General features: G+C 42.3%; 4 protein-coding genes across 5 annotated transcripts; 2 read left to right on the top strand and 2 right to left on the bottom strand.

The window, feature by feature from the left end:
* Positions 1 to 11766: 11766 nt before the first annotated feature.
* On the top strand, positions 11767 to 13357 carry PHLDA2 (pleckstrin homology like domain family A member 2). The gene is made up of 2 exons (XM_032984918.2): positions 11767 to 12332; positions 12922 to 13357. Exon 1 carries the CDS (start codon positions 11909 to 11911, stop codon positions 12305 to 12307), a length of 399 nt encoding a protein of 132 aa, XP_032840809.2. The 5' UTR covers positions 11767 to 11908; the 3' UTR covers positions 12308 to 12332; positions 12922 to 13357.
* Positions 13358 to 14911: 1554 nt separating this feature from the next.
* SLC22A18 (solute carrier family 22 member 18) lies at positions 14912 to 76426 on the bottom strand. The gene is made up of 10 exons (XM_032984964.2): positions 76244 to 76426; positions 74082 to 74179; positions 71325 to 71470; positions 70424 to 70556; positions 39244 to 39359; positions 38652 to 38762; positions 33273 to 33373; positions 23980 to 24081; positions 20218 to 20338; positions 14912 to 15099 (listed from the first exon to the last, which is right to left on the bottom strand). The coding sequence occupies exons 1-10, from the start codon at positions 76424 to 76426 to the stop codon at positions 14912 to 14914; spliced, it is 1299 nt and encodes a 432-aa protein (XP_032840855.2).
* Positions 76427 to 94834: 18408 nt separating this feature from the next.
* CDKN1C (cyclin dependent kinase inhibitor 1C) lies at positions 94835 to 96548 on the top strand. Its single transcript, XM_042785180.1, has 3 exons — positions 94835 to 95407; positions 95538 to 95664; positions 95815 to 96548. The coding sequence occupies exons 1-2, from the start codon at positions 94945 to 94947 to the stop codon at positions 95657 to 95659; spliced, it is 585 nt and encodes a 194-aa protein (XP_042641114.1). The 5' UTR covers positions 94835 to 94944; the 3' UTR covers positions 95660 to 95664; positions 95815 to 96548.
* A 34336-nt stretch (positions 96549 to 130884) lies between these two features.
* KCNQ1 (potassium voltage-gated channel subfamily Q member 1) lies at positions 130885 to 488593 on the bottom strand. 2 transcript variants are annotated; one of them, XM_032984887.2, is made up of 17 exons: positions 488119 to 488577; positions 437582 to 437672; positions 395152 to 395278; positions 393312 to 393390; positions 392330 to 392426; positions 391557 to 391697; positions 383457 to 383567; positions 380841 to 380936; positions 378474 to 378596; positions 377292 to 377433; positions 373546 to 373611; positions 370135 to 370255; positions 241600 to 241675; positions 234637 to 234731; positions 233895 to 233941; positions 233017 to 233078; positions 130885 to 132991 (listed from the first exon to the last, which is right to left on the bottom strand). In XM_032984887.2, the coding sequence occupies exons 1-17, from the start codon at positions 488508 to 488510 to the stop codon at positions 132791 to 132793; spliced, it is 2067 nt and encodes a 688-aa protein (XP_032840778.2). In that variant the 5' UTR covers positions 488511 to 488577; the 3' UTR covers positions 130885 to 132790. The 2 variants fall into 2 exon arrangements, with proteins under 2 accessions (XP_032840778.2, XP_042641556.1); XM_042785622.1 differs by lacking the exon at positions 373546 to 373611 and having other exon boundaries at positions 488119 to 488593.
* Positions 488594 to 499205: the final 10612 nt, after the last annotated feature.

Here is a 499205-nt window from a genome sequence, read left to right as displayed (position 1 = left end):
GGGGCTGAACTCCTGGCTTAGTCCCATGATGCCTCTATGTTTTATTGCCCTTTCTGGCAGCCAGGAGGCGAGAGCTTTGGCCTTGACTCGGGCCGGTGCGCTGAGATGTCCTTCCTCCTCGTGTTTCAGTGAAACGTAATCCCTTTACAACTTCCTCCTGCCAGAGATAAAAAGATTATTAAGAAAAAACCCAGCGGCTTTGTGGCTGCACCTCACCCTCGGCATTTCCTCCGCTCCTGGCCAGCGCTGCTGGGCTTGCCCTTGGCTTGCGGGGGCTGGTGGCCCCGGGACCACCGAGCTGCCGGCTGGGCTGGCCAAGGCATCGCCGCCCCGCAGGGCATTGGCCCCGGGCGGGCAGGGAGCCAGGGCTGATCCTAGCCCATGCCACTCTAGGGAGCGTGGCCCCAGGGAGGGGAAGGGGAAAAAAAAAAAAAAAAAAAAAAAAAAAGAGGAAAAAAAAAAATAAAAGGGAAAGAAGGCAAGGTCCAAGGTCTTTCTGTGCAATGAGTGATTCACCTGCTCGGCAAATATAGCTGGGGCTGGGTGGCAGGCTGCTGCGTGGGCAGGCTGAGTCACCCTGCTGCTGCCGGCCGGCCGCCCCAGCCCCGCGCCAGATGGAAGAACAAGGTTGCCTGTAACCAAAGAGAAGTGAAACCTGCTTTTTTAAATGCCCGGATGGAAGCAACGCGCAAGTGCTGGGACGGGGCCATCAGTCAGTGTCGAGCCAGCAGCCGCCTCTCTTTGAAGGTTGGGGCTGAGATCCTGCTCCAGGCTCCCTGCCAGCCCCCCACCAACACAAACCTCCTCCTGCCTTCCCGCTCCCTTGGCCTCGGCACCCGCAGCAATCATCCATCACAGCCTGGCTTTGCGGAGGAGACCTTTTTATCATGACTCACAACCTGTTGATCTCCCAAAGCAATGCAGGCCCCCCCATTCCCACGGGGACAGCTGTGTCCCCATCCCAGTTCCCAGCTTCCTCATGAGGTTAAAGCCTTTTTCTCTCTTCTCCCTCTTGGATGAGATATCACTTACGATTCAAGATGACTTGCAGCTACTGCTTGTGGGGGATGAAAATAAAACCACACTCCTGCATTTCAAGCTGGGGAGCAGGGTGCTGTGTGTCAGCTGCCTTTCCCTTGGGGCAACCCCCCTCCTCGTCATCCTCATCTTCATCCTCATCCTCATCTGTGCATGGCCATCACCTGGTGTAGCCAGGGGTAGGCAAGTGGGTCCCGGGCTCCTGCCTTGGCTCCCTGTGTGCACAGTGCTGGTCTCTGCGCACATGCGACATGTGCATGCACAGAAATAAAGAGCCTTCAGGAGAAGACATGGCTGTAAGAAAACTGGGCTGAAATATAAGCTCTGTCCCCTCTGCCCGTGGTGGCGGTGGCACCGCGGGGCGGTGACTCGCCAGGCACACGCTGTGCCTGGGAGGATGTTTCTCCTTCATGGCAACACAACACCCCACACCTCCCGCGGGGCTGTGGTGCTCCCGAGCATCCCACCTGGATGTGGGGACCTCCCTTCCCTCTGCTAGAAAACTCCCCAAGTCCCCGGTGCCACACAGCCGGGTGGTGTGTCAGGGTGTCCCCATTCCAGAACTGGGGGCAGCGTGGGGATGAGCTGCCCCGTGGCACTGGGACACCCGCAGCCTTTCAGGGGCTGGGAAAGTTGTGATGACTTTGGCCACTCAAGACCTTGGTCATCTGGTGATGGCCTGTGGCATAAATAAGAGAGGATTTTTATTTTTAATTAATAATTGTGCCAATGGAATTGCCATTCAGTTCTGAGCAGTGACAGAGCACACTGTCCCCTGACACTACCGCTGCAGCCTCGCTTTACGCCATGAGAGGAGCAGCAGAAGCAGCAAGTGAGGCACCACCGGGCGATAAGCGGCTGAATGACTGTGGCTGAAGGGGATTTCTGGATGCAGGTGTGGTTGTGCTCCTCCTGCCCCTGGTCAACACTTCAGAGCTTTCCCATGGAGGAGGCAACCGGCCCTTGACGGGCAAGTGAAGCAGGAGCAGCCATGAGTCACCAAAGATAAAGGTCAAGCTCTTTCTCTTATCAGCCAAGGGAGAGGCCGGGATGGGTGTGCTGCAAAGAAATGTGCTCAGAGGGCAGCCAGAGCCAAAAATCCCAGCGCCGGGGAGACCTCAGCCCAGGGGACCAGCCCAGGGGGTGCTAGGGGCAACCGCCCGCTCTTCTGCTTCCGTTGCTCATTTCCCAGCAACGTCCAAGGATGACGATGGTTTTTGGTGGTGCTGTGAGCCGAGCGGCGCCCATAGGGTGGTTAAATAAGCAGTGGGTGATGAAGCACTCGCACGGCTCCCTGCAGGGTGCTTGGCTGTTGTCACACATTGCTGGAGTGGCTGCAGATAAGTCCCATCCGGAAGGGAAGGGAATGAGTGATCCTGGCGATGGCCGGGCAAACAACGGGCGCTGCCGCCTCCCTCCTCCGTGGCCGGAGGAGGAGATGGAAGAAAGGAGATGGACTCACTGAAATCAAACATTTCTCCTGCTCTCACATAGTGTCACCCTTCAGGGTCTCATAAGAGAAGCTAAGGATGGAGAGGTGCCTTCACAAGCCCAAAGAGGCTTTTGGAAAGACCTTGGCAATAAAACAGGAGTGACGGTGTCTGTGTTAGAAACTCCAGCCTCATTTGACACTATTTTAGCCAAATGCATGATTTGCTATTTCTGTTCATTGGTTTCTTGTTTGCAAAGCACGCACGCTCACAGATGTGCATGTCCCTTCTGGAGCTGCCCTGCCTGTGCCCACACCGGCCACTTGTAGCCCACCACAATTTTTGCTGCAGCCCCAGATCCCGCAGTTCTGGCCAAGGGTTTCCAATTATGGGAAATGTGTCCGGCTCCATGACTTTGACTCCTGCTCCAGTAAGGCTGGAAGAATGACTTAGTCATCCCGGCTGCTTGCCAAGACATTTAATTCATTTTGCTCTATTTGGAAGTTTTTTCCTGGCTCCGAAGGCCAGTTGGCCAGTAGAACTCAATACTTGAAATGTCCAATAGTCAATAAATAGATCAAGGAAACAAGGAATGTGAAGTGCTTTATCCCTGCTCTAGCAACACCTCTGGTTACGACACCTCCAGAAAAGCTCAGATAAATCCATGCCAGGGTGGTAAATGCCAGTCAGTGCCACCTGTCTTTGATCACAGAGGGGACCCCTCTTCTAAAGGACACCAGTAATTTGGGGTTAATAGCTAAGCTTTTATGCCATTTGTCCCAGTGAACACTCAGTGATTACACCAAAGTAAGGGGGTTTCTGTGTTTTAAGCTATGATGCAGCATTGGGAGGATTCTTGTGTTTTCAGCCCAATGACAATAACTTTTCCCCCCACAGCTGTACCAGGCACTGGGCTGGAGCCTCACCGAGCCAACGGAGGGCACACAAAGAGGGAAGTGTGGGTGCCAGGCTCCCCAGGAAGTCCCCGGGAAGGGGGCAAAGCCACTCCCAGTAAAGCAGCGGGATGCCCTTGGCCGGCCGATACATCTCTGCCCTCTCCGATCCCCCGTACATGCTGTGGCTGCTTCCCACCCTGCTCATCACACAGGGGCTTTAACCTGGGCACCGGCTGCCCTGGCTCCAGGGAAATTAATTTTTGGCTCGTCCCCTGGGAACAGAACCTGGGCAAGGTTACGTGCCAAGCGTCCTCATTTCCTCTGCTTAACTGCCTCCCTGCTTTATCACAAACTTTCTCGCTTCATCTTTTTTTTTTTCCACTCATAAAGGCTGCAGTCACTGGTGCCTCCAGCAGCACTGGCACAGGCTGCCCCTGGGCCACTGGGCCACCGGGCCACTGGACCACCAGGCCACTGGGCCACCAGACTCATGCCCATCTCCAAAAGCGCCAGCTTCTGCTCTCTGCGCGAAACACACGGATATTTCTGCAAACCCATTTCTCTCTGCCACTGAGCTGTGGTTTCTTTAACAGAGCGGAATAAAATAAAAAATCAAATCCTCAGCTTTTCATGGCTTAAGGTTTCCCTTTCCCACCTCCTGGTTCAGCCACACAGCACCAGGGCTGTCAGGAGGAGGATAACGGCACCACTGCTGCTCGCTGCTCGCCCCAGCCCTCAGCCCAGCCCCAGTTACAGCGGGACAGCTGGGCTCAGCCCCAGCGCCCAGGGCTAGGACATACCCTGAGATACTTACTGCAAATATTTGCCGAGGTGGGGCCGGGTGTTCGAACATGAAACAGGCTGAGTAACCACCAGGAAAAAAGAAAAAGTTTGGCTTTTACTCGTTAGCCCCATTGGCAAATGTTAACTCAAGCACTGTGGAGCAAGCGGGTTGCTGCTGTCCCCCTTCCGTATGACCCAAAAGGCAAAGAAAATTAGAAATTGGGTGGTACTTGAAGTTTGTACTCACCAAATTCTATGGCTCAGGGCTGTTAAACTCATCCCAAACCTTTTTATTTGGTGGTTGGAGCGGGGAAATAAATCAGCAGCAGGTTATATTTGGGAAAGTCAATCAAAATTGAAAAAATACACATTGCTGATTCCCCTTCTCCTTTTATCCCATAGTTTTAGGATTTTTTTTCTGTCCCATGGTTTTTGGATTACATTGAAGCACCTGAACCTGATTCACGAAGAGTATTTTTGGTTTTTTAATCCATGGTTTCAGACACTCGTTTCCCTCAAGCCTTCTGGGAACTGCCAGTGAGGCAACGTGGCATCCCCAGTCCCCACTGGCTGCACCAGCAGAGAGCTGGCCACGGGCGTGGGTCTCAGGGGGAGCAGCAGGTAAAGTCATGGCAGTGGGAACGTTGACAAGGAGGTGGAAAGCCTCAGGAGAGGACAGACGGTCCCCAAAACCACTTCCCTTCACGCCTGCCACAATGCAGTGTCCCAGCTTCCGAAGGAAAATTTGGTGGTCAAAGGATGATGTGAAACATGACATCTGTGCACGCTGGCTGCCTGAGAGGGAAAGGATGCTCTTCCCCTGCCAGCTCCTGCCCACAGCCTGGCCCTGGCCACTGCTGGGAACGACGCACTGGAGGGTTTTGTTTGTGATGGCTCTCCAGCCCGCCTGGAGTCAGGAAACATCCCACATCTGGCCAGTGCCATGACCTCATCTTTCCCCCTGACTCCCTCAAGTCTGCTGATTTGGTTAGGCGATCCTGCAACGCCTTTCAGTGTTTAAAGTTTACACGCTACTAGTTAAAAAAAAAAAAAAAAAAAGTCAAAAAGCAGAAAGTAGGGCCAGGAGGATGCACTGAACAGGGAGCTCAACCACCTGCTGGCAGGACAGCCGGCCAGGCCGCGGGACACACGCTCGGACGTGGCGCAGGACATCCCACTCCTACATGTCTCTGCACGTAGATAAAAATGGGGAAAAAGTGGTTAGAAGCCACTGTACTGATCTCTGAGGATTTTGAAAGGGCAGGTTGTCTGGAGCAGTGACTTTCACTTTGACTTGTGGTGTCAGCATGTTACTACAAGGCCTGACCCTTCATAATCTCTGGTAAACGTTGCTGCTGTAGCACACCAGGGTAATAAAAGGCTGACTGGTGGCAGACAGGCCATGTCAGGCTGAATGGTAATCACCCAGGGCTTCAATGCAAAGAGCACATCAGCGTCAGTCGGGCTGAGGTCTCAGACATTTATTACTGCTGCTGCAAAATAAAGATATCCCAAATATTTATCCCAACAGACTTGGTTTGGGAAATTGAATGCTTCGGAGGGGGAATGTCCCGTCATTCTGAAATAATGAGCTGTAGCCTAAACCATCTCTTGAGCTCATTAGACATAAAAAAATGTTGATGGAGTTCAAAGGGGCCAGTAAATAACTGCATAGTTCAGGGCAGCGCTTGGCAAGCAGCTGGTCTTCCCATGCCCTCAGCAGAAGTCTTTATTGAAGGGGAAGGACTGAGTCAGCGTGGGTCCCACGGCAGCCATGCGATGGGGCTCTCCCCTCCCCTCCAACACAAGTCTTGAGGTATTTGTGGATCCCCCTGTGATGCTCAGCAAGCCACTTTGTGAAGACGATCGTGAGAACAGGCTATATCCAGGTCTGCAGGTGTTTAGACAACAGTCCTGGACCAAACCCAACCTGTTGGGTCAACACCCTCCTTGCCCATGTGAGGATGCACCTGGGCACCTCTGAGCGGGGAGCCAAGCCGTGCCCAGCTACACACAGACTTTGCAGCAACTTTCCATCTGTTGTAATTTTGCTATATGGGCTTGAAATTGGGCTGAGAGGCTCAAAGGTATACGTATTGCACGAGGGACCCGTGCAGGGAACTGCATGACCAGCAGCTCAAAAGACCAGATAACACAGGCCTCTTTTTCCCAGGTGTTTTTGGTTTTTTTTTTTTTTTTTTTTAGTAACCAAAGTAAACACCTACACCATGTCCAAGAGTGGGGAACATGCTACACACACAGTCATGCTGAGGTTGCTGGGGAGAGACAGAGCAAAACAGCCACCCACCCAACCTCCCTTATTTTTCATCCCAGTATTGAACTTCAGTGCCTGAAGTCCTCCTAGGTAGGTTTGAGTTGACACATACCCACCCTTATTTGGCTGTCTCCCTCAGAACACAACCAAGGACCAGCTTACTGGAAATGTCATCTTTTTTCCCCAGCCCCTCACGCCTGCTCCATGACAGTCTGCAGCAGTTTACGACATGTAATGGTAACACACTGAGTCAGTGGGATGAGACATTTCAAGTTGCTTAGGAAAAAAAGAGTCTTAGTCAGATAAATATTAGTAAATTGAGCAAGCAGGGTTACGTGATATTGCTGATTAATGCATGGTTTGCGTACAGTACGAAAAAAATTCTCACAGATTGAGCAAAGATGCTTCCAATGCTACCCTTGTTTAAATTAACCCAAAAGCTCCAGACTTCCTGTGATTCATTTGCTGTAATCATTAAATAATTAACCTTAGTGACCTTTCCCTTTCTGGCTGAGACCTTTCTAAGTGAACTGTCCCTAAGAGAAGAGCTTCTTCACCCGAACTTGGTCATCTTGAAGTACGTGATCCCCCTCTGTGCTTATGGAAAGACCTGAAATCACCCAAAGTGAGATTGAGCCCCCTCACAGGGTGTCTCCATCTTGGGCAGCTGCCCCTGAGGGGCTCCACATCCCTTCAGGAGTTCTTCAGCGTTGGGACCGGCACCCAACACCTGACCAGTGGGATCTGGGGGGCCCAATGGCATCTGTTTGTGCCAGGACATTTCTGAAGGAGAAGAATAATAAGGAACTGTAATGAAAAACTTCCCAGAGATATTCTGGAATAATCTAGTTTTAAAACAAAACAAAACAAAACAAAGCACATACATGAAATGTATGAAAATGTGAAAAAATGGGGAAAAAAATGTGAAAAGCATGAAAAAAATGCTGGTGCTCACAATCTTTCCACAGTAGCAAGCCACACCCTTCGCTCATGACTATTTAAGGATTTTTTGAGTACAGGTTTCCTAGGCGATTCGGTGGTCACTATACTAAACTCTAGCTATACATGCCTGTGGATACAGCTATGCCCAAATATAAACTTGGAGGGCAACAATTTACAATGCAAGAGCATACATTTCTCTGTTACTAATCGACTTCAGCTGTCAGAATTACAATGGCAGTCCTGTAACACAGCTTTTTCCCTACAGAGGTGAAGTTTAAATCATTATAATAAAAGAAGTTATAAAGCCTTGGGTCTCCACCTTTCCTCTGCTGCTGAGAAGCCAGTGTAATGCCAGTGAAAGTTGGGGTCCTTCTCCAGGAACAGGCCCCTCAGAGAGGAGTTGTACATCTCTGGGATTACAGAGTGACAATGGGAATAAGAACACAATGGCAGCAGGAACGCTGGTACCTTGCAATGGCTGATGGCTGCAGCGTGAGCTTCTGCATCTCTTGGGAGGGAGCTGCACTGTTGGGGCCAGCCAGAGACCTTGGCAGGCTTAAATGCATTGCTAAATCCCACAGAAAAACTAGCAGATCCTGCTAATGGGCACATGGAGAGAGCTGCAGCGGAGGTAAATTGCCCAAACCCCGTTTTTTTTTTTTTTTTTTTTGCATTTTCCCTTGGTGTGAGCCCATCCTCAGCCTTGACCTCAGAGCATGGGCTCCTCCTGGCAGTGCCCGTGTGGCTGCTGTGCTGTGCTACCGCGACTCTGAAACGATGATCAGATCCCTTCTCCAGAGCAGGAGCCCACTTAAGGGACACGTGCCGTGGCAGAGCCAGCCACCCAGCCTGCCAGAGCCGGTGCCGCCAGCCCATCTGGCGAGGCTGAGTGTGGACACCCCCTCCCACACCCGCAAGAAAATCCCTATACACAACACACACACACACACACATGCACGGACAAGCATCCCTCCCCCCACAGCAACCCACTGCTATTCCCTTCGCCTGGGAGAGGGCTGAAGCCACACTTTCATGCCAAATGGCCATGTAGGCTTTTAAAAATGCCTTTACTAGAAGAGATCTTGCTCGAGGGGAAGCGGAGGGTAGTACCAGCATCCCTGGTGAGCGTGGGAAGAGGGAGACGGCCACGTGGGACCAGGCTCCAGTGAATGTCAGTGCATCTCCCATCAGCTCCCCCTGGTTAACACACCCCACTGTGATAGTCTTCCCTCTTTTCTAAGAAGAGCAACAAATCCCCAAATTTTAAAATTCCTGCAGATTTCTTGTACTGAGGGGGTAACAAAGGGCTGGTGCCTGATGACCTTTCTTAAGGGTAGCCAGGGTAGCTGTATTTGGGATCTCACACACTGCTGAGGCACAGGCATGGCGACACGGTGGGTTGCAAGAAAAAAATGTCTTCTCTTGCTCTTGCTGGTAACACAACTAAACCAAACTAAATTAAACCCAAACTAAAGGCAGCGACAGGTTTCTCCAAGCCACCAGCCCCAGCTTGGACAGAGAGAGCAGCAGTCACCCGAACTGCAATCACCCAGAGCTCCTATCTGCTAAAGCTGGGTCGTGGGCCTTAATTATCAAAGCCACCCACTACCTACACGTACTCAAGCCACACTGTGACAATCGTCCCATGCTTGTCCCAAGCTTTGGTGCCAGGGTACAGTGCAGGGCTGCATCGCCTCTCTTACCCCGTTCCCCAAGTGCACAGCAGATGAAATTAGCACTCTGCTGTCGGCTCCTCACCTAGGTTATTAACCCCTATTATTTAAAAAACAAGGCAATATACATGCTTTTTCTTTTTCCAAGCAAAGCCAGTGCTGTATACTTGTAACACCTACCACGGCATGCACTAGGATTAGGGCTGTGCTATTTACTTGTAAGGAATTACCACGTTTCCCAGGGAAGATTGCTCCGAGCTCCTTGAAGCTCCCTGTTCTTTCCCGAGATGCGCTCCTGTAGGAGTCTGGCCATGATTTGACTTTGCTGCCCACTTTGGCTTCAGTTAAGAGTCACCTTTGCTTTCCGTCTCAGTGAAGCTAAATAGGCTTTAAAACCTACTTTATGGAATTGTTGCATGGTCACAATGCCAGAGACCTAAAATTGTGGTATTTTAATAGACTGGACTTTCCTTTTATGTGGTTATCCACTTAACAAGCTCATGCTATGCAAAAAAATGGAGCCTTCCTACAGTGGACGTGTACTGGGAACTAGGGCCCCTGTTCTTCAAGAATCTACCTTTTCCTACACTGTGAGCAATTTTTTTCACTTCTTTTTCCTAATAAACCTTTATTTTTCTAGCAGTTTTCTAATTTGGCCAGTGCTAAGATGACTGCAGTGACAGCCGGAGGAGGCTTTGAATTTTTCAAAATGATAGATAAATGCATAAGAAAAATCACTCAGATGAAAGCAAAAGCGGAAAGACAGAGACCAAAGCGGGCTGCTGACCCCGCATCCACAGATGCGAGTTTCATTTAAAAGTGAATTCATTTTTTTTTTCAACCGGACCTTTTGAAGCAAGGTGTGCACAAACATGTCAAGTCCTGCAGCCTTTCCATACCGGGAGCCTTCCTCCAGATGTTCCTTGTATGCTCCTGACTTGCTGCCTCAATTTTTTTACTCTTTTTGAAGTGGTGTCCCATTTCCTGTGCACAAAGGCCATTCCCTGTTGTATTTTGGGGCCCAATTAAAAATATCATAATGATTTCTGCTTAAGATCCAGCTCTGCTCGTGGCTGGCTTCAGCTCCCTTATGGGGCCTTTTGGCCAGGAACTTATTTTACAGAGCAGACCAGCATTTGTCCAGAAAATGTGGATGTGCAGCCTAATTGTAAGCCAGCCTGGGCTGTTCCCCTCACTGAAACAAATCGCACGGTGATATAGTGTTGGCTTTCAGGGAAAAGCCTGCAGCTAGCTCTTCACGTGACGGGAGGCCGCTCCGTGCACGGTCTGTGGCTGCTCCCCCAGTGATGGCCAGCGTGGTCTTCCCAGAGCGGTGCCCAGCCCAGCCCACCCTGAGAAGCCCAGCTGGATCATTCCCAGCTCATTCACCCACCCCGAGAGCACGGCACAGACCCCACCTTTGTTCCGGCCCTCCCCGCAGATGTGCGCGCTGCTGTGAATTATCAAAGCGCGGCCGTGTACTCCGGCTGAAGAGGGATTTGCAGCGGAAATGGGTTTGGCCGTAGCTCTGATTTGTTCCTGGGAATGGGCTCCTGACCCTCCCGAAGTCCCCGGGAATGCCGCCAAGTTCTTCAAAGGGGCCAGGCCTCGCTTTGTAAGCTCACCTCTGGGGTTTGGCTTGCAAACACCTACAGAGGCGTCGGTCATTCAAGAAAGACGATGGAGGGGAAACAGGGCTCAAAGTCCAAAGGGTGATGCTGCACAAAGTATGTAGCTGAGCAAATACTGCTTTAGAAACAGTGGGAATAAGCTCATTAAGCACAGCCCTGCCCTCGGCTGCAGCATTGAGGCAACGGCTAGGAAGCTGGATCAGCCTTGTGTCAACTACCAAAATGAAGGGTGTACAGGAGGAACAGATTGCAGGCTTGCACGTGCTTCTTAAATATCACCTCCAACTGCCACAGCCTTTACTGATTTGCTCTGTGGTGCTGGGCACTGGCCAGACTATAACGAACCAGCGCCTTCCCTGAGAGGTGGGAGTGGGCTGGGGGGAAGAAAATGGGGTAAACCCAGTGATTGCAGGGGACAACAAAAAAGGTAAAGGGGAGCAGTGTTGATGCAAAACTGGAGAGGTGGGGTGCCCCGAGGAAAGGATGCAGGAAGGGCTGATGGTGAAGGTGCAGAGCCGGCTGGGTGCAGGGTGATGAAGCTGGAGGGCTTGGCCAGGTCCTGGCTGGGGGTGACGGGGGGGCTGGGGCTTGAACCAGATGCCCGTGGGAGCTGGAAGCTGCCCACCACAGGCGGGGCTCGGGCCCCTCTGCGCCGGGTGGAGGTGGTGCCAGGGCAGACCCAACGTGGCAGGGATGCCCGGGGTCCAGGACCACGGCTGGGGGAGCATCGCGTACCTCGGTGTGCAGCAGAGAAGCAGCAGAGAGGGCTCAGAGGGGCGAGGTGGGGGTGAGTCAGGTCATTGTGGCCCCATCCTCACGGGAGGGGCTATCCCTGCTGGGCCGAGGAAACGCATGTGGCGGGGTTGAGGGGCAGAATTGGGGCCCCGGGGCCTTCAGGAGGTGGCCGCTGTCCCCCTGCCCACGGCGGCAGCGAAGATGGGGTCCCTCGGGGAGGCACCCACCTCCCCGCTCCATCCCGCCCGCCGAGGCGGAGCAGCATCCAGCACCCTCCCCTTTGCTCCCGGGGGACCCCCCCCCCGGCCCCGCAGGCGGGGGGCGGGCGGGAGGCGGGGCGGCGCGGGGGCGGCGGGCCGGGCTCCCCGGGGGAGGCACCGGAAGGCGCCCGGCGCTGATTCATTGCAATAAATTGTTCCCGGCGCGGCGAGGCTCGGTCATCGCCGCCCGAGCAGGAGTCGGGGCCGCAGCCGGAGCCGGAGCCGGAGCCGCAGCGGGAGGGAGGATGAAGATGCAAGCCGAGGTGATCCGCGAGGGCGAGCTGGAGAAGCGGAGCGACAGCCTTTTCCAGCTGTGGAAAAAGAAGCTGGTGGTGCTGACCAAGGACAGCCTCAGCCTCTTCCCCGACGGGCACAAGCGGGCCAAGGGCAAGGAGCTGGGCTTCGGCTCCATCCTCAAGGTGGACTGCGTGGAGCGCACGGGCAAGTACATCTACTTCACCATCGTCACCAAGGACCGCAAGGAGATTGACTTTCGGTGCCCGGACCAGAGCTGCTGGAACGCCTCCATCACCATGGCCCTCATCGACTTCCAGAACAAGCGGGCTATCCAGGACTTCAAGAGCCGCCAGGAGCTGGAGCAGGCGGCGGGCGCCCAGGAGCGGCGGCTGGCCCGGGCGCCCTGAGCCGCCGCTGCCCCCCCGGACACAGGTGAGCACCCCCCCCCCGCTTCCCCCCCCCCCCCCCCGGGCCTTCCCGGTCCGTGTAAGGCAGTTTTGATTATTCCCCCCCCGACCCGCTTTGGCAAATCGGACGAGCGGTCCGGGCTCCCCCCGCACCGCTCACCGCCCTCCCCCCTTTTTCTATTTTTTTTTTTTTTTTTTTTTTTTTTTTCGGCCGGGAGGCCCCCCCCCCCCTTCCACCCCCTCCACCCCCCTCCGCGGCGCTTCTGTGGCCGGCGGAGGTGCCCGGCCGCCCCACCACACCGGGATGTGCTGCCCGGCTGCTTCAGCGCAGGAGTTTGGGGGCTCGCTCCCCTTTCCCGATGCGATTTCTTTCTGGTGGGAGCTGGGCTTAGGCAGGGCGCTAAGAAGTACAGCTGTGGCGGGGTGGAAATATAAAATGGCATTTGGCAGTGCTTTTCTCACTGAATTTTCTAAAAATATGCTATCTGTGAAAACAAATGCTTACTCTCCCTTGAAAGCCCACCGTCCCTCCCCCCCCCCCCCCCTTTTTTTTTTCTTTTTCTGCCCCTCTGTCCTGTTCGTTTCACTAACCTGCTTTCCCTTGCTGCCTGCAGAACATACCACTGGATGATAAACCAGATCAAGTGTCTTGGACTGAAATGGGACAGGGTACCAATGAAGGAAAGCAAAGAAGAGAGCTGGAAGCAGCTTGGTTTTCTCCAAGCCCGGTGAGGCTGCTGAGCAAAGAGCCCTGAGCTTTGCCTGAGATGCATTTAAAGAAAAACCAAAGACTTTTGTAAAGGACTTCTAGCAAAGCGTCCACGTGTTTTGAGTGGCACAGCTTTGCGAACGATTATCTTCTATTTATGAGACGCAAGGAAGATTCAACACTGACTGGTGGTGTTAAACACAATTTAAATTATTTGTAGTATCTATATTTGTATTTATTATGATGAATGTCTTTCAGCAGTTACTGGTCTTAATATTGCTTTTGCATTAATATGTCCATTCCAAATAAATTACTTGAAATGTTCACTTTTTATTACTATACTCTGGGCTGCAGTAGCTTTTGTTGAGGCATGTTTGTGGAGCGGGCAGTGGTGTAGTGGCTTAACAAGAGTGGGTAAGCTCAGCTTTCTGGTGCCCTGGACTGGGCAGCGGGAGGTGGAGAAAGCCCAGATAACCCATTTGTGTTTGGCCTCGTCTCCTGACCAGGGAGCGTGTTGAGGTCCAATTCTGGTCAGTGGTGGAAACAGAAAAGCCAACCACAGTTTGGATAAGCGCTCCTTTTGAAGCGCTTTCCCCTATAATCGAGTAATGGCAGCTGCAGAAAGCGCAAGAGCTCCCTGCAACAGTAAAATGCTGCTGTTTGCTAATGCCCTGCGTCCTCCCCTCAGCCCCCGTAGGTTAGAGCTGTGCTAAGGCAGAAAACTGGATTCTTGATTTCGGAATAACACAGCGCCGGCGCTCAATGGGATTCCTCAGCTTTGCAGCAAAGCAAGCTGAACTCGCTCTCTCCTCTTCCTCCACCTCTGCAGGCTCTAGAGCAAGTTAAATCTCTACGGGATAACTGGGAAGAACAGAAACAGTCTTTTTTTTTTTTTTTTTTTTTTTTTTTTTCCTGTAGTACCTGGACCAAGAAGCTTGGAGAGAAAAAAAGCAGCTAATTTTTTTGGATAAAAGTGCTAAAGCTTTATCTTGCGAGGCTCAATTATCACTAACCCAGGCTTTCTCGAGAGCAATGCTGCAACACAGGACTCTGCTCTGGCAGTCAGGACTATGAGCTTATCAGGCAAAGTCCTAGCTACTGATGCTGCAAACTTGGTAATTTTAATCAGGTAATTTTCCCCCTCCCAATATCGGTGCAATTCTCTCAGGAGACTTTGTACTAGAGGAAGCTGCAAAGTGTGTAATTACAAACAGCCTGTAGTAAGAGTGAGAGAAAATCCCCCCCATTTCTGGAAGCAGCGGGGAGTCTCTGGCACTGCAGCGTGCCATGCTGGGGCTTTGCATCCTCCTGGCACGCTGCTGGCAGCTCCGCTGCTGCCCGCCAGGCTTGTGCAGGGGCAGGGTTGCAGATGATTTGAGCTGTGCATGTAGCGAACCTTTGGCCGCAGCATTTGAAAGCCTTTGGCCTCGGTCCCCCTCTAGCACGAGAATGCCAGAGGTGCGGGTTTAATGCAGCAAACTGACACTCAGAAGCAGGTGTGTTTTACCCTGATTTTCCTTGGTGCCAGTGCAGAGGAGGTGAAATAACAGGCCAAACCAGAGCAGAGGCACTGGCTCCTAATCCCCTTAGTTTCGGTGAATCCAAGCAGGAATGCTGACTGACAACAGCTGAGGATCTGGGGCGATTGCCTGCAGTGACAGCCACGGCTGCGGCGGGGAACCCGATAGCTCCCGGGGTCCCGCGGCTGCCAGCTGCCCCAGCACGGCTCCAAGGCCTTTGCAAGCTGATCTGGCCTTTCCTCTAGATGCAAATGTTGATGAAATGCAAGGTATTGTTCAAACGGGTTTATTCCAGGTTTATGGAATCAAAGATGAAACTCAACACCATCTTTATTTCTGTGGAAAAAGTGAGGAGGTTGCTTTCTTGCAACTGAATTATTGGCTTTTCACCTCTCTCAGTGGGATTTTATTCTTTAAGAGGTAAACGAACAGAGCTATATTGACAGCTAGCTGTAAATAACCGAAGGAGGAGACTCCAAATTGTTTGTATAAAACTCCACCGATGGTTGGGCCCACGGTCCGGGTCAAGGGCTGCACCGAGGCGCAAATCCCGAGCATGGTACCTGGGAGAGACGGCAGAGACACACAGACAGCAGGGTGAGAGCGAGTCTTGGGATGAAAATGCAGAGAAGAGGGTGCAGGATCCCCTTCATCCCTGATGGTGTCCCCCCACAGTAGTAGCAAATCACTTCAAATAGCGTTAATTTAGAGAGAGCCAGTTAGGGTTTGTTAAGGCTCAGGACTCCTGGAGGCATTGGGATGAGTTTCCACCACGACCGTATCGTGGCCCGAAAGGCAAGTCGGTGCCCACCGCTGCCTTCGCCAGGGCCCAGGGATGCCTTTGGCCCCAGAAGCTGCTTCTCAACATCACAGCCAGCAAAGGGCTGGTAACTATTGCATGGGGTAAGGGGTGGCGAGGTAATTTCTCAGGTCGTGTTTGAGACTTCCAAGCAAATCACACAGATTCTTCCAATGTCATAATTGCCCAAGAGGCCCCTCTTCCACCCAAGCTGCTATTGCTGTTTATTCTCGTGTGGGACAGAGGAACAGCTCTCGAGGGCTTAGCAGTACCGAGAGGCTTAGGTCTAACTAGGTCTTTAAGAATAAATAAATAAAAACCACAGATAAAGACTGAACACCCTTGAGATACTCCCCCACCCCCCTTTGCAAAAAGAACGGATATTTCAATTTGGATGGAAATGTGAGCCCTTCACCCGGCTGGGCCGGTTGCCCCTGCAGCAGCTCTCCCATTTGCATCATTAACAGGAACCCCGCCGACGGGGAAGCACCTCCAGTTTGGCAAAGGCAGTTTTTTTCCACGTGCAGCCGGACAGCTGGGACGTCCCACGGGACGCAAAGCTGTCCCCCACGCACCCTGCGCGCTCTTTGCCCGGCGGTTATTGCGCAGGATGGCTATCACACTCGGGGGAGCAGAACATACCTGGCTGGCAAGAAAATCATTAGCCCCCAACACTGGGAGGAAGGGCAAGCCGGCAGCATGTGCAAGAAGCATGTGCCCTACTCTGAAATGATGCTTGCAATTTTTTTTTTTATTCTTTTTTTTTTTTTATTTTTATTTTTTTTTTTTTTTTTTTTATTATTCTTTTTTTTTTTTTTTTTAAAATATTAGTATGATTATTTGGGCTGTTGGCATCACTTTTCCACCAAGACATGCATTGAGGCATTGTCACCACACAATGGGCAGGATGAGGATGCTGCTGCCCTGCACGCAAGACGATGTGGAGCCGAGCGCGATATTGAACGTGGGTAGCCACGGGGAAATGATCCCCGGCTCCAGGAGAGGAGAGGCAGCCAGGTGTTCGCGTAACTCCGGCCAGCGACTGCTGGGCTTTTATCAGCATGCTTAAAATACTTGTGCAATGAGCCCGAGTCGAGGGCGTAGCCGTGCGGAGAGGGAAATCTCCCGGGAAGCGCTGCCGAGTGCTCCTCCCGCGCATGGGAACACAAAGGCCATGGGTGGGACCTCGCCTTGACCCTTTGCCAATGGGAACCATCCCACAACCACCAAACTTTCTGGGCAGGTTTTGCAATTATTTTTTCCCCTCCAGGTATTTGAATTAAACTAATTACTACATACAATTGCCAAACTGGCTCTTATGATTGAGGAGGAACTTTTTTCCCTTTCCTTTATTTTTTTTTTTTTCTGGAGCAGAAATCCATCCTCTTAAAAGGCCGGGCTCTCCCTCTGCGCTTCCCCAACATGTTGCTGAGAAAGATAATTTCTGTTTAATGGGCTTAAATTAGATCCCTCGTGTCAGACACCCTCGAGCTTTGGGACATTGTAAACCTCAGCTCTGCAGCATGTCCCTGGCTTTGCTGCAAAGCTGCGCATGTGCTGGATCTTATTTAAGGCAAGACTTTTAACTGGGACAAGTCACCATGTCAGCAGAAATATTCCTGCGTCACTTTGCACAGCTCTGCCAACGCACATGCTCACCTTCTGCATCACAGCTATCCCACTTTCTGCACCTTCCCTGCCCTTTTTTCTCCCTCCCCAGCTTTTTTTCCCCCTTTTCCCCCAGCTGGCATGACCCGTCCCGGCCAAGAGCCCATCCTCCCCTCCTGCCCCAGCCCTCCTCTCCTCCCGCAGGTTTCAGGGTTGGGTGCTGGCAGCTCCCCAAGCCGGGTGGCTCCATCCCTCCTCCCCGGCTCTCCCGCCTTTCCAGCTCACATCCTGTTGCTGTGCTCAGATGGTGCTGGCCCAGATCAGCCGCACACCCGCGGGGCCTGATTTAATGATTAGGTCATCTCGCCATTGGCTGCCTTCGAACCAGCAAAGCCTGAGCAAAGCTGGGGGGGTTCAACGCGCTGAGCCCCGCCTGGCTGCAAGCTCTCCTCCTAAGGTTTTGCGTCTGACACGCAAATAAAATCACAAAACGTGGGCCCGTTACGCAGGGAGGCTCTGCTGGGCTTCCTCTCTCCCTCCCCCGAGGGCCAGGGGGGGCTCTGTGCAGAAACAAGACCTCCATTCTCGGGGAGGGACCGGGGTTGACAAGGAGTGCTTGTGCGGATGCAAGCCCCCCCAAGACTTGGGGCTGCCCTCCCACTGGCTCACATGCCCAGCTGAGCAGCATGTGCATGTGGGGCAGAATTTTCCCTTCCTGCCTTTGAAGATGAGGAGAGGGGAAAAAAAAAAAAAAAAAAAAATCAAAGGCAAACGAATGAAATCATTTCCGCTATCTTCTCTTCAGTGCACAGCCCCAGCCATAAGCGAGGAGCAAGTGGCAAACTCATCAGCCTTGCTAAGAAGTGACCTTGGATCGCTCCTGAAAGCAGAATGATGGGTGCCAGGGATGGTGCTGTCCTGTGTCCCACTGTTCCCTTTCTGAGACACCTATTTAAAAGGCAAGGATGGGTGACTCAGTGTCTAGCAAGGGTGGACAGGTTATCCTCCTGCAACGCCCCATCCGTTCCAGCCCTGTGATGAGGCAGACACCTGAGCTCAGCCCAAACTCCAGCTCCTCGGAAAGCCTCTCCCTGGCCCAAAGAAAAACCTCCATGGGCTCTGCCAGCCCCAGGCTGGCAAAAGCATCATGAAAAGACAGCAGCAAGGCTCAAAAATTATGTTTCCAAAGGCAGATTCTCAATGTGTGATTTCCTTGCGTTAGCTAAAAGTTGTTGCAAGCTAGCGCTTAGGTTTTTGGCGCAGCGACAGTGAGGCTTTTTCATAAAGCCAGATTTCCACGCTCTTAGAAAAGCAGGGATTTCTAACGCGCCATCAAAGTGCTCGCTTTGCAGAGCTGGTCTCGGGCTCTCAGAGGAAGGAGCAGCCTTTTAGCTGCTGTACGGGTGGAGCAGCCGTTGCGGGGTGCCACCCACAGCCAGAGACGGATGGCAGGCATTTTAATAGCCGCATTTCTCTGCGAGACACCCACGCCGTCACTGCCGCAGCTGCTGCGGAGAGGCAGCTCACCGGCTCTGCTGTGTCAGGCATTCCTGCCTTTGCCCCGGCCCCTGCCCGGGTGCGTCCAAAACAAGCACAAAACCATCAGATGCCTCTTCCCTTGGAAACGTTGCAAGGAGAAAACACCGATTGAAAGGTGAGGGCCAGGGAGGAATGGTGGGTACAAGGTTTTCCCCCAGTGCTGCGACCCTCTGTGCCAGCAGCATTCCTCCTCGGCATGCTCAGTTTTGAGCCAGCTGTAACGCTGCAATTTGTAGTAGCACTTGGCACGGCATCAGCCCAGGATGGATGGGCAGGAGAAAGCCCCGGCTAGCCCACGGCCCCCCCGATGTCCCACCACCCCCTCCTGACCATCTGCACCCCCCCGCGAGCTGCCTCCGTCCTGCCCTGCCGTACGGAGACCAGCCGTCCCGCCGAGGCGCAGGCTGACCTAACAACACACGCAAGCGGGGAGCAGGGTGAGGCAACTAAATCCATTTTCCTCTCTGACCAAAGCTTGCCTCTGGGCGTTAAACGCCAAGCAATGCTCCGGTTTTCCTCACAAAGCCCCTTTGAGAAGAGCCTGGATGAATTCCAGCTTGGCTGTATGTCCCAAAGCCGCTTGGTGCCCTTCCCCCCCGCTCTCCCTCCTTGCACAAGCATCGCTTCAACTCATGAAACAGCAGATTTTCTTCCTGGCCAAGTAGACGGGCTGAGACATTCCCAATCCTCACCTCCCCAGGAACTAAGTGGTCCTCCCAGGTAGAAGTATCTCACTTGGAGATCGCATGCTCCCACCGTTTGTAAGAGATGTGATGGTCAGCTCTCCAAATAAACTGCTGAAGTGACGTTTAGAAAAGCTCTTCATCCAGAAACATCTCAAAAGTGTTTTATAAACTTCACTAATGGGCTGTGCAGACAATAATTCCCATTCTCAGTAGGATTTGTGCTGAGGTATCTGCTCAGATGGCTGCTAGGGAAGATGAAGGATGCAGGCTGGCATCCCAGAAAGGCTCAGCTAAAGCAGAGAGACTCCTGGGCACCTGGTGAATGCAGGTCAGGGACCAAACCCTGAAAGAGCTTGAGAAAAAGATGCCAAACTGGGTTAACCCAGCTCCATCCTGGGACAAAATCAGCAAGGCTCCCATGACAGCAACATAAGCATATTTCCTTCATTGACAGAAAAAAACAGGTATAAAGATTTGTGTGTCTACCACTGCATTTCAGCTGCCTTGTACAGAGAAATACAGTAACTCTTAGACTGAAACATGGCCAAAACATAGAGAGAGGTGCAATTGCTGCATCAGTCAAAGCATGTTTCCAAAGGGTGATCCAGAATACCCTCCTGAGATGCCCTAAGTTAAAAGGTGTGAATGAGCATCCCTCTCAGTCACTGTCGTGGTGGAAAAGCAGTTGTTTTTGTTTTGCTTTTTTTTCCCCACATGTCTTGACTTCCCATGGAAAGGAGTGTTTGGGAGAGCCTGCCCTTACTGCACCCACCACTGTGGGCGTCAGCAGGCGGCACAGGACGGGGAGCGCTGGGGGATGGGATGGTTGCTCAGTGTTGTTCAAGCTCATCCTGTTTTGGCACCACTGGTCCCCGTTCATCGGCTCTGCTGACACCCATCGCATGCAACTGCCGAGCCGGGTCTGCTGGGGAATTGGGCATTTCCCATGAATGTGCCCCAGCGTTTGATAGCAGTGGGGTGAGCTGGGAAGCACCTGATGGACTCAAAAACCAGAAAAGACCAGTCTGATCTTTTTTGATGGGTCTTACCAGTGTCGGAGGAGGGGACGGCCTTGGTGAGGATGCTGTCGGTGATGGTGCCCAGCATGCTGAAGGCGAACACCAGTGGCACTGCAATGATGCAGTAGTGCCACACAGTCCTCATCAGGGCCTAAGGGACAGGACACAACGGACCACGGATCATTAGAGAGCACAAGCAGTGACTTTGTGCAAAGAAACAACCTGAAAAAACATCACGAGTCAAACCCATGACTTGGGTAAATTGTGGGAGACACAGCTGACAGCCTTGGCCATTGTAGGGTCCTTCATAGCCCACCATTTGTCTGCAGTTAATTATTCCAAGCATGTGGAGCAAGTAGCAAATGATACCCGACAATCTGGCAGCACGTTTCTCCAGCACTGCTGTGGGTATTTTTAGTGTCTGGGAATTAGTGACGTCCCTGCACCCTTCCCCCCATCTTCTGTCTCTTGTCCAACTCCTGAGGAAACGTTGAACAGCAGATGCATGTGGTGTACTTCAGGAAGCCTCCATTACTTATACAAAACAGCCTAGAGAAGACATTTCAGTTCATTATCATAAATAATTAAAACTAAACTGAGCTTGTCAAAATAAATGAGCGCTGTGCATTATGTAATGCTGTACCTTTGGGATTTCTAATCCTGTTCTGCTGCTTCCTTGCTAATAAATTCACTGAATTCAGTAATCTGGAATAGGTCTTCTGGCCATAAGTGCACATTAGCGAGCATAATTAGGGAGAGTAATGATTTTGTTATTGCACATATTCTTAGCGGAGACATCCCTCCAGCTGTTTAATACTGGAACAATAGCAGTGGGGCTCTCTCAGCCGTGGGGCTAGAGCGGCTCTCGGCTCATTCACAAGCCCTGCTGGTCAAATGAATGGGTTTCTTTGGGGCATGGAAAGGAAATTCCCCCTTTCTTGCAAGTCTCCTGCCCTCACCCATGTCTCAAGGTGTGTTCTTGTGGCTGGAAAACATTTCTGTTTCTGGTTTAGCCAGAAGTTTCATTCTCTGGAGTTCTCTCTCCTGAGATCTGGTCCCTGCCTCTTGGCTACAGAAGATGGAAAAGCCCAGAGACATTGCTCACTAATGACTTGGAAATATTGAGGTTTATTCCTAGTTCTCTTCTAGAGTCACATATAGCCAGGTTTCTCTCCTTGGAGGGGCTCTTTGCCTACGTTTTGGTTAAGATCTAGGCACTTCTGATTAAGGAACCAGAGAACAAAGACAGAGGAACAAGTATTTGCTACATAAACACTCAGACAGAGGTAGAATAATTCCTTGCTAGGGCAAGTGTCATTGCAGGACAACGTTGCAGAGCTCATAGGAAAAAACAGTTTCACCTCTCCGGCCTTGGCTTTGTACAATTTCCCTCATGGGCTGAAGCAAGTGGGCAGAAAAGAGCGGGGCCATGTCTGTGCCTCCTGTAAAACCAGGGGAAATGGCTCCTCACTCCCCCGGGACTCAGAAAGGACCCAGCCAGGCAGATCCTGGTCTCTGCTACTCCGCAGCCGCTGGGTAAGTAGCAGCCTTTTTGACCTGAGGAGATCTGAAGGCATTTTTCAGGTGAGGGAGGCAGGACCAAGAGTTTCAGCAGACAGGCTGAAAATGCAGACGCTTGGGAAAGGCAGGCAGCGAGGCAGGACGAGGCACAGCCGTGCCTTCAGACAAAGGGAAAAACTTCCCCGTTGCAACCGCCAAGCCCTCCTACACCCCTGCCCACGCGCTCCCGTCTTGCCTCTGCAGATCAGACACTGGTTCTCCCCTCCTCTCCTTTTCCAGGTGTTATTGCTGAGCCCCCGGTCCACCCCTTCCCTTCTCCAGCTGCCGATTGCTGGGAACATCCTGCAGCCTCTTCCCAGGATTGCTGCTTTGGGGAGGGGATCTGCTTCATTTGGAGGCCAGATGCAGCAAGGGCACAGCAGGCAGGATGCTCCTCCACCGGCGGCTGTGCAGGATTAAAAGCTTCACGCATTAATCTCTGCACTTGGGGCCTGCCACTGTGTCGGCACTCAACCCCACCGAGACAGAAAGCCACCCCAGAAACGGATGTTTTCTCGGCAGCCACTCGAAGAGTGCTTTTTAATAAGGCGTCCCCAGCAAAGAGGATCGCAGCTGCGTATGCCTATGAATAGTTCTCGTGGGAAGTCATTGCTGACCCTTGTCCCCAGGCCTGTGCTGTCAGGATGTCCACAGCCCTCCGGGCTTGGTGTAATTGCCAACTCTAAAACCATTTCCCTTCCCAGATCCCCTTCCCGCGCAGCCAGCGTGAGCCTCCCTGCTCTGGGGCATTAGCTGCTGCAAGCCGTGCCGCACCGTGTGTCCCTCTGCTTTCTCTCCTACCTCCAGCCGTCTCCAGCCTTCCCTCTCAGTGAGATGTCAGTGCACAGAAGCCATTTACTTCATGTTGCTCCTCTGCCTGATTGCCAGGGGATCAGGCTTCAGCACGGGGAGCCTGTGCCAGCAGCACCCTGCCCTGCACCTGGTTGGGAGTGCTCAGGCCTGCAGATGGGCCAGGTCCACCCTGGTCTCTCCTAATTGCTCCCACCCATGACCAAAAAACAACGGCGAGACCTTCAAAACCCTGCCTGGGCCGTGCTCAGGAGCACCAAGCCCTGTGCAGAAGTCCCACGCTAAGGGAGTACATTGATGCCAGCAAAACCACGTGTCACCAGCCGGGAGGGACCCTTCCCGAGCATCCTACCACCCAGCAGCATCTCTGTGAGCCCCAAAATCCCAAAGAGGGGGACCGTGCTCCAACTGCAGAGCCAACCCTTCATCTGCAGCCATCCTCCCTTCCCAGCCTCCTATCAGACACATGTTTTAGCCTCAGAATAGCTAAGGTGTGTAGGTGCCTCATCTCATCTGTGTAGCTAGAAACCACGAGCCTTAATACCCTCAGGATTTGGCCTTGACCTCCCCGTGGCTGTGGAACGGTTGTGGGAACAGCACCCATCCTACCCGTGCTGGTGGGAGCACTGGCATCCCAGCATCAAGGCTCGGGGCCAAATCCTGCAGGGAATGTCGAAAGGCTGAGGCAGCTCGACCACCCTTTGGGCCCATCTCACTGACAGGGAATGGTGTGCCCCCATCCTGTGTCCCCGTGGCCTGGGCAGAGCTATCGGTTTGCTGAAAGTGGCTTATCTGAGCAAACAGGATTACCGGCAGAGCTGCCTACGTCAACTTGGTTTTCCAATTACCGTTTGAGATTGGCATCAACTATCGCCCGTGCAGACACAACCAGCGATGGGTAACATCGCTTATCCCAAAATGGAGGAACAAACTTATTGCCTTGCTACCTCCTTCCCCAAATAGCTTCAGCTTGGGGAAATTAGGCAAAAATACAGGCCCAGAAGAAGAGCACACAACCTCCGCTGTCTCGTAGCAGGGTACAACCTACGATGATTTTCCTCCCCATAATCTTCATTTACTTTCTGGGTAGTTCAGGAAATGCAGTTGCTGACAAGACTGAGGGCAGGATTTCTATGCAAAACTAGTGACTCAGGAGGGACATAACAAGTTTCTGTACTAGATTAATTTTTTTTTTTTAATCCCTGTAGCTATTACTCACACGGCTTGCTCTTGTTCTTTGGTGCAGTGCTTACGCTGAGCACGGCTCTGTGCAGAGGCTGAGCAGAGCAGGCTTCCCCCCGAGGACCACCCGGCAAAGCTGGCGGTGGCATTTCAGGGGGCACAGCTTGCAGCCAGGTCTCATGGACCTTGTGCTGCTGCTTTATTAAAAGGCACCACGGATGATTTCTCGCCGAACCGTACCATGCCTAGGCCCACGCCAGCGAAGACGACAATGCTGAGCCTCAGCAGGGTCCTCTCTGTGCAGTGGTTAGTGAGTTTTCCAATGACCAGACCCTGGACAACCTGGGAAAAAAGCACAAAAATACCGTGAAGCCCAATATATAACAATTTAAACAAGCTCAAAAGATAATTGCTACAGTGCTTTAAGCAAGTAAAAGGCAGCAAATGGGTTATTCCCTTGCTTTTTTGGAGAAAAGGGGACCTCGCTATCACGGTAAATGGCTGGAAGACTCAATCCATTATTGCAAGCATTTTGCATCCTAGGGAGAGATCCATCCTATCACCTGAAAGTCTTTACTCAGGGTGCACACCTGAGTTTACCATCACTGCTTACTCACCAACGGTGACTGAAACTTTCCAAAGACGCTTGCAGGTACAAATGATTTTTTCTAATGAACTTGTGACGTTTTTGTGAAATACAGTTAATACTAAGGTCTTAATTCTTGGTGAGTCCTTCAAAAGAAAAAATGTACATTTGTGTGCCGAGAAGGAAAATGCCTCTTTTCCTGTACCTTCTCTAGCCATTATTTGAAACTATGAATATACAAATTGGGTGGTTCATCTTTTTTAGGCAGGAAACAAGTACGACAGAGATGCTAATACCCAACCCCAGCAGTATGCACAGACGTAAAGGATGAGGAACTGGTTTTACAGATTTTAAATAAAAACTGGGGGAGAGGGTGAGGGAAGGAGGAGCAAAAAAAATGAAATCCCAGAAACTATGTGGCTTTTCCATCACTTTGCAGAAAAAAGATTTCCCCTTTTATTTCTCTGTTCAGCATCTCCCATACTTCAGATGATGCTGACCCAAGTGGACATGAGAGAGCAGAGGCTAGAAGAGATCACTGTGAAAATGAAGCCTGAACGACTGCATTTCAGGGGAGGGACAGATAGGAATCTACCGAGCTTTCCCTGCCTTGAAAGGGTTTGTTTGATCCAAGCGAAAACCCCTCTGACTTGAAAGAAGAGCTCTAGTTTAAACTGCTTTGTTTGGCAGGACGGCTTCGTTTTAATGGCAGCTCAACCTGGAGAAAACCCCACTGCTCTGCCTGGACCTGGAATGACACTACGCCACGCTCAGCCTTGCTGTGTTAGTCCTAAGGGTGAAACCCAAACTCAGCTGAAAGGAAATGAGTGCAAAACAAACAAGAAAGTAAGTTAAAGGAAAGGAAATGTTATATCTATGACAAGCAGTGCAGAAAAAGCAATTTAATTACTCAAAATTTTAAAAAAGAAAAAAGTAAATAGTAACAGAGTGAAAATAAAGCTGTCATTAACAACAATAGCTACAAACTGAATATATTTCCAACAAGCTACAACTTAATGGAAAACATCAAAATTTGGCCCTTCACTTTGTTTCAGAGCACAAGTGATTTTTGTCACAAGGGCACATCGAGCCAAGCAGACATTCTGATTCCCAGTAAACGCTTCTCCTGCCTCCTTTTTGTCCCCATCCCCACCCTTGGGCAGGGCTTGAGAGCTCGGCGGACACGTGCCCGGCCACGCGTGATGGTGGCACCGGCCCCACGTGTCTCTCCTGGGTCGTGTCACCCGCCGAGCGGCCTTGGGGACACTGGTGGACGATGCATGGGGTGACCTGAGTCATCCTGACGGAAAGCCCTGCCGTGGACCCAGGAGGAGGCTGATATCGGCCCTGGCGGCTCCTACTCGGGGGGTGGGTGGAGAAGCCGCTGAGTAACACTTCAGTAAACCGAGTGCTCCTAAACTGAAGAATCATCATTAACGTTTTGCAACTTCCTAGTCCCTCCTGCCGGCTCGCCCTGGTCGGGGCTGTGCTGAGTCACACAGAACGGGGGCTGAGCCCCATCGCAGGGCACAGCTTGACTCAGTGGTGGCATCACCCGAAGTTCAGCTCTGCTGAGCCACTGGAGGAATGGAAATGTTTCCCAATTTGCCCAGACTTGAATGGCATATTTAATTGGGATACACCGTGCAGGTACAGCCCGGTCCCTGCCCTTCCTTGAGTCATTGGGGTATATCACCAGCAAGATCCCAGAGCAGCCAGGTCTGATGGCCGTGGGAGCGGCGTACCCAAAAACGTCTCTGTCACTACATCTGAGCACCTTAGTGCAGGCAACAAGCCAGGCTCTGGGCAGGCAGGACCTGGAGAGATGCAGACCGGGCTGGCCCTGGAGCAAGCGGGGCAGTGGGATGGTCCTTGTGCCGAGGCTGGCATTCCGCACGGGCTTCCCCGTCGCTCGGACTGCGGCAATACGAGCGCGAGGTAAAACACCGCTGCTGAACAAACCGACTCAGCGATGGGGCTTTTTCCAAGGGCAAGCGCCAGCCCAAGTCACCTGCTTTCCCTTTGGGGCTGAGCAGCCATCCTTGGGTTATACAGACCGCAGCCCACCCATGGGTTATGCAGGCTGCTGGGCTCCCTCCACACAACAGTCGTTTGTCAGTCCATCCCTGAGCCCCAGTCAGGCAAGGCCCCATCGTCTTGATTTTGGACACAGCACCTTGATTTATGCGCTGGGTAATGTTTCCAGCTGCCAGGAGCTCTGACCTCACTTCCAGTCTGAATTTAGACCAGTAAACCCCTCGCTTCCAGCCTGCAGTTTTCCCTGGGCGCACACTCTGTAGGTTTGCATGAGCAGCAGCCGCCCGCGCAGGCACATTTGGGAAGGAGGAAGCAAAAGGTGGTTCATGTGCACTCTCCCATGGAAGGGTTTGGATGTGTGCTGCCATGGCTAGGGTGTAGCAGGGCCATCGCAGATGACTCGGCCACTGCCACTCCCATGGCCAAGCCCAGGTGGCACCAACGATGCAGCAATGGGATTTATCCTTATTTTTATTCCTGCTGGAGCATTCTGGGCTTTTCCTTTGCACATAACCTCCCCTTGAGATCGACTGCAATGGGCCTTCCACTCCTGCATTTCCCTTCACCTGGATGGTGCTTGCCTTTGTAACCCGACCTCCTTTGAAGTCAGGGAAGAGCCAGTGTACCTGGCTGGAATGCCTTCTGTCATCAATAAACAAAAGAGAGAGGAAATTGTTTGCAAGTGAAATAACAGGCACTGCCCGTGGCTGTGTACACATGTCACAGGAAAAACCAACTCATCCCTTTTTTTCCTCCCCTCCTCCTTCTTTAAAGGCAAATAAGTCTCGCAATAAATGCATAAGAACAGCCAAATCTCTCCTTGTCGTTCTGCTGGATTTGCCAAACTGGGGATTTGTTACACTAGTTCAGCTAATCATGAAGAAAAATACTCTCTACCTCTGTTGCTGTATTTGATTTGTGGGAAGGCAGCAGCTCCCATTTGCTCAGAAGAGCCAATTACCCATTTTATTGTTAAGCTCATTTCAGGAGTCCCTTTCAGGATGGAAAAGTTTGTTGCTGTTTGAAGGTTTAAGGTGCTAGTTTTTGGAAGACTTTTGAACAGCAAAGCACTAGCTTTGCTGGATGGAGCTGCTGCTGAGCAGGACTGGCACCTGCAAGCAGCTAACCTCAGCGTGGAGGTGAGAGGAGTTATGCAGATGTTCGGTTGGTCCTCTGAGCTCAGGGCTGTTTCTACAGATTCTTCCATCAGCACTGATGGAAAGCTTGACAGAGCCCAGCAACAAAATAAATTCCCTTTCACCCGACAGCCTGGAAATGAAAAGATGTGAGAAGGTCGGAGAGGCAGGCGCAGCAGGTCAGATAAGCTGGTACAGCCTAGCAGAGAAGGTGCAGGGCCCCATCCCTAGCGCAGATAGCACGATTCACATCAGAAGCAGCCTCCCACACACCGGACTCCTATCTCGCCTTTGAGATTGTGCCCGGTTGGCAGTTCCCAGGGCGAGAACAGTGCTGGCTGGGTGGGAGGCATGGCGGGGGGCACCAGCCAGGGCAGACCACAGCAGGCAACAAAAATCATGATGCTTTTCTGCACAGGCTGAAGATGGTGCAAAAGCTTGGGCGGGGGAAAAGCAAGTTGTTTTCCTGACAGGGCGATGCCAGAAAGTGCTTGAGAAGTAGTTCAGGTCTTGGAGAGGAGCAGGAGGGCGGTGGGACTGGGAGGAGAGCTGATGGTGAGGACCAAAGTGCTGAAGGCAGCACTTTGCCAAACAGGGGGAAGAGGACCATGTGTTTTGCAAACTCCAGCCTAATCGCTTTCTTTCCCCTTCCAACCCGCCCCCCTTCACAGATTTAAATCCTTCAAAGCGAGGAAACTGGAGAACTTTCTGTTTGTTGTTGCAAGGTCCTTTCACCAGTGGGTTTTCCCCTTAGGCATACCTGGCTGTAATTAAATCCCTGGCTCTTTAATCATCTCTTTTGCTGTGCAGGGGAAAAAAAAAAAAAAAGCGAGAGGGACAGACTGGTGATAAGATGATACGTAATGTAAATCTCTCCTCCAGGAATCTCTCTCATCTTTTCAGGATCGCTCCGTACCAACTTGTCCCTCCAGAAGCTGCACAGCTAGAGGTGGAGTTTGTGTAACAATACAAATTTAAATGCAGTAAATAGAACAGATGTCTTATGATTTCTTGATCCTCAGGGTTATAAATATCTACCCCTTTGTCCCACCCAGCATTTTTGTTTGGTGCATTTTGCTTTGTTTTTTTGGAGAAAAAGTTCTTAAAAGAAAGCTCCCCCCAACCCCTCCTGTGGTTTGAAATCTGAGCATCAGATGTGACTTTAGATACCAACCAGGGACTCCAGGTATTTCACTTGCCTAATCCTCCAGCAGCACTTTCCAAGCCAGATACTACGCCTGGAAGTTCTCCATGCTATTGTGCTCGCAACTCCAAAAAAAGCCAGAGCCTAGGCCTGCTTCTGCTCATTATGCAAAGTTAAATTATTTTAAATTATTATGAAATTAATTATTCTCTGTAGGGAGACTGAAAAGCATCTCACACTCCCAGGCATTTGCTATGAGGGAAATTTCTTTCGCATGGCTTCTGAGATGAGAGGCCTCTGGAAGCCCAGCCCCGGAGGACAGAGGGATTGCATCCCTGACGGGGTCTCACACCTCTTGCCTGGAGACCCACCAATGATCAGATAAAGATGCTTCAAACATATGAGGAGCAAGGGAATCGCTGCAACGCAAGGCGCCCAGCGCAGAGGTACCCATCCCACTGTCTGCCTTCCCCTCCTCATTTCATTATCTCCCACCCAACTCCTCCTCCTCGACTTATGCTGGCACAGTCCCAGCTCATCAGACAGCCCCACGCTATCAGGGTGCTTCAAGCATCACTGCAGAGCCCTGGATTGCTCGCATTACCCCCCACTTGTTATTTGCACTTCCCCATCATCCCACTCCAGCCTTGGTCATATTCTGTTTTCTAAGCAACAACTTTGTTTCCTCATCAGACAGCTCTTTGTCCCAGTGCTATGACACTGCCTTTCCACACACCCTTCTCTGACCTCGTTTGGCTCTGTCCCGACCCAGAAATGAGACACCTTCCCACCCTCACTGCACTTGAGCCTGCCCCACACTTCCTAATATCCCCTGCTATTAGATGATGATCTTTGCCTAACCACAAACAATAAATTGGCACCAGCTCCTGGGCCAGTGCTTCATCCAGAGGGCCAGGAAGCCCCCATTCCCCGTGGACAGGTACTCTTACAGGAACTTTTACAACAACACATCAGCAGACATATTACTTTGGGCCACTCGGGTCTCCACGAGACAGACTGGGGGCTGCAGCAAGGGAGCCTCATCCCTCCATGCAGGGGTACAAGTGGCAGTGAGATGTGCCACCAGTGCTGGGGTGAAGGGTGAGGATGCTGTGGGCAGCCAACTCGGCAAAGGGAAGAGGGTGCCAAGGTTGCCCCATGCCATGAGCGGTGGTCATTGGTGCTACACGCATGGCATTGTGAGGACAAAACCCACCACCAGCACCAGCTGGACCACTTCACTGCTAGCAACCATTCCCATGTGGCCAGAGCTGATGCTCATCCAGGGAGCAACCAAGACGAGTGCTCTGGGGAGCAGCCAGCCAAAGCCTGTGAGGCTCCCAGGCTCCAAAAACCAGCCCCGAATTCACCTTCCAAACCCATAGGAATCCTCTCAGGCTGGACATGGGGCACCCCCTAAATATTGAGGTCCTGCAGGGTCATAAAGTGATAAGATGGGACCAAGCATGATGAGGTGAGGCTGAGGAGCTCTGGATGGGACCCCTCAGGAGGGCTGTCTGAATTAGCAGGGTGGCTAATTAACATCCTCCATCTGCAAATGAGGCAAATGCCTCACCTCCCATGGGGTCGGTGTTTCTGTGTAGATCTTCTCACGAAATTTGCAGTTTGAGATACCAATGACAAAGTACTTGGGTTGCCTACTTAAAATTAGGTGGACTGACCCAAAACCATTCCAAATCTCCTCTTTAGGTGCTCTGCAGCTGGCTTGAATGGGAGGGGAGGTGAGAAACAAAGATGTCTGCAGTGCATTGGCCACTTCTCACCACAGTAGGTTAAATGAGCCTGAGAAGACGAAAAATTAGGTTAAGCAATTGGAGCATGATATCCTTGGGGTGGGAGAGGAAAGCATGAAGAGACCATCACTATTCGAGTCATCCTGGGGTTGCTGATCAGGCCGGGAAAGGGGGCTGCGACATCACCTTCTGTGCAAGAGGAAGGTGTTTGTTTTGAGACGATTTCATTAAAAAAAAAAAAAAAAAACAAAAACAAACCATAAAACACAATAACACAAAGAAATAACATTACTAAAAATGGCCAGGAATTGGCAGACCAGGCAATGTTTTTGTCAGCGTGTGACCTTTGGGCCCTCGCTTGCTGTTCCCTGTGCATCCCCGAAGCGGCTCGGTGCATGCAACGTGTGCTGGGAGCGGGCGAGACCCTGGGACGCGGCGCTGGGCGCATCAGCTGTGCGACTGCCCGGGCACCGTGCTCAACGCCTACAGGGAGGGTTAAAGTAAACAGGACATGGTTCAATTCTTATTTTCTCCCTCATTTATGTGGTGTCCACTCCCATCTATAAAAGCCCTTACGTACAACCCATTTTCAGGCCCAGGGAGAGATGCAAATGGGGGACACACATTTCCTCTAACACAAGGGCTCGGAGCAAGTCCAGGAGAACGGAAAAACCCACACAGTGTTGTATGGAAAGGCAAACTAAGGAATGAGAAATCAAAGCTGAGGATTTGGTTGATGGAATTCATTGAAAAGGACATTATATTCCTTATGAATAAAACTATAATTTACTCAGTGAAGTGGGGAAGCCAGTCAGCAGATATTAATCACCATTCACCCATCCAGACTGGTGGAATTTGCTTGCACCTTAATCTGCATTTATATCTCCAGCAGTATCAATTCACTGTACAGCAGAAACAAATGCATCTGAAATGCCAGTTTAGGCAACACGGAGGCACACAAGCAGCTCTGGGGCTCGGCAGGACAGAGCTGGCACAGGCTGCATTCCCTGCGTGCCTCTTCCACTGGAGGAACCCCAGTAGAAAGCAGCTGTAAAATGTTAACCCAGTCACTGTCTGCGAGAGATATCTTTGGGTGGTTCTACACAGAGACCTGATCTGAAGGTAAAGGCACAAATTCTAATGTTTTACAATAATTTAAAAGCCACGTGGTGAGAGTATCATTTGGACCAGTTGAGGATCTGATCCTGCATACACCAGAGCAGAGCTTGGAACTGCCAGTGATAAAATAGAAAGAACAAGTGACAAAGCAGAAAGCAGTGTTTTGTGAGCTCTCAGGTGAGATGGCTTTGCTGCCACCAGGAATCAAGTATCCTGGGCTTTTTTAAAAAAATAAAGCAATTTTTGCCCCTTTCCTTTTTGGTGTTCTGACAGCAAACCCCAATGTGCCATCATGAAGCAGAGAATTTTGTACCCTATGATCCATTCACTCCTATATTTCTGATGTCCAGAGTCGTGCGCTGTAGAATATGTGTAGCGACACGGACAGAAACTGCACGGGTAGGTGAAAGAAAACTTCCTGGCTGACAAAATCTAGTTTCTGTGTCAAATGTCCCGAGGCAAAGTAGATGCTGCACCTGAGCCTGTAGGCCACTGCTGGGTTAGAGTGTGGTAATAGGTATGATTGGCCTCCGTGGGATGAAACCCTGTGACTATGGGAAGGGTCTGGTCCCTGGTTAGCGCTGACATCTGGTTATTTGTTAGGAAGCAGAGCGATTGCTATAATTCCTATCTCTTCCAGGGCTGTATCTATATGTAAGGTGCATTGGCACGACAGTGCAGGTAACCTTATCTACAGTAGTTTCAACCAAACTAACCTGGGAAACAGTAGCAGTGAAGGCAGACAGATATCACAGACATAACAGCAGTGTGCTGAAGACAGATATCCCGGACCTAACAGCAACGTCCAAGCTCCATCTGGCAACATGACTCCGCCTGCTGATGTACGGCCACGCTCGTCAGCCGCTCTGCCAAGGTGCCCAGATTTGGTGAGACCAGGGAAGAGCCCAAGCGACTGGCAACACCATGCCAAATCCAAATCACAAGAGAAGGAAGTAAAGCTGCCATTTCCCAGATGAGAAGCTCCTCCAGACCCTACAGGAACTCTGCGGCAATGCCCAGGAAGTGAAGGTGGATTTAATAAAAAAGACCACCCTCCTTCAGGATATTGCTTAATTTGCATTCCTACCTTGAGGCTTGCTTATAACCATCTGTTGCTCCTCCTGCAACATTATTAGCCTCTTCCTCCAAAAAGAACATTCTGCTATCACACAACACCTTATTTTTTTGGCCGGCTGCTGCCTAATTCAGCTGACTTTTCCCTTTTACCCATTTTAGTAGTCTCCTAACCAGGTTCCACTGCCCACCTTTTTGTTGTGTTGTTTTGTTTTGTTTTTTTCCAAAAGTACATGCTTGCTGTGCAAACAAGTCCTTCCTCCACACTGATGGGATATGTGAAAATGCCAGTAATATCACCTACTTACAGAAATTTACAGGGTGCTTCTAACTGAAGGTAAATTAGCTAACCTGTACCAGGATAAACCTTAGTCAAGCCACTTTAGCTTCAATGTAAGTTTTTTTACTCAAAACCAGGACAATATATCAGTCCAAGAAAATTTTAGCTCCACGGCTTAAAGAGGGACAAGGGGAAGAAAGCTTTCAGGACACTTCTTGCTGATTCCTTCTCATTTCAAGAAACAGAGTAAATTTGGAGTCACTTCTATTTTTTGAAGCCATGTGCTGCATGGCAGAGCTAGGATTTGCCTGTCAGTATTATACTTGGATTTGGAAGAACATGTGCCAAAAAGGTGGCAAGTTAAACAGCAGTGTGGCAAGAGGGGGACTTCCACTTCACTTACCATTTGAAGGACACCAAAATATGACATCAGGTATCCAGACTCCACTGCTTCCAAGCCAAAGAAATCCATAGAGATGATAGAAAACATAATCAGGAACAAACCTAGAGGGAGGGTTAACGAAAAACTTACATCAATATACTTGCACTGCATATAGTGGCTCAGACCCTGCTCCCAATCACCCCCAGTATGAGTCAATAGCTCTCCCTGGGGTTGTCAGGACTGGATATAAACATGAGCAAAATCATATTCAAAGTCAGTGTAGTAATTTAATCCTTAAATGTTAACTTTTTTATCCCCCTTACTTTCATCTTTAAGTAATGTGACTATGTAGGCTGTAGATTCAGCTGTTTATTATAAACTGGTAAATATTTGTATCACTGAAGCCAGACTAACCATTAAGACAGTGAGAAAACATTTGTTCAGACAAGACTGTAACCATAAAAATAATCTGATTGGATTCCTTACTCCTTTTGCCTGACTTCAGATTTCCACCATGGGGTACAACCCAGTGACATCAGCCTAAATACAGTGGTTTCACTGCACACCTTGGCAATGACGTCGGTGACACGTGAAATATCTCTTGCGTGGACTGATAGCTGTGTCGACACAAACAGTCAGGAAAGAACGGACAGAAACAGCACAGGCTGCTTTTCAATTAAGGCAATTTCTGTAAAGCATAAGGGAAAATGCCCACTCACTTAATCGGAGGTGAAAATACAGTAGCGTGAGTTTCCCCCACTACCACACATACACAAATACAGACATGCGTACACACGCTCCCATTGCAGTCAAAGAGCCATCAAATTAAAAATATTACGATAAAACATTGCTCTGAGAGAGTGGTGTGGTCTAGGATGCTGCTGCCTCCCCTAGTGTCTTGTGCATCTCAGACAGACCAAGACAGTAGGAAACTGGGGCTCTCTGCGTGTGAACAACTCCACAACATGCCTGTTGGAGAGCACTGATCTTGCCGGGGAGAGGAGAAGAGAGCAAATGACCTAAAGGTCACCCTAAAGCATCACCCTAAAGGGGTCCTGCCCTTCCTGGTAGGATCCTCTGAGGTACAAAGACTGGGTAAATAGGGAGCTGCGGTCCTCTTCTTCCTGAAGAAAACAGAGCCCAGGAGGCAACGTGTGAGGACTGAAAAGAGAGCTTGTGGCCTGGCAAAATGAGTCACTAACCCCACGGCATGGGAAAGATTTGCTGGCATTTCCTGGAAGCATGAGGAAAGCAATCCCAAACTGCTGACTAAAACACCATGGAGGCCTTGAACCTTTACAAACCAGCGCGACTCCGCTGCATCCAGCAGCCCAGCGGCACCGCTACCAGCAATGAGGACCTCCCTCCAAGCACCCCAAGCCTTTGCCTGGAGGGACCACCACCCTCCCACCCCGGGACCTGCCATAAAGCCTTCCTGAACCCCACTGGAGACACCTCTTCCTCCCCCCACCTCCCTGCAATGGGGAGCTGGCCCCATGGCACTGGGGGAGAGGGATGGGGGCAGGAAGGGCACCCTCCTCTGCTACTCTCCGGATATTTGGAGAAGGTGCCGAGGAGCTGGGGCTTATGAAGATTTATGGCTTCACCACACCCCTCCAAGGAGAGCACCCCATTGTTATCCAGTTACTTTGAAATTGCTCTTAGCTCAAGCCAGTTTAAGGTAACATGCAAATAACAGTATTTACGCACAACACCCAAACCAAGCAACAGAGTTGCACGTGTTTATAAAAGGCACGCGTGAAAAAATGAAAGAAAAACCACACTTTGTTTCACTTGCAGAAAGATTAGATTGAAGCGGGAGCTCACCCTTCATCCTGCTACCCTGTTGCAGGTACCACCTAGGAGGGGCTCGACCTTCCTACATACCTGACACTTCTTCCTGGTACCACACGCCAGCTTCTACAGCTCCTCTCCCCTTTGAAGTCCCTCATCGAGTTAAGGCAGATTTGGATTTTTCTCCTGCAAACTAGCTGATTTCTTTCAGAGCAGGGGGATAGGCTGTGTTCTTTAATTAGCATTACACACCGGACGCCTGACCTGGAGATGGTCTCTTCTTTAGTTGGGTGTCACCCCCTGTACCTGCATGGTCACCTAAAGCGACCGGGACAAGGGAGACCCCCTTGCCCCCCCTTCTTTCAACAATTAAGAGGGTCTCTCCCACTGGCAACACATTTCTTGGTGAAGCCCACAAGTCAAGCTCCAGATGCACACGGGAACAAGCACTTCTTACAAAGATCTCAGCAGGTCCTGTCTGGGTAGGCTGCAGGTCAGCAATGTACCCTCACTGGTGTGGTGTGTTCCCAGGCCTTACTGTGGACCAAAAGCCCACACAGGAGCTGCCCAGATAAACCTCAATCCACACTGCAAGGCTCGGGTTTTCAACAGGAAAAAAAATGGAAATTGGCAAAAATCATCCTCACAAACCTTACCTCTTCTTGAGGGGGTCTAAATAAGGGGTGAACTCCTTAGAAAACCTGGCACCAGTGGGATGAGTAGCTAGGGTTATGCAGCAGAAGGCAGGCAAATGGTTTGTGAAATGTGATAAAGATGAGGAAAAGCACCAAGGAGACACAGGAGGGCAAGCTGTATTTTCAAAAAATAAGACATGACATTTCTAAAAGCAGCCTGTGGCTTTGGAGGGCCAGCTCAGCGACCCTTACCGAGAGCCGGTGTGAGAAGGTGAGCACGGCCTCTGGGAGCCCATCTCAGCCCTCCTACGCTGGACTGCAAACGGGATGGGATGCAGAGCCCCAGGGCTCACTGCAAAATCCTGTTCTACACGTGAAAGAAAGTCCTTTTAAAAATGGGAAGCAGGTGCTAAAGCAATCGTATTAAAACTGGGCTTTCCAAAGGGATTAGACAGCCAAGGATTCATACAAGCAGCTATTTATCAGTATTTTCAAGGCCGTGGTGATTTCTGGTCAGTAAGAGGCATGGTTTGACATTTTTATCCCCGTGTTTTCTTTTCTGTTTCTTATCTACCACAATGCAATGAGTCTCTCTTTTCCCAAGTCGGTTGATTCAGCCGTGCTGGAGCAGTCTGCTGCCCGTCCATCCCCTGGTAGTTACCCTCCCACAAGAGGCACAGAGCCCGCGCTTTTATGCAACACAGGGAGGAGGATCCCAGCCCTACAGCCCTCCTGGGGAGGCTCTTTCGGTCTCAAACAAGCTAATTTTAGACAACAATGAGATCTATAAGGAACAGAAGGGTTTCTTCTGTGTATATCACAAACTTGTTTACAAGGTAAATAGAGAATGGTCTGTAATTTAGGCGATCTAATTAATTATACAGTTGCAGCCTGGAGATGAAAGGTAAATGAGCTCATGAGGAGCTCCGACTCCAGCGGTGAGCTGCAGAGGCGTAGGTAATGGCCAAAGCCCCTGTCAGCTGCCATCGTATGGTCAGTCACCTGAAGTGAAGAGAGGCCTGCAAAGAGAAGTCGCTAGGATTTTAATCACTTCTCACTGTAGTGCAAGCTCTGTGCTTGTAGCAGGAGCGCCTCACGTGAAGCCACTCCTACGCTTACAGAAACACCCCCAGCCATTTCAGTGACAGACTATTAGCCCATGTCCTGCCTTAAATCACAGTCTCCATCCTCTTTGCCTAGAAGTTCCCTTGCATTTTGGGGCAGGAGATGTTTATTTTCATTGAGTGTGCATTTTTGCTGTGCATGGGAAAAGGTGAACATCTTCGACAAGAGGGAGGAATCTGCATTTCAGCAGAGATGACTAAAACAAAGTGCATCTCGCCTGGCCTTTGGAAAAAGGAGAGTGCACAGGAAATTACCATGCAGATTGCATATGGATGCGGTCTCAGGCATTTTTAAACAGAGAAATGAATGCTACTTTAAGCTGAGAAATGAGCCAGAATCAGCAAAGAAAACCCTCTTAAAACATCACTTGACTGTCTCATTCTGTGAAATGCTGTCATTTTATAACCACTTTTTAAAATACAGTTTTAAAAGTTTGGTTTCATAAGAACCAAAAAAGTGCACTATTAGGGCAAGCCAGCAGTCCATCGAGACTGTATCTTGTCTCCAGTGGTGGGGGTAGGACCAACTGACATTGCTGATCTCAGCCAGTGCCAACTACACACAAAAAGAAAAAAGGAAAAAAAAAAAAAGCTCAGAAATCCTTTACTTTCCTGAATGTTACTCTCAGCTCCAGTCGGACTTGTTCTTCCAGAGCCTTAGCAAGGAATAACAGATGAATCTGGCCAAGCCCAGAAATGCCATCCTCTTCCGATTCAGCCACTCTCCACAGCCAAATCTATTTTCATTTGTAAACTGAATTTACAGTTTACAAATTACAATTTAATTTGTAAATTATGTTTCATGTTATTTAAACTTCAAGGGCTTCTCCAGATGCAGATGAATTGGAAAAAGATGCAAAGTATAAAAGTTAGGGTGCCTTGAGTCCTCTCTTAGGATCCCTGTTTGGAGGGGAAGTGCCTTGGTGTGTTCAGATGCATGATGTGCATGTGTTTTGATGTGCACAAAATTCAATCCTTGAAACCATCATCCAGAGAAACTGCATTTTTAGGTTTGACTGAGAAAAGAGCTCTGTGTGTGGAAGGGCAGAGAACGTCACTCTGTCCTTACACCACCACTAACAAGGCTGACATACTGGCTTGTCTCTAGAAGAGCGGGTGGGGAAATAAGCTAGAGGGTAGGCAAAATTAAATTATTAAATTGTGGCCAAGAAAATGTATAACCAGGCAAACTGGGAGACATGGACCATGCCAGGACAGCGACTGACTCAGAGGGAGCAGGGAAACAGGCAGGTTTGGGGTGGGTTTGAGGTAGCAGAGTGTTCCTACCACGACACAAAAAACTGAGCGGAATACATAAAGAAGAGAAGAACAAGTATCACCATCAATGTGCAAGGGAAGAAACATGCTGCGGCTCCGCTGCATGCAGCTGACAGAGCACCCACAGCAATAGCTTTTAGTTGTTGGGAAAAAGGCTAGGGTACACATACCCCGTAAAATCATTAAGTAAAATCAGGAAGGACCTCAGTGTTTCTGGCACAGTGTAAATGATTTCCCTCTGTTCTGAGGAGGTTACAGACTAAATGGAAATGACAGACTAGAGGAAAAAACATTTACAGCCAGGGGGATGAAGTAGAGAGATTAAGTGATTTGCCAAAAGTTGCAGAAGCAGCCTGTGACAAGTAGTCTGTTTTACATTAAGTCCCAGGGGTTTGACTCTATGTAGCTGAGAGCATTTGAAAGCATCCAGGATCAAGTTAGGAGCTGAATCCTCACTGCTCCGTGATCAAACACAACGTGCTTTCAGTAACTTGAGACAAGTCTGGTCTACAGTGTGTGTCATGTTATTTTAAATACATCAGCAATCAGGAGTAATGGGTGAGATTTACCTATGGGAAGTCCAGCAAAGACCTTGACTATGAAAACTTCCATTACTCCCGGAAACTTCATCAAGCGTAGGATTTCTCTGATGCTAAACACGCAGCCAGACTGTGATGGACCTACAGAAGATGACATATTGATTAATACTCTATTTATGCAGGTTAGAGGCAGGAAGCAAGACACTCCGAGACTGCCGGCTCAGGTTCCCCACCACCTTTCCAAAAAGGAGGGTCTCAGAGGACCAACAGTCTGCCGATGGCAGGAGGTCGGGCGCTGGTGCCAGATCCACAGGCAGAGGACCCCCGTGAGACAGCGGGATTGCCTCCCACGCTGGGCCAAACTAACCCCTGGCGAGGGCTCCACACTAACCTTTCCTGAGATGCACGGCAAGCACTAGGCTGGAAGCCTGCACGGCAGAGTGGTCAACAGGTTGGGAATAATACTATTTCACAACCACATCTTAGGCATTGCAGTGTCAGCATTTCTAGTTTGGCACCTTTTTGCCTTTAAATGCAAACCCAAGTCCTTTAGCAGTCATTACAGCATGTCAATCTACCATCCCTATTCACGTGCTATTTATCAGAAACAGTAAATACTTACTGTGCTCCATCACATGATGGTCTGACTTTGGTTTAGCTTGCAAAGGGATCCAAACCACTGCTATCACGGTATTTATGAGACTTCCCACCAGCCCGACATACGTAGGAACAAAAACGCTGCAAACAGAAAAAATAGAGGTAAGTGGGTAAATATAATAAACAATACATTAATACCTCCATCCTGCAAAGGCCTGGGCACTTGGATGAGGAACAATCCCCTTGAAGTCGCAGTACATAGGGTTATAAAACAGCTCACATCCTTTCATGGAGTCTTTGGATATGACCACGGTTTGAAATTTCACCGAAAGATGGCTATTGCCATCAAGATAGTTTATTGTTTGTGTTAATAATAGGGTATAATGCAATGCTTTTAAATCTGTAAGTATCAGGAGAAAAGAGCCCCTCTTGGTGTAATGAAGCTTAAAAATCTTCCCACAGAAAGCACAGCATCTGCTTGTTAAAATTAATTTAATCCCCCATCTAATCTCCAATTTCATTCATCTAAGCATCATCTCACTCCCTGAAATTTCTCAGCAAAATCAAATGGAGTTAAGGAAAGTGAAGAAATTACTCAAGATGATTAAGGATGGTAGAATACAGCCCAGCCTACAACCAGAACTGAAACCACCGGAGATACAATACCACTTGAAAAGGAGCTGCTAAATATAACAAACATGATTTACAAAACCTTCTGAGGAGGTGAGTAAACAGCACTTTGATTGATGCACCTACTTTTCTCCAAAGGTGCCCAAAACCAAATCAACACCCCTTTGACTGTCCATCAGAGCCCCAAACGTTGGATCTTTCGCAGAAGTGGGGGCACATGCTTAGACGTAGACACAGCGAACAGCAATTATTAACTGTAGTTGTACAATGATAAAAAGGAACTATTACAGCTTATCTAAAAAACCCACACACAAACCACGTAAAAGTCAATAGAGTCAATAATAAGTCCTCAATTATTGCTGTCCTCTTAAAAGAGAAGATTAGGAAATGATGACTCCTAGTCTTTAAGGGCATGTGGGAAGATTTCAGACTCTGAAGGGCTTTAACTCTGCCAAACACAGGTGGAGCAAAGTCCAGGGCTGGAAGACTGAAACTCAGGAGAGTCAAGCTGAAAACAAAGGGAGAAGCATGTTTTGTTTTTAACAGTGAGAGCAATTATCCACTCAACCAGCTCATTAAAAGTCTCCCCTGTCATGGGAACCCTGTTAGCCAAAGGGTTTCATAAAACATGTGCTTAAAACCTACTGCAGGACACAGGTTTGGGGTGGGAATGCCCAGCAGGAACACCAAAGGCTGGTGTCACGGAGGGCACAAGACTAAATGACCATCATGGTGTCTTGGGGGCACCAAAATTTAAGCACCTTGGACTTCAGCAAAGTAAAGCCTGGATTTCACCAGAGAGTGCTTTGGAGCCGTGCGGATCGATGCAGACCCAGAGGCGACCACATCATCCCTGTGCCCCCAGCAACCTGTGCTGCAAAAACAAGATACAAACGCGAGCTGCAAGCTGCCATCGATGCTCCCTGTGAGCCTGCTGATAAAGGACTGCTTATTGCCTGACTTCTCACTGCTGCTTGCCTTGTCAGACCGTGGTGTATGTTTTTCATGGATTAACCAGCAGCACTAATTGTAAAAGCCTCAGGTTTCCTCTGTGCTAGACAAAGGTGTGGTCTGAATAATTTCTGCAGTATTATTAAAGTCCCAGAGCAAGACAGTCAAGGCTTGAGATGCAAACAACCGAGAAAAGCATCAAAGAGCAAATACATACATATATATATATATACACACACACACATATTCCCACTAATAGCAACAGCAAAAATCCCAGCTGAATATTTTAATTCTCATTAATTATTATTAATAACAACAAAGTCAGATAATATCTTCCTGCAAATGGACTTAGTGCAGTAATTTAGACCTGCTGCCTTCCATCTGCCAAGCTGTTCCGCTAATTACCCCGGACCACAAAATTAGTCATTTACTGGATCGTTATTTTTTATTTTTAGCACAGCAGATTGCCACTTTCTGATTTAAAATTATCTGCCAAGCAGTTCCCAAACTACTGAAATCAACTTTGTGGACCCAGATTTTTATCCAAGAAGTCCAGACTTTCTACATCGTATTGCAACATAAAGTAAATTTGCTAACAAAATGGAAAGCATAAAATAATCAAAATAAATAGCTGCAGATAACAATGCTTTCTGGAGTTTTTATATTTCAAGCTGTCATTCTGATATGAAAAAACTGCATCATTTCAATTATCAACAATTTTTACTGGACCAAAAACTTCCTTTCCACTGTTATTTTTTTCCTGGGGTTTTCCAGAATCCCACAGGCCAATGTAAATATGTTTTACTCTTCAAATTCAAGACGAATTACAGCAAGCAATAAGGGAAGGATCCCCCTATACAGCTAGTAAGCAAACGATGCACTACTTCACTGCAAGCATACGACTGATAATTCATTGCTGTGAAAGGGAGAGGAGAACCTTGACATTTTACATATTTGGGAAAACCTGGGCTTGCTGTAATGGATTGGTGGCATTTTGTATGGCTGGACTCTGAAGTCAGAGAAATCCAGTAAAATATGGAGCTCAAAACTGTGTTTCCCAGCCAAGCCTGAAGTGTTCAAAATCATCTGAAAATCCCTTTGCTTAACTACGGCTTTCGGTAAGTGCTTAGTCTTTTTCCAAATATTAAGCATTATCATTCCTTGATGGAAAGGTGCTGAAGGTACACCCTCGGGTTAGCTGCTCCCCTATCTCATCCTTTGGCAGGGACGAACTCTGGAACTGGACGTAACACATCTGTGTCCACGAAACCACCCCTTGCACTTGTTTGTTTGCTCGTTTAAGAAAGCTGAAGTGAAACCAAGGGTCATAAAAATGCTATAGCAACACAGCAGGTCATTAATTTTTTTCTGATGTATTTTCATTTCTTCCTTTATGATGTTTCCATTGCAACCCATGAATTACACATGATGACACCTCGAGTGTCACCCCACCAGTATGGCATCAATGGGATGCATCCTCCCACTCCTGAAGGGAAAGGCAACTGTCTTACAAAGCAGCTGCGCAGAGCAGCTTTCCTGACACATCATCACCTCAGAACCCCCCATGAGGATTGCTCTGGGGCTTGGGTAGGCAAGGGGCTGCACACAATGTCTTTTCCTATTGTAGGAAGGCGCAAAAATATTTACACCATCATATAAAGGGACATAAATGCTAAAACCAGCGTACATGTGCTGAATCATTATTTCTGGCAGCAAGGAAGATAAATGCCAGTGGGTTGAGTTGACAATATTCTTGCAACGATGCTGACAGGAGACCAGAGGCCAATGTATTTGCTGGGGAAACTGGTGAACTTGCAGTGGTGCTGCTGGATCCTCCTCTAGAGCTGCTCCATGGGGAAAACTCTACCCACACCCTTCGATGCTGCTGGGAGGGACCCGCAGCCCTGTGGAGGTGGGTGGGAAGGAGGCAGCGGCAGTCTGGAGGAGTCCAGCAAGAAGCAGGAGGGCAAGGGAGGGCTTGCACCCCACAACAGCCCCCAGGAACAGCGCTTTAACTAGGGGTATGGCAGTGATCTTGCCCCCAGCAGAGAAAACAGCTGGGGGTTAACACTCTTGCTGGACTCTTTTCTGCATGCTAAGCAAGTGGAGGACCTGGGGCTAAGCTGTTGTTCTTATTTCTTACTGGTCTGATTATGAGCAAGTGGTACAAACCAGAACAGCTAAGCTAAAGGCGAGACACCCTGACCCCTCAGCAGATCTAGAGGCTGGGGTAGGAAGGATCGCTGGGTTGGCAGCTCCTGCTTGACTTGGCTCGTGGGCACTCATCTTTATTTTTTTTAAGATTCAAACATGAAATCTCTTCTCTGTCGATATCAGTGGGAGTCCTTCTGCATTCAATTTTGCCTGTTTGACTTAGGAGGAAGTTTCTCTAGGAAGGGATGTGGCGGCATTATTAAGACAAATGAGGCACATTAATCAGGTTGCTCCTGTGGGACCTTTTCCCATCTTCTTCCCTTCCTGCCCTTGCTCTCGTCCCTCCCGGCTGTCCACAAACCAGCCATGTGGAGCCAGAGCGAGCCGTGCCAAATCCAGCAGCAGATTTCCTGAGCAGGGCAGAAGAACAAAGGACGCGGGCAGGACTAATACAATTAAATTAAAGGGAGCAAAAGGGCGCAGCAGCTTCAGCAGCTGACATCATTGTGTGGCCTCTTCCAGCTTCTTGCTGATTAATAGAGGTTAAGAGCCTTTACTGTCCTGGGCTTTATGGTCAAAATAACTTGGGTAACTTTATCTGTGTAATTCAGCATGCTACTTATAACTCATTTGCTTCTCTTGCATCTGCAGAGAGAGTCCCTTGCTAACTTCTGCCAGCCATCTTCCTTTCTCTCCCCTGGGGTTTTCTGCTAGGCAAAGCTCCTCTCAGGGTGTCAGCTAAGATCACAGATGCCCAGTCTTTGTGTGTTTTCAGCCTTGCTGTGAGAGGGAGGAACTTAACTCATCGCCCTGTCCTGCACAGGACTGACGTGCCCCAAGGTCCTGCTGTCAGGAAGGTACAAAGCGATCGGCTGGAGGGAGCAAACACATGAACCCAGAGGAGGACTAGTTTTTGCTAGTTTTTGCCAACGGGAGCAGCCGCAGCTTGCCCCAGCTTAAAGCTTTCAGAGAAATAAGAAAGAATGAGCAGAAGAACCTGGAGGCCCGGAGCCCATAACATCAGCCAAACACTGCTTAACGACATAACGAAAGCCTCTCCTTTTCATTTTCCTAAGGCCATTAGTCAAGTGTGGTGGATGCATTAAAAGCATCCATTAAAAGAGTTTTAAAGGGTTTCAAAAAGTGGGATGGCCAGCCCAGGACACACTCACTGTGGGACCAATGATGTGACCAGGTACAAGGCTGACAGCTAGGATTGCCCATCTGGAAACTCCATCTTTAATGCTGGTGGGAAAGCAGAATTGATGATGAAACTGTTAATAGTAATGTCATGGTAAACAGATTAAACTCAAAGAATATATTAACATTCAAAGCCAGCTGGAGGAGGGTTGCATTTCTTCCCATCTAACGCTTAACCAGCCTCTGTATTTACCTGCAGGTAACTGTAAATCCCGACCTGCACCAGGCTTCCCGGGTGAGGCCAAGCGAGGACACGCTCTACTTTACTTCACAACCTGCTCCTATCAGGGTCAATTAGTATAAGGCAAACGAGTGCAATCAGGGTTCAGTTTCTGAACTAAGACGTGGCGCAGTAGCACAGGTGACAGCAAGGGCTCCCAGAGGCTCCCCAACTCCTAGAAGTGATTTTTTTTTGCAGCTCTGCCCTAAGTGTCACATGCCCCTGAAGTCAGAGGTGGCACATGTGAAGCATTAGAAAAATCTGGTGAAGTTTACAGCAAATGCAGCTCTTGGAAAGCAGGGCCTGGCCAAACAAGTATGTGTGGGTGTATACACATACATATAAATGTACAAACACATATGCACAGCATTTCCCAGTAGCTTCAAAGCAATGCTTTCAGCAAAACTTCCACAAAAAACACAATCCCACAAAGGCGTGAGCACCATGCAGAGATCAGGCAGTGGCACAGAGCAGGAGAGAGGCCACTGACCATGTGTTTGCAGGGCAGGCAATATTTTCAGCTCGCAGACAAGGGCATTTGAACAGTCCCTGCTGATACCTGCCAGCTACATCCCCCAGGCAGTGCCGGGGGCAGATGGGCGCCGGAGCCTCCCACTTCCACCAAGGAACACGGGATACAGTTCCGGGCTCCAGCCCAAATCCCAGTCCTTACTCTGACCTTGCTGGGCTGTGATTTCCATCTTTGGTTTCCTGCCTAAAAAGGCTGGGACAGACCCATGAAGGCACCCAGGGGTGGCTGCCAGGCAGGAGGCTGCATTCAGGCCGTGTGTGCCTTGAGATGGTATCAGTTGAGTTCTGATTAGCATTCCAGCCACAGAGCCCTGCTCTGCAAAGCCCAGGAGAAAAACGCACGTGTGTAATTGCACAATTAAATGTTGCGTCAATACAGCGATTCTTTCGAGGAGGAAGCAGTTCCCAATGATTCCCTGAGGATTAAAGGATCAATGTGTAGTTCAGCAGTGAATGGGATTGTGTTTGTTTTCTTTCTCTTTTTCTTAATAAAGTCAAAGTTGAACATGGAGAGAGCACAAATTGTTTTTTAGTGACTCACTCCTACATCAAAACAGCGCTGCATAAAGCCGGCATTCATAGCTAGCCCAGATTCCTTAAAGAGCTCTGAAAGGACTCTCAAAATATTTCTTTGATTGCAGTCCGGCCACACTATCCACTCATCCACTCACACCCTTAGAGGGGCAGCTATGGGTGAAAAACAGCCGGTGAGTTAAAAAGAAAAGAAAAGCAAAAAAATAAGGTGAAAAAGAAAGGTTCAGGTGAAACCATGACACCAAACATGCTCTCCAGCAAACAGCTTTGGGTCTGTAAGAAAGTGAGCAGTGGCCGCTGTGTTCCTGATAACTTAGGGATACACAAACTTAGGGCACAACTGATTGCAAATCAGTGATGGTTTTGTTCAAGGAACTTTGTTTTACTGCTTTGACAGTGCTTGCTGAATGTACTTCCTCTTTGACCCATCGTGGTCTGGTCTATGTTGTTCAGATTCCTCCTACAGACAAAAAAAAACAAGCACAAAATTTCACCAAAGCTTCTTAAAGAAACAAAACCACAAAAGCCTCAACCACAAATAGATTTATTGAGCCTGAAAAAATTTCACACATTTCCTAGGACATTCATGCAAATGTACAGAGATAGTCCAGCTTCCACCGCCCAGGGCAAGAAATGGCACAATAACACAAATAAGCCCAGACATCTCCATGCTCAGCAGGCTTCCCGCTGGTGAAGGGCAGCCAGTACCACCCATCACATCATCCATGCCCTTGAGAGGAAAACAAAAAAAAACCCAAACCTTCCTTTCCGCAGTTCTTACTCCCTGTCTTCATGGAAAAAATATCACACCAAGGCCTGAATAAGCATGGAATGAGTCTCTCCCCCTGGCTCTCCTGTCCAAGCAAATGCTCATGTGAAAACAGTGTATGAAGCAGGGAGTGCAGGTTAACGCCAGCTGAAGGAGTCTTAAAACCCAAGTGGGAACAAACGCAGCTTTTGAGGGACATGTGCCAGAGAAAGATTCCCTTTCTCACCTGCTTCCTCTTGGTCAGGTAGAAGGTACTTCACAGGAGGTAGGACAAATTGCCTGGGATAAATCACCTGTATTTCATTGTAGCCCCTCAGTGGGACTCCTTCAGTTGCAATTTTCCCATTATCTACCTGGGAGCCTGTAGAGATAGAGTGTAAAACCTGAGTGGGTAACCACTCCCACCCATACATCGACAGGAAAAGGAGAGAGTTCACTGCCCTGATGAAACTGGAAACCATGAGCGGGGTGTCCTTTTTGCCACATATGTTTTAGATGAGGAGCAGCAGAAGTTGGCTGCTGCTGCTTCAGGGGGAGCAGGGGGCTCTTTTTCACTCCAGTGAATTTGACATCATTGCAGGCTGTCCAAGGAGGTGGCGAGACTTTGTGTCCGCACCCTCTGCAGAGCCCCTCACAGGGCAAGAATGAGTCACACGCAGACAAGTGCTTATTCAACTTCTTATTTCTAGTGGCAGCCACATCTGGAAAATTCGGGTGGTGGGAAAGGAAAAAAAGAGGAAGGGGGGTATGGGCATCCTGCATCACCCGTTTCCATCAGAACTGGGCAAGGGAGGGATGCTAAAGATTGTCACTGGTGCATTGGCGGAGCAAAGAGCCAGGAGTGCAGTGGCAGAGGCACGTCAGAGCTGCTGTGTGCTGGGGACACCAGGCATGGGACAAGGCCAGGAGCTCACAGCCATCCCCAAAGTCATCGGCGCTAACTGTGGCTTAACTTCCTTAAGGGACATTCTCTCCTGTGTGTGTCACCGACCCAGCACAAGGAGGGCTGCTGCTGGGACTTGACACGGAACCTTGCAGAAAAAAACACTTTAGGTCAGTTCAGGGTGTTGAAAAAAACCACAGGCTTCTTCCACAGGGAAAATCCTCCTTTGGCAAAACTCCCTATGTAAGCGGTGCTCTGTGAGAGCAGATAAAGCTGGCTGTCCATCAGGGACTCCGCAGCAAGGAAGTTATCTGTCCCCCCCACAAAGCGCCTGCTGCAGAGACAATCCCAGCAACGGAAAGCAGCTCAAGCTATCCAGCTCCTGCTGCAGCCCCCGCTCGAGCACGGCAGATCCCGCTGCCGGGGTGTGAAGGGGATGCTTGTGGCAGGATGCTAATTCCCAGGCAGCTGGAGCAGCCTGCCCGTCCTGCTGCCTGATCCAGCGCAGCGCTCCTCCAAGGAACTCGTCTAATTGCCGGAAGAGGCATATCAGTTACGCTTCAATAAGACGTGGGCGGATTTGAATGCTTTGCCCATAATCCACCACTAATTTCGAGTACCATTTATTCTCATGTGCTCTTTTATGGTAGAACATCCTATTTCAAAATACTGCACTCTGCTAATTCAAAGCTTGCACTTATATGCATGATTATTGCTTTTCCCTATTGCTCTGTGTAGACAGTCCCACTGGCATCTCGGTGCACTGAACACCTGCACATTTACATGCATTTATAACAAATGGGGGAATAAGCTGCACTCCCCAAAAGACTTTAGCCAGCTGGCTGGCTAAGTCATTGCTTGCTCATGCTCCATGGTATCACCTCATACGTCTAGAGATGGAGGAGTCTAGACAAGGACCAGGTATGAGCTGCACTCCCTGAAAGGGGGCTTGCAACATCTGGCTCTGATCCCAACAGCGCTAATACTGGATGAGCTGGGGCAGGTCAAGATAGGCATCAGAAAGTAGGTGTAAGCGGTCAGTTCTCACAACAGAAGCATCCCACTGGTGAGCTGGGACATGTGCTGTTCGATCTATCTGTGAACAATCTGGAGCAGCAGTGAGGTAAGAAAGTTTGCTGAGGATATGCAGCTAAGAGAGTATTGGGGAAAAGAGCAGTCAGTGGGGAGTTGCATATGGCCCTTACAGGGCTGAGGGATTGGGCAATAACATGGCAGCTGAAAGTCAGTACAGATGAGATTTAGCGTGATGCATGCACAGAAAAGAAGTCTTAAATTCACATATGAAATTATGGTTTCTGAACTGCTTATTATTACTCAGGAGTGAGACCTTTGGACTACCATAGATGATTCCACAGAACTATCAGCTCAGCGCTCAGCTAATCAAACACCAGGGATTACCATGAAAGAAACAACAAGCGAACAAAGAGAACCTCATTAAGCCATTGTATAAACTCCTCGTTCACCAATATTTTGAACAGTGCATGCAACCCTGGTCCCCTCCTCTCAAAAAGGTATCTAAGAAATGGAACAGGCTCAGAGGATGGCAACAAGGACAATTTGTGGCAGCCGGTTTTATTCCTGAGGAGTCTGAGAGCCTTCACCCCAGGCAGGCAATGTCCAAGGGACATCTAATAAAGGTCCACAGGTTGGTTTGTGAGGGATTGACACAGTCATTTCCACCACAAGAACTGTGAAGCACCAAACGAGGCTGTCAGTGGTTCAAAACGAAAAGAAAGTCCTAATTCTTCCCACAGCACGATGAAGGTTGGTGGAGTTTGTTACTACTCACATTGCAGAAGCAAAAGGTTTAGATGGGTACAAGGAGAGACTGGACAAGCACTTGGAAGAATGATCCATCGAAGGTTACTAGAGAGTCATGAACTACATTCATTTATATCAGGAAATCCCCTGAGCTGTAAATAGTTGGAGGCTGGAAAAGTAATCAGTAAAGCGTTATGCAAGTTTGTCTCACTCTTTCTCTTCTCTAGGCTTCTTACTATGATTTTTTTGGAGAAAGGATACCAGATCATGATGAGACACAACTGCAATATCCTCCTCTACAGCAGAAATCAAAACCATGTTTCCCACCACCATCTCACAAACCAGACAGGCTCATTTTTGCTCATTCCCTGGAAAATGCTGCTTTTTTTCCCACTATGCTTAAACATTCCAGATAATAAATAAGAGTAACCACAACTCTCACTTTGCACTTAGGACACTCAGCTGGGCAAGGGTAATGCTACATTTCAGTCCAAGAAATGTTCATGTATCTTATGGAGTGACTGTTTAATATAACACAAAGATGCAATCCCCCGTCTCTCAAACATGGATATTTCCCAGTCTTTTTCTTGGATACTACAACCATACAAAGTAGTAATAGTTTTTGGGGTCGCCCACACCTTCTTCTTCTTCTTCATGGTGGAGGTTTGTTCCCCAATGGGTGGCAAAGCCTTTAAGCAATTCTTTTATTATTTTTTTAATTAAGCAACAAAAACTGTTCTTCCAAGCTCAGAATGTGGTAAATTATTAAAACGCGCAGTTTGGGTGTGTTGCTGGGTAAGGACTCCCACACACAGACTGGTTAGAAGGTGAGCAGCACTTGCTAGACTACCTGGTGACTCACCACCGAATGCATCGTTAATCATATGTTACAGCATGTCTGACTTCATAGAGTACTGTAGGTGGTGTGAAATAATTTTTGAATGAGTTCAAGCTTTTTCTAGCTTTTATGAGGTTACAATGCTTCAGACTCCAAAAGACTCAGCTGGGCAGGAAACTGTTGAGGATTTGCTATAGTAACCTGGGCTGCACTCCCGGCACGTCAGGTCTTGGCTCACGGCAGTGGCTTTGGAGGATCCGCAGCTTTGGCATCAGCCAGAGTTGTTACCTCTCAATGATTGCGATGCACTCGCTTACTCAGATCTGGCTCAAAGCAATGCGTGGGCAAAGCTGAATTCTGCTGCCCAAGGATGAGGGGTGGGGGCCGGGTAGTTCCTGTGAGGGGAAGGGGTAGGATTTGGCTGGGAAAGAAAGCACGAAGAGAGCTCTGGGGAGCCAGGACCACTGCCTTTGCTGGCACTAAGGAGACAGGCGGTGACTGCTACTTCCAAGAAGACCTCTCCCACCTTCCAAAAACAGACACAGACACCAGATGCTCTGGCTTTCCTCAATGAGCATGCCTTCTCGCCACTCTGGCACAGGCAAGTAGACGACAGGACTGTGGGCAGACAGTCTGATGCCGCAGGCAAGGACATATTTTGCCAGTGCTTGGAGGTGTCCCAGCATCAGCCCACCAAAGGACTCCTGTTTCTTCCTCTGCCAGTCCCCTCTGCAAGCAGGGCACTGGTAAGGCTACTGCGATGATCCAAGAGATCAATCCTGGTGTCACGCAAAAAGAAGGGCTTCCTCCATACCCCACACCCAAAGGCTAACAAGGGAAATAGAGAAGCCATTGACCAGCCAAGTCTGACACTTAAATTTCATCTCTTACCAGGACCTCATTCATGTGAATGACATTTTTAAGCTATGTAATCCCTGGCAAAACAAGTTACTTCTTTACCTTGAGGTAAGTAACTGTAAATGCAGCATCCTACCAGAGTTATGGCACAGACTGATCTTGCCTTGGAACAAGTAGTGGCAGCCAACACCTCCTACCTCGAGGTGTGAAAAATCTTGTCATGCTGCATCAAGGGCTCCAGCGCCTTTTGTCTAGTAAGACCTTTTAATGAAATAAGACACATTAGGGCTAATTTTGTATGGGAAGCAATGTTGGAACCCTAAAAAAAAAAAGTCACAAATAAGACACTTCACACGTCAGGTGGAAGACTTCCCAGCATCCCACTCCAACTTCTTAATTGCACAACAGCCCCCATGAAAACAACCCTTTCTCCAGCAAAGACAGAGCCTGAGGGCTGTGGCACAGCTGATTTGATTTCATGGAGAGTTTGACCCCAGAAGGAGGCATCTGCATGAGAAGAGTGAGTCACTCCATTTCAATAATGGGCAAAACAATTAATTAAAGGTGCACAGTCTGCTTGCTTGGGCAGGCTTCGTATGCTCAAACCAGGAGTGGTCTCACTGTTACTATATTTACTGAACTCCTCCAACTAAGTATTCTGTTTCCCTTATCCCACAATGACAATGGTTTCTGCACAGTAAAGATATTCAGAAAGGAGGTTGGTTCTGTGTTACATATTTGCAAATTGTCGTAGTTTTCTCCCCTACACAGGTTGTAAGACAAACACTAGCTAAGGAACGGCAAAGAAACTTTGCACTGAACGATGTATTTTCAACTACTTTGTTTAGCATAGTAGAAAATAACTTACCTGGGTTAAAAAGCACATTCAATATTAACTGAAGTTGCTTGCACTTTTCGGAGCAACAAATTGAAAACACATTTAAGGTACTTCATACCAGCCAAATATAATTGCAGGATCTTCTACGCATCTTGCATCTTTCAGTGGATCCCAGCATTGCCAAAGCCCTGCACGAGAACATCCTTTACCTGCAGACCTGGTGCAGCGGCTGCATTTCGAGCTCTGCCTAACACACCTTTGCTCTCAGTTGGAGGCGCTCCCCTTAGGGGGAAAAAGCGCTTTGTTCCTTCTTTGCACCATGTTTCATCTTGGCCCCACTACTGAGACCACCTACAGGGATGCCAGTTAGTATCAGCTGCGTTGTGCTGAACTGGTATTTACGGGAGCGCTCGGTGGGAACCACATCTTAGACAGCCTCACGGGCAGCCTCCCCACCCAGCCACACGCTTAGGGCAGAAGCCTGCTCCATTCACCACCAAATGACGGCAACTGCGAGCTACCTGCTGATGGACTTGTACAGAAAACTGTGAGCAGAGTGTTTACTGTATTTTTAGTTGCGCTTAATTGTAAATTAGCAGCTGGAAACAAGGAGGGGTGAGCGGTGTGTGAGCCGCCAGCTGCCTGCAGAGGAGGTTGGAAACCTCCGATTATACATTTCTGTAGCTCCAATGAGCAAAGCGCTGGCCCACTGCACGCTTGGGGTTTGCTGTACCTGGAAAATTTACATTTCAAGCCATCTGGTGTTGCAAGAGCCGGAGGCCACACACTTCTTTGGCAGGACATCTTAGGAAACACCTGTATTTTAGATGCTACAACCAGGTAACTCAAGGCAGCAATGGGCCATGTTCTTTAGTGGTCGGCAGCAATGATGATTTTAGACTGGCGCTTGTGATATCCTGGAGCCTCTCAGAAGCTGGCTGGTTTCAGTGAGCCAAAGATGTCCACACAGACAAACTGGTTGATGAGGAAATTATTTACCTTTTGACTAGCAGGTTGTTATTTTTTCTCTTTCCAGTGCACAACGAAAAAGAATCTTGTGTTTTCTTTTCACTTCAATTTTATTTTCAGCAGGGCAAAAACATTAAAACATGGACTTCAAAGTCCTGCTAAGCCTGTTGGACATAACTCTGTAAAGCACCAGGGAAATACTGGACTGTCCAAAGTTTCAGGATCTCCAGACCTGGGTCCACATCAGTCCTCATATAGTTTTCCTTTCTCACATAGACAGACCTAATGCAGTAGCAGCTGAAAAAACTCACACTTCAGATCTCACAGTTTATCTTCATAACATCTCTGTGGGTCACAGTGGTACAAACAACCCATATGTACTCACAGGGAAATGAGGCACAGAAAACCCAAGTGCCCTCACAATGTCCCATAAAGATCATGGTGGAAAAAAAAAAGCCTTAAAAATCAGGTCTCTCACATGGAAATTTAAGTGCTCAGACCAGTGGACCACACTTTTCCTCTCCTCTTTCTTTTTCCTGGATCCCCAAAAGCCTTTCTGATGCCCCAGTCACACCACTGATGCAACTTGCTGTGTCATGCAGCACCCTGACAACACAACACCAGCACTGCGTATTACAACACCATTGATGGGAGAAGCACACATATGTAGATTTTGGAAGTGTGTGACATCCCTATTACTCTTTCAAGAATTCCTCCTGAGGAGCCTTGCCATCACACACTGGTGTCAGCTAGCCCAGCCCCACAGGAACCAGCTGCCCTAGAAACAGGCTTCGCCCCAGGGATGCATCCTGAAGCCCTGACTCAATTAAAGCACAAATTTGAGTCAGTGGAAACTTCTCTGAGGAAGGACTGAGTAAAAACCACAGGGTCCAAGTAAAATGAGCCTGAGGAATTAGCGAGAAACACTGCAATCCCAGCTGCACTGGGGGCATCATGGAAAAAGGGTTTGTAAAAGGTCAGTCGGGGCCATCATGGAAAAGATGCGAAGTCAGGAAGAGCTGACAGTTTTTTACAGGATCAGGCCCAACATCAACGGTGTAGATGCGATGGCTGCCAATCCCTATCAAAATGGAAGAGCCCAGCACAAAGAGCTCAGCCATAAAGCAGAGATATGGATAAGATGCAGGAGAGGACTTGAGATTCATTCACTGCTCTTTAGTAAGTTATCAGATAGCAGCAGTTGAGGAATAAAGATGGTATGAGTTTAGTACCAACTATCTTTTCCTTTAATCCCTGCTTCAGATCAAGGCTAGTAGTTAAACTGGCCTCAGACAAAGGCAATGTTTTTACTACATGACATAAACTAAGCACAACTTATTGTATTTACAGATACAGCCAACAAACCCCTGTATTTTAACTACACTAATAAATGAGATATCCTAACAGCAAAACACCATGGGATTTGAAGGCTTTAGGGATGTTCTTTTTGTGTTGCTTTAAGTCTGGTTAATATTTGCCTTTAATTTCTTCCACAGACCTATTTCTCATAAAATCTAAACATGACTGAAAAAGAGAAGAGGGTACTGAAAGATCACTAAACATGTGGAAAAAATTATCCCAGAGGGAATATGAAAGCCATCTGCCCTAGACTCCCTCTGCGATCATCCTGCAGACACGAACAGCAAGAGACTGGTGCTCTGGTGGCAAACACAAATAGTGGTGAACTCTGGTTTTGACTGGCATCAAAAGAAACCGCTCATCCAGCCGTCCAGAGAGCTTGTTTAGCTAAGAGCATATTAGCCCCTAGGCTAGCCAAGACTTTATCGGTTGGAAAATCCCAATCATGAGTGCTAGCTGCAAGGGGAAAAAAAAAAAAAAAAAGAAAAAAGAAAAAGAAAAGAAACAGGGAAAGAGCAGGCAGGACAAGCCTGGACATGTTCAGTTTGTCCTTCCTATGTTACAATTATATCCTCATTCCTCAGAGCAAAAGGCAGTTCAAAGAGACAATAAACCCCTTTTTAGTCTTAGGCTTCACAGGAACGTCACAAACGGAACTGAAGTGGTTCCCAGAGATAAGGCGACAAAAGAAATTAAACTCTTCCCTACAACTACCCTTCAGTAAAATATCAGCAGAGAAATAGAGGCACTGCTTGCGACATAACTATGGCATTCATCTGAGGAAATAGGACTTACTTTAGTGGTTTCAAACAGATTAATTTAGTATAGTGCTCCTCAAACTCTGCAGCTGCTTCCTTCCTTTGCATAGCAGGAATATGAGCCTCTAAGGCTCATACATTAACTTCATTTTATGGGATGGACAGTATTTTATTGTCAGGAAATGCAATTCCCTTTTGGGTACAACTCAATAAATGCTTCAGTTAAGATCCCAAGAAATGAGGGTTGAAGCACTGTAGACCATAGGATGGCTTTGGAGCAAAGTGTGAGGGACCAGTTAAAGCAGCCACCAAACAGGGGGTTGCCACTGCTTTTCTTCAACCCTCTAATTTGGGCACAAAAAACATAGGCCAACAGTAGCACTACAAATAAAAAAAAATAGAGCTGAAAGGCAGGGCAGGGAGCACTGTGGGAATGGACCTGGGAGGTCTCCGAAGGTGCTCCCAGCCCATCCTGTCTCCCTCCCAAACCAAATGAAGCAAAACTGAAGGCACGGGGCGTAAGGATGCCACAGGGAGCAATTAAGTGTCAAGGGGAACTAAAAACATGAGACACTGAACAGCCCTAGACAGTGAAATATTTGACAGCTGCAATCCTAGACAGGGATGGGACGGGCAGAAATGAAAGGCTCCATCATCTATTACCAAACCACCCAAAAACCATCAAGAGCTTATGTTGAAAGGTTACTATAAAGTGAAACAACAGATTTTTTAAAAATTAACTTTTCATCTACTTCACCAAGACTTTTATAAAGTGCAGAAATTGCCCTGCTCATCACCCTAGCTCTGGGGTCTCATTGCCAGTGTACGTTTGTGTAACGGTAAGAAACTTCAACGCAGCGCAGGACAGACACCTTTTCTAACCATAGTCAGGCTGCATGAGAACTTAATTAACCCAACTGGAAAGCCACAAATGCTTCAGACTGACTCAGTTCGGATGCACTGGATTTATTCCTGCCTTTCACTGCGTCAGGGAATTTCTTTACACCCTACAGCCCTTAGGAAAGGGACACATGGCTGAAGGCGTCAGTGGTCATGAATAATCAGGGAGGGACTTTTCCAGAACAAGGCAGTAATGTTAAAAACTCTTTCTTCTGGGGAGACTTTTACATGACCGAGGGATGACATAATAAGTCCGCAAACAAAAAAGGCTTTATACCCCCATGGCGGCTTTCAAAACCTCTCCATTCTGGCTTTGTCCTTCCCTTCTGTGCAGAAGCATCACATTTGGGGGGCAGGGATTTCAGCCCCATCTACACCAGGTCAACTGCTGTCTCTGCAGCCATGGCTTCCTCTCATTCTTTCTGGCCAAGGCAATCTTATGACCCACATTAACGATGCTATTTTATGGGGCACAACGTTTCACTGTAGGACTGAAGGGATTTATTTCTGCTCTGGTATGAGGGTACAAGAGCCAAGAAAAGCCCAGGGTCAGAAACCTGTTTGCATAGGAGATCCATCAACGTACAGCTGGAGCCACCTCCGAGAGGCGATGGAGCAGAAAGAAAAGGTAGAAGCAGTATTACCAGAGAGTAAACAAGAAGCAGCATGCCAAGACACCACCACATCCTCCCCCCCTCCAAAAAAAAAAAAAAAAAAAAAAGTCCTTGTTAGATACTTGGGAGCTGCTGAACGAGCCAAATGGAAAAGGAGATGCTAAAGTGCAGCCAGAGGAGCTGTGTGCCAGGACACATCCTTGTGAAGGCAGCCCAAGCACTGCCGGTACCGCCGGGGCACCGAACCGGTGCTGGAAACCCAGCCAGGGTATAAAAACACAGTGCAGATGCTCAGACCGAGGCAGAACTAATGTTTCACTTCCAGCATGGGCCGTTTGCCAGATACAGCCTTCTGCTGAGAGTTAACCAAAATGCATTTGAAACTCTAGACAAAACCCTTTATTTTGCAGGGCATTTGTTTTTAAGGAGAGGACTGAGCGGTGATCTAAGGAGTCAGAATCGGGTAGTTTAGATCCCTGCAGAAAAGCGTCCAGGGACTTTCAGAGCGGTGAAGCAGGCGCTACAGGAATGATGGATGCTGGACCAAGCCCAGCCTCCCAAGCCTAAGGGGATTTGCTCACGCTGCCGGGAGCGGGGAAACCGTTTCTCACCAGTATAGGAAGTTAAGCGCTTGGCAACAAGGGAGGCAGCTCTCCCACAACTCCGGTTACGCAAACAGCTGCCTTCTGCTGGGTTTCAACATGCTTCGCTGCTCCAAAAATAATTTCCTGCTTGATTTGATACCATTAGCAGGAGCACACAGCGCAGCACGAACAGTCATGCCACTTCACGCTGGATCCAGCTAACCACAGGTTTCTAGCAAAAGCCCCGACTTTTTTTTTTTGGTAGAGAGGCATGATTACGCAAGGGGAAAAGGTAAGTGGGGTAAATGATAGCATAAGTTGTCTCCTCTTCCTCCATGAAGGGTTTTGACGCAAGCCTGGACAAAAGTACCTGCTGTCTTCATCCTTCTGGGCCTTTTTCCAGAGCTGAGATTTCCCAGCCCTTACAGCTCGTAACACTTATGGCATATAACCAACACTCAGCAGCCAAGCAGGAATCAACGCCAACATAAAGTTCAACGACAAAGTCACTGCTTGCTGGGTGATTAGGAGCTGTGCTGGTCCCAAAGAGAGTTGCTGGAGGTTCCCCCATGGCATGAGCACCCGAAAGCTAATATTGTGCCTTCTTTCATTCCCCACCGGATGACTTTGTGTCCCCTTTGGGGGCTTGTTGGAGTAATCCCGGTCCAGCCCAGTGCTTTGGGAACAGCAGCACTTTCTGTTCCTAGCTGGATTGGAATCTGGATAGCAAATTTTGCCCTAAGGTGCATCTGATTTCCTGTTCCCTATTCCCAGTCCAGGCATCTGCATGTCCCTTCCCAAGGGCCTGCCTTGGGGGAACTTCTCCAGGGGCCCTCACCAACAGTGCTTCAGAAACCTCAAGTAGTGCAGCAAGTTAAAGCTTCCAAGGCCCAGCACATCAGCATTGCACTCCACAGCCTGTAGACAACCAGCGGCACAGTACACCAGCCCTCCCAACTCACAGCCCTACACAGACGTTAGCTGGTATCTTCCAGGTGAAGTTCAAGTAATGTTCAGCAAAGAAACGAAGCAGCAAAGTAAAACTGTGTCACCCAGTAAAACAGCAGCTGCCAAGTGGGATTCAGAAGCTGATAGCATGTCCACAAAATCAGCGTATTTTAAGGCAGTACAGAGTGCACATTGCTGTGAAGAAGGACTCCCCAGAAGGGTCTGAACATCTGTTTTAACATCTAAGGAAGCTCTATGGGGTTTTCCAATACTATGTGACTCAGAAGTAGAAATCCTTGACAGCATCAGCCAAGTGATTTTGTGCTGCCTTTTTCCTCCTCTTATACCTTGAAATCGAGGTTGTGCAATGGCACTTGTTTATGCTTATACATTGTAAGCCCAAAAAGATCGTGAGGGACCATTTAATCTGATCCACACCACACAAGCCTTACCAAACTTTTCCTTCCACAATCATTCTTTGAGCTTATGCAAGAGGTCCCTTAGCCATGACTAGAAGAGTATAAGGGGTGATGAACTCACCACTGCTTTTGGGAAGCTTGGACAGAAACTAGCTTTGGAAGGTAAAGCCATGAAAAGAGAGAAAAGGTTCCATCAGCAGTCCTGCACAGGACAGAACTCCAGGATGACATCCCTAGCTTTCATACATGAGGCAAAATATGCATCTGAGCTGACTCAAATGCCAGGTGGGGCCCATCCTGTCACCATCACAATAAAAGTGAATAACCGTGCGAAGAAGGTGGCTCCTCAACTGCTGGAGGACCTGATCCAGGTGGGACGACAGGACTGGTGGGAAGAGTGTGCAAGCTAGTTTCCATGCTCAACTGACCTGTGTCTGCAGCTGCTGCTGCTCCCACAGCCCGGGGGAGTGCAGATAAGCAGCAGTTCAGCTTTTCCAGACATAGCACAACTCCTGTTTACAGCCTCTGGGCTAGACTTTTCAAAAGAAGGAGCTAGGTGTCTCTTCTTGCAGGAAACCAGGTGTGTAAACAGTTCAATTAATATACCCAGCAAGCCATGTTCTAGTGCAGCAAAGAGGGCTAGTGGAGACAAGCCAAGAGTATAGGAGCCGAGGAAGGAAAATACTTTTAAAGAATATGCCTAATTAGAGATGGGCCTGGGCCAAAAGTTTGTATTTGAACACCTGGAATAGCCCTGGGGAGCAGAATTGTAACCTGAACCCAGATCCACATTTTGTAACTCGCTCCTTTCCCAAATGAACTAAAACTCAGCCCCAGACCCAACCATCACACAGTCCGAGCTGCAGGTCTCCAAGAGCCAAAGCCTGGAGATGTGGCTTTCTACTTACTCTCAGCTAGGTTTTGGCCAAGCCACAGTGCTCGGCTGCTGGTGCCCGCTGTCCCTCTCGCTCCACCCCACCCAGTGCCCCGTGGTGGGCCCACTCTGCCCCACTGGAGACCTCGCTGTTGCCCCTTGGCAGCACGGCCCTGGGTCACTGACTCGAGGCAAAGATTCCCGCTGGGTGTCTGGCGGCCCGTCCCCGTTTGCTCCCATGGCCGTGGCATCCCCAGCGCTGTGACCAAGCCCTCCTTTTCACCGCACCGCCTCCTCCCTGCCCTCGCAGGCTGCAGCTGCAGCTCCTGGCCCAAGCAAGAAGCCTGGCCCAACAGAAAACCAAGTGGCTCCGCTCATGCCTGCAAGCCAAATACTGACAGCGACCCTCAGTTTCGTGACAAAGCTGCAAACTCAGGGCTTGTTTTGAAGGGCAAAATCTCCACAGTGGCGGAAGCCCCCCCATGCCTTTTATGAGTCCTTGCAGAAGTGGCAGACTGCCTTTTCTCCCTCTCTAGGACAGAAAACTGAACTTCACCCACACCTTACCACCTCTTTTGAATGTTTTCTTTATAGCAGAATCACATTTAGCAAAGAAAGGTCAGCCCCATCTCCATAAAACTGCCCTGTCACAGGCACGTCATGCATTTCAGACAGCTTGCAAGGCTGACTAAACATTTACTTTTGGATGGCTCATTTCCAAAGTGCAGAAATAGATCCTCACCCACAATAAAAGAGTGCCCGGGTGTGCCATCGGACGGCTTCATTGCCCCGTTACAGCATGCCATTTGCATTCCTGCGCTTTCCCCCTCACTCGGGGCCGCTGCTGCCCGGCGCCAAGCTCGCTGCCCCGTCCCCCTCTCAGGGCAGACCTGCAGATAGGCGAGGCCTTATCTCATAACTGGATTATTCCTGGTAGGTATTTGGCAGACATTTTTGCATCATCTGACCTTGGGGCCTGTTAGGCTGAAGTAGGTGACTAACGCATATGGCCCTTAATGGCCTTCCCTTTCCTGGTGGGCACCTGCCTCTCACTAGCACAGAACGGGATGAATTGGCACAGCTGGAGAAGGGCAAATGGGATCTTCTCACACTGGATGATTCTGTAATGATCAAGGCAGAGTTTGTGTTTTGGAAACCTTTTGAACAATTTAGCTCCACTGCTATTCAGAGCAGCCTGGCACCATGGATGTACTTTTCTAGCTTTTGCAAATTCTTCCCTGCCACAGATGAACCTTCATTCCCAAGAAATAAGTTAAAAAATAATAATCAGGCTTTATACAAAAGCACAGGAAAAACGATGAATCCTTCAAGGGCCAAGAGACTCCATCTGAAAAGTGCTTGCCACACAACACCCAGGCAAAATCAAAATGATGCAACTTTTGGTAGGGTGGACAGATTGCAATCAGGCAATTACACATCCCAGACCATGTAATTGCATGCAATGAGAACACACGTGGGTGTAGTGCGAGGCGTGAGCCTGGTGTCACCAGCCACAGGCTCTTCTGGTTACCCTAAAGGGGTTCTTCAACAAATGGTTTCAAAATTTATTTTCTAAACATCAATAGGTCCATCTAGAAGTAGGTCTCTCTCTGCCATGAAAAGTAATTGCTGGAAGACTGGGAAACATCCAGGACTACACTGGAAAACATCAGCCAGAAGAATTGCTTTATCATCTGTTTCATATCCAACTGTGTCTGGACAGTGGGAAAGGGGAGGGAAAGAAACCCATCACACACAATACAGATAATCTGTTACACAGCTTTATATCAGGAAAAAGCCCTTCTAAGCTTCTGTAGGAAATAAGCTTAAACATCAGACACATGAGCATCCTCAGCTTTAATAACCATTACTGTCTTTCAACCCCCTCCTTTTTTAAAGTCTGAGAACAGCACTTAAGACTCTGGCCTCCTGTAAGCATTGCTCAGATGCTCCCCAGATGGCTTTTCCAAGGGGATTTCTAATTATCTGGGTTTTTAAAAGAAATATCCTGCAGGAATCTTTTAGGTTTCTGGAGGTTTTCTTCCTTCCTATACAAATTTCTTTACCCAGATCTTGATTTAAAACCAAACTCAAAGGGAACACTTCCAATGACTTCAATATGTCTCAGATCACATACCCTGGGGTAAAAGAGAAACAAACCAAATCCCATAAAAATAAAGACGGTGCAGATTTCAAAAGGATTCACAGTGAAGTTTTGTAAAGAAGTAATTAGTCCAAAAGTCTCAGCCTAGAATATCACGGAATAAAGGAAAATTTAAGTGAGACTGAGAAAGGTAACACTGCATACAGACCGCAAAGGATTAGATGTATAATCCCCCTCTCCACAAAGAAAAATAAATTAAAATGCAAGCAACAATTGCTGTAATAACAAATAAACAAAAAAACCTCAGATGCTCAAAAATATTCAAAGTTTTCAGATCCTGAGTACTAAATTCCTATCCTCTGAAAATCCATGTTAGACATCCCCAAGTGTGAGACTGAAAGAAAATTACAGTAATTTCTGGAAAGCCTGATCGATGTGTTTCTGCTTTAGTGAGAAGCTGGAGAGCAGAGCAGACCCCCTTATGCCTTTATAAAGAAAAGCAAATTATTCTAATGAACGTATAAGGGTCTGTGTCTCTCCCAGGCCAACCAAGTCACCTCCCAGGCAATAGTTAATTACAATGAGACATTCTACTCCTCCAAAGCTGCTGCTCCCTATCTCTGAAAATGAAATACAACCCTATAGGACATGTTGCCCTGCCTCCTGCAAATGCCAGCTGGGCAAACTGGGAGTGCTTCTGCATGCGCCGTGGCACAGACCCACGGTTGGCTCAGCACACAGTGTTCTGTTCTGCCCTGTGCACTGATAGACCCTCACCGGGGTGTCTGGCCTCTCAGATCACACCACTAGCATTGCTCTCCTCTTGGATCAGCATCTCTGCTTGCCAGCGGTGCTTAAGGGCACTTGCGGCAGCCCTTGGCACAGCACGGGGCTCAGCCTGAGCCGTCAGGAGCTTGCAATCTGAACGTTACAGTGTGTTTCTGATGCTGGCAATACCTTCTCCCTTGGCTGTGATAACCCATGATTTGTCAGGTTAAAGAGACAAGCCCTAACAAACGCTGGGGTTAGCCTGGAGATGGCCATTCAGAAACTTCTTTGCCCTCTGGCTCCTTTCACTGCCTGGAATGCTTCACATACCTTTGGCTCTCCCTGGCTGGTGGAGTGGCTGTGAGCAGGGTTTCATAAAGAGACTGCAAGGAAACAATAACCCTGGGTGGGGCAGCGGATGCTGGTGTAGTTCATGCAAAGGTCACACCCTTTTTATTTCCCTATGAGCACCCCATCTGAGCGGCCTGGCCTTCACCCAGGGTCACGGTGAACTGGCACCCTGTGAAAATGGGGTGTACGTCTTGTCTTCCCATCCACCCAGCAGCCTCCTGCTCATCCCATCAATCTGGCAGCAATGGCCAAGAGAAGCACGGGTAAGGGTTTAATACCCAACCCCAAACTCATCCAAAAGTGATACTTTTCCACTCGTCCTTTACAGCAGTTGTATTTCAGGCAGGAGGAAAAAGGGAGAGCAGCAGCAGTGGGTGTGTCGTCCCCTTTCTTCTCCTGTGGCAAATGAAGGTCCATTTTGGAAATACGACTTCCCTCCAGCCCAAGCCCCTTGATGTCCCAATCTTACTGCCCCAGGTGACCCAATATTTCTAAAAGCACTAAGCCTTTCTCCTGCAGAGCCTCAGCTCTCCAAATCTTAACTCCTCCCAGTCCACCCTTCATGTGCCAAATCCACACATTTCAGTTCATCCCGACGTTCCCTCCCTCCCTCGTCTGATAGTCCTTCCCACACAAGCACCACATCCTTCCTGCCCCGACCTCACCACAAGGCTGGGTTCATTCACCGAAGCAGATCAGAATGAAACGTAACCATGACCCTTTGAATCTAAAAGATTAGGAGATGTAAAGGAGAGAGCTGTCCATACGAACATGTGCAGGCACAAACAGAGGCAGGTTGTGCCACCTCATGTTGCCCTCTGGGTCACTCTGCTGGCTCTTGCTAGACTCAGCTCTGCAGCCTTGCACTTCAGCCCTCAACCTCTGGGACTGTCCCACCACTGTGCACAATGGCAGTTGAGCTCAGGGGTTTTTTGCTGTTTTCCCTGAAACAGCAAAAAGCTAGCACTTGCTTTTGATAAGCAATTAAAAAAAAAAAAAACAAAAATAGACAAAATCCAAAAATGGGATGGTAACTGGGCTCACAAAGACTCTGCCTGCCCAGGACACAAGGGGATGAAGAAGATACATCCAGGAAAAACTGGATGTGTTTCCTTGAGGTAGTAGATATTTGCATGAGCACACCTCATGATAGAGTCTGCATCCCAAAGACTGCATAATCTAACTATCAATATTGTAAATGAATTGAGAGAGAGAAGGAAAAAACATCTAATTGCCTCATAATATACATGAGGGACAACAGTGCAGAGGGATGGGATGACTTACTCTCATTGCAGGAAAATCGTGACAGAGCCAAATCCCAGTTCAGGGACTTAACCACCGCCTATTCTGTGCTTGCTATTTTCTGTTAACAAAGAAACCAGTATTTCCCTGGATTTCAATCCCTGGTGATACTGCTGGATTTGCTGCCCAGTCGTGAAATAGTCCAGGAGTGGGAAGAGCAGATGAAGCTCCAGTGAGTCATGAGCAGACACTGCTTCATTGTGCAACCTGCACGCTGAAGGCCACGTTCAGCCATCCAACACTGCCTCTGCTAGTGAGGCCAGACCCAAAATATTTTGTGCCTTTCCCTAAAATTCCAGGTTTTCTTTGTTTGTTTGGGGGTTTTTCGGTGTTTGTTTGTTTGTTTTTGTTGTTGTTGGTTGGTTGGTTTTTTGTTTTTGTTTTTTTTTTGTTTGTTTTTTTGTTTTGCTTTGTTTGGTTGGTTTTTCTCCCCATTTTTTACACTTATTACTTGGGGCTGTTAAGCCAGGCTTGACAAGAAATATCAGCCACCACCTCAACACAATCTTGCAGAAACACAGCTAACAGCTGACCAGGCAGGGCACCACTCCGCACAGAGACCCAGCGCTTTCAAAGCATTGGCTGAGGGGAGCGGTGTTCAAACATCCATAATTGTTTAGCAAAGGTAGCTTCACAAACACACGCAGTTTTGATTGCGATCTAGCCACCACGTGCACAAAACAGGGTTTCGCTCACCCGCCGCCCCCTCACTTTCTGACTCCAGGCATGGGGCGGCGAGGCAGGGCAGCCTCCCTGGGTGCACGGGAACGATGAAAGCTGGAGTGGGGAAGTTTCCTTAGCTGCCCCATAGGTATTTTTCCCCTCTTTATTTCCTAACTGTCTGTCTGCTGGGGTAACCACTATCAACCCTTGGAGGGACACCATGCCAGGAGGCCCTCTTCCCATGGCTCTGGAGCAAGTCAATTCCCAGCAGCCCCCAAACCTCAGCTCTCCAAACAATACAAACCAGACACACAGGGGAGTTCTGGATACTTGCTCCCTTTGTTATTTTTTAATGCCTTTTCATCATGGCTTCTCTGGGAAGATAAAGCAGCTAACCCAGATGGGCAGAGATGCTTGGGAGGAAGGAGGGTGTTGTGGGGAGAAAGGGCAGAGGGACATCCCCTGTGAGCTGGTACAGCCACGGTCACAGACCTCCCACCAAATCTCTGGAGAAAGGTAAGTGGGAGTGAGAGTTTTGAAGGAAAATGGGGAGCTCCTGACAAGGCTGAGGAAGGGGCTGCCAACCAGCATCCCGATAGCTCAACTGAAGCCCAGCCTTCCTCAGTCATACCCTTGGGGGCAGCCACAAGGCATGGGCTCTCCCTCCCATGAGCTGCTGGCGAACCCCACTCTTCCTCCCTTGAGAAAGGGCCCCACCTATGGGCGAAGGACCAACGAGGAGCTCTCAGCCCCAACATCAAGTTTCCCTTCACTGAAGTTCAAGCCAGGGGTTGTAGGGAGAGCACAGAAGAGCCAGGTTTACTGAAGGCCTGCAAAAGGGGAACAAAGGCACCTTTGCAGCGTCAGTGGGACCTTCCAGTGGGCAAACAGGAGAAAGCCAGTGGACCCAAATCTAAAATTGGTGGCCTAGAAGTGAGAGGCGAGGTAGAGGTTTGGAGGAAGGAAGAGCTGGGGTTGAGCTTAGCGCAGACCTGTTTGTTGCATGAAGGCAGCACAGACAGGAGAAACTGCTCAGGACCTGGATCCTGGTGATTCTGGTACATTCACAATCCAGCATCAAACTCTAGGATTATGACCACAGGCACAACATGCTGATGGCCAGAGCTAGTGTCTTGGGACTCAGTTGTTAAGTAAGCAGAAAGCTTGCAAAACAGACTGTTCCCTGGGCTGTTTCAGGTCTGCTTCATGGAGAGGTAAGTGGTGCTGTAGAAGTGCCTGTGCCTCTCCATCAACCACACAGAACAACAGCAAATTTAGGTGCAGCTGTCTTCACTGTAGGTGTTTAAGATTAGGTGAACTCCACACAAAGTGCACTGAGGCATTTCTCAGGTTTAAGAATAGGTTAAACAAGTCATCACAACTAGAAAGCTCTTGTTCTGGCAATAAAGGAGAGGAGAAAAGTGTCCTAGATCTGAACTCTGAACCAACAAGGAGGGATGATGTGCATGATCCTCTACCCAGACCTAGTTAACATGGACCTTCCAGACAATCTTTGGGACCGCGGCTTCCAAAACTCAGTTTGTCATCATGCAGAGTAAATAAGAAAAAGAATCTCTGGATCCTGTTTTATTTTTCACTGAAGGCCACAACTGAGGTCCTCTGCACCTTCCCCAAACCAGCAAGCTCCTTGACAATGAGCCCATTCGCTATTCCCTCCCCATTTCTTCTAAGGCACCACAGAGCTCAACCGATGGTGACAGACCACGCTGCAGCTCGTGGATGACTTGCTGGCAGGCAGACACCAGCTCTCTCTCCCCAAAGCCCCTTGATACAAAGGACAAAGCAATGCCTGTACAAGTGTCACCGATCCATGCTTGCCCGATCGACATCACCCCAAGCAGAGAAATACCACAGTTTCTACTGGAAGGGAGCAGGAGTGGCTCCCAGCAGCAGAATGCCCTGCTTTGTCCTGGAACAGAGCACAACCCTCTCACCCTTTGCCATGTTCCCACCCTCTTTCCCAGCTCCCAACCTTCAGCCTTTTTAACACCCACAGTTTTTCCACTCTGCTGCGAAGTGATGAAAAATTCCCTGCCAGAGGACATTGTTCAAATGGGTTATTGAAAAGAAATGCAATTCCCTACTCCAGGCGAACAAGCTGCTTCTTTTCCCCTTGAGGAAGAGGATAATAGCACAGCCAGGGAAAAAAAAAAAAAACAAAACAACTATCCCCAAAGCCTACTGTAATAATATTAAATAAGAAACCAAAGGGGTTTGGCCAGGAAAATCCCAAGTTCAAAAGAATAATTGCTCCAAGAGATTTAAGCCTACAGCTGAGTCACTAAAATGAAGAAATGTCTCCTTGTCCATAGAAAGCAAACAGATCTTGGGTCATGCAGCAAAGCTTCTGTATGTCCTTGTTAGAAAGAAAGAAGCAGCCAAATGCAATTAATCACAGTCCCAGAAGAAACGATGAGATCTTTGTAATTAACTACGTAGGCTCATCTTTCCACTTTTGAAGACTAATCCAGCCTTCTTCTTTCACCCTTCGCCCACGGTGCTGCCACAAAAGTCTACTATAAATACCAAATCACTTCTCTCCAGAGGTACACACACACCTGCAGGCTGTGGTCCCCTAACAGCTTTGCAGTAAGTGTACAGGGAGGGGGGAACATTTGCAGAGAGTGAACAGAGCTCCTTTCCTTAGTTACCTTTTGTGGATGAGCTGTCACGGAGTTTGCAGACTCTCAAAAAACCTGGAGACCTCAGCTGAACTACAGGAGTTATTTCCAAGCTAGATATTTTTGTATCTACAATCCTGATTCAACTGGTCAATGACCAGAAAAACTTATTTAAAAAAAAAAAAAAAAGCATACAAACATGATAACGCTTTCCAAATAGTTAAGATTACAACTGCTTGTGTGAATAAATTGGCTTATATTCCATCCTCAAGTGGTATAAATTTGCCTGACCATCACCCTGCCCATAGAAAGCATGTTCTTGACAGCTGTATGCACTGTTTGTACAGAGGTGAGTAGACAGGGCTATATATTAAGAGCGAGGTCTCCAGCAATTACATTTGGTAAGGCAAAGCCAGCTGGCAAGCATCATCTTTAATTGCAAAAGGCAAAGCCACATTCCACAGATGAAACATGTCCAGGTCTAACTAAAAGTCACAATTCCTTTGCTACAGCTTCATTCAAAGTTGTGGAAAACATGGGGGAAAAGTATAATACTTTAGAGAGAGGAAGAGGAAGGTCTGGAGCTAGTGGTTACAGTTTAGGAGAGGAGTTCAGGATCTGACATCTAAAAAGTCCTATGCAAAAACAGAACAAGCCATTCAACTTCCTGGGGCTCTGTTAATAAATAAGGGTTGACAAATATTAATTCAACAATGAAAACAACAACTGACCAGGTCTTTAGGTCAAGTACATCAATGGTAAATACAATACAGTGGAATAATATCAAAATGACATCAGCTGAGGAACTGAGACTGATTTCTACCCCCTCTCTTGTATACAAACCACTGCTAACATATGAATAATGCTGTCAACAACAGACTGGGAACGCTGGCCAACTTTGTGGTGAGGGAGAGCAAAGAATGCAGAGTGGACAGAAATCTCCAGCTTTGCTCTTCCATGACACGGCAGAAATGCTTGTTTTCAAAGGAAGGAGATTGGGTCATTCTTCTATGAAAAAAATAGAAGTGGTTTTACAGCTCCAAGTATGGCTGGAGCCTTCCTGTACAAATGTGGGAAACAGGGGGGGATGATTAACGGTGAATCTGTGGGATACAGCAACAGGGCCAAGGAGCTTTGGGCACATCCGTACCGTGACATCCGCACCCTTTTCCCTCCAGGTCAGTGATACAGGCACAGCCAGATGTGCTGGGGATGCTCTGGGGGATGTTTTGTGACAGAGATGTCTTCATCTGCGCACAGGGCTAAATTCCTGCTCACTACCAATATCAGCCAAAACAGTGAAATTCTGTAGATTGCTCCTCTAATCTTTGTGCAGAAGTCTGGCAGAGGAGCTAAGCACGGTGTCAAAGTAAAGGTGGGATTTGTCCTCAGTGAAGGTTACTACCAAACCATCGGCATGCCAGAGTGGTCAGAAGGCTCCTGCCAGCACACTGGAGTTTGTCCCTTGCTAATGGGGATTCCTACCATCCTTCTAGGGGGATGCCCAGATCCTCATGGAGAACTGCAGATGCTTCCAGCAGACAGGCTGCTTGCCCCAGTCCTGCTGCGGGCGGAAGAGCCGCCCAGGCCCGCGGCGGTGGGATGCTCCCGGCGGTGGGATGCTCACGGCGGTGGGATGCTCCCGGCGGTGGGATGCTCACGGCGGTGGGATGCTCACGGCGGTGGGATGCTCCGGCAGGCCAGCACAGACCGCGAGCTGAAGCTGCCCTCCGCCGGCTGAGAGGGAAAGCCAAAAGCCAGGCGGTTTTTTAGGTGCAGGTCCCTTACTTTCCCATAATTTCAGGCAACTTTCACTTTTCTCAGCGTTGTCTTGCAGGCACAAAACGTAAGGGTCAGAAGCTTTCAAAGCAAGCAGCAACTTGGGCAGCCTGGAAGCATCCTGCTGTCTGACAGCACCAAGCCCCAGCAGCCAAAAGCCGGACAGCAATCAAGTGTCTCTAACCGAAACAGGGGATTCTCCCCCAGTGCTGATTTTTCTATAAACCAGCAACTGATGCACATGCTGGGAAATGAAACCTCATACATTTTTGCTAGATAACAATGCTACTCAAATGATGATGTTTAAATATGGGCATATAACCAAGGATTAAGCTGAGAACTGAGGTAACATTTGCTTCCAGACAGCTAACACGCAAGTGATACAATCACTGTATTTGATTAAAAATAATACTTATTAAAACCTCACTCAACCATCAATATCTATAAATACTCTAAAATCCTGAATTAGTTACTATTATGTACATCCCCAATTTTCATACAACTACAAAATGAATCCTCCTAGCCAGCCTTGTGTCAATCGGCCAGAGAACAGGCACCAGCCACAAAAGAACTGAGGAAAACTTTTCCACGCTTCAGAAGAGAGAGAAAGCTTCTGAGATTGTGTGCAGCAATTAATTTGGCCCAATGCTGCCAAGGTATAGCAGCAAAAGGAGTTTTCGGGGCTGCTCCCTAAAGCAGCAAGGTTAAAGTTTTCTACTCAGTTAACCTTTGCAAAGATTTGAGGCGCAAAGTAGCATCACTGAAGCACACGAACACATGTGGACGCACAAGAGGGTTCAGAGAGCAATGCATGGCACCCAACACAATAACCAAGGCTGCCCTGTGCAAAATGCCCGGGTGATACATCACCATATACGATCCAGTGCACTTATGATGCTAGGACAAAAATAATGAAAAAAAAAAAAAAAAAAAAAAAGCAAGAAAAACAGCAGCCACCAGCAGCACTGGCAGGCAGGCCGACCATGACACCTAGCAGGTACTGACACTTGCCAGCCACACTGAGCCCTTCCAGGAAAAACCCAATTCCTGAAAACCAGAGCTTCCCCTAATGATTTTTAACCTCTATCCTACACTGTAGAGCAGCTCTAATGCTCACAACGATTGAAACAAGTTATTTCCATGCTAAACTTAATGTGCAGAAGCAAGTGTCCGTAATAAAGGAAGAGCAGCAAAATAAACCCTCAAAAGTTTACAAGGGATTATTTCCCTCCCCCCCCCTCCCCCCTGGAGAAATGCTGGGGAATCTTCCAGGAAGATTACAGCCATGTGCACTTCCCTGCCTGCAAAGCTCTCTGACACACCACACCGTTTGAGCTTCTTTTATGTTCCTAATAATAGACTGGTAAATTCAGTAAAATCAGGCATTTCTTTCCTATTGCAGCACATAAGAGAAGGTGGCAGCCTGCTATGATGTGCCAGGCTGTGGAAAGCAAACATGGAAGCAGCAGGCATGTGCTTCATCTTGCTGTGACAGGGCTTGACCTCCTCACTGTTTCCCCTGCTGTCCCAAGCTTGCTTTTTCCTTTCCCGATGTCCCCCTCTATATTGAGCATCCCCCAACCACACCAATTTCCCCCCAAGTTTCACACTGCTCCCAGTTTCGATTTCTCAGTTGTACAACACTGTTTCTTAAAAGCAGCCTATGCAGCGCACACTGTTTTTCAGCACACTCAGCAGCAAAGAGAAGATAACCGGGAGACAGACAGGCCCCATTTCTCACTTCAATGTTTTCTTAAAACAATTTAAGTAGACTGAAGCTGAGATTTTTTGACAAGGTCTCTTTAAAAACTGTGGGAGTAGTTCTTTGTAGCAGTACAGAAAGCAAAATTTTGAGTTCTGGTACGATCCTCTACTGCCACCAGCAGTAAGATATCATCAAAAGCTGGGGGGAAAGCAAAATACCCCTTAGCAGCTCCCTCAATGGTTGCAACAAGGCCAACACTGAACAAGCAGGTCACTCACCCAAATTTGGTGGAGAGGACACCTCCCAGGGCAGAGCCAATGATGATGCCTATTCCAAAGCAAAGACCCAGCTTCCCCAAAGCATCAGCACGCTGGGAGGGAGTAGTCAGGTCTGTAATAACCTTCTGAGCACCTGCAGGGGAAAAAAAAAAAAACCAACCTTGAAATCAGCTTGCCACAGGGTCTGAGTAGCAGGTATACACATTTTTAGACCACAGAAACAGTGCCTGCCACAAAACGGTCCTTGCAACCCCAGGGCAAATGCTTGTGCACACCACTGAGTGGAATTGGTTCAGCCTGTCAGTCGTAGGAAACAAAAACACTCAAACCACTCAAATAAACCACTTCAAGTGGCAAAAAGAGGCTTAACATCCTATCAACTTGAGCCCTCTTGCATGAGTTACACAGACTTCTAGTAGCTAAAGGTTGCTTACAGGTTTTACTAGAAACATCTAGGAAAAGCCAACTAAAGCAGAACAGCTTGGTGGGTAATGGAAGGTATTTTTGTAAGCACATTTCATTTTGACCAATATGCTCATTTTACCAGGAGAAAGGGAAAAGTTCTCCTATACAATATCCTGGTTGCAAGAAGGCAAGAAGTTTGGGATTTTCTGCTGCCAGCAAGTGATTGCCATCCCTGTCTGGGTGGTAAAGTCCAAGTAATTTGCTCAAGGTTATACAGGAGGATGGACCCTGGGACTATGGGCTACTAGCCCTACTTTTTATAACCAATATATCTGTTGTTTCATATTCTCACCATTTCATCCCTGATGACCATTAAATGTTCTTCCTGCCTTGCTTCATGCTGTTGAGCCTGTTGACTTCCAGCCACTTGGGCAAGAAGAGAGGAATCAGGCAATAAAATGAACGTGGAAAGCCACTCAGCTCTGACCGACCTTACCTGGTAGCCCATGCATGAACACTGCTGGCAGCCTGGAGAGGAAGAGGAGGGGGATGCTGGTGGAGACGGACATGAGCAGGAAGAAGGCACTTCCAGAAGCGCAGGAGAGAATTAATGCTGTTCGGGTGCCAAATTGATCTGCAAACCTGGAACAGAAATCATACAAGGTTGTCAGAAGTGGGACCATGCAGGTCATTACAAGTGTAATGCATGAAGATGGATGGAATTGCACGGCCGTCTCGCTCTCGTTTATCTGTCATGGGAAGCGCTGATCAGATTTTCAGAAGCGCTCAGTTCCCAAAAGAAGACTAGATACTCAGAGGATCTTGGCTTACTGGCTCTGAGCATTGAACAACCTCTCTTAATTGCTGACTGCCAACAATATAAAACTTTGCCTTGCAAAAAAAAAAAAAAAAAACCAAACTAGCCCCCCTTAAACTGGAAGCCTTGCCTGGAGGAGGAGTGTGAGGACCAGTGCTGCAGCACCAGCTGCCCACCCAGGAACATGGGCACTGACACTTGGGTGTAACGGAGAAATGTGCCAGCAACTGTCACAGACCATTTCCAGACCCCTCATAAGCACAAGATAATATGTCCTTGCTTAACTCTCCTCCCCTGGCATTTCGATCAATAAATGTTGCTTATATCAGAGCTGCTGAAGATCAGCCACAGGCAGCAGCAGTTACAGCAGCTCAGCTCAGTAACTCATCCACAATACCATTGCTACAGAGTGCATGGCGCCCTCAAATTTTACTTTGTGAATCTTAGAGCTGGTTCAGACCAGGGAATCAGGCTAGCTAATTTTTTAGTTCAGGTTCAATGACAACTGAAGTTATTCCAATGTCTTTCACGAGGATGTTCAAAGCAACATTCCTCATTCAGCATCACTTAAAGAAGGTACTTTTCTATTTAGATTCAATAAAGACTTCACCCCAGTGACTCAAATTTGCTCCAGGCATCCAGATCAGGTTTTTATTCGACTCCAAGATACTTTAAAAAGCTAAATTAAACCACAGAAAGGGTTCTGAGCAACCGGGACTATGAAGACCATAAACCAGACCTTAGATAGCGCTTTTCACTTCAATTCCTCCTTCCTTCATTTTATTGAAGTTGCAGGTGAACATTACCTTGCATAGCAATTACTTGTGTTTACACTAAAAGCAATAACCTCCCCAAAATGCCAAGACTGGTCTACAAACAAAGCTAAGCATAAGTAATTAAAGGGCTTCATGTTGAAGAAGAGGCATGGGTCAAAACTTCATTGTTCACATGAAAGCCAGGGAAATGTATATTAGTTCTTTATAATCTGAAGACCACTATTCACTACATAGTCCAGGGATTTTCTGATTTTGTTGCTTAAATTCATTGCTTCATCTTCTCATGGCTGTTTAGGAGCATCAAGCAAGAAGAACAAGGAAAAAAACTGGCCTAAGCTACACATTTTTTTCCCTCTTATCCCCCTCCCTCCCATTTTCTCTTTATCTACTTTTACAGAGGTCAAAGCAGCCTCACATCTAGGAAAACCCTTTTTATCTCAAACCTGTGTTGCAAATTTTGGCTTCAGTCTGGCAATCTACACCTTCAGTCCCACCTACACCAGCAGGAGTCCAGACTCACATGGATTGTGGCTTGCCGTTCTCCTTCCCTTCAACATCCCTTCTGGACATTAGCAAGTGACATGGACAGAGGAAAACCAGATTTCAGATGACATCAGATCCAGAACAGAATTATTACTCTAGTTTCATATATTAATAGAGAAAGCATTCAGATTGGGCTCTTTGCACCATCGTTGTTCTTAGGAATGAATTTTCTTCTAAGCTGCAGTGGGGAGTTTAATGTTATTATTTTTAATTTTAAAGTGTGTATTATGGTAGTGTCCAAGGGCTTTTAGAGTTCAGATCCTTGAAGTGCTATACACCACGTACCAGAGGATCCTGTAGAACTCACAATCTACATCAACCAGAATGGTAAATCCCATGCAGGAAAACTGAGGCACGCACCAACTCTGTAACCATATATTACTTTGCTGATCAGTAGCAGGACTTAGAAGAAAAGCTAGATTTTCTTGGCCTCATTTTAGTTTCCTATCATTGGATTACACTGCTCTTTCAATTTTTTTCTGCTTTTTGAGAATGCATTCCCCCACCACTCAGATTTTTTTGGGCCATTTACATTTCATTAGAAACAGGAGTGTGTGTCCCATGGGGTAGAGGCACAAAACCTGTCTTTTCCACTTTTTTATTATTTTGATAGATGACCTTATAGATGTATCAGTCCTTAAAGATTCATACAAGTCTAGCTTTGTATTAAACACTGACGTAGATACAGTGAGATTCAGCTGTAGAATTAACACGACCCTCAGATATGTTCATTGACAGCTCTACTTAACTTCAATAAATACCCTCTTTTTTAGGTTTCCCAGTCACAAGACATTTCTAGGGTTACACATGGCTATAAAAATTTTGCAGGATTAAGCTGTTAGGACCTGGGCTCTGAGGACTCTGAGGGTTTAGGCCTGTTCCCAGTATATTTTTATGCTTAAATGTGTGTCATTAAAACATAGCTAAGTTAATATAAAGGCTGCTTCTATGTTGTGGTATTTCTAATTACAGTATTTATTTTCCCCTTGCCCATTTATGAAATCTTCAAACATTTCAACAGGACCACAAACCAAAATGAAATTAATTTTTATTAAAGTATAAAAATGTCTGGCCTTTTTCAGCTATGAAAAGGATCATGAGAATTGTTCTCACTTACCTTCCGAAAATGGGACCTCCCACGAGCTGGAGGACACCAAAGGTTGTCTGAAGGTAACCAAACCCCACTGAGTCCAAACCTAGGCTCTTTGCCAAGTACTAAAAAAAGAAAAAAAAAAAACCCAACAGGTCAGGGGAAATGAAGTACACTATATTCCTGAATAAAGAACTTAATGTCTCTGTGGAGAGGACTACAGCTCCAAACAAGCACTTCCTCCAGTTCCCCATACTTACAGATTAAATCTTCACTGAGTCAGACACAAGCTCCTTAATACAGCTCAAAAGTCTCCATCCCACACTGTCAGCTAACAAAGATCAGGGGGATGTGATCAAAACCATCAATTTTGCACCAGATGACAAATCTGAATCACCCTTTACCTTTGCAATCCAACACTGCTGAGCATAGTCAGCTACTGCTAAGGGGGATAAGGTACATTTTAAGTCACTCTCCTGCCTCCAGACCCTGTATCTGGGGCAGCCCAAGCACCACATGGGAGATGACTGCAGTAAGGTCTTGGAGCTCTTGTTTAATTGAGCAAGCTGGAATCAGTGCAAGCACAACATGGGCAAAATATTGCCTTTACTTATAATCTAGATGATACTCACACAACCTGAGTTTGCAAAAAAACCCACGGACACACACCTTGAAGACTCACAGTCCTTGGGAGTTTTTTATTTAAAAATTTTACGCTCAAGGGATAACTATTTCTGATTCATGTCTTTGTTTTGTGCCATCTGCTAAGAGTTGTTTAAAACCCTCAGCCACGTTTAGTTCTCAGAAGGTGTGGAGGTGCCCCAATCTCGTCTGCTTCCCTGGTACATGCTCTGCACCCAGGTCCCCGGACTCCCTGTAATTGATTGGTGACCCACTATACCAATCGCCCATAAGTAAACTCTCTCTCAGCCCACAGGCTTGGGGCACCATGGGCTGGTTTAGTCCCAGGAGGAAGGAGCAGTTTGCCCCTGGAGGCACAAAACCCATGGAGGGATCTCCCACAAGGAATGGGATCACCAGAGACAGGGGTGGACAGGCCTGTCATAGATCCAGGAGGTCATAAGAAGAGGAAAGCTGCCTGGTGGAAAAGGACCTGGGGATGCTGGTCAACAGCTGGCTGAATATGAGTCGGCAGTGTGCCCAGGTGGCCAAGGGGGCCAAGGGAGCCAAGAGCATCCTGGCTTGTGTCAGAAATAGTGTGGCCAGCAGGACCGGGGAAGGGATTGTCTCCCTGTGCTCAGCCCCGGTGAGGCTGCGCCTTGAATACTGTGTTCAGTTTTGGGCCCCTCACAACAAGAAAGACACTGAGGTGCTGGAGCATGTCCAAAGAACATGGGCAACAAAGCTGGTGAAGGGTCTGGAGCACAAGACTTATGAGAAGCAGTTGAGGGAACTGGGGTGTCTAGGCTGGAGAAAAGGAGGCTGAGGGGAGACCTTATCGCTCTCTACAACTACATGAAATGAAGTTGTAGTGAGGTGGGGGTCAGTTTCTTCTCCCAGGTAACAAGTGATAGGACAAGAGGAAGTGGCCTCAAGTTGTGCCAAGGGTGGTTTAAATTGGGTATTATGAAAAATTTCTTCACCAAAAGGGTTGTCAAGCACTGGAACAGGCTGCCCAGGGGAGTGGCTGAGTCACCATCCCTGGAGAGATTTACAAGGCATGTAGATGTGGCACTTAGGGACACGGTTTGGCGGTGGACTTGGTAGTGTTAGAATAATGGTTGGACTCAATGATCTTAAGGGTCTTTTCCAACCTAAATGATTGTAATCATTCTATGAAACCAGACAGAAGAGTCCAGTAAATGAGAAGCGATGATTCCCACTCACGGCTGGTTTATCACACCTTCAGAAAAACCAACCTCTGATCTGAAACCTCTGATTTCTGCTGCCTGCTTGTCGGGTCACTCTCCCACTACAAGAAGACACAAATTATATCAGCTTCACCCAGGATCATCAGGCCAGGAAAGGGCTCTAGGTGCTACTGCAGTACAAATAGTAAACCAGCTTTTACTGTCTGGGCATACCCTGAACACAGTCACAGCTGGTGGGCTAGGTAGGAATACACTTTCTGCTCTCTTGCAAGAAACTCTCTTCTGACTTTGCTGGAAAACTACACTGCCTGTCACTGAAGGCAAGACATGCTGTGAAGCAGGACAACCCATACTCACGGGCATGACTCCCATCTGCATGAAGAGGAAGGTCAGCTCTAGGGTTGCAATCAGGTAGGCAACAAGGATTGTTTGTCCCCTCTTGACCTCTCCCGAGTGGCCGCTCTCCCCCAGGATCTCACTCCTCATTCCTGAGGCTTCTTCCTCACCTCCAGAGCTGGCTTTTGCATTCACAGCACTCATGGAATGACTTACTGCAGGCTGACAGGCTGAAAAAATGACACAAAGGTGCTTTCTAGCTGGGAAGATGAAGCATAGGTAAGGTGCAGAAGCTGTGTGTACAGTTCAAAGCTTACAGTGTGAAAGGTGCTGAGTCAGTGTGCCAGGGATTTATTTTTTCTTTCTTTCCTTGTTTTTTTTTTCCTCCCCTTTGCTTACTTGCCAGGCAGGATCAAAGGTAACCATAGATTTCCTTCTTCAGCCTTGTCCCAGGTGGGCTCATTGCTTCAAGTACCATCACAACAAAGACCAGTGTGAGAGTCCCAGCGGGGTGAAAGTGGACATTGCCCCAGACAAGAGCACGTGACAAACTCTTTAACTGTTTCACTCCTTTCACTTTTGTTGCCTCTGGTGGCTCAGAAGAGGGGACTGTTTTAATGCTTCATGAAAAGTGCTTTGATTTTATTTTTGGAGGTTGCAAGTGAAGCTTAAAACAGAACAGTAGTCCTCGAGCTTCTTGCAGCAGATTTATACAGCTCCTGGAACAAGCGTAGGTTTTACATGCAGTTAGAGTTGCTCTCATCAGTACCTCCAACTGAGCTGTTTTCTCTTCTTCACCAGGTGCTGAAAAATTATAGAGAGACTGAGCTAGCAAATATTCACATGTGACTCCACACAGACTGAAAATTACCAGCCAATGCCAAAAAAATGACAAAAAAAAAGTATTAAGTCCTCACAAATCATGAGTCTGACTGTAAACTGAGGAATTAAATAAACAAGACTCATTTGTCCTTTGGGGGGTTGGTTTGCTTGCTTGCTTGTTTACTTAGGGTTTTATTTGTTTGTCTGTCTGCTTGGAGGGTTTGTTTGTTTGTTTTCTTACTTGTTGAAGTATGGTTGAGCATCATCTTTATTTTAGAGAGAAAAAGAAAGCAGAGATCTCAATGCCCTGATTTTGTAGAATCACAGGACTTTTGGTAGGAAGGGACCTCAGGATATCTCATCCACCTTGAAAACATCAGCTCAGCTGTGGCTTTTTCTAGACAAGCTTTGAAAATCTCTAAGAAAATAGATTTTCCCTCTCACTGAGTATCTAAGAAATAAGTTTTCCCTAATGTCCAATCAGAATTTTCCAAACTGCTGCTTTTGGCCATTGCCCCTCTTGGCATCAGCTGCCCCTACCAAGGAGAGTCTGGCTGTATCATCTCTGGAACTGCCCTTCCAGTAGTTGCAGGATGCCGTTAGATCACCTCAGCCTCCTCTTTTCCAGGATGAACAAGCCCAGTTCCCTCCACCTCTTTTAAAGATGATGTACTCTAGATCCCTGGCCTTCTTGGTAGCCCTCCCCTGGGTCCAATCAAGTTTGTCCACAACCCTCTTGAACTGGGAGGCCCAACACTGGGTCAGCCTCACCAGCACCACGCAGAGGGGAATAACAACTTTCCTGGATGTCCTGGCCATGCTCCTCCTCAAATGGCCCATTACATGGTGTGCCTTATTCCTGTTGATTGTGCACGATTGGCTTGCACAGCATCGCCATCACCCACGGTCCTCACACCAGGGTTACTACGTGTCCAGTCGGTCCCCAGCTGGTATTGATGCAGGTGGATGTTTTGCCACAGGCTTGGGGGAAACTGTCACCATTTTCAACTTGTTAAAAATCTTGAGGTTTTGGTTGATCCAGCTCTCACATTTCATGCAGATCTTCTTCCCAAGGCTCCGTCATTGACCATGTCAGCCAGTCCCTCCAATTTGGTAACACCTCTGTTCAGAAATAGAGTTTTGACTCGCCATGAAGGCTGACACAGACACATCAATATAGGGACACACACAGATGTTGGCTGGCTTGGAGCTGGAGTGGTTGTCAGGGCTCCCAGGTTCCCAGCCAAGCCCAGGGAGAGGGAACTGTAAGATCTCTGGGCACACCTTCTTATTCAACAAATGTTGCCGCAGAGCCCCGGGATTTGATGAGGGCTTCCAGGCTCTACCCTCTGGCAAAGGAGGTGGAAGACCAAAGGTTTAATATTTCGCCAGGGGTGGGTACTGTATCACTGGAGGCTGCACAGAAACAACATTTCGCAAACTCAGCCAGAGCATGAGTAAAAAAGCACCTTCAAAGACTGACTTTCCTACAGCGATACCAGCACTCAAACAGACCCAACTCACCACGCCCTAGAAGTCATATTGTTATTGAAGAAGGAAGATTACCCAGCATGTATCCCCATTTAGCGAAGGATCGCTGTTCAACATTTGGTTCATCTCAGTGGGAAACAATGGATTTGCCTGCACTTTGAATGTCCTACAGCACGGCACCACCATCGTCACTCCCTGGTTTGTGCTGTACAGGCACAATGTACAAATTACCAACATTGAATAGAAGAGTAAAATTAATGACAGAACTCTGTTTATGGAGGTTTCAAGACAACCAAAAAAGCAACTCATGCAAATGCAATGTAAAATACTGCTTACAGGAAGTGTTGCTGACTTGGACTTGAAAAGCGTCAATATTTTGACGGGTGAGTTTGTCTCAGCAACTGGAAACAGATCTCAGCAAGTCAACCAAGGGAAGCAATGACTTGCAGATGCAGCCACTCTCCACCAGATACGAACCTTGTCCTGCCCGGGGCATGCAGTGCAGACAGCTAACCAGCCACATGCTCTCACTCAGATTTAGTTTCTTTTTACTGTCATTGACAAGGGAAATGGAATAAAAACCCACGGAGTTTAATTTTCAGCCTCTGGGGCAAAAGACACAGTTCTGAGAAGCAGGGAGCTAAACTCCCACACTAGTGCCTGGTGTGGAGGTGACCTTGGAGAATGAGCTACAATCACCAGACTCGGTTCCTGTACGTCACTGGACGCCTGTTGATGGCTTAGTGCCCAAGCCTGCTGCTTAGCATCCCAGGTCAGGCTGCAAGTAAGAAAGTGCCCTGAGCCCAACTCAGCGATCCTCTTCTAGCAATAGTCTCCTCGGGCAGGATTTATCTCTCCATCCCTGCCCTTTGGCATGGCCAGGACAAAGGGAAGAGGGTGGCAGTTTTAAGCCACCTTTAGAAGCCATGAGCCAAGCCACATCCATGCTGCCCTGGCCCCAAGGATGGAGGGATGAGCTGTATTCAAACTTGGCCAAGATGTTGGCAGCCCCAGATCACCTCCGTGTCTTCCTGCAAGGTCTTCTGTGCAGGATCTTAGACTTTCCAGACTTTCAGCACCTGATTTTTAAAATCTCACCCCATGAATCAGTTGATCTAAGGGCTAAAATGGCAGCAGGAGCATCTATAGAAAAGCAGCCAGTGTGATCAACACAAGGCAGACCCTCCTTCTCCCCTGAGTGAGAAGCCTGTCTGAAAATGTCTGCAGGAGCCAAAGTGTGGTGGAGATTAACTCTGTTCCCAGCTATGCCCCACTGAACATCATGTTTGTAGCCATCCAGCTAGGGGCCAGTTCATCCATGCCTGTGGCAGTAATGCACCATTAATGACAGATGACATAGGCTGGTATTGCATTTTTATTTAAAGGCTTCTTCTGGCTCAGTTATAGACTACACCACGGGTAGCACTCGGTCACTGACAAGCCATCTTTAAAAAATAAATATTAATTTAAAAACTGGGGAGGAATAGGTTATGAATAGGAAATACATTTTCTTGGGTAGGATAAATAAACTTTAAATGGACAGATATTCCAGGGAGACTACACTGAAAGCAAGCAAGGAGATATATGTCTTGTGATGAAACTGCAGATTAGACCATTAGCTATGCATTAAGCCTTGACACTTATTTTCAACATTTTTAGAGTATTTATAGTTGTCTTCCCTGGTATATCTTTCCTGAGGCCTATTTATCGGGTGATCTCTGGAAAAACAGAGTGGGAAACCTGAGAACATATTTTTAAAAAAAATTATAAAGACTTACTGTTTATGTTACTTGGGCAGAAATCTTTTCTTAAATCACTGGAAATGGGAAGCTAGGCCAGCATATATATGGGGAGGGGAAATCCACCCACAGCAACACCAGCAGTTCAAAATGTTGGTTGAAAAAAGATAAATTGTTGGGAAATAAATGACAAATTCTTCTCTCAACTTGTATTTTTTCACAGAGGAGGCTTAACATGACCTGTAGCAACACAAGGTACCCTGGGTGGGATTCACATGTCTGCAGAGGGTCATAACAAGTTCTACAGCCTCAAAAGACCCTTGAAGAGGGATAGAGTGCACACGTGCTGACCAGAGATAAAAGGCATCTCTCAGGTATCAAATCCGGTATGAATGTGAGTTGACAGGTCTCTCTAACTACACACACACAAAAAAAAAAAAACAGTGGGATGAACCAAATCTTGCTCCAGCACAGCTCAGTCACAAATCCTTGCCCTTGTGGGTACGCACCCATACCCCTGGCAAGCATGAGGGCTGGCTGGGAATGCTGAGGAGAGAATTGCTGCCTCCTGGGTCCAGCAAAGCTTTCATTTCTCCTCGCAAAGTGAAACTGCATTTCCATGGGCTGTGTGCTGGGGGGTGCCAGGAGGGACGTGAGGTGCGAGATGAATAGTTATATCTTATCTCCCTGCCCAAGAAGCAGCAAGGCTAACCCTTCCCCTCCTTGCAAGGGCATTGTGAGGTCACTGCACCAAAACCACTGAGGTGTGCAGATATTTGGACGAGGAGAGACATACAAACCTGTTACAGGGTTTACATAGCCCTCAGGGAGCTACAGTCCTGGTGATCTTTCTTAAACTCTGTATTACGAGAGAGGAAATGGAAGAAATATCTCGAAGCGATTCCCCAATAGTGGGAATGCTGAATTGCCGTAATGAGGGAAACTGCTCAACACCAGCCGTGGTCGGCAGGAGCCGTCAAATCCACAGGATCTGGCCGGATCCCTCTCTTCCCCTGACCCCAACACTGAGGGAACCGGTCTCATTTGTAGTCTGGTGAAAGATTTATACAGTTAAGCAAATAAGACCATAGACGGCCTGGTATTGCCAAAATTATGTCCCATGTTTGTTGACTGATTTATTCCTTTGTCTAATTGTGTTCATGAAAAAAGCAGCTCACTAATGAATGGAAAAAGACTCCACATGGCCAGCAAAATAAAAAATAAAAAATGTTTAGTTTACAAAATAGCACAGTCTTCAGGGATTTTCATAAAAACTACGGAGACAGTCCAAATCGGCAATGAAATCAGATTCCCAGTGGCTGCTGAACTCTTTTGGCTCTTTCTATGTGTGCATTAAATTGCAAAAAGCAATTATTTGTAATTTGTTTTTATAAAAATGCTGGTGTGCTTATTCTGCCTGGCAAATTATTTTGTGAAATGGAAAAGCCTATTGTTCATTCTTTTGGTAAAGTCTTTGTTACTTAGCATATTGAACTGCAAATCACATTTTATCTGAAATATGGCTGGTTATTATTAACTTTTTAATGGTAAATCCCCAAAGCTCCAGCTAATACCGAAGCCCTGTTTGGTGCCCTGCAAATACAGAAAGAGCTTGAGACTCATACGAAGGAAAAGAATTAGATCCTCCTTGTCTTGCAGATGGGACCCTAACAGACAGAGGGGTTTAATGACTTCCCCGAAATCACAGAGGAGGTCTGTGGAAAAGGCTGGAGTCAGACTTGATCATCCTTTGGACGCCAGTCCTGTTGTTTAACCACAGGGCAGTTTCTCCTCTCTAATATTCTGGAAAAATTAAACCAAAAGAGAACATTTCTGAATGCTGGAATTTGACAACAAAATATGCAGATGGGGCAGAGACTGTGTCAATTGTAAAAGAGTTTTGGAAAAATCCCGTGGCCTGAATTCAGGAGAGTTACACCAAGAATAACATGACCAAAGAGGAAGAAAAAGCTCAGCTCTTTGTACCCATCCAGTCTCACCGGCTCCAGCAGGACCTTGTCAGGGCATGAGCCTCTCATGCCTGCTCGCACCGAGTGCTCAGGATTTCAGCTCAGCCAGAGGACTCACCTCTGGGGTCATCTCCCAGGTGCTGCCATGGCCGTGGCCCACCGCTACCCCAAAATCTCTCCTGAGCAAACAGAAACCCCTCAAGTTTCAGTGAGCTGCTGCCACACAGTGGAGAAGGGCTGCTGGGCTGTCTGGAGCACAGCCACCGGCCTTCTCCTTCAAGTGAAGACATCAAATGCCAGCCGCCTCTGGGTGGTCCGCTCTGCTAGGACATTGAAGAACCGGCAAGAAAAAAAGTGACTCTTACCCTAGTGAAAGCCCAGGTCTGCTGGGTGAGCTCTCTCCTGGGCAAGGGATGATCTCCCCCAGACTTGCCATTCTTCTTCCCAGTGCTGAAGCCACACTTGTTTTAAGCAAGTGTGACACGGCCATTTATGTAGGAAAGTGTGATTAAAGGAGTGATTATACTGCTGAGCAGGGTCCAGGCAGAACTGCACACACTGATAAGCAATGGTGATGGCCCAGCAGTGATGGATACTTTCTGGTGTCTCTGTGGTTGTGTCTTCAGCTTACTGGCATGTTGGCGTGACCAACCTTCAGACAACTCCCTGCTGGATAATGGATGAAGCCCTGGGCTCTAGGATACACACGGTGCATGGGAAGTCCAAGATTTACAGCCAAAGAATATACTAGATGTGACAAAAATGGACACAGACACACACACACAACTAAAGCCTCATATTTAGCCTGCGATATGCAATATTTCATTCAGCTGGTATTATACAGCCACCTTCTGGAATCACAGCAATGTCTGGAATGCAAAAGCTGTTTATCATTTAAATAACATTTAAGCCATTATAATTTATATGAGAATTGTAACTGATTGGGGCTGTATGGAGCTTCTTGTTGTGGTTTGCCATAGGAATGCTGCAGATTTCCTCTGCACACATTACATTCTGCACACAATGGGAGCCCCAGACATTTTCAGCTAGTCTCCAGCCTCCTGCATTTACCAAAACATTTTCCTGTGTCAGAATCAAACAACTGCCTGATTTATAACTCTTGAGCATTCAGGAGACCACCAGCAACACAATGTAACAAGCATCTCTCTGTCGGTTAGCCTTCCAAAGAAGCTATACGCAACACAAACAAAATACGGATGTGTATTCAGTGTTCCTACTAATGTATGTTGCTGCGTAAAGCAACTAGAGAAGGGCAAAGTGTGTGTCTGTGAAACCTAGCAGTCCCGGACATGGCTTACCACAGGAAAAGGTCTGTGTTCCATCCTCAGACAAATCCTTACCTGCTCAGAGCCCACGGAGACCCGTCCCCTCCCAGCCTTGCTCCATTTGGTTGGCGGGACGTGGAGGGAAGGGGACGGCTGCCCCCGTGCCCAGCTGGGTGGGGGGACAGCTGTACGTCGCAGATATTCGTTGCCTATGGATGGAAGAGGTGGGACAAAGGTACGCAGAGTCACTCCGGGCTGGATTTATCAGCAGCTCAGAAGTGGTGAAATGGCACAAACGTGGCTAGACACCTCTTGATGTATATGGGCTCTAAATGCCTTCCAAAGCCTCACCCTAGGTCCTTATTTTTCCCCCTCTAAGCAAACAACTAATTTCAGCTGGAGGTTTGAATGGTACTTGTAAAGTCAGGGCAAAACCCCGAGTTTCACTGTTGCAAGTTGGAGCAGAGCACTCACTCCTTCCTGCCTGTCATCCAACTAATCCAGGAAAACCAAAGTTTTTAAAGTTCTAGAAGACACCAGCCCTTGGAAGTATCCGCTCTTCCAGCCAGGTCTGCATCCCCTGCATCAATGATAAAGTAGCCAGGTCTACTTGGGGAGAATGATTACAATCTTGATTTTAGTTAGGAATACAAGATGGATGACAGTCCCAAGGTTGCTGGGTTTTTTGCTCAAACCACCAGAAGGCTTTGGAGAACCTTCACTGCTTCTTCCTGGCCTTCCCATCTGCCCTCTGCTTGAATTTGCCTGAGACAAAAAAAAAAAAAAATCAAACCTCCTTTGCTGGAGGTGGAAAATCCTTGCAGGCTCCTTAACACTGAAGTTGTAGGGGCGGACCCACTAATGGCTCTCAAGTGGGATATCAGAAATCTTCACAGAGCCTTGAGTAAAGTTTTCAAGGTAAGTCAGTTAAACCAATGTTGAACACTGAATACGACCCTAGCATAGACAGATAGATGAGAGGTGGAAAAGTTTAGAAGACATGTCCCTACAGTCTATCATACAAGTAAGTCCCGCTTCAAATACACGTGAAACTTCCCTGTTAAGAGGCCAGCACCTGCATGGTACCATCTGCTTCTCTTCTTTCCAGTTCAACCTCTACAGGCACGGCATTTCTTCAGAGCAAAGGATGAGGATACATTCCTAACATGTTGCAGGTACATCTGACACAAAAAAAAACCCAACCTGCTCAGTTGTGTCTTTAAAGCACTCTCTTGAAAGCTCATTGCTTACAATAATTCTTCATAATTATTTTGGAACAACACCGGGAGATATGAATGAAATTGGCCTCTCTGTAAAGAATCAGAGCAAACTTTGCACACTGTTAGGATCCAACCCTGGTGTCAGGAGCAATTTAAAGTGGGACATGAGTGGCACACAGAAGTTTTCCTAAGAGCAAATCCCTAAGAGATATATATTTTTTAAAAATAGTTTTAAATAATTTTTAAAGCTTGTCCCCAAGATAATCACAGGATCACACCCCCCCTGACTCTTTGTCACTGAACAAAGGTATTAGCACTTGCCATGAACTTACCACCAAAGGAGAGAGACCCAGACCCTTCTGCAAGGAATGGCAAAAGCGTTTATGTCCTGGAAAGAACAGAGAGGCATTTAGTGCTTCCAAACATACCAAAGGACAAGAGTTTGCCAGCCCCAACCAATACTGGCTGCTGCTCATGGGAGGGATGGGTGATGGCTGTGACCAGGATGCACTAAACATTTTCTGTTGCAATATTTGGTTTTGAGGCTTTTTTGCTTTGATATTGCTGCCTATTTGTAAGCCATTCTCAAGGCCAAATGCAAGGCTGGCATAAAACAGCAATGCCTGCATAGTTTTGGGCTGGACTTGCCACTGTCAGTACCATTTGGCATTCGTTAATCTTTTCACACTCTGGAGAGGGTGGAAATAACCCAAGAAGAACTCACTTGGAGTGCTGCTCTCCTGTTCATGTATTCCATTTCTGGAACACACAACTCCCTACATCAGTGTCTTCATGAACTAAAACCAGGATCCATCATCTGTCTTTTCCAAAAAATCAAGAAAGTCCTGCAAATTTTCCATCCAAACTGGCTGAGAACCAGTCCTGCCAAAGCAGTGATTGGACTTGAGCACTTTGCAAATAGTTAGGGTATTTGAAACAAAGAAAAAGTGCTGCTAGAAAATGGGGTCTGTCCCAGCTCATTTTCCTAACACTCTACCAGATAGCAATGGGATTATCTCTGTAAAACTGCCCTCGGGAGGGTGCTAGGAAGAAATTTCCCTGGCTTCCTATGCTGGCTGGGTCCTGAGACGCCTACTAAAACCCACACCAATCTACTCAGCAGCTCTGCCCAGGCTCTCTCCTCCTTCAAGACAAAACAATAAGGATTTATTCCTTTTATTTATTGGCCAGCACATCCAAGGGAGTGGTAGGTTATATTCCTCCTGAGCCTCAGCAATTAAATCATTTGCCAAATTCAGCCAGCTCTATGCAGGTGAAGCGACAACCACCTCGAATCTGCCCCCTCGGAAGCTGCGGGACTGCAGAGAGGACCTCATCAGGACTGCAGGGGAACGTCAACGGAAAATCTTACTCAGCGGTTATGGTGCATGAAGAGGAAAGGCTCTAGATTAAATTTGCAGGCTGGCAATTAAAAAAGAAAAAAAGCCATTCTCCCATCTGCAAAGCAAGTACATTTGATCTAGAAAGCAATGACACTCCATAAACATAGCACCTCCAGAGATATTTCTTTCCTTCCAGAGCAAACTCACTACCACTTGGCCATTGTCAGTTTAAATGATTTCACCTGGTTTACATTTTCCCTTTGAATACCACTGATGACCAGCTGACTTATTTTTACTTTGAGAAGAGCTGCAAAACCTGGATTACTTAGTTCTAGGCTGAAACCCTGACCCAAATTCACCGGGAATTTTGCCTCTGATTTCCATGCTGCCAGGATTTAATCTTCAGGTCTTTCATCCAGCTCCTCTTCTGCTTTTACTGTTAGGAAAACATTTGTTTCAGACTCGTTCGGCCACGACTATGTTTGAGAATGTGGCTCGTGGTTCACACTAGAAGAATTTGTACCATGTAATTTTGAAATGCCTTCGTTTGTGACTGCATGCCTGCTGAGGGACACTGAGATACCTGCTATCTTGCACAGCATCAGAATGTGTCTCTAATTGCACTTTCATGAAATTAAAGTTTAATCTAGAGTCAGGTACAAGTGCGCCTTTTTGTGCCTGGTCCTCCTGTCCTCAGTCCAAAACTCACCCTACTTGAAACCAAGGGCTGGGCACCTGTAGTTTGCTGCCCTACAAACTTGTTTTAGCAATAGCTCCTGCAAGAAGCAGTAGAGCGGCTGGTAAGGGTAACTTTTAAGGCTACGGAACGACTTGATGATTTTTCAGCCTGGTCACAGCACAGGAGAAAATGCCGATTTCTCCAGGCCTCCACCATTTACCAAAGGATGTCCCAATCACATGTAATTGAAGTACTTAGCAACATTTCTGACCACAGCCTAAGGTAGCAAGTCCTTTCAGCTTCTGTCCAAAACTGGAGAACTGCATCATTAAGAAATAGCTATGTCGGTGGATGTAATGCAAACCATTAAAAAACCTGTAAGCCAGTGTTACCCATGGTCTCCCACCTCCTCTGCTCCGTTGGGGGATATGGCACTTGGTTTTTCCCTGGATCTGCAGGATGCTAAACACTAGTGGGATCTGTGCTGGCCGCTGTTGCAGATGGCACATGCAAATGCTCAAATGCTGCCCCATATATAACACAGGCTGAGCTCCCAGCAGTGAGTCACAGCACTAATTGTTCTGCATGACATTAACGTGTTTATAGGGCGCTGCTGGATCCAGGTACAATTAACTTTCTGCTCTGTAGGAATACACACTGTACTGCCGGCAGGGCAGCTTTATTATCGTTAAACTGCTGCAAAACAAATGTGATGGACACCCCCAAAGGAGCTCATCAAACCACTCCCTTTGCAGGTTCACCACTGGCTGGGTTATGTTTGGTCCACATTCAAAGCTTGCAGCAAAATTAATGCTATGAATCTAGCAGGCAGATTATAAAGCGATTGTTTTTCGAGATTAAGAGCAAATAAAATTTTAGTGCTGTGTCTTCAGAAAGTTACTATGCTAAAAGCAAATTTAAAGCTGTAGGCGAGAAGATAAATTAATTAAAGAATACAAACAAGAAGCCAGGGGGTGGGGAGGGGGGAGAAATTATCTCATCATGCTGCGTCATCGCATGATATCTCAACACCTCATCGCGGGGAAAGGAGGAAGCAAGCCCCAAGGGAGAGGCAAATAAGAGGGAATCCAGCTTGGGGAGTGCAAGAAGGAACAGCCAGATTCCACAGCACCATATTGCTTTGCCACCCTCTCCTAGAGAAGGAACTAACAACAGAAAAATGTAGGGGAGACAAAATTGGAGAGACGTGGGTTTGAGGGATGGACCCCTCGGTGGATAAGGAAAGGGCTGGGTGGTTGTGGTCAACACCTCAGGGTCCAGGTGGAGACCAGTGAGGAGTGCTGTCCCTCAGGGGTCCCTGCTGGGACCAGTACTATTTAACATCTTTGTCAGGGACCTGGACAGTGGAACTGAGCACACCCTCAGCAAGTCTGGGGATGACACCAAGCTGCGTGGTGTGGTTGATACTCTAAAGGGCAGGGATGGCATCCAGAGGGACGGGCTGGAGAGGGGAGCCCGTGTGAGCCTCATGGAGTTCAACAAGGCCAAGGGCAAGGGCCTGCCCGTGGGTCGGGGCAATTCCAGCACAAACCCAGGCTGGGCCCTCGAGGAGTGGCTGGAGAGCAGCCCCAAGGAGAGGGACTGGGGGGGGTTGGTGGGGGGAAAACTGCCCGTGAGGCAGCCCCGTGCGCTGGCAGCCCAGAACCCACCCGTGCCCTGGGCTGCAGCCAGAGCAGGGGGGGCAGCAGGGCCAGGGAGGGGATTCTCCCCCTCTGCTCCCCTCTGGGAGTTTTTTAAACTGAAAGAGGGTAGATTTATTCCCTGTGCGGGCGGTGAGGCGCTGGCCCAGGGTGCCCAGAGCAGCTGTGGCTGCCCCCTCCCTGGAAGGGTTCAAGGCCAGGTTGGACGGGGCTGGGAGCCCCCTGGGCTGGGGGAAGGGGGCCCTGCCTGGGGCAGAGGGGGTTGGAACCAGATGATCTTATAGGTCCCTTCCATCCCAAACCATTCTATGACTCTATGATTGCCAAGCCACACCTTAACACTAATTTTCACAGAATAAAGTGAATATGTTACTCTATTCATAAACCTTGTCAAAGAATCATATGGACTCAGAGTAACTTGAAAACTCCAGAGGATGGTGAATATAGCTATGATCGGTTTTATTACTCTAGAAATACTGTGCGTGCCACAAAGATTTAAAGTCTGACCGTTTCAATAACCTGCTCATGCTTGAGCTGCAAGGGGCTGTCCGCAGGCTGGCGGGTGGAGAGCAGTGTGTCCCCCCCAACCGGCGACCCCCCCCCCCCCCCCCGCCCCAAGAGCTCTCCTGGGGAGCTGCGAGCAAGCGGGGAGCGCGTTGCCAGGTAGGGCCCAGCCCAGAGCCCCGGCGGGACATCATCCGAGGGCAGGCATGGGGGGGGGGGGCCACGGCAGGACACGCCGCGAGTGGGGGGGGGAGCATCCGAGATGCGGGGAGGCAACCGGCTGCAAACGCATAGCGGGGGTCATGGGGCGGGGGGGGGGGAAGAGGTGGTGCTGGAACCCCCACCCGTGCCGCGGGGCGGGCGGGGAGGGGGGGCCGGGGCCAGCGCCCGCCTCGCCCGGGCCCAGCCGACATTAGAGGGCACCATCGGCCCGCGGATGGGCCGGCCCGGCCCCCGGGCGGGCAGGGCCACCGCGGGGCGAGCGGGGCTCCCCACCCTTGTTTTGCGGGCAGGGAGGGCCCGGCCCACCCCCCCCACACCCCCCCACACCCCCCCACACCCCCCCACCGGCGGGCAGAACGGTGCGGGAGCGGGCAGGGGCGGGGGAGGCCGGGGGGCGAACGGCGATGCCGTGGGGGCCCGGGGGCAGGGAGGAGGACATGACGGTGGCAATTAAGACCTTGATTCATTTCCTCCCCAGTGAAACTGTTTTTAAGGGCTTTATCATCAGGATTCTTTAAATACCCCCCCCACACACACACACACACACTCCTTGCAAGTATGTTGCTTTCATCGTCAGATTTCAAGAATCTTCTAGTGGTTTGGTGGTTTTCATACACCTAGCTTTTTTTTTTTTTTTTTTTTTTTTTTGTGCTGGGATCCATCTGAAGATACTCCTGATGCACTTACTATGCTCTTGGGCTTGTTTTTGGACCAGGCACTTCCCCTGTGGAACAGGCCAGGCCACGAACAATCTCCTTCAGGACTTGTGCAAGACCATCAGCATTGAAAAACCTGTTTACTTAAGAAACACGAAACCAAAAATAAAAACCTGTGTAATGGCCCCTTCACCACCACTCCCGCTACAGAAAGTAGAAATAACCTATGAAAAGCTGCTCCAGAAATAATACTGCCATGGATGGATCAAGATGAAAGGCAAGAGAAATGTCAAAACAAGCAAAATGCAAACCTCTCGTTTAATACAAAGAGTGGCAACGAACAGTACCTATGAGTGTAGAGCAAGACTTTCACAGAAATTATATGAACAGAAAAGCAGGGAGTGTAAATAGAATATTTAAGCGCATTAACAGTCAGCAAAAAAGAGCCACCCTCCACGGGTACGTACTTGCGAGCAAAAAATGCTGTTTGGTACCCGCCGCTCCCAGCCTGCTTCCCAAGTTAACAGCACGTTGTCGGTTCAGGGAAAGCATCCCGCAAACAAGCCAGGCTTCCAATCAGTCACGAAGGGCCAGATGGCGAGTGGACTTCATCTGGTAAAACAACATGATGGAAAGAGCAAAAGAAAAGTGTGAAGCGAGAATGCAATGGCCCCTGGTGCACTGGCAGGTCCATCAATAGATTAGGCTAAATTCACTGCTACCTTTGTGCTACCCTAATGATGCGCAGCAGCTGGACAGCAAGGCTAGCTCTTCTCTTTAATGACCAAGAACAGAAAGAGTAATTAAAAAAAAAATAAAGGAAATTAAATTAAATAAAGCATTTTTCTGAGATGTTAGCTTTTGCATATTTTTGAGAACACAACAAAAAGCAATTGAAAATTAATTAAAACTACCATAATTTTTTCAGGGTTCTGTTCAGATTATCTTTTCCCATTTTAATGCCTAAACTATTGAGGTTTTGCCTAGCTATCACATTTAATAATTTGACTTTTTTATGACTGTGTCAAGAAATGGAAAATTCTGAATGCGCACCAGCTTGAATAATTCAAAGGGTCACTTTGCTGGTGAAAAAGCCTCGACAAGAAGTTTGGGCAGTCTGTGCGAACTTGAACTTCAATTGCAATTCAGTTTATTCAAGCAGGATTCCAAAGTACCAAGCAAAATTGCCACCGGTATAAACGCCAAACTGCAAATTGCTTGTGATCATACACGTAGTAAAAGAGGAGTGCGTGGGAGATGAAGTACCAATGTTTATTGGTCAGTGTCTCTGCTAAAGCAATTATGGAATGTAACATGTTCTGCAATGAAGCAATCTGATGTGGATCACACAGCATTTGAAGAATCCCATGTTACACATTGTTGAGCGTGTATGATAACAGCGTATTAAAGGAAGTGAGAAGGGAGCAAAGCACAAACCTTCAAGCCGCAGCGGGTTTACTTGTCTGACAGCACGCTGAGGACAATTCCTGCATGAGATGTTCACCCCGAGACTCTCCAGAAGACAGAGGAGTGCTCCTTTGTGGCACCATCTCATGGGGACCCATTCTCCTCCACACACAAACGTCTCACCGGACCTTCTCTTCTGAAGAAGTTAACCCAGAGCTCTGCAACAGCCCCATCAGAACGACAGCACCAAGGCTCTCTCTTTTGTTACCTTCATAACTTCTTACTAAATTTCCTCGGTTGCTTCTTGCTCAGTTTACAGCATAAGGACCTCTCTTCCTCTATCTGCCAAGCCATCAGTCTCAGCCCTGGCTCTGACAGTCAACCTGGACTCTTTCCAAAGAGGAACAGTCAAAGGCAATAAACCTCCTGCAATCGCAATCCCTTCGCAATGATGCACAAGCCATAAAGGAGTTTGCTTTCCCTCCCCTCACCCTTTTGAAACAGAGCAGTCAGCAGGAATACATGCTAGTTAAAGTCATTGTTTTTTCTGACATAAGCAGATATGACTTGGATATTTTGAGCAAAAATGTTTCATTCTTATGGGGCATTGTTCTAACCATAGCGGTAATTACTCCGCTCAGTGTTCTGGAGCAGGAATTTCTAAAGAAGCTAATGGGCTTGGTGGTGGGAGCTCTTGGGTAAGATTTGTGGCTCATGTTAGGCAAACTGCTGGTTTAGAGGATCATAACATACCCCTCTGGCCTTACGAGTTCACGGATTCACTAAATTAAAAACATCTCTCTGTACAGACAGTATTTCCTCCTCAAATGGGCTGGATGCTCTCTATCTCCACACAGAAGAGAAGCACAGACACTGCTAGAACTGGCGACTGTGAGCGGAAAGTCCCCAGGACTATTACCACCAGCCGTAAGTGTATAATGGGATGGAAAAAAAAAAAAAAAAAAAAAAAAAAAAGCCAAAGAAACTGGGGGCATTGGCAGTGAGGAAGACGTAGTGGAAAAAAAAAGGAGCTGGTAACCTCAAACTCAAGCTGCTTTACCTCCCAGGTGAGCTGGAAGGTGAAGCGGCCTCAAACACGAGGCAACACTGAAAATACTTCCCCCTTCAAACCGTAGCTCCTCGCATCCCTCAAGCACTGCGTAAATATTGGCTAACCTCCGAAAACGGGTTGGAAGGACCACGATGTGGATTCTGCAGAGGGCACACCCACATCTTGCAAATAGCAGGGAAGTTTGCTCGCTCGGCTTCCGGCGCAGGAATGTATAAAACCGAGGAGGCAGAAAACAGGAAAGGCGGCCGCTGGCCTCTCCCGGCGCTGGGGGAGGACGGCAGCAGGTTCACGAGGGCTCCTCACAAAGAGCCCCTGTCTGCGGGGACCCGGCCACTGCCGTTTGGCTCGCGTCCTGAATAGAGGGCACTTTTTCAGCAGGTTTCTCGGGGAACCTGAGGCATTTTCGCTGCGTAGCACGTTTATTTCTAAAACCACCCCATCCTACATCCCGAGAGGTGCGTCTGATGGCTGCTGAGAGAAGTCCCAGCTGAGCGCTGTGCCGTGTTCCACATGTTCCCCAGCTTGCTAAGTGGTGCCCACCTCCTGCTTTTTAAGATGATGTGCCTTTAGTGATGAGGAACCAGGAGAGCCGCCTTGTGATCTGCTCCCTGGATGACACCCTTTGGGCCAGGAGACCTCTGCGTGGCAACCCCAAAGGGCCATTTTGGGAAGGGAAGGACAGCGTGGTAATGTTTACCTAAAATTGCTGCATGGGTAGGTTGTGGTCCAGCTCACACAGGAAACCAAGAATATCTGCTGAGAACACACCTAAACAGATATCTTTAAAAAAAAATGCCTTCACGTATCCTACAATACTTGTGCTACCGCTGTTTGTGAAATGAGAGTGGTCTGCCTGTACCATCGGTCGGCAGAGTCTTCTGCCAGGTGTGACTCTACGCCTGCCCAGGAAGCAAGAGGGAATCTGCACCCTGAAGACATTTGCTGCGTCGTCTTCTCTCGACCGCAAAGCTACGGACCTTTCCTGCCGAGCAGCCCACCTGCCCCCACGGACGTCAGAAAATGATTTCAGGAGACCAAACCTACCGCGGCATCTCGTCGTTCGTCAGCCTGAGCATGGAAGGACCCTTCCCGCGCAGCGAGCCAGGCTGCAACCTCCTCTCTGCCCCTCCGCACCCGCCATGGCCAACTGGTGGGCGCTGGAGGGCTGCCCCGTCACAGACATGGGAGGAAAATGACTTATTTTGGCCCAGCTGGGGGAAAGGAAGGGTTTTCCATGGGCACAAAGACTCTTGCCCCTCTTCTTGAAGCTGACACCTGCCTGCGGTCCCTGTTGCCCTAAGGGGCCTCAAGCTGTGACCTCTCCAGCCCTGATGGCACCTGGGCAGTGTCCGCGCAGCCAGCACCACCCTAGGAATTAAAATTAATTTTATTCCCTCTAGGGAGTAAAACCATCCAAGTTATCTTTGCTCAAGGGTTCCCGAAAGCCAGAACTGTAGGTACACGGAGAGCCAGGGTGTCCCTAAACACGCCGAGAGTGATAAAGGTCCATCTTTTCCCTTGTTGCTGGCAGATGAGAAGCTCACTGTGGTAACAAGCCGCCGACGCGCACATCAAAATTACGATGATGTTCTGAGTCCAGTTTTAGCACCGTGTCGATTATGCTCCCCCTCCCCTTCCTTTCATACTCCTCCATCCCAAAACAACAAAAGGCAGCGATTGCAGTGACCTGCAGAAAATGTAAAGCACAAGCCAGCTGATCCCTGGCAACACAATAGCGAGATTAGTTCATCTGCAGTGAACAAACACGTATTATGTGGGTTTTAAAGTTAGGAGAGGAAAATGCTGTGGTTTTCATGTATTTCTATTCAGCAAGGCTGCAACTTATTACTTCCATGCAGCTGAGAAGCCCTGTTTTTAAAAATAGCCTTCAGCTTGTTTTGAAATCTGCACCTCGCTTTGTTTTGCAGCAGCGTAATACAAAAATCCCCGAGCCAGAAACGATCCCGTTTTCCTCCACACGCACCGCCTCCCCCGCCCCAAACCCCCGCGCCCCACGGATGCTAAAAATCCTCCCGGCGACACCCGGCGGGAAAAATACTACTGCTACTAATAAAAATCATCATCATCATCATCATCATCATCGCCCAGACAGGCACCCCCCCGCACACACACGCCGAAAAGGCAAGACGGAGGGGGGAAAACCCGAGCCCGAAAGCCGCCGGGGAGGCAGCGGCCGCCAGCAGACAAAGGGAGCGGGGCCGGCGGCGGGCGGGGAGCGCCGCGGCCGCCCCCCGGGGCCGGGCCAACGCCGGGGCCGCCCCCCCGGGGCCGCCCCCCCCCCCCCCCCCGGGCCGCGGCGGGGCCGGGCCGGGCCAACGCGGCCGGCGGCGCAGCCAATGGAGGGCGCGGGCAGGAGGGCTGCCGCCGGGGGCCGGGGGGCGGCGGGGGGGTCCCCGCCAATCGCGGCGGGCCGGTGGCAGGGAAATACTATTATGCTAATGGTTGTTTTGCTCGCCCTCGCGGGGAGCGGGGTTTAAAAGCCAGGCGGCCGGGGGCAGGGGCTCAGAGGCGGGAGGCAGGGCCGGCCGGAGCGCTGACGGGACGGGACGGGAGGCGAGGAGCGGCGCGGCGCGGCGGTGGGAGTGGGGGGGGGGCACCCACCCCAGCCCACCGCACCCACCCCGCGGCGATGTCCAACGTGCACCTCTCCGGCTCCGCCGCCCTGGAGCGCCTCTCCGCCCGGCGAGCCCTGGGCGGGCACGGCCGCAGCCCCGTCTGCAGGAGCCTCTTCGGGCCGGTGGACCACGAGGAGCTGGGCCGGGAGCTGCGGAACCGCCTGCGGGAGATGGGGGAGGACGACCAGCGCCGCTGGGACTACAACTTCCACACCGACACGCCGCTGCCGGGGCCCGGCCGCCTGCGCTGGGAGGAGGTGGAGGGCGGCGCCGTGCCCGCGTTTTACCGGGAGACGCTGCAGGTGGGGCGGCACCGCGTCCCCCTCCGCCGGGCGCCCCCCGCCCCGCCGCCGCCCCCCGCCGCCGCCGCCGGCGGCAAGGGCCCCGGGGGGGCCCGCCTGAGCCAGGAGAACCGCGCCGCGCCCCGCAGCCGCGGCGTGCGGCCCCGCCGGAGGGGCCCGCCGGCCCGCATCACAGGTGCGTGGAGGGGGGGGGCGGGGGGCTGTGGGGTGTGGGGGGCGGTGGGCGTCCCGCCGCAGCGGCTGACGGACCCCCCCCATTCCCCTCCTCCCCTCCTTTCCGTCCCCCCCCCCCCCCCCCCATCCAGATTTCTTCGCGAGGAGGAAAAGGCCGGCGGAGCCCAAGGCGGCGGCGGAGCGTCCCGCCGGCTGCCCGCCGCCCCCCGCCGCCGCGCCGGCTGAGCAGACCCCCCGCAAGCGGCTCCGCTGAGCCAGGTGAGACGCGCCCCGGGGGCCGCCTTCTGCGTCGTTCTTTTATTTACAGCCCCCCCTCCCCTCCCTCCCTCCCTCCCTCCCTCCTCCACCACCTTTATTTTTCTGATTTTTTTTTTTTTTTTTTTTTGTCTCCTTTTTGTTCCTCCCCAGACTTTTGCACTACGGCACCCACGGGAGAGGCGCGTCGCCCCCGGAGGCACGGCGCCCCGGAGGCGCAGGGGGGCCGGGGCGGGCGGCGCGGCGAGCCGGGCCCCCCCCCTCGCCCGCCCGGACCGGGAGCGAGAGCCGGAGCGGAACCGGAGCGGAGCCGGAGCCGCAGCCGCAGCCCGCCGGCCGCGCCCGGAGCAGTGTTAACGTACAACTGTGCAATGTATTACGTTTTGTATAGAAATGTATTATGCCTAATGTGAGTACACTGGCCAGAAGTGTAAAGCTTTAAAAGTCATTTATATCAAATGTTTAATCTCTGCTGAGCTTTCAGTGCAAAAGGAGAAAAAAAAAAAAAAAAAGGAAAAAGGAAAAAATGAAAAAAGAATGTGTATATTTGTACAAAAGGTTTTTTTAAGAGTTATACTAACTTATATTTCCTATTTATGTCAGAAATGTGGATAACTTTGACATCCAATAGTCTTTTTTTTTTTTTTTTCTTTTGGTTAAGCCAAAGGGCACTATATTTGCTTTTGTTATTTACAAAATGTAAATTTATTTTTATAGTGGGAATTTTTTTTTTTTTGCATTCACAAGATCTAGCTCTGAATCAAAATCTTTTTTAGACTTTACTTGAAGACAAATCTGTTTCAATGGTTCCTGAGCCGGTCTGTACCACTGCCATTGCAAATAATGCCACAACTTCAATAATAAACAAATTTTAAAAAGCCAGGAAACCCCTGCAAGGCTGCTTGGTGTGTGCTGTACTTGTGCCCTCGGGGGTGGGGCGGGCTCGGGTGCTGTAGCCCAGCTTTGCTCGTTGTGGGGGGGAATAGACACAGGGGGGACCCCGGTGCAGGACCCTGCCGTGGGGGATGGCACTTCCACTTCTACGCCAAGCTTGTGTGTAAGTCAGTGGGGAAAGGAGTTGGTTTTCCCTTAAAAACAAGTGTTTCTGAGCACTGCTGGCATTAACTGAGTGTGAGGGGAGCACGCACCCTGAACTTGGCCTCTCAGCCTGTTTTATGATTATTTTGCTATTTTTAACTGTTTCCCTTCTATTTTTTTTTTTTTTTTTTCTTGCTAAAGCCCTATCTGCCTTCCTTGAGGACCTAGCTGTGCTGGGATGGGGGGTGTGACTGGTGGGAGTAGCCAGCCCCTCGGTGGGCTCTGTACTGGGGGTGTGGGGGGGTGCAAAGTCCTCCCACCCCTGCCGTGGGCCCTCAAACCCCCACCCGGAGCTCTGAGCCGTGGCTACTGCAGGGAAACAGTTCCTGGTACCTCTTTGCCCAAGGCCAGCAATGATTTACAGGGCAAAGGCAGCAATTCCAGCTCCCTGTAAAAGAGGGAGAAAAGAAAAACAACAGGCAAAAATAAACCCTCCCAGCAGTCAAAATACCCAGTGTTTTGGCATTAACGCTGTGGTGGCAGGGCTGTCACAACCCCCCACCTGAGGCAGTTTGCGGGGGACACCCTAAAAAGCCCTGGGATCGGCAGGCAGCCTGGCAGGGTCCCCAACCCCGCGCTGCCCAGGGAGGGGGGGCACAGACCGGGTCTGGTCCTGGCTGCAGGTGATGCAGGGATTGGGGTGCTGGGGAACAGGGATGTGGGAGGGGGGTAGGGGTCCTAGAGGTGCGGGGACAGGCTGGATTTGTCCCCTTCAGACCCCACCCTCTCACCTCTGTGGAGCACTACACCCCCACGCTGGACCCAGCAGGTGTGTGGGGGGGGACGAGGACATCACTCCCCAGCCCTATAAACTCTGCAATGATGCTCTTTCACAGAGCAGGGAGGGAGCTGAGAGAATAAGGCTCGGGGTGACTGAGGCTCAGAGTTTATCCTCCTCATCCTCCCCCGGCCCCCGCAGCGCTCCTCTCTGCCCCCCCGTCACAGCCGCCAAGCGCTCCTGGCTGTAAAAGTAACATTGATTACCTCCAGCTCCGTGATCGCTTAATCAGAACGGGATTATTTTACGCACCCGCATCAGTGGCTGCTGACTCAATACGATTTTCCCCCCCTTTGAAAAGAAAAATAGCTTTTCCCTTTCCTTATGAAAGCCAACAATACCCGGAGTGAGGCAGCTGGATCCTCCAGGATTTATGGGCTTTTCTCTCGCTTTCATGAAAGCAGGTGCCTTTGGGACCTCCATTGTCCCAGCCCCCAACTAATAATAGGACTTTCTGCAATGAAAGATCCCCGCTCCGAGCTCCCGAATACCTCGGCCGGAGGAGCCGCCGCCTGCCCCGAGGTGCACGCAGCCCGGCTCGGGAGGAAAGCTCTCACCCCGGGGAGAGTTTAGGCACGGGGCTCTTTATTAAAGCAAATAATTCCAGCTCTCAGGCACCGCCCGAGAGGAGCCGGAGGGTTTCCAGCATCCCGCAGGCCCCTGGCCGTGAGGGCCCGGGGGGGGGGAAGGTGTGCGGCTGCCCCCGCGCCCTGCCCCACCCAGCCCGGCCGGCCCTCCTCGCCCCGGCACAAAGCACACTGCCCCTATTCTTTCGGCCTTTGTAGCCATATGGCAAATCCATGTAGACACAGCCAACATCCATTTATTCAGGCACATAATGTCCCGCAACAGGGAACAATTGGAACTTTGTTTGCTTCTATTATTGATGCGAATGGGCGACAGAGAGAGAGAGAGAGAGAAAAAAATCATTTAACTATAAGAGATATCCAGCTAATTATGAACCATATGTGCCTATAGTTTCAAAGCAATCCAATGAAGTTCATTTTAAATCTAGACTACTTTATTAGTACGGAAGACAGATGTCTCAACAGTACATGCATCAGAGGAAACCATGTAAAGAAGTTCTTGAAATATTTAACTAGGACTCATTCATTGTCAGAGGGGCTTTAAAGTGCCCTTTATCATGAGAATGCATAGGCAGAAGCGGAGGGAAGCTGCCGGTTGTTACCGCCAACCCACTTACCCCTGTGCGGTAAATCCCAAATTCCACTTCGGATTTGAGGACGGGAATATTTTTGGAAAGGATTCAAAATTTCAGGCATCTCGAAGGACCGAGCTTGTCGCTCATTACAGCTACAAAAAGTCAGGTCGTTATTTGAGCCGCCTTAATCCCCGGCTGAAGCCAGCTACGCAATTAGAGGAATAATCTACCCCAAATCACCACTGCTCCCTCTCCCGAGGAGCAGAAACGTGTGTTTGGGGGAGGGCTACTGCTGTGCCTCCCCGGCCCCGAGAGACACCGGGATTGGAACGTTAATGTTGTTGGACCTCCAGAGATCTGTTTCGTATGAGCATCTCTCGGTGCGAATCCTGCGGTGGGTACCTAAAGGGAAAGGCCACTGCAGGAAGACTGGAAGGGAAGGGAAGCTTGGCAGGAGAAAGTCTTTCAGCTTTTTCTTTTTTTTTTTTTTTTTTTTTTAAATGCAATTATCAGCAAACAATCTTGGCAAAAAAGTTAGCGCTATCTTTATGAGCATGGCAACATCTACCAGTAATTAAGCCACTTCAGTTAGATGAATGCAGCATATGGTTGACACACTGGGAATCATTCTCCTTCCTAGCTGCAACTTTTCTTTCTGGGCCAAAACTTGTTCTATTATCACTTAAAATAAACAAAAAGCTGCTTTCCACTTCTTGAGCAAATATTTGTCACTAATGAGCAGGAGGTGTAGGTAACAGGATGGGGAAAACCCCATCATTTTTAAAGAATAATTTCCTACGTTTGGGTACAAAAATGAATTCACATAAATGCCCAATTCACTTGCAACGAGTTGCGATTGCTTGGTAGGATGGTTACACGGGGAGATCCATGTGAAGGATGGACGTGGGGAGGCAGAAATGGAGTTGCCCACGTTTAAGCAGAGAAAGAGATATGAAGAGAAAGAGTGCATGCATATACACAAACACACACACATACATAAATGAAATATCAGGGAGTATAAATTAATTAATCGGGGAGCTGGATTTTTTTTTTTTTTTTGGCTACCTTGTCACCTGTTGCTACAGAATAAACTCACAATGGTTTTCCAGTGCCTTCCCCTCCACTAGCCTGTACCCTCTCAGAAATGTTCTTCTTGACAAGCATTTTTGGAACACAGCAAGCCAAAACACAAACCAAAAGTCTTTTCGTAAAATGAAAGGATGGGATTATATCTGTTATACTGACTCACAGAGAAAAGAGAATCAAGTATGTCCTCTCCCATCACACAAAATCTAGTACTAAAGACCACACAATCTCTTTTGGTGTCAGTAGTGAAATTCACAATGAAAAGAAGTTAATGATTTGGGGGTTTTTTTGTTTTTTTTTTTTTTTAAACCAAGGGGGATTTTTAGCCATATACTTCCATCAAACTTTTGTTGGGACAGATTTGGGGGAAAAAAGGAGAAAGCAAGCTGCTAAACAGATGAGCTGTGTAGAATACAATAGCACTGAAGCAGGCCCTGCTATGAGATTAAAAAAGTAGCTCAAACTCTTTTAAACACAGAACAAACTCAGTTTTGGAGCCACTTTTCCCAATCCTCATGGCTGAGCCTCTGCTCCAGGAAAACCGGTGGCTAGCGGTGGTTGTGCAGCCTCACGTCCACAACCGTGGTGTCATGGGGTCCCAATCTATAGGGTGGGGACAGGGATGCGGGGAGAGGGAACAGGAGGCAAGAACGAGGGGCAGCACCAGAAAACACCTAGGATGGGAAGAACAGGGGGAGCAGAAGCGTGGCTGACCTAGGGTACGCTGGAAGGGGCTGGGCAGAGGGCACCAAACTCTGCCGGTGTGTGCAAGGGGAGGGAGAGAAGGGAACAGGCCACAGCATTGATATCCTGCATTATATATTAATTTCCATTTATATTCTTCACATTCCTTCAGAGGCTGCCTGGCCCCACCACGGTTCTGCTGCCATCAAACACCCATGGAACTCATCTGGTAACATCCCATCCCTCCCCTCAACTCATCTACAGAGGGGTGCTAACGATAATCTGCTATTTTTTTAAACCCGTGGCCCAGGTCAGTGTGGGATCTAAAATGCCCCAGCCCTGCTGAGGAGTCGCAAGGCTTCTCATCACCCCAGGATTACCCACTCTCCCCTGCCAGATTTGCTTTAGCATACCCAGTGCTCCCGCACATGCACTACACTTGCGATAAGAGCAGAGCGAGGAGTGGGAAGGAAACACTCAAGCCTCGGAAGTGCCTGAGCCGCCGGTACAATTGCCGCCCACACCCTTCTTCGCTCACGGTGCATTTTCACAGGCGTGCACACCATTTCCTCCCCCAGGACACAGGCAACCCACTTCATGCAGCGCTTCCCCATGCAGGGTGCTGCTGTGCAGCAAAGGGGAAATTGCTGGGTGAACTCATGCCAGAGAAGCTGAGATGGCAAAGCAAGGGCCTGCATGATGCTTTTGAGCTTAGTCCAATGCCAACAGCTGGATGCAACCTTTGTCAGGCATCTGATCGGAGACACTTGGGTCCGACTTGTGAAGGCACTGAGCATCCACAGCGGCAGCTGTGGTCGCTGAGCACGGGACTCTGCACGTGTTTTCAGCCAGACGAAGCCCAGGGCTTTGAAGGGGACAGCTATAGGGTACCTTGGACCAGCACTCCAAATTAATGATTAGCTCCCATCTTTTTACGTTGGCTCCCCATCATTGAACAGGGATAATAACACTCACCGTTTATATTTCACTCCATGAATGTCTGGAAAGAGCTCGGATACTACCATGAGCGGCACTGTATAAATCAGGCGGGGAAATTAATAAAGTCTTTGAGCAGGGTTTGAATAGTGCACAGTTAATAAGACATAGCACCGTCCATTGAACGGCAAGAAAAACAAAATTGAGCAACTGCTCATTAAGCGAGCACCGTTCACTCTGTGCACTCAATGCGATCATTTAATTAAAAGATTTTATCATCGTGCACAGACACAAGGGGGCAGAGCCAAGGCCCTGTCTTCCCTCATCCTCGCCTGCTCCGCACAAACACCGGAGTAGGTCTTGGATGTAACCTAGAACAGGAACCTGAAAAACATTCAGTAATTTTTTTCAAGCCCCTAAACTAACAGAAATCACTCCCTGAGCTTTGACAAGTCTGTTCACTTCACCACATCTCTTTCCCCCTGCCTGTCACCCGTCGGTCCCACCCTCACCCTGCTGACTCGCCAGGAGAGGGGAGACAAGACAACCCCCCAACTGCTGCAGGCACAGCCCCTTGACCCCAGACCGTGGTCTCCACCGCCCTCGCCATCACAGCAAGCCTAGGGAATCACCACTGTGCCTGGCTACAAGGCAGGGGAAGGAGAATTGCTTTTCAGAGCTGGCAGATGCTTCGATGAGGGCCATTTTTGAGTGATATTGGACTAGGGGACACGAGCACACAGCTCCGCTTGCACACTGCTCTCTGCAAGGGCTGCTGGCAATATATGTGCAAACCAGCCACCTTAAAAATAAATGAAATTAAAACCACCCTCCCCCGAGAATACACCCATCATCATCGCACCTGTTTTTACATGAAAAAACTGAGGAAAAGTCCCTGTTTGGGTCACATTAAGCGGCTTGAGATGTACCGGGACCTAAGGTCTATGGCAATCTACTCTGGAAAACAATGGGCACGAATTAGGTTGTTTTCATATATCCGAGGGCAATTGGTTTAGAAAAGCTTGCTTTTCCCAGGACCTTCATTCAAGACATTTTCAAACGTGGCTCTAGTTAACACAGCTTCAGTTTCGCTGGTGCTGTACATCGCATCCGCTGGCTGGTGGTCCCAAAAGCTTAGGTTTTTTTTTTTTTTTTTTTTAGGTTTTGCTCTCACCCACATGAGTAAGCAGGAGAATACCAGAATACCAACACCTGGTTCTCCATTTTCTTCTGCACATCATTAGGCCAAACCTGTTTCTTCCTCCCGCTAACCAAGGGAGTCTGGATACGTTATCCCTCCAAAGGAGGAAGCCCGCCGTTTGTGCCAAGCCCAAGCCTTTGTGGAGCTGCTACGACCAGGTTTTTCTGCTCAGAGAACGTGCGGTGGTACCCGACCCCCACCTCTGCACCGCCAGACCCCTGCTCTCTGCCAGGCAGGATGGTGCCTGGCGCCACGAGCGAGGAGCCCGGGGGGTTCCCGGGTGTCGCAGGGCTCCGGCAGCACGGGGGGAACACGCGTGTTTAATTCGCACTGGGGTGGCAAAAGGCACCTCCCCGACACTAAGTCCACCCCCCTGCCAAATTTCACAGTCCCCTTCCAGCGCCCAGGGGCACGAGCGGGGGGCACGGCCAGGGGAAGAGAGTGGGGACACCCCTTCTCCCCATCAGCAGAACTCCTGAGCCGGGGCGTCCCACGAGAAATGAAATAAAAGCAGCAGCTTGCGTTTGCTATCGGGTGTGTAGCACAGGGCAGCACAGCTCCAAGCAGCAGCAGCCACCTCCGCAGGGGGATACAGCAGGAGATTTGGGGATAATTTCCATAATAATCACTGTTACCAAACACCCATAAAACACAGTGCACAAAGACACCTTATCAGAGGGAATTAGCTGCAAATTAAAAGATGTGCTTGTTGGTTTTGGTATTGTGCCTGTCTGCAGGGTTTGGAAGACTCGGTGCAAAAATTCTCTTTACCCATATTAAATTAAAAAAAAAAAAAATCCTAATTTCATTTCAGAGCTATTAACAAGCAGAGAGAAAATACAGATTTTATATGTGAAGCTTGATCTGTGTTCACCGAACTATTCTGTCAGAGGAAGGACAACAAGGGGGAGAAAGAAAAAAAAAAAAAAAAAGAAGCTAATAAAACTTTTCCAATTATCATATCTTCCGAAATTTGGCTATACAGAACCAGGATAATTACAGGCTGAGGAGAAATATTGCAAAACATCAGCACGGAAGGGTTTTTTTCTTGACCCTGCGGACTATAATGGGAGATAAAGAGATTGACCATTTTGGGAGGAGGATGCCTTCATTTCTCGACGTGACTGTAGATTATTTCGGCTTCAGGAGACAAGAATGTCCCTTTAACATCTGACCTGGCCTTTATTTAAGAGCAGCACTTCACGGTTCAGGAAAGACAGACAATTTTCTAATTCCCAGCTCTGCTGGAGGCTGAGGCAGCAACTTCCAGACAGGACACCTGCTAACACTAGAGAAATGGCATTATTATGTCTACAAGTTTACAAATCTGAGGATCAAAAAGCCTTTGCTTCTGCTGCTACTCCACAGGCCAAGGACGACGACTTCTTCAAAACCGAGTTTCACAGAGGTTTTTCTTCCCCCCTCTAAGAAATGGCTTCTTTTCACTTTCAGCAGATCGGTTTCCACGTGAAAAAGTCAATAGTCAAAGAGTTTCCTAAGTTTCATTGGTGTGTAGCAGAAAGGGGATTAGACCTGGGGCCTTTTTACTGGCAAGCCTTTAAGCAAATAAATGTTCTTGAATTCTTAGAGAAACAAACCTAATTTAAACAAAAATCCAGAATATATGGGATTTGCCCCTCCACGACCCAATTTTTAAAAAGAGAGAGAGAAATAGCTACTAAGGATTTAAGAGATACTAGAGTTAAATCTTTGTCTACTGTAATTTTGCTTTTATTTTTGCTGGTTATCGCAAAGGGAATGGCTGTTTCTACATTAGACCATATTCACAATCAGTCATTAAGTCCTAATATCCGGTGTAATGCAACGGTTCATTTTTAACAGATCAATTCAATCCAGAGCTGCGATTCCCCAGCAGTAGGAGAGGCAAAAAGCAGACTGCATGCATGTGTTCCCCTCCTCAGTTCAGAGTTCTACCTGGTAGGCAAAGGCATCGCTTCATTCCTCCCCACCCACGAGTCCCAAAGCTGAAGTTTCACTCTTAGGGCACAATCAAATCACAATGGATGATGGTATTTTTTTTTTTTTTCAAGCTCCAAAAATCACATTAGCCAGACCCCTCAAAACCCAAAATGTGAAGCGTATGTGTCCATACATACATAAAAACATGCTTTGTACTACCTCAGAGCTAACCCTTGCTCCAGAGCAGCTCCCCAGCCTGCAGACACAGAGCCAGGTGTCTGTGCCAGCAATTTGCCAGCCTGCAAACACCTGGGTCAGCGTTTGCAGGCTGCCTTTAATTAAGGCAGAAACTAAGGTGAACTCAAGCAAAGCAGTTGTCTAATATGCTCCAAAGTCAGCAAGAAAACATCAGCATCTTGCTCTAACAAAACAAACCATACAGTGTAGATTTGTGACTGAACAGAAAATTACAAGCTGTCTGGTGTTTGTGTCTCTGCACCGTTAAATAGTTTTAAAGACTTTTCTGACTCTCATATATTTTTCCCACTTCTCCATCATGGGAACAGGCTTGTACCATTTTTTTAAGCAGCCTGTGTACCTTTGTGAGCCCAGATTGCAACTCTCCCCAGCCAAGCTACTACTGCTCAGTGTCACCTCCATTTTCACTACGCCCCATCCTACAGCTCTGCCGGTGCTCGCCCCCAGGGCTCCAGCCCTGGCCCAGCTCAAAAGGTTTTGGGGTGCCTAACTCATGTCCAGCCCCATCGGCAACTGGGGCAGATCCTTGGGCCTTTCCTGTCACTGGGGGAGTAGAGCACGCTTCCAAACCCACCACCACACAAAACGCAGAAATGCCTGAAAAATATGGCAGAGAGGAAAGGAATACGAGGGTTTTGCTTGCTGCGTTGGCAGCACAGCAGTTGGGATGCCTACCCAGGTGACCTGCCTGGAATAACCCTCCTTCTAGCTGCAAATCCAGGAGCCAAACCCACATCTCCCACCCCAGGGGCAAAATCATCCTGCCATTGGGTGAAGAAGGGGAGCACAGCGTCCTCTCCTCCCCCTCAAGTTACAAAGCCTGGAATGGGGTGCTTAAATACCCACAAGAAGGGGGAGCCTGAGCCCACAGCTCTGCCCTGAGTTACCCCCCTGCAGCTGAGCTGCAGCAGCCCGTTGCTAACATGCACTGAGACACGTTAACTTGCACACTGCTAAAAAGGAGGTGGGAAGGAGTCTGGGTTTCATCCTGTGCAATTACTGCAAGCAGTTTAGCTGTCTAAAAAAAAGGGGGAAACCCCCCACTTTTGCTCTTTTGACACTTTTTTCCTTGTTGAGAGGAAGCATTTCAATGCAACCACTTTTAATACATTTCAAAGGCCACAGACCCCATTTGGGGACAAGCTCATCCTCCTAAAACCGAGTGAGATGCTGCAGACCCTCGAGGAGGAGGGCACACCTCTCTCAGCATCTCTTCCAGACCAGTTTTGGTGGCTCTCCCCTCTGCACCGCACGTTTGGAGGTGGCAGGGTCCCCCCCGGGGGGGATTTTGCATGCTGCGGTGCCAGGCAGCTTCCATGGCTGCCCTTCTGTCCGTCCCCCCCATCCCCACCCTCAGATACCCAGACCTATGGCAGCACCTGCTCCCCTCTTCCCATCAACAGCAACACTTGCCTTATCAAAAGGAAGTTTTAAAAAGAGAGAAAACACTTATATTCACACCAAATCCAGCTTTATGACCCTACCGATGGCAGGATGCTATCTAAGGGAAGCTTATTTTCCCATTGCTCCAAGAAGATGAATTTCCCCTGGAATCCTGCCTGGATTCAGGCAAAATCCACCCTGCCTCCCACCCCAAATCACTTGCACCAGCTGAGGAAAAAGCAGGATTTGCCTTTTTCCTGGGAGGAAAGCTGTGGGCAAGGCAGGGAAGGAGGAGAGTTTTAAAGGGAGGGAGCGAGGAGGCCGAGCTCATGCACGGATTTTAATCTGATCACTTCCCTGTCAAACTAATCCCTGCCTGACTCAGATCGGACTTTTAGAAACGTGCCTGGAAACCAAAAAGCAAACCTCATTTGAATGAAGTACACACTCCGCAGCCCCCATCTGCAAAGGGCCGCAATTAAATGCAAAAAAAAAAAAAAAAAAAAAAAAAAAAAGAAAAAAAGGGGGGGAGAGAGAGAGAGAGAGAAAATTAGCATTTTCCGCGGCCATCTGGCATGAGGAGCAGGCGATGGGGAACAAAAGGAGATTTAGGCAAAGGGGAGAGGCGAGTGTGCCATGGCATTGACCTGCAAATGAGCCTTTGTGAGCGAATTAAAGCTTCCCGGACCCCCCGGGACACCCCAAAACAGGCACCATTACAAACCATCCGGACAAAAACCCACTCATCAAAATTGTCTGCGTTTGAAGCGGGGGGGGGGGGGGGGGGGGGGGGGGGGGGAGTCCATTTAAACCTGCACCTTCCCTGCCCCCACCCTCTGTAATAGGCGGTTAATAGGGGCTTGGTGGGGGGGGCGGCCCCGCAGCACCCCCGGCCCTACACCCCACTCCGACGCTACAATGGGGGGGGGGGGGCACCTTAGAAACGTGTCTCGTCCCTAAAACCCAAACGAAACGTTATTTATAGCCCTTGCGCTAAACAATAGGCAAGGAAAAAATAAAAGGGGGGGGGGAGCATTTGGTGATATATTAGCTTCCAGATGCCGTTTATTTAGTTCCAGGGGGGGCATAGGGTTGTTTGAAAGTATATTTCTAAAGCAAATATTAATTTTTTATTTTATTTCCCCCCCCCCAAGGGTAGTAGAGAGGAAAGGGATAATCAGGGATGCGATGGCCCAAAAAATAATGGAAAACTGCAAGGTTTAGAGCTTTTGTCTCCTCCCCCCCCACCTCCCCCCATGACTCTTGCCTTTAAACGGAGAAAGCTTGAGGATTTTGAAGTGAAAGCAAAGATTTTGGCCTGGGGTAGATACATGAAAAGGGGGGGGGGGGGGGAAGCCATCTCCCCCCATCCCTTCTCCAGAAAGGTAATAAGGACTAAAGTCGGGGGCCAGCTGGGGGAAACTTGTAAATGAAACGTGTTTCTTTTATGGTCCTCCCCCCCGGGGGACAGCCCCATTATAACCCACCAGCTATATAGACTCAGCTGCCGCCTCCCCAGCCCGCGGCAGGTACACGGGGGGGGGGGGGGCTGCAGCCGCCCCCCCCCCCCCCCCCCCCCCGCCTCGGCTGGCCTTTGCAAAGCCCCCTGTGCTCGGGGGGGGGGGATGGATGTACATGGTTGTGCGTGTGCGGCAGGTGAGCGCGCTCCCCCACGGGTGGGGGGCAAGCGGGGGGGGGGGTGTGGTGTCGCAGCCCCCCAGGTGTCGCTCCCCCGGGGTTTGTTTGCCGTCAATATTCATGTGTTTCTGTCACCGGGGCGGCTCTTTTCACAGTGATCAGCCGGGCAGAAGGCTGAATGACAGGAGACTCGTGGCTCGGCTGCTTTCGGGGAGGGGGGAGGGATGGATTCAAGCCGCCCAACCCGCTGCCGTTGCTTTTTTAATTTTTTTTTTTTTTTTGGGGGGGGGGGGGGATCAGCCCCTGGGGAGGGATGCTCCTGGACGCCGCATCTCCCCCTGCAAGCAAACAGCTGGAGCTTTGCGGGGGACTCCCCCCGCCCCAAATACACACACACACACACACGGCCTGGGGGGGGCCGGTCGGGCACCCCCCCACACCGTGTGGCGTGGGTGACCCACAGCTGCCCACGGATGGAGTCCTCCACGGTGGTCACTGTGGAGTGGCCGGAGGCTGGTGGGAGCCCGCAGCCCCCCCCCCCGGTGCAGAGGGGAGCCCCAGGGGGGCCGTGAGCCGGGCTGGCACCAGGGCTGGAGGGTGGGCTACCAAAACATTTTTGGTTTTCCTCCACACTGGGAGCCTAGCAGCAGCCTGTCCCTCGCACCCCTCTTGCCCAGGGCACCGTGGTGCCACGGAGGGAGGGTGCTTCTCTGGGGTGCACGCCTCTCCTCGCCCCAAAGATTCTTTCCAGGCAGCGAGGGGCAAGGGGAGAAGCTCGGGCATGGTGGGGGCTGCTGGCCCAGTGGCGTGCGTGAGCCCTGCGATGATGGAGGAGACACATTTTGTTCCTTCCCGCTTGCCCAGGCGCCTTCCCCTCGCCTTGCAGCGCAGCTCTGTGTGTGCATGTTTTGTTTGGCTTTTTTTTTTTTTTTCTTCTTTTTTTTTTTTTTAAAGTCCACAAACTTGGGATTTTTCTGTGCAACTTGCAGGGTGCGAATCAGTATGAGGGAGCGCCCTTCTCATTGAAACCGGAGGTGAATAAATTATGAACAGGCGAAAATTGGAACAATGTCTCCGAGCGAGTGTTTTCTAGAGAGTTACTATTCCAGGCTTTGAAATCAATTGATACATAATTAGATTCCTCAAGAGAGGACAAACAAGGGCTGCCATTCACCCCCTCCTTCTCCCACATGCATCCCAAAGAGAGACTGGAGGCTTTAGCAGAAACCAGACAGCCAGCATTCTCCAGCACTAAAAACATATTCTGGCTTTGGGTGTTCATTTAACAAACAGATCCTTGAACCTTGCTTCTGTTTTCAGTTTATTTCGACCATGTTTCTTTGTGTTCAGTTCATTAAAACATGTCTCTTTTGAGATCTATTTTTACATTTCAAGAATCCAGTATTGTACTTCTGCGGTGGCAGATGGCCCTAGACACCCAAGCATAAGCTCTTTCCTGCTTTTTTCCCCTCTTTCTTCGGTCTTTTCTGCACCGCACTTGAAGCTGTTAGCAGCAACCATCCCTCTTTGCAACATCTGGGGCTGACGCACAGTTCAGCACCGGGCTACAAACTTGTTACGGTCCCTGCTGTACCCTCAAGGTGTATTTTAAGCAGAGCAGATGCTACTTTCTGTAAAATAGGAGTGCTCCACAGCTGGATAGATCCTGGTCATGTGGGTGGCATGCTAACTTTGCATCTTTGCTTCGTGTTTACCTCCTGTTAATGTTCTGTAGTCTGGCAAAAGACTTTATGAGCTGTTAAAGTTGAGTTTCACTCTTGAGGGAGAGAAAAGCTAGGTACAATAGCAAGGGCACACAATAGGATGACTGAAAATAAAGATCTGGGTTCATGAATGAGCTCTGAAGGAATGGGAAAAAGCATACAGTGGTTAGAAAAGACATTGTAAGGGTTACTGAACAAAGCAGGAGCACCCCTGGCCAAGTGGGCCATCTAATTGAAGGCAATGGCTTAGCTCCTCTGGCTACCCTTGCGATTGATGCAACAACCACTCCAAAACCTTGTATCAAACATGGACGGGAATGCTGCAGCCATTAGCGTAATTCATGTCAAATATGAATAGGATTAAAAAACCCTGTACCAGCAACAAGAGAAAAAAAAAGCTGCCAGAGCTGCCAGAGACCCATAATTATCCATGCCAGTATTGTAGCCTGCAATAGGTTGGGTGTCTTGAAGACATTACAAACAGAACGACAAATTCCTACATCTTATTAAATAGTAAGATCTTTAGGAGGTGGTTGAGTAAATCTGACACAGGTTTGTTTGGAAACTTAGGTAGAGGGGAATCTGTGTCCTCTGTAGTAAAAAGAAAAAAAAAGGCTGAGAAGTTTTCCAACGAAGATGTTTGGTTGGATAATAACCAAAGCAGAAGTTCTCAAATATACACAAGAGGAGGCTATTTTGTTTATGTTTGGTGCATAGATGGAATGTATTTCTATCTGCACGTGTGTATGTGTGCACTTCCATATCTGATTTTGTGTGGTTCACTGTTCCACCTGGGTTAAGCAGCAGGCTACAAGCAGAGCCAGCTGGAAGGTCGTGGGCAGTGCAGGCAAGCCTGGGTTTTGCTGCTCCACGGCTGGTGGCCCAGCATGCTGACACAGTTTGCTCCTTGATGGGGAGCGGGCCAAGCTCAGAAGCCCGCAGTGCTACCTCGGCAAGGCAAGGCTCTTCCTTGATGCCCACTCCTGCATCCTAGCCCTGGCCACAGCAGCCACGGGGCTCTGGTGTAGGCAAGACAGACTGCAGGCCCGTTGCCGTCTTGAGCAGCCCTTTGCCTTGTCTACTGGCAAACTCTAAAGAAGAAGAATGGATTGGAGCTAGCCTTTAATGTTTTCACTTTTTTATTTCCCCCCCCCCTCCAGGTTTAGTACAGTCTAGAAATCCCAGCATACGTATTTTTCACCTTTCTGGTGCATGAGGACAGGAGATTAATACATACAGCTCAGTGGATCAAGTTTCCATTGCTGTTGCAATTCCTCTTGTGTTGCAGGCCCCAGTCCCAACGTGGAGCGCAGCTGGGACCACCAGCAGTTCCTGGCTGGGTGTACGAAATGCTTCAGCCACACCAGGAGAATATAGACCGGGATGGCACTGCAGCAGGACCCGTCCTGGCAATCGCAGCCTTGTGTGAGCCTCCAAAGCATCCCAGGTTCTGAGAGTGCACAGGAGGGGAAGCAGCAACACAAGCTCCATCCTTTCCCCTCTATGTGGCTTCCACCGTGGGATGGGACCACACTCAGAAGTGAGAAGCAGCAGAAGAAATCTGTGTTGGAAGCTATTTCCAGCTCACAAAACACCTTGGGCTTCTGCAGTTCAGAAACTGTTCTTTGTACTGCCTTTCCGATGCCTATTCCCTCCAAATTCAGAAAGTGCAGGTGGAGACTGTTTGGGACTGGAACAAATCCCACAGACCTACAGCCTGGATGGAGGGGGACCTGGGCAGCTGCAAGCAGCGTCTTAGAGGAGTCAGAGAAAGGTAGTAAGGACACAGAATAGTGAGCAGGGAGCATTTATGGGGCAGGGAGTGTTTTGGGCTTCTCAGGAGAGGAATGAAGAAGAAAAAGGCTCTGTAGATCCAGTCTTGACTACTCTTCTTAAACCTCCTCAAAAACACCCAGGTTCTTCCAACATTGCTTTTTTCCTTCCCCATCATCCTTGTTATTGCTTGTCTTGGTGATTTGCTTGAAAGTGTATTAGAGAACTCTAGATCTTTCGCTGGTAGAAGCCTCAAAATAGAGGGTAGGTAGTATATATCCCCTACTAACTCTCCCACAGCTAGCACAGTCCTCTAGAGAGCCCTGCCAGGTGACGGCTTTTGAGAGGAGCTTGGAGACATCTGAAGTAACCATTTTCCCTCATTGTACGTAGAAAATAAAGATTAGCCAGGGCACGAGGATGGTCTAAGAATACAATTAAGGGAAACGGAAAAACTGATACCACATCACTTATCTGTGCCGCTAACTTCAGGTCTGCTCCTGCAAAACAATTTGTGCAGGCTCCATTGAAGTCAGTGGATTTCTGTGCGGGTGGAGGAGTTCCCCAGCAAGCACTGGTGTGTGAGTCGGGGTCTCAGATCACCCGCTCTTTGGGGTGGATTTTGTCTATAAAGCAGCTGGTCCTTTCTGAGTGGTAGATGCAGCAATCAGTTTCTTCAATGCGCAAGTCTTTTAATGAGTTTTTTCTTTGTATGACCTGGTTTTCTTTTTAGAGTTTGATCATTTTAATGCAAAGGATTTATTCAAACCAGTCCTGCACCAAGGGCCACCAGGTTTTGGGCCCGAGGACAGCTGTGATAGCTCCAGCGCTTGTAGTCAGAGACGTTCACAGCAGCTGCAGAGGCGACGCTCACCACACTTCAAGCACCAGCGGCGTCCTGGAGATGGCACTCCCTGAAACAGCGGCTGCTTGCAAAGCAAAGTGGCTGGTCGTGGATTTTGCAGCGCGGTTAAAGAAGAGCTGCCGGGAAGGACAAAGCAGAGCCCTGCGCGGGTCGCCTTGCGGCCTGGAGGCGATGGGGGGAAAAAAAAAAAAAAAATCGCACCGGCACGGGCTGGGGAGCGGGTTCGGCAACCCCTTCGCTTTCCCCGAACACACCCGAGTCCCGCCGGGCGCGCGGCCGGGCGCGGGGCCGGGCGCAACAGCACCGCGGCGCGCGCGCTCCCTCTGCTGGCCCCGCCGCGCTAGCGCGCGCGCGCCCTTCCGCGCCCCTCCGCGCGCCCTTCCGCGCCCCTCCGCGCGCCCCTTCCGCGCCCCTCCCTCCCTCCCTCCCTCCCTCCCTCCCTCCCTCCCTCCGCGCCCCCCACCGCGCGCCTCTACGCCCCTCCTCCCCCCCGCGCCCCCCCGCGCGCCTCGCTGCGCGCCCTCCGCACCCTCCCTGCGCGCCCCCTGCGCGCCGCTCCGCGCCCCCGGGTGGGGGGAAGGTGACTGCCCCTCCCACGGGGCCCCGGCCGCAGCGCGGCTGAAGGCAGATGCCGCACGAGAGGAAAAAAAAACCAACAAGGTAAACCAAAGCAAAACCACCACCTTGCAGATTTCTTCAGGGGAAGGGTTAACACCCCCGGGGTGCTGCCGTGGGTGGGAGCGTGGCACCCAAAGGGGACCAAGCATGGGAGTCTCGGGGCACGGGCCCCCCTTATCTAGGCATTCTAGAGAAAAAGCAGTTTGAGCCATCTTCCAAAATCTACGTTGCAATCAGCTCACCCGAGCGCATCCCCCCCGGACCGCCGAGTGCCCACCTCGAAAAGGAGAGAGCAGAGGCAGCGCCGTGCGGAGCGCCGCTGCTAAGGCCGAGGGGAGCGAGGGGGGAAGACGAGCAGAGGCACCGCGGTCGGTACATTTTCCCACGTGCTGCCGCGTTTCGGGGCGAAGGGGTGCACGCAGAGCCCCGCTTCTGCTCCTGTCACAGAGGGTCTTAGCCTTGAGCAAGAAGTGAAGCTGCGAGTCCAGACCAGGTAAGCTGCGGAGACAACTGGGCCTGGGCCCAGTTACGGGGGAAGCAAAAGAGCAACAGGCAAAGAAGGGCACCAAGCAGGCCGGGTTGTCTGGGGACAGAGACCCTTGTCCAGAGCCGCGCACCAGACCCTGGTTCAACCCCGGTGAGCTGCAGCCCCAGCGCCGGTGCTGAGCTTAACACTGCACATTTTGGTAACAGCTAATGGTACTGGGGTTGGAAAATTTAAATGTGTGTACTGCTCCCATTCTCACAACGGTTGGACTTTTCAGTCAAGATGTTTGGCACTGGAACTGTTTGTATCTTTTACCGTTTTAACGTAGCACTTCAGAATTGCCCTGTCTTTGAGATGAAGGGAGCAAATTGCATCGACTTTAAAATTACCGGTTGAAATCCTCATGTGCATTTTCAAAACCTTGTCTGTCTTCTCAAACCAAGGAAGGCAATAACAAAAAAGTTCTGACTCATTTGATGTTTAAGATTCATGCGGTCAAGCTGGAAGTTTCTTAAAATACGTATTCCTATATTTCATGCAGGAATAAACAGAGAAATTTTTGCCCTTCTCACCATCCCACTCCCCACCTGCTCCACCCATCCCAAACCCCTCCAAACCCAGACTCCAATCTGACTGCTGCAATTAGGACAGAAATCACAGAGCAGTGAGTGTTTTAATTGGCCACAGAGTATGTGGCATGTTTAAATCTCTAGTGATAACACTGAGAACATAATGAGTAACCTTGATGATATTTTTTTTAAGATGAGTATGTACAGTTTTAATTTTATTGCACAAACACCTGAAGTGATTTTAAAATGAGGATAATGCTTTTTCACAATAGCCAGTTGAGTGATGTTAAAATTAAAGCATTTAAATGTTGATTTTTTTATAGATTTGAATACTGCAAGCATCATGTTAGATAATGTTTCATTAATAAAAACTGACATATGTGTAATTTGGCCAAAGAAAGGTGGCAGAGTTGCTCCAGGAGCAAAATCTACCATTATACAAAATCAAATGCAGTATTTTTAAGACGAGTATTTAGTAAAAGGAAGAGGTAACAAAAAATACAGAATCCTAGCCTAGAAAATGGGGAAAAAAGGGACGGGATAAAGCTCAAATCCTAACAAAATCTGTTTAAATAAACATATTAGAGATCTAAAAAATTATAGGACAACTAGTGAGGCCAACTCTAGGAGTGTAAAGGAAGAAGGGTTTAATCAAAGTAGTGAAGAACTAAAGGGCAGGATTGTGACTGTGTTTGGAAAATTTGGGCGCCTCGTTCAGGGGGCATCTCAACTGATCCCAATTTTCAGCTGGTTGGTGTTTTGTTCTTGCCAAAATCCATCTTCAAGAGGGTCCAGGCTAGGTTCGTTGAAACACGGGGACACTGCTGATTAGGTACGGAAAACTTGCCTTAACTTGTTTTTGTGCTGTTGCATATGGAAAGGGAGGGAAAATGAGCAAATGGAATTGTGGCGAATGGGGCCGTGGAAGAGGCAGCAGCCCCGGGTAAGCGGGGAGCCCTGAGCTGGAGGAGGAGCACACAGGTTATAAATGGATGGACTGGGCATCGAGTCACTGTGCTGTGAAGAAGGAGGCTCTAAAAAACGGGCCCAATCTGCTCTGCCTGGGCTCTATCCTAAAGGCCACGCATCCTCAGCTGAGCAACTGCTGAAGCTCTAACACCCAAAATGTTTCTCCATCGGTAGCAGCTGGCAGCATTTCTATACCTACCAAATGGCATATTGCATGATTCCCCTACACCATATACCTGGTTAAACCATAGCTGTGTGTCTGAGGATAACATTAGAGATGGTGGGGCTTTTTTAACAGCTCAGTGCATGTTTTCTGCTCTCGATCTTTGACCGATAAACAGCATGGCATAGGTTTCTTGGCTAGGGGCAAACCTACCTCACTAACAACTCCAAAATATACCACAAGGAAAATACCATCCTAAACTTTCCTTACTTGTGTTTAACAGACAAAGGGGCTGATGAGGTGTTTTGTAGACTCCATATAGGTAAATGCATAAAGATTAAAGCAATAACACCACACCCTTGCTAAGTGTCCCTCCGTCCTCCTTGGGAACAGCTCGGTGGTGCTACTCATCTAGGATACGATCTTTTCCAAGGCTCCCTGCAGAGGCAATTAGGTAAGCGGGGTCAGCAAAGGATCAGCAGGGAGATGGGAATCTTTATTCATGGGACTAGTCCTGCTTCTCAGATTGCTGGCTGTCCCACATCTGTGAGCATCCCGGATCCAGCAAAGGGCACAGCAGCAGTAGAGGCTGCAAGCTGAAGTCAGTTATGTGCCAGGTGCATACAAATCAGGTTTTGCTGGCTTTCAGGATGCTTTGCAATCTGATCACACTACCTAGCTTCCCTCCCCTGCCCCAAACAGCGCTAAGGAGATCCTTTTTTTGTAACAAAAACCCTAAGACTTTCATGTACTCCTATGGGTTCAGGAGCTGTGACTCTCAGAAAACAAATGTAATGGTAATGCTGCCGTTTTAAGCAGCTATGTCTTCCCTGTTCATAGCCTAAATGCCATTCATTTCAAGCCCTAGCGTGATATCTAGCGGTGAATTGGTGTGGCAGGCTGGTTTCCTGGGAGACATCGACCTTCATCCTATGACTTGTGTAACCAGAAGAACGCTAAGCCTGGCCCAGCTCCAGCTGCATCCCCTTACAGTATTTTCACTAACTCCAGCAGCAGGTACATCAGGCCTGGAGGAACAGTGCATTTATGCAATCTCAGCGAATCCTCATTGTGACAATAGTAGAAAATGCCTTTTTATTTTACCTGTGATCAGTGAATGTGTCAGTGAGGAGACACAAGGCTGCTGGAGGAGAAACGGTCCTTTTCGTTCTACAGACAGCAAGCATGCTGTCTAACAGGAGCTACCAACGTGTTTGTAGCTTTCTAGCCTAATCTTTAAGGCAGGATAAAGCTGGAAGTGCTGCCAATAGTCTCAAATAAGTCCAGAGGAAACTACCATCTGGATAGTCCTCGTATCTGGCATTTTCTCAGTATGCTTAGTAAAAGACAACACATTCTGCTGTAGGTAGGGCCCAGTGTTCAAGATAAGTGTGTGACAGAAATTAGTTTGGGTTTATAAAATATGTTAAGCAAAGACTCTTCAGGTAAAAAAAATGACAGAAGCTGCTGAGAGGAGCCATCGGCATCACCCTCGCCCTGTGTGGAGGACAGGAATGACTCATTAGCTAACCTGGTCACGTAACATTTTAAAGAAATACAAATTGTTCTCCTGATAAACCTGCACTTTCCCATGCACAACTGGCTTTGAAGGAATCCTGACCCTATCATTTGGTTACTCAGCAACTTCTCAAGAACCCAAAACAGTATTAGTCCATAAAACACTTTCTTGTGTTCTTTTTCTGATGACGAGAGCTTAGAAGAGGAGGGACTGAACGCTTCTATTTGAAGTTACAGTTTAGTAGGCAGATAATTCTCCTAAACATGTGAAAGGACATTAACCAACACCGAAATGAGACATTCTTATGGATAGCTTATTCTCCAGTTAGGTCTTAACTAAATTTCCTAAATATAAGCCATTGGCTACTGCAGAGATGACAAACAACAGTCTGACTCCTCCTGGCAATTTCTGTTTTGCTATAGAGAGGTTTTGCAGGCTGGAGCCTGAGCCATTCACCATCGACTGCTGGGTTTTACACTGTATTAAATGTTCTCTTTTGCAGAGCTGTTACTTAAACAAGCTTCACTGGCACAGTGAAACTGTTGCCCAGAAATTCAGACTAAAAACAGTTTCCAGGAATCATTTCTTCAAGTAATATTACTGCTAGAACGATCTTGTATAGCTCTCTTCCCTCATGCTCCCCTACAAAACAGGGAGCCAAACTCCTGTCAATGTAAGCCATCCCAATCCGTGCTGCATTTCAGATCTGTCTGGTGGGTTTATCTCACAGTACACGTGATGCGCATCTGCTCACTTCATAAAACTCCCTTCCATTCCTGGAACTGTGAAACAAACTCCATCCTTTCCTGGAATACCTGTATTGGTAGGCTTATCCAACGACTTTAAATAAATACCTTAATTTTGGTTACTAGGCAACTTACTCCTCCACAACAGAGCAAGTCCCATCCCTTTTTCAGTTGTTTTTCTTCTTTAGGTGTAGGGGTTACCTTGTTGTAACTTGTTGGTTATGAGGACTAGCCACAACCACAGCAAAACTGTCATTCTCATTTTCTGGATATATTAATTAAATCCAGGCTTTTGACCAGTATTTTAGACGAAACAAGCGCTTAGCAGCCTCCGCAGGCCAAGGGTGGGAGGATGCAGGGAGCGGGAGGAGGGCTGCTGCTCCTGCGGTCCAGGCCTGAGCTTCTCTGGCAGGTACAACCTCTCCCAAGCTCTCTCTGATGCTGCGCTGGTAAACATAGCTAGGCTAAATGCAAAACCGTAAGTTAAAACAACATGAAGGCTTCTACATTTTAGAACAGATTCTATTCTTAATGTATAATTTGGAGGTTTGTCTGCACGCTTGCTAAAGCAATTGAAGACACTTGTTCTGCGCATCTCACTTTCTGCTCGTTCGTCTGCTTGCCTGGACTGTACAGATCCAGAATGCTGTGACCCGTATTTCTACTTCTACCCTAAAGAGTTATTTTTAAGTGAATGCCCTGCTTTGGCTCCGTTTCCACACCATCCAGCGGCTGTTTCCGGACATGTTGTAATCCGGCCCCATTTATGCTGAGACAAATTGGTCTCAAACTCTGTACCAGGCTTCCTGGATTTCTTTTGGTCTGGCAGAAACAAAATTCTGCAAGAGGATTTCTGCAAGCTCTACGTGAAAAGAAAGACTGAAATTGTTTACAATCTCCGCCAGTGATTTTGATACAAAATTCAGCGATTTCCTCTGCCTACTCTCCTCCAGTGTCTGGAGAGCTGCACGGTTCTGCAGCATCAGCACTGGACGTGCAGCAGGAGGAGGTCCAGGCGATCGAGCAGGGACTGTTGGGGCATGCAGCATGCGGTGAAGCCCAGGGCTGGTGTCACGAGCATATGAGTTGGGTAAACCTGGTATTATGATCAGCCTCAGAATCGTTGATGTTGGTATTATCATGCCACATATGGTCACTTGGACTGGTATGATGTGGAGACCACTCACCACCTAATGAGGAAGAAACCAAACCCAAAGCACGCACCAGACTCTTTACAGATGACATGATTTGAGCTCCTGTTTTTTCCCTCTAGCTTCTGAGGCTGTGTTATACAGTGTCAACACCGACGATACCACAGTCCAACAGCAGAAGCACACAGAGTCATAAAGAGTTAGTTACTAGTTATCAAACATTTCCTTCAGCTGCCTACCCCTTTCCTCCCTCTGCTGCTCATTTTCTTATCCAGCCTGGCTTGTGTCTTGTGAATGGCATCCCATTTGGTGGGACACCCGCTGCGAGTGAATCCAGACACGTTCGCCCAGTCACGCAGATGTCAGACTTTACAAGAGCATCCATAGTGGTGCAGTAATATAATAATTAAACAGAATAACGATTCCAAGCCCAATCCAAACCTCCCTCGATTTGAGGGGAGCTATAGGAAGCCTAACAGCACTTACCAATGCCAGTAATCTGCATGAGACGCTGTGTACTTAAAGAGTAAGGGGGTGCTGGTTGCAGCTGTGGAGGTGACCAGGCTGATGCAGTTCAGGCTGTTGGTTTTCTTTCCACACACCTAGAAGCAGGACTTTGAAGAAACCGCCAAGTTTTGCAGCATTCTCTGATGGTTCTGCAGAAACGTCCTTCATTAACTGCCGCAAAAATGTCACCCACAGCTCCTCTCTGACAGTTTAGTGTTGCACACGGGTTCTGATAGCATCTGTGTGGGCTTTGAAGGACCTAAGCATGTCATTTGGCATGCTGCTAGTGTTGGCTAGAGAGCGATGAAAGGTGGTGGAAACTGGAGATCGGACCCCAGCCCAGAGTGCAGCTGGAAATGGTGCCAGTAGCATTTCTGTGCAATTTGACAGACTATAGATGCTTGTTTGCTGCAGACCTTGACTGCAGTAATGCACACACAAATTGTATATTACAAACGTTGCTGGATTTAAAAGTTTCCTGGAGAAGCAATGCAAGTTTGCAAATCCGGAAAGAATATTGTTGGGACTTGTTGAAGTGCTCAATATAAACTGTAACACGCAAGCCATTAAAATGAAGATATTTGGCATTCGCAGTCACACATATGGGCCTTTCAAAACCATTCTTCTGGTTTGGCAGCTCCTACGGTCCTTGAATGATGCACAACCTCCTTTTATATTTTCCTGTAAGATGCATCTGCAAAGTTGGTATTATTTTAAAAACCATGTGGAGAAGAAATCTGATTAAGAAACACAGATCTGGTCTGAGGGAAACTTTGGAAACCTACTTCATTTGCATGATTACTTTTGCAAATCCTAGCTGATAGCTGTGCTTTGTGTTCGGTTTTTCGTTTGGCTGCTTCTAGATGTGCAAATCTGGAAGCAGACTCATTCGAAGCAGCCCTGAGCCAGGCTTTGCAAACGAAGTGTCAGTGCTGTCCGAGGCCAGGGACAATTTCTGTGCTGATAAGCAACTCCTCTGAGTGGCCAAACTGATCCATCTCCCGTTCTGACAGTGCCATTGTCTAACCTGACTGTTGAGCGAGGCTTTAAGGCTAAGCAGAGGATAAAACCCTACAATTGACCATGTCCAATGACTGCCTCCATCATGTGACATTTCCTCCACGTACATAAAGGCATAATTGACACTTTGGACCTTGCAGATGTTTTGCAATTCATTTGGTTCCCACAAAGATACCAGAAAGTAAGTCTCGTGAACTGGCAATACTGTGTTTTCCTCTGAGCACGTTCTTATCTCTAAAATGCATTTAGATGCAAATTGCATCATGTCTCAGGGCCCCACTCGTTTTGTTTTGCTTTTTCCTCTAAACAGACTGTGCCATTATTTTATAAAAATATTCACATGTTCCTGAAAAAACTGAGTTCATTTGACTTCTTAGCAAGTGATCTGCTTCACACGTGAAAGGCAGCATATTCTTCTGCCCACTGCACATGGCACTCTGCTTTACGCTTCCTAATTTAATTTTCCTTTCTGACTCTCCACTGATCCCTTCCAAAGAGAAGCCTCTTTGCTAAGAAGCTATTTGCTGTCCTCTCAATGGAAGGAGATGTTATGAACAACTGGTTGTCTTCATCTGGGTCTCAGTGTCCTGGGCAAAGGCATAGCAGCATGGTCAGGTGCGGCCCTCGTACACGACGGAGATGTCTTACCCAGCAAAATGGTTGCCTCTTCATGTAACTGAGCAGAGCTTTATCCTCTGTGGCTTGTTCTTCCTCTCTGTAAAATGAGAAAGGGGGTAGTTCCCTCCTGATTCAGTTAAGATTGTCCCCATAAGCAGCCTTTCCTTTCACAGGTAGAGACCCCTTGTGCTCAGCTTTACGATCGCAACCCTTTTTGCCCTTATTTGCTCCTAATTAGCTGCCCTGAAGTGGCAGGGCAGTAAAGGCAAGGATATTGCTAGATGTAGTGTCTGCCTAGTTTGCCTTCCTCGCTCTGGATTTATCAGAGGCAAGAAAATGGCAGCTCCTTTTTTCCACAACAGAAATGAAAATATCTCCTCTTGTAGGCTGAGTCTGCAGGCAATAACTTCTTCTAGAAATGATGTGAGTTCTGTGATGGCTTTCCATACTACATGTATCACTTGTGTCTCTGCCTGTGTGGCTTCACAGTTCTCTAAATAATGATCAACAATTACATATATATAATCGTTCCTTCTCTGGCGACGGGTACTACATGCACACACATACATCCATATACACACACTCCCCTCACTTTCTCAGATGATGAAGTTTATGCCAGTCTGACTGACACTCGTTAAAACAGCTTGGCTCAGCACAGGACAAGGAACTCCCCATAATACTATACAGCACGGCCAGTCTTGCCCATTAGGCAGCACTATGATCTGGTCAGTAAAAAAAAAAAAAAAAAAAAAAAGTGGAAAGCACAGATCCCGTTTTATTTTTCTTTAAAAAGATGTAGGGAGACACATCCTCATTCAGGAGTCCAACTCTGTGTCTTATTGTCCTGCATATTTTCCTTTCCTAAGTATTTTAAAAATCATTTCAAATACACTCAGTGCTGTTGTAAGTACAGACTGACAGACATCGTAACTGGGGCCCTCTGGTCCCTGTCTGCAGAGAGCCTGGGCAGCTGGCATGTCTAGAGATACCACAGCATCTCCTTTTCTACCTGCCCCTCCCTTTCCTCTGCCCCCACAACGCACATGAAGAATGTTTAGGGATCCCAAAGCCTTACCACTGAGTTGTGCAAAATCCCACAGTCACCAAGGCAAACCTGGGTGATTCTGCTGCAACAAGGCACTGAGGCAATTTTACCGCTTTCAGACAAGCTTCTAAAATACCATGGTATAATGTCAGAAAGATGACCAAACATGGAAGGTAGAGCATAGAAGGAATGGCTAAAAACCTCAACTTTTCTGGGTCAGTTTGTATATTTACCCTAGTCTTTGCTCACAGACCAGCCTTATTGCAATCTTTGCTAAGGCAGGATCATTTCCTATGCTAGAAGGCCTTTCAGTTTGTCTGTGGAAAGTGTAATAAGAATCAAAGATGCTGGTGAACAAATTCAGACCAAAACAAGAAAAGCTGTCCATTTTAAAAGCAGGGGGATTAAGGCTGTGACAAACCTCAGGGAAAAAAATGGATCTTGGTGTCTTCATGTCAAGACTGAATGATTTTTTCTAAGACAACGCTTAAGTCAGACAAGTTGCTGGGCTCAGCAAGGAGTAACTGGGTGAGATCTATGGCCTGTGTCGTACGGAGACCAGATGGTCTAATGGGCTCTTCTGCCTTTAAAACCTACGGAATACCGGAGCAGCAGGGATGTCCCGACTGATGTGGACCAGCTCCCTGCCTTTGCAGGCCCTCACAGCCAATGATCTCTTTCACAAATTAATCAAGTGACATCTTAAAGCTGGAAGTTCTAGCACTCCGTATTCACACTGGGGTGTTGTTGCAGGAAGCCCCTTCTCTGATATTTAGAAACCTTCAGGAATGGATTTGTAGAAAATGTATGGTTTTGTTCTTGCAGTAACACTGTCCTCTGTGTGAAGCAGCACTTCTTCTTCCTGTATATATTTGTGGAGAGTAACCTTAGCCTTTTGCTTTGCTAGGTTTGACAGAGAAACTCCTAACACAGGCTCTCAATTCCTCCGACCGCCCTCGTTACCCTTCTTCTGCTCCACGCCACTTTCAGGGAAGACCCATCCAGCTCGAGTAACCAAACTACTACACAGCACTCCAGCTGAAGGCTCAGTATTGCACGCGGCTTCCAAAATTACTAAAGAAACACCTCACCTGGTACGATTCTGAGACCAAGAGTACCTTTTGCAGGAGGAGACAGCCTGCTCCAGTTCACTTTCAGTTGTTTTCATGCTCTGAAGCTGGAGAGATGCTGAGGGACCCCAGGGCCGTCTCTGAGGCTGGAAGAGGGGAGGTGGGGAGGGCTGCACGATTGAGACGCGGGTTCCAGTCTGTGTGATAGCCATGTATGGACCTTTCTTGCTCCCTCACGACCACCACCAGCCCTGGTGCTTTGCCTGTATGCTCCCGGCTGGCCCCTCTCTGTTGGCCAGGACGGAGGGCTTCGCACCTTACAAAGATAACGCAGAGGTTATGGTGGAGCAAATTGCTGATAACTTTCAATAGATATAAAAATAGGAACTCTGTCCAAAACTATAACAAGCAAGGATATTTCCAGCCCCTCCTCCTTGCTACTGAAAGTTGCCAAGCGAAACACAGCCAAGCAAGCCTTGCCCACGATCAGCTCTATCTCCTCTTGCATATGTGCTCTAGCGTGGTCTCTACTTCTACGAGCACATGTGTGATGTGCACACACGAGTGTGTGATGATGTAAATACACTTACTGCCATGGCACACCTAATGAACAGGTCAGGGGCAAAACATGCTGCAACTCAAAACTGAATTTCACTAGAATATTTAAAACCAGTCTTCTGGCTCAGGGTTACATCTTATTGTCATTTTCTACCACCAGCTCTGAGGTCTACAAAACAAAAGTTGTTTTATGCTGGGAAAACCCTATTTTGTTTTTTTCCTTTTTTCCTCATAGTAGATCTGAAACATCTCAGGCAAATCGTTTTACAAATTGCCTTTAGGTCATGCATCTATATTTTACAAGTGTTACTTCGAAAGGAAAACCTCCAGAAAGTTATAAATGAGTGAAAATAATGAATCAGACTTGACATTACAGCAAACTTACCACAGTATCAATAGACATATATGCTGTTATTATTACTTGATACATAGATACAGAACCTCTCTTAACTGTTATTACTGGTTCTCTAATACTCAATCTTAACCTGCGATAAGATGCAACATTTTAAAGTTATTCATAGCTTGACTGAGGCCTGCAGTTCAGCACATTTGTGCTTAGACGTCATTGGTATTTTGCTTAGTTGTGTGCTTTGACTACTTATTTAAACCTCATGCTTGGTTATTTAATTTTGTAAACAAGCATTTTCAACTCCACTGAATCAAAAGTCTACTCCATGCAGGTGTAAGAAGAATTTGGGGGATTTTGGCTGGCTGTAACAGTTGCAGTTATCTGAGGAAGGTAACACTGCTAATGTAATCGTTCTGCAACAGAGTAAAGGATTTGGTGGGACATGTCTTTTATTGGTGGAGAAAACATCAACTACTTCTGTTTGCTAATTAAACTTTCTGACTTAGGCTGCTAAAACTGAATTTCACACTACTATGCGTAGTCTCTGTGCTTGATCATGGTTATAGTACAGACCTTGGCTCTTTAAGTAAGTAGAGAATATCAGCGCTAAAAAAACAAAGTCACTTCAGAAGAAACCCCTTAGAAATCTGAAAGGGAGGTGAAAAACACACCCCCCTTTTTTTTTTTTTTTTTTTTTTCCAAATAGTTCCCAGCAAGGAAAAATCCAGAGACCTCCAGTCAATGAGCAGACCTACTTCTTCAAGGGCTGACTTACCTATGGAGGCTTTAAGCTTTTTTTTTGGTCTGGATTAAAAGATACGAGCACCTAAAAAAACTGAAGCAAATACATAAAGTCACCTTGGTGCTTCACGAATACCCTGGCTTTTGCAAAGGCTTGTCCAACCACAACCTAAATAATTCAAACCATCGTTGTCAGGCGGCAGCGCAGTCCTCCTCAATAGGCACTTGGCTTATCACTCTACAGCAGATGCTTCAGCCAACCATTGGATATTGAAAACATAAATAATGAAACAAAATTTGGAGACAATGGTTTCTGGGCCGGGGACAAAATACTGATGGATATTGTCAGTCTCGGAGTAACCAAGCAGCAAAAGCTCAAGTGACAACAATAGGGAGGAGAAGAATAGGGACAAGTGAGGAGCCCTGAATCTCAATAAGGCCTGGAGCTGCACATGCTGCTGTTACCCTAGAAACTAACCTCTCCCCTGAAGAGGTTTGCTGGGGCATTGTCCGGGGGACACAAGATGTGTCATACACCAGATGGTCGTGTGCTGTATAACTCAGTTATCTGAGCGGCGCAGTGGAGGAATGCACGCCACAGAGCGCTCCGGAGGGCCGCCCAGGGCACCATCTGTTCTTTCAGACCCAAGGCACTGCTTTGGCTTTGGCTTTTTTTTTTTTTTTTTTTCTCCTTCCAAGAAAGGAGGAGAAAACAAAATCATAATGATTCACCATTCAGCAGGAGAGGAAAAAAAAAAAAAAAAAAGCTTAATACAGTTGCCATATCTAGCTTTCATTTAGCTAATTTTATCCCTGGGTTTTATGTCAGGTGAATTGCTTTTTTACGCCTGGGAGAGCAGCAATTATTTCTCTCTCAGGAGTCTATCATTTATAAATAAAACCCCTTTGAGACCTCATCGGTCATTTACCATCTGAAAAACCCCAAATGCTTTTAGCCATATGTTCTCGAAAGTCTCCTCTCTCCTCCCTGAAGCTCCCTGTGAAGGTTTCGGCAAAGCAGAGGAAAGAGCATTTTGCTTTTCCAGGAATTGTTCTCCCCTTCAGCCACGAAGGGGGGAAGGAAGAAAACGAAAAGTCAGAGTCGAAGCGGCGGTCTGAAGGACTGGCGTAGGAAGGAAATGTTAATCACAGGCTGTGCAATGCCAAGGAGCAGTGACTAATGCGCCTGCGAGGTGCAGGCACCAGGAAACTTCCCGGGGGCCCGTCCCAAGTGCCATCGGAGCCAGCCTTCTGCCAGCTTTGGATCGAGCCCCAGATCAGCTCATGGGAGTGGGAGAACTGAATAGAAATTAAGATTCAGGACACTTCAGAGTATTTTCGAGGTGTATTGAGGCTTAGCACTTGGGTGCAAGAAGATCAAGACAGGGTAGTAAAAGCAGTGCTCAGGTTGCAGTAAACAGGGGCTGAAACGTGTTTGCCTGGGGCACTACGTTTTGCTCACTGACAGGACCTGCCTCCTGGTGTGCCTTTCTGCTCCCCTGCCCCTGGTTTCTGTCCCATGGCTGCTGAGGATCCCCCTGCCTCACAGCACAGGAGGGAAAATAAATGGAAAAAGCAAATACTTGCTTGATTGCAGGCTGAAATAACAGAGGAACATTTGCAACCATTTAGGCAAATGCGTTATTTAAAACCCGCCGTATAATGGCTGCAAGTGAGCACACGTCGTGCTGGCTGTGAGTCCACAGCTCCTGCAGCACGGGCAGAGGAGGGTTTCAGCGGGGGTAAGCACATCTTCTGTCATTCAGATTTTAAGAGACAAACCATGATTAAAAAGATGTTGCGGCTTGCAGAAAACTCCCTCGTGCAGTTGCAATCAGTCCTCATGTGGGTAATTTACCTGATGGTTCCCAAAAGTGATCTGAAGCACACGTATCCCTCTGCCCATCAAACCCGCATCCAGTGCTTCAATTAACACGTAGAAGGAAATCCTTAGGGAAATCCAGGAAAGGGGACAGAATTAAAACAGAAGATTTACGTGCAGAATAAGGGCCAAGGATGCAAAAAGAGTAAAATTTGAATGACATTTACATTTAGATCCCATTTATAGACAGCTCAGTTAATAACCCCATTAGGCAGGCGATTATTAGGACTAACGAATTATCAGGCAATGCTCACACAGTTGCAGATGATAGCATCTCACAAGCTGCTTGTAATTCTAATACTTCATACGTGCTTATTGTCCTTACAGAACTGGTAGTTCTTGTAACAACTCTATCTAACATATTAATCTTTACAAATTAACAATCAATATACTCCTAGGGATATAACAACAGCAGACCTGAAAATAGAATTGCTTTTCCTTCTTGGCTTCTTATTTTTTATTTCCCTACAAGACTGCCAGCACAGAAAGCAGCCGTGATGCATTTCAGCACAGCTGGCTTTAAAGGTTGTGCGAAACACACAGGCACCGGGGCTCGGAGCGTGACGCTCCCAGACTTGGGAAATTATGGCAAGAAAACCTCTAAAGATTCGTCTGCTCACCCCCGCCGGGGATTTGCCCCTCTCTGATCCCGGAGAGCTCGCTGAAGGCTGCCTAGCCCACTTTCTGCACCTGGCTGAATGATTGACCAGCAACTCGACGGGGTCGTGGAAGCTTTATTTCCTTTGTTCCACGGGTGTCTGCCATGGAGAGCCAAGCTTGGATTAACTGAGCCTAAATCCCTGGGCAGCTCGCCAGAGCAACGCTAGCTCTGAAGCAAACAGAGCTCCAAGATGGTTTCAAGACCGGCTTTATAGATCAGTTCTTCTTAGGCACAAATCCACGGGCAGAGAGCATAATGCCTCGCGTCAGGCCCCCGGGAAGCCTCTCCCCGCAGGCAGCAGTTGCCAGCCCGTGGGGGAGCGATGTGCACGGGGGACAATGCCGTTCCTTTCGGGCCAGCCCTCCCCCGGCAGCGCGCTCTCGCCAGCGGCGTAGACCTCTTTTCACCGGACACCACGCCGTGCTACAATAACACGCATGGACGCGTTTCACAATACGCCTATCCGGCACCTGCGTTTTCTTTGTTGTGGTGCCAACCAGTTTGTCGTATTTAAGCTTTTAGGTCACTGTCACTGGGAGCAATATAAGAAAAACACTATTTTCCAGCATCTTTCATTAGCTGATCCAAAGGCAAGGTGCACCAAGCTTTGCAGGAGCCACCGACTCCCAGGAACATGTCTTCGGCAAATCTCCTCCTCAGCCCAGGAGGTAGAGGTTGTCTTCTGCTCCAGTGTGAGGGGTTACCTTTCTTCCAGACCTTTGGGTCTGGGCAGGGAGAGAGGACTTCTAGCCTAGTTCCTGTGGAAACGAGGTTAATGCACTCATGCTGTGCTTGTTTTGCCTCCCCCCAGTAACTTCTGAACCCATCAGCCTTGTTCAACTTAACTTGACAGAAGGGTCAAGGTCTACAAAAAAATTAAGTTATTATAAGTTTTGTGAAAATAGGCACTGAGGTAGAATAGAGAGGGGCTCAGTATTAACGTCCTTGCCGAGGAAAGGCTGAGTGTGAACGCACATCTTGTTGGGTGACAGGGAAATGACACAGAAAACAAATCTGCTCTACATCGTAATTGCAGGAATAAAGCTTCAGCTGAAATGTGTGCTTCTTAGACACCAGAGCCAGCCCACAGGCAAGACAGAAAAAAGCCAGACTTCAGAGAATTACTTGCTATTTTCAGTGTGAACTCAACAACTTTTAGTTATTGTATGGGAGTGAATCCTTCGAGGGACGTAGCGAAGTGTCACCTCCACATCTCACTGGTGTAGCAACTCGCTGCCTTTCATGCACCTTCATCATAGCTGCTGCTGCTCAGGGAGCCCTGGATGCAAAACGGTACACGAGCTATTTTAAATTAAATGGGAGGGCATTTAAAAAGCCTTTGCTCTGCGTGCAGAAACATTGCATTGTGTGTGTTCGAGTGTGGTAGGTCAGGAAATTCATATTGCTGAAGTGGAAAGAAATACCTTTAGCTGTCATGGCTTGAAAATACAAGTGGCATGCAAGGGTATTATAAACCAGTAATTTGAAAGCAGAAATAGGAAACAGAAACTTGTGAATTCACGTGGCTCTGTGGCCGTGAGGAAAGCAATGCTGCACACACAACTGAGCCCAGCTTCCACTGAAAGACCACGGGAAGGTGTCTTTCCTACACACTTTGAACTTGCAAAGGATTAAATTGACCCACATGGACTGAGTAGTCCCACTGCAGGCAATAGCCCAACTCCTGTTCATAAACAAAGCACACGAGTGCATTTTCACAGGAGTAGGGTATAAATGGGAGTTAGATCAGGCCTCTAATCTTTTTCTTCTCAATGTCCCTCCTCTTCCCAAACCACCACCCCATCAGTAAAATGAGAACAGTAATACCCAGCTCAGCAGGGTACATGAGGATTAGCTGAAAACTGTTTTTACCTTTTTTCCCTTAAAATCCCAGGGAAAAAAAAAATCTTCCTGTATTTTACTTCTTTATATTTAAAAAAGCAATTTGTTTCTTGCCCAGACCTTTTCAGCTCAGTGCCCTGGAATATTTCCACCTTCCTCAGAACTGATGGGTGATAAATCAGCCCAGAGGTGTCTGCTAGCAACAACAGCCCTTAACTTGCTGCAGTAAAATGGCTGTTTAATCCACTGACATCCAAAGGTTTCTGCCTCAGCTAGTATTTGAGCGTAGCGCTGGCCCATTGCATTATTTGAAACGAACCTGCTTTAAAATACAAGAGTGAAAATGAGTGATGGCCAGACTTCTGGTCTTCTTTTGTAAGATGCTGTGTCAAAGGGGATCTCAGACCCAACATCCTCTAATTGTCAGTTTGGCAGCGGGTGCTTCCAACTCTGAAACTCCTCAGGCTCAGAATAATAAAGGCTTTGCGTATAGTCAGGGCTTCAGGGTGGCTTTTACCTCCTGAGTAATTCTCTATGGAAGAGTGGTACCTCAGGTCCCCAGAGTGTAGGTCCCTTTGAGCTAGGCACGGAGCAAACCCGTAGGAAGGGGCTGTCCCTGCCCTGGGGAATTTGTGGTCTAACTAGACAAGTGGCCTGAGGTCACACAGTAGATTAATGCTGATGCCAGGCACAGTGCTTCTGTCTCTTGAATCGCAGCACAGGCCCCCAAACCAGGAGCCCATGCTTTTGCTCATCTCCTAAACCTCCTCCCTCACACACATCCCGCCCCCTTCCTCTCATTAATCTTTCTTTTTGTAAACTTGCCCGGTCATCTGCCTCTGCTGTGGACTGAGACAGAGTGAGCTTTCATCACCACCTTCAGCCGGGCAGCCCCGTGTTTCTCCTCCTCTCCTATTCACTGGCTTCTTACCTTCCACATCTGGAGAGCACCCAGGCTGGGGAAGCTGAGCCAGCTCACATTCTTCTAGAGAACATTTTTTTAGCTGACCTTTATTCTTTTAGGCAGGGATGGGGGTCCAGGCCTAGCTTATACTAGTCTTGAAATGCAAACTGCTATTGAGCTGCTCTAAGAAAGGGCCTCCTTTCTGCAGCCTCAGGTGCCTTTATTTTAACACAGTTTACAAAATTGGGATAGAAAATTATAAAGTCAAGGCTGTGCGTACCTTACAGTTTCCTTTGTTCCCCTTCAAGCTGTTTACAAACATTTCCTACCCACTTAACAAAACCCGCTCTGGACAGGCTGGATGACCAGCAGACACCAGCAGATAAAGGGTTCAGCAGAAACACACAATCACTGCACGCTGGTTACTGCAGACCGGTCCAGCGTTGAACTGTTCAGCTCATCTTCCTGCTGCCGCTTTTCTACAATGCTCTGTGAAAGAAAGATGCTGAGGTACCTACTCCCAGGAGAAGTCGTTGATGTATGAGGCCCCAGCAGGCAAGATAAATCCAGTCCAGTTCCCCGAGCAGAGGGGCCAGACCTCTCTCTGGTGAGCACTTGGGGATGGCTAGCTCTGGGCAGCTGGGTGGCAAATTTGGATGGCTCATTTCATGACAACCCTCTTCAGCTGGGAAAATGGATCATATTTTTTTTTAGGGTGAGGTGGATTTGAAGTAGCAGGTCTCAGAGCTGGTGCCTTTTCTGAAAGGATCAGCTGGACCCAAGTGGGGAATCACTGATCTCAGGAGCACTTGCCATCAGCCTTGAGAATCTGAAAAACCTGATTATTCCCATCATTCTGGTAACAGTGATTTTCAGTTGGATATAGACCAACTGACACACCAAGAAAGGGAAATTATCTTTTTCATGAAATGTTTGCTATGCCAGACTGTTATCACTGGTATTAGCTGCCAAACAGAAAATGTGAGCGTAGTCTTGGGAACCAGCAGGTAGGAATGGATGCGTTTTTTTGGTTAGCACAACGCCCCTGGAAATGCAGAGACCTGGCTGCTTTCAGCAAGGGCTACAAGACACACCTTTCTCCCTAAAGCCACCCCAGCTTAATTCCCATTTTTCTTTTATTTCCCTAGTAAGGAATCAGCAGGTTTCCAGTCCTGCATTGCAAATAAGGCACCCGTACACTGTACAGTGGGCTAAGAGAAGAAAGAAAAGACAAGCCAACAGCCTTCCTGTGTGTATCAAGTGTCTGGATTTTAGAATAACCAAAAGACATGGCACTGTTGTCCTGTATTTTATTAGGAAATTAACAGGCTGATTGATAACCTGAAATTACACAGTGAATCTCATTTAAAAAATGTTCAAAATCATGACAATAATTTTGATTTCTATAAAACATAATGCCCAGATACAATTCCTGTTTATGTCTGTAAGTTAAATTTTTACACCCTTAACATTTGTCTAACTGTACAGCAGCAAGGCTGGATAATTGTAACATAATCTGTAAAGTTAAATAAAGTATACTTTTCTTTGCAGTCCGAGTGAAAGAGATGAAATGTTGAAAAGAAAGCCTGGAATATGAGCAGTGCTATGAGAAGGTTCCCTGTGATCTCAGTTCATTACACATCAGTATCTCAGACTGCTCAAAGATTTTAAAGAGTGATGACGTTAACTGCTGTGCAAAGTTACGAGGCTTTAGGGCATCAGTTTTCCAGGAGAGGGAGAGAGACCACCGTGAGGTACAGGCTCTGCAGCGAGGGGAGTAGGGTGCACTGGATGCATATGATGCTCGAAGTGCAAGAGTTGGTAAATCTGTCTACATCTCCCTCTGTTGCCAGCAGTATGGGCTACCACCACCACCACGTCGGACTAAATAGCTTTTCCTGACACTCTGTCAGCTTTAAAAATGTTCCACGTTCCGAGCAGGGCTGGCTGGTACAGGTGCTGACTATCCATAAGGGCGGAATTTCAACCTTAGTAATCAAAATCCTGCTCACGGTGAATGTGTGAAAAATCACACTGAGCCAAGCCCTGCTGGCTTTACTGCACCTACTGTGGGGGAACGTGGCTCGGCTCCGTGGGTTGTAGCTCAGGCCCTCGGTCCTCTAAATTAGAGCTGGCACTTTTCAATACCCAATGACTCTTGTAGGGAGTTGAATTTCTCAGGACATTATTCAGGAAACTAGTCAAATTGTCATATATGCTGTCTGGCTGAGAGATGCTCTCCTGAACCGGGGCCTCGATTCCTGCAAGGATTATGGATGCTCAGTGAGAGGCCAGCTCAAGCACTTGACCAGCAAGTTCAGTCACTTCAGCCTCTCGTACTCTTGTTGGTGACTGTAAGCTAAAAACCAGTAGATTTAAGAAGCAGTGGGCCTTCTTTTTAAAAAAGCTATTTCAGGACAAGTACATTCAGACCACGGTGTTTTCTATTTATATATAAATTCTTTGGCAACGATTTTCTAGAAAGCAGAATCATTTTTTCTATGTAATACTTTATTTTCTCCCCATGAAAAACTGATATCTTAAAAAATCTATAGCACTTTCCACTATAAATAGTATTGTTCCAGATTAAGGATTAGTTCCTCCCTGAAGAAAAACAGATTTGAAAAATCTGGTCATTATCTGATAACTACGTAGCAATGTTAAAATAAAACAGAAAAAGAAAATCATTCAGTATGTGGTTTGCCATTCTCTAGAATGTTAGTGTACGTTTATACAATAAAAACAACATAAGTTACCCTAGTTTGTTTTAAAAACCTTAGTAGTAGAAATATATCGCTATCTGTAGATGCATAAACAGAATGCACTTTTTCCATCTAAGTTCAAGTATTATTAGAATATTATTATTACTATTATTATTATTATTATTAAAGGAGCTCTATATCCTTGCCACTTTGCCTGTCTTTACATCGTTTTGGTCTTTCTGAGAAATAGTGAGTTGTGATCATTTCTTTCTGGACAAAATCAACGTGGAGCTTCAGTGAGTTTTGCCTGGGAGAAGAGAGCCTGGCAATCCCTCGGCTACGGCGGGCGGCTTTCTAAGAGCGTACTTGAGACTGGTGGTACAGGTATAGTAGTCGTGCGTTTTCTTGGATGGCCAATGAACTTAATTCCTTCCAGGTTCTCAACATTCAGTCCCATTTAAAGGAGAAAGGTGGGAAGAACCCAACCCAGCCTTATACCACATCAGGATATATCATCTTCGTTTATTTTCGGTACTGTCAGTTGCTCGTAGGTCGGCAGGGTGTTATTAGGGAGGAAAAGATCTGAACTGACATTGTTGCCTCTCTGAGATGATCTGTTGTTCCCTTGATCCCCCTGCTGACGGGAAACCAGATGATGCAGCATATCTGTAATGAGGTTCAGTTTCTGGTCCATTTGTGTAACCTACAAAGGCAAAGGGAAGGTTTGTTTAGCAGCAGCACGTGAGAAAATTGCAACAAACCATGCGATACAAATGCAATATTAAAATGACAGTTTTCTTAATTAGGTTCACAACCTCTATGAGGACACCACAGATTCACAGCTTATCAAACGTAGCATTAGAAATTAAATCCAATTTAATTTCAGTCAGAACTGGATGAGGACAGGCCTGTTAATACCTCTGGTGTGTGCTTTGACACTCATTTTATACCTGGATGAACACGTGACAAATGGGCTTTTAAAGAGATGTGCTGGGATAGAGAACTAAGTCCCACAATCAAGTTTCTGTGGGTTTTTGTTATTACTGGGTCCATGTTTTTCCTGAAAACACGATAAACTTGTAACATGCTTACATGCCTTAATAATATCAATATGCTCTAGTAAATATCTGCTCTGCTTGCAGTGATCTAATCAACTTTAAGATAGGACTGACTGATGCTTTTTGTTACATTTGGGTCCAATTACCAGCACAGGCCACAGAATGCCCATAGTTATTTTTGCTGCCGTGAGTGTATAGCAGCTGGCTCTGTGGCCAGGGCTGGGAGTGGGGCACGGTTGGGTTTTACACTTTCATCCCCGCAGTGACACAGCCTTCACTAGGATTGCCGTTTGAATTACACAATTCACAGCAAGCGAGAAACTCTTCTAAGTTGGTGAAAGCCAATTTTTCAACTGGGGGGCTGCAAGGGAAGGTTCAGCCTGAATCCATAATGCTCATTTTCTTCTGCCTTTAGACAGAAGCTCCTTAAATTATTTAGTGCCTTTTTTTTTTTTTTTTTTAAATTTTTTTCTTTCCTTTCCTTTTCTGCTCTTTCTTCTAATCTTCAGGAAAAAATATAATGAAAAATCAGGATACCTAATAGAGGCTAAGTTACGGGTTTGTCCAAAATTTAGACTCTGTTTGGTGTACATGTGTGGTACTCAGAGGAAAATCATGAATGAAATGTTTCTAGGAGCACCACAGGTTTAGTCTCTGGTTTCTTGCATTTTCCAGTCAAGAGAGAACCTGTATCACCCCTTTTGTCTGGCATGGGAAGCCTCCTCTCTGCGCTGGCTCCAGTGTACTGAGCGAGATGTCCCGAGGGGAAGATGGGCACTTCCAGCTTCAAAGTCCTGCCCACTCTCTGCCCCTTGGCACGGCAAAGCATTGAAATTGGGCAGTTTGAGTCTCACTTCTGGCCTCCTACTCCCTTCTACAAGCCTAACGAGAAAGCCTCGATTTTGCCATTGTAGTCTTTGACCCATCGATCCACGGGGATCCTAAAACACTAAGTAAATTCTAGGCAAAAAGATGTAATACATTTTAAAAAGGGAAAAGAAAGTAGGCAGAAAAAAACGTGATAGGAATAAATTGCTGACTAAAATATCTGCTAGAAGCAGTGAAAGGCACATAAAACCGCCAGAGAGAGCATGAGTGGGAGCAATTTATATGTGCCTGGCTATCATCCAAGTATCACACAGGATAGTAAAAGACAGTAAGGCTGAGCAGAACATCAACAAACCTGGAGGATTTCAGCAGAGACTAAAATGTTTTTCCACCATAGAGAAAATGCGTTTTTTTTTTTTTTTTTTTTCCCCAAACACTTTGTACAACTGGTAAGGAAGCAGATACAGTGATTTAAAAATATGAGGTGCTGGAGATTTATACTTTGCAGCTGGTTTTGAAAACATTAGGCAAAGCACCCTAGATGGTACATGAAACACTAGTAATTCTGGATGGAAATGGCTGTTGAAAGATGAGTTTCTTCGAATGAGGAAGCTGAAGAAAATATAAGTTCAAGATTTCTAGAAGAAAATACAGATGGAAAATTGAGCAGATCATTAGGTTGTCATTTCATCACTATTTGTTCACTCCCTTAAAAAAAATGCATGCTTTGCCCAAATGGTGCCAATCGCAGATGGCAAACTCATGATGCTCCAAGTGTGACAGTACAAATCAGTGCTAGTGAAGCCTGCAAAAATATCTCATTCTTCCATCTCCCATTGCCCAGCTATCACTTGCTTTCTGAGACAGCTGCACTGGAAGGTCTGTAGTGGAAGACTGGAGACAAAGAGCTACGTTCAGAGTCCAAAGGACAACTTTTCCGCTAACAAGAACTGTCTTTTTGCTAATTATTCTAAACTAACTAGAGGATTTATATATATATATTTCTTAATTTGTGATTCCAGGCAGGGATTACCAGAGGAAACACAGACTGAAGATATATCTGGAAAATGTGCATTTATGAAACTCTTGCAGTGATGAGCTATTGAACATGACAGTAGATTGGACTGAGATCTGGATAGTCCTTCAACAGCTGTGCATCTTGGTGATGAAGTACTGGAGAGAAGTGACATGTGAATAATCTTGCTGGGAAATAAATTCCCAGAGATAATTGTCTAATTTTTCCTAGGGAACAAGGTTTGGCTGCTGCAGCTGCGGAGTGCAGGAGGCCCACAGAAGCAGAGGCAGAAGCTAATTGCTATTGAGCTGAGCCATCTGAGATAAAAAGACCTTCGTCTTCTGTGTTCCTGCTTATAGGGGTAGGGCTCTAAAGCCACCAGGCTTTTGCAGAGGGAGGTCCGGATGGCTGGTTGTGTTTAATTGTTGTTTAATCAGTTTTGCTTTCCAATAAAGCAAGCCATTTCCCAGGGACTTCTGCACCCGTGAAGGGCTTGCCCCAATATACGCTGAAGTCAGTGGTACTTTTTGGCAATCACAGACTTCCAGTGACTTCAGTGGGCTTTGGATCAATTTTGGACTGAATCGTCAATCCCAAACAGTAACATATTCTTTGGATATTACCGGAGAAGGAGCAACCTGGATTTCTGTACACTGCTCTGCTCATACTTCGTGGGGCTGGATCAGAAAAGATGACATTTGCAAATGAGATGACAATGGGACGATGGGCCCCCACCCTTGGTTCTGCCAAAGGGGTGTCTGCTTAAAGCATGAGACATTTTACAGAGAAGTAAAAACCACCAGAAGGCAACTTCTACTGTCATTACAGGCCTCTGATGCGCAAGAATAAGAGGCTTGCTGGTGAATGGCCTTGCTTATTAGCATGCCCAATCTGCCCATCCCCATCCAAACACACATCCTGAAATACACTGTCCACTTGTTTGCTGCAGAGATAACTATACCACTAGAAAAACGTCATCATGTGCAACACCCTTTTTCTTAAGCTAGCTTTATGCACTTAGCATGGAGAAGTGTATCATCTCCCCTCAATCATACTTTCAAACACGTTTACTTGATTAGAAATTAGCTATGATGCCAGAATGAATAAAAGTAAAGCAAACAGAAAAACTGCTGATGTTGCTATAATCTTAACTGCTTTGGACAAGTCTGATCCCTCTACTTAAAACAGCAAACAGTGTTAATTACATAGAAAAATAACTCAGACTGATTTGTTTCTTTTAGGAAAAACTAAGTAAGCTCTTTCTAGCTGATTTATGTTTCATTAGAAGCATGATGTTTGGATGATCAAATTCTTTATATGCAAATAATTTCCTTTGTATTTTATAGTTGTTGGGGAGAGGAAGCAGTGTTTGAAACTCTTCAGAAATTACACACCGCAGTTATTTATAAGTTTTACTGAAATATTGTATGAAAACAAGATTTTTCCATCCTCCAAGATAAGTTTTTTTTTTTTTTAAAAAAAGATCCAAGGATCGTAGATTGAGCACAGATGGAGAGAAACAGATTTAAACAAGTTTTGAACCTAGCTCTTAAAAATGAATAAAACAATCCCATCCATGCAGTGCACTGAGGAAAAAAAAAAAAAAAAAAAAAGAAACCCCAACCTAAATAGTTCTTCACAAAGGCTGAAAAATTAGAGCACAAATCTTAAACGGAACATCATGAAAAAATGTAGCTATGTTACAGAACAGATTTTTGCTCTCCCTAAAAAGTGACAGAGGCACATGACTACTCCGACCCCCCCCCCACAATAGACCAGTGGTGGTGACGTTGTTCCTATGAACTACAAAGTCCTCTGAGGTCACGTTGTCAGGAGCAGCAGTCCTCTACAACTGGTTATAAAGTGACATATCAAATTTTATAAAGGTATTAAAGGCATTCCAGGAGGTGCTAGTGAACAAGACAGAGACTGTTCTTGTGATGAGAGAACAAAATAATGAGCAATTTATCTATTAAAATTCCACAGATCTTCATATTATATTAATTTTAAGTGCCCTGTAATTTTAAGCATTCATAATAAATTAATGGTACGATTCAGAACATAAAATGTAACAATGAATTTCTTTCCTTGAGTTTTTTTAATAAAAAAAAACAAAGAAGCCTGAGTGGCTCCAGGGACATCTGGAGCAGAATCTCCTTTACCCGCCCCTGTAATGGAGAACTAGAGAGCAGCACTCCCAAAACTAATTATAGGGATTTACCGGGAAGGGGCAAGGACAGATGGAATTATGGAGCTGAGGGGAATGGTATTTTCAGCCATGGATATTCAGGACGGGGGGGAAGCTGAAGGGCAAAATTTGGAGTTTGGCATAATTTAGGCCACAAAGACCACAAATTACTAATCAATTATGCCAAGTGCTGCTCCATGATCTGGAGGGATCAAGGTTGATTAATGCTGTCAATTAAAACTGTCTCATCTGCCCTCCATTCTCATTCTCAGAGATTTCAAAAGTAAATATCACTGAGGGTAAAAATCATAGTCCCTTTGGACAGAATGGTGGTTTGTAACTACCTATGTTCTTAACACAGTTGACTGATTAAACAAATAATTTGTGCTTAATCCAGAGATTTTTTTATCAGCACGGTGCTCACTCAGTGGGTTCAGGAGGACTGTGCTTGTTCTTAATACAGAAAGCCAAGCGTGAAGCTGCTAAAGGAGAAAAGGAAAACCAGAACCCAAGCAACACTCAGCTGAATGAAAATGTGATAAAGGAAGACTGAAGCTACTTTTCCAAAATCGGACTCCCAAGTCTGCTACCCTGACTTGAGTAGCATGCGTTCCTGAGGGTGCAGGATTTTAGCTCACAGTGAACCAACTCTTTAAGGCAGTTTTTCAAAATAATTGAAGATGATTGTGGAGATCTCCATGTATTTATCACTCCTGGTGGCCTGTTAATAAGGAGGACCCTATTGCTCCGCAGTGTGGCAAACTTCTAGGGAAAGAAAATGATGCTTTCTTCATCTGTGCATCCTTGTAAGTGGTGGTGTATACAGTCTCTACTGTATTCATTATTCAATACTATACTCAGTAGTAAGATAGCTTTATATTTCAAAAAGACACACAAAATGTCTGAGGGAAGGTATCAGTATCAAGCGACACTTAAGAAAATGAGTGTATTCTGCAAGTGAAGGTGTGGTTATAAAGCACTTTTTTTCTTTGGTGGGACTCATCCTATTTAAGTTCTGGAGAATATTGGAGGAGGCTTCAGAGAGCTGGCTCCTCTTCTTGCTAAGTCCCTATACATTTTGGTAGCTCAGTATTTCTGAAAGTTCTTACTGCTTTAGTTTTGAGGGCCCTGTGGATAGGAACAAATACAATGTTAGGAGTGGACTTCAAGAGAAGCTCAGGGATAGGTATGGGAATCTTCATAGAGGATTTATTTTAAATCTTTCTCTGTACTAGTAGCAGGAGAGACCAACAATTTCAGTATTATTAAAGAAAGGTTCTTTCTTCAGGCACATGACTCTTCAGAAATCATGGTAATAGACATGGAAATCATTTACAGTACCCAAGATCCCAGATTCTTGCGAATTCCCTTATCAGAGCTTCTGGCTTCGATTTGTTTATTTTGTTGCCAGAGATTAGGCAGCAGTCTTGCTGGAGGTTATATACCCATCGCTAGGTGTTTATAGGAGAATGTAATCTGCATGAAGGAAGATTTGTTCGCCAGACTGTCCGTACTTTCTCTTGAGAGATGGCCAAAGAAGGGAATACGTGTGCGGTGTCTGGGGGGAGGATAGAGGAAGTGGAGTCAGTGAGAAAACACTTTCCTCTACTACAAGATTACTCATTCCTAGAAAAATATAAAGGCTAAGCTTCTGAGGAACAAAATTAATAGGTTTTGAGGGTTGCACGTGACAAGTCACTTCCTAGTCAATGAAAATATTATATGAACACTGTAACCACTGTCTTAACTGACAAATAAAAAGGATAACTTTGAGACAAAAAGCATCTTTGGAAAGGCACTTGCTACACACGGTGTCCTAAAAACAGCTCTCTTGCATAAAGCTATCAGTGCCAATTGCTTCTTTGCTTTGAGATACTAAAAATTGTTCTGCTTTTTCAGTAAACTGAGACTGTTGCTGGTCTCATCTTACTCTGTATTTTTATAGTAAACTATTTCTCCTACACTTCTAAAAAGTATAAAAAAAATACCCTTATTTTTTTGTAGTAGTGACGCTTAAATGGCTGCTGATAATTCACCATTAATCAGGGTGTGCCGTTTGTGCTTTCAACAGAGGGTGATGACCTGGGACTGGGAAGAAACTTGTGAGTCGTGCGGTCAGGGTCAGAGCTCAGAAACAACCAGGTTTTATAAGCCAGTTGCAGGCTCTGATTCTCCAGAAGTTACCTTGATAACAGTGAACTGCTATTGAAAAGGGCTTGACTCAGCATAGTAAATTCCGTATAGAAACTCAGTTTTGTCACACGTTTTTCTCAATTATGTTGGGAAGTAAAACAAACTGATAACATCAGCATGTGGCCATTTGATTACTGACTGTAACACTTGTGGCATTTTAAAGTATTTTTTGTTTGTTTGAAGAATTTTGTCCTGATTGTGCAGCACAAGCTCTAGGGTGCCAGATGCTCAAGCTATAGGACATGGGAGAAATGACTGGGTTGATTTATGCATTCTTTCTTTCCATTAGAAGTGGGAAAGCAATTTTGATAAGCAAGTAACTATACTGCAGCAAATTAATTTTCCTTTCCAAATGCCCTTTTCCCCAACGAAAAACATCTTTTTCTAAAAGCTTCCTCAAAGTTTCTGGAAATACGACATCTCTGGTTGAATATTCACTCAGCTCCATTTCTTTCATGTGGATTTTCATGGTTCTTAGAAGACTGTAGATTACAACCATAATGTCACTTTTCACATTAGACATCTCCCTTGAATTCTATTTGAAGCCAACAGTAGCAAGAAACATGCTCTGACAGGTCAAAAACTGAGAAACTGCTATGAAAAAAGCCACTTCTATAATATGTGATTAAATAAATTATCATATAATATAAAAATACAGCATATATGTTACCAAACACAGAATATTGGCAGCATGTTTTTACAACTGCATCTTTTATGATACTGCCATTTTCCCCCAAATGAAAATGAAGATACAGCCTTCAGGAACAGCAGTAGCTGAAGAAGATATTATGCAGTGAAGAAGAAACCTTCACAGCTATCCCTGACTATTTCTAGCCACTTGCACACAACTTATGTACATAATCCTTATGTGAATAAATGCTGCAGATCAGCATCAGGCAAAACTTCAGGTACAAGAGGAAGTATTAAGTGAGACCTACAAAGAAACAAGCAGTGACAACAGATGCTGTGCTTACGTAAGCAAGCAATTCCTTTAAGATCTTAAAAATGATGAGAAATAAAAAGAAATCAAAAGTTACAAACACAAAAGTTGATTTGGTTTTTACACGTCACTTTCAGAAAATTATTGGGCTATAACTTGCTGCTTGGCTAAAGGAAGCAAGGTAAGATGAAGACCTCGCCTTCTAACAAGGAGGTTGGTAGAACACTGGCAAACAGAAGAATTAAGTGACGGGAGAATGAAATGCACTTGGTCATGGACTGTTCTAGAGTACAAGGCCTCAAAAGGCGGAAAGCTTTTGGGGCAGTGCTTGTTTCAGAAGTGGAGAGGATTCAGAAAGACCTGAGGGTAAAAAAAGTTGGAAAGGGATGACCGAAAATGCTGCTAGCCAAGGCAGAAACGAGGACCATGATGGATGTGGCTGGAGGAGATGGTAAGAAGCAGAGACTAGACACGGCTGCTCCTTGAGAAGAGAGAGCTGAGAACAGTGGCCCTGGTTCAGCGCTTTTGTTGCTGCTATTAACAACTGCTTGCAAAAATATTTGGTTTATTTAAAATACCCAAACTGTTGGAAATCAGCTCTTCCCGAGAATCTTTCTTTAGCCATAGGTGTAGATTTGGGCCGTGAAGGCCCTCTGCTTGCTCCTGGCTCCCCACGCTCCCAGGCCAGGCCTGCTGGCCTCGCCGTACTGGGTGTGTGCCCAGATGTGTGCAATGCTCGCAGATCTATCTGGCATCCAGAGGGCTACAGCCAGGCAATTAAAATTTGTGGTTGACTCTTGTTGTAGGTAAATGAGACAAGCCTTAAAACACATGGAAATTTTCAAGTTAGGACAGTGTCCAAAATCTACAGTCTTTGGCCCAGCACCGCCTCAGGATACAGCATTTTTTTTCTCTAAAATATTACAAAGGTCAGATATTTATTTTTTTAACCCTTTCCTCTAAACTAACAGAGTATCAGTAGATGAACAAGGGAGCTTGGAATGTTTTTCTCTCCTTGCATGAAGCCTGGAAGGTGAAGTGTAGGGTCTTGTCTCTAAATATAACTTTTATCAGTAGCTACTCAAGAGGAGATAATCCTTCTATCCTATCAACTGAATATTCTGGATTTTTCAAGAATTTGCTTATCTTCATTTATTATTGCCCCACCTTCAGGAAATAATACCTCATTGACTAGATACAACTGTCTTCCATTTCCGTTTAAAAGTAAGACACAAACTAGCAAGAAGAGAGGATTCTTTCCTTACAAGTGAATCATTGATACCAAAAATATGAGACGTTCACGTATCCACAAATATCACTGGACATCCATCTAGCACCATCATCATAAGCAGTTTCCCAAATTATGCTTAAATTGAAATCCAGCCTTATGGAGGATGTCAAACAGGCTTGAGATAAGAAGAAATATAAGGGAACTATTGACCAAAGAAGCCAGGAAGTCCCTTATCTTTATGCAATAATTTGGATATAGTTATAGAATAAATGGAGGTCATTAGTGCATCTTATGTCCAAAGCACTATGTGAAACCTTGTGTACCTATACAGTAGGACACTGCAGTAGATATGTGCTGTTATTGCTAGCACAATGAGGAAAACTGAGGCAGTAAAGTTGATGGCACACCTTCAGATATGCTAAACATCTTTAAATTCAACTTGGAAGGAGAAGCTCTAACAAAACCTTAAAAATCTTTCCCCTGTCCTGGGCAGATCTTCAGATCTCAAAGACAACTTCAAAGCACTTTTCTGATTTTTAATGAGACAGAAGGTTGGTAAGCTGATGGCTTTCTCATTCTCAATCACTTTCTTTTTCAGCAAAACATTCTTACGTTGGGTCCTTCTGGTTGAGCACCCCAGTACCTATCTGCAGAGGAGAGAAAGACTCTTTGTTTAGCTAACAGGCACTTATATTTCAGATGCTTCAGTTCCACAGATGTGAAGAAAACTCCCCGTGGTACTTGCCTCTGGAGGACTCTTTCTGCTGGTTTAATCACGGCAGTACAGCCTCTGAATATAACTCCATATTTTTGTTGTCAGAAGTTTGGCTATCAGACAACAGCTTTCTCCTAGCTGTAGATTCTCATTTCCAATGTGGAACAGTGGCATATTTACAACACTTTAGGGTTAAAAAAAAAAAAAAAAAGTAAAAAACCCAACTAGCATAAAAATATGTCCCAAAGTCTTCTCCACAACAAAACAAACCCCAAACCAAGCCCCCCTACCACCGTCACCAATTAAAGAAAACAAAAGTGACTAATCTTGACCTCTCTCCAAAGGGGAATGTTTTGCTTCTTGAATCCTTGGCTCTGGCTCTCGTATGATACTGGGACTATGACTAATAACCTCTTGCTGGAATATTGCTGATAATTTCACTGTTGAGTAGCTGTTCTTGTTCTGGATCATCATAGTATGCACTTAAGTTGCCAAGATTTTATTTAAAAAAAAACCCCAAAGAATAAGATATACACTCATAATCCCCAGTGTTAGAAATACATTTTTCAGCTTTAGCTGTTAGGTTTTGCCTGACAATTTTTCCTCCTTCCTCCAAACTGTTATTTTTCAGATGCCTGCTATGAAACGGTTCCCTTTTTCCTTTCTTTCTCTCAAACGCTTTTCCTAATTCAAAACAGATTTGAGACCGCTGCTCTTTTTAAAGCAAATATGCCATGTATCACATCGAGTTAGGTCAGCATCGCTTATGTTATGTTTCACACTTCACCCAAATGAGGCATCCATACTGCTTTTCAAAGGGAATAAAGCCAGACCAGGTGCACCGGGTTTTCTGGTTTGAATAGAAAGTAAGACATATCCACAGGTTATGGAACTGATCTTATGGCATGGCATGAGTAGGAAAGGGCAGCACTATCTGCTTTTTACTTGAAATGTTAAAAAACAATATGACTTCAACTGTTTTTTCAAACAAAAGGTTTTGGGTCGGTTACTTTTTTAGCATCCATAATCTATTCATTATTTATGATTTGATAGTTACTTTACAGGCGAAAAAGGACATAAACTCCTTTGTATCTAAAATGAGCTTAAAAAATTAATAACCATACGATGACTTCTGCAGCAATCAAAAATGGAAGAGGAAAAGGAGGGGGCAGAGAAAGGGAGAGAAGCAATTATAACAACAGTGAGTTTTGAGATTCCCTGAGGGCTGCTGGTAATTAAACCAATGGCAACATGAATCTCTGTTTGATGTGGTCATGAATTTGTTTTCAAAAGAAAAATCTTTAAAAAGATTCTTTCAAGAGAAATTTTTAGAGAACAAGCTCAGCATGAATAATTAGACCAGAAATACATTGATAAATATTATTATGGAGAAGTCATTTATGGGCCATGACATTTGAAGGTTAGAAATCCTGGTGATAAATAAGGTGGCAAGTTTGCACCCATTCTGAACACACAAAACCAGGGCTATGTTCTTGTATGCTTGAGCCTGCTCCTCAGAAAGGAGGCGGCCTCTTGTTTTGCCATTGCATTAAGCTTTACAAAGACACAGATTCGAGACAGAAAATTTCAGTGGGAAGGCTCAGTGGAACGAAAGAAAACCACACACAATTCCAAAGGCACTTTTCATTCCCAGGGGCTGCACAGAGATCAGAGGTGAAATTTATTGGTGATAAAAAGTCTGCGAGCCCACTCTACTCCCCCAGCTTTTCCAACCGCCATTTGATTCTGCTGAAATCATATCCTTGGAAGTATCTCCTTCAGAATACTCTGAAAATAAAAATGCTTTCATTTAGTAGAAATATAAGTACCCAGCAAAACCACTGAAATCCAGAGAAGATGCATGTGCTCTGCACCCTCTAAAATCAAGTTGCTTTGGACACCCCAAAACAGCATTTCATTCATTTACTGACTGCTTCAAAAAGTGGAGGCAGATACAATCACTCACAAGCCAGCAAATAAGCAATGAGTGAACTAGAATGCAATATATTTGCCAGTGGAAACCCATGTTTAAAAGGAAAAGAAACTGCTTGTTGGCTGTCATGGTATTATTCATAAACGCAAACTAGTAGATCTTACTGATACCAGGAGCAAAACTACAACAAAGGCAACCAACTGCTAATGAAGAAGGGTTTTCAGTCAAATTTCATGGGTCATGCAAAGTCATTACCATGCCTGCAGGAGTTCTGCCAGTTGAATTTTGGGGAAATGAAGTGATTATTTTGTTACGCATTTTGTAGTTTTAGACATTTTTCTTTGAATTCCAAGTTCTGAAGGCAACCAGCTATGTGCAAATACTAGCTTCAATTTCCAGAGTTAGCTTCTAACCAACATTATGAAGAGGAAACCTTGAAAACAGGGCTTCTGTGTACACCAAGATCTCAGAAACTGTATTTTTAAGACTCTGATATCTGTTCCTTTTTTTTTTTTATTTTTTATTTTTTTTATTTTTATTTTTCTTAAACACAACCTTATGGCTTTAAGCCAATTTCCTAACACTTTGGGGGCTTGAAAACTAAGAGACAGATCATTTGGCTGCTGCCGGTAACAAGTTCTGCATGGGTTAACTTTCCAAAATGGTTCCATTGCAGGTTTCCTTCTGGTTTTGAGTCAGTTAAAATATCAGGGCTCTTCTTCATAACATTTTAAGCTATAATGACTTCAAAAGTAAACAAATGTTTCTGATAAAATAATGTGTTTGAAAAATTTAATGGATGACAAAAGATAACAAAAAATCCTTAGTGCTTTTCTTTGTCAATAACTTCTTCTAGGAATATAGTCAGGCTGGGAATTTATTTGGACTGGTAAACCGTGACTCAAAAAGTGGATCTATTGGCAGTGTAAGCAACTGCTCAGTGGTGGAACCAAAAGGCTCACAGTCTTTGCTAGCTGATTAATCATCATGACAGGCTTGAAGGCTAAATAATCTGCTCAGCTCAAGATATTAGATGTGCATCCATCTTTTGCTATTCTTCTGGTTATTAGGCAGTAGCCTGGATTGTTCATTCTTAAGATAAAGATGATCATGACTGTTCAAAATGAAAAGGATTTGGGCTTTGTAATTTTATTCAATGATGTAAGAGGCTTCTACACAAGATAACAATAATATATATAGTCTAGTCATGATTAAATACTGGAAGATCCTTCAGGCAGAGGTGGTGACAGTCTTGCACAGAAATCTTTGTGACGCTTCCCTTCTCCACTCCCACCTCCTACCAGAACTGTTATCAATCGCACGAAGGAGGAGCATGAACATGTAGCTGGGTCTCTCGCCTCAAGCCCCTGCCATTAAGGGCTGCACTAGCCCCTGTTAAATCCATAACAAAATGCAGCTTCTCTGCGATGGGAGGCAGCATCTGTTTCACAGCACACAGTAACACTCCACAGCACTTACAGATAGGAAAAAAGAGCAGTGATACGACGAAAACATAGGAGAACATCGTGCTGGCAGAAAGAAGCTACCCAACGCTGTCTAAGACAGACAAAGAGTGCTACAGGTTCTTAAATGGTTGCAGGTGGTGAGAGACATCACTCTGTCATGAGAAGGACCAAGTTTGTCTTGGGCATCACTCAGGAAGGGCTTCATTGACAGTGGCACTCTGGGAAGGGAGCACCGCAGGATCAGCACCCTGCTTTCTGAAGCAAGGAGCAGCCTGCTCCTCCGGGAGACTGATAATTTGTGCTCACAGAAGCCAGACTGTGCTTTACTTGGAAGATCTGAGCATCACCGCACAAATTGGCTTGTCTGCAAGCACTCCTTATTTTCCCTTTGCATATTTTCCCTGAAAGAGTGAAAGGGGTTACTATGGTGTTATTTATTTGCTAAGTAGTGTCTTTCCCCCCATCCAACAGAGAGAGTAATCAGCCGCGCTGGATGAACTCATTCACACCTAATCATGCAACCTTTGAAAAAAAGGTTGCCAGATAGCACCTATCAAGGACCTTATAGATTAAAATGCTAACGCCATTCTGAATTAAGTAAGGCATTTTCATCCACTTTCATGGATGGCTTTATGTGATTCAGATAACAATTTTAGCTGTGACATATCTGTTCTGAAATGTGAAAGGAGTTTAATTCAGACTCAAGCATCACAGTTCCTTTCAGGTATAAGTTGCTCCTTTTTACTTTATAGTACCTGCATGGTCAATTTATATATTCAAGCAACAGTCTTTTCAAATCAATAAATAATCTCTGAACTTATAGCTAAGTTTTAAGATAAATGCTGAACAACAGTGGGAATAATAAAAATGATAAAAATACCAAGGGCTTCTGTTTTCATTTTTGACCTCCAAGCCTCAAAATGCTTTATGATACCCAGTACTCACAGCTGAGGAAATGGAAACAACAGAATGTGAAATGACTCGCCTCAAGTCCTGCAGAAAATGATGAGTGATCCAGGAACAGCACCCAAACCGCCCGAAAACCCCACGGTAACCACACTGATGCATCTTTCTAGATGGGACATGGACTGGCGTGACAACACAAGTGTCTGGCTGCCTTTTAAAAGCTGATGTACAGAGAAGGCAGAGGAGGTCTGGTTGCACTTACTCCTCTGTGGCTCACACAGTACTCACAGTGTATATGTGCAAGGGAGAAGACCACGTGTGACCAGCTTTGACATGCATTATTTATAGAACAGTTCTACTGACTGAAAAACTAATAAATCCATAGCCTGCAGATGATGTGCAGACATACAGACACATCATCACAAGTATCACTTTATCTTAATTGTCTTTTTTTTTTTTTTTTTTTTTTTTCCCCTGCTTGCAGCACAACAGAGCATCTAGTACAACAGCAAAATAAGCCTCTGACTAAAGCAGCAGCTTGTTTAAACCACAGTGTTTCTCCACATACAACTGACACATAGGAATGAGGGTAATTTTCCCGGGAAACATTTCTGTGTGAATATTTCACACGTGTCAAAGTCTGTCAAACCTGTTTGCAATGCAGTGCTGCAAGTGGCTCAGCACTTCCCCTACTCTCTGAGTGCCCTTGACTCCCAGTGAGCTTTTCAGTGAGGAAGATCCACGTATTTGGGAAGAAATATATGTGAAACACAGTCTCTAACTTTCCGTAACAGTGATTGCACAATACAAGAGGTCAAAACAAGGTTTCTTTCCTTATGTATTGTAACTATGGTCTATTTATAATTCTGCAGTTAATTCAGGGCTTGTATATCTGTGATGGACAAAGAAGGTTGCCATGTATAGAAAACAACATGACCTCAATCTCTGCAGACAGTCCCAGAGCCTAAAAATGCCTTTGTTAGTACAGTGAACACCTGTACTAATTACGCCCTTCACTCACTCGGGGGTCATTGCTCATGGCAAAGGTTTTAAATCAGCCACCCCAGGAGACAGACATCATTATATTTCTAGAGCAGTCATTCTGATGCTGCAAAACTAGGCATCTCTGGAATATACTCACACTCTGAAGTCTCTGAAGGTGAAAAAACTAATACCCCATTGCTGGGCAAAAGAAGACGCTCCGGAACATTTGAATGAATAGAGAAAATTAAGAGAGTAATCAGATACTGTTGTTGAAACCTGAAGTTTAGCACTATTTTTAGATTTAAGCATATGTTCTGACTTTCATGTAAACAACATTTTTTTCCATCTCTCATTGTATACCAATACCTGACCCAGCAAAACTTGTAAGCATGTAAGAAAAGTCAAATAATTAATTTTATTTGCTTTATGATTCACAGATGCCATTTATGTACCTAAAATTATGCTGCAACTCAAACACCAAGCTCAGCATTCATTTTTGTCAGTGATGTAGCTCCCCATTTGAAGACATCTGCAGCTCTCCCCAGACGGGCCCTGCTCATGCTGATGCTGGTTCCTCCCTTAGCTCGGTATGCAAAACTTGAAGAGCCCATGGTATATAATCTGAAAACCAGCATCTAACTGGTCAGAGAGAGCAGAGATACCAGCATTTCACATTCCTCTTCTCCTAATCTGTCAGACTGCACGTAAAACCTACCAGCAGATTTCTCACAACTGCCTCCTATGTGAATGCTGAAAAGGTTTTCAAGGATGCAAATGAACAAACACACAAATTCTTCGTAAGGTCCCTAAGAACTCTAACGTTCAAGCTAAATTAGGCAATGAATCGATTAATTTTCTATCAGATTATCTCTGAGGTCTTTAATCTGTACTTCATCTTGTAGTTTACAAGCACACAGGATAAATTTTCATGGACATGTAGATGCAAATTTTTTCTACCATTTGTGTGACCCTTTTCAGTCAGATTCATTGGGCAACATTAGAAAAAAAATAATCCCTTGAGCTCTGCGTAGCCTGTGAACCCCTCTTTCTCCCCCCACTGTGACTCAGGAATGGGTCATGTTTTGCAACAATGTCTCCTAAATATACAATAGTACCAATTTGCTTCTCTTTCACCCCAGAGTAAATGAGGAGTAAATTTATTGATGTCAGTGGGATTAAGGTAATATAAAAGGCCTGAAATCACGGATCACTGTTAGCACTCAGAAAAATACGCTCAAAGGCTTGTCCACTTGCACACACATATCCCCTATAGTAACAGTATATAGTAAATAACACATATCACTTCAAAGAACTCATGTGACTAAATGAGACATTTTTTAAAGCAAATCTTTCTTCAGTGCACAGAGACAGCGTTTTTTTTTACTTTTTAAAAAGCCAACCCTGTCATGTCAATTCTAACCATGTCTTCATTCTTCTGTTATTTACATTTCCTAAGACTTCACAACTTCATAGAAAACATAGTATAAAAGAAAACAAACAAACAGAAAACACCAAGCCTGGCAGGGTATATTCAGAGAAACTATAGTTTTGGAAAAGAAATTGCAAGGTTTTTAGCATACGCTGTAAAAGTAATGATAACCAAAAGGTTATCTGAAGTGTAATTTAGAGAAATGTGTTTGCATTGTTTTCAGATAAAACAACCCCGAGGCCATGTGTAAAAGTCCTGAACTGCAGGACAGTAATGAGTTTGTGAATTAGGACTGTAAATTCCCTGTGCTGTGAATGTGGGAGCCATCAGGAGCACACACGATTGAGTCAGCAGTTACCAAGACACATACATAGAGTACAGGCCACTCAAGTCTCCAAACTGCCATTTATCATTTCCTGAGAGAACAGTTTCTTGGCAAGCCTCCTTTAAAAACATTTTTTTTCCAAAACAACCAACCATTCCAGCAGGCTATGAATACCACTATAATTTGGTCTATTTTTCATATCAAGTAGACTATGGACTCTGGTTTTCTGTTAATTAAAGAAACCTTCTTTTCAGATTTCCAAACGTTGTTTGCAGCAGGGTAGATCCCACAACGAGCCAGCTCTAAAACAGTGCCAGTTGCAGACCAAACCGTATCGACATGGAGAAAAAAACAACCCCGAAAAATAGAAACCAAACAAACCCATGGTTTGAAGTTGCAAAGCCCAGCTTAAATCATGCCAAATTCAGTTGCCCTGCCAAACTGTTAACTTTTCTCTCTGATGAAAATAGCTGTCTTGAGCTCGACTGTATTTCACACTCCTGAATGTGTAATGGCTTAGAGCTATCTATCAGAATTTGAACGCCATCTGTTCTTCTTCTTCTTATTGTTATTATTGCTATTATTATTACTACTACACACTAATAGCACTTAGGGGCCTCGTCTGAGAGCAGAGCCCTGATGGGCTACGAGTTGTCTGCACACACAGAGAGAAACAGCCCTTGCCTTGAAAAATGCATGATCTAAACAGATGAGATAAAAAAAGGGGTGGGACAAAGATTGTATTTTCATTCCTGTTTTATACATATGGAACTGAGATACGGAGGGATTAAATGTCTTGCCTGTGCTCACACAAAAAATATCTGGGGCAAAAGCTAGGAATTGAACCAAAGTTTTCAAGTTCAAATCAACTTCATCTTCCTTCTTTAACCCTATGCTTACTAGATACAAGCCCGTACTCAAATCTGTATTTTTAAGCTGAGACATCAGAGCCACGTTCAGCCTTTGGGCATACAGGGCCTAAGCACAGGAGGGGAACAACATGCCTTTAACCTCTTGCAAGAATATGTATGCTCACAAAGCAATAGTTACTGTGGCTTTTGTTCTCAAAGCTTTAAAAAAATCAAACTTGGGAAAGAAGGTCCCATATTTTGATTTCCTATTTGGTGAAGGAAGTCTGGATTCTGCTATTTCTCTGCAGAGTCCTCTGAACAAGCAGCCACAGAAACAACAAACTGTGCCATGCTTCAGGAAAAAAGTAAATAATCACTTAATGGGTTTCTCTAAACATCTGACCTGCAGTTCACACATTTTACTAAAAAAAAAAAAAAAAAAAAAGGAAATAAAGAGTAGTTATATATGTTTTAGTAAAGAACTATTATGTTACTTTGTCTTCAGATGACTTTCATCTTCTGAAAAAAAAAAAAACAAGTTGTTTTCTACTTCAGAAGGAGTTTCCTTCTGAAAATCAAGCAGTTTTACTTATTTTTTAAATTGTTATCTAGAATCATAGAATCATAGATTACCTCAGGTTGGAAGGGACCCATAAGGATCATCGAGTCCAGCTCCCTGCTCCTCGCAGGACTAGCTAAAACTGAACCCTATGACTAAGAGCGTTGTCCGGACGCTCCTTGAACTCGGACGGGCTCGGTGCCGTGACCCCTGAGGGGCCTGTGCCAGTGACCGACCACCCTCCCCACGAAAAGCCTTTTCCTAATGTCCAGCCTGAACTTCCCCTGACGCAGCTTCATTCCATTTCCCCGTGTCCTAGTGGTGGTCACCAGAGAGAGGAGATCAGCACCTTCCCCTCCACTGCCCCCCTCTACCCTAAGAATGTGTGATTTTAGAGGCTCTTACTTTCACCAAATAGGAAGTCAAGGTTTTGTTTTGTGGTTGGTTGCTTTGTCTGGGGTTTTAAAATAAACGTACCTGAAATTAGGACAACTTCCAGACAAATTTCAAGTCTTCATTCCAAAGTATGGATGTAAGAGAGCATCTCAAAACACTCACAAGCCTTAAAAATAATCACAGTAATATGGGTAAAATTGTGTGTCTATTCCTAACTTCTTGAAATGGCTGAAGCTTTGCAGCTGAAACATTCCCAAAAATTTTAGTCTGAAATGCCCAGAGTGGAAAGCTTCAGGTCAGAAGGTTAAAGTTGCACACAACTACAAACAAAGTCTTATAGTGGGAAATGTCTTATAAAGTTTTGGTAAGGCTCCAAAGCACTCCCAATGCCCAAGAACAAGCAGGTGAGTACACATAATAAATCCCCAAATAAATTTACATGCAAGACAAACTGTGCTTCATTACTTGGCTTCAATACCACGCTTTTGGTTAATTTACAGAAGAGAGGACTGTCATTACTTGCCTTGGTCAGTAAATAGTTTTTGTTGTACGGAAAATTATGGCATATCACAATTCTTTTGACTTCTCAAAATATTGAGATATTTCAAGGAGTGGCAATTGCAAACTATTTTACTTTGGAATCACACAAATGGCTCTACCTTCATAATGAATGTTGACAGTACTGAAACATTTAATTAAAAAAGTAAAAACCCTATCACTATCCCAAAGAGCCTAAAAGGAATAAAAAGACAACAGAATAGACAAAGTGCAGCATTTCAATGTCCTTGGATTAAAATGGTGATCACAATGAAAAAGTCTAAATCAATGATTCCAAGAAGGTTTGACTGAAAATGCTATCCAAGTAGCCTTGTTCACATGTGACAACACAGGGGTTTCTAGTGGGACTTCTGTTTTTCTCCAAAAGGCTAATTTTTGCCAGCTCTATCTAAAATAAGGCAGTTAGGACTTCCTACTTATTAAATAACATCCCCTCGCTCTGACAAAACCCGACCATTTCTCAGTCCTTACTTGCCGTTAGCTGGCCCTCCTGAGATGTCGACACAAGCGCCTGCTCGTTGGGGAGGCTCCTTGGAGCCGGCCTCTGAAGAACTGCCTGTCATGAGGGCTATCAGTTTAAAAATCATTTACAAAACTGCAGAATTTCCTGTTTCTGTACATGGCTCTAACTAGCTTTTTCCAGCAGAAATCCCCAGAGAGGCAAATTGTTTTTCCCTGTACAGAACTGAAACTACTAATGCTGTGAAGTAGCAGGACTGCCAAAAGCCTATGTACGGTCCTTGGACGGCTGAAGGGCACCTTTCCATCTCCAGCTTTGCCTGAGGTGAGCAGGTAGCAAGTCCTGTCCAGGAGCCTTCCAAAGCAGACTGTGTTTTGGGATTACTGTGTGAAAATACGATAGGATGGGTGTCCTCTAAAGCCAGTGAGACCTTTGCCATTGACTTTAAAAGGAGCAGAAGCACAGTCAAGAATAATTACTTTTTATCAACAACATATTTACTTTAGGATTAGCCCCAGGAGCATTCGGGTCAGAGCTGGCCCTGGAGGTGCGTCAATCTGAACCGTCAATTAGTGTCAGTGCTAGTCTACTTTTCCAAGTTTTGACAAAAAAGTCTCTCCTAGACTTTTTGTTGCGGAAATGGATGGAAAATATAAATCCATCCAATAATTAGAGGTGAAAATTTTCCATTAAATTCTGATGTTGCTTAGTTTCAGTGATACGAGAAACCATCTTGATCCTATAGCCCAATTTGTTAAGCCAGTCTTGTACACATTGATCTGATTACCAGGGAAAATACAGAGGGGAAAGAAAACAGCAAGAGCTGATCATGTGTTTTTCTGAGGCATGGGTCAAAAATCTTAGCCCCGACTGAGTCTTGAGGACTGCATCAAACTCGGGTTTACCAAGAGTATCCCTGCTCAAGAAGAAACGCAGCGACATCTGTAAACTGCATGGGATAACCCTGAGCTCCACGACGCAATCGGCAATACCAATGGACACTCACAACCGCACTGGCCAGCACTATCGCACCACCAGGAACCCTGTGTAGAGGGAATTTAACACTGAAAAGGAAGATGTTGAGGATTGCTGCGTGGAAAATCCAGTTGCACAGGGCAATACTGGAAAACATGGGGGATGTCGTGCTTTGAAGAACCTTGCTTGGGTACTCCAGAATGTTCTGTCCACTTCCCAGGAATGCTTGCACCTTGATTTGTATTCAAGGAGTTAATAAGGATAACACTTATTCCCTGGAAATCAGGGTGTGCCTGCTGCCTGTCTGAAATGCTTTTTTAGTGAAACCTTTACCTCTGCTTCCGACAGGACCCTTGTACCAGGCGGCCGACTCAACTGCTGGAGACCCTCCTCTGCCATCCGTAGGGATTTCTCTCTTTGGCTATAGAGGTTTCTATATAATTTTTTAAAATCCTGTTTTCTAGACAGGCTCTCCACTCTGTGTAATTATGACATTGTTTCTGATGTGAATGGTTCTCCTTGCCACCAACCTCCTCCCTGCCTTTCCCCCAAAATAAAAAATCCTGGTTGAAAACCAAAACAAATAGTAGATTTTTATCACATAGAATTTGTTAATAATACTTTCCCTGAAATAGTTCCCAGGCCTTTTTTAATGCACAAATAAAGGCCCAAACATTTACAGCCAGCACTCTAAGCCAACTAATAATTTATTTGAGCCATACTGAAAAGCTCAAGAGGGATTTTGAATGAAAAATCTAGTGAATAAACTGATAGCCAAATACTGCCTTGGAGTCCTGCCACTGTAATACACAGGATGCATGGAGCTCTGTCGGTGACCAAGGCATACACTGAAAAACAAACAGTCAATCATATGATAGTAAAGTCTTGTCAATCTAAAGCAGAAAAGATAATGTCTTTGAGTAAACCATGAGCCTTAATATTTCCTGACTTCAGTGGCACACAGATGACTGGGTGTTAAACTCCTACTGCTTTAAATTTATTATTTAAAAAAAGAAAAAAAGATATTTAATAATTTGACAATAAGATAAGAAAGGTAAAACTCTGTTTTCAGAACTTCATGGGAAACTTGTTACACGAAGAATTCCCAAAGACTTTACTGAGTGTTACAGAATATGCGTGTACAGACCAGGATTAAATCTTGTAGTATTAGATCAGAAAGACAGATCTTTTTAAAGTCACTTCAGAATTTTAAAATTACTTTGAGGTAGCTAAAACAAGATGATTTTCAGGGCTCAGGCTGCCATCTTGCTAAATGTAAAATAAATTATATGTCAAGAAGTAAAGAATTTTGGGCATGTAAGGAAACAATCTTCTCAACTTAGTAGTTTGTTTAAAATTCCTCTAAATTCACTATTTTGCAGCACCGTGAATTTAAGACCATGAAAAAGGTCATTCTCTAACTGAAAAGATTTTTTATTCCTCCTTTTGTTTCGTCTCAGATTTTTCAGCCTATTTTGTAGCTGAAAGAAAATTAATTCATCTAAGAGCAGCAACATGAAAAAAATAGTCTTTACAATTTACTGCACGGTAGTTTGTTTCCAATATTGCAATAGATTGGAGTTTTGAGCACCCTGTGGCTTTGGCTGGACCGAGAGGACTGCTTTAGCCTTGATTTGAACCTGCTGTTTACAACACACTGTAAGTCCTTCCCACACGGCAGACTTTTAGTGAGGGCTGTGTGAAAAACCCCTCACTGTTAACCAAAACCAGGAAAAAAGTAAACCATTTTGCATGTGTATATTTCTTTTTACAATTACTTTTGAGTGCAAAATGAAAGAATTTATCTTCTGAGAAAATGTATGCTTCACTCTGACAAAATAACCGTGCTGTTCTTTTGCTTGCTTTTTGGCTTGCATGTGACATGCAAAAGCTGTGAGAAATTTCAGTTGTAGCCTGTGAAGAGGCTGGATGCCCAAACTGTTGCAGTCTTTGCAGCTTTAATGAACTGGGCTCCTGGTGCCTTTTAAACATTCTGCCCCATTAACCACATCGGGGATATTCTGTGCATGTGTATACGCACATGAGTGTATTTAATTGATTGTTTCACCTTCTGAATTACTCGGAGATTTGGAAATGACTTTCAGTGAGCAAACAAACCGTTGGAATCATCTCTGGAACTTATCCCAACCCCCTGAGACTCCAATGTTGAGCTAAATACACCAGGAAGCCTGGATTTGTATTTCAGCACTTCTGTTTCTAACTATAACCCAGAATCAGAGATGAAAATTAACAGGAAAACAATTTATAGCTAGAAACAATTCAAAGATAATTTAGCAAGGCTCAATTGTATAGTGTTTCATGTGTCCCAACTGTCTCTTTACGGTGTATGCTTAAGCCCTAACCAAGACTTATGGACGTGAACAACTATGTGCAGAGACTATTCCTCACCTACTTTGCAGGGCACAGAGAGATAAGCGCAAAGGTACATCTTGGTGATGCCTGGGCTCTAGAGCACACTCCATCTGAGAGCTGACAAACAGCCTGATGAAGAAAGATGCTGTCGGAATTAAAAGTATATAGCGTGGGCTCATGAGATTTGGGTTAGTAGGATCTTGAGTGGATTGTTTTAGAGGGATCTCTCTGAAGCATGTAAAGAATTTAACTACTCGTCCCATGGTTTCGCTTCAATTTTTCATCCTCAACTGTGCACGCTTTTCCTTGCTGCCACAGTTCCCAAAGTGTAACGTACTTCTTTGACTTGTAACGACACTGTGGTGGACATCAATGTGTCTGGTCGGCTGAGTGTTCACAGGAGGCCAACAGACACCTACCAGCTCCAGAGGTGGGAGGAGAACAGATCTGCCATCGCAAAGGTGGAGCCGAACCTCCCAAATAGAAATGAACTGGAAGCAAACTTATGAACTTTGGGAAAGTTTAAATCTGTCTTTTCTCAACTCACAGCACTCTGACTGAGTACTCATCTAGATGGCTCACCGCAGTTTGGGGAGACAGGGAATAATATTTTTATTATTCCCATTCTACAGATGGTCCAACTGAAGCACTGCAAGGTTTATTGACTTACTCAGAGTTGCGCAGCATGCTTGAATGGAAGCAGAACCCCAGCTGGCCTGATTCCCACTTCTGGGCTTTTAGCTGTTACACTGTATTTGCTCCTTTTAACATCTGATTATTTTACTGCTCTAATCAGCTCCCCATTTTATACTCAAATTACTTCTTTAAGTTACATTAAACCCCTTTGTCACTATACTCAGACAAAACTATAGACATTTTTTTCCAGCAATGCATGGGCAGAAATTTAGTTTCTTCTGTTTAAATGCAAACATGCACAGGGGCAGTGAGAGAACCCAGCCACTGAGAAATGAATTCTCTCCTCGTTTTCATGTTCACAACATGAATTAAATTAAGAGCAGAAATTAGTCGTTAGTGTCTTCCATGTATTTACTGCAAAACTAATAAAACATCACATTTTAAATGCTTGTTACTGCATACTTTTATTAGCATATCACCTCTCCCAGTACCAATGACTAAACAACTAACATAGAACAGTAATGTTTTCCCTGTATGACTCTCTTGCTTAAGGAAATATGAAATAGCTGGATCTTGGCTGAGGCTGTTATATAACAGCAGGAACACTGGTGAAGCATCTTCCAAAAGTGAGTTATTTATCCGGCCAGGGAGTTTGCTGTTTTTTTTTTTTTTTTTTTTCCCCTTTCTCTCCTTCTCTCTGTGTGCGCTCATGAACCTGACCCAACATGTTTCCAGAAGAGACTCTGTGGTTGTTGTTGCCAGACAATGCCTGCAATCGTTTTTCTCCAGCCATACATCCAAACTGGGGGGAGGGCGAGGGGGAAGGAAGAGAGAAAAGCTCTTTTGTTTGGCAGTGTGAAGAGCTCTGTCGAAACATGTCTCTTCAGGGTAGTTTTAAGTTGCAGAACTGATAAGAAAAAAAAACAACATAATGATTTCCTTCTGCTTGCTGTGCCTACCCTCTGAGCACTCTCCTCTGCTCCTGGTGCCCATTAGGAATGAGATAACTCTTGAAGAAAAGACCCTCCCATACCTCAGCGGAGATGAATACATTCACTACACACATTTTTTTTCAGATTTTCTAACATTTGACAAAAAAGTCTTGTCCCTGTAATTCTTCCCCCACACCATCACCAGTTACTTTTCTCTCCACACTGAACTGATGGAGTGTCCAAATGTATGTGACAACCTCTGCTGATCAGGCTCTTATGTTCAAAATGGGTGGAATGTGGGGCTTCCAGTGGGGAGGCCAGTGCTTACCTGGAGGCTCTCTTCCATCCAGAGTCCAAAACTTATGAGCTGAGGGAACTGCTGCTGGCCAGAAACCAGTTCAGAGAAGTTTTAATTGAAAAAAAAAAAAAATAAAAAAAAAAAATCTCTTAATGGCTTAGCAAGAAAACCATGGGATCTGCTGGAGCATCTGAGAACCAGAGAGAGTTAGGTTGCTGCTGATTCCAGTTGGTTCACAAAACTGAAGGAAAAACATCGTGTATAAGTGAAAAGGGAGTAGGTTTCAAAAATGGTATGTACGAAGTGATGGAGCATCCAATGGGCAAAAGCTCTTGATTGTAAGGACAAGCCAAGCAGTTCTTTCCACACTAATTAATTAAATAAATAATATTCCTGCTAAAAAGTTGCCAACCAGCTTCATAATGAAGAATAACATGTTCACACTGGATCAGCCTAGGAACATAGCAGTGCCTGTCCATTCCTGTTTACAAATGTATTTTTTTTTTTTAACTGAATTAAAAAAGCGCTTTTGCGTTGGAAAGAATTTTCTAGTGTGTGACTACTGTAATACATAATAAATCAGTCTGCTTAATCTTTTTATGAAAGATGAACAAAATAGATTGGTCTTTGTTCAAGTTTGTTCTAGAAAAGAGCCGGACCTAATCCTTTTATAACAAGCCCTGAATTTGTTCATACAGTACTTCAGCCATTTTTCAGAGAAAACAATACATACCTATCCATGCTGCTAATCTGGATTCTGCTATGCTAGGCTAATCTGTTAGACCAGGTTTCTTTTCTCTTTAAGAACATACCAGAGGAAACAAATGGGAATGAGCAATCAGAGGATAAACTACAGTTAGCTTGGGAAAAGGATATTTTCTAGACTAAATGGCTGTGCAGCCAATAATAAGCATAAACTGTATGCAATGAGCATCATCATTTCACTGAGGCTTTGCCAGGTTGTGCTGTCTCAATGTTTAAAATGAAAATGTGCTGTATGTGTGTTACTCTGTCGCTCTGGTCCAGGTGAATAATGCCCTTCAGAAAGGCAGGATGGCTTGTTTCCTAAAGTAAATTTTCCCCTCTAGAGTGCTTGTCTGAACCCAAGGCTGGGCAGTATTGACCCAAGCATTCTTCCCAGACAAGCTTTAACACATACAGGAGTTTGGAGTCTCAGTGCAGTTTTCCCTGGCTCAGGTGTCAGCAGCAGTTTACGTTCAGTTGAACCTTGGACCTGTAATTCTGGATTGATGAAAACTGCTAAAATACACAGGAGAGGCTTGAATTGTCTGGAGTTTATGTCCAGCACAGTCAAACTTGCCTGTACTAACTGGAAAGAAAAGGAAAATCTTTAGACTTTCCCTCTTGTCTACCTCAAGGACAGAGTTTTGACTTTCTACATGGTTAAAACCAGGTATGAGGTAGTCTTCATCTTTCCTCCTGTGGTAGGGAGGAAAATATGCCTAGAGGATACTTCTCTCACCAATCCCAATCAAATTAATCAGTTACTTGTATGGATTAGTAACTTAAGGGAAAACAGGCAGGCTGAGTTAGGGTGTCATGTAGATGAAAGTATCTACCACATCATGAAGAAACTTGATACATTCTTCCTTTACAAAGTATATCTCAATAGTCGGGGGACATCTGGAAACTCATACGTCCCTTTTGAAAGGTTTTACTTTAATTTTCTTCAAAATTACTAACAATTTTGATGTACTACCTTTTTTTTTTTTTTTTTTTTTTTTTTGTCCAACTCAAAGAAAACCCACCTAAAACCCAGAAGAATTTCCATGGCCTTAAGGAATAGCCACAGACAACTATTTCAGGGGCTTTTTCTGGACATCTGATGCACACAGACCTTCCTCCACAAACACAGACGGTGACGATAACATGAACCTTTGGCACTGATGGAGCCTAAGTTTGTACTGCTGCTGAAACCAGCTTCCTCCTCGCAACTTCTGTGAAGGACATGGGAGAGGAATAATGTCCCCATCCCTTTACACAGATCCAATGAGCAGGTTAGATAGGATGCAGCTGACAAACACTTCTTGAGGGCAGGGAACACTGCTTTTGCTTCCACACGCAGCCCAGGGTCCTGGCTTCAGACCAGACCTCCCTCCTGGACATCTTTTGGGCCAGTCGACTTCTCTCTTACCTAGACACGATTCAGAGGTCAGCAGAACTCAACTACAGATCAATATTTTTTCATACTTAAGTTTTCTGGGGCAAATTGTATAACAGCTTTGTATATCGAGCTCTGCAGATATGTCAGCACACTGCTGTTTTCACGCAACATGCAATGATAAATCAGTGATCCCAAACTAGCTTCTGTCCTTCACAGAAGTTTCCTGTTCTGAAAACCCTCCTGTGCCTGATAGGTTCAACAGCTGCTGGAGAGATTGTGAATAAGCTGGTCTTTATTTATGACGTGTTGTTCACTTCTGTGGAGATGTGTTCTGCTTAGTTTTACAGCTGTAGAAAACCTTCAGTAAACAGATTCTTGTTTAATCATGGCATTGGACAAGAGCATCAGAAAACACTGTTACTCCAGGAGCAGAGAGGTGACTGATACAGGGGCTGAGTCCTGAGGCTTATATACTGCATACTACCCCAAACAACACTCATGTATTTCACACCAAATGCTACCTTCGACATACTTACATGTCATGAACAAGCAGCTTTGTAAACTAGCGCTTAGAGAGTGTAGATTTTTGCATTAACTAATTACAACAGTGGGAAATAACACTGTAAGTTCCCTGCTCACATAGCTAACGGCTAGACTTCATGAAGGGAGTTATTCAGATAAGTAATAGCCTCCAGCTAATCTTTTCCTCAAATCATACAGGAGGCAATAACCTCCTACAAGCCTGAGCCAGCTGTCCCTTCCACTTACATCTTCAACTTGCCTGACGGTAAATTTATTTTTCCTTTTATCAAAGAACCCTTAACAGACCTTTTGATATGGTCTGATCCAGCTTCCAATGAAGTCAGTGGCAATTGAATTGTGTCCTTAATGTACTTAGAGCAGAAAATGAAAATGATCTGAAACCACTATGTGGGCAGAAAACAGTGCAGTGAGTACGTACATTAAGCAAGGTAATAGGCACATACAACACTGTATATAATTTCTAAAGGACACAAAGGCAAGTTCAAAAATTGTTCTGGTTCTACTTGATAGCTCAAACCAAAGCTAGATTTACTTTCATCTTAGTTAAAAGACACAGAGGAAAATCCCTTCTCAATCATAAGTGAGTAATTACAAGATGCTTGCAGTGACAAACATTTTAATTTCAAATCCTTTCTTAAAAGTTAATTTCACAAGTATGAAGTCTATGTGTCAATGTCTAACCTAGCCATCTTTTGAACTTAGTTTCCTATGAATGCAATGACCCCCAGTCTTCCTTGGAAGCTAGCAGGCCTGTTCCCAACAAGAGTAAACCTGGAGAAGCTTAAGAAGCCACAGAAAAAATGCTGTGCAGAACTGTGGTGTGAATGTCCACTGGAGGAGTCCTTTACAAACTTATATCAACCTGCATGAACAATAACAACCATTATGATCGTTTGTATTACATATTTATCATCATAGTTCCAGAAAAGACTAATCTGATCAGGACTTCAGGTGTGCTAGACTCCATATTAAAAAAAGAAAGAGAACAAGAGGAATGACAGTTCCTGCTTCCTATGTCTTCTAGTCCAAGTGTCACAGAGTGACAACAAATAGATGGGGGACAACAAGGACATCACAGGCAGCATTACAGGCTGTTTATACTGGCATGAGTTTTGCAGAAGGATCTGAAAAAGTAGAATACCTTTAAGGTATTTATGGAGAACGATTCTGAGCAGACAGATTGAGAGATATGAGATGAAGTATAAAGGGTTTTCTCTAATGATCCAGGAAGTAAGTGATGCAAGCTGGTGTGAGCAAGGACCCAAAGGCAAGGTGACAGACAGCAAGGAGATCATGAAAGGTCTTGAAAATGAATATAAGTGCCATATGCTCAGTATGATGTTGAAGGAGTTAGAAGGATGCAAAGAGAAGGATGAAACATCAAAGCCATGGACTTGGAAACAGCAACAGATACTTCCATGAATTAAGACAGGGTGAAATTGTTTCTTTTAACATCAGATAAAATAATGTTGCAATAACTGAAATTTCAATGGCAACAGCCTAATCCAAGTCTTAAGATTAATTAACAAGAATAATTAATGTGATGCGACCCAACTGAAAAGAAAATGCTAGAGATTTTAGGCTGGATTTTCATCTGGGATAAATCACTATTTCCACCGAGTAAATGGTGTTACAGCAACTTATAGCAGGTAAATACCTATGTCTTCACAATTTGACAAAATCAAAACATTTAAAAAAATGTATCAAGTTTTTGAAGAAGTTACTCTGTCTTGCTTGGAAAGGGATAGGCTGAGTATGCTTTTAACATCATTGAAGAAAAGTCACATGAGTTTCTATGTTGTTACTCAGTTTTGCAGTATTAAGTTCTGTACTATAAAAACATACTCCTTAAAGATTACAAATTCTGGCATCCCATGTCCATAACTGATGTTACAAATGTTTACAATTCCAGCTATATTTACTTTTCTTACGTTTTAATTTTTGGCTTTTTTTTTTTTTTTTTTCTTTCTTACAGTGAAGCTGATTTATGTTAGCACTGACAATAGGAAGTAGGAAGAAAAATGAAATTTTCATTATCTTTAGTTTATCCAGTTTGTGACGGCTATTACAAAGACAGATGAAAGCATGAAAGAATCATCCATGGTTTCTTCAAAGTGAATTGGATTTTAATAGGAAATGGCATAGGTACTCTCTGGCAACTTGGAAACTCAGTTGAGAAAGGTTTGGGGCTCTGAATCAGATGTCACCATCTTCATGGTTTGTGCTTTGTGTCAAGTTAAGTATAGACTTTGGAATTATCTGTACTTGTGTCTCAGTACAGCATATTCCATAAGAAAGACTGGATTTAATGCATGACAGTGAGTTAGTGTTAGCCTTTAAAGGCATGTTTTAACAAATATTTGTGTCAGCACACAAGTATATGTTTTAAGAAATTTCTATTTTACATTCAAAATTGAGAAAATGTGTAATTTTCATATTAAGAAAACCCCACTAATCAAAATTCATTACTTGAGACAACTGCATAGATGAAATCCCAGACATGATGCTTCTGAAATGCAGAATAAACTTCACCCATCCGAACTTTACAAACTAGCAAATAGGTTAGGGAGACTCACACATCCCATAATGCCTTCCTTTTCATTTCTAAGAAACACTTGTTCAACATACTCAAAAGCTTAACAAAACCTTTCACAGAGATCTTGCGTATCTTCATTTTATATATAATAATAAGTAATACATATGTTAAGCATATATTAACAAGTCTACACTTCCAAGTGTTGCATAATCCATGGTTTTGGGAAATTATTTTGTCTTCACACTGCTGAGGACACTGAAAGATTCATCCATCAAATAAAAATGTGGTGGCTTCTACTTGATACAGTATGAATTTGTTCTGGATATAACACAGTTCAGCACCTCTGGTGCAATGCTTATATGAGTGGTCTAGATTACTGGCAAAGGTGTATAAAGAAAAGCGAATGATTGCCACAATAAATTGGAGAACAAGCTATTTCTCAATTATTCAACTTTCACATGCGTAAAGCTGTGTCATCAATAAACCCAAATTAAACTAAAAAATAAAAAGTGAGTAACACTTATAATAAAAGCTATGCAACTTCTTGCTGGGTGGAACCTGTTTCGAAATGGAGATTACCTTGAAGTAACCTCTGTTCCTTTTACAAGATCACATTTCCAGCCACATCAGCTACTATTGCTCACATGAAAAATTAGCACTAGAACAGCTGATGAGGCTTTGAAACTCTGAGTGACTACTTACATGGTAACACCACCAGTGGGAAACACGCCATAGTTTGAATAGGCTATACTCATTTTACATGCCTTATGTGACAGTAGTTGGCCATTCATATGGACAATTTGCGTGATTATATATCATGTTAACTGAGAAATCCAACTTACTGACAATTTGTGTTTCTATCCCTTTTTCACCTGAAAGAAACCGATTGCGATGCATTCTTCAAATTCCTACTGTAAAATTAGGATTTAGCACTGTAAAATCTCACAGATTTTTACACCAGAAACTCTAAAGCAAACTCTGGAGCTGAGCAACACAGAAATTTCTTGAAGTTAGGGCTCTAGAGTAAAACTTTACTCATAGCTCTTAACTATATCATATCTCAACTGTTTCCCAAAGTCTGATAGAGTTCAAACCCAAGTATTGGCTTATCACCAATTCATACTTTTAAAATAGCATTTACTAAGATCATTGAAGATCTCTCCTTTGACTTCAATGAATTTTGAGTCAGACCCATAATCCATCAATCTCTGGTCTTCCCCCTAATCACAAAATTACCTGCAGGAACACATTTTTGCACTGCAGACCTCTGCTTAGTAGAACACTGGCATGGCTCCACAAAGTTCACTTCAGAGACGATACAAGTTCTTACCTCTTTCCATCCTCTTACGTTAGAAGAGAAACACTTGCTGAGTTCATAGCCCTCAGATTAAGAGCTATGACATGCACAAACCAACAATATTTTTGGTTTTGTTATTGTAGACACCTTGATTGTTAGACTATGAAAGAGACTGGGGGTGAGAGAGGGAAAGGGATACAAACACCTCCAATGGCCTGAGATACATGAAGAAGTACAATTTTCAGAGTGGGCTCTGAAAGTTAGTTTCTACTGATTGTGGAAAAGTCTTAAGGTTATGTATTTACAGAGATTTTTCAAAAATGGGTTCCCTTTTCATGATTCATCTTACTTTTGGAATCTGCAGAAGGCTGTATTTGGCAATTGATCAATCAGTCCAAGCTAATTGAGTTTCTGATGTCAAATAGCCCGTGTCAGTACTGAATCATCTTTATGTAACAGAACCACTACCAAACCCATCATGTTAGATGTCACAAACCAAAAGCCAAAGCAAACCCTTGGACAAAAATTACTTTCCTTCAGTCATGTTTTGTGCTAAACTTCTCCTCCTTGCTTGAAAGTTCAGTTAAGCATTATAAACATACCAGGGCAGAAATAGTTGCAATTAATTACTGGAAAATGGGCATCTACATCATTAATTCTTTTATTGGCAAAAACATACCAAATGCTTTCCTACACCTCATATGAATATGTAACAACAGTCAATTACACCACAACAGACAGGCACTATAACTTATTTTGGAGAATGTCTTTCTGGTTTAGCTGTCTCTCAAGATTCCTGCTTTGGGGCTGGAAAAACAGTGCTCTGTTAACTTTACATTACTTAATAAGTTCCTTTTCATTTCACCTGTTTCTTCCTGGAATACAGCTAGAGGCTCACAAAATTGCCTGAGCCTGGACAGATAAAAATCAAAATAAAACCCAAAATAAACCACCCTCCCATCTTTGCCTCATCTTGAAATATCTCAGTTTGATAATAATACAAATAAAGGGAGATACATCTCTCCCATGAATACATTTTCTTCTACCCTTTTGCCTGCAAATCTTTGCAGTAGTGGCAGGTTTTATTAAACTGCATCTTGCAAGATTCAGTAGCTAAAGTGATTTGGACATCATTGGAGCTCAAGGTTTCTAGGTCTTTTGTCAAACTGTTAATAAGTGTGCTTTCCTCTAGGCAAGAAGGAACAGATGCAAACCCCTCTTCATTCTGCTTTTGAAGAAATGACAGATCTGAGCTAGGAAATGAGCTCACTTCTCCACCGGCATGCTCCACTTCACTTCAGACACTAGCCCCCTTTGTGATTGCAACACCTGAAGTCAAAAAGTTTCATTTCAACCACAGTAGTCATTCCAGTTGTCATAAAATTCAGGGCACTGACTCATTCAAGCAACCGATGGCAGTTCCATGTGGCAACATTTGGCTCTTACTTTTGGAAAGGAAATTTTTACATTATAACCCTCACGAGGGAAATCAGTCTGGCAGTCGAGAGTACCATTTCCTATCATTATGGGGTTAAGGACGTACTAAGTGGGTCTCATGATCTATAGAAATCTCATTAAGTGGACGTAGACATAAACATAATAGTAATGAAATACTTTTGGTGGAAATGTGACAGCTCCAAACTACCCTGTGTTTCTGCACTGATTATGATCTTGGAAAGAAACACCTGCTTGTCAAGGAAGTCTCTTCCAGAAAAAGTAGAATAAAAACATAGAAATAATTTAGTAATTCAATGGCTTGATTAACACAACAAGCATCATCACCAGTCATTGCCTCATTCAGTATGTCAGACAGAAGCTCAAACGTGGTAGTTTTATTACTAAATGTAAACTCCCTGTGATCTATTTGTTTTAGTCCTTTGGATGACATGATTTCCAACAAATAACAGGGAATTACTAAAAAGAAGCCAAGAACAATTTGACTGAAAGCAGGGTATATTTTAAAATTTCCGTGCAAAGAATTAATCAAATTCATAAGACTTAAGAATGTTTCATCCTGACAGAGTTAAATCCTGGAGCAGCGCTGCATACTTGCTTGCTGCTTGCATTCCCTGCCCAGCCAGAGGATTCCCTTTCTCCAGGAGAGTCCTGGGTGGTGGAAAAAGTTGGCATGGCTGGTTATATCACTACAGGCAAGTGCTGTGTGGAGGAAGCATGATCAAAAGCTAATGATTATTTGTGGAGCAAAAAGCTCCTCAGCTGATGCTGCAACTGAGGTTAGATGAGTACTGCCTGAAGGCTGCTCGGTGCGATGCCCAAGCTCCAGCGCATCAACCACCTGTTTAAAGCTGCCTTTCCACACTTCTAGGCAGATCAGATGAAGTACTGTCACGGTTTCGGCTGGGATAGAGCTAATCCTTCTTCCACGACAAGTGCCAGCTGCAAAGGAGCAGTGACAATGGTGGTCAAACATCACAAAGCACATTACAAAGGTTATTTAAAAGCACCAGTGTACCCACTTACTAGAGGACGCACTGAGACAATAGGAAATAAAGTTGCTTTCACAAGGAGCTGGGCAGAAAATGGCTTCCCTACCTGTTAAAACCTAAAATATTTTTTATTTTTCCCTTTCCACTGCGGACAGGCTCAAAATCTTGCAGCTCTGTGAGCATAAAGCCACAAAGACAATCTGAACTCCTTTCTCCCTGGGACAGCAGAGTCCAGTGGCAAGGAAGTTATGGGGGAGCAGGGAAAGCCAGGCCCGCATCCGTGCCCTGGGCACTTCAAACCACGGACCAGCCTTTCGCGCCCCAGGCGATGGCTCCTGCCACCGTGACACTACCAAGTCCCACAACCTCCTCTGTGTGCAAAACTTTCTCTGGAGCAGAGGTTTCAACCACAGCCTCCTCCAGTTCATGTGAACGCTAATGGCTCCTCGAGAAGAGGTGAGAGGAGGAGGTCACTTGCTTTCTGGTTTTCCAGCAATTCCAACCTGGGCCCCTGAATCATCTTCCCATTAAAGCTTTGTTGAAATTGGCATGCTCTTGATTTTTTTTTTTTTTTTTTATTCCTTATTTTCAGTTTTTACTAATTTGACACTCTCTAAGGAAGAAAAAACAACAGCATGTTGCTGGAAAATTTTTAAACAGCTCTTGTTACAAAGCACGGCGGTGCCAAACCCAGGAGCAGAACCTAGGGAGTCTAGCGAACAGTCACAGCTCTAATCACTCAGCTGCGTGCTTGCATACTACTAATTTGTCATAGAAAAACAGATGGTGATGGTGGTGAGCGGGGCCAGATTCTTACACCTCTTTAACATTTACGACTTGTATTGCAACAGCATCTTTGGGACTTCAGGAAGCCTGGGGCCCTGTTGTGTTAGGCACTGTACAAACAGAGAATAAGATACAGTCTTTGCTCTTAAGAGCTTCCTGAGAGACTAAGTAGACAAGACAGATAAAGGAGGGAGGAAAAGCAGAGAAGTGATTTGCCCAAGGTCACATAGGAAGAGCTTGCAGATCTAGGAGTAGGTCTCAGATGGCAGGTCAGTATATTTCCACTTGTCCAAACCCCCTCTGCAAACAAACAGCTGTGACCACTAAATCACTTGCTGAGCCTCCAAGAACTTTAATGCAACTCACCACTCCATAACTACCCTGTGTATTTTTTTCCTACAAAGATACCAGGAGAAGTTCAACAGCACAGCAAAGATGGGCGTCATCATTGCTGTACTCCCCAGGGACACAACTGATCCCAGAACACGGGGTGTGCAGTAGCAAGTGCTGTGCAAAGAGGGATTTTCACACCAAAGCAGCCTTATGCAGAAAGTTACATTAAAATACACTGACACCAAGGACTAGAGAAAAGGCCTGCTTCCAGTACACCCCAAATTCCGTATAAACTCAGCTGGCCAAGGGCTGAGGCACCCTTTGCTCTCCAGTGTTCTGCTCTTATACTGGGTTTACCAGAGAGGCCAAGTGCACTTTAAGCCCTTTAGTATTATACATTCATAAAAACACACAGCAGATGCAGGAGCACATGTGTAAAGTTTCCATCTTTTAAAGGCTAAAAGAATTGTCTTCAATGGAGGCATTACTTTTCATGTGGAATGACTGAAATGCAATCTGATGGGAGGCCACAACTACCTAACTGTAATGATGCCCACTGTATTCCACAATACGTGATCGACTCAGGCTGACAAAAATCATAGTTTTTCACAAGAGTTTTAGTAGAGGCCAGTTAAAAACTGCTTTCCCGGAACCTCGTGAAAAATTACATATATTCTAGTAAGCTCAAATGTAGTTCAAATGTTTCACTGTATGCTTGCTCTGTTCTACACTGTTCACCGCAGGACAGTCGACTAGATGGATTTCCCTTCTGAGCAACACATCCCCTCTCATGTCTCATGACAAATAGGGACCTGAGGCACGACGGCACCAAGGCCTGCACTCATCCTACCCAGACGCGCTCTATGTCAGAAGTGGAATTGGTTTAGATTCCTGGTGTGGCCAAGGCGACACACTCTGGAGGTCCCTGTTTCTAGAGGACTTTAGGTGTATGGAATGAGTTCAGGCTGTATAGCTTTGCCTAAAATAATGCAGGAAAATATATAAGATTAGAAACTGAATTTAAGCCAGCTGAGTCCAAGGGGTTCTAACCACAGAGTTATCTTTATTAGCTAAGAGTAATAACTAAATGAAGCGTAATCACAACAGAAGGTGTACCCTCTCCATCTTACTGTTCGGGCTGGGCATTCCCATTTGGTGCAGGAGAAAGGGCGAGGGGAGGGAATTTGCTGAGCCCGGGAAGCTGCGTGGGTGCTGCGGGAGAGCCCGGCAGCAGAGCTGGCGTGGCAGAGCTGGCGTGGCAGAAGTGGCGTGGCAGAGCTGGCGTGGCAGAGCTGGTGTGGCAGAGCTGGCGTGGCAGAGCTGGCGTGGCAGAGCTGGCGTGGCAGAGCTGGCGTGGCAGAGGTGGCGTGGCAGAGGTGGCGTGGCAGAGGTGCCGGCACCGCCGCACGCCTCTGCAGGTGCGTCTGCTCCCGCCAGCCCGGCTCCCGGCCCGCGGAGGGAACAGCCCGGCACTGGCAGCGCGCTCAGGGTGCTCCCGGAGCGTATCTGCAGTTTGAGCTCATTCACAACTCGCTCATGTTCTGAGACCGCTCTCAACAGAAACAAAACCGTAATAAACGGGGATTGTCACATGATTGCTGCAAAAGTGCATTCCGGCCCTGAGCTGAAGCACCGAGGCAACCAGGGAGACCTATTCTGCAGTATTACCACTGATTTTTTAAAGCCAAACAGTATCAAGTAATATAGCGTCCAAACTGACATTAGCTTTTGTTAAAAACAAAAAGCAAACAAAATTCAAATTTGTAATATCCTTAGGAGTGTTTTCATCACTCATTTAATTGACTTTTCCCCCAGAGCTTTTGCAATCCTACTGCACAAAACTGTGACGCAGGAGAAAGGATCTTCACCATAATAAAGTCTGACAAGTAAAATTCTCCCAAACTGAGCAAGCAGAGGAGAGTTACAACTGTATTAACCCAGGATATGATGATCAGGAAAAAAAAAAAAAAAAAAAAAAAGAGAAAAAAGAAAGCAAGTAAAAATAATCTTTGTAACCATCCTTAAAAATGATTGGAGTAAACAGTGATGGGTACTGGTAGCAGCTCTCGTTGGGAAGTTTATGTCTCCGTGTCACCACACACTTGACTGCCCATTCTAACGTCCCACTGAGCGTGGCGAAAGCAACAGCAAGAGTTTACAGAAGAATCTTTGGCTCTCTCACTTAACAGCATTTTTTTTCTTCCAATCTTTGCCAGCCAGTGTTGCAATCCTTGCAGCATATTAGGCTATCACTAGACATTCCTGCAGCAGAAGGATCAAAAAGAACTGTTTTTGGCACTTGGCTAGGCATCAGCAAGACCCTTCTCTTTGTGTGAGGACACTGCCACACATGTAGTGCAACTGCTGCCCTTTCGGGCTGGGTGTTTGCTCTTGGGATGCACTTTTAAAGCACCTGGATACTTCTAGTAATGCAGAAAATGACTGGTTGTGCATTGCACAGTGTTTTATGGACCGAAATGTTAGAAGATATAGATTTTTATCTATAAATCACTATAAAACTAAGAGAAAAAGGGGAGGATCTACCATATTCCATAATTGCCTGCAGCCCTAAAGGCAGCTGGGATCTGAGTCCTAGCAAGAAATGTTGAGCAGATTGCGGGTGCTGGCTCTGGGGAGCGGTTTCTTTCTGGCATGGGAGCTGGGTGTTGATTCAGTGCTGGCAGAAGCTTTCCTCTGCACCCACAGAAGTTAAATCCTCTGTCACCTCTCAACAAGTACATAACGATGGCAGGCGGCTTTCTTTCCTAGCTGATGACAAGGAAGCCTGTGAGGCTTTTCGAGGATCAGAGGAAAAAACGCATGATCTGATAACGCTTTCTGTTTCTCCGAGGTGATCCTCCGCTTCACATAATCTTGTTCGGGGAGTGAACGAGATACCATGGTGAGCTGGCAGGGAGCTGTGCAGAGCTCCTCCGAGTGGGAGCAGGGAGAGGATGGGTGGGCAGGATGTCAGATGGGAGGCACCGCTCACAGCCCATGTCCGAGTGACTCTACTTCCATCCTCTGCCACTGAAACAAGGAAGCTGCCAGTATGGATTTTATATTTTCAGAATTTATGACTTGCATTTTAAATTTAAGGAGGCAACAAAGAAATAAAGAACATCCATCCTTCGTGTTAAAGCACGGCAAGTCTCTCCAACAGCAGCCACCTTGTGTTGCCTTAGAGAACACCTGGGGGACTAGCGGACACTTCCATTACAGCACGTAAGAAGTGACTGCAGGGTTGTATTTGTTTCGTGCACACATACCACTCTGGGAGCTGTGCTTCAGTGTTCATGGCTGTTGGGACCCAGGGAAACTACTTTCTGCAGCGTGTGGTTATACTCAATAGATGGAGAGACAGACCTTGCAGAGGCAGAGCTGCACCCAAGAGAAAGATCAGGTGGCAAAATGCTGCCTAAAGGAACAAATTAGCCAACAGAAGATGAGCTTAGCTTTAGTTTCTTCTACTACAGCATAACTTTTTCACCATATGTCTTTGGATGAGGTAAGAGGCACTGACTGTATCTCAGGTGCAAAATTTCATTATAATTTTCTGACAGAAAATTTATTAATCAGATTTTCATGTTTAAAAATTTGAGGCTTAAAGGGAAAACCATTAGTCATCTGTCAAATTCAGCACAGTGGAACACAGTCTTTGTGTAAATCTTTTGCTTTGGTTGGGTTTGTGGGCTGAGGGTTAGGTGTCCCTTGGTTTCAGTTCGAGGTTTTGACCCACAAACCACGTGGGAGCTGGATTTTCCTCATGTTGCCATGTGAAACCAGAAATCAGCTCCAGTCCGAGTGCAAGAGGGCCCAGTTTTGCTGAGCAGTCTGCAGAACAGTCGCAAAATTTTCCACACACCTGGACTGAGCTTTGAGTCTGTAACAAAGCTGAAAGCTGGCCAAGTTTCTCCTGGCTTTGTTACCAGGCATTCTGCACAGATCTATTATTCACGGCATTTTTTTTTTTTTTTTTTCTTTTAAAACTGAAGCATTGAGGGGAAAAAGGTTGGGGGTTGAGGGGGAGGAGAGAATGTAAAAGAAACAAAAGTGCGTGTTTGCCTGCAGCAGGGAGATGCAACGCTGCAGCCATCGGTACCGCTGCACGCACCAGCAGCTACAAACAGGCTGATAGCCTCAAATGTAGGACAGCTCAGGGGAAGGGGAAAAAAAAAAAAAAAAAGAAAAAAGATAGAAGACAGCATGTGTGCTGTTTGTCTTGGCTGGTTAGCACATAATCCCCACCTGCATTTGATTCTGCTCAGTCTCGGGACTCCTCCCTCAGTTTGGAGCCATGGCAATACAGGAAGGCAGGAGGGGAAGGGAGACAGAACACTTTGTACTAGCAGCCAGACCACTGTTTAACTTCTTCAGCCAAAAAACAAATATGAATATGGAAAGATTTTATGGAGAGATACATCAACAGACTGAAGCGGTTCTGAAAAGTCTTCTAAAGTTGCTCATTCAAGGTTTTCAACCTGCAGACTTTTCTTATGATTAATCCCAGTGTTTGTTTTGTAGTAGTAGTACTAAGTATTTACCAAGTGCTGTGAACCATCAGTTCTGCCATACAGAGATCTGTCTGCTGAGAGCATTTTCTGGTCTTCATAATTTGCACTCATATCCAGACTTCGTTGCTTTTTCAATTTCACTGTGCTCTGAAAATGAAACCCAGAAAATAATCTCTGTGCTTACCAGCAACGAAGCCTGGGTGCAGTGCACTAGAAATACAGCAGCCTCGAGCTTTTGAAAATGCAAAGAGCAAGCAAAAGTTCTGTTGCAAACTATGCTTTCATATGCATGGTAAAAATTAATTCACTCCTTTGTTTATTTTAAAAAATTCTTTTATGTCATCCTGCTTTTTGCAGATATTCTCCCTGTAAATGCAGATCAAATTTTAGCAGCACAACTGCTGTGCAGAGGCCTTAAGTATGCTGAATCTGGCAATATCCTCCCAAGTAATGCCATGAAGAGCAGACAGAACAACAGGCATCCTCCCTCATGCCATAAGAGATCTCTGATCTAAATGTTTGTTTTTGTAATGGAGATGCCCCACATAAAGAGTCATAAGAGAAATTAGAGGGAGAACTTGCAGGGCACCTGATGGTGCTGTGACAAGCACTTCTCATGAAACAAAGTCTCAGAAACTGGGGACAGCTAGATAACAGCAAAGTGTCTCTTTGCATCCACAGGTATCAGTCACTGAAATACCCTGATCTTTTCTAAAGCCTTGGGGATGGTAAACTAGCATCAACTTTTTATCTCACAAACAGGAAAAATAAAGTTTCTAAGAAGTTGAGCAAAACAGAATTAGAAATGTGACCAACACTATTTTCATGAGCCCTGAGATTTTGTTACAAAAGCACATCACTGTAAAACCATGGTACCTAAGAGCAATTGCTTAAAAACTGTTGAAAGTGAATATCCAAATAGATATTCTAGTACAACTTTACAGCTGTCCTACACATTACATATAACTAGTGATTTTTCTCATTAATCTATTTTGAATTGAGGGAGGGAATAGCACTCTTTAGTGAAAGCTGCAATGTTAAATGACGAACATTTGAAAATGGGGAAACACAAAATGAAGATGTCTTAAATGAAAACAAACAGCTAGAAACAAAGGAAGAAGCATAAAGACCAATTCAACACGCCTTCCTCCTTCCCATCTCCTCCCCCCGACAGGCACAGGGGAGCGAGAGTGCAAATGGAGGGGTTAGGAACCACAAGCAAACAATCCTGATCCCTGAGTCACTCCTGAGTCTCACACAGACGAACGCTGCTGAATATTGCTACACATACTGTACTGCTGTCCATAATGTAACAACACTGGTAGGGTGACTTTCCTCATAAACACCACGGTGGGACTTTTTTCCATGTCATTTCAGCCCTCCCCAGCAAACGGTCTTTCTGCAGGTAGCACATAGATGCGTGTTTTGGAGCTAGCCATACTGATGCTTTTTATAGTCAGCGGACAGAAATGGGCAGCTAGGTTGTAGTCCATGCAATTTATTTTAGATGTCTATTTTAGGATGAGATGCATCATGCTCTAGATATGCCTTTTCCCCTCCCCTGACCATCGCGTCTAGACTTATAGATCAGAGGTCAGCACTTAGAGTAAAACACCCAAAGAATCAGGATGAATCACCCTCCCTCTGGGTTGAAACCTTTGCCCCGCTGCAGTGAAGAAAGTTCTGCCATTGACTCTGATGAAAGCAGAATCTCACTTATCGTTGCTCTGTCTCCGTTTCAGCCGCACTGCCACACCATGTCATATCCCAGTCCACAGGCCAAGAGTCAACAGCCTTTTGAGGCTGTGGGCACAGCCTTTTCCAGTTCAGAAGTGTGTTGTCCAAAGCCTGATGCGAACAGGGATAAGCTGCTAGGAATAACAACTTACCTCTGCAAAGGCAATGGTTCCTACAGAGCTGGAGCTCAGAGCCAGGCAAGAATAGGGAGTCAGTGCCCAGGTTAAAACATCACGGCTCTCAACAGCAGTAATCCAAACATTTACACTTCAGCTGGAACCGCGCACCCAGGAAGCTTGCAGTGCTCATCCTTTTCCTTCCCCATTACAGGAACATTCACCAACACAACTTTCTAATATCTACAAGAATTTGGCTTTTAGTAGTTCTTTAACTGGAGCATCTTAAACCCAGCAGTGCAAGAAAAAATTGTGGACTTTCAAAGCAGAGCCATTTTTGTGACAGCCTTCCAAAAAACTGTGAAGATATACTCATTTTTCTAAAATCCAAACCACCATTTATTATTCTCCCCAGATCTCATTATCAAAGCTTACGTGGATAGAGTTGAACCTAAGAAAATTTTGAAGACTGGTGTCTGAGGAAAAAAACCTAAAGAGAGTCAGAAGATGAAAAAATAGTTTTCTAGTGAAAAAGTTTGATGCACTATTCAGGAGAAGCTATGGGTTGACAATAAATAGATCATTTTCAAACAAAATTTCCTTGCCTTTCACTCTGTTAATTATGCTTCAAATTGCCCTGGATGGTGCCAGAAGCAGTCTTAGAAGTAGAATAAATGATGATAATAACACCAGTTTGGTTTTGTGGAGCCTCCATAACTGGGTGGCACCTAAATAAAAGCATCTAAAGTGCCAGAAGCCAATTTGCGGTTTGGTTTTGGATTCATTTACAACTTGGTTTGGCTTTCAAACAGATCTACGCATGACTGGGGTAGGGTACGAGAACACAGAGCCCTCTTATTTCTGTGTGGTGGGCAAGGTTTATATTTCACCATCACTGATTCGTGGTTTGCCTCTTCTTTTGGCTATTAAATTTAATCAAGATTATGGAACTGTTGGTTGCTCAGAGCACTGCTAGAGTTAATGATGCTCTGCATATGTATACATCTAGGCTTGTGCAGCTGCGACTACAGAATCAGGCCCGGAATTTGGACAGCCTTTAAGTACATACAGAACAGAATCTGGTGACATTTACTAAAATACAAGACTGGTAGCTTAAGTAAGTGCTGACTGCCTTAACAAGGTGACCCAGAAGTCATCCAAAATACCATTTTAAGTCTTCCACAACATAGCAGTTTCAGTGCACAGCTTTCTATCAAGAATTTGCAGGTAATGAAACCAGGGGAAAGTACTGACAGCTATATGAGCATTTAAGCCGTATGCATTTATAAGAGGCTTAAATAAGGAAAATTAAAACTAGAATGGCATAACAGAGAGAGTTTAGTGTTTTTGACAATGTTTAAAATATTAGTAAGATCCTTATGATTTATGAAATCCCTTAAGATGACTGGAGCATGAAAAGTGACATGGTAACAACATGTCTGGTTCTAGGGTTTCTTTGTGCTGGAAGTCATACATGTAGGGGCACATACCAGCTTTCTAAAAATGTAACTAGGTCAGGTTACACAATTCTCAGAAGAGAAGAGGAGGTGGTTATTGTTTACTGTATTTAGATCTGCTTTGATTGTCTTTGTGCTGCGTCTTCCATCTTGTTAAACTGAAAAAATGGGGACTACAAGACATCTGTCCAGCTCAAGCACAGGGGTAAGAGCTTGGTAAGACCCTGAACCTTGATACTTTAATTTTAAAATACATGTGTGGATATATATGGGAGTGCATAATTTATATGCTTTAACATATGCACACATAAAACCTACTGAACATTCATGGTCTTAAGTTTCCCAGATGCCCTTTTTCTAAATATCTTAAGGATGATCACATTTTAGAAGAAGCCTTGTTTCAAAGAAGGATCACGGAGACTATTGAGGGAGAGAGAACACATCCTCTGATAGGAAAATAGGAGAAGTTGGCTTGTTCAGCCTCGTAAAGCAATGGCAGAGCAAAAATATCATGGCCCTACATAACTATGCCCATAGAGCATAAGATCAAATTGCAATAAGCTGGTCATGAATAAATATAGTTAAAGCTAGAAGGTTTTTAGCTGTCCGAATAGTGAAATTCTGTAAGCTGCTTCCACATGAGTCTTGTGGTGACAGGATGCCTAAATGGCTTTCAGATGGATTTTGAGGGGATTAGGGAAGGGACTGTTTAATTTATAGAGAAAAATTCCCAGAAAATATGTTTCTGATGCACATCTGCAGGTATCCAGTGTATTGGCACATACAAGGGAGTTTGAAAGGGAAATGTATCTTTGTTTGTAGTGTATTTATACCAAATTAACTTCAAGCTTTCATACCCTGTGGTGGCTAGGAAGAATTACTCACTCTCCTGCCCTTGTTTCTGGTATTTCCCTCCCTCCGATGAACAACTGGAGACTGGCAGTAAGAGATGTAGACACGATCATGCTTCATACCATTACATTCCCTTCAGTGTCTAGTTGGCACGTTCCACTGGCGCTCACGAAACAGCACAGATTTTTCCTTCAGGTCATACTGGCAGGTACCCTACTGGGTTTCCCTCTTTCCTCAGAAGCAAAGGTTATTAGTCAGCTTTTTTGTCACCTGGGAGTTGTATTTTGCATGCAATCTCATTTCGCAATGCCCTTGATCTCTCCTGTTGTGTTCCTATGGCACATTATAGCATGGCTTTTGACCTTCCACTATAAATCCATATTTTTAGAGGCTAATAAGAAGTATTTTGTGTGCTATGATTACAGAAATGGAAGGTCTTTGCACTCCTGAACTGGGCATCTCTCTCATGGTTGCAACTGTGGGAGATTAGCCTCGAAGGCAGAAGGTGGTTCTTTCCAGCTCAATGTTCCTGAATACTGTTACAAACTCTTACAAAAGACCTGCATATCCATGAACACAGGGATTGCAAAAAAGTCCAGAGACAAGTCTTTTCGGCATTCAATAATTGCATTTGAGAAGACAGCTGAAAACAGGTTTAGCACGGATTCATCTGAATTGAGTAGGATATCTAGTTCCTTCCTCGCTTTGGCCCCTCTGAGGGCAGTTTTCATCCCAGCCATTTCAAGGCCTCAGCTTTGAAATGCACATAAAGACAGATAAAACAGACAGCTCCCTGGCAGACAAGTAGCACAAGAAATGGAACAGTGATAGGAAGTAGAAAAGGGGAAGAAAAGTCTGGCTTGGGAAGAGAAGACAATGTGTTTGGAACTGCAGTACCCCAAGGAATGGAAAGGCCAGGAAGACCCTGGCATTCTGTGATGTGCCTCTGCTACAGAAGTACACCTTCTGAATCTTCAAGGAACCAGAGAAGCTGCAGCTAGTTTATATTCAGAGATATGCTTTGGAACACGTACGTTTCATTTTAGTGCTAGTAGAAAGCAACAGAGATATTTTCCTACCAAGACATGAAAAATCACCCAAAGTGAAGATCAGAACTCCAGACCTTTTTCTCTATGTCCCATATTTACTCCTCTAGAGGACACTGTTGTATAAGAGCAGATGCACAGTAAATGCTAAAAAACACCTTTTCTTTTTTTTTCTTTTAAGAGACAAGACCCATGAATGTCTGGTATTCCAGGGAAGTATCACTCCTGAATGCTTTCTGCAGCGCATGTATATGTTTCTTGGGCATGAGAACTTGCTGAAGCTCTAGGGAGGCGATGCGAGGGTTTGCCTCTCTCTAACAGCACGCTGCCATTGCCACCGCTGAACCACCCATGGAGCCGCCATATACAACGGTGCCTTCTCCTCCAAAGCACCGGCTGGTGCTCAACATCCTGGGCTTTAGTTGAGGGGGATTGGGTTGGGTGCAGTGGTTAGTCCTTCCTCTGTAGCTTAAAAACCAGCACAGTGACCACATAATTGCGCCACAGAAAGAGACGTTTAGAATTTATTAATGGGGGAAGCAAAAGGAAAGAAAAAGCTTGTAGCTTCCTCAGGTATTAAGGTGGAAATGGGGTAGATGCTAACTTGGGTACAGCTTTTTAATGGCTGAATAAATAGTAGTAACGAGGCGGTTCCAGAGTTTATCAGATGACTGTTCATTTGTTCTAAATATCATATTTAGTGATTTGTGCTGATTCTTCAGTTTGTGGGATTAGTTACAGTTCATTGTAAGTTCTAACTGTATTTCCATGTATTGTGTTAAGACCTGATTCAGGAGTAGTTTTATTTGATAAAAACCAGATGTTCTTAAAAGAGACTCTCTCCTTCACAGTACAAAACATTATTCTTAGCAATTGTATGTACCTTACAAAATTAATAAGCACAGCATCTCCCTGCGTGACATATGACATTATTATATTTTTCCCTGTTGAGGGACTTTTAAGCCGTTGGGGTCATGACCTCTGTGCCTTATGAGAAATGGAGAAGCACATGGTTCTAATTTTATCTTCAACCCTGCCCTCCTGCTGACATGTATGTTTACAATACGGTTCATCTGTTGACCCTTCACTCACATTTAAAATATTAGCTAACATTTTTTGGTCCCAATCACAATGGTGCATGGCGATTAGCTTTTAAGACCAGTTGTTTTCTTTATTGCCTTTTGACGTGCACATCTTACCCAAAAGCCCTTGACTGTTTTTCTAATTTGAAAACAGCACCAGCAACAAAACCAACTCCATTTTGTCTGGACGCTTCTGCTCTCGTTATGATGCCGGCCACTTCAGATCTTTAAATACACGATATCACCCCACTTGCAGAGGAGATGGGAAATGTCCTGCGGTGGTTAGAGAGATCCCCGCGGAGCCGCCGGGCTCAAGCCCTGCTCTTGGCCACCCGTCAGTCCTGACTCGTGGTGTCCCAGGGGACACAGTCTGTCCCCCAGGTGTCTCCCCCCCCCCCCCCCCCCCCAGCTCCCTGGGGACAGCGACTGGATCCCACTACAGGCAAGTCTGGAAGAAAAATCCTTCCAGAGAAGCCAGCCCTTTCCCCAGCCCGTGTCGGGTGCTGAAAGAACACACGCTCCCTTTTCAGCGTGAAGCAAAAGAAAGTGCAGCCAGATAAGGCTGACTTTTTGAAGGGGGGGCCCTAAGAAATGAGAGAGCTGTTTATTCTCTACTCCATTTTCCCTTACATCAGAAGGAAGGTGAGGGTAAAAGGAAAGAAAGAGGTGGGGATGGGGGGGAGAGAGAAAGAAACAATCTCATTTATTTTCTTTCTAATATGGGGAAAATTTTAAAAGAAAAAAATAAAAAGTACTTTCCTTCTAAATTAAAATAACACAGAAAATTTAGAAAGATACCGTTAGCGCTTGACTCTCTTATTTTTTTCCCTTATTTTAAATTATGTTTTTAGATTTTAGTCATTTATATCAACAGTGTATAATGTGCTCTGGCAACATGATTGTGAAAAGAACATAGAGCACTTTCACTTATAGAAAGCAAAATTATTTACTTGGTTATTTTCACCATACTGTATTAAATGATACCATATTAAATGAGTTCATACAAAATGTATGCCTTAGTTTAAATTGCATAATAGGGCATCACATTTATCATTTGTTCAGTTCAAAATACTTTCATCATTCTGAAGCTCAGCAGTCTCAGTTTCCCTATAATCTGCTGTCCCAGTAGGTATTTCCAATGTGTTTATTGATGTATTTGGCTTCCCATAAAAATTCTGTAAATAATTTCCAGGCCTGAAATGTACCAAGCTTATTACACTGCTAAAGAGACCTTCAGAAGTGTTAATGCCTTATTTTTAGGGAGTGAGAGCAGGATCTCTTTTCAGCGGCTGTTACGGGAAGACATTTCAATGAAAACTGGGCAGATTCAGGATTACCCAGTCTCTTGGAGGAAGGGCTATGGATATGGCAGCTGTAAGTCAGGCTCTCAAAACACCCGGTTCCTGCAGGTTTCAACCATCACATATATGTCCTCAGAAACCTTGAGAAGGGCTGAATAACAAGGTAGGGGAAGGACAGAGAAAAAAAACTTCAGACAGCTGTAGGCTAGAGCCATTGCTTTGTACCGTGGAAAGAACCAGCAGTGAAAACTGAAGAAAGATGCTGTCTTCACCCTAATGAAAACAGGGGCACACCTGGACACCATGGAGACATTGTTGTGTACAGCTACACCCTCATGGTAACTGCAGAGAGACTTCCTATTCTATGTATTCAGGTAATACCATGCACCCTCGGGTTGTAATTTGACTATATACACACTATATACACACAAATATCCGCATGTATATTTGTTTAGTAGCAACCCATGTCCTCCCACGCTATCTTGTAAGAGTCCAATCCATAAATAATCCTGCTGAAGTGTTGAAGTCATTGCTGTTCACAGTGAGTTGATATTAGCTGGAGAACTAGACCCTAAAATTGTCTTACTTCGTCACTCCTATAATTCCTTTAATCTTCCCGCCCCCCGCCCCCAGCTCTCTTTCTTGATGGCTCCAATTGCCAGAACAGCAGATAGAAGCCAAGAGACTTGGCAACCCTCTGTCTCAGGAGCTGATGCCAATGGCAGTTGGGGGAGCAGCACTGGTGTTCAGTGTATTTGGCTTTTTTCCTCTGAGTAATGAAGACATCATACTGCTTCTGCCCTCCCATCCCTATAACCTCTGATCCTGGATGCGGAGTCTCTGGGCATGAAACATGGAGCCTCTCACTGCTGCATAAAACTAGTCAAAGCCAATGCCACCAGGGAGGCTGTTACTTGCCATGTTGGCGATTCACTAATCGCTTCCATTAGTACTCTGGTGAGGAGGACAGATGGATGTAGCACTCCTGAGTCAGCTGCAAACTGTGATCCATTTCTACATACAACTATTTCAAAAAACTTCTAACATAACCCATCTTTTCTTGTTTGCATCTTTGGCTTATGCAGAATTCGAAATGGCATCGTTAGCACGTTGGATCTGTACCAGTTAGGCATGACAAAGCTGCATTTTCCCTTCAATAGTTGGGTGCAACTCAGCTTTTAAAGAAAAAAAGCAATCCATAAATTCACCGGCTCAAAATTATACTGTAATTTACTAATCTGTCACTGTAGGAGGTTGGATTTCCTGCCTTCATTTCCACCAACACATAGCCACGCAAGTACAGTACCTGAAGCTTTCTTAATGCTTGTTTGCTCACAATTCCTATAACGAAGAGCAGACAGATTTGTTGCATAATACTATCAATAATGGTAAAAAAAATAAAACATGGCCATACAGGTACTCTTTACCTGCTTAAAGAAAAGGATCAGTAGCAGTAGGGCATAGCGATCACACAGCACTTTGCATCAAAGCCTTTCACATTGTGCCTTTTCCACGATTTCCGATCTCACCATGGAACTACTCATATTTTGATCAATAAGGAAAAAGACACACAATTTTTTCCAATGTGACAACTTTTCCAACATGACAATGAATGACTTAGTACAAGAAAGAAAATGGAGTCTCAGCTCCCAGTCCTCTGCTCTTTGCTTTCCACTCTGTCGCTCTACTCCCATAGCCATAACTCAATGGACATTTTACTCTTCATACAACGGTTTACAATGCTGAAGCTACTTCCTAGAGTAGTTCATGGGAACATACAGCTTTAAGCTATGGAAAACAGGTAGAGAAACTAAACCAAGAGCTATTTCTACTAAGGCCTTTCTTTATGCCAGAAGAGGTCTTTGACTGCTCCGGTTCTGATACAAATCTGCGTTTTTGATACTTGGAAGAACAACAGGTCCTTAACCTTCTCATAACAACATGAGCATGGAAGTCACCACACAAGACCCCACAAGATGATGGAGTGTTTTTGTGGATGGCTAAGAGACAGAAGGAGAGGCTGATGTACACGAATGCGAACACTTACTTCTCTGCCATGAACAAGGCTACCACTGTCAGCACAGTTTGCAAAATGTCAAGAGTTGTCTGCATAAACCGAGTAAAAACATTACACAATATAAATTCCAATATAAAACAAACTACTTCTTATATGTAAAACTTTGCCACTCTTGAAAGAAATATTGTTTAAAAAATCCCCATTTTTGCTTTAAAAAAATCTACCTGTTTACATCTACCAACTCTTTAGAAGATGGTCTTTCTAGCTTTTTAGTCATGTGAACCAACTCCTAGAAAAAAAATCCTCATACAGAACATCTCTCCACTCAAACCTTTGCTTCCCTGATGCTGAAGAGCACCACTAAGCATCACATATCGCTGCTGATCCATGAGTTCATTTCTGTTCCACAGTAACACGTATATTTATGTGATTAGGAAATTTGATTAGTAAAACACATGAGAAGCCACATTTTGCTCACATTTTACGTCAGCCTCATGGTTTCAGGGCTTCTGTGGACCAAATTTGCTGGGAAGATGCTGTAAATGTGTCTTGTAAAAGTAAGCAAAGCAATCTGCAAGAACAGGTTTCATAGTCACATTGGCTAAGGCCCCGTATATCCAGAAATAAAGAGTCAGGCAGGGCTGTTTCATCTTAATTCTTTATGCTGGTTGAATTTCCATGTTCTCTGCCTCTGGTGTACAAATCAATGCTAACTTACAGTCACTCACACAGATTTACTTGCATATAGTATATCCCCGATTACATCTGATTTGAATTCAGCACTGCATGCTTCAAGCCTGAGGCTTAATCCATTAAACCAGTCCTTTTTGATTTCAGATTGGTAAACCCAAACCTCACCTGTGGGAGCTTCTTTGAGTAAGCCCTTGAAACAGAGTCCTTCCAAGGGAGTGGAGGGAAGGCAGGCACAACGACGCGTTGCTGGGTGCTGCAGGGAGTCCTGCCAGCAGGCAGGGCAGATGGGTTGGAGCGGGGACCCCAGAGCTAAAGCAGGGACCCCAGGGCTGGAGAAGGGACCCCAGGGCTGGAGCAGGGACCCCAGAGCTAAAGCAGGGACCCCAGGGCTGGAGAAGGGACCCCAGGGCTGCAGCGTGGAAGGAGCTGCAATGTCAGCAGCAACACCACAGCAGGCTCTGGCTGGGAAGAGTGTACTTATCCTCTGTACTGGCAGGGGGGATTGCTGAACAATTTCAGTCCCAGTTACTGCAGTAAGGCATACAAGATCAGATCTTTAGTGGGGATCAGCGTAACTCCTCATTAAGCCAACATATAAGGGGTTAAGATTCATCCTTCTGTTTTTCACGTACTCTCCACAGCTTCTCATTGCTACAAACCTCCTCTCTGCTCCCACTGCCAGTCAAGAAGAGGATCTACAAGTCTCCTAAAAGCTGCTGACCTATTTAATTGCTTCTTGGACCTGGCTGAAAAGCCTGAGGTACTGAGCTGAGGTCAGTACAAGTACCAGAGGTTCAGCCGCATTGCTACAACACGTGCAAGAGCATTCAAATATATTTGGCTCTTCAAATCAATCAAACTTTATTATTTCTGATTCCTCTGACACACGTGGCATCATCACCATCAGTTGAGCTCTTCTGCTGATCTGCTTCAGCTCACTGTTCCTCCTTTCCACGCCTGCTTACCAGCTGATCTTTTGTCTGGGATGGGACCCACTCTTTACTCTTTTTTGTAAAAACTTTATAAGAAAAAGGCTGGGCCTTGAGGTACTACCATAATTCAAATATTATGGTTACTATTAATAATAACAAGAGCAACAAGAATAGGCATATATGTCACATTAATATTAGAAGTGCTGTGTTGACAGCTTCACTTACGCAGAGGTAAACACTGATGTTTAAAACCATAAAAAGCAAGGGAACGTTAAGTGTATGCTGACTTAAAAGGAGCTTGCTTGAACTGCTACAGCACTGTGGAAGACATAACAAGAAATGCTTCAGATACTGCATACACACAGATTTACACACACATATACTTTATCCATTTTTTGCGTGATGGTTTTTCACACAAATCCTTTGCTGAAATTCAGAAAACCATCAAGTTTTTCATTTACTCAGATAAAACAGTTACAAAACATTAACTCTACTGAGGGTGATTGTGAGCAGAGAAAGGAACTCAACAAAGTGAAAAAGTACTTTCAAATTCTAACTGTAGCAGATGTTGTTTTGGTCATTTCTAGCTGGCTGTGAAGTTAGAGCCCCAGAACTGTGGTTTCGTATGTGGTTCAAGTGTTGGCTGCATTTATGCTGGGGGGAAAAAAAAAAAAAGGATGCTTGCATGCAGGACCTGGCATGCATTGTTTTAAAAAAAACAAAACAAAAACCCAAACCATGGCTGTCTTCAATTATTTTCCATTACAGCATTGTCTGCACATAATTGCTCCATGTTTTCCATTAAGGAGTGCCAAAGGAATGAGTATATTAGAGTATAGGATGTACAAATTCCACTGGTAATACTGTCCTGTATCAGTAAATAACATGAAACACGATCTCCCTTGACCTGTGTGATGTTTTCATACATTTAATCTGCGTTTTTCAAGTGTCCAACATTATTTACCATATCTTCCATCAACAGCTGAGACTAGTGACTCAGAGAAAATCCAGGCAACGGGAAGTTAGACAGTGATTTCAGAGAGGTCTTAACTGGGGCTAAATGGTCAAAGGCCTTGTAAATGGGTTGTTGCCAGCACGTGCAGATAGAGTTTGGAGGTTTGTGGTTTTTGTCTTGTTTTTAAAAACTAAGAGAACTACTCATAGTCTCTCATAGGTCTTTTCAGTGCATGAATGTAAATGACTTCCACAGGTTCCTACAGATTTGAAGATCAAGCCCCACATGTTATTTTGGTTGCTCCCTAAAATCAACATTTTATCATTAGTCTTTCTGTAAAAGGCTTCATCAGCTTCTATATCCTGCCTACTTGGATCAGACTCGCTAGGCTGGGGACAGCAGGATCCCCCAGGAGCTGGTGCCTAGGGATCCCTAGCAGCCCCCCGTCCGAGCAGGGCTCGGGCATCCCTTCCCAAAAGCAGAGTCATGCGGTAGCAATGCGCAGCAGGAAGCGTATCATGCCAAACATGATGCAGGGTAATCTCTATGCTGGAAGAATCCAGGAGACATACTGTCATTTCCTAGCTGTTAACGTCCTCCTGCACAGAGCTGAGCCTGAACTCAGCCCAGCCACAGTGAAGTTTTGCTGTTTCATGTCAATACTGATTAACACCTATAACCAGAAATTACAGTACACAGCCCAGAATAATTACGTTGTACAGCAGAATGCACCTGGCAATACACACGTTACAAAGGGGTCTCAGTAAGCAAATTGATTAGGTTTGGCTGTTCATCAGTAAGTTGTAATTACACACTGGAAACAGCATAATTACCCCTTATCTGAAACAGTGCAATACCCTTCCCTTATTACTCTGACCAAGCTATTGAGAGATATATATATGTCTAAACGAAATGAATGCGGGACCTTCCCATTATAAAGACTGGATTACTGCATCCCTTCCTTTCCCCTCATCTGTGCGCTACCCCCCTCAGCAGCATTAGTTGTAAACTCAAGACTGCACACTCTTGGGTACAGCCAGCTGTGCTGCGAGTTGGGAACTTGGAGCATATGCACACTCTAAAATGAAACTCAAATAACAGCAGAGAAAACGAAACAAAGCTGCTCATGTAAAAGAGACACAGTCACACGATTTTACATTAATGAGGGAATGATGCCCAAATGCAGACTGATACTCTGTCATAGAAACATCTGCAGAAGAGCTTTTGAGAAAGTGAAGAAGCTATGATTCGCCATGGAAAAATACTCAGCTGCTATCCGAGCTGTTCTTAATTGAACTTGACAGAGGACGTGTGCACTGACACTGCTAGGACATTCGGAAACTGAAGCTGGATCAGCTTCCTAATGGAGCAAGAGAGAAAAATATATCAGCTGCTAAAGAGACTGAATTTTCACTGGGATGGCTGTTTTTTAAAAAACTTGATGTGATGGAGAACAACAACAATTACACCACACATTGAACAGAATACATTTTAAGTACAGCTGCCAATTCTTACTGATTTTGAGGGGAAAAAAATAAAAATACAAAATATACAGAGATTTTAACCTAGTGGTATGATTGTAGCTGAAAAATTTGGTTAAAAAAAAGTAATTGGTCATTTGTTCAGACTACTTCCAAAAACCAAGTGCTTACTCTGAAAGCAAAATGTCATTGTGCTAACAGAGCAGACTTTTTCTTTTGCATGTACAAACAGCTTTCTGTGTGCCATGGGCTTTGAGCTTCTTCAAGCAGATAGCTACCTTCTGTGCCTTTAAGTAACTCCTAATACAATGGGGTCCCGATGCTGACTGGATCCTAGAAAAAAGAAAAACTACTCCTGCCCTTCTCCTTCTCCTCCAAAAAAGGAAAAAAAAAAAAAAAAAAAAAAGAAAAAGACTACATATCTGAACCTATTTGATTACAAGGATCTGCCTCAAAAACCATACTCACATTACAAAATGGAACCAAGTCCTATTCTCATGCCCGTTTCACATACAGCTTGCATCTAGTTAGCAGCTAAAAACACATTCCTTAAATATTTTCCTTTCCAGAAAGGAGACACCTCCAGTATCAACTTTCTCTAGCCCATACCATGGTGAAGTAGCCTTTCCCAGAGCTTTTAATGCTACCTCTAGCACCCTATTCTGTGAGCAATCTCACCGACTACAGAGGGAAACTGTGAGTACTGCTCAGCATGCTGGGATGCATGCAAGGATAGTTTTAGACAGCCAACTTTGGAACAGGCCAGCTGGCTGTATTTTTTGGAGATGGGAATCATTAGATTCTCTCCTCAGATGCACATGCATAAAACCAGAACTTTTCCCATGGAAGGCAACAGTGAGGGCTGGTACATGGGCTCGGTTGGGTGGAGACCAGGAGACCCCTTGCAGCTCTTTGGGAATATTTCTCTGTCTGCCAAGTGCTTTGTAGCACTGGGCCTTCAGTGGGAGATGCTAATGCCTGCACGATCTTGCCATCATTTATTTTGTGAAAGGGGTAAGAGTAAAATCCTGGTCTAACTGAAGTTAGTGGAATTTTTTCATCCACTTAATTGACTTACATTTGCATCTCCCAATCTGTGCTTTGCAGCTGCTCACAAAATGGGAGTAACAGAATCCAAAGGCTTGAAAGTGTGACCGGCACATTTTGCAAAACAGCATGTGGAAGTGAGTCTGACTGAAATGCAGAAACTGGTTCCACATGCAGTGTTCCCTGCCATGTCTGAGCTCAAACCTGGGCTTCAGAATAAGGGATTGGAAAACAAGGAACTCTGTAATCCATAGTGACCTAAAGAAGAACAAGAATAAAAGCCCCAAGTTTCTCACAGTAGGTGAGAAATGAGGCAAGTAAAGCATGTGCTTCCTTTTACCCCTAACTCTACCAGTGCTTTTCCATGACTTTTCTACATGTAGGAATGGCACGTGTAACTGGGAAGTAATCATTTTCTACAGTGTGCCTTTTCAGCAGCTGTTAGGACATCTGGATAGAAATCCATCTGGTGCTTAGCGTAGCAAACACCACCATAAACTTTCAGAGTCCCCTTCCTTTTCCACAGTTACATGAACATGAAACGGCAGCAGAGCTCTGAAGTAAGTACTGCTTCCAGGACGGGAGGTGGGGAAATGTGAAAAGAAGGCAGCTTTAAACACGGAGCTTCGGATACTAACGGCAAAAGTCCTGATTCCCTACAAAGTCTCAGGGACAAGCTTTTGACCATGTACTCCCTCCACCCTAGGTCCTCCCCAAACGCAACAGCATCTCTGAAGAACCATAGTGAATTTTATTTCATCACATCCCATCCTTTCCCGGGTATTTTTCCATGAGGGTTTTGCAAAGAGCCCACAGGATTAGGGGAGAGCCAGATCCGAGCCTGTCAAGTTGTGGTTCTGTTTTCAATGGTTATATATATTGAGCTCTGTGTTGAATTAAAACTACAATAAAAGTCCTCTCACTTGTTACTGTATTTGTGTAATGTTCAAATTAGACGGGAACAGTTATTTGAGAGAAACTAATCCAATGCATATCCAAAACCACATCAGGTTTTAATATAGGAGCTATCTACTAACACACTGCATGGCTGAGCGGGGAAATTCAACCAGGTCTGTATTACTCAATGCCAAAGACCAGCAAAACTGGCCCTTCTGACTATCATCTTCCCCACCGCCCAGGGTAACAACATGAGTTCATATAAGTGCACAGTGTGAAAATCTCCGAGGTGGGATGATAGCTTAACATGATTTTGCACTTCAAATGATCAGTCGGCTACCTTCACATTAACGGTGGAAGTCCTGGCACCTGAGAGGTGAAATGTTAGCAGATGGCTGGGCTACTCAAGAGTTACACGTGTGTAACTAGAGGCAGAAACATCTGAAATCTGGAAGGGGGTTCCCAGTTCAGGTTCTTGAGCAGTGTCATATTAATGGGTATGAGATGGAGTTGTGAAAGAGCCATGGTTAGAAGATATGCAGAGGAGTTTATAGGCTCCTTGAAGTATTTTGGCCCTTCATTTTCTGTATCTGTGTAGCCTGGCCTATATAATTTGGGTGGAGTCCAGAGTCCCAGGTAGCCATTTGCTACAAGGGATGCTGATAACACAAGATCTGTCACTCAGGTTTTGAGTTTGGCTATGTTAAACAACTTACTATTTTAAGCCAAAAAAAAAAGATTTGCTACTTTTTTTCAAGAGCAACGTGGATTGCCTTGTGTACACACACTGGATTTGCACTGCACGTGCAGAAGTCAGGTATGCAGTTTAAAAAATTATCCTTCATATTTACATAATATCTGTTACAGCAGTTTTTGATGTTTAAATTGGTACTAAATCATCTTTCATTAACGAGCTGCTCACTGCTAGCTGTAAAGATCAGAAATACTAATTCCAATTGAAGGTTAAAGATGACATGGGAAAAGTTCATAAAGTTTAAAAATGCAACTGAATGCAAAAATTAGGAAGATATATTCAGTGGAGCTTTGGTTCAACCATTCAGAAGATGGACAAAGACTGAGGGGTGTTTGCATTGGCAGTTATGAGTTGAGGGATTCTGGGGCCTGGTACACTTGTAAAGTTGGATCAGAACTTCAGTACACTACTGACATATTCAGTTTAAACAGTAACATCTCCAACCTGAACAAGCCTTTTGGCAGATCAACACCAGCACAGTTTTGCTTTTAGAAAGAAACAATTAAAACAAGTGCTGCCCAGGACTACATTCTGACCCGAAGGTCCAATTGAATTAATTTCTTGTGTTACATACTTTATCAGGATCTTATCCATGAAATAGTTTGCTAAATTAACAGCTCAAACAGAACAGATTGCATTAAAATGTTGTGGGTCAGGGGAAAATTAACTCCAAAGTATTACACTCCTGAGCCCAAATCCTATACTTATGTTACTGTGGATTTACGCCAGTGTAAATGAGAGAAGAATTTGGCCCCTGACCTTCTCCAAGCAGGTCATTATAGTTGAAATAGTAACTGATCTTAGAAAAACATTTTTGCTGCGAGGTATTTATTTCTGTATAAAGGTTTATGGAACATCATATTCTTTGCCCTTTAAGACTGATACTTACATATGTAAACACCGCTGGGCTTGGTGTGCCATAGCTTAATCCAGCCTCACTAAATCTGGCTAAAACAATGGAAATATCTTCTGAAACCATTGTGGGTTATATCCAATATAGTTAAAAACATCTGACTGTAACCGCAAATATGCTGGTATTTGGTTGTGCTATAAAAACATTTTTATGTCAAATACAACTGGGACTAATACAGTAAACTACAAGTACAGTTAACCCTTGGAATGAACCACATTTAGAGGCTTGAAGGTTAAGGTAGTCTGCATTGGTTGCATTTTCTCATGAAGAGCATAAAATGACTGTCGGGTATAAAAACTAATTACTAGCACTAATAGAGCAGTTGATATTTATATAGCACCTTCCACACTACACTATAAACACACCAGCAATGTTATAAACTCCTGTAGCTACTAGCTTTGGACTTGATCATCTCCTGCATGCTCGAAGAAAACCCCCAGGAGTGCCCAAATGCTGCTTCTGTTAAGGGAATAAACTCGTGCCCCCTTTCCCCTCCACACCTACATGTACCCACCTGCACACACACACACAAGGATCATTTCAACTCTCACCAAACCTGGTGTTGCCAGAGGACTAATAGATTCTTAGAAAAGCACAAACGAGGACAGAAAGTGAGAGCAGAGTCAGGTGGGGTTGCAAGGAGAGTGTTTAGCTGGCAGAATGGTATTACACAGAAAGGCAGGTAGGATACCTGGGGCTCTTGGTTACAGCTACACAAAAAATCAGATTTAAATAGAAGTAATTGAGAAACTTTGTGCAGAAAAGTGTTTTCTAAGTAAGAAGTGTCCCAGCATGAGCCAAGGGATGGTGCTGGGTACGCTGTGGGATCTCGGTTTGCTTCTCTGGGCCTTGGGCAGCACTGTGCTGGGCACTGGCTCAGTAAGAGCATCTCTTGTGACAGTTCAGTCCACCATCGTCTATTCAATACGCAAGTAACGGAAATGTATGTGGTGCACATGTAAAATGTATTTGCAAAATACTTTAATGTATATTTTAAAATAAAACTGGTATCTGAAAGTTAAACTTCTATAAATGCGCAATCTGAAATAACAGGTTAAGACATGCTCAGGAGCACATGTACCATTCCCTGAATGGACTCAGGCACTGCAAATCTTACACCTTATCAAAACCCTTCTGGACAGAGGCTGCTGACAAGTCTTGCTATGGTGATACAGGAAGATACTACCCCTACCTGCCCCGTCTAGGTGAAGTTGTTGCTCTTACAGCGAAGCAGGCAGAAGGGAGCACTGTGCTACTGTGCCACTCCAGGGACCTTTATTTCCCTGCCAGGACAGGCACCACGGCTCAGAGCCCTGATCTGCCTGCACTGCAGGTACTCACACACTTGATAAAGCAGGGCTCGTGCCCTTCCACCAGGTCGCTGCTTCAGAAATCTACATTTGCTCTGTATTATATTAATATTTATTATGTATACAACGCTTGTTTCATTCTTTGTGCCATTGCTAATTCTTCTCTATACAGCATTTGGAGAGTGAATAGAGTTTTCATCTACAGGGACTCCCCATCTCTTCCCTTAGTGGCAACAGCTAATTCAGAGCAAGCATTGCCTACAGCAAGAATGTTTCTCTCTGTATGCATTGCTTTGTATTTAGTTACACTGAATTTCATCTGCCAGTCACTCAGTATCATGCAACTCCACACAATTAGTTTTAAATGTCATTAGGTGGAATAATCTTGGATCACTAGCAAACACTGTCAGCTCATCGTTGCGCAGATCATGTATGAATTCACTGAACAGCTCAAGCTCCAGGCCAGATCCCTATGGGAATACACCACTACCCCCCTAGCCATTTACTCACAGGCGTTGCTTCCCATCTTTCAATTCCATGAGTGATCCATGAGACCATTCTGAGACAATTTAAGAGTCCGTTAGCAGGGATCTTGTCAAACCCCTCTGGCAACCTATACACAGCATTTCAAACAGGTCACTCTTGTCCATGTGAGTGGTGGCTCCTGTCTGTGCTCTTACACTATTCCCTAGCTGGGAAGTCATTAAAATATTGTTTCCTACTATTATATAAATACCAGTTTTACAATTCTAAAATAAATAAACAGGGTTGCTATGGGCTTCAGAACTAGTCATTTTACAGCTATGTGTAGAAAGAGTGTAAGTAAGATAACCTTCCCCAGCTGTTGGATAATCCAAACCTGCCTAAGTTTCCTTGACCTTCACTAAGTCATCGGTAACTCATATCAGTTAACTTACAAATATTAGTGCCATCTGTTTTTGTAGAAGGGAGAAGCCAGTGTTTTTTATTTATACATTCACTAAAAACTTCATCCTCACAGTCTAACTACTTGCATAGTTTTAATAGGATCATATATATGGCTGAAGACACTAAATACTCCGACACTAGTCCATCAAAGCAGGTTCCTCACTCAACTGCTATCCCCATCCAGCCACACAAAATCTCATTGACCTTCTCACACATCTCTGCCTGTGAGGGACATGAACAACACCCGAACCTGGACCTGATCCTACTCCATTCAAGGGCAGTTTTTCCAGCAGTGCTATAGATGTACAAATGTAGTACTAGGAAAGTCGTCAGCTGCTCAGCTAATGCTCTCAGAACTTTCCAGAGTGAAGTCAACATCTCCTTACCAGTTACACAATGAACCTGGATGCTAATGACTCAGATTAGCATGTCTGAAAATATCACTAAGAAACACAGTTAATTGTTACTTAGCTTAATTCAACATTCAGGCTTTTCCTTCCATAACAACTTTGTAATCAGATGGCGGGTACTGAGCTCCTGTCTTAGACCGATGGTCAATATCCACCACAGCAAGAAAACAAATAACGTCCCTCAATGTACTTCTTCATTAGGCATCTTTTATCAAATGAGCTGTCAGCATTGTTAAACTCTTCACCTCTGTGATACCAGACTGGTTGATCCTTACTTTCCAAGTGGATAAATCTGAACAGACCCAAGTGGCAGAGGTTCTGTAATCAGTTCACATTTTGGTTTATCAGTAGCTTCAACTGCATTTTGTTAGTCAAGAATATGAGCATCTGATTTAATACCCAATACAGAAGAACCAAAGTTATCCTCCACAAAATGAACAACAAAGTTTTAGTAGCTTTTCCCAGTGATGAATTTGCTTGCTTCATGTTTTGATTTGAGTGTTTAAACTGACATTTATATATTCCAGTATAGAAAAGGATTGTGAGCTAGATAAGAAAGCGTAACATGTATTTTACTTTTTGATATCAACGAAGTAGAGGAGCAGGCTTAATTGTGTAACTCCTCTGATATTCATAATTGAGACCATCCCATTTGTACTGTATCTCATATGTAACTGATGAAAGCAAATGAGTGGGCGATGAATTTATTTGATTTTCAAAGCTGTAACAGCAGCTGGGCAGCAGGTTCAGTCCAGTCCTCTCTAGTAAAAGTAGCTCAGGACCAGTGAGGTTGAGATCTTTTATTTAAAGAGATTTGGGAGGAAATGCAAATTATTATTGAGACAGCTGGAGGGCAGGAAAAGTGGGGAGCAACCGTAAACCATTAATATGTACTTGCTAGTCTAATTAGTCTGCCAATGAGAAAAGTGCGGGATATGTTGTGTCTATTACACTCTACCTATATGTATTTTAGTAGAGTATTTATATATACCCTACTGTACCTATATATATTTTAACATGGTTCTTTTGAGTAAAGGTCAAACTACACCAGCACAAAAATCCTGCCAAATTCTGCTGAGAAGTCCATCCCCTTCCTGCTTCTCCTCCTTCCCTCGAATGGATCCTGCCAGCATGCCAGTGCCGAGCAGCAGCTGAGACACGGGCAAAGAGAGCGCGGAATTATCTTAGTGTAACAGCAGGCAAGCACTCAGATACAGGAGGGACCCCCCCCAATAAATATCCTTCTATCCCATAGAACAAATTAGAAGGATGAGTTAGCTTACGTATATGGAGGACAACACCGGGTATCTCTGTGGGAAGGGGAAGAGCTCAGCAAACAGTCCTTTCTGCACTCATCTGACTGCCAAATGCCTTAGCTGTGCGGGGGCAGCCTCAGGTTCCCCCAGGCAGCGGTAGGAAGCCCAGAGCCTCCTGCTGCTGGGCCTCAGGAGAACGTAAAAGCAGGCTGCGGTTTTCAAAGCTGAAGGTAACCTGTCCTGTATTATCTCTAGGCTGCCTTCTTGGAGAACATGTACAGAAAATAAACTGCACAGTGGAGGAATACTTTTCATGCCTTCCATACTGGAGCACACAAAGACTCTAAAGATTTTATTAATTCAGTTTATCCACACTCTCAAACCTTTAGGCAGTAGGGAGTAAGCTATTTATCTTTTGGTTTCGTGTAAGGAATTCACACTAGACTTGCTGCTAAATCATTTTCCCTGTACTACTAGTACAGGAAATTAACTATAAATGAACTATGAAAACAAATCATTCTGCTACAATTTTCCACTGATATTATTTTACAGTTTTAGTACATTTAGGAAAAGCAATATAGATTCAAAAAAAGAGCTACAACTTATTTATATACCAATCCTTAAATTATGCTCTTTCCTCCTTTAAAAGGCCTTACTTAGAAGATATTTCTTGCTTATTCTGCAGTGCTATACTGAAGTTGGAAGCATCCTTATGACTGTGGCATCATAGCGTGGCTTCACAGTTAACACTGAAGACAGTTTTACTCTGAGACTACTATTTACTGAAACCTGTGGGGGAGGACATAAAAGTCAGTTCCTTGTATTCTTTACTATAAAGCAAACAGCTTCTGACTGTATATATAAATGGCAATACTGAGATATTCTGCGTTTTTTCAGTAGTTACTGATTTTTTTCATAATTTCCTCCCTGCACAAACACTACTGCATTTCTTTAGGAAGATTAAACACCAAGGATTTATGCCTTCATTAAGGTCTATGTTTTTCACCTGTTTGAAGAAATAAGAGATGCTGTACTCTAAATATGGAATATGCAATTTGCTCTGAAAATGTTTTTTAAGCAACACACAGGGGTAATTGTGAAGTTGTACAGTTCTGGGGGATCTACTTCATACTGTTTGAAACTTCCTTGATAAAGTCTTACACCAACAGACTGTCAAATTATTTAACGTAGAATATCTGCTGAGAGATATTTATTCAAATTTACTGTTAATCTATGGCCGTGCTACAAGTTGGGCTTTTTAATACATAGTTACAGGACAAAGAAATTAGAAATGACAATGCTCTGATCTGAATGCAAACAGCAAAACATAAACTGTACCCCACTGTAATGCAGGCATTTTAAGAAATATAAGGCATTTAGGTAGCACATTTGTGCATCCATGCCAGGGCTGTGTGCTCTGAAGCACTAAGTACTAGCTGGAGTGGAAGCAGTGGGCAGCAAACCGAAGTCTTTACAGGTGTGAGTGGGAGCAAAACGTGCTCCTGATTTTTTTTGTAGCGGTATGATGGTAGCTGTTAGAAGTGGTGGAGAACCGATTCTTTTTCATAAAAAAAAAACCAAAAAACCAAAAACCCAAATCCATGTAAATCTGCTAATTGAAATCTGCAATTCAGAAACAGTTTTCTGTGAGAAATCCTGAAACAGATATTTTTGTGTGAAATCCCGACTCCACTGAACTCAGTGAAAAACCTTCACTTCCTTAATTAGAGGCATCATTTAACTTTTTGTTGGAATTTAGCTCAAATTAACATTTCCCTGCAGAAAATGCTTAAACTTTTCCCCCCCATCCCCAGTAGGAATTGCTTTTTTGCCAGAAGCATTTTGGTCAGACCTACAAAGGAGCTGTAGACAGAAGCCATGAACAGATGTCCTCTTCAGGACCCTGCTGTGAGTTGGAAGAGGTTACTACTCTCAGCTGCTCAGCACCATTCCCTGCTTTCCTCATTAAGGATCACCCCCACTGATGTGCTCATTGAACAGTTTGTATGAACACTTCCTACAAGGCCCAGCTTCAGGCTGAGCCTCTTATCTTGGTGCAGATCAACGACTGGCAAAACAAATGGAGGTGATTTTGCTTAAAACAAATGAGGGAGCTCCTACACAACTTGCTGTGCGAGTAGATGGAGAGGGCAGCAGCCTTTGACAGGGGAAGAGCAGTGAGTAGCTAAAGGTGGTAACTCCTGGTGACATGGCTGGATTTGGAGAAGTCTGTCCTTGGCTCGGAAACTAGCAGTCCCTCCACTATGTAATGCATGGAGGGTTAGCTTGAGTTCAGGAGGAACCTGGCTCCAAGACAATCAACTAAAAGAGCAGCTGTCCCAAATGACAGTACAGACACTAAAAGCGACTCAGAAATCACAGAAAACAGCTACCCAACCCGTCCTTCAACAAGAATCAGAAGTAAACCCAGCGACAGTGCAACTTCCCTCTGAAAGACACATTCTTGCAGATTCCTGAACATCAACGTCCTTCGACTATTTTGCAACTCACGGGTGTATTTTGGCCTGTGAAATCTGCCCCACGTAAACCCTGTGCTGGAACCCAACCGCCTTCACCAGACAAGCAAACAAGCAAACCTCCTCGGCCATGCATTTCTTTCAGGAATCCAGAAACATTCATAGGGGTTCTCACATCTTCCTAACCACAACAAACAGTTAGTCAAGTTACCTTTGTTAAGCAAACCAATTTTCATTGCTTTCACTCAAATGGCCTTAAAATAGAATTCTTGCCTGCTTTATTTTGTCAGATGTAAAGAAAACTGAGAAACTGTATCCATTGTTCCTTAAAAGAGCTTATTAGTGAAACAAAGGCCTTTTTTTTCCAGTGAGTGCTGTTTGTGCAGTTACTTCATGACATTTATTTGGATTCAGTCCCAGGGGAAAAAGGCCAAATTCAGTTTCAGCATTTGCCTACTACAGCATAAACACAGTCATTAGTTAACAGATCTTTTTTGGCGGTCTTTATGTAGCCTCCAACATCAAAGCACGTGATATTCATGAAATAATCAAAGCAACATATGTACACTGAAGCACTGTACGTACATTATTTTTCAGTAGCCTAGCAATCCTCAGAAATTTGAAGAGGTTCTCCTAGGCCTCGAGCCAAAGCCCTTGGAAGTCGATGGAATTTTTTTTTTTGCCTTTGACTTCAATGGATGCCGAGTCTGGCCCTCGGATAATCGCTGCCATGTTAATGGCAAACTACTTTCCATTTTTGTATTAATTTCCTGCTTGAGGAAGATGCAGGGCTGAAATCACTGGAGAATGAAATAATTTGCCCTGTTTCTATGCAGGGCAGAGAAAGCCAGGGTAACGGCACTCAAATCCCCCCTTAGGGCTTCACTGATTCATCCTAACCACGGGATGAAAGAGTGAGCGGATACGTCCTTTGCCACAGCTTTTCCCCTTACTAAGGACAGCATTAGCAGTACAACCAACTGCAAACCATCACGGTGGGTTTTGTGCCGTGTCCACTAGAACTGGGAACACGGCCAATTTCTTTCCTCCTCTAACACCAAGCTGCTGGCAGTCATTTCTCCTCTAGGTGCAAGTTCTTAGGGAGATCCTAGCTATCTCATGCCCGACTTTGCCTCCCATTTTTCTACATCTTGCCATGGTACTGGCACTGCTTGTACTTTCAGCTCCTGTGTAACATCACAACTCTTTTCCAGGTCCTTCAAAAGCAACAAAACAAAACCAACCAACCAAGCAAAAAATCCAACCAAACCCAACAACAAAATGCACTTACCAATTCCTCCTAACATGAACAAGTGACATTATTTGACATGAGTTGGGTAAGGGAATAACCTTTCCCTGCTGTCAGCATCAGAGGCTGCATCTGTCCCTCCACTCTTGCTCTGCATCTGCTCTTGGGCACTGCTGAGGTCTGGCTTTTGAACAATGCAGAAGTATATCTATATAACCTGGGTGTATTTCCCTTTACTGAGATTCTGAACTATCAAATTTCTTTTAAACTATTTAGCAAAAAACCCAAGCCAATGGGAAGTTTTGTTAAAGTTGCTGAAAGGAGGACCTTGAAAGAACAGTTTTAATAAAATTAACCGGGTTGATTAGGTCCTGCTTTAATAACCATTAACAAGTCTCGAGTCCAAGAAAATTGCTAAGACAGCAGAAAAACTGCAGATGTGAAAATTAGAGGATAATGGTGGCAGAAGGATTTAGGAGGGACATTTGCAAAGGCACCAGTATGACTGACCCTGCTTAATACCGCTGTGGTACGCGAAGAAAGGTGATTTTTATACTGCTAGTAGTCTAGTTCAAAAGATTGAATGCACATTCAATCAGGACAAACTACATGCTAGCACTGAGAGGTGGTAAGTAATATCAGCCTTTAGGTGTGAGATTTGAAAGGTTAAATTCAGTTTTGCAATACTAGAAAAGAAAGCCAATACCTTTGATTTAAAAAAAAAAAAACACCAAAGCTCCAAAAACACACATAGGGACACACACACACACACACACACACACACACTTTAACCTGCAAAAGGAAGGTGGACTTGTCAAGATTTTATTTTGAACTGCTGGCCAGTCACTTCAGCTGTTTGAGAAGGAACCTTACTTTTGCTTTCTCACTGTGTTTGTCCTGTCTGGTTCAACACGACAACAGGGGCTGCTCCTTCCCTGTATGTGCTCATCAATCCAACACAACCAAGCACGGGTCTTGGTTGCAGCCCTTCCTGCGCAGCAGTTACAACCAATAAATGAGGTGATGATTAAGCAAGGTGTGGAAAACAAGACTAATAAGGCTCTCAAGTTCTCTGTCTGAAATTATTGTGAATACATGGCCTGATCTGATTAAATGAAATCTATTTTAATGAAAGGAATTTGCAAAGTTTACTGGCAAAGAGGTGAGGTAGACAAATTTTGCTGAAGTTGAATGAGCTGGCGGAGCTGGGTTGGGAGGAACATATATCCTTCTGGAGAGTGAAACCTAAAACTAAACCTCCATAAGAACTGGCGATAAATAGTTTATTGTTAGCTGAGTGAAAACAGTTCTGAAAAAGAGAGAGAGCAGAGAGTGAGCTCATGGGCAAAGGACTGCAACAAGGTTTGAATTTTACAAGAAGCAACTAATGGAATATAAAGACAGTACTCAAAAATATGTAAAATCCATGAAGGTCAAACAGCAAATCATAATGAATTTTAAAATAAAATAACTTTGAGACATACTTGAAGGTTGAAAAGAAAATGACTTTAGTGGAACTATTAAAGACAAGATCCAAATCCCAATGAAGTTGGTGGAAAGACAATTGCCAACTCCTACAGTGTTGGACTGGGACCAAAGAGAACAACAAAGAAATTTCCAATGACTGAAAAAGAATCAAGAAAATCTCAGTGGTTTCTTCACATCTGTGTTTGATAACAAAGAACACTGGCGACGTTCACGAAGGATGTGTTTGTGGGTACTAATGAGGACAAAGTAAAGGAATCTGTGAAGTAACCAAGTACAGGAACAAAATAAAGACAGATAATAAGTAATAATGGATTACACCCAGAGATGAAGCACAGCATTTTGTGAGTTTATCTGTGCACTGTAATATTTGTCCTAATGTGTTAAGAGAAGTCTTAGAAATAGGTACTATATGGGACTTTCAGAAACACTTCCTTCACAAAAACCAAATCACGACATGATTTGTGATGAGACAGAAGGATTTGGACTGAAGGTCTGGACTTCCACTTGTTTCTGGTCCCTTTTTTTATCAAAAAAAACCCCCAGTATCAACAATAAGCAAGCTAAACCATTTCTGAATATGAAATACCATGTGTGATATGGGCATGGAGCTCACTCACTAGATTTAAATATGTCATTACCAGAAGGCGCTTAGGCATGTCTGAACAAAATCCTCTGTACCTTTGTGTACGAACACGCCCACTGGCAGTCCACAGTTCTTTGTCTCAACATGTCCTTAGGAATTGCAGTGAATTGGAGAAGTAGAATTTCTTAGGCTATCACCTTAATCATCCTTTCCTCCACGCTATGCTATTCCTTTGTTCCTGCAGGGCACTGTCACAGCTGAATGCAAAGGTCTGGACTCATGAACACTGCAGGGTAACTGCACACTGCTAAAGGTGTTTTGTACTGTGCTTTGCTGTTAATCGTCCCTTACCGGCTACGCCTGTTCTAGCTGAAGAAGTTGGGAAGACACGACAGACCCCAGTAAAGCATGCATATGCACTGTAGTGGAAGAAATAAAGTGGTATTTGCAAAGTCAGATGCTAATGCTGTTTAAGAGAAAACCATCAGGATGTTATTCCTTTGGGTAAAACAGAAAAGAACAGACCATTCAGAGACATAAACATGCAGTGCTACTCCACGAGCCCCAACTGGCTGCAATTCTTCCATCAGTCAGTCCCTGTGAAACTGTTATAATCCCATGACCCAGCCGTGAACTGTTCCCTTCAAAAGCAATTCCTCTGGGCATTGGGCTTCTGATTATCCAAAAGAGCCAGATGCAAACAGAAGACCTGCAACACATACTTCAGGTGCTATTGAAATGCAAATACATATAAGGTATATTCCTTCTACTTCTCCTGGAGACACTTATTTCAAGTCACATCATTTGCAATGCCAATTTATTATGGGAAAATACTGTGCTCTAAAGTCACAAAGAGGTAGCTTACCCTTAAAGGTCTGCAGACATTATCCTGATTTCTGCCCCCTCAAGAACCAGGAAGACTTTAGACCTTTGTGGTTTCATAGACAGGATTGCAAAAATGCCCTGGGTACAAGCTTCTATACTTTAGGCTGAGCTGTTTCAAATGTCCAAAAAGATGTAGCCTCTGGGTCTCCATCGTTTCCTCTGGGAGACAAGTTTTACTATGTCAGAGCTTTTCTCCCTGTTCTGTAATACATAGCCCCTACTGATATTTAATGATATAAACCACAACAGATGGCTGGCAGAGCACTGTGCTAAACTAATAGCAACTCTTTTAGGCATTTAGAAGCTTGAAAAACATTGGAAGAGTGCTCAAGTTTGGGTTGTAGCTAACATAAAAGGGAGTCACCGAGATAACATTAGAGATAATTTTTTTTCTACTTGAAATGTAGGACCTGTCACTGTTATAAAAAAAAAAAAGAAAGATTTTATTAATAAACCGGAAGAGAGTCAAGGAAAAACTCTCCTATACATAAACTGAGTTTTCTTTGTGCCCATAATAACATTTTGGCCTTCTTTCACAAAAAAAAAAAATATTAAATTTGTATATGCTGCTCCTTCAAAGAAAGGCAAAGTATACCAGGTGATGGTGTTTCATGGTGTTACATGTCCTGGCTGCAAATTCCTGCGGGAACATCCCAGTTTGGGATCCCAGGAGGGAGCACCAGCCCAGTGGCCCCTCCTGACGCACTGCCTGGGCAGCTTGGCAGGCACGGGCGTGGGGCTGGGAGCCCCGACGAGCGGAGAGGCACGGCACGGGAGCTGACCTCGAGACAGAAGCTTCCAACACATTCGCCTCATCGAGGTGAGGTGAAGTTCAATGTCACTGAAATCCTTGAACTTTAACACGGACCTCTGAAAAGTATTCAAGTGTTCCACTCCCACTGACTTCAACAGCATTTAGGTACCTAAATACCTCTCAGTACCTGTCTGACAAGAACAAGAGCTACTTGCTTGAATAATTTAAAATCTGAATCAAGACCCATTTTTGCCTCTTTATCCTCCCCATCCTTCCAAACATTTTGCTTTCTTTAGACCAGAGCTACCAAAAATCAAATATAGCGTTTGAAAATCCTTTCCCTTTTGCTCCTCATGTTTCACTGGCTGTGAAAGAGGACAGTGATGTATTATGTGCTTTGGCTAACGATGCTCCAGCCCGCGCTGCTGCGGCGCTGCGCAGCTCAGCCAATAACCCGGCCCTGCGCTGCCCCGGCTCGAGCCGTTGTATGAAATGCTACTGTATTTTCTTACATGGAAAACAAACAATGCCCCCAAGCTGCGCCCCGATCCCCAGCAGCGATGCTGGGGAAACTAATAATGCCAAAGCTCAAGCTACAGGAGCGCGAGGCTGAGTTTCTGTCATAACTTGCATAGTATAACGGGGTCTGGAGAGCTGCTGATTTCTGAGCAAGAGTGTATTAAATAGATTTTTATAGCTTGGAGGGCAGGGGGACAATGACTTCTGTGAGATTTTAATGAACAGACATTGCGGCTCAGACTATAAATAAGTCACTTGGAGGACTGGTATGTACACACACTCATGTAACATTCCTGTTGATTTTATTTCCTGCGATTATGGCCCCTGGGCGGAATGACAGCTCACCGTTACAGGGCAGGGGCTGGCTTGGCCAAGCACCCTCTCTCCAAGGTGGCAGCTCTCCCCCACGCAGGTTCAGTGCGCAGAAAAGGATGGGCTGAACTAGAGCAAACAGAAGTTTAAGAAAATAAACACTTCAGAATTTCAGTACTTTCAAAACTTCGCAAGGTTTATAAAAGGGAATATGAAATGCTCGTCTATATTTAGGTCACTTACGTAGGGCTGCGTTTACTCTGCAAATCTACCACCTCTCTTTTTTCCTCCACTCCTCTCCACTCAAGCCAGGTGCCTTTCATTTTTCTTTTATATACTTAAAAGCACTGGTTTGGTGTCCAGCACAGTCTTCTGGCACTCCATCCTACCTTAAACTTTTGCTAGGGGAAGCTGGAAGGATTTGCAGGTAGAGTGAGAAAGTTCCTTTCTATAAAAATCTCTTTTTAAATTCAAGATTTCGGAAATGTGGCAAAACTTGTACAAAGATTTAGTTCCCGGGTCCAAACCGGAGGATGGAGGACCACTGGGTCTGGGCCTTTTCCTTGGAGCCCTTCCTCTCCCAAGCTACCTGATGGGCTGAAAGAACATTCCTAAGATGAGTGGGTAAAGTTGGTGTATTTTTATGTTTTGATGGGCTTTCCCTCCTTTTTAGTGTTTGTTGAATCAGTAAATTTAGGTCATGGAGAAATACCCAAATCAAATAGCAAACTGCATTGGTAAGGGAATCCAGAAATGACCATGCCAGGGGAAAAAGGTGCAGCTTTAACATATTTATCAGTTGGTTTTATGATTTTTCTTGTTTCTGGGGACACCAAAGCATGGAAAAAACAGGAAGGCAGAGATTTGAGAGAAACAGTGATAGATCAGTTAATACATAGTTAGTACTTTATATTAAGTATTTTTTGTAGTGCTTTTCCAAAATATGCCTGAATTTTTATATGTTCAGCTCTGAGATCTATGAATTAAACAGGAATTTTGCCAGTGACATCTGATCAACTTGGACCTGACCATGGCTTTGTCAGGCATTATTACAGTCCAAGTTTCTAAAGCATGGTTCTTGTGTATTAGAAAGTTCGTGTAGCCTAAAGTAGTTTCTTTGTATTGCCACTGTATTGCTTTTTGCCAGACTTCTAAAATACTTGCCTATTTATCTAAAAATTTTTGGAGAACACATACTGAGTATCTCTGAATATTCCTAGAGCTCTGACTGCCAGATCTTCAGAGAAGTCTAAAACCAGCCTGGACTCGATGAGCGTTACACACCAGCTGGGAAGTTTCTTTTTGGCTTGCTATTGCCAAATGTAGGTGCAGTGCTACAAAATATTTAGTCTCTTTCATTTTTATGTTCTCAGTAAACACTAACAGATGTCAGCACCCGTCTACTCTTAATCAAAAAATAAAAGTCATTCACACACTGCAAAAACACTCTTCACTATTACCATAACATAAAACGGCCTTGCCTTCAAAAGCTCTGAACTGCTGATGAATGTAGTGGCATAGTTTTAAAGCTAGCTTAAAAAGAATGAACAGCAGCACGTATTTAGCTTTTTTATTTTTTTTTTTTTTTGGTAGCTCTTTCCACTTCCAGATCAAAAAGTGCTTTCAAAAGCAAGGAAAGTATCATTATCTCGGTTGCACAGACAGGAAAACTGAAAAAAAAAAAAAAAAAAGGAGGTTATTCTCCTAGAGACTCCCCCACAAAGCCAGAGCTGAAATACCACCCCAGGGACATCCAGTCTGATGCCCTGCGGGGTTCAAGCAAGGCTCAGGGTGGGAAGGCGGCCGCCGGCTAGCAAACACATTGCCTGGCACTTTGGTGCTGTGGGGGGCAGGGAAATCCTACACTGGCTGCTCACCATCCCAAGTTAATGACAGGACTAACTCCCCTTGTTCCTCCCGATTTCAGCAGAACCTGAAGACCCTTCAAGACATGCTTGGCATGCTGCACAGCAAGGCCTTTCTTTAAGAAGAGAAAACAAGGTTGCTGAAAGTACAGAATAATGTACCTTTTTCCTCATTTTAAAAACTGAGTCAAGCTAGGATATCAGTGGATAAAAATAACTTTCTTCAGTAATATGCACGAATCACTCAGGTAAATTAAAAATCTTTCAGAACTAAAGATTCTTCTGGTCAGAGAAGTTGTGAGCCGAAGGATCCTCAGTGGAGCAAACTCAGCATCATTACCTGAAGCTAGATTTAACAGAAACACAACCTCTCCATGCGGCTGGTAGGGCTAGGCTTGGTTTCTTGATTGGTCTCTTTGATGTTACTAATTGTGCACTATATTTAAGAATTCAGAATAAAATCATGGCCAGTTGGCTCTTTGATGAGCCATTATTCATAAGCAAACAGGGAGGTCACTGTGAGGACATGCTGGGTGTAGCTAAACACACCAAAACAACCGTTTTGATTTCTAATTTGAGCAACACAGCAATTATTTCTCCCCGACCCACCTGGAAACCAAACAGAAGAGTTCATCCCCTTGTTTTATTGAACAGACAAGTTTAGTCACACATTTTACTTATTCTATCATCACCACATAATTGCACACATATCTTCAAAATTAGTCTGATATTCTGACAGACGTAATATGGAAATGTTAACAAAAAAATACATTATAGAGTTGCTGTCTTCATCCAAACTAAACGAAACATAACCTTAACTTTAGGGTCTTCATTTTTTCTTAATGTTAATGCAAAATTCCTTTTCAAATCATTCTAATTTTACTCAATTGACTGCCACATCCTTTGAGTGCAGGACGAGCAGGAACAACCTAGGAGGCAGGTGACCCTACACTCAGAACCTGATCTAGGGGCTGGTGACTGGATGCCGCAGACAGGTAGGATGCCAAAGAAACTACACGCTGTATAATTCACTTATTCCAGAGCCCTGCAAAATCACATTTGCTAAGGAAAGGTAAGAGTATGAAAACTAGGGGCTAGGCTAGAGGACAAAGAGGACAGAAATGAAAGAACCAAAGCATACCCTTGGGTGAGAAGAGCACAACAACTCCTGCCTGTGCACTGGGGCTTGCTCATTCATTTAGCACCATCTGGCTCAGAGCCAAGCTGTTCCACCTCTGGTCTTTACACCTGATGTGAAAATAAATACTGAGCCCATTATTGTGGATGGGTTTGCAAATGCATTGCCCGCATACATACGTCAGCTCTCAGGTACACGTATGGTTTTTGGCCCACTTTGCAACACTTGCTTCCTAAGTGAAGAAAAGGCATTGGTTTAATTCAGTTTCTAGCATACACATTACTTGCCTACTCCTGAAGTAAACAGTGCTAACTATCAAGGTATACAACTCTGATGTCCAAAGCCAGGAGCTTCAAAAGGACCCTGAGATATTAAAGAACCTCTTCACAAGATACTCTTCACTCAGAAAGCAGGCTGACATGGTTACTGGTCACTTCAACTTTAAGTCCTTGCTTCAAGCAACATCACTCCAGAGAGCAAGCAGCAGACTGACCTGACGTGCCACCCGAGCTCCACGATATTGCCACTGGGACAAATATGACCCCTTCAAACTGCAGTTATCAGTTTGCCGGGGCCCACCTTAACAAGCAGAGCTTTTTCCTCTGCAATCTGTCCAGGCTTGCCCAACATGGACGTGCGCCAGAGGCTTCCTGCCAAGTGCTACAGGAGGCTGAATTCTGTGGAGACCAGTGCTTCATTCTGAACTGAGAGGTGGCACTTCCTGCGCAAAATGGGGTTCCTGTCACAGCCCCTGCGGTGGTGCTCAGACCCCCGTCCCTCCTACACGCTCCCACTTGCAGTGGCCATTAAGAAGCGAAGCCCCTTCGATTTGTTTGGAAATCCAAGCCATGATAATAGATTCATAGAGTGGTTTGGGATGGAAGGGACCTGTAAGATCATCTGGTTCCAACCTCCCTGCCATGGGCCAGGGGGCTCCCAGCCCCGTCCAACCTGGCCTTGAACCCTTCCAGGGAGGGGGCAGCCACAGCTGCTCTGGGCACCCTGGGCCAGCGCCTCACCCCACACACAGGGAAGAATTTCCTCCTTACATCTCATCTAAATCTACTCTCTGTCAGTTTAAAGCCATTACCCATTGTTCTATCACTATATTTATCTTGTAAAAAGTCCCTCTCCAGCTTTCTTGTAGGCCCCCTTTAGGTACTGGAAGGATCTTTATTGCCTTTCTATTTCTGACCTGACGTATTTTCTGCCTTTGTATGACCTGCTTCCAGCCTAATAGTAGCTGTGTTACAATCCCGTCCGCCCCAGAGTTCACACACCGTATGTGAATGGACATTGTCCAAAGATCTTTGCATAAAACGCACTCTCCGCAGTGGTAAAAACGGTTAACTGTTTTACCATCTGACCAACTGATGCACATATTTGATTTTCCTAGCATTAAGTGCATTTAAGCGTTCTGGGCACAGAATCAACATTCTGGTAATTTTCTTACACTTTGGCTTTCCCAAAGACAAAGGCAGAAGAACACAGGAACTGTTCCACAGGCAGAGTCAGTCCGAATTCCATTCTGCAGCTTTGGTTGGTATTAACACAACCAAAAAAACAGGAAACCTTTTCATATCGGTGTTGCAATACATGCTTTTCTTTTTTGTAATGTTATTTTCATCCTGGGTCGGACAAAAATTTACTGCAATTCTGAAATACCAAAAATATTTTCAGAGAATGTGATTAAACAGAAAAAAAAAAAAAAACAAACAACCCCCCAAAAACCCAAACAGAAAATAAAATCTACCCACAGATAAATAATACAGCATTCCTCACACCATGAAGTGAAAGCCCCGTTTAGGCATGCAGAACTGAAGCTTTACAAACTAAGGGAATGTCTGCATCTTTTAATGCCTCTCTTACAAACATCCTTTTCTAATACTGTCAAAACACAAACCAGACCCCAATCTTTAAATTAACTTGTCACTGTTTGTGGGATGCTAAGCTAAAGAGAAAAATACAGAAGCTGTATGTGGCCACATATACAGATTTTGTGTATTCATGTTTTCTTTTGATATGTTGATGATCTCAGTCCTTCATTCCCATTAACCACAAGAGAGATGCACCTGTAGCAACTCAGAGCCTGGAAATCAAGCCTTTAAAAATCACCTTCAATTAGCATGCCTCCGTGTCACCTGATGTACCTCTGAGGTGAAAAAAGTGGATATGAAAGTGTGTTTGTTTTCCTTTGCCATGCCTTGCAATAAGAAATTTCATTCAATATTTATCTAAGGATTTCAGTAGTAAGTAGAGAGTTTGTGGCAGTTCAGTGAATGTTTTCACAGTGCTGTTGTTACTGCAGTTGTAAAGTTTCACTTATGATTGAATGTTCAGGGCTGGTGAAACCCTGTGTCTCTTTACTGCTCACAGATGTGTCAGAAAAAAATTTACTAAATGCCTGGCTTTTATTACTACTCTGCTGATCCTTTTTCTGTGGGCATTCCAAAATGCAAGTTAAATCCAGTGGTGAATGTATCTTCCAGATATTCACATTAAAGGACGTAATTCATGTAACATAAAACATACTACCATAACAAAGCTGTAAGGCTTAAAAATGGATTTTTTTGGAAGCAAGATCTAATTTCATCCCTCACAAATGTTCTCAATTCAATTCTTGAAATAAATATACATGTGTATATATATGATTTATATATATCTACTGTATAAAAACATATGCAGATAAATGTAGCTATCTGTGAGAGGTACCCACAGGCTCTGACAGTTAGATGTAGATGTAACTGCCTGCTTCCGAGGGAGTGTTTTACAAGTTTTACACAGAAATTAAAGTCTACTTCAGCATTTTGTTCATTTACTTTATCTGGCTTTGAATCATTTATGCAGCGACTCCCGATATTTCATGGTATCACAGCCGAAACTCAGAACGCACCGTACACCCAGTGTAAATAGTCCTTTGCTTGAACAAAGCTGCCAGGAAATTTCTGCAAGTCAAAGGTCAAACACACACTGACTGTTCAAGGTCCTGTTTCTATAAACATTAATGACCAAGGAATACTGTGAATATTTTTCCTCTTTTAGGCCAATAACACAACTTTTAAAATATGTAAGTTTTAGAAGGATGGCAGCAGCCTGCCATCCCCTCCCACCAGTCTATTCCACCAGTGACACAGGGCTATCACATTGGTTCAAGTGTTGGGTTTTTAAAGCCCATCACAACTTCTGTGGCCAACTGCACAGAACAGATACAAATGGACAGTTTGTTTTTTTTCTCTGGAAACAGATTAGGCAGGGGAAAAAGCACTTTTTCCATAATGGGAGAAAAGAAATCGTACCTTATTCACCTATAACACAGATACTGGTACAACAATGTTTGAAATATACAGCAGCCCAATACAACTTCACAGGCTCTTAATCTTTCATATAATTGAGATGATGTAACTTTGCACAGAAAATTCTAATGTGTTTCATCTAATAAAGTATGGATAAGACTGAAACTAAAAAATGTCAGTCCCCCCATTAAGACTGGAATGTATGTTAGATGTACCACAGAGCAATGCTACAATCAACATTCTGATTTTATAACTTTACTTATGTTACCAAAATGGATTTTCCTGTGATATATGACTAATTAACACCGATGCTAAAGCACCTGCAAAAGAAATGTTGCTGCTTTGTAGTCTCTGCCATGAACATTTCACCTTCTATCATCTGAAATGATCTCAAATTCTCATCAAAGTCTATGTTGTGGAGGTGAGGAGCCTACTTTAGTACATTAAACACATGTTATAACATCCACTCTATTTAATCTTCCTGCCTTTTCCCTCTGAAAAGGATGCCGTCATGTATGAATATGCTGTTCCTTTACGCAACTTCTGCCATGAAGCCAACCATGAGCTTTTGCCTTTGTTGTGGTTCACTGTCTTTTAAAATTATCTTTTCAGCTGCACTGGAATTAGTTGTCATCATCATGTTACGGACCTAAATAATAGATTTAATAAAAACAAAGCTTAATTTCATAGACTTTGTTTGATGGAAACAAATCTCTTTCATGCCTGTGCTGTTGCTAACCAGATGACAATGTGCATACTAAACATCTACTGAAGTGCCAGAGGGGGAGAGAAGTAGCAGCCCCTTCCAGCTCCCATGAAAACGATCCATGTCAGTATTACAGAAAGAAATTAATGTTAACCATACTGAGGTAAACACTATTCGTATAGTGATAGCATAAGGTAAAGCTGTCTTGTCGTATTGAGTCTCTGTGAGCAAGTACCTGATTCTTTTGCTCAAAGCACACTTACTGTCCTTTAGCCAAAACAGCTGTGAAATACATCAACTGTTATGGGATGAGATCCACCATACATAAAAAAAAAAAATGCTGCAGCAGTTCAGTATTAACTAGTTTTGACACAAATTACATGTGGCACGCACCATCTGGCTTCCTAAAAGAAAAAAAAAAAAAGCAGACAAGGCAAGGAATAGGCTGGGAGACTCCACCACCTTTCGTGACTGAGTATGATCAGAGAAAAGCAAGCTCGAGCAATGGAGATTTGCTGCAGGTAATGGTATCAGGGTATAAAAAATGACAGCTGTCAGAGGGATCCAGAACTTGTTTCAAAAGGCGCAGTTAACAGAAGGACCTTTGCTAATTAAATATTCTATAAAGCAAAGGAAAAGTACAGGACAAACAATAAATCACACAGCTCCTTAGAAGTCATTGTGCTTTGAAAAAAAAAAAAAACCTGGTGATTTTTATGTAAGGAAAAATATTTCAAAGTGAGTATTCTGTGCAAAGCCATATGCAGAAAGTGTTTCTGTGTTGTGTAAACTTGATAGAGCTCTTCTGTTCTTTGCTCTGCGCCTCTGGGACCCACTCTGGCACCATTTGACCTCCAAGGAGCTTTAATGAAAAGCACATCAAGCCCAAGCGAGGGACTTTTTGATGTTACCACTGCGCATCACTAAAGAAACCAATACTTTTCAAGTGGTGTTGCATCTCCTCTGGTAAAAGCAGCTTGTACTCAAGACAGCAGTATAACAGTTTGAAAATGCAGCCAGGAAGTCTTGCAGCTCTCATGCTTGCAGAGGAATGCCCGTGAGTCCACTCATGACAATTCCCACGGGGAGAACGGCTATCAGTGCGTTCATCTTACAAAGTACACCTCAGTGCAAAACACAAAGTGCCGCAGGGTTGTACGTGAATACAAACTCCTAGACGTAGGATGCAAAATAGAAATATTTGGACCTGGAGCAGCAGAGCTGTCCCATGGCAAAAGCAGTTGAGGTGGTCGACCCCCACCACCCTTCCAGGGGGACCGTGCTCTTCAGCTGAAACATTCTCCCGAATGCACCTCGCCAGCCAGCCCGACACCACAGAACTCCCTCAGCACAGAACTTTATGGGGTCGTAATCCTGCAGGGAACCTGATGGGGTGGGAGAATGAAGATGTGTCTTCCAAATTGCCATTCGATGATGCAGTAGCTCACCTGCACAAGCTCAGCCGGCCGCCGGAGATGTTTTAAATAGCGCTTAAGCAGCAGGCAGCGTTGCCCAGTCATCAGAATTTTAGACTGATTCCTCAAATGAAACTTAAGCACTTCAGCCAAAATGTACTTTTACAAAATAATAATTTTTAAAAATATACATTGCAAAATGTACTTTTACAAAAATATTTTTTTCCTGATAAAGGAGAAGGACCATACTAAAACTTTCTGGCACAAAATTCTCAAACAGCTTTTGAAAACCAATGTAAAATAATTTAAAATTATGAAAAAGGTAATGAGATTTCTTCAGGTGTAATTACATTCACATTTATAATCAGTGTTCAGTTCCCCTCAGAGCAGAATACAGGTCACTGAAATTTACTGGCTCTGTAGGTGCTACTGTCCTGAAGTGTAACATTGCCTAACTTGCTACTTGTGATCCTACTTCTGATCTTAGAAGCAAGGTCATGATCCTACAACCTTAAAGTTAATTGGCAGTTTTTCCACCCACTTTGATGTGAACTGAAGTGGGGCTCAAAGCAATCATGGATATACTTCAGTTCCTTTAAATCAAAGTGACTGCAGGGAGGGGAAGACGGCAGAAGCACTGCCCTTGAAGCCACCCTGTAAAAATGGAAATTCTCCCTTCCTGAAGCAACTCCCATTCCCTGCATATCTGGAGACTTTGTCAGCAGTTAGTAAATCAGTTATACTTTCTCTCCCATTTTTCTCTTTCGACTGCAAGACATGAATAAAAGATCTGAGGTTGCGCTATGAAAATGTACATGTAATGACATTCAGTGGAAAATACTCAGTGTCATAGCTCCTCCTCAGTATTTATTTAACAAACTATTCTTGATGGACAAGTAATTACTCCGTTTAGAAAAAAAACCCAACACGCTATCCAGGGAACAGCCGGGAGAAATGCCAGATTATGTACAAGCACACAGATGAGTGCTTTCATTGGAAAACAATGGAAAGAGACATCATGTTTGGCTTAGGAAGAAGTGACAGCTATTGATATAATCACATTAGATGCAGAATTTCCCACTTCATATCAGTAATTATTACTGTTCTTATTTTTCAGTCTTTCAAGGCTTTGTGGGTTGGATCTTTTTGAAGAAGCTGCTGAAGAAACCTCGTCATTTCAGTAAAATAGTGATTTGTTTGTAAAATAATGAATTTGGGGGTTCAAATGTAAAGTTCACAATGGTTTAGCTTATGGTGGGTTTTTTTGCCACAATTTCTGTAACGTTACACTGATTACACATAAGCCAACAACTTAATTCCACAACAGTTCCACAAATTTGGTACAGTTGTTGCGGCTCTGGTGGATGCACCACGACCTGGGTGTCTCTTTAAGCAAGTGATATTTAATTCAGAGACCAGCGGGCAGCAAGGACGAAGTGAGACAGGAAAAGAGGAATAAAAATGGTCAAAATGGGCATATACTGGAGAATATGAAACTTTGGTTGGTTATGTGTCTAACACATTTTTAAAAAAACTACACTCCACGCCTTGCAGTGTTTCTCAGGCCTCTGCGCAAAGCCACCAGCAGATTCAGCTCACTAAATGGTACGGGTATGCAAACCACTTATTTAGGGTTTTGGCCTATCTCTTCCAGTTTTATATGTATCATCAGCTAGACTGACAGTAGAGCACAGAGAGTTATCAGCCATGACCTGGATGCTGTTGAGCCACTGGCAAAGAACTTTTTGGTGTAAAATAAACAAAGAAAGCAATAAGCGGAAGGAAGGAAATATCCCATCATCTGCACACCCATCTAATAAAGACTCTGTCTGCAGGTAGACTTGGGCCTTGCCAATCCTAGTGTCACATCCCCCACCCCTTACATAGGTAGCCTGTGATTTGAGTTCGGTATTTAGGCTCCCTAGGCAGTGCACGGGGAGGGACAGGGGACTCGGACTGGGGAAGCCACAGGCCGTGTTTGCCACATCCCACCCCTCTGCAGCCATCGGCTTCTAGCAGGCTGCTGGGGAGCATCCGGCTAATCTCAAGGTTTGCTGCCTGTGACACACTGGGACATGCCTACATTTGGCTCTGAATTGATTTACTGTGAAAAAAAACACAGGGAAGGAGCTCCCATGCAAGTCTTCTGGGCTTTCCCGATGCTTAGAACTCATTATTCCTCCTTACACACCCAAGAGGCAGCAACTTCCTTATTTTTGTAACTGATTTCTTTCTAAGCAGACCTCACAGTTATTTTCACTATGAAGGATCTGTTCCTATGACTAAGATGTGATAAGTCTTTTTTATTGCATAAAATAAGAGAGAAATTACACATGGGCCTACCTTGCAGACATCTCAAAAGCACTTCCATCTCTAATCATATCCCCTTTCCACTAATCTGTACTGCCATGTGAGATTTATCAGTGACTTCCTAAATACCGTACAACAGTGCTGACTGGTGAAAAGGAGTAAAGGGCTGGAAGGAAATCTCATGAGTCCTGCATAAATGAATGGGACACATGGGACTCTGCCGCTTTTCAGCAGTCAACACTATAATATGTAACTTACTGGCACATAAAACTAGCTTCTGAAGTTGTTTAGCCCTGATTTCACTGCAGCGATCTGATCTTTGGGAATCTGAAGTTTTTGTCCTGGCAAATTGTCTAGTCCTTATCCCTGCAGATAAGGAAGTTAAAAATTTCTAGCCATACGTGGATTGTAGTGCATGTGGTTGGAGTTCTCTGCTTTCATACACTAAGCAGGATTGATACCTACAGAGACAAAAGGCCATGGCAGTTGTGATTCAACTGTCCTTGTAAAAGCTGGAAGCATCTTAAAAACAGTAAAGTCACAGTTGTTTTTAAAATTGGGGAAAAAAAAGAAACCTAACTACTAATGCAGACCTTTGTTCAACAAGCTACTTAGGCAGAATATAAATCTGAAGCCAATAGTACTTCCAACTGAGGTGGACAGTAATCATTTATACTTATACATGCCATGTACTTAAGTACCTTGATGAATTAAAGCTGGGTGTGCAACATTAAATTTGGGAACAGTCTTTTTTCAAACAAAGTATTTTTGCAATGAGCAAATAACCTCAAAATGTGCTACAGCTTAAGGTAGTGCTTCCAGAGAATGCAGCGTGCTACAGGGAAGGTCAGGGGAGCCCAGTGGGTTACAGCAGTGTAATTAAACCAGTGTGTAATGGCTCACCTGTGGTTCAGCTAGACTGGCAAGCAAATGCCAAGCAATTCTGTATTATCCTAATGTCTACTACTCTCTACCTCTGTTTCGTTGTTCATGTGCATTTCATTTTTTCATGTTTCAGGGAAATATGTAAAGAAGAGCATCTCTCCCTTAGATTAAGGGTTAAATACAGCTATTGCTGTATTTCCTGGCACTTTTCAGAGCCAGCTCTAGAAACTTACTGCCCTTTTCTCTAGCATGCTTGTAGCCCTATTGACATTAATGAGACTTACACACAGGAAGGTAGAGTGAAAACAATCTTTGGAACGGCTGACTGATTTTTAAGAACCAGTGTGTTACAACATCATCATTAATACCGAGGAAAGAGCCTGGCAATTTTACTCAGATGAATTTTGTAAAGGTACCCACAACAGTAGCACAGGCAAGTTTGACTTCATCTCTTTCACCTCTTGGCTTCTCCTTTGCATTTTAATTCCGCTTCAGCTCACCCTCCTTCGAAGGTGCTCTCTGGCTGGTCACAAGGAGGCACAGGGACCTGGAGTCACCCTGCGTACAGTCTGCTGCGCTTACTACAGAGATGTGCTGCCTGGCACAGCCTGAGAGGACCCTGACAGATTCAAGGCACTTGTAGCTATACATACTTGGTTATTTACTTCTTCTACAGCTAATGTTTCAAAATCTCTACAAAAAAACAAATTAAAACTTAGGTATACATGTATATGCATTCATGCGCGTGTGTATACACACACACTTTTAGTACAGAACTATTCTTTCATTTCACTAAATCTTCCCAATTTTTTCAGCTTTCCTGGAACTATAGCCTTGTTTACCCAGTGCAGCAAATTGCTTGTTCACTGATGAATAATACTGTCTCAGCAGTGTTGTTTTTTTGAAAGAAGAAATTATTACAGGCTTTAGAAGACCGACAAGAAAACTCACTTTCAACAGTCATAAAATCAAATCCTTAAGAGGGCATTGCATTTCCTTGTTCAGTTAGCATTTGACACATGCTCAAGTGTAAAAGGTTTTATAATCATCATCAAAATGTGTATTTAGAATTGTAAAATGAGTCAGATGTTCATTCAGGTAGTAAGAACAATTGTAACTAATATGTTAGCAGTTGTCTATCCCACACTTCCTGCTAGATGATAACTTCAGTAAATCTACCAAAGTACAACCCTTGGGCCTTATTTTTTTAATGTTGAATATCTGCCTCAAAGTCTTTGGGAAATTTCAGAAAAAATAATTTGCCTTTTCTAAGAGTGATATCAAGGAAAAATGAACTTATGTTAAAAAAAAAAAAAAAAAAGACTTTTTAGGAAAGCTCTGGCCCTCCATCTTCTGAAGCAGAAACATTAATTCTGATAACACGACATTTTAGACAAAGGAAGTGCTTTCTTGCTAATCATGTGAAAACCACAGTATTACTGTCTGGAAAATGGCAGGTTGTACCTTCTCAGTACACAGATCCCTGAGCAGCCTGTCAGCTCATGCTCCCAAGCAGCAAAAAACCCCTACAGAGGCACTTGCAACACAAGATCAATGCAATTAATTTCCCAGGGCCCTTCTGACTAGCACAGTTTTGTAATTGGTACAGACACTAAACTTGCAACTAGAGATGTAGGTAGATACATCATTGCTGAATAAACACCACTTAGGTGCAAAGAAAAACAGGATGTATACTAGAACTGAGTCAGAATTCTCTGCTATAAATATGTATATTAAGAGTGTGTGTGTGTGTATATATATATATATATATATATATATATATATATATATATATAAAAGAAACTGCTGACACAGCACTGTGGAAAGCACTGCTAGAGAGCTTTCAGTTGTTGCCAGCAATGTCATCATAAATCATACGGATTCTCAGGGGCAACTCTGTGGTTAACCTGCGTGAGGATACTGAACAACAGCCCATTGTTGCCAGAAGAGGACTATTTGACACCGCTTGGCATCACCTTGCGTGCTTAGTGAACTAGACTTTATACCTCTGCCTTGCTTAGCTTAAGCAGAGAACAAAAAATAATTAGCGTTCCATAAAAATCAAAGCAAAAGAGGCACCAGTCAACATCAGGAAAAACAGCACTCTCTCCCTGATGGCTAGCACTTCTCCGGCAAGAAGACAAATATTCAAATACCTTTGTATCAGATGTACTTTTAGAAAACCAGGAATTGCAAGAAAAATAACACAAGAAATGCTTGCTTCTGTAAAGTTTTAATTGCAAGACCTACCACCTATGGATATCCCTGCAAAAATCCAGCTCAGAATGAACCATCTTGTAATATAAGCAAAAGCAAGAGATTGCCAGGACCTCGCAAAGACACGGGACAACTGCAGCCCAGCACTGCACACTGCAGCAGCCTTGGGTTCCCCCCACCTACCCTGCAGAAGCTGTCTTGAGGCTGAATTCTTTCTCAGCTGCCTGGGAAGGGGTGTTAGTGCTATGGTTCCGTTTGTCCAAAATTGCATTAAATTAATGCAGGCCTGTAGCCTCATGGTTATACCAAAACCAAAGTTCCACAAATACTCCAAAAATACTGGGGCCTTCATGAGTTTGCTGAATAAACCATCATTAATTTGGTGATGTTTTCTGAGCAGCAACTGATAGTGGAAGAGATGTATGGTGATCAGCAACAGTGAAACAAGTTTTCCAATATTTTAAAGATGCTTACTGCAAAGGGCACAGTTTAGACAACTGTGCTGGTGGAGTTAACTTGCTGATATTCAAGGATGAGCTTACACACAGAGACAATTTGCGAACTTCTCCAAACCATGTGGAAAGATGGCCAAAATCAGATTACTAGCCTTTTATTTTCTTTGTGATGCAATTTATTCTGTAAATTACTACAAAGAAAGAATCAAATAGCGTCCAACTGGAAAGTTACTGAAAAGCTACAATGCACCAACAGATAAACGAGCAAACAAAACAGGAGATGCATTACCTCACTAATTTGATGAAATCAGGAAAATGTGTTTACAAAAACACAGAGCTTCACTACTCCATCTCTCCCACTGCAACTGTAAGTTGTTACTTGAATGCAGTGTTTCTAAGAGCAGGTTTCTTTTCTTCCTATCTTTTTTCTCCCTGAGGCAAAGCTTCTGTACCCTGGAATAACATAAATGTGATCTAATAATTGCAGAGTGACATCTTCAGTTTCAGGAAGACAGGAGCAAAGTGAATAATCTGTTTGCAGGAATAACTACTAAAGATCCTTAATCCTCAGACTCAAGGTGCACTGGTGCATTTGCTCCCAGAACAACGGTGCATCAAGATATTTTCTCCGAGATACCGTTCCCCATGTGTATGCATGTGAACAACCAAAGCACGCAGGACTCACTGGGAAGGAAATGAAGATGTGGGTAGCCCTCACCTGATTCCCCGAGAGCCAAGGGACTTCATAAGGATCATCAGGTTTGCAGGAAATTTCTTCCCGTTTAGTATTTTCTGAAGTTTTGTTTTGTTTTGTTCAAGTGTGGTTATTTTGCCCCCCTGAAGTTTTTAGGAATTTTGCCCACCCAACACTGTCTTGAGACAAGGCACTGCTGGGATCTTAAAGACCCCAAACTGATTTAATTGTTGAAAGAGCCATTCACCCTGCAGCCTTCATGTATCTTGCCTGGTTACCTTCTGACCAAATACAGATCTCTCTTTATACAGGAAACTTGAGACTCCATGGCACTGTTCCAGAGGCCAAACAAAAAGAGGTTGTAAACTTTAACCAATCTGCCTCCCTACAACTAGCTGTGGAGACTAATTTTCTGAAATCAAATCCTCTTGTCTGGAAACAGAAGACACTTTTGGAAGGGCTTTAGGTCTAGAGACTACCATGAACCAAAATCAAGCTATCCTCTTTTTCTTGCCTCTGGCAAACAAGGATAACTTCAGAAAGTCTTTGACAGAAACAGTCATATCTGAATGCTTAGGGAAAGCATCACCACCAGCAGCCATACAGAATGGACAAACCTGAGGTGAAAAGGAAGATGAGAAAAAAAGGATGTAACATACTGTGCCTCACTGAGGGGAAAAACCCTCTTCTCACAGTGGAGGAAAAAAAAATCACTGAGAAAATACAGAAATTTTTGATCACTGCAGTCTCTTTCATTATCGTGTTTTACAGTAGTTGATTATCGATGCATAGGAAATGCCTAGGAGTGACTGAATAATGCATGCACAAAAAGTTCTTATTTGTAATACTCCAGTACCACATTGATGGATCTCTAGCAAAAATATGCAAATAAAACCACTCATTAGTCAACTCCCTCTCACCTGCTTTTTTTCTTTATATTCAGGCTTGGGCAGTTTCCTGTATCTATATAGGAAAAGCAAAGCATATTAATATGAGATACTTTTCCTCAGCCTCATCCCTAATAGCATAGGTAGTATTTACCAATTTCATACAATGAATAGAAAACAGGAACAGAAAGGTCCCTCTTAGTTTCTTCCCAGTTGAAGTTAGGTCTCCTGTTTGTACTTGAATGGGGCCTGATACAGCTATCCATGCTTATCCATTTCACGCTATTATCATAAGGTTAATTACACCATTATCCCAAATTACAGATCATTTGAGAACCTTGTTGAACTCCACTCTTTCTGTTTTCATAGAGATTAGCAAGAGTGGGTTTAGCTATTCTGATGCTCTGTGTCCTCAGCGTGAAGCAGCCCTCTCTCCATCCGTGTGCAGGCAATGTGGCACTGTATTCCTTCCCAGAGGCTGATTTTTGAAGTGATGCAGAGCACCCACAGTGTCTGCCGCCACCTCTGAAAACCAGCCTATTGGGAGGTGAAATGGGGAGCAACAGAACTAGATCCTCCTGTCGCAACTTTGCTTCCTTTCACAGCATGAACAATGGAAATCGTCACAGAATAAACTGCCTCCATTAGACAATTCTTCTAGAGTAAGTTGGTTCAGCTGACCACCATTACAGTACATGCATGGCTTTTCAGGTTTTTCATTGAAGGTTATCACTTATTTTCAGCTCTCCTGAGTAACCCAGACACTGTAAGCATACTAGCAGAGGACCAAAATCATGGCAGAAAAATTCACTAACAAAACACCTGTACGGTCTTGCCAAAAAAACCTCAAAACATCCCCCACAACCGTAATGTTTCTTTTTCCTTTTTTTCCCAGTAACTTTCTTTGTTCTTAAACATCTATGACTGTTAAAGGAATACTATTAATCTAAAAGCAAAGAATGTGTTTGTTGTTGTGTTTTTCTTTTAAAAAAAATTCCTATATATTCAGTGGAGCTTTCTGATTCTATGCCCAGATACCTACAGTACAAAATATAAGAGAAAATTAGAGGTACACAGTGTGCCAAGAAAATCAACACAGTGTAGCTTGCCCAGGCTTTTTGAAGGAAAGCATGCATACTGTGTCACTATTATGATTTAAAATAGCTGGGCCTCCAAACTCATAACACTACGGTACTATAGTGCAAGGTGCCTGCAGCAGCAAGCCAACCGATTAGCTTCAGGACTGTGATGAAAGCACGACTTTGATTTCTGTTCAGTGTGTGCATCTCACAGCTTCATTCTGGTACAAAACAAAACCCGTGATGAAATGAAAGAAAGCTTAGGAGGAGGGCAGAAATAACCTGAGTCTTTTACAATAATCCTCATTATTATTTAGTATGGAGCGCAAACTTTGCCGTTTCAACGGAGAGGGGGATTTTCTACAGAAAACCAGAAGAAAATGGGGTCTTGCATTGTAACAGCAGTTCTGCTTCTTTTGGGTTTAAAACAAGGGTCAGAAAAGCTTACAATTCTCTGAGCTCAAGGCTTGCTAGATGTAGACAGGAGTCCGTACATATGTGCACACACATTGTATTGCCAGAGAGAGCCCTCTTGCATGCTTCCAACGTTACCTTCTACCATCTGCACTGCTGAGAATCAGGACAACACCTAAGGAGCTTTTGGATGGGCTCTGACACTTTACCAGACAATGTTTTTTGAAACTGGAAAGGAATTTTTACTTGTTGGCACTTCTTAATTTATTTTTTTTCCACAATGCCCTCCAGCTGCTCTGGTATCCAGGTTAGAAGCAACGTTTGAGCTGCTGCAAGTTCACGGATGTCACAGGATTCAATGTGAGTGCTCACCAGCACGGCGAGGAGACACGCTCTGGCCACAGCTCCCTCGGCCTCATGCGAGGGAGAGCTACTCAGCAGCCAGAGGAGGGTATAGAAACGGTAGAGTAAGGAGAGGAGATCCCTATTCCATGAGTTATAGACTGATAATTGCCAACTGAACTTAGCTAATACAATTTCATCCATAACTAAACTTCTAATTAAACCATTCTCTGCCCCTACCTTCATACAATCTTCAGTTTGTGTTAGCTTTCTTAGATCATTTCAAAACGATATCTAGCTGTCTCTTAAACTGATGTGTCTTCCAAGGGCTTCCTGGATGTTTTGCTGACTAAAATATTAGTAGCGTTCCCACAGTTTTTCACCCATGGCCTAAAAAGAAAACATTCCTGAGTGCGACCAGTATGTACCCTATCCTGCAGACATCAGTTTACACTGAAGAAATACTTACATGTTGTTAAGGAAGTAATCTGAATTACTCAAAATACTCACTTTTACTGTGTATTAATAATAGACTTCTAAGAGTTTTGTACCAGAAGGAATCTCAATTTAAAGTTATCCTGCCTGCCTTTTCCAAGGTTAGCAATAACTTCTTCCAGAAGAAACAGTGATCAAAACATCATACAAAATTTTTGAAATAGTACTATATATGTAGCAATTGTATTTTTCTGGATTTACATTTAACCCAATATACCCCTAATAATTAATCTTGGTAACTGCTTTCCTTTTTTCTTTTTTCCCCTCACCACAATCCTACTACAAAAATGGATGAATTCACATTTTTCTATGACAATTTCTGAAGTTCTCCACTGTTTTTTAAAGTACCACTAGCTATCTACTAGTTATTTACCTAGCATAAAAAAATACCTACATTTTGATTTATTACTTCTGCATTTACACTGTTTTTATTTTATGTTTAAAAGCCTAGGTATCTATCATACACAAATCTTCTGGGCTAGAATACTGTTCTATTGTTTGGCATCACTAATATCCAAATTCCAGCACCACTGGAAAACAGAAAAGACCCATCTAAATACACAATAGGACTGGAGCTCAGAGAGCTTACAGCCTAAATGAGCACCTCAGGCTTCACTCAGGAGCAGAAGCTGAGAGCAGTGAAGATGCATTTTCAAGGTTACAATACAGATCAAAGCTGTGGAGAAATACAGGGCAGCTGGAGAGAAAACTTAAATTATTATCAAGTGGGGGCTGGACTAATTCCATTACATTATAATCTTTCTGCACTGCAAGGAGGCCATAGATCCCAAAGACTTCAGCTTCCCGAGTGCATCTCTCCACCTCTGAAGACAGAACAATTCATTTTTCTTTAAGTTTTTCTGCCGCACTTATCAGTTTAACACTTATTTGCTTCACAGTTATTAATTATCACAAGCCTCTCTCAGGAAGGGTGTGGAGAGTATATGGATGGGGAGTTTCAGTGTGGAAAAATTAAGGTCAATCGTTTTTAGGGCTTTGTTTCACAGTAGAATTCACACTCCTCTAACATGTAGCTCTTTGAATAATAATAGAAACGTAGCAGTCACTGATGTATCTAATGAATTTGTTGGTGTCCTAATTTAATTATACCTCCAGATATGCCATACAATAAAAACAAAGTTGTAAAGGCTGCTGCTTTCCTCCTCTCATCTCGCAGCCCTCCCACCAGCTGTGGAAAGCAAAGATGCCAATCCTGTAGTCATCAAAATCAGTGAAGCATCCATGAACAACTGCTACGCATGTGCACTGTGCTTGGTGAGGGTTTTATTACAGCAGCCATCTCAGGATTGAATGACATCTGGCCTGTGTTGTTCTCTGATAATAAATATCAAAGGGATGGGAGGAAAAAAGGAAACTATTTGTTTGGACTTGGCACAAAATGATATATATTAAATTGGGCTCCCTGGATTTACCACAACTACTCATAACCAAAAAAGCCACTCCAAACCAACAAAAAAAAAGTTTTTGTTCTGTTTCAGGACTGTTATAGTGATCTGCAATTGATTTTTCCCTGAAATTGTACAGCGAGTGCACCAAAACCAAAACTAAAACTACGGTGACCTTGTTTGTAGGAATCACTGCTCTTTCCATTCCCAAGTGTAGCACCATTAACTGATCCTCCTCCTCCTCCCCTTTCTCTACACAAAGGAAATTACTTCCCACTGCCTTTTTTTTTTTTTTCTAGCTGCCATGAGATTCAGAAATTCCTCTGCACAGAGATTCAGAGGGCTTGGATTCAAAACCAGATTTGTCAACCAATATCTTGGAGCAGCCTATGAGTGACCCATTCATTGTAAGCATCGTGTCAAATCAGCTACAATCAAAAGCATGCTGCAAAGATAGCTGAACCAGGGCTGCCCATGCTAAAACCAGAAACAGCTGGACCTTTGCAAAGTATCATTCCTGCCCAAGCTAACAAGCCATGCATGGATGCAGTGCCACCTAAATGCTGCGAGATGGATCTCCGGGCCCTGGGCCGCAGAGCACTGTGTTAGATGGAAGAGTATGAAGTTTGTGCTGTAGCAGAAACCACTGCTCCTTTGCATCAGGGAGAAGGACTGTGATCCTCTTCAGTCACTTCTGATACCAAAATTATGCTGAGAGCTTATGGCAACATCTCTGTGGGACCGATTATTTGGCCTTAAAGCTTGGCCAAAACTCCCTTATATAACATGAAGCAAACACAGAGGCAGAGGATCCACGATTGTGGCTCAGTCAGTTGCTTTTTGAGAAGTAGCAAAAATTACCCTTGCCCACTTCCTTTCTACGGTGTTCTTCTATAAAACTCCTCTGGCTGAAATTCTCTAGAAACTTAGGAGTAGCAGAACGAAGGCTTCCTTTCTGTAGCCCGACGACTGCAGCATGCCATCACAGACACTGGTGGCACAACTGGAAAGTTTCCAGAAAACTTCAGCTGTGATGAAGCAAGGACCCCATCTCCATTCAAGCTGACATTTTGAATCTATTTTACTCTTGGGGGTTTTTGTTTTGACTGCCTCATTTGGCAGGATTATCACACATGATAATCAAGCCAAGTCAGATGTCTTTGTTGCCAATATTAACTAGAGTGGCACAGCTAACACTCACATAGCCAGCTACTCCAGGCCAGAGAAGCTATGACAACCAGAGACAAAGAACCATCAAAGAATCTGCACAAAGCCCAAGTGAACAGGAAGAAAATCACACACGAATGGTGGCTCCATCATGAAATGATAAAACAGAAAAAGGATGGGCCAGGCAGGGCAAAGAGCCAACCCACTCTTGGATTGGTAGACATGTGCAAACACAGACATGTATGTAAATGTAACTTCTATTGTCAACATATATTTTTTAATAGGGATAATTTTAGAATATTTATAAGGCTGTACTCATTTTCAGTTTGGAAACACAATGTATTTATTCACTCTTTTTCTATGGCTGGACAAAGGGCAGTATTTATTAGGTGAAGTGTCTGACAAAGCCTTTAGTGTTGTTAATCACACCAGCTTCCTTGATATATTAAGGCTATTAGGACTTAACTAGATAAAGATGCACATGTTACTAAGTGAATCACCTTCTATCTGTCTAATGGAAACCAAGTGTTGATTTAAGTGGAGTCATCTGTTTAAAAAAGAGAGAAAGAAATTGAAATAAACCCAAGATTAACAGATGTCGCAGAAGGGTCAATGGTGAGCAACGCTGGATCCAAGACTTTTAAATAGAAACTTATATGAATATTTGAACTCACTTGAATATTTCTCTCTGATTGACTGTGCAAATATAGCATTTAATATAATTTGTTTAGCTTTAAATATTATACACATAATTATCTATACAGAGGACAGTTTCTGTGTCATGTAAATATGTTCAGTCCTCCCCACCTCCATGTTCCTGGGATACAAAATTATGTTAGTAGATTAATTTCTAGATGATTTAAAATCTACTGTCTGAAATAGTCCCAGTAGATTTATATTGGCTGGGTTGGTGTGGTTTATGTGTTTATATATGCTGTTCTCAAGTACTGGATGGTTTTAGTATTAATGGGCTATGATTATGTTGAACACTGCACAGGCCAATATAACTATTCAAAACTAGAGAGACTTTTAAACAGAATAACAAAAAGGAATGCTGATTTGTGGTTAAATCCCAGACATGGCTCAAGTTAAATTCCTGCCTGTGCCACAGATGCCACTGTGATACCTCAGGCAAGTCACTTCCTGCACCTTAGCTGTAAAAGAGGGAGACAATATTTTCTTTTTTCATTCTGTTCTCTAGTTTCTGTGTTTAATCTGTCAGAGCAGGAGCTCTCATGCTACGACAAACGTAACGAGGCTACCACAATGAAGGTCCATCCTAAAGGGGGGCAGTTCATCAGACTACCTCACCCATGGCATACAAGGGCAAGCACATGCTGCCAGCTTGGGCTGCTGGCCGGTCGCTGGAGCTACCAAGTATAGCATCAGTTACTTTGGGATAGAAAGGGGACCTGTGACAGGAGTTCACAGCCCTGTGCTAACTGCTGAAACAGTGGGATACTTCAAAGACATGTAAAAAGTCATCGTAATCATATTTGTTCTAGATTTTTACAGAAGTAATGCAAATCTTGATTTTCTTATTGAAAGATGAATGACGGCTTTGTCACAACCCCAGTGGGTAGGATGCAGAAACAGAGAAGGATTTGAGGAAACTATTTGCCATCTTGGTTCCCTGAGCTCTAGGAGGGGTAGGTATACTATGAACTATTCGTATTCTACTTCTATTGACTGCCTATTTTTCTTCTTATCTTCCCTCTGACTCCCATAGCCCTAAGCAGGAGTCAGACAGCAAAGGCTCCTTCTCCTGTTTCTCTTCCTGCAGTCTGAGCAGCACTGGGTCATTTCTGTTTTGCAAGTTTTATTTGGGAGGGGTGGGGGGAGCAGATAGGGTGACAGGAGGTATGGACTTTGTGTAAGACAGGGAGTATACCTTCCTTTACTCTGAGTCTTTTCCAAGAGCTGAACAGATTCCAACCTGAAAAGACTGCAGCCTGAATACTGTCCTTTCAATTCCATTCACTTTCCTCCCTGATTCTCAACTGCAAATGGAAATAAAATATTTGAATTCCAGCGAGATCACTCTAAAAACAGATCTTTGACAAGAAAAATTTCAACTTTGATGCATCTAACCAGTAAAGCTCCACCCTACTGTACTGTAACAAAACCAAAATTTGCTATTTATGTTAGAATGTTTTTTGGTCACTCATCTGCAAAACGCACAAAAAAATGAAATGCAGAGATTATCTTATGGTCATTTCTTTTCATTTAAGCTATAAGAAAGACAAATAACAGTCTTCTGTGCAGCATGCTGTGCACACGTGTTGTTCACTTAAAATCCTTTTTCTCTGATCTGCTCTACAGGGTATTTAGTCCATACAACTGTTCCACATTCTCTCTCGGCATATTCACCATGCATTTCCATTCCACATCAAATGTAAACAGTCTATGCACAAGAATGATGGAGGCTACATTTCAAACTGTGCTTGGGTTTATCTTTGAATGCCAGACGAAACAGGCTTTATGTGGTTTAATAAAAGATCGAGTCATCTCAATTTGCAGACTTTACATCCACTTGCATACCTACTCAAATATAAACAAACAGCTGATTGCCAAATAAGCAACTAATCTGAAGACTGTTTAAAAGCTTATCAACTGGTAACTACTTATTTAATTCCTCCATTTCCCCCCCCCCCCCCCCCCCCCATATTCCTAGATTTTATAGGATATATTGCATGTTACCTAAATTTCTTCTGGGATTTCTGCTTTTAATAGGCAAGTAGACAGCTATGCAGAAAACAAGCATGCAGCCGTTGCCGGTGTTAAGAATTCAAATGTAATTAACCAGATCCCAAACAGGAAAGAAATCACTGAGATTAAAAAAAAATAATAATGTATGTATGTAACACTTCATATTTGTAAAGGGTTACACTCTGCCTTTAGCATCATGCTTCCCAACTGTGCGCACCCAGAAGTGCTAGAAATTTGGTGTAAGATCTATAGCAACTCACTTAAATAGGAAGTCTTCTCTTCAGAAGTATTTCACTTTGGCCTTTTTACTTTTTATAAAATACATAAAGGAGTATCACAGATGACTCTGTGTGACTGAATAACCTGAGCTTAATTAGTCATTGCTTTTGAATACTTGCACAGCAACTGTGTGCTAGCTTGAACTATCTTCAGTCACCCTTCTCTAGAATAAAGATAATATTTTGCCTTGCTTAACTTTATTTTACAGTGTTGAGGAAGTGTATACTCTCATCTCCTGTAAATAAGCTAATGAGCTGCTGTATCCTCAACATCTGTGGATATTTATATTCAATGCTACATTTCTTTTTTTGATATAATCACATTTTTTCTGGTCCAAAAGATGACACTTCAGAAACAGACATCAAAACATCAAAACATCTTGTAACTCTGCTCTGTAGGCCAGGTCTGTAACTATATCTAGGCTACTGCACCTAGATAATATCCTACAGGTTATAGATAGTACTTAACACTGTGTATATTCAAAAATTTCATGATGAATGCAAACACTGATTGTTTTTCATTTGTGCCGTGGTGGGATCTAATGAGCCTCAAACAGATAAAATTATTGCTACCAACTGGGTGCAAGTGAAGGCTGTTCCAAAGACGGTCTTCAAGGTATGGTGCTGCAAAAAGTCCCACAAAGTCCTCGAGGCAGGCCCAGGGGCCTGCTGACACGGCCTTGGCAAACAGAGCAGGTCTGAGACACCGTACGGCAGCGCTCGGCTGCGTGGGGCTGTACGGGTGACCAAATCCAGCAGCAAGCAGCTATGTGTAACAGCCTAGCATAAAAAGGCTATACTGAACAAGACTAAAGTTTATCTGACCCGGTTATATTGTTTCTGCTACAAGGCCTGTGGCAGAGTCTTAAAAAAGACCGTAAGAAAGTACATATACATAAAATCATATTTTTCCTCTTTTTACCAACTCATCGCTGACTACTGTTTAAAGCACTTGCTAAACTGGGGTTTACAGACAGACATCCTGTTTAATAATCCTCAAGCGAGCCCTTCACCATGACTTTGCCTAATCTCTCTCTCAGTTTGTTTCTATTCTGGCTACCAGAGCTTCTGGCAGCAATGGATCCTAAAAGTAATTATTTTTTGTTTTCATTTTTACTATGTATGCCTGATAATTTTATTTTACTGTAGCTGGGGAGATGGGAAGCATAGGATACTGGAAATGGAAATCTGCAGGTTTTTGTTGTTTATCCACTGAAATATTATCAGATTGGTGAGAGAAAAGCTATTAAAATTGTAAGGCTGCCTAATGACCTAGATTGATGAAGGATGTGCTTAGTTGTAGTCCAATTTATAGAAAATGGGCATCCTCCATCACAAAGTTCAGCACCGAAATTGCTTCCGTATGCTTGTACTTCAGCATCTGGAAAAAGACTAAGGATTAAATTAATAGGGATACTTAATCTTCCATATGCCTCTTAATATTCCTCCACATCCCCCAGGTTATTACTTCTGCATTACTGCAAGAACTACATACAAGATGAGTAACTGCTTGGCGGTGGTTCTTTGATTTTTATTCATTTTGCGTATCTTTTAAATTTTCCGTCCAAACCCACAGTTTTTAGTTCTGTTTCTAGGTATCAGGATGGCAAATCCTCACACAGCTATTGCAGAAGCTGCCAATATTAATACCTGAGCTGCCTAGTGCATGTTCAGCCTGCAAAGTGCTGATTTTTTCTGTGCCAGACACTTTCTGAATCTGTCTCTTCCAATTGATGACTTATGGCCCTAACTGTGCTTTCCAACACTCACCAGAAAGTCTGATGTTTTTTTGTCAGTCTTTTACCATCAATTTTTCAGCATTATTACTCAATTAAAAATAAAGCCAAAATGTCCGTGTCCGTTGCATACTGATGTGCAAGAAGGCCATCACCAGTCAAGGTCTTTTTTGAAGTTGCAGTAATTGCTATGTTACACCAGGAAGCACAGTAACTGTTCCCACAGGCTACAGAATGCCACTAAAAATAGACAAAAAAACCCACCAAACTTTGATCCTATGTTAGATAATTCAGATATTCCACACAAAATTGGAAGACTGGCCACACACAAAGAATTCTTTCAGGTGAACAAGCTGTCAGCATGAAACCTGGTATTTGTGAACCTAGGAAGAGATAGATGAGATAATACTTTCCCAAGTATGGAACATCCAGTAATGAGACACAGATATGTACAAATCTATACTTCCATTTATGACAGAAATTTTGTCATGTAAGTAACACATCTGTGTTACTGAGCAAAACTATCAGAACAACCAAAATAAAAAACCCTCTCAAAGGCATACAAGCTTGATAAAGGTTAATGCTCCTGCCTATCCTGATGAAGGAAGGCTGGAATGTTGGCTCATCAAGGTGACCGTAAGTTTTGATGAAAAGGTCTGCTTTACAGCCCGCCAGGTCTCCTACCACCTTTAATGGGCTCTGGAGCATGTCCTAAATCTTTCTGCGTTGGATGGGCTGGGAGTTCATTATTAGAGATGGCATGATTACAGTTTACCTTGTGATACAATAAAACAGGAAATTTATTAACCTTACAGTGACAGTCCTCTGCAATATATATAACTCAAGTTCGAATATTTTTGAGCAAATCAAACAGAGAAGTTAGATATAAAGCTTTTTGCCATGGGGAACTATTAGTTGATTAGAAAGCAAGAGCAGGAAAGAGCAAGAGTAAAATCAGAAACTGGACCTAGACTTATCCGTGGTCATTCTTTTCATCTGGACTGTGTTTAACAGGGTTCCAGCCAAATTGGTTTCTAATACACATATGGATAGACTCGGTGCTCTGGTGAAACAATCACAGAGAATTATTTAGCCAGAAGAAAATGTCATACCACGTGTATAAATGTTGTAACATCCACGTCTCCACCACTTTTTGAAAGCCACCTTAAATAAAGCCTTTGCACTCATTTCTCTTTAACAGTTCCATACTTAGCACTTACAGTGAAAAATGTATCAAATATCTATCATGTCCTTATATTTTACTGAACACGGGATCTATACATTTAATAATCAAAGGCATTGTAGGTGGAAGATAGAAAACCAAATCACCATAACGAGAACTCAAATGAACTGTGCAAAGAGGAGAACCTCCTTCCAGTTTTGGTTTCCAAGATCAGTTCAGATTTCCAGTAGGCAACTCAAGCTGCACAGTAGCACCTATTTTAGGCTAGATGCTTTCACATGATAGATTTGTTTTTAAACAGATTTGTTTTGATTTAAAAGGTGGTGCTATCTGCTTTTAAGGTAAATCTGAAAAAGTGAACGGATTCTCTGCGGTGCTGTGCTGCGTGTTTGAAGTTCTGCATGTTGCTCTTTGGATTAATACCAGTCAGAATACAAGAGTTCACATTTTCAGCTGTAAGCATGCAAAATGTGCATATGCTTGGAATGAATATTGCCTTGTAGAATTGCTGGATTCACGTTAAAAGGTGTCACATGTCTCACTTCTACACACCTTCTGTATAAACAGAAATCTCCATTTAAATCCTTAAAACTTTAGCAGTAGATAGCATTACTCCTAATGTTCCATACAACTGAAAAGACTATTATAAGATTTTGCTTGTGACCTTGGCAATACTTATATTAATGCCATACTTACTGTCAGATACAGGAATAGTTCTGAGTATACAGAAGGGACGCCCAGAAAATTGCTTTGAATTGATATTACTATTCTTCAAAGGCAATTTTTAAAGTGTCCAAATCACTGCAGAAGGTTAAGTCCTATTTTTAAAACAACTTAACAGAGAATAGAGAACAATGTCTACTGCTCGGAATGGTTTTTAAAAATTTTGTAAACCTGGGTTCTGTTACTCTGCTCTGGGAGGTCCGCAGGCAGGACCTACTGGCATCTGGGGCAGTCTGGTCTGTAGGCACCAGCCTGTCGAGAGTCCAGGGACTGCCAGTTTTAGCCCTCACTGTATATTCTAGATGATTTTGTGCAGTGCCCATATTTAAGACTGAATAATCTTAGGGCAGCCAAGCAACAAGCCTGGCTGATTACCTGAAAAGCGCAAGCCGCCCCTGTTATATCTAAATTAATGGTTGGCAAAAGGTTGAAAAAGCACAGATGAATTTAGTCTAAAAAGCTAGCATTACAGTCATTTATAGCCAAGCTAAAATTAAAGCAGCGAAAAGAAAAGAGATGTAGTACATGCAAGTTTCTTGAGTGCACTGTGGGCTTGTTCCTGGACCGAGCTGCTGGGCACACCCAGAGTCCAACCACTGGCACGTAGTGCTCTCTGCGTGAGGATTAACAGCGCTGCGCACACACAGCTGGGCCTATCTGGAAAAACTGGCTTTGATTTTGATTTTGGTAGCAAGCCAGCAGTGGCCAGGTTTCTTGAGGGTGGGCTGAACAGTCAGTCACAGATGTTCAAGGATAAAAAAAAAAAAAAAAAAAAGAGAAGGCTGGTCACTGCAAATAAATTGATTTGCTGCTGTAATCCGGCGCAAGGCCGTTCTCGGCGGGACCGGGCCGGCGCGTCTACACGCAGGCGCTGGGAGCACCGCGGCTCAGCGGGGTCTGGGGGCTCAGCCTGGGCACTGCGCTGCTGGGGGGGCTACGAGCCGTCTGGGCCAGCGCTGGCCCGTGTCCCGCCCGCCCTCAGAGCAACACAGCCCTTGCTGCCCTCAGCTTTGTAAGCAGCAGAGGACAACGGCAAAGTCGAAATAACACTGTGATTACATGTCGGATTGTGATTTCTTTCCACGAAGGCCCAGCGGGTTGTGCAGTTTCTAGTCAGGCTTACAAAGCCACCTCTGCAGCCGCTTGCCACAGTTACAAAATTCTATGGGAAGGAATGTGCAGGAAGGTTCCTCCAAGCGTGATTCATCCCCCTGGCTTTTGCGTATTAGGAAACAATCGTTAGTGACATTACCGCTACCTGTAAATATTACAACGGCAAGGTTTCCACTCAGTGCACAAGATGAAAAGACTCTACAGGACTCCCTCCCTCAGATGAACATATTCTTAAATTTAAAAGAAGAAAACATGATTTTTTGCTGATTTCAATACTTGGAAATTCAGATCCGTGCCATAAAGTATCATAATTCCTGCCAACGTACTGCTGTTTGACTCTAAGCATTTTATTTTTAAAATGTCCCTTCCCCTCTGTACTGCCAGCCATACATATGCCCCTAGAGCATGTTTGCTTGTGCCACAAGTACAAAAGCTTTGCAAGAGTGACATGATGTCCCAGGAACACAATTAAATAGCCTTGAAGACAGCACTTATTTGTAAACACTTATTGAGTTAAAATTTACCTCCACAGAAGCCTATAGGAATATACATAAAATTGGATTCTGCCTGTGATGTGCAAGTAACAGATCCTCTGCTGACAGCAGCCATCCATAAGCAGAAGAATCCAAAAGTTATAAAAAAATCAAAGTTCAGGGTTTCTACCCTTTCTGCTTTAACACAGACTAACAACTGTATACTAGCCTTCTACTGCAAGGAGCATACTGACCATCATTAAGAAAGATCTATTAGAAGAACTTAGCTTATTCCTGCGGCATGGCAAGTACCATGTAATTTCTTGCTGTAGCAGGAGTGTCCAAGTAATTTCAGGCTACCTCTCATTTTAAAGTGACTTGAAGGACATTTTTCAAATGCACAGAAGGTGGTCAGATGCTAACACTAGCCTGCAGAACTGAAAATTTCTCCTTCAGAAGTCCAAGACTCAAAACTAAATCACAAAGCAAATGGGATGTAACTGTTTAAAATATGTAGTCACCTCAAAAAACAGCTGATACAGACATTATTTACGTAGTGCTCAGCTCAGGAAGGATTTAATTGTATGTTGAAAGCATACCATGTACCATGTACTTTACAGGAAAGCAAATGCCAGTCTCTGAGAGCAAAGGTACCAAAAAACTGCCTTTGGCCACCATCTGCAGCAAAAATGTGATTTCAGAGTTGCCAGTGTGTTGTCATGTATACCACTGTTTGCCGAGTCCAACCGAAATTCTCTATTTTTAGCCTTCCAGCTACTTTCAGATAAAATTCCTGCAGATAGGACTAGCTGTATAGGGCAGATAACATACAACTCTGAAACCACAGATGACCTCATGCAACTGCAAAGAAAGAAGGGTCTGTTACTTAAAACAAGGCTAAAATTTAACCCGGCTATACTAAAATTAAACAGGGAGTGTTTTACAGTCCCATTACAAGACATAAAACAACAGTCACTATAAATTCACGGTGTACTTATTTGTAAGGATGTAAAAAGAGTAATTAATAACCCCAAACCGCTTATCTCTGAGCCAGTACAACACCAAAGCTTTCCCAGGCTTGTTGGGAGATTTTACAAATAGCACTGAGAAGCTATTTTAGCTGTCATTTGAGAATTATTTGTCCAAACCGAAAAGTCATTGCTCTTTGTCGTAAGTCACAAGATATTTTTTAGTGTTCCACACTTTTAGTTGACATTACGGAGAGAAAACAAATAAATGCAATCCAGACTTTCTGGAAAGGGCTTCCATGTGTAAGAAGGGTTGCCAGCCACAGATCCGAGCGAGTGCTGCACAGTGATTCTTCTTCATGCTAAATGCACCATACCTTCCTATCTTCTACTTCACCCTTTCTGTGTGCCACCCTATATGCCAAAAGGGACCTGTTCCCTTTTAAATGTCATTTATTTTCAATAGATTGAAGTACAGTTCTGAGTACTATCATTCAAGTTTTTCTTGAGTATTTCAGAAGTGTTAAGGAACAGCTCTGTCACAAGTGAATCAATACAGATCATGGTGCTCAGTTTGCATCCTTCGGGATGTGTTGTTCACACCTTTTTTGGTTTGCAGAATATTTACTGGATATTTCTTCAGAACAAATCCTTCATGAAGTTATCACATACTCCCAGTTGTGGAAGAAACACTCTGAAAGCTCTTTTCCTCAAGAAAAAATTTCACTCCTTAATACCGAATAAACAGTTTAGATACATGAGTGAAATAATACTAAGGTAAAGAAATTCTTTCACCCCCTCACCAAATCACCATAAGAGACCAGTAAAGGATTCAAACCATTTCTCTTAACTCTCCTTTTCCTTCCTTAATACAGGCAAACCTGTATTTTTTAACAGTGACATAGCCTCTACCTGACATCTAATTTTTCAAGCTCTGCCAGCACTGAAATAAAGGGTTACAAAGCATTTAACTGTTAATTTGAGATTATAGAACAAGCCTCATTTTTTTCTGGCTTCACGTCACTTGGAAGGAGAAACTCCATTTGTCATAAGGAATGAAAACCAGGACAGAACAAGGTTTGCTATCACTCTCTCTAAGGAATTGTAGGTGGAATTATATAAACAACAGAGCAATGATGAAAGGGAAATCTTAGGGACCATAACACAGTGAAATATTAAAGGAACAGAGCCTTTTATCTATTCTGGGGGAAGGAAGTAGAGCATTGAGACATATGTAATATATACAATTAAAAGTCAAACCCCCAAGTGAGTCCCAAAAGAGACCAAAATCAATTAAAGTCCATTTTTTTTCTTGTTCTGTTAAAATGACAAGAAAGAACCAAAAATGCAATCTGCCACAAAAAATGTGCTCCATCACCTGAAAAAGACAGGCATTCAACTCTATTTTAAGCTGAATTTTCCCCCACATCCTATGAAACAAGCACTGTTCAATCACAGACCATGCCCTCATTCACTGCCAGTCCAACTGAGGCTTACCTTGTCCTCCACCCTGTTCAGCCTGGCACCAATCGTGTTATTCCCTCGATCTTTGTTTTTTTCTGTGGAACAAGAAACATTTTCAAATTAATATATGGTGGTATAACAAAATAGCAGCAAGCCACAACAGGGTGTGTTTAACTAGCCCACCAACGCAGTGTAACTGAACACCTTTGCCAGGCTAGTAGTTCTATTCCTTAAAAGCAGCTTTTTGTTTCTTTTTATAGCAATAGCCCACGCCACAGCTTTTAATAGCCCTTAAACTTAAGGTACTTTCAACCTCGGTTTTATACTTTAACCTGGGAGAACAAAACTCTTCCCAATTTAGTTAATGTTTTAATTGCCATTTAAAGACAGTCTGCCACTATGCAAAAGAATCTACAGCAAACCTGAACAATACATTTGGTAACATTTTATCTTTTTTCCCCCCTATAAACTACATAGAAACATGAGTTTGAAAATGACATAGGCAGAGAGCTTTCATTAGCCAGACTTGTCACTAACAAACTTAGTACTTTGTGCTCATTTTCCAGTCTCTCTTCAAAGCAATCAGAGCTTTATGTGAATATTACTGATTTCATAGAAACTCTGTAATCATAGCACACCATTTTAATGAAAATACGGTGAGTCTCAGAGAGATCAGAGTCAGCATTTTGAAGACTTCAGTGCAAGTACGTGCTTTAAATATCTAAATAAGAACAACCTTATTTTAAAGGTGTTGATGACTAAATATTATTGTGGATGCCTAAACTGTAGACCACACTGGTTAGCACTGTTTTAAAAATTTAGCAACAAAATAAAAAGAATTTTAACAAGTATTCTCCATTAATTATATTTTCATCAGGTTAACTTTAGACACATCCTTCATATTAACTTACCTGAGACTGAGATAAAAAGAGATGGCTTCCCTATGGATTGGTCCAACCTATAAGACAAAAAGAATCATTTTTAGTTTTTATTAGCCTGAACCAGCATCTTCACTTTCTCTGGCTGGGGTGGGAGAACTATTCACAAACAAGCAAAGTGAAGTTCAAACAGTTCTGGTTTGTGCTGTAAGTGAAGCTGTTGCTTTGGGCTAAGAATAGCTCAAAAATAAAAAATAATAGCAAAAGGGGATTAGGCTTGGATTGGTCTTCAGCTTCTTTAATCACTGTAAAGTTCTGCCATGCCCATCGCTTTTCCATGTGAGCAGCACTGTCTCCTCTTTTCCTTGTTCTTCTGTAGCTTACTTGTTACATCTATTTGCCATCTCTTAGTTTGCTCTTAAGTGCAGTTCTACCAGAGCAGGCGACAGTATTCAACTCTACATGTATAATACAGCCCCCGACATACAGGGATTACAGTGTATAGTCAAAGCTAGCAGGGACTGAGGCAATACATGTAAATATAATGAAAATTTTAAGCCCCAGTCAACAGATTTTAATGCTCTTTGCCTTTTCCTTCCTGTGTGAAAATAAAGCTTTAATTGAATGCCATTTTGTATTCTGTAACTGCACAGGCCTACCAGTATGGCACCTGCAACACTGTTTGGTTTTGATCCCCAGCCCCAACTGCTGACTTATTTACAAACATCCCTGTGCTGGTGTTTACGGACAGAGTCACTGAACCTGGCTGACATACCTCCTCTGTAACTCCTTGATTCGCACCATGAGGTTGAGGTGGCCCTGAGAATACTGCTCAATAACATCTCGGACATCATAGGGCTTTCTAGCTTGCTGTAAAATAAAAAACAGAAAACATGTCTTTAAGCCACAAGGATGTAGGATTGGTCTATGGTAATGTAGATTTTTTTCAAGAGTCAACAGTAAGTTCTTTTAACCCTTTTTGACACTGTAAACATATGAGATATTTTGATTGTTGCCACAATCATACATTTTTTGTGGAATAATTATGACAGTTCTGATTTCATCTACCTTTTTGTAGGCCTACATGCCTTTCAAGAGATTATCCACCAAACTTGAGGCCAAAAAAATCTATCTGGCACTTTGCTCGGAAGTTTGTCATCACTCTAGTTTCTTCTAGAAATAAGGTTCATACTTCTCAGCCACCAAACAGTAAAGAGGTCTTTCACACACACAAGCCCTTATTCTCAGTCAGCAGCAATACAGCTGGAGTTCTCAGTTCAAGCTCTTCCCATAGGAAGGTTAAAGCAGAGTCCTGGCTGAAGGTGCATGACTGATTCCCTTTTCCAGAAAGACTGGATGACCATTTAAATCTACTAGGAAAAACTGGGAAAATACTGGTGCAAGGAATGATGAGGGAGAAAGCTCCATGTCTGTAATTTGCACTTCATACATGGGAAAGCCTTAATCTGACCTATTAGCAAAAAACCCACTTTTGTGTAGTATTAAAGACCATCATTTTAACCAATAAACACCACGACTACCTGGAAAGCAAGTGAATACCCTTGTTGAAGCACAGTGACAAATTAAAGATATCTTAATCCTACATCTAGAAACTAGAGTCCAATCAATGCCAGAGCCACACATCAGAAACAGCAATGAAGATCTAACACAACAGAGAAGAGGAAAGAGGAGAGAAATAGGGTGAAAACTTCACACATTAGTCCAAACAACAACACCTGAACTTATGATTTGGTAGAAAACTTTCTCTAAGATGCTAATCAAATCAGTCAAACAATAGAGTAACAATAAATGATATGCCAGCAGGTCGTGGGCGGTGACTGTGCCCCTCTACTCCGCTCTGGTGAGACCCCCCTGGAGTGATGCTTCCAGCTCTGGAGTCCTCAGTACTGGAAAGACACGGAGCTGCTTCACCGGGTCCAGGAGGCCACGAAGATGCTGGGGGGGCTGGAGCATCTCCTCTGTGAGGCCAGGCTGAGAGAGTTGGGGGCGTCCAGCCTGGAGAAGAGGAGGCTCTGGGGAGACCTTATTGTGGCCTTTCAATATATAAGGGGGGCTTATAAGAAAGATGGGACAGACTTTCCAGAAGGGCCTGTAGCCATAGGACATGGGGCAATGCTCTTAACCTAAAAGAGGGTAGACTCAGACAGATGTAAGGAACAAATGTGCTATGATGAGGCACTGGTACAGGCTGGTACAGGCTGCTCAGAGAGGTTGCAGGTGTCCCATCCCTGGAAATGTTCAAGGCCAGGTTGGACAGGGCTCTGAGCAACCTGCTCTAGCTGCAGATGTCCCTACCTATGGCGGGGGGTTGGGCTAGTTAAGCTTTAAAGGTCCCTTCCAACCCAAACCATTCTGTGATTCTATATTTGACTCATTCATTATGCTGCGTATAGATACTCTGTAGATAATTTTCAAGGTTTGTTAAAAACCTTGGTAACACTGAATTACAACTTTTTCTTTCTTGCACCTTTTGAGAGCAAGGAAAAGAGTTTACAGTGGTAGCTTCTAACACACCAGAATTTGTATCCCATCTGAGGTCCCAGAAATATTTTATCACATGTACTTCAAAAGCAGGAGATGTCTCTGCACTGTTTAACCTTATTTCACATGCTGCAGGTTTTCCTCAATTCCATCACACAAATACCTTCTCTTTTAAACCAAAGGAAAATGGGATACAATACAAAAACCAGTCTGTGGTACCTTCATGCAGTCCCCTGCACCTGACTTGGAGATAGCTCCCACATTTCCAGGAATCATTACTTTAATAAACGTTAATAATACCACTTCATCAAACAAATATTTCAGTCTGCCAGATTCTCCAAAGCCAACTGCAGACCTTGGGTGAATGTGAGATACTCTCTAGTGGAAGGCTAAACAGGAATGGCAATTGCTTCAATCTAACCAAAGAGTGCACAGAAGAATTCCCAAGAACCCCGACTGCTTACACACATATAAACCATAAGTAACGTCCACAAAGAAAGAAATATAATTCACTGATGGCGTAAGCCCATAAGTCTTTCCATGGACTAGTATTGTAAACATGAGGATACAAAAAAAAAATGGGGTTTGGATTATTTTTGTACTATAAATAAGCAAGAAAGAAATCTGCAAGATCAGCTTGGAAACTCCAGGTTCAGAAAAGCTGTTTCATAAGAACAAAGATGCAGAGCTTTCTCCTGCCATCCTTGTACTCTGATGCACGTGTCTGACACTAGAAAGAGTAGGTACGGCCCTGCCTGCTTTTCATTTTCCGGGCTGCTTTTTTCTCTTTAGAACAAGAACTGAAAACCTGGAATAAATAGAATTTATGAATGAAGCTTAATTTCTGAGTAGGATAGGGTATTTAATAGTCATTACTGATATTTCTTTAATTACTTCATATTGAAAGTTGATTTTCAAGAGAAAATACTCTTGATGTTGACAACATGTTAGCTTTGTAAAAGGAACAAAACCTGCAGCAGGCAATGGATGAGTATTGAAGAAACAAAAGTAGAAGCCTGTCCCACAGCTTTCCTTAACTACTTCTCTTCTTTACTTACGTCCCTCTGCTAACTAACCAATATTCATGGCAAAAATCTTCTTACATGAGTTAGAATTTCCCCCATCATATACAAAAGTTTGCAAAAGGCACCAAAGCCAACACCAAATATTAAATTTGCCCCCCTGGCCGTTGCTGTTCGCTAGTAACTGCATGTGCAGGGAGGCAGACCCAGGAAAGGGAGAGATGAATCCATGCAAGGGGAATTTCTGGGAAATGTAACCAAGTAACAGTCAAATAAAATGTGTAGAACATCCTTTGTAGCACAGGACACTCTGAACTACATTGTTTGGTACACCCCAGTATGGAGATTAGAAAAGATTACACACACAATTCACGATTCATACCATGGCAAATGAATTACATAAGACGATGAATTATAAGACTATAAATGTGAGATTTTCCAGTGAAATTGTAACAAACCAGGCAACAGTTACTCATGTCATCAGTGGAACTGCAACCTGTATTTTTAGTGTACGCTATGTATAGAATATTTGCCATGGTGAAAAACATAACACAAGTTAAAAACATATTTTAGAAGGAAACTGATTTGCTTAACAGGAAGAATTTACATGGAAAGAGAAAAAAATTCAAAATCAGATCAAATCCCTGGTCTCTGGATCTGTGACAGATATCACAGTTGTATCCACATGTGTAAGCCTTAAGACATTTAGAAACTTTCTTAAATGGAAGAGAAAGGTTATTTACTCATGAATCCAGCTAATGGAGTAACCCAGTATGGTGATTTTCCTTCCGAAATTCAGTTTTAAGGTTAGAGTGTGCCAAAGACATCTGATTTATAATTAATACATGAAATTAATTTTTGGTAGGTGAGGTGAACAAAGCCTAGAAACCCATTAATTTCTAAGTACTGTTTTCCCTATAATCTACATAATCCTTCCTTAACCATGAGCCATTCATCTTAACCGATGCACAGGACTTGTATTGACCACTAGTAGAATATGATCTTTCCTACACAATTTGAAACAGTCCTACAGACTTTACAAGAGCATAAACACATCCATAAAAAAGGTATTAATTCTTTATAATATCATGCTGGGTTCTTAAATGGACATGATCACATGGACTATATTCAAACCTAGACTTTAAAATAGAACATAAATTTCTCCCCTTCTATTAAAAAGGAAATGATGCCCAAGTGTGATGTTCCACAAAGAATTGCTTTTCATGTCCTTTGAAATTTCTTTGTATCCCTATTTAGCTTCTCTTTATTTTATTTATTTTTTTTAAACAGGAAGGCTCTGCTTTCTAACTGACTTTTGTGCTTGTGGTGCCATCACTCCCCGTTATTAATTTAGCTCTTAATAAAAGTATCTAGGCAAATTTAGGTATACAGGTGTATCCTGAAAACAGCTGGTATAGTTTAAGAACCACGCTGGGTTCATGCTGGGACCTATTTTGCAAAATTTCCCTCTTCCTCTCTTTCTTCCTATGATTCCCCTCCCCAAAAGCTTCAGAGGCATCTCTAAAAAATACTCCTTTTAAGTGCTGGCCGTGCAATTACTTATGTTCCAGCTAATTTTAATCATGAATAGTCCAATGGACTTCAGATGAAATTTTTTTTTTTTCAATAGTTATAGAAAAAAAAAATCTGAATTATTTTTTAGGAAGATATATTTTACATAAACACAGAAACCTTAGAAGGCAAGTATCTACCAGAAAACAGCTATGCAGATCTCTTAAATACAGAAAGAAACATTTTTAAAATGCATCTTCTGCTTTACCTTAACTTCAGATATTGTATTGGATTGGTTATTAGAAACTGTAGAGTCATTACTTGGCACATGTTTAAACTTTTTATTTTCTTATGACTATTTTATGTGCATACAATAGCACAAAGGAGATTTACAACATACTTTTGAGGAAAGAATAATGACAGTGGTTATCTCTTAATTACAGGAGAGATTTTCAAAAGCACCTTGTGGCTTGAATTTCAAGGTGACTTTGTGCATTAAGTTACTTAGGTGCTTTTGAAAACTGTACCTCTGGTGCTCTCCAAATTTTTAAACTCGGTCATAACCTTGTATTCAGAAATTATGGAGGAGTATCAGATATCCCCCGTACGTTCCTACTGGGAGATTCTGCTTCTGACAGAAACAGCAGCGTATCGCTTGTAGGCAGGAGTGACTCAAGATACATTTCACCTCAGCCTAACTGACATTTTTAGTTCTTTAGTAACAGCTAATATTGATAGCTCAGGAAGAAGAAAGACTGCTGAAGAAGGATGAGAGACAACCTTGTTAAGGGATTTTGTAGATGGCCAAGACCAGGTCTTTTGCAGATGTGAAAGTGAGAGTACAACTGAGAAGCCAGATTAGCAACTGGGATACCGAGTACAAACAAGTTTAAGTATGAACTGAATAGTCCCATTCTATTCAGTCAAATGCTTTTCAGCTTCTATCAAATCATCTGCCGCAGGGGAGTTTCATTTATTTGCCAGGTGGATAATGTTGCACACAGTGTTCAGGCATTTTCAAAATCTGTTTTTGACAAATACCACTTGGGAGGTAGATACAGTGTGTAGATTTCTTGTTTCTAAGCGGTTTAGTTAATACCATGGCAAATATTTTATGATCTAAAATTTATGAGAGCAATGATTCAGCAATTACCACAGAGCAAAAGATCACAATCAGGTTTTAGAATGAGAATAAATTAAAGTTTAATGGAACTGGCCACATTTAGGCACTTATTCACACAAGAGCAGTGGACACATCTCTGGAATGGGCCACATCCCTGGCAACGTTACAAGTGCTGGCCAGCAAGTGTTAAGGAGCTTCTCAACAAAATGACTATAAATATTATTTTCAAGTAGTCCAGACATTGTGCCTTCTTAATTTCAGTCTAACAAAAATAACAGGTGAAATGTGCTAGCAGAAACTTTCTGAAAGCGCTTTCTCCAAGAGAACCCCAGGCATGGGAGATTTCAGCCTAAATGGTGACAGTCTGAATACATTATACCTAACTGAAACAAATTTCTGAAAAGTTCAGGCAACGTTAGCCATAAATTAGCTCATGAATTTTAGTAAAAAGACTCAAAGTAGAAATTGTGAAAGAATTCAGGCAGTGCTTTCTGAATTTCAATGAGGAAGCAGCAGCAAGCATCGCCTTACAGAAACAGTGATCTCCTGGACTGTTGGTGGTCATCATCACCTTTTTGATCCTAAACGTTGCACCCTTCAAATTGGAAGGAAAAAGGAGGACACCCTCCCTTTACGGGGGGTCTAGATTGAGGGTGGGAAAGCTTTTTAGTCAACTGTAAGCAGTAATGGTGAGGTCACATATGAAAATGGACATGGGCAGTTAAGGCCACCTCTTTGTTTGCATTTTCAGTTGGGAAGCCTGTTTTCCAGAGATTGACCCTTATTAATTAGTTTTAAGTAATATAATTCTTACAGATACACATGCTCACCTGATTTAAATCAGGCTGAAGGCTGTTGACAGGTGTTTTTACTGGATTAATGAAATTGATTTAGAAACCACATTCTTAGAAAGTTTGCATTCAGAATATTTTATTCAGACCACTCAGCAAGGTTGATTAGCTACTGCTAAATGCTTACAGTATTGCAATACCGCAGCAAGCAAAGTGGCACACAGCAAACGTTTCAGTGAGGGCTAGAGGAGTAAAGAGAACTGATATCTCACAAAATGGGAAGGCGGTCTCCTACATATGCAGAGGGGAGAAGGGAAAAGGAAGGAGAAACCTTCCAATACGCTAACAAATTTCCACCCCAGTTTCTTATCAGGACTTCATTATCATTGAGTAAAAGACAGAAACAAGGCTGAGGTAGTATTTTAATCTCTAATCCTACTGACTCGGCACGACAGTAACATACAGCTCAGAATTAATGGAGACATATGAGAATGTTTGCACTGCGAGAAAGAGACAGCGATAACAGAGGGTTAAGGGTCAAGTCCATTAGCAGAAAATAACATTTTAATTCAGACTACATTTCAGGAGTTTAGCCTATTTCCAGTGCATCCACAGTTGACTAGCCTGCTGCTAAACAACCACCCTATTGAAGGAGGGAGAGAATAGTGGGTGTAGCTCACCATTACTGAAGAGAGACTAACACAATTCATTTAAGTTTCTAAAAGAAACAATGAATCAGGAGAATAAAAGGGTTTATTTAGAAAAGGAGCTTTCTATTCACAACTCACCTGAAACTTTTTCTTTGCCACAAAATACTGCATCCTACGAATCACCTTAATTGCAGCGCGGTGGTGTTCTCGCAGCCTGTGGGAAAAATGAGGAAGGTGAGTGGGGTGAAAGAGCATCTCCATCCACACAATAAATATAACAGTCTGCAGTAAATGCTTCACTAACACGTGAATGTGTAATGTAAGTAGTTGCGATTCAGCCTGGGAGCACAACACACTATTATGTTGACCTTCCCCACCTTTCAAGAAGGCTATAAAAATCCAGGATTTTATCTGACCTGTGCTAGCTTTGCGTACATTTCACAGTAAAGAGGTGTCCACATAACCTCCTCCTATGTCTAAGCAAACCTCTTTCCCAGTTTCACTTCCATCAAAAAAAAAAAGCTATCGGGTTTCTGCATATTCAGCCATGCACAGCTTTGAAACACAGTTACTCTAGAAATCCAGATTGTGGGGTTTTTGTAGGGTTTTTGTGGGCTTCCACACCCCACCCCCCCCACCGCCCCCCAGTCCTGGCCAATACGTTCCTTCATTTACATTCATTAGTTTTTCAAAAAATATTTAAATATTTTAAGTAACACCCTAAAGATTTGAGTCATCGACTGCTAAACAATCCAAATGATCTTGCAGTAGCTGGATGCAACATCTAGATACACATGTATCCCAAAACCAAACTGCAAGTGTATATAAAGACAAAATAATCTGAAATTCTTTAAATAAATGTATCCCCCTCTTCATGTACATGCATATGAAGTGAAAACAGGATTGAAAAAGAAGAATTTGCTCTTTGTACTTTAAAATAACAGATTTTCATAGTATGTGACATTATTTTTTAAACAGTTCATTAAAAGCAACAGGTCTTTTAAATTTTTCAAAGCTTGCAAAAAGAATGTATTTTTCTTCTTAACATTAAAATATCAAATCAAACATTTAAGCTGTGCTGATGATTTATCCTACTTGCTCATTCTATTACTCTTGTCAAGATGTGCTTGAATGAAGCTGTTACACAATCTTTGTTTCCTTTTCAAATGCATGAACATCTAGTATTTCTAACTCTTAGCCCAAACAGACTTCTAGTGATGGCTTTGGGGAAGCAGCAGTAAAGGCAGAGTTAGCTATTCCAGATGTTTTATCCTTATATAATTATTAGTAGTAATACTGATAGACAGGCATATGGAGACATTACTAGGCAGTGCTTTCTGTCCGTACTGAACTTGACAGTGTTCACACTCACTATGGGATGGAAAAGTAATTTTTAAGTTTTGTACATGTTTGGATCTTTGATATGATATAGCATGGCATCACCCAAGACTCTTCGGTTAAATGTAACATGGAATTGTAGTGAGTATTCATGTACTTCCTCAGGACAAATTTCTCCCAACAAACAGAAGTTCTACATGTGCAAACGGTGGATGTCTGTCTCCTGAACAGCATGGCAAGTGTAGCTGGGGCATTCCCTTTCTGAAAACTCACACTTTTTAGTGGGAAAATAGCTTTCTGCAAAGCCCAAATCAGAACCAAAAAAGCACCCTCATTTGCTACTTCTAGATACTGCCTCTCACGTGTTTCTTTTTTTTTCTGTTACAGAAATTGTTCAGATTTAGCAATGACAGGCAAGATTACTTTTTCCAGCTATAGTGTAAAATATGGTTGTTTTTCAAACTAATAACATACAGGTTCCCACCACAGGTCTACAGATCACCAAGGCTGTAAGTGCATTTATATGAAGTGACAGTTCCTCAATAATTATGCACCGATCGGTGAATGTGCAGCTGGATCTGTACAGGGCGGCCCTTCTCTCTTAACACCTGACCGAGGTGTCTCAGAGAGACTCTCTCCAGGCCCCTGCTCCCCCAGATCTGACTGCAACAGCATGGGTCATGTTACAAAACCAGAAATTTGCTCCGCCAAACTGGGACGGCTACTTGTTGGGATCAAGCCCCGGTGAATGGAGTCAGCCGAATAGTTTATGCTATCCCTGTTCTGCGAGCCCTTGCTGCATCACTCCGCTGCTAGGGACAAGGACAACTTCCCCAAAACCTGAAGGAAATAAGGTGTGTGGGGTTTTTAAGTTCTGCTTCACAGAGATGGGATCCAAAAAGATAAGTGCTACTTAATCTTCTATTAAATATCAAGGGTGTGAAAGTGTAACTGTCACGCAGCTGTACATCCCATACATAAATGCACACAAAACTATCTTATGACAAATAGAAATAAATCTCAATTGCAATAAAACTGCTTGTAGTATTTTGGTTTATGCCTCATTTCCTCTGGGGTGTTCTTCACAGTCCATTATTTCTGAGTAAAATATTTTTATTTGGGACAGACAGTCACCAGTAAAACACACCAAATCTCTCATTCTCTATCTGGGTGACGAGTCTCATCTATAAGCAAGACAGACAGATAATAAAAGTAATATTCACCATTCAGTGAAATAACAAAGCTACACCACCAAAATGATTTTCCAATGCAGCTATTTTACATCAATCATTGTTCAGTGATAACATGAACTTCCATGCCAGGAGGGAAAGTTAATATTCTCATTTTATTCCTTCCCATTTCCAGCTCCAGCAGGAAACCCTACAGTAAGCTTGTTTCTGCTTATGCTGTAAAATCTAATTCGGCACAACAGGCTGTCCTGATTCCCCAAGATTAAATGCTTCTGCGATGAGGGAAGGGAATAAAGGATTTAATTAGTAGCCAAGGTTATGATTCACAGTTGTTTGATCTCTTTCGCAAACTGGTAACAAATGCTTTAGTAAATTGAAAGTTTAACCATTAACTGGCAATATTTGTTTGTTCAGCCACTCGTGACATCTCTGAATTCTGGTTACAGAATGTCTGTCTGCAACCTCAGGGGACAAACAGCCTGTTTAGATGCCAGATAGCCACTCGATACATGACCATCCCCAGAGCAAGAGTTTCATGAATACTGGTTGTTTTTTTTTTTTTTTTTCTTTTTTTAGAAGCGTGGAGGGAAATGACATCATCTGAGAGTGCTTACAGGGAGCAGCAACATACCTTGGCTGTGCCTGCACCCTGCAGCGAGCGGGAAGGGGCCTCTGGAGCCGCCGACGGCAGGGCCGCCCGCCCTCACGCTGGGGACAGGGCTGGCTCCAGAGACCCCGCTTGCTTCTGTGGAGCTTGCAGGACCTGAGCTCTTTTGCACTTGAAATCCCTCATTTTTACACATTTGGTTTTGCCTAACTTTGGGAGAAAGCTTGTCTGAGGGCATGAGCAAGAGGGTCAGCAGACAAGGGTTCTGCCCCTTTGTTAACAAAGCTATTTTCCTCTCCTGACAGCTCCTCAGGCTTTGAGCTTCAGGCTCACCATACCCATTAGTGTCATAATAACCAACATCTGAAGGGACTCACTAATCACCATTTGAGTGATTCCAACAACCATCAGCATATTACTTTCAAAACCAAACTGAAGCAGTTTGTATGCCTGTAAAATCAGTCTAAAGATTACTGCTTCCAATACTAGACAACATTTCAGCCTGCACTGGCTACCAGCAATTTTCCTTCTCAATATAAACACAGCATATACTACATGACATTTCCCGTGGACTTAAACTCACGGAATTAGGTCCCAGAGCCGCCAGTGATGCCATAACATTGTCAGAACCCATAGGAATGATCCAGAAGGATGAAGGAGGATATAACAACTCAGCAAGTGGAGAGCAGTGACGAGTGGTGTTCCTCAGGGGTTGGTGTTAGGCCTGGTGCTGTTTAACAACCTTGTTGGCGACACTGACAGTGGGATCAAGAGCACCCTCAGCAAGTTTGCCAACAGCACCGAGCTGTGTGGTGCAGGGACACGCTGAGGGCAGGGATGGCATCCAGAGGGCCGGGCTGGAGAGGGGAGCCCGTGTGAGCCTCATGGGGTTCAACAAGGCCAAGGGCAAGGTCCTGCCCGTGGGTCGGGGCAATCCCCAGCACAAACCCAGGCTGGGCCCTCGAGGGGTGGCTGGAGAGCAGCCCCAAGGAGAGGGACTGGGGGGGTTGGTGGGGGGAAAACTGCTCGTGAGGCAGCCCCGTGCGCTCGCAGCCCAGAACCCACCCGTGCCCTGGGCTGCAGCCAGAGCAGGGGGGGCAGCAGGGCCAGGGAGGGGATTGTCCCCCTCTGCTCCGCTCTGGGGAGACCCCCCTGCAGTGCTGGGGCCAGCTCGGGGGCCCCCAACAGCAGAAGGACCCGGAGCTGCTCGAGCGGGGCCAGAGGAGGCCACGGAGATGCTGGGGGGGCTGGAGCAGCTCCCCTGGGGGGCCGGGCTGAGAGAGCTGGGGGGGTTCAGCCTGGAGAAGAGAAGGCTCCGGGGAGACCTTCGAGCGGCCTCCCAGGGCTTAAAGGGGGGACAGGAAAGGTGGGGAGGGACTCTGGATCAGGGGATGTAGGTATAAGTCAAGGGTTAATGGTTTTAAACTGAAAGAGGGGAGATTTAGATTGGATATATGGAAGAAGTTCTTCCCTGTGCCGGGGGTGAGGCGCTGGCCCAGGGTGCCCAGAGCAGCTGTGGCTGCCCCTTCCCTGGAAGGGTTCAAGGCCAGGTTGGACGGGGCTGGGAGCCCCCTGGGCTGGTGGGACTGGGTGGGCTTTAAGGTCCCTTCCAACCCAAACCAATCTCTGATTCCATCAACATCAGAAAACCATTCTAGTGGTAATAGGGTTAACAGATTCATACAAAGATACATTATTTGTAGGTATAAACTAGGCTTGCTTTAATTGTGCACTGAAAAAGTAACCTGTTGTGGATGCAGGCGTTCCTCAAATCATAAGAACTGAGGATAACACACACCTCACCCCCACTCCCCTCAGCAACGAAATACAGTGGATTGAACACCTACATTATAAAAGAAATCCTGACAGAATAAAATTACTAGAAAACATTAGTTTTTCCTGCCTCCTTTTGTTGTTAGGACACTTAACCTACAACAAGTCATTTGGAGGAAATCTGATCTCTTCATTAGTCCATTGGAAATCTGGACTGGAATTTCACGTCATTTGGAAAACAAGCACGCTAAAGAACTTCAGGTAATTTTACGGATATTCTAATTTGGTTGGAAAGTTGCTATATATTTATAAATGCTCCAGACTATTATAATGGAGCCATTGGTACATTTGCCTGCAATACTATTCACTTGTCACAACACAGCCAGCCAAAACCTCAGTGGGTTTCCCAAGATGTGGCTCATTCCCCAGTCCCACACTCACCGGCAGCCACAGTGAATGTCACCAGCTTCAGCCAGCACCCGCCTGCCGCCGCCCTGCAAGGGGACCTGCAGGGCCGCCCCAGAGCAACGATTTCTGGGACCAAGGCTGAGATTTTTGGTTACAAAAAGCAGGTGGCTTTACAAAAAAGGAAGTCAGCAGTTGCACGCTTTAGTTGTTTTATGTTTCAAGAAAAATAAAAACTTTTTTTGTTTTGTAATGAAGTTTTACAAGATTAATAGCTATTATGAAATACACAGTTCCTTCATTAAAGGACAAAAAGAGGAAAACAATTACTAATTAGATAGAAATATGTCCTTAGAAAGCTGATGATTTTTGTACAAAATCCTTAGTAAAGCCGTTAGAACTTTGTTCCCCTTTTCATCTCAGGAAGGTGTTCTACATATTGGTTTAGTGTTAACAGAAATATTAAAGCAACAAGACAGAGGAAAGGTGGTGCTAATTTCCTATTTATAACACTTTCCTTTTGTTCATTTGTAGAACATTTTATTATCAAGACCATAATGTCTGGCACAGACCTCCCAATGTACATGGACGCTGATATTATCGGAGTTAAAAGGTCAGCGGTGTCTATTCATAATGAGTTTAACAAGAAGGAAAACTCAGTAGGAGAGAGCCACAGATCTATAATATCTTTTACAAAATGCCCATTTCTCAGTAAACCTAACACTGATTTGAAGTCAAGCTCAGTTTTCAAACATATTTAAATTCTCTACAGTCATCTTAAATTTCTGACTTAGGACAGAGCTAAAATATTAAGAAAGAAGGCTGAAGCTTTTGGCAGTAATCATTATTTAGACTTGAACTTTATCTTTAACACATCAGATTTTAATAATATGTTGTGCATGTGAACTGAAATATTTTTTTCCATTCAGGCACTGAAAAGCGTTCCTTGTCACAGAATCTGGTGGACGAGACTCGTAACTATATTAAGCCATTTCATTAGTGCATTTAAGTCTAATGAAATCTTTCATCGTTAGTCCTCCAGGCACTTTGGGTATAGAATTTGCTGTGGCTCAAGGTTATTCTCGTCTTTTCACACATTCTGTCATTCCCTGCCCATTACAGTTGATAATGGGCAACATTTTAGATGCGATAAATTGGAAGGGATTAGGTTGCATCGCTGTGTATTTTGTAATAGGAAATGCATGATCTCCTTACCCAGGAACATAAACAGAATCACTGATTATTTCAAATAATGTGGACTACCCAGCTTTTCCTTTCATTAGTTGCTAGAGCTTGGCAACTGCTGTTTGTCATCACTAGGTTCATTTATCAGGGGCTCTCAAAATATGCCCTGGCCCATAAATGATTCACAAAAATCATCTTAAGAGCAAACCAGTAAAAGCTGCCCAGAAGTGTCAGAAAAGTATGACGACACTTGAAGAGCAAACCAGTTACAAAACTGAACTTTTATTAAATGGGCTTCAGCCAAGCTTAGTGTTCACATAAATGCTCCCATAACATTTTTAATGGACAAACATTCTCTACTAGACCTTGCCCTCTGGAATTCCCATCCACTCGTGAAAATAAAGTTAGAAACTAGTGACAAGACAAATGAAATTAATTCAGCTATCCCCCAGTCCTCACCTCCAGGGTCTTCACAATTTTAAATGCAATAGGAATACAGAAATAATAGATATACCTAGAACAAGGAGAATCACAAATAGCAGGTAAGCTAGATTTTTAAAACTTCTTTGGTCTTAACAGTCAAAGGCATTTGAGTAATTTTTGGCAAACAAGTAGTCTGGTTATGAAAGATTTGTGTCTACTGAACTCTTATCCATGCTCGTCAACAGGTAAGATACCATCAAATGCATCTGTTAGCTAGGCACTGAATAATTCAATGTCAGCAGCAAATGATTTCTGTGAAGACATTCAATTTATGAATTCTATTGAATAGTACATTTTGAGTGTTTAATTTTAAAAATGCAAGCTTCTTTGATTTAAATGCCCATGTCTCATAATGTAATTTCTGTTCTCTACCTACAGGAATGCAGCGGCTGACTTCCCATAGGAATAGTAGTGATTACACATTTTTAAACTGCTCTGCAAGAATACTCTGTGAGAATAATGTCAAATTCAGTCTTTCGGTGAACACTTCAACCAGTAAACATCTTGATTATTCTTTACTGAATGTGAAAACAGCCCCAGGGGAATTATCTTAAGCTGAATTATCATTTGTAAGCTCCTCTCCCAACTATGTATTCTCCCAACTATCTGTGGCTGGTCTTTTTTTTTAATTTAAAATATGTGATTTTAAATCCACAGTCATCTTTTAATGGATTTGTATCTTATTTTATGGCATCTTTCATGTCTCCCTTCTCAAAAGTCATGGGTTTAACTCAGGAATCCTTTCATGTAGTTATAGAAATCCTCCTTTCTCTACAGATAGACTGGTTTAGCTTGGTTTGTGGACTGTTAAGAGACATGCAAAAAAGTTTAAAATATAACATTGCCTTTGGAGGATTTTGATGTTTTCGTATCTTCAGTTAATAATAAAAATAGCCTTCTATTATATGAAATGTTTTAACAAGGAAAAAAATTGTGCAGGTTTTCATCGTCATGCCATCGGAGCACAGCATCTAACTGGGGGAAGCCGTCAGAAAGCTGCAGCCTCCCTGAGGGGTGGGCAGCTCCACACCCCCAGCCTGGAGCGTGGCATGAAACGCAGAAGGTTTGGGAAGCCGTTTTTCTGATAGGGAACACAAGTCTCACAAGGGGTTTGGCTTCATAACTCACCTGAAGTACAAACTCTCAAATATCTATACTGCTGCATGCCGACTATATTGCTGTAACTCAAGGTGGATCATTTTACAACTGAGTTTTCAAGAACAGCCTTCTACAAAGCATTTATGTGATACTGGAAGACTGGACACAGGATAAGGAAGATAAGTACACTATAAAAACAAAGTTTTCGAGCACCCTGACCCTCTACTCAGTTCCCAGTTGTCCCCCTATTCCTCAGCATATTTTGACAAACAAAATAAAAACTGGCTTCCTACTAAACTGAAGACAATCCAGAATAGCTAAACAAATAGGATTTTACAGTGCAACGCTCAGATTTGTCCAACTTCTCTCAGGGTAAATGGTCCAATACGTAGCATGTCTAGAACCCAGACAAATTGCTGTAGCTAGAATAAAGATAATGCAGATGTTTTCAGAACTGAAGGTATGTTGGGCCAAACAGATGTAGCATCAGAGATTTCCTTTGTGGTCTGCCCACAATGATGCTTGCTAAGAACATAACCCTTGCTGTAAAAGTTTGTGCTGAAGTCAGGCAAGTGCATGTGATTTCTTGTACATCCTAAATTGCCTTTGCTTTATATTTTCACAATTCTATTTTTACTTATGTCTGTTACCAGGGTATGAAGAGTTTCACAAAGGACATGGGAGGCGTGGGAGGGGTGGAAAGGAAGACAAAATTATTTTTGGAAGGGACTGAAATACTCTGTTGAGAAAGCAGGAAAAATATAAAAACCAGTTCCCATTTTGTCAGAACTGGCTATTGTTCCCCAACTTTGATGATATTGTTATCAAATACCAATTGATATTGATACCCATATCAAATCACAGTGAACCTTTATTTAGTTCTTCACTCTCTGAATCTTGTTGAGTTAGAAGGCAGTTGCCTTGTTACATGGTTTCAAGGCCAAGCAATTTGAAAGTAACTAGACACAAATGAGATCACAGATAAGTATAATGTACAGCACTGTCTTACAGACATACTAAACTTTTCTAAAGAAGTTGAAGACAGAACACAACAGAGCTGTAGTTTAGTGCACACAGAAAGCCATGGATATTATTATTTTGCAGCATCTGGTTAAGAGCAATCTTTTCAGATAAAAAAAAAATATATAATTTGCAGAGCTTTGTCATTCATGGCTCTGAGTTATACAAGGAAACGCACGGCTACAATCAGTGATACTGGGAAGAAATAATCATATTGCCTGTGGTTACTTGCCTCTCTACTGTTGGCCTGTTAAACTTACAAGAACCTTTATATATTAAACCAGCTGATGTTACACTACTTCATTTATACTCAATAAGTTGATGACACTACATGGTAGCTCTTTGTTGTAGTTGTTGCAGGGAGTTACAAGAGCACTGCACACTCTAGGCTATCTGGCTTAAATTGCATTGCCCACAGTACACATCGGATACAACCTGTACACAAAAATATCTAATGCCGAGTATGAGACATCACGAAGCATCAAAATTGTAGTAAACTCATTAAGAATTCTCAATTATTTGTTTCCACTGTACATAATATTTTAACATAATTTAATATATGCAGTAGCCCACATCTTAATAAAGACTCATCATGTAATACTAATAATAATATTTCATTTAACCTTTTGTTTTGAGACAAAAGAAATAAGTTTTTATTGGGTTGATTACTGAAGCACTTCATAGGGGATCTGTGGAAGGTCAAAACAATATTGCTTTGCTACTTATTTAACCTCACACAATGGCTGCAGCCAGAACCTCCTTCAGTTTTTTTCCCCGCATCTCAGTAATATGTGTATTTTTAAATAGTGGTGAACAGAGACAAAAAAGTTGTTTTTTCTTTGTAAAACCAATCATAAATAAGAGGCTAGATTCACTCATACACCCTCACAAGTTCAGGCTATTCTACCAAGGCAAAGTAGCTAAATCGAGAGACTATCTCAGCTGTTCAACCCAAATGAAAGTAATTACACAGTTGTGACTGACAAAATAAAGTGGCTCTCATGTTGCAGACACAGGAATCACAGGAGGAAGAAATATCTGAAAGGAAAAGGCCATTGACCTGAATATCAATATTTACATTACCAAAATCAGCGATGATACTATTTCAGAAATCCTAGCATTTTCCATGTTGTTTTCTACTACAGAGATGATTGGAAAATTCTCCTGCCATTTTGTAATGAAAAAGAGAAGATGGAAGTCGCTGCTGTGAAGCTGTTTCTAAGCACTATCATACCATATCATACCGTATCAAAATCACACCATATCAAAAAAAAACCCCATCATTGCCACAGAAATCAACCGAAAAACATGAGGCCAAATTCTGTGCTGATTTACACCATGAGACACTAGAAGGGACTGGAAGCTGATGGATCATTAGGTCACCGTGGCTTCTGGCCTGCCTTCTCTGTAGGGGCTCTGGATGTAACTTATGCAGAATGATATAAGCGCCTGCTCACAGCTGCACTTTTTAGTGGGTGTATCCTCCAAAAATAAAGTGATGGAAGACTATAAACATACGGGTGTTGCTACAGTTTGTAAGCTGCAATGAAAAGCGTGGCAAACCTTGAACAGACAGCACTAGGACAAGGGGACTTCACTTCCCATGTCAGTGCCATCACTTCAGGAAAAAAAGCAGTTACAAATGTAGTTCAAAACTGCAATTTTTGCAACTGGAAGCATTCTCCAGGATTTGTTATTTTACAACGGTGGGGAAACACATGGGATTTCAACTTGTGGAGAACAGCCTTTTCCTATAAATCACAGAGCGTAATCTGAAACCTGGAAACAGCACAGGGGCTCACATTTATGGATTTAAAACAGATGAAGAGCAAGCATGCTCTTAACCCTTTCCCCATAATTTCTTCCTAGTACAAAATGAAAATGAATATGCAAGTGCTGAACAGAAATTAATTTAGTAAAAATCAAGATGAATACAATTCTGTAAACACCAAAAACATCATCTCTTTGACTGACTTCCCTAAGGACACAAGCACAGAATTGTCCTAAAGCAAAGCACTGTAAAACTGTTAGAGCATAATCCACTATTCGGACTGTTCTTTCATCAACTTTTATTTAAGCAGTTTATCTTGAGATTAGGATCTCCCTTATAGAGCAAGACCTGGCAAACACAGGCCTCTGGTTTTGAATATCAGGCTATATTTCACTGGGAAAGAAGTAACTAGCAGCCTGTCATCTCACCATAGGGTTATAAACTCCTTAATCAGGCAATAGGAGAACTAATACTAACACATTAGCGATAATTTCTCTTCAGAAATATGTAAGAGCATTAAGACGATATAAAGAGTGTTTATTTATTGTCTTTTAAGATTCCCAGCCACTTGTCTATCATTTTAGCCTCTCTTATGGCTCACTGGACAAAAAAAAAAAAAAAAACAAATCCAGCCACAGTCAGTTCAAATTTGAATCCTAAGACACAGATTTGTTTGTTTGTTTTCTTTGTTTTTAAATAAAAAAAAAAATACAGTGTAAAATAATGGACTGGAATATCAGCATTGCCAAGAGGCATTAGTCTATAACTTGTCAGGGTCAGAGTTCTGGTACTTCCAGAAATTCACTCACATACATGACACAATGGTTTGATTAAAACCAGAAACAAGCTCGGATTGAGATAAAGTATGATGGCACATCATGTTAAATCTCTACACCAGTGTATTATTTTAGAGCAAACCCTAAACCCCCCAACTCAAGACATTTGAAAGGAAAAGAGGGAAGATAATTTTAAGCTTACTGCAAGATCGCTCATCTGCACACACAGTACTTGCCCACGGTAATCTAACCTCTGTCCCTTTATTGGCTGCAGTTCAGTGAAGTGGTACTTTTGTCCATGCCTCCTGATGAAAAGCTAGGGTGTTTCTGTACTTCACTGAAAAGGTTGCAATTCATAGGAAAAATGTCTCTAAAGTGGCCATGATGGGCACCTGAATCTTTTTCAAGTGAAGATGTAGCTACCTGAGAACATTAGAAAAACGCAGCATGAAAATGAATTCAGTCTTAGCTACTAGGCATATTGTGGGGAGCATTCAAAAAACACACATGGCTAAAAATTTGTGCTACAATAATCAGAGACAGCCTAAAAAAATCTGAGCCCTTTTGAAATAGCTGGCTAAAACTGCTCTATGTAATTGTACTTGCAAAGAAAGATTTGGACAAAACAGTGTAAGACAGAATTTATGTTATTAGCACAATTCTCTCTTACGATCAACATTTGATATGTCAAATCACGTGTTAGAAAATCTCAGTAACCATAATAATCACCATGACTTTTTGTTTGTTTTGTTAAATAATTTGAAACCAAAGACTGATTTTTTCACAAACTCATACTTTGTAGAAAATTTAATATTAGACCCGCAACTGCTTCACGGTCATCCTGTTATCACTACCGCCGTTTAAAGCCGCAGTCCAATTTCAAATACCACCTCCCTTGCTTCACTTTACTCCCGCAGATGCTCCGATTCAGATCTCATCTTTGTCTCTTGTGAATCCAAGATGATATTTGCATACAGACATCTATGGATGTCCCCGATGGGATTTCCAAAGATGTCTATCAGCCCATCTAATTAGGCTGGGATACACAGTTCTGAAAAATCTCATGAGGTACCTAAATAACTGTGACAATCTGACCTATTCCATGTGTAACCAGAGGTACAAATTGTACAAATGTGAAAGAAGAGGCACTTCGCAGCTTGGAAACCACTAAAAATATGGACTGTATCACATTTAAGGAATTATGTGTTCAAAATGGCTAGCTAGATAAACCCTTCTTTCATGCACATCCTGTGCAAAAGTTCCAGCCTCAGTGTACCCAGTTGCTTTGAAGCCCCTCATCTCACCAAAGTGGGTGCATGAGCAGGCTTACTGAAGTCAAGGGGAGAGCACAAGCCTGAACTTACACACCTGCTTAGTGTATCGAGGGATCAGCAGAAAATTGAAAAATTTGTATATACAAGTGTATGGTTACGTGCAGAAGAATGGCGAGGAGATAAGCGATGGAGGTCAGTACAGCTGTTTCCCAGATTCTTTACAATAAATCCCTTTATGCTTTGTTAAGGCAGTGGGAAGTTTACTTCGCATTGGAGCATATTGTTGCTTATGTTGTCCTTGCTGGGTTGTCCCATCACACGCCTTCCCTGAACATGTCCACCTGCTTCCTCGCCATTCTTCTGCACATCACCATACAACAAGAAAAATTTAATATAGCAAATGTAGATCATATATTGAGGAGAATTCAAGATTTACGCTTACTAATTAGGTTCTATCTTTTGTGTGGCAAGTCTGATGTGAAACGTCCAAGTTCTCCTGTTCAATCTAATAGCTAAAGAATATGCTGTGTTATTACTATTGAAAAAAGACAGAGGAAATTTTACGAGCTGATATGCTGGAGTCAGAAACTGGCTGGGACTAACTACTCTGGTATGTGAACTCCATTTCTTTTTGTGGCTTCAAAGCACAAGCATAGCTCAACAACATTTTTTTTGGCATAGAATAATTATCTAGTAAGTTAAATATGGAAAACACCATGTGCTTTAATTACTTTTTCCCTCTCAATTCAGAAATTGTTAACAAACTTGTTGTACCTTTCAACTTAAGTTCTGTTAGACAAAAAAAAAAATATTTTGCTTAATATTCCAATCTTGTGTAAAATATGTGATGATGTTTACAGAATAATTTACAGTCGAGTACTTTGTTAAAAATATCAGCTTACTTTGTAACTTTACAGTTTTGCAACAAGTATTTCTGCAAAGCAACATTTTCTTAATAAGGGTTGAATATCAGCTCAACTACACTCAGTGTAGGAGATACGAGTCTCTTGATCCTGGCTAATTTTAGGAGGGCTCTATATTTCTAGAAATATTTTTTTCAGTGGTATTGATACAGTCGAAGAATCCAGTATTCAAAGAACTGATATGACAACATGTTTCTCTTGGCAGTATCAACAGTTAAATGGAAATTAAGCTACCAACATCTAGAAGAGCGACTACAGTCCAGGACCAAAAGTCATTTGAGGAAACACATTAGTAGTGGAATTGAGGAGGGCACCTTTTATGTTCTACCTGTCTGAGAATCAGGGGATTCCCACCTCAAGATTAACATCATCCACCATACCACAAAACACATGGGAAATGTTACTTACGAAAGCGAAGAGATATCTTACTCGGCTTTAAAATTACTGTGACAATTTAATTTTTCTGGGGTGCAAGATCACAGACACTCTCAAGTGTCTTACATGCAAAAGAGGTAGAATCAGAAACAGTTAGCTAAACCATCAGCTGGTTCAAATCAGAGCTCCACTGATTTAATTAGATAGGCACTCCTGAAAGTCTTATTTAAAAGAGCACTGCATCAGCCTCTCCTTTTCTCCTTTCTCTCTATGCCACTGTGAGCCAGCTCTCTCCTCTAGCCACCTTCCTTCACTTTAGCTCTTGGCCTCGGTGTCTTCTCCTCTGACTTTCCTACACTTTCCAATTAACTTTTTCTCCCCTTTACCTTTTATGCATGTTTCCTGTGGTTTCTCCTCCCTGTTGTATCACTCATAAGTTACCCTCATTTTCACAGCCCTTCATAGCCTACTGTGACTCTTTCTATCAGATCTCACGGGCATCTTCACTCTGCATGCCATTGCTCAATGAGCATGCAAACACTTTTCCACATTTCCTTCCTTTGCCACCTTTGTACCAAACAGTACTGCAGTATAACTTTTTTCTATTTATCCTTACTCTTTGGCTGCACGGCATCGTGTCAGAATGGGTCACAATTCAGAGAATATACTCCTTGTACTTTGAGGAGCACAGATGCTAAATAGCAACACAGCAAAACTAGGCTTTCAGTGTAGTTATTAGTTTTGCAGCTGTGCTTTCTGTGTTAAAGTAATGATAGGGATGCCCTAAAACCAAGCAAAAACATGTCCATTCAAACTTTTGTGAGACCAGGGTTTTTTGGAGGAAAAAGGACTTACCAAACCACATTAGCATTTTCTAGAAAGCACTTTGCAGATACACTGGTAGTACAAGATCATATGTTATTTCCAGATTTGAATGATTATTTCATAAAAATACCTATCTTTATAAGCTAACATACATAGTAATTTATGTATATGAAAGCATTCATTTAATACAAGTCAAGCAAGTTAATGCAAATTGCAGACAAAACTGGAGAGAAAAGGAGTAAATTTTGATTCTGAAAATATCAGAATCCGGAAGGTATTTGAAGGTGATGAGAAGTCAAAGTCATGATTAGCGAGGAGACTTTCAATAGACATCAGCAGTGATTCCTCACTGAAAATCTTCTAAGAAAGCGGGGAAGTGTTCGGGTGCACTGAACATCAGTAGTACTTTTCTCCCAGATACTTTTATACCTTGTATATGCTTTTTTATCCATGAGCTCTGCATGGGCCAAGAGCAGAGAGGGGGATTTGCTGGGTTTCTGTGCCAGGGTTTTTGCAGCAGGGAGGGGACTACAGTGGTGGCCCCTGTGAGAAGCTTCTCAAAAGTTCCCCCAGCTCCAAGCTGGACCCAGGTCTGGCCAGGGCCGAGCCAACTAGTGATGGTGGCTGCACCTCTGTGAGAGCACATTTAAGAAGGGAGACCTGGGAGGGGGTTGGGGAGTTGCAAGGAGGAGTTAGAAGAAGGACAAACACCGAGGTCAGTGGGAGGAAGGGCGGGAGCAGAACCCCCTGTATCCTGTGGTGAGGGGGCAGGGCCGCCCCCCTGCCCGCCATGGGGGTCACTGGTGGAACAGAGGCCGACCTGCAGCCTGTGCAGGAGCCCACGCCGGGACAGGCGGCTGCACTTAATTAAGCCTGGGCTGAGGGGAGAAGCAGCCCCCGCTGTTGTAGTTCAGCTCTGGGAGGGCTGCAACACGCGGGGAGGGACCCACGCCGGGGCAGCTCGGGAACGGCTGCGGCCCGTGGGGAGGACTCACTGCGGAGAAGGTTTGTGGGGGACTGTCTGTAGTGAGAGGGGGGGCCCCGTGGAGCAGGGGAGGGATGTGCGGCGTTCCCCCCCACCTCCCGAGGAGGAAGGAGCAGCGAGCAGGTTGTAACCCCCATCCCCTGCCCCCTGCGCTGCTGGGAGAGGAGCTGGAGAGATCGGGAGCAGAGCTGAGCCCGGGAAGAAGGGAGGGTGAGGGAGGAGGTTTTGGATGTGGTGGTGCTTCTCACTGTCCCAGCTAGTCTGTGAAGTGTTGTCTTCGTTAGTGTTTGAATTCAAGTGGTGTTCCTTTTTTCTTCCCCTAACAAGTCTGCCTTTTGCCTGTGACCGTAATGGGTGAGCCACCCCTCCCTGTCCGTAACAGGATTCCTGAGCCATTTCACTTCATTTTTTCTTTCCCATTCCTGAGAGGGGAAGGGCTGAGTGAACAACTGCATGGTGCTCGGTTGTCCTCTGGGCTCAAACCACAAGAGGGGAGTAAGCTAACCATGTGCAGGGACTCTGAAACAAAATTAGTTTCAGTTGCATTCTAGTGCATCATAGAGTTTTAACTGGCACTGAGGGTACTAATGTAGAAATGCCACCCTCAAATGAAGAGTGGAGAGTTGACTTGACAGTTTACATTATTCGGGTCTTTAATTTCAGTCTTTATTATTACAACCCTGATGACTTTGGGGACTGAAAAACATCTGGGAATTTTGAAATTCTGCCGAAAAGCATGGGAGTAAGCCTGCCCTTACCAAGTCCACTGAAGGGCTTTCTGTGCAGCTTTAACACTGCTTTCCTCCCTGGCTTCTACAGAAAGAGAAAGTAAGCCAAATGTATCCCACCTGTGGATGGTGCAGTATCAGCTAAACCAAGCTCTGAAGCTATATTTGTTCTTCACCCTTCATATGCCCTTTTTATTCATATTATTTTTCTCTCCTTATAGTTTATGAAAGCATACTCTCACCAGATTAATCTACTGAGACCTTAACCAGAGCCTGAATACCACCACAGATATTTGTGCAAGCAGGCAATTACAAGGATCTAGGCTTCTCCACATTCAAACGTGCCAGTGCATGGGATATTCCCCCCTTTCTTTTCTCCTATATATTTTTATTACTCAAGTTTTACAAGGCTTTTAGAATAGAGAAAAAAAGAACAAGCATTGGAAGAATATCAAAGTTGCCTTTTCTCCCAGAGTTTTGAGTTTGTATTGATTTTCCTGGAGATTTGCTGACAAACACTTCATGTGTCCTGAATTACACTTAAAAATCCTATTAAATATCCTGTAATAAGCAACTACGAGGTTATCATAAGGGTTAATGTCACATCATTAATGCTGTTTTAAATACGAACTGACATCCTGGCCAGAACGCAAGGAAAAACAACCTGATAAAGTGCCTAAAATTCAACCAAAACCAGACAAATCGCAAACACATTTGGGTAATGGAGTAGGTGACTACAGGCGGAGAGACTCCACCCCGGAGTGCCGTAATGGGAAGCTGTTAAAAATCTATGTTTGTTCGCTGGCTTACGCAAGAAGGCAGAGCCAGGCAGAGCTGGCTCCTCGTGGGCAGCAAGCGCCCGGTGACAGACACAGTGACTCCGTTGTGCGCGGCAGAAGCCCGGGATGTGGCAGTGACTTTGTGAAGCCAGGCCCGATGCCCGCAGGCAAGCGGCTCTGCCGAGCTGCGACGGCTGCTCGTCCCACGGGCACGCTCGGCCCCACAGCAGCGCCAGCCCGGGGCCTATGGCAAGTCACTGCTCTTAAGAACAGCAGGGCTTAGCACGCAAGGCAAATGTGCTTTGTGCGAGTAACTGAGAATTTCAGCCTCTAGCACTTCTTGGTAACATCGGATTTTTTTAAACATACTAAATAAATTCCGAAAGATGCAGACAGACAACTAACTACAAAACACTTAGGCAAATCCTAGCGATTACCCATCTGTCTCAGAGTTGCCTCGTACCTATAAAAGTCTGGTCTTTAATTGAATCAGAAATCATTTCACTTAATCTCAAGACCAAACCAGAAACAAATGGTTTGGTCTTTGGAAAACTCTTGGACTTTTCACATTTAAAAAGGCTTAAATATCTTTTCTTCATACTATTTTCTCTGTTTGCAAGGCAAGACATAAATCACCATGATGAAATGCCACAGTAAAGAACATTTTCACAGAATTTCCAGTCTGAATTTGAAGCAGGAGAAAACAAACAAACAAAAAATCAGCTCAAACTCTTTTCCCACAAGACTTTCATGACCCAGTTTGAAAACTCATGAGCTTTGGATGAGTTTGAGAGACTCCATATGAGGCAATCTTTACTCAAATCTCTGAATGTTTATCTACTACTAATTTTATTGAGAAGACTAAGATGACATTGCTATCTAGAATGGACTATCAAATTGATACTGTTTGTTCCGTAACCAGATGGCCTCTGCCTAGGTTTAAGTGCAAGTCTAAATATACCTAAACATACTTTCTTCTCTGTTTTCTAAGTTTAAATACTGTTCTCTTTTGAACAGTATTTACATATGTTGTCTATGTGTACATATACATAAACCAGATAAAACAGAGCAATGACAAAAAATTACTTGTATAATTAGGTGACTAAATTGAGTCTGTCCTGTTTCTTTTAATTTAGATTTTTTTTTTTCTCCAGCGGTATGGAATGTCCTGAAATGTATCCTGCACAGCAGCATGTACTGACACCTCTAGCTGCTGCTTCCCAAGGACACACTAATACCAAGCTATTAGGACAATTATTTGGTGGCCGTTAGGCCTAAAATAAAGGCCAAATAAAATCTGAAATTATTTTTCATATTAGAATGTTTTCTTGAATCTGGGCTAAAGCAAATGCTGTCATGATGTATATTACTGAACAGCAGCTGCAGGGTCCTTAAACAATTCTTGCAGCTTAAGATCCACATTCAGATAAAATTAAAGTGCTAATAGGCTAAAGACAGGTTTTCATAGTACAAAGAGCTGTCTCAAAGCTTGTTTTTAGTCTAATGCTTGAAATTATTAAAACAAGGCACTGTGAAAGTTCACCTTCCATTACAATAATGGGCATTTCTTAAATAATTATAGATCCATCACAAATGAAACTATGTCCAAACTGCATCTGGACAGTCCTTTGCCATAGTGACTTTTTACATAATAGGTATATCCAATAAGGCTAAAAACCCCCTATCTAGTTTTCAAAAGATTGTTTTATAATTTTTTTTATTTCATAAACATGAACTTCTAGATAAAAAATGGAATCTCACTTCCTTTCATGTTAAACAGTATACCACAAAATGACTTATCAGTAGCAGTAGCACAATCCTTACAGTTTTAACAGAAAAATAGCTTTACTTTCTTCCCCTGCCTGTGCATATAAATATATATATATATATATGCTTGATTACTGTTGGCGTTCTTCTACTGTTCACTGTTTCTCCAGCTAAGGAGAATATTAAAGCAGTGGCTTTGAAGGAAAAAAGAAGTAGAATACAAAACGGAGGGAATGCTGTATCCTGTAAATGAGGTCAGGCCCTTTCAAGTTTGCTGATTCTTGCAGGATTTTATATATAGGACCAATGGGTAAGCTTTGAGGTGCTTTTCCACTTAAAAACAAGCAGGTACACATCTAACTCAAAGGCCCAGAAGACAGAATTCCAGGTATCCTGTTCAGTGAGAGGCAGTTCAGAGAATTTAAGTGAGATAACTAAAATAACTAGTATAAATCCACCAGAAGAAAAAAATCTGCCCCACTATGTTTTATGCATATATGTTACTCAGTTACTAAGACAACCTTAAATAAAAACATGTGGATTATATAATAACATGTAATTGTTTTGTTTTTGTAACATATTCTCACCTAAGTAGATAATCGGCAATGAAGACAGAACATGAGAACTTTTGACCTGAAAGCACACATCTTTTTTCTGAATTCAGCAAGAACGTACTCTCTCTTTTCTGAAGACTTCAAACAGTTTACGATGGTAATGAATTTAAAAAAAAAAAAAAATGTCCTTAGAGAAGACTGAATAGTTACTAGAAACTCAGGAAAGATATCTAGCACGGTGGCATCTATCTTTAAACAGGAAAAATGACAACACAGGTGCTGGCACTGCCAGTGCTCAAACCCGTGTTCAGGAAGTATCAAATGTATAATCACCTGTTAGTGAAAAAGAACCAAGGGAGCATTTATGCTTTGTTCTTCTCACACATCCTAAAGGTAAACGTTCAACTACGCATTCACACCACTTCTTGAAGAGAAGATAAAAGGCAGAGAGGTCAAGAGGATGCTCTCTAAAATTATTTCTCATTTTCATCCATTTGTGGAGGGCTGTTCTTTCACAAGGGTTAACACCGATCTGTGACGGGGTAAAATCTTGGCCTGCCAAAGTTAATAAAAGTTTTGCTATTGACGTCAGTGGGTTGGAATTCCTTCTATTATCTTTAGATACCTGGATAGCTGCCTGAACATCTGCTGAGGTTGTCTCTAAAAAGTTAAAGTGCAGTTTCTTAGAAATACTTAGATCTGCTGGTGAGGATAATTCCATCCCATTAAAAAACACTTAGAAGTTGCTGTGTCTGACTTGTTTGGTACATTTGTTACGGAGATCTCTGATTTGAAAAAGCATAATCAAATATTTTCTTGCTTCACATAACCACCTTTTTCCAGACCCCTGTCAAAATGTGGCATATTAAGTAACTTGCCCAAGGTTACGCAGGAAGCCTGGTGCAAAGTCCCATGAACTTATTTGAACATCTTGCTTTTTTCTGAAGTATCGATCAAGAATGAGAACATGGGGAAAAGAAGAGGGAGGTATATACTAGTGAGCTAACATTTTTCTAGCCCAACATTTCCTACAAGCACAACGAACTAAAGTGCAAAGAAAACATTGTATATGCATGTATGCACAAACTTAAAACAGGTAATTTCCCAATTTATGATCAGATATATAGCGATATTCAGCCATAATATATTCAGACATCACTGCTTATTAAGGGCACAAAGAACAAGCAGTGGTCTGCACTGGAAGAAAGCTCTGGGTCATGGTCAGGGCCGGAGCGCAAAAGCCAAGTGCACCACTGCATCTGCTCTCAAACCTGCTTGTACAACAGATTTTCTCAGGCCCCAGCTCTCCTACCTTTTTCTGTGCCAGTGAATGGTGACTTTGTGTGACCATTTATAGCACAGTGACAAAACAAGAATGTAAAATCTGTATTAAAACAGAGTTCAGATAGATTTCTCTATAACCGCTAATTTTCTCTCCCATTAATTAACTCTACTCACATTTTACTTCCATTGCTCACTTTTTGGATTTAACATAGTTTTCTTAACTAAGCTTTGCAATTATACAGATTTCCCTTTAAATTTGCTGTTCCATGCAAGAAATCAATGCATTTTCTAAAAATGACTGTTTTTATAAAAACAGGGTCATTGGCAGGAACACAGCCTCACCACGCTCACTGATGTTAAAAATAAATGAATGGTATAGTCTAGGTTCATTAGTCCAAAGCAGAATAGACAGATATATAGGTGACATTAAACACTGTTTGGCCATGTGCTCTTGCTATGTTGATGTTCATGCAGACTGAACAGTACCTGCCTGTCTCAAGGGCATGTGTCCAGAAGAAAGTTTTCATTCTTTTAATATTTCACATTATCTGCAATCACTTGAAGCAACTTCTATTTGACTGAGCTAATATAAGATGAGTAATTTGACAAAACATTTTCAGAAATAGAACAAGACAGTTCAGTGTTTCAGCAGGACACAAAGCCCCTCCACCTCCCTTCATAACTCTAAAATCTCCTTTTCCCCAGACTGTGTAATGCACTTGCTTAAAGAGAGCATGAGGCATCACAACAGAAACAAAATTAGTGTTTAAACTCTGACAGTAAGCTCAAGCAAATTTGTTCAGGGACTCAAGAAAGATCTTGACTGAGAGGAAAAAAAAATGCTGGGAATACTGAGGAACATAAAATTAAAAACTTTTGTAAATGTATGTAAATACTGTCAGCATGTTGGAATCAGACATGTATGGGGCTCCAAACTATGTGATTTATTTTCTCTTAAAGAAAAAAAAAAAAAGAAAGAAAAAGAGGTGTTTCTGACATTTAAAGCATTAGGGCAAACAATGTTTTCTTGCAACTACTTCTTCATGGGAAATCACAAATCAATTGTCTTGAGGAGCTGGGACTTGAACTAATAAAATGACTCAAAACAGTCATGATGAGACTGGTCATAAAAAGTCATGAGAGTTGACCCACATTAAGGATAGAAAAACAGGTCCCAAACTATCTTTTAGCTATGCATTTAGCACTGGCTGAGGAAAAGCAGGATTAAAGCTGGGGGGCTGCATACAGGTGACTTCCCTCTCTCTCCACTAAAACATGGCTCCCAGTATGAAGAGCAAGATGTTAATACTCATTCCATCCAATGTTGTATATGTACATTGAATTTTTAACTTCAACTGCTTTGTTACCTAAATATCACCAGTCATTCAAATTTTCCATGGAGTCTGCACACACAAAAACTTGATGCATTTATGCAAGGAAGAGTCTCTCCAGGAGTCAGAATCAAAAGACATTCTTATTTAACTAAAAAGATCTTGCAGTTGCAATTCAATGTTGCTAGGAATATATGAACACTTCCACTGAGAAGGAGAAATACTGTCGTAAGATTTTGTAAGGATGAGGCCTAAGGTGCTTTTTTCCCACTTGTAAACTGGGAACAGCTTACTGAAAGTTTGAGGAAAAAGCAGATTAAACAGAGGACTATCACATTAATTTTGCAGAGCTTGATGTTAACCAAAAGACTGTGAACTGTGCTGAAGTACAAATATTCAGCCTGATAATATGTATATAGTGAAGTTAACATAAATATAGTGATAAAATACAAAATATGTAAAGCCTATGCAAGGAGACCCTCCAAATAGAGAGGCAGTGTGAGATGGCATATTTCTACTTGAGGCATTTTTTCACCTACTTTCAAATTCAAGATTCCTCTGATATACCTTCTACTCCACATACTGAGGTCTTGTAATGTCCAAAGCACTTCAAGACAAAATTTACAGCTTCTTGGGAAATGCTGGAAGCGTTAATACAGTGAAGGGAAATACCCTTGCCAATTTTAAATTCAGATCAAACCTTTGTTGCAAGCTCATTTTCAAAGTACAGCATGTCACTAGCAATTTTCTATTACAATGCCATGCTTTTAAATTTAAAATGGTTTACCAGATTTATGGAAAACTGATGTACTAAAAAATTACAAATAAGAACCTACTATTCTTGTAATAAGCAATAATCCTGTTTTTTCAGCTTTGCCTTCATCGTACCACTATCACTGGTAGGAAGGGAGAATTCAAGCAAGAGAAAGCAAGATTTTACTTTTGTCCTGCTTAATTTGCCAAGCAATTCCGTTTCTTGTGAATTTTGTAACATACTACAGCCTTTAGTGAACAGTAATCATTGCAAGTATTAGGAAACAGAAGCTAAGGATTAACCTTGCTTTAAAACTACTGTTGACCTTATAAGAGTGATTATTTATTAGTCTGTGAAAATCATGACATAACCTCACAGCTCATATAACTATTCAGGTGTATTATAAAAATAAATAAATACCATCCTTCTCCCACCAACTACAGTACTACACTTGAAATCACTTGAACGTAAATCATTTCAAGTTTTAATACTGATGCTTAACAGGTCAACCCAAATACAGTGTTCAGATGATTGTTAAGATTAAAAAGTTAATCAGTAAATTTAATAATTGCTGCATGATTAAAAAACTGCCCACAAAAAAGAAAGACCCAAGCCTGCTTTGTATTTAAGATGTGTAAGGAATTTTGCTTAGACTATATAGAGTTAAAAAGCAACTACTTGGTCATACTCTGTTGTTTGTGCAGCACCAAATTTAAATCCAAGAGAGATTATGAGAAAATTTGCTGCAGGCTGTCAGACCTCATTAAGTTAATGGAACTGGTAAATTGGCACATTTCCAGCACATTGTAGAAAGAAAAGCGCTTTCAGCTCAAGAGTGAAGGAGATCTAGTTTCGGTTTGGCAGCTAAAGGAGATTATTAGCTATAAATAATGGCTGCACTGAGATGACTTATATGGGATTGCTTGACCAAAATGAAGGCGAAGAGACAAAAAACATTAACATTTTCAGACTAACGATACAGTCTCTTTGTTGGATGGAACAGCTTTGTAGACATTTTCCTTTTAAAGCTTTACTATTTACAAAATCATCTAAAAGTCTTTGTAACAAGCTTAGCTACCACTAAACTCAACAACGGAGAGAAAATTCTTCACTTGGTTGGGTCTTTGAATCTTCTTAAAAGATGTTATGAAACCAATGGTTCCATGTGAGATGGTGATTTGCTTCGATATGCTCACTAATATAAAAGTATTATATTATTTTGGTCTGAAATACTGTGGAGTGTTTTCAGAGCCAGGACAGCAGAAGGGTGTCAGTACCCAGGCAGGGCAGGGAGCAGAAATCAGTAGATTCAGGAGATGCTTGTTTCCTGAGTGACCAGAGAAGAGAAAACCCTGAAGAATGTCAGAGAGAAATTTCTCTTCGCACTATAAGATGTGCATGATAAGACATTTTTCTTACCTCATATTTCTAAATGGTAAACAGGCTTTGAACTAAAGAAGACCAGATTATCCTCTGAATTTATACCAAGAAACCCAAAACTGCATATGTAAAAATGAACAGTAGAACATGTCTGGATTGCAAACACTTCAAAATTCTTGGCCTTACTTAGATACTGAGATCTGCAATGTTCAAGTCAAGATTTCAAACATCCCTATGGCCAGGAATTGGTTCTTGTCATCTACCTATAGCTAGGTGTATCTCTGCTTTGAAATCAACTGGGTATTCTTCCATTCTTCAGTGGTGATGGTTTTTGAAACAGGTGTTGATTCACAGCATTAAAAATAAGCGCAAACCCTATTTCTTCTGCATAAAATGAGAACAGGAATTCTACTGTTTATTTAATTTGTTCTTTCTTTGTCCTCTTATTGTTTCTCAGGAACACGTCTTAAAGGAAAATTAGACCAGTTTCTCTGTGTATTTTGGCCTCAGCTTCTCTGTCAAGCAGTTGGTGCAGGGTGCCTATGTGCTTGTGAGCAAGCTAAGGGAAGAGAAACTGTCACCTTGCAAACTGGATTAACATCACACAGATCCCTTGTCAGCATCGCATGGGAGTGACTTCTACTCCTGAGCAGCTCAGTCCAAATTGAAGCCAACTACTTTCACTCGTGATGTGACCAATTTCTCCAGGCACTCAGTCACAGTGGGTACAGGAGGAACTTCAATATCTGCATGTGTCTGCTTTTACTTTAGATTTACTGGTGAGTGGTGAATTCTGCCAAAAAAAGTAAACATCAGGTTCCCTCCTTACGAATGAAAGCTTTATTATGCTCTAAAAATTTATGCACAGAAAAGGCTGCCTCCAACAACCAGCTGAGCTAAATGTGGAAAAAAAAAAAAACCCAAACAAAAAACCAAAACATTAATGCGGTAACACGCACTGCTTTCATCAGGGATCTGGGGGAGGAATACATTGGACTGCAGGAACACCAGTCATGTTCTGATGCTGTGGTGCCAATTTGAAGAGCTAGGCATACTAAAAAAACCTTAATTCACTGCATCCCTTACACACAGGGTGGAAATTCTGCATTTAACACTATTACTTACACTTCCCGCCCCACCCCCAAAAACCTAACCTGAAACCACTTTTTATTTTTAATACTGTTCAAGAATAGCTTACCTCCTGTAGACAATAAAATGCAGCCTGTGAATGTTTCTGGAGGAATAATCACTAGGAAACTTTAGTGCTTAGCTACTCTGAACCACGATACCAATTTACTTACAGTAAGGACAGCATTTCTGCATAAAGTCCTCTCTACCCTTTAGGAAAGGATACATGAAGATCACAGCTAAATAGTTTACCCAAGTGCTCAGTTTAAATAGAAAGCAAAATGGATTATTTCTTTTCTAAGTGCCCCACATGACAGAAGCCAGAGAGCAGCCATATGGAATTAACAGCTACTATCATGAAGACTAAAGTTCACACATCCAAAAAATGCTACTCTAACTTTAAGTTTTAACCTTTTTTTTTTCCCCACGCACAAAAAGGAGTGAGGAAAGACTGATCAGTTTCAATTTAATGTTAAATGTCAATTTAGTATTTAAACGACTAAGTAATAAAACCCCAAGCAAATATAAACAGGCAGTTTCTCCTACTCGTCTCATCAAATAATGCAAGAAAACATTTTTTTCCCCTGTAGCTTTTCAAGTATGTAAGTAGACTTAATTCCCTCTCATTGCAAGATGATATACTTTATGTACCACAGATTTATAACAAAATATCTCACTATTATATCCAAGTAATGCAGACAGGATCCTGGTCAGCAAATACACCCCCAGTAGACCTGAAGCGCTAAGTACCTTCTGATACTCTTCTCTAAACATCTGAAGTAAATAAAATAAAACATATATGACAAGGTTCTCCAAACATAACAGCATTTGAGATTTTGCAGTCTAGTCAACCTCACCTCTTAACTGAACTTTTTTGAACACTTAAGGTTTACGCATTAAATTTAGGCAAATCTTCTAAACCAGCTGAACGTTATAAACCTTGACAGGAGTGAGGACCGTTCATATTTCTTATGATAAAGTCACACCACTGTTTTATGTGGATATTCTGTAGGCCAGAAAAGGTAAACAGATGCCTGAAGGCAGGAGTCTCCTAATGAAGGCAAAGAGTAAGAATGGTTATTGAGTAACCTGGAAGGAGATGATGCTATCCCATCCTCAGGTGGGGTGGGAGCCCAACTCCCAGCCACAAGGAACAAAAGGCAGGGACACAGGGTGAGAAAGGAAGGAGCAGAGGAAGACAACTGAGAGCAGAGTCAAGGAAAAACAATTCAGGAAGATATTCGAGCACATGAACAGACTTACTTGATATAGACTCTGTTATACGGCTCATTTCTTTGAGGAAACAAGTTTAAAACAGAACGGATAAGGTGTCCTATTTTGAGTGCAAGATATTCCAGAAAAAAACCAATATTCTGAAAACTGTAATATTGTTGCTTTGATATGTGCTGCTTTTTCTGTAGCTGAAAGTGTCAGTATATTGAATTTTACTGACTTTGTAGATCAGACTATAACCCTGCATACCGCAGTGTTACACTGCATCGTACCAACTGCCTTCCTATTTGGACATATTAACAGGGTGTTCCTTGACCACTTATCTACTGCAATTACATCGATTTCCATAGAGGTCTCATCCACTTCCGTGAATTTTTCTGTCCTTAGTGTATTCTAAATGAAACAGAGGTCAAAATTACTTGTTTGATATTCATCATCTATCTTTTGGGTGCGTATGAAGGCGGATATCCCAAAGATACAGTCATTAAAGTCCATAAGCTTGTTCATTATGACAATGACAAATAATCAGACAGGATTCTTATGGTAACCTTAGTAAAAAACAAAACAAAACAAAACAATACAAACAAGTAGTCTTCTTCAGTCCCAAATTGCTAATCGATGTACAGATAAGCAATAGGAAAACAATAGAATACTACAGCAATCACACAACCTGGTGACTCAGAAATATCCATCTGGCTAAGTAAAATACCTGTGAGTGGTATCTGAATGTCAGTTTCCAGGAAACATCTCAGTGGTTCAAGGCTGATACAATTTATCAATTTAAATAATCTGAAATAGTTCATTCAGCTCTTCCTCAAACACAGAAACATACTATAAATCTTACACCTGCTAAAAATTGCTGAGAAGAAAAAAAACATTGATTCTGCACATTCTGAATTTTAATCTAGTTATTCCAGTCACTTCCATACATCCATTTCTTGGTGATATTTCATTTAATTTTCTCATAAATATTGTGGGGAGAAAAAAAATCTTATAAATAACATATATGTATATATAGCCTAAACGTGAAAGTTTCAAACTATTTAAAAAAAGAAATACATCCAAAAAGAGAAATTAAGCCAAACACATGTGTTTTCAAAGTGCTGCATGTACTGCCTTGCAGAAGTCTGGAGATGTGGAAGGGAGTTTCTATAACTGCTATAAACGAGGAACTTCCCTCCAGGAATGAATTATCAGGAGTATGCATTTAGAGATACTTGAAATTAAACTAAGAATAGAAGAGCATACCGAATACATCTTATTATAGCCATTTCTTTTTAAAAAATAAATATGTCTGGCACTGATTGAAAACTAATGCCTGCATACATAGATCTAGGATGCAGAGAATGTACAGATATCCTACTCTCCCCATACAGTCAGATATGATTGAAGCAATGTATCTCTTATACTCAAGGTAAGATAAGACAGAACAAGTAGCTTAAATTCCTTAACAGAGCTTAATTTTCACCATTGAAATTACTTTTTTAGAACTATTCAGGATTAAAGAGAGGTCAATAAACCAATTACTTTGGGCAACAGCGCAAAATAAGTACTAGTAAAGTAATTAATGCCCTTTTCATTGTTTCCACATCATGGAGTGTTAATAAATTGGGCTTTTGTCACTATCCACTATTTTCTTTACAACAAATTTCTTCATTCCAATCCATCTTTTTATGGCTCCCTGTTAATACTTTAAAATACCAGACTAATTAGATTTGCATTTCAACTGTTAAGTCACAAGCTCCATTTTCATCTCTGTTCAGACTCTCTATTTTCTGATATTCCTAATGAGGCAATACTTTTATTTAAAGGGTGTGATTCTTTAAAGAATTTCTAGTGGCTTATTAGTTATGTGAAGAGGATCTTTCAGGAGTTCCCACGTATATCGCTTAAGCGCAGTGCAGCAGCTCGCACATTAGTGATGAACGTTAGCACACCATTAAATCCAAGACCTCCTATAACCTTGAGTTCATCTTTTTACAGGATCAGCCTGTTTGTAAATGCATCACTCTAATTACTCCCTTCCCTCATATGATATTTTGATTAATTTCATGCATTTGAAATGTGTTTGCTTGAGCACAGCACTAGTTAAACATCTTATTTACCTCCAGGAAAGGTGAAGAGAAAAAGCACGACCGGGCAATGTCATTACCTATGAAGACTACTGGGCAGAAAAGACTGCTTTCTCCATATTTCAACTGAGTTCTGTATCTTCCAATGGAATCATCAATAAATACACGACTCTAAGGAGGCCAGTGTCACAGACAGCAACTGACCCAAGTATTTTATAGAGCCACCCGCATAAAAAAGGCTCCTTTTCTGTAAAACATAACTTATCTCTTTCCTGTCTGGAATAGGAAAATGGGAAAAGACAGTAATTTCTCTTCTGCAACATGAACTGATGTGATTTTTTACTCTGAGAGGGACAGAAGTAAATACCTTGAGCGTCTGCCTTTGAAAAGGAAATTGCAACAGTAGGAGGAGCCCTTTTGCTAAAAACACTGCATAAAACAAAAATCTTTTCAGGAATTTTTCTTCACAGGAAAAAAAAAAAAAGAATAATAAAAAATGCTAGACTCTCCAACCTAGCTGCTACTACTGAGACTTAGAGAGAGAGAAAACCAAGGTCACACCAATAGCAAGGCTTGGACCTCGTCATATACGTGGAAGAACGAGAAACCTCGTTCCCAGCGGGCAAGCCATCCAAACTGCAGAACAACTGGGCTTCCTCCAGTCCTCGAATGATCTCTGCAATCCAGGCCTTTCGTACGGCAAAATACTCTGCATGGCAGCATCATGAGCTAAATCAACAGTCAGTATCACTGTATCCCAAATGCTTCTCGCCCTCGGAAACATCATTGGAATTAGCCCGCTACCATCAGATGCTGAGATCCTAGACATCAGCATGAAGGCTCTGATGAGTTAATACACAGGCAGCACGGAGAGCTGACCACTTATGTCAAGCATTTCTGAAGCCAACAAGAATTATGCCTGCATCTTAAATGTGACTTTGGCACACGTGCATTTCTGATCCCTCGCCCATTTCTGAATAGCTTGAGGTGAAGGAAGGGATAAGAGCCAAGTGTGCCAAATGCAGCCTACATCACCTCTGCTTCACTCAGTGGTGAATGAAGTCATTAGCTTGAAAATCTGGATCTGGAAGAAGATTTGAAACCACTCACTGCTTCCAGAATTCCACCTGGGACACAATTTGCCAAAGTGCCTGGTTCAGCCAGCCCAGCTGCATGGCAAGAGCCCCCTGCCAAGAGCATGGAGATACGGAATTGCAAAGTCATATATAAGACTGCACCATTCCCACAATCATACACCCAGTTTAAATCCCTGCACTGATGTTTGTAAAAGGCCTTGAAGATGAAAAACGTGATGAACAATAAGCCCTAAATAAAATTATTAAAACCAACACTTCATGGAAAGAGATTAATTATGCTATTACGGTTCGCACATGTGAGTTTTCCATAAAAATAGAAATCTGGGCCCCAGTTCAACGAAGCATTTTAACATATGTCTAACTTACAAGTACACAAGTAGTCCCATTTAAGCTAAGGAGACCACTCCTGCTTAAAAGTCAGGCACGTGCTTCACTTGAGGCCTTGGGACCAGAGACATAGGTACAGAGACAGGTACCTAACACCTCTTTAAGCATCTTGATCTTAAATAGTGACGTGTTTTCCTACCTCAGAGGAGTGTGACCACCTGGATACCAAAGTTTCTGCCCATAAACATCACCTACACACCTAAAAGTCTGGATACTGTCCCACAGATAGGCATCAACAGATTCTCAAGCAGACCTCTCCAAAGGTGCCTGGTGGTAAGGACATGACTACTGCATGAAACCTTGCCCAGACCTTGGCTTTGAAAAGGTTGTATCGACTTCTACTGCTTGCCGAGTATTTAAAGCGCTCACATGGGGAGAGCAAACCCAAATTTCCCTCTTCCTTTGCCCAACTTTTTTCAGTACAAACAAAACTGAATGGAGATGACTCCAGTTCTACAACTGCCCACAAAGCTTTTAACCACTGTACTGAATTTAAAGGGCACGGAGCGACCTTTGAGGGATAGGGTTAAACACCATCAAAATTCAGGAGGAAAATGAAAACAGTGGTGAAAAACGATTGCTAAGTTCTTCAAATAAAAGATGTTAGCATGTCCAATTCTGAGCGAATACTGCCCTTTAAGGAAACTGAATGAAACACAAAATTCTCTAGACAATATCTTTCAGTGGTTCCCATTGCAAATACTGTTCTTGCAGTTCCTTTATTGTATATACTTTTTATTGCCTTGAAAGCACAGTGAATACTATCTGCACTTACCTCGCTTGTTTAGATTGAGGATGAAATATAACAGCAACCAGAACTTTATGGCCTATCCTATAGTTTATGTTTCTGAAAATATTTATTACTCTTATGCTCTTCATTCTTTAAAGGGTTGTGTGGGTTCCTCTTGAACTGTTTTCTTTAAAAGTTAAATTCAATGTGGAAAACAAATCACAAAGCAAAAAGAGCTCAAAACTTCATTTTTTTTTTTTTTACTCTGAACAATGCACAATAACTGTCCTTTCCTGTAGCCACACTCATTGCAGAGAGACCAGGAGGAGGTTCTTTTCTTTGATTTATATGCAATTGCCATCCTGAGAAAGAGACCCTACAACTCAACTGAATTTTCCTTCCTGGAATGGCTTGTGGGTTATGTACTGGCACATGGATTCGTTAGAAGAGAATCAAAGGAAGTTTCTTAGAAAAAGAGACCCCTCTCTCCCTTGTTTCAGTGATGCATATATTATTTCATGACACACAAAATCTGTCAGACACCCATTAGTCCTTCTAGTGAAGTATATACTGTACTCCAAGAGATCAAACACTTTCTGTATTTTCAGATCAATATAGCAGCAATTTTTGCAATGTCCAAATAAACCTGCAAATTATACCTACACAAATGTTGATGTTTGGCAGCCAGAGCTGTGTTTACTGCTTGAGGAATATCTGTTTTGCTTTGCAAGCGTCCTACAAGTGACACAACTAAGAGCTCCCAAAAGCCTTCAAGAAAAAATAATGGGAGAAAGGAGGCAATTCTGGCAGACAGAGAATATAATTTTAGGTAAAGAAACTTTGCACCTGGTACTCTGTGAAAAAAAAAAAAAAAAAAGTAATATATCTGGAAATAAACCCCACTTGGAAAGAAAAATCTGGATAAACTGAATACTAGAGAGAAAGTAAATCACTTATCTTTTTGGAATGAGAACAATAGGGCTTTTTAATTACAGATATTTTATATAGAAGTGATTCAAATACTATGCAATGAAAACAAGAGTGAAGTACAGAAACTAGCAAGAAACTTGTGAATGCTGCATTTAACAGCCATGTAAAATACCTTTATTACTTGATGTCCTCTTGTGTGAAAGCCATTGATAAGTTTATCTTCCTACATTTAATAATATCCACTTGCTATTTTACTCTGATTTGACATTCTGTTACACACACACGTGTAGATACACTCCTTGTAGCCAGCTCTGTGAGAACGCTCCATCTGGTCTGCAAACTGTAGAATTTCCTTTCCCATCTATCTCAGAAATATAGTCCCATGACCCACGGGTCACCATCTGCTCAGTTACACTGGCACAATGCCTAGTATGCTTGAGGTAATGCCACCATCCTTTCCTCCAATTGTAAACTCCCAACAAGGCAGACATCTACCAGAGTGTTTGCACACAATGAGGCAGCTCCCAGTGAGATTATACTTAAGACACCACAGAAATTCCCTTCATCTACAGTAGCCTAGGATGTGGGAATGACCAAAGACACATGCAGTCTCTCTTGATCAAAGGTCATTCTAAGGAACAAAGCAGTCAGTGCTGATGTGTCCAAGATAGCATAATATAACACACACACATAATTGTGTCCAGCATGTGTGGTTCCCCCCCAGTTCCTCTCTTAATGATCTTTGCTTCACTCAGTATTCATTTGCGTACAATCTCCTATTCGCAGGATGCCCTAGAGCAGAACAAATTATACTAAACATAAGTGAAATCAAACAAAGTTTTCATTGAGTACCATTCATAACATTTACAAACAAGTCTCTTGTGTTAAGTTCCTCAGAAATAATTCGCAAGTTCAGTTTTATACAACTAGATTTTTTTTTTTTTTTTTCAGGTGTACCTATGCAATACAGTAACAAAAAATCTCACATGACTTACTAAGAAAATTGAGGCCGTTTTTATACCATTAAAAAAACAGTAGATAGGAATAAATATATAATTTCAACCAAATTAGACAATGTGTGTGCAAAGACAGTTTCCCTTTTTTTTTGCAATGTTATTAGATATTAAAAAAAAAAAAAAAGAATAAATGTTCATCAGTTTCTGCAGTAGACATTATACTTAAAAGTCTTCTTCACTTAAAAGTGCTCCGGAATTTTAAATCCAGTGTGACTCCAGTGGCTTAACTGGAGTTACTGCAGGTTGATATACTTACTCATTAAAAGCCCTCATAAAAATTAGAATTCAATATTCTGAACTTGAGATAAACAGTGTTTTTGTGCTTCTGCACTAGCTTCAGCTTTTAGCTTCGATAAACGCCTTTTTGCTTTTCTGTACATACCGGGCTTGTGCTACAGAGGTACGTCTGTTAAAGAACAGAGAATTCGTTATTTTGCAATTTAACTCTCTGTTTTACCTCCCTTTTCTGTCCCACTGCTCTGAAACACTCCATGCAACTTTTCTTAGGCACTTACCTGTGGCTCACCAGCTAGCAAGTATTTTGAAACAGAAACAAGTCAAAAGCCCACTGGCAGAACAAAACTGAAATAGGCCTTTTCCTGAAACGTTCTGCAATTTGTAGCATGTGCTTCTCCCTAAGCCACCATTTCTGCTTCATTACTCAACTACGTAACACTTTGCCCAGGTAACATTACACTGGCAGAGTAATTTCAGCAACATTACGCTTATTAATCTTCAAGAATGCCAGAGCTAAAAATAAAACCCAAACAGTGTGAGAATCTAGGCCGGGTTACAACAGCATTTCTCAAGGGATCAAAATGTCATTACGTTTACTCCTTCGAGAGAATTTTCTTCTCAGCCCTTAAATCTTGCAAGAGGAGGGGTCAGGCCTCCAGCCGGCTGCTCACGCATGTGCACATACGCCAGCATCGGTGTTTTCATCGGTATAGCTAAGCACATTAATAGGGATGATGCAAAGCTTCAAGGACTGTAGCCTGAATTCAACCCACACAACTGAAGTGGGTTTGGGCGAAAAGCAATACACGGTGAGGAGCTTGCCAGCACCTCTCTCCCTTTTTAACTGGAGGAAAATGAACTTGTCATCAACATAACACAGAAACTCAGGTCCTCCTTGGAGCATTCCTTGACAGCACGAAATAGTAGCATTGGCTATTTAACCCAACACTCATCTATGTTTTTCATGGGAACACACCATTTTCTTTCTAACTGCGATTTAGCCGCAGCAAGCCGCTTAAGCTGCAGTGTCAGATGAGGCTCCAGGGACTCATGGCACGTGGGTCTCCAGGAGGCTGATTCCAGCTTGTGGGGACAGGGGACAAAGCTGCCTACAATGACCTGTTTCTAAGCAAGCTGAGTACCTAAACAGATTGTCTGGTTTTGGTAATCCAACTAAATATGCACTTACTTTGGTGTCTTAGTTCCTTTGAAATAGTCTACATTCAGAAGAAGCAGAAGCATGGATTATTAGAGAGAGGGGGAGATTTGGAGCGGGGGGTGGTAAGGTTGTGTGCGTCATTTCTACATACACATGTATGAGAATCATCAAACATCAAGGAAGGAGGAACAGCTTGCTTAGCTACAAAACAGCCGTAAGTGAAACTACTTGACTCCTAGAACCTTTTCCTTGTCATATAGTTGGAGTTAACTGTTGATTGTGCTAGTTAAGATCCGTATTATTTCTCAACCTCTATGAGTGTTTCTGCATGTGACTGGACCACATTTTCTTTTCGTTACGCTAATTTGCTAAATCGCTTTACTAAATTTTAAATTCAGGGATGGTTATGGCAAGTGACTGGCTACAATCTTCCTAATTATTTCCTGCATTGCTACTTAGTATTCGACACCCAGGTGTCAAAGAACAGAATAGGAACACAGTCTGAGTAGATATAACCAAGGACTTCACTTGGGCTATAAAACACTGTAGGATAAACTTTTGTGTCTTTCAGATAAAAGCATACTGTAAGCACATCAACATTAAGAAAGTACTTACAGCAATTACTCTAGGAAATTGACTTTGAGAAAATCAAATTTCATGGAAAGGTTGCAACAAACCCTCTGAGCAGAATTTGGAAGGAACCAGACTTTTACTTCAGATTGTGACACGGATCCACATTCTCATGTATGTGCTGGTTGCACACCACGCTCCCTGCCCCAGGGGACATCACAACTTGTCCTCGCATCACATTTCTCTGAAACAAGGTTGCTACAGAATTAACTGGTTAAAAGAAAGGTGACCATACAGACCAGAAAGATGGCTGACAGATGAAATTTATTTTTTCCTGGCTCAGTGTGTTTATTTTTGTGTCTTGCTTAGACCATTCCAGTAAAGTCGTTGGAATATAAATGTAATCCACAAGTATGAGACTAGACCGAATACTGATTAATATAAGTGTCTTAGATCCACAGCTTCGTGTATGAGCTAAGCTTGGGTCAGAAATGCCAAGTTAAATAGTGGCACAACTCTTAAGAAATAACTTGTGACTTGAACAATCTGTAAGGAATCAATAATAAATTAAAACCAGTCAGTAGCAGTGAACTGAATAAATGAATCATTCTTCCCAAAACAAACCTAATAGTAAAGTTCATTTGTCTATCAGGAAATTAGTGCTATATTTTTGAAAGGTGCTAAATTACTTTTTAAAGATATCATGAAGCAGATATTGAAAACCAGAACAGTTAAAAGGCAGCTTTCCAAATTGCTTCACTCCTACTTAATAGATAGAAGTACCATGTTTAATGCTTAGTATTTCATTCTTCAAAAATGTGGAGAAATTCTTTTGTTTCACTTTTAAAATGTCTACACAGCACAGCTTTCCCAAGAAGCCTTCTGGAAAAGCTTCCAAAGGATTTGGGAAAGATTATAAAATAATGTAATTGTGGATTAGCTGTGAAGCAGTAACTGAACCCAGAATACCACTGGAAAAAGGGCAAAAAGTAAGATATTTGTTATACAGTGTTAGCTGGAAATCTAGTTTGAGAAGAATCAGAGCTAACAATTTTGAAATTTTTCCAGAAATTCAAGGAATTGTGACTAAGTATGAAATTGTTGATCAGATTTGAAGAAGTACAATATTGGGTTATTCCACACCAAAATAACATTTAACTCATTTTAGATGCATGCATATTCAAAACAGTAGAAGGAAAAAAAAAAAAAAAACAGGAAAGACTTGTATTAAAGGAATTTAATAGCAAATTTATGCTAATAAACTGTGCCTTAATTGAGATTAATTGTATTCTCCCTTTGCAAAAAATTCTGGGCAATACAACTATAATCATATTTAGCAATTAAACAGCTCTCTGTTTTGCTGACGGTGAGGTCGTGTCACCAGGAGCCTTTCAATGAGCTTTGAATCAGTTCCTAACTCCTGATTACATTTCAAGTATGATAATGGATTGAGAAAAATGTTTTCTTATTCTGTCAAAAGACCAGTTTATGTAAAACCAACCAAGAACTTCTCTTCTTTTGGATGTTTGGGTATTTCCTCATACCCTCTCACGTTATTACACCTAGAGAGCAACCTCTTAGCTGAGGTAGCTCTACAACAGTTTACCATAACTGTTAGAGCCGGGCAGATCTGTGCAACTGAAGATCCGGCCCCGGTGCTCAGCCCTCAGCACCAAAGCACAGTGCTGTTCAGCAACACGCACCACGAAATACACCGCAAAGTGTATCTGCAACTGCTGGCTTTTTCCTCCAATACCGCAGGCTATTCCTTCGTACTACTGCGGAGAAAATTCTAAATATGTTTACACAAAAGAATTTACTCAGTAGAAAACACTGGCTTTCCAATACTATTTTTTTCTCCCAATACTCCACTGAAAACTTTCTATAAATAATTTTTTCCTCCAATTAGCATGTGTTATAAGAGCAGCAGAAAGATCATAAATTATTGTAGCTGTAGGCTTTTCAGGGTAATTTATTACTGAAAAGTCACGAGCACTGCTTTGGAAATGCCAGCCTGTGAATCTGTAAACCTAGGAAATTATGAACTAAGCCGGTCTCTTTTCCCTGAGGTCAATTAGAAATGACACCAGCAGACTTCTCGGTGACCTGGGGAGATTTATAGCTTACCATGTTAGGCCTACGGTTCAGCCAGAAGATTAAGATCAGAACAGCACCTGGAAGACTGTCATCAGTTAAGACAGGCTGGACCAATGGCTCCAGGCTAAAATGTGCACAGGAAGAGAGGTCACGTCCCGTGGCCTTTGTTTTCACCAGGGCTGAGGCACATGTGGAAGGTGCCCGTCTGAGCGAGCCGGGCTAACAAAGGTCTCCTATACGGGCACTGGACTGTCCTGTAACAGCAACGAAGGCAGCAAGTCGCCAAGGCACTCTGACTTCTCTCATTACTAGAAGTCGCCTCCAAAGGCATTCCTTACTTGATGCAGCCTCGTGTAACCGGCGAATCTTGTTCTTTACTGCTTTTTCTTTTGTTATTTTTACAAGTGCAACCATTAGCTAGAGAATGCCTCATGTCATAAACCCTCATAATTTAGGATAAAAATCTGATCACTTCACTCTGCTGTGAGAATCTTATAAGAAAACAAAAAAGGCAGTGTCTTTTAGTCACTCATAAATATTTTATAATTTGGTAAGAACAATAGCCTACAAGGTTAAAGTTCAGGCCCGTAGTAGTCAACGAGATCCTTGCAAGACAATAAAAGGGAAAGCTACCCTTTGTTTTACAACAACTTTAGAAACAACTTCACCGAGGCGGTGGAAGCTTACAGACTTTCCATTGTATTCAAGTCATTTGTGCAAGTTGCCTTTATTACAGCTTTGATAAATGATGTTTGCAGCGGAAAAGCTCTTTAGTGTTTCTAAGCATCGTGAATATTTAGATCCATGTCAGGTACTCTCAACAGGGACGTACAGAATAGTGCACAGCTCAGAAAGCAAATGTCGTTTTCTCAAGTGACCACTGTTCAGGCTCAAAGAAATATTTGCTTAATTTCTTCTACTGTATGTAGGCCCACATAGGAGGACAATAAGAGAAGAGGAGAGCAGATCATAATGTCTGGGTTCTCAGGGCCTCACTATCTTTAAAACAGGGATAAAAGGAGGCATCTGACTCACAGTGCTGCGAGGCTTAATTAATGCTCAGAACGCTGTGTATAAGCTGGATAACTGAAAACCCTGGACAAGTAATTGGTGAATTTTGTTACTTTTGAGAAGTCGATACAACAGGTAAATTCTTTGTCTCCACTTGTTCCTATCTTTCACAGTATAAAATTAAGCCCTCTAAAAAAAACCTGAAAATGTCCTAACTGAGGACTTACTGACTTAAGCCACCGTGTTCCTAATTTTGTTATTCTCTCTCAGTTTGTAAAGTCATAGGCAATAACTCTAGACATGAATCTGAACACCAAACTGTATCACTTATCTACCAGATTAAAACACATCTTGCAACATGCCACGTGCCCAGAAAAAGGTGAAACCCAAACTTCTGTTTCCAGCTTCAGATTTGCGGATGTCACTTCATAGCTGATCATTTTTGTGCATTTAGGAAGGAGAGGCTGCACATGACACGATATTTGTGACATCAATCCACTAAGTGCTAGTGTTTTGAAATGGGTATCTAACACCTGTCTCTAAGGTTCCATACGTGCAAATATATGTACTATCTACAGAAGCAATACTAAATACCCACCTTCTTGATGGAACTGATCGAGAGGAAAAAAAATATTACAATGAAGTTACAGGCATAACCTTGGCAAAGCCAAGAAAGCCGAAGGTGTGACCGTGTCAGCTGGCTGCAGCGCTGATATGCAGTGGCTCTCCCAGCTGTTTGATTAGACAAATGCCTGATAATGATCCCAAAATACCAGACACAAGCACAGTGTAGTGCTTTTCTTGCTGTTTATGTGCATCAATTGTGAACGCCACAAGTCTCTACTTCCTATCTTTACAATGATCTATTCAATATGGACTTAAACTATACTTAGAATATGACTTTTTCCTCAAAATTCGATGTCCCTCACAGTGTATTAAATCTCTCCACAGTAACTACAGTCAGTATGAAATTTAAATGTTTTTAAGCATTTAAAGCTGTCACATCTATGTCTGCCATGAGTTCGGAGAAGGAATAAAGTCAAACAGCTCTTCTCTTGAGGCAACTTTTCCCAAGTGATGTAGTCCAGAGCCTAGCTTGTTGGCATTTGTTATTATAATCAACTTTCCGTAGCTTTTACCAAGGCATAATCCTTAGTACATATTTAACCAATGCAAATAGATTTTCAAGTCATACAACATAAAACAAGTGCATAGGGTGTTATGCATCATCAAGAACACAGTGGATAATGTTCAGTTATCCACTTCTTTTCTACTCCAATTCCATCCCCTTGGATGCTCTCAACTCCTATTTGAATGACCCCAGTGTTTTAGTCTTAATAACCTTCACAGCAGTCCATTCCAAACATTTATTACTCCTGGGTTAAAAAGTATTGCTCAGCTACATCTGTTCTTAATTTGCTTTTGTAAAAGTTTGCGGGTTTGTTTTTTTTTTTTTTTTTTTAAATGCACTATTTTCAATGGAAGAAATATACCCAAAAGCTCTACTTAGGGAAAAAATTACACAGGCCAATGCATGTAAAAGGGTGTGGCAAGCATGCCTTTTGTCAGAAAGCCTAATTAATGGGCACTGGCTGATATTAAGAGCTCGTAGGCTTTCTTGCCAGAGAAATGTCTGTCATTTCTGTGGACGTCCTTCACTCAGAAGTTGAAATATATACACACAAAGGAGAAGGTTCATGCTGGGAATCCTACTGTCACTCTTATTTAAGTATGTGATGAACAAGAGATCTTGGACACATTCTGCTCTTTTTTCTTGCATACACACCACGGACACCATGTGGCAGACAGGTCGGGTACTGCAAAGACACCGGGGTGGGAAGGGATCCTGCAGCTCCAACCACTGAGGGGCTCTGGGCAGCTAGACAGCCCACAAGCAGTGCTGGGAAATCTGATGAAAATTAAATTCTCTGAAGCTGTATTAATAAAGATATCTCGCGCTGTGATAGCCCAGAGTGGGATTTGTGTACGGCCAGCTTTGCTCCCACTTGCTCACCCTATTATAATGCACAAGTGGGGCTCACTGCTTTATCGGGGACTGGACAAGTCTCTGATCAGCTCAAGAGGGCTGCAAAGGTGGGACAATGACCCACCTCGGTGCCCCTCGGCTCATGGGCCATCTGCCATTAAGGGTTTTTTCAGCATTGGCAGAGCTGTCTCAAAGACGACCCGTGAGCGTTGTCACATTGACAGATGATGCAAGTTCACTGAATTGTTCCTGGAGTGGGCTGCCCTGGATAAGCTGTAATATGGGGTGGGGGGAAAAAAACGAGCAAAATCAAATACAAAGTTCCTGCTAAGCTACCAAGCAAAAACAAGAAGTCACAGAGACACATCTTCTATTCCATTTCACATCTCATGGCTTCTGCTTTCCCCTGAGTCTCTCTTTGAAAGAGCACTTCTTAATGCTTCAAGGAGCAAAAAAGCCACTCTGCCCACCGAGACGGAACTTTATGAAAGTTCACATCAATCGACAGCAGCAGCAGCAAAGCAAACCGTGCTCCATCTTGCTTCAGTGCCCTTCTGGCACTGCTCTGATTGCAGCGCAGACAGTAAACAGTAGTGTGTTTGTGTGCAAATAGCATTCTCCTGAATGATGTCTGCACCTGTGTAAACTGACATCAGTATCTTTTTTTAAAATTCAGTTTATTTAAGGAGTTCACAAAAGACACCTGTTCCATGCACAGGAACAAATGACATTCAGTGAGCTGAAAAAAAAGTATGTCCAGGGGAGGAGGGCAAAAGTGCCTTGCAGGGCTCTATATGCAGACATGTTTACATCTCCTGGTCCTACAACAGACAGCTGCTGTTGCTTTTATTTCTGATCTTCCTGGACTATGCTGGTATTTGCAAAATAAAATACACCTATACTGAGTTTTAAATACATTAAAATGAATACCTAGATAAACACTGAGGAGGGATGGAAGAGAAGGGCTGGAGAAAGCAGCCTGGCCCTGGTCGTCATCTCTGAGAAGAGCAGCCCCCCATCTCCCAAACCCTGTAAAAGAAAGACGGCGAAAGCCTCAGCCTGATGGTTCGTACAGGAGCTGCTGTGGCAGATTTTCCTCCTTCCCTCCCAGGGGCCGTGCTCTGTTCTTTTCTATGTCCTTTTCCAGCTGGCACACTACCTGGGTTGGGTTGGGTTGGGTTGGGTTGGGTTGGGTTGGCGTTTCTTGGTTTCTTTGAGAAAGGGCCCCGTAGGCTCGGAAGGTTTGGTCTCCCCAGCAGTCGCACTGTTCTGTGAGGACACTGCTCGGGACACCTCAGGTACGATAAATCGGGAAAAGACTCTTTCTACTCTGGAGGGAACGGAGACACAGACGCTGCTCACGTTCCATTTGACTGAGAGCACTTTAAACACAGCGACAGCGATAGGCGCAATTGCTAGCCACCTGGTTGTTTCTCTTTTACGGAAGTAATAGTTTTAAAACTGTTAGAAATACCTTTTTCAAACTCACTGTTAAGATACCAGTTTTTCAAATGCAGTAAACTGAAAATGACTGAAGTAAGGAGGGATAACTATCTCTGGCATACTGGGTGCAAAGAAGAGAAAATTTCGTCGGTCCTTAAAAAGTGGTAGACCCCATCGGGTGGATTTTCCTCGTAAACTATTCCCCACCCTGCCCATAGAGAGCAGGAGGCATCAGGCCTGCACCCCCAATATGCAAACTTTTCCATAGAGGATCAATGAAACAAGATGATTTACAGAAACAGAATCCATTAGTAGTCAAAACCGGGGGAGAAAACTAGCTGGAAAGAAGGATTCAATGTAAAGAAAGGCATTCTGAGAAAATTCAAGTGGCAAGGACAAAGACTTCCAGATGACTGTGGTGGGCAGTGAGAAATTAATTCCCACCTCCTCTTATCTCTGTGGGGTAAGAGACAGGGACCACTGCTGCAGGAGTACGGCAAGTGCGCCCTGGAGAAACTGAGAGTCAGACAGACACTCAGAAGCACAATGGCAGGAAAATTAGGATAAACTGAAACACAGCAAGGTGGAACAAGACAACAGAATGTGTTTAAAAGGAAGAAATCCATGATTTTGAAATACATCGTGATTTTGAAAATTAATAGAATGCCCACAAAGCAGCAGAGGTTGAGTTACCGTGTACAGCCTTTGTAATATACCTGTCAGAACAGTAGAATTTGGAGGAAAATATGTATTCCTGCCTTTAGACAAAAGCAACCTTCCTGCCAAAAGAACAGCCTTGTTCATTTCAGTGAAGTAAGGCTGGAAATCCGGTTTGCACCATATCAGGACTGTGCATCCCCAAACCACTGAAACCTTTTTCCTCCTTCCTCTATCAACAAACAGCACATCTTATGTGAACACTTTAGACTTTTCAAAAATTAATGGAGAGCACGTCGTCATCTGAAGTAGGGCAAACGCAACAAATGATAACCAGCAGCTTATTTTAAAGGCTACCCAATATACCCATTTTTATCAGAAAAGCACACAAGACCTCACACCTCATTCACTCTCTACTATGTCCCGTCTTCCCTGATAAAAAGCATTTTCCAGAGCAAAACATCACTAATGTCTAAACCTTGAATATGATTTCAATGGAAATTGAATGTTTTCATTTTACAAGTAATTTTGGCCATAATACTAGATTAACAGCTCACATCCTCTTGGTGTTTCAGCGCCATTCCGAGTGTCACACAGTAGTCCTTTCCAAAGACTGAGCCCTTCCCTTAAACCCCAGTGCTGTTCCCAATCCCAGTAAGCCAGGCCTCTGTCTCCATGCCAGCAGTGATGGGAGGCAGACACACAACGACTTCTTAATCACTAGGAAGACCACATCACAAGAACAGTGATACAGAAACAACAGGGGGTTTAATAGTGAAGATCCTCAACTAACTTTACAGTATATAAAGGTGCTAAAGAAAATGCTTGAGAAATTAAGTCCGAAGAATACTTTTTCACAGGTTGTGCCTCATCAGGTTTAGAATATCTCCAAGGAGGGAAGCTCCACAACCAGCCTGGGCAACCTCCGCCAGTGTTTGGGCATCCTCACAAATGAAAATGGTTTTTCTTATGTTTTAATGGAATTTCCTGTCTTTCTTGACATTTATGTATGGCCATAAAAATACAACAAAATACAGCAGAGTGGGGCAATCATTCCTTGCGAAAAATAACCCCTTGTAATTTGTCTGTATGTCTGTGCCCTGACATCACTTAACTGCAGTACCATCGTGCTGCCTAAGTGAGAGCCCAGGACCAACAACCCATTCACAACTTGCACACCAGCAACAAGTTTCTAACACAGAAAAGACCAAGCAGATTAACTGCTTTTTAACCTAGGCCTCTGTTCACAATGACACAGTGCTCTCTGAGCAGATTCAGCATGCTGTAAATGCTGACAGAAATTGAAGACAAAGTTCCTTTCCTTTGCCTTGTACCAAAGTCAGGGCTTTGAGATTTTTTGCAGTGACTAAACATGCAGAATTCCCAAAGTCAAGTCCAGTTCTACAGAAAGAGCCCATCTCCCTCTTGAGGATATTTTAATTCTTTGAGATGACAGTCTGGAGAACACCATGATTCTTAGAACTCTTGTCTCAGCATTATACATACAAACCCTTTTGTGCCCTGTCAATTATAACACAGTTTATTGGGAAGTTCAATCTAACCCAGATGTTTGCTGACAGAAATTTTACAGGTGACGACAAGATTCCATTAACTCAATGTGCATGATGTTAGTTAATATGAGTTTCTGAGAAATCTTATTCTATGCTCCTGGCCCTGTATCCTCATCTACTGCTGTGTGAAGCTTTTTACTAAAGCAAAAGATAAAAACAATGTTTGCGTGAGTTACAGAGATTTACTTACCCATATATTTCTTCTTAAAGCGTGAAACAGACATGTTATGTGACGGTTTGTGAAATAAATTGCCAGTCTGGCAGCCAGATTAAAAATAAGAATAATTGCATGCTTATAGATGCAGAACTAGACAGCCAGATAGGATTTACAAAACCACTTAAGCAAGCCAGGTTCCTAAGTTTTCTCTGGTATTTCTCAGATGCAGTAAGCTTTCGAGTGACTCGGCATGACAGTTTGGTCTTCCATTTTATTTTCTGACTGTAACACTCAGACTAGAGAAGGCAGCGACTTGTCAGCATGGGAACCCATCCCCTGGGGCTGGATCAGCCTCCCGGTACCTGCTCTGCTCAAAGGTCTGGGCTGAGGGGCATGCCGCACTTCTGAAAACAAAAGCCTCCTTTCTTATCTTAACTATCTCAACTCAGCTGGATAAATGAAAAATACTAAACTTTCTGAACTATTATGGGCTATTTTTGCCAATGTGAGGAACATATGCCTAATTCCAAAACCGATACAGTTACTTCTCTTCCAGGGCACATCTCCTCTCTCACTGTACGTTCCTATTCCTCCTCCTTCCTCACCCTCCGAAATTTCCTTATCGCTGCAATAAGATACGGCAACTTACATATTACGACCGAGTAATGACACTTTGATTGCTCGTGGCACAAGGCCAGACAGCTCCTAAGGCAAGTCATTATTAGACTGCAATACACACCAAGTCAAGTTTCACTGCTGAAACGGATGATGGAAAGGAACACAGCAAAATGAAAGCAGAGGCACTAATTTAAAACTGTCATTTAAAGCAGCTAGGAACCCCGCAGTGCACAAGAGAACGTGCTTCTCAGTGTATCCTGGAACCCTTAAACACATGGATGGTGGAGCGGAGAGATATTGAGAAACTATCCTTACCCTCTTAAAAATATAAGGCATGTATGACCACACATGCACCTCGGTCACATGGAAGTGGAGTACAATAACTGATCCACAGAGTATTGACCCCCCCAAAAAACCCCAGGAAAATCAGATTCTGATGTAAATCTGATATTTAAAACAATCACTAGAGCACACCTGACTAATGGTTTAGGTTTAACTGTCACTGAGAATTTCCTTGATTTAACATTGTCATTAACATTATTTCATTGTTATTTATTTAAAATTTCACCATATTATTTCAAGGGTGCAACAATGTAAGTCTAATTTCTTGACCATTATTCTTTCAAATAAAGATGGAAGTTCTTCAATACACACTGTCTCAGAGAAACAGATTATCTCACAACTCCTTCCACAGTCCTATAAATTACACGGTGGTTATGAAGAAAAAAAAAAAAAAAAAGCTTCAAATGCATGGAGAAGGTCAAACAAATAATTTGCTCTCACACCAAGATCCTCTAACTCTAGTCACTAGAAATTCAGTAAGTCAAAGTTGAAGGAAAACTCTCAGAAGAAGAAATACTAATTTTTATCTTTTACCTAAGTGTGGTGACACTTGCAGGGGTTTTTTTTAAGCCTCATTTTTGATAATGATTTGACAGAGAAAACCTTGCAACTTGCACTCATTTCCTGCCCTTCCTCTAAGCTATCTGTAGTGAAAAGTTTTTTATGAAACAAACACTAAAATAATCCTAGTGATCCACAGTTTCAGAATTAGGTCTTTAGAGAAAACAAACAAACAAAAGAATCAAATGTTGTGAAAATTTTCAATAAAATCCTAAAAACCGGAAGGCCTCAGCAGAAGCTGAGATTTAATTTTTTGTCCCAGACAGATTATAGAAATTAAAGGCTCTGAAACCTGCATGGATGCTAACAGAGCCGGTCAATGATAACAGAAGCCTCCAGTATTGTCTGTTGTGGGACTACTGTTTCCTAAATTTAAACTTTCTATGTGCAGTGTAAAGACACCTTAACAGTACAAACACAGGGTAGGAGAAAAAAGAAAAGCAAACAAGAAATGACGCATGACTGTGAAGCAATACAGAATATGCATCTCCAACCTTCTGTGATCCTTAAATTTTGGTAGGAATTCTTTCCTTTCTTCTAAGTCCATTACTGGAAGCAAAGGCAAGGAGGTAAAGAAGAGAAGCAGAAATTTGAGGAACATCGAGAAGTGATTTCACAGTCGCATTTTACCTTATGCCAAATAAGACATCAGTTTTCAATGATGAGTGAATTTGAGCCATTAAAAAAAAACAAAACAAAACACCACCTTACTTTCTTCTTAAAAGGCTGAGCAAAGTTTTCAGCAGACAACATTTCAAAGTTTCTAAACATGTGCAGATCACTTTTTGGATCTAACTGTTGAGAATACAGGCATGCAACATGTGAGAATTTACTTGGTAAGGGAGACTTGATGTATCAATTAACAATTTTGCACCTCTTAAGCGGTAAACATAGTGGTCATTTCACAATTCATAACTCACTATGGCTGCCCCATTTAAATTAAATATATCCCCAAATCCTGCCTCAGGAAATAAGTTGTGAGCTCAGTTCGTTTCTGAATAGCTTAAGTATATCATTAGTATGAAAATGATCCCTTTTTATGAGGTGCCATTATTTCATAGGATATACTTAATGTTTAGGAATGTGTACATCATATACTGAAATTATGTACAACATATAATGAAACACATATAAAATTGTAGTAGCACTAGGAGCACCACTGCAGTTAAGACTCTGACAGACCCTCCTTTATAAACTTATATTTTAATAATACAGAATTCCAAGATGAAATCTGAAAAAAAACACCAAACCAAACCCAAAACGTTTGGAGGATATGGGCTACAATTTGTGTTTTCTTCATACAGAAGGAAAGAAATGCAAACAAAATTTCTGTCCTTATTCTGTGGTACATTTTCTTGTTGGAGGGCCAAAAAAATTGCTTTGCAGATTACAAGGTTTCTAGTTCCTGGATTTGCAAAAAAAAAAAAAATATATATATTTTTATTTAGTATATTTCCTCCCTTCCTCCCCTCTCTCTTTTTTTTTTTCCCTAGTGAAACTCAGCAAATTCCCTGTCTGCTATAAATAAAAGCCTGCTTGTCACTATGCTTCCTTAAGAGAAGACCATGTAGGTAAGTGTGACTATAATTCCAAAAGCAAATATTTCCGCTTTTCACTAGATCAGTAGAGATAAAAAATGTAATCAACAAAAAGAATAAGATATTTATTTAAATATATTTATGAATATACTTAAATCATAACATTGGTGGTGTGTGTTCATGAATGTAAAAAAAAAAACCACAGTGCACACATGCTTTAAAATTGAATAGTTTGAATAACTATTTGATTAATTATATTCATTTCTACATGCGTATTTATATGACCAAAAGCAGGATGCTAAGTACATAATCTAAGGTGGTGAAGGGCAAAGAATGTTTAGAAGCTGCCTGCATGCCTATAGGTATAGATATTTCTCATTTTGTGGGATCACTGAACACACACCTCTGTTACTTTCAAAGATATGGCTCAAGCCCCCTTTATCAAATCATACAGAAGATGCATCCTCTAGTGACCAGACAAAAGTTAATTCAGAAAATAACCAACTACCTCGGAATAATGATAGTCAATCTCCTGGGAAAAGGTTAGTGAAGAATAACCGTAAAGCAGATTTTTGTGTAATGACTTTAATAAATGCATTTGCTCCAGAAACAAGTAACCTGAAAAAACTCTTACATGTCTGATGTCAAAACCAAGACTATTTATGCCTTAGTACATTGGATAAATTGTTCATGCCTACGTAAAGATTGCCCCCATAGTGTTTCCAGGGTCAGTAATTTGCATGGAATTTGCATCAGAACTCAACAATGCCTGCAGAAAAAAAAAAGAAAGACTATTTTCTCCCTATTCTATGACGAAGCTGAATACTCAAGATGGGCTTTTCTCCAAGTTACATTTTCAAGTTTAGATCACCTCTAAGAGCCAGAGATTTTACACTGTCCTGTTCCAGATAACACTTCTGTTAATTTTATAGAAAACTGTTTATGTACCACTGAAGTGGGCACCTGTCTAACAAACTCTAAGGCCTTCGGTAAGAAGTTAGGCAGCAGAATCACATTCCACCTATTCATATCTTTTTCAAGAACCAGATGTTCTGTCCTTTACTCAACCAGAAATCAGCCGTCAAGGACAAAGGCCCTCAATTAAGAAACCTCTTAAAGTCCAACTGTGTATACAAAAGCAAGCGCATGCTTAAACCTTCGCTGAATCAGCTGAGTGAAGCAGGCTACACTGCATTTACACAGGGAGAACTTTCTTAAAAGCAAGCCCCACATTGTTCATTTTCTCCAGAAGTTTGCTAAAATATGTCTACCCATATGAGGTATGAAGTGAAATACTTAACATACTTTCTAATTATAAATAGGGGACAGCTATGATCTACAAGTCTCTTAAAATTTGGGAGGGAATGCGGGGGGGACAGTTTAACTTTGTCATTTGTAAAGCATTAGATGATGTTCAGAAAAAGAGTATTTTTTAAAATTTGACATACGTTACCACTCTTCCTCAGTAGCGATTCTAATTTTAATAATTTGTTCATTCTTACAAAATATTCCGTAATAGTATCTTCAAACTTCCAAACACAAAATCCCACTTGTCTTGCCTATTTATACACTAAATTTGAGAGATGTGAAACGGAAAGTGCTAGGTAAATAATCATATACCATCTAGAAAAGTATTTAAAGTGTTATATTAAACCATATTATGCTCGAATGTACAGTTGCTTACAAGACTCAGAAGATTTCCAGAGTCTAACGCTGGAAGTTACTGTTTTGTTTCAACTGTTTCTCTTTTGATTATACTTACACAGCACTCACCAGTGGACAAAAATGTTTCTCATGCTATAAGAGGATACAAAGAGCCTGTATCAAGCCAGTTCTAGCTAACTAGGAGGGAGATTCTGGAAACAGTCAGTCCTGAGCAATCACCCTCTTGCTGGTATTACCCCCGGGCAGGCCAGCCGGGCTCCCTGCGGGACCCCCAGGTGGGGAAGGAGCAGCCACACGCCCCAGTTACTCCAGTGAACCAGTCCGAATGTCTGATGGACAGAAAGGGTGTGTTTTCCTATAGTCCACAAAGAGAAATGGTCATGCTCCCACTCAGTGTTAACAAAAAAAAGCAGAAAGTAATCGCTGGTCCATTGATTTAACAAGGGAAAGCCTTAGATTTTCTAATGTCCCGAAATATTATTGCATGATGTTTTCTGTCAGGTTTCAAAGAGTGTAGCAATCTGGAGAGCCCAACAGGTAATTCTCTTTCTAAAGCTCTTGATATTACAGATACTCTTTCAAGTTACATCACCAGTGACTTTCATCCCTAAGTGCATGCTCAGGCTGTATTTCAGAAGAATGAGACCAGACTCTGTGCCAGAACATGAAGCAAAGAATTCTAAAAAAGCAATTGTGGACAAGCTGTAAACATAGCCAAAATATGTCGGGGAAAAAACAAAGAACAAATCAAAACATGTCTTAGATACTAGTAAGTCAACAATGTCTCAGAGGTATCATATCAAAAACATGACACCGCCCTACAAATCTAAAAACAGGTCTGGTATTTCACAGTGAAAAATAATGCAACAGGCTGTATGCTATACAGTTTTAAGACAAATTTGTTTACTGTTTTCTGGCTACTGGACAAAGCTATTTCATTACATCCAAATGTAAAACCCAATACTCTATCACAAATTTTTTCCTACTCTTTTCTGTTGTGGTCTACAAAGCGCCCTGGAAGAGCCCCAAAAGCAATGTTTGCTCTTATTGCTGTACTTCGTTACGTTGTGCACTCTGCAATTATTTAGATGGCTTAAAAAAGGAGAGGGAGAACAACTGTGAAATGCATTGTGCAACCGCAGATGACTTCATGTTAACCTCTGTTACTGGGTTCCACCCTCGGGTCAAATGCCTGTGAGTCAGTGTCTAGCACAGATGAATGATGTCATCCTCACACCACCTCTTTAGCAAGAAAATGTGGTGGAGCCTTTCATTGTCTGATCTTAAGAGACCCTGGGTTACTAAATGAAGTTCCCAAGATAAAATAGAATGTGCCTGAACTTAAAAAGACGGGAAATGAGCACATCACTCCAACACCTTTGAAATATGTTCTAAGAAAAAGACGTTGATGGATCACACACAGCAAAAATGACCAACAGGAAGCATGTGTTAAAAGTCAAAAAAAGATTTGCATACCCCACCCCCCCAAAAGCCAACACACAAGGGCCGTAAGTATCTCATCTATCCATTCTAATACAAGCACACAACCTAAAATGAAGTAAAATAAAATGGGGCAGTGAATGCAATCTCTCTTACAGGTACCCATGTAATGATAGATCAGATATGCAAGGAACAACTTGAGTTCAGCAAAACCTGAATGTAGTACACCTGTGTGGATTTAAGGAGACAGTTCCATGTTGTTTTATTACACTGAAATGTGCAAAGAATCAGTTTGACTGCAGTGCAGTTCTCTGGTCAAAAAAATCTTTGAGAAGAGAATCTTCTAATGCAGAATGACTGCATCTGAAACCATCCACCAATTAATAATTTTTTAAAATACAGGAAAGCAAGAAAGAAGTGGAAGGGGTAAGGATACAATAAAATGCACTCCTGGATGAAGAACGCATAAAATGACTCAGAAGATATTTAAGGTGGCGTTAGGTGGAACTCAATATGATTTTAAATATGTTCCATGGTGCCTTCCCGTTTGTGAAAGCTCCTCTGTATGAGGGCCAGTATGACAGGGCTTTGCAGGAATTGGGACCTGCAAGAAGGGCATCCTAATCTCTTCAACTCCAAAGGTCGAGTTTCACGGCGGAAGGAAGAAGATGCACCAAGCAAAGCCATGAAGAGCAGCCTTTGTATTATGACTTTATAAAGCCTGACTGAGACTTCAGAGGTCTGGATTTAACAGAGCTCTTATTAAACAGATCCAAGGTGATCCAGCTGCACACGGAAAGAAACATCATCAATTACTGCTTTCTGTGAAGTTGTGATAGTAGAAGAGGATTATTATCTTCTTCCTAAATGTAAAAATCTATGTTATTTCCAAAAATGTACTTTTAAATAATGTGACAGTTTGTATAGGTACTGACAGACTGGTCTCCGTGAGGCTCTAGCAGTCACCAGTGTAACACTGGTTAGTGATACTGTTAGGATGCTTGCTCTCCCTGCTAGAAGAATTATCTTGTCTTCTTTTACTCTATGCTCTGCTTTCTGAAAACAAACATCAAACCAGACCAACATTCAAACAAACCATCTTTCAGATGAATTCCAGTAGGAGTGAAATACATATAACTAGGAATATAAAGTATCAAATTCCATCTCTGTTTGACAATGTTGGCAGCTAATAAATTCAAATATATACATACATAAAGTTCCACCCTTATTTACATTTTCTTTTCTTTCTTGTCCAGCTGCCATTTTTTGGCATATAGAAAACAATCCTCTTCTTTCGAGTTAGATTCCACTGTAACAATGCCCTTTCTTGGTAATCCTCCCTCTCACCCTACACCCACAAATCATGATACAAAGCTGCTCAAAAAACAGTCTACACTTGAGCAAACACAAGCCTGTTGTCTTTGTTATTTACACTATTGCCTCTATTCATACTATGTTTTTTCCCTCAAACACCCAATCAATTGCTTCAAAGAAGAAAATCCATGCAGTTTGCCCGAATTTGCAGCTTTCCCTTTGCATTGTCATAAAAATTCTTATCCCTTGTTTCCTCATCCACCTTTGCTAGGTCTCTGGTTATATGGTCCTTCTCTACTTCCACAGCGCCTGCAGTTTGCTACAGCCTGTCATGCTGATCCTAGGTCTGAGTTTCAGTCTTTCATGCTACACTGAAAGCCTCCCCGCATCCTTCAAACAGGTTAGGATTTATGCTAGACGCTAATTTTCACATTCTGTGAGCTCGGTGTCTTTCACAAGCCTTGGCAGCAATCAAAAGCAGAGGTTTTCATAGCTACCACAATCTCGCATGCACCTCCTCCAAACTAAAGGCTTCTTGCAGTCCATAAGAATCATTTCCTTCCTTCTCTCTGTAGAGACTGTTTTAAAAGATGACCTGTACTAATAAACAAAGAAAGGCTATTTAGAACCAAGGTTTACTTTAAAAATGAGCTGGATGTAGCTCAACCTCCACAGTACAGAAAGTGGTCCCCAACGAACCCTCTGGAGCTCGGTATGTGTGCCGTATGTAAGGAAAAAGAAAACTATTGCAGTTGCTGCACCATATTATTGTCATTTTAAAGTGACTGGCATCAGATGAAAAACACTGAGGTTACAATAATGCATATTATTATTCTAGTCTAAATCATTCACACTATTTAGTTTTTGTGTATTTTTTACACGGCAGAAAGAATCATCTGCTCTCCAAAGGTGTTACCCCTGTGCAAAGGCAAGATCAACACAGGACTAAGTGCACGGGTTATTTAAAGGCATAATTGTGTACTCACATCTAATTTTAATATAATGCCAGGTGATCTGCGTGTGCAAAAATTCATTACTAATGAAATGACAGTCTCATCAATAATATTTTTTTTGTTTGTATATCAGCTTCCATTAGTGTGTTAACAAAGGAAAATGTAGTAGTTCTGGATTTGACTTAAAACTAGTATTAGTAAGTTATAAGCAAATAAGCATCACTTTAGTTCAAGTAGAAAAGATACCTATTTCCAGAACTAAATGCCAAGAGTTAGTTTCAGGTGTAGGTTCTGCATCCCCCTTGCAGTAATTTAATCTTTCTCCCCAACTCTACAGCTAGATTACACTTCCACTTCTTGAAAATCAGTTTTGCTGAATTATAACCATTGACATGCTAGCTGGGGAAGGAAGGGTTTCAGGCTTGCTTTTTTATTCTTAAATCGAAGAAGCATGAAGACAATAAGATAAACCTATGCTCTGCATAGTTCATCCATTCAGTGCCCGAGCACTCCCATAACCGGCAAGCTCTTCGGCTCAACTTCAACAACGCCCAAGAGCGTAATAACAATAATATAAAGTTACTAGACAGAACTTCTGACTGTTAGGCTTGCAGGACCAAATATTCACCTTTGAGACAAGCAGATGTTCTAGTTATTTTGAGGTCTAGTAAAACTCATCTCCTTGGATGACTTTGGTATTGGTAAGAAACCTGGTGCACCCGGTGCTCTTACCCTTGGCACCAGTGTGAAACACAGAGAGGGCTTGTGCAGCCCGGCTCAGAAAGAAGGAGGGTTTAGCCTGTGATGTCTCAAATCTTAGTACACCTCTCAGATGAATTGCGAAATACAGCTAGCAGCAGTTCCAGTGCTCCACTTTTTTTTACTGTAAGCTTCAGATGACAGGCTGAAAAATTCCACTTGCTTTTTTTCTGCACCTTGGTATAGAACTGAACTCTTCAAGCGCTGAAAATGTTAATGGGCACTTTCAAACCTAATAGGAAGCCAGAAACTGTAATGCTGGTTTAGAGGCAGAGTGGGATGTATAAATAAGACTATTGTTTCTACAGAGTAAAGCTTAAATATTGTTATATGGTAGTTAAAGTAGAGTATAATAGTCTATTGTTTCCATGAATAGGTTCTCCCAAGCACCAATCAACACCTTATCGTTAACATTAATCACTGGGATATCTTCTCCCTGATCAAACAAACACTTCTTGAGAGTTCAAACTTTGACTTCAGAAAAGTTTCAGTGTAATAACAGATTAGATTTAAATATCGGCAACTATAGGCTTATTCAAAGAATCTTATTTTAGTCATTAAATGGTACATAAAGCTATTTGAAAAAGGTTTAGGCAGATTGTAAGTAAATGTGGAAAAAAAAAAAAAAATTCCAGCAGCCAAAAGTTAGCCAAAGTATCTTTGGTTCTGCTCTTAACGTCTGGTATATGTAACCATAATCCCACTTCTATAAAGCAAGATTTTTAGAATTTCTCTGATAACAGCATCAGCAGCCAACAATATTATTTTATCAATATACCAAGTTATTTAATTTCACTACATTTGTAAATATGTTTTCATCTTCTCTTGTTGTTAGTAACGAACAGACTTTTACTTTTAGAAAGAGGAGTGGGATTCTGGATTAAACTAGTCTGCAGGGAAGCCAGGGCCAGATGCTTCAAAGAAAGAAATCCAATTTCCGGGCAGTTTTGACAAAGCATTTCCCCAAGAGCAAGTGTACTCCAAGGCTCAGCAGTTGTCTGCAAATTGGTATCCCTTAAAGCATGAGTGTTTATACTCCTGGGATTTTTAAAAATATTGATTCTGTAATTCCAAGTCCTTTATATTGATACACATTTCCAATTCAGCTCAATATTCCTCTCATGCTACATTCGCCTATTCTTCTAAAAGTGCAAACCAATCTCTTCTACACAGTGCAAAATTGGATAATAGTTCAAGCACACTGCATGCAATTTACAGTTTCTGTAACCACTACTCAAAATTCTCTACTTAATTTTTCTTACTTATGTTGCAAATGTTGTTGCACTTTGATTTTTCCCTTAAAGGGAACATTGGTGTAATACTGCTTCCATCTGCATTTTTTTCTGTAGACCTGAATGGGATCACATGAAGGTCAATGCCAAGTACTTCCAAAGACTTATTTTTCTAAGCAATAATTTTGTTTCTCTGTCTTTTCTTTATTCTGCATCGAGGAGCTTTTTTAATACTCAGTGCAATATGAAATTAGTGGGAAAGAATAACTTTGCATTAGTAAGGGTTGCATCAGTTTGCAGAGGTAGAATACCTACTCCCAAACTAGTCCAATCTCCCTGTTGCTTTTATTCATCTCAACCAGACAAAATGATGTGTTTTCCAGCAGGTGAATGGATATTTGCCATTAATGCTGGCTTCAGTACTGTCCTCGAGGCTACGGGCAGCTGACACGTATTAGCGAGCAGCCCAGCTCTGCCCCCCACGGCACTAAAAGCACCTCACCTCGTATAAAAGACACCAGCTGCCCTGGCTGGTCATCAGCGCGCTTTGAAGGAGGTGGTCACAGCAGGACAGGGCACAAAAGCTGCCTTCGACCAGCCCTGCCCGGCTCCCGAGCGTAAGCTGGGGGCTAACCCTCAAACAGCACCAGCACAGCTTCCTCCTCTCAAGCCAACTTCTGCTAGAGTCAAAGAGTGCATGCTTCAGCAATCCAATCTTGCATGAAAAGGGGAGAATGTAATTCATTATTCCCCAGCATCACTCCAAGGACATACTTCAAACTGATGCAAGACAATGAAGATAGTAGCAAGTTCCATTTTCTTCTCATAAAATCCAGATGTCTTCATTTCACTGAGTTTTCTTCTTGAAAAGTTTCTCTACATCAGTAACCCTCAGGTAACAGTCCCCCACAATTTCATGTTATTTTTTTGTGCCCAAGGGTACCTGAAGGCCAGCTGCACGAAAAATTACTTAGCCTTCTCTCAGAAATATCTTTTCCTAAGATAGCAGTAGCAAAATCGCTTCAATAAATATTTAATCCATCCACCTGTAGCAATAGAATGTAAAATTGTTTATAGTTCCCCATACTTTGCCACAGAAATAAAATAATTTGAGAAATTCTTGAAGACAACAGTTATACTGAGGTTTAAGCCAGGGAAGAACAGACTTTCTATTAGAACACAGTTCATATAGTACCCAATTTCTGCCATATGTCCTGTACGCTTAGGAATTAACATTTTTATGTAACTGAAAGACAAGCTTATTAAATGGTTTTATACTCAAATTAGCAACCAAATCCTTATCTTGCAGTGGCTCAGCACACTCCTCAGAGGAGTGGGCTGACGAGCACTGTATTCCTCCCAGTTAGTTTTCTTTCCAAAGGGTGGTTTTGGGATTCAGCTTTTTTCAGTTTATCAACCTGATTACATATACTGTGGGCATGAAAATTAAGCAGCATTTTTGGATCTGCTATACATAGTATACTGATCATAGCGTGAAGAAAAAGAAGAGGGCAAGTTGCAAAGTGAAAATGCTTAGGAAAAAAATGACATCACAAACAAAGTGTAACAAACAACAAAAGACACAAAGCTGATAGCGACCAACAAAAATTCTGTTTTGTTGACAGTGGTTTTCATTGATGAAAACAATATAAAGCTATGGCCTGTAACCATCGGGAGGTAAGTTCTGTTAGATAAATCTTGAAGACAAGTTGGTGCTGTGGCAAGGAAAAATAAGGTGCAACGACATATTCTGTAAAAAAGAGGGACCTGTTAAGAACACCCCATCACACTTTTGGTTTTGGCAGTTTCTGCATTTGATTTTGGCCAATAGAAGGAACAGATCAAAAGGACACAATTATTTCTCTAGCAGTTGCTTTAAACTTCTAAAGCTCTCTAAATTTCAAAAAGAGAACAAAACAAAACAACACAAAGGTCCACTCCTTCCCACATTTGCAGTTCACAAGAGAGACTCCAGCCCCAATTCCATCAGTTTCTTGCTAATCTTGCTTTTGTGCCTTACAACACTGGGTGAGGTGACAGTAGCCTTCCAGCTCAAAGTTGGCCAGAATTCTTTCAAGAATCCACCAAATGAGACATGGCAAACTCCCTCCTTCATGGGAAGGACTGTAATACTGACATGAAAATCCACTAGTCTCCTATGATGAAATAAGTCTTGGTTTTCTCCTCCTTCTGAAGGATGAGGAGGGAAATGAGTGCTGTGGGTCAACAAAACACTGTACAAAATAAGTAACAAACTATCCAATCTAAAAGGCTCTCAGGTAGGATGGGAGACCCATCCCATATAAAATATTTTAAGTTTTCTGACAGAAAACCCCTTACCCTTATCATAATCTCACATAGAGTTTTGCTTTAGCTGAGAGTGCATTTTCCACTGGTGGAAATTTAGCTGGAAGTTTCCAACAAGATCATTTGTAGGATGTATGCCAACACAATTCGATGTCCATGATGTCATTTGGGTTGAATCATCCAAATGTGTCAACACTGAAAATTAATCCAGTCTTCAAGAAGAAGTATCAGTTGCCTCCTGCAGCTAACCCAAAGCAATGTTTATAACAAAGCCAAACCACCATGCACCTCGTCTAGTTGGGACAGTGAATAAGGGCACTTGGAGTTCTGATGCTTTCTCACTGGCTTCTTCATATCCTTACCCATACACTACACTGTCCTGCCAAGGACTTTGTACACTGTTTTTCTTTTTTGAGCCCTCATTCTCCAATCTTAGAATCTTTTTTTCTACTACCTGTCATCCACATAAAACTGAGCATAAAAAAATTAACAGTCCTGCTCCCTCTGAGTCTGAACTGAGGATCCTTGGTTTTTTTTACCACTGTCTTTCTATGGAAATGTTTGCCTCAGCCAGGCACTAAATCTGGCAAGATTTTAAGTAAAGAACCCCGTTCAAAAGACATTGTATCATCCGGCTCCCATGATGGCAATAAGGTCTTTATGTTTGTTTGCATTCCTCCCCAACAACTGAGAAGAAGTCTTTTGCTCTGGAAGTTCATGGAAACTAATATACGTTGCTGCTAGAGAAGTTCAAAACTGCGTGACAGTGAATCCATCAAGGTGCACCTTGCATGCAAATATGCTTGACACTTTGTGCCGTGAGCAAACACAATTTGAGGCAATCAGCTACTCTTCTCCCATTCTCATCATCAGGCTGCTCTGAACTGTGAGAAACGAGCTATTAGAGACACATGTCTCTAGATCACTGAGTGAGTTGTTATTTTTGGAACTGCCAATTGAGCTGACTTATCTCAGAAGAAAGATAGAAGAAACAATGCCAGTAGTTCTGGGATCAGTTCAGATCAAGTTGGCCACAGCCAGGTAAAGCAGTGACTATTTAGTTGTTGCCTCATTGTCTGAACTCACAGCAGGCGGCGGTTTCTGAGATCCAGCTACGCGCCGGACGCCCAAGGCGGCCCATGGCTGGGGTGATGCATCAAGCAGTTGCAGCCTCTCACAACAAGGACCATTTTTGTTACTACCAAATCACCACCAAAAAGTATTTGATAAACCCTAACTGCATTTATACATGCACATGAAGCTATTCCGAACATTTGAGAACACTTGCTGATTCACACAGTACCTGCTGCTGAAGCAAGGAAGGCTAACAGGATTAAAACCTTACAGAAGGAATACGATGACCAAAGGAGTGATTTAAGGTGATGCTTTTAAGTTGAAATACAGGACGTAGCATTTAGCTCTGCCTCTGTTGAAAACCACCTCTGACATTTATAAAGCTTGTAAGCTGTCAAAATTTCACCTAATGCTTCACCCAATAATGAGACATGAAGTAGTATAGTGCCTTTTCCTCCACGTCAGAGCAGGAGCGTAAGCAGCATGGGATTTAGATGCAAGCACAGAGGCATGTAGCACTATTTTAGGCACTTCTATAGTATCCGAGACACCTGCATGGGGTTGGCAGATATGACACCAGATCCGTGCCCTTCTGGAGAGGTGTAGATCAGGCAAGATGTTAGGTCAACTAAAACGGCACAAGTGTTGACACTTGAATCTCTCCCAGTAGCGTCACCTTCTACAAAGCCAGCAAGACTGCTGTTAAATTCTCTAAAGTGTAAATCCTGATTGGAGTTTGGCTTTTAAAATCAGAAGAGATTTCCATGAGGATGATCTTCTGCTGCCTATAGAAAGAGATTTGTTCGTTAAAGTGAGATAACCATTTTGAAAGTATTTTTCCAGTGTCTGAAGGGGTAATCCCTGCATATGAAGGACAACTTGCTATAACTCAATCCTTCTTGCTATTTTCTGCAGGGACACTGTTAACTACAGTTCTTCTTAAAGTAGAATCTTGAGTTTATAGAAGTAGATGGGCTTGCCACTTGCTTAAATTGGCAGGCAGTGTTGTGAGTAAATGGACTGGAATATGGGCCTCTCCATACAGAGCAGTGGGGGGAAAAGGGGGACAGGGGATGAAGCTGAATGCAGTGAAATGAGCCTGACCCCAGAGGGAAGCTGAAAGATGCTGGCAGCAGTAGGAGTAAGGTGGCTTCCCTTCCTTCTGAATGAATTAAAGTAGCAGTGTATGAAAAATATGGAACAAAGTTTACTCTTAAGGGAAAACAGCACACATGCTTTATCCACAAAGCATACGTGCTGTATGCACGATGCCAAGTCATTCACTAGCACCCGTATAATCACATGAAAGGGTCAAAGCCCACGCATTTTAGTGTGACCAAACGCTTCTCAGTTTCTCCTCTTTGAGAAATGATTACAGGATGCTGGCTGCGAAGAAAGGGGGATCTCTTGAAACAGTGGGCAAAAGGACACCCCGTAAGGAATGACTGCAGCAGAGGGTGGCAGCAGCTATCCTGAGGGAAAGTAGGGAGGCTTAAGTGAAAGGGTGTAGCAGCACTGAAAAATACAAAGGGAGCCTGCTGACAGCATGTGTTGTATTTAGGCCTGCCCTTTTCTTACACAAGCTATTGGCAGGGTATCTGCTTTCCTTTCATCTTGCAAAGTCCTAGCCGAGGTTTGCTCGAGGTGCCCTTGCTTCCCACTTGTGCACTGCCCTCCCTTTTGTCTAGTTAAGAAACCCAGCAGATTTTCTGAAGGTGCTCTGTAACTCTTCGGCATGATGGTTTCTTTCACGTAGCATATATAAATTCCCCTCTGTTCCAGGGGCTTTGTTGAGGTATGACTAGACTATCCAAGATCTCTGATCAGAAAAGAAGGTTTGCATTTAGAACCGTGAAGGTAAGAGGCTGTGTCAGCTTGCAGGCTTGCTGCAGGCTCCTACAACTTTAAACCACATTCAAATGATTGTATGAGCCTGTCAAAACACCATTTGTCAGTCTTACCTAAACGTTCTGCTACTCTCTGGTCACGGATTTTTTTTTTTTTACTCAAGTTAGTTTTGCCCTTGTTCTGTGAGCACTGTTTTGAAGACATAAACAATTCCACCAACTTTACACCTACAGTTATTTTTGGGTCAAAACAATTTCACAGCAAACCATTTTGGTCAGAAACACTACACCAGGAATACAGTCACACAATGGATAGACAGATATCTAAGAAACATCACTTCCAGCTACTGGAATGACAATTTCTGGGAGAAAAAAATTAAATTCTCTTAATAGCAACAAATTATGAGTGTTTTTGAATGTGCTGGTTAGTCCCCATTTTGCATGAATAAACTGAAACTTGGAAAATTGCTTTTCTGATATTTGACAGTGTTTCTTATTGAATGCAACTTAAATAGGAGACAGATACAGACAGAAGGGACTGTATGCCAGTCCGTTTGCACACAACACCAATCACACTTGACACGTTTGTTTAGAGACCTACTTGTATACTTCAGAGCTTGGAAATACAAATTCTTAAAAGTCTTAAGAATAGTTATTTATCCATGGTGCCACAGTTATATGCACGAAGTAGCAGTGTGACCTGGTAAAATATGGATATATTTTGTTTCTCTGTATTTGTTCCAACCCAAGCTACTCTTTGCTAGAACGCTTCGAATGAGGACGTACCCTTTCATATCCTTTTAGTTACACAAGCAGGAGTTTCTATTTCCTTGTTTATCCTCAATGAAAGGGTGAGCAGTCAAGTCAAGCATTGGCCAATGCAGCAGATGTGCACAAAGCACCCATCTGACAATGGCCAGGGTTCCCACTGAGACTTTTGAGTAGAGAATAATTGTACTTTCTTTTGGCATGAACCAAGGGTACAAAATCACATTTACGTGTGCAAGCCTTTGCCCTCTCAACATGTGTTCTCAGCTGCATTAGAGTAGCTGGCGAAGGTCAGTTTGATTTTCAGTCCTAAAAGCAAAGCGCGATGGTAGGAACGTGGCAGATAGTAACGTTTTAAAATATAGTATTTCCTCTCCCTCCAAATACACTTAGGTTTTATTAATTAGGACTTATAGGAAAAAATATTTTAGAAATATCAGTCAATAATAAACAAGCTGAGGTTTTTCACAACACAGAAATAAATTTTAAAAAATCTGATACTGCACTTTTCACAACCTTGTTTTCAAAAAATCTCTCAAACTGACATAGAAGTTCAGTGTTTACCTTCAGGCTATATGCTTTTTTCATATAATGACTCCTCCTGTTTTTTTTATTTGGTTGGGGTTTTTTTGTTTGTTTGTTTGTTTTTTGGTTTTGTTTGTTTGGTTTTTGTTTTTTTAATGTTATTTCCCTTTCTGCATCTCAATTCTTTCTAAGCATAAAGGACTCTCAATCTAATCTTCCATCTGTTACACTGTTTTCCCTCTTTTTCCTTTCCATTTTTCCCTCCCTTGATCTACCTTTTTTGTCTTATCTCCTTTTCCCAACCCCTGAATTCTCTATTACCCCTTCCTATTTGGCCTCCAGTTCTTGGAGTACTTGGCTTTTTTCCCTCCATTAGAAGCACAACAAATTTTACCTGAATCTCATCTCTTGAAATGGAACTGAAGTACATTTTGATTTGCTACATTTTGGACAAGAATTCAGCTGCATACTATGAACCAGAAAAACCCAACCCATTCTGTAGACAACTGTACACACAACGCTCTGGAAATAACAACTCCTAGCATATTTATGATACAGCAGAGTTCATCCTTTGGGGTAAATGTGTGTGCTAGTTCCACGTCTGAGTAGCTATAGATTGGAAAGCAATACTCAGTCAGAAACAAAGTGAAATCTGTGTGACTAAATTCTCCAATACCTAGTGTAAGACTAGTTCACTTACCTTAAAATTAATAGCAAGAAATAACCTGTTTGTCATACTTCTATAAAGACATATAACTTCTGACTTCCAACTGTATGCTTAATTTTCATGCTGGTTTGATTTCTTATAGATGTAATTTTGAGAAGACAGTAGCAGACATCCATCAGACTCCCAACATTTTTACTTGGCAAGGCCTAATCACATATGATCTTATCAAAACAGAAACCCATAGAGTGCTTATAGGCTCATACAACCCATCAGACCCAAGGCAGAGAAAATAGATATATTTCTTGAAAAGTAGAGGAGAAGACAAATTAGAGTGAAACCCCTTGACTATTCAGCTTCTCTGCCCTCCCTGGAAATTTCTTAAAAGGTCGCAAACTAGGTATTTGAGACCAATATACAATTTGCTGTCCTTTTAGTGAAGAGAATGACCAGCCCTTTAATAACAGGATTTTGCCTCAGCTCACTGCTAAATTGAAGGCACTTTATACTTCATCCAGCCTAACTTTGGCTTGCACGAGACCCTTCCCTTGTTCTCTAAGTAACACACTACCCCACACTGCCCTCACCTACCTCTTTCCTGTGGTGTTGGTGCTGGAAACACGCCTGCACAAATGCAGCCAGTGCTCAGTGAGACATGCAGCACCACCGCGTCCTTTCAAACGACTTGTAACAGAAACTGCAACTATTTTCAGCTCACTTGAAGAGGATGTGACTTGCAGGGACATTTAAAGGATTAGGCTAGTGCTTAGAGTAAACCCCCAAACGAACCAAGTTTTATGGAATGTTTGAATTGTCTTTTTAAATTCTATTTTAAGAGCTCCCTCTGGCCCTAGACGTGGTCATACCAACGTTTGTCAGGACAGCTCTTCTGAAGTCCAGGTGCACTGACCGTGCGTGTCTACTGCTTGCAGCTGACTCAGTGCTGGCCATCCCACGAGAGTGGCAGTTTAAGGGTGAAAGCAGCAGAGGGCACAGCCAGCACCACCTCAATCACTGAGCCCCCAAACAGAGCTGCCCGCATGCACTGAAGCCCTGGCCACCATCACAGGCGCGTGATTGTTTCCCACCAGAAGGCAGGAGATCCTCCCTCTTCCCCCCATCACTCTCCAAGCTCTGCCTAGGCACAAAGGCATTAAACAGCACCTCGCTGGGCTGGCAGAGCTGCAACTGGCCCATCGCAGCTGCTCCCCCAGCGCCAGACCTCATGGATCGCAAAGTTAACTGAACAACCCCCCCCAAACCATCTCTCGCCAAATCTGTAATTTACCAAGGGCAAACTACTTAGCATTTACAAGTCCAGGTACTGTACTTCAGTCTCACCTAGAAAAGCAGGGGTAGAAACAGTAGGCAGACAAACATGCTACTAAATGATCAGTCGCATAATTGGGGACTGGGGGGGAAGGAATCGGATCAGCCAGATCCCAACTGCACAGAATAACGTGGCCCCATGAGCAGTCCAGAAGATCTGATGCAGATTCATAAGGACAAACATATCCTTGCATCTGTCAGATGTTTTAAGAGGGAAAGAGACTTGCACTCAGAGGGACCGACAGAAAGACAGCAGTAACCATCAAAACAGCTACTGAAATGCTTCTGGCAATTTCTGTGCTTTGAGAAAAATTGCCAAGTAGGGTGTTACGAAGCTGGTACATTTAATAAACTCAGGCATTGAATGAAAAAGCTCAAATGCGAGTTAGATACACCATGTATTTAAGAAAAAAACACCTCACAAAGACAGGGAAACTAAAGCTGATGGAAACTGAACTGAAGTTGAATTAAGAGTGAACTCAAAGCCTCACAGCATGGGATGGTTTATTAGCAGCCTGAAGACAAAGGCCACAAAGCAGTTTTACTCCCTTAGAGAGAGGAGCCCTATTATGGAGCCTTTCAACTCCCCAAGAATTGCCTTTTAACTCTCCCTCCACAGTAGGACAAACAGGGGAAAGAAATTAGTCTTGGATGATGTTAGCTGTTTTGTAACTTGTAGTGCTAGTCCCACTGGAGCTCTTCTGACTCCTGTCAGATTTATCCTCTTGACATTCAAAATGGATTAACCTAAGGTATCTTTTTATAAATAATAAAAAAACTCAAATGAAAACAAACCCAAACCCATAGCATTTTCTCCCTCTGCCCCCAAAAATATGAGGATTAGTTAGATGGGCAAACAATATTTCCTGGATTTAGTAGTAATCTCTCATTGACTGTAGTGCTACTATTAAAGAAAATGCTATATGCTAACACAGAATTTGCCCAATCAACTACATCACGCTGTCACCTACCTACAGTGTAAAAACATAAAAATATCAAAAAAATCCTTGTGCTTTCAGAGATCTCCAAGTCATTGAGCCTGAAACACTACCTGTCTACCAACACACATTTAATACATCAGTATACCCTGCTCACCTTAAATTAGTGCATTCTTACCAAGAAGAGAGAAAGCTATTATTTTTTCAAACGATTTAAGAAGAACTCAGACAAATTACTCAACCTTATTCTGGCTATCTGGTGCTGCTTATGGAAGAGAATTTTCTTTAAGTGTATGCCCAATTTCTGTCTTCCTGAAAACATCTCATCCTTAGGTCTTCTGCTCTAATGACTAACATACAGCTAAGTCATATGGCCTGTCATCTTATATTATTTTATTACTGTAGGGTTGTTTGGAGAGAAAAAAAAAAAAAAAAGGCAATGTGCTAACCTGAGCATCAGTTCAGTGCAAAAGTAGTAAATACATACATATCTTTGCTCCTGTAAGAAATGGATGTGCCTTATAAAGCACTGTAACTTGTTAGTTAATTTGTTTCATCTAGGCAGGTAGAGCTCACGTAAACAACTTGAATCTGCTCTCACCAGACAAATTTCATGATCTTATGTCACTGGTCACAGGCTGCAATGCCCCACGAGGTACCACATTGCTTTAGGAATATTTTCTATCAATGCCTCTAATAGTGTAACATATTTTTCACATGTAGGACACCAACTAAACATCTCAAAACAACTAGATTTTTTGCATTGTCACAATAGATTCCCATGGGGTTGACATGCTGAAAAAAATAATCGGACACCATGAAAAGCCTTCGGAGGCAGGGCTATGCAATCAACTTTCAAACTTTTACCATGCTCCTGTTTTTGTAGCATGCCCAGCACCATAGCATCTGCAAATGCTAACTGTGAAAATGGTCAATGTGGATTTTTCCATGTGATTAGCAACTACTGGATTTGTGTAACTAAACCACTGCACAGTGCCCTAAATATCTAAGGTTAAGTTCTAGCACGACAACAGTATCTTCCTCATTCAAAAGAGGAGCACAAATGTTTAAGCACTGAGCAAATACACCGTGGATTTATTTTTTAATAAGAACGTCCAAATCTGAGGTGCCTGTTGCAAGAGACATCCTGAATTACTATACTTTCAGCTATAATAAGGTGGTCTGGTCTGAGAGCCTTGTCAGCAGTCTTAGAAGGATTGATGAAGAACAGAAATTGAAACAGCACAGAAAAATGTGAATGAGGGGAGAACGGAGAAAAGAAAACTTGCACTGGCAAGTGTTGTTTCACATTTAAACAGTATTGTGCTAAAGGAAGAGCTAATATAAACTTGTCGTCACAACTATTCATATGAAAAATAGTATGAATAAACAAAAAGTAAAAAAAAAAAAAATTACACAGTGCAAATAAAAGCTTACTATAGTTTTTACATAAATGCATTCCTAGATACATCCATATACAGAAAGGACAGGCAGCCAAACAGGTCTACCACTTAGGAAACATTTCTTTTAAGATAGAGATGCTACTTTCTGTTCCTTCAAAGCAACTGTATTGAACCTGTGAGGAGTTAGGTCAAGAACACAAACCAGCAAGAACTCCTCCAGGGATATGGCATGATAAAATGAACAGGTTAAACAAATCCTGCGCAGTAGTCCATGGGAGTATTTAGGGCTCCACACCTTTTGTTTTTTTTGCTAGCAGTACATGAAATCAGATTTCCAACAGCATCTCCTCCCAGTGTCTGATTTGTCCCTGACAATGCATCTGTTCACTCCCCACAAAATAACAAGCATCAGTTTTGCTGATTTGAAGCACTATGTATTTTAACCTCAAGATTCACATTAACAATTACTGTTAATCTGACACTCATCGTTCACACCAGTATTTATGCATTACTTTGCTGAAGCTTTTTCACATGTACCCATACCGTTCTTTCAAAGCATGCAGAATAATCTTTTTAACAGTTTCTGCTGAACAGCTAAGCACGTACTCTGTGTTTCGATCAGGATTCATTAAACAAAGTGTAGCAAAACACTGGAAAGTGTGCTATTCATTCGGTCATGTATAAAAACACCCTCCAAATCATCTGTATGAGAAGTGGAGAGTTTTTAAACTGGGTTTAACTTCTTAAAATGTGGGGTCTTCCATTTTTATGACTTACTATAATTGCTTCTCTCTTCAAACTGGTGATTTTGTCTAGTAATGGAGCAGTGGAACCGATCAGTTAAATGAAGCATGAACTGCAGCCTGCAGAGAGCTGGATTAAAAACTGCTGAGTTTTCAACATGATCCTTAATCAGAAAGGGTTTCTTTTAGAGGAAAGAAAATGTAAAACATAGGGGGCAGGGAGAAAAGGGGTAGGGATGGGATAATAGTGTTCTTTTTAAAATAGCAATGCGTTTTAATTTTTAAATAATATGTAAACCCAGAGCACCACAATTCATAAATGTGTACTTCCATTAATAATTATTGAAGGCTATAGTCATGGCTTAATTCTGGCTTTTTGTGTGTTCATACTGCAACTCGTCACACTGCCTGCCCACAAGACTTATGCAAGAAAAAATCACTAAGCAGCAGTAGCAGCCTTAGCCTGGATTGACCCGCGCTAGCTACAGTCATCATACACATTCACAGACAACCCCAAGATGCTAAATTCACAACATGTATTATAGTTTTGCATTGCTCTGGAATCCTTAAAGGATCAGGAGGCATCTGTAAACTGCGCCTTTTGTGCAGATGAATAAAGTCCATTTCTCAAACAGCTGGCAGAGTGAAAAGAATGGGACATGGAACGAAATGAAGAAAAAGAAGAGAGGAAACATCACGTCGCCTGCCCACAACTGCTGCCAAATGGACGTACTTGGAGAGCAACCCGTTTCCCCAGTTAATGTTGAGGCCATTTTCACTACTCCTGAGCTCCTTTTTGTTAATCCCGTGCCTTGCAAGGTTCATTAACCCTGTTTACACAGAAAGGTTGGGTCAGTCTGACATGCTAACAGAATGCATGTATATCTGCACATACACATATATACCTCAGGTTTTTCAGCAAGCTTTCCAAGTAAAAAAACCTGGAATGTATGTGGGTTTTTTCCCCCACTTCACATTAAAAAAAAAAAAAAAAAAAAATCTACAGAGAGAACTAAAAAAATTGACAGAAAGAACTAAGCAGGAAGCATGAATCCACAAGAAACTTTTCACTGATACTGGGTCCTCTCCTTCTCTAGGGTTTTGAGGAGCAGCACGTTACTCCACCAGAAGGGCAGCTACAGGTGGACCAGAACATTGACTCACCCAAAGGGGCCCCAGAGCACAGGATTAAATCCAAAAACCAGTGTGACCCCAAAGCAAACACTGAACTGCAATTTCCTGGCTTACCTGTGGCAGAAAAGGGATCCTGCAGCAATTCTCAAGTCGAATGCCTCTAAACCAGCACTGGTATCTGGGCTAATGCAAAGCAGCATTTGAACATCTCTGGATTGAATACGAGTATGTGAAAGCCTGAGATTGCCTCAAACAAAATCCTCATGTGGAGTTTAGAGATTTTTCCCTCATGGGCTACACTAAATTGCGTGTAATCCTGTTTACTATAAGGACACTTGGTAGGTGCCTTCCACTGGATCTGGAAGAGCTGCGTGGACATTTTGTGAGAGACCTGTGCACAAACAGATGGGGATACAGCCCAAATCTAAACAGACTTTAAATTGCAGATCTTACCACTTCTGGCCTGGGAAAGGATGAAAGCTCAGAGGTTTGCCTCTCAGGAACCACCATGACAAAAAGAAGGGATACAGAGCAGCTCCCCAGGAAGAGAAGCATCTTTCCCTAGAACGCACAAAGGTTGCACTGCCTTTTCACTTTAAAAATAGAGCATTTTTTCTTTCATTTTCCTGACAGAATTACCCTGTTTTTTCACAGACACTGGAAGCAACCTGATCAACAGACCTATCAGAGTGTCTGTGGCACTCTGTGAGCCTGTCTGGCAACACCCAAAAGCCAGCCCGCAGTAGGACTGTTGTGATCAATACACATTTGACAGAGGTATAAACGAGAGACTCCTAACACAAGCCTGTTGGCTTTGTTAACCAAAATTCCAGTTCTATGAGATTTGCAGGCTCCTTCTCGTGGGGAAATAAACTTACCACGATTTTAAACAACTCAAACAAGAGCTGGGTATGAGACGTACTGTGGCCCAATGTTGTACACACACAGTGCCCCATGAAAAGTAGCACGTGTTTTTTTGGAAGTCCCTTCCCACTGCTGATTTGATAGTTTGTGGTTATACAGTAATGTAGAGAAGAACGGTGTCTAAACATTAGCACAGCAACAACATTAGTGTTTACTCACCAAGTCTCCTACACTGAATTACCTCAGCCCAGTAAGGAGTCTACTGGTAGTCTGCAAAAAAAGTATTCGGAGAATCTACAGAAATCCCATTTATGACTTTGCAGTAATACTGTCTGTAAGTCTTGATCTTGCCAAAGTTCACACGAGTTTATGGGAGGAAAACTGCAGTCCAATTCTCCTTAGCCAGCTCCATTATGATAAAGAGAGAAAAGAATAGGATGCTGATAGGCAAATCAGGTACAATTCTGCTCCACATTAGCCTTGTTTTAATTAAGTCAGCTATGATCTCATGGCAGGATAATTTTTTAACGTTGGTGTTTAGGAGAAAGGCTTACATTGAAGGCTAGTTTGGCTGTCTTTTCTTAGGAATGTGATTCATGTGAGTGGGAGAAAACAACGCAGCAAAATCTACATTTTTGTGTGCAGACAGAAAATAGGAGATTTGTATGCCAGAGAAAGAAACCAAAAAATACAGCATGCATCTTTTGTTTACTTACACTGTAAGAAAATTCACTGCAGGAAGTGACAGCTTGTCCCAGCAGCACCATCACTCTTAACACAATGCCAGGTCCACAGTGAGTATTCTTGTGCCATACACATTTGGTGCTTATTTAAACATCTCTCTGTCATCTGAACTGTGCACATTTGTTTCACTGCTCTGAATTAACAATAGTATACCATGCTGTATACTTACATTTGTCAATAAAAAGTAACTCTGACCCAGAATGTGGTATTTTTAAATGAAACTTAACACAGTCTGGATGTCTTACCAATTACTATAGTGCACCTTTAATTCTTTACAGAAAACCTCTTTATAGAGAAATTTTGCATATTTTGTTATTGAGGCTCACTCATTTCTAGTAAGAACAGATAATGTGATGGGTTCTCAAAAGATGTATTTTAAATTCTGAATCTTCTCATGTAATCCATTTTCAAGGCAATAACACACCTCTCCAAATAGCCAAGCTGCACACAGTGTCCTATGAGCTGTGCTGATTTCCACCAGTAGCTTATACAAGTTAATTGGATCCATACATTAAGACACAGTTTGTAGTTAAGTAGAATGTAAGTGCTGGCCTGAAACTCCCGATTCTAATGAATATCCATGTACATATTTAATACAGGGGAAAAAATCACCTCGTTATAAAAACTAAGTTTTCACTCTAAGGCAAACAGTATCATTTACAATACTATTCTGTCACTGATAAAACTTAACATTTCTTGCCTTAACTTTTAAATACAACCAGATGCAGAACTGGTAGGCAAAAAACCTGAAAGCAATAATCAACTCTCTCAAGCCACCTTCTTAGTAAAGATACTCTAGAACTATTCAGACTAGCCGTTTCATTTGAGGAGTTGCATTGAAAATTGCTCTTTTGCTGTAAATTTTTCTCGTTTGCATCATATTACCTGGAAAAATAATAAAAAAAAAGATACTCCTTATCTAGCCTACAACTTCCAAAACCAGCTGGGACTTACATGTTTTTTTCAAAACAATACTTTTGATAAAAATATTTAGATTATCCCTTAATAACACAGGAAACTAACTCATGTTTCCAGAAATGACTTAAGAACTTGTTAGATTAAAGGACTGTCTACACATGGAATTATTTAGTAATGACTGCTCAAGAACAGCTATTCCTGAATAACTCCATGTGTAGACACACTTATTCTGGAATAAGGTTGCCTTGTTTCTGTTTAATTTAGCCCATCAAAGTGTGTTAAGCTAAACAGAAACAAGAGTGTCAGCACATGGAGTTACTCAAGAATTGCTGTTCCTAAATAATTCCACGTGTAGACAAGCGCTTGCAAAAACTGAAGATCAGCTCATTTATTCCCAACCACGTTATCTCTGGTATCACAATTAACACAAGGCACTTTCTGGTATATGTAGTGCTGCTTCTGTTGCTTTCAGTTCAAGGAAAAAAAAAAAAAAATCTTTCTAAATTCAATATTCATTGTTAAATGACAGCTGAACAAATACAATTATATAGTAACTCAAATGCAATTCTTTTCAAGATTAAGTAAACACTTTGGCATATTTTGTTTTCTGAACAAACAAGTCTTAAGGATGACATTTATTCTCGTAAACTGACCATGCACAAAAAAGCCAGTTTTTTATGAGGTACTAGGGACAACTGAAAGTAATTGGGATTTGGTTTTCCTGAGAAGGAACTAATATGGCCAACTGCTGAATTAGCATTTGGATAGATGTTCTGTTTTGTTTCAGGTAATAAAATAAAGAATTTGTTCATCTTGTTAGAAACTCACTACTGCGTAATCAATCACAGCACATGCTACAAATCACATTTTCAGCAAGGCACAAATCTGTCAAAGAGTGTAGTTATTACTGAAAAAATTTCACAAATACCTATAATTACTGGACTTAATAGTACCATGTTAGGCCTGGCTGGAATACGGTGTTAGTGACCTCTAGGCTTTTACCTTTGGAGACCAAAGTTCAAACCCAAAGCGGTAGGAAGTGAAAATGGATTTTGATAGTCCTACAGCACCCAGTAGACCAAATCACAACACCACAGCCCATCTGGGTGCTACTGGAAGCCTACGGTGAGGAAAGACCTCTTGCTGGACTATTAGAGGTAAAGCAGATGCACTTCAGGGCATCCCTGAAACTCCCACAAACTGTGCTTGACTCTAGGCATCGTTTTTAGTGACATTTTCCATGTCCGTGTGAAGATGTGAACTACAAAACTGTATCTTTTATATTCACGTATAGTGCCCTATGTAATAAAACCAGTATGACAGTGCTAGTATTTTTTTACTAACTGTATTAGTTTTGTATTTAGCTTTGTATTAGCTAAAACAAACGTACATTCCTAAAAACATTCGTAACTTTATTCTAATTTTGTGAAAAAGCATGTGCTTGCAGCTGAGAATGAACACGTGCCCATGATTTGCCCTAAATATACTTTTATAAGAGAGAATCTTGGAAGGGAATCGTTAGCAGAAAAAATCCTAACAATGTTATTGTTATAATAATTTTATCTGAAATTGAAATTAACTATTTTTCTTACTGAAGTTTACTACATGCACACAGTGAAAAAAGTGCTAGAAAAGTATATGCATGAAGAGTTATTATATATAATCTCTTATTGCCGAGACATGCACTCAGAAGCTGAAAAGCAAGTGGCACTAGCCCACTTTCCTTTAGTGTTATCATCCAGATCTTTAACTAAGTGTTCACTCACAGCTTTTGTGCAACAGCCCTGGAAACCTGAGTTCACAGAAGGGACCACTCATTCTATAAGCATTTTGTTTTCTCCTACTCATGAATTGTGAGACCCCTTCTTTATTTGCTTCACGCTCTCCAACCCTTATGATGAATACAGAATGATTAATTACCTCAAGGTCCTTTCCATGAGTGACTATAAATACTTTAGAAATATCAATACATTTAGCTTCAAAACACTCCTGGCAGCTGACTGGTATGACAACACTCTCACTTTGCAGATCAAAACTAGAAAGGCAGCGTGATTGTGGCCAAAAACATCAACTAACTTTACATGTGTAAAAACTGGATCTCTCAAAACAAAGGAACTTCTTAATTCCTGTGATCTGATCGACCCGAGGACGACTGCAGATTCTACTGGAGTCAGCACCAGGGCCCACTGAACCCCTTGCATAGCTTTACAGTGTCTTTTTCAGTACTGCCTTATTGTATATCTGCATTTTTGGTTGTGAAAATGAAGAATTAATTGCAGTTAGCATCGCATGACAGTTGATAGAGTCAAGTACAGTTTCCACTGATTTCAGCTGCAACCATTAATGTCAACCTTTCTCAAATTCAGATCTTTAGATCTCACATTCCACCTCCAGAAAATGGGAGTGTTTTGTATTTAAAAGAGTTCAGATCACAAAAGAATTCAGTAACAGAGACGAGATAAAAAACAGTGAATGCTCCCCTGGGGAACCGGAATATCAGTGTTTAACTTTTTACCCTAGGACTATCCTAATACTAAAAAATGAGTGTAAAAATGTTATAAAAGCCACATGTGCAACATTTTGTTACGAAACAGTGTTGGCATTTCCAAAAGGTTAACTAAGCTTACACAAGAAGATATCAAGGAAAATGTGATGGCATTATAAGCACTATTTGAGGAGGAATCACGTAAAGAAAGTGTCAAGCAACAAGTATTGTACTGATTTTTTCTAGTTATCATTGTGACTTAATGCATGCTTTCTAAAAGCTGAGCAAACAGAAGATAAAGGACTAACAGGGGATTTCCACAAAATGCAAGCCTGTATTTACTTATTCAATCTAGGTATTCATTAAAAATATACTTCCACGGTACAAAGTTCCATTAATGAGCTACTAATTTCAAAATGTTGTTAGGTCCATGCTTAGTATAAAACACCTTACATACCAGATCTTTTATTCAGTCATTATTGTTACTGAATACAAAAAGGATGCAGCTTAATGGTTTACAGGCTTTTAAAATGAAAAACTGAGCAAAATCTTTTGCAGTTTAATGAAATCTATTCACTACCAGGGATGCTTAATATGGTTTTCAGTAGAACTGCCACTTCTCTCTTTGAAAAGTACATTTATAGCTCTCCACTTCTGACATCTGGGCCTGGATTTAACCTTCATGATTTGTTGGGGTTTTTTCCAGTCCAGAGTGTTTACTCTGAATGGATACCTATAAAAACAGAGATGAATTTAGATTATCTGCCTCTTAATTATAAATCAGAACTACCTCCTCAACTTGGGCCTTGAGTAAATTCCATAAGATAATGTCTGAATAAACTGCCAAGATTTTCTTATGGCAGTATTCAGAAAAAAAGTCGGTGTTATCCAATTTTGACTTAAAAACTTTCATAGGCCACTGTGGCACACCAGTGACCAGGCCAAAGGATGGCTTGCTAAACCTGAGGGAAAAAAAAAGAAAAATGAGGTGCCTTACTTTGGTATCTTGAGTATAACCAGGATTGAAAACAAAACCTCAAAAAACACCACACAAAAAAAATCATTTTCTGTATATGATATGCCCATTCTACTAGTGAAAGCTTGTCTAGCACAGAAATCTGGCTTGTCATGAAATAAAACATGCTAATGGTACAAATGGAATACAATTGAAAGAGATAATGCCTATTGTCTTAAAAAGAAGAGGAAAAAAATCTCAGTATCAAATTTTTTCAGGTAAGGATCTCAAACCTGTGTGTTTATAGTCAACTCCCATATTCATACATTGGTATTAAAAAAGCCCAAGTAACTTGATTTAAGAGCCAGCCATATATGAATCCTAAATGTGTCAGGATAAAATAACTTTTAGCAGTCAGACTATTTTTATATCTACAGAGAAATTTAATTACCCGACTCTTCCCTCCAGGTTGGAAACCACTGCCTCTCTCATTTATTTCCTGAGCAGCTCTAGGTAATATTTCCAAATTCTACACTTTGAACATCCAAACAGGTCACCCTACTGCAATGACTGGTGACGCCAGATCTTTCTTATATTGCTTGCTCTGGTCTTTTATGATTCTTCTCCATTAGTCTAAGAGCAGCTTACTACCTCACCCCTTGTCCTACTACATCCAGGAAAAAACCCACCCCATTCTCACTTCACTGCACGGAAAAGTTGATGGTACAGCCTGTTCTCAACACGCCACCCCACCAAAAGAAGTTCCCTCTCCTCTTTCTACCTCCAATGCCACCAAGGCTCATTCCTGGGCTTTCAGAGAGGAATGCTCTGTGCAACATGTCCCTCTATCAATGTACTGCACTCACCTCTATAAGGGATAAAAATGTTTATATTGTTCACAGACAATACTAATAAAAAGCTTGAAAACGTCTACTGTCAGTATAAAAGTGCAAAAAACATAAAGGAACACAATTTTGTTGAACTACAGGACTTTCAAAGTTCAAGTTAAATGCGTAGGAAAGCTAGATCTGTAAAAATTGGTTGAAAAAGTTAATAGTGTCATGTTGATATCACTCTTCCTCCTTTTTTAAAGTCCCTGTCTTTTTTCCTAATAAGCAGGCACACCTTTTTTGTGAGTGTTACAGGTCTTGCTGTTACAGTAAATTGAAATTAGCTGGGCAAAGACATTCTGTCCTATTGCCATGTTCATATCTCTAAAAATTAGGTGTCAATTGAGTAAATTTCAGGTATCAGCAGAAGTCTAATGGATTTATCCCTCAACTTAATCTACTCAAGTAAGTTCAACACTGATTTTTAGGTCAAAACGAAGAGAGCGAGCAAAAGAAGCAGCAGGTAAGTGTTTCTATCAAACTGTCACAAGTGGAAACTCCTCTGCTCTCTATTTAAATTAGGAAAAGAATGTTTATCTCAGGAACAGGCTTCTTTATCAGTTTGGAAGTAGACAGTGTGAATTATTTATAAAGAACATTGAAAGAGAAGGAATACCAGAGTGAAATGCATACATGGAATATTTCTTCTAACTTTGAATCTAATTCCATGTCCAAATTTTACTTTTATTCTCAAACATACAGGGCTACACCTACCATTCACTGAGGTTACCTCCCAATATAGAATAAAATTAAATTTCCACCTCAGCTGCTACCCTTCATTCTCCCCTTCAGAATCCAAAGAAAAGCAGAAATGAAAGCACACGACTTACTCCCACTACTAGCAAAGCTGCTTAGCATTTATGTATTAAATCAGAGTCCTCTGCATTACCTCTTCTGTCAGACATGCTTTGGGTTTGTTGGGGTTGGTTTTTTTTGCATATAAAACATGCCATAAATTCTTACTTAATCTACTAGAGTATAATTTTCCAGTAAATCAAACAAAAACTAACGTAAGGGTGAATTTAAAGTGTAACTATTTTATTACGCTATTTTTTCCTCTAAGTAAAACAACCATTGGATTTAAAAGCAGTTAGCTGAAGTATCATTCGAGTTCCATGGCCAAAACTAAAGGCATTATCTTTGGAATCAATGAAGTCTGCAGCTGCTGGAATCTGGAATGGAATGCATCTTTTCATTAGGCTGGTGCCAAATTAGAAATGCCTGCTCATCCAAATGAACCATGAATGCAGTACTTTAGAAATATCTGCTCTTCGCATGTAACTCAGCATGCTAGAGAATGTGACAAGCCTAGTAACACTCCATCTTTGGCGAGGGAATGAAAAATGTCACTGCCAGTGTCCTTGACTGAGCACTCACCCTGCTGCCCTGTCCCAGAGGTGCAAAAGCTGACTGAAAGACCCTCCACCTCCACCTCCAGCTCCACTCTGCTGCTCAAAATAGAATATTTCACCGTTAGATTACTTACATGAAGATCATAAAGCCCCAGATAACTAAAAGCAGAACTGGAAACCTCAGTAAGAACCAACAGGCTGTTACCCTGCTTAATTAAAGAGCATGGAAATAAGACTTGCTCTACATCACAGCACAAATCTGCCTCAGCTAACACACCGATGCTTGCTCGCTGCTCTATCAGCCTAACACTCTATCTGGTCTTTCTCTCTCTTCTTCTGAGCATGTTAGCCCAGAATCACAGGCTGCAGAAGGATCCAAGGTATCTAATCACGCCTTTTATTTTCTAGCCACTACCCCCCCCCCCCCCCCCCCCCCCCATATACTAGAACTCATTGCCTTGCCAGCATTTTCTCTTAGCTGAAATTTCTCAATTTCTCAAGCAGTGAAGGATTGAGTGAGTCCAGGCACCTTTACTTCGGCACCAACAGAAACTGGCAGCAACTTGCTGAAAAAATAATAGGGGGGAAATTGAAATTAAACAAGCTCTTTTTTCTATCTCTCAGGCAATGTTCAACGTATATTACCCATGAACTTTTTATAGCGTTCAATTTTCAAAGCCTCTAAGCACAGTGATTTCAAAGACCGCTCTGGGGAGATCATTCCATAGGTTGAGTGCCCTTATGAAAAAGTCTTTCTGAACTCCTGAATTACAAAAAAATCCTTTAATTTTTATCACATACATCTCAGTGGATAAAGACTGGGAGTTTGTATGCTCTGGACCATATCCATGTAACTACAATAAATTAAAAATAAAATGGCTTATTTAACTCAAACTTGCTTGCATGCAATTCTACTGATACTTTGCTGATTATATCTAGACTTCTTATTAAGTATTAGTCATAGAATATGGTTAAATTTCTGATGCTTGCACATATAAAACATTCTCATTAGCTGATGCAAGAAACTGTAAGGGCCAGGGCATGTGAAATATCTATTATACGGAGTCATGGTGTTTATTATCACAAGTAGTCCCACTGAATATCACAATTCACAATATTCATTAAAAAAGAAAGTGCTACAGTAGCGAACATTACAGCCAACACACAGCATTTGACAACGCTCATTTGCAACAAGGAGTCATTAGAAAAAGTCTGGTCTTTGAACAACTAAGTCTTTAGTCATCTTTTGTTATTGCACATGTATGACAATTTATACTATGAAACAAATCTTAAAATTTGTTCAGTTATTCCCAGAATGACCAAGAATTGATTGTACATAGTATACCACAGCACTTAGGGGGAAAAACACAGCAAAATAAGGGCAGGGAACCTGTCAGCACTTTCACCAGACACCTAAGAAAAAAAGTCAAATAAGTATTTCCCATAACTATGGTTGACTAAGGCACAGCATGGCCTTCTCTCAAGGAACAGCAGAAATCCAACCTTGAAAGTTGCTCACGTGTTTCACACCACAGCCAGCTTCAAACAGCCAACCTGATTGATGATACTCTTCCAATACTTTAAATGTTTATTGCAATGAGGAATTCAAGTAGAATCTGGTGTACTCATTTCTTTGATTTTACACAGACATACACACAGATATAAATATATTAAGCGAACAGCAAATCAGAGAGGCCTATGTTCCTGATGCTGCCGTGGAAGGAAGCACGCTGGTAGACACATGTAAAGCACCAAGCGAGCGGTCCGTTAGTCTGGCAGACTGATGATAGCTAGCACTGCGATTACTTACCTCTAATACAGAGCTTTCAATCAGTAGATTAAAAGCACTTTCCAAAAAACATGCATCACTTCCACTTATTCAAACAGACAGTTGAAAGTTGCCCACCACTATTTCTTAATGGTAACAACATGCAAAACTAGCACTACAACTGACAAAATCTTATCCTAGCTGGAACCAACAAAAATACTGTTTATTGCCACAGAGACAATATGCAAGGCATGCAACCGCTAAATATGGAATTAGAAAGAGAAGATCTAAGAAAAATCTGAACAAATAAAAAGATGAAACCCGAATTGCTGCAGACACTGAATTAAGAGTCGGTGCACCTGCACTCTGTGGTGCCAGAGATGAGGAAACTCTCATCATGTCCTTTGTCACTATCAGGAGCTCCAGAAACGGCTTGGGAAAGAATTATTCCTTCCATTTAGGAAGGAAGTGTTGTGCAGAAGAACGTATGTAAAGAAATAGTGTCTTTGTCGTTCCCATCATGCCCCAATGATCACGGAAGCATGGGAGGCTGCCCACAGCATGCGGAAGGTGCATCCCTCCCGTACCACAATTCAGACAAATCTCTCCTTCTGGTGAGTCATGACTCGTTTTTGCCATGCAGTGAAACCCAGAAATTACCCAGAAAAGCGTGCATAAAATTTCTGTTCTTAATACAAAGCCAGGCACTTCAGAATGTGCCACAGGGTATCTACAGCATGAGACTAAGATAAGGAAAAACAATTACAAATGTAATTAATTCAATTTCAATTCCACTATTCATGAGACTTCAGATTTTGCTAGTTAATTATCATACAATATTATATCATAATGATAGTTATTATATCTTGTAATGATCATTACCAATAAAAGACCACATACTGCCATTTAAATTTTAAGAGATTAAGAAACGGACTACTTGAGTTAGGCATGTGATTTAGCAGGTGTCAAAGCTTAGCTTTTGTATTGCTGCAAAACCAAACAGAATTCAAGAGATATTAGTTCATTTATGTCCAATAAATTTTACCCTTTGGCATGAAATTATTATAATAGACATCATTCCAATCAACTATGAACTATAAAGACATAACAGAAAAGAAGTTACAGTCTGTACAAATATATAACAACTCTACTAGGCATAAAGATTAGATCCACATGCGACTTACTAAATGTTTCAAACGTTACATCACTAATTATGTGATACTGTCACTTCTGGTAAACCACAGATGTAACATGAAAAATATTCAGCTTGGTCTCATGTAGATCTTATCTCAATGTGCAGGTTCCAAAAAAAACTGAACCAACCCTTTTGATCTCTGCACTGCATTAGCTGTTAGCTTAAGAGGGAGCTTGCTGAGCTGAGGAATTTTTGCAAGACTTGCTTCGAATCTCCACATGATAGAGGCAGGAGGTTGCACTTAAATGAAAGTTAGCATTTCATATTTTCAGTCACATATTGCACCATTTATGTAAATCATCAAGGTTAGCTTATGTTTTTGATATTAGATACAATGTCCCTTAGAGAAGTCCCTGTCTCTCTCATTCCTCTGGATTTCGCGTAAACAAAAGTAAAGTTCAGTTCAACAGCTTGCTGTCATGTAACTAGCTTAAAACTGAAACTTCTTCAAAGGTTTCAGAATTCAACAGCCCCCAAATCACTACATCAAAACATTTTCTTGGAAAAACCTGCAGGTAACAGGTGATACCAAATTAGTAAGTACCTCCTTTAAATGAAGAAAGTCAAAACTTCCTGGAGGTTAGCATTTCACCCTCCCCTACGCCAGCGCCGCTGGCCTCCAAAGGTTCATTTGCAGCGCCCAGGAACGAGGCGGCACTCGGGCGCAGCAGGCCCCAGGCAGGCTCTAATCCATTTCTAACAACTACAAAGCCTCCACTCTTTGGAGCGCTGCCTTTTTGATGATTCAGAGTAGCTCACACAGGCAGTACTCGGTACCAACGTTTCACTACTCCTTCAGGTACGATATATTTCCTGGCCCGGGAGCCCGGGGGCTACAAACGACACCGCGAGAGCCGTCTGCAAGCGCAGCCTGTCCCAGCGCACGGCATCCTGCCCGCTGCCACCAGAGCTCTCGCCGGCCCCCGACCCTTCTCCTTGGGGGATGGAAACACACCTGAAGCACCGATGGAAGCAGCTTAGCAGAAAGCAAGCTCGCTCCTGCAGTCACACAACGCCAACATCCCACCGCGATGAGCGAGATCCAGGAAAGTGGTCGTTTTCTCTCTGTTATCTTCCTCCATCACACCCATTTTACTTTAATATACAACTGACTAAACAACTGTTCACAAATTTCTACAGCAGCTGCTGTCACCATGCCAGGCTCCCTCAGAGACAGGACACCATACCTACAGATCACTAATTTGGATCTGAAACGGTGATGGAGTAGTTTCATCCTGGAGCCTGCTGTACCTGAACCTTCCCGAGGGAAGGATTATGGGGCAAAACAGAGTCCTGGCTTTCTCACATCTAATACCTACAGAGTGAAAATTCAGTCTCCACCATAGCCAGCAGACATTTCCCCATGAGTTCAACAGCGCCAGAGTGGTATAAACAGGTTTTCATCTCCTTGGCCACTGGCTATAAACACATACAGGGGAAGAACAATAAAGAGAGCCCATAAAGCAGAGTGCTAATATTTTCTTCTGTACTGGAGAATAAAGTAAACAAAATTCAACAGTTACTCTATTTGGGGTCTTCAACCCTTTTGTAAAACACAGTAAAGTGGAATAGCACCAAAGTGTTGGTCAGGCAGTGCAGAAATTCTCTTGAGAACAGTAATCTGTAGAAGAAACAATCATGGGCAGTTTTGCAAGGCTGATTTGATTTTTGCCAGGGGTTTAATAACTGTGCTGCGTCTTCTGCACCAGTGAGAGGAAGAAACACAAGGAAGGAATAATCTCAAAAAAAGTAAAAATAAAAAGCTGCACCACAGCAGGCAAAGAAATCAGAAAAAAAAAATTATTTATGAAGTTTCCCTTCTTCTTTTGCTGCAATGTAACATTAATCAGGGGTCCTGTCTCTTTTGGGGATCTTGATGAAGACAAGGTGAAACCAAATATGTTTAACGATGTCTGAAATGAGGCATGAAATTGAACCATTGTTTGATTCTGTGTTGCCTTTGCTTTCATAAGCAAGGCAGTTCTTTAAGCCTGGGTGGTACACCAGCCTTCACTGGGAGACTGCTCAAGGGAAATGTGTTTTGCTTTCATATATTGTTCCTTTTCCTTTTTAAAGCTTAAACTGACCAACCTGTTTGTATACATCATCTGAACCTGTTGCATAAATGACAAAACATAATATTTAGGATAAGTAGCTAAGGACAAAGAAATGTCACAATTCCGTAACCTGGTAGTGAAATTGGAGAAATGAAGGAATATAAAGAAGGAAAGGTTATCTAGGAAAAACTCACCATGATCTAGAACAGAAAAATTCTAAATGCACTGGAAAATTTTGGAATTAAGTTATTACAAAAAATTAGTTTTGATGCTTTTAAAATACTACTCTGACATAAAAGCTTAAATTGGGGGACTTACACTCAAACAACTAAGTTTACATCCATTTGCCTCATACTTGATTTTTAAAGATACTGGTATGAAAGGCCTGGAGCTACTCTGCAGTCATTTGTTATTAGTTTATGTCAACCTCAATGCTGGGATTAATAGCAATATGATGGGATTAATAGCAGGGATCAGATATGGCTCTGGAGTTGGTATACTTTGCACTGGAAGAAAAAAGTAACAATTGCCATTTTAGAAAGAGCTGTGGGGTGAGGGGGGTGAGGACAGAGCAAGGTGTTCAGAGGACAGGAGCAGACTTTTAGCTTTCTGCTGTGGTGGCTGGAGTTAAGCCTGCAATTCTGTGAGGGGACAGTAAGCCTTATATAAGATGAATGCATACATTTAAAAAGAATAAAAATTACTCCTTTAAACATTTTGTTCCCACCTCTGTTGCTTTGAGAAATGCTAATCCCACCGTATGTTGCCAACAGAAAGGCTCATCTTGATTTCTACTTCCATTTCAATCTTTTGGGGAAGCAGAGGTGATACACAGAGTACATTGTCCCCAAATCTGATAAAACACCCACTGGAGGGAAGGACCAGCTGCATTTCTATGATTTCAGCAACCACATCACAGAATTCCTCCATCAACTGACTCAAGAGTTTGGTTCCTGCCGTTCAAACTCCAGCTGGAGGGCAGCTCCAGAACCTCACTTTCTTGTAGTCAGCTTCTTTTTCTCACTGTTCCAGCCTCATTTCTAGTTAACTGATATCCATTTATGCTTTTACTAGCAGTTCACTCTGCAAATTTCTTCACTTTGGGTTGCTTTTTCTAATTATTATTAACAGAACATGGCTACTGGTTGATTTTCTCCATGTTCTCTTCAGGCTTGAATCCTAACACCTACAAGCACAGCTCTATTTCTGGCTGACAAACAGGCAAGAGATGCATGCAGTTCAGTTCACTGTACAAACCACATGGGACGGATGGAAAAACAGCCCCAAAAAATAAATGTGGTAGAGTTTTGGATAAAAATAGCAGCAGCCATGTCAACTGTTTGAGAATGTCTTCAAACGAGCTTCTAGCCCTGTTTAGCCACAGAGCACACACATCAGGGATAAGCATCAGACATGCAAGAAGTGCATGTTACATTCACACCGGCTTTTTTTTTTTTTTTTTTGTATGTATGTATTTACGTTAACTGAATTAACACACACATGTATTTTAATATGATTTTTTCCTGCTAGAAACCCCGCATATTTATGCATGCAAATGCAGCAAATTTTCCCATGGATCACAGCAGTTAAATTTGTAGAACTCAAGTACTGCATGTTTGCATGCGAATGAAAGAAAAACAGAGAAACACAGCAGGAATTGGCATCTTCCATACAAATGATGTGTTGTGTGTATTAACAAATGAACAGTACACTCCCAAGGGAGTTAAAGTGCATGGACCAGAAGTTCACTTCCCTGCCAATTTATTTCAAATATTTCACTAGTTGTTCTTGCTGCAAAGAGCACACAAATACATTCGATGTCCAATCAAATCTCTTCAGTTTAACAGTTTACATTCTATTTTTAGAAAAAAAAAATACACACTAGAGAAATAAACAGAACATCAGAAATTAATTATTCCATGTTCTGTGGCAGGATAACATGCATGCGCCTTTGATTACCTGATGTAAATGAAGTTAAATATATCAAAAGGCTATATTATGGTTGTAATTAATTCATAACAATGGATTTGAATAGTTACCCAAAGCAATGGCAGTCATAACTGAATGTAATAAAGCAATTCCAAAAGTAACATGCATTGCACAGTTTATAAAGGTCCTAGAACTCTTTTAAACATATTTCTTTGATTATAAACAGCTGATGTACAACAGTATATTCATTTTTTCCAGCTATCCTTCCAAAAAGTATTACATTCATAGCATAAGGTGAACTAAGTCATACTATAAACGCAGGCTTTGTGCATGATTTTAACAAATCACAGTCCATCTGATTTTAAGAACCCAAAATATATCAATGCATAAAAAGTTCAATATCCAAAAAGTTCACATAAAATTTCCCAAGCAAGTTCAGTTATACCAGCTTTCCTTAAACGACGTCTGCTGGATTTTAGCAAGGTTTCGTGAGTCAGTGGCATGTAAAATATACACAAAACTACCAGTGCTAAGCCTCCACTTTGCCTACTGTCTTCTCTTCAGAAGGACTACTCCCTAAGGCTCCAGTCCTCAGAAAAAGAATCTGATCTCAAACAGATCCACTGCAACTCCGAAGTTTTTTGAAAACATTCACCAAGGTGTCAGAATACACAATTTGCCACTGAAGCCAAAAGATGGTAAGTTCCTGTTAACAATATGATTTGAAAGTCAATATGTTAAACTCCACATAAACTAGACCTTTCAAGTGAAAGATATGTTCTCTTCACAAAGTAACAACATTTGGGGAAAAAAAAAAAAAGCACATGTGTGGCTGAGTGGGGGGGTGGAAAGTCTACATTTACTTGCAGCTTTTGATCCTTAAAATAAAGCAGCATAATATCAATGACGACTTCTGCATCTTGTCCAAACATATGGTAAGTACCATTCACATGCAAGGATTTGTAAAAATTTCGGTATCTATTTATTCTGATGAAGACTTCCTTCCAGGAATAGATTCTGTGAACTCAGTGTGACTTCTAGGCAGCACAAGGAGCTACTTCAGCGTGAGCATGGACATCAGACTGTGACCCTACATCTCTGCCTCCTTTGAAAGTGATACAGCTAACCCACACTTCAACAGAATATCAGGTTAACACTTCAAGGGGCTCATAGGAGTGTACGGAGCAGATCCTCAGCTAGTGAGTAGATTCAAGAGCTGAGTAAAAGAGAGTCTTTTTGTTCTGTGAAAACATATATGATTTCAGAAATCATTCCCATCCCGGAAGACAGGGGGGAGAAAAAACAAGTCAAAAGAGTACTTTCAAATAAAAATGTAACAATGCCCCAGTTTTGGTAAATCAAAGCACTTTAAAAGTTGATTTTTAAATTCCGAGATAGGTTAGCTTGTACTTCATTACAAAGTGTTGCCTGAACATGAAAGATCTTTTTATTTAAAAAAAAATGTTGATAGGGACATTTTAACTATCTTAGACCTTTTTTTCCTCATGTTTTTTTGAGTTGAGCCATAGATCAAAACAGACTGTGCTGTAAAAGCTTTTTTGAAGATGAGCCAGGTTTCTTTTTTGACAGTTCTCACCTCTCACAAATTCACAGCAAATTGCTGGCTAGTTCTAATGATTGAACTTTCCTGTGAAAATTTTCTCAAATCTCTAGCCGAAGCCAGTCTTCATGAAGAGTCTTTCACCAGCAAGCCAAGAGCCTCTAATAATTTACATGACATTCCGTGAACAGTGGGGGATCATCATCACTGCCAGGGGAAGAAAATATGTTATTTCCTGGAAAGTCCTGACCAAGTTTCTAAAGAAACCTTCGTACTGAGAAATCTAGACCTCAGACTAAGTCAATGGGATCATCTTCTTTGGGGCTTTTTCAACATGGAATGTGTGTTTAAAAATCATTTAGGTCATTTTTCAAATAATACATCCCCAAATTTCAAACCTTCTGATGAACATATATGCAGATACTAAGGGACATCATCTCTAGGCTTTCTGATTACTGAGGAAGGAAGCTGAAGGTGCAAGATGAGCACTAAGTTGAGAGCAGTCTTCATAGACCAGGGGGATGAATAGGGGATGACAAGTCGGTGTTACAGCTCGTACGAGGATGAGAGCAATAATGCTGTGCTTAAGCTAATATCCCCATCTGATGCTGTTACAAAGAATGTGCAAACATCAGAGAAACTTAAAGAAACAGTCTAATGTTCAGCAGGGGCTATACTCACAATAAGCTAATCAACCTCACTAGAAATAATGTCACTGTATAGTCAAATAACTGTACAATGCTGCCTACTGTCAGTTAACCAGAATCTTTTAGCTCATATATCCCAGATATTAGGGGTTTAACATTTAACAGTTATACTGGTCCACCCTACAAAACACTTACAGCAGGAAGGACCCAGGGATGAACAATCCTTGACCATGCAGGAACTCACAAGACACGTTCAGTATTATCTACTGAATGAGGCAGGGAATTATAGAAGGGAAAGCCTTATGCTTGAGGCAAGGGTATGTATTCATCCAAGAAAATTCAATTCCTTCTTTACCTTTGCAACACTGAGCATAACAGTGAAATACAATTTTTGGTTTACAGCCCTTAATTGTGGATACACAAATTGAGACACCCGGGATCTACTACAGACCTCCAGTGGAAGTCAGCAGGACCTGTAGATGTTCAACACTGGCAGTAGGGAAGTATAATTTGAGGGGAGTCTTGAATGGACTTTAAAAGACTTTGAATTTTAAGTCTGGTTTGTTATTGATAGACTTGGTTATTTCTGAAAGACGTCTGCCTGCTAGGGTGACAATATTAATGGAGCTAAAGCCTGTAATACATGGATAGTGCTCAATGATGAGGCCTGCAAAACAGAACAAGAGTACGTGCTCCGGATTCAGTATACACTGAATGTTGGTGATAAACATCATTAAGCAGCTGTCTGACTAATTAAGTTCGGATTCTCAAAAGCACTGAAATCAGTGCATCAATCAAACTGCTAATCATCAATGTTCAGCCCTAAAGGCACTTCTGCACTCAACCCCAGCCCTTCTACCTCCCCTTACATAGCCACTGAAACTACAACAGCCTCTGTATATCATTTGTGATACACAAATTTTTGTGACCTCTGGCCCCCCTTCAGCTCCAACTCATGAGCCCAACAACTTCTTCAACACTGCCTCCCCAGACAGCACCACTGCTATAGATGTACGTCTATTTTGAAAAGACAACTGGTAAGAAAATAATGGTCACTGACAGCAGGTTACTGTCAGGCAGAATATCATTTCTCAGACAAGGCACCTGAGCAAGAAACAAAGCTCTTGATCTAGAATGCCATCAAGGGAAGGTCTGTTACACTAGAGAACAGCCTGCTCACAGATTCTCTGCTAAAATCCATAAAGCACTTGTTAAGTGTATTGTCTCTGGATACTTCATCTTGTCCAACTTACCTGTTACTCTTTCTGCTTGCTTATTTTTTCCATTTTATTGTTTCACGATACAGGTTTTAGTTGCACGATTTCTTTGAAAATTACAGGGAAGGGAGGAACAAGGTGAAACACAACCTTTAGTAACGCTGTTCCGGGTTTCTGTGCCAGGGTTTTTGGTAGCAGGGAAGGGGCTACAGTGGTGGCCCCTGTGAGAAGCTTCTCGGAAGTTCACCCGGCTCCAAGTTGGCCCCACTTCTGGGCAGGGCTGAGCCAACTAGTGATGGTGTGAGAAGGTATTTAAGAAGGGGAACCTGGGAGGGGGTTGGGACTTGTGAGGAGGAGTCTCAAGAAGGGTGAACGCCGAGGTCAGTGGGAGGTAGTGCACCAGCGCAGAACCCCCTGTATCCTGTGGTGAGGGGGCAGGGCCGCCCCCCTGCCCGCCATGGGGGTCACTGGTGGAACAGAGGCCGACCTGCAGCCTGTGCAGGAGCCCACGCCGGGACAGGCGGCTGCACTTAATTAAGCCTGGGCTGAGGGGAGAAGCAGCCCCCACTGTTGTAGTTCAGCTCTGGGAGGGCTGTGACACGCGGGGAGGGACCATAGAAGCAAAATTATGTTTAAAGGGACACTCACTTGAGGCAAAAATACCTGATACATTTCCCCCCACCCCAGATCAACTTCCTTAAAAAAAATCAAAACACGAAAGTGTTTCTTACACCACCAGCCCCCCCAAAAAACCCCAAACCCAAATGAACCTGAAGTAAAAAAAGGTCCCATTGTAGTCAAGATGGGATGACTATTACGGAGTTGAACAGTGATTTACAAGCTGCAGTTCAAATATCTACTCTAGATATATGTTACTGCTGTCAAACCAATTACTAAAACCTACTTTAATAGGAATTATACTAAATATTTTATTATTATGTAAAGCATAGGTATGCAAAATTCTATACTGTAGACTAGGAAAAACTGTAATAGACCAATTCTGAAAAATTACATGATAGAGTGAAAGACAGCACCATCTGGACTTCTGTATTATCTGAGTCACAGTGTTGATGTTTTCCTGTATTGGTAAAGCCTTTTGTGATACTGCAAAGTTGTATTTCAATGGAGAAGTACGAGGCTGGCATATTACTGAGGTCTGTCTGATATACTTTCTATGTGAAAATTGATAGAGCAACTCAAACTTTGGGCTCAGCTTATAGATTTTGATTACTTTTCAGAAAGATTTTTAAGTTTAAACTTTTATAAAACAGACTGAACGATGAAAATAAAAAAAATAAAATCAAATCATGTTAAACACTGTGGCCCTAGGACACTGGTGCCGACTCTTGCAATAAGAAAACTCACAACTTGGTTTCTGTTGTAGATGATCTGTGATGTCCCTTCTATGCTTTATTATGAAGCTGATAAATGACTCGCTAGAAACATGGTGAAAGCTTTTGGAATTCATTGTGCTATGGAAAACAAATTAGAAACTTAACTTGTTGCATGAGGGATTACCCTTCACAGCATGGCCTTTACAATGTGAAACTAATTATCGCAGGGAAGATTTATGGTGTTTACAGTCAAGAATTCAGGGTCAGTTTGACCAAATTCATGTAACTCTAGACCTCAGGCTTGTCTGACTCTAAATAGAATGACGACTTCAACAAATCCAAAGATAAATATAATACTTTTTTCCTATTGAATTGTTTAGCAAAAAGCTGGGAAGTAGGAGTTAAACAAATCTAAGTTTAATTATTTACTCTGAAAGTTTTTTTCTCTTGGAAGAGGCAGTTTGTCAGAAAAATATGTTTTAATTTCTGTTGCTAATTTCACAGGAATCTACCAGAGTGCAAACCCTGGAACCCTCCAAGTGTTTCCACGCAATCATTCAACGATCGAAATATGTGCTACCGATCTGGAAATATGGTTGGCTGCATAACTGCTAAATAACCCTGTCATTGCATGCCATCATCGCTATGGTTGATATATATATTATGCTAATGGCATCATATTAAGAATCACCCACGTTAATGAAAAATTCACTTTGATGAAGTCAGGACTAATTTCAACAATTGGTGCCCAGCAACTTCCTAGAGGTCAACATCTTCAGCCCACAGACAGTGAACATGGACTGCTCCAGGTGCATTGACTACAAGCTCCAAACGTAGCAGAGACTGCACACCATTCTCCTGCTGCCCCCGAGGTCGCCCCCTCCACCCCTGAGCCAACTCCACATCACCCCTCCCGCTGTGAAAGACTATCATGACAGATGGAACTCAAACTTGTGGACTAGATGAACTCACCACCCATTTCAGAAGGGTGGCCCACAGACTAAGAGAATGCGGTCTGTGTGTATGCATCAAAAAAGACTAAGAGGGATGTATTGGAAAACACGGAATCTTAGCATAACATAAACGGTATTGAATACGGGGTGGATACTGTCCTGGTTTTGCCTGGGATAGAGCTAAGTTTTCTTCTTAGTAGCTAGAATAGTGCTTTGTTTTGGATTCAGTATGGGATTTGGTATTAAAAGAATGTTGATAATATGCTGATGAATTTAGTTGTTCCTAAGAAATCAAGGACTTTTCAACTCCCGATGTCCTGCCTGTGTACAGGTGCACGGGAAGCTGGGAGGGAGCATGGCCAAAGCAGCGTACCCAAATTGGCCACGGGAATATTCCCCATCATATAACGTCATGCTCAGTGTATAGAGGAGGGTTGCTGGGGAAGCTCACTCTCTCTCTCTCTTCCAGGATTGCGTTTTTGAGATCTTCTTCTCTGGAATCTCTAGCTGGGAACGGGCTGGGCATCAGTCAGCTGGTGGTGAGCAATCACACTGTGCTTTATTCATTTATTTATTTATTTATTATTATTATTATTACAATAATATTTCAATTATTAAATTGCTTTTATCTCAACCTACAAGTCTCTTTACCCCTCCAATTTTCCCTCCCATTCCCCAGGCAGGGGAGGGTGAGAGAGCGGTTGCATGGTGTTTGGCTGCTGGCCGGGTTTAAACCACGACAATAACAAAGAGGCCAAGCTGTTTATCTTAAGCAGATCATTAGAAGTGACTTAAATTTTAGAACAAATAAAAAAGCCAACATTTAACACACAATATCTCACAGGGAAATTGTTTTTTCCTAAATTATAAAGTGAAACAAACACTTAACACAAGAGCAAGTGATTCGTGTGTCAAGAAATTATTTAAAGTAAAGAAATATTTATTTTTAAGCATAGGACTTACCACATTATATTTTGGTCTTAAGATACATCAGATGTTTTCTACCCGACTTACTGTCCCTTGAAAATTATTTATTATTTTGCTAATGGCAGAACTCTTAGCTTATAAGCATAACTTGAACATGCTTGAAACAAGTGTCTTGTACTTAAAAGCATCCTGTAACATCTTACTGTAGCTGACCTACTATACATTCTTCCCAGACCCTCACACATTCAGAAGAGCACTTAGGCTTGCACTTAAATGATACAGTAGATCCTTCGACATGACTTAAGAACCTCCTTAAGCTTTGTAGAACCAAGGCTGCTGCATCTGAACCTGCTGGCTATGCCCAGTGGGGTGGTCTTTGGCTTCTGTGAACGCCCATGGGAGTTCAGCCACAGGATGAATAATGGTAACGGCAACAGCTAACTGTGATTTCAGTTATGCTTCTGGCCGTGTTAAGAACTTGACAATTGCTGGTGAAAGCAGACAACCTCTGAAGAAAAACGCTGGCAAGCCTACCAAAATCAGCATCTCCAGTTTCAGATACAATGTCTTGCCTCGCTGTTTATGAGAGACTGAATTCAATCAAACCACTCTGGCTTATCTCTATTCAGAAGAAATGCAGGAAAGTGAATCTTTCATACTGAGGAGATGATGCATAGCTAATCCAATTTAATTAACTGTGTGTCTAATAACATTTCCTTTCCAAAATATAATTTACAATGTTTTTCTTGGAAAACACTAGCTCGTACATTTAGCAATGACCTAAGCATGACCCGAGCTTTTCCTGTAGCCTGACCAGTGATACCCACTAAGTAAAGAATTTGGAAGAAAGCTGGACAAAACCAAGAACAAAATACTGACTCCAAAACCAACACACAGAGGACGGTTACAATGGTACCATACTCTTATATTCCCTAAAGAGATGATAAAGCCTTTCTGCTCATTCTTTAACTTCACAAATATTACACGCTTACAGTAATAATTATTACTGTGACAGGTTTTATTTATCATAACATACACCCACGTTATTGCAGTCAGTCTGGTACTGTATTGAGGTGCATCAAAATAAGGTCCTAGTTATAATTTCTTATTTATCATCAGCAATGACACAGGAGCAAAGAAACAACTCTTGACTTTCAGATTCCTGGATGAGCTTGCGATACTGAGAGTATACATATTCATTTAGAAATCAAACCATTTGATACGTAGCGAGGCGATGCCCTTTTTATACTTTTTCATTCTACAATGACTTTAAATCAGCTACTTTCAACAAAATAATGACCCATATGTATTATCTGTTATCCATATTAACAGCTAATGGGAAACAGAGAAATCAAGGGAATTTTTTTTTTTTTTTTAAAGAGGTCCACATAGGGGTAAAAGATGCTCTGGTTGCCCTGAAGGAGCCCACCCTTTCCCAAGTCAGTTCCTCCACCTCTGTCAGGAGAAGTGCTACTATATGTCCACAGATTTCAGCAAAGGCAGCTCCTTCCCGGGCTTCTGGAATCCTGGTCAGAAGGAAGAGCAAGCTCTCGGTACCACACCGATGGCCAGCACAGGGCGGGACGCCAGCAGCTGAGGGAAGGCGGTGTCAGAGACAACAGGGAATTTGAGCACTGGGGGTCAGTGCTATGGGGACAACACAGCAGGTAACGAGCACAGCAACCAACTGGCATGAGAAGCGTGGGGCAGAGAGATGGGAGAACTCCAGGGATCTGAGGTAGACCGGAGCTGCCAGGGTGATTTGACAAGGAATGAGGGAATTAATAATTTAGTGGTAAGAGGGATGAAAGGAAAGGGTACAGTTCGGGGCTCTTAAGACAAAACACAGGAGGGACAGGAGCTCAACAGTGCTGCCTCTCCCATAACACACATATTTTGTGTCCTGCTTTTGATGTTAGGGAATATGGTAGCCTGATCCAGAAGTATCCTAGGTCTGTAAACTAAAAACTGCACCTTGACCATAAAACCTTCAACAGCCCCATGAACTGAAAGTTGAAAGAATTCTTATTATTTTCCCTGTTACTCCTGTTGAGCTTCATGTTGTTGTGTAGAAGATTTAGTTACTATTAGAAACATCCTTACTTATATAATTTTAACTTGGCTATCATAATGAATTGAAATAGTTTATATTTTTCTATACAAAAGCTGTCACCAGTTCTTGAGAGAGCTTACCAGATAAATTGCAGGTAGATTCTAGCACACATTTTAAAATAATCTCAAGTTTGGCATAATTTTAGATAGCTGTCAAAGTTTGATTCAAGAAGCTCATAAATGATGTATTCAAGTCCAACATATAATTTAACCAGACAGTACTCCACAGTCCTGAAATGGAAACACTTTCAGTGCTTTCATAAGGGAATAGTGTTATCAAATTATTCTTGCTATTCTCCAGTACACTCAGAGCTAAAATAGAACTGCATTTTGTATGGAACCACGGACACAAGGATAATGCATTCAAGCCATTAGTGATATATATATATAAAACCTAATTAAAATTGCAAAGCACGTAAGGAAAAAAAGAATCTGCAAACTGACTTTTTTCTACTGTTCACAAATTCCTTTGAAGGAACGCTATTTTTAGCTTACCAACTGAAACAAGCATTTCAAAGATGAAACCCCCTAGAACATTTTTAAGTGAGGTGTTCAACACACATTTTTGAACGCATTGCAAGTTCAAGAGATTCGAGACCCTCTCCCAATATGTACAACTATTTCTCAGTTCATCAGTCTCAGAACCAAAGACAGCAGAACTACTGCTGTAACATTTTCTGATTTAAAAAAGAAGCTACAAATCAAAGCCTCAGTCTCATTCAGCTTTTACCTAATTATTTGTAGAACTTATTAAGAAACACAAACTTAGTATTTCAAAGATCTGACTCCTCTTTAAAATCATTAACACTTCCCTGCTTCGTATGTACATATGCAATTGAAATTATACTTGCAACTATAACGTCAGTGAACCTGACAGGCCACACAGTGATTACTCCTACTTTGCATGGCATCATCCGTTTGGGTTATGAACCAACATCAGGTTGATAAACAAGCATCGTGCTATTCATCTGAGAACCAGACACTCCATAGCAAATTTCTGATTTGAATGGAAGGAACAATGCTGGCAGAAGTCCCAGAGTTGCTCACACCATGAAAGGAACAATGTGGCAACAGAATGGCAGGTTTATGATAAATTTTTCAGAAATGTGTCTTTTAGCAAGAAAGGATTAATAGAGACCTTGGGGATAAAAATATTCCCAGTAGCGTCTAGTTGGCATCTCTTTTATGAAAATAAAAAACACAGTGCAGAGGGTAATTTCTGAGTGTTTGAACTCAAATTCATGACTACTAGGACCAAAACAAATTGTAATTAATTTTATGGTCTTTCACTGGGACAATCTGAAGAAAATTGTGTAATTTAATTTATTGTTCTGAAAAGATCACCTGCACTTTCTTTTCCAGGATTTTTAATGCGCATCCAGTGCCAAAGTGCAGGAAGGAGAATCACCTTGACAGGACATGGGTGAACACTTCACCATCTCCATTTTCACCATTTCATTTCAATCTACGATTTAGCAGTTTTCACTTAATGGGGAACAGGGGTTATTCCCAAGACACTAAAACGCAGAGGAACCTTACAACAAACCCAAAAGGCACTCCATTCAAGTCTGTTTTGCTAGTCACCATCACGAACTTGTGTCTCCAGGTAAATAACAAGTAAGCCCCTCCATAAAACAACAGATAAAAGAGTATTTACAACATTCAGGTACAGTAAAAGAAGCTACTGTCTAAAGTGTAAATGCTTCTGTGTGTATGGTGCGAACATTGCCTAATGTAAGCCCCCTCTCTGCCAAAGTGATAATGAACATGAGATCGTACTACTCGGCTGTATATCAAGAACAGCTGTCTGAAAAGTAAAACCACCACAAACTAGATCTAGTTACAGTCTGGAGGAGATACACCGAATATACAATACAGGCTGTTTTTTCCTTTATATAAAATGAAGGCTCTGTACTGCTAACTCAGGCTCACAATGGCTTTAAAATTCACGAACATCTCTGTCAGCACTTCAAAGGAATTACAGGAAAAGTACAGCCTAAGAAGAAGCTGTCCTTCACAGTGAAATTGCACTTGAAGTCACAACTCTCCAGTGTGGTTCTTTGCTTTTTTCTATGATATTTGAAGTCAACATTCACTCAATGTTTGGCAATGTTAAGAATAGTACTAGAGAGAGCTGGTGAACAGATCACTGAGAACAGCACAGATATTTTGTTAATGAAGATGCTTTACACTAAAGTTCTAAGAGTAATATTTATTAATAATGTTATAAATACCAAACTTTAGTCTCTTAATATTTTAGCACATATTGTTTTAAGGCAACACTGCTACTAATAAATTTTTGTTATTTCCCTGCTGGCGGTGGAGAAAGAAAGGAAAAAAAATAAAAAAGGGGGGGCGGGGCGCAAATATTTTAACATAAGGTTTTGCTATCCAGTAAGGTTCAAGCACAATTAGTTGATAAAACACTGAACACTATCTACACACTGCTCTCTGTTGCTCAGAGAAATAAAATACTGTAAAGTGATTTTAGTGTTTTGGACTATTTCACGCACCACAGGTGCAGGTTCCTCTTTTTTGGCTAACCCTACGTATAGTTTTCGGCTTTTAGACTGACTCTACAAATGCAAAAATGCTGATTCTTTGTGCACAGGAAGACTGAACTCAATTAATAAATATTTATGTATGTATAAGCCATACAGTTGCAAATGTGCTTGACATTACATTTGGAAAGGAGAAAGAAAAATATACATGCTATTATAGGCAGGGTAGCAAGGACTACAGAGATAAAAGATCACCATCTGTTAAAAAAAGATGACTGACAAGAACAGGTAACACAAAACAACTCATAACATTAACCTGCTATTACAAATTCAAGACCAGTCATCTTCGATCTTATGTACATTGTTTGCATTATATAGTATATACACTTTCATTCAACTGCCACCTTTAAAGAAATGTATAGATTTTAAAAATATAGGCACTTTATGCAGCATGGTGGTATTGTGAACGTGCCAAAATTGTCTGCCTTCTTCCTCCAAAAATGCTCCAGTTCCTTCATGTGACAGTAACACATGAAATATCAGTCAAAGTTCACACTTTTTCTAAGCTAGCTATTTGTTCTTTTAATTACTTGTTTTTCTAGAGGTGATTTTTTAAGATTTTTTTTAACTAAATGATTAGACACTTAATGGGAATTCCGCTATCACCGTACAAGAGCAGATGATACACAGTGAGAAGACAGTAGTTTGACAGGAAAGCTATCGATCCAGATCTTTACCCAAATTTACTCAGCTATTGAGTCTAGGAGAGCTGTACGCTGAGGATAAGCTCGACCCTTGTTCAAAACAGTAGCAGTACACCAAAAAAAAGAAGCTAGCTAAGAGCTCTGACGTCATCACCAACTGCAATCAAGTACTTACTAGCCCAAGCAGAGCAGCTGAAATGGAGAAGTTGACAGAGCACATCCCTGTAACTCAGGAGCCAATGCAACTGTTGACAAACCCTTTTTGCTCCTTTGCCAACCCACGTCACTTGCCCATATACCACAGCTTAGGGAATTCTTTGTCCCTCCTCTAACCTCACCTAGACACCACTCAAACACACCTGGTGGGTCAACGGAGACGTGAACAAACTCAAACCAAAGAACAAACCAGTGGTTATTTTTGTATGCCTCTTGGCTATTGTCACCCAAAATGTCAAGGAAACAACATGATTTATAGCCACAGCAGAAAAGCTGCCTGCGATGTTCATGAAAATACATATTAGCTACGGACAGGAGCACAGCACTGTGCAAACAAAATGTCAGTAACCTCCTTGATCATATTGTTGAAGCAAGAGCTAGAATAATAAGCCATTAACCACTTTAATCTACTTTATGTTGCAAAAAGAACACATTTTACAACTGATCATTTTAAGTTCTAAGTGTGTGTTGCAAACACAGTATTACCAGTTCTGCTGATCCTCACCTATACACATAGGGCCGAATTAATTTTTTTAGCACACTGATTTAAATCTGGATTATTGTCCCAACTTTGAATGAATTGGCCTGGATTTTGTCAGCATGATATAACAAGGGTTTAGTTTCTCCTAATTAGCAATCCCATGTTTTCTGATAGTTTCCTAATTATCACCTGAAAGTAAAGTTTAAACCAATGCTTTGGACTGACCCACTGACAGCTGGGTAATACCTGATAGTGAAGACACAGGCAAATGATGGGGCAACCTTCACAGCTTCGTAGATGGCACCACGCTACACTGACATGGTTTTATTTCAGAGATGCATCTGCTTGACCCTGAAATTTTCACGTGATCCGATATTCTGTGATACATGGCATACTTTGGAGAGCCAACACAAAACAGAGCTTTGAGAAAGGCTCACATATGGGGAGCAACTGCAACTCCATCACCACAGTGCCATCCCGCAGAGTCTCAGCAGTCCCTCTGGTTCAGTCCTGCTTTTGCTGGTAATAGGATGAATTCCCAGCATAAGAGCCACATGCAGCTAAAGTATTTTCTCACGTCTTGTGCTGATCACCCTGATGTATTTAGTATGAATGGACTGAGTATGTGTTAAAGAGAATGTACAGCAAGAAACCCTGTGCTTGTACTATGCATGAGTAAACAGGCTTGGAATGTGATTTTGAGGGTAACCACTCATATAAAAGAGATTGCTTAATTTTGCAAAATTAATCTAAAACCCTTCAGTAACAAAACGATAACACAAGCCCAAAATATTTAGGAGACACTTGGCTCTGTATGCACTTGTAAACTTTTCTTCTTTAACATAACTCACGGTGGGAAAGCAGCCTCTTAATTTCTTCCAATTTCTCCACTCTGAAGTGTTTGGCCACATCAAAACACGTAAGTCTACAACATCCCAGTCACATAACCACAGTAACCAACTGCCATGACCTAAAAGCCAGGCCAGACATCTATGGAAGACTGCCCGTTATACAGCAATTAAGCAATTATACAGTAATTAAAGATGTAAGACCTATTCAATACAGGGGATATTAGTAATTTTTGTCCACCTTTGTTTTGTACAATGTCCTAACAGTATTTGCACTGACAGGAAACCAAGTCAAGAATAAGAGAGTGAGCACAGACCTTATCACCAATCATCTAAGTGATAATTTTTTTCTTTAAACTATCTCCAGTTCCAAAGTATTCTGGAATAAGGATGGAGACTTCGTGCACAGAGTGAAGAATCTATAAAATGAAGACAGATATGAATGCATAATTGGAAAGACACAGGAGTGAGTCAGTCTGAGTTTAGGGAATAAGCACACTGCTGATTTCTGCCAGATTTAAAGCACAATTCATCCCACTGATCATTGCCCAATGCTCCAACCAACCTAGATCCCTCTGCAAGGCTTCTTGTCCCTCAAGAGAGTCGGCAGCACCTCCCAGTTTGGTATCCTCAGCAGAAAGGCTGAATGGTGCATTCAACTCCTGCATCCAGATCGTCGATGAACACATTGAACAGGACTGGCCCTAGGACTGAGCCCTGCGGAACACCGCTGGGGGCCGGTCGCCAGCCAGATGCAGCCCCATTCATTACAACCCTTTGAGCTCTGCCCTTCAGCCAGTTCTTCACCCAGCGCACCGCGTCCCTGCTCATCCCACAGTTGGACAACTTGTCCAGAAGGATGCTGTGAGGGACAGGATCAAAAGCCTCACTAAGATCCAGAAAAAATACATCCACCACCTTCCCTTCATCCACCAGGCAGGTGACGGTATCCTGAAAGGATATCAAATTAGTTAAACAGGACTCTCCCTTTGTGAACCCGTGGCGACCATGCCTGATGGATGTGTTATTCTTTAAATGCCTTTCCATTGAACACACGACGATGTTCTCCATAATTTTTCCATGAACCAAGGTTAACCTAACAGGTCTGTAGTTCCCTGGGTCTTCTCTTGCGCCGTCCCTGTAAATTGGAATACCGCTGGCCGGCTTCCAGTCAGCAGGGACCTGCCTGGACTCCCCAGACCTTTGGTAGATGATCGAGATGGGTCCTGCTGTAACATCCGCCAGCTCCTCTGGGATGAACCCCACCAGGCCCCAGGGAATTGTGAACATTCAGCTGATACAGCTGGTCCCTGACAATTTCAGTGTCCACAGATGGGAAGTCACTGTTCCCACACTCGCGGTCCTCCAACTCAGGGGACTGGGCAGCCCAAGGTCTACCAGCGTCAGTAAAGACTGAGGCAAAACACGCATTGAAGGCCCCCACTTTTTCTTCATCCCTATTAGTCGGGTGACCACCTTCAACAAGTATTGGTGCAATGTTTTCTTTAGACCTCCTCTTGTTATTAATGTACTTTAAAAAGCCTTTCTTGCTGTCTGACACAACACTGCCCAGTTTCAACTCTAATTGAGCTTTGGTCTTTCACGTCTTCTCCCTGTGTACACAAACTGTGGCTCTGCAATCTTCCTGCAAAGCCTGACCTTGCTTCCAGAGATACCCAGAGCTAAAAGCCATTTCCCAGACCCAGCAGTTTGGGAGCTGTTAACATGATCAGCACAGACCAGTGTTTTTCCAGGAAGTCAAACCAGGTTGCGACATCAGCCTTTCAACTTTTTATTCTCTTCCAAACAGAACAAAACCTAGAAACCATTTGATTTTTTTTTTTTTTCCAAACTACAATACTCAAAAATAAATCAAACTGTTGCCAGCTGAATTTAAACAAAAGGTTGGCCCAAAAATAAGTATCAAGTCTATAAATACTCTAAACCTGGGGGAAGAGAGTTTAAGATTTGGATCCAAAGTCTGCAGCACAAGCTCACCTCTAATTAAAATGAATTATATTTAAGAAGGAGATGGTAATAGATACATAACTTAGACACCTGTGATGATAGCAGTCTGTGTGCCAAGTTCTTGCTGTGGGCAAATTTCTATGGTCAAGCTATAAGGCCACAAAAATAAGGGTTAACTACAGCAGTGCTTTCAGAAACTACAAAAAATGCCACCTTGAGAAGACAAGGTCCACAGGCTGTTCACTGTATGGACGATTTAATCGCAGTGCTGATTCAACCTTCCTCTTCCCAAAGAAACAACAGAGCATCTCTATCAACTCTAGTGGCTCGGTAGTAGTACATTTCAGCAATTCCACAATGTTCTACTTATCGATGCGTTGCAAGCTTCCTGAACTGACTTTTTTTCATCTAAAGATAATGTACATAAAGCATGGGTATAAACCAGTTCTTGCAAAGTCAAATACCTAAATCAAGGCCAATGATTCCACAAGAAATACTGGACAAACACATAGGAAAAAGGAAAAGGCTCAGCCAAAGACATTTCAGAATATGGAGTGTAAACTTTATAAGTCTAATTTTGGAAGACAAAGCTTTCAATTTTGTAATGAGACACAGTTTATAACAGACTAGAGAGCCAAAGGTAATAAAAATGAGGCACTACAACCTTGAAGGTTATCCACAGCTGCCGGGAAGCTTCTAATCAAGATGAGCCATTTCAACCAGTAATCAGAGGGGAGGCAGTAGGGACACACTACCACATTGGCCTTCCATCTCCAGGGCTCTTATCAGGCCCTAATTCTCTCTTCCCAACTCCACAATAATCACCTCTCCCTTCTCTACCAGGGAAACACAATGCTGGGTCTGTAGTAGACATAAAGGTATATCCTTAAAAAAGACCATCCACAGCCAAGTAAGCCAGAGATGTGGTTTCAAGAGTATTCAAACTTTGGAGGAGTTCTCCTAGAAAGCAGCTATGAAATGCGATTGCAGACACCTTTATCTACCCACAGTCATGCCACACTGTGCTACAGGATACCTCCAAAAGCTCAGGAGCCGTAGGCCCATGCAGCTTGCACAGGCAAGTAAGACTTGTTCATGGGGGCTAACGCCAGCATTGTGAATCCTACCCTTGTGTCTATTCCTTTACATCTGTGTCTTAGAGATCTGCCAGACCTCCCAGAATCATTCCCCGTTTCACGTTCTCCTGCAGCCAGGGTTTGAACCTAACACACTTTGGGAACTGCTCTTTGTCCTTGTAGCCCTGTGTCCCAGACACAGCTGATGGTTCGAGGAGATCTGCTGGATTCCTGCTGAGTTGATAGCAGTATCAACAACTGTTTGCTTTACCCTTCTACATTCCTTCTGTACCTACAGGCCAGAGATGCTACACAGTCTGTGTAGATCTCCCTAAACTGGGAATATGCCAAATAATCAGTTTTATGGCCCTTCTAAGTTACCAGGCTATTGCAAAGAGGCTGCAATTCCTTTTTAACATCTGGATCAAAACTAAACAGTCCAATGTGTGATTCAAAAAAAAACCCCCAAAACCCAAAACACAAACCAAACCACCCCTGTCTGCAGCTTCATATGCCTTCTGTATCTCTGTCACTGGGTACACTGTTACCTTTAAATTAAATATATAGCTTAAGCTACATAGCTGAGCCACAAGTGCTGTTATAAACACAGGGGTTGAATTTCAACACAAACTTTTACATAGTTACAATGGAAAAACACCAGGTTGATGAACACTCACAACTGGTATTTTGGGTTTTGGTTGGTTTGTTTGTTTGTTGTTTTTTTTGTTTGTTTGTGGGGGTTTTTTGTTTTTGTTTTTGTTTTTTTTTTTCCCCCAGTGAAAAAATGTATTCAGTAGCATTGTTTCTTTAATAACACAATTATTAGACTTACAGGTACCCAAATGGTGTAATCTGCCTAGGACAGTGATGGGAATTACTTAGCTTAAGTTCCTGGAGAGTTGTCCCACAGTAATGGTCTGAACTTAAAGTTAAATTTAGTTTACAGAGAAACAGAAAAATTCCTAACAGTAAAATCTATTAGACTGTGAAAGTCTCTTAGGGAATGCATGATCACTTCAGTCAGATAAAAATGGACGGTCTAATACCAGAGGAAAATACAGCAGGACACAATCCTGCATTGCAAGAGTATTAGCCAAGATGATCTAAATGGTTTTCTTCCTTCTTTGATATCTGTGAAGTGTGAATTGTTCATCATGTGATTGCAGTGGAATATGTTAAAATAAAGTATTCAGGACCCCCCACACACATTGGCTACCAGTTGTTCCCTTGCAGCTTTCCACCGCCTTCTTCCTACCAAATATAACAGTACCTTTTAAGCAGTCCAAAGGGAGCGGAGCCTCTCTGCCAGGCTGCAACATCACCCTTTCAAAGCCTGTGCACCCTGGAGTCACTGCATCCTACTGAGCACGCACACTCTGAACTTTTCAACAATTCTTAACACCTACTGTGTCTCTGCTTGGTCTCTTGTAGTAGGATTAACACAAGTATGTGTGACAGGAAAAGCGGCTTTGATTTTCTTGTCTTCAATTCAGCGGTCAGTGCACTATTTCTGAACTGTTTAGACTGCAAACTAGCAGTGCACTAGTTCAGAATAACCATCAGAAGTTAATTATTTCGCCAGCATCGCAGACATTTTTTGGTTGATTTCAAGTCAGCATTTGAATTAAACATGAATTTTTATCTTTTCAAAACAACAACAAAGACAAAACCCAACAAACCCAGTTTCTCCTTTGCAATAAAAATGTTCTCAATCTCTACTGAACCAGATACATACTGTTCACCAGTCTCCCTCATGCAGAAGCGTTTACCATGGTTGAGACATTTACAGCAACAAATCATTTATTGCATTCTTCTGGCAGAACTGAATAAAATATTAGTTGAAAGGAGTAAAGTCTCTGTTCAGAAAAATATTCAAGAATGTGCTTAATTCTAAGCATATCAACAATCCCATTAACTTTAATCAGATTTAAGGAGATGCCTAAGTTGTTTGCTCAGTAAGCATGTGATTTGTAATGTGCTTAACCTTAAGCATTTAGCTACATCTCTTACAAAATGTACGTACCACTTCAGAAATTTACCTGGAAAGCATGATGGTGGTAAATACTAGCAAAAGTATGTAAGGATGCCACAGAGAAAACCTTTTCATAGAAATAAGATTTTTCAAAGTAAATTCTATTCCTACTTTACTTCAAGGTACTGCTTTGAAAAGCTCTTGCAGATGCAGAAAAAGTTCAGCTACTGGAGGAGGCACAGGTGACTCAATAACTTTTTCATACTCGGAAGAAAGAGAGAGAAACAGTGAAACAGTTCACATACAGTTCTCTGCCTGAGGCCACAAAAATATAACTCTGCTACAAAACAAATGGTAAACATCAAACATTGTTTGCTAAACTGCACAGTAAAATAGTCCAGGACAGTTTTTGGCTTTGCTGTCAGCTCCTTCTCAGGGTTTAATGTACTTTGATAATCTGTACAGTATTTTTCATGAGCAGAACATAAAAGGATAGTAAAAGTGGGTATTATCCTTAAAATTAGCCAAAGGCATCAGTCACAATTTCCTATCCTGAAGCTTTAATTCTATAGTTTATAAGGAAAATTTCAATCAAATTTCTCTTAAAAGCTTACTCTAACATTTGCTAAATTAAGATTTTAAGTAAAAGGTTAAAAATAAGTTCCTTCTCATCATTATCTTGATGGTCTTTTGCACATGTTCCAAATGGATGGTTAGATTAAATTTCTTCAATTAGAGTTTAATTTTACATCTCTGTTCTCAAGTGCTAGAATGCTCTGTACTGCTTAGCAACTGGAACGAACACCCTGTGCACCGTCAATACTTTCCATGTAACTTTGTGTTTAGGAGGGATATATCATTTACCAAGTCTCTCCTGTAAATAAGCTTTTTTTTTTTTTTAAAAAAAAAAATACAAATTTAAATCTATTATTAGCTTAGAATAGTATTTAAGTATCATGAAGATAAATGAAACTATGAGTGCTGTAAAACACAAATAAGTCGTGGCAAACCTGCACTGGCAGAGTTACTAAGAATAAAACCTGTGCTTTATTTCTTAGTTCATACATGTTCCTAACTTAGCATGAAGTGCTTACTTTATTGATGCTTTATTGAATAGAGACTTATATCTTTGAACTGCCCTGTTCTGATGCTTCTATGCACTCCAAAGCATGTGTCTGCCCTGCATGGAATTACACCATGCCAAATACTGATTCAGAAAACTGGATGTGTTCGGTGTTTCTAGTGTCCCTAAGGAGAGTATATGAAGCTTTTTATTTCGGTCTGTATCTTTATATCCAGCTTTCTGCTGGCTGGTTTCTAAGAAACACATCCATCATGCTTACCTGCACTTCCCCCCCGCTAACCAGCCCCCTCCCCTCCTGCAGCACCATTCACTACCTCGTGACAGCTATTGGGTTGCTTTCTGGGACGTCCAACTTCAATTCCAGCTTCGGTACTAACGTAATTCACAGGACGCTGCTTTCAGGTCAGTTTAAAAAAATATAATCACAAGCACACAGATGCTGTTTAGATTAGCCCCATTTCTACTGCAGCAGTGTCCAAGACCCTCAGACAAGCACTAAGTTTTGGTTATGCCGTCCACGCACTGTACAAAGCAGCTACTAAAGGTAGCCCTGGCACATAAGGTTACAGTTCGGGACAAATCCTGGAAACAAAACACTGAAAACTGTGGATAAAATCTAAGGTCTGCTCAAATTTCTGGCGAAACCCCTGCTGACTTCCATGAAGCCAGGAACTACCCACCTCTTATCTCACAACAAAGGAATGCTATCACCGAATATGAATTTAAACGTTGCCGTGGCCGTTTCTGTGCTGCACACAAAATACACCTCACGGCCTTGCAGCACCGAGCTACCAACCTCCAGGGCTGCCCGATCGGTGAGGCCACTGATGCTGTTGAACTAAACCCAAGGTAAATAAGTGTCAGCCAAACTTTTCTTTTCTCTTTCCCTTCCCTGAGTGCTCTATTCAAAACACTGGGGGAGGGAGAGGGGGAGGAGGCACAGATTATGTTTCAAATGAAAATAAATGCAGTTGTTCCCAAAGCAGTCTCCAGCTGCCATTTGTCATCTTCTCAGAGCCACGATACAAGTTGTCACTACTCGGAGCCACTGGCTGCTAGCTCAGAAGAGTTCAAGGACAGGAATACACAGGTTACACTCCTGAGATACAGAAAAGCTGACTGTGGGAAGCCCGCGCCAGCCACCTGCACCACACACTCGGAATTTCCTGAGAATCTTTTAATTAAATTACATTAATGAACCAGGGTAAGAAAAGCTGAGGAGAGGAGGGAGAAACAAAGAAAAGACGGTCAAAAACATATCCACTGATGGTGAAGAAGCAAAAAGGAATTATAAATTATTTTCACACATTTTTTTTAGAATTAATTAGCAAAAAAATGCCTTAAAAGCTCTTTACACCATTTTTTAAAAAAGGGCAGTCTGCGTTAAATACAGTATTTCTCAATAAAATGCCTTCTACCAGACTTTGCTCTAGCATGTAATGCTGATCATCTCATTCCTGGTCCAAGACTGCTGACTTCCCATCAACATTTACCACCAGGATTATCATCTTTAGGAACTGCAGAAATAATTGCATAATAAATAATGGTCAGTGAATCAGGCATGACTTCACTGCCAAATTATGCAGCTTCCCTGACAGTTGCCTACACTCACAGAACCTTAAAGATTAGAAGGTTTAGCAACAGAGTTTAGAAGTGTCATTGGTAACGGAGGACACATTTGGGAAATTAAAAAGCTTTCAAGCCATTACTTTAGTTTGCTTTGAATCCCAAAGGAGTGGAAAATGCAGTAACTTTTCCCTCTGAAAATAAAATTAAAAGATTCTTACATTTTTTACCAAACTCCCAAACTGAACTTGCACAATTTATAGTAAAATTGCTTTCAAGGCCACAACGTGTTCAAGAAATACAATGAAAACTGCCAGCAGTGTGGATCTGCATTTTGTGAAAGAGGCTCTGTGGTTACATCTTTAATAATTGTAGTGAAAGAAGAAAAAAAAAAGTAACTTGGTGAAAATGTCGATATGCACTTCCACCTAGGTCTGATTTCCCACACAAAGTTACTATTGCGGAGCTAGTGCTTCAGCCAAAGCTGATGGCACAAGGTAAAGCTACAGAGGCACAGAAACAAAAACATAAACACACCAATTAATTATCGTGAATTCTTTAGAAACAATCATCTCTGTAAGCAGTGCCAATATACAAAAGCCCTACCTGAAATGCAAGCTGCAAAGCGACTTTGCTTTCATCACGGCTCCATATTAAAGAGTAAACAACGTTACTTTGGGAAAGATTTTAAAAAGAAACGGATGATAATTTATTAAGTGTTTTGCACTACTGTTTTTCTCTTTTGTGAACTTTGCTTTGGCTGGTTTGCAACAGTAGGGAGTAAAGGGAAACCAGCTGAACATAAACTGTTTGATTTGAAAGTTTGCATCTGTAAACTTCTGAGACAGCCTGAGGGAGGAGGTGATAATTCAGTATCTTATAATAGCAGGCAGCATAGAGATCAAAGAGAAGGAAGACTTGACTGAAACTAACTGTGACTGCTTGACTGTGTGAGGTACTAGTGAAAATAAGATATTTTTGATGCCTAAGGAAGACTGTCTGGACTGCAGCCTGCACACCTTCCACTTTTCATGCTGTTTTGAGCTTTGTAAGCTGCAGTAAGAGCCTCCCGCTGACATACGTGTCTTTGATAAAAGCTTGGACTAGATGTGAAGGCTTGACATTGCTACACTTGCACAGTCTTTTAATTGAAAATACAGGACCGTGTACCGTTAAAAATTGGGGCTTTTTTTTTCCAGCCTACAAAGACAGAAGCTAGGCAATGATGGAAACTCAAGCTCCTTGTGGTACAGGTAGAGACCGTCTCAGTGTGTAGCACAGCGACGGGCTCCTAACACCACCTCAGCATATGAACTGAAGTCCCAGTACTGAACACTGGCTTTTTCTAAGAAGTCAAAGCATGCCATTTCACAAATCCTGTGTTCCATTTGGGTGGGTTTTTTGCTGATGTTCATTATCTGTGACAGCCTGCAAGCCTCAGGGTGTGATTTTGTATGTCCCTGGGAGGACTCTAGGCTGGCTGACCTGTACACACACACACACACACACACACTACTTCCTTCTGTAAACCTAACACAATCGCATGCCTAGTACTGCACAGGTTTATCCAAATGCTACTTAAAACTTCGTTCTGCAGTTTTTTTCAGGGCATGCAATTGCCAAAGAGTGGCTAGACTACCTGACTTCAGCTTTCCATCTCCATCCTATCACAACGGCAAAACAGCAAGTGATCCAACCCAAGGGGAGACGTTACTTGAGATCAGAGAAACATATGCAGGTAGAATACGCGCAGGGTTTGGGACGCCCATTCAATTGCATACATGCATTATGCTGCTCTTTTTTATTCACAAAGTATCCGGAAGGATTATGGTCTGATTGCCTTGAGGCTCGCTCTTCTTTTTTTCACACCTCTCTGCATTGCTCAATGGTGCTGGTAGGATGGGCAGATCTTGGAATGATCCAGAGGTGTCGCGCAGATGGGCAAAAGGCTTCTGACTGAATTCATATCCAACTCATTTATAGGAATGAGTCCAAGGGAAACAAAAAATAGCTTTTGCTTATCCATAATCTACAAATCACTTGATGCTCCAAAAAGCACTAAGACAGTGCTTAAATCCTACCCCAAGCCAAGAGCTGCCTAACATCCGCTTTCAGCAAGCACGTCGAAGCATTTTGCTGACCTATGGCTTTGGAAAACAATGCAAGGCCCATTGAATTCCACTGGCGTGACCTCAGTAAGTGAAAAATAAAACAAGAAAAAATTTCCTTCCCCCGAAATAAATGGAAGTATGACAGAGGCTGAAGGAGTGACATCATCGTATACTTGTGCCAATTGTGGCCTAGGTGCTTAAATGACAACTTCACTAAAAATAGCTATGGAAAAAGTAGTACCACATTACAATGATATGTTGGGGAAAAATAATGCAAAAAGGGGTTTTCATCATGTATCAAGACATCCAGTGTTGTTACTGACAGTTAAACCATTTGCAATTCAGGTTGCAACATCACCTCCAGTCTCCATGTAAATAAAGAAAAAAAACCCTTATCTATGAAAAAGAATCTGCTAATTAATGCGCTGATAAACAGGTTCTTTAAAAAAGCATTTCTTTTTCTTCTGCAGATTTTTCAATATGTATGCTGAAGCAAGTTTGCATGTTTCAGATCAATAAGGCTTTTTTCTCCCCTCTTTTTTTCGTTGTTTCAAAGATGCTGATTTATCTAAATTACTACATATCAGACTTTCTAATTGTGAACGTTTTCAAGCCAGTCTGCCTTACATCTGCATTCCCATTCAATACATATATCATACCACAGAAAATACTTTGTATATAAAGCACTGAAGAATACAACACACAAAGAAGAATAACCTGTGTTGTATATACACAGCAGACAAACAAAATTCCATGGAAAAACACACACTGTAAACATCAATGCCTTCCCATTGAGGACAGCTGCTGTAACACAATCCAGGGTGCCTGCTGCCAGGATTTTCCACATGAGTGCATCTTCTTTTAACCGCTGCTCAAACACTGGCTGAAAGAGGAGCTGCTAGACTGAACATGTGTCTGCGCTCGGACGACAAACACACGGCACAGCAGTGGAATGCAGAGAAAACCTCGGGATTTGGGCGGGAAACGAGCTACCTTTGGGTCGAGTTCACAAACACTTTCGCTCTGGTTTCCAGAAAGGCATCTTATACCTCCCCAGGAGAAAGCGTACATGGTTGTGAGAATGCACGCAGTCGCTGAGATTTTAAGCAGAAGTTGATAATAAATTAATCACAATTTATGACAACAGTACAAAATATACATCTCCTATTGCTTGCATTTGCAGCTGAGTAGAAAGGAAGGATAACCCTACTAGACACACATATTAATTTTCTTAGACTAAAGAAAATGGATATTGGCAGAAAACTTCAGAGATATAAAATGCTGGGGGGAGGAGCAGGTCACTGCAGAGACTCTGCTCATAATATTAATAAAATGCAAAACAAGTCATAGATTCGAGAGAAACAGAATCAGGTTTCCCTGCACAAAAGGCATCTCAACTGCCAAAAGCACAAGAGCAATTAAGGAGCACAAATCAGCTTAAAAGCAGAGAGGAGTAAATGGTGTTGAAAAAGGGAAGTGCTCACTTGAATTAATGAGTTTGTAAATGAACATACACACACATTTATACACCCCCCACCCCCCCCCCAGCCTTGCACGCCATCAGGGTGGAGCGTCCTCACTGGCCACGCACCAGGCTGAGAGCTCGGATGCTCTCTAGTTTCCCCCAGCTCAAAGGGCCAAAGTGCTGTGTTTCTCCTTGACTTCTGCTGCATACTTCCTGCTACACCGCTGCCAAAAATGGCAGCCTTTTACCCAGATATCCTAGGCAATAAATAACCACTGTTGATTCTTGACATACTTCTCACAGGTCAAGCTCACAAACATTCTAGATTTAAAATTCTAGATATGTACCTGCCAAAGCAGATACAAAATCATAGTAAAAGCTGTTTTAACTAGTGAAATAATAAACGTTTCCTTTTTCTCTGTGTCTCAGTTTCTTCATTATCCTTTAGTCTATACTGTGTGTAGATGAGAACCCTCCAGGATGCCAGAATCCTCCTTCCTCTCCAGAGCCATCAACTGATCTGGTCCCCTCTCTCTGGGTGACGAAAGTAAACAAAGAGGTAGGATATATGTGTGTCTGTGAGAAAGATGATACACAGATCAAGAGAAATAAGTCAAGAAAAAAAATGAAGGATTGAAACTCCAAGGATTTATGGGAACATCTTCAATTTTTAAAGTGTATTTCTAGCTTTACAGAAGGGCTTGAAACTATGTGTAGCCTAAGAGTTAAGAAAACAAAAGGTTAAAAAAAAGATGCCAATACTTCCTTAAGTCTTGTGATTCAGCAGGGCCTACCTCACAATTTATGACCTCTTCAAGGCTGGCAATGCGATGATTACTCAACCTGGCTCATAGTTGGCAGACACAGTCCAAACAAGAGAATTGGAGAGTCTCAGTTCTAATCCCTGATCTTTTATTCAGCTGGAACTCATTCAGCAACACATGCAGGCACATGCTGTATGTTAAACAAAACGTTACCTCCATTGAAGCTATTAAGACTCAGAAAGCACTCAAAGTGCATGCTTAACCAATTACCTAAATCAGGGTCTACATGTTCACAAGACAGCTACTCCCAAAAGTTGTGCATTCTTCCTTTGGCTTATTTACCAACTCGGCTGAGTGTGTTTGGCATCTTGTAAGAAGCATGGGATGGTCAATACGAGAATTACTGTCCAATAAAATACATGCTATAATACTTAGTTGTGGCCATAAACAAAATTACCAGTGCAGCTACTAGGGCAGAAGCAGGAGAAAGTGCTGCCTGACAGTTTTCTGCAACCTTAGAACAATCCTTTTAGTTCCACCATACCTTCCCTAAGAAAATGTTTCCCAAAACTTCCAGTTCTAGCACATCTTCTGTTTACTGACTAGCCCTGTTAAATCCAGTGGCTTCAGTCTTGGCATGATTTAGTCCTGCCACCTCTCAGCTTCAACAAGTGGGGAAAACCCCCACGAAAACAAACTGCTCACAATCTTAACAGAAGCTAGAAGGGATCCCCCATTGATCTTAAGATTCCTTTGGCTATAAATGGCAGCATCATGTAGGTAGAACCAAGAAATACATGAGCTGTGAGATCTGTTTCAGAAACATTGATGAAATTTCATTAAACAGGAAAGCCAAATGGAACAATGATCTGTATATAGGAGATGGATAAAGTGATATAATATAGAACAGGAGAAGCACAAGATGTAAGGTCACAAATTCCAAATATACGAGTTGTTGAGCTCCCCTTGAAATACTAAAAATCTGTGCTTTCTTTAGTGTTAGCATTGCTCATGATTCCCTTTTTGACGTGGTAGGGTGCAGAGTAGGCCAGTAAACACCAGTACTTTCAAAAACAGAATCATGTATAATTGGACATTAAAAACCCCCCACTTTTTAGATCTATTAGAAGATCACCTAGGAAAATGAAAGAGCCTCAAACAATTAAAAGTAGCAAGAAGCAAGTATGTGTATGAGACCACATTCATTCTTCTGTGAAGCCACACCATTTAAAGATCAAATTCCTTTCAAATTTCACATAAAAATATGAACCTTTGCCTATAAAGTGATCATGGCATCCTTTACTGTGAGGAGGACCAGGGAAGTCTGCATCCCTGTAAAAGAATATCCACAATATCAACCAGAGACAAGAAGGTAGCTGGCAGGGGGAAATCTCAGCATGAGCACCAAGGGTCAGACACGGCTATGCACAATCAGACATTTAATGAATTTCTGCAGACAGCTGCTTACATAACTGTCAAGCTGTCCTACCAGCCCTTCAAAAGCACTGAGGCATTTCCTCTTCTTTAAGGAGAAAAAAAAAAAAAAAAAAAAAAATCCCACTCTCAAAGATAAGAAAATCAAAACTCATAAGCTGCAATAGTCACAATTACTTATAATGGCTTACGACTATATGGATTAAACTTTAATTATTACACTGTTGCTATTTGTCTACTATTGGACGTGCAGAGAAACCAGTTCTAACCTGTCAGATACGATGGACTCATGTTTTCTAATGCTTAAAGAGTTATAGATTGCCCTTGCCTTTTGCCAACAGTATATTTCCACAATTAAAGGAAGTTATTTTATACTATTTTAAACAAAGGTTGAAGAAATTTGCCGTAGGAACAAACTTCCTGAGTTTCATTATCCAAAGCTTTAAAATGACTGGCAAGCTTCACTTTTGAGTCATAAGTTAATTGATGACACCATAATCATGAGGAGTAATGCTAGTCTAGTCAGGTATTCTTTCTTCCTGGTAAATACAATCCAGGATACCCTGAGGGATTCTGCTAAGCACAGATGTAGAGAAAAGCACACAGAAAAAGAGGACAGGAACACATTTTTCAACATGTCTTTTCCCCTTATTCAACTGTCGAAGAGAACAAATGCATTGTCCAACAGGGATTATAAATGAGCCTCTGCCCAAAGTTAAAACTGAACTTCCGAAAATATACATGCTACCACTTTGAATTTCATCCTTCAGGTATTGACAATTTTTATCCTATGGCAAAGATTTACAAGAGAAAAAGGTATTTTTTTAAAAATAATTTAAATCCACAAGATAGATTATGAAATAATACACTTTGTCTTTCCAGTGAAAAGAAGGGACAAAAGGACAAAGGAATCCAGTCACCAATTTATCCACGGATCTGCCAACTCCCATGACAAGCTGATGAAGAAACCAACTTTATTTCCATTTGATAAAAAACTGTAGCTTAACAATCTTACAGGAAGGCCCATAAGAACATACTCACCTACTTTTAATTAACCAAGAATAATTAGCGCAGTCTGTAGCTTACTTCCCTACCCATAATGCAGCAGCACTTTCCCACTCGTGAATGAATCAAAACCAGGTTAAGATGCACCAGCTTAGAGGAACAAGTATAGGAGAAAAGTCAGTGTTGGACTCCGACATAATCCTTATGAGATGTACTTTCAAGAAAAAGAAAATTCTTCAAGCCCTATCAGAGAATATGGGTATTTTTGGCATGTACACCTCACCTGTTTAGTCCTTTCATGGAGGTAAGTCAAACATACTGCTGTCAGGAAAATTAATTACTTTCACTGATATTCTAAGCCTTACATCGTCAAAGAACTGCTGTAGTATCTTTCTCCCTGTCTATCACAAACAGAGCTATTAGATCTACTTTTCTCTCTATCACCTGGAGTAGAATATACACTATTTCACACTGGGAGCAGACAGATGCTGAAAGTGAAAATACCTAGTTCAAGGTTAGTGTAATCTCACTAGTTAGGCTTTGGCTGAGGGAATATTCATTCCCTGAATTGAAACATCCATCGAAGTGTCATATGAGATCATTCTGAAACCACTTGTCAAGAAGAACAGCAAAATGATGGGGTGGACAGGGGTTGTCCCCAGGTGGCAACCATTTAACAGCGTAAAGATGCTGGCTTACTACACGAAGTGTAAACATCATTGAGAAAACAGCCTATTGCTACAATCTTCCCTAACAATTTCATTGCTCGCATGGTGTGCACACATATATTTACTGTAGGGTTTCACTTCATTAAATTATAGGCATTTTCCAATGTTCAAGCTTAGATATCATCTCATCCTCTCACTAATAGAAGAAATAATTGTATGCATGGGAGAATTCACAAAACTCAGTTTCTTGTGGCTTCCTGCATGGCTTGTACCTTGTCTAACAGTAAGACTGAATGCAGACTAAAACCTTTCACTTCAGTGGAAGAACCACCTCCTTCCCTCTTCCTCCTCTCATATATAACCATTCATTTTTTGAAAGTGAGTATCATTTAGATTTAACTCCTGTGAAATTAAGGTAAGACCAGACAACATATCCAAAAGCTAGCTGAGGATTGGTGCCTGGTGATGTGCAGACAACAGGATCACACTGGCCTCATGTCCTTTCAAAAAAAAAATGATGATTTATGCAGCAGTGCATGCACATTTGCATACGTTTTTCTTGTTAATCTTACCTGGCTAGGGAGGTTAAAATACAGGAACTCATGAAGGAGAAATCATCTGAATCTTTTTTTTTTTTTTTTCTTTTGTGATAGCAAAGTATGCCATACCTGATGAAACTAATACTCAGGCAGAAAATATATATGTAACAAAATGCTGTCAGCCATGATAAAGAAACCATTAAAAAAGTAAAAGCAACTTCCCAAGTACTACAGTTTTCCACGCAAAAGCCCACATTCTACAAAAATGACCTCAAGTGAGACACACTAGGACATGGCAAAATAAACTTTAGGATTATCACCCATCTGAGTCACTTTGACCCTGTTTATGTCTAGTTGAAGGCTCCGTGGTTCCAGCACTATTTATAACATTTCATCTCATCTTTCAAGGGTTCTTCCTCCTTCTATCACTTGTTTCCAGAAAACAGGGAGATTTCTTAGCATTCTGTCACTTTAGCATGTATAGGTAGCCTTGTTCAGCAGCAGAATAATAAAACAACCAATGATCAGGTCTATCAGCTTTTTAATACGTGATCTCACTTAATAGGAAACAGGTTCCAAACTTAGTGTTAGATAACACGCAAAGCTGCTGACTATTTTTCTTCCCTGCATTCTTCTCTGGGACCTATTCTCACCACAGACCTATGTTTGAAACTTATATGCAAGGCTATGTTTGAGACCTGTGCTGCAAGGCTTGTTCGTGATGTGTCATGACAGATTAGGATTAAAATCACTTTACTTTCAAACTATAGTTCTGGAACTCTGTGCTCATGCAACCTCATCTACAAGGCAAATCAAGCAGATTCACTTTCATGTTGAGAGTAGTTGGATCTTTCAAACAAAAAACAGAGAGGACGACCATGACCCAGGTAAAACACTATCGCTATCTGTCAACTGGAAATTTTAATGCTTCCCAACAAGCAAGCACTGAGCACAGTAATTGTACTGAGTCTTCACTAATTGTATTGAAGATCACTCAACTGGCCTTCCCAGGAATGCGCTGAGCAGGGATGCAAAAGCCGGAAATAAGGCTTCTCAAGCGCTATCTTATCTCCCGTTCAAAACAAATTTGGAGAGGTCTCCTATTCAACCCCTCTCAAAGAATCAACTATCTTTAAACCAAGTCCATTTTCCAACTAAAATCCTTTGCATCCAGAGTTTTTAAAAGATACATTATGTTTAGATTTCCTCTTATTCCCCAGCCCTGAGGCGATATTAACACTTGAGTGAGATGCCTGTAGGTGACAAGTGTGGAAAGTATTGCAGTTACTTCATTTAACACTTACATTATCATATACATACATTCATATATATATATTTAACCTTTATGAACAAAACAGTTTATCATATACACACAGACTTTTTTTCTTCAAAAAAAGATTACAAATAAATATTTCCTAAAATTTTGGCAACCATTCTACTTGGAGCATCAGTGAATCCTGCTGAAATGTAAGACTGCGCTCATGCCACCCTGCAACACTAATTCTGTCATCCAGTTGACTATTAACCCATGGCTGAGTAACCCAAAAGTAGGCTTAATTTCAAATATAACATGACTGCCCCCTCGTGTCAAACTAGATCCCCTTCCTTTAGCAGGGGGATTTCTCACAAGATCTCTAACTTATTTCTCTTTTCTTAATATGAAAACAAACAAACAAGTCATTTCTTGAGTATGAAACTAGAGCTCTTTGTTTTGTCATAGTTTCAAGAATTGTAATGTAAGGTATGGATGACAAAGCAATTTGGAAAATAGTGATACCTATTTCCAGAGTGATACAATTCTAAATCACTGACAGGTTTATTAACAACCAAAAAAAAAAGGAAAAAGTTGTTTCTCTTTCACAGGCTGTTTTCTTTACTTAATCACTTTTTTTTCTTATAGGTCAGTTATAAAATTAATTATATAAAATCATATAGCAAGATTGTTAGCTGACTGCACCAAGTTAGACATACAGTGTACTTCACTAGTAACTGAATACAGAAGCCTACATCAACACGTGCCACATACAAGGGGACATTTCACAAAGGAGTCACAAGGGGAAAATTCATAAAGGACATCAGAGGTCCAAGTGGGCACGTAGACATATACAGGATATATGCTTACATATAAAATTATTTGCTTGAACAAAACAACATCTTTGCTGAACACATTCAAGTTTGTAAGTTCTGAGGGAGTCATAAAGGCTGTAGTACTTCTGTAATGAGAATTTGGTCCTGTGTATAATTGACATATATTAACACACTATGCATGCGTTTGGAAATTTAGGAATTAATTCAAATTTGTTACAAAATGTTATGATTTTTCTTTAAGTGTGTAAGTGGCCCAGATAGGTACCTGGGCTTTATTCAGGCATCAGTACCCTGTGTAGCACCTGTGAACTGCCAAACTAAAGCCAGATGGGAGAGCACTGCCATCATGGAAACGTGGACAGATTTTTACTCCTTTTTTCTTGATGTTTTGGGTTGGTTTGTTTGTTGGTTGGCTTTGTTTGTTTGTTTGTTTGTTTTTTTAAAGCCAAGGGGGTGAATGTCAGTGAGAGCCTGTTGATGATGCTGGCAGATGGCAGTCAGTCAGAGCTAGCTGAGATGTTTGCCATCAAGAACCAATGGGAGAAAAAAAAAAAAAGAGAGGCACTTTGGCCAAGGAAGATGATCTCTGAAAAGCAGCATAAAAGGTGAGTCCAAAGACTGAACTAGAGGTTTCCCCCCTCAAAATCCTAGGCCACAATACAGCCACAGAAAATGACTCATTTTTGCCCATTTCACCCATCTATCAGTCTTTAGCAAAGCTAAAACAAAAAACAGTTATATGAATAGTTATCCAAACTACCAGTCTGTTTGCCCTTCGGCCTTCAGTTTTCCCATGGTTGTCTCCAAAGTTTGTGAAGCCACCAGGGACTCCCCCCCCTTTCCTCTAAGGAAGCAGTCATCAGTCTGTCCTACTCGCACATGCCCTGTGTAAGTACACACATGACTTAGGAGTGACAGTAGGGAAGAAAGAAAGAAATAATTTCCTATTTGCAGAACTCCAATGTCTTCTCTACACAGAAGTCTGGAGGTGGGACAAAGCACTGGCATGAGAAGAGAAATGCTGGGCCAAGGTGTTCCACTGAACCTTGGAAAAGAGAAACACCAAGGGGGGAAAAAGTGAAGAATTGAAACTGAGCAGGTAAGAACTGAGTTGAACTGATGGAAACAAGCAGCATATTCTAAAAGATCAGTATTATTTACAGCAGATCTCACAGTTCCATATCAGGATACTGGAAGCTTTTGGATAGAAACATTGGAGGAAAAAGTGACAAAGTTAATTTCAGGGAAGTTGCTTCTTCTGAACATACATCCACATGGGCACAGTTCCTAGAGGACTACCAAGAACCAAGGTGTCTAGAATGCAGCATCACAAATTTAATATCCGAAAAATATGAAGCCGTCAAGCCAACTCTAATAATCTGAGTCTGTGAAATACACCAAAGACAACAGAATTAAAGGCATCACATTCCAAGCATAAACGTGTCTGACAGTATCACCAAGATCAGCCAACTTTTCTCCCATATCCTCAGCTCATTTCCTCCTCCTGTCATTGCTGGTATGACTATCCTTCCCGTTCAATGAAGCTTACATCCTTCAGTTACTTTCTTTCCTCTTCTCTTCTTCTGCCACAACCCATCTGCTTCACCACAGCATCTCCAAGATTGTCCCTTTCCCCTCCAATCCTCCCACAAAAAAATTCATCTAGGTATTTGTAATGCTCTAGCCTTTCAATGAGCTGACGAGGAGGTACAGGTGGGACAAGGGTAAGCCAGAAATTAAGGTACAGCTTTCCAACTCATTTTGCTTTCCTACGATTAAAACTGTAATCTTTCTCTTTTTTTCAGTCTCTGTGCTAGATGTGTTACTAATGCCACATGCACTTTGAATGTTTTCTCCATCATACGTAACTACATATAGCTATCAGTCTAATTTCTCCACTGCCTGTTTTGTATGCTCTGCATTCTACACAAATGCCCTATTTTATCAGAGAGGAACTGAATTTGAAAGCTTGCAATTCAGATGTGAATATTCCCAGACTTCAGACTCTTGGCTTGCTTTTATCCTTTCTTCCCTTTTTATTTTTATTTTTATTTTTTTTTTTCTGTTTTCTCTTTCAGTTCTGACACAGGGACACCTTGCATGTATAAAAAAGTCCTCAACATATGACAGACTCCTGTCATCCAGATATTTCTAATAATTCATTCTTCTCTCAGGGGATCTGCAAACTATAATGACTACAAGCTCCATTAGGTATTATCTATATTGAACTGCTTTTTGAGACGTTTATACCTTTAAACGGTGCTTCCCTCAGAAAAAGAGAGAGTTCCTAGATGTACTGTGTCTCAAATACACCATTGGTGGTAATGCTGCAAGGCCTATAGTATATATTATTTGTCAGTTCATAATTTACAGTAAAAGACCAAAAGCCTTCAGACAGAAAGACAGAAACAATTAAGAGCTCTGATAATCTGATCCTGCTGTTTGCAGCACACAGTGATTTAAAATTATTCATGTGTTTCAATATGGAAGTGATTTAACATAATTTAGCAAACCTGAGACCTACATTAAGATGTAATAATGATGAATGGATGAGACGCACACTTACAGAAAACCTCAGAGTCCTGCAGAGTAAAGGAAGTACCCCTGAAGACCTGGCAGGTGCCCCCATGTGTGTGGGTGGCCTAAAAAAAAAAAAAAAAAAAAAACAAAACCACAAAAAAAGCAAAAAAAAAAAAAAACACCAAAAAACCCCTGCAAATAGCCTTTAAAAAAAACCCAAAACAAAACAACAAAAAAAAAAAAAACACAAAAAAACCCCAAACCAAACCAAAAAAAAAACCTAAACTCAAAACAACACCATCACCAAAATATAAAAGAACAAGATTTTAGAGTGTAACAAAGGGTGTGGGTATGAATGCATTCCAAATGAGTATCTGAAAATTTTACATAGACAGGACTGGATTAGGTTTCTTAAATAAAAAGCAGATGGACTTACTAAATTGACTAAAGAACAAATACACTGTGGTTGCATCCCTCCATTATTGTCCCAGCAGCCATTTTAGGACTCAGACACAGCTATTTCTTGTACAGTACTTTCCATGTACATAGTTCTCCATATACACCAGCAAGCACAGTGCAAACCCTTTAGGACAAAGCACATATGCAAATCTTCACCTTTCCTTCACAATAAAGACATTTCTCACAAAACCTAAACATTCTGAGTTGAAATTCAGACATTAATTACTAAGTAATTAAACAACAAGATGAATAATGACTGGCATTTTAACTTTTTAGTTATCACAGCTAGAACATGGATGAAGTTTTGTAGCATCTGTTTAATTATGCATCTGACTTCCTCCTTCCCCTGCATTACTCAATCTGTGGAACAGGTAATAACAAGAACCATTAAATGCTGCACAGCTTGAAAAATGGCTAAGAGTATAGGGTGGAAAGGGAAGAAAGAGGATAATTTAGTGTTTCTGCTGCTGAACCAGAATTTCTCAATATGAAAGTGTGATTTTTTTCTAAAAAACAGATGAGTACAGCAGAACAACAATCCATGATACAGTCTATTAATCCCAGTTTGCCAAACTTTCCTCAATACTGTGCTAAGATAGAGTAGTGCTTTCAAACCGAGCTTTCTGTCTCAGTCCCTTTTCAGGAAGAACAGGAACAGCGTAGCATCTCCAGACAGGACTCATTTTTGTTATTTGTACGCATACTGCCAGCCACAGCAGGACTCTAAATCCTGAGTGGGAGTTCTGGAGACCAGTACAATGGAAGCACACACACGGGGCAGCTCAGCATCCTAGGCTTTATGTAGAACTGGGGAAGAAAAGGATGCACTTCACCTCTGCCAACCTCCCAACACAAAGCTCTTGAACACTTCACATCCAGCAACGGAGGGAATTTGACGCCTGACTTACAGACCTAGGTGAGTAACGAATGCCTGGTTCTTCGGTTTTTCAACCCTGACTGTGGCCAGCTAAGCAGTGCTGCCAGCTCACGTCGCTAAGAAAAGGAAAATTGACAGCCTGCGCTGCATGTCCCACCATCTGTGGGAGGACAGCCCAAGACAAGCTTCCATTCTGTGTTAAAATCAATTTTAAAATAATGGATGGTGAGGATTTTCAAACCACTCACTGCTACCTAACGTCCGTGAAGTCCATCATACCAAACCTACAACTTGAGAAGAGTTATGCTCACTTCAAGCACTTCTGAATCCCACTCTTTTAAACAAGCAAGGTAGGGTCCAGCAGTCACCGAGCAGAGGCTACCTGGCATGGAGAAAGCCTGTGTGGCAAATGTGAGTACAAACTGGTTGCTCTGGAACTCAATTAGTACTTTTCTTAACACAATATTAAGGAATGTTGTGATATTTTGGGGTTATCTCAATAACTAAAAATGAGAAAATAATTTTTCAATACTAGACTTACTTCTATAATAATACCTTTTAAAAACAACAACAAAAAAGCCATTTGTTCATAATTTTTTATTTATTAAAAAAAAAATCAGATCCCATACATATGTGGGTCGAATTTTCAGCAGCATTGGCATGACTTTGGTGTCTATGATCTGTTCTCAAATTCTAACCTGTGTCTAAATATGTATGGATTAAAAAAAAAAAAAAAAAAAGTTTCATTTGCTTTCCAGAGTAATAGCTGCAACTACAGGGGGAAAAGAAGTAATCATGGGCATAATTCAAATAAGCTTCACTGCCTGCACGTTAAAGGTTTCGTCAAAGTGAACTTACTGTCAGATGTAGACAAACAAGTAATTTCCAACTGTGAGATCTCACAAGATACAGCTCTCTGTTCACTGCCCTTCATATTCCTGCACATAAACTAAACTTTTGTAGCTACCGCAAAACATTTTTGGCATCCCCTGGTATTTTCCAGTCATACACAGCCTGCATTGTATTATGGCTCTAGCCTGCCTGAAAGTGCCATCCCTCAAAAAAACACTGCACCCACAAAACGCGGCATGACAACCTCTTGTAAACCAAGAATCACGTAACGAGTGTTGTTTCTGCCGTGCTCCGCTCGCTTCCTCAGCTCTCCGCAGCACACTGTGTCACGCTGAACATCCCCTGCCTTTATTTTTAAGGCCCGAATTCATACAGGCCCAAAATTCCTACAAGATCAAGTCCCTGGGATCCTCACCACTCCCAGTAACTCCCCTTTTCAGGAACAGTGACATTTCTGTACCAATGACACTTGGCTGATGGGACTTGGTTGTGGGGCAGGCCCCTGAGCAAAAGGACAAGAGGACAGACCACCCCCACCCCCACCCCCAGTTACCACCTCCTGCTCCATTTCCCTTTCAACGTTATATTTATGCATTTCGCATGTGGAGAAAAAGGGAAAAAACACAAACACATTCCTCGGAAAAGACAGATGTGGAGGAGTAACCGGACATAGCCATGCCTAGCTTCTGTATTTACTTTTATCCCAAGAGGCACTCAGTAACCACAGAAATGGGTGTGATACAGGAACCTGAGAAAAACACAGACCAAAACACAACCATGAGCAACAAGTCAGGTGCTTAGCTTTAGTTTGCAAACAGGCTGACAACTGCTGTAAGGTATTTAAGGTATTTTGTCTGCAACACAATCAAAATGCTTTAGCTTTTCCCAGTTTAACTTCCTGTGGTGAGTAAAACAAAGCGTACAGCTCTCCACATGGGAATGACAGCGAGTCCCCGAGACACCGAGTGAAATCACAGCAATTTTCAGTCCTTGCAGTCCCATGAAGAAAGCAAATTTCAGTCAACAGCTCCATGACCTCCCACGGGCTCTCTGTCCAGGGCGAGCGCCCAAGGCCAGGCATGCTGCATTTCACGCATCCAGCGCCCGAGAAGACGCGCAGAGCTCCCTGTTTCACAGCTCTGCCTTGGATTTGGCAAAACGTTTCAAAGAATTCTGCCATCACAGTAAGCTTTGCTACATCAGTAGGGTGTTAAGCATACTTGATCACGTTTTTAACTTCGGAAAAAAATCATCAATACTGATCAGAAACAGCAGCTACAGAAGAAACTCTTTAATGTGTCAGTGCTGTAAAAGGATTTCCAGAGAAGTACAGCAAGAGGAAAATACTACATTAACTCTGAACTAGGTCCTGGCCATATTGGGAGCAGCACTTACTTGTGAAAAAACCTGCAACTGCAATATTTATCTTTGTAAAACACTGTGGAATTAACTTAATAGGAAAAAATCAACTTGTACAAATAACGTGTTTAAGCCATTTTCAGATCACTTTTACCCACAGAATGTGTAGCATGTAATTTCCTGAACAGTTACAGCATTACAGGAGGTAAACTAACCCATTTACACCTTTTGAAATTGTTTCCCTGTACATTAGTACTGTTACAAAAAGCTATTTTCTTTCAGCATTGCTGCCCTGTTGCACTATTCAACAGTATTTAAAGCAGCTGTTGATTTCCATTTTTGGAATGTAATGCGCTTTACTACGAAAGATGCTCTCACAAGACCGTATTAGAAATTAAATGTTATCCAAGTATTAAAATACAAAGGTCCCTTGGGTCACACGTGCTATTGGTTTTTAATACCATAATGTTCCATGCCTGGATTCGATAGTTGAGCCTGGAATTAGATGATTAGGTCAAAAATATGTTACAGAAACTATTTGCTTGTCACGCTGTGTTGGTTTCCAGCTCTGTCTGCCCCAAACACAGCCACAGATATCTGTCACTACACTCCCATCTACATCCATTGTTCATACAAAAAAAAAAAATATGTTTACAAACACTAACAATCAATATTAGAATTATAATTTTGCTAAAAATGCTCATTTACTACTTTGTATGTGCACATGGAATAAAAGTCAGTGGTCAGCTATGTCTCTTGGTTGGCACATATCGACCTTGACAGGCATCCCTACAACCTTCTACTGGTACCAGACCGACTCCTGCCAGGGAGCCGTGACACCAGACCCACGTCTGTTTGCCACCCTCATTTAGCACCGTATATGCAGCATGTGTGGGCATAATGTTGCCCGTAGATTTTGAAGTATGCTCCTTTAACTGCTATTTGAAAAGATGACAATTTACAACTTCACCATGAATATTTAGTAGGAAACTATTATTTGTCATGTAATGAAATAAACCATTAAATAAAATTTCTATCTCGTTTATTGGATAAGGTAACTCCCAACAGAAGAAGCGTGCACATTATACACTAGTCATTTTTAACTTCTTTTGGTATATCCACCACATCTAAACAAAAAGTAAAGCCATCCTCCATTCTCAAAACATTAAGAAAATGTTTATATATGCTTTGAATTTTAATTCTGGAGTTAACGCAAGATGATCATAAGTTTAAATTTTGAAAATGCTAGATAAAAGTGGGACATTTTTATTGTCTCTTCCCCCTTCAAACAAAACAAACCAAAACAAAGTAAAAGAGTTTTTGCACTTATTATTCTGCATAGTGCCCAAAGTCCCAAAGTAAATAATGATAAAAGTAAGTGGGGAGTTGCTTGTTGTTTTTATAGCATAGGAGCCCTGTACTTCTGAATCACTAAGCAGCTGGAGTCTGGTTTAATTACTTAACATCAATCAAGATGTAAACCAGCACTTGGAGACCAAGGAATGCAGCGTTCATCTGCAACACAAAAGAAATAGCTAAGCTATCTTAGCTTCTGCCTAGACTGTTTGTACACTAGGAAAAGTCAACACATTACTTTTATACTATGTCAGTAACATAAAATAGCCAAATAGTAATTTTATGCTGTACTTGAACACGTCAGTGACAATTTGTAGTAAGGGAGAAAAGATCATGAGAATATTATTTCATAAAGGCTTGTAACTACTAACACAGAACATATTTGTCCAGTACTATCTTCTGGCAAACAGCAGCACCAGTATATGATAGCACTTCCCTCTCCAATAAATAAATAGATAGAAAGCTAAAACAAAATAAAAGGAGAGATGAAACTGCAAACTCTAAGTTCCTGCCTGAATTTTTCACCTGTTCACTCTCTAAACTTGTGAAATACAATTCTTTTATTATGTTTTTGCTAATATTAAGAACACAGCACAGCAGTGCTGCATTCAACTCGATGGAGCGCTACAGCCCGTCTTTTACAAGATCAAAGGAGATGATCTAATTATCCCTTCTGGTCTTCAGATCTATAGATGTAAACTACACACGCTATCTAATCTGTGAAAAAAGCAACCACCCACCTACAGTACACAAGAACTTCTCCTTAAAGATAAAAGAAACAAGTAACCACATGGGACAGATGTTAGCCACATTACTTATTGCGCTGCCGGAAGCAGCTCGGTTGCTGCGGTGTTGAGGGTGAAATAAGAGACCGTGGAGATCTGCCCAAGTCTTCAGCACATCTCAGGTAATCCATCTATAAAAACAAAGATTATAAATAACCGCCTGTATCACGGAAGACACAATCAGTCAACTTCAGCCAACTCTTCCCCAGTGGGAATGCCATCGCTGTTTTGGGAGTGCTTCCAGCTGGTACCAATACCTATAATCCAGAAATACAGTTGTTATAAAGTATGATGAACATACTAAAATATCCATTTGCCTTTCAACATTCAAGAGGCAAGTTTGCTTAAGTCCTGCTCTACTACAACCACGTAGCTCTTGAGCTGCAGACAAGCTTCGCAGCCCCCTAGACCTGGGGCTACCTAGCAAACTAATAATTTCTTAACTTAAATCTGAGACTCTTTGAGTTCTTTCTGAAGACTGTACTGCATTGATCAGTGCTTACTTAAGGGATTAGCCATATTTAGGAGTGGATTGCCGCAGATCTTCTCCCCTCCCATGTAACCTACAATGAGAAACCAGAATAGGATGATGACACTGAAATCATCACAGTGTCTCATTTACCACTATTCTGGCGTTTTCTTCTGGAAAAGGAACTTTCCTGACTGCTTGTTAAACCACCTTTAGGGACACTTCATATCCTCAAGTGTCTCAAAGAAGCTGAATAGATGAGAAAAATCAGATTCCTGATATGTCCAGAGTTCTAGGGTCAATTTCTATGGACAAGTGTATGGTCAATTTCTAAAAAAAGCACAGGATATGATGCTTTTCCATACCAAACGGAACAACCCAGGGAAACAGTGCTCCCTCTTTTTAGCAAACTATTAAATCAGCAGAGACTATAAGCAGCATTTCTAAGGGAGTTTGATGACATTCTGAAACGTGCCGAATGAAGAAGGGATGCTGCCCAGCACAGAGCAAGTACTGAAGACTTTCCTGTGGCAAGTCAAGTAAACGACTGGAATGACAGCACGTAGCAGTAACCAGCAATGTCTGAACATTAAGCTCTGCTATCACTGTTGCTGTGATATCAAGTTGCTATCACTGCTATTCTTCTAACATGCCCTGTCGTTAATGATAAAATGGACCCCATGCAAATCACGGTTTAAATATTGTCAGCAGCGTTTCAGAGAGAATTCTTGTGACAGCCAAAGTCAGCCGTTACATCTGGCCACTCGAGAGTGAAAAAGAAATATTTGCTCAGACTTCAGAGGGTCATTTTGGTATAGAAGAGGAAGATAAAAGCAGGAATCTTTTAAAATATGAGCTGGCAAATCAAAGCAAATAGGAATTTCACTCACTGATAATCCAACAGAAGAGACAGTTATAAAACACATTCAGCACTGTTTGTTCTAGGCAATGTGGTTATAACTCATGCCAACAAATTCTATGCTGCTAATTAAAACATAGAACACTAAATTAAAATCTTAAAGAAAAAAGAATGAAAATATTATTTCCGAGAAAAGACAGAGCTAACTGCAGCACCATGGACACTGCACTCGGTGTTTACAAGTGTACTTGATTTCTAGTATTTCAATTATATTTCAAAGTGCTCAAAAGCATTCATTTAAATCATTCAGAAAGATCCATCTGTTATCGTTGTCTCTTAATCTGGATATTAATAAAAAGCACTAAATTTGTTTGCTGGATTATTTCATCTAGCATGCTGTTTAACAAAGAAGGATTTATTTTTAAAAACACCTCCACAATGGGAGCCTCCCATTTACTCCTAATACAATGCCTGACAGGCTCTCTACCACATCCAAGGCAGACGGAGACGGTAGAGAAGATAAAGCTGATGTCACAACCACACACAATTTTGTCAGGATAGAAATACACTTAGTAACAAAAATGAAGTGCTTTTTGTTTTTAATCTAATGCTTTATTTTAGTGTAAGCCTACTCTATTAAATCTAAGATCACAGCAGCTTGCCAATCCAAGAAAGCCTCCACTGAAAAATTATTTTATATGTATACTGACAAAACCAATCCTTAACTAATGAAATCTATTTTCAACACCCCAATAACGAGGTACACGGAATGTGGGGAAGAGTCATTAAAACATCGAGGATTATTGTTATTTTGACCATATAGACAGTAATAGGATCACAAATGTGCAATGATAGCAACTGCCTTCAGCAAGAATTATATTTCCTGAAGTCAGCTGGATCCACAGTAGTTCTTTCAAATAAAAAAGTTAGAAAGATACACGTGAAGTAATACCATACTCACAATTTACAGATCAAGAATTTTGCCAGCAATTTGCATAGTTAGAGAGTGTATTGGTTTACGTAGCCTTATGACAGCGAGAAATCGTTTGGTATGATATTCAAGGTGATACAACTAGGTATGAGTTGTTCAAGGGGTCCCCCTAGTTTCTTTAAACTTTGTGAAAAATCAAGCTACTTTTTGTAGAGGGAGTTTAAATACAGTTTCCAGAGATGACTTTTGATTTATGTTTCAACTTCTGCACCAACTTACAACACATTTAGAGATAGTATTTCCCTAAAAAAATTATTCTTATTAAGAAGCAGAAAGAAATACCAAACATTTATACATCAGAACTGATTAAGCAAAGCACTGTCTAATGAGTTGCTGAACGCCCAGAATGGCAAACTAGAAATAACAGACATGAACTTGGTTTTGATTCAGTAGCATTTCTGAAAGATTCACAGAGAATCCAGAGCTCCCGTTAAACTTCTTTGAAGAGGTGAGAAATGTTTATATAAAGATACATCAGATTGAGAGTTGTTCACTGTTTTCTACTCTACCTTTTTCAGCTCATTTCCACCCACCTCTTCTCCCTCTCCCTCTCATTTGTATGCTTAGAAGCTGCATTAATTTCTTTTGCTACTTCAGCTAATGCCAAATGTAAAGTTAAAGAAGTGCTGAAATGAAACATTTATACAAACACAGGGAAAGAACCTCCTGGTAGCTGAGGCTCAGCTACAAGTAGCATCGATTTTCCACTGCTGTAAAAGGCAAATAGAACAGAAGACCCAAAAAGTGAAACAGGGGACAGGAGACTATACTGGAATGCACTGATTAGAGAGAAAGAAAAGTGAGGAGTCCAAAGGAGAAGTGCGGTACTGCTAGAGCCTAGTCTCCTATTTCACTTTTACAACAGAACAGACCACAACAATCATTAAACAAACCACTGAAGTGACAAGTCTTATCTCAACCAACACACTGTGTACTGCATTCTTCAAACTGCTATGGTGCATTTTATAGGTGAGATCTGTAACAGCTAATAACGCAGCTTGCTCTGCTTGAATCTGCATCTTCTGCTTAAAAGACTTCTCGTGTAGAAGGAAGAGCACAGTCACTTTTCCACACACTGCTATTTTATTCCGTATTTCTGCATGCACCTGCTGCAAATCTGTTTTTTCTATGACATTTTAACCACTTTCCTGTTTGAACGACAGGTCTCAAAGTGCTCCTATTACTATTTTTGTTTCCTCAAAGTGGTAGTGACAAGTGATTAACTGGTACAGTAATCTTTTCACATGAACGATTTTCCATTTCTAATTCCACAGAAACAGGGCTACATTTAGTACAGTATTTATTTCAAAACAGACTTAAAATACAGCCAGAAGTATGTCCTGCCAAAAAAACCCACACCTGCATTTTTATTATTAGACAACAAAACCAGTCCTGTTAAATTCCGTGAGAACATGCACCTACATCTACAAAAAGAGAATAATTTTTGCATAAACAAGCATGGCACTGAAATTCAATTTAAAGGGGACTTCAGGCCTAGAAGCCTAAAGCCGTTTGTCATAAGGGCTGAAAGATGGCATTTTCCTTCCATGGTCTAATGCAAGTGAGACAACAAACTTACCCTCATTCTTTTTTAAGCCACAACAATGCCAAGTGTTTGCCTGTCAGTAACACAGTAGGTACCCCACACTTGTCAGATTTACACTACCTGTCAAAGGAAAACCTTTTTCATGCTGTCAACTAAAAGTCACTTTCCAGTTGCATGTCTCCAATTAACTGTGTAATATTTATGACTTTGAAAACTTAATATTTATTCTGGAATCACCTTTCTGTGGTTTATGGATAAGCCAACTCATATGTTGCAATAAATATATAACTCAACAGGAAATAGTTCTATGAATCCCAAATCCAAGCATCCTTGGATCAAATGTTTTATATTACTTTTCCACTTCCGAAACTGTCTTCATGCTTCTGTTCCTCTGATAGAGTATGAATTGCTTTTAAGACCTGAAACTAGAGATATTTGCACTTAATTTGACTTTTCCATACTAATTTGTTTTCATAGCTGGTGCTGTATTTTTGTTAAATACTTGGGTTTAGACTTGCATACAGTTGCTTATTTCCTTATCAACAAATCTGGAGCGATCATACTGTGTATATGATGGCTTTAAGGAAATACAATGTTTCACAACTGAGGCCATCAGAACAAAATAATTCATCCTAGATTCTCTCAGGCACAGCATAACTTTCAAGCCTGAACTAAAAACACACAGAGATACGGATCTGAAGTGACTAACCACTTTTATTATAACAGAAAATTAGTACGTGCCTTTGCACAGAGATACACCTATTGCACAATTCTAAATTTGATCCTTAATTCTATGCCCACATGTCTAACATGCAGGTCATCCTACTAATATGTGCAACCAGCTCATAAATATTTGTTCCCTGGGACTTTGAAATGAAGAATGAAAAAAGAAGCATTTGTCTAAATAATTCACAGACAGTGACTGGTCTTCAGCACCCAGCAACGTGAGCACCCAGTGAAAGGCAGCGCAACACCTTGCTTCTCAGCCACCTCAAACGCACAACCCAACAGCAAAACAAGCATTCGAATGGTTTTCATTTCAAAATATTTGGGAATATCTCTTACCTGGGTACAATACTCTAACTGACATTACACAAGACAGGACTTTGACTAACTTTTTCCCAAACCCTTGTATCTATAGGCTGAAGTGGCACTGTTTTGGGCCTTCTAATAAACTACATACAAAGTAAATGCACTTCTAAGCCAACAGCTCTCAGGCTCTACAACATTTGGGCACCCGTACTTTAAAGAGACACCTTTCGACTAACACTTTATCTAGTTTTGCATTTACTCCAATTTACCCAGTTTTGAATCTAAACTCAAAGTCTTAAAAGAAACAATGACTTTCATTTTCTTCCACCCTTGCAGAGACCCAATTCAAGCCATACTGGGGGACATGTTTTGTACCATCTCATCACTCATGATCTAGAGCAACCTAAGGGAGATTTCAGCAAAGGTTACAATCAAAAATTAAGGAAGTAAAAGAGAAATATATAAGTTACTGAAAGACTAGGGTGTTAATTTGGTGAGGTTCTTCAGCTGATACACATTACCTATATCCTAAGGTCTCCCCCAAGTAGTTCACAGACAAAAAAAAAAAAAAAAAAAGAATAATCTCAGCTGCTACAGAAGTTTGACTTAAAAGTTACAGAGCACCTTATTATTCGAAAAGTATCAATAAAGGTAGCAATGAGAAATAACTAAATCATTCCCAAATCCAAAAAGGTTAATGAAAACTCCTAGCAACAAAGCTTATTTCTCTTAAAGAAAGCCTGCAATGTTGTGGTAAACTAAAGTTTAAAAAAAGCTACACAAAGGAAACTTCTAGATCTGGTTTTGCTGCTCCGTTGTTCTTGTCTAAGCCTTGAGGAAATTTATGACTTCCTCCTCCTGCTTGTGCCACTATGAAATCTTCCAGAATACAAGTCTCCTAAATCATCTGCACAACAAATATATGTACATTTAGGTGATTTAGCTGAAAATGCACGTCCTTCTGCTTGGGGGCAGGGAATACTCCCCACAAACCTACTTTTTTTAAAAAATGCCCTTCTAAAGTGGCTATAAAAAGTACATTCATACATCTCTGCTATTTATACTATATAGGAAGAAGGCCTGAAAATTGGCAGCAGGCATTTCTGCATGTTTTGTACCTCAGAAATACAAGCATGCCAAGAATTTTCATCTGTGGTTTCACTGCAGAAATCCTCAGATTTCTAGGAATAGGAGGGGGAAAAATTGTTTCATTCCTCTGCTAGAGGACATACTGTCACACATCTACTATGGTAAATAATAAACATTTGAATTAAACAATGACGGATTTTTTTTTTTTAAAGGCATTTGAATCAAAATCTTTTGCAATTCTCAGTTTTTTAGAATAATCTGACTATGCGGAAATAACATTTTAGCATAAAAGACATGTGGAAAATCTTCTTTTAAAAGGAAAAAAACCCAAAAAAACGCAGGTCTATTTCAGATCATTTTTATATACCACAAAGCAGTGATAAAGATCAAAACAGATCTTTTCTTCCACTGCAGACCATCATTTGACCATTGGAGAAGGTGCTGCTGAAATGGAAAGGCTGGTATTTCATCTAAGTAGTATTTAAAAATTTGCACTTTACAGCTATTCCACTGGAAAATGACGGAGGGAGTAATATAATTCTCAACATGCAAGTACTCCCACACGTTGTCTCCACGTGAAAATCTTGCAGCTATCAACCACCAGCTGCCCAGAGGCATTAGCTACAAACTAAAGCCTTGTGCCACAGCCAAGTGAACTTGTCTTTAGGTCAACATGAAGATTTACTGGCACTCAGAACAGTATCTACCAACTTCAAGGTAAAAAGAGTTTGACACAAATATCTGAGATAGCCCTATCAGCTCCATATTTCAGCTCCTCCCACCTGCATTGGCTTCTCTTGTCTAAGTCAACTAATGCACAACTCAATAGCCTTGACTTACTGTGAGATGTGAGTTATTGGGGTCAACAGGGTCTCACCCTCCAGGTCAAGCTCATCAGCAAAGCTGCTGGTCCTGATGAAGGGTCCTGTGTTCACATCTAAAAACGTCGGGCTTTTTTTCACTGTGAGGAAGCAAGCAGGTAACAGTTAAAGCAATAGCATTCGGCTCTTTCAAGACAGCTCTACCACTCATTCGGATCTCTGCAACATTGTACATTTTCACAGAATACTGAAGACAGAAGTTGCTACAGAAAAACTGCATTTACCACAGAGTTCCTGAAAAGTAAAGCTTTATCTCTTCTACCCAAAGAATTTCAACTTCTGCTGAAGATTTAAAGCTAGTATTTTTTTTTTGTTGTTCATAGTCTTCATACACTAGAATATAGGGTATCTATACCACAGGCAGGTTCGTGCATTCTAACAGTTACTGTACAGTACTCCATCATACCATGGACCAACCGCTCTACAGCAACAGTGCACGAGTACAATTCAATGACAAGATCAGTTCCTTTCTATATCATCTCTATTTCATGTTTTAGGTTATAATGCCAGTTTCTGGGACGTAATTACTGTCACTAAGAACAAGACGCCGGGCCCAGATCAACCAAGGAGCATCGGTGTTTTCACGGTGAGCAGCCAGCTCCCATCACACGCTGTCTGAGCTCCCAATCCCCCTGCGCTCAGGCGCAGGGATGCCTCATCTCTGAGCCCGGGCACGGCAGAGGTGGCAAGATGTTCAGGTCACCCAGGATGAGGTCCTTAGCGGGAAGGCCATTTCACAAAACTTCAGATACTGAAAGTTTTTAGTGGCAAAGTTACTTGCATACCAACACATCCATGCATCCAAGAAATTAGCCAGAGTGTTACGAATTTCATTTTTAAACTCAGGATCCTAAAGTCTGACAGGCTCTAACATTAAGACCCTTAAGTGCTTTTTCCATGATGGTTCTAACATCTGTTAGAGAAGCCACAACATCTGCATATAAATAAAACCACTACTGTATTTATACATGACTGTAAATTAATTTTATAGAGAATAAAAGCAAGTAGTAAAATTCTGTAGAAATCAGAGGTAGATTGTGACACCTCCATAGAAACCTTTATCTGTGCAACTGACTGGATCATTCAATGAAATAATTACAATGTCATATTGTATGAAGTTTCTATGGTATTATATACTTTAGAACGTAACAGTAAATAATGCCCTGCCAAAATGCAACATGAAAGCTAAAGGGGTAAGGCAAGAAATAACTAACTTAAATGTAGTTGAATTTAATGAGAGCAGAAGTAGGGATATCAGGAAACCAATTTTTTTTTTTAAACGCAAACATTTTACACCAGTTTTTATCTTCATATGGCAGAAATGGATTTAAATTTTTACAAATAATCAGAAGAGAAAATGTTATTACATCAGCAGGCACATGGCCATTCAAAATTATAACAGGAAAGTCTGCTCTCCAGAAACTGTAATAGGAGAGGAAGACCTCTGAAATCACAGTGATAAAGAGAGGCAACTTGTAGGAGATAAAAGTATTAAAAGCAGGAGCCACTTGCAGCACTTAAAAATGAAAATTCTGTAAGTTTTATCTTCCTCTTTTTGGTTTTAATATCATGTTGATTGCTTTATTCTAGCCTTCATCCAAGTTAGTGCCTGTGAATCAAGCAAAATAACTCCAGATTCAGATATGCAGCAAAATGTCTTTAAAACAGACTCCTCTTGGCTTCCACTAAATTAATTTTAACTTTTTTAATTTCTGCAAGATACAAATGAAACTTTCCCACTTTCTTGGAAAGGAGGACTCTCAGCCTTCTTAGTTTTCCTGATGACAAGCAATAAAACTGCTGAATCTAAAACCATGTAAAGTGTTTGCTGAACATTCACTAAACTGTGCTTATGAGAGATACAATACACACAGCACAGAAGTGGATTTACAAAAAACAGCTATTCTCGGATCATTCACAGTTACTGCTTTTCAGTTTCATGGGAGGGGAGAGAAGGATTGGCACAATGAAAAAGGAAAAAGAAGTCAAGACTGTATCTCAGCCTGTTCGAAAGTGCTGTTATCTGAGAATACAGAAATGAACAACTGCTTAATATGAGGCAAACATGGTATCTCACTCCCTCTTTTTATTTTAAAAAATTCTAGAAAAATTTCTAAGAAGATCATAACCAAGATCAGTCTGGTGCAGCCCTCTGCTCTTTATGTTCTCATTCTTAAACATATCTTGCTGCTTCCAACACGAAGGAGGAACCACTCGGCAATATTGCCATACAACCTGATTGCCCAGGCAGAGAGGAGGGACCAGGGAACGAGCACGACATTAATGAGAGCTTCCCCACCACAAAGTGCCTTGAAACAAGGCTCAAGTTAAGAACCAGGGAGCATATGATGCCATAGCAGATTTTTTTTTTTTTTTTTAAATTTATGAAAATAAATTCATAGCCATTTGATGTTGGAGGAGTCTTTCTCACAAAGCAGTGTTAACATGAAGTATGTTAAAAAAAGACACTAAATTTCTAAATAAGTAGGCTAAAGGAAAAAATGGAAGCTTTAGAAACTCTTTTTCAGTGGATAATGGGCGAAAAGAAACAGGAAACACATGTAGCAAGGGACTTTTACTATAATTCAGGGGTCCCCAAAATTTATTTTCTCTATTTTTGATGGGCAGCAGCAGCAACTATGGTAACAGGCATGACTGATAATGCTGAGCCAAGTACTGCTCGGAAATGGCAGGAAATAAACTCCCCACAATATGATAACACCTGCTTTAAAACAGAAATTCTGAACTATCTGGAAACATTCCAGGCCAGGTTGGTTGGGGCTTTGTGTGACCTGATCTAGTTAAAGATGTCCCTGCTCATTGCAGTGGGGTTGGACTAGATGGCCTTTAAAGGTCCCTTCCAACCCAAACCAGTCTATGATTTTATGAACTTTCAATCGAGGATTATAAACACAGTAACAAGGAATTACTGATGGGTTCTCTATATTACCAATGGAACAATTTTATATACAAATGACATGTATGCAGATGGTAGTACCAGACATTTTCTGGTAGTATTTAGCTAGTAAGACAGAAAATATTTTATACTTCCTCTTTTGCAAGCACAGACTAAAAATTTAAAGCACTTTAAAGCATTTTTTCATGGAAAATCTGAGTTTTAATTAATGCATATAAAAAATACCTCTCCTGCAGAAAATTTCTTCTTTTTTTTTAAAAAAAAAAAACCAAACATTTGCAATTTACAACCTGAGCAACTTTCCAAACTCAAAAATTCTACTGATGTGCCTATGCTATCTTTAAAAACCAGCACTATCATTTTCTGTGCCACAGCAGGCAACTCCAGAGAAAGCATTGCAAAGATTTAGTAAATAACATAGGTGATGAAGCAATGGAATATTAAAAGCATTACCTGGAGAGGAAGGAGCGCTGGAAGACTGCTGGTCTGCGGAAAAGGATGGCCAGGAGCGCTGACAATCTGAGTCAGAGTAAAGATGTACATAAAATAGAGATGGAGGGGGGTGTGGGGTGGTGGGCGAAGAAAAAAAGCTCCAGACAGGCAGCTGAGGAGATGCAGACATATCTAAAATATAGTATGTTCTACCTGACATGTTTAAAAACAAAATTAAAAATGCTGTGGAAAAGAGTTTGTATGAAACTCCTCTGGTGTGCGTTACATGTGAGCAGAATGTTAAATCACCATAGGGGAGACATCATTGCCTCTTCCAACCCATTATTCATGGCCATGTCGTCTGCTGCAAGAGATTCCGCCCCCCACTACATGCCAATCCCATTTTGAGGAAAGTAATCTGTATGTAGCCTGCCTGACTTTAGGGTTTCCTCAAGTGTTTCCCTTTCCAAATCCCACAAGCTCATCGAGGCGAGACCCTCTTGCTCTGGTTCCCAGCGCCCACGACGTGGCAGTGCTGTCAGGGGCACAGACCAGAGCAGCCGCCCATCTTTGAAGCTGCCTGACACAGCCCATAAAAAGCATTTGAAGCTGCCCACTTCAACCATTCAAGCCACGTGCCTGCCTCGAGGTGAATTTGGGGAAAAGTTTCAGGCGAGCAAGACTCGTCCATGATGAGAGAGATACTTGGAAAACAAAACGTTTATGCTACATTTAGTTCTTTTGAATAGCGCTATCCTTTCAAAAGCTATTTCATTAAGAAAAGCCCGTGGACTCACACACTGGGACACAGTGATATTTTTCAGAAGTGTTGCCTTACTTTTACACAACGATACTCAAAATATAAATGCACTGGAGTTAAAAAACCTAAAAAAAAAAAAAACCTCATTTTGCAAGTGCTCTGCCAGTGCTAGGCACACTCCAGCCACGGCTCTTGGGTCTTTGCTTTGCTGAAATGATGATGCCAGGACAAAGGAGAAGGGGAGAAAGGGAGGTGGAATTCTTTGGTTGCACGAGGATACTGGCAGGGAAGATAGACGGGGGATCTCGGAGTGTGAAGGCTTGAATGTAAGTGGGCAGCCCAAAGAGAGAACCAAAATTTACTGACTATGAGAAAGCAGCATATGGACATCTGACTAGAGGCTCTCTGAGGACCAAATTAAAACTACATGAGCATCCTTTATTCTTGTACTTCCCGATTTCTTGTTTCTGAGCTTTTGACTTGGAAGCTTCAGTTCTCTGTGGGTAATCTTAGAGTAAGTACAAATACACTCTCTCCTCTATTTCTTTGAGTCACTGTGAGAGCAGTGATGAGCTCACGCTGCCTGGCTAGGAAATAGGAACTGAACCTGTGGTGGCTGGCAAAGCTCCTCTGATACTTCCCCCAAATGAAGGAATTTTTGGTTCACGTAAAACAGGTGACTTCATGGCTCTTGCTATTCTCCTGAACTTGTTCCACCATGCTCAGTCCCAAGAGAGATGCACCTCTTGGAGTTCAGGAGAAAAGTGGAAACCAGAAAATGGGCAAATCAAGGATTGTTCAGGGGGAGTCAAGGAGATCCAGTTTGCTTTCTGCTATTTTACCACCTTATTTGCTCCGGTGTTCCCTGTGGGTTCAGAGGAGAAACCGAACCTTGTATTTTCAGACAATTTAATCAAAGTTTGAGCATCCTTGCACTCGATCACTGAAAAGAAGCCTCTGTTGTCTTTACTGGATGCAGAGCAGACAACTTACAGGTGGCTCACAACACTCTCACTAAAACACAGAGGGTTTTTTGCCCAGAACTACCTCTAATCCTAGAGTCTTTGGGGAACACTCAATTGTTAAGAAAGCGCCTAAGCAAGCACATTAGAAACATCACAGGACTACATGGCTGCTTAAGTGATCACAGAATCCAGAAAAACAGTAAAATAAGTTGTTTAATTTACGGGTCCCCATCTGTTCACTAATATCTACAGAGCATTTTTACAGGAACAGATGCACGTACTTCAGAATTCACAATACTGGAGGTCAAATCTGGAAATTTTTCTTCCATTTCAATCTGTTTGTTTAGAAATTAATTCTCAGCTATATGCTCAGATAACTAAACTACGGGGTGAATTACTTCCTTTATGTGTAACTATCTTCTTCTATCGGTTATATTCACGAGTAACTTTTCTCAATTATAAAAAAGAGATCACCTACTTATATAAATTAGTTGCTCACTTTTCTCCGTGTAAGAAAACTGTGGGTGCAACTGCGAGTACAAGTGTGAGAATGTACATTTTTGTCTGTCTAGATCTCCTTGGCTGCAAAAGATTTCTTGGAAACTACATGGCACTAGACACACATGAAAAGCACGGCAAACATTACACTGTCATAAGCTGGCATGCCATAGATAGAATTATTTTCCTCAACTTACCAAGCAATTTTAACATTCCTGTTTGTCCTGTATACTTGTAACAGTTTAGAGAGAGCAGAACACAGATAAAAAAGAAAAAAGATAAGTGTCAGAAGAAATTAGAGAAAAACCTTTTATTGAAAGCAGCTATAAATCTGATTTTTTGAAGTAGCAGTAGTAGGCTGCCTGCAAATCATATTGTCCTTTAAACAACTGAGAAACTTAGTCATAAAAGGCGGGAGTTTACAGATCTAAGCATTTGTGGAGTTCATTCGTTGGATTGTTTTGAAGAAAGGGATCTGTACTCAAAGCCTGAGGCACAGACTAAACTTAGTACTTGTCCACCTTTTAACAGCCATGTCATTTCTACCACCAGATGCAATTCACAATCATTCCTTAACAGAAGCCAAGAAAGAGTGGGAAAGCAAGGATGTTACAGAACAAGGCAAGACAGAAGCATATCAAAAAAGTACATGGAAGGTGAGACTTTCTGCTTGAATTTCTACTTTTCTGGTGCCAGCCCACGCTGTCATCTTATTTTAAAGGTCATTAAGTTCAATCAGGTCAGCCAAATTTTTGAGGAGAAAAAAAACATAAGTACTTAAGGTATAGGTAATCAATAAAACACACCTTAAAAATTAAACCTCATTCTTGCTGCCAAAATTTGAGCAATATGCATTAAATACTTCTAGTAAAAGTACATTTGTAAAAAAGCCACATTGTAAATTCAGAGTTATTTTGGAAGTTCATTACAGCTAAAGCAACTATAACTAAGCTATTAATTATAAGATGACTATCAAAGTCCTTTCTGCTTTTTCCTCCTACTGTACCATTTTGTACAGTGACAGTTAATACAGATGGATCCAGATTTATCTTAAGTACTTCTGCTTTCAAAATTTGATTCACAGCCTACTCCACTGAGCAGATGGCAGGAGCCCATGATGGTTTCATGTAGCAGGCTGTGTTCACTGCAGCCAAGACATGTCAATCCTTTCTGGTTGAGGTACAAGCAGTAACACATCTTGGGCAAATTTCACACAGAAAAGCAAACAGCTGATCCCTGTAGTTTCAATCAACTGCAGAATTGGGGAATGTATGCACCAGCCTCAGATACAGTAGCTCTTCTGTCAGGCAGAAATGACAAATAATCTCAGTTTGTCTGCAGTGGAGCATGCTCATTAAAGGAATGGTTGAATCTTATCCAGACAAGCCAGCAACCAAAATCAAAAAGCAAATTATTCTTGCATTAGAATGAAAAGAGCTTGTTCTGTCCTCAACCTCTCTCATACAGATATTAAAGAGAACCTATGTGTAAATGACTAATAGAAGCCATTACAGTTATTGGCATTTTATAATGGAATTCCTTACCAGAATTCTCATATGCTTCAAAATTGAACTCAGGTTTCCTGTCTTCCGTCACATGGTCATAAGTGATATGTGGAACAGTTAACATCCTATCTGGAGAAGAAGGCCCATTGTCCTTGTCTAATTTAAATTTCTTCTTTTTAACCTAAAAATACACATACATTAAATTACTCAAACCAAGCCATATTTAGTGGTCTCTTCAGTAATGGCTTCAATAATAATGCAGTCCCCAACGAGCTATAAACAGTCAAAGGAGTGCCTGACCAATTACATTTTCATGATGCTACAACTGTGTGTTTCTCAGTAAGATTTCCCCTCATCCCACCAAAACTGGCTAATCACTAGAATTCTGCACATTGTCCCTAGCAAATCCTTTGCCTGCAGTAAAAAAAAAATCTGCTAGCTCTGTCACAGTTTACATAAATCAAACTATTCTAGAATATCTTTACTGTTTGATGGATGCAATAAATTACACCTTCAGCTAAAAGCAAATGGATATATTGCCACTGAACTCAGGTGAACCTGGAATACTAGGGAAGATTTTTGCACATCTTCTCCTTCCAGCTTGAGGCTCCTGTGCAATATTCTTACAACAGAGAAGATGAAGTATTACATAATCTAAAGATTCTAACAAGATATTTTTGTTGCTGTTTTTTAAACAAAAAAATTCTTAATTTACAGAATCAGTTGATACAAAAATACTACTGTGTATAGGTATAAAATGTCTTCAGCATAGAAGCTTAGAAAGCCACGAAATCAATCACTGAGAGAAGCAAGTTTTGTTGTTTGTTTGTTGGGGTTTCTTTGTTTTTGTTTTTTTTTTTTTTTTTTTTTAAATTTAAAAGTTACTGTTTTGGAAATAGACATTTTCTTTCTTTCCTTTGCTTGTAGTTTTCCAAACAACAACAGTAAGCTACTGATTGATGTGCCCGAGCTAGGTCATTAGTGCTCTTTTCCAAGCCTATATATCCATTAAAAATGTCAAGCTTGGGAACTGAAGCAAATTAAGTTATAGTTTAAAATGCTTGGGAACTGAAAATCTCAAAACTGAAATGAAAATAAAACTTTGAAACCAAGTAATAATCTGTAAAACAAAACACAACAAATAGCCTCCAGAGAGTAAACAAATTCAATCTAATTTAAAAATTTTAAATTACTCTAATAGGAAATGTTAGTTACTGGTACCATCACTGATTTCTTCGGTTTTGGACTGGGTGACAGCAAATGATAATTTCTGGCAGGTTTTCGAATGTATATCTTCCATGTAGAAGAGTCAGGGTTTTCTGCTGCATAGCATCTCCATGCAGTCTAGAACAAATATTTTAAGCAACAGAACAATTAATGCAATCGGATTTGTTGCTAACGGTACTACAAAATAACATCCAAGTAGCACATTAGTCATTTTTTATTTAATAGTATTCTTGAAATTCCCCACTGGAAACAAAGTCAGCATGGTTTAGAATCCTTATTTACTAAACAGAAACCACATAGCTTCAACTGGGCAAACCAGAAGAGGTGTCTTTTCAAGTGCAATTTTTGTTCTCATTAGCAACAAACAAATAATAAGAGATAATTCTAGACTGGACTCAAAAGATTGGAGCTGAATTTTTTGCTCTGCCTCAGTTTTTCTCTCTGACTTTGAGCATTTTGCCTATGGCATCCTGTGTTTCAGGAAATAACAAATCATTCTTCCCTGCCTCACAAGGGTACTATCAAAAAAAGAAAAAGCAATTGCAATGTGGTCAGTAGGGCTATATTCATGCAAAGAAATAAGACTGTGAAGCATGAGGGGACAGCACCAATGATTAGACAGAAGCCCAAACCAATGCTCCCTCCTGCCAACCACCAATGATTAAAGTACTATATTGTAAGACAAAAAGGAGGAAAGGCAGGGCTATGAGACAAGGTCAGAGACAAAACACTACTGCATTCTCTCTTAAATGTGCAAATATCTCATCAGAGTTGGTTAATCATTAGTCTCCAAATTAAAAAGGTAGATCCTCACTTACTCATTACATGAAGAAAGGACACATGCATACATACACAAAAACTGAAGTGGGAAAGGCCAGAAAACACTAGATGAAAGAAACAAAGCAAGGCAGAATGACAGAGGAAAACAGCAGTTGGAAAGCAAAGGATCAGACAGTCACCATGTAAATCCCACCATGGTTAATAGGATACTGAAAGAAACAACTGGCCTCTAGAAGAAAACAAGGAGGAATACAGGAAAAAAAAAAAAGTATCACTCGTTTTCAGCTGCTGTCTTGTACTTATTTCATAAACCTCTTGGTTTAAGAAAGTTATTTGTAGAGCACTTATTAAATTGAGCCTTTAGAAGTCTGAGACTATTAGTAAATCATAAATATTACTATTAAGAACAGGTAGTCATCAATTCATTGTCTATCTTCCACTCCTCCTTAACATTTCAGATGGAGCCAAGCAAAACATTATGGACATGCAGTCTCAGACTTCTGAATAATTTGGGGTTGATTTCCCAAAAGAGTCAGTGGGAATACTAAAAATCCATTCTTTGCAAAAATCATACCTTTCTCTGACCATGCAATCCAAATGAAACACATTGAGTCTGAAGATTTTTGGCTAATCTTTGGCTTTAACCAGAGCCTTAAATTTAAACCTTTTTCACATTAACTCTGGGACTGTTTAGTTTCAAGCATAAACTTTACAGTTAGCTACTGTTTCCATAAAGAGCCTGACCTGGAAATCCACATTCACTCATGAAGCTAGAGAAATAAGTCATATGAGAACGCAAAAATGATACGGCTTAGGTGTACATCTAGATTTCTTTTAAATTTGAACCCGGTGCTTCTAAAGCTACATGCAGATACTGAGGGAGGGAGGAAAAGCTGGAAAAGCCTAGAATGAAACAGTATTAATGCCTCTCCAGAACGATAGTGCTGGCTCCACTGAAGCAAAGGATAAAATCTCATTGACCTTACTGACACTGAACTGCAACTGTATTTTTAGCAGAAGGGGTTCAAATTTTTCAGCCTGTATGTTGCCCTACATAAAAAGACTGACTTTGCAAAATCCCAGTGGTTCCCAGCCACCCATCCCAGAGCTGAAAAGTTCAGATAAGATTTTTCCTCATTCTGACTTAATTCTTCTCAATTTGAGATTTTTAAGAATTTACTTGTCCCAAGGAAAATGAAGCGTATCTGACATTTGTATTTACAAGCAATAATGTATTTTTTAAAAGTACAATGTTGCATGAAGTCTTCTCTCTATTTTTCACTACTGCAAGCATCGTATTTCATAACATTCTCACCAGGTAAATTGTTCTAACACTAGAGGATAGCCTTTGGTTTTGATTTTAACCAGATGAATCAGACAGTTTGCACTGATTTGGGAACAAACTTTTCTGCTCGTTAGTTTACATTAAAGGTGGGATTTCCAAAACTGTTTAGAAGACTTGCATCTGAAACTCCCATACATTTATAAAGGGGAATCAGGCATGGAAATATTGCCAACAGTTTTGAAAAAAAATTATAAAGGGGAAGAAATGATATTATGCAAAATGTAGGAACTCAGTACCTGTATGAGAGAGGCAGCAGCTGGAATTTGACGGTTGAAATGCTTCTGTCTCTGTTTCTGTTGTACCTTTAGAGCAAAGCCTGAACCAAGAATTCCCTGTGGGAAGAAAGAAAACACAGATCTAATTTTTTTTAAGGGGGAAAAAAACCACACATAAGCTTGCCAAATTATGTTGTATTAATAAACTTCTATTCAGCATCATAAACCCCAACTAATTATTTAGAGGAAATGACTTAATACTGTTAAATTTTTAGACTCAGTTAGTATTACTTGTTGAAACAAACTATGAATGCTATCATGCCCTAATCCAAAGCCTAGTTAAGTCAGCTGGACTAAAACGTCAAAGAGCGAGCAGAAATGATATTTCATACCCTCTAAAAGCCTCATAAAAGCTTGTGCAGGGGAATGACAGAATAGGGAGAAATATTAACCCAATGTGCTTAACATCATTTTTATGAGAAATAGAGCTTTGGCATGGCATGATTCAGGTCACAAGAAAGACCTTTTAACTGCAGTATGGTAATTGCTATTTCCATATGTTAACCCATGCTGGGAGGTGAGGACAAAGAAGGGCAAAAAGAATATTACAAAACGGCCAGGACTTCAGCAAGTTCAGCACAAGGCCATCTAATCCACTCTCAGGACAAGGAACATGGACTAATGGCACTGGACGGTGTACAACCCAAAATAGTAGTTATACTGTCTTCTGAGGCCAAGTCCAAAATTAAGTACAGAGCGAGTCGTTTACGTAGTTCATTTGCATAGCTATAGAGAGATTTAACAGAGTCTTTAGTAACACGGATAAAAATGAGATCTATAAATCAGCTTAAATGACTACACCTACTCAACCAAAGCATAATTCATTTTCTACATACAATAGTCAATGTGTTAGAGCAACCAGTGATCTTGGCTCAACCTCTAAGAACTGTGTTCTAAGAATCAGCAAGTGTTTTGAAAGGAACAGGAAAGGCCCTTCCTATTATGTTCATTTAGTTAAGATCAAAGACTTAATGATGCTTCAAACATCACTTATTTGGGAAATGAAGGATCTCTGCTAGATCCAGAACCCTTTCCAGTTGTGTTTAGCCACAACAATTATTTTTGACTGTGATCTCAGCCAGCTCCCCTTATTTAAACCGGCAACAAGGCAGCGTATAATAGTTACTACCTATCAACTATTTACTGCTAGAGCTTCAAACCCTAAATTTCCCCCTTGGGCCAACTCACAAGAACAACTTAATTCAGTAAACAAAAATCACACCAATAAAGGGGTCTCTGTTGCTGTTTTACTTCTACAAACCTCTAGGGAAATCTGACAGGTAAACATAAAAGCATTGCTGTGAAGGTGGGGCTGCTACACATTTATTTATGAAACATCTTTGCTGGCATTCAAGTCTGAGAGAAGAAAAAACAAAACAAAACAACTCTTCAGTCAAATAGCAGCTCTTGGCATTTTTCTTACAGATCATTTAATTTACCAGATCTCTCTTCTAAACAAGGAATAAATGGGAAAGATATTAGAATGAGGTGGGGTGAAGAATATGCTTTAAAGGCAAACTGATGCTGGAGAGTCTAAAAATCTACTTACTTACACTCCCTCTGCAAAAGGTTGCACAGCTTTAAAGTAAAAGACTAATTTTAAAAAAACACTGGAGTTTTAATAGTTATTATTTCATGTTGTGAAGAATTTTTGTGACAGTACTGGCAGAGAAGTATTTTGATCCATCCTGTACTTATCCCCACCACCTCCCTGCCACAACTACACTGAAGTCTGCTAACACAAGCATTCATGTCACTGAACTGAAAAACTTGCTGAAAAATAAACATTTTAACAGCACATTTCAGGTTGTACAAACATTTTAACAGCATAATTCAGGAGTATTGCTAAACTTGTGAAAAAATTACCCTTAACTACTCTTGGCACTGAACATTTTAGCTTTTCAAACCACAGCCCAGGTTTCGCTGATTCTGAATTTACTGTTGGTACTCAAGTGCCTTGTTTCTTGTTAGAAAGTACTCGGGAACCTGTTTTCAGTGCAGAGTGCCATAACACCCTTGAAAGCTCAGCCCTGGGTCACTTTTGCAAATGGGACTTTGGCCATGGTCAGATGCTAATTTGGCAAAGATCTGCATCAGTGCTCCTGGCTGCTTATTGTCTCTCTGCCAGTGACACCTTTTTGGCAGCTTTGCTAGAAGAATGGTATGTACAGGAACTCTACAGTTCACCCTGGACCTAATCAGTTGAGTAGACTATGAGTGAGTGCCGTAAAAAGCCATAACAACAATGTCACTTAGCCCAGAAGTAATTAGCATAAAAAATAATTTCCTTTACACTTAGATGATCAGAAAAAGCATTTGAATTAAACATCTCTTTCTCAAATACATACCAAATCTGGTGTTGCATACAATAAACACTGCACATTTACTTTTTTTAACTACTTACAGAAGCCCTTTTGCTTCTACAAGCTACATATATTTTAATGGCAATATAAAAGTTTAATACAAAGACTTCATAGCATCAGGTGAAATGAAAGATTAAAGAGTCAATAACAAAAGTTTCCTCTGATGACTAATGAGTCAACACCAAATTCCCAGCTACAGCACAAGAGAACCTACCGCAGGTAGTGCAAAAAATGAAATTGCGAATACTGAAAAACAAGAGGCAATGGTCTTTCCTATCCAGGTCTGAGGCACTTTATCCCCATAGCCAATAGTTGTAACAGTCACCTGTAAAGAGAAATACACAGAGCATTACAGCAAGTATTCACGTGGCAGATTTGGGTTGCTGTTCTTTCTTCCTTCTTTATTTATTTTAAAGAAACATTAGTTGCATTTCTAACTCTCCCAATGACTGCCTGTGTGACATTAATGAAGGTAACTCCCCTCTCCAGATTTGCTTCCCCATCTATAACAGATGGAAAACAGTACAGGAAATTGAATTACAAGAAAATACATGGTTAAAATCTTATAAAGATTTAAGTCTTCATGGCTGAGGCAACTTTACAGCATATGAAGCTACTGGGATGGGGGGTTGTCTGCCCATGTCATACGCTTTCCTTAGAGGGAGGCTGCCAACAGTTCTGAATGCCAGATCTTCTTTATGGGCAGGAGATGTTTGCTGAGAGTATTACAGGGCTGTTGTATTGGAAGAGCATATAGATACTGTAACCATGGACTATGACTGGGGTCAGACATGAAGTATTCTAGAGACTAATATTGGTATAAATGGCAAGAGAAGCTGAAAATTTTCCATGCTGTAAAGGTCCTGAAAATATAGTCTAACGACTCACTAATTCATATAATACATCAAGAGCAAGAGCAGATAATTTAATGCACACACGCAGGAAACATCTGTTGAATCTGGTTTTCAAAATGCTGAAGTAAAAATTACCACCACAGTGATGTAGCATAACAAGGCTTAATAAGTCATTATTTGCATGAGCTCAAGGGAAGAATGGATTTGTTTGAAGCAGAAGGATACATTTGGCATCTGAGAGCAATTTAAATTCACCTATGTCACAAGCCATTGCTGAATTTGGAAATTAGAGAGATTTTTATCTGTGACTTTGAAGGGAGCTAACCAAATGAGAGCATGTGAAACGACGTGAAGCTCGCAAGCCGTTGAAGCATACCTCTGTTGCCGGCCGCTCAGATTTTATTCCGACAGCACGGGGCCTCGGCTGCCCGGGGCACAGCGGGGGTTAGTCCCAGGCAATGGCGCACCCGGGCCGGGCCCACCCTGTGCCGCAGCTGCCCCGGCTCTGCGGCCTGGGGTAACATCTGCCCGGCGGCTGCAGAACGCAGGGAGGGCAGATTTACAGAGATCTGTTAAGGGGTGAAGGGCGGGAGAACCCGGGTTTGGGGAAACAAAAGGTCACGACAGGCGCTTCAGGAGAAGCGTGGCTGTCGGCCGCTTTAATAATTGTCCGTTCCTGCTAAAAGATGAGGCACCAGAGGGAAATCCTGGGGATGCCAGTTCTGACCCGAGCTGTACCTCAGGAACACGAGAAGCCAGCCGGCCCTGCTCAAACCTGCCACCTCCTCAGCAGCATCGCTACACGTCTGTCAAACACACAACACGGGGACAGCTCTCCCTGCTTGAGGTGGTGATGACAAAAGCTTATCGCAAGTTGCTGATACTCAAAGCATTAAAGTATTAGCATCTAATGCGAGTTTTTAAAATGTGGCTTATTTCCCAAACTGTTTCATATCCTACAAAAGCATCTGAATTATTAGTAAGGGAAGTATCCAAGTACCTTTGCCTGTATTCCTGAAATAACTGTTGAAATACAACCTTAATTCGGGGCCTGATGCGGAACTGAAAGGATGGTGTTACCTCCTTATCTACATAAGGTAGGAGGGTCAGTTTTAAAAAATAAATTTAAATCCTAATTTCTTATTACAATTTCCTGTTCAAAAAAGATGGTATAAAAAAGGAAATAAAATGATGGGAAAAATAATGGCCTCCAATACCTTCTTACATAAAAGATTATGAGAGAAGATAGTGGTTGATGCCTCAGTTTTTTAAAAGATTTACAAATACTTGCCATTGAAAAGTTTTATCAACGATTCTGTTACAATCTTAACATGTTGAAATACAGACATTAGCTAGAAATGTGAAAAGAAATAGGTACTTTCAAGCTGACTGAAGTATAACTGAAGAAAAATTAATATACAGCTACGACATATTTGTCTTCCCTTTCCCACCACCGCCTCTGCCCATCCCTTCTGAATTGGTCTATATGAAGCATCAGTGACACAAGAAAAGTATTTTCTCTTCTGTTTGTTTAGGAGGTTTTTTTTTTTTTAAAAAAAAAAAAAAATTTGCAAATTGGGTTGCAAATCAATGTGTGTGTTTAAGTTAACATTTTTCTCTGCTCTCCTGACTCTAATCCATCTACAAATGCATTGTATTACAAAATTATGTTTTCTTTATTCCCCAAGATATATCCTGTTGAAACCTTACATGCCAAGTTCCTACCCTAAACGATTTTTTACAGCCAGATTACAACCCCCTAAAGAGTACAATACTAAATTTACAGTTGTAAAATAGGATCTTATAATGGAAATACTGACTCAACTTCTACTCTAGCATAGTAAGTATGTTGGCATAATGAAGTCAAATTGATACAAGAGCTCACACATTAAATTTTCATTGAAAAGCAGCTTGTAAAGCTAATTGTTTTAATTAGGAACAAAATCATATTCATCCATTGTCTATTTCAGAACTTTGATCTGATGTACATCACCACAGGCTTTGGTATTAAGACTAATCTTGTTCCTGTTAAACATGCATCAATGAAGGCGGAAATATGAAGCAAAAATCCACCCAGCAAGAAGAAATAGTCATGTTCATCAGCACTGAATAGGGAAGGGATTTTATTCAAGGCTATCAGGCTATAGTGAGCACAGCAGACAAATCAGGTGAGTTACAATGCTGATGAAATTCCTGCTGTGTGCCTTGCAAAAATTTGGATAGTTAAACAGCTAGAAAATACAAGAACGCATAACGCAGAGGTATTAAAAAGGCAGACAACACAGGAGTGAGGGATCAAACATAAGCTAAAAGATTAAAAAATCCAAGCATTGAAGCAAATAAGGGCAAGTGGCCTTATAGAAAATAACTTAACTACCTTGTTTCTAAATTTGCAGCACTGCAACTTCAAAATCAATTGCACTAGATGAGTTTTGCATACCAAATACCACTCAGAAGTTTCTGACCCACTCACAATGCCCATCTTGATTAAATCAAGTGATACAAGAACAACATCCAGCAATACACCAGAAACGCTGACCAGCTCCCTGATGTCTTTGCAATTGAAATACAGTAAATTGCAAAATGGTTTGAACGCTCTCCTGTATGCTGAGGTGTAATGAGCACATTAGAAGCCTTTCTACTGCTTGACATCTTACTTGGTCAACTGCATTCGTGCAAGTTGAATATAAAGTAGAATCTTTCCAAGTTGCTGAAATCCATGCACAAGCGCAAACCGATTAGACACTCATGCTTTTTTTACTGTGAAATATGCAATCTGTATAAAGAAAAAAAAAAAAAACAAACAAAAAACAAACAAACACAAACCCTAGTGATCGTTTGATATTTTGAATTCTTTTCTACACAATATTTTTTTCCTTGTGCATATAAGGATGTTAGTGATAAGAATGGATTCACACAACAGCATTTCCACTTTGCTCCAAATCACCTCTGTGTACATTTCAGCACCCTGAGAAGATTCAAGTTACATCCTTCAGATGAACAAGTTAAGAGACTATGGTCTACAGGAGACACATTTTTTGAAACATTGGAATTAAATTGTAATCCAAAGGTGAAGAAAGGACTTCCTCGTCACTACTATTACGAACATTTAAAGGGATGTTTGGATTCTTTTTCTTATAATTTCAAACTCATTATCATTGCAGGCTCACACCGTCATTCGCAATGCAGTTGAAGTACATAAAAAGACACTGAAACACTTCTAATAACCTAGGATATGAAATGAAATGGAACTACATATCCAGTTGCAAACACAGGAGCTGCAAGATGCACAGATTGCATGCAAAAAGAATTTTAAAATACTAACCCTTACATCTTCCGACCCCCTCTCCAGAAATTCTTAAAATAACCAAATCCTCCTCCTCCCCCCCACCCCAAAAGCCCCAAGCACTCCATCCCAAAAACTAGGGAAAAAAAAAAAAAAAAAAGGGATAACAGGCCTATGGTTGGTATTCTTGACTTGTAAACCACAAAAAGAATAAAAATGAAGTGTCGCTTTATGCCTAACATTGTCCTCAACAGCTTTTTTAATTTAGAAGGGGGGAAAAAAAGAGTTCTGAATAACACAAGATCCCTTTTATGTAGCAACTTTTCAATATTTATGTTCAACTATTTATAAATTAAATCAGATCTGTTCTAATTTACAAAATGTTCTAGACACGTGTAGTTTCAAGTGGTATTTCCTGCAAACTTTCAGCAAAGCTTTCCCACAATTTTAGCTTTCCATTTACATTAGGCACATACTGATAGGCTTTGCTAAATAGGAACATGAATTTATGTCTGCTTAGAAGTAAGCAAACTTATCAATGTTTTGTCGAATTCAGTCCTTGGTGAGAAAGCATATATCGATAAACTAAAGGAATGAGAAACTCTTAACTAAAGCTGGTACTTGCAGACAATTGCTCAATCCAATTCAAGGCAATTCAAAGGAACAGGCACAGTGGAACATCCATATATTCAATAATTGCTTGTGGCAAATGGTGTTCATGATCAAAGAGACAGTTAGTACAATCCACATAATGGTTTTCCTGAAGGATGTTTGTTCAGATGTGGAGGTTGGAGATTGTGTATCATTCAGTGGATATCAAAAGGAGAGCTCCCCTCAGTCTGCCTGAGGCATGACTGTATTTAAGAGGGGGTGGAGGGTGGGGTGGAGGGTGGGGTGGGGAACAACCAAAAAAGCCCCCAAACAAACAAAAAAACACCAAAAAAAAAGACAGTGAGCTGGTAACATTCCCTGATGGGGGAATCAATCAAAGATGGTCATCTTTGACAGATCTCGTGAGAACATTTAGCATCTTATTAATTTTTTTTTTTTTTTTTTTTAATTCTTGGTTTTATTGTCCAGAATCTATACTATGTTTTTACGACTGTTAGTCTGGACATGAAGGACAACATAAGCAGACTAATTTTGAAGACTGGCACTGGGGAGCTGAAAGATACATCATGTTACTTGTATTTTACTTTTAAATATTAAACTTGTCTTTTGAAAGACATGGAGATAAGCATCCATCAGCAGAATTACATATACAGTGTGTGCTGCATTCAAACCCAGCAGTAATACAGAAAAATCTTTTCTCTATGCCACAAGGTAGCCTCAGGTTTCTCCAAGAAGCCCATAAACCGGAGTGGCGAATTGCTACAGCCCAGAGTTCTCAAGGAAATTCAAACAAAGCCCAGGAGGCCAATTTACATATGGAAGTGGAAAAGCAATATAGAGTTATAAATACCAACAATGACAATGATGAACACTTAATTGAAAGTTATGCACCCTATGGGTATGTCTACAGTCAGCAAAGCACAATAATATAAAAGTACCCAATCCCAGATGCAGTTTAGTCGTGGCAACACCAACCTTTTGTATGGTTTATTTTATGCGATGTTACACATTCTGTTGCCACTACCCAAACGTCTTGCTTAGCAGGGTAGACACATGCTGAGATAGGAAAAAAAAGTGCCATGGTGTAGAGTGAGAAAGGGGGTGTGAAAACATTATCAAGTCCTTTTCTGTTAGAAGTTTTCTCTCCTGCATTAGGTAAGTGCACTTTCAAAGAAGCGAGATGAGTTACGTTGCCAGACAGATCACATATCCGTGATGGTGTTCAGGACTGGAGCTGTGAATTATCCTCTTCTGCGTTTCGGTTCAAAACAGACTGAGACAGGTTTCACTAACTGGAATTTATGGTTCAAGCAATTCTTAAAGTTCTGGCTAAAACATAACAAAAACGTTTGAGATCTAACACTTTGAGAAGGTTTTTGTACCAGTCTGAGACCTTCATTAGGAAGCATCCCCGATACTTAATGACCTCCCAGTTACTGTCCTAACTACAGGGCTTTTTCCTAGCAGAAAGCATGAAGAATATTACAGTATCGAGACATCAGAAATGGATAGACCTGAATCCATTTCAGTTTTGTTTTGCTAAAGCCTTTTAGAAGTTAGCAGAAGTGTAGCATCTGCATTTAGAGCAGACCAAGGACACCGAATTCTATTTTAATATTAAAGAAATTACATGATGGGTTCATTGAATGCTGCATGCTGCAACATAACAGAAGTTATAACAGAGAAAGGATATTATCCTAATTAAACCTATTGGTTAAATAAGTTTATTGTAATTAGAAAGTCAAAATAACAGGCCTGTCTATTAACTGAGTAGTAATTCCCTGAAAGGAGAATATTTCAATATCCTGACAGATCATACTGCTTCTATGGAAGGTTTTCCTGTCTTTTCAGTAAGCCAGTCTGGTCTGTCACATACTCAATTTTTAATGCCAATGACAGCATGTGTTTTTAAATGCAGCTACATCTGCCACTGTTAATTACCAAGTCATCTGACCGCTGCACTGGCAAACAAAAACGCCGTGATGACACCAAAGTTCTGAAAGCGCTACTCGCCAGAAAGCTGCTTCCTCGTGCTACACAGCAAGGCTTCTGATCCTAAGAGGGGCTGTATTTAACCATGGCAGACAGCAAGAGGAAAGAGTTCTGCAGCAGATCCTAGCAGCAACCTAAATAAAACCTGTTGTATTCAAAGAAGGCTACGTACACATTTCAGCACCAGGAGACCTACAGCACCCTTGCCCGTCAGTAGGCCTTTCCTTCCTGAAACAGCAAGTGGTACTGTTTGTAGAGAGAAGACTGTGTAAGCACAGACACGCAGAGGTTTTTGAAAAACATTTCTTAAAAAATACAAGTTTTATTAGTGAAATGAAGGCATTAGTAAGTCTTATGTACGAGAACAATAGGACTAGTAGTCTAATTTTTAACAAAGAAATAAACTGCCTTTTGACTTAAAACAGCAAAGAGAGGACTCCAGAAGATCGGTACATTTTGAAAATGCAAACACAAAATCATTAGTGATGCCTATGCATTTTAAAGATCTCTAGCACTTAATGATCATGGTTTGTTTTGTTGAGCTACATACAATTAAAGCAGATAAAACCCAAGTCATTGCTTGAATGCTAGCGATAAGGAAAAACAGCTTCCAAAAAGTACCTTTCTTTGAACTGTAATAGGAAAAGGAAAGGGAAGCAATTACAGACGGGAAATCCCAGAAGACAGCAGCCAACCTAATCTTTGCATATCATGCAAGAAAAGAAAGTGGGAATTGTTACTAGCAGAAGCAACAAAATTAAAACATTTATTAAAAAATAATCCCAGAATAGAGCTGCCGAACTAGTAAATACACATAATAAACAAAAATAGAGACAACTGTCACTAGCAACAGCAAGAAAACAGAACTTTATCAGCAGAACTAAAGATACATCTACAACCAAGTGTGGCAGCACCTTAAGAGAAACCTAAGAAATCTCTGAGCAAGATGCTATGTCGACATAGCACAGACGAATGCCACATAAAAATACTAAGTGGGCTCCAAAGAAATATAATAATTTTAAAACAGTCCTGCATCTGGATTTCTCAGGTATCTCAGATGCTCCTCATTCTTGAATTAGTCCATTCTGAACAAACAGGGAATTACTGTCCCAGGTGGAATTGCAAACCTTAGGTATCTGTTTAAAAGAATAAAAAGGGACAAAAAAAAAAAACAAACTCAAACACACACACAACAAACGCCCCAGAACACTAGACCTGACTTAGCAAGATGCTTACCACCTTAGAAGGTTGTACCCTACCCATAGAGAAAGGTAGCAAGAATTAATCACTGTAACAGAAGGGAAAACAGGATAAAGAAATAAGAATAGCTGTTTCTACATCTTCTATACATAATTTGATCTCTTCACATCGCTTAACACTAAGAACACCAAATAAAACTACTGATTATCTACAGTATTTTCTTAGTTTCACAGAACTATAAAACCAGAAAGTGTATTGAAGCAATAAGAGGCCATTTCAAAGTGCTGTTCCTACTCCATGCTTGCTTGAACTTTACTACACATTTGAAGGTGGTAACTACTTTTAGTACATATGAAATCGCTATACTTACTACTCCCCACCACAGGGCATCCGCATAGCTGCCAAACTCTGTTTCTCCAGAATCATTTACAGCATCTTTTTCAGCCAGGTACACAAAATAAGAGGAAAAAATCAGGCCCAGAAATCCAATGTAGAGTGTAGTTATCAGTTCCTGCAAAGAGAATCAAAATTATGGCATTATGATATTATTGACATACTTACATTGTCTATCACTGATGGTTTTTAAAAGATAATTGAAACAGAAGAATGTAATTTCAGCAATCAATAAACATTGACACTGACTCTTGGCTGTGCAAATTATCAAAAATCCACTGAGCTCAATGGTGAAAGAATTTACACCACAGCTGCTGACTTGGCCCAGCACGCACATTTCAAACACAGAGTCAGAACAACCTCCTCACTTGCAAGCATGACTCATTAACCTTTTGGTCACCAAAAAGTAGTTGGGTAATTTTTTTAGACAGTGCCAAATTGAAAACAACTTTGGAGTTTACATGCACATTTTCAGAAATATTCAAACTGCTTTTCAGAAGCCTCATTTTCTGTGGTTTTGTCCAACTACAAGTCCAAAGTTTGACAAAGTGGAGGTGAGTATTTTTGATCTTTTAGGAAATTTTTGTCCCTTGAATAAGGCAGGATGACCATAGTTGGTTATAAATAAATGACTGCCTGGCTCCACACTAAATATATTTGATATCATCAGCATATCTGCATACATGCTATTCTGAATATAAGGACTTTTGCAACAATTATTATGCCATTCCTCAGAGTACTCAAACTTACTTGTCTGTGTATGAACACTACTGATCCCAACAGTCTCCATGTACCACCCTGACGGTCAACATGCAGCATTCGTAAAATCTGCAGAAAACGGATGCCCCTGGAACACAATTTTTAAATGAATGAAGGGACTAAAGATACAAGAGAAGAAAGAGAGGTGGAGAGGGTAAGCCTGTCTCTTCTAAAGGACTCTTTCAAGACAGACACATAGTATTTTATGTCAGACTTAACAGCATGTCTCTTTTCGTTCCAATTACCCATCTTTCACTTTGTTTGTTATGAAGACAGCATGGGGAGACGGCACAAGAGGAGGACAGACCTTTGTACACATGGCTAGCAAGGATAACTCAAGGAATCAGGAATTTTGGACACAAACTGTGATTGCTCTAGAAATCACATTCATCAACTCATACGTGACCTGCTCACCAGGATGGGAAACAACATACAGAAACAGCTAACTAAAGATTTTTAAATATTCTTTTTATGAGTCACTGCAATCCCAGAGCATCGCTGCAGCTAGCGCACAGCACTCTGCCGGGTACCCTTTCATTTAAGAAAGCCAAGTAGTGTGACCTTCCTGAGCACAAGGTGGATTCAGTCCGTCAAGAATTCACAACCACTAACCCCAAGCGTTTTATGAAGAAGCAGCTTGAAGACATTAGAGACATGAAGTATGAAAGAATTGCTAAAAAACGGATCCAAGAACCTAAAACAGGATTTAGGCAGAACCCACGTAGTTGGGAGAAGGGGCAGGGGTATGTGCAGCTCTATCCCCACCAGACATAATGGCATTGCGACCAGACAACACACACAACATTTGATTTCCCCTAGGATCACTGTGTCACACTCATACATGACTGGTGATCTGCTGTGTTGCATGACTCTGAGCAGTGACTCATTTTCTTCTGCAGGAATTGAAACAGGAGGTAAAAAAAAAGCCCACCTTACTCAGACAGCACTATTTGCTTTTAATTCATATAATTACCTGATAGCTGAGGTTGCAAAGACTTGACCTTTAGAGCCCACACAAAGAACTATCATGGAAGCAACAACTACAATTAAATCTGGAAAATAAAAGGCAGTTGAAAACAATAGTTAGCAGCATCTTCCAATACTTCTGTAAGACTATTAGTTGAACCAGTGCCAATATTACTTTAACAATTTGAGCAGTCACCCCAAACTAAGACTTTCATTTGTACATCAAGGCATCGCTATTGTAACATATAAAGAAAATATAATTATGTGTGATATGATAGGAAGGTTTTACTGGGATGGGTCCAAGGTGGCCACATTCTAGATGAATGACAAGTGATAGGAATTACTGTAAAGCAGCCTCAGCAGCCTGGAATCCTTATTAGCTATAACACATAAGGAATTCCAGCAGTTTCTACCTACTACCTCTTCTGTGTATCTTATTTTCTCTGTTGTTTTAGAGAGTATTTTAGTCATGGACAGAGGGTTTGGGGTTTATTTCATATATAAGACAATTGCCTTACTGTTATTTCATCTGTCCAGGTCTAAAAGTGAGAGAAAATTGGAATTAGCATATGAGTCTAATTTAGTTTAAGTCAGTCATTACCCTAGGACAGTACCCTAAATCTCTGTGCCTCAGGCCTAGTTCATTTTGGAAAGGAACTCTGTATTTTGGAGAATGAAATAGTTCTTGATACATATCTGAGAAAGTGGAACTTTGTTTTGCTTTCCAAGCTGAAATAAACTGGATGATGTTTCAGAACCCCTAGTGTTCTAGGTCTCAAGAGAAATGGATTGTGGACAGAGAGCAAAGATGCAGGCAAAGCCATTTTATAGTTGCAGTCACACCTGAGATACCAGTTGTTATTCATATATATGCACAGAGAAGTTAAACTAAAGTATTTTATGATTGTAGAAATACCCAGGTACAAAATTTTGTGATTTATATTCAGCAAAATTGTAGAGAGTTTATGAAAAACTATATCCTCTACCCAACAACAAATAATGTTTCTGAGTAGTGGAAAAAATTATGTCATAGAACAAGAATTACTATGCTTCTATAACAATACTCCTCTTCCAAAATCTGTTTTGTTTAATCTGTTTATATTTTAAGTGCTTCGGTCTTTACACAGTTCTCTCAGTATTGGACAACAAAATACAGACTGACTTTGGATTAGTATATATCTTTGAAACTGTTAAATTCATGACAAGCATTCTAAAAAAAACAAAATAAAATGTTTGTGACATATATGGAATATATGAATGTAATTTCTAAGAACAGTGAAGTCACATTAGAAAGCCAACTGCAGCGTATATCAAAAGAAGCCAGGTGCCCAGTTCCAAATGCATCACTCAAAACCATATCTTAATCCAATAGATACACAAAGTAACTACAGTGCATCTATCATGCTCCGCCATGCAGTACGTAGCTCAATTAGAGTGCAAACTAAACTCATAATTATTCAAATGGCTGATGGGAAAAGAAAAAAAAAAAAAAAAAAAAAAAGGGGGGCCCTTCAGTATGTTTTAAAAAAATACAGTTGTAGCTATTGTATGGTGTCTGGGAGCCTCAGGTCACAGGAGACAGGACTATGGCCAAGACTTATTTCTGGCAAAGCTTCAGATCACTTGTGAAAAGAAAACACTCTGCTCTTCTGGAAAAACAAACCAAGCTACATTTGTTCTCAAATGACAGTGCCATGAATTCCTGAAAGGAAATTCAGATCTACGTTAATGACAAGAGCTCTTGCTCTAACTTGGCTTCAACTACTGCAGAAATCGCACTTCTCAAAACTTTCAAGGACAAGTTTTACTCATTGTTTATGTCAACTTTGCAAGCTGTGCATACTCACCAATGATTGAAATAGGCTTCCTAGCAAAACGAAGCCTGCCCCATATTCCAACATATTTACTGCGGCATCCTGCTGACCATAACCGAACCACGTATTCTGTTCCAAAGAATACCACTAATACAATTTCCTAAAAGAAACAGACAGGGAACTAGGTTAATTCTCTACTGTATATCTTTCATCTTTTTTCAGAATGCATTAGGAAGTGCTAAAATAAAATGTAAAATTTGGAAGGTGAAAAAAATGTCAACTATACCAAAATGATCTAAAGTAACACAAAAAACTCCTGTAAGAATAAAGAAAGAAAAGATTAAGAGCAAGTTTAAATACTTTAATTGCATGCAGTTTGGCTTGTCTACATGTACGAAAACTGAAAACCATTCTGTGCTATTCACTTGGTCTAATCCAAACAAAAGGTTTCCTGACTGAGCCAAAGAAAACAAGCAGAGGCTGTTTTCAGAAGATGAGTATTTTGCTAGCGTATTTAATTTCGGGAAGAGCTGTGTTTCACATTCCATTTACCGTATCAGCTTAACCTCCCACTTATTTATACTTTTTCAGTCTTCCTTTAATCTCACATGGATTGAAGAAAGATTTCTAGTAACCATTACCAATATGTCAGTCTCCAGGTGCACTGAAAACATAGTGAGATCTCAAGCACATTTTCCCATCCTCTTGTCAAAAACTGGAGACTTCAGCAGAAACAGAGGTCTAGTCCTGAGGCACTGCTGCTATCGAGCTACGTGTTAACCACAGACCTACATGAAGATAAGGCTTTGGAAATGCCTTCAAAGTGAGAGATGTCAAAGACATCTGACATTCTTGTAGGCAGAGGTATGGTTATGTTGTATTTGGAACTGAGTCAGCGTGCAGATAAACCTTGCTTTTCTACAGACTGGCTGAGCATGGCACATTCAGCAGCTTCCTCGAGTAGCAGGGAGCTGCAATGCTTCCTTACTGGCCAACTTAATTAATAACTGGTCACGTTCTCCATCAAAGCCAACAGCAAAATCTACTAATTGGAACGGTAACAGTGGCTTGTAATTGAAAACACATAACACGTGGCATATGGAAAGAGTAAGGCAGAGGAACTAAACATAAGGTATTACAGTTACATAGGATAATGCAGGTTAAGAGAAAGAGCTGCTTATTCCATAGTGTGATTTAATATAAAGAGCAACTGCAGAGAAGACAACATGCTGCTGAACATTTTGCCCAGCCTCCTCATATTTCTGCAGGGTTCACTGCTGTTTTTCATAACAGATTAGCAAATGGGACTCAAGATGGCACCTATGATTATTTTCTAAATTAACTGAAATAACCAGGCTACAACCCCAGTCCGGTCAAGATGAATGAGAGTCATATTATTATCTTCAAAAATTCATGGGACATTGCCCTGAATATGGAATAAAATAATAGGTCTGTATACAGCAAAAAGACTGGAAAAAATGTTACAAATCAGTTGGCTTTGCTGTAATCTTTTTGTGGCTCTAAGACGCCAGTCTCTTGATGGCATAACAAACTGTTCATCTCAGGGCACTACAGTGTTGAAGTTTGACTCTGTGACACTTCTAGAAAAGCAGAACATTAGCCAGGACTCTCTTCCTTAGTTTTGACATTCTTGTAACCTGTGCAAGATGTCAGATGCAGCAGAACAGCTACCACAATTGTTTATAATCACTCGTATTCCAGTTAAGATTTTCAAGACATGAAATTGTCCAGATCACTGGTTGTAACAAACATGAAGTTCAGACCCTTCAACCCAGCCAAGAATCTCTTCTACAGCTTCATTCTGAAAGGATCTACCAGAACCATTCACTTTTTTTTTTTTTTTTTAATTGGACTATTATTACATATGTTTCAATAAAATAGTCATAGTCAACATCATAAATCTAAAGAAACAGCATCTGCAGCAGACACTTTAAGGAAAGCCTGTGCCTTATGACAGAAGCTTTAAACGCAAGCTTTTTCCCTTTAGGTGAAGTTGGACAATCTCATTTATGAACCTACAGTGAATGGCAAAATTATGAACCCTGCTTTATATGAGGTGCTATTGAATTGTCACGGTAAATTAAAGCACCAGAGGCCACCTTTTCTGAGCAGGTGATTGTATTCATTTTACAGACATGGTCAATAAACTCCCAATATCCAAGTACTCTTCTCTATGCAGAAGGTTAGTATGTCTCCTTTCATCACTACCACAGAGGAAACTTCCTTAACAAAAGACAAGAGCAACCATACAGGGAGCAAAACCTGTCCTTCATTCAAGGTAACTGATTTGAGGAAGGGATGTGTGGCCTCACATCATATGTGATAGCACAGATCATACTGTTCAGACATCCCCCAAAGCAACTACCAAAAGCAAAAGAACGATAAAAAAATTATCTTGGTAGGCAAAGAAAAACCTAGAGAAAAGTTAATGTTTTAGCACAATGAAACCACAAACAGCACTCTGAGCAGGCACCATTGCTTTGGCAGGATCACAGTTTCAGTTTTATAGCAAGAAGGTAGGAAGTGAAAGCCTGGATTGTGCTTTAAAGAAGCGTGTATTCTCTGCATAGGAAATTTGCATCGGAGTTGTGCGCGTATGTTTTTTCAAGGCCCTCCATGGTTCAGTGGATAACAGGCACACCGGCAAGTATGCAAATGGGGGCTGTCCCAAAGACAATGCGACAGACACGCAGTCAATGGTTACTGTCATCCAGCTCTTTGCGTGACATGCAGACAAGCTTAGAGAACATTGATTGTCCTATAGACTCCGGTGACTGGAGGGAACGACCAGTCGGCTTACACCAAGACACATTTTTCACTCCTGACGTTTTGATAAAGGCTTATTGACCTAAATGAGACCCAAGTTATTCAGGGAACATAGGGGGTGAAAGTGCACAAGCTGTTCTTCATGGTCATACACAAAAACTCCAGGTATCCATTAGCAACTGGCAAATTCCCCCTCCCCTGCCCGTGGCTATGTGACAGACAAAAGTGGGTTTAATATCTTGCGTTGCATAAGTCCAATAAGTAGTCTCCTGGGAGTGGGGGAGGCTGATGAATTCCTGTTGGTACACACTTGTATTAGCAGCCAAAAACTTGCAGACAACAAGGAAAAATTACATTAGAAAATTATGCCTGCCTTAGCTGCTAAAATACTGTCTAAATTTTCCTGATGAACAGCCTAACACAAAACTTTACATCAACTAGAAGGATGCCAACCTGATCCTTCACTCTTTTATGCTGGTAGTAACTAGGGCTAATTCCATTTAATACGAGTTCCCTGGCAGAGAGCAGCAATGCCTCACACCTGAGAACTTCAGCAAATCTGAGTTGCACTACAGATTTAATTGTTCCACTGTTTCTTCAATACTTTCTCCTAGTTGCCCGCTTAACACCTATGTAATAAGTGCACTGTATAAAAATTTGCGCTTCTGACAATGAATCAGCTACACTGAAACATGGCTTTGAGAAGCTGATAAAGGAAAACAGAAAGATAAAGTGCTGAGCAGAGAGAGAGGATGTAACAATGAGTGAAATGAGAAACAAAACCACATTCGCTACAAGTGAAAAATTAAAATACAGAGAAAATAACTGCCTGCAAAACACTAGTGGGAGTGAGGATTAAAGCTCAGTGGAGGAGTTTTCCTGGTTAAAGTTACAGACACACAAGAACCACACTGTGCAAGTACCCACTCAACCCTATGTAACTTAACTGTGATCTCTTTTCTACAAGGTGAAAACAGAAATACAACACTGAGGTAAAAAACTTTCACTGACGTGGTAGAAAGAGCCCTCTGGGATGTGGCAGTAGTGTACCTTCATACTGCGGGCATACAGGAGCCCTCCTGCTTAAGAGGGGAGACTTTTTTCCCTTTTAATTATTGGATTTGCACATGATACTCTCACTTCTGCCATCCTTCCTGCTTAGGCCAGGCATATGCTTAATGCCATCTTCACACCCTCTCAGCCACATAATCCCAACACAGCCAAGTACCAGATTAACTCTGGATGAAAAGGTAGAAAAAATGAACATGAGATACACATGTAGATTGCTTTTCTTGAAGAACTCTACTCTCCAGCTGCGAGCAACTTCTCACATGTAAATTCACACTTTCAACTAAAAGGAACGGGTAGATAAAACTAGCGTAACAAGCTTTGAGCATTTCTGCTGTGGTACAGTGCCTGGTGAAACTACACTAGATCTGCAGGCTGCCATTCAGCAGGTGCCCAGGAATTAAATATATCTCATAAAGACCAGTAAAGGAGCTTGTGCCTGCACTGGTGCATTGGTGCAGGAGTGTGGTCAGCATGTGGGATCCATTTCGCAAGTCTCACGACAGATTTTTCAGTGCATCTCACTACTCACTTTACCAGTTTTGACAGGGAAACGGAAGTTCCTTTGAGTTGAGTGGGTACTACATGAGCAGCTTTGGGAATTGCTTCAAGTATAATGAAAGAGCCATCAAAACATAAAATTATCCTCAGCCTGAGACAGATATGTCATAACTTAATCACCTGGCTAAAGTACAGCTCTCATCACCAGATCAAGGAACTTAGGCAGGATACATAAAAATACAGTCCCCTGACAAACATACCCATGCTATCTGTTTTTACAGCCCCTATCTCCACAGCTCCCGTGGATTAATCACAGTTTTGTAATAAACCCACACAGAGAAAGGCTCAAAGAACAGCTGTAATGAAAAGCCCATGTATTAGGTTTGACTTACACTGAAGAGATGGACCTGCTATGAGCAAGGACATTTTAACTATTGCCTTGACAAACTTCAGGATGCCATTAGACACAAGAACAAGAAAATCCCTTCCACTGGAGGACAACAGGGAAAAGTTATTAATGAAAAGGACTGTGACTGAGTTGAAGGAGGAACCAGATTTCTTCAGCTGTGTGACTAGAGAGTCATATCTATGAAAACAAATACACACAAGCATATTAGCAAAATTAACATTTTGTTTATTTTGCTAATAAATGCATCTTGAAAATCCCTTCCGTTACTACTCCACCCCCACTGGATTGGAAGAGCTACAATCCAATGTTGGGAGGCATCCAAAATCCACACTGTCAGGTAAAGTGCAGTAGCAACTCCAAAAGGAAGGACAGAGTCCCTAAATTTAGCTGAAGGAGATGTTTAAAAGCAATTAGACAAATTAATAGCTTGGAAAAAAACAAACAAACAAACAAACAAAACAAAAAAACACCCAAACTGAAACAAAACAAAACAAAAAAAACAACAAAATACAACAAAATCCTGACATGGAAGGGATCATGACTTCATAACAACAGTTATTTATCAGATAAAGAAATTGTCTCTGGAGGCTGAGAAAGCATCTGCATGGAGAATGTATTGCCTGAGGCTTTGCCTGTAGATCTCAAAGCTGTAACTGTTCATGGAGCATTACAGAAGTTCATGCAGCCATTTGACGTGGGAGGACTAGATGAGGTCATCTGAAACCTGCTGTGAATAAGAATGCCTTTACTCTGAGTTTAGACTTTTTTCCATGAACTCCATAAATGTAAGAGAGGTAAAATACATGTTTAGGAGCAAGGAGGCAAAGCATACCACTGCATTTTTCTGACTGGCTACTGAAGACCAACAATCAAATATGACATACAGCTTGTTCCATCTGCCATAGAGGTGGCTGCCTTAAGAGGAAAGGGAGATAAGAAGCACAGGAAAACAAGAGGCATTGATGAGGGGGATGACTTTAAGCCTCATAAGCATATGTCTTGTACTATAAGAATTTCCTCCCACCCCAATGTTTTACTGGGAATATGACTCCTACCCATCTCTGCCATATCACAAGCTCTACTACATTATCCTCATTGGAGGGATCAGCCACATTATTCTCCTGAATCTTTCAAATCTAGCTTCTTTCAGATTCTAGCTTCAAGGATGATAAAGTTCCCATGAATTCCTTTAAACGGGGAAAGCAGCTCTCCCATAGCTGATTTAGGGATTGCATGCCAACCAGCACCAATACCTATTTGTGAGGCAAGGCAACAGAAGAGCTCTGCTACAGAGCTCACAGCAAAGTGGAACAGCAACCTCCTCGCAGTCTCAGGCAACAGTAGTGGAGCGGGGACACTGCCAAAAGTTTTGTTCTGAAGCTGTGACAAGGAGGTCTCTGAAGGAGCCAGGAGAGGGGACAATAGATCTGCTGATGCTAATGCAAAGTGACGAACGGGGCACTTGCTGTCAGCCAGAGGCTGTGGGGCTGGAGTGGGCAACAGAAACGGGCTCAGCATCTTCACGGACAGGGATGCAGCATATCCTCTACAGCCACCAAAATGTCAAAACAAAGCAGGAGTGTGTCTCTCATGTGGAGAAATTGGTTACATTTACACTCACAGAAGGGTAGGATGCAAAAACCAAGCCACTCAGGCTACACCGTAGTTCAGAGGGAGCTAGAGTCCTCTTCACAGCACGCTGTTCACCTGATACATCAGGGCTTGCAAAATGCCCCGGACAGCGCTTGTCTACAGCCCGAGCAGGGTATGCAAATTAACAGCAGCAAAGGCAACTGTTTCTTCTAATCTCACTCACTTTGTATAGAGAGGCCCCTCTTTGTTCTGTTGAGAAAGGCAGGATTTTTGCCTGAAAGCTGTACTGTGTTTTCTAAAATACATAGAACAGCAGAATCAGATGGCCTAGGCAAACAGACAGACAGCAAGCCCTATAAAGTAAGAGTGCCAGTTTGATTAAGTATAAATCAAAAATAAAAAGATAAATGTTTTTTCACACATATAAACACTGAGCAACAGCAAGTGCCAAAAGCACCATTTAGGATTGGAAATTTTTTTCACCCTAATTCTCCTCACTTCCAAAGATCTTGAAAACTGCAACTTTTCAAGTCAAAAAACAGTAACGGTAAGTGGTTTTTAAATGCTTAAGGCCAGAACACTTGGTGCTCCTTCCTTTCAAAAAGCCTCGTCTCATTTGCTACAATTCTCTATCTAGCATATTTGGCACCAAATGATTAAACAGGCAATGGAAAACAAACCCCATGATATCAGTATCACATTTCTATCTTCAGAGGCCCATAATTAATCCTAAGAAGTTACTGGACAGCATTAAGGTCCCCTTATTAATGTTTTTAATTAAGATTAAATAATATTTACGTAAGTGTTCATGTTCTGAAAAAAAGGGACACTTACTAGGAGACAGAGTTAAAACTGTTGATTGTGCCAAAGCTTTTCTATTTTCTCTTAATCAGTGCCGAGAGCACAGAACAATAGCACTGGGACCAGTAAAGAATACTGCAGGCCTACAATTTTAGATTGAGATTTTCCAAAGGCTCCAAGCAACTAAATCCTATTGAATTTCAATAGGAGTTCGGCACCTAACTCCCTTAGGTGCATTTAAAAAGCCTTTAATTGATTTCCTTAGCTCTCTTCTCACTCAGGGTTTCAGCCAAATCCAAATGCAGGCAGTTGAAATTTTTCCACCGACTACAAAAGGCCTCAGATGTCGGTGGTGTAACTGTGCACGTGAAGGCAGGGGCTCGGAGCACGGCCGCGTTAGAACAACTTTCCACACCGTCACCCCTGCACAAGTCTCCTCACGACGCAGCCGCCCTTAGCGTTTGAACTTAGTTGCTGATGATATCCACCAGGAATTTATAGAAGTAAATTAAGCTGGGCTTGCACATTTACTTTACGATACTTGCTTTAGTGTGGAGTTCTCCCCCATCACAAAGTATGCTCAAGAACTAGCCTCTAAACCCAAAGGATTTGGCAGGAGAAAGGAAGTGTCAACATGCTAACACTGGCGCAAAAATGATTCAAAAACCCCACTCGTTTCTGTTTCATGAACCTCTTATTCAAGGCTTCATAAAAGTCTCTAGAAGGAATTCACACTGGACCCTCTCCTTCAAAGTGAAAAATGCTCTGGCTTCTACCCAGTGTAGCATATGCTTCATTTTATATCTCGCTGAATTCAAAAGAACTATTCACCTATTTAAGATTAAGCACACATACACATAGCTCACAGAGATGCATACTCATTCATTGGTACATTCAATATGCTAAGACAAGTAGAAAGGAACTGTCACGGACTATTAAAAAATTCAGTCTAAGCCAAGTAATCTATATTTTTATGTCACAGAGAGCTTTTCATATTAATACCACTTACACAGTGGTTACTTTCCCTGATCCGATTATTTTTATCTTGTCAAGTATCTTGTTGCATGCTTTTTATTAAATAACCTTCCTCACTCATTTTTTAAAAAGCCACTTCATATCCACTGTGTCCTACACTGAGCAGTTCACAAGTTCTCCCTCTGCTCCACGGTTAACACTGAATTTATTGGGGGACACCTCACGAAGACACTGTGTGCCTGTTTTTTCCCAGCTATAAATGAGAGGGCAACAAAAGCTAGTGTGTCTTCCAGCAAACTATGTTTCTCTTATACCCTTAGACTATCACGGTTACAACACTATTCCTTTCTGAGAAAAAATAAATATTCCACAATATCTCTTACCTGAAAGAAGAGCCACACAAAAGGAAGAATCTGGCCATGAGCAGCCCAGCTTAACCTGCAACAGATTCACTTTGCGTATTTAAAAGGGAATGTAATGGTAGATGGCATTTTTAAGATGTAATGGTCAAGCTCTCGTCACCTGCGACACAGTTTGGTAACAGCAACACTTGAAATCTAGTGATTTCTGACATACTAATGTACTTTCTTTTTTTGTTTGAGGCCACACTATGACAGCAGCCAGGAAGCGACAACACATTTTAAACCAGAAATTAGAAAGATTATTGATGAAAAAGTATTTTGTACCACTGGCTTTGAAAAGTGGAAAATAACTTTAAGCTTTCCTTGAATATTCAGTTTTCTTTCTTACTCACCTCTTTTCATTCTATTAGAAAAGTGCAGAAGGAAAGAAGGAAAACACTGGTAAGGATGGGAAGCTAGAAACCTCTAATTTTCAAGTATTTTTACATTAAATCAATTTTTCCTCTTGAAAAATGGTGGTATTCAAGAGTCATATTTTACACAAACTGCAGCCAGGTTTCATTTTATATTTAATTTTTAGTGATTTTTTTTTTTTTTTTTTTTTTGGTATGTATGGAGTTTTTAAACGCAAGATGTAGGCCTGCAGAATTATCTGTAGATTTAAGGCATGAAAGGGGGGAACACCTCATAATAAAAAAGTAGAAAATATAGGAACTGTATTTTTTTCTCTAGAAACTTATTAAATTAATTTTCCTTTTTTGTTGTTCCTCGCCCCCATACAGTCACCATCTGACCAAGGATATCTGCATTCTCACTCTGCAGCAAACCTGACCTCTGAAGCTCTGCTAGTTCTTTGAGTGTCCCACCCCTCCAAAGCTGACAGCACTGCACGTGCATCATCTCAACCCTACCCACAGCCCAGCCATTCCTGTCTACAAAGACTTCTCAAGGGAAGGGCACTATCCAGGGTCCAAATGAAGAGAAGACACACCCGCAAGCTGTAGCAATTCCCACCCTCGTTCCCCAGGTAGGCAGAAGTCAGGAAGACTGGAAAGATAGGGGAGATCTGAGCTTGACTTGCTGTCAGCTACAGGTTTCTCCTACAGCTTGGAGCAAACCCCATGTAGTCTTTAACTCCACCCAAATCCGAGAAACCCGGTACTCTCATCACCCTCTCCCACAAAAACGCTCCAAGACAAGGAGGTAGCAGCACTGTGGATGGAAGCATAGCTGGCTATGCACAGTGACACCACGAGGCCCCCACATTTAAATCTCATGAGCTATTACGAGCTATTTCAACAACCTGCTCCTGCAAAAGCAGGTAGAGTACACCAAAGAGGAACTTCTGATAAAGTTTGAATTTCTCTTGTGCGGACAAGACATCCCCTCCCAGCCCTGCCCTCCCTCCAGGATGGGACTTACAAAACTGTACTGTGTGACAGACAGCATTGCTTCAGGATTCTCAGCTCTACCCTTCCAGCTCCTCTACGTGGGCTTTGGTTTTATGGGACCCTCTCTGGGATCGATAGGTGTTCTGCAAGTAAGACATTTCCAGAAGAGCGAGGGGTCACCAAAAGCAGAAAGCAGGACATTACCTCTACTTCTACAGATACTCTTGATATCCTCTTCTCCTAGAAGCAGCATGTTTTCAAAACCCTTCTCCTAGAAGCAGCATGTTTTCAAAACCCATCTTCCAAAAGTAAGATTTCTGGCCAGAGCAACGACCGTGCTCTTCACTAACAGTTTGTTTAACAAGAACTACATTTCAAATGGACTAATGCTTGTTTCAGCTGCCTCCAGATAACAAAGGGAAAAATAAAATTTTCATTTTTTCCAGACTGGCAGGACAGCTTTGCAGGACAGAGCTGTCAAGTTCAGAAACAAAATCCCGCACAGTTGGAACTGGGGTATTCCTTTCACACACCTGGGCAACCACCGCTCAGTTACCGGTGATAAGAGTTCAAGTGCCATATTTCTGTTTGACGTTCCCATAAACAACCTGCTTTTGCCTCAACATACTTGAGCTCTCTCCCAGGCCTGCTCCAGGGAATACGCATCGTGCTCTTCCACACAGCTGCAAAAACAGTCACACACTAAACCTGTAGTCCAGGCACTTAATGCTCCTCACAGGAAAACACATGTGCTAGTTTAAGCTAATAAAAAACCTCTCAGATGCCATATGTACGCAGCCCATTCAGTCAGCATTTTACAGTTGCCTCTAAAATTTGCGAAGGAGGAGAGGAGAATTATTTGACATGCAAAATAAACCTCACCGAAGGCAACAAAGTCAGCATTTTCAGCTAAGTGGCAAATACATTTCACGTACTGAAGGCAAGTAGTTTCCTCCTCGTGCCAATTTCCTGTGCTCGTTCCAATCAGCGAGCATTAAACAGTTGGGGCTATCATTCAGCGCATCAGGATTATAGCATACCAAAATGGGAAGTTAATTTATACCAACCAAAGCACACGATTAACTCGGTGCAAAGTCTCCCTAGAGCTTTGATAATGTTCCAAACGGACCAAACTAAACTTACATTTGCAAAACGAAGATATAAGCCAGATCTCTCTGAAGTTGCATACCCCATTAACCAAGCTACCGTTATGTGCAAAGACTTATATTTTTGCTTGGATTCGTGTTTCTATCAGTTTTGGGTCCAACATAAATAAATGGTGCAACAGAGGCAGCTCTTTGCAGAATTCAAAGTTACGAAAGGAGAACTCCAGCTCTGTGAAACTCCCTTCACTCACTATCACCTTTCCCCTGCTCCCTTTACAAATAAAGGACAAGTGCACTATTCATTGCTAGAAGAAAAAAAAAATCTTAAAAAAGCCATGGCCTTCTCAGTGGCAGCTGGTCTGAGCTTCAAGACATCAAATACCTCAGGAAACTAATAGGCATTATATGGAATGAATTTAACAAAAAAAAAAAAAAAAAAAAAACCAAAAACCCAAACTGATATTTGGCAGAATTCAGCAACACTGTACTCCAAAACTCTTTGGAAAATGAGAGACCTTATAAAAGCAATGCCTAGGACATGTCGAGAATAAACTAAAGGCTCTGCAACAGTACATAGGCTAGCAGGCAGCTGATAGAGCAAGCAAAAGCCACCCGACCAGAAGAATCCCCTCTGTGGAGTGATACTTGAAGAGGGAAAAACACTTGCAACTTAAAGGAAGGGGCACAAGAAGCTTGGTTAAGAGACAGATGAGCCTTTTCTGTGCTGAAACATTGGACAATGCAGGGCAGATTTAGAGTCCACCTGAACGTATGCATTATTAGAACAACCAAAGCCCTGGTTATGCATTTTAAATGCATTAACATACCAGAAAACACAACTGGTATCAGTGGAGCCGGATTTCATATTATGCATTACTATTGCACTCATTTTTCTAAAGCTTGAGGTGTATCTCCTCTTTATGTGAGCTACACTTCCAGGTGATTCATAGTACGATTTTTTTCTAGGAATAGTTGAATTTTCTAGGGCCTTCTCTTTTATCCGAGATTTACTGTTGCTTAAATTAGTAATTAAACTAAACACATCTTCAGAAATGCCCAGTTTCCAAACATTTTTTCTCAATACCTTATGTGATAAAGCAAATGGCAGTCTTACTCCACAGCTAGACAAATTCTGACAGTAATTATAAAAACTTTTTTGCTCTGTTTCGTTTGGTTGGGTTTTTAAATGTCAAAAGATCATCTAATTCTTTAGCCTTCCCTTTACACCTCTGCCGTTCTCGATACTCACTGTTCCAACAAGTTGGTTTTAGTATGCCTGTCTGGCGTAAACCTCTCAAGATCCCATTGTGTCAGACGTGACATTAACAAAAAACTGTAAGTTCAGTCTGGTTACCAACGGTCTTACTGCCAAACCAGAGCTAAGATTACCCACTGGAGCCAAAGATGCTCATCCCACCCCAAATGACATTTGTTCAGCAATGGAGGAGCTAATAAGAACCAACATTTGTGCCTTACCAGAAATGAAGCAAGAGGTTACATAAGGAAAGGTCACTCCTTGCTTTAGAGCTACTCAACTTTAATATTTACTAATCCAATATGCAAGCCACCGCTCTGTGACAAACAACTGAAACGTGACATATTTCACATCATGTCATTACTGAGAGGTGGTAATGTTCCTTCCCCTGTAAAACATTCTTTTAGAGAAGTATTTTCTCAGTATGAAAAATAAATAATTATGAGGCTAAGTTCTGTTCTAGGACTAAGGGGAGGAAAAAATGGAGGCCGGATGCACAGCCACCAAGTACTGACACGAGTAGTGCACGTAAAGAGCTTGAGTTACATTCTTTTTTAATGGTTTTACAAGAGAAATAGTATCTCAGGTGGCCAGGAGCTCTAGAATCGATCGAATGTCAAAGTTTTTAACCAATTTTACAGGTCTTAGAGAGGGTAAGAAGCTACCTAAACTGCAGTTGAGTTTAGATAGTTTTCCAATTTTCTTAGAGCATTGGTAAAGATGGCTTAAACATGGAAAGTAGAGTCAGAGGCCTGTCCTCCTCTGCCAGAGGGAGCAAGACAGCAAAACCAGTCTCAGCCATTTGGTGAGTTCCATCTCAGTGGATGAAACAAGTAGGTCTGCCATGCTTAGATCTGTGTCCTATTTCCAGCTCTGCTAAAAATGGCTTTAATGACAACCTCGTGTTTCCCTTTTCCTGAATACATAATACATTGCACATTTAACTTTGAGCAGAAGTGTCAATTGCTAGTACTGCTCAGGGTGTAATTAATAACAATTACATTACAGTAGAAAAGCACATAAGGGACTGCTTTGTGTACAACATGCATTTCCTCATCAGCTGGATGGCCAAAGGAAACCTATTAGACATGAAAGTATGGTACAGCTGTGTCCCATAACTGGGTATTTGAATATTTATAAGCTATTGCACTTGGGATACCAAAGCTGATGACATGAATGCATGTTTTAATAAGTCCATCAGTAGAGCTTTCCTCATTAGAAACCTGCCCCTAGCGTGTTACATCAGAGAATTCTGTTATCATGAACCATATTACTTGTCCCAAGTGGCATACTGTTAAAGCCAGAAACATTGTGCCTATTTAAACAGCATGCTTTACAGTACTCAAAAAGTGGCAGAAACTCTCTGGTAATACTATATGTGGTTTCACACATTTTTAGTAATAGTAATGAATATTTCATGCTATGAAGACATGAAATGCGTTTATCTCAGGTGCTAAATCACTCTGAAAAATGCTACAAAAGCCCTCGTTTTTAAACACTCTGTGAATTATTTGCAGGCAGTGGGAATTATCTCTTCAACAAATTTGATTATATTTTATGTTTAAAAAGATAGTAAACAATGGTGGTTGTAGAATAAGCAATCAGTTCTCAGCACAACACCTAGTAGTTACCACCACACGACTCCTAGTATTGCTATGAGAAGTCAAGTTTGACTGTTTCAATCTCAAGCATACTGCTTAACACGGATACGTTTTTTTTAACGGGGAGAACTGCGTGAAGAAGCTTCGAGGAGGTCGGGCATCTATTGGAAACTGGAGGTATTTGTATACTAACTGGCCACTGCTCTGATGTTTTCCATGGAAATTCCAGCTGCATTAGTTTTGGCATCAATTAAAGACTACTTTTGGAATCCTTAACAACATCCAAGGAGTTCCTTTTAACATTTCTCTATGTTCTGTGGTTCTTTCTACTCTTTACAGAGGAAAAAGCAGGGTTTTTTCAACATTCAACTTGGTTTACTGTTAAAATAAATACAAAGATAAGTTAGTCAGAATTCAGGCTCAAAGGAACCCCACTGAAGTATTTATTCCCTCCTCAGAGCTGAGAAGCTCCTCTTTTGCTCAGGTTGTACCTCTCACTGCTGCTCAGTACATTGTGCAACTTTGCCTGTGAGCCAACACAATCACAGGACTCAATGATAAAAGAAGCTATTCAGAGTTTTGGCAAGAATACTTCTGACATTTTGTTTCATCTGGATCACAGGATTAGACTTTGGTTCGGGGCTTTAACACTAAGCTGCCCATGCTACATCACACAGTGCTTATTTCTGACCCCTCTTCCACTCTATATAAATTTATTCTTGAATATTCCCATCCAAGTCAATGGGATGACCCTCAAGGCAAGCTGCAATCCATAACAAAGAAGCACAGTTAAACCGAACTGTTGAAAAGGGCAGATTACAACCTTACGCTACATATATCTAAGTACTGAGCCACATAATCGGTGATTTATGCTTCTTGAAAGGAAAACACAAACAAAAGCCAGCATGTATCCAGGCATCAGAAATGTAATTGTACCATATTGCAAATACCAGTTAAACTGTTAAAAACCTCCGTGACCAGATGTGATATATTTCAAGCATGCTCATAACTACAAAACAATTACACAAACATCATCAGTATTAATACTGATTAACTAAGTTAATATTAACTGCCTGTCTAGAAAGTAACTTGATGGAGAATGAAAACTCCAAGTACTTGAGTAGGGTAAACATGCATGGTTATTTCTATAATTCATGGAGAGAAGGTGGCACATACAAAGGGAAATTAATCTCAAGTGTCCTAGGTGCCTTAAGATGTAATAAACTACACTTTCAGGAGTACCTATCCTTTTCCATGAAGGGAAAGCCTATGTGATTTGCTTATACTACCTAACCTAACTTTTTAGACAGCTAAAAGCTGCTAAAAAGAAAAAATCAGTCAGCCTAGAAGAACTGCTTTTAATTATCCAATAAAGCATTCTCAGCTTGGAGCAATGATATAAACAGCAGAGGAAATTTGCCATCGGTTCTCACTTGAAAGAGAGGTTGACGAGGGGTTTCTATTTTGGGGCTGGTTTCCCTAGAGGTCCACGTGATTACCTTGTCTACCTCCAGTTTCCCTCTCAAAAATCCCAGATCCACTAGTCGATACAGACAGATCAGAAGGTCAGGCACGTCAGAGGAGATTTAAACTTCCTGAAAGCGTTGTGAAAATAAGGAGCCCAGCAGAAAAGAAATATTCTCTCTACACCCCAAGAGAAAAGAGTTCATGTTAATAATAATCCCACTCACTGGGATTCTCCAATTTTTATCAACATGCAGCTTCAGGAAGACTTATTGCAAGTTTCAACTGAAGCCATTTGGCTTCATAAAAATAAACAAACAAACAAACCAGAAAGGCAAACAACCATCCATCTCAAGGCCCCCAAAGACCCCTACCATCATAATTTTGTCCATAATAAGATTCTCATAAGATTAAGTAGTGTTTTTCCTATTGATTCCTGTAACCTATGTATACCAAGAAAAAAAGTGACTAAATGCAAATCACTTTCAGAAAGAAATTTTTTAAAACTATGAAACCAAGAGGTTTATTTCTCAGTTTCAAGGACAATTCAATTGACATGAAACTCAATACGAAGTTAAGAGTGAAACAGGACTTCCCATGTCCTCTAGCACCACCCACATACTCCTTCACATTGTTACATGACTGTTTCCAGACAGGAAAGAGAACCAAGCAGGGAAAAAATCTGACACCTACTTTCAATGGTTTAACTCCATGGAGAGATGTAACTCTTGATACATGAGAGCATGAGCTCAGCAGAGAAAGCAATCTTCATTCAGTAAGGAGTATGTATTCATCATATAGACACTTCTTGAATCAACTCAGATTGATTAAACTTCTTTCATTAACTGATTTCAGCTCATCTGGTTTATTAACAACTATATAACCCACCTGGGGCCCTCGAACATCTGCTGCACTTGTCTGACTCGTTTTAGGAAGCTCAGGCCCCTTTGTTTATTATAAGCATTTCTCAGATTTCTGTTAAGACCTCTAGATATCCCTGGTCTTTCTTAAGAACTATGGCAGCTAGCAGCTCTTTTTCTCCATATAATCATTTATTGCTGTTGTCCAGCAGCGCTGAACGCACTTCACTCACTCAACCATACATGCTCAAACAGAAATCATGGGGAGGGCTTCTCAAATACTGACAGCTCTGCTAGTCTTCCATAAAGGGAGACATACAGTTCAGGCTTCTGTCTGTCCATGCGTTTTCATTTTCTAGTTCATGACAGTCACAACAACCCACTGAGTTCAAATATTTACAACCAGGAGTAGGTGTCAGTAGCAAGCAGGGGGATGTGGAAGGTCAAGAATTTATTTGCGCCCCACACATTTAGGAAGTTGCTCTTAAGCCTCTTATAAGACACTTTTCTGCATGCATGCATGCATTATCCTTACAGAAAAGCTATTGTCCACTACATTAATTTATTGGCGTATGCAAAATGCATAGTGATGTCTTCACGTGCAAATGGAAAGAAAGTTTCCATTCTTCAATTTCTTCCAAATTTCTCAATGTTACACGGGATAGTAAGAGCTGATAAATTTTACGGTAAACAGCAAAAGCAACGTACCCAACCACCATATCCTCAGTATAGTCTCTGCGTATCGGATACAGAATTTGTTCTGCAAAAATAAGTTTCTCCTGTATTGAACACAAAAATATGACCTGTAATTGATTTCATTGATGTTAAATAGCTCAAGACTTCTAGACATATTCACTGGTTATTCTGAGGGTTTTTGTAGCTGTATGAGCTGCTCAGAATATTTCTTTTGAAAGTAGTTAAGAGTTAACTGACTCAAGATTTTGGGGGTGGGGAGTAAACTTTCTAGAGTGCAAGCCATAGTATGTTAACGCAGACAGTATCTCAACACTATACTGAGCTCCACTGAGATGAAAGGCTTAGAGGGTTCACTGCATAATAAAAAGAGCTCATGTAAGCAAAAGAAATAAATATTTACAGAAAGAAAATTGCATTTAAACTCCTAAACCCCATCCCACACCGAAGAATCACCAACATACAAGACAGATACATCACCATGGGGAAAAGCTGGGGGTAGGGGAATGAGCACAGGCAATAGCCTTCCTTAAAAAAATATTTATCTAAAAGTAGTTAGATAATCTTTGACTTTTGAAACTGCTGAACCAGTCAGTTCTATCTCATGGTCAGCATCATACTATTAAACTAAGTCAAAAGTTTCTGTGGTTACTATCAGATGAAATGAGCTAATTTCCCCTGAGAATTGGCTACACTGACCAGATGTCTGTAGCCAGCTACTCCCCAGATCGAGCAGGAGCAGCACATGCAATGCCTCCTCTGTTACTATGGAGATGGGGTTTCCCATCCACTATGCAGCCGGGCGTATAGTAGCTACCAGCTGTTGTCTCGACTCGTACTCCATCAGGAGAGACTGAGGAAAGAAAGTGGGAGACGTAGGGGTGAGCTTCTCCCAGCCCCAGCCCTCATAAAGTCTAACCGCAGTGTCCAACCCTCAATCTTCCCCGTCGCCATTTGGGCTCGTTGCTATTGTTTAAAGCCGCCTCATGGGGCTTCCTCCGCCGCTTTTACAGACTCGTAACAGGTCAGTGGCAGCGCACAACCGCGTGGTACAACATGTTTGATTGCTGGGCTGGAAACTTAAGACTTCCCCAACTCATGCTTCCACCCCAACATTCCCATCTAAATGGTTTTACGAGCTTAAATCTAAATCTCCAGCGGTAACCCATTTCGGGTTCCTGACATTATTCTCGCTCCATACTTTCAAAGAAAAACTTTGTGGATTAATGGCTCCCTATCCTTCCTGCAAGGCTCGTTAATGCCTTCAGTTCCCATTGCTTTTTAACTCCTGTGGAACTTTAATCCGTCTCTGACCGTGCTGATGAGCTGCAGAGAAACAACACTGGTTAGGATTTTCATTCTTGCATTTTCTTTTTGAATGCAGCCAAGTTCAAATGTCTAATTATAACATTGCAAAGTTAATGATCAATTTAACAAAGGCTTTAGAGTATCTTTGAAGTCATAACAACAAGCCAAAGGGGGGTTTAAAACGTTAACTGCACAGGGAGCCTACGTAGAGAGCTTTCTTGGGATTATCTCTCTCGCTTAACAACAAAGTTGAGTCATTTCAGAATACTTCCAGCAACCCCATGGCTCAATCTGGTTGCCACATAGCGCAGAGTTCTAGCTAGTGTTTACCTCATAGCTCTGAGCAGCGCCAATCATTACCCTATTAATTCAAGCATGTTTAATTCAATGTCTTTCAACTGCTCAGTCATGCCTATTTGTAACTTTTAAGCAACTACAGAAAGGTACAGCTTGTCACCACATTTATACCTAACAGGCGCTAATCACTACGGTTAGATATACAATGGGAGTAGGGTATATGTTAAGACAGCTACAAGTGATGTTCACTTAAATGTAGGATATACAGCACTGTTCCTTTTGCTTAAGGCACACTTCTTTCCACTTATCACATGGGCTGAATTTGCTTTTAGATGTATGTAGCTCCTGCTGATGGCAGCGAGCTACACATGCACATCAGAGGACACACTCTGACCTGTTTACTTTCTAATCTGACGTATGCAGCCCCTCATATTTTGTATATATTATGCGCCATTGCAATGCTGAATCAGCACATCCAGAAATAACAATAAGGGCACGCTCAGCAGCACACAGAGGAAGCAGTCAGGCTCCTCCTCGCTTTCCTTTTACAGCAATCCCGCCAGGCAGCACCACTGGACATGTTTTGCAGAGGGTTTTTTGTGTTCACCGCTCGGGTATCAGACAAGGGTGAAGGTGAAAGGCATTAACCAGTTGATAAAAAAGTAAGCAAGGAGTTAGGACAGCAAAGGAGTTATAGATGGAGGCAGCCATTGCTGGTCCTTCAAAGTGAGCTGAGGGGAAAAAAAAAAAAAAAAAAACAAACACAAAAAAAACCCCACCACCTCAGGCTGCCTGCAAGATCTCCACCAACACTCTCCTTCGCTCTGTGCTGAAGAACAGGGCTGGAAGTATTTTCCCATTCAAAATTACAAGCGAGGAAAACTTGGGTAGCATGAAGCAGAGGCAGTCTCTAGGGCTGGGCACTGAGAGAGGAGCATTGCACAGGTCTGACCAATCAATTTAACAGCCACCCTGTGGCTTGCGCAGAGTGACAGGGCTGTAATGAAGAACTTCGAGGCATGTAAGGGCTTATTTATGGGGAATTATCTGCAAATAAAATTTAGTTCTCTTTTTTCCCCAGCGCTGCAGTTATAGACAACAATAATTGTATGGCGACATGTAGAGTAAGTAAAAGATAGATAAACTACCTCAGCGAAAAAATCAGTGTTTCCTCTCTAAATCAGCCAGTGCAATCAGATTTCCTTTCCGATCTTGTAGATGATTACATCTTACTGCTTTCTTCATTTAACCCCAACTTCCCTAGACCTTATCTGTGCGGCAATTTCCACTTCATGGTTTGTTCATTACATGCAGGTGCTTACCCTTACAGCCCTGCCACCGCAAAGGATTACAGACGCTTGAGTCTAAAGATCACTTAAACTCTGATAAAACGTAAAGCAATAAAGAAGTGACAGCAGTCAGTCTGCATCATGCTAAAAAGGGCTTTCAATGAATACCTGAGTACAAAACTTCTGCAACAAGACCACGGAGCTGGCTTCCCATCTGGGGGGGAGTTCCCTTAAGCTGCAAAGAATGCTAGTCTTTCCAGAGATGATCAGGGCATTTATATTCCACTGAAGTAAAGGGATGATTTTTTTGTTCTAGTTTTGAAACAATTTCGCTAGAAAAATCACATGATGAAATGGTATTTGAACATTATATCACAACCATCCCCACCATTCTTTCAAAGTGTACAACACAAACATTGTACTGCAATAGCAGTACGGAACTGTGTGTTTTTAATAAAATACAACTGCATCCAACAAAAGAAAACTATGTATCAGATTTGTTTGCTTCTCCGCACTTTGAAAGCATAAGGACTTCGTTTAAATCAGAAAAACAAACAAGCTCATTAGCTCTCCTGACATACAGGACCCTGAAATCAGGGAACGCAACACAAGGCACAACATTTTTGGTTGATACAGCTACGCAACAGCTATCAAAATGCATTATATCCTGAGACAAAGTCTTCACAAGTGTTTCAGTGGTTTACTAACCCCTATCCGTATCTTCCAAAGTGATACAAGCACTAGGAGCAAAATTTGCAGATCTGTAAAGAAAGCTGGATTTTTTAAGCATAAACTGTGACAGAGAAATGATGGTGACAGGACATCTGTCAACTTACACTTCTTCACCTACATCAGAAAGATTCACCCGTGCTTTCTAGAGATTTTCAAAGCTTCTATTTCATTTCAGAAATGCAATTAGGCTTGCATTTGTCCCACCTCACTTTCTGCTCTTATCTGGAAAACCCATGGCTCCATCCATAAATCTGTGCAGGAGGGGGGCACCTCCCGAAACATGCTGAGACCCTAACTTTGACATCTCAGCCTCAGGTTAGACAGCATGTGTTCATACTTGAGCCTCCTGCAAAAGCACCACTCAGGTTCTTGAAAGCTATGAAGTACAAACAAAAAAACCCACCCAAACCTAAAAAGAGCTTTGCCATACCACAGTGAGGTAAATGCACTGATTTTCTGCCAGATCCAACAGCAGGGAATAAAAGAAGTGAGTGCATGCCAGCTCTTCAGTAGGCCATAAAATTCGCGTTTTATTGTGTTAAGCTAATCTGAGACCCACAAAAGTTTAAACCAATGATTCAGACTTCGAACAACTGCAGCAGCAAAGGAGCCACTGCAGATGGCTGCCTCCCACCTCTTACGGGAACAACTCACCCCCAGGGGCACGGGCAGGTGAATTTTTGCATCTGTTGATACTAAATTCAGCCACCACAGTGCAACACAGCACATCACAGTGCCTTCTTACCATTTATGCAGCTCAGATTCTGAACGCCTAAAATATTCAGGGAGAGAGAGAGATGTCACTTTTAGGCGTTATGTTTTGTGGTGCAATGTATATTGAAAAAAGCTGTTACAGCTATTTTGTCACTTTTTGTGCCAATTTATCAAGTGGTTTTGTAACTAGCAGATCATAGATTTAAGTTTTTGGCACAAGAAAACTCCTTAACATATTTATATGATGGCAAAGGCCTCTCCATGTTTAAAATCAACAGTTATGTCTTCCTCTGTCAAAAAGGGACAATGTTTTGAATCATGATCACTGCAGACCCTACAAGTGCAGAAGAAGTCGCAAGCAACATGACAGTATTTCACAAACACTGGGAGAACAACCCATGGAACAAGGCCCTTGTAGCTGCAGTGTTTAATATTCTGCCCCCCCGCCGCCGAAGGTTGCAATGTACAGGTGCTCAAGACAGTACAAACACCATCAAAAGCTGAAATGTCTATCCAAACAGGAATAAGTAGCTAGGTTCAACAGACAGATGAGAGGTTACACATCATCACTTCTCTTAAACTTTTTCTAAAACTAATGGTTTGATTATGTAACTAAATGATGTATTTATTGCCAAATGTGTTTTTAAATGCACTTACTGAAAGATATGCACATTGTACCACTATAATTCTTGATTAACCATATCAATTTCTAAAACAGATAGATAGGTAATGTTTAGAATACACCTGTTTTGATTAATCTAATGCCATGTACTACAGCAAGACAGAAATAAAATGTGTTATTTAAACCTTTCCACAACAGTACATTTGTCAACGATAGTTGATCAAAGCGTTTGCTTGACTGTGCCGTATTTGTTTAATTCCTACTACTGCTTATTTTAGCCCATACTCTTTAGAGTTCTGAAGAACACAACCTGGGCGGATGCCAAAAGAAAGTAGCTTTTAAACATAACCATATATTCAAAGGGCAAAATCAAGTTCTAACAACATAAGCAAGCAAAATTTTGTCATGTACACAAACCTTTCCTGTGTGTTTTTTTCTTTTTCAAAAGATTTAATAGCAAAACCATGATTTAAGTAGTTTTCCTTATAAATATTTCAGAAGACAGTAGAGGAATTCATGCACGTCTGTTGCTATTGCAGAGATTTACTTCAGTATTTTGATAACCAGAAAATTAAGCATTTCACATCAGAGTAGATTTCATTGACTTCTGTGTGGCTTCTTGTCTTGAGGTCAAGTCTTTTGGGAGGGGTTGGTTTGTTTGTTTTTTAACCTGGCGTGTTTATCTGTTTAATCACGTTCTCACACTTGAAGGTGTTTTCTGAATTTCCTGCATAACCAGTGTGGTGGGTTGGCCCCGGCTGGACCCCAGGTGCCCCCCCAAAGCTGCTCTGTCACTGCCCTCTGCAGCTGGACAGGGGAGAGAGAATGTAACGAAAGGCTCGTGGGTCCAGATAAGGACAGGGAGAGCTCACTCACCAACCACCATCATGGGAAAACCCACTCAATTTTGGTAATAAGTTAAACTAATTTCAGAGTAGGATAATGAGAAGTAAACTCAAACCTTAAAACCTCTTCCCCCCACCCCGCCTTTCTTCCCAGCCTTAACTTTGCTCCTGATTTCTCTCCCTCCTCCCTCCCAGTGGCACAGGGGGCAGGGGATTGGGGGCAGGACCTGCTCCAGCGTGGGCTTCCCACGGGGTCACAGCCTCCTTCGGGCATCCCCCTGCTCCCCCATGGACCTCCCTGGGTGCAGGGCACAGCCTGCCTCCCCACGGTCCTCACCACAGGCTGCAGGGGAATCTGCTCCGGTGCCTGGAGCACCTCTTCTCCCTTCTCCACTGACCTGGGTGTCTGCAGACTTGTTGCTCTCACATATTCTCACTCCTCTCTTTGGCTGCAGTTGCCCAGTAACTTTTTCCCCTCCTTACACACGTTATCCCAGAGGTGCTACCACCGTCGCTGACGGGCTCGGCCTCGGCCAGCGGTGGGTCCCTCTTGGAGCCGGCTGGCATCGGCTCTATGGGACATGGGGGAAGCTTCCAGCAGCTTCTCACAGAAACCATCCCTGCAGCCCCCTGCTACCAAACCCTTGCCACACAAACCCAATATACCAGTAATTAATTGCTATAATTTTTAGTTTCGCAGTGGTTACTGATTCCAAGACATTGCTTAGCATAAATATATTACCCTTCTACACTCAATGCTCTCAAATGCTCTTAACCATTCTTTCTAAACTGTAGGGTACACTAACACAAACGACTGCAGAATAAGAATCACATGTGATTTAGTAAAGCACATTCATAAGTAAACAGACTGTTCTGTGCACGCGTACTTAAACTGAAGGGCAAAGATTAACATTATCACAAATCACAAAGTTATAGGACATCCTTTTTACACATTTACTGTGCAGAAAGATGTAAACGTATTTCTTTATTCTGAATTGGCAGTAATGCTACTCTGTATCAGACAGCAGCGATATTCTGTGGAACCCCAAAGCTCCATGAAAGGCCACGACTTGAAATCAAGTGCATTGAAAAATATAACACGTATCAAACCTCAACCTAAAATCCCACCCATGTCCAAAGAGGGAATAAGTTTTAAATCACCATTTTAAATTACAAGCGAAACCTTCGAATCCAATAAAGCTTAACAACAGTGCTGCAGGCATTGACGTTTTGGGCTTGCAAATGTATTTTTAGGTCTGGCCCATATACGACGGTACAGCTGGCAGGGAAGGTCAAAGCAATCTTCAGCTGAAAATGCCACTTTTCACCTGACTTCAAGGTTTGTCATGTTTCACAGGGTTTCCATTGCTAATAATAAATCCGTCCCTGCCAGCTAAATTAATTACCCCAGATGAACACAGATCTATTTCACAGCGCAGGACCACTGAACGTTTCAAAACTTGGAAAGGTGCTCCAAATTGCAGGTGGTGACAAACACACTGGAGACTTTCAGGGACAGTTCCCGAGCCGCAGCGGAGGTTACCTGTCCAGGCTCCCGAGGGCAACCTCTCTAACCAGCACCTAAAACAAGACCACTGTTAGCACCACCCTAACAGCAGCGCTGCAAGGAAGGAAATCAAAACAAGTAACAAGCCATCATTCTTCAACGCAGCCACTGAAAGAAAGAGTTTAATGTAGCTGTTGCAGATCACCCCACTAGCAGCGTGTCCATCCGTTGTACTCATATTAAAATGATGCTTTGTACAATTCCACTACACACAGAAGAGGACTCCTGGCAATCCAGGAGTCAAATGCTCGCAAATATTTTTGTTTCTTCTAGACAAAAACAAATCCCCTCAAACCAGACTGCAAAGAGCAAAGACCTTTGCAAACATAGTAAATGCCTTCAGCTACTTAAAATACAATGTTTATTTTACTTCAAAGATTTTTAGACTAAATTACCTTCAAGCAAAAAAGTGCAAGCAAAATAGCTTGGTCTTTTTTTCCTTTTCTTTCCTAACCTCTTAAAACATGCCAGTCGGTCTGCACCTACATATCACAGGCTAATATAAATAAGTGCATCTTTCATAAAATTTATTCCACAAACAGGAGCTAGACCACTGGACAGATGCAGCAGCTATATTTTAAACATTTTGGCATCCTTTTTCACCCCTGTTTCCGTTTCCCTGCACCTTCCTTTTGATCTGGCCCCACCCTGGGAGTCAGTCATCTTTCCCTTGGGGGAGGATTACTGGCACAGCTCAGCTCAGCCAGATGTTTTGAGGGAAGTTTCTTTCCCTCCCTGCTACTTGCTCAAGAGACAGAAGAGGTACTGCTCCGGGCTGAGCTTCCCCTTCATGAGCTCTAGTCGAGCCTTACCAACTTATTAATTAATACCTAAAATACACAGCCAAAACTGAGGGACAGCATATGAGAAAAATCCCCTATTTATTTGATGGTTCAGACCTCTGTCATTAGTGCTAACAAGTACTCTGCTACCTACAAAACAAAGCACAGATCTGGGGAAGTGCCCTTCGGTCCAGCACACCTACTGCTTTTATTCTCCAATATCTAAGTGTCCATATTATGTTTGGGCCCAAAGCACAAAGGGGCCCCTCATTTCCAGCCAACTCCCAGGCACCACAATTAGCACATGAAATAGCAGCAGCAACCCCAGCAGCACGTTCTTGGGAGCCCAGGATGGCGATTTGTGAATTTTTCTCTTGCTCAAGGACAGTCTTGTCTGCCTTCCTCCAAGGTCTTCCCCAGCGAGGAAGGCATGGAATACCTACAGGCACATTCCCAGAAAAGCCTGACAGCCATAAAGGTACTAGAGGAGGTGGAAGGCAGGTTGCAAATTTTAATAGCATTTAGTACATTAACTATTACAGATTTTTCTCTCAAGAACTGACTTTGTCAGGGAGGTTGAGAACCCGGCCGTAGATTTATTGCTTGTTCCTGGTCTTTCCTGCAACCACACCGTATCCTTCCATGGAAACATTAGCCTTCTTTTCATAAAACGTTAAAGCAGACTGAAGAACCACTTCTTTAGAACTGACCAGTGAAATAAAATGCTATATATTCATCTCAAAGACACACCTAAGCATAATCCCACCACTTTCTGCTTTATGATGAGTTTTCTGGCTTTTGAGGTAAAGTCAATAAAACTAGTAGTGTAGCACAGTTTAACAAGTGATACAGTTAAAAATAATCATCTTGGGAGAAGGCTTGTCTGGTGACATTGGCAACACTGCTGACTGGCCCCTAGGGAAGTGGGAGTCACGCGCAGATGGGCAAGAGCTGGGAAGGAGCTACACGTGTGGTGGGTTGGCCCCGGCTGGACCCCAGGTGCCCCCCAAAGCTGGACAGGGGAAAGAGAATATAATGAAAGGCTCGTGGGTCCGGATAAGGACAGAGAGATCACTCACCAACCACCGTCATGGGAAAACCCACTTGACTTGATCGGTGATAAATTAAACTAGTTTCCCCCAATTTCAGACTAGGATAATGAGAAATAAAACCAAATCTTAAAAATACCTTCTCCCCTCACCCCTCCATTCTTCCTGGGCTTAACTTTGCTCCCAGTTTCTCTGCTTCCTCCCCCCCGACAGCACAGCAGGCAGGGTATGAGGGCTGTGGTCAGTTCGTCACCCGTTGTCTCTGCTGCTCCTTCCTCCTCAGGGGGAGGACTCCTCACACTCTTTCCCTGCTCCAGCGTGGGCTCCCTCCCACAGGAGACAGCTCTCCACGCACTTCTCCCATGTGAGTCCTTCCCACGGGGCTGCAGCTCTTCAGGAACAGGCTGCTCCAGCGTGGGTTCCCCACAGGGTCACAGACTCCTTTGGACACATCCCCCTGCTCTGGCGTGGGGTTCTCCCTGGGCTTCAGGTGGAGATCTGCTCCCCCGTGGACCTCCCTGGGTGCAGGGCACAGCCTGCCTCCCCATGGTCCTCACCACGGGCTGCAGGGGACTCTCTGCTCTGGTGCCTCCCCTTCCTTCCTCACTGACCTGGGTGTCTGCAAGGTTGTTTCTCTCACTCATTCTCACTCCTCTCTCCAGCTGAAGTTGCAGTTTCATGAGGTTTTTTCCCACCTTCTTAAATGTTACCCCAGAGGCGCTACCACGGTCACTGATGGGCTCAGCTTTGGCCAACAGCAGGTCCCTCTTGGAGCTGGCTGGCACCAGCTCTATCAGACATGGGCGAAGCTCCTGACGTCTCACAGAAGCCGCCCTTGCAGCCCCCCGCTACCAAAACCTTGCCACGCAAAGCCAGAACAACATGGAAGGTCTGAAACATTAAACCCTACCTAGTGCCTGAAAACACAAGTGCAAGGTCCAGATGCTAAAGTCTGAATGTGTTAGCATCATTATTAGGGAACTGGTACTAAGTGACAGATAGATTATATTACATAAAGTTAAATTCCTGGCTGCCCACAATGGCTCCTGATTCAAACAAAGGCCTGAGAAGTTACTGACAATAAATAAATCAAAGTAAAAAGCACATTGCTTTGAAACTTTAGCCTTACTGCCAGGAACATTACAGTAAACTCATTTGTTAAAAGGACTGCTTGATTTTGACCTAATACTATACCAAAGCAACTGAAAATTATTGATTTCCTGTGTTATGAATTGAGATGAATAAAAACCTAAGAGATTAAAAATAAAAAGCCTTCTTTGTTCTGTATATCACTTCCGCTATGCTGGTCAGTCAGATGCCATTGTTTTTTTTTCCTGGTCCCATGGTACATGTAAGTTATCTTGCTGGGAAATAAAACAAAATGAAAAGAGGGAAACAAAATTCTTTTCCAAGATTTTTACTGTTTGTTTTCAGCCTTGCATCCAAGACTAAGAATAAACAGGGAAAACAGTAGCAGTTTTAAAGAATGCCCCACACTAGCTCAACTTCCATTTTTCTTTTAAAATGTTCACAATTCTTCTGGTCCTGAAGCCTCTTGGGATAGAAGCTGGGATTCATATTTATAGAAAAGCGATTAAAAGAGATATTAATTTTAAAAAACTGATGTGCAAAGTGAAACTGTGCATGAAAGCCTCGTTGTGCATTCAGAAAGGCAACACAAGTCACTCGGAACTCAAAAAGGGCAGAAGCCCCCCAGATTTTAATCAACATTGGCTTTCTTTGTGTTTGAATTCTCTGTGCCTTGTAGGCTGCTTCAGTTAGTAACAATTTTTAAGTTCAAGCTAGGGAAGGAATGACAGAAGATACAGTTCCACAATGAGTAACATCTGCAATTCATTAAGGTATTATAAGACTCAAGATGTCCCTGTTTCAAGAGATGAGAGAAAAACAGAAATTATAAGAAATATCTGATCACGTGCTTCATCCCTCATCTAAACCACGTAGCATTTCTTCCTCTTCCACCTTTGCATGAAAGATTTCACTGACCGTCTCTGTCATCTTGCTACAACTCTCTAAAGCAACTGGTTTTGTGAAAAACCTGTAGCTCAACATCTCCTTTGAAGATTCAGAAAAAATAAATGCCTATTAGCAACTTTGTCAATGCCACACCAAATTTAAGAGCAAGGAGAAAGGGACAGCTGCTTCAAGGAACAGAAAGCTCAGAGTGTAGTAACAGTCATCAGAAAGAAGAAATGTTTCTCCTGGTTGTCTCTGTTCTCTCCATAACATCTAACACTAAGATTATTCGTGATGCTGTCCTGAATTTTTATGCCACTCTATGCTCAAAGAGGCATAGCTGCAGAGTCTCCCACTTTTCATCTGCTGTTTTCCAGATGATCACCCTACCAGATGCAAGTAGCAGTAATCTACACATTTGAGGTAAATCTACAGGAACCACAGCTCTGAGGAGTTCTTATGTCAAAAAGATGTTAAAATCTAGGTGCTTGTTACCTGACTATAGTGCCAGAGGATATTTGTCTGAATCGGCATCAATTCCCTCTCCCTACCAAAGAGCACAAGCAACGCTGCAGTGGGAAAAGGACCAAAAGTAAAAGCCTTACCCTGTGTATTTGCAGACACTATTCTCTTCTTCCCAAGCAAAGTAAATTACAGACACAAAATTAGAAGAAATCGGCAATTTAGATACAGATCACAGAGCTCATTATTTATCTGTGAAGATATGATTTGGTTTTAAAGAGGGAAACATCCTGGCACGTAAGCTATGAAACAAATGAAGCCGCCTGGGGCGTGAAACCTAACGGTCCCTTGTGTCTAAACACTCCGAAACCAGAGTTCAGACGCTTTCCAAAAGCGGAATCAGCTCCCGAAACAGTTTTCTCTTAATGGCTTCACTAGCATTTCAGAACCGCTGTTTGTTGACCTTGAGAAAGTAAAGATTGACAGGCTGCCTGTTTGTTTTGGGATTTGGCGTTTGACAGAACGGCCACAATGCGCATTTTTGTGTGACTTGACGCATGGCTGAGCTTCTCACCTCTGACTCTCACTGGCCATTAACCTGACATAATCAATTAAGGAAAAAAAAAAAAGAGGAAAAGTCATGTTATAGCTATACTACTTGAAAGAATTTTTCCAATATTTTAACATGAAATTTCCTCATTTCATTACCAAAATATAAAAATAGGTCTTTATTTACAAACAGTTACTCATTTTGATTACTGCTGCAAACCTTGTTGTGCTTTCAAGGTCTACAAGATCCCAAATCTATTCCCTCCACCTTACCCACTGTATCACAAATGTATTTGTAAGTGCACACCAGTGGAAAGTTTGACTTCAATACAGTCAGTATACTCCCCCTCGTTTTCTTGCATTTTTTTCCTTGTGGATGAGATAGCAACCCACTAAGCTTTCAGTTCAGAATTGGGACTAAGGAAAGAATTTTTTCCTTACATCCTTCTTAACTCTGTTTGCTTTAAAAAGGCACATGACTCATAGCAATTAAATATTTAACTGTTTTGCTAATAAGCTGGATCCTAACATGCAAGTATGAAAAGACCCGTCAGTATGTCTGAAAAATCCCACTCATACCCAAGCAGCTTTTTTCACATTTTTTTATATCTATACACACACACACACACACACACGTGCACTAGGAATCTATAAGGTAAGTTGCTACCTCAGCCTACACACACGTGTAGTACTGGTATCCGGTGTAGAGATATGTGGGGCTTGGTTGTCTTTTCTTTTCTTTTGATAAAAATAGATGGAGTAATTCAAATCCAAATGTGCCTGTTATTGTATTAATAATAGCAACGACATAATAGTACAATTACACCCTATAGGGCTAGGCTATACTGATGCGTGCAACCACGTGCTCGTGATCACTTCAAAGACAGTAAGAGATGGAAGATATTACCACACCCAGCTCCTCATTACTGCACCTCTCATCTTGGAGATTACCACCCACAAAGCTGAACAATGCTAATCCATTTTGGAAGCGCTCGTAGCCCTCTTCGATCTAACCAAGTTAGTCTTAACCACCTTTGGTGGTAAACAAAGCTTCCTGGGGCAGCTCGGCACCACGGCAGACTACGGGAGCAAACGCGGCACAATCCAACTCTGGGCAGAGCACAACCCCGCAGAGGGGCAGCAGCGAAGAGCTAGCAGATGACTGCTTCTTAAGCTTTTCCAGAGAGACACGCTTCTGCAACCCTATCTACACCCTGTCTGTTCTAGCTGAGTTTGAACAAAACAGCTTTTGTTTGTAGAGACAGCCTAGCTGCCAATTCGAGTTCAATAACTGGCTCTGGATTACAGTAGGCATGCCTAGACCTGCAGGATAAAATTAATTTCAGTCAAGTTGGTCTCCATCAGCTGTCAGGCTGATATCCTGCTGTGCTGCAGCAAAACAGATGCACAGTAAACATGAAATGCTATTTAATTCATTATTCAGTCAAAATGATACAAGAGAGGCACAAACAGAGCTAAGTATCTAAAATAGGGGCCAAAATCTCAGTTTTCATATATATATATATATAAAAAAAAAAAACTTTCAAAGTTCTAACTTAAGAAAAGAGGCAAGGAATCAAGTATATTTCTTTTTTCTTCTAGATTTCTTTTAACCGGTGTTATGATTGCTGAGGCTCATCACTGAACCTGAATGCTTGGAGCAGGCCAAAGCTGGGACTCGTGTAAGTTGTGTCCTTTCCCTGCTTCCGTGCCTGGCTGTGCAAGAGGCTACTCGCACATCCTTCCACTCACCCTTTCACCACGTTGCCTGTTGAGGCTGCAAGGTCTGTGAGGATGGGAACCGCTCTGCTAGGTGTTGTACTTGATCTTACAGGCAGGGCCCTTTGTATGGGCTGTAAGGTAAGCAGCAACAACAATAATATCCTTTCTCAGAAGGATAGCGCACAAGTTTGCTTATAAATTGTGTTGCGGATAAAGTTTCCATCACACTTTTAGCTATCAAAAGCTAACAAATCTCACTCTACAGTTCCATAAACACTTCAAGCCAGCGCTGCTGCCAAAAGAAGCAATCTCATCTGGCCAAAAAAAAGGTTAGTCTGAACCCATCTGGGTTCTCCAAGGCAGTTTACAACATAGCTGCACAAATGATTGTGTTGGCACAAGGAATGGAGAGGCAGGACCATTTCTTCAGGTGGCAGTGCCAGTGTATGCAGCCCAAAACCCATTCTTGAAAGTGCAGCCCGGGTTCTCTGAAGGATTTATCTCACAAAGCCAAGTTTGGGTGGAAAAGCTATGGGTCACTCCATTTTACTCATAAAACTGCTAATACTCACCTCCCAAGAACGCTCCAAGGTTAAGTACATTCATGTTTGTAAGGTATTACAGAAGTAAGATTAGTAAATATTTAATTTTCTCTCCTCCCTTTTCCCCTGCCCTGGCTTCAAAGTGTAACTCGTTCTGAGTTTCATATACTAACCAATGACTTGGAGCAGCTCCTGGAAGGTAGCTGTCAAGCTCCATGTCTGTAGGCCAGATGGAGGTCAGGCATCATATGGACAGATTCTGATTTAAAACTGCTCTGCAACACTGCAGCCAAAACAACATCTAAATACACTGTATGCACCCTGCTGCAGGGAGCCGTGGAATAGTCAGATTAGCTCTACAGCAGACGTCCTTTCTCACCTTGATCTGGGGAAAAGCTGCAGAGGGGTAAAGGACAAGTAAATCAACTCCTTTTGTGTCCATTCCACCTGTAAACGCATCCTGCCAAGCTGACAGAAACAACAAGGAAAAGGAGTGTTTCTGAAAGGTGCCTTAATAAGGATGTTAACAGCATACTGGAGGGAAAAAAGGGTCAGCCTCAGCGTCATTCGCCTAAGGGAAACCATCAGAGTGAGGGAGTACGCAGCTTGCTTTCACAGGCTGGATGGGAAAAGAGGCACTTTGGTTATTTTGTTAGTTCTTCAAAGTCCTGCTGTTTCTGAGAGCTAATAACAATTCTTGATTCCCCATCACCTTAAAAACATGCTCGTGTTCGATGGGTTAGGTGGAAATACCCGACGTAAACAACACACTAAGGTACAGGTCCCGAAAATCAAGGGACAATTTGGATAGCCGAAGTTTTAGGACATCTGTCCCAACGGTTGGTCCCTAGAAGCAATCCAGAGAAACCCACACAAGTTGCTCCATGGCACAGCCTCTGAGGCCGTGGCTGCCAGGGCACACGGTCCCCATCCTTGTGTGCAGGCAGGGCACAGGGCACGCCAGGAACGCGGAGCAGAAAACCCAGCACGCGGCAGCTCTCTGGGCTGGCGAGACTCCTCCAGCAGCTCAGTACAAACACCCGGTTCTAAGCTCTACAGCAAACTTAAACTCGTTTTATAAGCTGAGATAAAGTGTAAATGTCCACGCTATGTATTACTGAACCAACAGCTCTAAAACTCTTTCGCAAGACCTTTCTGATTACTGAGATAAAATAGGAAGGGGCCCCACGTTACACCAGGAGCAACCCTAGACTCTTTGTGCAACGCTAACAGAACTGATGCTTCAGTCGTGCTGACATTTTTCATACTACCAAAATAAAAGTAAACTAGAGAAAAATAAACTTAAAATATTAAATGTGAGATAAATACTGCTTATAGTTACATCAATCAAACTCTCATGATTCCGAGGTTATCCCTAAGTACAAACAGACACTGTTCAAGAAACCCTTCCTATTACGCCCCGATCCTGTTAATATTTATGCACACAGGAAGCTTCGCTGAAGTCACGATGACTACTCATATGCACAAAGTTAAACATGCTGCACAATTGCAAGTCTCATGCCATAAAAACTTCACTTATAAATGTAGAACCTAATTTGGCTGCCTATACCCATATACGTAAAAAAAGCCAGCATATGGAGTCTTGACTTCCCCAGCCCCGTCCTAAAACCATGGAATAAACTCTCAGGAGGGTGGAGTTGCCAGAGGCTCTACTCAATACAAATGAAATCCAGCTAGAAGCACTTTTTCTAATCATTGCTAAAAATAGAAATATGTTCTATATATAGTAATATATACATGTAAAGAAGCATTCAGAAATACATATGAAGAAATAACAGAGTGATTTCTACACCTTCTTGTTGCTTCTCTATGCTCAAAGTGCGACGTTTGTCACTTTTTTCATGGTGTGGCAAGTTTCTAACAGGATGTTCATTTACTCATTCTCCTCCCAAGAGCAGTCAGCGCTCAATGCTGAGATGGGCTTTCCTACCATCAAACACAGAAGTTGAGAAATAATGAAGTTTTTAGAAAATGAACTCATAGAAGCTTATGTCAGAAACTGCCAAGAAAAAGAAAGCCACCAAGAAGTCCGGTTGCTTTTGTTTTTTAGCCAGTTAATTTAAGTCACTTAATCCAATATTGCAAAATAAAATTCTTAATGCATTCAATTTAAGTTCTTTTCTCTCTACCAACTTCTGGAACCTCCTTTCTTCTAAGACACTGGCACTCACTGCTCTTCTGCACTACAATTACACTACACCTGCAGAGTTTATTCCAGTTTTGCCTACCAAGGGCCACTTAAAGCCATTCAAGAGCCACCAGCTAGTGACAGCTGGCAAACTCAGATCTGGCTCAGCAGTCTATCATACGTAATCAATTGCAAATAGAACTTCAACAGACTCATCCCATTATTTCCTAGCTAATTCCCCCCAGGGGAAACAAGCTAGCAAGCTTCCACTTTGAATCATGAAGCTAGTTTGGCCCCTGTCCCTCCCTCCCAACTTCTCCCTTTCCCCTCTCTTTGCATCAGTTCACTGCCCTGTTTCAGTTTTTCAGCTCGGTATCCGTTATGTTATGTCAGCTGTTACATTACGCTTAAAACAATAGACTCCAGCTGGCTGAGGTCAGATGTGAAAACAAGGACCTAACAAAGCCATAGACCCTCCAGTTATACTGAAATTGAGATACACACTGAATGTAGCACTTAAGGACAAACTACTTTCCAGACATTTGGGCAAAGCATAAAGGAAACACCTGTCACTGCAAACATTACGCACTAATCCAGATAAACCCTAAATTTAAAAATCTTTCTTTGCACTGCTTGGCTCTACTATGTACCAGTATTTCACACGTTTACATTTTTTTTTTTTTCCCAAGATGGAATTCATATTACTCTGCTTGTTTACTAAAATAGTAAATATTGAAAAACGTGTATTTCATATAAAATACATTTACCATGTTTCTTTTAGAGTCTGCCAAGCAAATGCTCTGACTTTGACATGGATTTACTCCCCACAAAAGTTTATTCAAACTTTAAGCCCTAAGTAGGTAGCCTGATGAAAGTGAATAGATGTAACAGTGAATGAAACATACTTCCTTCAGTGATGGTATTTTCTTAGATGCACCTTTGAACAGAATTTATTGGAATGCAGCTATACTAAAAAATGAAGAAAAAAACCACTTGTATACTACTATGTGACTTATGAGAGCAAACACAAACTCTTGAGAACAGGTGAACTACCCGCACCTCTGGAGCACGTATCCCCCTATTTTTCAAAATGCTGCATACAACAGAAGAGCAATGTTTTTTGAAAACTGTCACACTACCATAGTTCATATCTGGGAAGCTGGGGAGCTTGCTGAGCACAAAAGGGCAGCTTGGCACTCTGCTCATTTCGGCCTTTGGCCAACACCCCACACCGCCAGCGTGCCACAAACCAGTCTATCACCAGTGGTTCATGCTGGCCAGCAACTGGTCACCAGCTCCACCCCGAGCTGGGGGAAGGTCTCTCCTCCCAGAGCCTTAGTCTTCAGTTTGAGCTCCAGTAAGTGGTTGGTGCTTCACAGCCAGCTCATCCCAATGTTCTGTGGGGATAAATGCGAAATTCTGGTTCCTTTACTCACAGTGACATAGCTTCAGGCTTTATTTTAAGTGACAGTGTTCAGGTATGCCACCACAGAACTCCAGGTTCAGAAATCCAAGAGGAGGAATTTTTTTATTTATTGGTTCTCATACCTCTTAGAAGAAACCAGTTTTCTGCATCCAAGCTTATCTTTATCAAATATACATTCCAGTGTAGCAGACTAGAATAAGAATTAAAACCCCGAACTTTTAAATGTGCTAGAAGAAATGTATGCAATACCTGTAAAAGGAGGAGGTTTTTCTATTAAAAAAAAAAAAAAAAAAAAAAAAAAAATCACTGCTTATTCTTATCGCATAGGACTAAAAGTCATTTTTGGTGGCACTTTTAGAGACGTTTTGGCAAATAAACAACTTCCCCCTCCAGAAAGGAAATATCTAAGCCAATAGCAAGAGCATACCTGGAAGGACATAGCCCACTATAAATCTTTCACTGTGTTAACAAGTTTAGTATCTATTTCTTCCTCCTCCATGCAAATAGTTGTCCAATTCATTTCACTGAAAGCTTTAATTATTCTCACTTTTTTCTAAAAGCCATCCACATGATGAGAAATCAGGTAGGCTAAACAGCATGAATTTTGTGGCTACAACCACAAAGTGGCCAGAGCTGTCTCTGGCAGCAACATTTACACAGCTATTTTCTTCCACCCCTCTCTCCCAGAATTATTTTTGTTGATTACTTGTATAAAATTCCCCAAGTCCATGTGAAAAACCATCTCTTTATTAATAGTTCTCTTCTTCCAAAAGATATTTTTACCTACTTCAGGACACCGGCCAAGGTCTGACTCCAGCCACCCCACACAGGTCACAGAGTGGTCCAATGCTGTCCTCTACAGATTTTAAAGGGAAACTACAGCTCCGTTCTAGAAGTACTCGATTTTTAGCACACACAAAAACAAAAAGTAACTCATCTTTCCCTTCATGTTCTTTGCACACTTCCCTTCCATATCACCACTTCAATCCTTCCTAGCATCATTCTTCAGCTCAGACCTCCGACCTCCCCTATACCAAACAATAACAGGCTTGCCCTTTTTTTTTTTTTCTTCCCCCCTTCTTTCAAGCCCATTTCATTATACTGGTTCAGCTGTCCCTGACAGACAATCTTATTTCCACTTTAGAAGCATCTAATGCAGCTCCCTCAGACCTCTTCAGAACAGACATAAAGCAGAATTTAAGGTGGACTAAAAGCACATTCACGCAACCTTCTGAACCAAATTAAATCCCTTTAACATCACGTTTACGTTCAACACAATTCTCCTATACACGCCAAGGGAGTTGACAAGGAATTGCTTTGCAAACAGCTGGAACAAGTGAAGATGTTACGACCAGCAGCGTCTCACACCAACACAGCTGATTTTGCAATGAGGCAGATCAGAAGGACTCATGTTATCTGCCAGCGCGGCTCTGCTCCGCACAGCAGAACCACGGAAACACCTGGGGTCAGATTCAGAGGAAGCTCCTTGCTCCAGCTACTAATTATACTGTCACCTAATTGAAAGGGGGAGGGCAATTTTCATTTCTATTCGTGCTTCCTGAGCTTTCAAACCACTCACATTTGGCCTTTTTTACTACGGTCTAACATGCAGAGAAGCTGACTTTAAATGAAAGCTGGGATTCTCAACTTCAGCTGTCAGTGGAGTGACAGAAAGGAAACGCTGCAGCAAGGGAGTCCCTGGACAGGTCTATCTGCAGGTCCAGCAGAGGAAAAGGAGTAAAGTGCATGAGTCCACCACGCACACGTCCTCTCCACCAGCCGACCCCGCTCTGGGTCAGATCAGGGGACACTGCTGAGGCTTAAAGCCAAATTTTTCACTTCTCTCTGCAGACTTCACTAATAGACTGTAGAGCTATCACCAGGCATCCTTTACAGACATCAATCCCATCTGATTCGTCAAAAGGATGAAAACACGCCAATGTCCAGATCACAAGTCTCTGTCTTGGCCTTCTTAACAAAGGAAGATACTCAGAAAAAAAAAAAATTAAAATGCTAGAACCACTTTGAACTATTTGAACCATTTGTTCTCTGTGAAGACCATCTTCAGAATCAAAAGCTGAGGTATTTTTCTTTTTCTTTCTCACAAGAGCCACAAAACACTAGCAGACAAAAGTTAAGTCTCGTACTCAAAAGATTATATTAAAAAAAAAAAAAAGAAATAAAATCTAAGTTTCTTCTAGGCCTAAACTCTGTGCCACTTTCTCTTAACTGTAGGAAGAATTTCAATGCCAATAACATAAATGTTAACGACACAAAACTATTACCTTTTATCTTAATTGACGGTATATTTAATGTTTAAAAATTGTTCAATCTCTTCAGTAAAAAGCATGCTGAAGTAGAAAATGAACTCAGAAAACAGAAAGCTGGAAAGAGCTTATACTTTCATCATAAAAACATACTCTTCCTTTTTTTTTTTTTTTTTTTTCTGTTGGAATCAATATTGAAATGAGATTCCTACCAGAAAATAGCTTTTTCAGGCACACTAAATATCCCTTGGTTCAGCAGAATATTTAATCCCCTTGGATCAGGCACTTGGATTTTCTTAGATCATGCTGAGATAACAGCATTCTGCTGTGTTCTGGCACCATAAAATCCTTGCTTATGAAAATAAAAGAAAAATATGGCCTCTCTGGGAACATACATCTCTGAATTACTTTTTTCCATAGTTTAAATATTGTAGTCTCAAAATCAATTTTTACACAGATATACCACATTCTCTTTATGAGTCATGGCAAAAGCTCTCCCGCACCACTATTTTAAACGGGCCAAGTGTACATATACCCTTCAAAATGATGATCCTTTCACAGTCTTGGCTCAGACTCCAGCTCATGCTGGGCAAGTGCCAAGGAGTAACTGGAGTCAAACCCCTCCAACAGCACCATCTAGTGAAAAAAAGATAAACTAAACACATGCAAATTTAAACAGTTTTCACTGCATTCTGGAAACTAACAAAAGGCCAATTCTCTCCTAATCTCCCATTACAACTGCATTTAGGTATAGCTTTCATCAAGGCTCTTTGCCTTGTGAAGTGTAGTGACAAGTAGAGAAAGATTCAACAGCTAATTGTAAGCTTTTTGTCTAAAACTGGAACACCACTTGGAACACATGAACTTTCCCTTGTTTATTTTCCCCATGTTAAGCTTGCAGTTTTCTTATTGTTATGAAAAATAGAAGCATTTTAAAATGTTTTTAAATTATTGATAACATAACACAACACTATTTCCTCCTGTAAGTGGGAGGTGATATTGTAAGACAAATAGCTCCAGAATAAAAAGGGAGTAATATATACATATAACCTCAACAAACTTTTTAGCTCTTATTTTCATATAATTGTAATATCTTGCACGACTATATTATTGAAGCATGAAATTCTTATTCATAAAAAAGGGCACACTCAGCTTCCATCTATAACTTTAATCTGACCAGTCTCCCTGGTTTCAGAAAGACTATCTGCTGAAGCTGCATAGGCGCTTAGGCCTTTCTCAGAATCAGAGCAAAATACTTTGGCTGCATGGAGGAAGTAAAGCAGTATAGCTCTTAACTGTGAGTGTTTTTAAGGGTCTTGTCTGAACGGTTTTTCAGTCAGGAGGAACAGGTTCTGTACATTTCCCAGTGTGCATCCTCAGTGCCATGCAACCCCCAAGTGGGCTGTAGGAGGGACTCTGTAACGACAGAAGCTTGCACATAACACACACACGTGCTTTTACAGTTATTCAGTCTCATCTTCGAGATGAATCAGATTTACATGCTCCGTGGGGCTGTTCAGCTCAGCATACCCACACCCTAACTTGGAGCACTCATTTCCAGACGTTCAGCATGATACAGTCACCTCTTGCATTTCCAGACCTGTGGCTGCCTGGTCAAAGCCTCCTCCCACCAAAATACAAGAAGTCCACAAATCTCACATAGGTAAAATTTCAAAGCATGACACTGCACATTTGGTACCACTTTCTGTCTCAGCCTTATGTTTGATGCATAATTCTACAACGCATAATCCATTTAGAGAAAATTCTATACTACATAGGGAATTATATCTAAATAAAAGCCAATCTGCTCTTGAGAAAGCTTCAGTAATTTTCCTTTGGAATGCAGATAGGGAAAGGTGCACTCAATTTTATAATCTTCAAAAAAAAGAGTTAAAGTTCTCTAAGTGTTACTCTATTTTAATCTCACAGAGCACACACTTGGGCAGTATAACTCAAGTTTTATAGGGTGACTTGAGGTCTCCCAAACCTCACTTTCCACATGGCTGAAGGTTCCCTCCTCCTCACCATCCCAGTTAAGCCCAAGTAGAAAACCTTTCTTTGAGTCTCCCATACTCCTCCTGGTACGTTGCTGCTACACTGCTGCTCCTTTGAGGAGTCTCTCACTCAGTGTTAGCTTGTAAATTAACTTGTTTGTCCTTCTTTGCTCACCTACAGTGACAACGTTACCTACTTTCATTTTCTGGCTCCAAATTAAAGCTATTATTGCAGTGTAACGAAATGTCCCTCTACAAACAGAAAAGATACACTAATTCCTACAGCAAATCAGCTCTTCTAAGTTTTAGTAAGTCTCCTTGTATCACCATCTGAGCTGGAAGCTTACACTGTGTTTTTTCCTGTTCCGTTTTTTAATCCCTGTGCACTGTTACACTTTCTCTTACTTCTTTCTTTGCATTTTACACATTCTCTTCAACCATCTGTGATTAACTCCCCCCTTAAGAATTCAGTTACATCTAATTTTGGCAGCTTGTAATGATGTATTAGAGTGAAAGTAAAATCTTAAAATAAGAACTGAATAGGAAATTTTACTGAGTAGACACTAACAGAAACCAGATTCTGACATTTATATTTGTTTTGCAAGGTACTACAACTCCTTTGAAAGTCCCAGCAAAACTGGATACAGCAGAGAGCACGTTGGCCCATCTACTGCTTTAGACCAACGGATCACCATAATCCCCTTAAATTTCTTGAAAATTACCACAGTTAATCTTTTAAGAAAACAGTATCAGAATATGCCAATACTGAACAAACAACTACTGAATTCCCAAGAAACCACGATAGTAGGATTCCAATGTGAAAAATTAACCAAAGTTTTGCTCCTGATATAGAACAGGAACACTGATTCACACTACTTAGAAAGCAAAATAATACAGAATAGTATGAACACCCAGTATATACTGGATATTATGCACTTTGTATGTAATCCTGAGCGTGCTGCATACTGAATGTATTACTGTCCTGGGTTTGAGTGAGTGGTGGGGTTTTTTGGTGGCAGGGGAGGGGGCTTTAGGGGCAGCTCCCTGTGAGAAGCTTCTCCAAGCTCCCCCAGCTCCAAGTCAGCTCCACCTCTGCACCAAAACTGAGCCCATCAGCTGCGCCTCTGCGATAACGTATTTAAGAAGGGACGTGGTGAGGAGCAGTGGGACTGGTGAGGAGGAGTTGCGGCAGCTGCGTGAACATCAAGGTCAGTGGAGGAACAGAGGAAGAAAGGAGGGGGGAGGTGTGCCGGAGCAGAGACCCCCCTGTATCCTGTGGTGAGATGGCAGGGCGGCCCCTCCTGCCACCCATGGAGAGCTATGGTGGAACAGACACTGATTTATGGCTTGTGTTTTTCGCATGGATGATCAAGGTGCTGTGCTCGAAGAAGGCCGGGGTCTCATGGGAAAAGGCAGCCCCGCTGCTGTAATTCAGTGCTGGGAGGATTGCAGCATGCGGGGGGTGTCCCATGTCGGAGCAGCTCGGGAAGGGCTGCAGCCCATGGGAGGGACTCCAGTTGGAGAAAGTTAGTGGAGGGCTGTCTCCTGTGAGAGGGGGACCACGATGGAGCAGGGGGAAGAAGTTCCAGAAGCTCCCCCCACCGCAGATGGCAGAAGCGGCAGCACTGACTGTACCCCCCATTCCCTGCCCCTGCGCCGCTGGGGGAGGAGGCAGAGATATCGGGAGCTCTTCCCTGAGCCCGGGAAGAAAGGAGGGGTGGGGGGAAGGTGTTCTCAAGATGTGGCAATGCTTCTCACTGTCCCACTCTGTTAAGTGGTGTTGTTAGTGTCTGTAATAAACGTATGTTTCTTTTTCTTCCCCTAATGAGCCTGCCTTTTGCCCGTGACCATATCGGGTGAGTTACCCCTCCTGGTCCTGCCTCTAATCCCAAGCCTGGCTTATTTGTCCCTTCTCATGCTGGGAGGGAAGGGAGGAATGAGCAGCTGTGTGGTGCTTGGTTGCCCTGTGAGCTCAAACCACGACAATTACACACATACAAGCAATACATACTGAATACACAAAAGAAGTTCCATGATTTCACAGGAGGGGAAAAAATTAAACATCACTGGTTATGTTGTTGCTGGAAGTTATTTCCTGAAACAACACATATGTAAAAAAATAAATAATTAAAAAAAAAAACAAAAAAACAAACACAGAAACAACCAAAAAAACCCCACAACTTCAATCTGTACAAAAAGAAAACCCCAAACCACAAAATAGAAAAGGTACTAGATGCTGAAATACATGTATAGACTCCTTTAGGTGGCAACTACTTATAACGTTATACCTAGGAGTTCAAATATCTTACAAGTTAGTTAAAAATAATATACCGGGCATAAAGATACCTTAAATAGAAATAGTGTGATTGACACTACATTTAATATACTATATTCTTATTCTTACAGTATTCCTATTAGGTATGAAACCTGAGCATATTGAATAGATATCGACAAAATTTATTATAATTGATAGGGGGTTTAAGTGAACTTTTCCATGTTAATAATGATATCCTACATAGAAATGATATCTGATTGTTTACATAAAAATGATAACTCCTACAGGAACTATTCTGAACAAACATTTAAATCACTAGCATTTTCTCAATACAGTGACAGTGTTTTCACAAGTAAAATAACGGTCATTTAGTTACAAATGCAGAGAAATCAATGATTTAGCAGGGGCTACCCCACCACTATGTTTAAGATCATGCCTCTCCAAATCTAAGGCTCTTCAATGAAATCTAAGCTGGCAGGACAGTAATACTGTTGGAACATTTCTTGATACACACCTGATGCAGCACTGGTGTGCTATAAAGAAACGGTAACTATGTTTTCTCTGCTGAAGGGAAAGTTAGAGCAAGTTGTCTTAACTCTTAAGTCAATGAAAATATATGAGTTTTCCACTTGTGAAAGCAAGCTGGATCTGACATCAACTAAAAGAGAGGACTTCCACTTACTTCCCCCCCCACCCCCACATGGTCAGGTGTCTGGTCTTCAGCATGGCTGGTAAAAGGATTAACCTGAGCAATATGAGGGATTATTAAGGCTTAATTAGAACAGCCACGTGTGTTGGACACACCACCGATGGCCTCGGTATAGGCCATATAGGGTAAGACTTGTTTTTTGTGCTATCGGGACTTTTGGTGTTTCTGTGTCTTTACAAACTCATTAGGGAAAACCAGAGAAGCCTCTTGTCAATTAGACCATAAGGAACATTCCGTTTGATATGGTATTAGCTCAGGAGATCAGAATTCTCATGTTAAGAACAAACATGCATCAATCACATTAACATCCACATACATACCATCCAAAATAACGTCCCTGTAGCAAGAGCTGCATACTGCTCAATTGTAGACAGCACACTGAAGATAAGGCATACCAGCACAATAAGGAAGCTGTAAATAAATAAATAAATAAAATAAATAAATAAAATGCAATGCAGTCTAGTAAGAACCTAGAGGGAAGACAGATAATTACAAAGTTATAAATTATCTGTACACACAGAAACACCATTGGTATTGGATTATCATAAAACACAGCTGGTAACTTTTGAGTGATCCTGCTTCATGTTGGATAGCTTATTTCTCTTCAGACACTAAGTTTTTGGGTTGGACATTATCAAACAAAACTGCACAATAACATTAGATTTAGCCTACCTCTAAGACTTGCTGTTTCCTAGAAAACAGCATTCCTTGTTCTTTCCCATTGTAAGAGCTACTACAGCTGAATCACCACCACACAAGCCCCCCAACATGTTTCAAATATTTGCCTTTTTGCTGTTCCAAATTCTAATAAACTGCAAAGAGAAATTCCAACTAAGCCAAAGCTCAACAGGCTCTGCCTACACCATCTTTTATAACCAATCCCCAAAAGGCCCCAGATAAATAAAACCTGACATTTAGCATCTGAAACACAACCTAGGACCGATTCCATTTTTAAATAAAACAAAATTTCAATGCAACTATCAGAGAGAGAGTGGGAATATGAGGGTTTGTCCCCCACTCCCCCCACTCGGGTGAGCCCTCAGGGAAGGGGGTTCCCAAGGTAAGCCCGGGGACAGCCAGGGAGTTGCAGCAAACTCAACCCAACTGCCAGTGGCCCCCAGTAAGCCTCTCCCCACAGCCCCTAGCCCCCCAGCCTCTGCCCTCAGACCCTTCCCTGGGCTGCTTCAGCTGTGCCCGCCACCCCGCAAGACTGCTCTCGCCTTAAGGGAACAAGAAAGCATTTGGGAAGCAACACATTTAAGACCCAAACTGGATGCTATCCACTACATCTTAGGCACAGGCAGGTGCTAGTTCCCAAACAACTGCGTCTTTCTTTTTAAAACACGACATGAGCAATGAAGAAGACTTAAAACATTCACTTAGTAAACACAGAGCTAGCTGTTAGGGATATCTTTCACAGCTCCGTTGAGACAAGCAACACCAATCCTTTGCACTCGACAGAAACTTGCTGCAAAATCCAGTAACTATATCATCCCCTCTGTTACACATCTTTAAAATGGTTAATGAGGTTTTTTTTCCTTCAGAAAATCAAGAACAAAAAGGAATTAACGTAATGAATAAAACTGAACTCAGGAGGAAAAATATTAAAACAGAACATCAGTGGCTGCATATTGGCATGGCTCAGCTAAAGGCACCCAGAGCCTTTACCTTTTTTCACATATGTTAGAACTTCATTGGGTGAATTTTGAAAGGCCAAGCACTCAAGAAAACAAAAATGCGTCAAGGTTGACATTACAAGCTAGACTGCCCAATGATCCCTTCAAAATACAGCACATGCAAGTCCAATGTACACACAGACAAAGGATATTGTAAACACATTGTAGAAACACAGAGAGGAAGTCTGTAGGTAATTAGGTAAAAAAATCAAATTAGTAAGCGATAATGAATTTAAGTTAAAAGGATAGAGCTTATCACATATTGACACAAAGAGAATATACTTTTACATAGGCAAAGGATAAATATGTGGCTGTTTCTGATTTATCTCTAAAATCTTCTCACTTTACCTTGTATCTCTAGCTTTGGCCATTTTTAAATATAAATAAGGTGTGCAGACAAGGCAGGGGAATGTGAAGATGAGCCACTCATTTGAAAGGTAAGATAAATGTTCCCCAAGTGTCCCACCCTTCTATCTGCAATATTCCCACAGTTGCCTGAGACCAATACGCATGACAACATGAACATAAATGGGTTCAGTTACACAGAGGCAGCTAAGGGGCTCGGTATACAAAGTCCAACATACATAGAAGCACCAGTTCAATACTAACAACGAGTTGCCTGGGATGGTATAAACTGCGTGAATACACCTTGAGCAGTAACGATTAATACTTACTATGTCCCTTAATAGTAGTAACTCGTTAAAAGGGTAACTCGGCCAATACAGGAAACCACAAGAGGGCACCAAAGCAAAGATTATCCCATTAAACACAACTAAAGAGGACCTAAAATAAGGATTAAAGGTGAAAGTTTGTGTGCTTGAGTGACAGGAATACAAATTTAGGGTAAACTGTTTGACTAATCTCTTTTCTTGCTAGAGAAATTCAAGGCTGACATAAGAACTGCATCAAGAGCCAGTCACCGCACTACCTACTTTTATGTATTTTCATGCACATGGATCCTTTCCAATCTTATTTTTTTTTTCACTCCTAGAAGAACTTGTGAAATCTATTATTGTGCTCCTTCCAGATACCATCATACCCACAAATACACATTACCCCACGTGAAACAAGGATGTTCAGTCAGATTTTGCTGCTTCTCATCTGCTCCTTTGGCATTAGAGAGAAGATGCCCACAAGCCCCCCTAGTACAACCATGCCAGCGGAGCACCACAGCTGAGCTGCCAACTCTGTCACACTGGCATCACTGTGTTGCTTCTGAGACTAGATCAACTGTACCCAAGAACTGAGAGAAAAAAAAACCAGTCCTCTGGCATCAGCCTGCTGCTCATTCCCTTCCCAACACTGGGCCCTTACCCTGGTTTTGTTTCAGTACTAGTGGCTTCCTTCTCCACTTCTGAAGCGTAAGAAGGGAGTGGGGCACCAGGAAAATGGAAAATATTAAAAGTTTGCCCCTTTTTTTTTTTCTTCCATTTTTTGACAGCTATCTCCCCTCTCTTCAGCCACAAGTGGAACACAGGTTCTCAGTTACTGCCTACTTTGACTTGTTGACAGCAGACAAGTCCACAGTAGTAAAATAGTTATGAACAACATTTGCAAGGACAGACTCTGCCTCAAACTTGAATTTGCTCTATGTGAAAAATCATCTTGGGGAAACACAACTGTCAAGCCTCAGAAAGTTTCCACTACGCAAGCGAGAGCTCTGGGTTTATTCCCCAAGTACTTAGAATGTAACTGAACTTGTGTGAATTTTCAGAGGGAAAAAAAAAAAAAAAATAGAAAAATCAAAGGTACAGTCCTGACAACAGAAGATAAAATTTCAAAGCCCCCAAACTGCTGCAGTTTTTCAAAGCAAATATTACAATTTTCACATGCCCAAAATAACCTTATCACTCTTTATATCATTTTACTGTGATCACTATTACTACATTTTCTGGGAAAAGTACTCACCTTGATACAGGTGCTAAGCATGTAAGATGTTCATCCAACCAGTTAATATCACACAAACTAATGGGCAACTGAAACCAACCTTACAATAAGAAGCATTAGATAAAGTACTAGTAGACAGATGTATCAGCCCTACTCTAATCAATCACATAATTCCAGATAGCTAAATTGAGAGCTTTGTTTCTCACAAACTAAACCTCACCTGCACATCAAAGGACTGTTGATGGTGAAAGGACACTGGACACCTTCAGGGAGCAACTTATATCCCATGTGAAACAAGTTACTGTGCAAAACGTTTCGTTATTTCAACTCTCGAGCAGGTGAAGACTATAAGCATGGACACTTAAATTAGGCCAACTGGATGTGGGCTATCCAGTGCACATGCTAATCTCCAAACACCTATCAGACTTCACAGAACAGTCCTTTACTCTTCACTGGGTTGTAGCTAAGCTGCTTTACTGTAACATAACGAGTGGAAAAGTATGTTCCTTAGCCAGCCTTGCTTCTCTGTCTCACAGTAAAAAATTAAAAATACCTTATCTCTCATTTAATATCACTCAGGGACTTACAGATCTAAGAGAGGTAAATGGTTTAACTGGTAGTATCAGCCACTCTGGTCCACTCTGCTAAGCATACAGTCCTGTGCCGATTTCACCAGTTGTATATGGGGTAGCAGAACAAACATTCACCACTGTATCTGCCCTAACAACTCCAGTATATAATACCTTTTTCTTCTAAAGGAGAGACAGACAGCAGAACACTGGAATTTCTTTAACTCTAGCAGTCAGAAAAGGCTTAGTCCCTTGGAAACCACCCATCTCTTGTCTCCTGAAACCCGCTGCTTGTTTACCCTCTATGCACAAATGCGATCATCTTCAAGGAAGGAAGCGGAGCAATGAGGAGTTGAGGCTCTCATCGGCTCCGATCTAACCCCGATGGTGAGGCCAAGCCAGCGTTAGAGATGAGGCAATAGTGTGTGAAGCCTTTGGTATTGCCTGTCCCAGGTTACAAAGTAGCATCTGCCTCCACGTAGATAAATCACAGATACTGCACCAGCAGATGCACTCAAAAACACTGTGCTTTGTGGTTAACTCATAGGTAACAGTGCTACGTTTCTTTTAACACCGAAAATTTTACAAGTGTCTGATCACCTCTTTACTTCTGGATGTGAAACCATTAAACCACGAATCAAAGCGGCAGATGTTTTCTTTCACGGACTCCACTTTCAGCAGACTATTACAAGGCGACCCATTTCCCCTCAGCCAGCCAGCACTGTTTTACTAGAAACCAGTTTCTGTGGTTGTCTTTTCAACTGAGCTTTTACGGCCGCTGCATACCTGGTGGAGTCACACCCAAAAGCAGAGCTAACTCAGTGAGCATGAAACAACGTCAGCGTGCAGCCCTCCGGTAACACTTTGAGTTCACATACATCCAAGCCTGTATACAGACGTGAGATGTGTGCCTGTGCTATACTGCCCATTAAAGAGAAGAGCAGATATATAGGCACAGGTGTAGATAGAGATACGTGAGACCGTGTGTGCACAGATGCGTGTATGTGGGCAAACACAGAATAATAAAATTTGGCTTACTACTCCAGGAAGTCAGCCAGATGATTTGGATACCCTTTGTCTCAAACGGGTTTGAGAAGTCTGAGCATTTCCAGGAAAGAATCATACAGCTGACAGGCAAACATGACCAGCTAGTATATGCGCCATATATTTTGCAACATACAGGAAATATATAGGGAATATAGAAAGAGCTAAAGGTAGATTTAAATGGTTTCTGACTATTCTAGCATATATTTTGACTTTCAGAACAGATCCAGACTTAGGGCTTTTTTCACTGACCTCAGTGGCAGCTGCAGAGACTTGACACATTACAGGTAGCTATCAGTACTTTGCAGCCTCCAGCCATGAACTGATACTTTTTTCTGTATTTAACTATGGGTTTAGAACATTAGTATGTCTTTTCTGTGGCTTTAAACAAAGTGTAGAATGATCAAAGGAACAATTAACCACTTACTGAGAGATAACAATGCTCATTTAGTAAATGTCACAGGTAGGAGAACTGATAAAGGTTTATAAAGTATGTCCAGTGATATGACCAGGAACATTTGAAAGAAAAGGTGCATGAGACAATCTGGAAGTACTTACTCACCAGACTAACAGTCTCACGCACACACAGCAATTATCGTCAAAACCAGTATGAAAACGTGAGTAGGCTTTATTCCTTCTTGCAGTGCTTCTTACATACACTCAGTGGGAATCTTTCCATGAACCTGGAAAAGGTTGGCATTAGGCCCTAAATTAAGCTGAAACCTCAAAAACATTTAATAGATGAGAAGGGAGATGCAAAGTTCAGCTCAGTTTATATAAACCCAACTTGAGTTCTAACCCTCCGGGAAGACAGCCAGTTTTTCCTTGTTCAATGTCATGTTAAGAACTGGCTTAAATCTGCTCCTTAGTTTCTAGCAACTTTTATTCATTACAGTTATCAATCTTGAAGGTATCCAACTATCAGTGCCCTTGCATATAGGGAATACTATTTTAGCTCGTAACAGCTTGATCTGCGCTCTCTTGTTTGGCACAAGGAAAATGGCTAGTTGTAGTTCATCCTGCCTACTGGAGAAAAAGACTGAAACTGAAAAAGAAATATTCTGTAAATAAAAAATTGTCCTTTGGATCCTTCTCTGTCTTTGGTAACATTCTACCTACGCCTCCTTCTCGAACCTCTGTCTGCACTTTACCTTTGGGCAACTGAATTGTCTTTCTTTGACTGTACAGCTTTGTTCAATCACCGACTGTGCAACTCCCTCACCAAGCCTGTAACTCAGGAGGTACGTTTGGTCTTTTGTTTGGTGGGGTTATGTTTGTTTGGTTGGTTTTTTACAGAGTAAATAACTTTTTTAACATTTAGCTTTTGACTGTGAGAGGTTTCACGGGTAAACAAAGTAATATAGAGTTTCACTTCTTCTAAGTATACAGCTTTAGGAGAACTGGAAGGATGACATTGAGAATGAACAACACGAGTGTACAGATTAAATATGGGCAGATTCTTATCTTGATCACCATAATTTGAGAACTATAATGTTGCTGCATATCCAGTTCATGTTAGTTCATTAAAACCTATGACAGCATCATTATTTCATCTTTCATCTCCATGGCTTACATACTGACACTTTTCAGATTGTGAAAACAAAGGTCAATGGTATCGTAAAGGGACATTTTCACACAGCCTTCCAGGCAACAGAGTTACTATAATGAGGATATAGGTAGAAAACTTCAGGTAAGACACTCACCGAAGACAAGGGATCACTCTTCTACTTTGTCATATATTCTGTCCCATTCCAGGCCAGAGAACTCATTCCTTACTTAACTTCCATCAGGAAAATCCTGATGAAAAACCTGGACAGATTGATATTACTACAAGGGAACAGAAATCCCTAACCACCTCATGCAGTACTGCACAGTCATTTCCACAGTGCAACTAGGTAAACATTCACACTAATCCATATCGAGTCATTCCTTACTGCAGCTAGGCACCAGGTCTTTCTTGTTCTTTCATTCAAGGCATTTTGGGATCGCTTGAAGAAAAAATTCTAATAAAAGGTAGGAGTTATAATGGGAATAGGTAGAACTTGTCAAATGGAGGACAGCTGAAAATGAGAGGAAAGGACTCTAGATCATAAACAGCATCTCCAGGAATCTAATATAGGATGGCAATTTATTTTGTGGGATCATCATCAAGGTATAGTGTCAAGAACAAACACCAACTGGTGCTTTTAAAAGTGAGAAATACAGGGTTGTTTTTTAAAAAAGAAACGGGATTTCACCATGCAGAGAAAATGTTCATCCTTAATGAAATTCACACAAATATCCTGCATGCATAGATGTCATGCTGAACTCTTCAGCCACGACACAAGTCTGAACTGAACACTGGAAGACACTAATGCTGTCATGACTATAAACCACTGGAACACAGTGCCAGTCTACTGATAGAAGACTAAATGAGCATTTAATTATGCAACTGCTGGACTCAGAGGTCCTCCATTAAAAAAAAAAATTATTTTTTTTTTTAGGATAATGGCAAGTGAAGGTACATGATTAGAATGAAGGAGGCCTGGACTTCAATTCCTCTCTGCCCATACCTTTGGCCAACTTTGAAATTTTTATTAACACATTTTTCTTCAAGAGTATGGCTGTGAACTCTAATCCTGGAATGAAGCTTCATAATAACTGCAGTAGCTGTGCTGCCTAATCAGTTCAGCAAACTTGCTTAGGAGAGAGTTGTTTAACTTTTGTAGATTTTCAAAAGTTAATTTGGGCCTAGGGACATTAACTAGGGCAAAGTATGAAGAAAAAAAAAAAAAAAAAAAAAAAAAAAAAAACAAGGCAATAAAAAAAAATAAAAATCAATGTAGCAAGAAGAGACCAGCAACCTACATGAACAGATGAAACAAGTAACAAAAAACAAAACATAAAAGTACCTTAGTCCTGGTAATATAAAAACAGAAATAAAAAGAAAGGTGGAGGTTTAAATCTCTGGCCATGCAGGCTCTTTGCATAGTTTTCCTCTAAGGATCTGTCTTATCTTTTTCTGTTTTGTTTTTGAGGCAGGGGAAGGAAGGAGGGGTGCAGCCTCTTCCCATCTTCCAGGCTCTCTGCAGCATGAGGATGCCCAGCAGGAGGGGAAGCATACTTGCAGTCATGCAGAGAAGCATGATTCCCTCCAGGAACGGGCTGCAACAGTTTCCTGTACAACACACGCTTCCTCTCCTACGTCCTACCCAGGTCAAACCAGTAGACAGATCACTACCCTCAGCTGTCACTTACCATCAAAAACCCTTCAACAGACAAAGTGCGAATGCTCTGTTTGTGTTAGCTTTGGGCTATCAGACAGAGCTTCCTGTTAATATGTATTTGTTCCAAGGGTAAGGCAAAGTAGAGTTGGTGCTTCCTGAAGGAAACAATGGCATAATTTTTAATCAGCTCCTTGACTCCTTGTCAAAGAAAGACTGTCTTCTAGCTGCCATGTGAAAAAGCAGGTTTATTGTACGAGAAAAATCATACGAAATACAGGGTAGTCTGATACTAAGAAAAACAGGCTAGCTCTACAGCTAAGTAAGAAAGACTTCTATCACACTTACGTGGCTCTTCTAGGAGATTAGAGTCTGTAAAAATAATTTAAATAATGGGCACAAAGCACACAATGAATCAAAAGCCATTTAGGATACAGAACCAGAATTATTGCAGGAAAGGCCTTTCAGGTCTTGGCAAAGGGTGTGATTGCAGTAGAAATGCAAACCAGATGTCAAGATGCTTCAAGAGGAAAGGTTAACTGCTCACAAAAAGCAATGGTATTGCATCCTGCAACGAGGTATTGGTTCCTTTGAGAATAGGCATGGTTGAACTGGAAAAAGATGATAGGTACTCTACAAGAAACTGGAAAAAGTATGTGCTACACTTAAAACAAGTGCATGACCCCGGAGATGTGAACCACTGGACTGCTGAAGATTCATCAGGGCTCCTCAGGTTTGTTCTGAGCTTCCAACGTGCCTCATCATTAACATGGAACCCCAACACAGCAACATGACAGCCGTGGAAGGAGTAAGCACACACGCACAGTGGGGAAAGGATGTCACCCAACCAACACTGCAAATCAAAAGAATTTTTGGCAGTTCTTTTTGCATGCACCTCAGGCTTAGCAAGAGATAAATGTCATTAGTGCTCTTACTCAAAGACTAGAAAAGTACAGTAAATATTCTGTTAAACAATTCAATATTTTCTCTTATTCCTGTGGTTTGATGAAACACTACAAAGCAGGAGAGAAAAATGTGATTTCCACAGCTCATTTTGCTTGGAATATCTCACCCTTGCTTTTTGTCACTCAAATACCATCAGGAAACCAGTACAGCCCTGGGTGCCGTCCTCAGCCTCTCAATTCCCCATTCAGGTTTGCCCAAGTCTTGTAGCACCCCATCATTCCCAGCAAAAGCCCATCATCCAGCAGCACGTTCCAGAAGACGTCCGCCACTGCGCACTCATTGCCTGCAGCTCCAACATGCTGCCCATCTCACGCTGAGCATCAGTGCCAAATTCAGCTCATGCTTGATTGAAGCACACACCCAAGCCTAAGCAGAGCTGGCCCACGGCTTTTCAGCTGCCCAGGCCCAGTCACTCGGCGGTGGCAGAGGCAACAGGTAGCAGCCCCCAAAGGGCTTGGGACTAAATCACCCCTACACTGCGCTGCAGTCACTACACCACTATTCCACTTCTCTTGTAACAGCAGATTCAAGGCAGCAGAGTTTAAAATTATTTGGTATCCAAATATTAAAAGAAAAATACTAAAAGGTCACTGAGACTTTGCAAAACCCAGCGTCTGAAAAATTGCCAAGCCTAGACTATTGCTCTGCTTTGCTGTTATCAAACCTAAATTAAATAACTCTAAATAAAATACTGTACTACTTTATAAATAAACTTGAAATTACATTCCTTAAGTACACAATATTTCTTTAAACAAGCAACAATATTTACTCCTCATGGCTTCCCTTGTTTGGGCTGGCTGGACACTGTTTTGGTAGCTTCATCTGACAGAGGATTTCCAAGAGCTGCATTAGCCCTCTTTTGTTTTCCCCCTCCCTATTTACTTTTATCACAGCAGTCCTGCTATAAATCACTTTCCCTCCCCAATTAAAGATCAAAGAACATTGTATTATGCCTCCTAAAGCATATGAACCTTATAATACTGCAGAAAAACTAGACTTGGTCATCTTCTTAGCTCACAGAACTGCTTGCCTAGTAACCAACTTCTGGATATTGCACACAGCCAAGTAAAAATGCCATCCTACCCCAAAGTAGTAAAACGAGGCAGAAAAAAAAGGAAACATTGCCTCAACACCCAGGAGGAGAGGCACTGTTCCACAATGCGGAACAACTGATTTACTAGTGCACATCAACTTGTATACTAATTTTATTGCAGTACAAATCAGGATTTATGCCTCTATATGTTCTTTAAAGAACACCCACATTGCTAGCTCACTAAAAACCCTCCATGACATGAAAACAACATTGACATTTTTGACAGCACCCTTTGTTCCAAATAGAGTGAAGTGGTGACAGGGACTAAAAAAAACCAGAGAGATACAAAAGGGGAAGAAATAATCACAGCTTGAGTTACTGACCTGGATAGATGCTTAATTTTATTTATTCCAAATATCACAAAAGTGATACCAGACCTGAGCAAACTCTTACCTACCCCCTTCACCTGATTCCCCAAACACCTTTTCACACTCCTTTCTCCTGAAACAACTGGCTGAAAGGCACTTTCACCAGTGCTGGCAAGTAAGATGAAAACCGTGAGAAAGATCTGAAGCTGGGATAAGTACTCTCACCACCCTTTCCATTATGATCCTCTGCTTTAATTATCTAAAGGTACAGCTGACAGATGCTTTCACAGAAGTCAGTATTGCCACCTTCTTTTGAGCTTTTCCACATCCAGTTCTCTGCTGCACGTTCCTAGGGGTGTTGGAGGGAGAAACATGTCTTACTGCATCACAGCTTAGAAACAAGGAAGGGAAACTACATGATAGGTTAACAGTCCTAAGGTGAAAGCCCACAAATTCAGCAGACAGACATATTTTCATTTCCAGAGAGGAGAAAGTGTTTGCTGAAGGAAAGACCTAATGCTTGGAAGCTATGGCAACTTGACTTTCTTAGTTTAAGCATGATGGAAATTTCAAGTGCCCCTGGAGGAAAAGAATGAAAACAGTGTAGAAAGTGACAGACAGCTTTTACATTTACAGCAACAGAATCTTTCCGTAAATACAAAAATCTCTATAAATATTTGCCATGAAATACAGTAATGCTCATACTCCTTTTCCTCAAAAAAATCCCAAATAGATTAAATTCCCAAAATGCAATCCATGCTATGCTTAAAGAGCTTTAGCTTTGTGCTGTCATCACACAAGAGTTTTCCGTGCTCAAAATGATAATTATTTCCATAATTCCAGCAGTCAAGTTAGCTGTTTGTGGAAATTCCAATTGCTTATCACTGGGCTAAAAATTCTGCTGTATCGTTTGAATTTATATTAAGACTATTCAATACTTTGATCTGTAAGCTGATTTTACCCTTTCAGAAATAAATCTTGCACAACTACACAACACCCTCACAGACACTGGCATGTTTGTTAATACCATACACTTTATGAGCGATAATACGAGAATCAGTGATAATACAATCACCCAGAGGTGAGACTGAAGCAAAACAACTTTGGCTGTATCAAAGAAAAAAGTATTTTCCTGGAAGTGCAAAAATGATATGACCTGGGTCAACTGTTTTTTGTTAATTGCCATCACTAATGATTTCTAATTTAGGAGCAGGTTGGCAGTGTCAGCGTATGAGAAAATCTAGGGTTCAATGCAAAATTATCAGAAATTTACTACTTCAGTGTGTCAGTAGCATTCCTCCAAGAGCAATCACCTATTTGCCAACCTACGGCACTAACTGCGGTGCTGTGACCATAGCAAGCCGAGTACAGGCGTGAGCCCAGACCCACAGAGGAAAGCAGCACCTTTTAAAATGAACTGATGAAGGAGGAAGAATATCAGGCAAGCTCTCGAGCATTAAATGGAAGATTCACTTGACTTTGAACTTATCTTTTCCAGCCATACCTGCCAGTAAATGTACTGAACAGAAAAAAATTGTAATAGGATACTAAAGGAAAGCAGTAAGAGACAGACAGAAGAAAAATCCTCTGCCCCAAAGAAAACAAAGTAACATTAAAAGAAAATTGTTCTAGAAAATTACAATCTGAGGCCTGCATCCAAGTGACATTACAAGGTGATTTAGTGTCCAAAATACTTACGTTTCAAAATGGGACTTCAAACTTGTACACTCGGCTACCAAAGAACCTCCTTGTAATAGAAGTTAAGATGAAATAATCAAAGATATGAGATGCTTAATACACTGAACCTCACTGGAAGGGATCCTATTCGGGAATATATTCAGCGGCTCTACATAACGTAAGAAAAAAAAAAATCAACTATTAACTGGACACACAACCCTGCTGTGTTCACGGTAATGGCCTCACCGCTGAAGCTGCCAGACATACACTTTATTTTTCCTCTTCCACAACTCTTCTGTAGTTGGAATTTTAACAGACTTGCCCATTATAACGATCAGAAAGTTCAGTTACAAAATGCATATTTTATATTATAAATATTAGTATATTCATTTAGACTGTTTTCCCCAACCAGCACCAATTAAAAGCATACTTACTGTAACATTATACAAGAAAAATAAATCAGCATGTGTATACCAAATGTCATTGCCAACTTTGGCTGCCCAAACGGCACGCTTCTACTCTAAAAACCATGAGGCATCTAAACATTTCTTGGACTTGTCTTTTGATGCTGCAGAAGAAAGAAGCTCCATTTATTTTGTAGCAAAACCTCAAATTCTCAGTCAGGTAACTTCAGAAGCAAGGATTTAGTAAAATTCATTAATGTGAAAAAGACCAGAAAGATGGCAACACATCAGGGCACAAGTGAAGATGGGCCACAGCCTTAGGAGGGGAAAGCTAGAATGGTCCCTTTAAAGCCAGGTGTACAACACCATCTTATATCCACAGGGAGCTGGCAAATATTTTGCCATATGTATAAATGTTATTTTTCACCTGTAAATGAGACCTCAGACTCAGAATTCCAATGGATAGCTTTTATGTATTTTCTTAAGATTGCCAGCTCTAGCTGCTAGTCCTGTGAGCTCCACAGTAGTGGAAAAGGATTAAATACTTGCTGAACTGGGGCTTCGCTCAGGGCACATTCCAGCTCAAAAATAGATCCTAACTGGAAACGGCAGGGGAGCTTAGCTATGAATTTTAGTTTAGGATTATTAAGATTTTTCAATATTTCTCATGATTCTGATGTATCGTCGCAAAACAGTATGAGGAAGCAAGGGTGCAGTGCATGCAAGACAGCACACTGCATAGTCTACTATTCCAATGGTAATATGGACATGAAATAATTTCTATTACAGCTCTTACTAAGGCTCTCAGACTACACATAGCAAGTACTTGCTAACAGCATTGAATACATTTCTGAAAACAGAGTGATGCAAGTCAGAAAGGCAAAAAAAAAAACATTTTAATTCTTTGGCACATTGACTTGAATAATAAATGACATTCCAGTTAATTGTTAACGTTGCAAGCCCTGACATTATACATAAAAGCTTGAATATGAACTTGTTTTAATTTCATGGAGGAAAACATGCAGTACATCTGCAACATTAAATGCCAAAAATATTAAATTACTCAAATTTAGGACTCAAAAGAATTCTACCTCATTTAAGCTTTATAAGTAGCAGAAGGGCATTAAGCCATAGTGCATATTATTTCAATTCCTGCATATTTCTTTTTAAAGCACCAGTATTTCTAAATATGTACTTAGTTTTATATGTGGTCTTCTGCAATTACTAATAAAAACCATAAATTTGTAATACATAAAGCAAAGTACGAGGGTGCAAGCCTTTGAGAGGCAGACCTTGAAGAGCAATCTCCAGGAAATCACCGTTTCACAGCTGAACTACCCAGAAATATAGAATGATGATTTTCTGTCAAAGTTCACTGCCCCTTGAGATTAAGCTGCCGTTTCAAGTGTATGTTTAGAAAGTGTCAGTAAAAGGTATGGATATGACCTGCCTACATATTAAGAACATCCGTTTGAGTAACACATGACCTCAGGGCAAAATTATGCTTGAAGATCCTATTTCTTGACCCTAAACTTAATATTTACATAATATTTATAATATTAACAACATTGCAGCAGCATCCCTAGGAAAACTGCAGGGTCAAGTTCACCCATGTGACACAGCAGTAGATGCGTATCTTCCCATGTGCACAACTGGCTGCCAGACACAACGTTCAACAAGATACTCTTTGGTAGCCATTCGCTTCATGGTAACTATTAATTCTACCTGTTCAGTTTTCAATCGTGGGAATGCATTGTTGAGAACTACATCCTGTAGATTCTGGTGACTGAGGGGAAAAAAAGCAGGGATGAAAGCTGAAGAGAGAACCACAGTACCACAGAGTCACCCATCAAGAACACTGAATGTTTTGCTTTGCTTTTTAACAAAGAGTTGTATGGTTATAATGAAAGCTATTAAAAGCAGTCTAGTATTTTGAATGCACTTCTGGAAGTGCACCATAATTAAGCCATTACAATTCACATGCATCATGTAATCCATAAAATTCTTCCATGTATGTTCAACACCCAGGAGCTCAGCCATGATTCTTTTGAATAGATTTTCAACTTAAAGCACTGATACCTTTTGAACATGTAGTTCCAGTTACAGATCCGAATCGCTTTTGACCACTCAATATCTAGTGAACTTAATAAACTACAAAGTTAGTCAAATAGAAGATTCAGATCATTATTCCATGCTAACTGACAAATTTTACAATAACTAGAAAGAGGTTAAAATTATGGGAATCAGGACATAATAGTCACTTTGCAAGTCACAAGACAAAGAAAAGAAATCACTAAGGACAAAAATAGTTGACCTTCCTTTTCAAACTGCAGCTTTAATGAAATATTCACTTCTTATTTCTAAATTATTTTAGCAACAGGCTTTCCCAGATTAAAGCACAACTTTATTTTCAATGGAATTTTTTCAGAACAAACTAAGAAAGTCCTATAGAGTTCAGAATTTCAGGCCAGACCATGAAGAGCTTAAATAGTACCACGCTTCATTTCCTTGAACTCCACAGGACCAAGTGAAGACAGAGGAGTTACTCTTTCTGTTTATCAATGTCAAAACCCAACCTGCCATAATTAATATTGTTTTTAAAGACACAAAGTACTTCAAAAGCTGCAGAAGGCTGAGGAACAGCAGCAATGCCAAACAACATTGGAAGAAAAGTCAGCAGTACAGCGTCAGCCTGAAGGACATGGTTTGATTACGGACTTTATTGAAATGGCACCTGTGCCATTGGAGAATACTTTTCTATGCAGTTTCACCTTCGTCAGTACAAACAAAAGCATTGTTCTACTTGGAAAGTCTTTGGCAGCAGATTTGGGAAAATAACAAAGTATCTCTAATGTGCATAGCACATAACATTCGTTTCATAATCTGATGGAGCAGAATTAATTTCTTGACCAGCCGACAGGATATGCTTAATTAAAAAAAAAAAAAAAAAAAAAAGTGGAAGGGAGCTTTCTTAGTCTATGGACTCCTTTTTTTCTCCTCCAAGCAACTGCCTGGTCAGATTCCTACTCTAGGCAGTCTGCATGTGACTACCACATGAAACAACACTGAATGCCAGAAACTGGATATCAGCGCAAGCCTCTGTCTTTTATATTTCTTAGATATTGTTTATATTTTTCTGGATATTTCTTACATAAATACAGTAGATGGTGACACAGGTTTTGACTATCTGCTGCTCAAAGGGCCACAACCATTAAAAATATAAGTAAATAAATAAATACCAAGGTCCCACGCCCAAGGTGTCTTCCCCATAAAATAATCACTTTTCTAAAAGAGCCTGATTACAACTGGTCTCAAAAAAAGGAACCTAAGGACAACTAATTTACAACTCCGTATTTCCAAATTTCCTTTTATATACTGTTTTCCCCTTAACTCAACAAATACCAAATGAAAATCATGCCACTGTGAGATAACCTAACAAACTCTGTTGATGTGAATTCTTAATTGGGAAGGAGGGGGCAATTTCACATCGTTCATCTCTGACACAGATTTATGGGAGAACAGTATTTTATAATAAAAAGTAGAATTCTGGCTTCAGACCTTCATTTGAGCTCAGAAAAACTTAGCATTGCATATAAAGAAATATGTGGGGCACATCAGCAAACCAAGTATTTGAGCAGTTAAATCATGAACTCCCTCAGCAATAGACTTTAATAAAAAAGCCCCAATTATTCTGAACAGTGGGAAGCTTCTTTATTTGAAACAACAATCCCTGAACTTTTATAAGTGATCCATTAAGTTTTTGTGCCTTGCTCAGGTTGGCACAGAGACATGTTTCACGTTCACTTCAGCCACCTAAGCAGAAGTTAAAATGGTATTATCACTCCCACAGTAAAGACGACTTCCAGAAACAGGCTCCTTTTTAGCTGATAAAAATCACCTGTTCAAAAGATTTTTTTTTTTTTCCCCGCGACTGGCTCTTTTACATAAAGGTAAACAAACTGTCAGATAAATTGTTGCTGTTTCCCATCATGATTAAGAGATAGGAGCACGGGAACAGTTTGAGGATGGAAAGCATCGGCAGTCGAGAATTTGTAAGAGTTGGGGGAAAAAAAGGTTCGGCGAAGAGACAAAGTCTGTCTGGAGTAACAGGCATGGGAGAAAGGAGGCTCCCGAGGGGAGACTCCAGCAGATGGCCCCAGAGCAGCAGCAAGTTTTCTCTGAACAGCCCACAGACAACAAGTGCCATTTCCAGTAGTTTTCTGTACACACTGCAAAGGTAAGCTGAGATCCCAACTCCAGTTTGGTCTAGCTGGCAGTGGTGCTTTCGAGAAGGCACCCTTGTTTTATTAAAAGGAGTGACAGCTTTATTTTATTCAGGCACTTATTTTTTAAGAACAAATTAATACACAAAACTAAATCTGATCAAAAGTTGTGATCACTTAAATGGACATTTATTTTTTAAACTTGACTTTTCTAAGCACATTGTTTCTATTTATCATCCTTCCCTCTTTTTGGCTTAGGCAATAGAAGACAAGCCATTAACTGTAGCTAAAGCACCTTTTCCTCTCCCTTTTTTTTTTTTTTTCCCCCCACAAAAATGGAAATTTTACAATTCAGAGAAAAACGAGAATTATCTACACTAAGTTTTATTTTGAGACAAATGCTTTTATATAGAAATGTTTTCAAAGGGGTATCTTGATCCTGCCCTTTGTAAGCCATTAAATATCAATGTGACAAAAATGACATGATTACAGTGCTGCACAACTTTTCAAAAGCTTCTTCTATCGTGATTATAAAACCTCAAATCATTGTAGAAAGTATTTTAGGCAGACATTTTCCTGTAATAACAGGTCAGAGAGAGGGTACTGCACATATTTCATCACATGTCATTACTCACTTCCAAGGTTAGTTGTGTCAAAGCCCTTTTAAGAAACACAGGAATGGTTTCTCCTACAAGAACATCTAAAAGGCAGATGCTCAAAAGGAATGCATTCTGGTCAAAAATTACTGCATTCTGGAATTAAGACTTTCAGGTCTCTCACAAAAATGTCTTCCTTAAATCTATTCCTTCAGAAAAATCACAGCTTTCACAGCTAAAAACTAAACTGGCCTTCCTCTGTGTTCAGGAATGCTTCGCCCCAATGCAGCTGTGCCAATTAATGAACTTGCTAAGAAAATAAAAAAAAATTAAAAAGAAAGAAGTTTCCAATTTTTCAGATTTTTTTTTTTTTAATGTGACAATGGGATAAAGAGCAGGAGATGCTAGCATATTGTCTAGTTCATCACCTATATACCCTTTAGGCAGACAAGTCTGTCCCAGGGTGAACAAAAACACAGTATGGAGGCAACTGCAGCAATGAACCAGATAAAACGCTGTCCATAAAATGCTTTTAGAGGTCTTGGAAAGCTGCTGGGGGGGCTTATGTTAACTCAGCCTGGTATTCCTGTTTATGTTATAAACACCACCACTTGTTTTATTATTGCTGCACCATGAGAAGGCTTGGAAGAGATTTTTGTTTTCGCCATTAACATAGACACACTAATGATTATAGAGAACCTCAGAGCTACCAAAGCAAATAACATAAATTAAGGATGACCATCTTTTCCATGCTTTGCAATATACACTGTGACAAGATAGGTCTAGCTCTACGTGAATAATTTACGTGAAGAGATCTCCCATTCCATTGCCTTCCCTCCTTAGTAATTAAATTCAGTTCTCTTACTCAACTTTTTTCTAAAATTCCACCATCTTCTTATTTGCCAGCTATCAACTAGTCATGCGTTAAAGTTTGATACTTGAAAAATAGGCTACAAACCAAGAAATTAAAGTTCTGCGTAATTTTAGTCCAATATACTTCCTGATCTCAGGTAGTTCCCTTGCTCTTACAGACTGGGCTTTACTGAAAGCATTCTGCTTACTATATATTGCAGGTTTGCAGGCACAGAGCACATACTTCAGGCAGGTTAACATTAGGGGGGAAAAAAAAAAAGGATGCCAGCTACTTCCTAAGTGCATGCAAACTTCCACTTCAGTGATCTACGTAGCAATTATTGTCTTCATTTGCTAGCAAAGAAAAATGAACAGCAGAGAGATTAAATGACTTTTACAAGGTCATATAGCAAGTCTAAGGCAGAGCTGAAGACAGATCCCCAAGGATCTATCCCCAGGCTTCTAACAGTGAGTTTCACAAGTCTGATTTCCACATGGTGGCTGGGCCAGCTCTTTGCACCAAAGGAACCAGCGGGCAGAGAGAGAGCAGCCTCCTGGCTCTGCCCGGTGTTTTGAAGTTAGCATCCCCCAGCCAGTTCCCGTGCAGGCACCACCAAGCCTGGGCACAGACCCGGCAGGAGATGTTTCTTGCCAGCTCAGCAAGGACAAAGGCGGCTGCATCCCAACAAGCCCAGCACACCCACTGGTCTGCTGGCCACCCACCCTGGTGCCCAGTGCCGAGCACCTGCTGGTCAGTAATGCCAAGGGGGGAAGCCTGAAGAACTGGGACCACCCTCAAGAAAGAGCCCATCGCAGTCCTTATGCATCCCCGGTACCACCTCCTGCTTGTCTTCCAGGGAAGGGCTCCGCACAGTGGGGGCAACCCCTGCACTCCCCCTCAGCAAAGGGGGGACAACAGGTATGGAAGATGGGGAGACACATAAGGACTGAAACTGCTTTGGCCACACCAAAGGTTCCCACCCTCATTTTTAACCCTCATTTTCCTTTCCTACAACAAACACTACTGACACTCCCCACAACTTAACACTGACTCCAGGCTGTGGTCTCCCATCAGAAACTGCTTAACTACTTTGTCATGACAGCTAGGAAGAAATCTGACAAACTACAGAGGTGTTTAAATAGTAAGAAACGTGCATCTTTTGGAGAAGGTTTACAGAGAGCCATTTTTAAGCATTGGGAGAGGGTATTTGCTCGATAATTTCACTCAAAGGAATGAAAGCAGAATGTGAAAGCTGATAAAAGTCCCTGAGCTGGCCTTATGACATTGAGAAAATGATACAGAGTGGGTAAGATGACAGCCTTAAAAACCAAAGTCATATAGCTTATATAAGAGACAAATTGAAAGGGAGAGACCACTGGTAATGCTAACAGAACAGTGAATCAACCAATTAAAAAAAAAAAAAAAAAAAGAAGAAAAAAATGCTTTATAGCAGCATCATGTATGTTTATAAACAGAACAAGACTGCATTTTTCAGATAAAACAGAGTAGTAACTCCAACAGAAGAAGATACTTAGATGAGTTCTTTGTGCCAGAAGGGACACAGAATGCCATATCTCTCCTTGCATCTTTTATGACTATACCTTGAGCATTTTCTAGTATGCAAGGACTCAAAAATCCATGCTGAAGACAAAAACCCACGTTACAAGCTCAAAAAGTAGGGAAGAATCAGTGTTTCCTTTCAATATTTGGAAAGACAACAGAGTAACACTGAAGACAGTTGATTATTGTTTACTGAATATTTTGAGATTTAGTTAACAAAGGGCTGAAACACACCATGCTGTGAAGAAACCTTTTACGTTCCATTAAACTCCCGAATACCAAGGGTGTATTAATTTTGCACATGCACTGCTTGAGTCCATTGATTCAGGATTTTGCATAAGCAAAGAATAGATCTCTACTTACACAGAGATGAAGAGTCAGACCACTGCAGCAGGCACAGATCCCTTTGCACTGCTCAGTCTCTGCATCAAGACAAGCCCTTGCATGAGCATTTTCTATAGCAAATTCTATAAAAATATATAAATTAATTTATCCCAATTATAAGGCAGCCAACATCTGTCTGGGTTTTCATACGCCTTTTTTTAAACCTACGTGACCTTTCAAGTGTTATGATGGACAATCTCCCAGTATTTCTTTCTGGCCTTGTTAACACTGTAACAGGTTGTGGAACCATGCAATGAGGAAATGAGCACCTGAGCAGTGGTCAAGCCCAAAGACAGAGTGCAGAGATCTTCAAAGCTGTATCAGGTACACAAGGGCGAGTGTGAAATACGAAAGGTGTTCTACTTCAAGTAAATGACAGGAGGATTTGTTTTTTCTGATTTTTTTTTCTGAAAGAAGGGGAACAAAGAAGGAGAGAAGCTAAAGCACTGACTTCACTTCAGGTGTGTAACACTAGTCAGCAATGAAGCCATCTCTAATCCAAAACCAAAGCAATACAAATACAGATTTACCGGTATTTGTGCACATCATACAGAGAGAAGAGAGAGTGTCTGACTTGCAGTCATTTCAGTGTATGATAATATAGCATTCAAAGTTGTTACAACATCACACCGTACCAATACAGAATAATTAGCCACTATCTTGTCTTCACTCTGAAATTTAAGGCTTAGATTCATTGTGTGTTTAAGGACAGAAGGAAAGCAAGATTAAAGACTTTAGCCATACCATTTGTCCCACCACAGATTAAGCTTTATAGGAAATTACTGTATAACTCTAAAATCATAGTTCAGATTATGTTAAAGTCAACTTGTCTCAGTTCCATGAACCAGCATTTATGTGTTCCAAGTCAAAATTTATCTTTCCCCAGCTACACGCCTCCAGTTTTAGAAGGTGAAAGACAGCTTGGTTGCTGGAACTGCACAGCCTGAAAGGGAAACCACAGCATACCCATGTGCAGGCACACGCATTTGATATCACATTTCCTTTAGAAACTGAGGGATTATCTTACTCTGAAATCACAGAACATTCTTAGTTTTATCTCTTGTGGTCAATCGTCACACCACCCTGAACACACTTGATATCACCCATCTCAAAAACTAGCCAGGGTCCGGGCCACTTACTGCTTGGATGGGAGACAGCTTGTGACTACTAGGTGCTGTAGGCTCCCAAAGCTTGGCTGGAGCTGACACCTGGATGCAACGCCAAGGGCATCCAGAAGAGCTTCTACTGCTACATTAGCAGTAAAAGATTACACAAGGGAAATACAAGCTTATTGCTGAATGTAGTGGTAGTAGAGACAGAGAAAGCTAAGGTACTCAATGCCCTCTTTGCCTCAGTCTCCACCAGCAAGGTCTCCCTCACCTCTCTGCCTTGACAAAAGGTTCAAGGAGGAGATGAATCAGCAGGAAGGAATCAGGATCAAGTTTGGGATGACTTGAGAGAACTCAGCCTCTACAAGGCCATGGGACAAGACATGTTGTGTCTGAGGGTGCCGAGAGAGATGGACTATGTCACTGTGATTTGTCACTCTGAGGGTAACAGGTGGGGTAAAGAGTCCCCTGACAACTGGAGAAATGTTGCACCCATCTTCAAAACAGCCAGAAAAGAATATAGCAGAGACTTTTCTCTATGCAACACCTAGAGCTGAAAAAGTCACAGCCTACAGCACTATTTTCAGTGTCCTGCTGTAGCTGACTGCCACAAACTATTAGCACTCTCATTCAACTCTACTGGAAGTTCACCCTCAGAAGCTGTATCCACCGAGCCACAGACACAAGGGCAAGAAGCCAACAATGGAGCAATCAGGAAAAAGGAAATCCCTTGCATCACAAGAGTCATCTGCCTGAAACCATCTGGAAATTGACTCTTCAGGATATAAAGTTCACAGCATACTTTCTAAAGAAATCCAAGTAAAAAGATTCACAAGTTTCCTGGGCTTTGACCCAGAATAGACTCAAACATCCTTCTCTATTTCAATATAATTTAGAGACAGATTTAAGTGAGAGGTAAAAATTTTCCATGCTAAAACAGACAGTCTCTTTCTCATCCTTCTCCAACCAGTCCCACTTAATCTATTTCCAAAATGATGAAATCCTGTTGTTTCGCATCTCTGGGGTGATATGGTAAACAACAGAATTCCACAAACCCAAAAAAACAAGGAAAAAGATGCAACAGCTACTCCCTTCAAATCAGAGGTTTGGAGGAATACTGTAACTTATCAGCCAGCACACAATCTGGAAGACCTGCCAGCATTTTGCAAATTCTAACTTTTTTAGCATGAAAGATGCAGAGTGCATCTTGCATGGTGCAAGACGGATGATGCTAGTAGAGTCCCACAAAATCCTAACAATCTTTTCCCATAGGTTTGGGGAGTTGGAAAAGTGACTTTTGTTTCCACCAGCAGAGAAATCCTTGCAGGAATGAGTCCATTAGACTTAGGACAAAGCCATTGGTGCTTTTACCTTTGTCTACAAGCCCAACACAAATATAGCAGGAAGTAATAGTTACTCCCCTGTTCTTCCCATGTGAAATGGGTATTTGTCAGTCTTCATGGGGACCAGAAAAGGAGAAAAAAAAAAAAAAAACAAACCACACACTAATTTTGTAGGAAATGGCTTGATATTTTTCTTAAGCATCATTTGTTGATGGCAACACATCATAATAGCTGCTAAACTGAAGTTTAAGAGAAAAAAAAAAGTAAAAGTACACTTAAAAATTAAGCCTCACTTCAGACCAAAGAAACTGTAGTCAATATAACGTGCTTTAACCAGCAGGCTTCACAAAGTGCCTTCAGGGTAAACAGGACAGACTTGTCAGGTAGCATGCAGGGGCTAAAAAAAAATTGCTTTGAGAATTTCCTAACTACCAGTTATTCCTCCAGAGAAGATCAGCCCGGTATACTGTCAGGTCACAAACAATCAAGCACACACTTCTTTAGCAGCAGAAGCTACAAAAAGCTCTGGAATGGTAAGCTTCCAGGGACTGCCTCCCTCGTGTTTCGAGGCGCCTCACCATACACTGTGACCAAATCCTACCCAAGAGATTTGAGGCATTTTCCAAAAAGCTGTGGGATCTAAATTCTGTCTCTGTCATGACTTCAGGGTGAAGCAGTTGGTGACAATTTTCTTTTCTCCCTCCCCTATTTTCTAGTCTTCTAAACTCACTTTTTTCCTCTTTTCCTCCTGCTGTCACTTCTGCAAAGGGAACAAGCAAACATGGAAAAGTGACCAACTGAAAATACTTTTCATGGCCCACTTTTGGTAATTTTAAAAATAAAGAGAGAAGCAGAAATTTCCAGAAAGAGAATGTTCAACAGGGCGGGTCTTTGGAGATTCGCAGCAGTGTGTTTTGAATTTTAATTAGCTCTCTAACAGCATTTTTTACAGTTAGGAAGTCTTCAAACTAGGTTAAAAAAAATGCAGATATAGTCCAGGGGGGTGCCCTCAAATGTTCATCGTCTGGTATCTCTGGAAAAAATACTCATATCTGGGTATTTTTATATATCCAATAGCTGGGGAATTAATAGAACTTTCAGGCAATCAAAAATAATACATTTACTTTTGGGTCATTCATACACTGTTGTTTATTCAGTCTCCCCCGAGTAAACTAACTTCATCGCACTTTTGATTCCAGGTGAACTAGATAACCAAATGCTCGGTCGCATCCATTAGTTGGAAGTGAGTTCCTCTTTTACACAATCAAGCAGCTGCAAAGACACTGCAGACACAATAGCTCAGAGAATGGGCTCAAGTACGCACAGATACACCATGGTCACAAACTGAGAAAGGCAGCAACTGAACACCGGCAGCTGTAGTAGGCTCTTAGGTTTGCAGATGCAAATAGGAAATAGCTGAGGGCACACCATTCTTATAGGGGGCAAAGGGAAAAAAACAACCTCCAAGCCCACAGAGTAGTGTAATGCATGAGCATGTCCATTTGCAGAATGCCACATCCTCCCAGGTACACTGGCAGCACTCAGTAACAATCCAGTTTAGATGAGCACACACCAGATGAACAACCTGTCCTATCATCATGAGCTATTGTTCACACACAAGAGTTCTTCCTAACCCCATTTAGATACACAACATGGAAACTCTTGACGCACACAGCCTTTGTTTCTTCTGCAAAAGATTTGTAACATTAACTCATTAACCGTAAATATTTAAAGTGCAGCTCGTAACATCGTTTCCCCTAGACCACTGCTGCTGTTATTAAGGTGACGCTTTCAAACTTAAGTTTTATCTGAATGGCTTTTTACCAGCAGTTCCCAAATAAGGCAACGAAGCGAGTCCAACACGTTCAAGGTCACTGTTTGCATGTCAGATCACACTGATGGTTATAACTGTTGCAGTTTTCCACCTTGAGAGGGCAGGAAACTAAAGGTCTTCTGGGTAATCAAAGGCACATGTAGAAACAATAAAATACACCCATAAAAAGATGAGTGCCAAGCTTATTAATACAGTCGGCTTTGCCAGAAATGGCAGCTAGCTCTAAGTGTTCTTAGACACCTTTTGCCTGATTTATTTTGTTTTAAAAGTGTTACAGAGGTGCAATCAGTGCCCCTAGAAGTCACCACAGCAAAAAGCAGAAAAAGGACATTCACTGAAACATTCACTGTGTGACCATTATCTGCCTGCACTGCATTTTTAGCTCGTTCCTGGAATATCGTGTTTAACACAACACAAGATGGATAATGAAGGCTACTCTCTGTTGCCATTTCTGCATAACACTTGTTAAACAAAAGGTGTTATGAAAAGGTTCTTCTGAACAACAGATGTGCCAAACCAAGCAGAAGAAAGCAGAATCTTTTTGAAGGAGAGTTTATTAATTTCTCATGTAGCTGCTTTTCCAATACACCATCTCATTGTTTTTTTCATTTGAAAAGACACTTATAAAGTATGATAAATTAATTGTGACCACAGAAGACAATAAGGAAGCACAGGGACTCCATGGAACTAGACATCCTACAAGCATACCCAGAATAGAAAGACACTCTCTCCTCTAAGGAACTCAGGAGTCTAAGAAACAAAACTGCAAAAAAGAGGCAGGCAGGGGATTGAAAAGCAACACCACAATATTTGCTGGGGATTGGTGGGATTTCTATGTGTCATCAAGTCCTCTTCTAGGGATCACAGGGCAAAAGGCATAACAAGGGGCTTGAACAATAAGGTAGCCTTGGGAAGAATACATTTAACATCCTGCTTCTTTCAAGAAGCTCTGAGGAATTTATTACCTGTGATCTCCCCTCAAGACTATTCCAAATATATTTAAAAACAAAACAAAACAACACAAGTAGAAAAAGTCTTTCTATAGTTTTTAGTCTTTCTTGAGGATTGGGTTTTGTTCATTAGCTGAAAGATAGAAGTGTTTAACTTGAATGCATACTCAGAGTTCTTCAAAGACAGGAACCCAAGAGGGTACAACTTGCCTAAGGATGATTTCTACTTTTTCGTGCTCTTGAAGAATTCTTCTTTGAATTTTCACTCACCAGCATGCATTTATTTTGAAGTTAAATTGACAGTGCTGAAGAAAAAAGTTTCTTATTCCTAATTAGGGTTTTAATGATTAAGTATTCAATAATTTCTCATTTGCCTGGTCTCAAGATCTACTCCTCTTACCTTGTAATTTCAGTCATCTAATGAAACAGTTTGTGGAGTTTTGAATTCTTAATAATTTTTTTTTCACTCCTCCTTTTACAAGTGTCACTTGTTTCATTAATATAGGAAATAGTTCACGACTGCCTGAGCTGAGCCTATTGTTCTTGGCGGTCCAATCACACAGGCTGCTAGCATTTCTACTTGCTTTCCCTCTTTTCTCCCAAAGTATCCTCCCCCAAAAGAAAAATGGACACTGAAAATAGAGACAAACTGTAGGCCGAACATAGTTTAGTTTCTCTGGTTTTATGATACTTTAGAGATATAAAACCAAAAATGCTCTCCAGCAGTTTGAGTCAGTTTGCACCATCAGCAAGGCTGCCTTTACAAGAGACTCAATAGGGTGTTCTAAGTACCCGAAGAATCCATAACCATAGCTATTCAGCCTAAATTATTTCAATGTAAGTTTTCTTCATCCCTCCAAGTTTGTCACCTCAGCTATTGTAGACCCTGAAACTGTATTTAAACATAATTGTTTCCCATCACCCCAAACAAATGGGAAAAATAAATTAAGCCTGAAGATTATGCAATGACAGGTAACTTTTAACATCTTAACTGTCAAGATTTAAATCAACAACATTAATGATTTGAGTCCCAGTGCAGCCTGGCAAGCAAAATCATATCAGAACATTAAAAATGGTAATATCAGAACATTAAAAATATTTAGTATATACACTAAAGAAGCCATTAATAATTCTACATGCAGTTACTTTCCTGTATCAGCTGTAATGCTGAGCAGTGAAACAAACGTGGGGATTTTAGGGCTTTAGCTTGTTTTTGTTTGGGGTTTTTTCTTCAGTATTTTGGGTTGGTTTGTTTTTAAGTTACTCAGGATGTTTTTTTTTTCCAAACTCCTAAGTGCACAGATCCCTTCAACTGCCAGCAGAGCTGTGTTGTCTAAACAGCATTGAAAATGGCACCCACAGTTCATGAAAATCAATTAAAAATCTGTCCATTACGCACAATGAATTATTTATAATCTAGATGCAAGCGTACAGCTTCCTGTAGCAAATTAAATTATTTAAAGTTCATTTGTTATCACCACCTGAAGCTTTGCTGGTCCAAAAGCTGAACCACTGGCCAGCCTGGTTCCCTGGTCTCTGCATCAGGCACCACAAAGGAGACAGCCTTGAGAACGACAGATTTTTGGATCTGATCTTTGCCTCACTTGATCCATCCTCAAGTAAAATATTTGCAAAATATCTCTGAATTAAGAGTACAACATATACATATTGAGTTGCAAAACCATTTTAGTTTGACCCAAAAGGAAGCACATTGTTTTCTTCTGTTTCTGGGCACCTTCTTTCAAACAAAGCAAAGGATAGGTTCACACAGGGACTCAAAAGGAACTGGTGATGGTACTGCCAGTGGTTGAAAGGTTCATACACTGATAGGTGATTTAGGCTGAGGCTCTGAAACTGCAATATAGAACTGCAATCATCCATGAGTGAGAACTGCAGTTCTCACTCAAGTAGCTCAAGAATTTGAAATAAAGATACCTTTGGGTTGTGAAGTGCAGTGATGAAGCGAGCAAAGTATGTCTTGGCTTAGGACGCTTTCAAATGTGTGTAACAGGAGGGAGGGGAAGATGATGATCAACCTTATCAAGACTTTCACTGCAGTTGAAAGGTGTATGCATATGGAAATCTGTTTGCCAGGTAGCACAGAAATTTGCACTAAATTCAAGTTGAGTTTAAGAAACTCTGTGCCAACCAGTAAGAAGTTAGCCATATGCCTATCCGTGCTGGCTTCTAAGTACACAATACAAACACCTTATAGCAGTATGATGGCAGTATATACACAATACCCAGTCACCACCAAGTAAATAAACAGTCACTGTACTATAGGGACACAGATATTTTACACAGATCTGAGAGAATGCATAAGCAAAAATTAATGATGCGTTATAGGCTTCTTTAAGTTTAACCTTGGTGGAATATTTTTCTTGGAGGAGGGGTTAGTTTGATTTTTGGGGCCTCTTATTTACTGAAACTTTAAACTTACCAGAGATGGGTTCCTGCCAGCTGCCTGAAAACCACATACTAATAGTGGATTCATAAAAGCATTCGTCACGCACCTGAAATCACAGCTTTTAAATGGTTCAAGAGCTAGAGGATTATAAAAGAATGCAGACAACAGTCTTCAGGTGTGGTAGCTCCATTCAGCAAACACCAAGGTGGCTTTCCAAGCTTTTACACCCCTGCTTCAGCCTCTAGCCCCACACTAGAACAGGCTTCCTATGCTGTAGAGACACATAATGGGATGGTAAAGGAACAGGGATAAATAAGTATCCCCCAGTGTGTTACTGCAGTTATCTGGCCAACTGCATTCGAGAGCTTGAAGTGCTCTTCAGACAAGGATATCTAGACTTAACCTTCCTGTTGGGTTAACTTTGCCACCACACCAAAAACTTATCTGTTTAACTTCACAGCTTTAGCTGTATTACACAAACCTTTGCCCTCTCACTCTGTATTTCTCCTCAGCTTTCTATATCTTCTTGTTTTTCCTAAGATATGTATCACACAATCGCAGAGCAAACACATCTTTGGCAGGCCCACATGGAAGACCCACGGGTCAAGAAGATGGAAAACAAATGAGAGTGCATCTCATCAGAGGATAAAATATGTTTGAGTACTCTCTGAGTGAACACTTATACAATGCCTTTTGATTACTTTTTTTTTTTTTTAAATACTCAACATTTCAAATATTGTATCACACTGAAATTAGCAAGAGTCCCACCTACAGGGGAGAACTAAAACTGAAATACACATCACCACAAAAAGGGGAAAAAAAAATATTAAAAAAGAGTAATCGCGGAAAGCAAAACATTGTCACACATAACTGCCTGGCAGAACCCAGAAACTGAGTTATTCAGTAGCCTGGAACCCCCAGCAGGATGCAGGGCACACGCACACACAGACAACAACCTGGCAGCAAAGTTGTTTAAAAGATCAGTTGTGCTCCAAACAGGTTACAGAACATCTAATATCAGCACAGGCCTGAGAAGGTAAAGTCTTGGTGCCTTTCAAAAGGTGCCTACAATCAACCAGTTAATCTTCAGAAGATGCACTCAGCTATCCATAGCTACCTGTACCATACCTTCTGCAGAGCTCATAGTCCTTGAACTCCCAGCAAGACTCCTGGCTAACAGGATTGGGTATGTAGATGCATCTGTATTACATATTGGGTTAGGAAGAGATTTTCCAATCTAGAAACAGTGCATGGATTAAGCATTAAAGTTTGCATTTCAGAGTTTATTTCGACACCAGAGCTTACAAAGAGTTCAGAAAGCATTTGGTTGTCAAGCTGTTGACACTACAGAATTGCTGTACTGGTTATTTTACGGTAATTACATAGCAGAGATCCGGCATCTTTATTAAAAAGCCACTCCCATTTCGTGAGTAACAGGAACTGCTTGCTCCAAACAAAAATGCAAATCCATTCCCTGGCTAGAATTGTGAATGCTTAGAAAGATTTTGCTTGAAAGGTAAACATTTGCTATTTCACATCAGAAAAATAAAAGCTAACAAATATAAGGAAACAGTAAAAGAATAATCAAGATGAGAAGTGAAAAAATACACCCCTCCTACACTTTTAAGCAAAAGCAGCAGCATAGTAATGCTGCCAGGGTACTCTGAACTAACAAACTTGAATTGGTGACCACTCGAGAACTGACTGATTCCACCTCCTGCTTCTGTTTAATCATGCACAGGTAGCCAGCCAGCAATATGCATTATTCCAGTAGAAGCGTTCCTCATTCAGCATTTCGTAAGCCAAGGCATTTTCAACTATGAAATTCCTCATGCAGGAGGACCAAAAAAAAAAAAAAAAAAAACACACCCAGACAACCCACTCCACAACACTAAAATCCTGGCAACTGGCAGTTGCAAGGAAAAACAGTTTCCTTCCACTTTAAGCATGGACAGAGTTTAACACAGTAAGTAAACAAGTGCTCTAGCTTCTCATTGCTGCTTTTTCTAATCTAATACACAACTGCTCTCCCAAGAGTCCAGAAAAGTTGAGACACATACACAAACAAAGGAAAAACAAAATTTGAAATTCTTCTTTTTCCTTCAGAATTTAAGACAGATATAAATACAATGAAAGGAAATGGAGAAATTATGTGTGTATGCTACTTCGAACACCAGACATCAAAACAGCACGTTAAAAGGCATACACATTTGAAGAAGAGGTAATGGCATCTATTCTCTACGTGTATCTCTACGTGTGGCACCAAAATAAAGATGCCCTTGTTATCTATCACTTCTTTTAGGACTTTTTTAGGATGGTTCTACACATTAATTTCTTCCCCTTCCCCAATTAGCCTACATGTCTTCTGGCAACTGACAGTTGCAAACAAGTTGCCCATCAAAACAACTGGCTTCTTTGATCATCTCAGCAGAAATGATGAAGCATTAAATGCGAGCAGCCACACTCACACTCCTGGAATTGGTTATTTCTGGTCAAGTCTCATTTAAGGACTTTCAAAGCTGCTACAAGAGTGAGCGAACGCAGCTCTCAAGTCAGTCAGGGACATTCCAACCTATCTTCCCTAGCCATGTGTGAAAATCCCACCTACGTACCACACTGATTACTCTGGTACACAGCTGCTATTTAAGGGGTAGAGCTGAGATCAGGGAAGTGGCTTCCATTGCAGCTACTCCTGATTAACTAACTGCTGTCAATCTGCTCCTTAGCAGCTGCCACGAAGTACACATTTTTCTCATGAGCTCCTTGTTCGAAAGTTGCTGTTCCAGAGTAATTATCAAACTAAAATCCAAGGGGGTTTCTTATCACAATTTTGTTTAAAAGTGGCCCAGATGCACTTTTAATTGCATTTAAAATGCCTGCTTGGCATTTCAAAAACCTGCACATCTACCAGTTTCTACTGATCCAGTTGTAGACCCATGTGGAATTTGATGCTGGCTCAAATCCAACAAACTGACTTAAGAAAAAAAACACAAACTTAGAGACATTTCTCACAGGCAAAACCATCTACAAACGCTGATGTAACTGTTCAAAGTGACTTCATCACTGGCCCAGTTCCCTAAAGGTGGCATGAATATAGGACCATTCAGTGAACATCACCTTTGAAGTTTCCATTTTTACATAAATGTGTAAGCATTAGTGCAATGTTTAAGAATGGAATCTAAAAAGATTACGTAATACAGAACTTTGTTTCAGTAGCAATGCAAAGTATTTACAATATAGCAGGATCTGTAGTTCAAAAGACCATCTCAAATTCAACATCTTCACACTGCACTATGCAGTCAATCTTTTCTTAAGACTCCGTTTTGCATTTCTTTGCCTGTTGAAGTCAATTGTTCAACCTGAGTTCTTCCTGAAAACAAAAGTATTTCTGTTGAATTTAATATTACATTCAGCAGAATACTGCTTACCAGAAACATCTCTTCAATACACAGTGTAGAACAGAGTTGCTAATACAAGATGACGTTAAACAAACTGCAACTTTCCACTGCCTAGCAATTAAACTTGATAAGAAGCCTGTGTTCTTCAGGACTTCTTTTCAAGTCTAACGTTAAGCTCTGGAATTGCCAGCTACTGAAGGTTTTTATGACTTTGATTTTTATGAATGCATTGCCTAAGAGGAGATAAGCGCTTTTGTGCACTTGGTTGATGTTTGCCCATGATCAAGACTGTTGACTGGGGGTTTATTGCTGTGAAAGATGCCAGCAGCACCCCAAGGACAGACTGGGACATTCCAGCACTTGTCAGACAGGTGCCAACTTCCCCCTAAATCAAACACCACTGTGATTTCACAGAGCCACAGCAGTGCTGATAACAGCTTTCGACTTGGATGCCAGGGGAGAGAGCAGTCAGGCTGTGTTATTCACTACAGCTAGAACAAGCAACCTAAAACTTCAGTTTAACTTGTGGGTCAGGGAGGAAGAAGGATCAAACCTTATCTGTGATACAGTTGTCGGTCAGTCCCTGACACCACTGCATTAAGGCATATCCTGGGGTACCAGTGCACTAGCAGGGCAGGGTGAACTCAGCGGTGCAGACTGGCCACCTATTTGTACTGTCACTTCACCTCAGAGCCATGAATACTGCCACAGTCCTAGATGCTGTAAAGGCATACAAGGCGTGAAGATCCCTGCTCTAAAAGATTATGCTAGAGTACGTAGCGGCGATGCCTACCCACTTGGGTGGAGTCACTACCTCTTGTCAGGCTCAGCGCCAGCTTTGGTCCCAACACCAGCTAGAATTGTTAGTGCCTACCTAAGCCAACGAGCCCTGCCCCTGGGAGGCTCTGCTAGCGCAGGCGCAATCCGACACTGCTGTGGCTATCTGGCTTTTGGGCCAGAACCGGCTCACACCCTGCCAGTTGGCACAAGGGCAGGGTTTGCATACAGGCTCCCTCTACCTTCGTGCTTAACACAGCTTTATCCAGTCTGATCTAGCAGTCACAGCTCAATTAGCATCCACATTTAGGTCTAGGAGAGCAGTGGAGATACATCTTTTCAAACCATCTGGACTACTATCATATTTCTTAGAGAGAAAGCTACAGCAAATAAATCTCATTGTTCCATTCAAGCCCATGGGGTGTTGGTAGAGTTAGTCTCTTCCTCTCCTCTTGTGTAAACAAAGTGATATGAAGCAGCCAGTAAAGCTGACTCAAAGGAGCTGTGAAGTAGAGTAAATTTTTCAGGCAGTCCTTATTCCTTAGTGTCTAGGCTATTTTTCTCTATTTCATTCCATGTATTCAAACCTATTTCAGCTCATTAATATGAAGAAGTCATGTTTACACTTTGGGAATGAAAGCGTACATTGTCTGGGTTTCCCATGGTTATTTATCTTCCTTGAATGGCAATAGCAACACCTTCCCTACAAGCATCCTATAAAAACCACTTCATTCTTCCCTACGTTTATCATAAGATAAATGGAAGAACAGGGAAAAGTAAAGAAACTACTTTCACCACCATGGCCTCTAACTATATAAGAACTTCACTTACTCAAAGCAGAGCTCAATTACTAAATACCTTTTAAAAGACATGCCCCATAATACTAGTTTTCTTTTACAAGGTAGGTGCTAATCTCGGTGGTGCAGCCAAATTTTGCTCTGGTTAATCATTTGCTGCCTGTGGGGCACTTTACTCCAATTGATTTAATTTCTGCCTTCGGTTCCTGTCCTAAACCCGCACAGTTTTCCCATGGCTGTGGTATTTCACAGCCACTGCTGGCTAGAATTCAGGAGAATACAAAGTCTCTTCTACACACCACATGGCTTGAGCTTTTGGGGGGGTGGGAGGGAGGGAGGAGGGTGTGGAGGAAGACAAAAGAGGCACCTATAAAAAGGACAATGCCAATGAAGTCTGCTTAACAGACAGATGGGGTGAGAGAGAGAGACTGCAATACCAGTGAACACAGAGCACTTCATTTTAGCACCCAGATAGAAGCATCATCAGACGGCATTTGTTACAGGGATCAGAGGAAACCAAAGATACTCATGGCTGGTTTTTTCTTAACATCGCAAGACTGCTTTTCTTTCTTCCTTCTGAAACTGCATTTGTCCTGAAGCCAGGTGCAACCAGTACACCTCACAGGTAGCAGCAGTTGATGGATTGGATCAAGCTCCCTACTACTGAGTTTTGGATCATTAAGTAAACAATTTTAAGTGAAGCTGTATTGATTCTTTTTTTTCTTCCTCTAAACAGGTGGCAATTGAAATATGAGGAGCTCATAAAAATATCCCTTTTAACAGAGGAGATATAACTGATAAAAATAAACAGGAGGCCTAACTAAATAATTTTTTAAATATTTAAGATCAGTTGAACTACCACCAAACAGGGTAAAACCTGAGTTTAGTCTTACGGACTCATAGAGCTCCCTTTTGTAGAAAAAGACAGAATGATGGCCTCAATCTCCATTATAATGATCTTTGCAAGTGCTTGGTAACACAGAGAGTTACGTACACATATGTGCACACATAAACACACGATCTGTAACATCATACAGCTTGTGGCACATCAGAGGTTTACCCAACAAAGAACCAGAACAAAAATCCATTAGTATTTCTTGATTCAGTCATGGAAACAGAATTTTTTCTTTTAGTAAGTATCTGGATGACATTTTTGCCTTCGCCACCCTAAGTTTTCATTGATAAAATTATCACTTTACCATAGACAAGAACTAGTTAAAAACATCTATAAAGTTTCAATGTGAGGAGGAGGAGGAATTACAAAGTCAAAATACAATTAATATTGTTACCTTTTAATATTTATGTTTAAAATCAGAATGAAAAGTTAACTTAAAAAAATACTTAGAACATGCATTTGTGGATTTTCTTTTTCCCAAAAAAATTTACACAGGAAGGGGAAGATTACTAAGCAGTAATCACAGCTCTTAGAAATACATACATTACATGTACAATCCATCCACTGTAGATATATGGGCACCCCACCATAAGCTGAATAACACTGCAGCTTTGCCAAATTTGCCAAGTGAGCCCATGTGGTGTTCCCTCTACTCAGGACACAAGTGTATCTGATGAAAGGTTTATCTTTCCTTTCAACTCTCTATCAAGTACAGAACTCAGTGTAAACAAATTCCTATGGGAAAGTGGGAAAGAGAGTGGACAGAGTGGAATTTCAGCATCTCAAGTCTTCAGCAGACAGTAGATACTGTTATTACCCATTGTTAGAAATGGTTCTTGATAAACACTTTCAACTAGCAACTTCCACATATCGAGTCCTACCAGCAGGCAAAGCTCAAGAGTCCTTCAGACCAATAATAACTGCAGAACTGCTCAGTGAAGTACCACAGAAGCTCTAAACCTAGGTGCAACAGCACAAAACTTGATAAAAGTAAGGACACTGCTCCAGGTCACAAAAAAGGAGACCTTAAGATAATCAGGTATGTTGAATTCTGGTGGATTTTGACAACAGAAGGGTACTTCATTTCTGCAGTCTCACTAAAGATCTTAGCATACTGCATTAACACAGACCCTGCAGAGAGATTGCTATGTTCTTCAATCTCAGCTGCACACAAATGACGTTGAGGGTTATTTGAGAAGGCCTGAGTTTATCTGCCATGGAGCATCATACAAGTGCATGCTACCACATACCTGTAACAACGAGGCAGTACCTGCTTAAAGCAAGTCCTGCACGTAGGTACATCTCAGCTGGAGAAAGACTAGCCACTAATGAGTCAAAGGTCACATCAATTAGCCCTAGCAAGGGACAGGGCGATTTTATCACTTACCTACTATAACACAACTCTTGATGCTGGGTAACCTATCTTGATGATCCCATTAACCAGCTGAATTTCAGGGACACAATCGCCACTGTTAATACCTTAGAGATGGCTCATGGACTAACAGAAAGCCTAAAAGAGCCTCATAAAAATCGCCACATGCCGTGAGGAAACAAGTACTGCCCATGAAATCATCTGCTGGTAAAATGAGACTCAAAGGCTGAGAGACACAGCATGCCCTTCTGATGGATCTTCAAGGACACAGCTATCACCCATCACTTGTGGATGAGATCATTTAGCTCTGTTAACTCCTGGATGGGTTGACACCTCCTTTCATGCCGAAACTAGAAAGTTCTTGCAACAAAACCTGTCAGCCCTGAAATACAGAAGAATCTGTTCAACGTGCTCAGCTGTGTGTCTCTCTTACAGAAGAAGGGTACCAGAGAAGGGGTGGGAGTAAACACAAGACAGAGAGGTTGGGGGGCAGGGGGCAGAGGAGGAGAGCGAGAGAAGCGCACTGGACAATGACAGAAATTAAGTAAATTATTTCTGGTAACTCTCTCCAAGATCCAGGCATCTGCTATTTGCTGTCAAGCATAATAAACTAGGCCATTTTCAAAAAGCTGGGAAACTACTTTCAGACAGGAAAAAAAAAAAAAAGAAAAAAGTAGAAAACACTAGTGAACAATGTAGACCCAACTTCATGCACGCTGCCAGATGGAGGAGTGCACTAACAATCAAGATGCTCCCAAAGTGAGACCACGGTATAGGTCCACTTCTCATGAGATACCCAAAGTACACAAGGTCTTTGCTTCAGCAACAAGGCTGTCACTGCTAAGGCTTATGATCCCAAGAGAGTTAACAGAAAGGAGATATTTCCTTTGAAACCCTGATACAACCGTCACTTCTCTTAACTATGTGAGAAGAGCCACCCATCCAGCACATCCTGAGAGATCTCCATCAGCCACTCACTGTTAAATCAACCTGCAAATTGAGATATGGTGGATTCAACTAACAATCTACGATACGTAATATTTCATCCCCAAAATCTTTGCCAGTTTTAACAGCAAAACAGAACAACCTGGATGGGAAAGGAGAAATTCTGGTCACCACAGCAGCAATGTATTGAGAAGTCTTACATCTTGCTGTAAGCTCACTGGAAGGATCAATAGAGGAAGCACCAAAACAGCACATATCCTTTGTGTATCCATGCAGCTAAAGCCCCCAGAGTCAAAGGAATCCGGCCACCACATGTAGCACAAAGGCCTGAAGATTACCAAAAAACTCATAGTGGGTTTTAGATTGATCTGACATGAAAGGAGCAAAGGTACTTCATGGGAAGAAACAGAAAAGCTGGGGACAGAAAGAGCGCCAACCCTCCACCTTACACACACACGTGCCAAACTCAAGTGTCGCTAGGTTAAGAAATTGCCCAGCTACCGGGATCTGCATATATTCCTCTCACAGGGTGACTACAGAATCCTGGACACCTGGCCCACAGCAGGACCCATTACACTCAGATGAACCCTGATAAATATTCATCTGGGCTGTGCTTAAAGCCTTCCAGGGACAGATTCCACAGCCTTTCTGGGTAATGCAGTTTGTTGCTCCACTATCCCTCTCATGCAACAGGAGAAATTCAGAATACGCTTTAAAGACCATTACTTCTTATCAAATCCATGTGAACATGAAAAACAGATCTTTCTCCTCCTACCTAGGACAGTCTTTTGTTTGAAGACTTCCAAGTCATCCACCTTGTACTCTCCTACTGTTGCTCTTTATGCTGAGCTATCTTTCCTCAGATCACAATATCATGTTTCTAGTCCTTGAGTGGCTCTTATTCTCCCCCCAAACAGTTTTTTTATTCAGTTGGCCTACACCTTTGCTGACATACAGTACCAACTTCATCAACAAAGCAGGTTCATAAGCAAACAAGGGAAGCGTCAAGAATCTGATAAAGGATATATATGGCAACATCTGGGTTTTCTCTAGCCACAAACCCTTTTACTCCATCACAATCTGAAATTAAATCGACAGATTACTGGGGCTTGACCAGTTCATGTTGACTGCTAACATACATTGTATAAACTAACAGACTCATTTCCTCCAAGGGCTTAGAAATAGTTTGATTACTTGCTACGTAGTTTCCAGCAGAATCCCTCAAGAGAAGAATCATATGGCATTTGCATACATTATTTTAATAATGACATACACAGGCCACACACAGGTTTCCTGAAATGAACACTGTTTATTTGAAAAGAAAGGCATTTGATACAAAACTTTCCTCAGAAAAAGGAGACCACCTCAGCAGAGGCTAACAGCTAGTATCAAATTCTGCTTGAATGTTATCTACACTACTTTATGTAAGAGATATAAGCCAGTGTCCCTTTACTCATACAGATACTATTCACTGAAAACGTCTAGAAATTATACTCTTCTCATAGTACACCACGTTTTCAGTCTGCTCAATTTCTTAGTCTCACTTTACAGCAAGACTTGATGAAAGTATGTTTTATACAAAAGCCACACAAAAAAACCTGCCACAGAAGTCATCAGGAGATAACCTCAGTGTCTGACAATCAGCGCAACAAGCAACTCGCACGACCGCGGTACGGATACAGCCTTGCATTTGCTGCAAAACCTGCAGTCTGAAAGCCATGTTTCCTCCTCATTCTTGTAGCATTTTTCTCATTTTTATAGTTCAAATACATAGCTGTCCAAATAAGATCATGTCATAACAGTAAATAAAAGCTACAAAGAGCTGTCTGGAGTGAACAGAACTACGAAGGCATACAAGTAACACGACCGTGTAAGACTTAGATGTCTGTGCCTATCATACTTTACGCACTGCCGAAGCAGAGAGCTCAGACTGTTTAGCACTAGCATGCTGGACGACCTGTTGACATAGAAAACATCAAGTGAGCAGGTTTATTTTGTGTGAAGTGCTGAGATAATCCATTATCAATACGTTCTGGGTCATGGATAAGATAACGGCATACAATCACATGACGTTTACTCACACTACGGATAAAGCAGTACACATTTATTTATTTACTGACTGTCAGGTTTGATCACATTTCAGTGTCTCGTAAGACAGGAGTGAAAAACAAATCAAATCATCTCAACTAGATCTACTTAGGAAGAATATTAGGAAAAATAAAGAACTATTTGCTGAAACCTGTAAACGACAGATAAAGCCTTTGTTCTGCAGAATACAAACACCACTGATTCTTAACATGATTGGCAGAAGGCGTTCTTTTTTTTTTTGAAGCCACAAGATGGAAGATCTTTCCTCTTGTCTCTGTCCCCTATCTCCATTGCTCCACACAGATAATTGGGCAGAAGCATCTGAAGGGTGCAAGAATGAGGTTAGCAGCAGCCACTATTTCCTGCATCCATTCTCCTTTGCTGTATTTGTCAACATCCCTACAGGAGACGAGGCACATTTACTTCAGCTCTTAGTTGGACTGTGGTGCCCTCAAGGGTTACCGTGAAAAAGAAGAGCCCAGACAATTCCAGCCCATTTTCAGACAAGGCAGTTTCCCTGGGAGGGGGATAGATGCTGCAGGAACAAACACATTCTCTGAAGGTAATTCCTTACTTCCCAGAAGGAAGATACTTTCACTACCAAGACTGCAGCCTTTGTTGTACTAGAGATGAGCAAGGGTTCTGTCATCTTTGCCACCAATACCTTGCCTCTGCTGTTAAACCTAGTGCCTTTGGAGACAATCCAGGGAAATAACCTAATGGATGATTTACATTCTGGTCTCGAATTGTGACCCAGATTTCTTCCCTATCCAACCCACATAAAATTATGTAATATTAACACTGCAATAAAAATACATTGCTAAAAATTGAAAAAAACTAAACGTATCCCCAAGACTTTAGGGAGTACATTTGCAGAGGAGACTAGTGACCTCTGAGCACTGGAGTTACACATATCAAAGTGAGTGCAACCTTCTTGTGCCAGCTCAAGAATGCTGCCTGACAGTGAGCAGCTTATTGCAAGTGACACCACTCTCTGGCCTAAACAGAAGGGACAAGTCCGTGTTCTTGCCCAGTCTAGAACACATACGATTTTATTTTTAGAAATTTAGACCATTTATTTTTAGAAATCTACAAAGCTGCTGGTGAGATGGTGAAAAACTTGATTATATATGTTATATAATTTAACATATTTACTACAGGCAAGAGACCAGTAAAAGTTCATACAGAATTAGCATTATAAGATGCTTATCTTTCAGAAAAAACAAACAAACAAACAAACAAACAACAAAACCTTATTCACCACCTCAAAGCTCAGGAGCAATGCAACCCAACAAAGAGGATGTCAGGTAAAAACACCAGCAGGCCTGCGTGGATGAACAAGGAGCTCCTGGAGAAACTCAAACACAAAAAGGAAGCCTACAGAGGGTAGAAGCAAGGACAGGTAGCCTGGGGGGAATACAGAGAAACTGTCCAAGGGATCAGCTTAGGAAGGCCAAAGCCTTAATAAAATTAAATCCAGTCAGGGACATCAAAGGCAACAAGGAAAGCTTCTGTAGGTACATCAGTGATAAAAGGAAGACCAGGGAAAATGTGGGACCTCTCCGGAAGGAAATGGGAGACCTGGTTACCCAGGATATGGAGAATGCTGAGGTACTCAGCGACTTTTTTCCCCATCTTCACTAGCAAGGGCTCCAGCCACATGGCCCAAGGGGCAGAAGGCAAAGTAGGGACTAGGAGAATGAAGAACCACCCACTGTAGGAGAAGATCAGGTCTGAGACCATCTAAGGAACCTGAAGGTGCACAATTCCATGGGGCCTGATGAGATACATCCATGGGTCCTGAGGGAACTGGCAGATGAAGTGGCTAAGCCACCACCCATCATATTTGAGAAGTCATGACAGTACAACAAAGTTCCCACTGACTAGAAAAGGGGAAACATAACCCCCATTTTTAAAAAGGGAAATAAAGACCCAGGGAACTATAGGCCAGTCAGTCTCATCTCTATGCCTGGCAAGATCATGGAGAGGATCCTCCTGGAATCTATGCTAGAGCACACGTAAAATAATGACATGATTGGTGACAGCCACCATGGCTTCACTAAGGGCAAATCCTGCCTGACAAATTTGGTGGCCTTCTATGACAGGCACTGACGGGGAAGGGAAGAGCTACTGACATCACCTACCTGGACTTGTGCGAAGCATCTGACACTGCCCTGCATGACATCCTTGTCTCTAAATTGGAGAGACGTGGGTTTGAGGGATGGACCAATCGGTGGATAAGGAAAGGGCTGGGTGGTTGTGGTCAACACCTCAGGGTCCAGGTGGAGACCAGTGAGGAGTGCTGTCCCTCAGGGGTCCCTGCTGGGACCAGTACTATTTAACATCTTTGTCAGGGACCTGGACAGTGGAACTGAGCACACCCTCAGCAAGTCTGGGGATGACACCAAGCTGCGTGGTGTGGTTGATACTCTAAAGGGCAGGGATGGCATCCAGAGGGACGGGCTGGAGAGGGGAGCCCGTGTGAGCCTCATGGAGTTCAACAAGGCCAAGGGCAAGGGCCTGCCCGTGGGTCAGGGCAATCCCAGGCACAAACCCAGGCTGGGCCCTCGAGGAGTGGCAGGAGAGCAGCCCCAAGGAGAGGGACTGGGGGGGGTTGGTGGGGGGAAAACTGCCCGTGAGGCAGCCCCGTGCGCTGGCAGCCCAGAACCCACCCGTGCCCGGGGCTGCAGCCAGAGCAGGGGGGGCAGCAGGGCCAGGGAGGGGATTCTCCCCCTCTGCTCCGCTCTGGGGAGACCCCCCTGCAGTGCTGGGGCCAGCTCGGGGGCCCCCAACAGCAGAAGGACACGGAGCTGCTCGAGCAGGGCCAGAGGAGGCCACGGAGATGCTGGGGGGGCTGGAGCAGCTCCCCTGGGGGGCCGGGCTGAGAGAGTTGGGGGGGTTCAGCCTGGAGAAGAGAAGGCTCCGGGGGGACCTTCGAGCGGCCTCCCAGGGCTTAAAGGGGGGACAGGAAAGGGGGGGAGGGACTCTGGATCAGGGGATGTAGGTATAAGTCAAGGGTTAATGGTTTTAAACTGAAAGAGGGTAGATTTAGATTGGATATATGGAAGAAGTTCTTCCCTGTGCCGGGGGTGAGGCGCTGGCCCAGGGTGCCCAGAGCAGCTGTGGGTGCCCCCTCCCTGGAAGGGTTCAAGGCCAGGTTGGACGGGGCTGGGAGCCCCCTGGGCTGGGGGAAGGGGGCCCTGCCCGGGGCAGAAGGGCTGAGACTTGATGATCTTTAAAGTCCCTTCCAACCCAAATCATTCTAGGATTCTATGACGAACACCTGGCAAGTAATTTTAATTGCCCTAATTTTAGAGATATGTATAAGTTTTTGTCTTTACTGGTTGCTCCTTTCCTTTTATCTTTACTAGTTGCTCCTACTGAAAAGCAAATACCTATTTGCATAGTGAAGTTAAACACATGATGAACATTTCTTGCAGAATCAAAACAAATTACTTCAACAAATGTGTTATACTTTCCTATTACTGGAAAAGAAAACAGATGCTCTATTTCTTTCAGGGTGTGAGAGCCAATAAATGATAAACAAAAGCACAACCTGTTAGAATAAACAAAGATTTGGTACTATTTCAAGATCTTAGTTCACTAAGTACAGTATATTTCTCATTTGAAGTAAGCACTAGTCAAGTTATATAACAAAGCATTTATTTTTCAGATAACCTCAGCAGAAGGAGGCATGCAAAAGAAAAGGGATTTTATAGTTAGGAGTAAAACCTTTCAGTTTCCTATTACAAAATATGACAAAATTGTATTGTCAAATGATGTAACAAGTCCACTGGCATTAGCAAAACACGTGTGAGATTTATGTTCCTATTGAAAACTTGAATATGAAATCCAAACATCAGGATCAATATTTGCAGAAGCAGAAGAAACTTGAAAGGATGCAGAAACCCTGTCCTAGGTTTATTTTGGCTTTGGTTAACGTTTTTCATAAAAATACTAAAACATCACATTGGTTGTGAGGAACATATGAGAAAAACTCTAAAGAGCTACTCTACGAACATTGTTACGAATCTCTAAAGACCACCTAACAATTTGCAGTGTAACTTCTGATTTTCAGGAGTTTAAACTTCCAAGACTGCAGTTTTTAATGTTTGATATATTCCTTGCACAAAGTCACACACACAGACATGTTCTTTTCTTAAACTCAGAAAGGAATCAGCCAGTCTTGAGAAAATGTGTGTTCGTTAACTTAAACCACTGGTAGTTCTGACACTAAAACAGTTCAGACAAAAAGCTTGCTTTTGCCACAGTAGTTGCCCTAAGCTTTAAGAAACCCTTGGCTTCCCCTGTGGCTGCCTATTTTTTATATTGAAATTTTTCCAGGTTCTAAGTTTTCTGTTGAACAGTGTGGGTGTTAAGGGAGGAAATTGCCATTTAAGAAATGTAGGACAGTACTTTTATTTTTGTGGGATTTTTGGTGGTGGTGGTGGTAGTTTTGGGTTGTCTGGTTTGTTTTTTTAAAAAAACCCAAACAAACAAGTAGCTATACTATACCCACACACTTATTCAGGCCCTGCTTTGCATCCTGTGCAATTTCTTACAGTTCTTTAAACATAGAAGACAGCTATTACTTTATTATTCTTTACCATGAAATCAGGAAAGAAGGAAGATGAAAATCCCTGTGTCCTCAGAAATTGATCATGCCAGAAAAGGGGAAAGTTTACACCAAACACCTCTCTAGTACTCCAAGTGTGCACGAATTGGTGGCCAAAGAAAACTTTGATTTAGAGTAGCTTTAGAATTTCCTATTAAAAAAAAAAAAAAAAAAAAAACCACACTGTCTAAAAACATACAGTAAAAATAATATTAAGTTTGACTACTAAATATTGAACACTCCCTCTATTAAAAATATATGTATATACACATATATATACATATCTTTCTAGTAGGAGGTAAAATAAAATTGCAAGCTTCTGCTATGGCAGTAGCTTGCAAATACATGTGCTCTGCCATTATCATTACTGGTATTATAATGGTTCTCACAGGCCATTGTGCCAGATGAAGCATGACTGTATGAGGAGAGCTAGTACCTTACCTAAAAACTCACTAATCTACACATTCTTTTTCTGTAGCTCAGCCTACCCATCAGGCTTATTTGCAACTGGCAACCTTCCAACGCATTTGAAACTTGTGTTGGACCTCTTGGTGACAGGCAGAAAACACCTTGCCCCCAACAAGACACTATTTTCTATCTGGAACTGAGTAAGCAAGCATTCACAGCTTTTGTGTTCAGCCACTAATGCACATTAAACAATCTATTTACACACAAAATTAATGAGGTACTGCCAATTTTAAAGTCAGAAAAGCACTGTGCCTGTGCATAGCTCCCTACAGCATATGTTGGCACCGTTGTTTGTAGCACATCCAGCACTCGGGCACTTATTTGGAGTTCAGCCTAATTAGTTCACTGCAATTGAATCTCAACTCTAGCCTTGATTCAGCTGCAATGAAAGTTTTGAAAGAAGCCTATCTACACAGCCTTGCAAGTTTTTTTCCCTGGCACGTGAAGAGCCAGGGCAAGAAAGTGTGCCAGAATTGCCCAACCAACCATTTGACAGATAGAGAGAAATGTGAATACTGCACTTACTGGTTTTCTTAAGATCATTCATGTGCAACGTTTAAAGTTAGAATAATTCTTTTCCTGGAGAAACAAACACCAGAGGAGGACCTGAAATGTTATACTGGAAGAATGATAAGAGAGAAGGCCTACCCGCAGAAAAGCCTGTCCAAATTTAATACATTTATAACTTTTGTGTGTGCATTCCACAGACACAACCTGGATGCACCGAGCATTAATGTTCAGAAGCTTACAGCCTTCTGCTTCCATCAGTTATTCAAAAACCTAAAACATCACTTCAATTACAAAGTCTTTTTCTCCCCCAAGGAACTCTCTGTCCTCATGCAGCTTCTGTGCCTGCCTGTGGACCACAGGTCAAGATGACACTCAACAAGTGTTTTTTTTTTTCAAGTAGCCGACCACATCATGCTATTCATTTCAAAACAGAAATTGAATTTCCATAATTACTGCTAGAGATACTGTGTGCCTTTGAAAGGCATTTAAATTAGAAGATACCCAGATTTTCACCTTCCTTCCCCTTCAACAGTCAGAATACTTTTCCAAAATCATTTTCATGCAGCAATGATTAAATGTGACAAATGATGCAAAGATGGTGGTTTAGTCAAAGTGACTTCCAGGCATTAATTACTAGTGGTTGACGCTGAGAGGATATAGTTTATGATACTGCTTTTCTTTCTGATGACAGTCAATTACTAAGTACACTTAGGTAATATTTTTTTTTTCATTTTTAGTCAATTATGTAGGTATTAGTATCTGCATTTCTTATCCTGAGAATTTCCACTGTCCCACTGGGAGAGAGAAATGGGGACCCCTCCTGCCATGTAACTACGCTGTCACTCCTAAGGTCTTCTTGGCACAGGCTTGGAATGGTCTCGGTCACAGGACAGCCAGATAGTCCTCAGCAAAAACAAAACTTCTGTCAAATTACAGGTTGGGAAACATGGCATAGGCAAGAGTGGAAAGCTGTATACTGGCCAGCCCAAATACTCTCTCAATCACACAAGTCCCAAAGAAGTATCTTCATGTAATATTGTAGCTAAGGGGCTGCACTGTGGCATGCAGCAGGGAAGGAGGGAACAGCAAAACCTTTAAGTCACCTTTTTTTCACCTCACCTGCGTCCAAAATCTGCCAAGACTCAGAACTTCAGTATCTGGCTGATCAGCAAACAGGGCTGACTCTGCAACAGCAATTCCTAAACATTATAGTGCATTGTCTTACATGTACGACCACCTAAAATAATGGGACAGGCAAAAGGTCTTCCCTCCTCTCTGGGAATATGTAAAGTTGGCTTTCCAATCCCTCCTTCTCTCTGATAAAATTGTTACCAAGCATATTAATAGATACACGGTGCTAGGTTGCAAAGATGTCCACTCTGCTGCAAATCAAAACACCAGACTGGAGTAGGTCAGGGCAAGAATAAAGCTACATATATCACCTTGTTTCCACCTCATTTTTCCCTGTTATAGTCCTTGAGCATGTCTGTGACCTCAAAGATCTATATAAGCCGTAGCACACCATGCTCTTGAAAACACGAAGTGAGAAAGTGACAACTGTATTATTACAATTGTATCTAACATGAATGGATGGGAGTGCCAGGCTCCAGTAATACAAATAAATGTTAAACACTGACTGCAAGCAACCAAAACTCATAGACAAAAGTCATAGAGAAATAAAGCAAACTTTTGTTCACATCAGCTTCTGCATGACAAGCATAATCTCCCTCTCAAACATGCCAAAATGAGGGGGTCAATTTGACAAAAAAACCTAAACCTGCGTTTCCCTGCAACTGACCGCAGCAGAAAGAATATGACTGTGATCACACTATTTTCCTTTCCTTCCACTTAGAAAAGCCACACAAATCTCTAAACACCCCAATATTTAGTACTTCATGTTTTGCTCCTTTTTTTACTCAGTTTATTCTAGTCTGAAAGAAAAATTAGTCATGTGTGAGCACATGCACACACTAATTATTTTATAGATAATTTTCCCTCCTCAACAGTTTACACACCAAGTATGAACCAGTAGGTTTGGAAGTATGCTTGCAATACACTTGGAAACAGGACAAAAAATAGGATTTTAAGTTAGAGTTTAGCTCCTTTCTCACAGTACTGTATGTAAACAGCACTATGTAAACACTGCATTGCCTTTAACAACTGATTACTATAAATCCTGATACACAAGCAACTGGAATATTCTATCTACCCTTGCTTCTTATCTTTGCATGCGTACACATGCAGGCACACTTCTGAGAGTCTGCCTGTTTCTAGAGACCAGTCTCCCAAATCTCAACCACCGGCCAATCAAAGCTTATGTAAACACCTTGGGATTTGAACAAGCTCAATGACAATCACTGCCGATTAAACCAAACGTACACAAAGGCAAAGTAAATTGAACGAGGTACACGCATGCAAAGATAAGATAGAAGATGATTATCTTGCATGGCAACAAAGGAGAGCTGCCATACCTAAACAGACCAATGGTCCATCGGTTTCCAAACTGTTCTCTCTGCTAACGGTCAACACTTCAAAGAATGTGGGGAGTCAGCATGCAGTGTGAGTTGCCAGAGGTCATTATTTGCCATACTGAGAACAAGAGAAATCGCCAGAAAGCTCATAACTTAAGTTTCTTCAGGCATGTTTTAAGACATTCTATTTTAAAGTACTTGAAGAGGGTGAGAATAAGCTCTTCCCTCATGCATTTAAATCTAAAGTAATTTTTTTAAATATCAAAGACTTTACTTATTCTTTTTACAGTCGTTTCCAACACTGGGACAGAATCTCAGGATTTCATCGGGCCACTACGAGGACAGAATTTAAGCTTCTTTTGTCCTTCCACCTCTCTTCACACGGCCTGAAAACTCAACTAGTTAAGGCCACAAAATATTTCACCTCTCAAAGCCAATACCCCAAGGTGCACTACTATGATAAATGTGATAAGATGCCCCAGCCCCAAAGGTCATTGTGAACAGTGGCACGCAGTCACCGCCTCGCCTCCGACAGCCAAGGGGGGCTTGGTGGCTCTGGCAGGACATTACCATACATGCAGCCAAACCACAGGGCAAGCTCCTGCCTACAAAATCCAAGTTTCCAAGCAACTACCAGTTGCGTCTGCAGAAGCCACACATGTTAATCTTCAGCTATCAAGCACAACTTACTTGCACAGGTAGAATTAAGTGTACGTACACTATATACTTCATATATTTAAATGAAATTTAATACAACATCAAACCAAGTCATGTAGCTGAAATAAGTTTCTATCACCTCCACTAGTATTTTTAGGCAGTGTTTTCAAGTGGTAAATTAATAGCTGATTCCCCATTCCTTCTACCCATAGACACTATTTCCATAGCCTATAAAAATCTAGTTTAAAAATCTAGTTTAAATGATTCATGTCTTATTCTGCTCACTTGAGACATTTCTGCTCTTTGGTCTGAGAAAGTAAGACAAATCTCAGAAAAGACCTGTGCAGAGTTCATCTCATTTAATCAGCGACTGTGATATCAAATTATCCTGGAAGATTAAAAATATCAACAAAGGAATATACCTTTTGCATCTTGGAAAACAGGCATTTCAGACGCTTTTTGGAAGAAATAACTATTCAGAAGTAAAGAGGTCATTGGTCTGACAAGATAACCAGATGTCATCCTTTAGATCAAGGGGTACACCAGGGGCTTTGCTGCACACCAAAACATACAGCAACCTAAATATGAAACAAACATACCAGCATAGAAACATACCAGCATAGAAAGGTGCTCAACTTCCCTTTTCTGAACACTATATTATAAAAATAAGGAAAATAGTTCTGCATTATCAGTTCTTAGCTATTAATATTCTAGATACCACTGATTAAGATTCCTGAGCAGGAAAAGTGACTGTAGATGTATCCCTTAGCGCTCGATAAACTGTGTTTCAACAACCAACTACAGATACAGGTCCAGAACAAGTTACATTGACTACTCCAGGAGTTGTTTCTAAATTTAATAATTTCAGTGTATAATTAAGAACACAGCCACACACTGCACACAACCTAGAACAGCACAACAGACAGAAAACAAAGAAGCCTGCAGGGCTCATTGCTCCCATCTTCAGGCTAGGTCTCAGCCAGGACCCTCTACTCAGCTTTGGTCTTTATGCCCTAAATTAACACCACTTCTGTTACCTTTCCTTCCCCTCTGAACCTTCAAGATAGCGACCGAGACCTCCCCAGCTGCTGAAAGCCCCCAGAATAAAGCAAGAGGAAGCCAGCAAAGGAGTCACAAAGAAGCAACAGGGAAATGACATCAGTCTCAAACTCATTTTGGCGGGAGAGACAACCATCAGGGACCTTGTACATCGCAAGGTAAAATCCAGCTTAGCTCTCTATGAACATGTTTGTGTGCTGACAACAAAATAATCAAGTTACTTATAACTCCAAGTCCGTTTTAGCTCTACAACTCATCACTTGTAATCAGCTGCTTACAAAAAGCTAGAAAACCACCTGCAAAAATCAGGTTCCATGCATCCGCCAGAGTAAAGGCTGAGACACAGCAGCTTCTCTGGACCAAACAAACTGCCTGTCTTCTCAGTTAATTTCAGTAACAAATTTCTGCTTTGTAGCAACTATTAACCTACCAATACTCAGCATCTGGCTGGCAGTGGCTGTACTCGGAGAGCATGCCTTGGTGCTGCAGAAAGCAAGCATGCCAGGAAGTTGCTTTGGAAGCTCAGAAAGCAAGAGTTAGAGAGGTATGGACCAAAGATCAGTAACCGAAAACATTATTTAATGGACACAAGAAGCACAGGTTTATCTACTACAGAAACAAGAAGTCGGGATGGCCGAGGACAGTCCAGACTCACTTCCCTCTGCTGGTGGAAACCAGAGTGAGGCTGCCTAAAAATACACACATGGTACTTGCACATCACCTTGCAAGACACACATGAGGGTGTTAGTACCCTCTTCCATCTCTTCATGGTACTCAAGAGAAGGAATTTGCACAACGCTTACTAAAGGCTTGAGAATATCTACTGTCACTGTCATTCACCATTGCATCAGAAGAGCTCTTCTGGAAAGAGGGGAAATGCTGGGACTAATGCTTACAACATATTTAACTGTGTATTGGGGGCAGAGACAGGCAATGACTTCCTGTGCATATTGCAATCTCTTCCCTAAAGTAGAATTACAAAATCTTAATTCTTGCACAGATAGGATTAATCCACATTGCTAATACTTGAAATAAAACAGTTAAAATTCAGGCTAGAATCTTAGATAGATAAAGGGATCTAACAGGGTTTTTTTCATGATTTTCCTAGGTCTACTTGTTAAGGTTTAGAAAAGATTAATTAAGATTCTGAACACAATTTATTGGCCCTTCTATACATAATTTGAGACACCTGAAAGAGGTCAGAAGTCATAAAAGATGGCTGCCTAAAACCCCTTTTTTTTGGGGGGGGGGGGGGAAGAACTCCTATTCCTGAAAGTGTTTTACATTGTTCAACCACAACTATTAGATACTTCATAATTATAGCCATTAGCTGTTTTGTCATCTAATGGCATTATCATAATGCTAAAGAGAATGGAGCCCACAATTATCTCAGCAGCTGCACACAGTCATCTCCCAATTAAATACATTCAGATGACAGCTGTTTTCCCTCCACTAAAATAAAGCTGGTACCACTTACCTGACTACCCAAAGACTCCAGAATCTTCAAATGCGGAATATAAGCACACAATCTTGAATTGACTTAAAATAATAGTTACTTAGAAGTGAAAATCAAAATATAATAATTATATCATAAAAACTGATTTTTATCAAAGTCTTTTGTCTTTGGATTTTGACCATAACTTCTTTACCTCTAGCTGTTGTAATAAGCATGTATATGTGTAGTGTGTGTGTGTGTATGTGTGTGCTTGGGCATGCAAAGAATAAATAGACACCACAATTCTACCTGACCTTATTACCTAGATTTAACATATGCAAACTGCTCAAGGGTCATGCAAGCCTTCTGCAACATCTCGATCAAAAAGCACTGTTTTTTCGTGGAGGCACTTGTTGAGACCCTCAGGCACCGCTGAGCTACCACGCACTGGCTTGGGGTGGGTGCAGCGCTCCACAGGGAATATTCTACCCGGAGCAGTTTTCAATTTGCCTGAAGCTAAGTAGCTTTAACACCCTACAAACACCGTCGTCCTCCTTCCTGTCTAAAAATAACAGCAATGGCATTCATAACTAATAGGACACGATGTTAGAGCAAGGGTCGTTAAAAGAGGCAAGGAAAAGGAACTTCACCTGTCTCTTGTTCTCCTCTAACACTGGTAACGCACCTATTCAGTCAGAAACAGATGCTGTGCAGTAAACTGGAAAATCAGGAGCCGTTGCATTAAAAACTACTAAAGAATGGACGGCGTTGTTACCTACTCATTTCCACGCTCAGAATGAACCATTTATGTCAACTCCTCAGGTAACTTTCTGAAGAAAACTGCCTGAAGCTAGCTCCTGCTCTTTCTGATTGATACGGCTAAAGGCTCCCGACCTGAAACACTGCATTTCTGTTTAAAGTAAGAGAAAACTTTCCCCCAGAGCGTGACTTTGGTTTGCTTTACACCTGTATAAAACAGACAAAAAAAAAAAAAAAAAAAAAAAACCAAAAAAAACCTAACCCAGCCCAACCACCACCACGGAGGAGCTCGCATCGGCGAGACGCTCAAGCCTCGAGCACCGTGCCGCTCTGGAAAGCTCCGGGGCCGAGCCCCGTGAGGGGAGGCGGGAAGGCGGGAAGGGGCCACGGCGGCAGCGGGCGGGCGTGAGGGGCGGCCCCGAGAGCCCCTCGCACCCACGGCGGCGGCCCGGCCGCCGGGAGGAGCCGCTGTAACGGGAGCCCGGCGCGGAGCAGGTGGGCCCGGGGCGGGGAGCGGGTACTCACACGGTGAAGTGGTACACGAAGCACTTCCAGCCCGTGGGTCGCTCTAAGAAGTTGTAGACCCTGCCCTGGACGTTGCTGCGGCTCAGCAGCGGCTTGCGGAGGCTGTAGATGGAGACGCGGGGGTCGAGGCTGACGGGGGGCCGCGGGCAGTCGGCGTTCACCACCACCATCTCGCTCCTCAAGCGGCGCGGCCGCTCCCGCTCCGGGCTGCTGCCCGCCGGCGGCTGCCCGCCCTGGGCGGCGGCGAGCGGGGCGTAGTGGGCGTTAGGGGTGCTCTCGGCCAGCTCCAGCGCCGAGGGCTTCTTGCCGAGCGTCACGCTGCCTTTCCTGGGCAGCGACAGCCGGCCCAGGCTCCGGCTTTTCGGCTCGCCCGGGGGGGAACTGGACGACATGGCTGGGGGAGGCCGGGCGGTGCGGGAGCTGCCCTGCCCCGGGGAGCTGCGGGCCGGCGCCGGGCGCCCTCTCCCGCCGCCGCCGCTGGCCCGGCCCCCGCGGGGGCGGCTCCTGGCCGGGAAAGGTGCGGGGAGGCGGCGGCGGGCGGGCCCGGCTCGGCTCGGCTCGCAGTCCTGGCACCGCCCGCCCGGAGGCGCTGCCTGGGCCGAGGGAGCCCGGGCGTCCCCTCAGCCCCGGCCCCGCCCGCCCCTGGACCCCCTCGCTCTCCTCTCCTTCCTAACCTCGACCCGTTTCACCTGCCCCCTGGCCACCGACGTGGCTGCCTGGAGGCGGCCTCTTGCCCTTGCGAGGCCCAGCGTGCTGCTGGGACCGGGGAGAAGCCCGCCAGCTCCCCAGAAGCGCAGCGGGCTCCCCCACCTTCTCAGCATCCGTGGGGACAAAGCGTTCCAGTAAGCATTTCCCACGCTTGTTGCCTGTCGGGGCCTTGAGCTCCTGGGGTACAAAGCCCTTACCTCAGGTTTAGGACCACCAGAGCCTTCGGGGTCTGCTGCTTCAACCCTTTTTGCAGAATTTCAGCGTCTGGGAGCAGCAGAGCTCTGCTGGACTTGGGGTCCTCCAGGAGGCTCTTTTAAATATTAGTAACAAAAATAAGGGCCTGGCCAACAGGCCTTGCAGTCCCTGGTGCTACTGTAACATAAGGGAGAAAATAGCTAAGTAACTGAGCAAGTTGTAGAACACCATAAACACAATTCTGCAGATGTGCACCCTCTGCAAATTGGGTCTCCCACCAACACCAAAAGCATTTTTTCTCCGTGGAAGGGTGCGTGTCTTTGAGCACTAATAACACGTTAACTGGAGGGCTTGGATAACTTTCCTGTGTAGTGGAGTACGTTATGACTTACTTAGCCATGGTGTGAATCTATTTGTCATGGCAATAAGAGTCTTTTTTGCACCAATTAGTTAACAATTTCTATTCCCAGAGGGAAAGAGGAGGGTGCTCTTTGATCTAGAGTGCTGGGGATTTTTCCTTCTAGCCCAAAATAGAACAGAACTAATAAGAGCTATGTTGAGTTCATGGTTGATACTGGTACTTGGACAAGAATGTTGCGGGAAGATAAGGTGCTAAATAAAGTTAAACAAAAACAACCCAGCTAATTGCAGTTCCCTTCAAATGTCAGGCTGCACGTATGGTAGGGGAGCTGGGCAAGATCCTTCACTAGTGTAAACTACAAGAGCCTACAGTCTTGCTTAAGTACTAATTTACACCTGTGAAGGATCTGGCTCCTTCTTAGGAATGCAAAAACAGAAGTGCTAAAAAGAGAATTTGCAAAACTTGTGTCTAAACCAACAACGTACTAACCAGGCTTTTCCCCCCTCCACCAGACCAAGAAGAACAAACTACGTTAATAAAACCAGCATTTCAAAGGAAACTTTTCCTGGATCCAGTCAAAATAGAACAAGGTTTCTCTATTTTGAGAAATGGTTCTTTCTTGTAATAAGCACGCAAGAAAAATGGCTAGTGGAAGAAAGAATGTCATTGCTACCCTTGAAGGCTCACTGTTTGAGGACTAGCCTGATAAAGTCTTGATACTAAAGTTAACAAATGTGTTTCTTTATGTAAGCGTTCCACTTTGTTTTAAAGACCAGTATATTGTCTGGGTTATACAGGACCATATCTTGGAGCAAGCTGCAAAACAATTTCCAGACTTCAACAAAACGAGAGGCTCTATGTTCATATGTACCTTATGTTGTTCTTCAGAAGCTGTTTTCAAAATCTTTAAAAAATATCATGTCGTTATGTTATTTATCCACCAGTTAACAAAACAGAGAATAGAAACCCCAATATATCTGAACCTAAGAAAATGGAATTTCTGTATTACTTACGCAACTTCCTTCCAAAACAAAAGCTGGAGAAGTATTGCGTACTTAATAGCTAGCCAGGGAACAAAATTGTTAAGAACTAAATCTGATCCTCAGTGTTCAGTGAGAAACTGTTCCAAGCAACCAAAGTTTGTTTCAGTAATTTTCTCACTGCAAAACAAGTCTGAAATATATTTCATAGCCCAATATATTGAACTGTTTTTCAGGTAAGAAATATTTTCATAAGGTTTTGGTTTGGACCTCTAGTGTTGGCTAAATCTTTCAAAGAATTATCACAAATAAAGGAATTTTAAAATATTTAAAATTAGTATTTAGGCAATATCTAAACATCCTTTCCCTGGAGTCAAGGTATTAATCAAAATCTACTTTTTTAAATGTGTTACTGATGGATGACGACACTTATTTTGTATAGTAAAAAATAATTTTGTTAGATGATTCCCAGCTAGTTCACGTTACTGAATGCTAAGACATCTGTCTGGCATAGGTGAAGGCAAGAGCATACTTAAATAAAGGTATCAAATAGATTACTATTTAGTGATGAGAATCCAGGGAATAATTATTTTTAATATATATCAAGTTACCAAAACTGTATTATAATTTGCAACATTTTCAAGATGAATACTTTAACATAGTAATGGCACTTCCTGGTTTTCCCCTTCATAAGTAGCCATATCTTGATATTAATCATGTTTGTTTTACAAAACAGAATTATTTAAGTGGAAGAAGAGAAAAAAATCCAGAGAGTACGGAGTATACATGGAAGAGCTGAAACTGGGAAGAGGAAACAGATGAGTTCTAAAATATGTTTATGGATCCAAGTAGCTAGGCTTTGATAGTAAAGAGAGTAGGAAAAGATGTTGGATAAAGAGGATATAGGTTTTCAATATTAAGGTGGAACTACTACACTGAATTGTTTCTTAAACCAATAATAATTTAGTCTACTTTGAGTCTTTACAGAACTGTAGCAAAATTAGCACAACGATGATATGTCTTATTTCACAGTTTGCAAGTACTGTTTTAAACCTTTGTGTCTTTAAGAGGATTTTGATTCTAGAAATGAGATGTCATAAGTCACTAAAGTGTGATGATAATACACCAGTAAAGCTGATGGTAAAGCTCCCTATTCTAGTCATTTAATTGGAGCAGGACTAGGAGAGCATTTCTGAAAATCCCACCATTGGGCTATAGTAGATCAGAAATACTGGTACCAGCTTGGGGCTGTGTTTCTGTTACGACCAGCATTGTGCATGCATTGCCAGATGTGCTCATTACATGCTGTATTTTCACTCTCTGTCTGCCATAGTGCCGTGTAGGATTGTACCGCTAAATGTTTACAGGCTGGAATTGCTGCAGCCAGTTATAAAGAGACACCTTGATCTTTTATGTGATTACTTCCCTGTGGAAGCTAAGACTCAAACAAACAGTAAGTATCTGAATGTTCTCTGTCTTCTGAAAGCCTTTAACACTACACTGGTTGCAATTACAGGTTGCACCAGTTCTCCACTGGCATGGAAATGACCTTGTTTGCTGTTAGATTACTTTAGGGGATGGTTTTTGTTTGTTTTATTTTTACATGCCACTTCTGCCCAGCTCTAGTGGGGTACATGTTAAAGAACTTTTTTCAAGGAGAGGAAAGAGAGTTGTTTTGTCTTACTTCTTGGATTATTTTTCTTGAATTAGAGCAACTATTTTGTTGCATTCCGTTTCCTGGAGAATCTACAGTTTAATCAAGTCAGTAGATCATTTTAAAAACACAGTCAGTGATCAAGGTGAGACTCAGTATTGAACTGAGAATAAAGTCCTAGATTGTTTATATACTTTCATATAGCAATAACCGTATTACAATAACTTTTGAAATATTGTCTATCAATTAGAAAATTATGCTCACAGAGACGTGTCCCTACTATAAAAATATTCCTGTTAAAAGCTGCAAAACAACTGAGTATCTAGACCTCAGACACAAAGAAAAGCTTGAAAACACAACAATAACATGTTGAACAAATAAACCTCAGCCTTATGATTCAAAGAAGAGACAAGGAAAGTGGAAAGAGGTAAGACAGTTTCCTTCATTTTTAAAATCCTGAGAAGACTATGGTTTAGCCATTTCAGTGGGGAGATGAGGAGGTATTTATGTTTTCATTCATTCATCAAGTTGCAATTAAGAACCATTTTCTGAGTACCTGTACACATTTTCCATTGGACACCTTGGTAATCTTAATTACCATTCTTTTTAATTGATCAAAATCTATTAATATACAACTGGCATGCTTTTATGCCAGCTTAACTTGAGGTTTTAAATTTAAGCAAAATCTTTGTTATGAGTTCTTGAGTACATTATTCGTGCTTCTTATGTACAAATCCAGCAGATTTTCCCTCATGACAAGCATTGCTAGTCAAACAACTCAGGTAGCACGCCAGTAGAAACTCCAGATGTGGAGAGTGTAAATCATTTGAAACTGCAGTACGCCCTAGAAGCTTGACCATTAAGATAAAATTCCTATAATGTGCAGTAATAACTGTCCTTCTTCACTAGTGTCTTGTGATCCCATAGCTGTATGGCTAGGGAGAATCCCCAGGTTAGTTCAGCTCACTTTTTCCTTCAAGTGAATTTATCCAGTTTCCTTGATCGGGAAGATCCACAGTTACCGTGTCATTGCGCTACCTGCAATTTAAGCATCTATTAACTATTGCTGTCTAGGCTTTATCTGAGTCAACAAAAGCAGTAGCACCATCAAGAAGTAAGGGAGTAAGAATGTCTAGGGAAGGTGGCACCTTTGCCATTCTTTCAAAAAGCACCACCATACAGTGCTGGTAATTAGGGCAAGTGCTGCACAGAAGGACACAAGAGGTGTTCATCCTTGAGAATTACAGAGATTACAGCAGCCTGGTTGACTGGCTAAATACATCCCAGACTATACACTCAATAAGTTATTTCTTGAAAAGTGGACAATATAGCCTAGTCTATTCTGAAATGCTGCCTTCGGTGGCAAATTACCTACAGAACAGGATTTAGAAAAACAAAAAAGCAACCCATGCTCCTCCTCTTGAAACAAATTAACGAAGAAGCAGCAACATAACAGTTGATCAGTCATAAGTCAGAGACACATTAATCACTTCATAAAAAGACTAATCACTGTCAAAAAAGACACGCTTTTAAAAGGTGTTTATGCAGTCTGCTCTTCTGCCAGTCTCTTTCAAGACAAATGGGGCAGACAGAAAACAGCAGGTAACTTTCTATTCAGAAAGTTTAAACTGGCTTTTAATTCTCCCCCTTCTTTGTTTTTGGGTTATTTTTAACTGTGGATGTAGTAAGTTTGGGAATCTAGTCAGCAGGGAGACATAACATTGCAGAAGATAGTAGCATGCACCAGATACCTGGAGTTCAGAGGCTAACCAGCCCAGCAGCTGACAATCCTGATTAACATTATCGGTTTGAATGCTATCTTACTGTGTTGTTATGTCTATGTTTATAATCTCTTTTTATGTTGCTTCATAGGTTTTTAAAGCCTACTGATGCTGTTCTAGGAAAGAATGTTATTGTCTACCAATGCTCAGGTTTTAAGTCCTAAAGCAAAGTTTCAAGAAAGATTCTGAGCATATATTTAGACTTACGGCACACAAACCATTTTTTTTTTTTGTTGGTTTTCATGCATTCAAAGTTATGCATATGTTTAAATGCTTAACTGCTCTGCAACTTCAAATCTGAACTTTGCAAGATGAAAAAAAAAAAAAAAAAATGCTATTTGTCCCTAGGATTAGTCCTGCTATTTACAACGGTATTGCTATTGAACAAATAAAATTGGACAAAAAAAGTGTCCAAAAAATAAAAATAAAAACCCTTCCAAGTAAAACTGCACAAGCGTATATCTGCAACTATTATTTTTTCTTGTTAATAAACATTCATTTATCTGAAAGGCCAGTACCAGCCAACTGGAATTTTGGTTTATGTCAATAAAGATACAGATTTTTTCTACAACATTAGCCTGTTGTATTTGCTATGGTTGCTGTTTGACCAAAAGCCTCCAGGTATATGCGATTCTGAAGAATTCAGGGCCTAAATGTTTACTTCTTTAGGAGCAGGAATTCAGGGCAGAGCCCTTGAAGTGCTCACTGGGAGTAAGAAGAAAAAAGTGGAGTTAGAAACATAGCTGAACTGCTTTGGTGCATCACATCTTCTAAATGTCCTTCTCAACACTTCTTTCCTGCTCCCAACCTACTAGCAAATCTTGAATAAAGTCTCAGTAGGAAAAATAAAAATCTAAAACTTGTGAAAGCCTGATAAAACTAGGAGGGGATACCTTTAGGAGATCTCTGTTACGATTTCTGACAGCCAGACAAACTTTTGCACACATGCATATGTATTCTCTCCAGTCTGTTCCAGCAGTTGCCCATGGTGTCCCACCCTCCCCAGTTCTTTGATGTGGTTATTCATTCAGCAGTTTTCATAATTGAAAAATTATTCTTCTGAGTATCACTACAAAAGAGAAAACTAAAGAGGCTGACAAAATGCTGCAACATTCATTTTTATCGTTAAAGGCAGATGTGGTATATTTTAATCTCAGAAGCATGTGAGACTCAACAGGCATTTGATTACTCACATAATGCCATACAGGATGCAGTATGCATATTCTTACACATGCAAAGGCATCTGAGGGCAGACTGACTAATGCCATTCTTCACATAAAGAGATCATCACATCATCATCTTGCATCAAAAGAAAACTCTCCTCCCTGCATTAGTCAAAACCCCCTCTTTGTTAGGCTAAAATCAGTATCAAATCACACTGCTGAATAAGTTCCAAATAAATTAACTGAACTTTTGAAATTCTGAAATCCCCCCCCCAATTTTTGCTCCATAGTTACTTAAGGAGGGGACTGTGCTTAATAAAAGGATGTTCTGGTATTTCAGGAAGGGTTTCACTCTTAGCAGCCGAGAAAGAACGAACTAGTTATCACTAAATCTCTTCCTGGTCAAGGAACACTTCCTGCCTGTGACCGTGTTAATCTGTAACGTATAATATCCTACTTCACACGTGTGGAATGACATGGGATAGATAATCATTCCTCTTCAGCAGGACCCACTTGGAACCCGCTTTTGATGTCAGGAGTCATCAGTCTGCCAGTTAAGCATAACTGTGGTTGAATGTGTCTTTTAATTGCAGGTAGTTCACTAGAAGACTTCAGTGGGAGGTTATACATGTGCACTGCAAGGTATATAATGCTATCCCTGTGGCATGAGCAAAGATTTTTCAAACAGTAATTCATCAGAGAGCTTTCTAATGCCCCAAACAAAGAACACCCAACAAGGAATAACAGAAAAGGTACTAGCAGTCTCTCCTCCCACCACTATACCGTTTCTCATCAAGTAACGTCTCAATGTAAACAAAATGGAAACTATAAAACTCAGTGGATAGACCACAGGAGACCTGTGCAACGATCGGCTCTGCCAAACTGGAATTTCAACTTGCTTTCATCTCACAAAATAAGAGTTTTCATTTTGCTAGTACCACTCTGACAGGTAAAGCTCAAAAATGCTACATAGTTTAAGGTCTTGCAAAAATCCTTTTAACCTGTTCCATAACTGTGATTTAATGTCAAATTCTAGTCCCATCCCTGACCTTCTGCTAATTGACTTAATTGCAGTTTTTATCTATGTGTTCTCATCTTCAGTGTCTCAGAAGCACAGTCGCTTACATTAGCAGGATTTCCTGTTTTACAGTAGCTATGCTAAAGCTTGCTGAATCTGTGCTCTGCAGAGCCTCAAAACTCTGTGTGAACACCACAACTTCTGCTGTTCTGCAGAAGTATAAAAGTGAACAGTAGAGTGCCCTTGTTATCTCCCTGGTTGACTGCTAGTTACAAATCCAGTGATCCAGGTGAGTAGCATGACTACTTTTTAGAAAGCCCTTGCATGCATGGTGAGGCACTAAGTTTTGTTAATTGGGCTATTAAACTGCTGTTAAAATTTGAAATAAATTGAGGGCTCTGCTAAAGTGCCATTCAGTGAGAAACTAAGCTTACTGATTTCAGACTGTCTGCACTGCATCTAAATCCTATTCTTCTCAGAAAGGCTGAAAAGAGAATGACTGAATTTGCTTTATACCCCTCAAAAGAGCAACACATAACCTTACTGCTAGATTACAAATCTCTTGAAAGCGGATGTGCTAATCTCACTAATTCAGTGAAGATGAAACAACCTTCCAAACTCATATCCTACCAGGAAGAAAGAAGTTGCTTTTTCTTGACAAAATCTATGAGATAATTGGTTAATTCGTATTTCCTATTATTTCAGAGCTCATTATAAACAAAAGACAATCCGCTTGACCTGCAAAGCTTTTCTGTTTTTCTTTAAAGACACACCTAATACTTCAAAATAGCAAATGTTTTTCTATATTCTATTCCTGGAGGTCCCTCTAGTGGCTAAAGTATCAAGCTTATCTGGTCTGGTTTAATCGGCTACAGGTGTTTTGTCTCATTTTTTGGTAGATATTTCTCATAATAGACATAAGCACTCTCTTAACATTGATAATTCCTCCTCCTAAATAAACTGACAGTGAAATTAAAAAATTCATCACATCAAGAAAAAGGAAAAATCGTTGGCACTTAAAGGAAACTATTTCATGCCGTTAGAATATGATGTGTTACTGCTTGCAAGACTGCTCAACTTTGCCATTCAACCACAGTCACAGTTGTTCTTGGTTTTTTCTTTTACAGGTCTATATTAAGACAATGAAATGCATTACCTTATTATCAGAATGTCCTCTGACATGGTCTTTTACCTGAAAAAGTCTGTCGTGTTCAGGTATGACGACTGAATAATCTGATGCGTAACCCTCTTTTTAGGGTACATATCTTTTTAAAGAGATTTTGAGATACTCTCTGAGGAGTAAGCTTGCATTTAAAATTCAGAGTTTTTTAGAACCCAACTACTGCGTTTCTAAATTATAGGCTAGGGAAAGGCAAAATCTGTAGTATACAGTCATTTGTTGCTACTTTTTTCAACTGGAGATACCTATATGGCCAAGAGGCAAATCTCCATGTGAGCTCTAGGCTAGAATTTATCATGCTAGTTACAATACCTTGGCAGGTGACAAGAAGTGTAGACATACTAAAAATACAGTTGTACAGAGATGACATCTTATGCAACACTGCTTCTCACTACTCTCCCAATTCCTCTCATTCCGCTGTAACAAGAGCAAGGGCTGTTTATCTCAAGATCCCAGAAGCACCTACAAAGACTGAAAACTTAGTATCATCTTCTTGCTGTTATTTTGTCACCATGCCTGGTACAGGAGCACTGTTCCTAAAGGGTACCTCCCTAGACCTGCACTGCTCAGCGGAGCTTCTAGCTCCTTTTTCTTTTTCCTCTTTCACCTGAGGAGCTCTGCTTACTCTATCGCTGTCCCCACTTTCAGCTGCATCCCTTTAGTATTAATTAGCCACAGATGTGCATGCCTGTTTCTAGTGCAGGGCTAACTGGTCGCAGCCTAACTGGTCCTCAGTGGGACAAGCCACCTTATTACAATCACATAAACGGCAACAATGGAATTGTTCATTGAAGTGCTGCATTTTAAACTGGGAAAGAAATAGGACAAAGTAGCTTATAGAAGTCTTCCTGTTTTGAATACAGGAGACCTGATACTCTAAAGGGAGAGTGATTCAGTGACTTCTTTTGATGCAACAAAATCCAAAATACAGCTCATTTACTTATCTGCCTTAAACTAAGTCAGAATATGGTAATCTGATGCAGCTGGAGATCTGACTCTAGCATCTTTTCAGTACTGACTTACATGGTCTCTGCCAGGTCTTTTCAATATAGAGGTCCCTCCTGTTCAGTTTTTTTGTGGTGGTATAGATTATGCTTAACAGGAGATGAATCTCTTTGCACTACTTGTAAAACAATGGTCTCTCTTGCACTAGTAGTTTAGGGCTCCCAAAAGGCTGGTGACAGGGTAGGGAACATGAGAGTGTTTTCTAAGAAAAAGGCTGATAGCTTAAGCCTGTGTTTCCCATTGAAAACATGTCTGTGATTTAAGTTCAGTTAATAATCTAGGCAAATACTTGAAAGAGAACAGCATAATATTTGACATTTACCATTACAAGCAATGATACATGAAAATTAAACCCTAATAAACTTTGTAGTTTGATAGGTAGCTGTCAATGCAAAAGGAGAAGAAGAAAACAAAGAAAAATAGGCTGGACTTTAACTTGATACAATACCCAGATTTGCATAATAAATAGTAAGAAATTGTAAAAGAGAGCACCAAATTGCTGTAAGTATATTGAATTTTAAAAAGCATTTTCAGTTCTCCAACAGAGGAAAGTTCCAGTCTCTAAGCTCAGACTTTAATGACTGGAGTTCAGCTCCCAGTTCTCCCACAGACTTCCTGTGCGACCTCTGGTGTGTCATTGTTCTTATTTGTGCCTCAGGTTCTTAATTTGTAAATGGGATAATAGCACTGTCCTCCTTTGTAGTTGCGATGATAAATGTGGTTGCACGTTAAGCACCCGGATTTGCTGGGGAAGAGGAGAAACAGGATTAGTCAGTATAAAGGTGGGGATGCTTTGGAACACCGTATAAAGTTCTGGTGTGCAGACAGAACTAATAACATTGGGATTTTAAATCAAGACATTGTGTTTTGAATGGAAACACGGACTTGAATGAATGCTTTAACTGCTGCTGATACTCTACAGAGATTTTTCTTTTTCCTTGCATCTGCCACTGCTGTGCAACTTCACTATGTGAACAAACATGGAAATGGACATAACCTGGCTTATCAGCCAGATAGACACAGACTTAGTTGCCACTGATAA

The sequence above is a fragment of the Tyto alba genome, unplaced genomic scaffold, assembly GCF_018691265.1.
Source record: "Tyto alba isolate M040663 unplaced genomic scaffold, T.alba_DEE_v4.0 Super-Scaffold_8, whole genome shotgun sequence".
Classification (NCBI taxonomy): domain Eukaryota; kingdom Metazoa; phylum Chordata; class Aves; order Strigiformes; family Tytonidae; genus Tyto; species Tyto alba.
This window is presented reverse-complemented; position numbering and strand designations above follow the sequence as displayed.

What these genes read in the sequence shown, in the direction of transcription:
- PHLDA2 (XM_032984918.2), top strand. Translation starts at nt 11,909, where the DNA reads ATGAAGATGCAAGCCGAGGTGATCCGCGAGGGCGAGCTGGAGAAGCGG.
- SLC22A18 (XM_032984964.2), bottom strand. Translation starts at nt 76,426, where the DNA reads ATGAGTGCTGTGAATGCAAAAGCCAGCTCTGGAGGTGAGGAAGAAGCC. An exon ending in GGAGGTCCCATTTTCGGAAG is followed by an intron (nt 71,471 to 74,081) that starts GTAAGTGAGAAC and finishes TTTCTGTTCCAG; the next exon opens with GTTTGCAGATCAATTTGGCA. An exon ending in ATTTTGGTGTCCTTCAAATG is followed by an intron (nt 24,082 to 33,272) that starts GTAAGTGAAGTG and finishes CTTTTTTCCCAG; the next exon opens with GTTGTCCAGGGTCTGGTCAT.
- CDKN1C (XM_042785180.1), top strand. Translation starts at nt 94,945, where the DNA reads ATGTCCAACGTGCACCTCTCCGGCTCCGCCGCCCTGGAGCGCCTCTCC. An exon ending in CCCGCCGGCCCGCATCACAG is followed by an intron (nt 95,408 to 95,537) that starts GTGCGTGGAGGG and finishes CCCCCCATCCAG; the next exon opens with ATTTCTTCGCGAGGAGGAAA.
- KCNQ1 (XM_032984887.2), bottom strand. Translation starts at nt 488,510, where the DNA reads ATGTCGTCCAGTTCCCCCCCGGGCGAGCCGAAAAGCCGGAGCCTGGGC. An exon ending in ATGCCCTGTGGTGGGGAGTA is followed by an intron (nt 383,568 to 391,556) that starts GTAAGTATAGCG and finishes TTCTCTTTACAG; the next exon opens with GTGACTGTTACAACTATTGG. An exon ending in TGGCAAAGAAAAAGTTTCAG is followed by an intron (nt 234,732 to 241,599) that starts GTGAGTTGTGAA and finishes TTTATTTTACAG; the next exon opens with CAAGCTAGAAAGCCCTATGA.